The sequence below is a fragment of the Monodon monoceros genome, unplaced genomic scaffold (assembly GCF_005190385.1).
Source record: "Monodon monoceros isolate NGI ecotype Baffin Bay Population unplaced genomic scaffold, NGI_Narwhal_1 Super_Scaffold_12, whole genome shotgun sequence".
NCBI lineage: Eukaryota > Metazoa > Chordata > Mammalia > Artiodactyla > Monodontidae > Monodon > Monodon monoceros.
The window spans coordinates 98,277,306-98,854,021 of record NW_021703768.1 but is presented as its reverse complement, the minus strand read 5'-3'; the positions used below and the strand labels follow the sequence as shown (position 1 = coordinate 98,854,021).

At 38.5% G+C, this 576,716-nt stretch overlaps 4 protein-coding genes and 3 pseudogenes across 12 annotated transcripts; 2 read left to right on the top strand and 5 right to left on the bottom strand.

Moving 5' to 3' along the window:
- Positions 1 to 48,296: 48,296 nt before the first annotated feature.
- Positions 48,297 to 67,788, bottom strand: FAM170A (family with sequence similarity 170 member A). Its single transcript, XM_029215768.1, has 7 exons — positions 67,647 to 67,788; positions 65,632 to 65,716; positions 53,408 to 54,850; positions 50,903 to 51,043; positions 49,370 to 50,096; positions 49,039 to 49,097; positions 48,297 to 48,434 (listed from the first exon to the last, which is right to left on the bottom strand). The coding sequence occupies exons 3-6, from the start codon at positions 53,475 to 53,477 to the stop codon at positions 49,091 to 49,093; spliced, it is 945 nt and encodes a 314-aa protein (XP_029071601.1). The 5' UTR covers positions 53,478 to 54,850; positions 65,632 to 65,716; positions 67,647 to 67,788; the 3' UTR covers positions 48,297 to 48,434; positions 49,039 to 49,090.
- Positions 67,789 to 118,445: 50,657 nt separating this feature from the next.
- On the bottom strand, positions 118,446 to 210,151 carry HSD17B4 (hydroxysteroid 17-beta dehydrogenase 4). Of its 2 annotated transcripts, none has more exons than XM_029216341.1 (24): positions 209,967 to 210,151; positions 205,564 to 205,617; positions 194,845 to 194,952; positions 192,857 to 192,916; positions 191,346 to 191,367; positions 191,194 to 191,240; positions 189,640 to 189,724; positions 188,362 to 188,549; positions 181,641 to 181,732; positions 179,003 to 179,027; positions 177,291 to 177,419; positions 173,961 to 174,064; positions 172,301 to 172,537; positions 169,828 to 169,879; positions 164,814 to 164,885; positions 161,832 to 161,935; positions 157,469 to 157,534; positions 145,608 to 145,677; positions 144,798 to 144,904; positions 143,210 to 143,296; positions 138,104 to 138,190; positions 136,971 to 137,109; positions 127,835 to 127,962; positions 118,446 to 119,154 (listed from the first exon to the last, which is right to left on the bottom strand). In XM_029216341.1, the coding sequence occupies exons 1-24, from the start codon at positions 210,022 to 210,024 to the stop codon at positions 119,065 to 119,067; spliced, it is 2,211 nt and encodes a 736-aa protein (XP_029072174.1). In that variant the 5' UTR covers positions 210,025 to 210,151; the 3' UTR covers positions 118,446 to 119,064. The 2 variants fall into 2 exon arrangements, 1 of the variants encoding a protein (XP_029072174.1); XR_003792627.1 differs by having other exon boundaries at positions 118,812 to 119,154; positions 136,971 to 137,104.
- On the top strand, positions 142,331 to 142,981 carry LOC114891874 (annotated as a pseudogene).
- LOC114891875 lies at positions 202,737 to 204,484 on the top strand (annotated as a pseudogene).
- A 27,702-nt stretch (positions 210,152 to 237,853) lies between the features above and the next one.
- On the bottom strand, positions 237,854 to 238,296 carry LOC114892116 (annotated as a pseudogene).
- A 41,234-nt stretch (positions 238,297 to 279,530) lies between these two features.
- Positions 279,531 to 402,057, bottom strand: TNFAIP8 (TNF alpha induced protein 8). Of its 4 annotated transcripts, none has more exons than XM_029216767.1 (2): positions 401,902 to 402,057; positions 279,531 to 281,360 (listed from the first exon to the last, which is right to left on the bottom strand). In XM_029216767.1, coding segments are annotated over exons 1-2 (567 nt in total). In that variant the 5' UTR covers positions 401,903 to 402,057; the 3' UTR covers positions 279,531 to 280,794. The 4 variants fall into 4 exon arrangements, with proteins under 4 accessions (XP_029072600.1, XP_029072597.1, XP_029072599.1 ...); XM_029216764.1 differs by lacking the exon at positions 401,902 to 402,057 and adding an exon at positions 343,917 to 347,052; XM_029216766.1 differs by lacking the exon at positions 401,902 to 402,057 and adding an exon at positions 340,999 to 341,775.
- A 10,204-nt stretch (positions 402,058 to 412,261) lies between these two features.
- Positions 412,262 to 543,043, bottom strand: DMXL1 (Dmx like 1). 5 transcript variants are annotated; one of them, XM_029216002.1, is made up of 44 exons: positions 542,826 to 543,043; positions 529,405 to 529,530; positions 526,245 to 526,316; positions 523,348 to 523,426; positions 518,667 to 518,799; positions 513,949 to 514,015; positions 512,492 to 512,670; positions 508,214 to 508,403; positions 506,744 to 506,912; positions 503,352 to 503,564; positions 501,228 to 501,481; positions 500,436 to 501,120; positions 500,224 to 500,345; positions 497,448 to 497,537; positions 497,265 to 497,367; positions 497,005 to 497,124; positions 496,495 to 496,716; positions 492,661 to 494,346; positions 491,338 to 491,445; positions 490,044 to 490,213; positions 489,432 to 489,529; positions 488,288 to 488,453; positions 487,228 to 487,489; positions 484,995 to 486,088; positions 484,351 to 484,542; positions 481,803 to 481,879; positions 479,457 to 479,584; positions 478,691 to 478,939; positions 473,434 to 473,612; positions 468,729 to 468,859; positions 463,852 to 463,937; positions 462,242 to 462,443; positions 460,862 to 460,979; positions 457,565 to 457,627; positions 440,063 to 440,149; positions 437,368 to 437,489; positions 436,859 to 437,000; positions 433,262 to 433,322; positions 429,077 to 429,204; positions 425,093 to 425,185; positions 422,689 to 422,780; positions 417,412 to 417,464; positions 414,874 to 415,091; positions 412,262 to 413,180 (listed from the first exon to the last, which is right to left on the bottom strand). In XM_029216002.1, the coding sequence occupies exons 1-44, from the start codon at positions 542,910 to 542,912 to the stop codon at positions 412,956 to 412,958; spliced, it is 9,141 nt and encodes a 3,046-aa protein (XP_029071835.1). In that variant the 5' UTR covers positions 542,913 to 543,043; the 3' UTR covers positions 412,262 to 412,955. The 5 variants fall into 5 exon arrangements, 4 of the variants coding, with proteins under 4 accessions (XP_029071835.1, XP_029071836.1, XP_029071837.1 ...); XM_029216003.1 differs by lacking the exon at positions 457,565 to 457,627; XM_029216004.1 differs by lacking the exons at positions 518,667 to 518,799; positions 526,245 to 526,316; positions 529,405 to 529,530; positions 542,826 to 543,043 and having other exon boundaries at positions 523,348 to 523,366.
- Positions 543,044 to 576,716: the final 33,673 nt, after the last annotated feature.

Below are 576,716 nucleotides of genomic sequence, written 5' to 3'. Positions count from 1 at the left end.
CAGTGAGAGGCCCGCGTACCGCAAAAAAAAAAAAAAAAAAAAAAAGAGTAAGTTCTTGGGATCCAATATAAAGCATGGTAACTGCAGTTAACAATGCTGTATTGCTAAGAGAGTAAATCTCAAAGGTTCTCACCACACGCACCAAAAGAAACACCTATGTGAGGTGCTGGATGTGTTAACTAACCTTATTGTGGTAATCATTTTGCAATATATACACATATCAAATCATCATATTTGTATGTCTTAAACTTACACAATGTTATATGAAAATTATATTTTGGTAAAGATAGAAAAAAATTTAAAACACAAGCAGAATTTATTCTCTCTCTCTCTCTCTCTCTCTCTCTCTCACACACACACACACACACACACACACACAGTTAAAAAGCAGTTGAAAAACCTCAGAAGCCCTGCTTCTAAGGCCTTTCAACTGCTTTAATCAGGCCCTAGAACACCCCAGATAATCTCCCATAGTTAAAGCCAACTGAATAAGGATTTCAATTACATCTGCAAATTCCCTTCACAGCAATACCCAGATTAGTGTTTGAATAACTGGGGATGTAGCTTAGCCAAGTAGACACATCAAAAATAAAAAGAGAAACCATCACATTATGAAAACTCATATATATAAACAAGGAGATTAAAAAAGATTATTTAAATGTAGAAACTATAGCCATTCATTCAATACTACTGCCATCATAAAAAAACGTATAACAATAAAAGCCAGGCAAACCTTGTAAAAGAATAAAGATGTTTCAATAGGCACAAAACAGACATTTAAGATGAACGTCGTTCTTGAGACAAAAGTAAGAAGCTATCAAAGAAGAGTCACACATAGCCATCTATAATATACTGTTTCAGAAGGAAAGCTTTAGCTCATAAGTCAGGTTCACCACGATAAACAACCAGAACCTGGAAAATATTGGACATCATAAATGACACAGAGACTGAGAAACAAGAAGTTGTCATATTTTATCATGGTTCAAAACAAAATGACTCTCAGTCCTATGCCTTGAAGGGGACAGAGGTTAGAAAAACGCTAGCAGTTGTTTTATGACCTTTCCAGCTTTGAAAAGAAAGGCCCCTTAGGCCAAGCAAAGCCCATTTTTCCCCATGATTTGAAGACCAACAACATTTTATCCTGGTGTGAGAGGTTGATCCTCGCTGTTTGACGGCACACATCTTTTCACAGATGGAGTTGAAGGCAGTGCTTTCCCAGAACCACGACTCTTTTCCTCCTTTACCCTGAGCCTGCAGTGCCTGGGTACACTTCACTCCAAGTGACTGTTCCCTACAAGCTATAGTTCATCTTTTCTTTTCTTTTTTGAAACACTATATTGGAGAAGAAAGCTGCAGAGCAGCTTTTGTGAGACTCTATTATCAGAACAAAAGGAGGAAGAGCATGCATCAGTAGTTCATTCTTCTTAATAATTTTTATGGACTGAATGTTCTCACTGAGAAGTTAGAGAAGTCACTCAGAAATTCATTATGCAGGGAGAAAACTCAAGATGGCTCCTGGCACTAAGCAATTTTTTTTTTTCTGTTAGATCGCTAAAGTAGTTACCCTGCACCTGGGTGTGAACAAAGCTTAATAAAACCTTGTAAGTGATAACACTATGCTCTCAGATTATTATCTTCAGGATGTCTCTGTACACAGTGCATATAGTCATCTTCAGTATCACTGCCTACACTGAAACAAGCAGAGGCCAGGAAGACCCTGCTGAGATGGAGATATTATTGGGTCGCTGATCGGTTCACTTTACTAAGGGGTCCACTCCTACCCACTGGCCTCGCCTGTGAGACCAGACTCAGCTTCACGGTCTGCGTGTTAGTAGGGTGGGAAAACTCCCATAAAGTTGAAGCTTGAACTTCAATTTACCCAAACAAGCCCTCTCGTGGGGGAGGGTGAGTAAGCCTAAAGAAATAACGTTACTGAGAAGTTAAGACTTCTACAGTAGAATCCCCTCCTACCAGCACTAAAAATGAGGAGTAGGACACAACATGGCATAAGTATTTCCTATTGGCCAGATAAAGAGGTGAGCATGTGAGATTCATAGGAAAGTTGGTGAAGACTCATAGTCCTGGATTTGTACAGAGAAAAGACCACAAGGAGCTTGAGAGGTCAAGGGTGAGTCAAGGTCACTAGATGGGTAACCAGGACAGAGTGCTAGTGGCACAGCAGGCCAGTACAAACAACAGCAGCAGCACATGTTTTGTACAGCATCCTGGAGAGATAACAGGAACAGTGGCTACAGCACACAGAAGCAGAGGCACAAATCTTATGTAACATAACCTTCCTCTTGGGGTCCCCCAGAAAGACTAGAAAGGGGAAGGTGTAGGTACCTGTTGAGGCCCTTGAGCTCTCAGGTTTCTTGCTGCCTCTGGAGGTATTGGTTAAGTCCCCCTATGATCTTAGCTCCGTAGTTCTTGCCTTATGCATTTTCAGACTTTATTTGAGCATTTGTTTTTCCAGACTGGGTCTGAAAACCAGTGGTGTCAGACTAAGTGTGATTTAAAAACCAGACTGGGTCTGGGATCAGACCCAGACCACCTTCAGGGACTTGAGCCTTTGGTTCACATCCCCCAATACAGCGGGCTCTTGGAACGAGCTGGAGATCTGAAGTTAAAACTGACCTAGGGAGGTTTCTCTATAGAAGCGGTTGGCATCTTAAGGTGGACAGTTCTCCCAAGATCGTGGATCAAGATCTTAATCTCCAATATGAAAGCTTTATTCCTTTTGCTTTTTCACTACTTGCCTTTTCTCTCTGTTAATGTACAGGAAGATAAGGTTCCTTATCTCCGGTATCTTTCACTGAATGTACTGCTAAGGTCATAGCTGCACAACAGAAGTCCTTAAAACTTTCTTGCTAAGGTGGTTTAGATAATAAAATTGCAGAACTAGAAGGAGTCTGTGCCATAGTAAATATCTCTTACTGTACCTACATAGACACCTCTGGTATTGCAACAAATACAAGAAATTATCAAACAAGCCACTTGGCTAAAACAGGTTGATGCTCCTTCGGGTACCTTCTTTGATTTATTTGATGCCAGTTGGTTTGATTCTTGGGGGCCCTGGCTAAGGAGTACACTCAGTCTCTTGGTATTATCCTCCTAATAGCTATCATTATAGTTTCCCTGGTGGGCTATATTCTCTCAAAGGTCTTAAATGCATGTTTGCAGCCATCAGCAGTACATCAAATGGTCTCGCTGCACTTGGAAAAACAGAAACAAAACAAACAATGAGATGAACAGCAAGAACAATTCTTTCACGATCTGGCATTATAACCTAAAACTTTTACAAGGAGACAAGAAGGAGCTTAACTCTGATGGTTACTGAGAGTGGGTTAATACCAATTTTTGGTCAATCTCTCATGTATGAGAGGATGAACAAAAGGGTGGAATTGTTAATTAATAAACAAGGAGGGCATTAGACTGACGTGGCTTTAATGCTGTGGTGACCTATATAAGCAAACCAAAATCTCAGCCTATAAATGCCTCAAGACTACAAAATCAAAATACTGAGGATAACTAATCACAGTCAACTAGGCTTTAAGTTATAGCCAATAAATAATTTCCTTACTTTGCTTCTGCCTTTTCTCTATAAAAGCTTCTCCCCAAGCTTTTACTGGTGGACCATTCCTAAACACTTCTGGTTTGGTATTGCCCAATTCAAATCAATTTTTGCTCAAATAAGCTCAAAATGTTTACTATGCCTCAATTACTCTTTTAACAGCATGAACACTCCAGTCCTTCACAGTCCCCACAACTCTCAATTGTCTTTTAACAGTTGTGTTTCACATTTTTGTGCCTCAGTGACATTTGAGCTTGAAAGCCTCTGCTATAAGTGAGTATGAGGTGGGTCCAGTGGTAGATGATTCAAGGAAAGGCCAATTAAACTGTAGGTCACTCTTCCTGATACCCCAATTAACACATTTAATAAAAAGCAAGCTATGCTGTATTTCATGTCCTTCCAGGCCTTTCATCCAGCATTCCAAAGCTCATGATCAGAAAAATATGCAGTCCCGATAGCTCTCTTCTTATAAAATACGTATATTCATAGAATCTTTTCTGTTCGTTTCACAGAATCACAGCATACATACATCTCTTTTTTGGCTTATTTGTTTAGCTTGAAATATCTTTTCTCAGTATAGAACAATGGATGAAGTATTTACAAATACTGACACAAAATTATCTAACATTTTTCTTTCAGCTTAGCAATGTACAATAAAACAACAAACAGAAAGCATTAAGAGCTGAATTATTCTGAAACTGGTCACACAGAACTCCAAAATACTTGTCAGAAGATTTTAAGCAATAGATATTAGGAAGGTAATGCATATATTTACATGAAGCTAAGAACATTTTTGTAGCCTCCTACAGTTGAAATATACTGAGCCACAACAAGCCTCCAGACACAGCTCACTTCTATAATTTAAGTCCCATTTGCAATAACTTCATAGGACAGCATAGACATTAAAACATATAATTTGTGTCGGCGGCAAAGAGATTCCATTATTCACTTATTCATCTTGAGATTCTCAGTTACAAACCAAAGAAATTGTTCTAGCTCATTAAAGCAGAAAAAAATACTTCATTAAAAGGATGTAAGTTTCAGAATCTCTGGGAAAGACCCAGAAGCAGGCTTGATGTTCACTCTTCCAAGAACAATCTCCAAAATAAGACACAAGACTGTTCCAGCACCAGGGCTACCACCAGGTACAACATCACAGTTTGCACTGGTGGTTCCAGGTACTAGAGACAACTCCTAGAGTCTTTTGGACTGTGCCTCTGGAAGGCTGGATGTCTTGGCCTGCGTCAATGTTTGTGCTTGGCTGCAAAGCATGATGGCTAGAAAAGTAAGGTTATGGGCTCTGCCACTGTGAGCTGTGGGCTAATAAGGCGAAGAACTCCCCACACACAAAAAAAGGTATACAAAGGTGCTGAGGAATCAAATGACCACTGCCCACCCACCCACCCCTGCCAAAGCAACAGGGCATTAGATACTGGGTGAGAAAGTGTTAAGGAAAAATAAAATAACATGTTAAGAAACAAATTCTTGTGGAATTTTTAGTCTGTTGGGGAAGACAGGACAAAAATTAAGCAAATAATCACATTAATAAATGTATAACTACCAACCGCATAAGTGATCCAAAGGAGAAAGTTCTGGTTCTCTGAGAGCTCGTATCAACTGGAGATCCAGAGGACTTCTTAAGGAAATGATTTCTGACCTGGGATCTGAAGAAGGAATAAGAATTAAACTGATGAAGGGAATTGAAGAACATTCCAGAACATTCCATTCAGGGGAAGCACATATGCAGACAGCTGTGATGAGAGGGAACACAGCAAGTTTGAGGAGGAGGAAGGACCATGTATTTACTTGAGATTAAGGTTAGGGTGGGAAAAGAGTTGTGTAAATAAGGTTTGAGAGGTAGATGGGGCTAGATGAGGCAATATTTATGTCTTCATTCTGAAAGCAAATGTGGAAGGGGAGTGCAAGAGTACTCTAATCAGATCTCTCTGATAATTTTGTGTCAACCGAGCACTGGGAGGCTGTAGACAACATGTGGTTCAGGAGGGAGGTGATTGTAGTCTCACCTCTTACAAGACACTTGGAGAAAACCCACCAGCCACTTTACAGTAGACTCTTGTTGCTTTTTCTTCGGCGTGTGTAAGTTCTGTTTTAATCAGTTTTGCTATATCTGTTATTTTGCAAAATTGAATTACATACATGCTTAAAACATTTTCTGATTTTGAAAAGTTTAATGTCATAAATATTCCTTTCTTGGAAACTGCATCTCTGATGACACTCTAGAGCATTTGCAATTCATAGCCTAATGTATCTGGATAAGTTGAAATTCCCTGAAATTCAGAATTTATAATAAAAGGCATTATGGTTTCCAAATAGTAGTGGATGACCAGGGAATTACAGTATTTAGGGCTGCTTTTCAGACTTCCACCTGAAAACTGCCTTTCCCTGGTCGTCTGACCTACTGTCTCTTCGCCAATTAATTCTTAGTTAATTTCTGCATAAATAGCAATAGAAAGTTCTATAAGAACATCATTAATTTTTTCTTCAATTACTTGAAATTTGGTTAGAACTGAAGATTTCTTTGCATTAAAGCAGCCTGAAGTATTAGCTTAAAAAAGTGTGGTTTGAAGCCAGGAGACTTGATGTTAAGTTCTGTTTGCATCACTTCCCAGATATATGACATTTTGAAAGTTATTGGAGTCTTTAGCCTTTGTTTTCTCAACTGCAAAAGAGAGGGCCTCCAGCTGAGTTGTAATGAAGATAAAATAAGAGGATATTTCATCAAAGTGATTCGCATGCTAGACAAGTGTAGAAGCATAAACATGAAAATGATTTACTAAATAAACAGGGTTCGGAAATGCAGAAACATTGGGGTGCTTCATAGCAAAGAAAATATTCAAAAATTTTGCAGCATTTTAAGAATACGCACAAAAGTAGAGACCGGAACTGTTTTGATTGTGCCTGTGTTCCTTCTTTCGGGATTTTCCTTGTTGGTCTCTGAGTTTAGAGCACGTGAAAACCCTGGATCAGTCTCCAGCAGCCTCCCAGCTGGGCCACACCCCAGAAAGCAATCGTGGCAGTAAATTTAAACAGAGTCCAGGAGTAAGCAAGGCATATCTCTTCAACAGCCATGTATGCTTAGGTTCTTTTGGTGCACTATGTTTCATTTCATTTTATTAGCTGTTTATCAGATATACAGGGCGGAATTAATAATACGCCTCAGCTCAAGGCACTTTATAATCATCGATCCATATGAGTCTCTCTAGTTTTAACAGTTATTTATTCTACTTATCCACATCTCCAAGGTAACCATTCTGCTGTATTTCTTTTTTTTTTTTTAATTAATTTATTTATTTATGTATGGCCGCGTTGGGTCTTCATTGCTGCGCACAGGCTTTCTCTAGCTGCGGTAAGCAGGGGCTACTCTTCGTTGCGGTACACAGGCTTCTCATTGCAGTGGCTTTTCTTGTTGCGGAGCATGGGCTCTAGGCATGTGGGCTTCAGTAGTTGTGGCACACGGGCTCAGTAGTTGTGGCGCACGGGCTTAGTTGCTCCACATGTGGGATCTTCCCAGACCAGGGTTCAAACCCGCGTCCCCTGCATTGGCAGGCGGATTCTTAACCACTGCGCCACCAGGGAAGCCCTATTTATTTCTTTTTATTTTAAAGTGCTCTAAAATGTGTTGTGTGATTTTGTTAGCATTTATTTTAAACTATGTAAATCCTTATAGATCTCATTCATTTTCTTACTCTTTTGGACTAAGTACTATCTTTTTAAGATCCAATCTTATTTCTATGTGTACATCAGATATGTTCCTCCTAAAGCTCCATAACCACCCATGGTATGTATTCTCCAAGTCTTGCCTATTTACTCTACCCAAACTGCCACCAACTCCCACCACTGTAAACATTACTGTAATAGCTATCTTTATATATCTCACACTATAAAAACATTTGAAATTTTCTGTGGGATAAATTCTCAGTAGCAGAATTGCTGTGTCATAGTACGTATGTACACTTAATTTATCTACATCATACCAGACTGTTCTTCAGAATGGCTGTATCAATCTACTCCCCATGAAGCTTTCTGCATAGCTGCTTCCCTGACAGCACTCAGCATTATCCAGTTTTCTAATTTTTGCCAATTTAATACTGTTAATTTAACCTGAATTTCTCTGATTACTATCTTCAGCATGCCTTTGAGTACTTGGTTTTGAGAGTTTTCTTTTCTGTAAATTGCTCCCTCATAGCCTTTACCTGTTTTCCTATTGCGGTAACTGACTTGTCAATTTACAGAAATTCCCTGCTAATTATTAATTCCTTTCCAGTTTTAAACATTGAAAATACCTTCTCCCATTTAGTCATCTATTAATTTGGTCCATAGTGTTCTTCATGAATGAAAAAACCTTAATTTTCCTGAGCATAATGAAGCTTTCACAGATTATTTCTTCTTTTCTAACCTCATCCTTGGAGATCTTCCCCTGTGGTCCTCTCCCTGCCTGAAGTCTCACCTGAGGGTGCTGGGGACAGAATGACAGCTGCCCAAGTACAGAGGATGGATCAGTTTTGTTTGATGCTCTTTCTGCACAACTACAACAATGCCTGGACCAGGGTTAGTGCCATATATAAGTGCCAAATGGATGAAGTTAGAAAGTCTCCCAGAGCTATGGAGAGGTCATTTCACCTCCTGGATTCTTTAAGGTGCACAGTTCCCCACGACTTACTTGGTTTGTGTACAAGAAAAATCCTTCTTGCTCAGGGAAGGAGGGCTGCAGTGGGGTGGAGCAACAGAAGCTGTTTGTCAGTCTCTTTCCACGATTTCAATCTCCATATTGTTCCCAGTGGATCGTTCCCAAAAGTCAGTATCTGGAAGATTTTACATAGATATGCATATGAGTAAGTATCTTGCTGGTACAAACCAATCCAAAATGTACATTCCCACAATATTTCTGATTGTTTTCTTTATTGGGGTATAACTTACATGCAATAAAATTCTCCCATCTATACAGTATATTTGCAGGGGGAGCCTTAATTTTGATATAATTGTATTTAGCAATCTTTTGCTTTGTTTTTCCTTTTGAAATTTTTTGAAGTGTCTCCCCATTCCTAGATTGTAAAGATTATCTCATACATTCTCTTCTATCAGCTGTATTCTTTTCCCTTCTAACTTACATGTTTAACCTATCTGGCGGTAACTCATTATGTAGTCTTAGGTAGGGATCCAATTTTTCTCCATATAGTGAGACAATTTCCCCAAAAAACTTCAACTAAACATTTTCTACTGATTTGTGGTAATTCCTTTAAAGTTTATTAAATTCCCATGGATATATGAGTCTCATTCTGAGTGCATCATTTTCTTCCACTTATCTGTTTATCTGATCTTATAGCAATAGCACATTGCTTTTACTACTCTGGCCTTGTAGTATGTCTTAATATCTGGCAGGGCAAGCACTTCATCTTTACGACTTCTCTTTAAGCAGCAAACAGCCATGAACTTTTATTTCTCTCTACAAATTTTACAGAAAATTTAATTGTTTCCCTAAAATATCTAACTGGAATTGTTACTGAAATTGCATTGCATTTATATACTAAATTAAAGAAAATCTCTATCTTAATAATATGAATTTATCCCATCCAAGAGCATGAAATGTCACTCCCTTTCTTCATATCATCTTTCATGTCCTTTACCCAAATTTTAAAGTGTGACAGGAAAATTATTTGAAACTTGGAAATAAGACCACAAAAAGGTGAGTGGGATATCCTTTCAATATCACATGAGGGCAAAGGTCACAAATGTATAGTTATGAAATGTATTTAGTTTATCTCATTGTTTACCATTAATAAAAGGTCTCAAACTTAGTGAGGTTACATGTTAACTTCTAGAGTTTTTTCCAGTAGATGCAAATAATTTTGTGTCTAATGAAAGTGATGACTCCGAAGATTTATGGTCTGTGTTTGGGACATTAGTTTTATAACTAATTCAGCAGTCCCGATATTTCTCTGCTAAACCGCCTATAAATACCTGGCATCTTAAGTTCTCTTTGAACTGGCCATACACCTTATTGGTCCCCTTATTAATGAATGGGTTTTAAATCTTTAACATGTTGATTTTATATTTGCATGAAAGTCGTGGTTTTAACTTTTTGAAAAGCACACTTTGGTGAGTTCCTTCATAAAGGTCTTACATATTCTAGGTTACTTTACCTCTTAGATAGCTTATAGTTTTATTGCAATTATGAATGGAATATTATTTTTCTAGAGTTTCCTGATTAATTATTGCTGGTATAGAGAAATATTTTTGATTTTGTAAGTTGATGCTGTATAAAGCAACTTTGCTAAACACATACTGGTTCTAATAGGTTGTCTCTGGATTCTATTAGTTCTTTTAGGTACGCAATTACAATATCAGCAATTAATGAACAGCTAGATACTATACACTAATAAATTTTTAAAGATAGATAAAGTGGATAAATCCCTAGAAAATTATCAAATGCCAAAATTAGCCCTAATTTTACAAATACTTCCCTTGAGGTTGATCCTAGTTTTAGCTTCTGACTCTCAATAAAATTCGTATTTACGTTGTGTACATAAATGACCTCATTTAATATACACTAAAATTCTGTAAGTTAAGTGCTATGCCCATTATATATTGAAGAAAATAAATATATAAAGGGTAAGCGCATCGTACAAAGTCACAACATTAGTTGTGGTGGCTCCTTCTCAAAAATTCAGCTCTTATGCCTTGAAACCTGGTACAATTTTCTGAGGCAGAAACTTTTGTGTGTCTCTCTGCCCCTATCCTCCAGGTCGTTTTATTACCTAGAAGTTCAGAAAAAAATAAAATTGATCATAGCAAAGAAATGTTCATCAGCTAATAGGGTAAGTATTCACATGAGGTTTGATTTTTGCTACCCTTACATCTACAAAGGAAGACCAATTTGTTATCACAGAAAAGTGAGAAATAGAAAATGATATCTCATCAGGGGTTTTGCTTTCTCTTTGGAGTCTGGAGGACAAGCAGGTTCCTATAACTGATGAAGCTGCTTTTAAGATGTACTTGTGGCAGTGTTCTCAGATTCGGCAAATAAATATACAGGGTGCCTAGTTAAATTTAAATTTCAGGTAAGCAATGGATATTATTTTAGTATAAGTATGTCCCATGCAATATTTAGGATATATCCAGTATGTGTATATGTGTGCATACTACATATCCAGTGTATATTATATATAGTATACATTATAATCTTTATCACAACCCTGAAAGATGATTATTATTCACCTTTTAATATTGATAAGGAAGCTGAGGTTCAGAGATATTAAGTAAATCATTCAAGGCCACCAGGTGGTAACTGGCAAAGCTGATCAAGACCATCTAAAACCCATGCTCTTATACTGCTTCCCCAGTTCCTCAAGTAACCCTGTGGGACAGCACCATGTTTCAGTTAACCCCAGTCCCATTCCCAGCCCTCTCCTCCCTTGCTCCACTCTATGGCAGGGGTTGGGAAAACTAAACTCTCCCTTTCCAGCTTCCATCACTTCCAGAGCAGGCCATGTGACACAGTTCTGGCCAGAGAAGTAAAAGCAGAAGTTGACTGGGGCTTCTGGAAAATCTTGGCTTTCATGATCAAAGGGACAAACATGAGTCACTGATCTGCCCCTCCTCCTCTTGCCATGATCACAGATTTGATGACGGGCGATGTAGCCCTCATCTTGTGATGACTATTAAAGAAAGGCCAGGGGGTCTATAGAGTTGCCAGCCAACCCTGATACTATCGAACCTCTGAACCAAGGAAGAGCAACACCTACCTCCAGACTTCCTATTAGGTAAAGATAAAACTATTTGTTTAGCTACAGTAAGTCAGGGTGTGAATTTCCTTTCCACACTAATTATCTGGATGTTAGGGATTCTCAATAGATTCAAATTCAGACAACATGAATTGGATGCCTAATACTTCCAGGCTCCTTGATAGATGTCATCATCATAATTTAACCCTTACAATAGCCTTGTGTGGTGGGGATTACTGTACCCATTTCACAAAACTGTGGTTCAAAGAAGCCTCACAGCCTGTTCAAAGTCTACCCTAAGCTGGTAGCAACATCAGGATTCAAACCTGTGTCATCTGAATCTGACTGTAGGCTTTTCTCTTTTAGATGACTGGAAACACTCGTATGATACTGAAATAACAGTTTGGTTTCATTTTGAAAGTATGCATTCATCAGGAATTTTCCAGTTTTCAGAGATGAATAATCATTTTATAAGGAAATTTCACTTTTACCAAAACTCATATTCCTTAAACTCACTGAATACATTAAACTAGCCTATGGTTTTTCATTTTTATGTAGAGCAAGTTATGTTCTCTACTAGGGAGAAAAGATGTGTGATAAAATAAAGGTTGAAATCCAAGGAACATTTTTTTAAAAACCAAGTACCAAAAACTACTACGTTACAAATGTGAAAAAAAAACATGGAATATGATTGTAATAGTTACATCTCACATTGGCTGAGGATGGAATATGTAATGCTGGAGAATTCTTTTACCATTGCATTTTATGCTGAGTTCATAGTACTACACTGACTGGCAATCTCTCTTCATAATGAGAGTCTTTCGGCAGAGGAAAAGAAAAATAAGTTGTCATCTTAAAAAAAAAAAAAGTACTATAGAAAGGGACAAAGATTTGTCAAAGGGCAGCACAATAACCATTATGGGAAGGCATTACAAAGTCAAAGAGAGCTGGGTAACCACTCATTTGCCCACCATCTTAATAGGATAAATTCCTCCAGGCTCTTAAAAGATAATGAGCACACCAATTATTTTCTCAGGGCACAGGAGCAGGTCGAGGAATTACTGCTGTGTTCTGACACAATAACACAAGCCAGACAAGTCAGAAATGTCATCGTCAAGCAGTCTAAGGATATATGAGCAGAGAAATGTTAATCACAGGTGAGTCTTGCCAGTGGCTCTCCAATCACAGAAGTCAGGGTTCATTTTCAGTTCAAGCATGATGCTCTCAAATCAAATCTGGTATTAACGACATCCCACAATAAGGAGATTTGCAGCAACCATAAATCTTTAGATCTCTAAGTTAGTTGTCTATTTGTCCTTGTTGTCAGAGAGCACATATTTACTCAGCTTTCAGAGCAAAATAATTCATATAGATGCCAGAGATAGGGGAAGATAGCATTGATTCATGGACATGGGTTGCTGTGCAGTAGGTCTTTTGACGTAATAATAATTGCTATTTGTTTTGTACACTAAAAATAATTTCCAGGTACAAATATTACAATCTGTTCAAATCTGTTAAGTTTTCAGGGTAAGTAACAAGAGTTTTGCTGGCTTAAGCAGTCCTCTGAAGTTCTTTTGTTGTTTCTATTGCTGTTCCATTGGGCTTTTAACTTTAAATATTTTATTTAAAAATTTTTAAACCTACAAAAATGCTGAAAGAAGAGAACAATACCATTCATCTAAATTCATCAAAATATTAATATTTTATCACCCTTGGGTTTTTTTTCTGGGAATTTTCTTTTTTATTTTATTTTATTTTATTGATTTACCATGTTGTGTGAACATTTCTTTCCTTCTTTCCTTCTTGCCTATCTCTGGACTAATCATATTTTTTTATGTAAGAATATATATACTTTCTTGTTCTACCATTTGAAAATAAGTTCCAGACACCATGACAGTTCATCCCTAAATATCACACATCTGCTAAGAATGAGTGTTCTCCTATATAATCAGAGTATCACTTTCATATATCCACATTCAAATTTCCCCAGTTGACCAAAATTGTTTTTTTTAATTGTTTTACTTTTTCAATCTAGGATCAAATCAAGGTTCACACATTGCCTTTGATTATGTCTTTTAGTATCTTAAATCTTTTCCTGAAGAGCATTCTTTTTGTTTCTGTTTCTATTTTCACAACATTGAAAAATTCAGGACAGTTGTCCTATATTATGCCCCACATTCTGTATTTAATTGTTCTTCACCACGAGAATCAGGTTAAATATTTTTGGCATAAGTACTACATAGCACACAGGGGATGCTGTATACCTCCCATTGTGTCAGGTATCTGTTCTAAAGGTTAATTTTCCTTGGCAATGAAAACACATAATCCATGGGATAATACCTCTTGCCACCTCCAACAACATTTTACTCAAAAGTTTTAGTATTCTTTGATGATCTTTGCTTGAATTGCATTTAGGTGCAAAATGGTGATTTTTTTAAAAAATTCTCTTTTTCTACATTTACTATAATCTTCCGTAAAGAAGAGCTTTCCTACTTATTTCTTCTCTCTCCCTCTCTTTCCCCTCTTCTTTCTATCACTATAGATTTATGTTCAATGTGATATAATCTCTTACCATCATTATTCTTTTCAATGCTCAAATTGTCCCGGTTTTTTTGGGGTTTTTTTTGTTGTTGTTGTTGTTTGGTTTTTTTGCCATACGTGGGCCTCTCACTGTTGTGGCCTCTCCCGTTGCGGAGCACAGGCTCCGGACGCGCAGGCTCAGCGGCCATGGCTCACGGGCCCAGCCACTCCGCGGCATGTGGGATCTTCCCGGATCGGGGCACGAACCCGCGTCCCCTGCATCGGCAGGCGGACTCTCAACCACTGTGCCACCAGGGAAGCCCTCACTTAGACTTTCTTATCAGATTTCCCGGAAGTGGGGCAGAAGGGGAGGAGGGAAGGATGAGGTTTAAGATGTCAGCAAACATCAAATAAATGGGGTCAGATAAAATTTAAAATATTTTTTAAATTTGTTTAATTTAAAAAATTTTAAAAATAGAAAAAAATTTTTTAATTTTAAAAAATAAATTAATTAAAATGTTTTTAAAATGTTTAAAAATGGGGTCAGACTATTACACTGGGCTACACTTACATTCTTTTACATAAGTCTATGAGATAGAGATCTGTTACATAGGTACCATGTGTGCCCAAATCACCTCCACAGGGTACATGTGAAGTACCTGGAATAAGAACACAAGGCACTTCTAGCTCTTTAAGTGGGAAACAACCTCTATTAATACACAGTAGCAGCAGCAAAATCATTATTCCTTTGCAAGTTACTTGACATTTTCAAATTGTTTCTAAATCAGTTATGGACAGGGCTATCAATTTTCTGTTTAGAAAATCAACTTTAAAAAGGATATGTGCTTTCATGATGTCAGAGGGCTCCTCAGAGGGTCAAAAGCATTTAAACTTCTCTCTCAGTCAAGACATCAAGATAATTCTAAGAGCCTCTATATTTCATATAAATGTCAGATTAGAGCAGCTCATCATTAAGTTGAATTAATAGAAATAACCATTACATTTAAACACTCAAAAAATAAAGCTACAGATCTTTGTCAAAACATATAATGATAAAACAATAATATTAGCAGCTAACATGAATTGAATGTCTTTATGTTCCAAACACATTATAGTCATCCTCGTAACAGTTCTTTGGATTTAATATTAATATTATCTCAAGTTTGCAATGAGGAAATTTAAGCCCAAAGAGGTGAAATAATGTGACCAACATCCCACAGCAGGTAAGTGAAGAAGTGAGAATTCAAACACAAAGCAGAAAAATAACATTGAAAATTCAACATTTCGGGACTTCCCTGGTGGTCCAGCGGTTGAGATTCTGTGCTCCCAGTGTAGGGGCCCCAGGTTCGATCCCTGGTCAGGGAACTAGATCCCCCACACGCCGCAACAAAGACCCCGCAGGTCACAACTAAGACCAGGCACAGCCAAATAAATAAAAAGATAGATATTTTTTTAAAAAAAGAAAATTCAACATTTCACAACTGTATTTTAGCTCTGAAAGTAGAACACAGATTGATTTCCACTAAAGATAGAAAGCGCCAAACTGGCTCAGATTTTAACCTAATCAGCATAAACTTTTATTCTCTTCTCTTCTATTTTTACCTTAGAATATTAGGGTCCAGCATCCAAGACAGCCAGTAGCCAAATGACCAGGGATGGGGCAGATGAACTGTTTGGACTTTTCCAATCCAAAGGATCACGTCAACAATCAGTTTGGAATTCAGTGAAGTATGCCCTGTTGCGGTCTTGAGGTGATTTTTTTTGGCTGAAATCCAGATTTCTCTGTGTTGTAACCACTCTGAAAAAACAGAATAAACCCCCCACCCAAAATCTGGTTGGAACGTCAAGACTGATGACACACAACAAGAAGGTATGAAAGGTTTATTACTTACAGGAAATGAGAGAGGTGTTGAGTTCAAAAGTACCTATAGACTAATGGGTTAAAAAAATTGTTCAACCACTGTTTGACCTTCAGCTTTGGAGATCTCAATATCACATGTGTAGTGTAATAGTCTACATGACATATTTTTCAGAGCACTTTTACACACATCTCATTGAATCACCTCAATAACTGAGTGTGAATGACAGAAAATTTACCTATGCAAACGTGAAGCAAATATCTCATGTAATCAATATGTGTATTCCAGTAGGCAGAGGGTGCTAAACACCTTTATAACCCCTTGGTGCACGGCTTTGCTCACATGGCTGTGGCAACCAGCTGTGCTGCAGATATAACCTTTGACAAAATGACACACCTCTGCTGCACTGCCCGTCACTTGCTTTCTGGCCCAAGCTTCTCTGTCCACTGAGATTCTGGGCTGTGATGGGTCATATGCAAAACTGTAAGTACAAGGAAATTAACACCCCTGGAGCAAACCTTGATTAACATAGGATAGGAACTGGGAAATAAACACTCACCTTTCCCCATCCCTGGTGGACGATTCTGAGGCACATTCTGTATAACTCCAGTGGGGCCCTGCTAGCATTGAGCCCCAGCTGCACCCAGCCACCTTCTTAAAATTGCATCCTTGGATTCGCTTCCTTTCTTCCCTGTTCCACTCTTCCCAATCTGCTGTGCTTATCCTGCTTTATCAGATTTGGCTACAGTAGTTAATTAATAAATCGTTAATATACACTTCAAGAAAAATCACATTCCCTGGGGACTATTCATCAAGCCCTTGTCATAGAATCTGCTTTAGAAGGGAACCCAAACAAAATCAGAGAGTTTAAGTAACTTAAAAAAGAGTCAGTTAATGTTGCAGTTAGAAAACAGGTCTTCTGTCTCCTTATGGGATGTGATTAAAAGCATAGGCACTAAAGTCACATTCAACTGGGTCTGAAACTAACTGGTGTACTTTAAGAATGTGACTTGATTTTTCTGATGCTCAACCACTTAATTGGAATATTAATATAAATGATAATAACAATGGCCAGTCATTTTTGAGTGCTTCCATGTGTACACTCTTTGCATATATTAACCTTCTAATCCTCACCGTAACCTTATGACATATATATATATATATATTTTTTTTTTTTTTTTATTCAAGACCCATTTATTCTCTAATTCTGCCCACATGGAGACACCCTCCTTGAAAAGGCATTGAATCCTTCCATTCACTTTAACACCTTGTGCTGAAAACATGCGTTCTGAGGTTTCAACTATGAGAGCCACATTCTTAAAGCACTGATTCTTAAACCTCTTCTAGATTTCTCCCCTTGGATGGGGGGAGATGGCCCAACCACAGCGAAGAACAGCTCAGGACTGTGGGCTCTGCTCGCCCAGAAGACCTTGCAGCTCCCCTGACCACCCGGCTGGATCCAGGACTAGGGCCCTGAGACGAGGGGTGCCTGCTGGGCTGCCGCCAGCGCCACCGCCCCCAGCTCCTGTCCTCTTCACTAGGCTGGCTGTCTGTCACCTCTAGTTTCCCTGGAGTTTGGGGATTCCAGAAGGTGTCTGCTCACACTTCTGTATGACGCCTGCTGCCTCAGCACTGCTGATCCACACCAAGGGGGAAAGCACACAGAACTGCTTTTCAACACACCAACATTACACACAAAAGTTATTTTATAAGCCTGCGGGTTCTTTTTCAGCAGAGGAGATTCCCAAGGTCATGACTTCCCCCGGCTCCCCACTGCCCTTGCCGGCAGACTGGACGTGCATGGCCGCCGTGCTGAGTTGGGCACAACCCCCTGGCTCCACTCCGGAGCACTCTCCTGGAGAACAGAGGACGGTTCCCTGGGCTCATCTGTCCTGAAGCCAGCCCTAGAGTGACAAGAGCCACACCTGCAGGTCTATTCCACTGACCAGCCGCACAGGACCGAGCTGGGCCCACGGACCTTGGTCTGGATTGTGTTGGCTGGTCACTCTTGCCTAGGTTCACAGGCCAACAGCCAGTGTCCTTCCTTCCCTGCTCATCACTGCACCAGTGGCTCACTCCTACCTGCTGCCGTCACAGGCCTGGCAACCTCGTGTTCGGGGCCAGCCAAGAACTGAGACCCCAGCAGGCCCCTAGTTCCCAGTAGGCAAACTCCCCATTAAACTACCGCTGCCTGGCCGTGTTCTCGAGGCTTCAGAGCCCGGAAAGTGCGGAGGGCATAGCAAGCCGCGGCGCCCCCAGCCCCGGACCCGCCATGCTCCGCGGAGGCGCCGGGTCCTGGCCGCGCCACTACCCCCAACACAAGCGACCTCCGCGCCCGCCTGTCCCGCGGACCCGGGTGCGCCTCCGGCCGCAGCGACCCAGGACGGAAGCGCGGGGCGTGGCGCTCAGCACGCGGCGGGCGCGCGGCGGGCGCGGGGACGGGCGCGCGACGGGCGCAGGGGCGGGCGGCGACCCCGGGTTCCGGCCCCGAGGCCGCGCGGACCCGCCAGGCCCACCTCCGTCCCCGCCGCCCGGAAAGCGAGCTATAGTAATAATAATATTAATAATAGTATTACTAATATAATAATATTAATATATTATATTAATAATAATATATAATTGTATATTATATAATAATGTTGGTATTCTATTATTATTAATAATACTTATTATATATTATTATTATTGTCACCATTTTGCAGATGAAGAAACTGGGGTACAAAAAGCTTACTATGCCCAAGATCATAGAGCCAATAAGTGGCACCTCAGGTATTCCAACTCCAGACACTCAAACTCTAGGGCTCACACATTTAATCATTATTAAACACACTTAAACACTATTAGCCTCCTCACAGGGTTGTAATAATAAAATTTAAAATAAAGCATCTAGTACAGTGCCAGTTGCATAAACAGTGCTTATAAACATTAACGCAAAAAGGAAAGAAAAATACTTTTTAAAAAGTTTAAATCCTGATTTAAAAATTGACAAATACTTCTTTTCTGTTAATTTATCTTTGTTTCTCTAATTTCCTTTTTTCTTGGACTCTCTTCCATTAAAATGTCACTGCCCTTCCACCACTGTGACTCACTGATGTTTTATCTTTCCCTTGTTCCTGGTCCCCAATCACCTGCTCCAACTTTACCCATTTCTTCCTTTCAAAGCTCATTTTTCTCAATTTCAAGGCTGCTGACAGATCAGCTTGTGAAACATTAGAGAGTTTATTTTCATACCATTCCCTTCAGAATATCACCAGAATAAACGTATTTGTGGTACTTGAGACAAACCCCCCAAAATACATGGACAGTTGCAATCAGTATTTGTCAGACCCTTCAGTATGTAAACAGAGGCTTCTCAGTGATCAAAAGGGATCAAGAAAAGGATTTCCCTGCATTGTGGGTGCTGCTTACAGTCTGAGGTACAAGCAAAAAATAAATAAATAAATAAAATAAACACTTTATTTGATTCACTAACAAGATCACCTTTCTTTTAATTAATAGCATAAGTACTAACTCACCTTAACTTTCCTCACAAATGATACCAATGAGGATAATTTGCATATGCAAAAGATTCACTCAGGGAGCTTTAATTAAGGTCCCTGATAACTTCTCTGATTGCATTTTTCACAACTGCCAAGAAACAGTGAACTGCAGTGCGGACTTCTTTCCCCTGGTGGAAGAATATTTTTTATAGAATTCTGAGTGATTCAATGATCACTAGTGAAACATCAGCAGATGACACATAGATGATTCCACAACTGATGCACTTTGTCTCCTTAGGCAACCTTGAATCCTAAGTTTTAGGAAAGCAACATCTATAACAGCTTGACTCTTCTTTGGAACTAAGCCGAGTATGAATTAATTTAATTTATTTTAATTATATTAGGTATTTCCCAATGAAGAAACATTCCCAGGCACCGTAAGTAAACTTGCAATTTAGGATCTCCTTTTGATATAGCCAATATTTTATGATAACTGTAAATGGAGTGTAACCTTTAAAAATCGTGAAACACTACATCGTAACTTATATAATATTGTACATCAACTATACCAAAATTAAAAAAAAGAAAAACCTTCCATCGAACAACCTTTTCAAGGTGGTTGGCACATTGACATTTCCAAGGTTTGCACTGGTTCCTCTATTCCTGTGGAAAACAGCCATTTGCTCTGACTTCTGCACAATGGTTAATTAATAAAAAAATTAATCTACACATCAAAAGACCTTAATGGATCCACATCTCACACTGAAGTATTCCCCCAGCTGAAGAGTTTACATGTTGCTTACTCTTTCAGTCATCACTTGTTTCAAATGAGTAATTAAAGGAAAAGCAAAATTCTCAGGACCCACATATTCAGTGGTATCTGTGTTTGTCTAATGTCAAGGATGTGCATATCCTTGCATTTTAGGAGATAATATTTTCATGCCAAATATCAATATACTTCAGTGGTAATCATATAAATGTCTATAATTTCAATTTTCTCTGTGTGTTCCCAGTCTAGTTAACTCAAATATAGAACCCCATATTAAACATTCTGAAACATTGTGTCCTCCAGCTTTATCAGTTGAAGAAGTTGTACTGAACTTCAAAATATAATGAAATAAGATGTTTTTAAAGGGGAATTCTTAGCACCACTTTTACAGAGCACTCTTGGTACAGGAATCAAAATTATTAGCAGTGCCTTTTTTTTTCTTGTTTTAAGAGACTTCTCATTTCTGGCTGATGGTTACTCCTCTAACTAGATTTCCTGCTCCATGCTCAGAGAAAGAAAAGCACACACAGCTCTCCTAACATCCAAATAATAATCTCTTCACTGATCATCACAAAAGTCCAATCTCTATCCCAGAACCTATTAAATTAACTACAAAATCTTTGCTGGACTCGAGTTCTCACCAAAAAAGCCTGTCTGTGAGGACATTGTAGTCATTTAACCTCACTATTCTACAGGATGTTCCTACATTCCATAATGTACCTGGAAGGGTTAAAAAAAAAGTCCTTTCCTGTGATCCTGTGAATTAATCATAATGACTGCTCTCAATGACAAAGAAGGTCCCACATGAGGAGAGATCTGAGTGTAAGAACTACTGCTCGGTAAAAGCTCTGGCTTAGGGATATGCCATCATTTAGCCATAGGAAGTTCAAGTTACTATAGTTCAAAAACAAGAAAGGGATTACTTGCAGAATCCAATTGAAGATGGTAACAATCCAAGAGGCAACTGATTCCAAGGGAGGCACTGATGCCAAAGCTAAGCAGGGCTCTAAGAGAATAGCCAACATTGGAGGTCAGAAATCGGGTCATAGAGTAAGGGTATCAGGAGCAGGCAGCAGGCAATCAGCTCAGAGGACACCTGCTCCCCAGGAGTGACACACCCCCACTGGTCCTTAAAGACCTACCACAGCAATGGTGCCTAGCAGGAAATATTCACGAGAGATGAAAGCTTTTCCTTTTGAAGCTTTGATGGCTCTCCACAGCCTAGTACTACCCAGAATCACCCTGTGCTGCTGGAAGGCATGCAGCTAACAAGTGAGAATGGCACTTTCGTCCATTTGTTTCTCAATTCTAGAATGCTATCATTTTAAAAGAATATTCGAAAGAGATCTTACAGTGACCTCGGAGAAGAGGGACATACTGGGTGCAAATATGTTGCTGTCATGCACACTCATTTAGTGCTGACTCCACCTCTCCCAATATCACCTCCCCCACAACCATCACTATCAGTCAGTTCACCAGGAACCAATAAGCAATATTACCCAAAGCTACCAAAAATTTAATTTTAAGTTCGAAATGGTTTCAGAGGGTGTCAAAATTGTTAATGCTACAGGGTCTAAGCCAATGCTTCTCAAACTTTAATGTGCACACAAATCTCCTGAAGGATCTTGTTAAAATTCTATAGTTCTGGGGTGTTAACTGAACTTTTGTAACAAGCACTCAGGTGATGTCAAAAGCTGCTGATCTATGGATCACACCATTGAGTCCCTTGGTGACTCAGAACCCCCATAATTGTCCAATACTCTTGATGCTCCTTCAGATTAGAATTCAGCCTAGAATCAAATCAAATTCTCCAAATCAAGGGTTCTCAAACTGAACTCCATGGGTCTCCAGCTCTGGCACCAGACTGCCTAGGTTTTAATCTCAGTTCCTCTGCTTACTGCCTCCATTTCCTCATCTTATAGAATGAGTATAACATAGAACCTGTCTCATCAGGTCATTGCTGGAATTAATTGAGATGACTCAGGTAACATGCATCACATAGTTCTTAGCATGGTAATCAAACAACAAAGGTTAGTTGTCCTTAGAGGACCCCAAGAAGAACTTCAGGGCGCTCTATGAAGCCTTCAAAGTTATTTCTAAAATATTCTATGTGCTGAAATTCATTTACCCGAGAGAGAGTCTATGTCTTTCATAGACTCTCAATGGGATTCACAACCTCCAAAAGTTTGAGAACTGAATTTAACAGCACATTAAAAGTACTATACACCATGCCCAAGTGAAATGCAGTGATGATTTAACATATGAAAATCAACCATTGTAATACAGCAAATTAACAGAAGGAAGACAAAACCACGTGATTATGTCAACTGATGTAGAAAAAACATTTGACAAAGTTTAATACCCTTTCATGATAAAAACACAGCGAACTATTAATAGAAGGGAAGTACTTCAACATAATAAAAGCCATATATGAAAAACCCACAGCTAACATCATACGCTGCAGTGAAAGACTTAAAGCTTTTCCTCTAAGACCAGGAAGATGGAAAAGATACCCACTCTCATCACTACTATTCAACATAGTACTAAATGTCCTAGCCAGAGAAATTAGACACACAAAAAAATAAAATAAAAGCCATCCAAATTTGAAAGGAAGAAGTAAAATGATCTCTGCTCACAGATGACATATTAGGCACAAAAATTCCTAAAGATTACATACACACACACAAACACAAACCTGTTAAACCCAAGAAATAATTTTAGCAAACTTGCAGAATATAAAATTAACATACAAAATTCAGTTGCATTTTTATACATTAACAATGACCAATCTGAAAGAGAATTAAGAAAATAATCTCATTTACAACAGCATCAAGAAGGAGAAAATGCTTAGGAATAAACTTAGCCAAGAAGGTGAAAGACTTGTACATTGAAAACTACAAAACACTGCTTAAAGATATCAAGGAAGATTGTATTTGTATATAAATGGAAAGACATCCCATGCTCAAGGATTGGAATATTGTTAAAATGGCCATGCTACCCAAAGAAATCTACAAATTGAATGCAATTCCTATCAAAATCCCAGTAGCAGAAAAATATCTTATGATTCTTATGGAGCCTCAAGTGGCCATAACAACCTTGAAAAAGAACAAAGTTAGAAGCCTCACACTTCCTGATTTCAAAACACAGTACAAAGCAACAGTAATCAAAGTGGTATGGTACTGGTAGAAAAACATTTAGACCAATTTAACAGAATAGAGAGCTTAGAAATTAACCCTTGCTTATATGGCCAAATGATTTTTGACAAAGGTGCCAAAAATGCACAATGGGGAAAATACAATCTCTTAAACAAATGATATTGGAAAACTGGATATCTACTTGCAAAAGAATGAATTAAAGAACTAAGTACAGGACCAAAACTATAAAACTCCTAGAAGCAAACATAGGGTAAAAATTTCAGGACATTACATTTGGCAATAATTTCTGGGATATGACACTAAAAGCACATACAACAATGCAAAAGTAGACAAATAGGACTACATCAAATTTTAAAACTTCCATGCAGGTAAGGAAACAATCAACAGAATGACAAGGCAACCTATTGGAATGGGAAAAATATTTGAAAATCTTATATCTAATATGGAATTAATATCCAAAATATCTGAGGAACTTCCACAACTCAACAAAAAACCCCACAAATAACTGATTTTTTAAGTGCAAAGAACTTGAATAGACAATTCTCCAGTGAAGATATACAAATGGCCAGCAAGCATATGAAAAGATGCTCAACATCACTAAACTTAAGAGAAATGCAAACCAAGACCACAATGAGACATTATCTCACACCCATTAGGATGGCCACTGTCAAAAGAACAGAAATAACAAGTGTTGGAGAGGACATGGAGAGATTAGAACCCTGTGCCCTCTTGCTGGGAATGAGAAATGGTGCAGCCACTATAGAAAATAGTACAGAAGTTCCACAAAAAATTAAAAATAAAATTACCATATGATCCAGCAATCCCACTTCTGGGTTTCTCTGCAAAATAATTCAAAGCAGGATCTCAGAAATAAATCTGCACACTCTGCAACATTATTCACAACAGTCAGGAGGTGGAAGCAAACAAAATATTCCTTCACAGATAAATGGACAAACAATGAAATATTATACAGCCTTAAAAAAAAAAGAAGGGAATCCTGTCAAATGCTACAACATGGATGAATCCTGAGGACATGATGCTAAGCAAAATGAGCCAGTCACAAAAGGACAAATACTGTATGATTCCCCTCATATGAAGTATGTAGAGTAGTCAAAATCATAGAAACAGAAAGTAGGAAAGTGGTTGCCAAGGAAGGGCTGGAAGAAGGATGGTGGGGGAATTAGTGTTTAATGGGTATCGAGTTTCAGTTCCGCAAGATGAAAAAGTTCTAGAAGTCTGTTGCACAACAATGTGAATACACTTAAAATGCTAAACTGTACGTTTAAAATGACTTAGATGATAATCACTGTGTTTTTATTACAATTTTTTAAATATATACTGACGTCTGAGTGCTAACCACAGAGAATATCATTTAATTTGTCTGGGATGCAGACTGGACACTGGGATTTTTTAAGGGCCCCCTGTAATTCATCAGTGCCATACAGGACCATGGGCCTAGTATCAGATGTTACGATTTTTCCAAGAGAGGCTAAAATCAAGATTTTTATCTTTATTTTTAGTGTTTATATAAACACTGCTGATTTTTTTTTAATGCTGGCAACTAATTTTTTAAATTCTGTGCAAACCAAACACACCACTTGCTGCCTCTTGGGCTACCGATCTCCAAGTTCCTTTCTAGTTTAAAATGTCTGTGGATCAAAATTAAGTTTCCTGTGTCTCAGTAGGTGGCCTCCTTACCAGGGGACTCTACTCTGGCTTCTGAATCTTCCTATGTGAAGTACTCATCAATAAAATGGGTCACTATGCACAACGGGGTGTCCCAAGAAGTGTATCATGGTTACAAGTCCTTAGCATGTGTGGGTTATCGTTTTGGTCAATAAACTAGACTGGAGGTTTTTGAACAACAATTTCAGGCAGAGAAACCTGTTTTTTTTGAGGGGGTGGGGGGGATGTTTGTTTATTTGATTTCCAGTTTGAGAGAACCCTGTAGTTTAAGCTGAATAGTACATGGATTCCTAAATACATTTACCATACAAAAGCTGAATTGCTTTGATGTGAGTAGGACTGGAGAAGTGGGAAGTGAATGACTGTAATTCATTTCCTGCCTTATCAACAGGCTTTTCTGTCCTGAGTAAACTCGGCTCCACAGAGCCTCCATCCAGGTTCAAAGGGAAAGGTTCAAGGGCTGAAGGAGGGAAAGCAGTGAGCTGAACATCTTCATCCCCTGCTCCTGAGTAACCACTGCTCTTACCCACTGTACTGAGCTTCTACTTAAGCTTTTGTTAGAAAAGGGGTTCAAGTGCTTTAAAGAAAGAAGTTAAAAAACCCTGACCTAGGGGCTTCCGTGGTGGTGAAGTGGTTGAGAGTCCGCCTGCCGATGCAGGGGACACGGGTTCGTGCCCCGGTCCGGGAGGATCCCACGTGCCGCGGAGCCACTGGGCCCGTGAGCCATGGCCGCTGAGCCTGCGCGTCCGGAGCCTGTGCTCCACAACAGGAGAGGCCACAACACTGAGAGGCCCGCGTACCGCAAAAAAAAAAAACCCTGACCTAGATGAGGGTATCTAGAATACTCATTAATTTTTCAGATAATACTAATAGAAAAGTAACTGCACAAATAGAAAATACAAGCACCAATGAACAGCGAATAAATAGATGGAAAAGAAAGTGGAATTCTGAGGCTATCCAACAAACCAAATCATATGTGAGTGTTTATAACACAACTTCAACCTAGAGAAAGCCTAAGTAAAAGCATGGGGATGTAAGGTCCCTTGCAGCCTGCTCACTGACCTTCCACGTGGAGCAACACTCCAGGCTAGATTTTAGTGTCTGTGAGAGTGAAAAGCATGCTTAGCAGTGAGGTTAAGTAAAGGTCTATAACATGAATCTTGAGGAAAGAGTAAAATAACCAAGATTATTCTTTCAAGATAAAAACACTATAAAAGATTGAATATAAAAAGACAAAGGCTGCAGAAGCAGCAAAAGAAAAAAATAGGTAAATTGGACTATATCAAAATTTAAAACGTTTATGCATCAAACTTTTGTACTATCAACAAAGTGAAAAGGCAGCTCTTGGAATGAAACAAAATATTTGCAAATTATATGTCTGACAAAGGGTTAATATCAAGAATATAAACAGAACTCCTGCAACTCAACAACAAAACAAATATCTCAATTTAAAAATGGGCAAAGACTTGAATAGGAATTTCTTCAAAGAAAATATACAAATATCTAATAAGCGCATGAAGAGATGGCTTTACATCTCTAATATTAGGGAAATACAAATCAAAACCACAGTGAGATACTACTTCCCATTCATCAGAATGGTTATTATCAAAAAAACAGAAAATAACTATTGGTGAAGATGTGGAGAAATTGGAACTCTTGTGCACTGCTGGTGGGAATATAAAACAGTGCAACACTGTGGAAAGTAGTATGGCAGTTCCTCAAAAAATTAAAAATAGGATTACTATCTGATCCAAGAATTCCACTTTTGGATATATACCCAAAAGAATCGAAAGCAAGGATGTGACAAGATATTTGCCCACCCACATTCATAGCAGTAGTATTCACAATAGCCAAAAGGAGGAAACAACCCAATTGTGCATCAACAGATGAATGGATAAAGAAAATGTGGTATACACCTACAATGAAATATTATGCAACCTTAAAAAGGAAAGGAATTCTGACACATGCTACAACATGGATGAACCTTGAAGATATTATGTGAAGTGAAATAAGGCAGTCACAAAAGGACAAATACTGTATTACCCCACTTATATACAATACCTAGAATAGTCAAATTCATAGAGACAGAAAGTAGAATGATAGTTGCCAGGGGTTGGGGGAAGGGAGGAAAGAGGAGTTGTTGCTTAATGAGTACCGGGTTCCCATTTTACGAGATGAAAAAAGTCCTCGAAGTGGACAGTAGTGATGGTTGCACAACAGTGTGAATGCCACTGAAGTGTACACCTTTTTATAAAATGGTTAAAATGGTAAATTACATGTTATGTATATTTTACCACAATGTTTTCAAACATTTTTTAAAAACAAAGACTGTAACAATCATGAAAGCGTATTAGTCCGCATACCAAGTGAGTTTCATGAGATGCCAGCCATACTGACTTAACATATTTCTTCTTTACAATATCATCCCACTTCATTTGATAGACATGAGAATCTGTGATCCACCAGGGTGAACTCTGAGTGCACCTGCAATGGCAGGACTGGTCATAGGGACTGTGACTTAGAGAAGGAGATCAATGGAAACAAGAAGGAAAGCTTAGAAGGGCTGGTTGAACACAATGAGGTGAGCAGGAATACTGAAAACATTTCAGGCCAAAGGGATTTTAGTGAACCTGATGATTCTTGAGTATTATTGGCAAAGCTACTTATAACAGACATCAAACTACTTATTGTAACAGGGGAGATAAAAGTCAACTGGTACAGTTTGTGAGAATGAAGTCTTTAGACTACAAACAGGACAAAAGTGTAGACAGTAGGGATTGTTTATCAGACACTAAATGTAATACAGAGAGAAACTAAAGGATCTCATTCCAAAAACACATAAAATTGCCTCATGGATGCTGAAACAATCTTGCGCTTGGAGACAGCAATGATTTCACACATTTTACAATATTAGAAGGTCTGGCCCCCCCTTCCACTGGAAAAGTGAAGATTCTGATTTTTTTCCATCCCCTCTGCTTCAGATGGATCTGAGAAACTCAGACTTGTTTGGCATGACGTGTACCACCATTAAATATGCTTAAAGGAGTTTAAATATCAATGGATAATGAATAACGTAAAATTAACAATGAATAAAAGACATACCAAATTTGATACTTCCACGAATTGAGAAATAATAGCAAATTCACAGCAAATAAGAGAAAACTCCAACAAAGTAACCTGGAAAAAGCTCCAAAAGATTTAGTTATAATGTAAAAAAGAATTTTCAAGAAAATGTGTCAATTAAGCTTTTGGCAAGATTTAAGAGCAGAGGCAAAGCTCTCAAGTTCAGGGTGGTGCTAGAGGATCCAAGCCCCTGCTGTGCCTGAGGTAGGCAGTGAAGGAAGAAGATAAAGACATGATGCTTCATGGGAGGTAAGAACAGCTGGAAGATACACAAAGAGCTGCCAATGAGCTCCATCAGCCAAGTGGCCCCCCAGCCCACTGGCAGCACAGTGGGAGTCAGACACCTGCACACAATGCCTGAAGCACACACCAGAAGGATGTTCTGTGTCCAAAGACATGCCAAGCTTCGGAGGCAAAGGCCTGTCCAGGTGGGCAAAATGTAATTGACCTATGCGCTTTTCTTCTTTTTATTCCTCTTGTTATTGATGTCAGGTCACTGAATATTCATATCTTAAAAGCTATGTTTCATTTCATAGAGATAGCCATTTCAGGGTTTGGGATTTAGACAAATGAACTACTTCACAACTATCCATAAGACCCACATCACTTTACTTCTCAGTATTCAGCCTTCCTAAATCTTCCTAGATGGCTACATTTTACCCAAAAGACATCTCTCCATTCACAGGAGCAGGGTTTCATGGGGGAGCAATTGCTCACACTTTCTGTGACTCGCCAACCACGTTTCTTGTGAGTAAAGGTCACCACGGCTTAATAACCCTTTCTGTGTAGAATATGGAGAGGAATACAATTGCATTTTATAACCAGATCTACGTTTGTCCTTGTGACATAGGAACAGAGGAGAATAAAACATTCACTGACTGTCAAGCCTCAAAAGATGACTTTAAATCGCCCAGCTTTATGTTTCAGTGGCCTTTTTTATTGAAACATAATCAACTCATATTTGATGAAACAGACACAAGACTATGGGAAGAACAACGATTCCAAATGTGGAGAAGGTCTGGACTTCTTACTGTTTGTTATTTCAGTAATTTAAGCGTTTTGAGATTCAGGTCTATGAAACTCCTTTCTAACCCAAGTCAAGGACTTGGTCTCTCTCCAAAGTTTTTTAAAGAAAACACAGATTCAAAGTGAATGCACATCAGTCATGTGGGAGAAAGGTGGCTTTTGTAGTGAAATACGGACCTGAATCTCAGCCTTATCACTTATTAGTTACATGACCTGACATTAGTGTCTTTACCTCTCTGAGCCTCAATTTTCTGTCTGTAACAGGGTGCTGATAATGCTTACCTCTGCTGCTTGCTGAGGATATTAAATGGGGTAATGAAATCAACATTACCTGGCACAGAGCCAGGGACATGGTCAATGTTTTAAAAATTGAAGGTAAAAAGAGGTTAGGAAATTTCTGGCTTCTATATGTTCTGAGGAGAAGGAAGAGGATGGGGAGAGAAGGAAAGAAAAGAAGGAGTATCACAGCACAATGCACTGATATCCCTAAGATATGTCACTATCCTAACATCCTTTCTAACAGAAACACAGAATAGAATCAAAGACCCATCTTATGCAGCCAACTCAGAAAGCAGGTATAGGACTCCCACCATAACATCAGGAGTCCAACGGGTTCCACTGTAATTAACTTGGATTTGTACTAAGACCATTCAGATATGAGGATAAAATCATTTCTTAAATAAACTAAAGGGAATTTAAAGCTATCCCTCTACCCCCAGTCTCTACTGCAAGGGCTAAAGAATTTCCATATTCATCTCCCTTTCCCACTCACTTCAGACATGCCATGTCCCACTAAGATGCATTTACCCTACTTCCCTCTCTTCCATCTCTGTTTGGGTGAAAAAAATCATCCATTCCTGTATTGGTTCAGTCTCTTGGACCATTTCTAATCGATTTTCTTCATATCTCATCACAGAATGATAACTTTAGGCAAGGCTTGAAGAGTAAACTGCAGCCAACCAGCAAATTCAAAACAAGCCCAAGGTCAGCAGCACACCAGTGAGACCAGGGTTCATTACTTAAACGTTAGAATCATTTCACATGAAAATGAAAAGGAGGGTTAATCAGTTAATGAAACTGGCACAGTAGCATCCAGAGAGGCAGGGGAGGACAAAACACTGAATGAGTTCAGAGGCATTATAAACAAAGAGGGTCATTGCCTACATGTTCCTGCTTCTCTCCTTAAGATCTGAATGTCCTTTGAATCCTAACATTTAAGAGTGCAACCCTTTCCAGCTCTGGGAGGCTTGAATGCCTCTAGTGAAATGCCAGCACTAATGAAAGTCTAATACCTTTCCACCTGCAGCACCTGTGCAGACAAATTGTACCAGGCTTCAGACAAGCTGAAGAGCCTCCGTGTGCTGTAGATGGAACAGCTGGTAGAGTCAGTGTTCATTTGCTGAATGGTTCCTGTAATCCCAGCTTGAGCTGGATAGGAAACTCTACAAAGGTAGCTAACTTGGAGCTTCCACGCAAGAAACATCTGTCAACTAAACAACTTTGTGTGAGATGCCTGCCTTCTCAGCTGTGGTGAATGATGACAAAGACTGCCACCAGATGACTGACAATGGTAGTCAACACATCCTTTCTGAAGTGACACAGCACGACTCCATCGCCACTAGCTCCAGTTGTTAAACAACATCTGGCACAGAACCGGAGTCATTTACCCAACCCCCTCTTTGGAATAAAATGAACACTTGGTTATTCACAATGCATTTGGTCCCCTTCCATTGAGAGGTGTTTTAGCTACCTATTTGTTCTATCTATTGAGTGTATTCTGCATCACTGTATCTACTCTACAAAGCCTGTAAGCATTATTATCAAAAAGAAAGATGAAAAAAACCTTTTCAGGAACCTTCAAACCACCCAACTAACTTCAAAGTATTATCTTACTCCCAGAATTACCCCAGTGGGTACAAGCATATACTATGGAGAGAGTGTATTTTTCAATAAAATATTCCCTTTGTGTGTATGCATTGGTTGAAACATGCCCTATCTTCTTATGAAATTATTAGTTCGTTATTAAAATTCTTCAATTGAACTATTTCTTGAGATCTGTTCCTTTGCTGACTCGTACCCACTATCACTGATCCTAATCCCACCCTATACCAGAGATTCTCAGTAAAAGGAAACGAGAAGATTGTACATACACAAAGCCTATGTTCACACCTTCTCTCCAAAACTAATACACCAATAAAGCCAATAAACCAATTGAAAATCAACAAAGAGAAAAAGAGATCCTTCCATGCTCCATGCCCACCTGATCTCACATTGTCCTACTTCTACTCTCAGCTTTGTCTTCCATTTCTAGATCGTTTCCTATCTTTTGGGGAAATCTGAACTTATCTTCTGAATGAGAAAACTAAATGCCTTTAGTGAATACTCACCCCTACCTCCTCCTTCACTACACAAACTTCATCATGCATTTTCAAGGCAAGCACCTTAACTGAGCTCCCCCTGACTCTCCACAATGAGGGAAGGAGACTGTCCAGAATTTCCCATCAGAATGAATTTGGATGCAAAGAGCCATCCGAACTTTAAGGCTAGAAGAGGTTGTTCTGAATTTCACTCTTTGAGGAAAAGGATTTCTTTAAATGATGGTCCTTTAAAATGTTAATCTATTGGCAATGTGCTTCAGCATCACTTTAGGGCAAAACAAATGACACTTTGTTTCCTATAGACACTTTACAGTCTACAAGCTGCGTTGATTAGCACTTGATATTTCAGTACAACATGATGGCCCAAAAGCTAATAAGAAACTTATTATGAATGCCTTCACAGCCTAAGACGGTAGCCTACAATTCCTTCCCATTACTGGTTCTGTCCTCCAAGCCTAATGATTACTCCTGCACATAACTTTACACTTTGATTTTTTATCATTACCAAGCCATCAGACATGGATTAGGAGAAAAGTCAAAGTAATAGGAAGTTATATCCCAATATTATTTTTGAGCAACTAACAGTTCTCACTTGAATGAAATGAATTTTATTTTATACCAAACTCAATGATATAGCTGTCGTCTGGAACTTCAGTGCTATACTCTATTTACTGGAAGTTTAGCTCATTGGATTCCTGGATTTCAGCACAGAAACCCTGAGTTCCACTCTTCAGGCCTGCCATTGAGTTACTATGTAATCATGCCTGAGTCATTTTTTGATTTGTTTGCTCTTTCTCCATTTGTAAAATGGCAATAATCCAAATTCTCCAAGTCAGGGACCTCATTTTAGGATTTATTTTTAAGCTATGTTTCTAGAAGCCTTAAAATTTTGCATAGTTGTTTCAGGTGTTACATATAAATAATTTAGTCCAAATTTTTTATTTTTAATGTATATTTTAACACTGTGGGAATATTCTAGGAGTCACTAACTCACAAGTGATATATATTAGATTTTAACACATTTTGGTGAACCCCCTTGCAAGATATGTCTGGTTAACTCATTCTTGTCTTCAAATCTCAGTGTAAAACTCCTACCAAATTTGTGTATATAAATGACCTTACTTTAAATATGTTATTTATTAGTAAGTGTGTAGATTAGCCCTGGTCATTTTTTTGAAACGGCAGTACCTGGTTTGCTCTCATTTCTAAAGATGTGTAATCAAGTCCTCATGTATGTGAAAGCCTTTGTCAAAGCCTACATGCTAAACCAGTCCATATTGGGCATGTGCAGTACCTAGTCTTATCATGCAACCTTTGGGCAATGAGGCAAGACGGTGCTAGTGGAATACTGAGAAACTACTAGAGCCAGGTTACAAGGGCTGTTTGATTAATGGCAGATTTTGCAATCATGTTGGGGAATCATGCTGGATTTTCAGGGTGAAAAACAGTTTTCGGGTTCATAAAGGGTTAGATGAGACACCATTCTGGGTTTCATGCAACTGGATAGGACCTCAGAGAATGGAAAATCCATGTTACTTGAACATCTCACAGACTTGCCTATAGGTACAATTTGCTAAGTACATATCATTTAAGTTTATCACAGTAAACTGTCCCTTCTCTAAGATTTATATAATAAGAGAACTCAGTTTTCCCATATCAGTAACACAGTTCTACAATAACATGCCCCTCCAATTTCTATACCATGTAAAATTCAGATTCATCTACCTGGAACACAGTCTTATCACATAATAGTCAATTACTCAATAACTAATTTCCAACAGATAATGTTTTAATATTATTTAATTATAAATCTTTTAGTACTTATTAGAAGTTTTGTGTGCTTCTTCTCTGACTTTGACGCTTATGATAAGAAATACAAGGGCTTCCCTGGTGGCAAAGCGGTTGAGATTCCACCTGCCGATGCAGGGGACACAGGTTCGTGCCCCGGTCGGGGAAGATCCCACATGCCACGTAGCGGCTAGGCCCGTGAGCCATGGCCGCTGAGCCTGCGCTCCGCAACGGGAAAGGCCACAACAGTGAGAGGCCCGCGTACCGCAAAAAAATAAAAATAAAAATAAATACAAGCAGTAGTTAGGTATTGTTGGTGATGCAATTTTGAAACGGAATTTCTTACTATACCTCCCATGGATTTCTGGGTAAAAACTGCAGAGTGTCCTGAGAGCACACAGAAGTCCATTACCATTTTCAACTACCTGCCTGTCAAATCAGTATTTTTATAATATAGTTTATACTTTGGAGTTCTAGAGAAAATTATATTTGTAAAAGGAATCAATCACTGGGGAAAAAAAGTTTGAAAACTGCTATTTTGAAGATACAACCACTGGCATCATTTGTAAATCAACCTGATAAGTAGAACCAAAACATCCAAAGTGTATTCCATGCTGTATTTTGTCCAAGTTATGAGTAGGCATCCCCACTGAGAGGGAGACTGCTTACTTCAGCCCAACTCAAAACACAGATGGAACAGATCTCCAAAATCAAATATGCGGTCAATGCATGAAAATAGAAAAAGTAAGTTTTGTGGGGAGACACAAAATTTGGTTTTCATCTGAAACAGAAAGAATACACAGAGGTCTCATGATGATACTATCATGTCACTGATATTTATTATAAATATTGGATGCCTCTGGCCTGGTTTTATATTTATGATAAGGAATTAAAGCAGTTGTTAAATGCTGAGCTGTGATTACACATGGGTTCCAGCTACGCTCTTAGCCTTCTGGTCTGATTCAATCTTTTTTTTTCTTTTTTTTTTTAACATCTTTATTGGGTTATTTATTGGATATTTTTTGGATAATTACTTTAAAATGGTGTGTTAGTTCATGCTTTATAAAAAAGTGAATCAGCTATACATATACATATATCACCATATCTCCTCCCTCTTGTGTCTCCCTCCCACCCTCCCTATCCCACTCCTCTAGGTGGTCACAAAGCACAGAGCTGATCTCCCTGTGCTATGCGGCTGCTTCCCACTAGCTATCTATTTTACATTTGGTAGTGTATATATGTCCATGTCACTCACTTCATCCCAGCTTACACTTACCACTCCCCGTGTCCTCAAGTACATTCTCTACATCTGCGTCTTTATTCCTATCCTGCCCCTAGGTTCTTCAGAACCTTTTTTTGTTTTTTTTAGATACCATATATATGTGTTACCATATGGTATTTATTTTTCTCTTTCGGACTTACTTCACTCTGTATGACAGTCTCTAGCTCCATCCACCTCACTACAAATAACTCAATTTTGGTTTTTTTTATTGCTGAGTAATATTCCATTTTATATATGTGCCACATCTTCTTTACCCATTCATCTGTTGATGGACACTTAGGTTGCTTCCATGTCCTGGCTGCTGTAAATAGAGCTGCAATGAACATTGTGATACATGACTCTTTGTGAATTATGGTTTTCTCAGGGTATATGCCCAGTAGTGGGATTGCTTGGTCATATGGTAGCTCTATTTTTAGTTTTTTAAGGAACCTCCATACTGTTCTCCATAGTGGCTGTATCAATTTACATTCCCACCAACAGTGCAAGAGGCTTCCCTTTTCTCCACACCCTCTGCAGCATTTATGGTTTGTAGATTTTTTGATGATGGCCATTCTGACTGGTGTGAGGTGATACCTCATTGTAGCTCTGATTTGCATTTCTCTAAAGATTAGTGATGTTGAGCATTCTTTCACGTGTTTGTTGGTAATCTCTATATCTTCTTTGGAGAAATGTCTATTTAGGTCTTCTGCCCATTTATGGATTGGGTTCTTTGTTTTTTTGATATTGAGTTGCATGAGCTATTTGTGAATTTTGGAGATTGATCCTTTTTCAGTTGCTTCATTTGCAAATATTTTATCCCATTCTAAGGGTTGTCTTTTCATCTTATTTAGGTTTTCCTTTGATGTGCAAAAGGTTTTAAGTTTCACTAGGTCCCATTTGTTTATTTTTGTTTTTATTTCCATTTCTCTAGGAGGTGGGTCAAAAAGGATCTTGCTGTGATGTATGTCATAGAGTGTTCTGCCTATGTTTTCCTTGAAGAGTTTTATAGTGTCTGGCCATACATTTAGGTCTTTAATCCATTTTGAGTTTATTTTTTGTATGGTGTTAGGGAGTGTTCTAATTTCATTCTTTAACATGTAGCTGTCCAGCTGTCTCAGCACCACTTATTGAAGAGGCTGTCTTTTTTCCCTTGTATATTCTTGCCTCCTTTATCAAAAATAAGGTGACCATATGTGCATGGCTTTATCTCTGGGCTTCCTGTCCTGTTCCATTGATCTATATTTCTGTTTTTGTGGCAGTACCATACTGTCTTGATTACTGTAGCTTTGTAGTATAGTCTGAAGTCTGGGAGCCTGATTCCTCCAGCTCTTTTTTTCTTTCTTAACATTGCTTTGGCTATTCAGGGTCTTTTGTGTTTCCATACAAATTGTGAAATTTTTTGTTCTAGTTCTGTGAAAAATGCCGTTGGTAGTTTGATGGGAATTGCATTGACTCTGTAGATTGTTTTGGGTAGTATATTCATTTTCACAATGTTGATTCTTCCAATCCAAGAACATGGTATACCTCTCCATCTGTTTGAATCATCTTTAATTTCTTTCATCAGTGTCTTACAGTTTTCTGCATACAGGTCTTTTGTCTCCTTAGGTAGGTTTATTCCTAGGTATTTTATTTTTTTTGTTGCAATGGTAAATGGGAGTGTTTCCTTAATTTCTCTTTCAGATTTTTCATCACTAGTGTATAGGAATGCAAGATATTTCTGTGCATTAATTTTGTATCCTGCTACTTTACCAAATTCATTGATTAGCTCTAGTAGTTTTCTGGTAGCATCTTTAGGATTCTCTATGTAAAGTATCATGTCATCTGCAAACAGTGACAGCTTTATTTCTTCTTTTCCAATTTGGATTCCTTTTACTTCTTTTTCTTCTCTGATTGTTGTCACTAAAACTTCCAAAACTATGTTGAATAATAGTGGTGAGAGTGGACAACCTTGTCTTGTTCCTGACCTTAGAGGAAATGGCTTCAGTTTTTCACCATTGAGAACGATGTTGCCTATGGGTTTGTCATATATGGCCTTTATTATGTTGAGGTAAGTTCCCTCTATGCCTACTTTCTGCAGGGTTGTTATCATAAATGGGTGTTGAATTTTGTCGAAAGCTTTTTCTGCATATTGGGATGATCATATGGTTTTACTCCTTCAATTTTTAAATATGGTTTACCACATTGATTGATTTGCATATATTGAAGAATCCTTGCATCCTGGGATAAACCCCACTTGATCATGGTGTATGATTCTTTTAATGTGCTGTTGGATTCTGTTTGCTAGTATTTTGGTGAGGATTTTTTCATCTATGTTCATCAATGATATTGACCTGCAGTTTTCTATCAATGTGACATATTTGTCTGGTTTTGGTATCAGGGTTATGGTGGCCTTGTAGAATGAGTTTGGGAGTGTTGCTCCTTCTGCTATATTTTGGAAGAGTTTGAGAAGGAGAAGTGTTAGCTCTTCTCTAAATGTTTGATAGAATTGGCCTGTGAAGCCATCTGGTCCTGGGCTTTTGTTTGTTGGAAGATTTTTAATCACAGTCTCAATTTCAGCACTTGTGATTGGTCTGTTTATATTTTCTATTTCTTCCTGGTTCAGTCTCGCAAGGTTGTGCTTTTCTAATAATTTGTCCATTTCTTCCAGGTTGTCCATTTTATTGGCAAATAGCTGCTTGTAGTAATCTCTCGTGATCCTTTGTATTTCTGCAGTGTCAGTTGTTACTTTTCCTTTTTCATTTCTAATTCTGTTGATTTGAGTCTTCTCCCTTTTTTTCTTGATGAGTCTGGATAATGGTTTATCAATTTTGCTTCTCTTCTCAAAGAACCAGATTTTAGTTTTATTGATCTTTGCTATTGTTTCCTTCATTTCTTTTTTATTTATTTCTGATCTGATCTTAATGATTTCTTTCCTTTTGCTAACTTTGGGTCTTTTTTGTTCTTCTTTCTCTAATTGCTTTAGGTGTAAGGTTAGGTTGTTTATTTGAGATTTTTCCTGTTTCTTGAGGTAGGATTGTATTGATATAAAATTCCCTCTTAGAACTGCTTTTGCTGCATCCCATAGGTTTTGGGTCATCATGTTTTCATTCACATAACTGATGTGTCTTAGATGCTTAACATGAAAGCAAATATTCTAAAATCAGCAGTGTCCTTTTGATTTTTGTATCACTTCTATATTATATAATTATTTAAACAATACTGTAGCCAATTAATGTGCATAGGGAAAAATGAATCAACCGTAAAGAAAACTTAAGTTTTTCTATTATTTACTATCTTTTCATAGAAGGCAACTTGACAACTTTTTTTTCCTCAAGAAAATGACTTCCTATGGGTTCTCCCAGAATCAAACCCAATCATAAGCATTCCAGTTCAAATAGTTAATATGAGAAATGGAAGAAACTCCAATAGGAAAGTGAGATAGGGAAGAGAAGGCAAGCATTAAATACTGTGTTATAGCCATGTAGTAGTGTGGAAAAGTGGAGGTAATCCACAGAGAAACTCTGGGAAACACAAGCTTCCCACTTGAAGGGCCAGGGAGCTGGGGCATTTAGATACCCACTCCCATCAGTCCTTGGTTGAGGACTGCTGCTGGGAAGCTATTAATTCCCCTCACTTCCTCCCTGCCATCTACACAGGCAGAACAGACTTCAACAGCTTCAGAAGTTCCTGGGCTGAAAAATGCCAAATAATGGCAGTTGAAAGTTTGCCACATGCACAAAATGGTAGGGTCTAAGAAATATAGGAGGGACATTGAACAAATTTCCAATAGCAGGCAAGTGTCAAATGCAAATTCAGAGGGCTTCACAAGTGATCTTAGCAATTAGAATGGATAATAAGAAACCTCTCTCAACAAGAGCCTGAGATGCACTATTCTTATCATTTGAATACTGAGTGCTGCTTTCCATTTTTTTTTTTTCTTTTATTTTGCGGTACGCGGGCCTCTCACCGCTGCGGCCTCTCCCATTGCGGAGCACAGGCTCCGGACGCGCAGGCCCAGCGGCCATGGCTCACAGGCCCAGCCACTCCGCGGCATGTGGGATCTTCCCGGACCGGGGCACGAACCCGCGCCCCCTGCATCGGCAGGCAGACCCTCAACCACTGCGCCACCAGGGATGCCCTGAGATGCACTATTCTTATCATTTGAATAATGAGTGCTGGTTTCCATTTTTTTTGTGAGTGTGTGGTACGCAGGCCTCTCACTGTTGTGGCCTCTCCCGTTGCGGAGCACAGGCTCCGGACGCGCAGGCCCAGCGGCCATGGCTCACGGGCCCAGCCACTCCGCGGCATGTGGGATCTTCCTGGACCAGGGCACGAACCCGTGTCCCCTGCATCGGCAGGTGGACTCTCAACCACTGCAGCACCAGGGAAGGCCTGGTTTCCATTTATTAAACAGTTCTTTTGTGCCAGGTACTGTACCAATGGCCCAACGTCCATGATCTCATTTAATGCCCACAACAATCCTATTATTACATCACCATTTTATAGATGAGGAAGCTAGACTCAGAGGGATTAAGTAATTTACTGAAGTAACAGACACCAGCCCAGGTCTCTCAGTTGCCAAAATATTTTTTCTTTCTGCCTCGCACTGTTTTCAATGTCCCTAGATGGACAGATATATTTCCTTTAGCTTGAGTATGTCATTAGCTCTGGAAATTCTATCTACAAAACATCACAGTCCCCCGCCTTTCAGAGAAAGACCTGTGTCTTCATATCTTTGAAATTCTAGCCTGTGTACCAAAAATGGAGAGACTTCTCACCTGGTGCCCCTGCCGTTTTTGCCGCATGGACTTTTACGAGAAGCTCTCATTTAGTGCTCTGCACCTGCCCCTTGGTGGTTAGCACTTTCAAAGAGCTGCAGGCTCCATGAATTACAAAATCATCTCTGCTTCTATTTCCTTTCCCGTCTGATTTCCATTTGCTCTGCCTGGTCATGGATGGGAAGTTTCTTTTTTTGTAGCATCATTCCAGTCTGACTTTTCTTTCACCTCTTCACATTCCACATTCCATCAAGTGGCAATTTTATTCTAAGATCACCAGTTAGATCTTTAAAATAGATTTTCAAAGAATATCTGACTGTTAGAACTTCAAATAGCTCAAATATAACCATTTTCTTCAATAAACCTAAATTCTAATCTATTTTAAATAGCATTTTGAGCAAAATAATAATTCATACTCACTTGTATTGGTCCCTTTTTACTCCTGAGTCTCCAAGTCATTCTTAAAACCTTCAAACTTTACGTCCTCTAATGCTATCACAGCACATTTTTAATTATTGGTATCAAAAGAAAGGGACTATCATAGGGGAAAAGCCTTCTATGTTATTTTACCAGCTTAATTTCTACACAAAAGCTTTGAAGTAATCAACAAAAAGAAGAAATGTGAATCCAAATATGCCACAAACTAGGAAGACAGTCCAAGAATTAACAATGAAGGTCAAATCCAAGTACAACAAATCCCATGGAGAATACTGATATGTTTTGCTGTAGTGACATTTCATGGTTAATTGGTGGTTTGTTAAAGATTACATTTCCAAGATCAAAAAGAATAATGATAAAACACACTCAGAAATGGAAAGCAAGAGGGCTCTATAAACAGTAGCTGTTTGGAAATTATAAATGGTACTAAATGACTAATAAGGAAGATAAACAGCTTACCACTTCTCAGGGAATTTTGTAACTTTCAAACCACAGAGTGTTGTGGGCAGAATTTGATCAAAGGTCTCTAGAGTACACTTTCATCCTCATGAGGTTGAGGGCTGTGAGTTGGAAAGGCCTTTAGCGGTCATCTACTTCCAGCATCCTGCCCCAGAATTCCTCAAATTCCATTTTTTCCCATAAGCTGTTATTTCCATCCAGGTGTTACATGTACCAGGCCCCTTTTCTACAGCAATGGCCCTTTCAGGTCTTGAGGTAATTTTAAATAATACAAAGAAAAATCTGCCTTGCAGAATCTTAGGAGACTTCACCGATTTCACATTGCTCTTAATGGAACGAAGGCATGGCATCATCTGCCTAGCCTCATATAAAAAAGGAGGAAAAAACCAAAAAACATTCATTGCCCCATTGAATCTGCTGACCTACATAGTCCCATGTGTGACACTGGTCCCACACAGAAAAATTTGAGCTTACTGTCCACGCTGAGGCTCAGTTAAACCCACCCTATACACAGTCACCTAAGTGACTTTTCTAGAACACAATCTGATGGAGTCACTCCTCTGCCTTCACCTTCAATGAATCTACATCGCCTACAGAACAAACTCTAAATGACAGAGCCATGGCTCTCTTTCCAGCCATATCTCCTATCAACCCCCTTTCTCAGAGTTCATGCCCCAGCCATACTGAAGAACATACAATATTCTCTTTATCTTAAGGATTTTGTACAGAGTGGTCCCTCTGCCTGAAACTTTCTTTCTTCCTTCCATCTTTGCCTGGGAAGGTCCTGGAAAATTTCTACTCACCCAGCTGATCTCCACTATCACTTCGTTCAAGAAGTCCCTCTGGGTCTCCCATTCCCTACCTCCACCACTGGACTTAGTTAAATTTAGCCTCCTGTGTACACCCACAAAGACCCACTTCCTCTATCAAATGACTTATTTCCTATGTTGTAATTACCTATTTCTTTATCAGTCTCTCTGACTGAACTATACACTCCTTAAAGACCGAGAATTTGTTTTCTTCACTATCATATCTCAAAACCTAACAGAGTAACTGACACATGACAGTAACTCAGTAAATACGTGTTGGATGAATGAATGAATGAACGAATGAATGAACGAAAGAACAACACACTGACCAGCTGTATGAGGTCAATCTCTAGTCCATCCCTCCCTCTCTTACCTGCAACCTAAAACAAAGCCCAGTACTTCTGGATGTCTTCTCTGGTCCTGGAGCATTTGTGAAATTACAACAACATCATTCCCATCCCAGAAACCTCCACTTCCAATAATTTGTTCTCCTTGGCTATAGTAACACCAGTTACCTAAATGTGGCCCGTCTTCTCCCACCACATCCTAAATCCTCTGAGCCAGGTGCAGCGGCTTCCTTTCACGATGCTAGGACAGGCCACAAAACAGATGATAATCCCTTTGCACATTTCAAGGAGCAGCACCAAGGGAACAGTACCTGGGAAATGCCATTGAATATCCATGGCATTTCAGAATATCCATGGCATTTCAGAATATCCATGGCATTTCTATAGCCTCAGCACTTCTCTCACTCTGGGAATGAAGGTCCAAAAAGCACATCAGAGAATGTTCATAGTTGTAAACAAGCTCCACCTTTGAAACACAATCTAGATAGAACCAAATATAAAAGCCTGAACAATGGATGAAGCCAAGGTCTCCTCCATGATTTCCCTTCTGACAACCTTATTGTCTCCTCAACCATAAAAGGTGAACTTGAAACTCAGGACCTTGCCTTGTCACCAGAAACATCCAAGCTTGGATCAGTCTTTCTAAGACCATATATTTGCTCTGTGAACTATTAGAGATTTGTCACATACACAGAAGTATAACAGGATTATTTCTATCTACCTGGGGACCTGGAGTCTTTCACATTGCTCCTGTTAAAACTCTCAGAACAGCAAAACTTTACCTACAAAGTGTTAAAGCTATGACACTCCCAATTTTCACAAACCTCCTCATCTCTTGTGAGTCACATGCAGCCAATTCCAGGAATTGGAAACATGGTTGTGAGGATGAAACTGACTTTGGGGCTCCCCTTGGATATGGTCTTCCAGACTTACCAAAAGGCCATTAAGAGGAAGGTTTACCCCACCTCAGGGAAACCCGAGGAAGTACTTGCAGTCAAGGGCTGCCCGTGGCTTCTGAGCTACGTCCGAAAAGAATTTCATACTGTACCTGGATCTGCTGAAGCAATTTCTGACTGTCTGAGAGCCAGCATGTACCGTTCCTGAACTGCCTCCATTGTGGATCATCAGTAGGGCTGTCAGATTTAGTAAATAAAAATACAGGATACCCAGTTAAACTTGAACTTCAGATGAATAATAAATCATTAGTTTTAGTATAAGTATATCCTATGTACTATTTGGGGCATACTTATCTTAAAAATGTACTCATTGTTTTTCTGACATTCATATTGAACCAAACAGCCTATATTTTATCTGTCAACCCTACTCATCAGAAATGATGGAGGCTTATAGAGATCCAAGAGATGCCTCAGAGCATCCTCAACTTTTATTTATATGTCCTGGACAGTGAGCACGAACTTTCCACTCCCATTAATTGGCTATAATGGAGTATATTCCCAATTTTAGAGCTTTTTCTACTTGTCATTGTTATTATCTTCCTTATTTTAAAGAGATGTTTATTTTTCTCCAAACTTAATAGCTCATCAAAAAGTATCTGAAAGTTCATTAGACAAGGGAAAAACAACACAATTCTGAAAAGTGAAGGAAACCGCCTGGTGTTTAGTAAAGAAGTATTAGGGAGATTGAAAAAGCCAAACTTAATAAGCAAATCTCTCCAAGGGTATTTTCATAGCTTGATACCCTGCCACACCCTGAAAATATTATTACATCAAGAATGTAAAACTGCTAACCAAATGTAAGGCTCCCATATGATTCTATCAAACTGAGGAGGCTTCTTTACTAAGCAGTGAGCAGACTTGCTGCCCCAGGGACCTTGGCAGTTGCAACATAGAGCTCTTCCCTTTGGGATGGAAGCAGCAAGTTTTCCTGTGGTCTACACGTTGGCCCCAAAAATACTACACTCCCAATACTTGTCAACTTTAAGTATTTTTCTACATATCTCCATTTTTCTGTTACTATTTGGACTACATCCTAGACTTGACATTACATAAATTGCATTCAAGAAGGTATTTTTAAAAGTTGGTAGGAAATCTTAAATCTATAGCTTGCAGTCCCTGGCTTACTTTCATCCAGGTGCATAAGGGTTTTCAAAAGTAGTCAGGTTAGTTACCCCATATCACAACCCCATGCTTGTGTCAGAGATATAAAAATGTAACATGATATTTAAGGTTTTAGTTGCAAAATCATCAAGCCTCCCAGACAGAGGCAATAGAGCAAAATGATTACAGAGGCATGGATTTTGATTTGCTCCAGTGTCTTGGCCAAGTCACTTGGCCTCTGTATTTATTTGTACTTATCTGCACTTATCTGTCACTTGGGGGTTATAATTGTACCTAGTCCATGGGTATATTGTACAAATTATCTGTAAAATAGTTAGAAGAAACCGACACAGAGTAAGCACTCCACAGACATTGGCTATTAGCTACTGGAAATATTTCTCCATGAAAAAGATTACTTTATCAGTGGATGACTCGGTGGGAGAGAGTGAATCACAGAATCACAGCATGTTGAAAGTGACCTAGTTCACACTCTTACGTGAAAAAAAGAAAAGTGTGTATGTGTAGAAAATGTCTGAAAGTTTACATAACAAATAGTTAATCATCTTAACTTTGAGGATTAGAATAAATCAGGAAAGAAGAAAAGATTGAGTGTAATTCAATTTCTATATCATTTGTGTTTCTACACTGAGACTTTTAATACGCTGGAAGTGCAATTTTTTTTAATGTGGCGGGATAAAGGTTTTCAAGTTTTCCTGATACATCTGTATTATTATTTCAGAATTGCTAGCATTTCTTGTCATCTTCGGATCTACACCCATTTGAGTCAGTGGGCCATTCTGGACGGAGGAGATAATAGATCAGAAGTGAAGTGAGAGAAACGGAGAGAAAAGATTTTCTCTTTTCTCTTAAAAGAGGAAAGGTCTTTGGAATGGGAACAACTCACAACGATACTTTTGGAAAGGATGTGATGGAAAATGAGACAAACATCCTACCCCTGTGATGAGAAGGATTCCTTGGGCTGGATGGAAGGAGGTCAGAGGTGGTTGGACAAGGAAACCAACTAGGGAGAAACACACACAAGTGCAGAGCAAACACCCTGAGGCCACTCAGCCTGACTCCATGCAAACATATGTCCAGCAGCCAGCCCTTCACCTGTGGTTCCCCAGCAAGACAGGTACCTCGGGGGTACCAACTCATTCTGAGTCCATTATGCCTGGCCATTCATAAACCGCTGTCTGACTTGTGAGGAATAAACTCTAAATGTTTACGAGGAAATTGGGGAAGGAGATTGAAAGGTTACTTAAACAGAAAAACAAGTTCAGGAAGGCAGGATGGTAGAGAGACAAGAAAAGGACCTTAAAAGATAGAAAGGATTTGCCAAAGAAGAGAAAGAAAAAGAAATGATTCCAAATGGGTTAACCTGCAGCTAGGAAGTTAAGGAAGATTATTGATGTGTGAAGACTATGGAATAAAGTGAATAAAATTTATCAGAAGTTGCTGAGAATATGGTAAGAAGCATGATTATCAAATTATGAATTTCCTGCAATGACATTCTAGGGGGACACTAGGAAGGGGAAGCAAATGTTCATGAGATGATAGTAGCAGGTGGAACGTTGTTTCAGGGGAAGATCAGTCTTGCAGTGTGTATCAGAGGAGGGCAAGTGTGAGCAAGCAATGAAATACTAAGTGTATATGGTTCCTTCACTGAGTGCACCCAGCCCCGTGGTCAGACTTGAGAACAAGCAGGACTTCAGGTACTGGAGCTACATTTCATTCATCAAGACTTGAGAAGACACCCTTAACTCAGGTCTTCTCTTCAAACTCCATCTTTCCTTCTTGAGCTTCATTTGGCCTCCTCCCTTACCCTCAAGCTGTGGACTAATGCCACAGAGCAAGATGGGTCACTAGTGTCCTCCATCCCCTAGCGACTGTGGTTCACATCAGTGGAGTACCAAAGGCAATAACCAAGTAACAGACACAAGAGTGTATGAACAAGAAGAGATTCTGATAAGGCTTTCTGTGACAGTGTGGACCAAGTCGGCTGTATATGCCTGGTATCACCTTCATCATGAGCATCCTTAGGGGAGAAGTTCTCAGAAGGCAGAGCCTGGCTCTCTAGAGGCTCTGCGTCCTCACAGCCCACTCGAAGACCTCAGTTAAAGCTTCAGCTCCCAATATCTCTCCCTCTGCCTACTCACAGTTTTTGAAGTCTTCTTTCCTCCACATTTCTCTTGAGAGATGGAAGAGGAGGAAGAGGTTCAGGCCAGCTCAGACTCCCCTGGGATCCCAGCAGGATGCCTATCATTAACCTCCCACCTTCTAGGAAGCTCCTAAGATCTCCACATTTGGGGGAGTTTTCATTTCATCTGTGCTTCAAATTGCTGGCTGGAGATGGCCTGTTGGAAGGTGGCTAAAAGCAAGTAGGAATCCTTCGGGCAGCCTGGCCCTTCTCGACTGTCAAACATCTTCAGGGAGATTCTAGGAAACATTGTTTGTTCTAGAGAAGGGAGGGAAACAATCCAATTGTCCAATAATGCTTGAATTGAAAATAAATGATGCTATACGCATGTGACGAAATAATATCAAACAGTCAAAAATAAAAGACCTAGATCTATATGGATTGATGTGGACAAATCTTGAAAACATAATATTGATTGAAAGAAAATAAGATAAAGAATGTTAGATTATGATAACAGGTATGTAAGTATTTAAATATTTAAATCAATTCAACATATTGCTTGTATATATATATAGATAGATGCAAGAAAATAAACTTTATCCAAAGAACACATTATTTACATTTAATTTGCTCATTTATCTAGGAAACCCAAAAGAACCCACAGATAAACTAGTAGGAACTAATAAGACGGTTCAACAAGGCAGACAGATACAAGATCAATAAATTTTAAAAACCAATCAGGCTCCTCTACACTGGTGATAACAAATTAGAAACTGTAAAAGAAAATAAGAAAAAAATAAGATCTAAAAATAGTTACAAGAGCTATATAAATTATTTAGAGCTAAGCATATGTAAAAGTAAATAGAACTAACAAACTGAGTATGCCCAATTAAACTCTGCCCAACCCAAGGATTAAAAAAAGACCGTTCTTACTTTATGAGAACAGACCCTCTTCTTAAGTAGCAGATCAGTAAGTGAGAGTGAATCCAAGAAACACAGCATTTGAAAAGTCAGCTAGTCCAAGCCTCTTGATCACACATACAGAAGCTGAAGCCCAGGAAGGTTGAGTTACTTGGTAAAGGGCCCAATGTCCTGACTCAAGGACTAGCATTTTTCACTAATTCATAAGACACAATCAAATTCAGTACCTTGGAAAGACATGGAAAAAAATGAAGAAATCAATCATATAGTTACTCATCTTTAAGTACAGAAATAGCCATGACAAAATTACAGGTATTGAGGGAGAACTGAAGTACAGAGTTTAAAATGTCAATAATCCACAAGGAAACTGGAGACTATTTAAAATATTAATATTAAATCTCTATATAAAAGACATTAAAAGATCTCCAATCAAAATGTTAATTTTAGAATAGATATGGTATGGTACAATTTATAAATCAAAAATACTTAGAAGAAACACAATCTGGTTAACAAGTAAAGTCACAAGACAATTGCAGGAGAAAAAGAGTATCTTTCTCGAAATGTCCATCAATAAGGGAATAATTATATTATGATTTGTCACTAGAAGTAAATAAATAACATTTGCCTAAAAAATGGGATAGACCTACAGCAAAGATTTATACTAAATCTCTATATTAAAGACATTAAAATATCTCCAATCAAAATGTTAATTTTAGAATAGATATGGTATGATATAATTTATAAATAAAAAATCTCTATAAAGCATCACATATAAAGCACCTACATATGTAAATTCATGGACCAAAAGTCTTGAAATCAGACAGCTAGTGATCAATAATCTCTACAAAAGGAAGTAGTCTTGAGAGTGGGGTTGGGGGGTTATGAAGGGGGACTTTTATTGTACTTTTATACATTGTACCCTTTAAAATAATTCAGTTTTTTTAAATTAATTTATTTATTTGGGGCTGCATTGGGTCTTTGTTGCTGCCAGCGGGCATTCTCTAGTTGCGGTGAGCGGGGTCTACTCTTAGCTGTGGTGCACGGGCTTCTCATTGCAGTGGCTTCTCTTGTTGCGGAGCACGGGCTCTAGGCGCACAGGCTTCAGTAGTTGTGGCACGTGGGCTCAGTAGTTGTGGCACACAGGCTCTGCAGCGCAGGCTCAGTAGTTGTGGCGTGCGGGCTTAGTTTCTCCGTGGCATGTGGGATCTTCCCACACCAGGGCTCGAAGCCATGTCCCCTGCATTTGCAGGCAGATTCTTAACCACTGCGCCACCAGGGAAGCCCAATAATTCAGTTTTTTATAAAGAGAATATTCCTAATATTATTCCTAAATTTTAAAAATATATAGTTGGATAACACTATGAAAAATTAACTGATATATTTTTTATTATTTCTCTTTGCTCCCTGGATTTTTTTCCCCATCCAGTCAGCTAGGCACTCTGAGTTCACTGCATTAGGAAGGTAAAGACAGCAGAAATGAGGGAGAAAAAAAGAAAATTCTCAGCTTTGGAATGTTAAAAACGGAGGCCACAGTAGAACAGGCGAGAATTCTGTGAACAAAAAATAAATCTCGTCTCAAATGTAAAAAGTATTCTCTGCACTGGGAGGCAGGAGAGGGAGGGAGGGAAGGACTGAAGGAGAGAGATCAGTGTGGCCAGGGACATAGAAACTGTGCTTGAGGACGATATGCCCAGGAAGAGAATCAGAATCTGGAGAAGATTCAGCCTGCATGTGATCATTGCCTCCAGCCAGCATCCCCATCTCAGACCTCAGGAAATTCAGAGAGTGGGAGTAAGTCAGGAGGGCCACGCACACAGTCTGTGTGGCAAGGGTTGTGGCCATTCCCTATGTGTGAGAAGTCTCCAGCAATTTCCAGGCCTCCTTCTGGAAAATGCTGGTGGATGTCTCTAGTGCTTATGTGAAAGCTTGTTCACAAACCTTGAAAGATACAGATGTAGATGACTGATAGATAGATGCATAGATAGAAAAATGTAATTAAATAAAACATCCAGGAAAGGTTTGGGAAATGCCCTTTATTGCATATGATGTTTATAACATTATATTAATGTTAGACTGAGTGCTGGTCCCTTCATCCTCCTTCAGACCACGGCATTCTGTCTGCTACTATCCTGAGGGTCCTTTCTTCTCCCTGGAAGGGAGAAAATAAATGAGGTAGAACAGGAAGAGACAAGAAGCACTATAAGCTCTGCTGGTCAGGGTTACCCTCCAGCGTTGCCTTAAAGCTCAGAGCCACACACAGCACAGTGAGCTTGGCTCCAGATCAACCACCGCACAACGAAGGTTCTGGAACATTTCCATATCTCGGGGGACCTCATTTCCACGTGACTCTCTTTCACATTCCCCTTTGTCCCAGAAGGCTAGGTACAGCGGTCAGAGTGAGATCTCAGCTCAGGCCAAAGGCTCTCAGACCTCGAAGTTTTGGTCCTACAAGGGCCCCTGTCCTCTCTTCAGACCACTCCTGGCTCTCTCTGCCGAGAGGGAGCTGCTGGCAGTACGTCCTCTTAGAGTTGAGGTCCACCGTGCAGGCCCTGAGAAAACTCCTAGTCAAAACGCTCCACATTCTTGTTTAAGTCAACAGAGGTCAATTCCTTTGGAAGTGCTGGGTGTGTCCCCAAGTCAACTCAACTGCACAGCCATTAGGTAAACCAGCACATCTCTGCGGCCCCTTTCCTTAGACTCCTCTGGGCCCTCGTGACATAGGCTCAGAAGACTGTGCCAGCCTCCAGCCTTACCTCTTCCAAGAGAAGGCCACACCGTCTTCCAGGATCTTCTGTCCCATGAATCTCAGTTGCTGTGTGGAAATCGAAAGAGAGAAAAACACTTCTTAGCTAAAGAGAATTTCTTGTGGGAGCTGAAAAGCTCAGGATAAATTCCCACTTACAGTCATGACTTTATTATTAAATGACTGGGCCAGAAGCACGGGAGCCGGTTATCTCCCATTCAGTTGTCCCCTGAGGTGCTAAAGCCCCCAACTCTCCCTTATGGAAGCATGAGCCTGGGGTGGTGAGACGGGACTGGCTCGGGGAAGGTACAGCTCCCTCCGCAGCCCCAACCCCTGCTCACTTCCTGTCCTTCGGAGAATGAAACACATAGACTGGACACTGGCTCCTCGGGCAGAGGTCTTCCCCCGTGGGCTGCTGTCCCTCATTCTCCTTTTCTTCTTGCTTCTCTTCCTCCTCCTCAGAGGTGCTCTTGGATTCCACATTGCCCGTCAGCTGGGACATGGCGAGATGAAAGACATGGCAGCTGAAGCCGTCCTGGACGCTGTACTGCACGTGCTGCTGGAGGATCTCCAAGGTGGGGAAGACCCGGCAGCAGGCCATGCACCTGAAGCCCTTCTCCATGGTCACCATCCAGTCCGGTGTCTTGGCCCTGGGTGTCTCCTTGACTGCAGGTGACCCTGATGGGCTGTCTGGCTCTGCCCTTTCCTCACACTCATTCTCCTCCCCAGTGGGCTCACCGTCAGACAGGTTTCTGGTGGACACATGAGAGGCGGCATTGCCCACCCACACATGCTCAGGAAGGGTCACTTCTTCTCTCCTCAGCTGCTTTTCTAGCAACTCCAAGGGTTTCTCTATCGTCCAGGAGACAGCTACACCCTTGTTCACTTGTACCCGCATGTAGAATATTTTCATGTCCCTTTCCTCTTCGTCTGTATACAGAGAGGCCTCACAGGATGAAGAGGATGAGAAGGAGACATACTGTGATGGGGGAGCGGTCTCCCCTTGTTCCTGAACTTGGGCTAGGGGTGCTCTAGGCTGGGCAGTGTCTCGATGTAATCTCTGGATTTCTGAAAAAGGAAATTAAAAACATAATAACATGCATGGGCCATGCCGGAAGCTGAGGGAGCAGGTGTGGTAGACGAGGGAGGGACATTTGCATGACATAGCTGTGTCATGAGCTTGGTGTCTGTTGGCCGTAGGATGGAGTGGTGTATCTGGTGTCATCTGTGGGCTTTTCATCTGCGCGTGGGGGGATACTGGAGTGGTGTCTGTATACAGGAATGTGGAGTATGGTGGTGAGGGCTGTGGTATGTGAGGGATGCAGAAGGATGCGTGTACGACAAGGAGTGCGAGTTTGGGAATATCGGTGGTGCATTACTTGTGGAATGGGGCTGTGGTGCAGGAGAAGAGCACTGTGGATCACGTGCCTGGGGTTTATGTGTGCACTGAGAAGGGCTGTGCCTGGAGGGCGGATGTATGTGTGAGCTGTGTGGACCTCAGCTGGATGGTCCTGCTCTCAGGCTGGAGGTCTATGATGAAGAACTCTGTCCTTCTCTGGAAGCAAGGGCAAAGACAAACCCTACATTTCCCCCTGAAGATGCTTAATCCGGTCCCTCTGCCCTCCACCTCAAGCCCAGACCTTTCCGGCCCCTGCTCCTTGACTTCCCCACCATGGTGGTACCAGGATTCACATGCCCCCCAGACTCAGCTGGGATCCCTGCCCTCGTAACAGCTCAGCCATCCTGCCCAGGCTCCTCCACAGAGCCCTCATCACCTCTGATGACCCTGGGTTTCCTCTCAGCCTCCCTGGGATCTGTGTGCTTCCTGCCTCACAGCCAAGCACCCCCTCACCTGAGGAGCCCCGCGCCCTTACCACTGCAGATGAGCTTGCACGGAGAAGAAGCATAGGAGAAGAATTCAGAGGCAGAGGAGTCCTCCCCTGACCCTGGGCTGCAGCCTTGGGCCACCACAGTGGATCCAAGCTGAGGGGGATCCTCTTGTGACTTCGAGATTCCTGAGGGAGGAATGAAAGGCTCAGGGTGGGTCCATCAGTCCTCTGTCCACAGATATTTACTGAGTGTCTGACAAGTGTCAGGTGCAGCAAATACACACAGTTGAGAGTGTGGTTCCCAGAGGATACTCCAGTATTTAATTCAAATCAATACTTATTCTGTCAGTGTCTTGTTGGTAATGTAGGCCTCGGTGGTGACTGTGAGTATGAGGGAAGAGTGAGTGATGTGTATCAGTTAAGTCTGTGGTAAGTGTGGGGTTGGCGTGGGGAGCACAGTGCAGATGTGTCTATCTGTGTCTGTGGCCTTTGTGTGCATGGTTTCTGTTCACAAGTCAGGAATTCTGGGACATGTAACTTTTCCTCATTACATGGTGTGGCTTGTATTTATGGTGTGTGTTCATTCTTTCATTCACCAAGATTCAGTAAGCAGCTACTCCTATGTATCCGGCACTCTTCCATTGTTCTAGTCTCTGGTAATGCTGCACATTCTAGTAGGGGAAGACAAACACTAAACAAAAATACAATAAATATATAATACATCAGCTGGTGGTAAGTATATAAGGGTTGCCAGACTTAGCAAACAAAAATACAGGGCACCCAGTTAATTTCAATTTCAGATAAACCCAGAATAATTTTTTAGTGTAAGTATTCCCATGCACTATTTGGTCTTACTTATTTTTAGTGTAAGTATGGCCCATACAATATTTGGGACATACTCATACTGAAAAATTACTTGTTGTTTATCTGGAATTCAAATTTAACTGGATAGCCCATATTTTATCTGGCAACCCTGACATGGGTTAGTGAGACTGTGGTTTACTGTGGTTTGTACAAAGCGGGTCTGGCATTACTCAAGAATGTGTTATAAGTGTGGTGTGTATGACATGTGACTGGTTCTTATAGAGGTATTTAGAGATAGCTGAAGTTAGCTGTGTTTGTGCGAGAGTTGAGGAGATACATATATATATATAGTGTGTGTGTCATAAATATATAGTGTGTGTGTCTATATACATATCTCATCTCCAGCGTTTGGTATTGGAGGAGAGGATTGTCATACAGGTGGGTTGTATGAGAATGTAGTACAGGAGTGATGTGTGTATATACCTACATGTGCTGTGTCTGGTTTAATAAGGAAGTTATATGTGGGGTGTGTGATATTTTTGCTGTATCAGAGTGTACATGGGTGTATGAGTTACTGTCTCATAAAACACCCCTAACAATAATTCTGTATACACTCTTACATACACCGAGTGTCACCCAGGTCCAGGCAGGGTGACAAGAACTTTACCACGCAGACTTTATATCTGATAAGCACTCTACCCCCATTCATCCCGCTCTTCTCTCCACTACCACACACACACACACACACACACACACACACTCTCACACACACACACAGGAACATAGAGAAAAATATTCTGAATGGTGGGGGCAGGGGCAGTCATTGCCTTCCCCAGCCTGTCCCAGCCACTGTCTGAAAATCTGCCTGCTGTCTAGACCTCCATTCCCAGGGCCCATCCTACAGTCTCCAGGGCCCTGGGCCCGGTAGGAGCTACTGGGCTTTAATCTGGGGCAGAGGCCTCTAGCTGGAACTCTGGGGTGGGCTCCACTCTGCCCCACTTCCTCACATGACCACCCCTCTCCCAGGGCAAGCTACTCGCCTACATTTAATGCACGCAGGCACCACGTGGCCGTGGCTCTCAGAGCTCCCCGCAGGACCCTGAGGACATTTCTCAGCCCTGCTCACGTGGTCTCAGTCTCTGGAAAGCCCTTCCCTTCCCTTGATTTCCTTTGGGAAATTCTTCCTGTTGAAGGAATAAAACCTCCTTGCTTTCAATATGACACCATCCCTAGACAAACAATCTTCTTTTGAACTGCATTCCACTTCTCAAGGTATTTTTCAACAAGGCCTTCAACTCATGGGGCTTCTCTTTCCACTTTGGTAAAAGGGGCCAAGCAACTCATGGGTCTCTCTCAGCATCCTTGCATCCTTCACATCCCACACCTCATGACCCCAGGGAAAGATCAAAGAGAATAAGAGACAACTCGGGGACTGAGAAACGCTGCACCTCTAGGTCTGTGCAAGCAGGATGCAGCCTGCTGTGAGTCCGACAAAGCTCCAGGCCCGGCAGCCCCAGGAGAGAGTCCTCAGACCGGCGGAGCTGACCTCCCATCTCCCAGGGGCATCTGGCCGTCCTGTGCCGTCTCACACCACAGGGACCCTCCGGATGGATACGGCAGCATCAGTGAGACAAGGTCTCTCGCTCCCTGCTTCACAGGTGACACGTTCTCAGTAACCCCCCCTTCCTAGAGAAGGTTCAGTTTGGCAGAAACCCATGTGCCCCAGACAAGTTGCCCCCCACATACCTCCTCCCTTCTCGGCAGTTTCCTGGGACTCTTCATTTTCCAGATGTTTCCTCTTTTGTCGCTGTTTCATCGTACCAACTAGAAGTCTCCCTTAGAAGATGCCTCACCTCCAACTCCTCCTCTTCCCTACAGGTTGGCCCTTCTTGGCTCTCGGGAAATCCGTTGAAATGATTCAATACAAATAAAAATAGTCAAGTCTCCGAAATGGCTGAAGAACTTAGACCACTTAGTGAACCGGCAGTACTGCCTAGCGCTCACCAGGGCTGCTAAGTTTCAAAGGTTGCCACGGCCACAGCAGAGTTCTCTAACCTCAAGGATGACCTCAGAGCATTCTGTGGACCTAGGTTCAACAGTCTCTGCAACAGCACAGACCCCATTTTCAAGAACAATTCCTTTTTCCCAGTAGAACATTTCCCGTGAATTCAACTCTCACATCTTTCAAATGTGGCAGGATATTTTGAGATGTTAATCTGTTCCTGTTTATTTTCTTTTCTTCATTTCACCCTTTCCCTTCTGCATTCAGGTGGGTAGCAGACCCTATGTTCTCTGGCCAGTGGAAGAGCCTGGCAGGGCATAGCAGAAATAGCATGCGGATGATCTTGGCTTTTATTTCTAAAATCGCAAACTCCATGGAAAAGAGAGGATACTTGAGCAGAAACATAACAGAAGCAGGTTTTTGAAATTAGGTAATGTCTTGTTTCCCTACTGGAGTGTTGAAATGTGCTAATTAAGTCAGAGAGAGATGTCTGCAAATCCTGGAGGAGAAAAGGCCTCTCAAGTGTGGCTGGAGGGGTAAATGGGGCAAAAACTCTAAAAGGAGATGGCTATAGTATGCATACAAGCAGAATCATGGCAACCAGAATCATGGCAACCTGTCCCATGCATGGCACAGCAGCCACCAAACCTAAAGGAGGCATGGCCCCCGAGCTGATGGACATCTACACTTACAACTGTGGGCTCCAGTCAACAATGATCATGCTTCCACCCACTCCCTCAAAAGCTTGGCCCTGTATGACTTCCAAATAGGGATGGCGGAAATCCAAACAGGACACCAGCAGGATCAAGGCTTAAAATACAAATTACATGGAATTATAAAAAAAAAATTTGTACTGTTTCTTGCACACCTCTGCTTGTGGGCTGTAATTTATACCAGTTATAAGTGGCAATGCATCTGGATCCTCCTGATTCCACTCTAGAATTAGAGACACCTCATTTTGAGGTAGTGGCCAGGATCCAGTGGGAGTATTGGTGCACAGGACGAGGTAGACTCCCAGAAGTCACTGCTTTCATTAGAAATACCACATGGACTGAGGCGGGTCCCAATTTGAAAGGGCACTGCAGAATGACTTAAGGTTTCAGGCAACAGGAGAGTGAAGAGAGGACAACTTCAGCCTTGTGAGGGTTTGCTGACGAGATTAAATCTTTCTGCTTCTTGGAGAATCCCTAGAAAAGATGGGGCAAGGAGGATTTTTCTTCTTAGTTTTTTTGGGGTAGAAATTTCCAAACATACACAAAGTAAAGAGAATGATATAAAAGGAATGCAGCACCATTTACCCATCACCCAGTTTCAACAATTATCAAAAGTCTGCCATTCTTGTTCTGCTACACACACACACACAAACAAACTCACTCACTCGCACACTTTTAGCTTTTTGTGTATTTATTTTGGTTTAGGAGTTTGGGGAGGGCGGGGGAAGTGCTGTTTTTTATTGCAAATCTCAGACATTATGTCATTTCTCCTTACATGCCATAGTATTTATCTCCAACAGATAAACTTGTTTCTAACATAACATCATTATCTCACCCAACAAATTTACTTATCATTTTTTCTTACCACAATAACTAAGCCATACTCAATTTCCTCCAAATGTGTTTAAATGTCTTTTTTATACATGATCTATTGAAATCAAGATCTAAAGAAGGTCCCCACCTTGCAATGTCAATGTGTCTTTTAGTCTACAACAGTTCTCCCTCCCTTTTTTTGGCACTGATTTGTTGAAGAAACTAAGTAATTTATCCTGTAGAATTTTCCACAGGAATCTGTTGATTGTATTCCTGTGATGTCATTTAAGATGTTCCCTATTACCTCTATTTTCTTATAAACAGGTAGTTACAGCTAGAGAATTAATTAGATTTAGATTCGATTTCATGTTACTACAAGATTATTTTATAAGTGATGCTGTGTACCTTCCTATTGCATTGCAACAGGAAGTACAAAAAGTTGTCTGGTTTTTTGTTTGTTTGTTTGTTTTGTGGTACGCAGGCCTCTCACTGTTGTGGCCTCTCCCGTTGCGGAGCACAGGCTCCGGACTCGCAGGCCCAGCGGCCATGGCTCATGGGCCCAGCCGCTCCACGGCACGTGGGATCCTCCCAGACCGGGGCACGAACCCACGTTCCCTGCATCAGCAGGCGGACTCTCAACCACTGCGCCACCAGGGAAGCCCTGTCCGATTTTTAATGAAGTTAAGGTTGATCGGTGAGGTCAGGTACTGTCAGCTTGGTCCCTCCATCCATAATGATGAGGAACCACAATGCTCCTCACCAACCTTTCAACAAAGAGCATAACAACCGTTGATGATCACCACTTCCTTAGGAGTTGAACTTTCATTAGAAGTTCTAATTCCATCATTCCAAGGAGGACGATTCTTTAGGCATCTTTCTTAGACCCTGAATTTCTGAAAGAAATGAACCTCCCCGCAGAAAAAGAAAGACAATTCCAAACGTACCAGCTCAGGTTGTCCAACCTAGAAGCAATGGATTCATCACAACAAGCCCCAGCTAGGCTGGGACATACTTTGGTCATTCCTTCATTTCTCTGTCCATTCTTCATTATATAAACAGTTATTTAGCCCCTCCTATGTGCCAGGCTCTCTAGATTCTGTACTTGAACATTTAAGAACAAAAGAGATACAAAGATTTTCTCTCAAGGAGCTTAATTCTAGAGGAGAAGATAGGCAATTTTTTAAAAATACCTAGTAGGTTAGATATTTGCAAGTACCATGATGAAAAATAAAACAAGAAACTGGATATGGGACTATAGGAAATAGGGGAATTTCCATGCTGAATGGGAGATCATGGAAGGCTTCACTAAAAGGGCCTCATCTCAGTAGTACCTGAGGGCAATAAGGGAGCTTAGAGCCAAGGTTACATTTTTTAGGCAAAAAGAGACTGGAGTCTGGGTCAGGGATTGCTTGGCGTGTTTGAATACCAGGAAGAAAGCCAGTGTGGCTGAGGGAGGGAGAGAGTGGTAAGAGGGGAAGTCAGAGGGATAATGAGGAACCAAATTATATAGGGTTTATAGGCTACTGCTAAAACTTTGGCTTTTACTCTGAGTGACATGGGAAGCTTGGAGAGTTTCAAATGAGAAATTACATTTTAAAAGATCACTCTAATTGCTTTGTTAAGAACAGACATTTGGAAGGCAAGGTCAGAATCAGAGAGAACGTGGGCCTATTGCAATAAACCAGGAAAGAGATGAATGATAAAAGGAAAACTAGGTAAACTAGACGTCATCAAAACTAACATCATTTGCTATGTGAAAGATTCTTTTAAGAGTATAAGAAGTCAAGCTAGAGACTGGGAGAAAATATTTACAAACTACATAGCCAACAAAGAAGTAAGTCTATAACATATAAAGAACGCTCAAACTCAACAGTAAGAAAATAAACAATTTGATTAGAAAATGGACAAGAGATATGAAGAGATTCTTCATTGAAAAGGATATACAAATTGCAAATAAGCACATGAAATGACGTTTAATAGCACTAGCCATTAGGAAAATGAAAATGAAAACCATAATGAGATACCACTACTCATCTATCAGAATAGCTATGGGATACAGGTAAAAAATCAGCTTGTTTCTCCAAACAAATTTTTCTTAGCACCTGTGAAGTCACTATGAAAGGTACAGTGAATAAACATTTTGCTATCCACGGAAGAGCAAGTAAGTTAACACTGGAGAAAACACTTCATAAACCATACAAGTTGCACAAAGGTGAGGCGCAACAGTTACCCTCAGGAGCTGTAATTCTGAATACTTTTAACCTCAAATGGACCATGAACTTCTCTGTTCCAACCTAAGATTCTATAGTCGTTTCGCAGTATCCTCAGGGGATTGGTTCCAGGAGCCCCTGCAGACACAAAAATCCACGGATGCTCAAGTCCCCTATGTAAAATGGCATAATATAGTCAGCCCTCCTTACCTACAAGTTTCGCATATGCAGATTTAACCAACCATGGATAGAAATTTTGATTCACATTTGGTTGAACCTAAGGATGTGTATTTACTGAAATAAATCCACCTATAAGTGGACCCACACAGTTCAAACCCACGTTGTTCAAGAGTCAGCTGTAGTACCAAGTCCAGTGTGGAGGGACAGGGGGTTCCCCGTATCACCAAGCAATTATCAGGCACCACCTGAGTGTTGTACAAATGCAGCTCAATTCTGACACTATTTACACAAAGATAGCGTCAGATTCCACAGATTAGGGCTCAGTCCTACAAGACTGCTCCTACCACACACACACACACACACACACACACACACACACACACACATTCAGACACCAGTAGCAAATAATGCAGGTTTCCATCCTTGCTTCTGACCAACCAGATGTTGCTTTCAGCTTGATTAATCCATTCACACAAAGCGGGCTCACAGAACTCAGAGAAACATTTTACTTACTAGATGACCATTTTACTTACTACATATTACAAGTTTTATATATATATAGACTCAGGAACAGCCAGATGGAAAAGATGCATAAGGAAAGGCATAGGGAAAGTGTCTAAATCTTTCATGGTCTCTGAGCATGCCACTCTCCTCGTATCTCCACATGTTCACTGACTCAGAAGCAATCCAAACCCCCTCCTTTTGGGTTTTTATGGAGGCTTATTACATAAGCATGATGATTAAATCATTTGCCTTCGGTGAATGATTCAACCTCCAGCCCCTCTGACCACTTCAGAGGGGTGGGAATGAAAGTTCCAACCCTCTAATCACTTGGTTGGCTCTACTAGCAACGAGCCTCCATCCTTAGACACCTTTATTGCCCTCAGCACTTAGGAAATTCCAAGGGTTTTAGGAGCTCTGCGCCAGAACAATTGAAGACCAAATATCTATTTCTTATTATATCACACAACCACCTTCAATTTCTACAGCACTGCCTTCAAGAGGTTGCCCAGTCCATATTTCAGTATTTCCAATGATAGGAAACAATTCCCCTCAAAGCAGCTTTGACATTTATGTATAGAAAACTTAAACTTCAATTCAGTAAAAAGAAGGATCTTCTATATCCATAGGGCTTTCCCTATGTATCCCAGTTATACTCTTTTTTTTTTTTTTAAGAATATGTTGGGGGTAGGTGTTTATTAATTAATTTATTTATTTTTGCTGTGTTGGGTCTTCGTTTCTGTGCAAGGTCTTTCTCTAGTTGCGGCAAGCAGGGGCCACTCTTCATCGCGGTGCGTGGGCCACTCACTGTCGCGGCCTCTCTTGCTGTGGAGCACGGGCTCCAGACGCACAGGCTCAGTAGTTTTGGCTCACAGGCCTAGTTGCTCGGCGGCATGTGGGATCCTCCCAGACCAGGGCTCAAACCTGTGTCCCCTGCATTAGCAGGCAGACTCTCAACCACTGCACCACTAGGGAAGCTCCAGTTATACTCTTTGAAGACCATATCAATCAAGAATAAGCTTGAACTACCACTGGCATTTTTCACAGAACTAGACCAAAAAATTTCACAATTTGTATGGAAACACAAAAGACCCCGAATAGCCAAAGCAATCCTGAGAACGAAAAACAGAGCTGGAGGAATCAGGCTCCCTCCTTGACTTCAGACTATACTACAAAGCTACAGTAATCAAGACAGTATGGTACTGGCATAAAATCAGAAAGATAGATCAATGGAACAGGATAGAAAGCTCAGAGATAAACCCACTCACATATGATCACTTTATCTTTGATAAAGGAGGCAGGAATGTACAGTGGAGAAAGGACAGCCTCTTCAATAAGTGGTGCTGGGAAAACTGGACAGGTACCTGTAAAAGTATGAGATTAGATCACTCCCTAACACCATACACAAAAATAAGCTCAAAATGGCTTAAAGACCTAAATGTAAGGCCAGAAACTATCAAACTCTTAAGAGGAAAACATAGGCAGAACACTCTATGACATAAATCACAGCAAGATCCTTTCTGACCCACCTCCTAGAGAAATGGAAATAAAAACAAAAATAAACAAATGGGACCTAATGAAACTTCAAAGCTTTTGCACAGCAAAGGAAACCATAAACAATACCAAAAGACAACCCTCAGGATGGGAGAAAATATTTGCAATTGAAGCAACTGACAAAGGATTAATCTCCAAAATTTATAAGCAGCTCATGCAGCTCAATAAGAAAAAAACAAACAACCCAATCCAAAAATGGGCAGAAGACCTAAACAGACATTTCTCCAAAGAAGATAGACAGACTGCCAACAAACACATGAAAGAATGCTCAACATCATTAATCATTAGAGAAATGCAAATCAAAACTACAATGAGATATCATCTCACACCAGTCAGAATGGCCATCATCAAAAAATCTAGAAACAATAAATGCTGGAGAGGGTGTGGAGAAAAGGGAACACTCTTGCACTGCTGGTGGCAATGTGAATTGGTACAGCCACTATGGAGAACAGTATGGTGGTTCCTTAAAAAGCTACAAATAGAACTACCATATGACCCAGCAATCCCACTACGGGCCATATACCCTGAGAAAACCATAATTCAAAAAGAGTCATGTACCAAAATGTTCATTGCAGCTCTTTTTACAATAGCCCAGAGATGGAAACAACCTAAGTGTCCATCATCGGACGAATGGATAAAGAAGATGTGGCACATATATACAATGGAATATTACTCAGCCATAAAAAGAAACGAAATTGAGCTATTTGTAATGAGGTGGATGGACCTAGAGTTTGTCATACAGAGTGAAGTAAGTCAGAAAGAGAAAGATAAATACCGTATGCTAACACATATATATGGAATTTAAGGGAAAAAAATGTCATGAAGAACCTAGGGGTAAGATGGGAATAAAGACACAGACCTACTAGAGAATGGACTTGAGGATATGGGGAGGGGAAAGGGTAAGCTGTGACAAAGCGAGAGAGTGGCATGGACATATATACACTATCAAACGTAAAATAGATAGCTAGTGGGAAGCAGCCGCATAGCACAGGGAGATCAGCTCAGTGCTTTGTGACCACCTAGAGGGGTGGGATAGGGAGGGTGGGAGGGAGGGAGACGCAAGAGGGAAGAGATGTGGGAACATATGTATATGTATAACTGATTCACTTTGTTATAAAGCAGAAACTAACACACCATTGTAAAGCAATTATACTCCAATAAAGATGTAAAAAAAAAAGAATAAGCTTGAAATTTTATTGTAACAAATAATTCCTCCAAATCTCAGTGGTTTAAAACAACAAAGGTTCATTTCCCACTCCTTGTACATGCCCATCATGGGCTGCCTAGGAGTTCTGCTCTTCATTTTCCTTATTCCTGCCCCCAGCTTGACAAAGCCACCTCTCTCAGTCATCTTTGTAGAGAGAAAGAATTCTGGAGCCTCACACTGGCAGTGTGAGTTCTGGTCCCAAAGTAACACACATCACTTCCACCCAAAACTGTTGACCACAATCTTATTTTTAGGGAAACCACTGCCCAAAACCGCCTGCCCTGACCAGGCCCGATAGTAACCACTTGCACGAGTTATCTTACAACAGGAGGTCCTGGTAAGGAACGCAGAACTAACAAACTACCACCAACCGGAAGAATTCGGGATAGGTCAAAAGGAGAGAGGAGACTCCAGTCCATATGTCCTACCAACCTCCCAGAATCCTTCTCGCTGGAACGTATCCTAGCTGAGCAATGTGTGCACCACCAGAAAGGATCCTGAGTCAGAATGATTGGCCAGAGACAACCCAGAAACTAACCCCATTACCATAAAACCTGAGACTGCGAGCCACATGGCAGAGCAGTTCTCCTGGGTTCCCTTACCCTGCTGCTCTCTGCCCGGACACGCCTTCCCAATAAAGTCTCTTGCTTTGTCAGCACATGTGTCTCCTCAGAAAATTCTTTTCTGAGTGGTAGACAAGAGCCCACTCTTGGGCCCCGGAAGAGGTCCCTCTTCCTGCAACATTATCATATGTCTCCATTTTCTAAACTCCTTAGGGAAAAGTAATTGTGAACAATACTACTGAAGAGTACAGAAACCATACAGAACAATTCTAATCCCTCCCTGTTAAATATAAGACTTGACAAAACCATCAAGCTATGCATTCACAAAACTGGGTCTAGAACTCAGATCTCTTAGGTCATGATTCAGAACCTTTTTCCACTATGCTCTGTTAGGATTTTTATACCAAGACAATGTAGTTGGGTTAATAATGCCTTTACTTCACTTTTTGTTTTTGTTTTTTTTCATGAATTGATTCAGGAGGGAGGCTTTGGAAGCCCCTAAAACACTTGCCTTAAACTGAAAAGCAACTGGAAAATAATCCCACTGCCTTTTGAAATGGTTGACCTAGTAAAGATTAGATGTCTGGGAGGCTTTTATGTTCTGAATATAGGGAATAAAAAGGAAACAATTTTCCTAAGTCTTTAAGAAACAGGGGGAAAAACTCTTGACTCCCACTTTGCTATTTTGATTAGCTTGTTGACACTTCAGTTCTTTGAGTAATAGCAGTGGCAACAGCTAGAGTTTAGCCAAGATAAAAGTATATATAATAGTGTGGCGGCCCCTGCAGAACCACATACCACTGTAAATGCTTTAGCTCAATCCTATTTGCTCATAGGTCTGTGCAGAGTAACAAATGGTTCTGAAACATTTATTCCAAATAGCTTTCTTATTATTACTTTAAAGATAACTTGGCTGCCAAATACTTGCTCCCTGGTGAAAAAGAATGCATATATGGGAGGAGGATTTATGTATCAAGATATGCTGCTTATTTCGCTCCTGCTGATACAATGCACATCTAATGAATTAGAGATAATCTTCCTCTCTTCCCCAAATTGTAGATAAATGAGTATGTCGTTTCTCCCTCCCTTCAATTCATCCTGGTCATAGTTATTTTCTTTAACAATATTATTCCCCTGCTTAAATCTTAAATGGCTTCCCAATGCAAGAAGAATAAAACCTAAAATATTCAACCGAACATTCAAAGCCCCGTAGGGTTGAAGACCCTGCCGAGTTTTCCAGACTAAGCATAACACTCACCTTCCCGCCTCCACTCAACTAGGCCAGACTTCCCTCCCTCCATCAGAGGACAGGCGCTTGCTCAAGTCATTTCTTTCAAAAGTATAATTTTTCAAAGTACAATTTGTTTTTAAGTCCAATTAAAATCCCACTTTCTACAAGAAGCCCTTCCAGATATCCCAGTGAGAATGGACCACACATTTTCCCAGCATGTAAGTTGTGCCTCTGTGATAACTCTTTTCACATTCTTCACTTGGGCAGACTCTTAACGAATGTGTCTGATTTCCCCCACAACATAGAGTAGGATCCCTTGGAAAGTAGAGGCCAAGATTCCTTATCTCAGAATTTTCCACATCTCCTTGCACTGAGCATGATCCCTAGCAGGACCCTGTGGGCTCCTGGGCACAAAGCCTGTATCGGTGTCCCCCATTTCTTGATTACAGGAAATAGGCTTCATTCAGCCTACATGACCTTCCCTGAGTTCCAATGAGCAGGTTCAAGCAGTTGATAATTAGAGAAGGGAGGGGATGTGAGACAAGGGAGAAATAGTCAAAAGAAGCAATAGTGCAGCCTTGGGGCAGGGTCTCGGTTCCCCCTCAAGGGATACACATAACAATACCTTTGAGCTGTTTTGCAGATACTGAAACCCCCACTAGTTGGGAGAAGTTAATGGTGTGCTACCCACAAACACGCAGACCCCAGAACCAGTTGGAACCATAAGGTTGATGATGCTGACTCCCACTTACCTCACCACCAACCAATCAGAGGAATGTCCATGAACTGATCACGCCCTCCTCTTTGACCGATTACTATAAAACTCCTCACTACCCTCTCCAGGTCAGGGCCACAGAGTTTTGAGGGCAATCGCCTGCTCTAGCCCCCCTTTGCCTGGCAAAGCAATAAAGCTATTCTTTTCTACTTCACCCAAAACTCTGTCTTGAGATTTAATTCAGTGTTAGGGTACAGAGGCCGGATTCGGCTTCAAGTATGAGCTCCCCTACTTGCTCCCCTATCCCGCAAAAAAACAAAAGCTTAAATAAATTGCCAAAGTACTGGATCTTCTTCCTCCCTAGGCCAAACAATGTCCTGACCAGTGGCCTCTCTTCTTTTTCCCCATACCAGCACAGGAATGCCATCTCTGCATTTATGCTTGCCTGTCACCATGTTCATGTAACTGAACAAAAGTGACAGCCCTGTTCATCCCATGTCCTGTGTAATCCACCCAACTCCTTTCATCTCCATCTAAAACTATTTTTTACACTGCCTAAAATTTAACCATAGAGAAGCAGTACTTTGAATATTTACCCTTCAAAGATTTTTATTAAAATACAAGTAACCTCATGAGAAGTGGCGCCTTAACTTAAACCATCATCAGCCATTGTTTTAGCAAGGACTAGGGGAAAACAGGCTGAGAATTGGGCCATTTTTTAATGGGATTGGAAATGTAGAGACAGGAAAGAGAAGAAATGGTATCTGGTCAGGAGGTAGATGTTGGGGAGGTGGTGAAAAAGTACCAAAAATAAATATTCAACTTCCTCATAAATTTGCAACAGACGAAGTCTTCCTGAGCTGGTGCCCCTGTGTGAGGCAATGTATTAAGGACATGAGACATACAGATCCACTGCAAATTAATAATGTTAATAAACTGAGCTGAGACTCAGAGAGTTCAAATAACTAGGGTTGAGAAGAATATTCGAAGTTTATTTTTAAAGGAGCCCAGAGACTGAGGTAAAACCCACAACTGTAAAGAACACCTTTCCATCAAGGACTTAGCTTCTATGTATGAATTGTAAGCAAGGGAAGCAGCCTTAGAAAGCAAAATCGGATGATTACTGGTGCCTAGGAAAACCTCCGGCCTAAAGAAGTAATCTGAAGTTAGCCCCATCTTCCTCTAAACCCACTTGGTAGGGTTTTGAAAATCTCCTCCATGAACATAATACACTTGACATGAATTCATGGAAGTAAATGAGGTTAACAGGATCTGACCAACATCTTAGTGTATCTTCCAAAGGCTGGGCAGTGTATCCATAATGAGGAAAGGAATATGAAATGCTCACAAATCCCATGATTAAAATGCCTCTTGGTCTATCAATTGTGTTTCCCTGCTGTTCATAGCTCTGAAAAGGATTAGAGAGAAACCTACTCCTGGGTGTGACAACTGGGGTCACTGAAGATTAGATGTTGCCAGGAGCCCACAGAGTCTGTCCTGCAGAAAGCAGTGAAATGATCAAACCCCCACTCCTTCTGCTGGAATATTTACTGTTGACACAAGAGTTCAGCTGTAGACTATGAGCAAAAACCTTCTGTCAATCCCTTTCAGTCCTTAATGGGACAAAAAGAGCTAGAGATCTTTCAAAACAGTTGAAGATTGCAACCTGACAGGGAGCTGGGAGAAGTGCAACTAGCATATGGGTAATTTTTAAGGCTACTTTTAAGTGTGAAGCCCTTTGACTGGTTCTCTGTCTCGTGGGTGTCCCGAAATTTCCATCTCACTGAAATCTGGAAAAGAATTCAGGTTCTATCTTTCCCCAGAGAGGGGAGGCAGCCACAAGCTTTACAAACCTAGAGTTTGTACATACGGCAAAGTTAGATTCGCTTACTTTTGGAGCCTGACAATACTTGATACCTGATAAAAATCACTGTCAAATAACATTTATAAGAACCCAGTTGCATGAGATGGGGTACTATGTTGAGGATCACAAACAGTTACAGCAAAGGCCTCCAGGTGCCCAGAGTTTAGGGCAAGCAAATGAGCATATAGGAAAGGCAAAATTTAAAAATGGCAGACCAAATTTGAATGGACCAAGTAACTGCTTTGCCATTGTACATTCTTCCTATCCCCTGTCACCCATCCATCTATCCATCCCCCCAAAACATACCCCAACCCTAGTGACAAAGGTGGAGGCAAAGCCTGGAAGGACAGTCCACAGGTACTGAGATGCTCAGGGTTGGGAAGGACTTTGATGCACGTGAAATCCAATCCATGGTACCTTTGAATTTCCTCTGCCATGGCTCCACCAAGTAATTACTTGGCACATGTCCTAGGACCTTCAGGGACTGGGAATCCACCGCTTTCTAAAACAAACAAACAAAAAAACCTCAACATATTTAGGCAGATAAAACATATTTAGGCAGATATAACAAAAAATTCTTCCTTGTAAGGACAAATCCACTTCCCCAGAGCCTGTTGCTTCTGGTTGCATCTTTTAGGGCCACAGAGAAAAAAAAAAAAATCAACATTCCTCTTCCATAAGACAATCCTCTAATATTTGAAGACTGTTATCTCAGCCCTTCAGGTCTTTTCTTCAGCTACACAGCCCTATTTCCTAAACGTCCAGATTTCATTTCCACATTTTGATCCAAACTTTCTCCTGAATGTGTCCTAGTTGCTTTATATTTATCTTAGTCTACATTCCCCAGAACTTAACACAGTATTCCAACTAAGGTCTGACCAAGGCAAATTAGAGTGGGGTTCTTACCTCCCCCACCAGAGATACTTCTCTTAAGACTGGCTTTTTGGTAGCCACATCAAACTGCTAACTCCTACTGAGCTGATACAGCCACTTTAAAGTAGCCAAGTCATACTTCAAAACCATTATTTCTTACCAAGTAATGTAGCTATCTGGGTTATCCAGACCGCTTCTATCCCTCACCCAAAGACCATCCATAAGCCTCACCCCACCAACATAAAAGCACAAGAAATGGGTAAAGTTTTCTGTTTTGTACATTCCTTTGAAAAAGCTGAAAATTATTTGATTTGCCCATGTCTCCTCAAAATACCCCAGGTCAAAAATTGTCATCTCAAAACGTTATGCAGCTCGGTGAGCTAATTTCGTGAATCTTTAAATCCCATGAAGGATACCTAATACGTTAAACCATTAAATGGATCCTGCCTAATTAACAGTAAATCCTAGGGGAAAGAGTGCAGGTCTGTCATTAGAGCCACCTGAGTCTGAATCTCAGCCATATTCATAAAGTGCTGTTGGCCCAGGACAACTTATTCTGAGTCTTGCTTTCCTCCCCGAGAAATGGGGCTAATACATCCATCTTGCCATGTCCTTGTATAAAGTACTTGACACAATGCCTGGTCTGTGGCGGATGGGCAGTAAATGATATGCTTCCCCTCGCAGCACAGATTATTACAGCTTACACCCCATTTCCCTTAGTAGATTCCTAGCTCTTAGAGAAAGGGCCTGGGACTTGCTTGTCTTCACATCCTCCAGACCCTCAACACCAGTTTAAGCAGACACACATTCCTCTTGAATATAAATGTGAGCATTTGGCTTTAAATTCAGTTGTATATCATATAGAAATAATTACATTTCTGCTCTGGCCTCTCAGTTTCAAAGGGATATTTTTTAATTCCCAGGGAATTACCTATTATAAAGATTATAAAGATTATAAAAGATTACCTATTATAAAAAAAAGAAAAAAGATAGACTCTACTCAAGTCTCGGGCAATCGTGTTCAAATGGTGCTCTAAGTCTCGGAGAACAGGTTGACATTGACATTTCTAATATTCTTAATGTTGACCCAATTTTAAGCTCTATTTCTCTCCTCAAGTAACTCCTCAAGACACAGCCAGAAAACAGGAGGGGCAGGACGAGGCTCTGATGGGGAAAGCCAACCTCTGATATATCCAATTTCTGACCTATGGCCCAGTCAGCTCAAGGAAAGTTTTGTGGATCCCCAGTGTCTTCCCAGGGCGACAGACACTCCCACACGGCCTCAACCAGGCTGAGGTAATTGTTACTGTTATGGCTTTAACGATGTGAGTGGGAGAAGATGAGAATTCTGAAAGAGATTTATTTACTGCAAAGCATCCCAAATATCTCATTAATCTGCTTTTCATTTGGCAAACTCTTCCTTCATTAAAAGTGCCATGCTCTGCTCTGCAGTTTATGACAAAGCAAAACCGTCTCTGGGAGGCAAAGCAGCAAAATGGAAAGAATGTGGGCTCTGGAACAAATTAGACGTGAGTTTGATTTCCAAGTGTGCTACTTACTTGTTCTGTGACTGTGGGCAGTTTTCCTTAGCCTGTTAGAACCCCATCTTCCTCATCTGTCAAGAGAAGATGATTGTCCTGTCCTGGTTGATGAATATTGAGATCGGCCCTAGGCCCTAGGGCACTATGTTTGTTTCTCCTTTAAGGTTCAATGGTCACCTGCAAAAGGAAGATCATAATATTACCAACTTCATACACTTCGTGATGAGGATTTAAATGGGTGAATGTATGTAAACTAATTAGAACAGAGTCTGGCACAGAGGAAGTTCTGTGTAAGTGTGTGTTATCATCATCATTAAGGATTAAATGACACACATAAAGGACGCTTTGAATAGTGACTTGCACCTGTTACATATGAGGTGCTCAATAAATGTATGGGAAAACATCTCCCCTCCCAACTAGAGACTTTTCCTTGGGGTCTGAAGAAACTCCTTGGGTGAGAGGAGCTTTTCAAAATTATATACTCAGGGCTTCCCTGGTGGCGCAGTGGTTGAGAGTCCGCCTGCCGATGCAGGGGACACGGGTTCGTGCCCCTGTCCGGGAAGATCCCACATGCCGCCGAGCGGCTGGGCCCGTGAGCCATGGCCGCTGAGCCTGCGCGTCTGGAGCCTGTGCTCCGCAACAGGAGAGGCCACAACAGTGAGAGGCCCGCGTACCCACCCCCCAAAAAATTATATACTCAGAACTTTAGAGAAAGAGGGATCACATAGCTAAAACCTGTTTACAAAGAAACAGACCGACGGACGTAGACGGGGAGAGCAGGGATGAGAGGTAGAGAAGGGAGCTTCCCTGGTAAGGTGGCACAGTTATCAGAAAAGAAAATTCCAGGTCTCCTAATACCCAGATGACTACATTCTTTTCCCCAGGTCATGCTGCCTTTTAAGTGTTGTCTTGATTGAGAAACACCTTCCTACAAACAGAGTTCAAATTGTCAGGTGATCTCTGATCTTCTTTGAGGTTCTAATAAAATGAGAATAAAGAAAAGACATGGACTCAGGATGGTTTAGGAAGATGCTGGGAATGTAAAGGGAGAGAATGGCTCCCCCCAAAAATCCCAATTCAGAGCAGGGACTATTTACCTCACTCTGGACAGTAAAATAAGGGCAGTGCACCCAGATACTTGCCACCCACAAATCCAAATCCAGGAAGCTCTGCCTCCCTTGGTTAATTTTAAACGCTGCTTTTATATCGCAGTTTAGATTTGTTTTGTTTTGTATGTACAGTATCAGTGAGCTCCAGATTCCTTATTCCTTAGCTCTAGGAATGAGAGCCCTTTCCAGCTGACTTGGTGTCACTCACCACTGAGGGAGGTAGAATATTCCTCTTCCTATTGGAAATACTTTATTTCAGTGGGTTTCCTTCATTTCTTTCCCTTCAATCAGGGAGATAGATCTCACCTAGGGTGTTCTGCCTTTCAAAGCAGTTTTCACTTCAATAACTAAGATTTTAAAATTTTTTTCAAGTAACCAAAGAAACAGAAGCCAAGAGTACAAGAAAGAGAGCACAGAAAAATAGAAGGGAAAAAACATCAGCCCCAGGGTGAACACAAATATTGATATTTAGGGTCCCCTAAGCTTGAGTCTAGGCTCCATTTTGTGCTGAAATTCTGGGCTCCTCTGGCAGCTAATAGGTACAAATGTCTGCCAAAAAACGCTAATAAGTATTTTCATGAGGAACCAAGGGGAGGACAAGGTGATGGTCTTAATACAGTTTTAATGTTCCCCAGCTCTGTCCATGGCCTACCTACCCTCATGGACTCAGTGCTAAAAAGAGAAGGCTGCCCATCTAAAAATAAAGAGAAGGCATACTAACAATCCTGCCCTGCTATGAGATCCATGCATATCCCAAAAGGGGGAAGACTGCATGTCCTGCTTCTGCCTGGCTCACATCAGGAACTCCAAGAGAGAAATCAGAGACAGAGGCAAGAACAGTACCAGGGAAGGCTGCCCAACTGAGAGCAAAATCTGTGTCCCCTATGAGGGCAACCAGCCTACCACCACGGGGGCTGAAGCGGGGGAGGAAGGGAATGCATCATGGAACCCACAGGAGGCGGACAGAACTGGAGCACGTGTAGGAGACAACCCCTGGGACTCCGCTGGGGCTGGGTGGGGAGGACATGGAGATTTGTAATAGCCAAAGAGATAAAAAGCTAAAAATACGGGTTATTACCATTGCTGTGACCCCTTTTAAAACTCCAGGCTAGCGTGGCCTGAGAAAATGGGTTGACATTGGTAATATCACCTCCTTCTGTTATTTCTCTACAATTTAATCTGCACACAGTGTTGTAACGAGGATCCCTAGTGGGCTGTATTCATCCAGACTAAATCTCTTCTGATGCAGGTGTTCCCAGTAAAAGAAATACGATTCTTGATTCTTAGAATTTAATTATGTGCTGCTCTTTGTATATTAAAGTAATTCAAACTACTGTACCACTGGGGTATATGATTTGTATTACTTTTCCTATAAGTGGGATGGGCTGGTAAAGAATCATGCATTTTCTCACGAAGGTTCCCTCGCAACTAATCACACACGTTTGAGAAATAGCAGGTCAGGACTAGAGGCACCGTGTGTGTCCATGAGACAATTTCTCTGCAAAGAAGCAATATAATATAAAGAACGGTTAAATCAATTAAACAAGGACACCATTAGACTGAGGCGGCTCTAATACATTAGCAGCCTACATAAGCAAACCAAAACCTAAGCCTGTAATGCCTCAAGATTAAGAAAGTGAAACCTAAGGACAACCAATCGCAGACAGCCAATTCAGCTTTTCCAAATAATGCAACTGCTTCAGCCAATCAGATAATTCCCTCGCTTTGCTCTCCCTGCATCTTCTCTACAGAAGTCTTTCTCCCAGCTCCCGTATGGGGAGCATCCTAACCATTTCCCATTCAGTGCTGCTGAATTAAACTCTTAAAATTTGAATATGCCTCAGTTTATCTTTTAACAGAACTAAGCAACACTAGTCCAGAAGATACACCAAAAAGCATTATTATTAGCTAGAGCCTAGCCTTAACCTGTCTGGGCCTCAGTTTCCTCATGAGTTAAAAAAAAATTTGCAGTTAAAAAGATTTCATATGCCACCCCTTGGAGTTCTTGTGAGGGCCAAAAGAGTATTTGAAACATTTTCTACTATAAAAATAAGAGGCCACCTAGTCCATTGGAGTAATGGAACTTTGTTTTCAGGTAAGTTAAAATACCTGCTTCCTTAATTATTAAATTTACAATTTAATAATTTATAAAATGTATCACTCCAGCTCCTAATTCTTATGTGATGACATGAAGTACAAAGGCAAAGAAAAGAAAAAGACCAAATCCCCTTCAATCACAGTATCTGGGCAGTTCTGGCTCATATTAGAAATCTCTGTATGATGTTACATTCTAACATCCGATATTAAGCTTTCTTTCAGAGAATAAAGAAAATATGTGCCAATATTAAATTATTCTGGCCATTGTTGTCTTAAATGAATGTGGATGTCTTCTTAAGGCACTTTATACAAATCAATATGCCACCAACCTAGTGATATGTGGCCACCCACACCAAAAGTACGACTAGAGAGAAGCATCCATCCCATGAAAAAAACTAGTGACTTTTAGTGAACAGAATAAGGAAGAAATTAAATTGGAGTCTGTGGGTGGTGACAGCAGAAGAAGTGGGTCATCCTTTTAAACCTCATTTCCTCCGAAGTTTTATGTTAAAGAGGCCCAACCACCAAAAAGTGAGTTTCCATATTGCCTAGGGAAAACGATGTCAAAGTAATTTGAATATTTTTCAAATAACTTTCCTTAATACCCTATGCAACTGAGAAATCCCACAGGCCTGTAAACCTTAACAAAGCCATTGTTTCCAGCTCTAAACCCTGCCTTTGGGTTTGGCTTTCTCCCTTTCTTTATGGATGAATAACATTTTCAATCAAGTCGTTTTTCTTCTTACTCTGGGAACCAAGCTCATTTTGCATAAACATAATCCTCTCTGGCATAAAGCCAGAGATTTTCAGGCTCTCTGGCTTTACCTTCCCTTTCTCATCACTACTAGAACATGAGAGTCACACTCCAGGAATCTCAGGGGGTGCAGGAGAGATGCTGTACAGTGGGATGCAAGTTGCTTCTGAAATCTTAAGAGCAGAGTCACCTCAGAGAAGACGCTTCACACCCAAGTCAGGTTCTCAACTGTAAACCATGTATAATAGTGACACTAGTAAGAATCAGATGAGACTTCACTCAATGACTGCTCCTCTATGAATGCTATCCTGTCCACTTTCCCCCTCCCTTAATGAGAATGGCCCACTCGCCACCTTTGCCTCCACCACTGAGGTGTATACAAGCTTTGATCACAACGTTTCCGTCATTTACTTGCTTTTTTTTTGGCCGTGCACCTTGTGGGGGGATCTTAGTTCCCGGACCAGGAATGGAACCTGGGCCGCCTGCAGTGGAAGCACAGAGTCCTAACCACTGGACCAGCAGGGAATTCCCTCATTTACTTGTCTATATTTCTGTCTACCCTCACCAGACTGAAGACTTTTACAGGGCAGTACCTTTGTCTTATTTATTTTAGAAATCCCCAAACCATGCTTGCCAATGTTTGTTATGTAATAGGCTCTAAAGAAATGTCTGTTGAAGGATTAATTTGTTAATTGACTGACTAGTTGATTGATTGAATGAATGCCACAGATGAAAGCACCTTAGAAACCTCCTATCGCTAGACAAATGTAAGTCATTATTATGTGGAATTCCATAAATTAGCTTTGAACTTGAGGTAATTAGGCAATTGCTCAAAGTCAAGAGGTAATGGATCTTTTAAATGTTCTTATTTCATATCATCCTTTGTTTTTGTTTATTTATTTAATCCAGACAGCTGCCAAGAATTTACACATCTTAAGATAATAACACACTAAAAAAAAAAACAGTCCCTGCCACAGAAATACTGAGAAATATTCTGCTGGCTAAATTAGAACCGACTCTTAGAGACACAATGATGAAATCACAGACTTTAAGTTCTTTCTCGAGTACAAACTGGTGTCCTGGGGAGACCATTAATGCTAACGCCAACACGGAACAATGAGGGGACTGTCCTCAGATGCCCATTTTGTTTTTACCAGTTGCTCTCAATATGAGAGTACTTACAGGAAGTAGCTGGGTGTTTGGTTTTTTTTTTTTTTCATTATTCACTTCATAAATATTGGACACTAGCTGTGTGTTGGCTAAATATAAGAGATGCAAACAAGGATTTCAAGGTGGCGTGTGGGTTGCATGAAAGGTTCTTGACAAGATTACATATCCCATAACCAAGGCAGAATGAAATGCCATAAGACAAACAGAAATACAAAACTCCCCAGTGCAGTAACAGGCCCCCGGAGAAGATCAGAAAAGACTCCATGGAGGAGGTGGTAACTGTGATAAATTAGGCTTTGGACAATACGTCAATCCACATAGACAGGGAGAACAGCGTGGTGGGACTGGGGAAGAGTGGGGATTCCAAGGAGGAATGATGCTATACAGAAATTACACAAGGGAGGGCCAGCTCCCATGGCTGTTTTTAGTCTTCATTTCCAGAAGTTTCCATTCCATGTGCTCCTGGTATGCTAATTTGACTCTGGTAATAACCAATTTGACATTAGTGTATTTAATGTAAAATAACACTGATATCATTACTATAAATCTCTCTCTCTTTTCACAGCAGCAATAAATATTATCTTGAAGCAATAGATCGAATACTACATTTATATAATATCCCTAGAGAAATTATTCAAAATTGAAGCACATTTTGAGTATATTATAATTACATTTTCTTTAATTTTCCATGGAATTCAAAACAAATACTTCTCAGCGTTTTCTGAAAATGATCTGTGCTTAACATGGAAAAACCTTTTAATTACTATAGCATAACATCTTGCCAACTTCTACATCATTTAATCCTTGCCAGATTCTGATTCTAGCATTAGAATTAGCTTCTCTGGAATATTTTTACGAACTGGGAATGGACATGTTTAACTGTATAACATTTCTTAACTTCATCAAATTCTAGAACAGCCCCTTCAATCTGTGATAGAAATAAAGAATCAGTTTAATGGTATGTCTCTCAAAGTAATGTTCTGAAGGATATTAACAGGTGTTTCATTAAAAAGTGAGAAATGTTAATGGAACAAAGTTAAGTAAAGATTTCCACACTTATGTGTGGAATCTAAAACATTCAACAAACTAGTGAATAAAACAAAAAGAAGTCAGACTAGCAGATACAGAGAATGGACTGGTGGTTGCCAGTGAGGAGAGGGAGGGGGGAGGGGCATTATAGGGGTAGGGGATTAAATATGGGGTTATTATCGGATTATATGAAGTCACGTGTATGAAACTTTTGAAAATTGTAAAGCATTGTAGAATTTAAAGAATCTTTCATTCAATAAAAGTTAAAATTTTTTTAATTTTAAAAAATATTCACTTAGATTTGAATAGGGAAGATTACCTGAATATATATTTGGACTGCTCATAGAGTAGGTGATTCAATACCTGACAAAATAAAGGGTACACCTTTTCCAACTAGACACCTCGGAAGTCTATAACTTTACTCCAACAACATCACCTTTATTCAAAATATTTCTGAACACCTCTTTAGTTTATGACATAAACTTTAGTTTAAGACATAGACTCAGTGGTGACAACTTTTCATCATTTATGGGTAGATTTGATTTGGAGAATAGACAAAGACATTCAGAGCCAGATCTGGAAAATAAGGTAAATGGCCTTTTGATCACCTGGAATCTTCCTGTGAAGTAATGACACCAACTTTCTTGTGTAACTTATGAAGTGGCTCCAAAACCAGTAAGATAGGAAGAATTCCAAAGTGTTTTAAATAATGGTAGCATCATTAGAAAAGATATCTTTCTCCAAAAAGAATGTGACAAATTAAACTTTTTATTATGAACATTTAGATATGGCTGTTCAAAATAGTTCTCAATCCCTTTTTTCACATTTTGTTCAAAAGTAACTTGTCAACTTAAGGCAAATTCCTAAAGATACCTACCTACCTACCAAATGGGTTATTTCCCTTTCAAGTATTGTTTGAAAGGAGAAATGAGACTTACTCTGTCAGCTCTGGCTCCCTCCCCTTTACAGGGTAGAAAAAAACCTGAGAGAAGAAAAAGACAAGACAAGATTGGGGGTTGGGACATGGGAGGTAGTCAGCAGATATTATCAATGGCCTGGAGGTCAATCAGATTCACAAGGCAAAAGGATTGTTTCATAATCTCCCAATACCTCTCAAATCAACCAGGCAAAACTCTGATGGTTTCCAGTCATAATAGTTACATTACATGAATTTTAAATAACCTTAAAGCTACGGTCCTTTTGGCCCTGAGCATTACAGCAATGGGCATTTAAGGCACCTGGCTTCCAACACCCATCCTGCCCCTGCTGGTGGGGCCTTAGCACCTGAGATAGAGAACTCTGTTTTGTTCATTAATGAATCCCAAGCATTTACAACATATACTCATAGGTGCTCAATAAACACTTCAAGTAAGAAAGCTTACTCTCACTAGGCCTCAATTTCCTTATGTGTTAAAGAAGGATATTAGCTTAGACCAAGAGATTCCTACCATAATCATGAACTTACTAATGGAGACTCATCATTTTTTCTTTCCTCTGCTTTCCAGTGGCAAAAAGCTTTCCCCAAACTATACCAAAGAGCCAATGGTCAGCTGTCTCTTCCTCACGCCTGACTACCATCTATATTATCAACAGACATTTTGCTGTCATAAACTCAAGATTTTCCAGAAATGAGGAGGTGTAGCTAAGATGATGGAGTAGGAAGAGGTGAGCTCACCCTGAGCTCACTTCCTCCCATGGGCACACCAATACTACAACTATTTACAGAGCCACTATTGATGAGAATGACCTGAAGACTAGCAGAAAAGATTTCCCAACTAAATATATAAAGAATCACAATGAGGACTTCCCTGGCGGCACAGTGGTTAAGAATCCACCTGCCAATGTAGGGGACACGGGTTCGATCCCTGGTCTGGGCAGATCCCACATGCAGCAGAGCAACTAAGCCCATGAGCCACAGCTACTGAGACTGCGCTCTAGAGCCTGTAAGCCACCACTACTGAGGCCCACGTGCCACAACTACTGATGCCCGCGTGCCTAGAGCCTGTGCTCTGCAACAAGAGAAGCCACCGCAATGAGAAGCCCGCGCACCACAACGAAGAGTAGCCTCCGCTCACCGCAGCTAGAGAAAGCCCGCACGCAGCAATGAAGACCCAACACAGCCAAAAATAAATAAGTTAAAAAAAAAAAAAAAAAGAATCACAATGAGATGGGTAGGAGGAGTGGAGATGTAGTAAACTCAGGAGCCATACCCCTGGGGTAGGTGACCCACAACTGGAAGGATAACCACAACTACAGAGGTTCCCTCCAAGGAGCAAGAGTTCCAAACACCACATTGGGCTCCCCAGCCAGGGGGTCCTGCACTGGGAAGATGAGCCCCCAGAACAACTGGCTTTGCAGGTCAGCAGAACTTGTATATGGGAGAGCCAGAGGGCTCTGGGAAATAGCTTAAAGGGCACATGCAAAATTTCACATACTCCAAATCCCTGTGCAGAAGCAGTAATTTGAAAGGAATTTGGGTCAGACCCACTTGCTGATCTTGGAGAGCCTCCCAAAGAGGCAAGAGGCTAGTGGGACTCCCCCTGGGGACATAAACACTGGTGGCAGCCATTTTGGGGAGCTCGTTCTACCATGAGGACACTGGAACTGGTAAGCACCACTTTGGAGTCCATCTGCTAGATTATTAGTGCCAGGGACTTACCGGCCCACCCAGTGCCAGCCCCGAGCCTCCCTGGCCCCACAGCCAGCCTAGTAGGGACCCAGCCCTGACAATCAGAGAGCCAACACTGGCCCCAGGACCCACAAGGCCACACAGCCAGCCATGCTGAGACTTATCCCCACCCACAAGCAGGTCAGCATCCACTGCACAAGGTAAGCCTGGCAGCCAACCTGGCTGGGGGGTGTGGAGGTCAAACCCTGTCTACTAGCACACCCACAACAGTCAGCCCCACCATAAAGAAGGGCCCACACAGCCCACATAAGGGTACCCCTAAAGCATATATCTCTGAAGACCACAGGGGAACGTGCTGCTAGGCCCCATAGTATGTCTCTAATATGGCCACTTCTCCAAGATTGGGAAGCATAACCAATCTACTGAATACATAGAAATAAACAGAGAATTAGGCAAAATGAGGAGACAGAGAAATATATTCCAAATGAATAAACAAGACAAACATCAGAAAAAGAACTAAATGAGGTGGAGATAAGCAGTCTACCCAATAAAAAGTTCAAGGTAATGATCATAAAGATGCTTAACGAACTCAGGTCAAGAATAGAGAAACATAGTGATAAATTTAACAAAAAGCTAGAAAATATGAAGAAGAAGCAAACAGAGCTAAAGAATACAATAACTGAAATAAAAATACACTAGAAGGAATCAACAGTAGATCAGATGATACAGAGGAACAGCTCAGTGAATTGGAGGACAGAGTAGTGGAAATCACTGAAGGTGAACAGAAAAAAGAATTTTTTTTTTAATGAGGATAGTTTAAGACATCTCTGGAACAACATCAGGAGTATAAACATTCACATTATAAGGGTCCTAGAAGTAGGAGAGAGAAAGGAACAGAGACTTTATTTGAAGAAATAATAGCTGAAAACTTTCCTAACCTGAGGGAAGGAAACAGACATCCAGTTCCAAGAAGCACAGAGAGTCCCAAATAGGATTAACCCAAAGAGGTCCACACCAAGATACACTGTAATTTAAATGGCAAAAATTAAAGATAAAGAGAGAGTCTTAAAAGCAGCAAGAGGAAAGCAGCTAGTTACACACAAGGGAACTCCCATAAGACTATCAGCTGACTTTTCAGCAGAAACTTTGCAGGCCAGAAGGGAGTGGCATGGTATATTCAAAGTGATGAGAGGAGGGAGTTCCTTGGCAGTCCAGTGGCTAGGACTCCATGCTCTCACTGCTGAGAACCTGGGTTCAATCCCTGGTCAGGGAACTAAGATCCCACAAGCCACACGTCGCAGCCAAAAAAAAAAAAAAAAAGTGATGAAGGAAAAAACACAACCAAGAATACTCTACCTGTCAAAGCTGTCATTCAGATATAAAAGAAAGATAAAGAGTTTTACAGACAAACAGAAGCTAAAAGAGCTCAGCACCACTAAACCCACCTTACAAGAAATGTCAAAGGGACTTATCTAAGCAGAAAAGACCAGAATTAGAAATATAAAAATTATAAAAGGAAAAATTCCATTGGTAAAGGCAAACATACAGTAAAGGTAGGAGATCAATTACTTATAAAGCTAGTAGGAAGGTTGAAGACAAAAGTAGTAAAAATCATCTTTATCCACAATAAGTAATTAAGGGATACATAAAAAGATGTAAAATATGATGTAAAAAACATTAAGCATGCACAGGGCAACAGCGGGTGAGTAAAAATGCAGGGTTGTAAGAATACATTCAACCTTAAGAGATCATCAACTTAAAATAAACATATATATATATATGGTCACCACAAACAAAAACCCATAACAGATACAAAAATAGAGAAAAAGGAGTCCAAACACAATATAAAGGTAGCCATGAAATCACAAGGGAAGGCAGCAAAAGAAGAAAGGAAAAAAAAGAACTACAAAAACAACTCCAAAACAATTAAGAAAATGGCAAAAAGTACATACCTATCAATACTTACTTAAAATATAAATGGACTAGATGTTCTAGTCAAAAGACATAAGGTACCTGAATGGATCAAACAAAACAAGACCCATATATATGCTGCCTACAAGGGACTCACTTCAGATCTAATGACACACAGAATAAATGTGTGGGGATGGAAAAAGGTATTACACGTAAATGGAAATTAAAAGAAAGACAAAATACAATACTTAAATCTGACAAAATAGACTTTAAAATAAAGACTGTTAAAAATCCACAAACAATAAATGCTGAACAGGGTGTGGAGAGAAGGGAACCTGTTGGTGGGAATGTAAATTGGTGCAGCCACTATGGAGAACAATTTGGAGGTTCCTTAAGAAACTAAAAAGAGAGCTACCATGGGATCCTGCAATCCCACTCCTGGGCATATACCTGGAGAAAAACATGGTTCAAAAGGATACAATGTTCATTGCAGTGCTGTTTACAATAGTCAAGACATGGAAGCAACCTAAATGTCCATCAACAGAAGAATGGATAAAAAAGATGTGGTACATATATACAATGGAATATTACTCAGCCATTAAAAAGAATAAAATAATGCCACTTGCAGCAACATGGACAGACCTAGAGATTGTCATACTGAGTGAGCTAAGTCAGACAGAGAAAGAGAAATATCATGTGATATTGCTTATATGCGAAATCTTAAAAAATGATACAAATGAACTTATTTACAAAACAGAAACAGATTCACGTACTTAGAGAATGAACTTATGGTTACCGGGGGGAAGGGTGGCAGGAGGGATAGTTAGGGAGTTTGGGATTGACATGTACATACTGCTATATTTAAAATGGATAACCAACAAGGACCTACTGTATAGCACAGGGAACTCTGCTTAATATTCTATAACAATCTAACTGGGAAAAGAATTTGAAAAAGAATAGATACATGTATATGTATAACTGAATCACTTTGCTGTACACCTGAAACTAACACAACATTATTAATCAACTATACTCCAATATAAAATAAAAAGATAAAAAATAAAATAAAATAAATAAAATAAAGACTGTTACAAGAGACAAAGGAGGACACTACAAAATGATCATCGATCAATCCAAGAAGGAGATATAACAATTGTAAATATATATGCACCCAAAATAGGAGTGCCTCAATATATAAGGCAAATATTAACAGACATAAAGGGAGAAATCAACAATAACACAATAATAGTAGGGGACTTTAACACCCCACATACATCAATGGACAGATCATCCAGACAGAAAAATCAATAAAGAAACACTCACCTTAAATGACACATTAGACCTCATGGACTTAATAGATATCTATAGAACACTTCATGCAAAAGCAGGAGAATACACAATCTTTTCAAGTTCACGTGGAACATTCTCCAGGAGAGATCACATGCTAGGCATAAAACAAGTCTCAACAAGTTTAAGAACATTGAAATCATACGAAGCATTTTTTCTGACCACAATGCTATGAGACTAGAAATCAACTACAAGAAAAAAACTACAAAAAAACACAAACATGTGGAGGCTAAGCAATAGGCTACTGAACAACCAATGGGTCACTGAATAAATCAAAGAGGCAATCAAAAAATACCTGGAGGCAAATGAAAATGGAAACAATGATCCAAAATCTATGGGACACAGCAAAAGCAGTTCAAAGAGGGAAGTTTATAGCAATACAAGCCTACCTCAGTAAACAAGAAAAATCTCAAATAAACAACCTAATTTTACCTAAAGGAACTAAAAAAAGAAAAAACAAAACCCAAAATTAATAGAAGGAAAAAAATCATAAAGCTCAGAGCAGAAATAAATGAAATATAGAGACTGAAAAACCAAAAGATCAATGAAACTAAGAGCTGGTCTTTGACAAGATGAACAAAATTGATAAACCTTTAGCTAGATTAACCAAGAAAAAAAGATAGGGCCCAAGTGACTAAAATCAGAAAGGAAAGAAAAGTTACAACAAACATCACCAAAATAAAAAGTATCATAAGAGATTACTACAAACAATTATATGCTAAAAATATGGACAACCTAGAAGAAATGGATAAATTCCTAGAAACACACAATCCTCCAAGACTGAATCAGGAAGAAATAAAAAATATGAACAGACCAATTACCAGGAATAAAATTGAATCAGTAATAAACAAACAAACAAACAAAACTCCAAACAAAGAACAGTCCAGGAACAGATGGCTTCACAGGAGAATTCTACCAAACATTTAGAGAAGAGTTAACGCATATCCTTCTCAAACTATTCCCCAAAACTGCAGAGGAAGGTACTCATTGTGAGGCCAGTATTACCCTGATACCAAAACCAGGTACCAAAGACACCACAAAAAAACAAAATTGCAAGCCAATATCACTGATGAATATAGAAGCAAAAATCCTCAACAAAATATTAGCAAACCAAATACAACAATACATTAAAAGGATCATTCACCATGATCAAGTGGGATTTATTCCAGGGATTCAAGGATGGATCCATATCCACAAATCAATAAGGTGAACACCACATTAACAAACTGAAGAACAAAAACTATATAATTATCTCAATAGATGTAGAAAAGGCTTTTGATAAAATTCAACATCCACTTAGGGTAAAAACTCTCCAGAGAGTAGGTAGAGAGGGAATATCCTCAATATAATAAAAGCCAAATATCACAAACCTACGGCCAACATCATACTCAACAGTGAAAAGCTAAAACCATTTCCTCTAAGATCAGGAACAAGACAAGGATGCCCACTCTCACCACTTTTATTCAACATAGTATTGGAAGCACTAGCTACAGAAATCAGACAAGAAAAAGAAATAAAAGGAATCCAAACTGGAAAGAAAGAAGTAAAACTATCACTGTTTGCAGATGACATAATACTATATATAGAAGATCATAAAGATGCCACCAAAAAAAATCAGAACTAATAAATAAACTCAGAAAAGTTGCAGGATACAAAATTAATATACAGAAATCTGTTGTGCTTCTATACACTAACAATGAACTATCAAAAAGAGAAATTAAGAAAACAATCCCATTTACAATTGCATCAAAAGAATAAATACCTAGGAATAAATCTAACCAAAGAGGTAAAAGATTTGTACTGGGAAAACTGTAAGACATTGATGAAAGAAACTGAAGACAACACGAACAAATGGAAAAATATACCATGCTTATAGATTGGAAGAATGAATATTGTCAAATTGACCATACTCCCCAAGGCAATCTACAGACTCAATGCAGTATCTATCAAAATCAGTGGCATTTTTCACAGAACTAGTACAAATAATTCTAAAATTTGTATGAAAGCACAAAAGACCCTAAATAGCCAAAACAATCTTGAGAAAGAAGAACAAAACCGGAGGTATCATGCTCCCTTATTCCAAGCCATACTACAAAACTATAGTAATGAAAACAGTATAGTACTGCCACAAAAACAGACACATACATCAGTGGAACTGAATGGACAGTCCAGAAATGAACCTACACGTATATGAACAATTATTCTACAATAAAGGAGTCAAGAAAATATGATGGGAAAAGATAGCCTCTTAAATAAATGGTGTTGGGAAAGCTGGACAACTGCATGCAACAAGAATTAAACTGGACTACTTTCTCACACCATATACAAAAATAACCTCAAAATGGATTAATGCCTTAAATGTAAGACCTGAAACCATAAAACTTCCAGAAGAAAACATAGACAATATGCTCTTTGACACTGATCTTATCAATAATTTTTTGGTTATGTCTCCAAAGGCAAGAGAAACAAAGACAAAAATAAATAAAAAACAAATGGGACTACATCAAACTAAAAAGCTTTTGCACAGCAAAGAAAACTATCAACAAAACAAAAAGGCAGCCTACTGAATAGGAAAATATATTTTCAAACAATATATCTGACAAGGGGTTAATATCCAAAATATACAGAGAACTCATGCAACTCAACATTAAAAAAAAAATAACCCAATTTAAAAAATGGGCAGAGCACCTGAATAGACATTTTCCCAAAGGAGAGAAACAGATGGCCGACAGACACATGAAAAGATGCTCAACACCACTTATCATCAGGGAAATGCAAATCAAAACCACAATGCAATACCACCTCATACCTGTCAGAATGGCTATCATCAAAAAGACAACAAATAACATGTAACGGCAAGGATATGGAAAGGGAATCCTCACGCCTCATTGGTGGGACTGTAAATTGGTGCAGCCACTATGGAAAACAGTATGGAGGTTCCTAAAGAAATTAAAAATAGAACTACCATACAATCCAGCAATTCCACTTCTGGGTATTTATCCAAAGAAAACAAAAACACTGATTTGAAAAGATATATGCACTCCAATGTCTATTGCAGCATTATTTAAAATAGCCAAGGTATGGAAACAACCTAAGATAGACATAGACAAATGTATAAAGAAGACGTGGAATATTACAAAATTATAATGGAATATTCCTCAGCCATAAAAAAATTAAATCTTGTCATTTGAAACAGTATGGATGGACCCAGAAGGTATTATATTAAGTGAAATAAGTTAGAAAGAGAAAGACAAATACCACCTGATCTCACTTACATGTGGAATCTAAAAAACAAAAACAAAAAAAACAAAATGAAAACAGAATCATGCACACAGAGAACAAACAGGTGGTTGCCAGAAGGAGGGGTAGAGAGATGAAGCAGCTGTAGAAGATAAGAGGTAACAAACCTCCAGTTATATAATATATAAGCCACAGGAATATAATATACAGCATAAGGAATATGGTTAGTAATACTGTAAAAAGTTTGTACATGGACAGATGGTTACTAGAGTTATGGTGATCATTTTATAATGTATGCAAATGTCAAATTATTATGTAGTAACCTAAAGCTAACATAATAGCATACATCAACTATGTTTCAATTAAAAAAAAATGTTTTCCAGAAATGAAAAGAAAGTGGGGCAAAAACTACTTGTTGCCTACAAAATACCTATTCTTTTCTTCTTTCTCAGTAGCAGAATTCAATTTTGTTGGGACTGTGATATGTTCAGCTAAAACAAAAAACATTTCCCCACCTCCCTTGTGGTTGCTATAGTTATACGACACAGTTCTGGCCTAAGAAATGAAAGCAGTAAAATTTCCTAAAAGAAGAACAGAATCAGTTGGTAGTGCTGCATTCTGCTGAAGCATGGGCACAGTGCTGAGATGCTGGAGGTGGGAGCACCATTCTACAACCTCAAGTAAATAGAAGGGAAGGGCCATTTGCAACAACATGGATGGATTTGGGTCCATGTTATGCTAAGTGAAATAAGTCAGACAGAGAAAGATAATACTGTATGATATCACTTATATGTGGAACCTAAAAGATACAATGAACTAGTGAATATAACAAAAAAGCAACAGATTCACAAATACAGAGAACAAACTATTGGTTACCACTGGGGAAAGGGAAGGGGGAGGGGCAATATAGGGGTAGGGGACAAAGAGGTACAAACTGTTATGTATAAAATAAGCTACAAGGACCTAGAGATAATCATACTAGGTGAAGTAAGTCAGACAGAGGAAGACAAATATCATATGATATCACTTATATGTGGAATCTAAAAAAAATGATACAAATGAACTTATTTACAAAACAGAAACAGACTCATAGACTTTGAAAATAAACTTATGGCTACCAAAGGGGAAAGGAAGGGGAGGGATAAATTAGGAGGTTGAGGTTAACATATACACACTACTGTATATAAAATAATCAACAAGGACCTACTGTATCTGGAGCTCTACTCAATATTCTGCAATAACCTAAATGGGAAAAGAATCTAAAAAAGAATAGATACATGTAGACATATAACTGAATCACTTTGCTGTACACCTGAAACTAACACGAAATCGTAAATCAACTATACTCCAATATAAAATTTTTAAAAATTTTGGGACTTCCCTGGTGGTGCAGTGGTTAAGAATCCGCCTGCCAATGCAGGGGACATGGGTTCGAGCCCTGGTACGGGAAGATCCCACATGCTGCGGAGCAACAAAACCCGTGCACCACAACTACTGAGCCTGCACTCTAGAGCCTGCGAGCCACAACTACTGAGCCCGCGTGCCACAACTACTGAAGCCTGCGTGCCTAGAGCCCGTGCTCTGCAACGAGAAGCCACCGCAATGAGAAGTCCGTGTACCGCAGCAAGGAGTAGCCCCCGCTCACCGCAACTAGAGAAAGCCTGTGCGCAGCAACAAAGACCCAATGCAGCCAAAAATTAAATAAATTTATTTTTAAAAATTTTTTAATGGAAAAATAAAATAATTTACAAGGATACAACATAGGGAATATAGCCAATATATCATGATAACTATAAATGGAGTATAACCCCTAAAAATTGTGAATCACTATATTGTACAGCTGTAACTTATATAATATTATACATCAGCTATATTTAATTTTAAAAAAATAGTAGGGAAGAGCCAAGAGAAGCGCTATCAGGACCTCCAGGAAGCAGACACTGAATCAGAGTTAGGAGTGCAACTCTGGCATTATTGGGAGGGTAAAGATCAAAAGTGGTATTGGAGCGGGGTAGGGGATTGGGCCACAAAGGCCTTCAGATTTTCTGACTTGAAAATCTGACCACGCTTATGAGAGGAAAGGGGGAAGAAGGCAGTATTGAACAAGAGGAGCCTTGAATTAAGATGCAAATCTCGCAAAATTTCAGCAAAGCCAACAGGAACCTCCAGAGCAGAGACTGTCCATTTGATGAATCCTATATCAGAGAGAATGGCCATGCCCAAGTGTCTTCTGCTATGCTCAGTCATTACTTGGGGGCTGCCTGGAAAAAGTGTGGCCCTGCATCAAAAGCTGAGGCAGATCCTGAAAGCGTTGCATTTGGAGTCTCTCAAGATGGCAAATTCTTCCTTGAAGGAAGATCTAAGCGGTAGACCTGCATGGCCAGCACCACAGTGAAGGTCTCAGCCCTGACATCGTTAAGCAGGGATTACTGCCGGCAACTCCCCATTTCTGGCTTCTCATTGTGTCAGGAAAATGAAACCACTAATTTATTTAGTCTTGTGTTTGGGGGTTTCAGTTCTCTGTGTTTCTATAAATTATCAACTCAGATTCCACTGGGCAAGTCTCTAGTTAACAGTAAATTAGGTGCCTGGGGAGACACATTCACCACCATTCCAGGCTATGAGAGCTCTAAGTCAATGAAACAACAGCCCGGGCGCAATGCTGTCACCAGGCAAATATAAGCACCAGTTTCCCAGGAGAATTTTAGTGACAACAACTTGAATAATTGTTTGCCAAAAAACAGAAATAATAGGCTTAATGAGTGTCTGCTTGGGGGCCTGATGTTTGGGCCTTAGTGTAAGAATTTTCAGATAGCTACTCACATCAAAGAAATTACTGTTTTCTTACTGCTGGATTCTTAACCGCATTGTCAGTGCTTGAAATGCTAGAAGTTTGACTTCCAGATAGCCTTAGGAAGCACACTTTTATCTCTCTGGACTTCAAATTCCTCTTTACAAAATGAGGAGGTTGATTAGGTACCACTGCAAGTATTTAAAACAGAGGGGATTGAAGGCACAGAATGGGTAACACAGGTGATGGAGAAGCTGGGAGTTGAACAGGTGATGATGTGTCATAACCCAGATATTAGCAACAACAGGAAGCCAATACCACCTTTAGGGTGGAGAACAAAGAGAAGAGGTGGTACTGCTGGAACTCAGGACAGTCCATCAGCCAACAAAGCCTGAAGCACGCAGAGCCTGTACAGTGGGAGCTGGAGCCGCATGATAAATTCACCTGCTGCCAGAGCATCAGCCCAAGGCAGAGGGAGGAGGGAAGATACCCTGGCTTCTCCCAGCCTCCCTTGGGGCTCTCACCAGTGCCTCCGCTGGCTAAAGTCAGTGAGAAGCTAGCAAACACAAGACTTTGGTAAACCACAGCCTTTGTGGGTCAGCCCCTCCGTGACAGAGAACACAGCAGCAGAAGGACAAAAGAAAAGGAACTCAGGCAGAGCAGGTCCAAGACCATCATAGTCTAGATCAAAGGCATCTACATTTTTTCAGAAGCAGGTCACAAGAAAATAAAAACATAATTGGGAAGACTGTTGATAATGGTAGCTAGAGAAGATCAATGATTATCATGTAAACATGGACTTTACTCAGAAATACAGCAAATGTATACCAAGGCATTATTCATACTCATGATCTCTTGATTCATCAGATGGGTCTGGTGTAACTAGCTCAATTCAGATAGTTCAAAACTATGTAATTAATAAAACTCATCTCCGTCATATCTGCCAACACGGTTCCTGTCAGCTGCCACCCATTCAGCATGAGCTAATTTGTGTGTGTGATTTTGTTTGGTCATTTTTTTTAAGTGAACCAAAAGCTCCAGGCAGCCAGGACCCAGAGCGGGGGTAGCTGCGCTGCTCTGAGGACCTCTTACTGGATGCTGGGCCAAGACACCACAATTCCTCCTAATTTAATAGCCCCTATGTCTCCAGGGTAAGAGCACCTTCTACTGAGGAAAGGCTCCCAAAAGCTTTGAGGTGGTGCATCTGTCACATGGTCATGCCAACATTGTCAGCCTCCACCAGGCCAAGGGGTACTGACTTTTGCCTAGGAAGTTCTTTAAGCCTACTTCTTACAGTCACACAAATGATTCATAAGGGAGCTCAGAACCGGTGAGAACTTCCTGGAGCCATAAACATTTATCCATCTCTAGACCTTTAGGGCATCAAACTTCTAAAATGAAATCTTTGGATGTCAAATAAAGCTAAGCCAAAAGTGAAACTCCTCAACCCCATCATCCTGGTTTGTTCTCTAGAATAGGGCTCCCCAACTGGTCCGTGGCCTGTTAGGAACTGAGCCTCACAGCAGGAGGTGAGTGCTGGGCCAGCAAGCAAAGCTTCATCTGCTGCTCCCCATGGCTCGCGTTACTGCCTGAACCATTCCTGCCCACCCCCCCGCCACCGGTCCGTAGAAAAATTGTCTTCCACGAAACCGGTCCCTGGTGCCAAAACGGTTGGGACAGCTGCTCTAGAAGCCTGCTGGGCACTGCATGTCAGCCAACTGTGCTGAAGGCACACAGTTGAAGCCTAGCACTTCTGTGTTTCATGAGCAGCATTTTAACGTCCCCCCAAAAAGGATATGAGTTAAAAATGACCAACATAAACACGAGCTTGTGTTTTTCTCTATTCGCTTAAGGAAAGGGTATAATTCCATAGCTACAAAGCCCCTGTTACCATCCTTCAGATTCTCCTCCTCTGAATCCAGAGTTCCAGCCAAGGGTGACATAGTAACTTCGGTTCCAGGAGGGCAATGAAATGGCTGAGTGGAGAGCATCGCGTTTCAGCCTTAGCTCAATAAAGCCAACCCAGCAAAAACAGAAGCGCTTATCAGTGAGGTAACAGACAAACAAAATTTTCTTTGTGGCTTAAAAACTATACTCCCATGCACCCCATTTTAAGAATTTAGGAAAGAGTGAAGCAACCTAAATGTCCATAGACAGATGAATGGATAAAGAAATGTGGTACATATATACAATGGAATATTACTCAGCCATAAAGAAGAATGAAATAATGCCATTTGCAGCCACATGAGTGGACCTAGAGATTATCATACTAAGTGAAGCAAGCCAGAGAGGGAAAGAACAATATCATATGATATCACTTATATGTGCCATCTAAAAAAAAGAGATACAAATCAACTTATTTATAAAATAGAAATAGACCCACAGACATAGAAAGCAAACTTATGGTTACCAAAGGGGATGGGGGGATAAATTAGGAGTCTGGGATTAACACGTACACACTACTATATATAAAATAGATAGCAGCTTCCCTGGTGGCACAGTGGTTAGGAATCCGCCTGCCAATGCAGGGGACACAGGTTCGAGCCTTGGTATGGGAAGATCCCACATGCTGCAGAGCAACAAAACCCGTATGCCACAACGACTGAGCCTGCACTCTAGAGCCTGCGAGCCACAACTACTGACCCCACATGCCACAACTACTGAAGCCCGCGTGCCTACAGCCCGTGCTCTGCAACAAGAGAAGCCACTGCAATGAGAAGCCCATGCACCGCAATGAAGAGTAGCCCCCGCTCGCTGCAACTAGAGAAAGCCTGGGCGTAGCAACAAAGACCCAATGCAGCCAAAAATAAATAAATTTATTTAAAAAAATGTTTAAAAATAGATAACCAACAAGGACCTACTGTACAGCACAGGGAGCTATACTCAATATTTTGTAATAACCTATAAGGGAAAAGAATCTGAAAAAATAGAGAGCTGAATCACTGTGCTGTACACCTGAAACTAACACAACATTGTAAATCAACTATACTTCAATTTAAAAAAAAAGAATTTAGGAAGGAGTAAATATGGCCAACTGTCAGGTTAAGGAAAGAAATCCATGAAACTAGGTGGGAAAATTTATCTGAGAGGAAATTTTTTAAAGGAAGGTATTTAAGGCAATATAAAGGTTTATCTTGTTTACATTTAACATTTAATGGTTGGAAGGTTAAAGTTTGGGAACAAGAATTGCTGCTATTCTCCTAGAAGCAATGGATTATATTTTAAAGAACTTTACCCTCTCACAGGTCTTTGAGGAGACCTGTCATAATGTCAAGTCCTGATCTTTTTCTTGAAAGGAGGCAAGAGACATAAGAATTAACTCTATAGAATGGCACTGTGTCACAGTGCTTTCAGGGCAGATAAAAAGAAGGAAAGAGCAGACAGCAAGTCTGAAAAGGACAGAGGGGAAGGGGCATCCCAGATTTCAAGATAAGTTCCCTTGACAGAAAAACAGGATATAGACTCTGTGATGAGGGGACTTCAGGTCATTACCTCTATTACAGGCTGGGATCCTGCAGTTGATTTCTCTCTCTCTCTCTCTCTCTCTCTCTCTCTCTCTCTCTCTCTCCCCTTATGCCCTTCCTCCACCCAACCTCATCTTTTCTCTGCAGGAAGCAGGTAATTAACAAGCGCCCCTAAATGGAGGCCCCTGTTATCATTCCTTAATGTGTTTTCCAACTAAGTTAACAAGAATCTGGGGCTTTCTAAACCAGTTCAACATATGGGCCCAAAAAACAAAATTTACACTTACTGCTACTGTCAATGGCTTTTTCACAGTTTAATGTGTTTTCTTCAATCTTGTGCTACTATTTAAAATAGCCCGTTCTACAGAAAACTTTCCCTCTGGAGAAAGTGCTGTGATTTCCAGTGTGAGAGGGCAACAGAGCACTTTAAGGCAATTGATCTCAAAGGGAGCAAAACACACCAGCACCCAAGAGGAAGAGCGGCCACAGGAGAGGCAGCCACCTGCCTTCCACAAAGCTGTTCTGGGTGGACACAGGGGAGAGCTTAGTTTAAAGAAAACATGGGGAGGAAAAGGAGTTCAGCATCAAAAAGCACCTAAGCACCGACTCGATACCAAATAGGAAGTTAAAATAATATCATTCCCAAGATGAAAGGAAGAGTTTTAGGTTGTCAGACCCAACTTTCATAACTTTAATTGTTTTCTACAGTAGACTCTCTCAGCTCTGGGGGCACATTGGAATCACCTGGGGAGTTTTAAGCTTTAAATCTGATGTCGGCTCCCATGTCGAACCAAGAAGACTAAATGAGGGAAAGGGACAAGCACAGGGAGCTTTATTGGAACATCTCCACTGACAAGGAATTCACTACCTTCCATGGAAACCTGTTCCCTGTTGAGACCATTCTGATTTTTCAAAGTTTTCCCTACGTTGAACTTAAATGCGTTTTGTACCATCCCTCAATTTGTCCTTGTTCTGCCCAGAAGCACCATGGAAATCTACCCAATACGTATATCAAATTCTGTAATGATACAAACCTGAAGAGCTGCTTTGATAGCACAATTGACAGGCTGAGGGCAAATTGAACAAAATGAAATCCAACAGGTATCCACAACCTTTTTTCCTTGGGGCTAAGAAAGTATAGCACAAGGAGAGGATGGGAGAGAAAGGGCGTTAGCAGCAGGAGTTCCGTGATAGATTTCTGGGGTAGGGAGGGAGGGCTGGGGGGCAGTAACTCCACCTGAGTCATCAGGGTGATGTGGCTGCTGAAACCCCTCGTGCTCTCCCAGGCTGCATCCATAGACATGAGATCTCCAGAAGAGGGTTAATCAGGAGACACACCCGTAGGAGAGAATAGGTGACCACGCTTCAAAAGCGATAGAGAAAAACAGAGAGAAATGAACCCAACAGTGAAAGATTTTTGAAGGTTCAGATAAAGAACTGGTAGGGGGAAGGCCGATGAAAAAGAAAGCATTAAAGTGAGGAAGAGGAAACTAGCATTTGAGTATGTACTCTGTGCCAGCTGCCCTACATACATCACTTCAGATAATCATCAAGACAGCCTCTGATACATATAACTGATGCACTGTTATACAGCAGAAACTAACACAACATTGTAAAGCAATTAAACTCCAATAAAGATGTTAAAAAAAAAAAAAAGACAGCCTCTGAAGTTACCTAATTAATGAGAAGATATTTACAGAGCCTCAAGGGATAAAACTAGAAAGAAGGGGTGGGTTTGGAGCTTTAAAAAAGACAGGTATCTTCAATTTTTTTGCTTTCCTTTTCTTTTTGGGTCTCCTTCAAAGACTGAGATGATTACACGCCTCAGTTGGTGGGACTCAGTTTATTGGTCCACACAGACTCCTCTCTTATTTATTAACTCCTTTGTCTCTTCACATGTATATTTGTAAATCCCCATGGCCCACCAGCATTTCTCTGCCTCTTCGTAAACAATGTATATTCTTTTAGTTGCATATGTTCTTGTAAAATTTTGTGTGTATCCTGTAAATTTTCTTTTCCCATACTTCACCATTTTCCACTACAGTTTGTACCTCTTTCTTGTTAATTTGCAATAGTTTTCAGATATCAGTCCCTTGTTGGCATTAGCACTTTATTTATAATGTCCATTAACATTCTAATCTTTGCATCAACAATAACATTGCCCAGGTGTAATCGAAATCAACTTTTTTTTTAAAGATTTCACATTTGAGGATTTAGTTAATAAATCCTTTCCCACCTTAAGATCACAAAGAAATTGTACATTTTCTTCTAATAACTGTATAGTTTGAACTTTCACATTTAGGTCTTTCATTCTTCTGGAATCTGCCTTTGTATATGGTGTTATAACAAGGTCAATCTTATTCTGCTCTGTATAATGTGCCTGTTCATCCAGTAGTATACTACACAATCCTTCCTTTCCCCATTGACTTGTGGTGCCACCTTGACGATACATTAATTTCCAATCAATATACCAATCACATTGAGCTCTCTATTCTGTTCCATTGATCGATCTGTCTGTCCTTGTATCAATATCACACTGTTTTCATTACTATGGCTTTGTAGCATGTCTTAACATCCGCCAGGGAATGTTATTCCGTTTACTTTTCTTTTGCAAAATTGGCTTACTATGAAAAAGTTCGGGAGATCGGCTGTACAACCTTCTGTTTATAGTTAGCAATACTGTACCGTACATTTGTTAGGAGCATAGATCTCATGTGTTTACAATTTTTAAAAAGATATTGGTTTACTATTTGTGGACTTTCATTATTCTGTATAAATGTTCAAGTAAAGGCTATCAAATTCATTAAAAAATCCAAATAGAATTTTTATCAGGATTGAATTGAAATTATAGATAATTTAGGGAAAATTGCCATCTTCATTATATTAGTCATTTCATCCAAGAGCATGAAATGTTTCTCCATTTATTCAGATCATCTTCTATGCCTTTTTTTACATTTTAATTTTTTCCCCATAGAGCATGTGCATAGTCTTGGATAAATTAACTCCTAGATACAGTCTGTCTTGCAGAAATTCCTACATATTGACTGACAGTATAACAGAGAAGCCTCTGGCTAATATGGGATTTTCCCAACACCTTCATATCCTGTGTTATCCAGCCACAGCAGCTGTATGCTAAACAGCTAACCCAGCTGCCTTTGGCTCCTCCAGTCAAGACCCTTCACTATCTTGGTCTGTCCTTCATCTGCTTCAGGTCCCCAGTATGTGGTAGCCAGTACCTCCCTAGACCTCAGTCTTTAACCCTAGCACCACAGATAGATCAGAAGACCCTGTTTCTTCCCAGCCAGTTGTTTACCTTCCCTGTTGAGTGGTTCAAGCAGGTCCTGTTCTCAGGGAGTGCCCCAGGGAAGCAGATTTCAACTCAGACCAAGGAAGGGCTTTCTCACCCAGCTGCCCTAGGAGGGAGCGGTGCAGTCCCTTCTCTCTGCCTCAGTTTCCTCTAATCAGGAGGTCCTGGTGTGACATTGAGTCTCCACATACCAGCCGAGGTCTCCAATCCTGAGTACACAGAGCTCTTGTCTGCTGGGAAGGTTGAGGAAGAAGGGAGCGGGAAGAACCTGGCACCTTGGTGGCACATCTTTGGACTCAGTGGGCAAAGGCCAGGCTCCAATGTCTGCCCGGTGCTGAGGGAGCCGCCCCTCCTGGCAGAGGGTGTGCTCATAGACACACTGTGAAGCTTAGTTCTTACTCTGGATCCATGAAATGAGTCAGGCAGTTTTTATTCTCTTCCATTGTCTGGAATATCCAGTGTCGGTTAGAAAACAACTGTTTCTTGAAAGTTTCTTAGAATTTACCTGTAAAACAATCTAAGCTTGGGGTTCCAGGGAGGGGAAGTTGTTAAACGCCATTTCAATTTATTTCATGTGTATGATTCTATTTCAGTTTTCTATATTTGTGCTAGTTGTGACATTTTATATTTTTCAAGGAATGTATCCACTTCATCTACATTTTGAGTTCACTCACATACAGTCATTCACAGTAGAGAAAAAGCCATAATTGGATAAGTAGAATGCAAACATTAGAAATTAGCCATGTAAATGAAGAGGTGTTTAATTGTGAGACTAAATGAAATGTCCAGCACAAGCTTCTATAACCATGGACCGAGAGTTGCAGAGTTGCACAGTTCAAATTCATCCTGGCTAGCTGCATTATGATGCCATCTAGTGGTAACTGTCCACTCGGGCTTCATTATAGATGGTAACAATGCTAGGACTCAGGTTAGCCAAAACTTTCAGGTCACTGGCAGAAATGCTAGGAATTTCCCAGTTCGCTGGTTGCCCATTGCTGCAGATTTGGCCTAAAGGGACTCCTTCTCCCTTTGAGGCCCCTTCAAAGATTGCTGTTGCCCCCCAACCCTACCCTCACACCCCCAACATGGCCCTCCCAGAAAAGATAAAACCTTAAGCCCACAGCCATTTGAGAACACGGGCAGGATACGTCATCAATCCTGATATATCAAGCTCATACTATTGTGAGATGTTTCTGTAATCTTTTATTATTTTTTTAAATATTCCTGTTGTATCTGTATTTATTTGACCTTCTCTTTCTGTATCATATTTAATTTTATCGACCTTCTTTTTCCTCGACACTTTTGTTAGAGTTTGTCAATCTCATTTATCTAGTCAAAGAAACAGCCTTTGATTTTGTTAATTTTTCTATTGCTTTATTGAGCTATAAAGGGTTTTTTTATTAGTATATAATTCATATACCATCAAACTCATCCTTTTTAAAGTGTACAATTCACTGGTCTTTTAGTATATTTACAAGAATGTGCAACTATTATCACTATTTAATTTCAGAACATTTTTGTTACCCCAAGAGAGCACTCATATACATTAGTCATCATTTTCCATTTCCTTCTTTTGCTCACTGATCTGCTTTATGTCTCCATAAATTTCCTATCCTGGATCAATCACATAAATGGAATCATGCAATATGTAGCCTTTTATGGCTGGCTTCTTTCACACAGCGTAATGTTTTAAAGGTTCACCCACGTTGTAGCAGATATCAGTGCCTCTTCCTTTTTATGGTGGAATATTATTCCATTGCATGCATATAGCCTATTTTGTTCATCCATTCATTAGTTGATGGACATTTGAGTTTCTACTTTTGGGTTATTATGAATTATACTGCTACAAACATTCATGTACAAGTTTTTGTGTGGACATATGTTCTCAGTTCTTCTGAGTATATAACTAGGAGTCAAATGGTTGGGTCATGTGATAAATCTATGTTTAACTATTTGAGGAACTGCCTAACTTTTCCACAGTGGCAACATCATTTTACATCCCCATCAGCAAAATGAATAAGGGTTTCAATTTCTCCACATCCTAGTGGCTATGAAGAGATATCTCATTATGGTTTTGATTTGAATTTTCCTAATGACAAATGATGTTGAGCATCTTTTCACATGCTTATTGGCATTTGTATATCTTCTTTGCATAATGGTCTATTCAAATTCTTTGCCCGTTTTTATTTGGGTTATTTGTCTCTTTATTGTTGATTTGTAAGAGTTACTTATATATTCTGGATACTGGACTTTTATCCACCTCCTTTGAACAATTTCTTTGGCCAAGATTTTATGAGTAAACTCAGGGAACAGCAGCATTGAGAGGAGGCAGTAAATGAGGAATAGTGCCAGTCAGCTTATGTATGTTTTTATCAGCTGTTTATCCCATCAGGGCTCTGGCATTGCCTGGACTTTACCATCCCAGCACCGAAGATTTGGGTCTTCGATAAGATTTCTGCAATAAACCCCTATTTTTAGTCCATGATCTTGAGGATATTCCTGATCCATCCGTACTTCATCTGTAAAATGGAGATATTATCCCTGAAGCTTCTTTTGAGGACTATATGATATAATGTATACAAACACTCGGCTTATAGTTGAAATAATAGATCCTCCTCCTCTCATTTTAACGTTTATTCCCACATTCTGCCTTCCAAAGTCTTAATCTCACATATTCTCACTGTTTAAATATAATGAAGGTTTTCTTCCCATACTGACTTTGTTTGGTCTGCCATGGGAAGAAGTACTTTTGCCTAGTTAGATATGTAAATATGTATGTATGTAGTTATCTATCGCCAGCCTTCTAGCATGACTTTATGTCCCACAAAGTTAAAAACCAGCCCTAAGTTAAAAGCTAGCCTTGTTTTCTGATTGCATTTCTTTTTTTTTTTTTTTTTGCGGTACACAGGCCTCTCTCACTGTTGTGGCCTCTCCCGTTGCGGAGCACAGGCTCCGGACGCGCAGGCTCAGCGGCCATGGCTCACAGGCGCAGCCGCTCCGCGGCATGTGGGATCTTCCCGGACAGGGGCACGAACCCGTGTCCCCTGCATCGGCAGGCGGACTCTCAACCACTGCGCCACCAGGGAAGCCCTCTGATTGCATTTCTGAATATGGCCTGTGGCTTATCATTTATTTCCCATAGACACTGCTGAATGAACTTTTATCCTGAAGTTTCATTTGTTTAAAAGAATATTAACATAAAAGAATCATCACTAGAGCTCCGAGGAAGATATATTACTCCATTTTTTTCTAGACATCTAGTAGCAGAAAGCACCTATTTTATTAAAAAGATTCAAAAGACTATTGTTTACAAAAATGACTCATAGAAACCTGATTCACAATTGATTTCTAAAACATATAATGGGAAGAATAAGTCATAGAGTGGACATATGAGGAACTGGGGAATCCTTTTTTAGTCGGTGTCTGATATACCCAATCTTCTAAAAATCAATTTCAGTCTTGACCATTCTGGGATAGTTTGATAGGGAAGCTATTCAGCCAAAAAGGATGCTCAATAGGGAATCGTTAGCTCAGCATATAATATCCACACAAGGGAAGGGGTAATTTTAGAAAATTAGGAGCCCCATATCTCAAAGGTAAGGCATTCCTAAGGTGATATTTTTACTTTTGTATATGGTTTCTCCTTTATGCATATAAGGGTTCTCATTTTCAAAAACCTTGGTTTGGCTTGAGGTAAAATTCGGTTACTTTTAATTTTGTATCTTTTCCATAGCGGTGTAACTCTGTGGTCAAAAATTCTTATTCACCCTTCATATGAATGTGGCTGACTCTCTCTCTTTTCTTTCTTTCTTTCTTTTTTTTTTTTTTGAATTTTTGAATTTTATTTTATTTTTTATACAGCTTTTTCTTATTAGTTATCTATTTTATACATAGTGTATATATACCAATCCCAATCTCCCAATTCATCCCACCACCCCCTGAATGTGGCTGACTCTTCCTAACATTATTTGGAGGAAGGGTGAGAACACTATTACTATTCTGTCCACATGGTAGCCACCTAAATTCTGGTCACACTGATGAAAGAAAATATTCATAAAATTCCATATTCCAATTGGAATTCCTTATATTACCGAATGAACTGACCTTAACGTGAAGAACACATTACACATACAATGATTTGCAAGAGGGCCTTCATATTTAATCTTTATACCATTTGATTCTCATCACAAACATGCTATATAACTGATCCAAGGCTAAAAATGACTAAAACTCCCATGACTCTTCCTGCTGATGGTTTCTCTGAGCTGGTACAGAGTTAAAAATGTAATTTCTACAAATGAAAAATTGCCATTACTGAAATTCAACAATTTCATGGTAACTATCCATCCATATTTCCTTTTTATACGCTTTCATTTGGATAAAATTTCATTTAATATCATCAAATAAGTTTTCTTTGGGGCACAGTGATTTTCATATTGTCAACTAATAACCAGTCAGGTGTGTGTCTTGGTGTTTCCCAGAATCACCCTTTATTCCTTTTCCTCTTTAAGTCAGTACTTTCCTTCTTAGCTTCAGGAATATTTTATTCTGAAGAGGCAAAATATCTCCAAGATTTTTAGGAAAAGAAATTTTGTTCTTAAATCTGTGGCCAACTTTAGCTGCCAAAACTCAACCTCCTATTTACTCATTCACTACAGGAGAGCTTACAAACCAAGCTCTAATCTCACCAATTCACAAAGAATTCTGGAAATCCCACATACCTATGGGTGGGATCCACTGAAAGGATGTAGACAGGTGGCTCTCCTACTTGAGCAGGCATCAGAATCACCTGGTACCTTGTTAAAACAAACTGCTGATTCAGTAGGTCTGATATGGGCCCAAGAATTTGCATTTCTAGCAATTTCCTGGATGACGCTGATGCTGCTGATTCCATGACCATGATCTGAAAACCGCTGCATAAATCCCTGTGCATTAACCTCCAGTCTGGAAAGATACTGACTTTTCTCAACACACACCAACTTTAAGGTTAAAAAGATTAGAGAAACAGCTAAAACCCTCAAGAATTTGTTTGCAGCCCTCACCTACTCTAGAGATCCTGGATTCCATAATCACTTGCTAAAGTCACTGCTACTGATTCTATGGCCTTCTGGATTCTGGATCCTTTTCCCTTGCCAAGATTTTCAGAATTTTCCACATTCCCTCTGCTTCATTACTAGACCACTGTTGCCCTTGTCTCAGGATCACATTACTGTTACTGATCTTCTGATTCGGATAAAAGCCCAATGAAGGAAAAACTTAGCTCCTTTTCTGAAGGCAGATGCAAACTGCTCACCAGGTCATGACTTCTCTAAAGCACTTTTAAGAGTTCAACATTTATTAGCAAGTCAGTAAGTCCCTCTTCATTTTAAAACCTCTCCATACTCAGAGGGAGGGGGCAATCTGGTATTAGCCTCTCTTACTGCAAACACTTTAATAGCTTGTGAACAATTCTGAGAGGTAAAAACACGTCCTCCATAGACTAACGACTGCAATAGAGACAGCGTAAGGGCAGGAAAGGTGGGAATGTGGCGGGACTCACATCCCCTTACAGTCATCTTAATTTATTCCTCTGCACTCCAAGCCATTTACAATACACTTAAAACATAGCTTAGGCTCTATTAGAGTCCCTGGCACAAAGCAGGTTTCCACAAAGCGCTCTTTTTTTGGTCATGGAGCAAAATCAAATACTGATTAGCTTATGTCTAATACTGTATGTGAGATAGTTCAGGGAGCAGTCATGAGCAATCTTTATCAAAACAAAAAAAAAAACACAAAAAACCCTTTCTGAATGATCTTCTCACAGCTAACACAATGATTTAAGACAATGCCAAAGCATATTAACAACTACAATTAATTTATGGTAAAAAGCAAGGATTTAAAAGTACCTTGTTAATACAAGGTAAAAACACACTGTATTAGATATCAGAGATCACCTGTTTCACTTGTGCAGCCCAGTCTCCATGTAACGGAGTCAGAGAGGAAAACTCAGTTGTTACAATATCCAAAATGATGTGGCCATCCTAGCACCTAAGTAGACAGAGAACACGTGTCAGCCATGCTTGCCATTGTCTGGTTTTAGCTCCCTAATTTACACTTGCCATCTCTGAACCTCTAAGGCCTCTTCCCCTGTCACATTTGGAAAAAAGAAAACCTCGTACTGTAGAGCAAAGAAATTGATTTCCATTGGCCAAATATAACAGGAAGGCTTCTTGCTTCAAAAGCACACCTCGGGGTTTCCCTCAGTGTCTTCCCTACCTCAGGCACCAGAGGCCACAGAAGCAAGAAAGGCCTTTGTCAGTCCACACACAGACCAGAATGAGTCAGGAGCGGCCTCTTCCGCTTTCCAGGCACCGTCCTCGCCACCTTCTTCCCCTCTCGTTAGGAAAAGCTCTCATTTCAACACTTAACACCTGTTGACTGATGAGACCTCAGGGTAAATGAATGCCAATGCTTCATCTCAACCAGGTGTTTACTTTTATATATCTTATCATGGATTAGAGATCGAAATGCTTTCTCCCCTTACGGGGATTTTAGCCATCAGCAAGTAGATGGAGTTTGTAGGGAGCACCTAAGAACCACTTTCTGGAAATGGAGGGGAATGTGATGGGTAGGAGGCAAGAGCCACAGGACAGCAGTGCCCCAGAAACACAGCCTCAGGGACTGGAGCCCTTCTTTCCCCAGCACGAATATCTCGTGCAGTCTCAGCCTGAATGCAGAGGCTTTCCTTTCTTTCCCACCCTTTGACCCCACCCAGCCCTGCACCAAGTACTCAGATGCCAGCCTCCTAGGCTCACTTGGACATGTGGGGGTGTTTCTGGTTGTCACAAGGACTGCGGAGTAACCCTAGCATTTTCTAGATTTCCTTGCTCATCTTTTCAAACTGGGCGGAGGGGGTCGGGTTCACTCTATGTGTGCGGATCAAAGGCGGTAGCTTTGCATTATGGCGTGCACGCGTATGAGGGGGCTAATTTTATTTTCCTTCCAATGTTATTGAGATATAATTGACATACAGCACTATCTAAGTTTAAGGTGTACAGCGTAAAGATTTGCCTCTTCTACATCATGAAATTATTACCACAATAAGTGTAGTGACAACCATCACCTCATATAGATACAAAATAAAAGAAAAAATTTTTTCCTTGTGATGAGAACTCTTAGGGTTTACTTTAACAACTTTCATATATAACATACAGCAGTGTTAATCATATGTATCACGTTGAACATTACATCCCTAGTACTTATTTACTTTATAACTGGAAGTTTGTACCTTGTTACCACCTTCAGATGCCCCCTCTCCCCACCCCCCCACCTCTGGTAACCACAAATCTGATCTCTTGTTCTATGAGTTTGTTTGGGTTTGCAGTATTATTGACCTACAACACTATGTTAGTTCCCATTACACAACATAGTGATTCAATAGTTCTATACATTCAAAATGATCACCACAATAAGTCTAGTTGCCATCTGTCACTATACAAAGATATTACATTATTATTGACTATATTCCCCACATTGAACATTTCATACTTGTGACTCATTTATTTTGTAACTGGAAGTTCATACTTCTTAATCTCCTTCACCTATTTCTCTCATCCCCCTTCTTCCCTCCCCTCTGGCAACCACCCATTTGTTCTCTGTATCTATGATTCTGTTCCTGTTTTGCTATGTTTGTTCATTTGTTTTGTTCTTTAGGTTTCACATAAAGGGAAATCATACAGTATTTGTCTTTCTCTGTCTGACTTTTTTCACTTAGCATAATACCCTCTAGGTCCATCCATGTTGCCACAAATAGCAAGATTTCATTCTTTTTTATGGTTGAGTAATATTCCATTGTATATATATATATACCACGTATTCTTTATCCATTCATCTATTCATGGGCACTTAGGTTGCTTCCATAACTTGGCTATTGTATATAATGCTACAATGAACAGTGAAGTACATACTTCTTTTTGAACTAATTTTTCATTTTCTTTGAATAACTACCCAGAAGTGGAAATGCTGGATCATACAGTATTTTTATTTTTATTTTTCTGAGGAAACTCCATACTCTTTTCCATAGTGGCTGCACCAATTTCCATCCCCACCAACAGTGCACAAGGATTCACTTTTCTCCACATCCTCGCCAACAGTTTTTGTTGTTTTTTTGATAGCCATTCTGGCAGGTGTGAGGTGGTGGTATCTCATTGTGGCTTTGATTTACATTTCCTTGGTGATTAGTGATGTTGAGCATCTTTTCATGTGTCTGTTGGCCATCTATTTGTCTTCTTTGGAAAAATTTCTATTCAGGTCCTTGCCCCTTTTTTAATTGGGTGGGTTTTTTTTGATATTGAATTGTATGAATTCTTTGTATATTTTGGATATTAACCCCTTATTGGATATATTGTTTGCAAATATCTTCTCCCATTCAATAGGCAGTCTTTTCATTTTGTTGATAGTTTCCTTCACTGTACAAAAGCTTTTTAGCTTGATGTAGTCCCATTTGTTTATTTCTGCTTTTGTTTCCCTGGCCTGAGGAGACATAGCCAAAGAAATATTGCTAAGACCAATGTCAAAGAACATACTACCTATGTTTTCTTCTAGGAGTTTTATGGTTTTAGGTCTTACATTTAAGTTTTTAATCCATTTTGAGTTTATTTTTGTATAAGATGTGAGAAAGTAGTCCAGTTTTCCCAACGCCATTTATTGAAGAGGCTGTCTTTTTCCCCATTCTATCTTCTTGCCTCCTTTGTCATAGATTAATTGCCCGTATAAGTGTGAGTTCATTTCTGGGCTCTCCATTCTGTTTCATTCATCTATGTGCCTGCGTTTGTGCCAGCGCAATACTGTTTTGATGACTAAAGCTTTGTAGTTTAGCTTGAACTCAGGGAGCACGATACCTCTTGTTTTGTTCTTTTTTTCTTAAGATTGTTTTGGCTATTCAGGGTCTTTTGTGTTTCTATAAAAAATTTAGAATTATTTATTCCAGTCATGTGAAAAATGCCAGTGGTGTTTTAATAGGGATTTCATCAAATCTGTAGATTACCTTGGATGGTATGGTCATTTTAACAATATTAATTCTTCCAATCCATGAGCTTTTTATCATGAAAATGTTCAAATATGCACAAAAGAATAGTATAATCAACTAGCATATCACTTCAGTCCTACACACGATTCACTGTGCATTCCTATAACATAAGAACATTTTCTTACATAAGCACAACACCACTGCTACCCTTAATAAAATTCCTTGATATCATCTAACATCCAGTCCATATTCAATCCTGAACTGGAGAGAAATATTTTTATTTTGTATGGATAGCAGGAAAACAAATAATATAGAAAAAATGATTATAGTAATATGATTATAGATACTGAACAACTATCAAAGGGAAACAAAACTTAAAAACATTTGGTTTGTTTAGCTGTATTAAAACAATACTAATTAAGGCAATTTATTCAACTGCTTGATATTTATCCCCAGTAACAACAGATCATCATAACAATTATGCATGTCATTAAATGTGCCTGGAATTACAGCTAGAAACAAATAGAATGCACACAAGTAGTACAGGAATCTGCTTGCAACTTGAAAATTGTTTACTTCGAAAGAAATAGAATTGACCTGGATAATCTGCGTTCAGACCCAGGGAAGTGTAGTTGATACCAAGGGTACAAAAAAAATTTTGAACTTCATCAAACTCCTGACAACCTTCTCTCATTGCCTTTGCAATGATACATTATACTCTTAGCTAGGTGAGAAAAATGCTGATGTGAAACTACAGCACCAGTACAAAAATGCAATTGTTCTGGGACCTCTGAGGAAGAACTCTTTTCATATGAAAATCTTGGAGCCTGGAGGACCAGTTTTGCACACTGTAGCTGTTTAATAACTCCTCTTCCTTCTCCTCCTCCCTATGCCCACCTCAGTTTGCAGGACTGCACAGGTGAGGGCTCAGAAGACCGACCTGGAGCAAATTCCTTCTCATGACACAGTTTGTCATTTGGAAAACACTGATGGTTACATCAAAAGGCTTTCTGCAATGTTACTGCACTACCTTCACAGCAAATTTGCACAGTCCTTTCTAAATCTAGATTTAAAAAGGATGTACTTATGTCAAAGGAAAAAGGATTAAACAGAAGGTGAGGGGGAAGCTCCAGGCACTTAAGTCTCCTTCCACTCTGGCAGTGAGCGTTTGCCATTAAGGCAGACTCAGACCCTTGTTCTCATCCTCTCCAGGCCTTGTGTGCACTTGGTTCTTTGGACACAGAATCTAGTGAACTCAGGGACCCCAGCTTACCCCAGTGGTCAACCAAGACTGTCTTAGAATCCTTCTGGAAAAAGTAACCTCAGAAATGTTGACCTTAACTCATTACTGAGGTTGTAAGCATAACTGGGCAGCTTTTGTTAAGTTCACATTAGCCACAGCCTTCTGCAAAAAGGGGAAGAAAGAAAGAGGCAGTGAGGGAGGGAGGAAAGGAGAGAGGGAAGGGAGGGCTGAGCTTGGAAATGGACTCTCTGAAACCAAAGTGCTGGTGAACTTGTTAAAGATTTTTAAGTCTGACAGGCCAGCTTTCCCAAACCATGGCAGCTGTAAAGGGAATATAATTATACTTAGCAGAAGCCACCAGAATTTTGAAGTTACCCTAAATTTAAAGCTTCTGGGAGACTTAATTAAATTTAATGAAAACCATAGCTGCTAAACAAAGATGTTGTAGCTCCCACTTAGTTATTCCTGAGAAAATTAAGTAGCAATCATGAAGACATACCTCAGCTTTCACATTTAAGCTGCTAGGTAGTAATGCCCAAAGTCTATAAATAAGGTAATGCTCTCTTCTTTTCATTAGCTAGTACCATTGTCAAACTACTCATCTGTTCCTGTAAGAAAGAAAATCAGAACTAGAACAGAAGGAAAAAATAAGAGGAGAGGGCTTCCCTGGTGGCGCAGTGGTTGAGAATCTGCCTGCCAATGCAGAGGACACGGGTTCGAGCCCTGGTCTGGGAAGATCCCACATGCCGCGGAGCAACTAGGACCGTTAGCCACAACTACTGAGCCTGCGCATCTGAAGCCTGTGCTCCGCAACAAGAGAGGCCGCGATAGTGAGAGGCCCGCGCACCACGATGAAAAGTGGCCCCCACTTGCCGCAACTAGAGAAAGCCCACGCACAGAAACGAAGACCCAACACAGCCATAAATAAATAAATAAATAAATAAATAAAATTTAAAGTAACAAGCAAAAAGCAAGCCCTTCCAAGTTCATTAAAGGAAATGTTTAAAAAAAAAAAAAAAGAGGTGAGAAAAAGGAAGTACAGGGAAGTTATCCTGAGTGTGATATAGGGTAATATTCTAGCCGGCTTCAAACCCTTGAGCTCCTCCACCATCCCCACCACTCCCTCCTGTGGCATTTCTTTTGTTTTTTAAAAAATTTTATGTTGTCTGCCATTGCAGAATTAGTACCCAGTTAGTTCAGGTCAGGATGGATGTCTGTAAATCACAGCACCAGAATATGTGGCTCGTTATGCTCCCATGGTAATCTTAACCTGGACTATTTATATGTAGAAATAATCATGATCCTTTTGATGGATTTGAGCAACAGGATGGTAGAGATAGAGTGAAACCTGACCCCAGGCAGAAATTCTACTCTCGGACTAGTACAGGGAGGAGGGGGAGATGAAGTGGCCTAATCTGCCTTCATGGAAGCCAACCAGACAGTCCAGGATGGGGTGCGCAAACAGTAATGTGCATCAGAATCCCCTGGAGGGAGACTGAGAGACCCTATCCTAAGAGTTTCTGATACAGTAGGTCTGAAGTTGGGCCCCAAAACTTGCTTCTCTAACAAATTCCCAGGAGACACTAATACTGCTGGTCCAGAGACCATATTTTGTTTTTATTTTTTTACTTTTACTTTTTTTGTTTGTTTTTAATTGGGGTAGAGTTGTTTTACAATGTTGTGTTAGTTTCCACTGTACAGCGAAGTGGAGTTCCCTGTGCTATACAGCAAGTTCTCATTAGTTACCTATTTTATACATATTTGTGTATATATATATCAATCCCAATCTCCCAATTCATCCCACCACCCACCTTTCCCCCCTTGGTGTCCATACATTTGTTCTCTACATCTGTGTCTTTATTTCTGCCTTGCAAACCAGTTCATCTGTACCATTTTTCTAGATTCCACATATATGCGTTAATATACGATATTTGTTTTTCTCTTTCTGACTTACTTCACTCTGTATGACAGTCTCTAGGTCCATCCACATCTCTACAAATGACCCAGTTTTGTTCCTTTTTATGGCTGAGTAATATTCCATTGTATATATGTACCACATCTTTATCCATTCGTCTGTCAATGGGCATTTAGGTTGCTTCCATGACCTGGCTATTGTAAACAGAGCTGCAATGAACATTGTGGTACATGACTCTTTTTGAATTATGGTTTTCTCAGGGTATATGCCCAGTAGTGGGGCTGCTGGGTCACATGGTAATTCTATTTTTAGTTTTTTGAGGAAGCTCCATACTGTTCTCCATAGTGGCTATATCAATTTACATTCCCACCAACAGTGCAAGAGGGTTCCCTTTTCTCCACACCCTCTGCAGCATTCATTGTTTGTAGATTTTCTGATGATGCTCATTCTAACCGGTGTGAGGTGATACCTCACTGTAGTTCTGATTTGCATTTCTCTAATGATTAGTGATGTTGAGCATCTTCTCATGCATTTGTTGGCCATCTGTATGTCTTCACTGGAGAAATGTCTATTTAGGTCTTTTGCCCATTTTTGGATTGGGTTGTTTGTTTTTTTGATATTGAGCTGCATGAGCTGTTTGTATATTTTGGAGATTAATCCCTTGTCGGTCACTTAGTTAGCAAATATTTTCTCCCATTCTGAGGGCTGTCTTTTTGTCTTGTTTATGGTTTCCTTTGCTGTGCAAAAGCTTTTAAGTTTCATCAAGTCGCATTTGTTTATTTTTGTTTTTATTTCCATTACTCTAGGAGGTGGGTCAAAAACATCTTGCTGTGATTTATGTCAAAGAGTGTTCTTCCTGTTTTCCTCTAAGAGTTTTATAGTATCCGGTTTTACATTTAGGTCTTTAATCCATTTTGAGTTTATTTTTGTGTACGGTGTTAGGGAGTGTTCTAATTTCATTCTTTTACATGTAGCTGTCCAGTTTTCCCAGCACCACTTATTGAAGAGCCTGCAGAGACCATATTTTGAAAACCACAGGTCTAAGACATACTGTCTCAGAAGTTTAGAAAACAGAGGCATGTTTGGGAAATGGTTTGGTATTAGGTGAATCCAATCCGAGACACAGAAGATATGGTTGAGACAACTAGCTAGCAATGATAGAAAGCAGATGGGTAATGGGTGAGTCCCAGAAATCTGCCCCATAAGGGCAGGCCCTTCACCATCAGATGAGGAGTAAAGTCTCACCCTAGGAAAAGTGAACAGAGCTGGGTGGGGTCCCATAGCCATGATCAACCTGCTGAAATCAGATCAGGACCTCAGCCCTCAAGGGAACCAGCCAATACGTTGTAGGAGGTCCCCAGGGGCTGATGGAATGAATCTGGGACAGACAGCTTCAGGGAAGGGAAGCTGGGAGCATCTCCTACCCGAAAGAAAGATCTGACCCGTCTGCAGGTAGACTGGAACACATGCTCCCTCTCCTGGCATCAGATCTTTGACAACCAGGACCCACCCTACACCCCACACAGACAAACTCTTGCCTGCAAGTGCTCCAGGCCCTGACAACCTCTGTATAAGTAAGCAAAGCACCTGCATCACTGAACTCTACACTCATCTGACTACATTTAGAGCATTGTCTCTCCCAATTTAATGACTCATAAAGCACAGAACTATAAAGTGGTCTTATTAAAACAGCTAGTGGGAAGCAGCAGCATAGCATAGGGAGATCAGCTCGATGCTTTGCGATGACCTAGATGGGTGGGATAGGGAGGGTGGGAGGGAGGCTCAAGAGGGAGGGGATATGGGGACATATGTATACATATGGCTGATTCACTTTGTTGTACAACAGGAACTAACACATTATTGTGAAGCAATTATACTCCAATAAAGATCTATTTTAAAAAACATATTTCATATTCATTTTCATCTAACTCTTAAAACAACCCCAAGAGATGCACCACGAAAACAGCCAAGAGGAGGGATGCTCAGGAATCACAAGACTGGCTCTCAGACCCACCATTGTGTGAAGCTGGGATTGGCCTCCTGACTCCAAGGCTAACATTGTTCCCCTTAGTTCATATTCCCTCCCTTTTGAAAAGGATTTGTTTGTGGGGTGTTTTTTTTGGGGGGGAGTGGCTTGATTTTATGTATTTATGTATTTATTTTTATTAGTTCTTGTGAAAAATTTAATTTTTATACACTTTTTAAAGGTTACTTTCTATTTACAGTTACTACAAAATACTGGCTATATTCTCTGCGTTGTACAACGTATCTATTTTTCAATTGAAATATAGTTAATTTACAATGTTGTATTGGTTTCAGGTGTATAGCACAGTGATTCAGTTATACATATATTTTTTTTTCAGATTCTTTTTCCCTTATTGGTTATTACAAAATATTGAGTATAGTTCCCTGTGCTATACAGTAGGTTCTTGTTGGTTATCTATTTTATATATAGTGGTGTGTATATGTTCATCCCAACCTCCTAATTTATCTCTCTCCCCCACCCCCCTTTCCCATTCAGTAACCATAAGTTTGTTGAAAACAATTTGAACCAACTCTACAGGAGAAATTTAATCTCTCCTGCTTCATTAAGCAAAAACAAAAATCAACAGATTATACCAGAAAACATATTACATCATTACACTCAATTATGTAACACTTAGCACAGCCTGTTTTCCTAAGGAAGTCCCTCCCTGCCTTAGGAAAAACAGAGGTCTCTATCACTAGAGGTAACCAAGAAAAGGCTGCACAAATACCCACCAGGTACATCAAAAAAGGAATTCAAGCATCCAGTGGGATGGATATTGACTGATGTTTCATTTTATTGATTTTAAATTCTCTTAATTTCTCTATTAAGCTCATTTTTAAAAATAGAATCAACATCCCTATTACCATTTCCATAATTTTTATGTGTAAAATGTTTCTGTGGGCACAGTAACTTTTTTAAGACAATGAAAATTCAGTATTTTCACTGCAATGTTTAACATAAATGACAATGCATATTTTCATACTTGCCAGTCCGTGTATTTTTGACAAGTTGAAGTACCCGGTAAAACGTTTCTTACCAGAATCCATGGGTTTGGAATTCCAAAATTAGAACAATACCCATACCTCACAATCCTAAGTGTGTGTATTTCTTGCCCAATGGTATTTTTACTATCTGAAAGTGTTTTCTTTAATCTTCTTTGATGCACTTTCTCCTATTCTTTCTATTGCTCACACTGTAAACTTTGAAAATAAATGTCCTTAGGCATCAACTCTGTGATGTTTACTAAAAAACCTGGCAAATTTTTAATGGTATCATTACAAATTCTGCTTGTTAAACCCAAGGAAAAGTATAGGTATATCAATATTTTAAATGGAAAGCCCATCAAGGCAACATGCCACACAGACTTCGGAGATTAGTGACGTGAGCTGGGCTTGATTCCTGGCGCCACTACATCCTAACTCTGTGACTTTGGGAAAGTTTACTCTCTGGAAAAAATGATGAAAATTGCACATAACTCACAGGAATAGAATGCAATCATGTACGTGGGGCACCGGCAAAATGGATAAGGCAGCAGCGTTTCATAGTGACTTACAAAGATTGCCTGTATCCCAATCCCAGACCTGCCACTTAGCTATACACTGTTGAGCAAGTTACTGAACCTCCCCAAACCTGCCTCCTTGTCTTTATAATAGGGATGATGGTATTATCTACTTCGTAGGCTTGTCGTGATGATTAGCTGGGATAATACTTGTAAAACCCTTGGCACTGGGTCCTGCAGCTGGTGGGCAACTCAGGGATGCTAGTTCCCTTTCCCAGCATCCTCTTCCCAAGCTGCCTCCAAGTTTCCCTACTCACTTCTCCCTAACTTGCCATCCTACTTTGCCCCAAAGGAAAAAATACTTGTAAGGGAGAGGCAGAATTCCTTTTAGAGAAAGAATTATCTTTGTTTAGGCATATACACTGAAATATTCCCTAGCTGTGAAAAGAGCTCCAACGGCCTGGTTGAGAAACAGAGCTAAACTGTTAGGTATATTTGCTTTATTAAGCATGGAGACGTGGGAGGTAAGGAAGGCAGATGTGAGATGAGTCAGCCTATTTGGGGCTTTTCAACAGTGGGAGTGGCAAAGGCACTACTAAGAACCAGAGCATCTAGTATATTCCACAAGTAGCCTACTGGGCTAAGCTGTGAGGTAAACCCTCTGTGTTAATCCTAATGCTTCAGTCCTGGTCTAGTACACATAACTACCTTGTGTAAATGGTTTGGGATAAAATATGAGCAAAAATGAATGCTGTTCCACATTTAGATTCAATGCAATGATAAAAGAAGGGAATAACTGAATAAGGAGAGATGAGAGACTGCTAATTCAATGGAGTCAGAAAATTATATCAAAAGATGACTAGAAAAACTATTAACCACTGCTCCCCTCCCCAAGAATACGTGGACATGTTGGTAGGGACATGGGAATTCGTATTGTAAGCAGGACGGAGACTCTTTGAATTAAATATTAAATGAAAGGTGACCAAAGAGACTGAAAAGCCTGGGCCCCCCCCACCTTCTTTCCACCAAGACTGCTGACATCTTGACTATGCCAATTCTCTTTTTTCATCACTGGTTTTCATTAGACATCTATATACAGTATTATTCCTACTTGATAAAGTGAAATAATTGGTTTCAAACGAATATTGGAACTTTAATGTTTATAGACTCCTAAAATCTTGAAACCAGAAGACCTTCTGGTGATGACCTACCTAGTTCAAGCTCTTAACAACTAGGAGACCAGCCTAGAGAATGCTTGCCCAGTTTTCATGCAAGTTACCAGCAGCAAATGGACTTGAGTTTTCAGCCAAGGGCAACTATTCCCTTCCTTATCATTGGCTGCTTCAAGTCAGAAAGGGAATAAAATTAAGCCTAGGTATGTAAGGGGGCTCATAAAACTAGGGAGCTATTACTAGTTGCCTGCATATATTCCTGAGTTGTGATGTTAGTTAACCCATTTTAGCAACAGATAATCTCTTTATTTCAACTACACCAATCAATGTATTATTATATCAGATAACTTTCTAACGTTCTCCTTAGAATAAAATATCATGATGAAACTCAATCTTTGACATATAAAAGTGAAATTGAGTATGAAAGCAGACCCATTTGATTATCATAATTTCTGACGTTTTTCATAGAGAACAGACTTGTGGTAGCCAAGGGGAAGGTGGGGCGGAGAGGGATGGATTGGGAGTTTGGGATTAGTAGATGCAAGCTAGTATATATGGGATGGATAAACAACAAAGTCCTATTGTGTAGCACGGGGAACGATATTCAGTACCCTGTGATAAACCATAATGGGAAAGAATATGAAAAAGAACGTATATATATGAATAACTGAATCACTTTGCGCTACAGCAGAAATTAACACAACATTGTAAATCAACTATACTTCAATAAAGTAAATTTTAAAAAACTTCTGAAGTTTTCATTCGCTTTCCTATGTCTCGAACTGATTTTCAGGTGAGTTAAAGTGAACACAATTTACAAAATTCAATGCCTTTACAAAGAATATGAAATTTCAATAGTTTCTCTTGCAGTCTAATTATTGAATAAGCAATTAAGCTAATTTTCACTGAATTTATGAAATGAAAATCAACTAAACACTTTAACCTAATTTTGGAGATTTGTAACGGGATTAGTTTTTAAATGGCTGTGTGATAAAGTCATAGTTCTACAGCAATTCAATATGTTTACAATAGTAATGATTTTACTTTTAAGATATACAAAGAAGATAAAGATGAGCTACTGTATGGAAATTGGAGTTAACAGACCATGTCTTAGGCCTCTAAGTATTATTCTTTTATAATAGTTATAGTTATAAGCCTAATTAATTCAAGAAAGAACTTGATTTTGTCAACTACAAGATTTTATCAGAAAAATACAAAGAATATTGGTTTGGATATTGGAGGAGGGGTGGAGGTCCCAAAGAGATGAGTCCCTAAGGTTTTGTAAAAAGGCACTTAGGGAATGAAACTTTAATACATAAAGAAAGGAGGTATAAGGTATAAGTGAGAAGCATATTTTCAACTCTGTAAGAATTAGAAATAAAAAATGCCAAAGATTGGCCTCTCTGGTCCAATTAATTATACAATACCCAGACTTCTCTTATTTCACCTTTAGTTAGAGAATTTTCTATAATTCCAAAGTTACAGAGCAAAGTACTGCTAGCTTTATAGACACAGCACTTCTCAGAGCCCCAATCTCCTTAATTAAGGAGTCTATTTTAAGACAAATCATATTACCTTAAAAGACAGGGATGGAAAGATATGTTTAGAGATACTGCTTGGAATGCATAGTAGAACAAACACAAACTAGGAGATGGTGAGTATGTTTCTTGGTCTGACTCTTACACCTCTCCCAGTATGACCTGGGACAACTCATCAACTTCTCGGAGTTTCACTGCCATCTGTCAAATGTATTTTTTTTTTTCCGATTGTCAACTCTAAATAATAGAAACTGACAATTCACACGTGGAGAAATACACACTCCTTAAACAACTGATGGGAAAACGATCATTCTCTAATTTTAAAACGCAATTTAAATCAAACCAGAGAAATCACTGAACATCTGCTAAAGAGTAAGAATTCCTTTTAATGATAATAATCCTTAAGGAGTAACGATAAAATTGGATTCACTCATGCAATGAGCTGCCTAAGATCAGATATTCTCTCTTCCTTATTCCCATCTAAATCTTTAATGCCTGGTGCACATTAGGAGTCCAATAAACAGTCATTAACTGACTATCCATTGGTGGGCTTGAAAATTGTTATTTGGGAATCAGTACGGTTACATGTAGCAAAAACCATGTATCTGGAATAGCTCACCCATTAGGCTGAAAGGTGAAGAGTGAGGGGAAATGGTTTATTCCAATCTGTCCTAACTCACCTCCACAGGCCAATAAACTTGAGTATTCTTTACCAGGCAGAGGAAAAAGAAGACACGTCTATTTTTACAGGGGACAGTGGGCCAGAAGGTAGTGGTACCAAAAGCCCCTCTCTCTAATCTCCCAATCTGAAATCTAAGGTGAAATACTCTTACTGCCCAGGTGTCCTCCCTCGGGACATGGGCCAAAGTGATGGCTCACTCTGGACTGAGGTTTGGTTGCCACAGAACCCCAACTTCAGTTGATTATTCAGAAAGGCAAGAGAGTCAGATCGTTGAAACACACAGTACTACCCACCTTCTTGTGATACAGTCTGCGAACAGGACTGTATCTTCGGATGATGACGGGTTCCCAATCAGACGCGGGGGCCTGCTTCTCCTGGTCCAGCACCTGCACACAGCAGTACGCACTTCCTGCCTACTTTACTTCCACAGACACATCATTTGAATCAGAGGTCTAAGTCATATTGCTTCAATTGCTATCTCTTGCTTGGCGATACAAGATTTAGTCACATTGGGAACTAAGGGACTGTTGCAGTCCGTAGGCATTGACTTGTATAAGGCTTTTTGTATAAGACTTTTGTTTTTTATGACAGAACTCGCCATTCATAAACGTGCTGACATGTTTGCTCTCCTTTCCTCACCTCCCAAAGTGGGATAAGCACAAATGAAACTTCTTGGCTGTATAGGACTGTCACAAGCTGCTCTCTCACCCTTTGACCCAATAATCCTACCCCTAAAACTTTGTCTAAGAAAACAGTTCAGAAGAATTGAAATGTCTAAAACAGTAGTGTTTAAGTAGAGGGTAGTTATTCGTGAATGTTGATGGAGATGAAAAGGGAAGATCAAGGGGATACTGGAGTTGCTGGTTTGGAAAACTGGATGTTGGTGCCACTCGCCGACACAGGGAATGCATCATGTGGCTGGTAGGGGCACAGCCAGTGTGTGTGCCGTGTGGTTTCACCTGCCTGGGTGTGGGAGTGGGAGAGGGCCTTTCACACTTTCATAATTCATATGAATTCATATTTTCATAACTGTTCAAAGCAAATAAAGGTGACAGTTCAATATTTTGTTTTCTAAACTGGCATTCTCAGCACCTATGCCTGAAGGCCATATCCACCACCACCGCCCCCCGCAACCCTGGCCTGTTTTGGACAGGTTTTTACATTTTTTTTACAAAGCTGTTTTAAGCAAAAGAAGATGCTACAGAGACCATATGTGGCCTACAAAGCCTAGAATGCTACTCTCTAGCCCTTTACAGAAAATGTTTGCTGACGGCTGATTTAACCCATCATTGTTCTTTACTGACATGCTTGTAACTTCAAAAGAGACTAAGGAAGACAGAGCTGTTCAATCTCCCTTCACATAAAACTCACTTGAAGTGATACTTTTTAGACATCATTGTATGTCTTCTTCCACGCTGCCTTCAAAAACTTCCCCTGGCCAACACCACCCCAACTCGCGGCGCTTTCTACTTCTCTGTTTTCTGACTCTTATCAGCTTCGGACTCAAAAGTTATGCAACCAAACTGTCTACAAGACGGGTTCTGGATGAGGCCATCAACAGCTCTCCCGTGAGCAAATTTTGAATTTTAGTGCCTCAATATTTTACCTCCTCAGATATCTTTTTATTTTTTAAGCTACGATAACCCTGATAGCTGGATGTCACTTACTAGGCAACTTCAGCCAATATACTGCAGACACATGTAATATAAATCTAGATTTTCAGTCGACACTTGCAGTTTTTCTATTTTGCCTATCTATGGGTTTTTAAGTGGGTTATTGTCTTTCCTCTCCCCACTTAAAACAGCTTAGTTCACACTGACCTAAAACCTTCTGCTCTTCAGAAAATCAGTTTCCTTAACTTTCAGCTTTTGAGGTTTCTCAACTTCAGAATTTCTCCATGGCATTGGATTATCGTTCAGTTTTGCTGCAATAGTTGTTGACTTAAAGGATAAAGTTAATGTTGGGGTAGTATTCTTATTAAATAGATTATTACTCAAATCTATTTCTCTCCAACACAGAATTCAGCTTTCTCAGATGGTTTGCTTTAAAATACACACACAGAGTCCTGTGAGGAGCAAACAGAGGCTGTTCTACCAGTGTGGGTTACAAAGAGCTTCGCACAGGGAACACGCGGGGGAGGCTTAAGGATACGGAGGACTTCGCCAGGTGATGCGGTGAAAAGGCAAAGAAACCTTAGGGTAGACTGCTGAGATTTGGCTCTCCATACTCTAAATTTCCTCTGGTATCATACCTGATTCACCCTCAGGCCTTGTGGTCTGGCTGGGGCTGATCCTATCAGTGCAGAAGAGTTACCATGTCAGGCCTGAGACTGCTGTCCTTAGAAAGGTTCGCCTGCAAGGTTGGCCCTTCACTGACATGTGGGAACTTAAAATTTTGAGAAGTTTCCGATGTTCCCTCACTGAGAAGAGTGGTTCCCTGCGCACAAACTGCCCAATGTGGTTGACGCTAAATACCCGCATTCCTTTTAGAAGGCTGGAATTTTGGTGTGCCCTCTGGCAGAAGACGCCTATGTGACCAGCCTCCTGATGAAAACCTCAGACACTGAGTCTTGGTAGACATTTCACATGCCGTCATGATTTGATGCTAGGAAAATTAAGCATGCCCTGGATGACTCCACAGGGAAAGAACTCTTGGAAGCTTTTACCTGACTTCCTCTGGACTTATTCATGAATGCTTTTCCCTTTTCTGATTTTGCTTTGTATATTCTGATATAATAAATCAAAGTCGTAAGTCATAAGTATGACTATATGGTGAGTTCTGTGGTCCTCCTGACAAATCACCAAATCTGGGGAAAGCCTTGGGGCTCCCCAACACACTATCCTTTGCTACATGTACGGACCCTGATAGATGCAAGCCAATCAGCATACCCACAATCTCTAGCTACAGTGATCAGTTCAGGGATTGGCTTATAATCAATGACGGCTAGTGAGAGCAGGTAAGGTCTTCACTGGGGCTTTTGGTAGAACCCAGTGGTCTCTCTTCTGCTGGTTGATTTGAGATGCGACCACGAGGCTGTACCTCTTGGCTGCCATCTTGTGACCACAATGAGAATAACTTGGAGCTGCCAGGGTTGTTACCACATGGAGCCTGTGGATAAAGTGGGCAGAGAGATGGCCTGGATAACACTGACTCATTCAATGATCCCCCTTCAAAAATCTACCCATCTAGATTTTTTTCTGTTATATGAAAAAGTTTTATGCCAATTTGAATTGGTTTTATTACTTGCCACTGAAAGAATCCCAAATGATGCAAACTTGAACCATGCTAAACAGTCTGACAGTAAGATGACCAAGTAGGAACCATCTCAGGTTTCTAAGTTGGGAAGTCACATGTTCAGATGTGTTAACCTCTGGAGGGAAGTGGGTGGCAAGACGGTGGTAATGAAAGACTGGAAAGCAGTTGGAAAGCCATTAAAATGAGCTATCAAGTACGAGGTACTAGGGTACAAGTACTTGGGTAGGAGTGGCATAGAGTAAAATCCTTAAATATTCAGGAAATAGAAGTGATAAGAGTTGGTGAAGGACTGGATATGGGGTGTGAGGAAGAGAAAAGTCAAGGATAACTCTGGTTTCTTAGTTTAACTCAGCAAAAGGTGATGTTCTTAACTAAGACAAAATAAGAAAAGATGCACATTTAGGAGTGGAGAGGAAGATCACATGTTTATTTTGAACATGTATCTGCAGTAACTACACTTGACCCTTGAACAATGGGAATAAGGGGGTTAAGGGCACCAACCCTCCATGCATTCGAAAATTCGTATATAACTTTACAGTGGGCCCTCAGCCCGCCATATCTGTGGTTCCATATCTGTGGATTCAACCAACTATACAAATGGAATAGTACTGTAGTATGCATTTATTGAAAAAAAACCCGAGTATAGGTAGAGCCATGCAGTTCAAACCCACATTGTTCAAGGGTCAGCTATATATGACAACAGTCTAGTAATCATTTGGCACTGTGGGTGGAACTATGGAATTATGGCAAGATCAGAGTTGAAGATAATAGACTCAGAGTTATGAATACTCAGGTGATGGTTGAAGATAAGGCAGTAAATGAAATCACCCAGGAAGAAAACACCTACCAAAAAGTAGAGAGGGCTGAAACCTCAATCAAAAATTCTGTAAAGACAGGTAGACAGAGGAAATTACCAAAGAGCCAAGCAGAAGTCAGGGAGATTAACCCATAGGTTCATTTAAGAAGGTAAAATATTTCTCACCAGAGAATAAAAGGGAAATAAAGAATTAAAAAGGATGGTGCGGGCTTCCCTGGTGGCGCAGTGGTTGAGAGTCCGCCTGCCGATGCAGGGGACACGGGTTCATGCCCTGGTCTGGGAAGATCCCACATGCCGCGAGGCGGCTGGGCCCGTGAGCCATGGCCGCTGAGCCTGCGCGTCCGGAGCCTGTGCTCCGCAACGGGAGAGGCCACAGCAGTGAGAGGCCCGCGTACCGCAAAAAATAAAAAAAGATGGTGCACTCAACATGATGGTACACAACATGGTATAATATTAAATATTACAAAAAGGTTAAGGAGCATGAGGACTAATAGGAAGCTACTAAATCTGGATACCAGTAGCTCTCTGACCATTAAGATTGACAGAGATGGGTTAGTAAGGTAATTAAAAGGTCACTTTCTTAATATGCTTTAAGCATCTAGGATATATATTCAACAATTTCATTCATTAATATGTAGTGGCATTTGATTAACTTTACTATGCTATTTCTATTTGGAAGGACACTAAGCTGTTCCAAGCGCAACTATAAAAGACAAACATTAAAAGACTGCCATTTGGTTTTTTTAAATTCAACTGGCATAACAATGAATCACCCTAAATTAAATTTATGTGATGCAGTAAAAGTAGTTCTTAAAGGGGCATTCATAGAAATAAATGCCTATCTTAAGAAACAAGAAAGTCTCAAACAACATAATTTCACACCTCGAGGAACTAGAAAAAGAAGAACGAATGAAGCCCAAAGTTAGTAGAAGAGAGAAAATAGCAAATGTTAGCACAGAGATAAAGGAAACAGAGACTAAAAAAATCTACAGAAAAGATCAATGAAACTAAGAGCTGGTTCTTTAAAAAGACAAACTAAATTGAGAAACCTTTACCTAGATTGACCAAGAAAAAAAAGAGAGAAAACACAAATAAAATCTGAAATGAAAGAGGAAATGTTACAATTGATATCACAGAAATTAAAAGGATCACAAGAGACTACTATGAATACCACCAATAAATAGGATAACCTAGAAGAAATGAATAAATTCCTAGAAATGCACAATGTCCCAAGACTGAATAATGAAGAAATAGAAAACCTGAACAGACCAATTACTGGTAAGGAGACTGAATTAGTAATATCCCAACAAACAAAAGTCCAGGACCAGACAGCTTCACAGGTGAATTCTACCAAACACTCAAAGAAGAATTAATACTAATCCTTCTCAAACTCTTCCAGAATTAGAAGAGGAGAAAACTTTTCCAAACTCATTTTACAAGGCCAGTATTACCCTGATACCAAAACTAGACAAGAGTGGCACAGGAAAATTACAGGCCAATATCACTGATGAACACAGATGCAAAAATCCTCAACAAAACATTAGCAAACCAAATTCAACAATACATAAAAGGATTATAACCATGACTGAGTGGCATTTATCCCAGGGATTCAAGGATGGTTCAACACCTGCAAATCAGTCAACGTGACTCACCATACACTAACAAACTGTATGGATAAAAATCATATGATCATTTCAATAGATGCAGAAAAGCAGTTGACAAAATTCAACATCCATTTATGATAAAAACTCCATTTATGATAAAAGCAAAAATAAACAAATGGGACCTAATCAAACTTACAAGCTTTTGCACAGCAAAGGAAACCATAAACAAAATGAAAAGACAACCTACAGACTGTGAGAAAATATTTGCAAATGATGTGACCGACAAGGGCTTAATTTCCAAAATATACAAACAGCTCATACAACTCAACAACAAAAAAACAAACAACCCAATCGAAAAATGGGCAGAAGACCTAAAGAGACAGCTCTCCAAAGAAGAAATACAGATGGGCAATAAGCACATGAAAAGATGCTCAACATCACTAGTTATTAGAGAAATGCAAATCAAAACTACAATGAGGTATCACTTCATACCAGTCAGAACGGCCATCATCAAAAAGTCTACAAATAATAAATGCTGGAGAGGATGTGGAGAAAAGGGAACCCTTGTAAACTGTTGGTTGGAATGTAAATTGGTGTAGCCACTATGGAAAACAGTATGGAGGTTCCTTATAAAACTAAAAGTAGAGTTACCATATGATCCAGCAATCCCATTCCTGGGTATATATCTAGAAAGGACAAAAACTCAAACTGGAAAAGATACATGCACCCCAATGTTCATAGCAGCACTATTCACAATAACCAAGACATGGAAACAACCCAAATGTCCGTCAACAGATCAATGGACAAAGAAGATGTGAATATATATACAATGGAATACTACTCAGCCATAAAAAGGAATGAAATATTGCCATTTGCAGCAACATGGATGGACCTAGCGATTATCGTACCGAGAGAAGTCAGACAGAGAAAGACAATATTATATAATATCACTTATATGCAGAATCTAAAAAAAATAATACAAATCAACTTATTTATAAAACAGCAACAGACTCACAGACATAGAAAATAAACTTATGGTTACCAAAGGGGAAAGGAGAGAGAGAGGGACAAATTAGGAGCACAGGGTTAACATATACATATCACTATATATGAAACAGATAAACAACAAGGATTTACTGTATAGCACAGGGAACCATATTCAATATCTTGTAATAACCTGTAAGGGAAAAGAATCTGAAGCTGTATGCCTGAAACTAACATAATATTGTAACTCAACTACAGTTAAATTTTGAAAAAAAGAAAAAAAGAAAGTTATATATTTGGTAGATTTCCAAGCATTATATGAAAGTAAAGAATTTCCAGCAAACGGGAAGGGAGAAGAAAGAAAACTATTTGAAAACACAAAGACCTTTATCTTGCCTTAAAGCAGAACACTATCATAGCAAAGTATGAAAATGAATAAATATACGAAAATTCATGTTAAAACTGGGATATCAATAAAGAGAAGAGAAAATAACAAAACAAACTGTAAAAGGCATCAAAGTGGCCTCTACTCATTTCGTTTTCCTTACAACTTATAAATGCCATCACAATTCTAAAGAGACTGGACTTGAGTGAAAGTTTTTTATTATGAAGACATAGGTCTAAGAACAGAAGGATAATCATGTACCAGCTTACAGTTCCTTGTAAAAGTAATAACATGAAAAATTAGTAGAAAATGAACATCTGAAAAGTTATCTGTAATCTGAAAAGGTTAAGCAATTTCCCCTGTATCTTAATTTTGACCATTTTTGCTGACTCACTTTTGCATATTTAGTTGAAGAGAGTATTTAATTTTTCTATTGTAATTAATAACGTAGTATGTCCTTCAGAGCTTGGCATATTCTTTAAGAATCATCTGAAGCTTCTGGCTCAACATGATGTTCCCTCTGGCCTTCAGTCTGCCACTAAAGAATGCCTGGAAAGGAGAGAGGGAAAGACAGAACCAACCTTTACCATGTCACATTGCATTTCTTTTTTAAAAAGATCATTGCTTAGACTGAATACAATTGAGTTAATAACTCTGGACAACAAAGGCAACTTTTATCTAGCAATGATAGTTCAATGATTATAGATCACACCCATATTTTTAGATATCTAAGAAAAAATAAAGACTCCTTGTGTATTTTAGAAAACCACAGAATAATTTATCTGAATTGACAGATCTGGGAATTCTGCTTCAACCTATGCTTCTGGCTTTAGCCTATATTCTTAAATGTGAATTTAAGACCATATGAATAAAAGGCTTTACTGTATTACTAACAATAAAAACACTGAGTTCAGAACTTTCAAAAGTAGATTTAAAATATTTATTATATCTTCATGAAACAGAGGGCCATATAATGGCAAAATAAGATAGTGTAACAAAGTAGTGAATAGATCCTGGGCTGTAGCATCAGAATGCCTGGGTTAAAATCTAGGCTCTGCCACTAAATGCAAGGTGAGCTTGGACAAATTACTTAAGCTCTCTGAGCTCTGGCCTCCTTATCTATAAAGGGCATGACAACAGCACCTAAATAGCAGCTTTGCTGTATGAGTTAAATGAAACAGTGTGAAAAGTGCTTAGCTTAGCATTCGACATGTGGAAGGAGCTATTAAGCTCATTATTACCAAGCAAAAGACTATAATGTCAAAACACTAAGAGCTCCTGTACCACTTTTTTTCTGACCTGACAATAGAAACTTGTGCAAGTTCTCCCCCCGGTGTCAAGTTCCCTATCAGTAAGATTAAAATGATAAAACACAATATAGCTTACTGAGAAAATAACATACGGAATATGAAGTGAAAAAGAAGTCTCTAGATTTTTAGCTAGATTGAAAAAACAGTAATATCCATGTACATGTAACATGACAAAGCAGCCTCACAAATAAAATATCACTTGAGAAGCACAGCCATCAACCTGAAGTGGGCATATCAGCAAAAAAGAAATTCAAAAGCTTAAAAACCTACTCAAGGCCACAGAGCCAACAAAAAGTGGGCCAAGACTGAACACGGGTGCTCTCTGCTTAATAACGTCTCCTGCTCATTAACTAGCAACAACTTAATTTCAGAAGCGAGTCCTTACCAACTGGAGGAAAAGCAAAACCTGCTTAAACTTTTTATCCCAAAAATACTGCAGGAGAATTTCATTCAATCAGGTTCAAGTGCTAAGCATTCAAACTAGAGACCGGAATTTTAAAACTAAGACAGCTTTCACTGTACAGTTACAGAAATGATGGTCTGCGACTCCTGCAGAGTCAGTTCTTAGACGGGCTTGCCAGGTGCTACAGTCTGAGAGGGACTTACAACCTAAAATAAAAACACCAAGTTCCGGGCTTCCCTGGTGGTGCAGTGGTTGAGAGTCCGCCTGCCGATGCAGGGGACACGGGTTCGTGCCCCGGTCTGGGAGGATCCCACATGCCGCGGAGCGGCTGGGCCCGTGAGCCATGGCCGCTAAGCCTGCGCATCCGGAGCCTGTGCTCCGCAACCGGAGAGGCCACAACAGTGAGAGGCCCGCGTACCGCAAAACAAAACAAAACAAAACACCAACTTCCTTGAAGTAAATATACCAATATTTGATGGTTGTTATTTGAGTGGAAGAATTTTGTACATAAATCTTTGTTCCTATCTGTTTTCTTAGGATAGATTCCTAGAAGAAGAATTACTAAATCATGGCATTTCTTAAATAAGTTTCTTGACCATGCTTCCATATCACCACAGTTTTCAAACTGTGCACCTCAGTGCACTGGGGCACCACAGCAAACTCCAACAGACACTACAGAATATTTTAAATTTTTGAAGGAAACACAGTGACATTGGTGAAACACAACATGAAAACTACCCTTGTTTGGATCTAACTACTTAATAAACTGAACCATTAGGTATTTCTTTTGGCCTAGGAGTGCCACACAAAAAGTGCTGAGACAGTAAGTGGCCATAAAGGAAGAAAGTCAGTGAAACTCTGCCATAGTGCTTTCCAGAAAGACTGTTAAATTAATATTCCTTCTAGCTACGTGTGAATCCCCTTATCCCAACCTTAATACCGCTTTCTTAATCTTTGAAAATCTGAGGCAAAAATGACATGCTTTAATTTGCATGTTTTAGATACTGGGAAAAATTAATAGTTTTTCTCATGTATGTTAGTCATACCTATTTCTTTCATTAATTACTGGTTCATGTCGTTTGCCCATTTTTTATATTGAGGTATTTGTGTTGTCCAGAATTTTTATAGGTTATTAACACCAATATACTATGTATCATCATTTTATTTTTCCCCAGGTTTATGGCATATCTTATGGAGTCTGACATGCAGAAGTTTCTACATAGCCTAAACTACTGCTATTGAGCTTATGTTCCTTATTTCTATCCTTGCTTTAATCTACTCAAGTATTAATTGAGCATCTACATTACACTAGGCAATATTCTATGCTAGGAAAGAGACATCTCTCCCTGTTCTCATGGAGCTATCATTACAGTAGGGGAGTCAAAAAGTAAAATGCAAACAAGTAATTAAAGCCTGTTATAAATGCTATGAAGGAGGCTACTTAGATAATATAATAGGAGGGAACTACTTTGGATGAAACAAAGCCAGCCATGCAAAAAGATGGGAATAGAAATTCCAGAAAAGGCAAATAAATAGACATTAAAGGGGTAAAAATTGATGGAAAGGAACTAAGAGGAGAGGCAACGTAAATTGAATTAGCATTGTAAGGGATGAGGCAAGCAGTGCAGGATGAAGCTGGGAAGATAAGCAAGGGAAACTTCACATACAATATAATAATATGTAGCTTGGATTTTGTCCAAGTGCAAAAGTAAATCTTGGAGTTTTTTATCAGGTGGAATGACCTATAATCTGATTCACAGTTTTAAAAGATTACTCCACCTCCTGTATGGAGAACAGTTTGGTGGAAAAGCCAGGCTAAAAGCACTAAGACCAGTCAGGAAGCCAGGTGAGAGATGATGGAGGCTTGGATCAGGATGATAACCCTAGTGATGAAGAGGAGAAAATGAACTCAGGATATGTACTGGAAAAAGAACAAGCAGGATTAAGGATAGAAAGGATACAGAGGTGAAGAAGGAAGCCAAGACAATTCTTACATTACTGAGCATACTAATTTGGGTAGATAGATCGTGGTGCCATTTCCTGAAAACAAAAAGAATGGGGGAAAAAACTAAATCACAAGTTCTAAGTTGGACATAGTAAGATGTGCCATCAGAGACATAAGTGAAGAGCTGGTTACACCACTATGGAACTCAGAGAAGATGCTGAGTGAGACATTTAAATCTGCAAGTTGTCAACATGTAGATGGCTCTAAATACCACAGGATGGATGGACTCATTTAAGAAGAGTGTTAGTTAGAGAAGAGCCCTGAAATGAGCCCTGAGAAACACCAAAACTCAACAGCTGGGGGTAAAAGAGGAAGACACCAAAGGAGATTAGGAAGAGCCAAAGGTGGAGAAAGCAAAACAGGAGAATAAGGTATCATGAAAGCCAAGGGATAAGATTATTTCAAGAAGTTGGTGGTTAACTGAGTTGAATGCTACTGAAAGGCTGAGAAAGATGTAGATAGAGAAATATTTACTGGATTTAGCAATATAGGTCATCACAAGAACTTCACAAAAACATTATCAGTGGAGTAACAGATGTAGAAGTCAGATAAGAGAAGGCAGAAGAGCAGTCAAGACAGAATTTTTAAACCTTTGCTGCCCACTAAAGTAGCCACTAGCCCATGCGGCTGTTGAGTACTTGAAATATGATTAGCCCTGGTTGAGATGTATTATAAGTATAAAATACACACTGGACTTTAAAGATTTTTTTTAAAGAAGGATATAAAGTATCCCATTAATATTTAACATTGATTACATGTTAAAATATTTGAATGTACTGGGTTAAATAAAATATATTAAAATTAATTTTACCTGTTTCTTTTTAAGCTTTTTTAATTTATTTTGATTTTTTTATTAAAGTATAGTTGATTTACTGTGTTGTGTTAATTTCTGCTGTACAGCAAAGTGATTCAGTTATACATATATATACATTCTTTTTTTTATATATTCTTTTCCATTATGGTTTATCATAGGATATTGAATAGAGTTCTCTGTGCTATATAGTAGGACCTTGTTGTTTATACATTCTATATATAATAGCTTACATCTGCTCACCCCAACCTCCCACTCCATCCCTCCCCCAACCCCCTCCCCCTTGGCAACCACCAGTCTGTTCTCTATGTCCATGATTCTGTTCCTATTTCATAGGTAGGTTCATTTGTGTCATATTTTAGATTCCATATATAAGTGACATCATATGGTATTTTTCTTTCTCTTTCTGACTTACTTCACTTAGTATGATAATCTCTAGTTGCATCCATGTTGCTGCAAATGCATTATTTCATTCTTTTTTATGGCTGAGTAGTATTGCATTGTATACACCACATCTTCTTTATCCATTCATTTGTCAATGGACATTTAGGTTGTTTCCATGTCTTGGCTATTGTAAATAGTGCTGCTATGAACATAAGGGTGCATGAATCTTTTTGAATTATAGTTTTGTTAGGATATATGCCCAGGAGCACGGTTGCTGGATCATATGGTAATTCTATTTTTAGTTTTATAAGGAACTTCCATACTGTTTTCCACAGTGGCTGCACCAACTTACATTCCCACCAACGGTGTAGGAGGGTTCCATTTTCTCCACACCCTCTCCAGCATTTGTTATTTATAGACTTTTTAATGATGACCATTCTGACCAGGGTGAGGTGATACCTCACTGTAGTTTTGATTTACATTTCTCTAATAGTTAGCAATGTGGAGCACCTTTTCATGTGCCTGTTGGACATCTGTATTTCTTCTTCGAAGAACTGTCTATTTAGGTCTCTGCTCATTTTTCCATTGGGTTGTTTGTTTTTTTGTTGTTGAGTTGTATGAGCTGTTTGCATATTTTGGAAGTTAAGTCCTTGTCGTTTGCACCATTTGCAAATATTTTCTCCCATTCTGTAGGTTGTCTTTTCATTTTGTTTATGGTTTCCTTTGTTGTGCAAAAGCTTGTAAGTTTGATTAGGTCCCATTTGTTTATTTTTGTTTTTATTTCTATTGTCTTGGGAGACTGACCTAAGAAAACATTGGAACAATTTATGTCCGAGAATGTTTTGCCCATGCTCTCTTCTAGTTGTTTTATGGTGTCACATCTTATGTTCAAGTCTTTAAGCCATTTTGAGTTTATTCTTAACCTTTTTTTTAATGTGGCTACTAGAAAATTTTTAATTACTTATGTGGCTCACATTCTATGTCTATTCAACAGTGCTGTTTAGACAATTTTTTTGTGAAAAGGAACAGAGAAATGATATGGTATGCTGGATGGGGATCTGATATCAAGAGAGTGTTTGCTTTAAAATCAAGATGTTAGCTTGCCTCTATGCTGTGGGACAATTATGTAGTAGAATGGGAGAGAATGATGCAGAAAAAAGTGGAAAGGAGAAGAAGCAATGACTTTGAGTAGATACCTGGATGAGAAGTGAAGAAGTCTTTGACAGGAAGAGGGAGACTTCCTTCAATGTAATGTATAGGAAGAAAAGAAGACAGGTGCAGATGCTCACGAAATAGATCTGGTGATGGGAAAGTGAATATTTTCATTTGAAAGTCTTTTTTTTCTCCCAAAGAACATGAGAAAGATCATCAGCTGAAAATGAAAGACAGGTAGGCATGGGGGAGTTTTGAGAAGACAGGTATGAAATACTCATCTCAGACAACAGGAATGGAGGCTTAGTGGAAAATCACAGTAAGATTGCTAGACAGTGTGTAGAGACTATTTGAGACTTCTAATCAAAATTTTAAAGGGAAGCCAATTTGTCTAGTTGTATGGCTTTTCTCCTGGCATCTTCATCTATTCAGGTACAGATGCAAAGATGGCAGAGAGTAGGGTTAAAATAGAGTGGAGTTTTCCAGGCAAATAAGATGAGAGAGGTACAAGGGAGATGAGGGTATTTTCAAGGGAGACACTCCGATGGACCATGGAATCTAAGCTGAACAAGAAGAGAAGACAGAAGGGAGCTGATGGGTAGAAAGTGGTGTTGTCAACAAACCGGAGGTCTATGTGAAGCTCAACAGTAGTAGCAGGAATAACAAAACAAGTTAATGAAACTGTAGGTGATGGCGTTGGAAAATGGTGATGCTTTGTAACAGATACTGGAAGTTGTACATATTATGCTCCCAATAAAGACAAAAGCTGATGTAGAATGGAGTAAAATTAGAAATAATATCAATAAACTAAGAGTCATCTGTTAGAGAAGTCACTTTTACAAATCCTGAAGGAAGCCATCAAAGTTGACAAGAGTTGATGCAGAGAGAGAGACAGAGAGAGACAGAGAGAGAGAGAGAGAGAGAGAGAGAGAGAGAGAGAGAGAGAGACTGTACACTGGGATATAAGGTCTTTGATAACTGAAGAATAGTGATGACAGATAGCACTGAGGTGAGGCAGAACATAATTGAGCCGAATGAGTTTAGAACACCCCTAATATTAAATTAGAACTTCTCTAAGGACTGTCACCAAGAATAATAAACACCTAGGTTTTCATCAAGTTTTGCTTCTGCTTTAATTTTTTTTACATTTAATTCCATCCTGTATGGTACTGACTAAGGTATATGGAATGACATAAAGCACTACCATTTCCTATGCAACTGCCCAGTACCATTCACTGAATAATCCATTCTCCCGCAAAGGTCTGATATTCCTAGCAATTATATAAATGTTTCTGTAAATACTACATTTAATCTTTATGTATAAGCACCTCAAATATATCTTAAAAAAGAACTCTTAATTAGCCACTCAGCAGCCACAATGACCTTTAAAAATCAGATGTCACTCCACAGCTCAATAGCTTCCTATCACACAAGATCTAAACTGTCTTGCCAACATCTACAAGGTCCTGTGTGATCTACGCCATGCCTACCTCTCCCTGTTCGCCTCCTGCCTCTCTTCCCACCGGCCTCCTCACAGTTATAGTATCCAATAAGCTGAGCTACCGGTGCCTCCAGCCTTGGTGCTAGTTGTTTCTTTAGCCTTATGGCTCCTTCCCTCACTTTGTTCAGGTCTCTATCAAGCCTTTTTGGACATCCGATCTAAAATAGTTCCTCTATCCTGTCACACTCTAATCCAGGGGTTGGCAAACTACAGCCTACGGGCCAAAACCAGTCTGCTGCCTGTTTTTGTAAACAAAGTTTTACTGGAACTCAGCCACATCCATTTGTTTACATATTATCCATGGCTACTTTAACTCTACAATGGCAGAACTGAGTAGATGCAACAGAGACCGTCTGACCTGCAAAGCTTAGAATATATTTACTAGGGGACCCTGTACAGAAAAAGTTTGCCAACCACTGCTATAACCCATTACTCTGACTTATTTTTCTTCATACCTGAAATTACACTTCTTTTCCATTTCCCTCTAGAACTAAGCTCTACCCAGAAGGGGCACTGTCTTGTTCAGCCACATCTAGCACCTGAATAAAAGGAGGTACTAAATAAATTCCTGGGAAGGAATTAACTGAGGACTCACTCAGTACCACGCATTATTCTAAGCTCTTCATGTATATTATTGGATTTAGTTATCATAACAATCCTATGCGATTATCACAATTCATTTTACAATGAGAAAATTGAGGCTTAGAGAGTAGGTGGCAGAGCTAAGATTCAAACTTAGATTTATCTGATGCCAAAGAACGTATTTTTAACCACTATACTACTTTACAATTCTTTTAAAATTAGTCTTTTTATCCAGGAAAATTGAACATTTTCTCCCTTATTCAAATTGCTCCATTCCTTGTAAAGTTGCATAGTTTTCTGCAAATAAGCCCTGTGCTTTTTCTTGTTAGGGTAGTCGTTGGTACTTTGTAGTATGAGTAGTGATTACAAACAAATTTTTAAAATTATATCCTCTAGTTGGTTTTGCTGCTATGTGAAAGCTATTTTTAAATAATTATTGTGCATTCAACCTCTTGTTTGAACTCTTCTGGTCTAAGAATCAATCAGTTGATTTTCGTGGGATTTCTAGCTACATAATCATTCATATTTTCTACTCCATTCTAATTGCTACATCTAATTTTGTGTGTTTGTGGACTAGCCATAGGTTTCAGAGCAATATTACCTCATAATGGCCAGCAAAGGCACTCTTGTTTCAATCATGATTTTCCACTGAAATGTCTCTAAATGTTTTACCTTCAGTAAGACACTGGCTACTATGTTCCATCCTTCTATTTCCAGTTTTCAATGACGATTAAGACAAGTTCTTAATTTTATATATCAGGAAAGAATGTCTAATTTTATGAAATATCATATGGTTTTTCGACTCTGAACTAACAATATATTAAAAGGTCTAGATGTGGGTTTTACATTGTTTATCTGCTAAAGAATTCCATCCAAAAATTTAATTTTAAAAAGTATCAGTTGAAAAACTCCATTAGAAAAATATATGAGCTGTCAATTTGAATACTGCTATCAACTCTGCCTTTCCTCAGAGTTGCAAGATATCTGTCTTATAAATCAGAATTTTGGAGTCAGCCAAAAACCTGCAATTTTCAAATAGGAAGCAATAACGACAAATAAATGAACATTTTAAGAACTTTACCTTCTGAGGATCAAGCTTGCCCAAGACTACTTCCATGAAATCTTCATCTGAAAGCGTGATGGTTACATCAGCAGAATCTCTTGCAGGGCCTTGATACACTTTTCCAGAACCATTTTTTAGGTCAATAGCTGGGAAAAATAGGAAGAAACAAATGTCTGTCATTTTTTTCTTCACAATATGAGAATAAAATAAACCAAATAAATGCAGACAGTTTTATAGTTTCCAAGTTACTGTGGTACTTATTCTATTGGGTTGGCCAAAAAGTCGTTCGGGTTTTTCTGTAAGATATGGAAGAACCGAACAAACTTCTTGGCCAACCCAATACATTTATATATTACCTATCACTTAGAAAAAAATTTTAAATCCTTGATTTTTTGAGATGTCCTCTTTATAAAGAATATGATCTTCAAAATAGTCAAATCAATAATAGTTTTTCTTCATTGAAGAAGTTTATACAACAGAGATATTTGAAATGTGAATCAATGTAGAATAATATAAGGAAGTTAAGTGGTTGGAAGTTATATGGTTAAAGCCTTTAGATTCAAATAAAGACTCTGTAGTCAACAAAGGAAGAAAACTGAATTTTAAAACAACTGCATATTGGTTGGGGTGGGGGAAGGGAACACACTAATTACCTTTCAAAAACCTGAATTCATCAAAGGTTCTGTCATATGAATTAAACAACAGTCAAATTAAATTTTTAAAAGTATTCTAATTAGTTTGCTATAATTTATTTGTAAAATGTTTATTGCCCTAATTGTTGTGAAGAAACGCTAAAATTAAAATCTTTTCCCTTAAATGTTTTTGACAGAAGGATTAAGTCTCCCAGAAACAGGCTGGGTAACTGGAAAAACTATTAGATTTGCCTTCATTGCTCTCTATACAACACTTACAGAGCTTTATGTTAAAGTTACATTTTAGAAAGTTTTAATTGTCTCATATATGACTGAGGCCAGTCATCCAGGAAGGTAATTCCACTCATCCAGCTTCAGCCTCTTGAAAGTGCTTTCTCTGCTACTGCGAAGAAGCTATGATTGCATCACTCTCCCTAAAAGTGTCAGGAAACTCCCAATTTAGGATCAAGGAAAAGCTACACACATGTAAGCAAAACCATGCATTCTGCTTAGCCAAGCCCTACTCCAAAGAGAAAATTAAGTCACTCCCATTGTCCACAGAAGAGAATCTTGCCAACTAAACTAAAAAATAATAACATGACTATGACGGTTACCTGGGAAGGAGTAAGAGTGAGAAGGAGACCTTTTTGCTTTTTATGCTTCATTCACTCACTTCATTGTTAAGTTTCTTCTAATGGGTGTCAGACAATGTACAAGGTACTAAAAGTAAGGCATGAAGAACAAAGGCTCTGTTCTTATTGGTACACACATATTACAAATGTGTTTTTATATATTATTTGTATAGTTAAAAAGAAAGGTAGAAAAAGAGAGGGAGGAAGGCAGGCAGGGAGGGAGCAGGGAGAGAATAACGGGCAGGGGTCAGAGGGCAGAAAGGAAAGACTAAAGAAAAGCAAACCTCTGGCATTCAACAGACATGATTTTAATCCTTCACAAGTAAGTGTAAGGACCACTGTATGTACTAGTCTTGCTCAGGAATAAAACTGGACTCACGCATCTTAATACTTCAGTGTGGAATAAGTCTGTTAGCTAATGAAGGCCCTTCTAATGAAGGGCTGTCTACCTGCCCTCTCACTCACTTGGTTTCATGTGCTGCTTCACAGCCATGACTCTTATGAAGCAATAAAACATTTTTTCTGTGGAAAGCTAATAACTAGTGCTGGTAAAAGAAAAGAGGGCTAAAATGGGGGAAGTTCTTAGCAAGAATACAGAAATTTGGGGTAAAGGAGTGAAACTCCCCATTCCACAGTGGCTCAAGTCATGGTTACAAATGGCTCCTGCAGGAGGATCGTCATCCACCACCATCACCTTAGGTTTACAGATACCTGTCAGGTCATGGGTAATCTAATTGAAATAAAGAAACAAGCTATATGTATTTTCTTTTTGTGTCAGAATGTATTTTAAAAGCTTTATGAATTATTTTAGCTCAGTATTTATATAATCATTAATGCACTGAAAAAGTCCAAAAAATTTCAGTTATACTTTACAGAATTTAATGGGGGAGGGAAAGGTGTTAGATGAGAACATATATTTGGACTTAGAGACCTTTGAAGGTTTTAGAATATACACCTTACAAATTACAACACTCTTACCAAAGTGGGTGTACAAGGAACATACCTCAACTTAATAAAAGCTATTTATGACAAACCCACAACCAACATAATATTCAATGGTGAAAAGCTGAAAGCCTTCCTGCTAAAATCTGGAACAAGACAAGGATGACCACTCCTATTCAACATAGTACTGGAAGTCTATTCAGCATTCAGACAAGAAAAAGAAATAAAAGGTGTCCACATTTGAAGGAAAGAGGTAAAATTGTCATTATATGCAGATGACATGACACTAAATACAGAAAACCCTAAAAATTCCACACAAAAACTACTAGAACTGATAAACAAATTCAGCAAGGTAGCAGGATACAAGATTAATATACAGTTGTATTTCTTTACACTAACAATGAAATATCAGAAAGGGAAAGTAAAAAAAAAAAATCCTTTTTAAAATCGTATCAAAAAAATAAAAAACTTAGGAATAAACCTGACCAAGGAGGTGAAAGGCTCATATGCTGAGAACTGTAAAACACTGATAAAGGAAATGGAAGATGATTTAAAGAAATGGAAAGATATCCCATGCTCTTGGATTGGAAGAATTAATATTGTTAAAATGGCCATACTACCCAAAGCATTTTACAGATTTAATACAATCCCTATCAAATTACCCATGACATTTTTCACAGAACTAGAACAAATAATTCTAAAATTTATAAGGAACCATAAAAGACCCAGAATTGCCAAAGCAATCCTGAGGAAAAAGAACAAAGCAGGAGGCATAACCCTCCCAGACTTCAGACAATACTATAAAGCTACAGTAATCAAAATGGCATGGTACTGGTACAAAAACAGATATACGGATCAGTGGAACAGAAGAGAGCCCAGAAATAAACCCACACATCTATGGTCAATTAATCTTTGACAAAGGAGGCAAAAATATACAATGGAGAAAAGACAGTCTCTTCAGCAAGTGGTGTTGGGAAAGCTGGACAGCTGCATGTAAATTAATGAAGTTAGAACACACCCTCACACCATACACAAAAATCAACTCAAAATGGCTTAAAGACTTAAGTATAAGACATGACACCAGAAAACTCTTAGAAGAGAGCATAGGCAAAACATTCTCTGACATAAATTGCACCAATGTTTTCTTAGGTCAGTTTCCCAAGGCAAAAGAAATAAAAGGAAAAATAAATACATGGAACCTAATCAAACTTATAAGCTTTTGTACAGCAAAGAAAACCATAAACAAAATGAAAAGATAACCTCCACACTGGGAGAAAATATTTGCAAACAATGCAATAGACAGGGCTTAATTTCCAAAATATACAAACAGCTCATACAATTCAATATCAAAAAAAAAAAAAATCAAAAAAATCGGCGTAAGACCCAAATAGACATTTCTCCAAAGAAGACATACAGATGGCCAATAAGCACATGAAAAGTTGCTCAACACTGCTAATTATTAGAGAAATGCAAATCAAAACTACAGTGAGGTATCACCTCACACCAGTCAGAATGGCAATCATCAAAAAGTCTACAAATAATAAATGCTGGAGAGGGTGTGGAGAAAAAGGAACCCTTCTATATTGTTGGTGGGAATGTAAAATGGTGCAGCCACTATGGAGAACAGTATGGAGGCTCCTTAAAAAAACAAAAATAGAGTTACCATATGATCTAGCAATCCCACTCCTGGGCATAATTCCAGAGAAAATTCTAACTGGAAAAGATACATGCACCCCAATATTCATAGCAGCACTATTTACAATAGCCAAGACATGGAAGCAACCTAAGTGTCCATCAACAGATGAATGGATAAAGAAGATGTGGTGTGTGTATACACACACACACACACACACACACACACACACACACACACACAACAGACTACTACTCAGCCATAAGAATGAAATAATGCCATTTGCAGCAACAAAGATAGACTTAGAGAATATCATACTAATTGAAGTAAGTCAAACAGAGAAAGACAAATATCATATGATACCATTTATACGTGGAATCCAAAATATGAACTTATTTACAAAACAAAAACAGACTCACAGACAGAAAACAAACTTACAGTTACCAAAGGAGGAAGAGGGGAGGGGATAAATTAGGAGCTTGGGATTACTAGATACAAACTAATATATATAAAATAGGTAAACAACAAGTCCTACTCTTTTGCACAGGGAACTGTATTCTGTATCTTGTAATAAGCTATAATGAAAAAGAATATGAAAAGAATATATATATGTGTATATACATATGTATATGTGTATATGTATATAACTGAATCACTTTTCTGTACACCAGAAACTAACACAACATTGTAAATTAACTGTATGTCAATTAAAAAAAAAGTATAGATCCAGTAAACAAACTAACCTAGGGATGTCATGTATTAAATAAATAAATAGATAAACAGATAAGCTATATATCTATCGTATACATTGTACAACACAGGAAATATATTTTATAATAACTATAAATGAAATATAACCTTTAAAAATTGTGAATCACTATGTGGTACACCTGAAGTTTATACAATATTGTACATCAACTATACCTCAATAAAAATTTTTTATTTTATAATAAATAATAGTGTTATAGATTTTACTCAACAGGACGACCTTGCTACAATGTTCTGATTTCAGCTCCCAAAACAGCTGAAGAAGTCTACAATGTCTCTCTTTCTGATTCTTTTTTATTTCATTAATATTTTGCACATCAGTATGGATAAGAAGGTACAAGTGAGCATTCCAAGATCTGGGCTTCCTTCCCAAAAGCACCTCACTGAGGCCCACCCTCTGGTTTCTTATGCATGTCAAGGGGCTACATCTCTCCATTACACATTCTTGTTCCCCAGAGAAGAGGAAGGGTCCTCGCCCAGGCAGCCCTCCTGCTCCTAGATGATCAAGCATGACAGGCCTCAGAGAGGCCTAACCTCAAAAGACACAGCTAAGACTCCTCCTCCTCCACAGCCAAAACCAACACTGACACTAGAACTCTCCCCATTCTCTCTAGACTCACACTAATTTGGTTTTTAAAAATCCCGACACAGACACACATTCTGCCCAGAGATTCATTGCTGGTGTTGTTTGGATGGCAAGATAGGGGAAGGAGCAGGGAAGATGGGTACGGTCCAGGATCTTTGGGTTTGACATGCATCTTCCAGGCCACTGAGCCCAAACCCCTTGGTTCCTAGACTTGTTCAAGGCCTGTCACTTGTGTAACTCCAGTTCCATAGGTGAACTAAGGAGCCGAGCCTGCTCTCTGTAAACAGGTTTGGATCTGCCATAATGCAAACATGACTGGGACAACTAACAGCAATTTAAAATACCAAGAATTTGGTGATTAACTGTTCAGCAAAACATTTTTAAAACTGCTTGTAAAAAAAAAAAATTAGGTATTCCCTAAGTCAGAGCATTCAATCATCTATTTAATGTCATTAAGCACCAAGATGCAAAAGAGAGATACCAACATGGAATCATCTTCTAAAATAAGCCAAACACCTAGATACTTTCTACTGCTGCCAGCTACTCTGATTTAGCTCAGTGACACAAAGATGGTGAGAAAACAACCAGAACTGAAAAAAGTTACACAGCTGAGAATCAGATCAAATAAAAAAACAGGCAGATAACCAAAGATAATGATGAACCCTTTCAGAGAAAGCTTCAAGATCCAATTTGATTGTTAGCTTTGATAAATTTGGACCTGAAGAAGAGATGATAAAACAAACAAAAGCCACAAGCATCAATTACAAGTAGTTATTAACAGGTTTCTAATATTCCCATTTTTCTGGTGAAAATACAAGAAAAAACCTTTTGCCTAGGTTAATTAAAGGTAATTATTAAATGTAAGCACATTTTCTAATACTTTCTACAAGTAAAGTGATACTAAGATAAGGAGAAAATCTTAGTTGGTTATTGACACTATATTGAAGGAAATTACGCTATTTGCCAGAGTGAATCACTTGTATACTTTACAAATCTCTACAGAGTTCTTTTCTGCCAACTGTGAGACACATAATTCCAGCACGTTTTCTCTCTTGTAGATTGCATTCCTTTCCTTCACCAGTATCCTCAAAAATCCTGTGTTTTATATTTATAACTCAACTTCTAATATAGTTTCATCTATAGGGGAAAAGGTTGAATTCCATCATGAATAGATAGAAAGAAGGAAGGACAGAAAATAGAAAGAAAGTGATGATACCTACATATCACTGTTAATCTATGAAGTTTTTTAGAAAAAAAAATAGACACTTTGAACTTTGGGTAACTAAATACATATTTCATGTTTTGGCTTCCTTTACCCCCTTCTGAATTAACCTCCTATAAGCAAATATGTCCTCCAGAAGGACAAACATCAAAATGTTAACTGTAGGTAGTGGGATTATACATCATTATTTTCTGCTCTATACTTTTATATACCAAATTTTATATAATGAAAATATACTCCCTAAAAGGAATAGCAATTGTTATGTTAAAAAGAAACTTACATTAAACCAAAATCAATTGAACAAAACTTCAAAATGTTTCCTAGGAATATGTAATAGAAGATGGTCTCAAAAAGTTTTAGTTGATTTAGAGATACATTTTAATTTTTTTGGTCTCAGTGAGCATTTACAGTGATCTTTAATTGTAATGAGAAATAAAACAGTCTGATTTACAAGGTACTTAGGCACTCTAAAATAGTCATCTCAGAATAAAAATAATGAAAATCTACAAAACAGTAGTTTCTACTGTGCAAGTAAAATCCCAAACCTAAAGATACTTTCCTTTAAAAAAAAGTCTGTATAGACAGATTATCTGCATGATATGTGGTATACAAATAATGAGTGAAGATGGTTCATACCATCAGTTGTGGGACTTGCAGAAGCACAGCCTACAATCCTTGCTTTCAGGTACCACCATAGTATACTACATCTCATACACTAGCCTACAGTCCCCAGAGAAGGATTACAACCAGGTTTGAGATGGGCCTGAAAGTTAACATGGTCCTGGAGTGTAAGCCAATCACAGGTCACTTCCAGGAGTCCCTCAGCATTCCAGGGGCTCTTGGCCAACCTTAACTACACAGGATCCCATTGTACTTCACAGTTATGAAGGATGGGGAAAATCCTTGAGCTAAAAAGTATTCTGGATGCTCCTTGTACCACATTAGTAGACAGATTCAAGGGACCACAGCTGCTTGACTACAAATGAAAGGATCTTGTCCCTTGGGACCTCAAGACAAAAAACACGAGAAATCAAGAAGTTTCAGTGAACATTCACTGATACACCATTTTTCTCCAACAACTCTAGAGATCGGAATACTCTATAACATAAACCTAAGGCTAGAATACTCTATAAAGAAAGAATATTCTACCAATCAAAGTAAGGCTAGAACACTTTATAATATAAAGGTAAAGAAATGATGGTCAGCGTTCATTAATAGCATGCTTCATGATTCAAAATATGAATAGCGGTCAGCTATGGAATAAATGTTTGTGTTTCTCCAAAATCCATACGTTGAAGCCCTAATCTCCAGATAATGATGGTATTTGGAAATGGGGCCTTTGGGAGGTAATTAGGTTTAGGTGAGATCATAAGAGTAGAGCCTCCATAACGGGGTTAGTGTCCTTAGAAGGACAGACATGAGAGAGATGATCTTTCTCTCTGCCTTGTGGGGAAACAGTAAGGAGGCAGCCATCTGCAAACCAGAAAGAGGGTTCTCACTGGAGCCCAAACATGCTGACACCCTCACACTGCACCTTCCAGCCTCCACACTATGAGAAAATAAATTTCTGTTGTTGAACCTACCCAGTCTATAGTATATTTGTTATAGCAAACTGAACAAAGACACTCTCATTGTTAGAAGCAGTGGCCTCTCAATCTATAAATGACTGATGCTGAAGAAAGAGAATGGATATATGCTCACTTCCCTTAACCTATATAGAAACAGCACAGTGAAATCGATAAAGCCATATATTTTTCTGTCATGACATATAGACACTGGATACTTAAAAACTTGCTAACAGATCTGGCTGATTAGCAAAGTGAGCCCACAAAAGTGCTAGTGCTTTTATTATGCAGATAAAAAAAGAAGAAAATTCTCTGATCTAGAAAATTTTTTTTACTCATCTTTAGTAATTTCATCTTACCTTCCCCAATTTCACTTTAAGAATTAAATTAAAACTGGACACTGCAATCTTTTAAGAGACCACAGCACAGAAAAGTTCGTGCCATGATTAAGAATGTAGTTACACAACAGATACAAAAGACATGGTAGAATTTTTTTTACCCCTTTCCCTTTTTATCTTCTCTTTCTTCTTAAAATGGTACCAGAGTCCTTTTGGAGCTCCACAGAAGTGAATGGAAATGTGACTGCCTTCTCTCTGCAGCAACTTGGCTTATATTGGATGTCTTGCCAGGTTGCTAACATGGCACTCTAGTAGATAACTTCCCTAGATTAGATAAAATTAGTACCTTTGACTGCCATCTGTATAGACGAAGAAAATAATTATGATTATATACTGATAGTTAAGGTGATAATCCAAAATGCTAATTTGGGGGAAATGAAGAAAATATTTTTAAAGCTGTTAAAATATAATGAGAATTACTCAAAACTGTAAAATATTTCATTTAACCTGATGTACTTTCTTCACATTTAAGAGGAATTTGAAGATTAGTTAAAGAAGCATACGGCCAAGGTGACTGTTTAAAGTACTAATTTCAGGTGTTACAATGAAATCTTTAAAACAGATATTTTCATTTTAATTGATTCCCTTCATCTCTAAAAAACATGCATGGCTTTGGGTGCCATGAAACCCGTTATTTCCCATAAAAAAACAACTTACCAAAGAAGGTTAAGATTTACCTACCTTCAAAGAGACGGGCTTTAGTTATAACAAGGATACTTTATCTTTATTGACTAAGAGTTATCTTAAAATATTATAGAGCCAGGGACATGACTTACTCCACTTAGCTGCAGTATTTTCACCTTTAGTGATATGCCACTCAAACACAGCATTTACTTTCTTCACCACCTCTCCCCCCATATGCTGAAGGCGGCGACCTATTTCCTCAAACACAAGGGTACTCTGAAGCTCCCTACCCTAGCAAAAAGAGAAAAGTTAATTTTAGAAGTTCTGTAAAAATGACTCAAGGGGATAAAACTATTACAAAATAAAAGTGCAACAACATGATTTTTTTTGAAAAACCTGCACATAAATAAGGGAAACTAGTTTTTTCTCACTAGGTTTCTTTCACACCTTTCCTTATATTAATTTATGTCATCCAGAACGTCACTCCTCTTAATAAAAGAATTTTACTTTTATCAAAATTCAGAAATAATATTTTACAAGTAGACTAGGAACTAACTGGATAACTTATATCCTAACTAACTTCAGCAGGAAGATACTGCACAAATCAGTCAACTACTGTGGTCTCATTTCTCTGTTTGTAAAATAGGACTAAATTACACGAAGCCTGAATTTCTGTCTAGCTCTAAAATTTCTTAAGTTTTTGATCTTAGATTCTCTTTAAAGAGATTTTAATTTTCATTCAGTTATATGATAATATGGTGAATGAAAGACAAAGATCATGGGTTTGAAAACCTCGACATTACAAAGAATATTTTGGAGACAGAAAATATATTTTTATTAAAAGTTTCAGCATGTTAATACAGAATAACACAAATGTTTTAATAAATAATACATGCTACTGTTTTTATATCTGCATTCAAAGCATTATACAAATCTTTAAATCAAAAAAAGGTACAGGATATTTAAATTTTTAATATATTTTTCTCCCAAATACTGTTTAAGATTTCTCATTAAACAACTGATTTACTTACTCTAAAACTAGAAAATTACTTATATTCTCTTGAAAGATACCCTAGTATCCCCACAAAAAAGTTTTTTATAAAATTTGTAAGTTGTCAAAATACTCCTTTTTCTCCAAGCAGTTTTAAACTAATGTTCTCCAGTTCAAGAGTTAAGAATCTTTCATAGCTCTTAATTTACTAAAGTAGACTGAATATTCTTAAAGTGATCTTAATTGAAATTCGTAAGTCAGGGTATGACTTGGATGTCAGTGGTTATAACCCACCTCAGATGGTGTCTTAGCTAAAACATCAGCTGTTGGCACAAGATCCACATATGCATTTGAAATGACGATGTCTCCAGTTCCTTGGATCTTATAAAGGTACAAGAGGAAAAAAAAAACAACCAGTTCACTCCGATGATTCCAAAGAAAATACAATTTCATTGTGAAACAGTATAAAGTCTTTTAAAAGAAATTTACATTTTTCTTCATATGAAAAAGAAAATAATCCAAATTAAATAAACAGTTCATAAATTAAATAGCAAGAGAAATAAACATGAAAGCTTACTGATTTAATACAAGTGTTAATTAACCCTAACTGTAGAATCAACTGGAGCCCTTTTAAAAAATATTTATGATCAGGTCCCATCTCCAAATATTCCAATTTAAATGGTCTGGGGTGGACCCTGAGCATTGGTATTTGGGGGATTTTTTTTTTTTTCCAATATAAGTATGTCTAATGGGGATTCAGGGTGAGAATTGCTTAATTCTTATAAATAGTAAAAGGCATGGCACAAAATCCACATGAGGTAGGGGTACGTAAAGTGTATTTGTTCGGTTAACATAGAATAAAATTGGGTAGGAACAGACCACACTCTTTTCAAAGAAATAATTCTAGCTCTTATTTCAAAAAGGAAGTGTATACAGTATAAAGTAATACTTAAATAGCCTTTTTATAAAATATTAAAGGAACTCGAATTCTAATTCCTAATACATCAACTAAAATTATTCCAGTGGTATTCTTTCATAAAAGTATGGTATTGCTACAAATGTATAGGACAATGTCTAAAACTTCAGGCAGCATTTATTAAAACTGACTTTTAACAATCAGGAAGATCATTCTCCCTTGACTACTCCCCATTATACTTCAGAAAAAAAGATCTTTCAAACAATCCTACCTCAAGAAACAAGAAAGATCTCATATAAACAGCCTAACATTATACCTAAAGCACTTAGAAAAAGAATAACAAAAAAAACCCCAAGTTAGCAGAAGGAAAGACATCATAAAGATCAGATCATAAATAAATGAAAAAGAAATGAAGGAAACAATAGCAAAGATCAATAAAACTAAAAGCCGGTTCTTTAACAAGAGAAACAAAATTGATAAACCACTAGCCAGACTCATCAAGAGAAAAAGGGAGAAGACTCAAATCAATAGAATTAGAAATAAAAAAGGAGAAGTAACAACTGACACTGCAGAAATACAAAGGATCATGAGAGATTACTACAAGCAACTATATGCCAATAAAATGGACAACCTGGAAGAAATGGACAAATTCTTAGAAAAGCACAACCTCCTAAGACTGAACCAGGAAGGAATAGAAAATATAAACAGACCATTCACGAGCACTGAAATTGAAACTGTGACTAAAAATCTTCCAACAAACAAAAGTCCAGGACCAGATGGATTCACAGGTGAATTCTATCAAACATTTAGAGAAGAGCTAATACCTATCCTTCACAAACTCTTCCAAAATATAGCAGAGGTAGGGACATTCCCAAACTCATTCAATGAGGCCACCATCACCCTGATACCAAAACCAGACAAAGATGTCACAAAGAAAGAAAACTACAGGCCAATATCACTGATGAACACAGATGCAAAAATCCTCAACAAAATACTAGCAAACAGAACCCAACAGCACATTAAAAGGATAATACACCATGATCAAGTGGGGTTTATCCCAGTAATGCAAGGATTTTTCAATATACACAAATCAATCAATGTGATAAACCATATTAACAAATTGAAGGAGAAAAACCATATGATCATCTAAATAGATGCAGAAAAAGCTTTCGACAAAATTCAACACCCATTTATGAAAAAAGCTCTCCAGAAACAAGGCATAGAGGGGACTTACCTCAACATAATAAAGGCCATATATGACAAACCCACAGCCAACATCATCCTCAATGGTGAAAAACTGAAACCATTTCCACTAAGATCAGGAACAAGACAAGGTTGCCCACTCTCACCACTCTTATTCAACATAGTTTTGGAAGTTTTAGCCACAGCAATCAGAGAAGAAAAAGAAATAAAAAGAATACAAATCGGAAAAAAAGAAGTAAAACTGTCACTGTTTGCAGATGACATGATACTATACACAGAAAAGATGCTACCAGAAAACTACTAGAGCTAATCAATGGATTTCGTAAAATAGCAGGATACAAAATTAATGCACAGAAATCTCTTGCATTCCTATACACGAATGATGAAAAATCTGAAAGAGAAATTAAGGAAACACTCCCATTTACCACTGCATCGAAAAGAATAAAATACCTAGGAATAAACCTACCTAAGGAGACAAAAGACCCGTATGCAGAAAACTATAGGAGACTGATGAAAGAAATTAAAGATAATATAAACAGATGGAGAGATATAACATGTTCTTGGATTGGAAGAATCAATATTGTGAAAATGACTATACTACCCAAAGCAATCTACAGATTCAATGCAATCACTATCGAACTGCCAGTGGCATTTTTCACATAACTAGAACAAAATATTTCACAATTTATATGGAAACACAAAAGACCCCGAATAGCCAAAGCAATCTTGAGAAAGAAAAATGGAGCTGGAGGAATCAGGCTCCCTGACTTCAGACTATACTATACAAAGCTACAGTAATCAAGACAGTATGGTACTGACACAAAAACAGAAATATAGATCAATGGAACAGGATAGAAAGCCCAGAGACAAGCCCACACACATATGGTCACCTTATCTTTGATAAAGTGATAGCCTGAAGTGATAGCTGAAGTGATATCACTGAAGTGATAGCCTCTTCAGTAAGTGGTGCTGGGAAAACTGGACAGCTACATGTAAAAGAATGAAATTAGAACACTCCCTAACATCATACACAAAAATAAACTCAAAATGGATTAAAGACCTAAAGGTAAGGCCAGAAACTATCAAACTCTTAAGAGGAAAACATAGGCAGAACACTCTACGACATAAATCACAGCAAGGTCCTTTTTGACCCACCTCCTAGAGTTATGGAAATAAAAACAAAAATAAACAAATGGGACCTAATGAAACTTAAAAGCTTTTGCACAGCAAAGTAAACCATAAACAAGATGAAAAGACAACCCTCAGAATGGGAGAAAATATTTGCAAACGAAGCAACTGACAAAGGATTAATCTCCAAAATACACAGGCAGCTCATGCAGCTCAATACCAAAAAAACAAACAACCCAATCCAAAAATGGGCAAAAGACCTAAATAGACATTTCTCCAAAGAAGATATACAAATTTCCAACAAACACATGAAAGGATGCTCAACATCACTAATTATTAGAGAGATGCAAATCAAAACTACAATGAGGTATCCCCTCACACTGGTCAGAATGGCTATCACCAAAAAATCTAAAAACAATAAATGCTGGAGAGGGTGTGGAGAAAAGGGAACCCTCTTGCACTGCTGGTGGGAATGTGAATTGGTACAGCCACTATGGAGAACAGTACTGAGGTTCCTTAACAAACTAAAAACAGAACTACCATACAACCCAGCAATCCCACTACTGAGCATATACCCTGAGAAAACCATAATTCGAAAAGAGTCATGTACCACAATGTTCACTGCAGCACTATTTAGAATAGCCAGGACATGGAAGCAACCTAAGTGTCCACCGACAGATGAATGGATAAAGAAGATGTGCCACATATATACAATGGAATATAAACTGTTATTATTGTTGGTGGTGGTACTTAAACTGCTCGACACAAACCATCAATGTAGTACAAATGATCAGGCCAAAAAGTATCACCCTGGTCAATTGTATTAACAAAAATAATCTGTAAAAAACTTATAAAAGGCTGATTGCACGTCCTTTTAGTGTTTTACTGGAGCACTGCTAACAGCCTCACCCCAAAATTACTTAACTCTATAGGGAGATATACTGTCTTGTTACTTACTATTAATTAAGCCCAGACTCTGTGACCTAAGATGTTAATTTGTGGGTTTTTGTGTGATCAAAATGCACCCGATTTCTGTCCAGTAGGAAATATAACCATAACAGATATGGTTTTACTGTTTTATAGGACAATTGACTAGTTTTGTCTCTAACTCAGCAAAATTATTTTAGAATGCTTTCCCTGTTGGACCACATAAACCCTGTTGTTCTAGTTCTCCTTTGAACCAGTTTTATCATCTTGCTAGCTCCCTCGTTAAGGAATTAAATAAATTTTCATCACATTTTCATTTTATATCTGTCTGAGAGTCATGCCTTTAATTTTCTGAAGATTATATTCTGACAACAACTTGAATGATGGGTTGAGCCAAAAAGATATGGTTGGTTGGGTTTTCAGAAATGCTATGTAGACAGGCACCAATTTAGCTGAGAATAAAAAACAGAAAATAGCTTCTTTTCGGCCAGAACAGCCATCTTCCAGTAATTCACCAAAATGACCAACACAAAGGGAAAGAGGAGGGGCACCCGCTACATTTAGAAAACATGGAGCTGCTCCTTTGGCCACATACATGCAAATCTACAAGAAAGGTGATATTGTAGATATCAAGGGAACAGGCACTGTTCAAAACGGAATGCCCCACAAATGTTACCATGGCAAAACTGGGAGAGTCTACAATGTTACCCAGCATGCTGTTGGCATCATTGTAAACAAACAAGTTAAGGGCAAGATTCTTGCCAAGAGAATTAATGTGTGTATCGAGCATGTTAAGCACTCTAAGAGCCAAGACAGCTTCCTGAAACTAGTGAAGGAAAATGATCAGAAAAAGAAGGAAGTCAAAGAGAAAGGTACTTGGGTTCAGCTGAAGCGCCAGCCTGCTCCACCCAGGGAAGCACACTTCCTGAGAACCAATGGAAAAGAGCCTGAACTGCTGGAGCCCATTCCCTATGAATTCATGACATGATGGGGGTAAAGAAAATAAAAAACCTGGACTGTAAAAAAAAAAAAACAGAAAATAAAAAACAAGGTACAGAGGCATCTTATTTTCAATTAAAAGTTACCACTGATTTTTTTTTAAAAAACTTTCTAAGTTTTATATCATATCCATAGTAATAACCAAAAGTATGCTAGGATGGAACATAATTATAGGATACAGTGAAGAGGGTAACAAAACAATGTACCTCTAACTACATTATTCATACCTTGGTTTGGAAATGGATTCTACTTCCTTCCTTCCACATCTCAGTTTGTAGAGTTTGTCCTGGATATACTGGTTTTGCAAAACGAACCTTTAAAAAAAATGTGTTTTAGGGTTAAAAATGTTTTAATATGAAACTTTTCCACTTTGCAGGGGGGGTGGAATTTGAGGGGGAGGTTGGAGAGCATAAAAGGAAGAAACAGAGACTGGACTATACTTAAATTCATAAAAATAGTAATATGATACAATTAGTAGAGAAAGGATATAGTTAGTAAAAGTTAATTCTTTGTCTTTCAAAGTATAGAACCAATAAATAGTTTAATCTTGACAAATCAAAACACAGAAGAATAATCATATTAAGTAGAGTTATATAGGTAACCACCAGAACAACTTAACAGAAGCAGTTAAAAGTGGCACTAATTAAGTCTGAGGAATAAGACGTGGGGTTGTTGTATAGGACAGAATAATTACACTTTTTATTTCCTAATTTTCTATACTATTTTATTTGCTCTGTATACATATTATTGGCTGATTTTTAAAATAATTATAATAATAACTATAAAATAGTTATAATAATGAGAATAATCAGTGTTATCAAAGGCAAGACATCAGAAAATAAATTTCCACCGCTGCATGGATCACAAACTGATAAAAGCTTTTGGAGCTATTTGACATTGCCTTAAAGTTTTGTTTCTTTTTTTTTTTAAGTATATGTCTTTCGATTTATGCAAAATTGTGCAGAGTCAGTTTTCTTTGTAATTTATAACGGATGAAAACTTGAAGCCAACTTAAAAGTGCAAAACTAGGGCTTCCCTGGTGGTACAGTGGTTAATAATCCGCCTGCCAATGCAGGGGACACGGGTTCAAGCCCTGGTCCAGGAAGATCCCACATGCCGCAGAGCAACTAAGCCCGTGCGCCACAACTACTGAGCCTGTGCTCTAGAACCCGCGAGCCACAACTATTGAGCCCACGTGCTATAACTACTGAAGCCCGCACACCTACAGCCTGTGCTCCGCAGCAAGAGAAGCCACCGCAATGAGAAGCCCATGCACCGCAACGAACAGTAGCCCCTGTTCACCGCAACTAGAGAAAGCCCGCACACAGCAAGGAAGACCCAATGCAGCCAAAAATAAATAAACTTAAAGTGACCACAAAAAAAAAAGTGCAAAACAAAAATCAATATGCAGCCAACATACTGATATAGGTGCATGTTTATTAGAGTTCAAATGCAGCCACTTAACATTTTCAATTAAGTTAAGGCAAATTATAAAACAGTAAAAAATGAATAAATAAATTTTTAAAGGTAAATCTCGAGTTTTTGTTAAGGCATATATGCTGCTATATGTATGTCCCTAACTATTTATAAAACAATCAAATTAATCTGTTAAAAGTATAACTGTATATAATATCCTTCATGATGCATGTGTAATGGAGGCATTTATAGCTACAAAAAGAAAACTTGCTGATTGCCAAGTCAATGAAATAATTAAAATAATAACTTCAGTATAGTACCTATTTTTAAGTGAAGTCACTAAGACTCCTCTAAACTAAAAAGGAACAAGTAGTTAAATTATTAATAATTTACACACACCTTAATTGCTTTGAATCTCGACACGTCATTATCTGCAAACTGCTGTAAAACATGCCTGGCAGAAAATCCAAATGTACATAATCCATGTAATATGGGCTTGTCAAAACCTAAAAATAAGAGAGAGAATTTAGTTAGATAAAGGCACATTTCATGTTTAAAAACCAAGAACAGTTCATTCAGGACTTGAAAAATACATTTTTAAACTGCATTAGCCTGAATCATACCATCTATTTTAACACATTATTGACTGGGGGGATTTTTGCAGAAACTAACGCCTATGGCGTTAATACGTCTCCGGTCAATAATGTGTTAAGAAACATGGAAAATATTTTATAAATAATACTTCCTGGGAGAAAAATTATGAAATAAACAAAAAAAGAAAAAAAAGAGAAAGGAATGCCAGAGATCTGGGGACACAAATAATTATTTTGTTTAGCTTTGGTTGTAACCATGAAATCATCCACAGTGATTTCAATATCCATGTATGTAGATGATCCTTCTTCAACCTTCTTTCAGTTCTTTGCTCTCCCCTCCAACGGCCTCGACCTTCATGATAACTCAGACACCCATCCCCATGGTCCTATCCTAGACCTTGCACTAGCAGGAGCTACCTTCCACCATAATCTGAATTTCACGTACACCAATTTCTGAACACTACTTCCCACCTTTCCATGTCCTTTGCATAAACATATTAGGAGAGGGCTATTTTTAAATGTTACTCAAACTTCCAGTCATAAGTAGCGACATCTTTAAGTATTATTTAGATAACTGAGCTAATATTTTCATTGGCTCACATTATTAGCAACTCACCTGCTAAGTTAGCAAAGTCAGGATCAATGTGTAAGGGATTCCAGTCTCCACTGAGGCGGTACAAAGCAGCCTGTGGAGAAAGAATTATAAAATAAACTAGCACCCAGTGCCTTCTTAGAATACATTAAACTAAAAACAGGAAATATGGCTGGTTATTGCATAAGAAATGCATTATAATGTACCTAATAGTAGCTCTGATTAAAAAATATTTCTAACAAAAAAAGATTAAGTGTAAATCAAATGCTTTTTGTAACACCTGCCACTGAAATCAGAAGGGGTGAGGACCGTCAAATAATAGGAAGGGGAACCAAGAACTGCATCTGGGAACAACACTGGTTACCACTGCCTAAGGAGAAATTCACAAAAAGGAATCCATCAATCTACTCTCATTAAAACACAATGAAGGGCTTCCCTAGTGGTGCACTGGTTAAGAATCCACCTGCCAATGCAGGGGACACGGGTTTGATCCCTGGTCTGGGAAGATCCCACATGCCACAGAGCAACTAAGCCCGTGTGCCACAACTACTGAGCCTGTGCTCTAGAACCCGCGAGCCACAACTATTGAGCCCACGTGCTATAACTACTGAAGCCCGCATGCCCTAGAGCCCGCGCTCCGCAGCAAGAGAAGCCACCGCAATGAGAAGCCCGTGCACCACAACGAAGAGTAGCCCCCGCTCGCCGCAACTAGAGAAAGCCCGCGCACAGCAACGAAGACCCAATGCAGCCAAAAATTAATTAATTAATTTTTAAAAAAAGAAAAGAAAGAAACATTAAAAAAAAAACACAGTGAAGATAAGGTGTAAATGTTTATAGCCTCTTCTAACCAAGCAAAATTTATGCCAACTTTCTTAATGGGGTGTTTTAAATTGAAGCCTGTAACCCAATACTAGACATATAAACATCACACACTCCTCACAAACTTTCATTCTACTGGGTACACTAAATCCTGAGATCAGCTCATCCTGCAAAAAAACAGACTAATAACTTGCCATTAAGATTATATTCCTGCTTACTCCAGATCCTCACATCACTTCTGTACTTAGACAGGGCAGAATTAGCAGAAAGATATAGATAACAATAGGAAAAAAGTCACCACACTTCCCAGCATTTAAATTGTGCATTGGTCAAATGAGAGAGTACTTTTCAGTACTGAAGGGAAGAAATTCACAAAAGAGCTAACAGTAAGTATTTAATGTATCTGTGTATTAACTTTGGGGCTGCCTCCAGACTTCTCTTTCTTATCAACTGCTAGGTCAAGCTTTCCACGACTATTAAAATGTTGTGTAGAGACTAGCCATGTCAGCATACCTGACTTTCTTAATGAGTTTTTGTTGTTTTTAATTATTGATTATTCTTTTTTAACAAATTTTATTTACAGAAAATAACATCTCCTCTAATTCATAGGAAAATGTTGTTTACTTTTTAATGTTTTGTACAATTTTAATAAGCTCTTTCTCTTTCCCATCACTCTATATGATAGTTTTCTAAATTATTCACTTTTTTAATGACTCAGTATTTTTTCCCTTTATATGGCTTCTAAAAATAATTAAATCAAATCAACAATTATCAAATAGATGTGACTTAAGATTCTGTATAAGATGGTAGAGGATTAAATGATAAATTTTAGAAAGCACTTTAAAAAAAATAAAACACTAGGCAAATATACATCATCACGTTGCATACAAATGGAAAAAAAAATGACGAATTTCAGGGTCCAAAGGGGAAGGTGTCAAACACATAACAGATCATGGGCTTTGGCACCAGACAGACCTAGGTTCAAATCCAGCTCTGCCATTAGTGGGCAATTTTCTTTATCACCCTAAGCCTCAATCTTCTCATTTAAAAAACTGAGAGGCGAATCAAACTCTTACAGAGCATTATCCTTGATAAATATTAATACCTCAATAAATGTGAACTATTATGATTATTTTAAAAGATTTCAGCAACAGTATAAGACAATCAAGTTTTTAAGATTAGTGCCAGTGTTCTTACCCCACAGATATTATTCCTATAAATGAAAAGAAACAATTCTTCTAAAGAAATCATATTAAAGGAATATGAAAATTTTCATATTATTTCAATGACAGCATTGCTTCCAACAGAAGGCAGAATTAGCAAAGACATAAAAGATCTATCATGAGAAATGACTAAAGTCAACTGATTGGATGTGTAACTAAATTCAATCATAATGCAAAATAACCGTTCTCCAAACAACAAAGAACACTATCAAGGTTTATTTTCTGAATATCTTGAAGGACTTTCATATTTCAGAAGAAAAGCAAAAAGCTTTGTGCTTTGTTCTGTTTCATTTCTGCCTAGATGTAAAAATTACTAAAATTCACACAAACTAAGAAAAATAGCTCTATATTGTCTTACTTGAGTATTAAATGTAAGTGGGAGGATCTTCCATATATGAGTAAATTAGTTCTTAGTTTTATTTATTTAAAGTGTACCAGTAGGGACTTCCCTAGTCGTCCAGTGGTTAAGAATCCACCTTCCAGTGCAGGGGACATGGGTTTGATCCCTGGTCAGGGAAGTAACACCCCACATGCCAAGGGGCAACTAGGCCCTTGTGCCACAACTACTGAGCGCACGCCCTCTAGAGCCCGCACACCACAACTAGAAAGCCCACACGCCACAACTACTGAACCCACACACTCTGGAGCCTGCGCACCACAACTAGAGAGCCTGCGTGCCACAACTACTGAGCCCATGCTCCACAACTAGAGAGCCCACATGTCGCAGTGAAAGATTCCGCATGCCGCAACGAAGACCCTGCGTGCCACAACTAAGACCCAATGCAGCCAAATAAATAAGTAATTTTTTTTAAGTGTACCATTAAGTTAAACTAAATGCTAAATTAAAAGGGTCAGGAATTAGTTCTTCCCAAATCCTCACATCCCCTAAAAAAGCAAACAGATCAACAAGAAAAACAAGTAAAACTACACAGATCCCAGGCCTACAGTGCAACTAGAAGAGAAAAACCACAAACTTCAAATTCCTATAAGTAGAAAAATAAACACCTATATCCAGCAGCACTGTCTTCTGAGCACCCTCTCAAAACTACTAGAGAGAGTGGTAGAGGCAGGGAGGGGGAGTATAGCAGAAGCTCATGGAAGAGAAAAAAGGAAACAAAGAAAAATCACTTCGAGACAGACAGTCTACCTCGAGGACAAAAATACTGAGAAGAATCCTGGAAGATTAGAATACTGACTACTGAGAAAAGAATTAAAAGTGCATGGGCCTCCAAATGGCAGTCCTAGAAAGGCAATACTTCTGAGGGAGAAGAGGATAAAACAAAGATGTCCCCTTTGAAGACTGAATGGTGAAGAAAAAGAAGCAAGAGGGGAAATTTATGATCCTGCAGGATAAAGAGAACTAAAAAAAAATTTAATAAAACACTTCCCCACTATGCCCTACTCCAAAAGGCCATCCATTAAAGAAAAGGCACTTTGCTATACTGACAGAAGATGACAATCTTGAATTTCTTTAAGAAAGAATCTTGTAAACCATCCCAAACTACTAACTTTACCTACAAAATGCATATAGGTAAGTAATCTCCATCTGTGCAAAGCTACAATAAGACTAAAAAAGAAAATAAGAACCAAAACATTATTATAAATAAAATTTTCCCAAAAAGAACAACTAGCAAACAGAAGAAAACGATAACACAATACTCAAGCATTTGGGGATAGGAAATAAACATCTTGAATCTGAAATTCAAAAACCAAGAATATAAATGGACAACAAACATAAAGAAATGAAGTAAGAGATGATTAAACTTGGGAAAGAAATAAAAGAAAAATCAAAATCATATTAGAAATTGAAGACTAAATTATAATGTTCTCAAAGGAGAACATATTCAAACAAAATTTTAATAAGGCACATAGAAGAAATAAAAGAAAAAAACCAAGAGGATGGAAATGAGATTAATAAAGAACTAAAAAAGGACAGAGAGAAAATGGTTGGAAGAAAGATAGAAAAAGATCCAATGTACATAAAGAGTACCTGAAGAAATAAAAACAATGAATAAGAACTAATATTTAAAATTATCACCCTAGAAAACTTTTTGAAAATAAAAGATCTGAACACACATATTAAAAAGGCCCACCAGGTACATGGGAAAACTGACCTGGAATGAGCAACACTGAGACTTATCCTAGTAAAACTATTAGATTTTTAAAGATAAAGGGAAAAAAAATCCTAAAGCCCTCAAGGATAAAGATCAAGTAACTTAGAGGAAGATAATGACTGGCATCAGACTTCTAAACAGCAATATAGAAAGCCAGGCAACAATGGAACACCATTTTAAGAAACTCAAGGTTTCATATCCAGCCAAGCTGTCCTTCAAGTATCCAGGGTATAGAAAAATAGTTTTAAATACATAGGAACCAGACTTCCCTGGTGGCGCAGTGGTTAAGAATCCGCCTGCTAATGCAGGGGACATGGGTTCAAGCCCTGGTCCAGGAAGATCCCACATGCCATGGAGCAACTAAGCCCAGGCGCCACAACTACTAAGCTTGCACTCTAAAGCCTGCAAGCTACAACTATTTAGCCCATGTGCCACAACTACTGAAGCCCACACGCCTAGAGCCTGTGCTCCGAAACAAAGAGAAACCACCACAATGAGAAGCCCGCGCACCACAACGAAGAGTAGCCCCTGCTCGCTGCAACTAGAGAAAGCCCGCGCGTAGCGATGAAGAAGACCCAATGCAGCCAAAAATAAATAAATAAATTTATTTTAAAAATAATAATAAGATAAATAAATACATAGGAACCAAAGGAATACTATACACGAGGCCTTCTTGGGGAACCTACCACAGGAGGAGCTTTATCCAACCAGGAGATATGGGAGAACCTTTGGCAAAAGGATTGATATATATTCAATTGCAAATCTAAGACTAAAACAAAGGTGGGGAAGAGGGAAGAATAATATATAAATGTTAAAATGTTCTGAAAAAGTAAAATTAATGCATTCCCCAAAATGTGAACTATAAGGGAAAGAGAAACAAGAAAATAAAATAGGCTCTTTAATTGTTAGAAACAAGTAGGAAACAAAGCACAGCAATAAAAACTGAAAAAACAAATAGTAATAAATGAGAAAATTGGGCACTATGAGCATATAAAAAGGTATAGGACTTCCACTTCCGGCCTAGATGGAATAAGTGGAATGAACTTACTCTTCCACTGTAAACAATTAGGAAAAAAAATTTTTTTCAGTGGGCGAGGGAGATACTGTTCTTAGACACTGGACAGGAGGCAGAACAGGATTATGATTCTTGATAGAAAAGAAACAAACAAGATGGACTCTACAATGGCCACAGCGCTCTGCCTGACAGCACTTTCTAGACTGCAGTGCGAAAAGGGAAACAGAAACATAGCAAAACACTCTCAAAGAGTTAAAGAGATAAAGATCAGAGTTCTGGGAGAATGGGCAGTTAGAATGTAGATGTACTGAAAAGGAGGAAGCTACACAGGAAACAGTTCCAGAAATTTAAATAGAAGTCCCCTTGAGGGCCACAGAGAAAGGCCCTGGAAGATGAGACACCACGTGAGGAAGAAGCCAGGTGGAGATTAGAGGCACGCCAGCCAACAGGGAGCACTAAGACCCTGCACTTGTGAAAGAGCCATCCTGGACTTTCCTGCCCCACCCAGCCGCCATCTCAGAACAGCTACATGAGTGACAGCCAACACCATTTGTAGCACAAGGACCGCCCAGGCAACCCAGAGTCATGCAAAATAATAAATCATTGTTTCAAAACAAAATTTTAAAAGTACTTATAATACACATGGCAATATAATAAAGAATTATATTTTAATGGAGTATAACCAATATTCCAAAGATTAACTTTATTTAACAATGACGGTAGCTAAAATCCTAATTGTTAGAATAAGTAGTACGAGATATGTATCTGGGGAAAGTAAAGATACTTGTTTTCATTCTCCTCAAATACAAAGCCTAACACCTGTTACCTATTTATTCTTTGGTCTTTCTAGATTATTGGGGATGAATTTTCTCTTTATTAATTATGAAAAACCATGAAGTATACTTGTAATATCATACCAGTTTGAAGATGAAGAAATTCTAAAGACATGAAAAACAAAATATTCCAGAAGTGATATTGGTAGAGCGATGGTTGCTAGTTTCCCTACTGATTGAGAAGTTACTTATTTAATTTAACTACCTGGCACAAAGTTTATGCTATAACAACATAATCTGTTCCATTTCCACTTCTCCTTAAAGGGCTGTTCGTCCACAATCATCTCCCACCACTCTCCGGTGTGAATGCTCTAATTCTTACTCCTTGTACATACATCATGCTCCTTTCTGCTATCATTACTAAGTTCTTATCCCCTTCCAGGCCATACTGCAAGCCTTATATCCCTGGTAAGAGAGACTATCTATACACCATTTTAGTTCAGAAGTCCCATCCTTCCTACCAAACTCTTCTGTATGTCATTCTCTAATAAGTAGCCCATCTCAGAATGTCTACAGCACTTACTCTACAATTCAAAGCCTTGTATTTAATCATTCGTTGCTTAGAATAGGTGCCCCAGAAATTAAGACATCTACACCTTATATCTAAGTATCCTTTCAGTTCCTTGTCAATAGATCACACTTCTTCTACTTGATTTGTATCTCCTATAGCACAGATCCAATTTAAAACAGCCCACAAATCCCCTGAAATTTAAGCAAAGTTTTATGCAAAATGTTTCTGAAGAAACAGTCGGTAGTTTTTATCATGTTCTCGAGTGACCATATGATACAAATGGTCAGGAACCTCTGTCAAATGATGGGTGTCCATTATTTATACAAAAAATATTTGTTAACATATAAACTGTCCTTTGTCACACAGCAAAATACTCAAGTCTGCTAAAAGCTAACAAAAAGTTCTATTCATCTGAAAAAAGAAAAAAAAATCTTTCTGCTTACTGTATAAAGAAATTCAAGCCATGGAAACTATTCAGCTTTTCTTACCTACGGCAGATACATCTTATTATTTCAGTAACACAAGAATAATAATGGAGCATTTCTGGGTTTTCTGAACCATGAAACCATGAAGTCTTCTGTTCTTTAGTGTGCTAATAAAATTAATTTCACTATGAAGCTTTAATTAAACATAAATATGAGTGCTCTCTTAAGAAACTGATAAGAAATAGGGATAGGAAGAACATTTAAAGGCAAAAACTAATCTGAGGTAGAAAGTATTGTTCTATCACCCAATTATATAGTGTATAAAAAAATACAATTAATATGTTCCAAATTTAATTCTTTCTGGCTCATGAAATTATATTCCTATTTGCCAGCACACATAAATCCTGCAGAAGTTCTCATATCAAGTATATCAAAATTAGTATCAAAAAACAAGTGAATTTTACAAATAATGTGCTGTCATTACCTGCTTATTCACAGCATAACTTCAGAGCTTTACATATTCTTTTCTATGTCTGCATGGTTAGTATTCTGGCCATCATAGGGAAGAATCTTCAGGTCTCTCAAAAACAAAGTTGCTTGTCTCATCTTTATGGTCACCTTTTGTTTCTTAGATAAATTTTTGCATGCTTACAGAATTTGTTAACTGACAGGGCATTTTAACTCCTCCATCAGAAAACATATTATTTATGCCAAACAAAAGAGATTAAATCATCTACTCCTTCTCCGATGCTTTACTGTACCTGTCCACTAAAGTTAGCATAAAATAATCTCTCTCGAAGCAATGTAGCTCAGTTTTCTTTTCCAATAGAAGAAAGGATAACTGAAATTTGCCTTTTATTTTACCCTGCTCTCTAAGGCTTTAATGAAATTCTTCACTACTAAGCTAGGCAGTCTCCTTAAGGCAAGCAATCCACTGCCAACAAAGCATAATGCTTTTTCAATTGACTAATGAAAAGCCATGTTACATTTTTTTTGATACCTAGTGGAGAAAAAAACTGCTAAGTAAAAATTCAGAAAGAACGAATGTCAGCTACAGAAATATGCCGTTATTTTTATTACGTAGAACACAGCCACTACTTTTGGACTCACAAACTTACAGGGTATCAGAGTTATAAATCAAAAAGTGTCAGGAGTCAGGTGGCTTTATCACTTTTCAAAAATACATTCTTGAGGCTTCCGGGAAGATGGCGGAAGAGTAAGACGCGGAAATCACCTTCCTCCCCACAGATACACCAGAAATACGTCTACACGTGGAACAACTCCTACAGAACACCTACTGAACGCTGACAGAAGACCTCAGAGCTCCCAAAAGGCAAGAAACCCCCCCACGTACCTGGGTAGGGCAAAAGAAAAAAGAATAAACAGAGACAAAAGGATAGGGACGGGACCTGCACCAGTGGGAAGAAGCTGTGAAGGAGGAAAGGTTTCCACACACTAGGAAGCCCCTTCACGGGCGGAGACTGTGGGTGGCAGACGGGGAAAGCTTCGGAGCCGCGTAGGAGAGCACAGCAACAGGGGTGCGGGTATCAAAGAGGAGAGATTCCCACACAGAGGATCACACTCACGAGCCCGAGAGGCTTGTCTGCTCACCCGCCGGGGCGGGCAGGGCTGGGAGCTGAGGCTCGGGCTTCGGTCGGAGCGCCGGGAAAGGACTGGGGTTGGCGGCGTGAACACAGCCTGCAGGGAGTTAGTGCGCCACGGCTGGCCAGGAGGGAGTCCGGGGAAAAGTCTGGACCTGCCGAAGAGGTGGGTTGTTTCCAGGTGCTCGTTTCCAGGTGCTCGAGGAGAGGGGATTAAGAGCACTGCTTAAAGGAGCTCCAGAGACGGGCGCGAGCCGCGGCTAAAAGCGCGGACCCCAGAGACGGACATGAGACGCTAAGGCTGCTGCTACCGCCACCAAGAAGCCTGTATGCGAGCACAGGTCACTATCCACACCCCCCTTCCGGGGAGCCTGTGCAGCCCGCCATTGCCAGGGTCCCGTGATCCAGGGACAACTTCCCCGGAGAACGCATGGCGCGCCTCAGGCTGGTGCAACGTCACGCCGGCCTCTGCCGCCGCAGGCTCGCCCCGCACTCCGTGCCCCTCCCTCCCCCAGGCCTGAGTGAGCCAGAGTCCCCGAATCAGCGGCTCCTTTAACCCGGTCCTGTCTGAGCGAAGAACAGACGCCCTCCGGCGACCTACACGCAGAGGCGGGGCCCAATCCAAAGCTGAGCCCCTGGGAGCTGTGAGAACAAAGAAGAGAAAGGGAAATCTCTCCCAGCAGCCTCAGAAGCAGCGGATTAAAGCTCCACAATCAACTTGATGTACCCTGCATCTGTGGAATACACGAATAGACAACGAATCATCCCAAATTAAGGAGGTGGACTTTGAGAGCAAGATTTATGATTTTTTCCCCTTTTCCTCTTTTTGTGAGTGTGTATGTATATGCTTCTGTGTGAGATTTTGTCTTTATAGCTTTGCTTCCACCATTTGTCCGAGGGTTCTATCCGTCCGTTTTTTGTTTGTTTTTTTCTTAATACTTTTTATTTTAATAACTTTCTTTTACTTTATCTTCGTTCTTTCTTTCCTTCCTTACCTCCTTTAGACAACGAATCATCCCAAATTGAGGAGGTAGACTTTGAGAGCAAGATTTATGATTTTCTTCACCTCTTCCTCTTCTTGTGAGTGTGTATGTGTATGCTTCTGTGTGAGATTTTGTCTGTATAGCTTTGCTTCCACCATTTGTCCTAGGGTTCTATCCGTCCATTATTTTTTGTTTTTTCTCTTAATAATTATTTTTTTATTTTAATAACTTTATTATATTTTATCTTACTTTATTTTATTTTACTTTATCTTCTTTTTTTCCTTCCTTCCCTCCTTCCTTCCTCCCTCCCTCCCTCCCTTCTTTCTTTTTCTTTCTTTCGTTCTTTCTTTCTTTCTTTCTTTCTGCCTCTACTAATTCTTTCTTTCTACTTTTTCTCCCTTTTATTCTGAGCCATGTGGATGAAAAGCTCTTGGTGCTGCAACCAGGAGTCAGTGCTGTGCCTCTGAGGTGGGAAAGCCAACTTCAGGACACTGGTCCACAAGAGACCTCCCAGCTCCACATGATATCAGATGGCGAAAATCTGCCAGAGATCTCCATCTCAACACCAGCACCCAGCTTCACTCAATGACCAGCAAGCTACAGTGCTGGGCATCCTATGCCAAACAACTAGCAAGACAGGAACACAACCCCACCCATTAGCAGAGAGGCTGCCTAAAATCATAAGGCCACAGACACCCCAAAACACACCACCAGACGTGGACCTGCCCACCAGAAAGACAAGATCCAGCCTCATCCACCAGAACACCAGGAAGCCTACACAACCCACTGAACCAATCTTAGCCACTAGGGACAGACACCAAAAACAACGGGAACTACGAACATGCAGCCTGCAAAAAGGAGACCCCAAACACAGTAAGATAAGCAAAATGAGAAGGCAGAAAATCACACAGCAGATGAAGAAGCAAGATAAAAACCCACCAGACCTAACAAATGAAGAGGAAATAGGCAGTCTACCGGAAAAAGAATTCAGAATAATGATAGTAAACATGATCCAAAATCTTGGAAATAGAATAGACAAAATGCAATAAACATTTAACGAGGACCTAGAAGAACTAAAGATGAAACAAACAACAATGAACAACACAATAAATGAAATGAAAAATACTCTAGAAGGGATCAATAGCAGAATAACTGAGGCAGAAGAACGGATAAGTGACCTGGAAGATAAAACAGTGGAAATAACTACTGCAGAACAGAATAAAGAAAAAAGAATGAAAAGAACTGAGGACAGTCTCAGAGACCTCTGGGACAACATTAAACGCACCAACATTCGAATTATAGGGGTTCCAGAAGAAGAAGAGAAAAAGAAAGGGACTGAGAAAATATTTGAAGAGATTATAGTTGAAAACTTCCCTAATATGGGAAAGGAAATAGTAAATCAAGTCTAGGAAGCACAGAGAGTCCCATACAGGATAAATCCAAGGAGAAATGCAAATCCAAAGAGAAATGCAAATCAAAACTACAATGAGATATCATCTCACACCAGTCAGAATGGCCATCATCAAAAAATCTAGAAACAATAAATGCTGGAGAGGGTGTGGAGAAAAGGGAACCCTCTTGCACTGTTGGTGGGAATGTAAATTGACACAGCCACTGTGGAGAACAGTACTGAGGTTCCTTAAAAAACTACAAATAGAACTACCATATGACCCAGCAATCCCACTACTGGGCATATACCCTGAGAAAACCATAATTCAAAAAGAGTCATGTACCAAAATGTTCACTGCAGCTCTATTTACAATAGCCCGGAGATGGAAACAACCTAAGTGTCCATCATCGGATGAATGGATAAAGATGATGTCGCACATATATACAATGGAATATTACTCAGCCATAAAAAGAAACGAAATTGAGCTATTTGTAATGAGGTGGATAGACCTAGAGTCTGTCATATAGAGTGAAGTAAGTGAGAAAGAGAGAGACAAATACCGTATGCTAACACATACATATGGAATTTAAGAAAAAAAAATGTCATGAAGAACCTAGGGGTAAGACAGTAATAAAGACACAGACCTACTAGAGAATGGACTTGAGGATATGGGGAGGGGGAAGGGTAAGCTGTGACAAAGCGAGAGAGAGGCATGGACATATATACACTACCAAACATAATGTAGACAGCTAGTGGGAAGCAGCCGCATACCACAGGGAGATGAGCTCGGTGCTTTGTGACCGCCTGGAGGGGTGGGATAGGGAGGGTGGGAGGGAGGGAGACGCAAGAGGGAAGAGATATGGGAATATATGTATATATATAACTGATTCATTTTGTTGTAAAGCAGAAACTAACACACCATTGTAAAGCAATTATACTCCAATAAAGGTGTTAAAAAAAAAAATGCTTACCTGATTAAGTGAGGTGGTATCTGTAAGTACAGCATCAGGAGGTCTATTAGGTATGGCTACAGCTACCTGAGATCAAAAAACATTACACATTAAATAATAACAAAATAATTGTTATTCTCTTTACCCAAACTGATATTTGATAAACAACCATGTTTCAATATACAGTCATCCCTCAGTTTCCAAGGGTGATTGGTTCCAGGACCCCTTCATGGATACCAAGATCTGCAGATGCTCAAATCCCTTATATAAAAGCGGTGTAGTATTTGCATATAATCTATGCACATCCTCCCATATACTTGGGAGGATGTCCATAGATTACTTATAATACCTAATACAATGTAAATGCTGTGTAAATAGTTTGGGAACTTTCTGGAATTTTTTTTCTGAATATTTTTGATCCACAGTTGATTCAATCTGCAGATGCCAAACCTGTGGATACAGAACCCACAGATATGGAGGGGCTGACTGTAACAAAATCTGCAAGCTGGAAAAAAAGTTTAATATTTTATTTTCAGCACATAATGATATTTAAAATTTCATAACTGCTAGCTTCATCTACATTAAGATTTCCCTGAAATGACCTTGTTTAATGAAAGGAATTATATAACCAGATCCATTCTCTAGGCCACAGAGGAGAAAAAGGTAAAGACTCTTTTCCCAATGCAAAAGATGACAGTAACTGTAAGAATTAGACAAACAATTCACATCTATATTGATTTAATCTTTAAATGCACTTTACCAAGATTGTGGATCTCTTTGCATTTATTTTCTTTTTAATTTTTATTGCAGTATAGTTGATTTACAATGTTGTGTTAATTTCAGGTGTACAGCAAAGTGAATCAGTTTTTTATATATATATATACATATACACACATATATCTCCACTCTTTTTTAGATTCTTTTCCCATATAGGTCCTTACAGAGTATTGAGTAGAGTTCCCTGTGCTATATAGTTAAGTCCTTATTAGTTATCTGTTTTATATATAGTAGTATGTATATGTCAATCCCAATCTCCCAAATTATCACTCCCCCACCATTTCCCCCCCGGTAGCTATAAGTTTGTTTTCTACATCTGTGGCTCTATTTCTGTTTTATAAAGAAGTTCATTTGTATCATTTTTTTTTCAGATTCTGCATATAAGTGATATCATGTGATATGTCTTTATCTGACTTACTTCACTCAGTATGGCAGTCTCTAGGTCCATCCATGTTCCTGCAAATGGCAGTATTTCATTCTTCTTTATGGCTTAGTAATATTCCATTGTATATATGTACCACATCTTCTTTATCCATTCCTCTTTTTTTTTAAGTGCATAAATCTTTTTTTTTAATAAATTTATTTATTTATTTTTTTTGGCTTTGTTGGATCTTTGTTGCTGTGTGCAGGCTTTCTCTAGTTGCAGTGAGCGGGGGCTACTCTTCATTGCAGTGCACAGGCTTCTCATTGCAGTGTCTTTTCTTGTTGCGGAGCACAGGCTCTAGGCACGCAGGCTTCAGTAGTTGTGGCACACGGGCTCAGTAGTTGTGGCTCGCAGGTGCTAGAGCGCAGACTCCGTAGTTGTGCCGCATGGGCTTAGTTGCTTCACGGCATGTGGGATCTTCCCGGACCAGGACATGAACCTGTGTCCCCTGAATTGGCAGGTGGATTCTTAACCACTGCACCACCAAGGAATCCCCCTTTCCTCTGCTGATGGACATTTAGGTTGCCTCCATGTCCTGGCCAGTGCTGCTATGAACATTGGGGTGCATGGTTTTCTCCAGATGTATGCCCAGTAGTGGGATTGCTGGATCATATGCTAACTCTATTTTTAGTTTCTTAAGGAACCTCCATACTGTTCTTCATAGTGGCTGTATCAATTTACATTCCCACCAACAGTGCAAAAGGGTTCCCTTTTCTCCACACCCTCTCCAGCATTCATTGTTTGTAGATTTTTTGATGATGGCCATTCTAACCAGTGTGAGGTGATAACTCATAGTTTTGATTTGCATTTCTCTAATAATTAGTGATGTTGAGCATGTTTTCATGTGCTTTTTGGCCATCTATATGTCTTCTTTGGAGAAATGTCTATTTAGATCTTCCTATTTGCATTTATATCCTAATTGGAGCAGTTGAGCTTCCTGGATGTGTAGATCAATGTTTTTCATCAATGCCATTGTTCCTTCAATTATTTTTTCTGCTTCTTTCTCTCTCCTCTCTTTCTGGTATGCCCATTACATAAAAGCTGGTGTACTTAATGGTATTTCACATTTCTCTGAGCCTCTTCATTCTTTTTCTTCACCTTTTTTCTTTCTGTTCTTCAGACAGAGATAGATTGATCGATCTTCAAGCTTTTTGATTTTAATTCTGCCACTTCAAATCTACTGTTGAGACCCTCTAGTAAATTCTTCATTTCAGTTATTGTACTTTCAGTTCCAGAACTACTTCTATTTGGTTCTTTTTTTTATATAATTTCTATTTATTGATTTCTTTCTCTCTTTTTTTTTTTCTGAGCCACAACACGCAGCTTGCAGGATCTTACTTCCCCGACCAGGGACTGAACCCATGCCCCCTGCAGTGGAAGTGCGGAGTGCTAACCACTGGACCACTGGGGAATTCCCCAATTTTTCTCTATTTGATGAGACATTGTCATCATACTTTACTTCTTTACACACTTTACTTCTTTAAGCATGGTTTCCTTTAGTTCTTTGACTATATTTACAATAAATGCTTTGAAGTCTTTTCCTGTTAAGTCTTCTCAAAAGCAATCTCTGTTGCCTGTTTTGTTTTGTTTTTTTGTATATATGGGTCATACTCTTTTATTTCTTTCAGATCTTGTAATTTTTGTTGATAACTGGATACTTTAGATAACATATTGCAGCAACTCTGGATACTGAGACCCCTTTCCCCTTCCAGGGCTTGTTGTTATTGTTAACTTGTTTATTTGTTTAGTGACTTGGCTAGACTATTTAAGTACATTTCCCCCACAGTGTGCAGACTCTGATGTTGCTCCTCAGAGGGTACAGCCTTGGGCAAGCACAGTCAGCCTGGGATGACAGTGGTTTTAGCAGGGCTCTGTGTGACTGTCTCTCCCTGATCTCTCTGTTAAACTGTCCAGCTGTTCAGCTTCACAAATTGACAGATGACTGTTCTATTATTTTCAACAGTGCCCTGGGGCATAAATTGTTCCACAATCTGATCCAATTAAAGTCAGGCCTTTTTGGAGGTGTAGTCTTTGAGGCCAGTCTTTGAGGTTTGTTATGATCCCATGATGACTCTTCTTAGCTGTCTTTCCATGGTTCTCTCTGGCAAATTTCTAGTTGGACTAGTTTAGTTTACTGCTTTCATGGAGCTACCAGCCTCCTCTTGATTATCACTAAAGTAACACTGTTTTTGAAACCATCCTTACTTTTGAGCTTCCAAATACTTGGTACCAAAATGAGTCAGTTTCCATGGGAAGAGCTTCAGAGCTCTCTATATTATTATAGCCTGCCTTGCCCCCCAGGCCAAACCTCTGCACTACTGCAACGGACATGAGGTCAAGCATCGTGGCCCACTTCTCTCCAAGTGACATCCTCACTTTACAAGAAGAGTCCTAGGCAAGGGAGGAGCTTCTGGTCTTCTCAGCTTGCCTCTAGTAGCAGGGGACCACCACCCTATGAGCAGGCTGGGCAAGAGTTATCAGGGCCCTAGTGTTCTCAGCCTGCCACGGTGGAACACAGTCTCCACCCTACAAGTAGGGGCGGGGTGGAGGAAGACAGCCCCGTAACTCTCAGCCACTTTTACCTGGAACTGAGCTTCTGCAACACAAGCTGGGGCTGGGGAGCCCGTGTGGAGGTAATAGGAAAAATGAGTGGGCTGGTCCTCCTAGGAAGACAGTGCAGCCCTATTCTGGGAACTGAGGGCAGAGGTAAAAGCTAGGTTAAATTGATGTAAAATCCAATTTACAAAATATTTTTAGGAAAAAAAACTATGTTTTTGGATAGAATTTGAGAACTAAAGAGTAACTAGAATTGTTTTATACAAGAGAAATGCTCAAGTCATTTAATGAATGATGATTTGCATTTATACAAGGATCACTTGTATGTGTTAGGTTTTTCTAAAGAGTTTTGGATGCAGGCAAAGTTTGCATAAGAAAGCAAAGATATTCCCATAGTTACCTCAGCTACATTACACTTACGTCAGCCAGACTTTTCTATATATAACACATGTTATATATTAAAATATACAAATATAAACAGCATTTCAAATCCAAGGAACACATTCTGATTCAAAGAAGTGTGGATTATTGAAGCCCTACTCTATGAAATTACACATATCGTAAGTTCAAAATACAGATAAGGATCCTTAACGACACATGTATCTCGCTTATGAAGTCATAGCCTACCTTAGCTTTGTCTGACGTCCGTTTTCCACCAAAGCCTCCAGAGCCAACAACAAAGATGGAGAACTGATTATAACATATAAGTTCCTCCCCAGAATAAGAGTAGACTGAAAAGTAAATGAAAGAAAAAAAGAAAAGAGGTTTATTACCAAAAGACATAACTAGTTACCCAATATATGATCAACAATCCTTTGAAAAGTTTCAGAAACAAAATCGAATTACTAAAAGGCTTTGCAATTTAAAGACACCCAAGTTTGGGATACAGAGCACTCATTTTAATCACTCACTACCAGTCTCTGGAAGGCAGAGAGAAGAGGATCTTGACAAATCCTTTCTTGACTATGAAACAGCAGTTCATCTCACCTCTTCTTAAAGTTCCCCAACTGCCTTTCGTATTTCAATTCTCTCCTTCTCAAACCTTTCAAACAATTCCACTATAAAATGCAGACTAACGCACATGAAAAGATGCTCATCATCGCTAATTATTAGAGAAATGCAAATCAAAACTACAATGAGGTACCACCTCATACTGGTCAGAATGACCATCATTAAAAAGTCTACAAATAACAAATGCTGGAGAGGGTGTGGAGAAAAGGGAACTCTCCTACACTGTTGGTAGGAATGTAAATCGGTACAGCCACTATGGAGGTTCCTCAAAAAACTAAAAATAGAATTGCCATATGATCCAGCAATCCCACTCCTAGGCATATATCCAGACAAAACTATAATTCAAAAAGATGCATGCGCCCCTATGTTCATAGCAACACTATTTACAATAGCCAAGACATGGAAACAACCTAAAAGTCCATCAACAGATGAATGGATAAAGAAGATGTGATACACACACACACACACACACACGCGCACACACACACACACACACACACACAGGAATATTACTCAGCCATAAAAAAGACTGAAATAATGCCATCTGCAGCAACACGGATGCACCTAGAGATTATCATACCAAGAGAAGTCAGAAAGAGAAAAATACCATATATCACTTATATGTGGAATCTAAAACATGACACAAATGAACATATCTACAAAACAGGAATAGACTCAGAGATATAGAGAACAGACTTGTGGTTGCCTAGGGGAAAGGAAGGTGGTGGAGGGATGGATTGGGAGTTTGGGATTAGCAGATGGAAACTATTATATATAGGATGGATAAACAACAAGGTCCTACTGTATTGCACATGGAACTATATTCAATATCCTGTGATAAGCCATAATGGAAAAGAATATGAAAAAGAATGTATATATGTATAACTAAATCACTTTGCTGTACAGCAGAATTTAACACAACATTGTAAATCCACTAAAATTCAATAAAATTTAAAAATTAAAATAAAATACAGATAACCACACTCCCAAATTTTCAAACATTCTGCTGAAGTCCTCAATAGAGCCTGGAATGTAAAAGAAGAAGTAAGTGAGAATGAAGGTATAAGCTTCAGGAGGGTAGGATCATGGCTTTTTTGCTCACCATCATATTCCCAGCAATTAGAACAGTAACTGGGACAGAAACGGCACCTAATAAATAGGTATTAAATTAATTAGTAAATCAATGAACAAACGATGCGATTGAGCAAGTTAGTGAACAAGTAAGCAAGTAATGAATGAAAGACAGCTGTCCCTCTTTCTACTGACTACTTTCCTGGTGACAGTTTGAGCATCACCTAAATCACCAGCACTATAAAACTAGGAATATGATTTTGAATTGTATAATAAGGAAAACTATAATTATAACAAAAAATAACGGAAGTCATGGTGATTTGTATTTAAAATAAGACTTTTACCCTTATTACACAGAAAATTGGATATCTAATTCCATCTATATTTTATCTACAAATTCTAATAAATTATTATCCATTACCAAGCTATAGCTAAATAAATGGAGTAGATCAAGAAAGAAGAGTAAAAATTAAAGCTAAGGTTACTGCAGAACTTTTTTGTGGTAGACATTTGGTAGAATGGTGAGAAGACTAAAAGAAAACTGGGTGAGTTGCAGCCAAATGTTAGCCAATATTTGAAATGGTTAGAAAATACAAAAATCTTAAAAAAGAAAGAAGAGGGATAAGGAGGAAGAGGGAAAGAGAGAGAACAGACACACGTTCTACGTGTCTATGATGAAATACATAGTTTACTTTGTAAACTATGAGTTAACAAAAACAATGTAGTAGAAAAATATTTAAGAGCATTAAAAATGTTCTCAATATATTATTAAGTAAAAACAAGGCAAGTTCCAAAACAACATATTCAGTATAACCTCCTGTATATTTAGAACAAAAATGATAAAGCCTACATTCCAAATACCAGACAATATTAAACTTTCCACTGCTATTTCCAAAATTTTTTATAATGCTTATCTATTTCTATTGTTCTTAAACTTTAAAACAAATAAATTCTAAGCAATGTATCTTTAGCTTATGTTTAAATACTAGTATTTCAACATTCATTAAACTACTATAATCTTTTTTTCCACTGCAAATAAAATGTGGCTATGGTGTTTAAACCACATTATAAGTTCAATAGGTTTGAATGTGCAAGGTTAAGAACCTAACTACAATTTATAAGAATGATTCAGGGGTCAAATATGTTCCAAGTTCCAAAGACCTAACATAGAAAAGAGTATCTACAACATAGCCTAATTATCAATTGAGGGCAGTCTATGTATTCATTCCTGCCACAAACATAATCTAGGAAGCATAATTCTCCTCTATGCTTGCTATACCAGCCACATTTCTCACCTCTGTGCTTTGGTTATGTTGTTACAAATCCCCTGAAATGTCCCACTCTCTGGACCACCCCCTCCTCCCTTATTTTCTAAAAAAGCTTGTGAATTTTTAGAACACTAATCTTGCTTTCTCACAATTGGAAGATAAATAGAAACTTATTCATCAACTTCTGTGATAAAGTATTGTATTACATACAAAGTCTATGAATCTAACAATATTATTATAAGAATTAGAAATGAGTTACCATCCATAAGAATTATTAAACCGGATCCTTTATCCAGGACATCAGCAACAACTGCTTCACATTTTAATTTTCCTAAAATGGAAAGTAAAATAATAAATAAGTAAGTAAATAAGGAGACTGTTTTAAAGACTGTAAGTTATATGAAGACATGAGAGAAATTAACATAACTTCCACTGTAAGTTCAGCAAAACTAAAAAATCATGATTTAGAATAATTTTCAATATAATGTTGAATCATAAACATTAAAAGCAATCAGAATACCTGAATCACCAAATTTGAAACATCAATAATTCTGATAAATTAGGTTGTAAAAAGTAACAATTTTCAATCATTCAATGAACACTTGTTAAGCATACAGCCAACACCATCTACCCCATTCCTTCTCAAATCTCTACTCTACGGGCTTCAATTAGACAGTGTTTCTTTCTAACTACTCTGTTCTTTTAGGGACTGTTCCATTATTTAACTGGTAATGTTAAATCTTGATGGATTAACAATTGTTTGGGAGTGAACTCATAATCTTTTTCTCCAAGCTGTTTTTCTCTTTTGTTCCCTATACGAATGAATGGTACTATCCACCAACTGCCAAGCCAGAAACTTCAGCATGACCCCTGCCTCATAAAATAGTGTCTAAGTATGTGGCAAGACTTGAGTATGCAGAGACTGGGAGAAGGTAGATTATATGAAAAGTTTCTGATTTCATCCTGAAGTCTATGAACAGCCATCTAGGGTTTTTAATAGAGAAGTGACAAATACACTTGCATTTTGGAAATAATATTCTGGCTACAGTGAGAAGAGCAGACCTGAAGGGAGCAAGAATGGAGGCAGAGAGAACACTTAGAAAGTGAGAGATGATGGTGGTCGAAGTGAGGTGGACAGAAATAGGATTCTAAATGTATTGAAGGGAGAGAAGCAAAGAACTTGGTACCTGCCTAGGTGTGAAAGATGGTAAAAGAAATGCTAAGGATAAATAGATTGCTGTCACTTTCACCTCCTAAATCTCTCTCTGCTTCTCCCACTTCTCTCCATCTCTCCACCACCACCTTAGCCTAAGCTACCATCATTTCATTTGAACTACCACAACAGACTTCTAACGAGGTACCTGCATGTCCACTCTGACCAACTTTAAAACCTGCTCTCCTATTATGTCTGAAGTTATTTTTTCCCAAAGTCAACCTGATTACCAACCTGATTATGCCAAATCCTTCTATTTTAAGTTCTAATGGTATCATGTATGTTTCATCTGTAATGTTTAGCACATATAGTTGTAAGTGTACATTTATTTGTGTGGCTTTTTGATTATTGGCTGCCCTCCCCACCAACTAGGTTATATGCTCCATGAGGGCAGAGTCCAGATTTGCTTCCATTCTCCATTTATTCACAACCCTAGCAGAAAGCCTAGAAGTTAGGAAGTAATCAATAAATAATTGTCAAATTGCTGATGATCTCTTCAGGTGATCAACTCCACATCCAATGAAACACCAAGCCCACTCCCTACATATCGCTATAATTTCTCCACTTATATCCATCCTCATGCCCACAATCCTATTCAATCAACCACGGTCTCTAACCTAGATTATTACAACAGTCTCTTACAAAATCTCCTTCTCTCTATCTCATTCCCTTAGAATCCAAGCATTACAAACATGAGCCAGAGTTGATGCTTTCTAAAATCCACGTTTGATCATATAATTCTCTCCTTTCAGTCCTTCAGTGGTTATCTATTGTCTTTAAAATAAAAGCCAGACTTCTTCACCTGACCACACACTGCACACTGCCTCAGATAAAAAAGGGCTGCGTGAAAACTTAGGCTGTAACACTAAACGGAAGACTCAAACTGAGATGGTGGAGCAGGAGAACACGGAACTCACCTCCCCCCCGACAAACACATCAAAAATACATCTACACGTGGAACAATTCTCCCTGAAAATTAAGTGGAGACTACCAGAAAGACCTGTACAACCAAGACTGTAAGAAAGACCCACAGGTAACTGGGTAGAAAAGGAAGAAAAGCGAGGTCAGTACCTGTGCCCCTGAGAGGGGACTCAGAGGAAAAAGGAGATTACACAGGAAGATACCTTCCCTGCGGAGTGAGCACTTCAAGCCACATATTGGGCACCCCAGCCCTGGTGTCCAACAGAGGGAACACGAGTCCCCTTGGCTGGCTGGAGGGCCAGTGAGATTAACAGGAGGGCTGTGGGAAGCCTGGACTCCGGGAGCATGTGAACACTTATGTGCTCCCGAGGCAGGGCAGAGAGGGCAGACTGAAACCACTTGGGTAGCTGACTGGTTGCCTACAACTGCCCTGGTCCCCAGCCTGAGCTGAGAGAACACACCAGCACCATTTGCCTCGTGTTGCAGCTTCACACTCTGGGCTGCCGTGATTGAGGAAAAGGCTCAGCCATGAGACACTGAGGAGGTTCAGACCCTAAGTGGCAACTGAGTGGTGAGGGGGCAGCCATTACTGGTGACTGCACAGGGGCTCCAGATCTCTGATGGTGGCCATGCCAAACAAAATCCATGCTCCGACCCTCACTGACTACCCACCCCAGCCCCTCTCACTCCACCACTGCTCCCCTCTGGGGTAAGGGTGCCAGTGCTGGGAGGGGGGGAAAGCACACACTTAAAGGAAATTTAGCCAGCTCAGACCCGACCCTCAGGGCTTCTGCTCCACCAACTTGGGACCTGCCCCCGCACCAAATAGTGGGGTAACAGCCACTAAGCAGAGGGGAAGCTCTACCTAACATCTAGCTTGGCCCTACTCCTCCATCTCCAGCCCCACCCCCTACCAAGATCACAGCTGCCAGCACACCTTGAGAAAAGACATAAATTGTGCTCACATCAAATCCAGCTCTCCCATCAATGCCACTGGGCACACACAGACTGTATAGGGACACGCCCACAAAAGAACACCCCTTCAAGACCACCATAGGTAACTATTTCACCAAATTTCAATAGATAAAGAAATAGATAAGCAAAATGAAAAGACAGAGGAATCTGTTTCCACTGAAAGAGCAAGAGAAAACTCCTGAAAAAAAACAACTAATGAAATAGAAATAAACAATTAACCAGATAAAGAATTCAAAGCATTAGTAATAAGAATGCTAACTGAATTAGGGAAAAGAATAGCTGAATACAGTGAGAGTTTTAACACGGAACTAGAAAATTCTAAAAAGAACCAATCAGAACTGAAGAATACAACAACTGAAAAGAAAAACACACTAAAAGGAATTAACAGCACACTAGGTGATACACAAGAACACATAAGTGATCTGGAATATAGAAAATGGAAATCACCCAATCAGAACAGCAAAAAGAAAAAAGATGAGAACATTTTAAGGGATCTTTGGGGTAACATCATGCATACCAACATTCCATTATAGGGGTCCCAGAAGGAGAAGAAAGGGAGAAGGGGGTAAAAATATATTTAATGAAATTATGGCTGAAAATTTCCCAAGTCTGAAGAAGGAAACAGATATCCAGGTACAGGAAACACAGAGGGTCCCAAACAAGATGAATCCAAACAGACCCGCACCAAGACATAGCATAATAAAAATGGCAAAACTTAAAGAGAGAATTCTAGAGGCAGCAAAAGAAAAGCAAAGAGCATATACAAGGGAATGCCCATAAGGCTATCAGCTGATTGTTCTGCAGAAACTCTGCAGGCCAGAAGGGAGTGGCATGGCATATTTAAAGTGCTGAAAGGGAAAACCCTACAACTTAGGATACTCTACCCAGCAAGATTATCCTTCAGAATTGAAGGGGAGATAAAGAACTTCTTGGAAAAGCATCAATACTAAACCAACCCTAAAAGAAATGTTAAAGGGTCCTCTCTAACTGGAAAAGAAAAGGCTATAACAAGAAGTAAGTATCTATAGAAAAGGAAAAATCCCATTAGTAAAGGCAAATACATAGGGAAGGTTGAGGCTCAACCACTTAAATAAGCTAGTACAAAGATTAAAAAACAAAAAATTGTAAAATCAAGTATAACTACAATAATCAGTAAAGGGATAAACATGAAGATGTAAATATGACATCAAAAACACAGATGGGGGAAGCGAGTAAAAAAATATAGAGCTTTTAAAATGTGTTTGAACTTAAGGGACTACCTGGTTTAAAACAAATAAATAGAGTCATAGATCAACATCTATGAGCCCCATGGTAACCACAAATCAAAAATCTACAACAGATACCCAAAAACAAAAGAGAAAGGAACACAAGCAAAAGAAAAGCATGAAACTACAAAGGAAAAAACTAAAAGAAGAAAAAAACAGGGAAGAACTACAAAAACAACCAGAAACAAGTAACACTAACACTGAAACAGAACTATTCAGCATTAAGCAATACGAATTTTTTTTAATTAAAATCTCAAAAAAAATTAAAGTACAATTCTAGCTATTTGCTGACCTCTACCATTATATAATGTGAAATGAAAAAGACTTTTTTTTTATTTTACCACCTTACATGGTCAGTATATAATTAATATTCTGACATCAGAGTAGCAACATAAATATATCGAAGTAACGTGAAAAAATAATGAGAAGATTTACTGAACAAGATATTATTGAGAGAAATAAATTGATTATTAAGACAGCCTTGGTTTTACTTACTCTAAAAGAAGATAGAAAAAAGTTAATGCAAGACATTGTATCTTTTAACATTGTTTGCTTTATGAAAATCAGTACCAACACAAATACCTGAGAAAAGAATGAAGAATCATATTCATGGGAATCATAACTGATTATACACAATCACTAAGTTTAGGACACACACAGAAAATGCTCCTTTCAATTGCTGACCAGATGTTTAGTATTTTGAAGTAATTTCTTAAATAAGACTATTCAAACAGGACAAAGTTTAAGGGAACCAAAATAGGTACTAGTTAACATCAATCTACTCTAATGCCTGACATGCACATAAATAACTTATAGTTTATTTAGGTTGCTCTATGCCAGTTTAACACATTGACAGAGTTTGGAAGGTTAGTCAGAAAATAAAACGATCAAGAACTCACCTGCTCTGGGAAGTGGTTTATATAACTCCAGGTACTGCTCCCCATGAAGAACCTGCGTTAGGGTAAGCAAAATTTTATTAGTAGACTTTCTTCTTCCACAGCTTCTTCTGTGGATACTGCTAATCACAAGTGGCATTTCACTGTCCACACGTTCACGTGACTACTTCCCCCAAATTATCTGTCTCAATTTGGCTCCCACTTCTTAATTATATGATTCAGAAATAATCAGTCCCCCAATCTAAAGACTGTCAGCTCTCTAGAATAGAAGATATATATTTGTGTTCTTTCTTGACATTCATAAATTTTTGTTGACTGATAACTGCGGATTATTTGCCAATGGAGACACTAAACTAGGCGTATTTCCAGTGTTCATCACTGTGCCTGGAACATAGCAGGTATCCAGTAAATATCTATTGAATAAAAATGAACAAATAGGTCAGTACTAGAAAAGTAATTTCAGGTCACACCTGCCAAATACAAATGACACAACCAAAACATTAATATAAATCTTACAACCACATTCAAGTAAAAGCAATGTCAACATTTCCTTAGTGTAAGAGTAAATACTAAAGACCCTGTGCAACTTCATAGCCACTTAACCTCAATGTATCAAAGCAAGAATATAAAAATATATGTAGGAATACTATAGGACAGTAAAAACAAAACCTGACCCATATATCCGAATGACCACACTCAACTGCTATGGGACAGTTTAATTCCCAGTCTTCCTCAGAACCCAGAAGGGAAAAAGAAAAGGGGTGAGGGTAGTGATGGGAGGACAAATGAAGGACTGCCTCACTATCATACGACCTGGAAGCTCAAGGTTAGGAAGACTGGGATTCAAATCCCAAGACGGCTATCATTCCCAGGGACAGATTTTGAACACTATTCATGATTTCCAACTCCTTCCAACTCTGAGGAAGAATTCTGAAACATTTACTTTAATTGTTTGTACCGACATTACCCAAACAGAAGAACTGTATGCAACAAATACCACGGGAGAGTGACTAAAACAACAAACTGCCTGGCATCTATTTCTTGCCTCCCTCCCTACTTCATCGAATACTTTAATAAAATAACCGGAGATTCTCATAGATTCAGAGCAGCAATGAGCTAATCGATCCTCCAGTAAATGGGTTCTCCAATCAGTCAAAATCACAGAAACCAGTTCAAAAGTCTACGATTCAACAGTTATCAACTGGACTCATGGCCTGACCCTTACTTCAAGAAATAAAATAACCCCAAAGCCTTCTCACAATTGTTTGCTCCTTCCTTCTTGGAACAATTTATTCACTTTGCTTCTCAAATACCACATTCTCCTGATACTCCTCATACCTCACCAGCCACTCCTTCCCGGTCTCTCTTGCTAACTCCTTCTCATCTCTTCAACCTCTCACCAAACTCAGGCTTTTTTTCTCTACTTACATTCACACATTGGTGATTTCACCCAGTCTCATGTCTTTAAATCTCACTTAAACGCTACAAATCCCCGTAGGGCCTCCCCCGCAAACTCTAAACTCACACATTTAACTGCCCACTTTATATCTCCACTTGAATGTATAATAGGCATCTCAGATCTGTCCAAAACCAACTCCTGATCATCCCCACCTTAAAGTGATTGTATATATCTATTTTATTATACATAGTAATATGTACATAATTAATTATGAATATACGGGTATATATGCATATATATCATCCCAGTTAACCTGACCAAAAACCTTCAGCCTTGACTCCTCTTTCTTTCCACGCATATCCAGACTAGTGCTGGAATTACCATAATAAACTCCAAACTGGTTTCCCTGCTTCCATGCTTGGCTCCCATAAACCTATTCCCCACAGAGGAGCAAAAATGAGCCTGTGAGTGAACACAGCCAGATCATACCACTCCTCAGTCCAAAGCACTATAAATGGCCTCCCATGTTAATCAGAGTATGAGTTGAAATTCTTATGATGACTACAAGGCCCTCTTCTCCCACCGCTGCCCCCTTGCTCATTCTATAGCTGTATCAACCAAAAGCAAGGTAAGTATGCACCTGCCTTGGGGCCCTTTACACCTGTTCTCTCTGCTTCAAATATTCTTCGCTCTTGCTCCTTCATCACTATTATCAGGTAAGGATTATCATACCCATTTTATAGATAAGGAAACTGAAGCTTAGAGAAGTTATTAACTCTTGGTCAAATTGCATGTAATGGCAGAGAGAGAATTAATAACATGTCAGGGTTACGGACTGTACATAATTACTGTTGCCTTCTTTCTGCTTGCCTTTTCAATGAACTCTCTACCCTTTTTTTCTTTTTAAGAAAAATTAAAAGACATGCTAAATCTTTATTCTTGAATCAACCACTATAAACTATTGTATTAAGACACCACACACACACACACACACACACACACAGAGTATGTGACATTTACCAATCATATTTAAAGGAAGAGAAGAAGAGCAAAATAAAGGTTTCTTATTATGCATACCTTTGCCAAGTTGACTGAAAGCCCAGGAATCTCTGCTAATCCTCCACCCATTATAGATTTCTGAGCTAGAATAACTCCAAAGGTCGGCAAACAGGAGAAATCAGAACTCCCTTCATAAATAAACTTCAAATCTTTCGGCTCCTTGATTGATGCTCCCACTCCAAGGGCATACATAATAGTGTCCAGTTCCGTATAAGAAGAAGAAAATGGAGGAAGTTTATGGCCAATAGCTCCAGCCTATGGAACAATTGTAGAAAATTATTTTTTCACTGATATTCTTGTCAAATCTTTAAATTTCTGACTTTTCAAAACTACTAACTGCTACATACTTAGCTTTGTGAATAGAATGTCATTTTAGTGAATCTGATAGGGTATCATAATTGTTTCACTATATTTTCTTAATAAAATCAATTGTATGGAAAAAGACTTCATTGACAAATAAGTACTTTTTTCTTGCCCACTTCTTGTTAACAGATAGTGTATCTCATTTTCAACTTTCCTGTCTCTGATGATGGAAAAGCCTATTAATACAGTGACTGTTAGCTACTCAAAATTACAAAAAATAAAAAAATTATTATAAACAGGGATAATGAATGGCTCTATAAGATCTATTTTATAAAAGTCAGTATAAACAGATGAGCAAAACACTGCTTAATGCTTGTAAATCAGACTCCCTCATAATGGTTTTGGTTATAATTAGATTTTACTGTAAGCTCCTACCTAGGACTGTCCTTTATCTAACTGGATATTGTATTTTTCTATTTAGTGATGACATGCCTAGCCAATTTGTGAAGCATATGTTAGGTTATGAAAGAATCATGCCCAATTTTTGATCACTTTCATTCTAAAGCAAGAGTCAGCAAACAACAGCTGAGAATTAAAAATGGTTTTTACATTTTTTTAAGAGTGGTCTAAAAAAAGAAAAAGCAGATTATGTGTCAGAAACAGTACGTGGTCCATAAAGCCTAAAATATTTACCATCTGGCCCTTTACCAAAAGAGTTTGCCAACCCCTACTCTAAAGTAAAATCACATTTATAAACTGATCATATTCTCAGGGTTACAATTAGATTGTTTATTTCATCACTATGTCTCCCCTGAGTCACAAAACACCATAACTGAATGTGTCAAATGACTTATTTCTTATTATTTATGCACTATAATTTTTTTTTAAAAAAGCAGTACTGGAGATAGGTAATCAGCAAACTTCACAAGAGCTATAACCACAGCTCTACTAGAATTTCTGACACAATGGGAGACTTTTTACTTTGCAGCCATGTTGAAATATTTCCAAAATACAATCTATCAATGCTTTTCCTTAAAAGAAATGACTCAAAAGAGGCACTAAGTTAAATATCCTTTTCTAAAGAGTTAGAAAGTGACTGAAGGACGATTTTCAAAAATGCTCCAAAAAACAAAAAAGACACTTGTTTATTACACTGAAGAAGAGAAAGTAAAAGTTACATTTAATATTTTAGCCTTATGTTCATTCAAATTTTATAAACGTTCAGTACATGTTCTATAAAGTTTTATGGTCACTCACCTTTCCTATTTAACAATAAATTAATAGCTTGGAAAAGTATTTTTTGCATAAAAGAAAAGGAAAGAAAAGAAAAAAGTCTCCAGAGAAGGCAAAGCGCTAGGCTTTCTCTTCCACTTACAAATCCTGATGTAGCTGTTGATGTCGCACTACTGGTATGATTTGCCGAAATTCCTCCATCTGAATCTATTTTATTTAGAGCTTCAATTATACCGCCAATTGATTCTAAAAAAAGGAATAAATAACAATAATAATGCTTCTTTCCATCAACAGATGAATGGATAAAGATGTGGTACATATATACAATAGAATATTACTCAGCCATAAAAAAAGAATGAAATAATGCCATTTGCAGTGACATGGATGGACCTAAAGATTGTTATACTGAGTGAAGTTAAGTCAGAAGGAGAAAGACAAATATCTATGATATCACTTATATGTGGAATCTAAAAAAATGGTACAAATGAACTTATTTACATAACAGAAAGAGAGTTATAGATGTAGAAAACGAACTTATGGTTACCAAGTGGGGAGGGAGACAGGGAGGGATAAATTGGGAGACTGGGATTGACATATACATACTACTATATATAAAATAGATAACTAATAAGAACCTACTGTATAGCACAGGGAACTCTACTTAATACTCTATAATGACCTATATGGGAAAAGAATCTAAAAATCAGTGGATATATGTATACGTATAACTGATTCACTTTGCTATACAGCAGGAACTAACACAACATTGTAAATCAACTATACTCCAATAAAAATTAATTTAAAAAAAAAATCAGTCCCACTATGGAGTGGGAAGAGCAATTTGCATATGTGAAATATCTAGCCAGTTATTTTACAGTGCTATTTAAAGTGACCTACAGGACAGACTTCCAGATTTTTCCTATATAGTTGAACTATATTTCATTTGTACTGAAAAAAATTTTAAATCATGAATGATTCAAGTCAATCAACTTCAGGATAAATAAGGATGAACGAATTGAATTTTCTCTTTAGGATCACTGGAATTTAAATAAGACACAGTGCTTTGGTAAACCTATTACATAAAGATCATAAAATCATCATCTTTCAAATATCCTAAAGAGCTAATATTCCCCTGGTGAAATCCAAATAAATGTAAGCTATTTCCAAAAAAAAAAAGCTTTTGTTACAGACGTGACTAAGAAAAGCTACAATGCTTTAGACAATCATTCCTATCTCATCCAGCAAGCCTGCTGCAGAACCTTCACTGGCATTCATGAACTGACTGCATGATGTCAGGATATTGCAGGAAAAAATCGTGAAAGACTCTGAATAGACCAAAGACAACTGGGTGTTTCCAACATGCTCTCCCCACGTTATGATTCCAAAGAGGCTCTGAGCTTTGCAAAGTCTTTGAGTGATTTTACAACTCTGTAAAGTCAGATCCTTGTCCACAGATGTTCAATTTCCATCTGGTGTAGGGACAACTAATTTTCCTTCTCTCCCCACCATCACCCCTCCTCCAGGATGCAACAATGTCAAGATTACCCCCCAGGTCTCTGTACAGGTAACTGCTCAGAAAACATTACTAAAAATTCTTCCAGAGAAAACCACCGTCATGACCAGTGACTACAGACAGAATTCAGAAGCTGCTATTCTGAGGCCTAAAATGTTAATAAAGGAGATTCACAGAGTATCCACATATGCCATAAGGTTCCAAAAGCTCTGGGACCTTTCTAACAAACCTTAGATATATGGGCCTCCTTCTAAACTCAGACAAAAACTATAACTAAACTACAGAATGTGAGATGACCAGGGCTCTCTGCCATTCCTGGTGACACTAGGTGGGTTTCTTGCCTACCAATCCTCCTCTTACCACCCCATTTAGGCTGCTGCCTAGATGGGAGGCTATTTAACTGAAAGTAACCTCGGTACAGGCTGGCGGTACTGCACTCAAAGACAGACCACCTGAGTTAACTCTTGGCTCAAACACTGAGAAAGCTTGGGCCACTTACTCAGCTTTTCTGGGATTTAGTTCCATCATCTGTAAAATGAGAATGATGAAATGAGTGCTTGGAAAGTCGTGATTCTACAGAAAGTGTAAGCTTTTTTTTCTAACTGTACTTCAAATACTAGGGGTATCTTTTCATTTATAACTATATAATTCATCATTAGCTTTTTCTTTATATTAGTGTAATACTTTTAAGGCAATAAAATGGAATTCTGACCTCAGAGAAGAATTTTTAAGATACTTCTTCCTTTTTCCTTTTCCTAATTTTCATTGATAGGTGACTGCTATTCGTAGACTAAATTTACCTCAAATAACAAAAAAAAGAATACAGAAAATGCTACCGCTAATGACATAACAATCATGTTATCCTCTGATTGAGAAAAGTATAATGAAAATTTCAGTGAGCGTACCAGTAGACAGGAAAGTAACACTGGGATTAAAAAAAAAAAAAGAACAGTCATTTTTCAGATATATTCTTCTATCAAACATTAAATATAATACTAGGAAGGGAAAAAAAAAGATTTTTCTGTAAAATAATCCTGATTCATGATCCTTCCCAGAAAGGTCCTTTAAATTTCATATACTATATACATATGTGAGTTATACTAGAAAAAATAATGTGACTTTTATTGGCCATCTCTTCCTGTGGCATATCATAGATGATTCAATAATTCAAGGTAACAAGCATTTACTAAATCCTTTCTATGAGTTCAGCACTATGCTAGCACCAAATACAAAAGGACATACAAGATACATTCTCTGCCTCCAAAGGAACTTATTATGCAGTTAAGAAACCACACACTTATGAAACAAAAGCAGTGGAAAGCAGTCATGATTAGACGCTCAAGTGGTAAGAGTTCAGCTAAGAAAGAGCTGAAGCCCAGAATATGAAGCCCAGAATATATGGGGAGGTTTTGTTGAACATCTGGGGCTTGAGTTTTTCTAAAGAAGCACCGAGATTAGCAGAGGTGATAAAAGGAATAAGAGACATCTTAGAAAGGCAGAGAAACGGTAGCAAAGACAAAGTGCTAAAACAAAGCAAAATCTATTCACTAGAGAGAAAAGACCTAAGCCTAAATAATATAAGACTTAAATAAACTTTTGGGGAAATAAAGAAAAATCAGGTCAGATAAGGAGTATGTGATTAGATAAGGCAAGTCTTTGAAACCAACCATCAGATGGGGAATAGATGCATTGAGCACAAATGGGTAAATACCTCCTACCGTCCCCTCAATCACACATATACCAAAAAATCAGGATCATAAGAAAACTGAAAAACTGACAGTGGGAGTAACATACATACCTTAAATTGGAGAGTTCTAATACCTACTGGAGCAGAAAATGTGCTTTTGATGATTTGAGCATCTAAGTTATCACAATTAAGAAGACAATTCCATAAGAGAAGAGAATGCTTTGTTGCCTCTGATTACCCAACCAGGACTAAACTGACTTGGGACTCTTTACCTTGAATTCTCTGAGGCTTGGTGGCATTATCAAAGTCACAGATCTTCGTCCAGTTAGCCTTCACCGCCTCAGGAGTCATTGGCTGAGTCCTCTGTCTTACAATGGCTCCAAGGGTCCGCTCCCATCGTACTGGTTATAGAAACAAAACCAAGATAATGAACACATAGTTTAAGAGGGACACAGAAAGTAGAATTCATGAGTCCCCTGAATTTTTTTTTTTTTTAACATCAAGAAAAACGGAATTTGGAAAAAAGATTCTAACTTCTAAAGATTTTTACTACAAATTTAAAAAAAATAACAAACCCATTAGGATGTCAAATTTCTTTTTCTAATATTTGAAGCTGAAGGGAAAACCTCTCCCTCCTCTGACTATGCCAGATACTACTAAAGGTAGGATGAAATGCTGAATCAGAAAGTTAAATTATATATAATCACACCAAAAGACTGTCTTCATCACCACAGATCACTTAGATAATACACTTCAAGGTAACAGAACAGAATAGAGCTCTGTTGAATAGCAAACTGAAAACTAGTGGTGGTAACAGGTCAAAGACTCCAGATAATCAAATTAATATATCAGAAAACCCCACATAATTCTCCCTTTTCCTCCCTTTGCTCTTCCTCCTTTTCCATGGGAAGTCAACTAGATTGCCCAGATTCACAAAAATCATCATTGCTGCATAAGTTCCATGAAGATAATTTTTAACACTGTTTCTTTTTTAAAAAGCCTGAGGAATAAATAGAACCTTATTTAAACAGAATGGTCAGACTTTGATGATTACTAAATTGAAGGTTTGTCCTGGGGAATGACAGAAGCTTCTAGAGATTTCCTATTGATAAAGTCCCATATACAGCTTTTATTGCAACAACTGATCTTCCTTTCTTAAAAGATGTCATAAGACACTTAAAAATGTTTGAATAAGTTACTTCATAACTTAGAGAACAGTCATTAATAATACTATACAATATGTTGTAACAATGTCATCCAGTAATGGCAGACTTTTAAATAATTCAATTAATTTTGATACCAGCATCCAATTGAGAACTTGAATTGGGATACTGGAATGTTCACAATTTTTTTTAAACACCATACAGTAATTATCCAATTTGGAGCTCACAAGGTTTAAGAACTGGGGGAAGAGAGGATTTAAGCCAGATGAATTTACTATTGGGCTGAAGGAGAATAATTTCTATAGATCAGCTGCAAGTTCTCTTCTAGAAAGCTGTCCAGTGTGATTTCCCACTGTCTCCTCCTGATGTCTCATGCTCCAAGGAAGAAAATAATCACTGAGAGAACTGGAGAACTTGCCTAGGACACAGCTCTTCCCATCTTCAAAAAATGCCCTCCCTCCCACTCACTACTCTGCTGAACAGGCATGTGGGGTGTCGGAGACATGGGAAGACAAACATCAATATAAAGAGAGACTGTGCTGTCTGAAGAAACAGCCAGTTCTGAATAGGACACAACAAATATTGAATAAGCACTGCTAATAGGAAAAAAATTGAAAAGATCCTTGAAAATACCACAGGCCTGCAGGGCAACTTCCATGTTTTAGAAGACCTGTTGCTATAACAATGTTTGAGTTTGATTATGCGTGCACTAAATCCAATGGTTCAGCATTTGACAAGGTCTTTATCCAGCTCTACCTGGATATGCAGTTTTAAAGATATGGAAATAATGTACGGCAAACCAAAAACCAAAAGAGACTTACATTTTCCAATCCATCCTGCTCCAACCTACCAAAAAGAGGAGGAAGAAGTTATACCATCTAATGTGAAATTACTAATAAAATTTTTATGAAATTAACAAAACAGGCAGCTATCTTTTTACGAGTATCAGAATGCTAGATAACAATGGATGAAAATAATGCAGCTCTACAAAAGTCCGTTGGCCCGCATGCCTTTGCACTATTCATGTTATCAGAGTAGAAAAATAAAGCAACACAATATAGCAGAAATGCATGTAGTAGAAAAGGATGACTTTGCACAGAAACCAAGGTGTGATACCAGTTCTTCTACAGACTAGCTGTCTGATCCTGGTTAAATAATTTGACTTCCCTAAACTCAAGATTCCCCTTATGTAAAATCAGGATAATAATACACTCTTCATGAAGTAACCATGAAGGTTAAACAATATAAATATCAAATTTGCCCAGCACATCACTTGAAATACATGGCCTTCTAGAAAGACTTAATGAATAAAAATAAATAAAAAGCAAAGAAAAATAAAGCCAGGGTTTGACTTAATTAACTACATATACTAATTTTAATGAAACACCTTTATATAGAAATAAGAAAAATGACCAAATACATTAATCACCGTACAGAAAGATGACATTTTTTCTAGAAGCCATTCAAGGAAATCCTCAGAAGAAAATGTCTGATGTAAGAAAATCTGTTTGTCATATCTTCAAACACCACAACTACAGTGTTCCACATGCATATAACGGAAGAAACTGTACCAGCAGACAGCACACTTCTCAGTGGCTCTACGCTCAAGGGTATGGCTTTTTAATCACTCATTCTTTTACGTATATTAACAGGACAATCGGCCTTGATGCTGTCAGAGTAGTTAAAGTGGCAGTGGTACTGATAACAGGCAAGAAAAATATCATCTTTTACTATACTTGGGGAGTGAAGCAACAAGCTGCAAACTCCTCACAGGTGCTAGAAACAACAGCTCCAGTCGATCCAAAAAATCTCTATCTGCCACTCTAGATATCTATCAAAACTTGGCAAACAAAGTGTTAATTTACATTCAGGGTTTAAGTCAGGATATTACACACCTCTCTTACTGTATTTTGTACTCAATCTCACACAGCAAATGTCCCTTACTAAAAATGTTCACAATATAGTAAAATAAAAGAACAACACACAAAACTTCATCTACAGCATTATCCTAGTTATCTGTGTATGTTTGGGTGTGTGTGTAAACTGTATACCTAAAAAAAAAAAGCCTATTCGTGTAAAATGCACATCTAATAAAAGACTGGAAAAGAATATCCACAAAAATATTAATAGGAGTTATCTCTCGATAGTGGTAATGTGGGTGATTTTTATTTTCCTCTATATACTCCCCTATATATTTGAAGTTTTCTACAAAAGCATATATTATTTTTGTTCACAGAATTAATAACAAACATAAATGTAAAAGACAAAGAATTTTTTAAAAATTCCTTAATGAGATAAAAAGACAGGCAGACCAAATTTTGAGCTCCACTGGCTTGATATTATTAAATTTCTCTTCTGTAAATCTAGAGTTGTAAAGTTCTTTCCACCTCTAATTTTCCACAATTCACAATCAACGACTGTGATTAAGAAAGCAGAGGCACCTATCTCTGCATAGACATATGTAGACTGTTTTTCATTTACTAAACAGCTTTTTATTCAAATAAATCAGGCTAATATATATCATTCACTTCAAACTGAGCCAGGTAATTTTGCTACCAAGAAATATCTTTGGATGTCATGTATTCCACATGCAACAGGTTTATTATTATATTACCACAGAGAATCAAATAAAGGGGGGTGGTCTAAAATATAACAGTTCATGCTAGAAAAGAAAAAAGAGATCAAACTCAAATGAGGACTAAAAAATGTATAAATCAGCATAAGGAGATCTAAAGGGACTTTGATTATAGAGTGAAAACTGACCCTCACTGGATGGTAGGATTATGTGTGGTTTTTATTTTTATAGCAAACATGTAAAGCTTTGCAACAGGGAAACATAGCAAAGTTTATTTTTAAAGTTAATACAAATAATAAGTTGTGTTTACTGATCTATCATACCCAGACTGAATTCCTGCTATACTGATATAATAGTTAAAATAGAGGGGTGACTGCTCTGTATGCTAAGAGTTTAAAAATATGATCTCCAGCTCTCACAACAAAACCCCAAGAAAACTAAAACTCAGGGAGGTTAATTTGTACAATATTCCAGCGAGCCAGCAATTACCAGAGCAAGAAATCAAAACCTGGCCTGGCTGACTTTAAACCATCACCTCTGTCCTTCTACTTTACTGCTCAGCATCTCTAACCAAATGAGACTTTCTGTATCTGACTAAACACATCAAACCAGTCAGTCACATTTTCATTTGACAAGAATATCAGAAATGAAGAACTAGGGAAGAACAATTTACAAAGTTGCTGTTACTTTCTCAAAAAAGGACATTAGTCATACTTGTTCCTTAATTATAACATATACATAATATTAAAAAATATACAAGTGATACCAACTGATGCAGATTTTTACAAATGTGAACAATTGGAAAACACTAATTTTTGAATCATTTTTTTTATATTTAATTACACAAATATTGCTTTGGGAGAAAGTGCAAAGGTGCAGAATACCTCAAACAAGCCACCATTTTCCTCACAACTCTCATGGCAAAGCCAAAGGACCAGGGGTGCCACATAATCTGGCTTCAGAGCTTCCAGAAGATCTGAAATAAACAGCCAAAAAAAAAAAAAAAAAAATCTATCAACAAGAATATATACATATTCAATCAATCATTTTACTTTCTGAAAATTCCTCACTTATAAAATTATAGGTTCAGAGACTTTTTAAATAAACAAGAAAAAAATTAGATATACATAATTCATTAGTATTAACATCCAAGGCTTTTAGAAGAATCTTTTCATCCCAATGGAGACATTCAGGCTTCTAACATAGAAGGCATCAGATATACCTTTCCAAGATGGGTAACGTACAGTTTAGAAGACATGTTAAAGCTGCCTTGGCAAAGACTGGTGAGCAAAGGCATACATAGCATAATGAACTTAGGTACCATTCATTCCCAAAACTATTTTGCTCTCCCAGAAGCTAGAACAGTACAAAACAGCCTTGACAACTGTAATGACAGTAAGATGATGTAAAATGGACCTTGCAACCATTACTGATGAGTCACAAAGTGTAAGAACTATTTTCCTGTTGCATACTTTCTGTGAGCAACTTAACAGAGCAGAAATGTACTACACAAAGAGCATGAACACCTAGATTTTACTGCTGGCCCTGCCATGTAGTCAATTTAGGGCATTGAGCACAGCACTCAACTCTCTCGGACGTGTGTCTGTATCTGTAAGATGGTAATTAAAATGCATTACCTGCCTATTCTACTAAGTTGTTGCAAGGCTCAAATGAGACACGATTTGTAAATACATCTTATAATCTTTAAAGAATCAAATAAATGTAAATTTTAACTGTGAAGGGGCAAAATATAGTTTTATATTTTAAAGTGACAAAGATGACATTTACAGTCCCTGTAAATTAAAAAGCAGCTCTAAAAACCTTTCACTTTACACTATTCCTGACCCCAAAAACTGTGACATAATATATACTTGGTGTCTTAATCCACAAAATTTGAAGTAATTTATTACACAGCAGTAAATAACTAATACAGCTTGGGAAGTTAGTTCATGAGTATTCATCCTAAGATTATGTTTCATTTCATGTAAGAAACATGTAAGTCACATATATGACTTTCCATTTTTCAAATATATTTCAAAGGGGGAAAAGAAATTGCAAATGTCTCCACACATTACTCTTAACACCTGGTTCTTTAACAAATAATTCCTTTAACAGCCTGTAAGTTAATATTTCAGAGGAAAAGAGGAAAAATGCTGAGGCAAAATAAATTTTCAGCTTTTTCTAAACAAGTAATAAATACCAAAATTTAAAATAACAGAAATTCAGAATCTGAAGGGCTTTTAAAAATGATCTGTAACAACTCTCTTCTTTTACAGAAGAGAAAGCAGGTCCAGAAAGATTAAATTATTTGTCTAAAGTACATCTTATTCTCCAAACATCTTTCACTAGACTAGGGTTTGGTGGGCATAAAAGATACTACATTAAACAGTGACTTAACATCTCTAGAGGTCAAAATTAATGGAAGCTACATTCTCAAAGGAAAGCAAATTTAAAAGCTGAAGTTTTCAATATTTTCTTGAAAACTTGCTGCTTCCCCAAGAAAGTCTACAGCCAATGGCAGAAAGTGACTTAGGTAGGAGTCTAGCACAGAAATGATAAGCATAAAATTCTAAATAGTGGTTGTCTCTTGGCATGAAGCAGAGGAATAGAATAGAAGGTATAAAGTTAGATGCAAGTAATGTTCCAATTCTTGGGTTGTGCAGTGAGTTCATGACTATGCATTACTTTTTTTTTTTTTTTTTTTTTTTTTGCGGTACACGGGCCTCTCACTGCTGTGGCCTCTCCCGTTGCGGAGCACAGGCTCCGGACACACAGGCTCAGCGGCCATGGCTCACGGGCCCAGCCGCTCCGCGACATGTGGGATCCTCCCGGACCAGGGCACGAACCCGCGTTTCCTGCATCGGCAGGCGGACTCTCAACCACTGCGCCACCAGGGAAGCCCCTATGCATTACATTTTGATGCTTTACTTCTTGCCAGTAACCTACACTGTTGTGCATATGTATGTAGTATTATACTTAAATAATCCAGTTCTTTAACAAGAATTCCTTCAATAAGATATGAGAGTATAAGAGTTTTTAAAATAAGGGACTTTTTTAAATGGCCCTGTTGACAAAAGAAAAGGAAAAAAAAATTAGATCTCAGGTACAAATAGCTATTCTACACTAAAGCAAACTGGTTAGGCACAGCTCTTAGGAAAAGCTAGCAAGTACATACTTGTTTGGTATTACAAATTCCAAGTTCTAAAATGAACGTTAGCTCAAACGTGGAAAGTAAAATGGTACTGTGAAAAAGCATTTGTATGCCATGAAGTAGCTAATTCTAAAGTAATTTCACTCATCAATTGTTTTGTACTGTTTCACAGAAACTACTTTTAAAGTATTATAGATATTTTCTTTTTAGAAATATGTTAAAACCAGGAGTATCAAAAACCAGACACAGTTTTCCACCAGTCAAGTATTCTATTTATTATATAACTAAATAAATAAGCATTGGCTCTCAATCATACATTTAAATTTTTAAATTTAAAACTCTGTATTTCATGTTTTCAAAGAACGAAGTTGGAAGACTCACATTACCTGATTTCAAGACTTACTGTAAAACTATAGTAATTAAAACATCATGGTATTGGTAAAAGGACAGGCCCATAGATCAATACAACAGAACAGACAATCCAGAAATAGACCCACACATACATACATGGTCAATTGATTTTCCACAAAAGTGCAAAGGCAATCCAAATCAAGAATGAGGAATAGTCTTCAGGACAAATGAACTCGCAGTTTCTTCCACAAATAATTGGCACTTTTTTAAAAAGGAGAATGAGCTATTATATGTTAAATAAAACTTAAGAGATACAGTAACAAAACGACTGTGAACCTTGTTTAGATCACTGTGGAATAAACTAAAGATATTTTTTAGATAATGAGGAAGTTTTCATATAAATTTGGTATTAGACAATGTTAATGAATTATTTTATTTGGTGTGATATTGGCAGTGTGGTTACAATGTCCATATCTGTTAGAGACACATTTCCAAGTATTTATTAGGTGAGATGCAACATCTAAGATTTGCTTTGAAATGTTACAGAGAAAAAGGGAGAGGGTAACAAAATAAATCAATAAAACAAAATCATTTTGAAATATGCCCAGAGCATTCTGTTCTCCTTAACAAAGGCCTATCCTCAAGGGAAGCTACCAGAGCCTTATCTGACTTAAGGGAAGAGCAATTAGACTAGTGGAACCCATCTAGCCTTCCTGTCTCAAATAAGGGGAGAAAAAAAAAAAAAGGTTAAAAAACTCTACTGAAGGTGAGAGTCCAGAGACTTTGACCTGCTAAAAAACATGGGGATTTAATCATAAGATTATAGAACACTTCCCCTCACCATAATTTACAGCCACTTCAACAGGGCTCCAGTATAACAACAGTGGATTACAACTGAGAGAGCTGCAAACACAGAGTACCTAGGGAAACCCAAAGACAACAGGGGACACAAAAACAATGACAAAGAGGAAAATGTAGCCTCTGACACCAACAGCTACAGCAACCAATAAATGCAACCTAACTCCTAGCTAGATAAACATGAAACCTCACAATAAAGCTCTGAATACCACACTTTCTACTACCCCAATACATCATGTTCTGTTTTCAACAAAAATTTCAAGGCATGCTAAAAGGCAAGAAAAGTACAGGCTGAAGAAACAAAGCAAGCCTCAGAACCAGCTTGAAATATAGCAGAGATTTTGGAATTATCAAACTAGGAATTTAAAGTAACTGTGATTAACATGCTAAGGGCTCTAATGGAGAAAAGTGGACAACTTACAAGAACAGATGACTACTGTAAGCAGACAGAAGTAAATGCTAAAAAAATCAAAAGGAAATGCTCAAAAACAAAAACAGGGCTTCCCTGGTGGCGCAGTGGTGGGGAGGCCGCCTGCCGATGCAGGGGACACAGGTTCATGCCCCGGTCCGGGAAGATCCCACGTGCCGTGGAGTGGCTGGGCCTGTGAGCCATGGCCACTGGGCCTGCGTGTCCAGAGCCTGTGCTCCGCAGCAGGAGAGCCCGCAACAGTGAGAGGCCCACGTACTGCAGGAAAAAAAAAAAAAAAAATATATATATATATATATATATATATATATATATATATAAAACATTTTGAAATGAAAAAAGTCAGTAAGCTTGATTTGAATATATGTCAATAGAAACTTCCCAAACTGAAATGAAATGCAAAGAGAAAAAAGGACAAAAAAATAAAAGGGAATAGAATATCTAAGAACTGTGGTATAATTACAAAAGATATATTGGGACTTCCCTGGTGGCACAGCAGTTAAGACTCCACACTCCCAACGCAGGGGGCCCGGGTTCAATCCCTGGCCAGGGAACTAGATCTTGCAACTAAGAGTCTGCATGCCACAACTAAGAGTTTGCATGCCACAACTAAGGAGTCCACGTGCTGCAACTAAGCAGCCTGCAAGCCACAACTAAGGAGTCTGCGAGCTGCAACTAAAGGAGCCCACCTGCTGCAACTAAGACCTGGCCCAACCAAATAAATTAATCAATTAATTAATTAAAATAAAAAGAACAGGCACATAATGGTAATACCAGAAGTAGAAGAAAAAAAGAAAACAACAGAAGAAATATTTTAAGTAGTGATGGCTGAGAATTTTCCAAAGTTAATCACAGATCCAGGAAGCTCAGGAGACATCAAGTAGAATATTGCCAAAAATCTACACCTATTGTTATGCATACTATATTCAAACTGCAGAAAAAAACAAGGAGAAAATCTTGGAGGAACACAGAGGGAAAAAATACCTTATGCATAAAGAAACAAGGGAAGAATTATGTCAGACTCTCCTTCAGAAACCATGTAAGCAAAAGAAGAGTGGAGTGAAAGATTTCAGGTGCTGAAAGAAAAAAATTACCAACCCAGAATTCTGTACCCAGTGAAATTATCCTTCAAAAGTGAAAGAGACTAAATTATATCTCAATAAACCTGGGTGGGGGGGGGGCGAAAAAAAGTGAAAGAGACTAAAGAGAATAAAAAAACAAGCTAAAGACTGGGAAAAAATATTTGCAAAACACATATCTGATAAAGAACTTGTTTCCAAAATATTCATGGAACTCTTAAAACTCAACAACAAGAAAACAAAGAACCACCCCCAAAAAAAGAAAACAAAGAACCCAATTTAAAAATGAGCAAAAAATAAGAACAGAAACATCAAGGAAGACAAATAAATGGCAAATAAGTACAGGAAAAAAATGCACAACATCATAAGTCAATAGGGAGCTGCAAATTAAAACAATGAAATACCCTATACACCTATTAAAAGAACTAAAATGCAAAAGACTAACAATAATAAATGCTGGCAAAGATGTGGAGCAACAAGAACTCTCACTCACTGCTAGTGGGAATGAAAATCGATACAGCCATTTTGGAAGACAGTTTGGAAATTTTTACAAAGCTAAAGATAGTCTTACCATACAATCCAGCAATTATCCTCTTTAATATTTACCCAAATGAGTTGAAAACTTACGTCCACACAAAAACCTGCACATGAATGTTTATAGCAGCTTCACTCACAATTGTCAAAAACTGGAAACAATCAAAATGTTCCACAATAGGTGAATGAAAAAAAAAATTGTGACACCTACATACCATGTAATATTATGTAGTGATAAAAAGAAATGAGCTTCAATCCTCCCAGACATTTGTGAAAAAGAGGAGAGGATGAAGAGATGGAACACAGGGGATTTTTAGAATGAAACCATTCTGTATGATCTATAATCATGGGTACATAACATCATGCATTTGTGAAAACGCATATAATCATACAACCTAAAGAGCGAGCCCTAAAGTAAACTATTAACTATAGTTAATAATAATCAATCAGGGACTTCTCTGGTGGTCCAGTGGTAAAGAATCCGCCTTCCAATGCAGGGATGCGGGTTCGATCCCTGGTCAGGGAACTACGATCCCACATGCTGAGGGTCAACTAAGCCCGGGTGCCACAACTACCGAGCTCACATGCCTCAACAAGAGAGACAGTGTGCCACAAAATATAGAGCCCACGCACCCTGGAGCCCATGTGCCGCAACTAGAGAGAGAAAATCCACATGCCACAACTTGAGAAAAGCCCGTGCACCACAACGTAAGATCCCACATGCTTCAACGACTCGATGCAGCCAAATAAATAAATAAAAATTGATCAATACTGGTTCATCAATTATAATAAATGTAGCACACTGATGTAAAACTGGGTGGGAGGAGGAGTATACGGGCACTCTCTTTATTACCTGCTCAATTCTTCTATAAACCTAAAACTGCCCTAAAAAACATAATCTATTAATTGTTTTAAATAATTATTATTATAAAACAGTAAGAATGCTATTACCTCATTCTGTAAAGAAAAAATGTATGTATGTCTACCTACACAAAGAGAAAGTTTATCTCAGTGTGGTAGAATTATGGGTCATATTTTGTTTGTTTGTGCTGTCCTAAATTTTCTATAATGAACATAAACTACACATAATGCTTTTTTAAATTGTAAGGAAATTTTTTTAGCTACTCAAAAAATTAAATACTTTTACAGAGCTCACACCACACAGGTATGTGAGGAACAGCATTAAAAAAATCTAAACTACTTACCATCAGGCAAAATGTTCTGGGTCAACCGTGATCCAGCAGTAGGGGCGATAGTGTTACAATGAATGTTGCTTTTCTCGCCTTCAACTGCAAGACAATTTGAAAGGCCCAGAAGACCCAGCTTTGCAGCACAATAATTTGCCTGGCCAAAGTTCCCATATATTCCTGAAGCCGATGAAGTCATGATGATCCTAAAAGGACAATCAATTTCTCACCATCCTCTTTTCTATATTTTGATAATGTTGCAACTCTAAGCATTTTTTTTCTTTTTCATTACTCTTATATCTGTCAAAAGCAACTCTGTATACTGCCATTAGGTTCTTAAAGTCATGATTCATGTATCTAAATTAATATAAATAATAAAAGTAATCTCTCAAAATTCAACTGCAAGGTTTTATTGTTTTAGAAAGAATCCCTGGTCAGTATCAAATGAATTCAAGTGTAAGAATGTATATTCATTATCTACTGAAAACAATAAATATTTATAAACATAAAATAAACTGCCAATTTACAAGTTAAAATTTTAGTAAGAAGTATTAGATCATGAAGCTCTAATTCTTTAGTCCTCATCACTTTGCTCCTTTCCCTTTCTGGATAATATTAAATGCCTCATATTAAAACAATACCATCTCATAACCTGACCTAATCTCACTTACTCTACTTAGTAGAACAAGTAAATCCTATCATTTACTTTCAGAAACTTCTAGTATCAGGATATACTAGAACTCTCCAATAAGAACAGCTATCACACGCAATTTACATCTAGTAGATGTGTGTGAACCCTAAGTTAACAGGAATAACTTTTACATTAGAGCGCATGGGGCCACTTACTAGGTCTGCCACGTCTGAGTCACACAGACGCAACTATAAGAGTCTTACCGTTCCTAGTTTACAAAGACTAACTCATGTCTGACCAGTGCCAGCTAGTAGAAAACATCCACTCATCTCTCCCCAGTTGGTCACTGGACACAAAAAATGATATTTTGGTTAGAGAATAAAGTACTGCTGAATCCTCAATGTTTGTACTGCTAAAATATCAGAGAATAGCAGGAGAATCATTAATAATGAAAAGTAGGAGGTAAAAAGAAATACTAAGTTGTCCAGCTCGTTAATCTATGACTGACACCAGTATAACGGGGAGGCATCTGCCAAAACTACATTTAAAAAGCCTGTGCATATCTGAAGGTGTATTTTTCAACGTCAAAGCAATTCTTTTCCTCTGTACATAAGAACCCACACACGGCATCTCCAATCCCCCTTGACAGCCACATACAACTCTACCTTCCAAATTTCTGTTTCTTCATGTGATCCCACGCTGCCCGGGTCACCAGGAATGAGCCCCGCAAATGAACTCTCTGGATGATATCTAAAACAAGAAATTTTTATCATGAATATTGTCAAATTTAGACAGAGCTATCTCAGAATCAACATAAGCAATGACTTACTTATACAAAGATGTTCATTTTATACCTAGCATTCAAAATCAACTATTGTCACATTGCACTCCGAGTAATCATTTTAGCTTTAGTTCCAGTTACATAACCAATCAATAATTCATACGCATTTTGCCTATAATTTATGATTAGATTATTATCTAATATAGCTAACTTTATCATAAATACAATGCCACCTAAATACGATGCCTATGCACATCTAAGTACAATGCCATCTTTAATTTTTGCCTATTTTATATAAAAATTCATTAATACAAATAACCAAGAATTTTACATATATAATTGGGACTCAACACAAACATTAGTTAAAGCATAATCAAAAACCACTCAGTTCTTCATGAAGAAATGTTTATAAAATGTTCAGTATATCCCTAAATCCCTATTTTTAACAGGATTTGCAAATGAGTTTGAGAGAGCTGGGGGTCAGGGCATGGAGGTGTAGGAAAGAGGGGGAGGGGAAGAGGGAAAAAGAGAGACAGAGAAGCCTGCTTTCTGAAATGTCAATCTAATGAACAGACAACTTGGAGGATGATTCAGATAAACAAACAACTCTAGATTTAATCTTACTCTGATGAAACCAGAAGAGGACACACTCCAGACCCATGAGAGCTCAAAGCAAAGCACCAGCTTAAGTCTCCTCTGCCAACAAATTCTATCTTTCTCAGCTCCTTTTTTTCTTCAGTTATTATAAGGGAATTGGAAACTAAAAGCCTGTCTTTGCTTACTTGTAAGTCAGAAAGATATCTTGCTTCTTCCAAAAGAACTTCTGGCAATATTTCCCAGAAACACACTCTATAAACAATGATGTAATTCATCTCAGTTACCATGCCTGCCACCATCTCAGCCACCAATGCTTGTTTTAGGTCTGATAGCCAGTGAAAGTAAGGGCAAAAAAGAGCAAACAGGATAAAAAAAATTTATAACTGTGATTGTTCATCATCTAAACTCAATCTTTCCAACATGACATTCCTAATGGAAATTTTTCCTACTTATTAGAAGTTTCAAAATTATATCTAGGTTTTTCCCACCCACTTCTCCGATCTCCATCATTTTTAGTGCCTCAGACTCTCTTCCATAGCCTGCTCTTGCTCTTGAAATAAGAATCATACAGCCAGACAAGCATGCAAAAGGCTGTTAGAAACAGCTAATACTGCAAGAAAATGCTGACAATCTCTCAAAGAGAAAAAGGGAAACAGACGAAAGTCACAAAAGCCTTTTCTGCCAACTGTTCATTTTCAGTTTTAAAGCTTATTCATCACTTATATTAGCAGAAGCAAAAATAGGTAGAAGCAAGTTTTTCCTTAAGTGTATAAATATATCAAATATTAGAAGGCTAAATGGATAAGTATGTTCCAGAGAACATATATTTAAAATAACTTACCCCAGTCTTCATCACTTATTCTACCAAAGGAACGGTCCCTCAAAATTCTAAAAAATTGATATTACGTATGTTGAGAAGAGAAAGTCAACACTTAAAAAAAAAAAAGTTTGCATGTACATTACTCTATTGGAAATTTAAAAAGAAATACTCACCCAGCATTGTTGATCACAACATCTACAATATAAAAATATTCAAGTCACAAATATAAAAGCAAGCATATTAATTTGCCTTTGCTTACAACTCACATTTCTTTCAAAAGTGTTCCCTGCCTGCCCCCCGCTCATGGAAAAGTAGATATAATAGGTAACAAGTGCTAGCAGAACAAAATTTTATACCTATAGCAAAACAAAATCTGGTTCACAAAAGCACAATAAATACCCCATTATATCAGTGCTTTCCTCTCAAGTCTACATACCTAAATGTTTCCACCTCTACCTTCTGCCAAAATTCTGTGAGCTTATTTACAGAATTAGCAGTCACACAACTCTTAGGTTCTTAGAACTCAGTGGTAATCGTAAGGCATCCCTCAATTAACTTCAAAATTCACTGGGAAAGTTAAAAGATTTTTCCTTGCCACTCAAAGGTCAAAAGCCCAGAAAGGAAACCATTAGAGTTAGAAACTGATGGCCTATCTTAATACATAATTGCATTCTCACTATAAAAAAAAAGGGATTGTTTCTTAAGGTTCAACCACCATCTTGTGGCTATTTTCACCTTATGACTTCAAAACTTTGTGGTCTCTATCCCTGTGTCAGACACTATGTGAACACGTCTCTCATAAGCTCAACCAAATATAGCTAGAAACATATATACGCTAGACCAAAAAAAGGGGGAGGGAGGGGAACACATTCAAACTACAAAAATTGACATTTTTCAGATTATAAACATGTTGGGTTTATCTGCAGTAGTTTCCCTCTAGTAATTCAATAACCTTTTACTAACAATGTATGGGACTAAGTCAGGAAAATTAAACAATATATTTGAAATGCTTCTTAAAAATGAAGATTTTTATTTTATATAATTCATCTTAATTAATTTGTAAGATACTGAATCATTTTAATCTGAATCATTATAATTATCTAAAATATTCCACTGGGTCTTCTATTGCCAAAATACTGATTTATTTTTTATTTTCTAAATATATTTGGGGTATGATTAAATTATTATAAAAAGGAAACTTAGAAAATACAAGTTTTTTTAAAGGTTCTTAAAGTACAAAAAAATATAAAACAAACTCAACACATACATGCATACAAACTGTCACCTCAAGCCCTCTGTGGAATAAGATTAGGGTATGTAAAAAAAAAAAAATTGGGGGCTTCCCTGGTGGCGCAGTGGTTGAGAGTCCACCTGCTGATGCAGGGGACACGGGTTCGTGTCCCGGTCCGGGAGGATCCCACATGCCGCGGAGTGGCTGGGCCCATGAGCCATGGCCACTGAGCCTGCGCGTCCGGAGCCTGTGCTCCACAATGGGAGAGGCCACAACAGTGAGAGGCCCGCGTACCGCAAAAAAAAAAAAAAAAAAAAAAAATTAAAATTTAAAACAAATCTAAAAATTTGATTACCAAAAATGAGTTTTTAATAAACAAAAGGGAAATAAAAAATATTTCATTAGAAAGGTAGAAGCTGCTCTGTTAGTACCATAAATGCAAAGAAACATTACCTATTCTTCCAAAAGCATCCAGTGCTGTCTTCACAACCTTCTCTCCTGCTTCCACTGAATCTGAGGGAAAGGGAAATTAGGACAAAACTTCAGTAATATCCCTTACAAATGACTTCTAAATTCTGTGGCTCAGAGCACATGACAGATACTATTCATTCAACAGAACCTGTTTCCAAGGAAAATACATTCATATTGCAGGCATATAACAAACTAAAATATAAATGATACATGTTACAAAAGAAATTTAGTCCCTAAGACAATCCTTTAACCTACAAAAAAAAAAAAAAAGAGAGGGGGTAAATGAGAAGTATTTGACAAATAATATACAATATACCACGGTCCAATAGAACTTTCTGTGAAGATGGAAATGCCCTATTTCTGCACTAATACGGTAACCACGAACCACATGTGGCTACTGAAATGTGGCCTGGAATGTGGCTAGTATGACAAATGGAATATTCTATTTTATTTCATTTCTGTTGAATTTTAAATAGCCACATAAGCACTTCCCCTTAAGGATGCAAATGAGACTTTGAGAGAGAGGGAAGGAGGAGCGTGTTTAATTTGAAAAAGCATGTTCAATTCTGTATCACTACATTTGGAAAACAAACCTACTGTTTTTGTAATACTAACTACAAAAAGTAAAGCTCAATGAAATATTATGGATTTGTTATTTTCTGCTAATCAGCCCAGGAGAAGGGCTCATATCCCCAGAGCTGTGTGTCAAATGGTCAGCTGTCAACTCAACATCACCACTGCCTCTTTCTACTTCCTCTGCAATCACAGGGGGAGCCAGGTCCCTTCCCTGGGACCCATAAGGTCCTGAGTTAGATCTGCCAAAAAGAGATACTCGCTTAAAGGGAGGAGACTGTAAATGCAGGCAATCTTGTGAGCAGGCTGCAGATGTGAGACTGACAGCATATCTAGGTGAGCTCTTGAAAACCACCTGCCACAGGCTGAGACGGTCATCGACAGTTTCCCTGACATGCACCTGCCCAGACCTTCCAATGGTAAGTCTCTAATTCGTTGTATAAAACCCTTCACACTTGGAAAACCGAGAGGGGCTTCTGTTTTCTTGACTGAATCCTGATTGATACAGGTTGAATATCAAAAGTGAGGGGCAGGGAAGAGAATCCGAAATCTTTATCTTTACAAAATAGGTTTTAAAACCCCAGAAATTTTTTTTAAGTTGAAAACATTTTTCTAGACTCTCAATGTGGAAATAAGATACTAAAATGTCTGTCTCATTATTCCCTTGAACTCTCAAAACAAATCATATCCTATTTCCTTTCCTCTAAAATTTCAGAATAAAGTCATTGGCAATCTAATTTTCTCCCTGGCCCATAAAAACAATCTAATTTTCAGAAAAGTCAGTAAGCACTATCTTTTTAAAGTAAATCTATTCAAGAAGATTCCTTACAAATACTATTAGAATCAATACATCAAACATAAAGGTTGTATTTGCTGTCGTTATTTTTTCTTTATTTTTAATGCCTAACTTTGACTCTTACATTTTCATAAAGATAAGAAAGTTACATACAGCAATGATTACCTGTGCAGAATGGAATATGAAGGCTGGGTACAGAAGGGGGGCACTTCACTTCTTACACTATATTACTTTAAGAAATTTTTTTTAAAAGCAATTTTAAAAAGAAGAACTCTGAAGAAACACATAAGACCTTTTAGCTAAGACAGGTCTTTCAAGAAAAGAGCATATTCATATCCACATCTACAGTAATGTACTGATTATATCATGTGCTCATTATTAAAAATATTAAATAAACAGCTGAATAAAAGTTAGACTCATAAAATAATCTACATCAAAAGTTTAAAAAATACGTCACTAAACATCTTTGGCAGACTTAGATAAAATCTAATTTCATAATTATACTAGAATGCCAAGATATTTGCTCAATAATTATTAACATGAGAAAAGCATTAGTTGAGGAAATATAAAAGAAGTAGTATAGTTCTCTCAAATACTGTACCATAGTTGGCCACTGCTTTTCCGCCTTTCCTTCTTATTTCTTCAACAACCTTATCAGCAGCTAAGGAGCCTTTACCAACTCCCATGAAGTCCCCTCCTAGATCATTCACTGCAATGCAAAAATAAACAAATAAGAATTCAGTTCTAGACCTTAAAAATATGAGCTGGAAATGAAATTATATTATTAGTGTATTTCTTCAGTCATCTTCCTAATTCCCTATTACCATATTCCCATCTTACTGAACACACCATGAGATACGTACTTTCAAAACATGCCTCTTTGTTTTTAAATACAGATATGAAGCAGCAAAAATATTTAAACACAGGTTCATGTCATGAAATTTTTAACTGTGCAATGCTTCTCCTTTTTTGGAAAGAAAAAGACCATGATTCAACCCACTTTTAGCAAAAAGAAAGAAAAGAAAAAAACCTAAAGATCACTTTTAAGATTAAATACACAGGAAAACAGTATGGACATTCTTCAAAAAATTAAAAATAGAACTGCCACACGATCCAGCAATCCCACTTCCAGGTGTTTATTCAAAAGAATTGAAATCAGGAACCAAAGAGATAACAGCACTCCAAATGTTCAATGCAGCACTATTCACAACAGCCAAGATGTAGAAATAATCTAAATATCAACTGACAGATAAAAATGGATAAAGAAAATGTGGTACATAAATACAATGTACTATTATTCAGCCTTTAAAAAAAGAAGGAAATTTTGCAATATGTAACGACATGGATGAGCCTTGCAGATAATATGGTAACCCAGTCACAGAAGGCCAAATGCTGCATGATTCCACTTACATCAAAGTACGTAAAATAGTCAAACTCATAGAATCAGAGAGTAGAATGGTGGTTGCAGAGGTTAGGGGGAGGAGAAAATGGGGAGTTGCTAATCGGTGGGCATAAAGTTTCAATAATGCAAGATGATTAAGTTCTAGAGATCTTATGTGCCATACAACATAGTGCCTGTAGTTCATAATACTGTATTGCACACTTAAAAATTTGTTAAATGTTCATATTAAATGTTCTTACCATAATTAAAAAAAAAAAAGAAACAAAGAAAGGTTAAATACACAATGCGAAATACCTTCTCCATGTCAAGAAAGACTTTCTTTACAGGAATGGTGATAAAGAACAAGCACAGTATTAAACTCTTGGAGACGCACACATGAATTTTTATAAAACATAGTGTGTCATGGTCTACCAAAAAAAGAAATAAAAACTATTTATTGAAAGAGGTCAAAACTTACATACACAACTAATATGTGTTCAGTCACTAATTTATACCATATATGTAATTTATATGTTTAACAACTGACCACACTTACCACATAACATCTCCCTATATCCAATTATATAGATACAAACATTAATTGCACATTTACTACTTGCAAGGAAATCTACAGAAATCTACAGATGTATAAGAATGGTGCCTATCCTCAGAGTTTATAATCTACTGAAAGTTAAGTATGTGGTAACTACACTAATGCACTAATTGCATCATAAAGTTTATAAAAGCCAACATAACTAAATAATATAACAAAGGTAATTTATACAATGTTAATTATTTACAAAATAACATGCAAAAACAAATGAAAAGATATATAGATCAATGCCAAATAACTTGGAAAAAACAGAATTTAAAACAAATACCTGGGACAAAGACTTAATTTGCATTGCAAAGTGATCATTTTTGTAGGGTTATTGCACATACTGTGCGGAATTTAAAAATTACTAATTAATAAATGACATAGAGGTTTATACTAAAATTTAAAGTCTCTTAATATTACCAAATTGATAATTACCATAACTGGGGAAAAAAGAAAGCCCACAAGATTTTTTTTTCTTTTCAAGAATGGTTCTCTTTTGGGCGGGCTGGGGTGAGGGCTGCAAGTGGGGTTGGGTGGTAAAGGGAGATACAGGGATGATACCGAGCAAAGCTAGCCTAATGTGCTTTTACGCTTAAAGGAAATGAGTTTTTCAAAATGTGGACTGGGATATATTTTTTCTAACAATATAGTCTTAACAGCCTTACTGTAAATAAAAAATGCCACAAAGACATAAAATAATGGGGAAAAGGCTTACGTTATCCCTCTGACATTAAAAAAAAAAGTGTTAAGATTCTCAAGACTAAATTCCTCTTAATTATTTCTGTACAATTACTCAAATGACAGGAAACAATTTTAAAAAATCAAGATTTTAAAACATGCTGCTAACAGTCTTTTAAGACCCTTTTTAACTAAGCAAGGGAAAGTTCAAGAGCAAACTGGCAAAGGCCATACTTAAGAAAGAATTGTTCAATTGTGAAATGAAACACTACCCCCAAGTGGAAACTGTTCAAAGTGCAACCAAGTGCAATCAAAGGTTAAGAACTGAAGACTGGATAAATAATTATTGAGATCAATGATGTGTAGTGAAACAGTTTCAGAATAGATTTATTCAAGACAAGTCTCTACCTTAGAGAGTACAAACTTAACACTGACCCCACTCAGTTATCCCGCTATCACCAGAGCTAAACCACAGGGATTACAGGCTTAACTAGAAAAGCACTGGTTACACACTGAAGGGCTTGGATAGCAACAATGTTAACAGACTGTATACGAAAAGAAATGTATCCACGCTATGTGACACTGTTCCGCTTAAATATATGACTAAAATTCTAATCACAATAATATTTTAAAATACCATTACCACCTTATACTGGTATGTATATACTCTGCATTTTCAAAGACCCATCTATGTACACTGCTTCATTTGATCTCCATACAGCTTTTTAGGAGTTTGGCAGAAACAGTTGTTCCTATTTTTACAGAAGAGGAAAGTTTAGGAAAGGTTATGTAACTTGTTCCAGGCTCCAAAGCTTGTCTAGGCTCCAAGGCTGTATGAAATGGCAAAATTCAGACTAGAACCTTGACCTACCACAATACCATTCTGCTCCTCTAATGCTGCAAACAAGTTTCTTTTATCCTAATTATTTCCACTAAAAAAAAAAAAAAAAAATCACATGTGCTTGGGGAGAATATAGAAGGAACAGTAAATCAGGCACCCCAGTCAAACAAATAGCTTTAAAATAGGGAGTAAAAATGGTTAAGATTATGATAGTTAAGGACAGAGTCTTCTCAGCTAAAACCATCAAAATATCCCCAAAAGTGATATATTTGTAAATCCTCCATATAAAATCCAGTTTATAGCTCTGAAGAGTTTTGGGTTTAAGATGTAAAATCTTTTTCCTATTTCTGTCATTTTAAATAAATCAATGACTTGGATAGTCTATTAAAGACTACATAAGGTTTTTTACTAAAAATCCATCCCAAGATTTTACTAAATACCTGCAATATGCTAACCACTAGAGCAGGGATATAAGAATCCAGAGAATTCTAAAACACACTTGGAGCCTGTAAAAGTACTCTACTAATAGGTAAATGGATACCTAAATACAAAGTACCAGGTTACCAGCTATTGAAGCCTGAAAACAGAACCATGTTTGTGACAATGCCTGTTTCCCCATATCCTCCCAACACTGGACATCATCATTCTTTTCAGTATAACAATTAAATGATTACAAGTTGTAGCTCATTATTTTAATTTACATTTCTTTGAGCACTAGTAAGGTAACATTATTTTCATGGGCTTATTGGTCATTTATGCTTCTTATTGTTTTGCCTGCTTAAATCACATTTCATTTGGGGTGCTTTTCTTTCTTACAGATGTGTACGTGTCCCTTACTTATAAAAGATTTTAATTCTATATCATATGTGTTGCAAATCATAAGTTCCTTTATTGAAATGTTGAAAGAGAAACAGAGGTAACACTGGAGCATTAATATTATTTGATGAGTATTACTTACATTGTTTTTCAGTGTTTTGTTACATAAACCAGATTGAGAAATCTGGATTTGTCTTTAGTAATCCTATTTGTGTACAGGACTTTGCTCTCAGAAGTTGGTTTTCTTGTTCTTTCTTGCTATCCTTCAGCCCTGACTATTGGCTCCAAAGACTAGAGCAAGAAACATGCTTTGGGTCTCCTGATATCAGGGCTGCTAAACCAGCTGAGGGAATATATGTCACTTTTAGTTTGACAGAAAGAAAAAAAAAATGCAAATCAAACTGATTATCATCTTCCTCAAACTGTCCCACCTTCTCAACATCACTTTGCTGGGTGAGTTATTTCCCAGGTACTCTTTCCTTTCTCCCGTTTCTGAACAGCACATGTCACTAGCCATCAAGGCTTGACATCAATTTCACTATGATTCTTCAAATGTTCACTCTGTTCCCACTCTGTACCCAGCACTGTGCTAGGTGCTTTGAGCTCGCAAGGTAGATAGTTTGTGCACTGAGGAGTTTCCAGTTCTTTCGAGGAATCGTTTACTGCCATTTCTTTCCTATTCTATAATTTCATGCCTAGATTACTACAGTTGCCTTGCCGGTGGTCTTCTGCCTCCAATCTTAATCTTTCCAGGCAATCAGCAGACTGTTGCTGGGTAATGGCCCAAAGGCAGCCTTTATACTAAGTCATCCCCTTGCTCAAAATCTGCAGTGGAACCCTATTATTCACTGCCTAACTTTCAAGATCCCTTAAAGTCTGCCCTCACTTTACTGCTTCACTTTACTATAAGTAGTTCACCCTTTTTGCTGTAGCTCAGTGAGGGAAATTGCTTATATAGCAGTTTCTAACTTGCCATTTAATTATCAAGAGTAATGTTATAATGCTTTGTATTTGAAGAGTGCTTTATAACTGTGCTTACACATATTCCTGTTCATATATTTATTCAATCCAAGGGTTTGACACCAGCTGAGTCATATCCACTACCAATGACATATCTATAAACGACTTTTATTTCCAAAGTAAAATGGTGCTTCCAAATCTACAAAATCAAAATAACTTTCATATGTATTGATTCTGTGACATCCTTTACAATGAGTAATCTGAGAAGCATATAAAAAGATGACACAGGGACTTCCCTGGTGGCACAGTGGTGAGAGTCCGCCTGCCGATGCAGGGGACACGGGTTCGTGCCCCGGTCTGGGAAGATCTCACATGCCGCGGAGCGGCTGGGCCCGTGAGCCATGGCCGCTGAGCCTGCGCATCCGGAGCCTGTGCTCCACAACGGGAGAGGCCACAACAGTGAGAGGCCCGCATACCGCAAAAAAATATATATATATATGACATGGGCAATATTGTACTACAAGTGTACTTATTTTTTGGAGAGGTTATTTACTTTTTTTTAATGCTTTCAAGAAATTCAAACCCCGCAGATTCAAAAAGTCTTTAATCCTTGTCTTATCCCAGAGGTAACTGCTATTAACCATCTCTTGGATGTTCTTCCAGACATTTCTGTTTTCTATGCTTGATGCCTTTCCTCCTATTTTGATAAAGTTTCCGACAGCAAACAACAGCATTAAGAATCATTTCATTGATTTTAGAGCTGTGGGCCCAATGGGGATTTCTTCCTGTATTCTGTTCACGTCCTGACTGCTACCAAAAAGTATTTAAGGTGCCTTAAATGTGCAAGGACTATTAAAAAATGGAAAAATTAAGAAAACGTTACATCAGAGAAAGAGAAGCCTACTCAAAGCATATGCTAATGGTAGTTACTCTATTTGGGGACAGTGTCAGGTTTACCCTTAAGCTTCTTGACAGCCAAAGAAAAGGCAGAAAACACAGAGCTGCCATACTATTTTCACTGTTTGGTAGAAAGACACAATCACCCTAGTTCATCAGAGTCTTTTCCAGAATGGCCATAAATGTATCTAAATATTTGAAGGCCTCCAAAATGTTGTGATAGTTTAGAAAGCAACGTCTTAAATTAGGTCCCTTTAATTTAAGGGACTTAATCTGTCTCAACAACAAGAAGGCATCAAAGGTCTCCTTAAAGGGAGAAGAAACTGAAAATGAGAGACTGAGTCCCCTCCAGAGTTCAGTCCTGGGACCCCATCTCCTGTTTATCTGCACTCACCACCCGGGTAATCCAATCCAGTCTCCTGGCTTTGAATACCACCTAGAAACTGAAAATAGATCTATATAGCTTCAACCTGTCCCCCCAACTACAGAGTCCTATGTCCCACTGCCTACCTACTATCCCCATCTGAAAGTCTACTGGGAATGTCCCCTCTCTGTGAATCCGGCCCTCCTCCAGTCTTTCCTATCTCGGTAAACCACCACCTTATCCTTCTCTCTCCCTTTCAACCCACATCAGCAAATAAGCAAATCCTGCCATAGCGACCTTCAAAATATTTCCAGAATTTAACTTCTTTGCACCACCTCCATCCCTACCACCTGTCTGAATCACCCCCATCTCTGATGCAGATTACTGCGATAACTTGACAGATCTCTCTGCTTTCACTTTTTTTTTAATGAAAAATTACAAGTGTGGACAAGAAGAGTTAATAGGATAATAAACTCCAACATGCCCAACATACTTCTCCACTTCCACTCTTGCTCCCCTAGAACCTATTCCTCACACAGCACTCAGAATGAGCCATTTAAACCTTAAATGAGGTCATGTTGCTCCTCCACACTCTCCAATGGCTTCCCATCTCAATCAGGGCAAAAGCCAGTCCTTACTCTGAACTAAATGGTCCTACATGACCTGACCTCCTGTGATCTCTCATCTCTCACTCTGTTCCCCTAGATGACTTCACTCCAGCCTGGGATGCCCCCTAAGCTCACTTTGACATAATCTTGAGCACAGTGCCCAGCACACAGTCACTGTTATTGGCTTTTTACCCCCTTTACAAAAGGTTTTAATTCTTGATGTCATTTAATCCCCATCATAATCCTGGAAGTTATTAGGTAAGGTGGCTACTAATATTCAGAGAGGTCATGTAATTAGACAGCAGAAACAGGATTTATAGCCTGACCTAACTTCAAAGACAATTCACTTTCCCCACTGCAGTTCACCTTCTGGCTGTCAGGATCACACAGCCATTAAAAACACAGGCTCTGGCATCAGACCACAGGAACTTGTAACTCATCTTTACCAGTTATTATGCAACTGCAGTACAGAAAAGAAATCATGTCAATCTTACTTCAAAAGATTGCAGTTTCAATTACCCAAAAGTGCTACTCCTCCAGTTCAAGAATAGAAAGCATTCTGCCTTTCTTACTGTCCAAAAAAGAGGTTCTCCTTGCTGGAACACTTCGATATTCTTTGTGTTCACGCCCTCAAGACAAAACTTAATATTCAGAGAACTCGATACAGCTCACCTACTGAGGAAACCTCAAACCTATTCCATTCCCAACATTTCCTTCAGATATGTGCGAACATTTCTTGAAAGATGTAATGTGTACGAAACCAAATGTCCCTTGTTGTAATTATCAGCCAAAGGCTTAGCAGTTCTTATATCCAGATTTAAATCTCCCATAATGCTTTATATTATGGAATATAAAACAGCAATCATATTTACATGAAGAGACTGTCTTAAGTGATACCCTTAACTTTGCGCTTGGCCAGGTGATTTCCTTTGGCCAGTGAAAGGTGAGTAGAAGTGACATGCCACTACTAAACAGAAGCTTTATGAGACACCAAGGGGATCCATTTTTATTTTCCCTCTGCCGGAAGAACAGCCATGATGAACGTTGCTCCTTCAGCTGGGATCCTGAAATTAGTAAGACACATAAAGCAGAGACACAGCTGACCAGAAGCTAAAAGGTCAGGTAGGTATGAAATTACCCTTTTTTTTTAAAGTAAATTTATTTTATTTATTTATTTTTATTTTTGGCTGTGTTGGGTCTTCCCTCCTGTGAGTGGGCTTTCTCTAGTTGCGGCGAGCGGGGGCTACTCTTCGTTGCGGTGCGTGGGCTTCTCATTGCAGTGGCTTCTCTTGTTGCGGAGCATGGGCTCTAGGCATGTGGGCTTCAGTAGTTGCGGCACATGGTCTCAGTAGTTGTGGCTCATGGGCTCTAGAGCGTAGGCTCAGTAGTTGTGGCGCACAGGCTCAGTTGCTCCACGGCATGTGGGATCTTCCCGGACCAGGGCTCGAACCTGTGACCCCTGCATTGGCAGGTGGATTCTTAACCTCTGCACCACCAGGGAAGTCCTGAAATTATCCCTTATTATTATAAACCATTGAGATTTGTCCGTTAACTCAGCATAACCTAGTAAAAGTTGACTCATACGAGAAACAAGGTACTCCATTTCTTAAGGTCTTACTTCTTACTGGCCTCTGAGCTAGTCATAGGATTAACTGATTAGTAATTTTTCCACAAACAAGATACTCCGATGTTATAAATCCTAGGTTTGCTTACTCCTCTTTACTATTTTTTGCTTACTCAGGTAAAAATATGCTGACCAGAACAAAATTAACGCAGGAGAAATGTTAGTGCACATGATAAAACCTGGACTCAGGGCATCTGTGTTTTAAAAAAGTTAAAGCAGAGGGTAGTGGTGGTTAGGGAAGAACAAAACCCATTGGTAGCCTAGAAAGTTCACAGCTAGGTCACAGGCTAAAAAGTGGTAGAAAATATCAGTGAAAAGTTCTACATTTTCACATAAACTAAACTAAACTAAATCTGGCTCTCCAGCCAAGTTTGGCAAATATTTTTCCCAAAACACTAATTTTCTGCCTTTTGGGACTTTCACAAGCACTTGCTGCAATACCATCCCTGAGGCAATGACAAAATAAACAGATACACTGTCCCTGTTTACCTTTTTCTTAGAACTGAAAAACTCCAATCTGAGTTCAACAAATTCAAAGGTAATAAATAAATACAGGAAAACTGATCCACAGAAACACATATTGCTGCAAAAGGTTTTACAAAACAAGTTTATAAACTAAGATTATAAGTTAGTCACAACAAAAACAGCAGGAATTTATTCAACCAATCTCAGACACACCAACCACTCCCCAGCCCACCCCACCCCCCAAAAAGGGCTACATCAAACAATAAAGGAACGAATGAACAAAGTCCCTTCTTTACAAAAGGCAATATTCTAGGTCCCTTAGGAGATACAAAAGATAAAATGAGATACTTGCACTTACGGAATTGAGTGGAAAAGATGTAAATAAATAAAAAGTTGTAAGTATTAATAAATAAATAGCAATATATTTTTTAAAAAAAAAAAGTTACAATATGTGCCTTTAGGCCCTGACATGAAATATTTTGGGGAAAATCTGGCAAAAAAGGCCTGAACTATACACCCCCTGACCAAATACCACAATATCAAAATTTGTCCTTGCCCCAAGAAGTAGATTGGATTAACAGAGAATGGCTATGACCTTAAACAAGGAATATCCAAAGTCTCTGTGTCCCTTCCATAAAGATATATGCTAGGTCTGGACAGCCGAAGAGTGTGGTTAGCAAGATGAACAAAGATGTGCAGAGAGCAGCAACTAACCAAAAGTTGATAGAAACTGGAGAAAGAGAACGCCTCAAAGAGTTGCTGAGAGCTAAATTAATTGAACGTGGCTGGAGGGATCAGTTGAAGGCACACTGTAAAGGTAATTAAAGAAAAAGGACTAGAACACGTTGCTGTTGATGACTTGGTGGCTGAAATCACACCAAAAGGCAGAGCCCTGGTACCTGACGGTGTAAAGAAAGAGCTCCTACAAAGAATAAGAACATTCCTTGCTCAGCATGCCAGCCTTTAAGACTGAATTAGATTGTGTTGTTTTGTGGTTTTATTTCTGAAAGTAAAATCTGCCATAAATTAAGAATTGATTTCCCAAAATAAAATCCTTTTTTGTATGATGATATACAGTTTTCAGTAATGATGTATACAATTGTACTGATTTTTTTCCCTAAATTTGTTATTTTAATAAATATCTCATGAATGAAAAAAAAAGATATATGCTGAGGAAGAAAAGTATATTCAATATCCTGCTTAGGTCTTCTTTGTTTAGAAAACCTGGCTGCTTGTTCAGTATTTTATTACACATCTCTGTAAACAAATTGGGAGAAATTTGTCTCTCTGTATTCCCTGATAAGATGTAGGAAAACTGGGATTGGGAGGTCAATGTGGGCCAACAATTTTAGCCCAGGAAAGATATTAATAAATATTGGGCCATACATCTGCCCTACGTACCTACCCTGCACTCATTTAGATATTCCCCACAAAGACTTGGCTGTACACAAATCCACTCCTATGTCCGTACCAACTGCCAAGTACATCAGGCAAACCACTGAGATTACTAAAACCTCCCACTTTTGGTGTATTCCTCAATACACCATCTTCCAACTGATCCCCCCACAATAAAACTCATGCAAGTGCCCCTTTAATTAAAAAAATTTTTAACTGTTATAAAAGCTTCCATTTGAAAAATTTTTATGAAAGAGATTTAAAAAAAAATACTTTGGATTCCTCGATTCCAAACATTCAGTTATGAAAATGCACTTATTTCTTACCTTATCAATATATTTACACTTACAAAGATTCATCTTGCACCAGTCTTCTACATCGAAAAATTACAGCCCACAATATACCAAATTCAAGAATTTCCTTTTATATAATGAATGTCGGCTCATCTTTCTCAGTTCTATTAAGTTGCAAATTCTATGAAACTAGTTTACTTTAAAAAGTAAGTTACAAAGTTAGCCTCAACGGAGAAAAAAATTTTGTTGGCAGAAGAAAAAAATAGTGATGAAATTTGACCTTGACAAATTATTTGATGTGAATACAAAGGCCTCTGGCTTGTGAAGACATGGGCTCAACCTGTGACCTGTGTATTTTAGTTCCTAGCTACTGAATGAAAAGAAAAATATATCAACTTACCAACAACTGATGCACCTCTTTCTGCAAAAGCCAGGGCATAGGCTCGGCCCAATCCTATTGAAAAAAAAAGAAAAAAATCAGAAGGTTGAGCAAATGTTAGCATAATTTTTCTGGTCCACTCAACTCAATCACTATTGCAAAGTAACTGGTGAACAATTAATTACATTACAAGGGTAGAGCCTTCATTGGTACTCTCAGCCTCTACTTCACCTACTTCTACTTTGAGGGGTTGGAAAGCTTAAAACTGTATTTTCCACCTATTCTACCTACCATTTCCTATCATTCTACCTAGCTTCTAGGATGGATGCTAGATGTGAATTTGGTTCCACCATTAAACGCATTTGCATGAAATGTAGAAGGAGGAAATGAGGCAGAAGCCACCTTACTGTGACTTTTGGATGTTACTGTTGGTTAAGAAGCTGATTTCTTGAGGCTTCCTAGGTATTAAGCAGATATAGTGGCAGCTTCTAGATCTAGCTCCCTAATTTCTGGATGGCAGCTTCCATTCTCTAGATCCCTGGGGCCAGTGGCTATTTGGGCTGTGGCAGTTCCAATGGTAGCCTCAGAGGTAGTGGCTCCACTAATGGACCAGTTTTATACTGTTCCACAAGGAATTCCAAGAGGAATTGCCTAAAACCCAACTGCCTAAATTAAGTCCTTTCCTGTTTCAAATATCTAGTGGTTTCTATATCCTGCTCTGAACCTTGACTACATAATCACCAAACACAGGAAATATTTAATTCAGACTCAAAGGTATGAGGTGTAAATTTATACATCCAAAAATGGATACGTGCCTATATAAATTTTATAGGCAGAGAATATCTCAGGAAGACTATATAAGAGACTGGCAATTAGTGGTTACCTCTGGGGAACAGAATTGTGTAACTAGCAACAAGGGGTGGAAAGCTTACCTCTGTATTGTTTAAATCATTTTAACATGCATACGTTTTTTAAAATGTAATTGATAAATTTAATTGGTAGTTAATTTAATTTGAATTGATAAACAAGTAAACAAATATTTAGATGGCTAAATTATCAGGGTTTTCTAAAAAGAACCCAAACTATAAAGTTTTCCAAAACTAAAAGATCACCAAATAATTTATTTTAAAGCTTAATCCACTCTGAATGGATGAGAGAGAACCCACCCAATATAATAACTCAAGTCTCCTCATATTTTATCAGATCTAGGCTGAAGCACTTGCTCTAAACATGAGGTTTTCAGAGAAATCAAATACTCATAACCAGAACGCAAAAAAAAAAAAAAATGGTAAAGTGAAAAATCATCAGATGAAAGAAATGGGGTATGTCTCTAGTACAGATTGATCTAAGTTAATCAGAGAATTATCTCAAAACCAAGCTATACAATACTCTGAAAAGATATGTAAGTAATCTACTTTTACCATAAAGGCCCATGCAAACTGTAGACAAATCTGTATATAAAGTTAAAAGTGACATTCTCCTCCCTGTTTCCCCGTAACACCACTCGTCCATTAACAGGTTCGCTAAGTGTCCTCCCATGTTTTTATATCTGTGCTTACATAAACATTATTTAAATACTTTATGTGTCTTAGTCTGTCTCCCCAACTAAACTAGAAGATCCTTGTAGGTTGAGATTATGTCGTTCTTTTACATTTCCCACAATGCGCAGCACATCTTTACAGTCAAAATGCACAAAAAGTTAAAGCCAAGAGCCTCTATTTTCTCTTAATCCTCTTTTAAATCCTGTCTTAACTTTCTCCCACACCTAAGTTCATTGTCAACTGTCCTCTCTTCCCCATTTCTCTTCAGACCTTAACTTCTTTAGCATTGTCAAGTATCAGTTGATTCTTTTCTCACAGTGCTTGTTCAGTGCTCTCTTCAGTGGGTTAGACTTTTCTCTGCTTCAAGTTGACAGAGCCTCTGAGATTAGCTTCCTGGACTATTTCACCTTCTAGCTTTACCAATCAAAGGAAGTCAAATGACTTCGAAACCTCTCCTGACTCCAGAATCTCCAACTACTCACACACTTCTCACTTCACTATCTCCAGATCTACAGCTTGCTATTTTATAACCATCTCAAATTCACAATGGCCAGACTCCCTTCTTCCATGGCCCACCTCCACCACTCTCACAACTACATCCCCAGCAACTACTACAATCAGCTAATAAATACGAATTCCCATTATCCCACCCATCATGGCAAAATTGTTTACCTTAATCCTAGACAATTCTAAACCTCTCCTTCCAGGTCTCCCATTAAACTATTCAATATTCCAAGCTAAACAACAGCACCTGAATAGTGCAAAGATATTTCTATTCATCTCTAGAACATGCAGGGGTTGGAGTCAGACTAATTCCCAGACACAAGGCCTGGCAGGCATTCACGGACACCCTCCTGGGATGTTTAGCAGTGCCTCAATTCTACAGATATGTATCCTTAAATGAGAACCCCAAGACCTCAAGGACAACAGTCTTCATGATAGGACTGGAATTAGATCTCAATCTCTCTTTCATAATGATGGCCCACTGTAGACCTAATGACACTCTCAACTTTACCACAAAATTATATCTGCCCCAGATCAGTATTCAAATCTAATGGCTAGTAATTGTATCATAATCCAGGCTCTTTAAAATATGAATCAGTTCATGAACAGGAGGTGCTAAATTCAGAACTCTCTAGTCACAACCCATTAATACTTCACAAAATCAACTTAGTGGGTTGTAATCTGCATTTACTTAATGAAAAAGAATAGAAAAGTTCAAAGTGCACTGCATTTACTATGTACCGTGTCATGAGCTTGTTTCAAATATAGTGTGTGTGTGTATACCAGGTCTTGGTATAAAATGTATTTCATACTGTGAATCACTCACTGTCAAAAGAGGTTTAAAACATGAGTGCATTACTTATTTCCATCAAAAGCAAAGTGTAAACAAAATGTTTTCCCCAAAACATAATCATTTTAGAATAAATATAGCTATGGATATAAAACATTTGGCCACCAATTAATACTAAAGATATTTTCTGAAAGGAAGCATGCGAATCCATTTTATAAATGGAGACATGAAAATACGTATGAATTAACTGTCAGAATTCCACTGTTTGTGACTTTTAATATATAATTCAAATTAATTCTGCATTAAGTCCATTCTAGGTATAAGGCACTACCAGTGGGTAATCAAAGGCCCATAAGGTCAAGGTCCCTGCACTTGGAGATTACAGAGATCATGGACAGGCGGGAAATAGTGTAAAACCTCACTGCAAAGCATCCGTGTGGGTATGAGTGGTTTGTCTTAAATTTTGTCCTTTAAAAATAGGGTTACTTTGGGACTTCCCTGGTGGTGCAGTGGTTAAGAATCCACCTGCCAGTGCAGGGGACACGGGTTCAAGCCCTGGTCCGGGAAGATCCCACATGCCGTAGAGCAACTAAGCCTAAGCGCCTAAAGCCCGGCTCTGCGACAAGAGAAGCCACCGCAAAGAGAGGTCCGCGCACCGCAACAAAGACCTGATGCAGCCATAAACAAATAAATAAATAGAAATAAAAATAGGGTTATTTCACATAACCAATCTCCACTTGGCTTCTGAAATACAGGAAGATCTGGTCCTTAAAGGCCTCTGATCTCCAGTTCCTACTGCCCCCACACCACTCTCATTTTATTCCTCTATCGCCTGCCTGAGTCCTGCAGGCATTCTGCTCTCCAGTTCCTACTGCCCCCACCCCACTCTTATTTTATTCCTCTATCGCCTGCCTGAGTCCTGCAGGCATTGGGGTTTGCAATCCGCTTGATAAACACACAAAGTCCAAAACGGAGGACTCTTATCAGATGCCTTTTTTTAAAGAAGGCCCTCTCAAGAACTTAAAATCATCCGACAGAGGGAAAGATGACTGACTTTTCAAAGGCAAGGGGCTGACATTTCTACTCCTGCGGGGGTGATTCCGGCCCCCAGACGGCTTTTCAGCCACGTTTAAAACACTTGACAGAGGCCTAGGGAGTCTATTAACAGGAAGAGTCGCAATCGATACGCACAGACGGGCGTCGGGATGAATTTTACCTAGTTTTGCAACCCGCAGCCGAGCCCGGCCTCTCTCCTCTCAAGACCTGAAGCCTTGAGAAGCTCCCACAGGGTTGGGGGGGTGGAGAAGTGGGCTGCACCAGGAGTTTCTGGCTCCCCACTCAAGGCTGGCCAGCCCCTTCTCTCCATCCTCCGCCGATTAGGCGCCCGGAGAACAATCGTTGTCTGTCCTCCCACCCTCAACCCCACCGAGTCCAGTCGCTCGCTCCCCAAGCCGCCCCGCCACCGCTGCCCGCAGCCCAGATGCTGAGATCGCAACTACGGCTGCGTGCAGATTCTAGACCAAAAAAGGGGGACTCCCAGCACGAGAGCGAGCTGGAGGACGCCAGCCCTCTAGCCTTCGCGTACTCACCTCCCCCCGCGCCGGTGACCAGTACCACCCGCCCGTCGAACCTCAACGGCACGGCCATAAGTCCAGCCTGCAGCGACACACATACACTAGCAGAACTACTGGAGTTCAGACTGCGGGACAAGGAGGACAGGAGGAAAGGCTGGGTCAGGACGGCAATGACCTGCCAGTTTCTGCGGAGGAGAGAAACGCCGTAGTTTTCCAAGTGCGCCTGCGCAGCGATCCCTTGGAACTCTGGGAAATGTAGTCCAGCATGCCTCCAGTCGCGGCGAGAGCCTGCCCAAGAGGCTTGGCTTGAAAGGGCCAGTTCTGCGGCCGGAAGTAATGGGAGCTGCTGGGACCTGTGTAGTAAAATGATTGACTACCCTAACTTCATTCATACTTTCATCCATCGTTTTGTCATTCACTCAACAAGAGTTTTCTGGATTTAGGCGAGGATGCAGCCCCTATTCTTAAGTAGCTTTTAGAAATAGCAAGGGGTGGGCTTCCCTGGTGGCGCGGTGGTTGAGAGTCCGCCTGCCGATTCAGGGGGCACGGGTTCGTGTCCCGGTCCGGAAAGATCCCACATGCTGCGGAAAGGCTGGGCCCGTGAGCCATGGCCGCTGATCCTGCGCGTCCGGAGCCTGTGCTCCACAACACGAGAGGCCGCAACAGTGAGAGACCCGTGTACCGCAGGAAAAAAAAAAAATATATATATATATATATATATATATATATATATATAGCAAGGGGTAAAAAGGATTTCTTAGAATGTAATCCTTGGACCTCTTGGATGGAAACCATCTGGAAAGACGCAGAGTCCTGGGCCCCCAGGCTGACCTCCCAAATGGAACTGTTACCAATGGACCCTCACTAAAGTCCTAGCCAGGCGCCGACACCCAGGGAGGTTCTTTTTCCGCTCAGATTCGCACAGCCAATCATGAAACCTATGCTGAAACTGGGACAGCAGAAGCTTTAATTAATGGCCAGAGAATGGAGAAGCGCAAATTTAGTTCGCAAATCAACTTCACAACCCAATTGGGACAGAGACACCATATGTTTAGGAGGGCCGAGGTAAAAGGGAGGGATTTGGAAAGAGTGGGAGGCATACTCACGTCTTATCTGAGAACAGGGTTGTGGTTTGGACACAGAACTGATGCAACACTCTTTTGCAGTCCTTGTATGGGCTTTTCCAGATGTTGTCAAGGCGATCGTCACCTGTCATGGTGCTGGTGGATGGGTCCTTTAGCATGCTAACGCATATAATGAGGATCAAGGTCTACTGGAAGTCAAATCTTCTGTCATCTTGGGTCTAGTTGTTCTAACCAGTCCTTGCTTTTCTCTTTGCAGCTTCCTCCTGAACTTAGATAAGAACAACCGGTTTCCATTCGAGGGAGGGGCAGGGATATGATTCTGGGGCAACAGCCTTGCTAACAGAATCTCAGGGGACAAAAAAATGTCAACAGGTGCTCCTAAATGATTTTTGCTTTTGGATGGTGAGTACAGTCAAATGATGTAGGTTTTCTCAATTTTGACACTATTGAAATTTGGGGTCAATAATTTTTTTGTTATGTGGGGTTGTTCAGTGCACTGTAAGATGTCTAGAAACATCCCTGACCTCTACCCACTAGATGCCAGTAGCAACCCCCCAAGTCACAAAAATCAAAATTGCCTCCAGACATTGCCAAATGTCCTCAGTTGGGGTGGGGTGGGGATAACCCCTGAATGAGAACAACTAGTTTATAATAAGATAAACTAAGCCTCAGAAGTAACATTTTTGGAAACATAATTTTACTAGAAAATATAAACTTTAATGTTTATTTTCCAAGGTGAAAATAATGCTTTCTAAATAGTTACTAAATAGCTTCAGTGGTGTCCAATTTTCAAGCGTGAAATTTCATTTTGGATATTGTCACGCATTTTAACACAACTGAATTGAACATATGAATCTTCATGTGGTGTCTCATAAGTCAATATCTTAGGCAAAGAGGAATCTGAAACTTTTTGAATAATAGCTATGTTTGGTTTCTGATTAAGTCTCCATTTGTTCACACTCTCAATATACTATCTCTGTCCAAAAGACATAGTGATGATATGGGCTTCCCTAGTGGCACAGTGGTTAAGAATCTGCATGCCAATGCAGGGGACACGGGTTCAAGCCCTGGTCCGGGAAGATCCCACAGGATGTGGAGCAACTAGGCCCGTGCCCCACAACTACTGATCTGGTGCTCTAGACCCCACGAGCCACAACTACTGAGCCCACGTGCTGCAACTACTGAAGCCCTGGCACCTAGAGCCCGTGTTCCACAACAAGAGAAGCCACCACAATGAGAAGCCCATGCATTGCAACAAAGAGTAGCCCCCACTCGCCGCAACCAGAGAAAGCCCATTTGCAGCAACGAAGACCCAACGCAGCCAAAAATAAAATAAATTTTAAAAAATTTAAAAAAGACATAGTGATGATAAATAAAATACAAAAAGAGAATTATAAAGCTAGGATCAAACAAAAATCTTTGTATTTCCAGATAGAAACCCAAAGCAGAGAATGGGGCTATACTCACAGATCTATCCTCACAACTTACTGGAATCCAAGTGCAGAAGCAGGAAAATATACCTGGAAGGTAAAGGTGATAAAGGAGATTGGGGCTCAGCTCTCTGAGAAGTCATCAGCTAGTGTCCTTCTGTTTAAAAAAAAATTTTTTTTAATAGCCATCCTGAAACTCTGCCTGGGGTTCAGTTGATACATAGAAAGAAATTTCCTCCGTGAATGTCGGACATTCCTTATGAGATCATTTTACTTCTTCCTGAAGTTTATCCTTTAGAAAAGAGCTTGCCAGATGAGGTGTCATGAATGGGTTACAGATGTGCATGAAATTTTGATATCCTCAACCCTTAGTGCGGCTGTGGAGAACAGAATGGCTAGAACGCCCTGGCTGATCTCTGACCTGTGACCATTCTTATCTAGAGTTGACCCTTGAACAACATGAGTTTGAACTGTGCAGGACCACTTATGGGTGAATTTTTTTTCAATAGTAAATGCTACAGTACTACAAGATCTGAGGTTAGTTGAATCCATGGTGTGGCACCATGGATATGAAGGACCAACTATAAATTATATGAGGACTTTCAACTGCACAGAGGGTCAGCGCCCCAACCCCTGTGCTGTTCAAGGGGTTGTTCAACCCCTGTGTTGTTCAGCACCCCAACCCCTGTGTACTTCTGTCAGAATACTGCAGGAATATTTTATATGTGTGCTGCGATTTGAAAATATTTAGGAGTTAAAGTATTAGTACTTCTTATAAGAATCTTCATTAGCTTGCTAGGGCTGCCATAACAAATACCACAGACTAGTGGCTTAAAAAACCGAAATTTATTTTCTCACAGTTGGAGAGGCTGGAAGCTAAGATCAAGGTGTCGATTTGTTTGGTTTCTTTTGAGGCCTCTCCTAATGGCTGCAGATGGCTGCCTTTCACTGTGTCTTCACATGGTCTTTTCTTGCAGCAGATACCCCGGTGTTCCTCTGTATGTCCAAATTTCCTCTTCTTACATGACACCAGTTAGACTGGATTAGGGCCCACTCTAACAGACTCATTTTAAATTAATCTTCATTTTAAAGGCCCTGTCTCTAAATACACTCACATTTTCTGGTCCTAGGGGTCAGGGTTTCAACAGAAGAATTTTGAGGGAACACAATGCAGCATCAACAGGGATTACTGTTGATAAACTCTTACTATTTTACTTGAAAATATCTTCATTTCACCCTCAGTATTAAATGATAATTCAGTTGGATATAAAACTGTCAATCATAAACTATGATCAAGTAGGATTTATTCCAGGGATGCGAGGATTTTTCAATATCCTCAAATCAATCAATGTGATAAAACACATTAACTAATTGGAGAATAAAAACCATATGATCATCTCAGAAAAGCAGAAAAATCTTTTGATAAAATTCAACATCCATTCATGATAAAAACACTTCAGAAAGGGAGAAAAAAGGGAACATACCTCAACATAATAAAGGTCATATATGACAAACCCACAGCTAACATCATACTCAGTGGTGAAAAGCTTAAAGCATTTCCTCTAAGATCAGGAAGAAGACAAGTATGATCATTCTCACCACTTTTACTGAACATAGTTTTGGAAGTCCTAGCCACAGCAATCAGAGAAGAAAAAGAAATAAAAGGAATCCAAATTGGAAAAGAAGTAAAACTGTCACTGTTTGTAAATGGGATTGATGCTATACGTAGAACATCCTAAAGACACTGCCAGAAAACTACTAGAGCTCATCAATGAATCTGGTAAAGTTGCTGGACACAAAACAAATACACTGAAATCTGTTGCATTTCTATACACTGACAACAAAATATCAGAAAAAGAAATTAAGGAAACAATCCCATTTACCATCACATCAAAAAGAAATACAGAGGAATAAACCTAAGGAGACAAAAGACCTGTACTCTGAAAACTATAAGATGCTGATGAAAGAAATTAAAGACTCCACAAACAGATGGAAAGATATACCCTGTTCTTGGATTGGAAGAATCAATATTGTTAAAATGACCATACTACCCAAGACAATCTATAGGTTCAATGCAATCCCTATCAAATTACCAATGGCATTTTTTCACAGAACTGGAACAAAAGATTTCACAATTTGTACGGAGACACAAAAGACCCTGAATAGCCAAAACAATCCTGAGAAAGAATGGAGCTTGAAGGAATCATCCTCCCTGACCTCAGACCACACTACAAAGCTACAGTAATCAAAACAATAAGGTACTGGCACAAAAACAGACAAACAGATCAGTGGAATAGGATAGAAAGCCCAGAAATAAACCCATGCATTTATGGTCAATTAATCTATGACAAAGGAGGCAAGAATACACATTGGAGAAAAGACAGTCTCTTCAGTAAGTGGTACTGGGAAAACTGGTCATGTAAAAGAATGAAATTAGAACATTCTCTGACACCATATACAAAAGTAAACTCAAAATGGATCAAAGACTTAAATGAAAGACTGGATACTATAAAACTCCTAGAGGAAAACATAGGCAGAAGACTCTTTGACATAAATTGCAGCAATACTTTTTTGGATCTGTCTCCTAGAGTAATGGAACTAAACAAATTAAACTTAAAAGTTTTTGCACAACAAAGGAAACCATAAACAAAATGAAAAGACAGCCTACAGACTGGGAGAAAACATTTGCAAAGGATGCTACTGACACAGGATTCATTTCCAAAATATATAAGCAGCTCATACAGCTCATTATCAAAATAACAAACGACCCAAAAAAAAATGTGAAGAGGACCCAAATAGATGTTTCTCCAAAGATGACATACAGATGGCCAACAGGCACATGAAAAGATGCTCAATATTGATAATTATTAGGGAAATGCAAATCAAAACTACAATGAGGTATCCCCTCACACCAGTCAGAATGGCCATCATTAAAAAGTCTACAAATAATAAATACTGGAGTGGGTGTGGAGAAAAAGGAACCCTCCTACACTGTTGGTGGGAATGTAAACTGGTGCAGCCACTGTGGAAAACAGTATAGAGATTCCTTAAAAAAATAAAAGTCGAGTTACCATATGATCCTGCAATCCTACTTCTGGGCATATATCTGAAGAAAACTCTAATTCAAAGATATACATGTACCCCAGTGTTCACAGCAGGACTATTTACAATAGCTAAGACATGGAAACAACCCATATGTCCATCAACAGATGACTGGATAAAGAAGGTATGGTATATATATATATATATATACAATGGAATATTACTCAACCAAAAAAGGAATGAAATAATGCCATTTGCAGCAACATGGATGGACCTAGAGAATATCATATTAAGTGAGGTAAGTCAGAGAAAGACAATTATCATATGATATGACTTATATGTGGAATCTAAAAAAATGATACAAATGAACTTATTTACAAAACAGAAATAGACTCACAGACATAGAAAGCAAACTTATGGTTACCAAATGGGATAGCAGGGGGCGTGGGGGGAAAATAAATTAGGAGGTTGGGATTAACATATACACAATACTATATATAAATAGATACACAATGAGGACCTACTGTATAGCACAGGGAACTATATTCAATATCTTGTAACAACCTATAATGGAAAAGAATCTGAAAAAGAATAGATATATCTACATATGTATAACTGAATCACTTTGCTGTACATCTGAAACTAACACAACATTGTAAATTAACTATACTTCAATTTTTAAAAATTGTTTAAAAAATGTCAGCTGGTGTTATATAAAGTCTAGCATATTATATATTATGCTAGATAATATGAATATTATGCATATTATACTATATTAAAAACTTTAAATTATCTTTCACATATACATATATATTTAACATATGCTGGAATATACATATTTAAATATACTCTAGAATATATTATATATAAAATATTATATATATACATATTAATATGTATATATATACATTCATGTGTGTGTGTGCATGTGTATATATGTACACATATACATTCCAGCATATAGCTTTAAATGGCCAGGCATTTGAAGAAACAAGACAATGTGAACAAAATCCATGAGAAATCAAAGGTTATAAAACAGACAACAAGAGCTTCCAGATAAGAGTTACTGACCATAGATTTCAAAATAATTATTCTTATTTGGTTCAAGGTAATAAAAAATGATTGAAAATTTAAGCCATGAATGGAAAATTTTAAATCATCTAATGGATTTTTTAAATAATAAAAATATAATGACTAAATTAAGAATTTCAAAAATGTATTTACTATCAAATTACACATGATAGAATTAGTGATCTGAGATAGGTCAAATAAAATATGTGAAATAAGCACATGGAAAAAATAAAAACATGAAATACTGGAAAAAACTTAAAGGTCAAAGAGATATGTAAGAATTCCAAAGTAGAGAACAGAGAACATGAAGAAAAAGCAATATTTGAGTAAATAATGACTGACAATTAACCAAAACTGATGCAAAATACATAAACCATCTAATTTTAGAATATTCAGGCAAGATAAATACAAACAAAACTAAACCTGACTACATAATGGTAAAATTACAGAATATTGAAGAAAAGATGAAATCTTCTAGGTAGCCAGAAAGAAAATATTCAAATGAACAAAAGTTTAATTTAGTTTGGTTTTTTATTTCTTTATTTTTTCCAGTTTTCCAATTATTGAGAAATAATTGACATACATCATAATATAACTTTATGGTCTACAGCAGGATGGTTTGATTTTTTGATTTGCGTATACTGTGAAGCAACTACCACAATAGGCTCAGCTCACATATAGATACAATAAAAAGAGAAAATAAGCAAAAAGGAAAAAACTGTTTCTCCTTGTTACGAGAACTTTCAGGGTTTACTCTCTTAACAACTTTCCTATACAACACACAGCAGTGCTAGCTATAGTCATCATGTTGTACATTACATCCCTAATATTTATTTATCTAATAACTAGAAGTTTGTACCTTTTAACCACCTTCCTCCAATTGCCCTTCCCCCCACCCTCAGCCTCTGGTAACTACAAGTCTGATCTCTTTTTCTATGAGTTTGACATTTTTTTTTAGATTCCACATATAAGTGAGATGACACAGTATTTGTCATTCTCTGTCTGATTTATTTCACTTAGCATAATGCCTTTAAGGTCCATACATTGTCAGAAATAGTAGAATTTCCTCATTTTTCTGACTGAATAATATTCCATTTTGTGACAGATTCCACAACTTCTTTACTCATTTTATCTACCAATGTACACTTAGGTTGTTTCCATCTCTTGGCTATTGTAAATAATGCTGCTATGAATATGGGAGGGCAGATATCTTTTGAATTAGAGTTTTCATGTTCTTTGTATATATTCCCAGAAGTATTAGAATTGCTGGGTAATATGGTAATCTATTTTTAATTTTTTGAGGATCCTCCATATTGTTTTGCAGTGGCTGTACCAATTTACAATCCCACCAAACCCTTTCTCCTCATCCATACCAGCATTTGTTATCTCTTGTCTTGTTTATAATGGCCATTCTAACAAGTGCGAGGTGATGTCTCATTGCAGTTTTAATGCATTTCCTTAGTTACTAGTAACGTTGAGCATTTTTTCCATGTGCCTGTTGGTCTTTCTTATATCTTCTTTGAAGAAATGTCTATGCAGGTTCTTTGCCCATTTTTTCACTGTTTGGTTTTTTTTGCTGCTGATTTGTGTAAGTTCTATATATATTTTGGATATTAATCTCTAATCAGTTATAGGGTTTCATATATTTTTCCCATTCCATAGGCTGTTTTTTCACTTTGTTGGTGGTTTCTTTTGCTGTACAGAAGCTTTTTAGTTTGATGTAGTCCCACTTGTTTATTTTTGATTTTGTTGCTTGTGCTTTAAGTATCACATTCAAGAAATTACTACCAAGACCCATGTCAAGGAGCTTTATTCCCAGGATGGGGGGCAGGTGAAGTCAAGGTGGCAGAATAGGGGGATGCAGAATTCACATCTCCTCACAACTAGGGCACCTACCAGGCTCTGGTGGGGGACCTTGGACACCTAAGGGGACAGGAGGAACCCCTGCACAACCAGGTAGGACGTGGGGGGTTGGGAAGAGGGAAGCAAAAGTGGAGGCAGGATAGGACTGGTGCTCCTGAGGGGCGGCTGGGGGAGAGGAGGGGTTCCATCACCCAGAGGGGCCCACTCACCACTAGGGGATCAGCAGGGACAGGGAGATACCTTCAGGGGATCAGAGGGGAATGTGGCCAGCATGTCCCTCACTTGCTTGGGCCCCAGCAAGCCTGCTGGGGTCCCAGGCCTGAACCTCCACCCTCTGGGGCCCCCTCCAGTCACGCATGTCCTGTGGGCATGGGAGGGAGGGGGGAGGGAGGAGAAGTAGAGGCGAGAGAGAACCAGTACCCCAAGGGGCAGCTGGGGGAGGGGAGGGGTTCCCATGCTCTGAGGGGCCCACTCATGGTGAAGGGATCAGTGGAGACAGGGAGAGAACTTCGGGGGATCAGGGAATCGGAGGGGAATGCAGCCAGCATTTTCTTGACCTGCTTGGGCCCCAGCAAGCCTGCTGGGGTCCCGGGCCTGAACCTCCGCCCTCCGGGGCCCCCTCCAGCCGCACTGAGCCTAGGCCCAGCTGCCCCTGCCTAAGCCCCGCCCCCCCATCTAACCCCCCAAGGCCTTTTCCGGTATTTTTTTTTTTTTTTTTTTTTGCTGTTGTGGTTCTGTTTTGCCTTTTTGTTGTTGTTTCATTTATATTATTATTTTTTCTAATATATTTTTTATTTTTCTAACTTTTTTATTTTTTATTCTTTGTTATTGTTCTCCTCCTTTTTGTTTGTTGCCTTTTTTTTTTTTTTTTTTTTTGCTGCACCCTGCAGCTTGCAGGATCTTGGTTCCCAGGACAGGGGTCAGGCCTGAGATCCTGTGGTGGGAGTGCTGAGTCCAAACAGCTGGACTAACAAAGAACTTCAGACCCCAGGGAATATTAATTGGTGTGAGGACTCCCAGAGGTCCTCATTTTGGCACCAAGACCTGGCTCTACACAACTGTCAGTGTTGGACTGCGAACTCCAGTGTTGGACGCCTCAGGCCAAACAACCAGTAAGACGGGAACACAGCCCCAGCCATCAAAAAACATGATATGACATAAAAATATGTTACAGAAGAAGGAGCAAGGTAAAAACCTAAAAGATCAAATAAATGAAGAGGAAATAGGCAACCTACCTGAAAAAGAATTCAGAGTAATGGTAGTAAAGATGATCCAAAATCTCAGAAATAGAATGGAGGCATGGATTGAGAAAATACAAGAAATGTTTAACAAGGACCTAGAAGAACTAACGAACAAACAGTGATGAACAACACAATAACTGAAATGAAAAATACACTAGAAGGAATCAATAGCAGAATAACTGAAGCAGAAGAATGAATAAGTGAGCTGGAAGATAGAATGGCGGAAATAACGGCTGAGGAGCAAAATAAAGAAAAAAGAAAAAGGAAATGAGGACTGTCTCAGAGACCTCTGGGACAACATTAAATGAACAAACATTTAAATTATAGGGGTCCCAGAAGAAGAAGAGAAAGAGAAAGGGTCTGAGAAAATATTTGAAGAGATTATAGTTGAAAACTTCCCTAACATGGGAAAGGAAATATCCACCCAAGTCCAGGAAGCACAGAGAGTCCCATACAGGAGAAACCCAAGGAGAAACACACGAAGACATATATTAATCAAACTAACAAGAATTAAATTCAAAGAAAAAATATTAAATGCAGCAAGGGAAAGCAACAAATAACCTACAAGGGAATCCCCATAAGGTTATCAGCTGATTTTTCAGCAGAAACTCTGCAGGCCAGAAGGCAGTGGCATGATACATTTAAAGTGATGAAAAGGAAAAGCCTACAGCCAAGATTACTCTACCCAGCAAGGATCTCATTCAGATTCGATGGAGAAATCCAAAGCTTTACAGACAAGCAAAAGCTAAGAGAATTCAACACAACCAAACTAACTTTACAACAAATGCTCAAGGAACTTCTCTAGGTGGGAAACACAAGAGAAGAAGAAACCCCACAAAAACAAACCCAAAACAATTAAGAAAATGGTAATAGGAACACATATATCAATAATTACCTTGAATGCAAATGGATTAAATGCTCCAAACAAAAGACACAGACTGGCTGAATGGATACAAAAGCAAGACCTGTATATATGCTGTCTACAAGAGACCCACTTTAGACCCAGAGACACATAAAGACTGAAAGTGAGGGGATGGAAAAAGATATTCCATGGGAATGGAAATCAAAAGAAAGCTGGAGTAGCAATGCTCATATCAGTTAAAATAGACTTTAAAATAAAGACTGTTATAAGAGATAAAGAGACATTACTACATAATGATCAAGGGATCAATCCAAAAAGAAGATATAATAATCGTAAATATTTATGCAGCCAACATAGAAGTACCTCAATACATAAGGCAAATGCTAAGAGCCATAAAAGCGGAAATCAACAGTAACACAATAATAGTTGGGGGGGAACTTCCCTGGCGGTCCAGTGGTTAAGAATCTGCCTTCCAATGTAGGGGACGCAGGTTCGATCCCTGGTCAGGGAATTATGATCCCACATGTCGTGGGGCAACTAAGCCCATGTGCCGCAACTACAGAGCCCATGCACTCTGGAGCCCACGTGCCACAACTAGAGAGCCTGCGCACCACAACTACTGAGCCCACACGCTCTGGAGCCCTGCACCACAACTAGAGAGAAGCCCGTGCACCACAACAAACATCCTGCATGCCACAACTAAGACCCGATGCAGCCGAAAATAAATAAATAAATATTTTTTTAAAAATAATAATAATAGTGGGGGACTTTAACACGCCACTTACACCAATGGACAGATCATCCAGACAGAAAATAAATAAGGAAACACAGCTTTAAATGACACAATAGACCAGATAGATTTAATTGATATTTATAGGACATTCCACCCAGAAGTGGCAGAATACACTTTCTTCTCAAGTGCACAGGGAACATTCTCCGGGATAGATCACATCTTGGGTCACAAATCAAGGCTCAGTAAATTTAAGAAAATTGAAATCGTATCAAGCATCTTTTCTGACCACAACGCTATGAGACTGGAAATCAATTACAGGAAAAAAACTGTAAAAAACACAAACACATGATAGCTAAACAGCATGCTACTAAATAACCAAGAGATCACTGAAGAAATCAAAGAGGAAATCAAAAAATACCTAGAAACAAATGACAACGAAAACACGATGACCAAAAAGCTATGGGACTCAGCAAAAGCAGTTCTAAAAGGGAAGTTTATAGCAATTCAATCTCACCTCAAGAAACTAGAAAAATCTCAAATAAACAATCTAACCTTACACCTAAAGCAACTAGAGAAAGAAGAACAACAACAAAAAAAAAGCCCCAAAGTTAGTAGGAGGAAAGAAATCAAAAAGATCAGAGCAGAAATAAACTAAATAGAAATTAAGAAAACAATTGCAATAAATAAATAAGGTCAGTAAAACTAAGAGTTGGTTCTTTGAGAAAATAAACAAAATTGATAAACCTTTAGCCAGACTCATCAAGAAAAAAAGAGAGAGGACTCAAATCAATAAAATTAGAAATGAAAAAGGAGAAGTTACAACAAACACCACAGAAATACAAAGCATCCTAAGAGACTACTACAAGCAACTATATGCCAATAAAATTGACAACCTAGAAGAAATGGACAAATTCTTGGAAAGGTACAACTTTCCAAGACTGAACCAGGAAGAATTAGAAAATATAAACAGACAAATCACAAGTAATGAAATTGAAACTGTAATTAAAAATCTTCCAACAAAGAAAAGTCCAGGACCAGATGGCTTCACAGGCAAATTCTATCAAACATTTAGAGAAGAGCTAACACCTATCCTTCTCAAACTCTTCCAAAAAATTACAGAGGGAGGAACACTCCCAAACTCATTCTACGAGGCCACCATCACCCTGATACCAAAACCAGACAAAGATATCACAAAAAAAGGAAATTATAGGTCAATATCAATGATGGACATAGAAACAAAAACATTACGATTTGCACTTCTCTAATAATTAGTGTCAATGTTTTTCAAGTTGCCTAGGGCAAACAGGAATTCACTGAAGGGCAGAAAACTCATGTCAGTTTGCCATTCTGTGTTTTTTTTATATGTTGATCTTGCTGTTCCCTGAACATATTGTTCCAGAAGGCAATATTAAAGGACAATCTCATAGGAGGTTGGAGCACTATAATTTCTTCATCGTGAATATGCTCTCAGGGTTCACACAGATGCAGGTTTTTTTGTTTAAACAGAAAAGAGGGAAATAATTTGTCCTTCCTAGATGCAGAATATAGGGATTTTGATCTGAAAAGAGTGTGAAGAGGTTATGGGGTATCACCTCACACTGGTCAGAATGGCCATCATCAAAAAATCTACAAACAATGAATGCTGGAGAGGATGTGGAGAAAAGGGAACCCTCTTGCACTGTTGGTGGGAATGTAAATTGGTACAGCTCCACTATGGAGAACAGTATGGAGGTTCCTCAAAAAACTAAAAATAGAACTACCATATAACTCAGCAATCCCACTACTGGGCATATACCCAAAGAAAACCATAATTCAAAAAGACACATGCACCCCAATGTTCACTGCAGCACTATTTACAATAGCCAAGTCATGGAAGCAACCTAAATGTCCATCAACAGATGAATGGATAAAGAAGATATGGTACATATATACACTGGAATATTACTCAGCTGTAAAAAGGAACGAAATAGTGCCATTTGCAGAGACGTGGATAGACCTAGAGTCTGTCATACACAGTGAGGTAAGTCAGAAAGAGAAAAATATCATATAATATATCTTATATGTGGAATCTAGAAAAGTGGTACAGATGAACCTATTTGCAAAGCAGAAATATAGACAGAGATGTAGAGAACAAACTTATGGATACCAAGGGGGGAAGGGGGGGTGGGATGAACTGGGAGATTAGGACTGACATATATACACTACTATGTACAAAATAGATAACTAATGATAGCCTACTGTATAGCACAGGGAACTCTACTCAGTGCTCTGTGGTGACCTAAACGGGAAGGAAATCTTAAAAAGAGGGGATATATGTATACACATAACTAATTCACTTTGCTGTACAGCAGAAACTAACACAACATTGTAAAGCAAATATACTCCAATAAAAATTAATTTTAAAAAATAACACTTTTTTAAAAAAGAAAAACATTAAGAAATAAGGAAAAGAGACTCTGCCAACCAAATGTAAATTGGAAGAAAATCACAACGTGCTGGAGCTAAAAGCAATCTTAGCAGTTGAAATACACGGCATTAATGTCCTCAGTTCTTTACCCTGCCCTTATCCACATCCTTCACATACGACCTGGCAGTACCTTCTCCCAGGAAAGAGACAGAAGATACTTCCCTACCCCTTGTTTTCGGGTTTGCCACATGATCTGCTTGGGTTAATGGAGTGTTAATAGAAAACAGTTTGTGCTATTGTGCCTGCTCTCTTTCACATCTGTCAGAGCAGGAGAGTAAGCCTGGGCTAGCTGAGGAGAAGGATTAGAGACCTACAGGGCTGAGCCAGCCAGGGATGTACCCAGCCTAGAATAGGAGACCCTCAGGTGAACTATGGATTTGTGATCTAGGTAAATGCATATTGCTGTGGGATACTGAGATGATGTGGTTGATTGTGCCATATATTAGTTGATACCATACCCAACAACTTCAACTCCTTCAATTTATAGAAGAGAAAACCAGACCCCCAAAGTGGAAGCAGATGGATAGTAGTGGCAGGGCTGGAAGTTAGGACCTGAAACAGAACCTTGAATATCTGAATATTTACTCCAGGCTCAGATATGCACTGGCCACATGGACATTGGAAAGCCAATTAGTTTCTCTGAATCTCAGTGTTTTGTTTGAAAATGAAGGTAACATGTACCCTAAATAAAAACTAGAAATTGTCTGGTCTAAATAAGGTATTAGATGTGAAGCCACTTTGTGAAAAAGGGATAAAGACACTCAAGCGGTTAGTGTTTAATGGATGCCAAGTGCATGATGAAACTTTTGCTTACATGATATTATTTTATCTCATTTAATCTTTTAAATACCTACCTATTAATAAGGTAGGTGTGCACTCATTTGTTGAAAATCAGGTGATTACCATGTGCTTACAGAGCCAGGTCCTATGTACATGTAACGAATAAACAAATTCATGCTGAGGGAACTGAAGTAACTTACCCAAGTAACTTAACCTCAAAGAACTTGGCATGTTTTTATTACTCAGTAGGGAGCTTGATGATTGTAGCTCAGGAAAACTGTTAACTATTGCAAAATAACTTTCTGCTACTGGTCACCCAGAAACATGCTACAAAGTTATTCAAATTAGAGTGTCTGCTTTCAGAGCTTTGATCTGAAAATTTTATTAGAAACATCTGTTTTTACTATCCAAATGTCATGATATATATGCCATGCCACCTACCATTAACAGTCACTGGGGTCTCTAATCACAGCATTCCATCTGCTCTGGAAGATGACTACCCTTCTCTCTGGGGCACTCCCAAGGGCATAAGGTGCATTTCAAATGTGCCACATGGCCTATATTTTGATTCAAACTACACCCAACATACCTTTAAAACTCAACAATACGTATCTTAGGTTTAACTTCTCAGCATGAGAAGGACTGACTCTCTTTTAAGGTATCCGATAACACTTTTCAAAATTAAATACATCAATATAGGCCCCTGCAAATATGGTGGGAAAAAACATAAGAGAAAAACAGATTTTATTTGCACCAACAAATATTTGGGAAAACAGGAGGTGCCCTAAATTACTGGGAATGCTTATTAGCAATAGAGAAACTTGCCCTCAGTGAGACTTAAGAATAGCCACAAAAAGAATGAAAATTGTGTAAAGGCAAATAAACTTCTTTTCTCTGCTTCAAGAGTACTGAGTTCAAACACCATTCCTGGCTTCCTAATTGCATTGTAGTTTTACATATGAGAAGAATGTTCTCTGAAGTGAAATCTCATATAATTTCTTAGGGTCTTCAGGAATTTTAGTTAATCCAGATTAAAGTAAATCGATCAGAATATGAAAGGATTAAGAAAATATGCTTTTATTCCACCTCAAAATCTCTTTCCCAATAAAATATATTTGATATAGATTCTACTAGCAGGTCTTAAAATTTACAATATTCCAAAGAAAATGAGGGATGATGCTGGAGGAGGACAGTGGAACCCCACCAGAATTTGAGAGGACTTCCCTCTGGGCAAGGTTTCATTCTGATTATTTTCATTGCACTGAGTCACAAATTTCAGGACACAAAGAAATGAAGGGGCAAGGAGTAAGGGCTTCCTCTTCAACTTCCTGCAAAGCTTTATTTTTGAATAGAATCCTTGAAGTCATTATTTCTGAACAAAAATGTGTTGTGTACAAGAACTCTGCAAACATTTCATATTCTTTTCCTTGTTGAAATATTTATAATGTGTATTGGGAAAAGAAGCACACATTTGGAAAGAATCTCTTTGAAAACTTGCTTAATTGTGATAGCTAAATAGCTTAATAGTAAATAACTAGTTTAATATATTATGTATATATAACTACATAAATATAATAGTATATATAATTATATATAATAGTATAATAATAGAAGTGTAATATTAGTCTGTGTGTATATATATATATAGTATATATGGACAGTATTCCTGTTCAGAAAGGGAATTTTAACTTAAACGGTCTTCATTAACAGGTAAAATGTATGGAATTTTCAGCAGGAAAATATTAATACACATTGTGAAAGATAATTGTGACTTTGTGGTAGTATCCTACTTTCATTTTGTAAACTCTATGAAGTACTTGCTTATCCCCTGCCTGCATTTCAAGCAACACTTACCAGTGACTGTGCCAGATTTAAATCATAATTTACAGTCACCAATACAAAATTGCTCCTGAAAAAATATTATTCTATTTTTTAGCATTATTGAGGTATAATTGAGAAATAAAACTAAGATATTTCAAGTGTACAATGGGATGATTTGATAAAAAATATTTATTTTAAATGGAACTCATCTATGGGTAGGAAAGTGAGTTTTGTATTTGTTATGTTTAATCTCTGCCCAAATCAACTTCCCTTTTATTTGAGGTTAAGGAACATAAAAAGTAGAGCTTGGGCTTTTATATCTTTTAAGTGGATTTCTGCTTAAAGATACTAAAAGACAGCATCTATACTAAAATGCCTTCTTCAGTCGGCATGGTATTTATGTGGTGGCATCATATTTTGAAATATCAGCAGAAGTTCTCCTCTTTTAATCTTTTGGGTTTTTTTATAAGACCGTGGCCTTTTCACCATTCACGCACCTAAACTGTGAGACATTCATAAAGAAAATAATTTTATAGCAAAAAGAAGGCATTTGGGATTCTAAAGGCAAAATCCTGAGTCTGAATAGATTTGAAAACAGAGTTAGAGATAGACTTCCTACCATGACACCATGACAGCCAAAGATTCTCCTGATTTGATGGTGGGAGGCAGGGGACAGGAAGGGCAGTAAAGAGCCCAAATGGAGAGGAAATAGGGAGTAAGTAGAATTTACAGTTCCCTAAGAAAGGTGAGTCCTGGTCCCTGGCCACAGTAAACTGAATAATTGAAATCCAGATTGTTTGAGGATGGTTATAGGTGCACCTGGAGATCATTATATCTACTTCTAGTTACCATTAAAGGCAGGTGCGAAGGGAGCAAAATATTCTAAGGAGCCTCTATTCCGGAGGCCAGCATGAGATTGAGATCTACTTGGGTGAAACGCTGAAGTAAGAAGCACACTAAGGTTCGACTGTCAGCCTGCACTGCTCCAGAAATAGTTCTCAGCCACGGAGACCACAGCAAATAAAAAAGGAGAGGAAAGTGGGGTAGAAGGTGAAAGGTTTTCAGTTCTTCTTAAGGTTCTTGGCAACTGGTCTGCAATCCAGAGACCCACCTTGGTGTGGGGTGGGTGGAGGGATAATTTAATGAGAAAGGGAGAAGCAGGCATGAATCCTCAAATAGTAAAGGAGATATTTGCATTTTAAAGTGATCGGTAGGGCAGCAAGCACAGAGCTGAAATAGGTGGAAGCACTGTAGGCTGGTCTGTGTTATGCCTCCCTTGAGGGTGACTTGGAGGCTCAAAAGTGCCTGACAACCGGGAATGTGCTGCTTACTTATGCTAATTCTGAGCAAGAGCTCAGCGTTCACAGCCCCAGAGAAGCTGCTGAATAAATACGATTCATTGCCTCTCATAAAGCACAGCTGTGGGAAATAACCTGCAGAACCTGATAAAATTTGGGGAACTAAAAGGGAACAACTTTCTATTTTTCAATCTGTTCTTTGAAAATAGTTTTTATATTTAAAAAAGAATCCACTAAGTACTTTTCAAATGATGCCAATAAAATTTACCTGGGATTCTCTGTAAATATCAGACAACCTGTCCTTTTTTTTTAATCATAGAGACAAAATAGCCAGACTCTCTAATAAATGGTCAAAGAATTTGACAGCTCAGAGGCACTACATGTTAGGAGCATGAAATATTGTACATGCTTTAAGAGGGGTGTGAATAGAGATTGATATTGCAAAAAAAAAATGGAATTGTCAGTGTCAAAAAACTGGGACAGTGTCAAAGAAAAACTGCATTGATGGGGTTAAATAGGCAAGGAAGACTTCATTCAAGACTATTTTAGGGACTTCCCTGGTGGTGCAGTTGTTAAGAATCCACCTGCCAATGCAAGGGACACAGGTTCGATCCCTGGTCCAGGAAGATCCCACATGCCGCGGAGCAACTAAGCCTGTGCGCCACAACTACTGAGTCTGTGCTCTAGAGCGCGTGAGCCACAACTAGTGAGCCCACGTGCCACAACTACTGAAGCCCGAGCACCTAGAGCCCGTGCTTTGCAACAAGAGAAGCCACCACAGTGAGAAGCCCAAGCACCGCAATGAAGAGTAGCCCCCGCTCGCCACAACTAGAGAAAGCCCGTGTGCAGCAATGAAGACCCAATGCAGCCAACACTAAAAATTTAAAAAAAAAAAAATACTATTGCTTAGGGGTCAAGACTACTGCAATCATAGAGAGAAACTGAACTCAACTCTGGGAACAAAAGGCAGCAGAGAACATTAAGGCCACCTTGATCAGAAGGTAGAGTTGGGTTTGGAGAGAATTCGGAAATACGTTCCCCTCCTAGCAGAAGCACAGTCATAGGGAAATGGAAACTCGGGACTTGTGTCCTATTCTGTTATTTGGGAAAAGAAAAAAGAGGATTTTCTCTCAGTCTCTGCCTGGACTCTTGGCAGTGGTGTGCTAGTAAAGTGTTAACAATTTTTTTTTCTCCCTCCAGAAGAAAACAGAGCCTTTTTTTGTAGTGTTTGTTAATTTCCAAGCTATAAATTTTCCCAATATGACCTATTTCAAGCTATCAATTTAATGACACTGCAATGTGAATTTGGGAAGAAAAGCTCACAATCAGGTTTTCAGAGGTAGAATCAGCCAACTTAAGCACATCACACTGCTTTTTAGCCATGCACACTGGCAAAAAACGAGAAGCATCTAGAAATAATAATAATATATGCTAAGGATCCAACTCCTCATTAATGAGGTTTTAGACAAGCACATGAAGAGAAGTTTAGGGTAGGAATAGCTTAAGATTTATAACACAGACATTAACTTATAACACCTTACAAATTGCAGCTGATTTAATTCCCATTACTGAATTCTGATGAGGAAACGGAGGGTCTCAGCTTCACATAACTAGTAAATGGCCAAGCTGGGAATGGACCAGAGGACTAACTGCTTCCCAAACCCTCTCTCTCCATGAGCTCAACTCTGAACAACATTCACAAATCCTTTTCTCAAGACCTACATCCTCAAAAATACGTCTTACCTAGAACCCACAATTCTTACAGGTAGATATATCCTTTAAGGATAAACATAACCCAGGATGCTGAAAATATGAAAATTTGTCTGTGAGGGACGTCCTTATTCCATTCGCATCCCTTGCACATAAGTGGAACATATTCTGACGTGATCCAATGTAACAGTAAAGGAGTAACTTTTTGATTTGGAAGGAGACAGTTACAGAAACGTCAATAGTTTGAAGCCCTATTGTGATAGATAGGAAAGCAAATGTTAAGTCTAAAATGAGAAGAGAGGCAAAAATAAAGGCCCCTGGAAACAATAATCGGCTGACTTATTCATCTTTGTATCCCTCCGGGTCAGAATGTGGCTGAACTCAGAGCAGGTGCTGGATACTAGTTTGAAGAAAGGAGAGAGAATTGGAGGGAAAGCCAGATGGAAGGAAAGGTAGAAAGACACAAAGACAAAAGGGAAGGAAAAAATTCAGGAGGGAGCAAGGGGGACCTGGTGGGTGTACTTTTTTAAAATGTGAAGAGTGTCCAAAAATGGAGTAGAAAGGCTGTCGTCACAGCTGGGAAACGTGGCCTGACTTTGACATTCACCTGAGCACTGGTTTCTGCAGGCCAACAATTGAGTGAGTGTTACTTGTAATCTTCACCTTGCCCACCTTGTCACAACGTGCAACTCTCTTGGTCACACCCATTTATAGGACATAGTTATTAAATATTGTGCAAGACAAAGTGGGTTCTCATGTCATGTCTTTATATTTGCATATTTAATAATAATTAAAATGAAGTCAATAAAATATGTACATATTTTTATTTTAAATTGCATAGACAATGTACATGTGTTTTTTATTTTTCTATGAAAAATAAGGGCAATTGTCTTATTTAAAGCACATAGCAATGAGGAGTGAAATAAACATGCTATAAAATACTCTCTTTTTATTCAGTTAAGTAAATGAGCTTTCTACCTGGAAGATGATACTTTCATTGGCATCCCTGTCATAGATTAATGGCAGATTTTTGGATGCTACCATTGATAAAATATTTTTTCTGGCTTTTAATAAAGTACTGTTCCATGCAGGATATTATAATCTCCCAACATGGTTCTTTTGTAGAGTGGTTCAGTTTTCTTCCACTTGCATAATTTTCATTTGTTATCAGACAATAAAACATTTTGCTCAGAATATTTCTCCCCTCATCTTGCTTAATTGCAAATAAAATTAATGGGGATAGTATTTGGGGGCAGGGAAGAGAACCAGAATGTGAATACTCATATCATAATTCCTGTTACACACATACATCTTGAATGTGATTATCTAAACTGACTGAGATAGTAATCCCTGAAGGGATCTTGCATGTCATAGATGTTGAACATGGATTTGTGGAAAAAAAAAAATGAACAGAAAATAGTTCTGTCTAGGAAGAGTTCTCCATTCACTAGACACCTCTGCCCTTCTCAAGTTATCTGTGCTACGTCACACTGTGTAGTCAGCCACGAGTATAGCCAACTATCAGAACTGGAAAAGAAATATTAATGAACCAAATTCCTTTAGACTCGCAGATGTTTGTTGCATACATTCTAGAATGGCAGTATTTTTTCCTCTTTTAACTGAATCTCCTAGGATGATAGAGTTAGTGCAAAACTAGAGAAAGAAAAGAGCATTATTAAATTCACTCAGTAAACACTTTTCAGTACCTACTACATGCTGACACTAAATCACTAAAAATCCTTTCAAGAAGTAGGTAAAGAAGGATGCACCAGGCGCTGGTCAGCCATTAGAGATGCTCGACAGGCAATGACGACTATAATACAGTATTGATAAGTACCAAGATGAGGATAAATGTTTGGGTATTAGCTATCGGAACACAGCATGACAGCCCATGCAAGGATAGGGGATAACTTTGGAAGTTTTTTGGAGGTACTGATGCTGACCTAAGAGTACCAGTGAGCCCCTCAAAGAGAAGGGGGAAAGGGTGCTCCAGGCAGTGGTGGTTTAAACTAGTTATAAAGGAAACAGGATGTAAAGTTATAAAGGGCGAAGGAGGATCAGAGTCTGAACTCCGTGGTTTAATAACTATTGGGTCTGGGCAGATGACTTTTCTTCTACGCATCTATCTACTCATAGGGAACCTTAGAGAGAATGAGAGAGTGAAAAAGAAAAACAAAACAAAAAAGAGTACTTGGGGACTTCCCTTGTGGCACAATGGTTAAGAATCCGCCTGCCAGTTCAGGGGACATGGGTTCGATACCTGGTCCGGGAAGATACCACATGCCGCAGAGCAACTAAGCCTGTGTGCCACAACTACTGAGCCTACACTCTAGAGCCCGCGAGCTACAACTGCCGAGCCCATGCACCACAACTACTGAAGCCTGTGCGCCTAGAGCCCGTGCTCTGCAACAAGAGAAGCCACCGCAATGAGAAGCCCACGCACCACAAGGAAGAGTAGCCCCCGCTCTCCGCAACTAGAGAAAGCCTGCGCGCAGCAACGAAGACTCAACACAACCAAAAATAAATAAATTTATTTTAAAAAAAGCACTTGGCAGCATGTAATTACTTAATAAATTGTATTTTATCTGCGAAATTTTGGTGATGCATTCAGGTAACTGTATTTCTATAAATCTGGAGTGAAAAATTTTCAACTTAGATAATGATCATTGAGGCAGAAAAGAGAGTTGAGGGTTAAAGGACTTTCTGCTCGAAATTACTAGTTGTTGTAGGTTGTAATTTCCAGAAGCAGATACCATGTAGAGTATGGGGTACAAGATGTTCATAAAGGATCAAAACATATGAAAGAAACAGTGAAACAGGATAGAGAAGAGGAAGAAGTCGAACTGTGAAGCAAGCACAAGGAAGCCCTGGCCACCCCAGCAGGGAGTCCTCAAGTGACCAGTGCCTCTTGGAGTTATGTGCATGGGCCAAAATGGCCATGTCTTTACCCCTCTGCCTGGCTACCCCAGGAAAAGCGTGACCGCAGGCAAAGCAGCTCTCAGCCACTGAGACAAATTCTCTGAAATTGGGCAGCAAGCCCTTCCCTGAAGGGGGACCTGGGAGGCACATCTCTGGATCTATTACAATAGTGTTCCCTAAAAGTATGTCCTCCTCCCCTTCTGGGTGAATGCAAGACGGTGCTTCTCAGCCCCTTATAGATGGGCTGGGCACCTCACTCTTCATGGACAATGGAGACCCTACTTGGGAGTCTTCTGTTTCTCTCCTCCTGCACCAAGGGGACTGCATGTTCCATATGGTGGAGCTGAAGGACAGAGGAGCCTCCCTCCACCTGCATTGAAGAACAACTACATGGACATGATTCTGAAAAGTTCAACCTTCAGATGTAATGCAATGAGGAATTGTGATAAGCTCTTAAGGAAGATGGTGACATGATTAGATCTGCCTTTAGAAAGATCAGTCTGGCTACAATATGCAAAGTTTTTGAAAATCGATGAGGCTGGAGGCAGACAACTCATTAGCTACTACTTTTTGAGACAAACAGGATGACAAGGGAAAAGGATTTATAGTCAAGGAAAGAAAGTAAAGCTACAGCTAAGGGTTAACTGTACTATTTGATGACAGATTGGATGGAGGTCAGAATACGTAGTCTGGGGTGTGAGGCTGGGCTCTTCTATTGTATTTCCCATAAGAGCGGCTTGATAGGACAATAATAGCAGCTAATATTTATTAAGTGCATTTGGGCACCAGTCACTCTGCTAATCACTGTGCATGCATTGCCCCCTCTTCTCAGCAGTCACAGTTATCCTTTCTACTCTGCTGACAGAAACCCAGCTTTATTTAGGAACTAGTTTTTTGTGTATCTTTAAGGGGCTTCCCTACCCCCAGGGGTAGATGCTCATCAGTCTATGCCAGCCATTATAATTTCATTTCCCTTATCAGTGATTTGTTACACATGGTCATGTATTAGAAAAACAAGACAAAGAGGAAAGTCTAGTGAGAGGCCTCTGGGATTGTTTTCCTCATAATTAAAAAAGGAGAAATAAAATAGGGACTCAATTGTTCCTGCCTTTGGCACTGCCACGTGAGGCCTCTATGTTAGGAGCTACTTGTATTCTTTTTGTGCCCCAAAGGGGAAAGTCAAGAGACTCCCAGAGAGAGTGACAGGAGCCCTCACATCATGGAGCTGAGCAGGTAACCAACTCTGATAGAGCTGACCTTGGGACTTCCTGTTATGCGAGGTAGCGAATTATTCTCGTTGTTTAAGCCACTTTTAGTTTATTCAGTGACTTGCACCTAAAGGATCCTCGCTGATACACCTGTTTTAGTGTTATTATCTATGTTTGAAGGAGGTAGGAGAAGGAGTGAGGGGATAGCCCAAGCTCTGCAGATCTACCAGCAAGAGTAGGAGATCCTCTCACGATCTTGGTGGTCACCCCCGTGGAAGTACTAGAAGCTTAAATGCCAGTATTTGGGAAAATAATCTGCTTTTTTCACATTCTTTTTTCCTGAGACCCGACCTCAGGCTTTCACAATCTCAAGTTTTCTTCTCATTTGTAAGACATCCTTTGTTTCTTGGGATTTTAAAGTCACAGCTTTTTTCCTCACTTCTTGCTCTGGCCCTTAACTATTTCATTAGCTCCATTCACCACATTAGATGAAGAGTGTGTCGTTAGCTCCAAATGATTGTTAGTGGCTGTTCAAGAACTGACAATAAAAAGTCAACGTTTCGGACTTCCCTGGTGGCCCAGTGGTTGAGTCCGCCTGCCAATGCAAGGGACACAGGTTCAACCCCTGGTCCGGGAAGATCCCCCATGTCTCGGAGCAACTAAGCCCATGCGCCATAACTACTGATCCTGCTCTCTAGAGCCCACGAGCCACAACTCCTGAGCCCATGTGCCGCAACTACTGAAGCCCGTGTGCCTAGAGCCTGTGCTCCGCAACAAGAGAAGCCACCACAATGAGAAGCCCGTGCACCGCAACCAGGAGTAGCCCCTGCTCGCCGCAACCAGAGAAAACGCGCGCACAGCAACCAAGACCCAAAGCAATCAAACAAAAAAAAAATTCAACCTTTCACTAGTGACTGGCGTGCAATGGTGTATAATTTTGTGACACCTAACAGGGTCCTATGCTCTGTAGATCACAGGACTGGGAATGGCTGTTACTATGGTTGCAGATTTTTCAAAGGGCTGTATTCTTTTGAACAGAAGACCCTGCAAACAAATTCTCAGATTCTGTCTTTTGTTTCGTCTCATTTGTGGCTCAGGTGAAACTATTTTTCCCATCAGGATAAAATTGTTTAGATTTTTTTTCCTTCAACAAATACAACCTTAAATAGTATAACCTTTAGAAAATGCTCTCTTTTCATTTTAACTTTATAGTAGTTATCTAATGAAGGCAAGATATTCCTGAAGGATAGGCAAAACTGGGAAAATTGTGTGTTCCAAACCAAAAAAGAAATCAGAGAATGTTAACCGAATCTTAACTTGAACCAAATCTTATCTTTCTCAGTCTTCTTTTTTAGTTCTAAATTGAGTATTAAAGCATAGAGCACAATGACATCAATACCTTCTCTTAGCATAATGCTATGTATCCCAAAATGAAGCATGGTATCAAATACAAATTCCTCCACTTGGGGTTTGCATTCCGTGTTTTCTCAAAGACTTTCCTCAAACACTCCCTCTCCTGCTTCAACCAATTCTCAGTTCTTGATGGAATATTACCACCAGCATACAAACAAGCACTAATATTGGTTTTTTTCAAATCAAATCAAATAAAATAAAACCTCCCATGACTTTGACCTGAATCATCTTCCCACCACTCTTCCATTCCTTCCCAATTCACTGTACATTTTCTTGACAAATATAGTCATGTCAATATGATCTTCTACATCCGGTCCAATCAAGTTTCCACCCCTTCTATTCCAGAAAAAGATCTTGTCAGGGTCACACACACAAAAATTTATCCAGTGATCACCGTTCTTTCCTTAACCAGACCTTTCCATTGCTTCCAACATAACTGCTCACTTTTCTTCACAAAACTCTCTCATCTCTTAATGTCTACGACCCCATGTGCTTGTACCTGAGTGCCTGCATTATTAGCTGCTTCATCACAGTCTCCTTTGCTGGTTCATTTTCTCCTCCTCCACCACTAAATGTCCTGGGCTCTCTAGGTAACATTTTTTCAAGCCTATGGCTTTAAATAGAACTTGTCTGCTATGACTTCCACATCTGTACCTTAAGATTCAAACATGCCCTAGAACTCCAGAATCGTATACCCAACACCCTGCTGGATATTTGTCCACAGGTGTTTTTTTTCGTTTTTTTTTTTCGTTTTTTTTTTTTTTTTGTGGTAAGTGGGCCTCTCACTGTTGTGGCCTCTCCCATTGCGGAGCACAGACTCCGGACGCGCAGGCTCAGCGGCCATGGCTCACGGGCCCAGCCGCTCCGCGGCATGTGAGATCTTCCCGGACCGGGGCACGAACCCGTGTCCCCTGCATCGGCAGGCGGACTCTCAACCACTGCGCCACCAGGGAAGCCCTCCCACAGGTGTTTTTAAAAAGCATCTTAAAATTAACACAGCCAAAATAGTACTCTTGATTCTTCATAGAACTCAATTACCAAACTCTTTTCTCAGATGAACTGTTTTGAATAAATCACACTATCCAATTTTTTAAGCCAAACTTTCAGGGATTTTTCCTTATTTCTCACTGTCCATCAGAATCCTCATTCTCAAACGTACATATATAAATTATCAACATATCATGTACAATTTGCCTTCAAAACATATCCTAAATCTATCTTCTTGTTTTCCATTTCTACTGTTTAAACCATCATTGCTCAGATTATTCACAGCACTTTAGCTAGTCTCCCTGCTTCCATTCTCCCTACACAATAGTTTTTTGTTTGTTTGTTTTTCCTTATTAACTTTACTGAAGTGTGACTTACATGCAATAAAAAAGCACCTATTTTAAGTTTGCAGTTTGGTGACCTTGTCAAATGTATACACCCATATGATCATCAACCCTATCAGGATACAGAATATTTCCATCACCCCCCAAATTTTCCTTGTATCCATTTGCATTTTACCCACCCTCACCTCTGGCCTAGGCAACAACTGATATGTTATCAGTTGTTGCCTAGGCCAGAGATTACTATAGATTAGGTTTACCTCTTCTGTAATAGTATATACATGGGTTCATATGGTATGTGTTCTTTTGTGTCCTAGGTAGCTCAGCACATTTTTTGAGATTCGTCAAAGTTGTGTGTCTAGTAGTTTGTTTCTTTTTATTGTTTGGATATACCACAATTTGTTTAAGAAAATATCAAAGAAAATCTTTGTGATCTTAGAAGATAAAACTACTAAATAGGCTATAATAAAAAATTAACACCATCATGATGAACTGCCCAAAATTAATGTATTAAATAACTTAGAGCCCAGGGAGATGATGCTAGGAAATCTACCAAATAAACCATCTAGTCTAAAAATCATATAATCATGAGGAAGTATACTTATAAGTCCATTCTTCAATGGGGAAGTACTAAGGTTCAGTAATTAGTTTAAACATAATAAGTACATAAATAGTGAGTTTGGGGGAAAAAAGATTGTTTTCTGGGATAATCACACATAGGTGACAAGCTAAAAATGGCATAAAGTCCATTGAAATTGGTTACATAAAATTACAAGGTATCTGAGGCATCTGCATTCGAGACAATATTCTCCTCCAGTTAAGGAATGGAAAATTAGACATAGGGTATTTCCAAGTAATGTAGTCAATACTACTGTAGTATTAAGTGGACAGGAAGTCCTGCTTTTAAACTGAAATTGCTCCTATTAGCTTTAATAACTGATGTGAGTGCTTTTAAAGTCTGGATAACCACTAAGGATTCATTTCCACAATATGCCTCCATTTAATGTGAAATCAGATGGAAGGTGTCCCAAACAACTGTTCAGTTTCTTTTTTTCAGTTATTCATTAATTAATTTTATTTTTTGTTCCACCTGTTGAATGTGCTCTTTGAAAAAGACTTTGTATGTTCCATTGTTTGGTGAATTCTTCTATAAATTTCAGGTATGTCCTGCTGGTTGATATTTTATTCACATCTTTTATATCCTTAGTAATTTTCTGCAGAAATTTCAACTGTAATGTGGATTTGTCTAATTTTGCTTGCAGATTTTTCTCAGTTTTTGCTTCATAGATTTATGAATCTCTGGTATTAGTTTCACAGGGATTCAGAATTGACACTTTCATTTTTATGAAATTCCCCTTCTCATCTTTGTCAATATTCCTGGTTGTGAGGACTTCTCTGTATATTTTCCCATTCTCTTACTGTTGGACTATCTGTAACTCCATATTTAAAATGCACTTCCTCTAGATGATGTAAAATTGGATTTAGCACTTAAATCCAGTGTAATATTCTTTGGCTTTTTTTTAGAAAGTTTAGAGCATTTATAATTAATCTAATGATTTACATGGTTGTTTCTAAGTGTACCATCCAGCTATTTGTTTTCAATTTGTCCTATATGTACACTTTTTTGAGTTTTATGGTTTTATTAACACGAATACAATGTGCACACAAGCTGTCTCTTCATTTTCTTCACTGTGCAGCCTGGCATTGGGATTGGTGACTGACAGCTGGCTAGGCTGCTCTTTCCACTATGGCTCTGTGGTTCTTAGAGGAGACGATGTGAGAAATCACAGCCCAGTAATATATGCTCCACATCAGCAGCATTTCAAGCTCCCTGACACTGTGGACAGAAACTTTCAGAAGTCACTGGTCAACAAGTGCTTTGTTTTCTTGCTGTTCCAGTAACCAAATTTGAACATCAAAATCTGGCCCCTGAATCTCCTGCGCACCCTATTGTCATGGCCCTGGGCTTCTGCCAGTTCTGCTTTATTATGACATATCAGTCTGACTGGTGCTGGATGGATTTCTTGGTTCTCTTTTTGATCTGTGGCTTCATGAGAGGTCTGAGGGCGGCCATGATGCTGAGGAGGATGTGTCACATATATGTTTTGTTCTCCAACCCTGCATTCTTTATGACGATTTAAATATTTTCAATATTCAATTTTTCTTTACCATGGTCTTACTAGCTATAACTTTTAAGTTTATGCAGTAGGAGCTCTAGGGTTTGCAATATGCATCTTATCACAGTCTTTCTTCAAGTAACATCATGCCTCTTGGGTTTTAATGTAAGAAATGTATAACAGTATATTTCTATTATGCCCTCCTCTTCTTTATACTTTTATTGTCAAATAATCTACATCTTCATTGACATAAACCCCACAAATATATTATTATTTTATAATTTAAACAATAAAATACATTTTAAAGAAATTTTAAAATGAAGGAATTTTTAAAAATTTACCTACATAGGGCTTCCCTGGTGGCGCAGTGGTTGAGAGTCCGCCTGCCGATGGGGACACGGGTTCATGCCCCGGTCCGGGAAGATACCACATGCCGCGGAGCAGCTGGGCCCATGAGCCATGGCCACTGAGCCTGCGCGTCCGGAGTCTGTGCTCTGCAACGGGAGAGGCCACAACAGTGAGAGGTCCGCATAACACACACAAAAAAAAAAAAAAAAAAAAAAAAAAATTTACCTACATAGTGACTATTCACAGTATTTTTTTATTTCTTAGTAAAACTCTGGTTTACTCTTTCTTCAGCCTGAAGAAATTTACTGTAAATTTTCTTCTTGTGCAGATCTTTGGGTGATGAATTCTCCACGTTTTTCTTTTCCTGGACATATTTTTATTTTAGCTTCATTTCTGAAGAATATTTTTTCTGGATATAGAATTTTAGGTTGACAGACCTTTTTTCAACATTTTAAAGATGTTGTTCCAAAATATTCTGGTTTGCATTGTTTCTGATAAAAAGTCAACAATTTTCTTATGGTTATTCTCCTGCACTTAATCTCTCTTTTCTCTGGATGCTTTTAAAATTTTCTCTTTAACAATGATTTTATAAAATTTGAATTATGTGCCTTTGCTTTTCTTTTTCTTGATTAGAATTTTTTGAGCTTCTAGGACATGCAGCCTTATAATTTTGAACAAATTTGGAAAATATTAGCCATTATTTATTCAATTCCTGTCCACCTCCTTCCTGGAACTCTAATAACACTATTGTTAGAGTTCTTAGTACCATCCCATATTTCACCAAAGCTAAATATATCTGTATGGATAATTTCTATTGTTATGTCTTTAAGCTCACTGATATTTTTTCTGTGGTGTTTAATCTGCACATAACGTATTTTGGGTTCTAGACATTCTATTTTGTTCCTTTTAATGTATGGAATTTCTGTCCTCACTATGTTCATGTATACATCAACCCTTGAATGATCTGGACATTTCCCTTTTCCCAGTGCTGAGGCACCTGAATTAAAGTTCAGGGGTCACCTAGGTAAAGTACAGGGGAATTACTGTTATACATTTGTCACAGTGAAAAATGATCTTTCATCATAGGCCTCTCTTCCAGTCAATGGGTTCATGGTCTGAGAATCAGATCACATCTGGAATCGAGGAAGAAAAACTTGTGGCTTTTTAATGGGCAGCTTCCCTCTGCCTCCTTATCATTTATTTTTATTTATTTTGATTGTACATATTATGCAAAATGCTTGCTTGCTGCATATTCATATTTCTGTAAGCACTAACATATCCTGTTAACCATTTCTCTCACTGTGAGTCAAGCTTCCTCATCTGCCACACAGATCTTGTTGCCCGTTGTGATAATTGCACTTACCTTGCTTTTGATTGCTAAGCACTACCATCTCCTCTTTGTTATTTTGAGATGCAATCAAATTAATTGCTATCAGGATTCCCAGTCCTAAAACAGCATCTCTTACTGTTATTCTTTGCCTAGAGATAACAGCCATCCCTGAGCTCCTAAACAATTTTTGTTCCCCTTTCACCAGTTACTTGCTTAGTACTGTCATCTGGCATGTCCTCTAGGTCTTCGCATGAAATACTGTCAGCTGTTTATCCAGCTTTATGTAATATATCCTACCTACCTCTCTTTCTGAATCTTTGAATCCTTTTTCCATCATCAGCCCTGATAACTCCGACATTCCTACCTAATTTACTGTGTCAGTATTTTCTACGTTTCTAATAGCTATCCTAGGAGAGAAGAGCATGATCTCCCACTGTAGATGCCAGAGTGTTAAATTCTATTTCACAGGACTATCTCCCATATTGATAAACTCCCCCATCCACAACTTTCTTTTTTGTTCTGTTCCCCTTCATTCAGCATCCTTAACATATACAATCCTGTGCATCTACTCTTGTCTCCTCATGGTATATTGGTACATATTAGCCAAATCCTGCAGCAACGGGAGCACATAGTTTTCCTCATTCCTTAGCAAGCCTAATAGTTCTCCATATGGATGTTCTGGGATTTGTGCTGGTACTTTCTTAGATCGGGTTTCCTGAAAATGGGGATTTTTAATGGGAAAGTTGATGGACAATGCTCTTAGGAAGTTCACCTGGAAGAATGTGAGAAAGGCAGAATCTGGCAGAAGGAGAAGCTGAATCACAATGTACAGTTGACCTTCGAACAATGAGAGAATTGTTGAACAACCCTCCACACAGTTGAAAATCTGAGTATAACTTATAATCGGCCATCCCTCTATGTGGTTCCTCCTTATACACAGTTCTGCATCCATGGATTCAGCAACTGCAGATCGTATAGTACTGTAGTACAGTAATGATCTATTTCTGGATCTCAGTGCTGGTTACACAGTATGTTTAGTTTAAGAAAATCCACTGAGTTTTAAATTAACAGTAGATGGAAATTAATGCAGGCATATTGTAATTCAGTGAGTTATTTTACGGGTTAGAGGTTTAGAAAAAAGTTTTTAAAAATCTTTATTAAAAGATACTTTTCAGAGCCAATTATTTTCAGAAAAAAAGTTTTCTTAAGTGAAAATAAAGATGAAAAGACAAAACTTTAAATACTCTAAAAAATTTCCCCAGAGCTGGATTTTTTCAGTTTATATAATGCAATCTGCTTAAACTGATCTATTCTAAACAGTCTTTCACCACTGTGACCGTCCAAAATTAACAACTTTTATTTATATATGTAAAGTCCTTCCAGGGTACATTTGAATCATCGAAGACAGACAAAGATGTGTTTAATTTCATTTAAGTCTATTTGGTTAAATTTTCTCTCTTTGAACATCAGTAGAGCCATGTGTGATATCTAATGGAAAATATTTCAGATTATTTGCTTAAGTAGATGGTCATGTGTGAGTCTATCATCTATTATTTATATTTTAAAGACATTTAATTTTAGAACTATATAATTTTGTTCTCTATTTTCTTCCTTCCGTCTTAGGTGTACACCTAATACATAGATGGATTTACAAAAGTATAGGAACTAGAATGTTTATAACATCACTGTTTATAATAGGCCAAAACTGCCAACTACACTATTAATGCCTATCAACACTAGAATGGATAAATAAACTGTGGTATACGTCCATAATAGTAGTATGTAACAGTGAGAATAAAAATCAAAATCCACGTACAACAATATAAATGAAACTCACAGACATATCAATTGAAAGAAGTTCAACTATTCATGAAATACTCATGAATTCAAAGTTCAATTATTCATGGCTGAATAATATTCTGATGTGTGTGTGTGTGTATCACAATTTGTTTATCCATTTGGCTGTCAACACTTAGGTTGTTTCCATGTCTTGACTATGAAATAATGCTGCAATGACCATGACAGTGCAGATGTCTCTTCAACATAATGATATTGTTCTCTTTGGGTATACACCCAAAAGTGGAATTGCTGGATCATATGGCAGTTCTATTTTTAATTACTTGAGGAACCTCCATACTGTTTTTCATAGTGGCTATATTAAACACTTCCTGATGTAAAATTCCTATACACTAGCAATGAAAGATCAGAAAGAGAAATTAAGGAAACAATCCCATTTACCATTGCAACAAAAAGAATAAAATACCCAGGAATAAATACCTAAGGAGGCAAAAGAACGGTACTCAGAAAACTATAAGATACTGATGAAAGAAATCAAAAACGACACAAACAGATGGAGAGATATACCATGTTCTTGGATTGGAAGAATCAATATTGTGATAATACCTATACTACCAAAAGCAATCTACAGATTCAATGCAATCCCTATCAAATTACCAGTGGCATTTTTCACAGAATTAGAACAAAAAATTTTACAATTTGTATGGAAACACAAAAGACCCCGAATAGCCAAAGCAATCTTGAAAAAGAAAAAACGGAGCTGGAGGAATCAGGCTCCCTGACTTCAGACTATACTATAAAGCTACAGTAATCAAGACAGTATGGTACTGGCACAAAAACAGAAATATATATCAGTGGAACAGGATAGAAAGCCCAGAGATAAACCCACGCACCTATCGTCACCTTATCTATGAAAAAGGAGGCAAGAATATACAATGGAGAAAAGACAATCTCTTCAACAAGTGGTGCTGGGAAAACTGGACAGCTACATGTAAAAGAATGAAATTAGAACACTCCCTAACACCATACACACAAAAAAACTCAAAATGGATTAAAGACCTAAATGTAAGGCCAGACACTATAAAACGTTTACAGAAAAACATAGGCAGAACACTATGACATAAATCACAGAAGATGTTTTCTGACCCACCTCTTAGAGTAATGAAAATAAAAATAAAGAAATGGGACCTAATTAAACTTAAAAGCTTTTGCACAGCAAAGGAAACCATAAACAAGGCAACCCTCAGAATGGCAGAAAATATTTCTAAACAAAGCAACTGAAAGGGATTAATCTCTAAAATATACAAACAGCTCATGCAGCTCAAAATCAAAACAACAAACAACCCAATCAAAAAATGGGCAGAAGACTTAAATAGACATTTCTCCAAAGAAGACATACAGATGGCCAACAAACACATGAAAAGATGCTCCACATCACTAATTATTAGAGAAATGCAAATCAAAACCAAAATGAGGCATCACCTCACACCAGTCAGAATGGCCATCATCAAAAACTCTACAAACAATTAATGCTGGAGAGGGTGTGGAGGAAAGGGAACCCTCCTACACTGTTGGTGGGAATGTAAATTGATACAGCCACTATGGATAACAGTATGGAGGTGCCTTAAAAGACTAAAAATAGAACTACCATATGAACCAGCAATCTGTCTCCTGGGCATATACCCAAAGAAAGCCATAATTCCAAAATATACATGCACCCCAATGTTCATTGCAGCACTATTTACAATAGCCAGGACATGGAAGCAACCTAAATGTCCATCAACAGAGGAATGGATAAAGAAGATGTGGTAAATATATACAATGGAATATTACTCAGCCATAAAAAGGAACAAAACCGTGCCGTTTGCAGAGATGTGGACCTAGAGACTGTCATGCAGAGTGGGGTAAGTCAGAAAGAAAAAAACAAATACCATATGTCAACACATATATGTGAAATATAGAAAAATGGGACAGATGAACCTATTTGCAAAGCAGAAATAGAGACACAGATGTAGAGAACAAACGTATGGACACCAAGTGGGGAAAGGGGAGTGGGATGGATTGGGAGATTGGGATTGACATATGTACACTACTATGTATGAAGTAGATGGCTGGTGAGGGCTTACTGTATAGCACGGGGGGAAAAAAAAGAAGGTGCAATCTGTTTGCAGGACATATATTAAGTTAACCTTAAAAATGCATTCCAATATACATTAGGTGCAGACAAATACTGTTTGATTCCACTTATACAAGGTACCTAGAATAGTCAACTTCATAGAGTCAGAAAGTACATTGGTAGATGCCAGGGGCCTGGAGGTGGGGGTGGGGTGGGGGAGGGGGAATGGGGAGTTAGTGTTTAATGGGGACAGAGTTTCAGTTTAGGAAGGTGAAAAATTCGGGAGATGGATGATGGTGAGAGCTGTACAACAATGTGAATGTACTTAGTGCCGCTGAACTGTGTGGTTGAATAGGGTTGAAATAGTGTGATTTATACTACGTGACTTTACCACAGGAAAAAAACATTAAAAACATTAAAACAAATGTTAGATTTGTTACTTCTCAGTACTGCTGTAAAACCTGCCTAACAAATACTATCGTCCATTTGTTGAATGCAATTGATATTTGCCTAGGAAAGCTGATGTCTCAAAAATAACAATATTATAGCCAGAGTAGTCAGTGTTTACCTTTCCCACATATCTTAACTGAGAAACTTAAGTTCAGGGAAGTGAAACAATTTGAGGGAATAATGGAATTAGTAAAAAGTAAAACAGATCTGTCTCAATTGAAGTGTTAATATTTACTCTATACCATCTTTCCAAAAGAAAAGAAATTGTATATAGAAGCCATATGGGTTTTTCTGTTTATATCCCACCCCCCAACCGAATAAGTTATTAACATACCATATTCCAATAACAAAGAAACATGTTCCTGCAATTACCCTAATACGGGCATCAGAGCCACTATGTGAGCTAAAATCTATTGGACTTAAGAGGCCAGCATCACTCCTGTAACACATTAAGTAGCTTCCTGGGGAGTGGAGGTTGAAGAAGTAATGATCACTGAGAGGAGGTATTTGTTATATATTTGTGTCTGAACTTACCCACATTTATATGTGACATTCCAGAGTCACACCATCATAGCTCTTCTCCTTAAATCAGAAAAGTTGTCAAACTATACAGAGAGTCATTGTTGAAGTTACTTTTTAGTGCATATAAAATTAGTGTTTGTCCAACAAAGGAAAAACTAAACAAAGCAAACAAACAAAAAGCAAAAACAACTGAAATAAAAGTTTTTAAAAAATGTTTCATCGAGGGCTTCCCTGGTGGCGCAGTGGTTGAGAGTCTGCCTGCTGATGCAGGGGACACGGGTTCGTGCCCCGGTCCGGGAGGATCCCACGTGCCGCGGAGCGGATGGGCCCATGAGCCATGGCCGCTGAGCCTGCGTGTCCGGAGCCTCTGCTCCGCAGCGGAAGAGGTCACAACATTGAGAGGCCCGCGTACCGCAAAAAAAAAAAAAAAAAAAAAATGTTTCATTGATAAAAATCAAGTTCCTGGAAACAAATTTTGGTAAAAATCTATGCCTTCTCCCATGATATGTCTCACAACAAAATAAAACTAGAAACATTGAAAAAGATAATCAGGAAATAGCAAAGATAAAATACATAAAATGACAGGAAAATCACAAACCTTTCAACATCGTCTATAGATAAGCAGTTCTTTTTCTCTTCTCAACAAAAATTAAGAAACATTAATACTGCATCACATCAAGTTTAAATTCTAATTTCTGAGGTTAACAGAAATGTTTGCAAATGTTAAGTTATAGCTAATGAACTAACATAAATGAGCCATATCCTAATAGTTTTCTTTTATTAAACCAGGATGATCAAAATCAGAAAAAGTAAACACAATGAGCTATGTGCTGTAGGCATTGCAAATATTAAGTGCATTATTAAAGTTCTCTTTGATAATCTTTTCTAAAATCAATTTCAAAACGTTTCCTCAAGCCAAAGTGAGTCTATGCACTAACAGACAAAGCAACCCATGTATGATTTTCTTATTGCTTTGAATTTCTATTCCAGCTTTTCTCTTTCCTGTGGAACTGATAAGAAAAAGTGTAAGTACAAAGAGGTTCAGCAGAGAAAACTAAGCACATGCACATAAAAAACACCCATTAACGTATGTTGACACACAAGTTGCCCATAGGCAGTATCTTTGAATGGTTCTTAATTTTGTTGCTTACTACATTGATGGACTTAGAGATTATACTAGGTGAAGTAAGTCAGAAAGAGAAAGACAAATACCATATGATATCACTTATATGTGGAATCTAAAATGTAACACAAATGAACCTATCAACAAAACAGAAACAGACTGACAGACATAGACCAGACTTGTGGTTGCAAAGAGGGAGGAGGGTGGGGAGGGATGGATTGGGAGTTTGGGGTTAGTAGATGTAAACTATTATATATAAAATGGATAAACAACAAGGTTCTACTGTATAGCACAGGGAACTATACTGAATACTGCTCAGGCAACAGAAGTACTAGCTAGATTGGAGATGGGGTATGGGCACGAAAGCAAGCGGAGTCAGAGCACATTTAGGTGTTTGAATTTTGTGCTTAAAATATTTTAAGCAGGATTACTCCAGAGAAATGTTTACATCATGGAAAGATCACTCTGCCCCATAATTAAGAATTGATTGTAGGTGGGCAGGGGTAACAGATAGAAACCTATTGAGACCAGAAGTAATGCAGAGGAAATGTTGAAGAGAGGGTAATTTGGAGATTTTTTTTAATTAACTTTTATTGGCGTATAGTTGATTTACAATGTTGTGTACTTTCTGCTGTACAGCAAAGTGAATCAGTTATACATATACATATATCCACTCTTTTTTAGAGTCTTTTCCCATATAGGGCATTACAGAGTATCGAGTAGAGGTCCCTATGCTATACAGTAGGTTCTTATTAGTTACCTATTTTTGGAAATGGAGTCAATAGGTCTTTTTGATTAACAGGATGTACGAGAAGAACGACAGAAATAACCCCCATATTTCTGGCTTGAGAATCTAGGTTATGGTGGGCCATTCATCAAAATAAGGAATAGTGGGAGAAGATCAGCTTTTGGCGGGAACACGATTTCAATTTTGGGCAAACTGCCTACAGTAAGCGAAGTGAAGCTATGGCTGGAGATGCCAAACAGACAGCTATAGTTCTACAACTCTGAAAGTTTGGTTTCAACTCTCAGGCAGAGCAAGAAAAGTCTCTCTGTAACTCAAGCCTAAATCTCCAACGCAGTCCTGTCACTGAAAGCTCGCCCCTACACCAGCCCCTTGCACTCTTAGCCCTTTGTCCACATATGCCTTTTGACGTTGTACCCCTTAATTCTGGGGCTCACCGAAACCCGGAAAGGCTAGACTCCAAGGCTCTGAAAGTTAAAAAAGCCCTTGTAATAAGAAAGGTCACTCCTGGGCTTTGAGCCAGGACCTCGCCCCGCCCCCGCGCTGCCTCCAACCAGGGGGGTGCGTGGCCTGGAGGCGGGGCCCTCTTCTCCCGGAGGGTTGGTGCCCCTGTCACCCCGCCCCCTGCTCCCTACAAAGGCGCGTCTACCCGTGACGCTATCCTAGCATCAGGCCAACGGCGAGCTTCTTTGCTTACTGGGCACAAGGAAGTCCGCGGGCATTTGGAATGCAGACTCGAATCAAGATGTAAAAGTGAGCCTTGGGCATGGCCACCAACTGTAAGCCAGTGGGACAACTCAGTAAACTGTGGTCTCCACGCTCCCGCTCGCTGCCGAGAAGGGTGTAGCTACGGCGACTGAGCAGCGCCAAACTTCTTCAAACGAAATCTCACGAGGGAGCCTAGCAAGCTGAGTATCGGTTCCGTCGCCAAGCTCCACCTGGCACAAGTACCCAGATCTTCATGCGGGGTATTTGCTTCAATCTTGCGTTGTAGTCTTTCCAATAATCCTGTTATTCTGTTTAAAAAAAAAAAAACTGCGAAAAGAATAAAAGAAAAAAAGGTTGTGTGCGTTATTCTTACTTTCAGAAATGTCAGTGCAAAATCAACCCAACTGTGATCTTCCGTGAGGTGTGCTCAGCCACAGGCCCACAAGAGCGAGAATGAAGGCTTTCTCAGCCATTGCTGGGAAGCTAATACACCACTTCCCAGACTCACGGCTGGCCTCTGGCTAGTCGCAGAGTGAGGTGTATGATACACTACAAAAGAGGGTTGCTTTATTAGTGTACACTGTTCTCTAATGCTCTTAGCTTGTTCTCGTGTCCTCATTCTTGTGGGGGGAGGCAGAAGAAGAGACTTAAAGGTACCAGTTAAAGGTAACTCGGTCTATTTGGGATAAATGCAATCTTTCAGGATTTCTCTCTCCTCCCTTTTCTACCCTAAAGGTCACAATTAAGATAGAGGAAAGATTTGGCAGGGGTAGGAGTGGTCCTTAAAGCCCTGCTGGCCTCTGTTTCTCCCCCAAGCTACTGATAAAGTACGTGGCAGATAGAACTTGAGGTTTATTCTCTCAACATAACTGAGACGTCTCAGTGATCCTCAACCTACCTGCGCTTGGCCCCAACTCAAGTCTATCCAGCCTCTGAAACGTGTTTGCATCAGCATGTGGGCTCAGGTATTCCTAGAATCTGCTGTGCATTGTCTCTCACTCTCGGAATTATTTTAGCAACTTCTATGTGAGTCTAAAATAAAATTTTCAAACAAACAAAAATAAATCTCTTCCATGCCAGCCAGGAGCCAAGGGAAACAGGAATAGGACCTTCAGCACATTATTGCATAAACAAACAAGGCCGTTAACATTCTGCCACAGTCACTTTATGATGATTCAAAGTCACTTGCATAGCAGTGGCTTCTCAGAGTCAATATCTATCTGGTCTTTCTATCCTCTTCTCTCCCCCATCTCTTCAGGCCCTGGCCCCGGAAGGGGAAAAGGGGTGTTGGATCCCTGAAGACCCCAGGCCAACCACACCCCCTATTATCCACCCTCCTAATCTTTCTCCCTTTCCCAGTAAGAATTCTACTTAATCTCTGCTAGTCAGAACTCCTCCTAAGTTTGTCTTCTTTGCTCCGACCTTATGGATGTCTCTTTTCTAAGGGGTTACTGTTATAAGGGAGACATTAAGCTTTGTGACTTAGCCCTCATGGTGTGTGGAGAGCTGGGAGGGCATGAAGGGATGTTACAGGGAAACAGTATTTTTCTCTTTTTTGCTGCTGAGTCTCTGAACCTGCTTCCTATTGTTGGAGAATACCTCTACCTATTTCCTACCTCAGAGGCTGAAAATAAGAGACACTTACCTTCTTAGCCTCCTTGCAACCAGGCACAGCACATGTCCTAAGTTCTGCCAATCAGGTGCTTCCTCCCAAGGCTTTGAATTGGGATGGAGAGAATGACAAACTATACAGAATCCATTCTGGTGATAGGTGGTAGAAGCAGCAATGGTCTTAGCTCTAGCGGGGGTGGGCAAAATTCGGTGGTAGTGGCATCAGAAGGGTGAGTGGTGGCGTCTAGTGTCCAGCTGCAAGGAGAACGGTGTCTTCACTAGACCACCTGCAGCATGATTGGGGCAGGGTTCCTGGCTGCAGAGCCCCTGACCTCACCCACTGGCCCTGAAAGTGATTCTGTCAGCTGTCACTGAGCTGCAGCTGGTTTGAGATTGCAGCTGTGCAGGGTGATTGAGCACATATAGACTACAGTAGCCAAGTTTAATATGAAAATTGATTCATTTGGGAACCAACACAGGCTTTCCAGGAGCTCATACTGCATAAGTCAGAATCAAGCCTTGGATGGAGATAGAAATTTTTCCCTGGAATCACAAGAAGTTCCCTAGGGGACCCTATACTGTAAAGGCAGCTGTAATTTACATGAACTTAAGACTCATTAATTTATCCCATACACACTACTAAATATAAAATAGATAACCAACAAGGACCTACTGTATAACACAGAGAACTATACTCAATATTTTCTAATAACCTATAAGGGAAAAGAATCTAAAAAAAATAGATATATGTGTCTGTATTACTGAATCACTTTGCTGTACACCTGAAACTAACACAACATTGTAAATCAACTATACTTCAATTAAAAACAAAAAGACCCATTGATAGCACCAGGAACGAAGCACCTCAGACCTGGTTTTTCCTCAAGCTCAGTTTAGTAGGTAGCAATCTAATGGATTTTTTGCTCATTTTTTTTCTCTTTTATCTTGTTTCTTAGCCTTGGATAGATGACCCAGTTTGGACCTAATGCAGCAAGAAAATATCCGCAGGAAAAAAATCTTTTTAAAATGCATCTTTCAGAGTAGGAAAGTTTATGTCCATGTGGCCTTACTGGACCTCTGAAGCACCCAACGTCTTGGTGGTAACAGTAGCTACAGCACAGCTGGAGAAAGCTTGGGTTTCTGCAAGAGGAGTGCATGAAAGCACAACTAACATCTCTACAGAAGATTTTTCCCAATAGAGTTTAGGTTCACAGACCCTGGCCAACCAGCACAGTATGACTAGTAACCTGACAGGCTTAAACAAGAACTTTTCTCTTTCCTCCATCCCACAGATAATCCTAAATAAATTGGCTGGCAACTGCAGTAAGGGTCTGGATTGCACTGGAATCTGGGAGTGTCATTTTTGCTTATGATAACTGCTGCTAGTGTTTTTCCAGCAGTGAGACTGCTACTACACTGACCTTCTGTATGCTGTGCTCTTTGTTTTTTGTTTGTTTGTTTTTTCAGCAATAGAAACATCAATGGTTTAATGGATGGGTGATCTTGCACATCTGAAGCAAGGTCCTGGAGCTACATCCCACCATGTGCTGCGGACAGTGGGCAGGACATGTTAGCAGTCTTTGTTCTGCTGTGCTCTTCGGAAAAGTAAGACACAGAGAGAATCACAGCTCGGTTAGGCCTACTTTGGAGGTTAGAGGAGTTACATCCATTTCTAGTATAACAGGGCAAGATATGGTGATAGCACTAAGTGGTGGACAGTGTATAAAAGTTAAGTTTTTAATAAAAGCAGGACCATGTTTTCCATTTTAAACTTATCTCTTGGTACTTGCCTGGCTGTCCAGTGGTTGAGACTCCACACTTTCACTGCAGGGGGCACGGGATCGATCCCTGGTCGGGGAACTAAGATCCCATATGCAGTGAGATGCAACCAAAAGTTTAAAAAAAAAAAAAAAGCTTACCTCTTGTGCAGTCAGAACCCTATGCAGGAGGTAAGATCTGAATATTCATGCATTCAGCCTTTACTTCTTAAGGGTGCTATGAGTCAGGCACTGTTCTTGGCCTAAGAACAGAACGGACAAGGTCCCTGCACTTATAGATCTTACGTTCTAGAAAAGGGAGAGGATAAACAGCAAAGGAAGAAATGATTTCATCTCACTGCAAGTGCTAACGAAAAATTGTATCAATTTATCAAACAGAACGCATTACGTTCTAGGCAACTTGTTAATGTTTTACAAATATTAACTCATAACACCCTAAAAAGTAAGTGCATAATTATCCTCATTTTTAGATGGGAAACCTAAAGCGCAAAAAGGTGAAGTAATTTAGCTAGCATGTAGTAAAGAGAGGATTCAAACCCCAGTGGTAGAACTCTGTTGCCTGAAACAAGCTAACAGGATTCGAAAGAGATAGAAAGTTGAGACAGAGGAGGGAAGTACTAATTTAGAGAGGGCATCCAGGAAAGGCTTATGAGCAGATGAATTTTGAGCTGAGACTTGAAAGTTGAGAAGAAACGGTCAAGCAAGGATTGTGACGGAGCTCTCCAAGCAGCATGAACAGTACATGCAAAGGACCTGTGGGGAGAATACCGTCTCACCTCCTGGCACAAGAGGAGGTCACAGAAGGAGGCAGGGACCGGATAGTGTGGAATCTTGGAGGCCACAGTGGAAAGTATGGATTTTATTCTAGTTATAATGGGGAGCGCTTCAGAAGCGGAGGAGTAAAATGATCCGTTGTGCAAAACTACATATTCCCCTCTGTGCACTTACAAGAATGTAAATGTGTAGAGAAAAGCCCAGGGGAACATACCACCTGATTAAGTGGTTAGTTCTGGGCATGACTTGGGACCATGGCAATGATCAAGGGGACTTTGGCTTTTTCTGTTTTTTACCTGAAAAACTACTTGTGTAATTATACAAATGAATAACTTCTAAAAACAATTTAAGCTCCATAAAATCCCATGTGTTGTGCAGCTTAAAACCCTCTCAGTTACAAGCAGCTGCATCACTCTGAACTAAACACAGTATCTGTGGAGCTTGTGAACTCTGCTTCAGACACAAACCTGAATTACAGGATGTATATCTCCCTTAGAGAAACCGCAAGCAGTCCTGTGTATTGCGTAGTGAGCAAAACCTCTTAGGGAAAAGTTGGTAAGACTGAAAAGAGGCACAGTAAGTAAAGCTGATTGTGAGGTTGAGAAAACCCAAATAGGGAGTAAGAACTTGATAAATGAACTTGTTTACAAAATAGAAATAGACTCACAGACATAGAAAACAAAACTTATGGTTACCAAAGGGGGTGGGAGGATAAATTAGGAGTTGAGATTAACAGATACACGCTACTGTATATAAAATACATAAGTAACAAGGACCTACTGTATAGCACAGGAAAGTATATTCAATATCCCGTAATAATCTATGATGGAAAAGAAGCTGAAAAATAGATAGATATGAATAACTGAATCACTTTGCTATACACCTGAAACAACATTGTAAATTAACTATACTTGAATTTTTAAAAACGGTTAAAAAAAAAAAAGATTAAGAACTTGGCTGGTTTCTCCCAGTTGGAAGCAATTGATAATTCTATGCATTGTCTAAACTATGAAAACCAGTTTTAGTATATAGTGAGCTACTGCCAGTTTTGTCTTTCTTTGTAGAAGGTACCTGATGAAATGTGCTTTAAGAGTAACCTGGATTATCTTGGACACCTACTCCCATGACCGTTGAGCCACCTGGGATTTACTACACACTTTCACATCTCATTGCTTTCAATCTTCCTCCTTCCTGTCCACACCCTCTCACTCATCACATGGCTTATTTCCTGCTACGTGACTCTTCACCTCAGCTCCTTTCATCATGCTTGGAGTCTTTAGAAGCCCTGTGCATGATCCAGCCAATGCCCTGCTTCCTAGTAGCTTAATGCCCTCACTTCCAGTGACTTCTTATCCAGTCAACTTTGGCAACTTTTTCCCATAGTCACACACTGGACATGTTCGTTACCAGTTATCACTTTGGCAATCTCACATCCAAACCTTTCCAGCTCAAGTACTCCCATTGCAGAATCCTTCCCTCTCATGGCAACTTCCAACGCATCCCTCCGTGTCTCTCTGGACACCCAGAGCCTCTTTCTGTCTTCCTTTCTGTCTTGCTTAGACTCCATGACTCATCATTATAATCCACAACCTTGCTTCTCTTTTCCTCCTAGAAAACTTTTCACTCCTAGAAAACTTTGAGATTTTCCAGCTTAAAATGTCTTCTAATTTCTATGATCATTTCTTTCTTGATGCATGAGTTATTTACAGATATATTTCTTCATAACCAATATATGGGGATTTCCTAGTAATCTTTTTGTTGTTGATTTTGAGCTGAATGCCTTATTATCAGAGAACATATTCTGATTTCAATCCTTTTAAACATATTAAGGTTGGCTTTATGACCCAATTTTAGTAAACTTTGATTCAATGTTAGTAAGGATTCCATGTATATTTGAAAAGAATGTGTAATTTGCAGTTTGGGGCTCAGGGTTCTATACATGGCTATTAGGTTAAGTTTGCAGATCATATTTTTCAAGCCTTTTATATCCTTACTGATATTTTGCCTGCTTGTTCTATCAGTTACTGAGAAAAATGTGTATAAAATACCCCACTCTGACTGTAGACTGTGAGGAAAGTCTAATGATTTAACACAGATTAGTAGAAAATATAGAATGAGAAAATGCAAGGAAAAGTTCTGGAAAGAGTGATACAAGTTATTTTTACTTGGAAGTGACACCTCGATTTTTTTTTTAATGAGTTTATTTATTTATTGTTTATTTATTTTATTTATTTATTTTTGGCTGTGTTGGGTCTTCGTTGCTGTGCGCAGGCTTTCTCTAGTTGTGGCGAGCAGGGGCTACTCTTCGCTGCAGCGCGTGGGCTTCTGATTGCGGTGGCTTCTCTTGTTGCGGAGCAGGGGCTCTAGGTGCACGGGCTTCAGTAGTTGAGGCGCATGGGCTCAGTTGCTCCACAGCCTGTGGGATCTTCCCGGACCAGGGAATCGAACCCATGTCCCCTGCACTGGCAGGCGGATTCTTAACCACTGCGCCACCAGGGAGGTCCAACACCTCAATTTTAACCCCATCTTCTTCTCTTTCTATCTTCATAGACTTGTATAAATTTTTTAACTGCCCATAATCTCCTCCTAAAAGATATCATTTAAGTGCCTAGTAAGTAGTAAATGCTCAGTAAAATTTAATTTTCTTCCTCTTATGCAGAGGAACTGAAGGTTTACTCTAGAACAACCCAGTGACTATAACTGTAGTCACCTGTAATCACAGGTGGTTGGATATATTTATGCTTACCTGTGGGTAGAGTCCCTGGCATGAACCATGGGTTCAGTACTTTCCATATAATTCTCAGTATTAAAGAATTTCTTCAACATTTGTATATGAGAGGTGGCTTAACAAGTTTATTCGTTATCTGTTGTTACACAACAAATTACTACAAAACCTAGACAGTTTAAAATCACAAACATTTATTTATTATTTCAGCTTCTATGAGTCATAAATCTGGGCCTGGTTTAAGGGGGTACCTCCAACTCAGAGTTTCTCAAAATGTGTCTCACAAGGCTGTAATCAAGGTGTCGACTGGCTGCAGTCATCTCAAGGCCCATTTGGGGGAGGCTCCACCCTGAGCCCACTCCTGTGGCCACGCGCAGGCCTCCGGTCTTTGCTGGCTATTGGCTGGAGACATGAGTTCCTTGCCACGTGGGCCTCTCCATAAAGCTCCTCACAACTTGGCAGTTGTCCTCCCTCAGAACGAGCAAATGAGAGAGCAAGAGAAGGCACCTAGACAGAAGCCATAGCCTCTTTTTTTTTTTTTTTAATAGACTTCATTTTTTAGAGCAGTTTTAGATTCACAGCAAAATTGGGCAAAAAGTACAGAGGGTTCTTATATAACCCCTTCCCAGACACATGTACGACCACGCACACGCACACCGTGGACATCCCCCGCCAGAGTGGTAAATTTGTTACAACTGATGAGCCTATATTGACACAACATTATCACCGAAAGTCCACATTTAGGTATTGTACATTTTATTGGTTTTGACAAATGTATAATGACATGTATCCTCCATTATTGTACCATACAGAATAGTGTCACTGCCTTAAAAATCCTCTGTGCTCTGCCTGTTCATCCCTCTCTCTCCCTAACCCCTGGCAACCACGGATCTTTTTACTGTCTTCATTTTTATTTATTTATTTATTTTTTGTCTTTTCCAGAATGTCATATAGTAGGAATTATACAGTGGGGAGTCTTTTCAGATTGGTTTCTCTCACTTAGAACATGCACTTAAGTTTTCTCCATGTCTTTTCATGGCTTGATAGCTCACTTCTTTTTAGCACTAAATAATATTCCATTGTCTGGATGTACCACAGTTTATTTACCGTTCCATCTGCTGAAGGACACCTTCGTTGCTTCCAAGTTTTGGCACGCCATAGTCTTTTTGTAACCTAATCTTAGAAATAACATCCCATTACTTCTGTGGAGTTCAGTTCATTGGAAGCAAATCAATAAATCCAGCCCGCACTCAAAAGGGAGAGATTACACAAGGGTTTGAATATCAAGATGGGGGAGGGAGGATCACAGAAGCTATCTCGAAGGTTGCCTACCACACCAGGGAAGACAAGTGTTTACAGCGACCTTGACCACGCCCAACCAGCCACATCAGTGAAAGGATGCCCTTTATAGAATCTGTGCCTGAAAAGAGTCTACTCTTGTTTTATTGTAGAATAGTTTACCAGAGTACTAAAACTACTGAGCGACACAAATGGATGCTCTTTTTGCTCATTTTGAGAATGATCCTAAAGCAATGCGCAGCACTATAAAATTTTCTGCTGGTTCATTTTACTAGAAAAATAGAATCTACTTCTGGCACATTTTCTTGTACAGCTGCCCATTCCATTCAAGTTTTTAAAATTGAGAAGACCTCCCAACTGAACTATGCCATTTATTCCGCTCCTCCCTGTACTGCAGAGTGGAGTATATAATAGAGGACAAAATGTCTGATAAATAAAATAATTCCAGTATTATTGCACATATTATATCACATATATTTACATATACTTCTGTACAGAAACGACAATGAGCTGAATATACGGTTTTACAAAGTAGGCACCCACTTGAGAAATGTTCGGATGTAATGTTAAAGTGCAATGTGCCAAATTTAAAATAAAGAATATTTATTACTGCTCACAGTAAAATATGTATATATGTGATATCGTTTTATATAGAGATTGATAAAATATCACTGGAATGTATATATGAATTCAGATTCTACTTTTTTTGGTAGGGAAACTTTATACTATTTACCATCAAGTGGAATGGAAAGGTGAAATCTGGTGCTTTTTTTCACCCGCAGATCCTAAAATCCCCATACTAGTCCAACATTTGGGGGAAAAGTATTTGTGAAACCATCTCTCGGTGGGAACAGTGGATCTACATGCTTATTTACAACTTTTAACAGATGAATCCCTTAACTCTCTGAGAGGTGTGTCCAAATGTAGCATGGAACCTCTGCTCTTTGCCTTATTGGATAGTTACATCCAACCTGAGTATGTTAAACAATTTGGTGATTTCTGCCTCAGGTGGAAACATGAAGGTCCACGATAGTTAGAAAACAGTGGCACCACATTACCACAAGAGGGAGTAAAGAGCCACAAAAACATCTCATATGGCTAGGCTCTAGCATTTTGGAGAAAACAGAACTTTTGCTGTTTCTATTCCCCCCACACTCTTACCTCTTCTAATAATCCAGAGACTTTCTTCTGGCCAAAGGCAGGCCCAGTACCTACAGATCTCTCTGTAGAAATGAAGAAAATAGAACCGGGAGCAGCTTACTTCTCCTGTGCTGTCCCAGGCTGACTTTCCAGAGGAATGCTCCCAGATACCGATTCACACAGAAGTGGGTTCCTGTCTCATTGCTGAAGACACCCTTCAGTGCCTGCCTCTGCTCTCTGATTCACCACCCAAGCCCAAATATCTGGTTTATGAGAACACATGCAATGTTCAGTGATTCAGGTAGTTCTTGAATTAACTTACCACAGCACTAAAGTAACTAGGTAATACAGTGGCCAATGAGTAACTTTCAAAGGCCAACAGTAAGCACTCAATAAGCAGAGAAAGGTCAGACTTTGAGCCTAAGAAAACACACCTTTCTTGGAATGACATAAATAGAAATCCTCAGTTATAATCCACAATCATTGCTGAGTCCTTTGCGCCTGGGGAAGTTCTAAAACTCCGAGCCCCATAAATGGTAGCGCATTATACCGAATTAACCGTCCAGGGTGTTTGGGGATTTTTTCATTGTTAGCACAGCCTGGGGAAAAAAAAAAAGTGATGAATAGAGCTGAATAAGATAGTTTTCCCTCATCAGAGTTAGTCAGACGCTGCAGGCAGAATGTCAGGCAAAAAATACAGGGAAGAGTAAATACAATGGGAGATAACTTATGACTGTGACCGTAGAAATGTGATTCCTTGAGTCCTGACTGATGCTTACTAATCCTGTTTGGATTCAACAGAACAGGTTTCCAAACTACGATTTAAAACTTTTCTTGAAAATAAATTATCAAATCACTGCCGCAAGAGTTCCCTCTTTTACTAGATTTCTATGATAACTCTTCTCCAAAGAGTTCAAAGTGTTGTACTGAATAGAAGTGTGAATTTTTTAAAAACACTGTCAGAGGAGAAGCTTAATCTAGTCATGGTGCTGGGAGGAAGGTTGGGAGATGGGAAAAACCATAACCAAGATGTCTTGAAGACTGAAGATGACTCCAGGTGGCTGAAGAAAGAGCAATGGCGAAATCTTTTGGCCTGAAAACTTTCAGCTAGCTAAAGGAATGAGAATACAGCCATGGCCCTGTACAACAGCAATCCTGAAAGCTTGGGGGAGCTAATTGCAACTTGGGAGACATGTCACATCTTGAATCTTGGAATCTTCCAACAGACTTCAGATCCAGAACGTTTCATGATACAATTCCCAAAACTCCTCTCCCTAACACTCTTCTGCTATGAACACTGGTCCCTCTTCTACAATGCTCATTTATTACTAAGAAATATATGCCTCCAACTCACCACATACTTGTATTCCTGCCATTGTATCAGTGTTCCTTCCCAGCTTTAGATCTGCTCAAGTCAACGTGATTTTACAGTTGCGCCCCAAACGCTCAGAAACGCCTGAGAAGCAGGCCAGCCTTGTACACAGGCCAAGTCTCTAAGTCAAGCTCTAAGAAGTCTCAGCAAAGGAACGTGAAGTCCCGGTGGCTTGTCATGATCCATCTCTGCAGTCAGCGGAATATGAAGCTTTGATTGGTCAGACCTGGGTCACAGGCCACGTTTAGAGCTGGGGGTGAAATTAGCTCTATCTACATTGAGCGTAGGAGAAGAGTAGATCCCCAGTTAATGTGAGAAGCTATGAGAAATAGAGTAAATGGGTACTTCCCTGGTGGCACAGTGGATAAGACTCCACGCTCCCAATGCAGGGGGCCTGGGTTCGATCCCTGGGCAGGGAACTAGATCTCACATGCATGCCACAACTAAGAGTTCGCATGTCACAATTAAGGAGGCTGCATGCCACAACTAAGGAGCTGGCAAGCTGCAACTAAGAAGCCTACCTGCTACAACTAAGGAGCCAGCCTGCTGCAACTAAGACCCGGTGCAACCAAATAAATAAATAAATAATTTTTTTTTAAAAAAAAGAAATAGTGTAAATGAATTCTGGGCAGCCAAGAAGTAACACATGTCTACCTCCGCCACTTTTCAGGCCTTCCCTCTCTATCATATCCTGCACAGGCCCATTTAGCTTCCAGGGAAACTTGGATGTCTGAATCTAGTGAAAATGGAGCCCTTGGTGTTGTACAGTGTGGTGGCTCTGACTATTCACAACCACATACCAGGTCATTGCTGTGTGATGAGGCTCATTAGTATCCATTTACTCAATACTGTTTGAGTATCTGCTCATATATTTTGTTAATTTCTATTGTCACCAAGTCACCCCCCCACCATACACACACACACACACACATCACAGGGAGACAAGCCAAGCCAATGATAACATCTGACAGCAACAAAAATGACCTCAGATAATAGGCATCATGGTGATAGGGGAAACTTCAAGGATGGTCAGGGTGATGGAAGGTGTTCATTACCACTGTTTTAAATTCATCTTAGAACAAGGCATGTCATCTGTACAAAATTCATGTAAAATAAATCATTTGTTTCAAATAAACATCTCTATTCCCCCTTTCAGCATTGTATTTAAACAAAATAAATTAAAAGAGTAGATACTTTTTACCCACATCTGGTTCCTGTATTAACCACGTGTAATCAAATCAATTATTGAGTGGTTCACTAGGGAAGAGTGATTATCCTTCCACAGTGAGACATCTCCAAATTTTCAGAGCAGCAAGCAGATATAATGAGAATATAACAATTCTTCCAGGAGAGACATTCTTTTTCCTCAAAGTGATCCAGTTCTGCCCCCACAGTTTGTAATTTGCCACTGGAACATCCCACTATCAGCCTTTTGGATGGTCCTGGGGGTACTGACTCCTAGGAACTAGGTCTCCTGATGCTCTCAGACCTACCGTGAACAAATGTGGGCTCAGGAACTGGAGGGTGAGAACTCCCATCCTGCTAGACTGGAGAGCGCACAGGCAAGGAGCAGTGTGTGTGTGGTTAAAAGGGCAGCTACCATCCCAGCTCCACCACATACCACCTGTGTGCCCTTTAACAGTCTTTCTTTCTGAGCCTGAGTTTTCTCACCTGTAAAATGGTGATAAGAGTTCCTACCCTCTAGAGTTGTGATGGAGATAAGATGGTCCACAGAGAGAGTTTAGCATAGTGCCAGGCACATGGTACTTAATAAAGATTGGTTTTGATTAGGGTTTTGATTTGTGTTATCTTTTTTTTTTCTCACTTTGTTTTTAAGTGCCCAGGAGGTAAAGCTTGGCCTGAACTCTTACTTCCATCAGGAGGACTGTCATTGACAACTTGGAGCAACCTTAAACAAGAGGAACTCAGTTAGATAACTTGGTCCTTCACTAAATATAAGAAAACAACCAGTACTTAGATTTCCCTTTACTTACCAACTTGGAAGAGCTAGCAAACAAATTTTAGTCAGCCTAAGGAATGTTTAAAAACCCTAATATCCTCTTTCTAGAGAGTTTGTCCTTCTAGTTTACATTATTTTGACTCAGTTCTGGTTCAAAGATATGATGCATCACACAATCTTAAAAGGAAAAGGTCAGAGCATTATTAAGAGTGATAGCTTCTACTTATTGAGGATATACTAGACATCCTGCTATGAATGTTTTATGTGCCTTAGTGATTATTTGAGATAGGCACTGGATATGCCCATTATACAGATGAGGAAACTGAGAAATGAAATGAAAGAAAAGAAGTTTCAAAGAAATGAAATCACATTCCCAAACTCCAACTACGAAGCTTGTTTCCTTAACATTAGGCCACTTTGCAGTCTTCCAAAATACTTTCAGTGATTGCAAATGCTTAAAAATAATAAAACTTAATTTGAATCAATATATTTTCATGATACTTTAGGACAGACTTTAATTCTGAGTTCTAACTGGTCTGTCTCCACTGACCAGGTCAGGTGCCTACTAGTCTGTTTCTAGGCAAAGTTTCCCGGCACTAAGTTTTCTTAGGTTCCCTCTCCCTTCTCTAAAAGAGCAAGCACTTTCCACAGGGAATATAAAACCAACCTAGAAATCATCTTGTATCAATCAGAACTCTTTCAGTTATAGTAAAGAGACTTGACCCAAACTGGCTTAAGCAAAAAAATTAAATGTATTGGCTCCTGAAACTGGAGAAGTCCAGGGGAAGGCGACTGCAGGTGAGGCTGGAAGTACTGCCTCAGATGATAGCATCGGGACTCACTTTCTCTCCATCTCTCCATCCCTCCACTTTCCAGGTTCCTTTCTTTCTCAGCCTGCCTCTCTCCTCAAGGCAGCACATTGGCTGCCAGAAGCTCCAGACTCACAGCCTCATAGTTTCAAGTCCGGGGGGAAGACAGAAGGATTCTTTCCCTGTATCTCTAGCAAAAGTCCTAGGATGACTTACAGTTGAGCCTGATTGCACAGCTGCATTGCATGTTCATTCTTGAATCAATCACTGACACAAAGGGGAGGCCATGCTCTGATTGACCAGACCCATGTCATGTGCTCAACTGTCATCAGAGTTACCATCAGCATCTGGATAGAGAGCTGGAGGGAGGTGGTACTGCTGTCCTACAGAGAAACCAGCATGTTGTTAACAATAGAAAGAGAATGGATGCTGAGCAACAAAATGTAAATGACCACAACGTAAACGATGTTAGGTCCTAATACCCTATGAGCCTAGGGACTCAACTACACATACTCTTAACTAAACTCTGGGCCCATGAATGACAACTTGACATAACATTAGAAATCAGAACAACTCCTAAAATCATGGCCAGATAACGATTGCCAACCTATGGGCAGAGGTCCTAAGTTTGGGCAAAATATAGATTTAAAGAGTTAATACAAAGCATCTCTCACTCAACAATTAAGTTATGCCAGAGTCAATACCTGTGAATCCAGAGCAATGTAACAAGTATCAATCATCCCTCTTTCCCCACACTCACTTTGTCATGACCCTGGAAATTCCAGGATTTAAAATAAAGGAGCCATAACAGAGACTAAAGGAGCCAGAGGCAAGCAGGCTCAGAAGCTTTCAGCTTATCCTGAAGAGCTAACACAGGAGAAAGGTTCTTCTCAGATGGTGTCCATATGGTTTACATATAGTGTACATGGAATTTGTGTCAAATCTACAGCCAGGGACAAGAGTGATGCAGAAGGAACAAACCAATCACCTTTCTTAGAGCTGGGATACACCGAGAACATGACCTCAGCCTGGCACAGGTGAATGAGAGGAGTCATTGTTGAAGGGAGCCAGTGAACTGCTAAGACGGAATGTGGCTCTGGTTGGATGAAACCGTTAGCACAGCCCTGGTACCCTTGGTTGAATATGTTATTACATTTCAAAAGTAAAGGGAAAGGTGCAACACGATAGCTAGTGAATATTTTCAAAATGAAGATTATCATTTATCTCCAAATACAAATCTTCCTCAAATATAAACTGCTAATTTAAAAGGCCTCAAGTATTAAGTCTCCTAGATAAATTCTCTGTGCATCTGATTCCTTCTTCATAAAACAGCCTGGATGATGGTTTTAGTTTCAAATCTAAAATTCAACAGCAAGCATTTTCTTAGAAAAGGCAGCTACTAACTACAGAGGTATCTTAGTCCAGCGATGTGGCCTTAGTTCACACTAAAAACCACTCCCATCACCTCCGCATCCCTGTCCACATTCTCCAGGTGGTGGTGATGATGATGGTGATGGTGGTGGTGATGGCGGCAGCTAACAGGAATCGAGCCCTTATTATATGCTAAACGCTCTTCTTTACCTAAGTGCTTTACATAGATAATTTAAGTATTGCAACTATCTTCACTTAACAGATAAAAATAACAAGAGATGGAGAAAATAGTAACCTGCACAAGGTCACAGCCTGCAAGTGACTCCCTCACCCAGATGTTTAACCCAATCGTCTGATTTGTGGACATGACAGTATGGATCTCAATTTTATTGCTGTCAGTAACAAGCTAGTTGTTACTTGTAATAATTTTCAGCATTCAAATTTGGATATGCATGAACAAGCCTCACATAGGTAAGGACAGGACTAAGATGATTTAGGTAATTTTTTGACAGCAACTTTCTTTGACCCATCACAGAACATTCTGCCATTGAATATCTGAAACTAGAGAAGGAGAATCCTCAGGATTCAACTCGGCCACCTACCCATTTTCTGGAAGTTGTAGGGTGCTGTACAGTGTAGGGCTCTCGGTATCAGTCCTGGGTTCAAGTCCTGGCTCTGCCACTTACCAGCTGAGTCACTGGGAAATTTTCTTATCTTTTCAGTGTTAGTTTCTCTTCTATAAAGTAGAGGATAAACATCACATACCTCATAGTGAAAAAGTACGATATAAGACAGCTATGTTATTTTAGCCCCAGTAAATGCTTCACGATAGCATCATATTCAGGGTGGGAAAGTCTGAATCCCAAGATGATCAATATAAGATATCTGCAGAAGGGACAGAAAATTCAGAAGAACACAGGAAAGGATTAAATTCAGAGACAGCCATTCTATCTCTGCAAGAACTAATCTTTTTTTATATAAATTTATTTATTTTATTTTATTTATGGCTGTGTTGGGTGTTTGTTGCTGCACGCAGGCTTTTCTCTGGTTGCGATGAGCAGGGGCTACTCTTCGTTGTGGTGTGCAGGCTTCTTATTGTGGTGGCTTCTCTTGTTGGGAGCACGGGCTCTAGGTGCGCTGGCTTCAGTAGTTGTGGCACACGAGCTCAGTAGTTGTGGCTCGTGGGCTCTAGAGTGCAGGCTCAGTAGTTGTGGCACATGGGCTTAGTTGTTCCGCAGCATGTGGGATCTTGACTGAAATAACCCTCAACATGCCACTTTGTCTTTCCTGGAGCAAAGAACAATTTTATCATCTGTAAAAACTTCCATCAAAGTTTCCCTGATCCACTCTCACTTGTAGGTAGGGTTTTCAAATTATAACTATAGCAGCAGAGCTGCTAAGTGTGAGGAAAGGTGGGGGAGGGGGGTAGGAGGCACAGGTCAGGCAATTGGCCTCTACCTTTAGGAGTGCCCCTTCTTGAGATGCCAAGAAGCCGATGGTGATGGTTCAACACCTTTCAGGGAAGTATGATGCCTGCTCCAACTCATTAGTCTTGCTTTTGATAATATCTGCTTCCCCACTACCAAAGCTATCCCTCCTAAAATCAGCTCTTACTCCCTTGAAAAGTGGACCAAGAAGGTGGAGAGGGTAGGAGGTTGGCTCAGTAGTTTATTTCAGAATTCATCTCACCATCATCATTATCCCACAATATTATTGGGTCATTGGTGTTTATCAGGCATCAGAACTACTGTTGGTTGGCTCTTTTAATTCCACAACATACCTTGGAGAGTATCCACATGGTATTTGCTGCCTAAAGTTGGCAGTCAGTCACTCTTAGAGACGATTCAAGAGAATACTTGATGAATCTTATGAGTAAGAGAAGCCACACACAAAGGAGTACATACTGAATGATTCCATTTATATGAAGTTCAAAAACAGGCAAAACTAATCTAGTGCTAGAAGTCAAAATACTGGATGCCTTGGGTGGGGATTTCTGAGTAATAGAAATGTTCTTAATCAGACTGCTGGTTAACAGGTGTGTTTCCTTTGTGAGAAAATTCTAGCACTGTATCCTTATGATTTTTCTATATGTATGTTATTCTTCAATAAGTTTACTGAGAAGAGGAGGAGGAGAGGGAAGTAGAGGAGGAGGAGGAGAGAATGGAATAAAATAAAGAACAAAAGGAAATGAATGAAAATTTAAAACAAAAAGGTAAACACAATATTAAGAGCTTGAAAAGATGTTCAACGTCATTAGTTAAAATCACAATGAGCTATCACTACATACGTATTAGAACAACTACAATTAAAAATAGTGATAGGGCTTCCCTGGTGGTGCAGTGGTTAAGAGTCCGCCTGCCCATGCAGGGGACACGTGTTCGTGCCCCTTTCCGGGAAGATCCCACATGCCGCGGAGCGGCTGGGCCCGTGAGCCATGGCCGCTGAGCCTGCACGTCCGGAGCCTGTGCTCCGCAACGGGAGAGGCCACAACAGTGAGGGGCCCGCGTACTGCAGGAAAAAAAAAAAAAATAGTGATAATGCCTAATGCTGACAAGGATGTGGAGAAACTTGATCTCTCACACATTGCCAGTGTGAACGTAAAACAGCATAACCACTCTGGAAAATGGTTTTTGCAGTGTTTATGATATGATTCAACAATCACAAGCTTTGGCATTTATCTCAGAGAAACAAAACTCTTTGCACACAAAAACGTGTACAAATATTCATAGAAACTCTATTTATAAGAATATATTGGAAACAACTCAAATGTCAATCAATGGGTGAATGGTTGAATAAACTCTAATATATCCATATACTGGAATGCTACTCAGTAATAAAAAGGAATGAATTACTGATACATGCAGCATGCCCATGGATTTCAAGGGCATTATGCTTAGTGAAAAAGAAGTCAATCTCAAATAGTTACATACTATGTGATTCTGTTTACACAACATTCTCAAAGATATAAAACTGTAGAGGTGGAAAACAGATGATTGCTTACTAGGGGTGGGAGGGGAATGGAGTGGGGATGGGAGGGGAATGGAGTGGGAATGGGTGTGAGTACAGAGAGTCAGGTAACATGAGAGAGTTCTTTTGTAATGATAAGACAGTTTTGTATCTTGATCATGGGGATGGTTACACGAATCTATACATGGGATAAAATTACACAGAACTCACAATCGTGCAGCCTGTGTAACTAAAACCACATTCACAGAAAGACAGACAAGATGAAAAGGCAGAGGGCTATGTATCAGATAAAGGAACAAGATAAAACCCCAGAAAAGCAACTAAATGAAGTGGAGATAGGCAACATTCTAGAAAAAGAATTCAGAATAATAGTGAAGATGATCCAGGACCTCGGGAAAAAAATGGAGGCAAAGATCGAGAAGATGCAAGAAATGTTTAACAAAGACCTAGAAGAATTAATGAAAAAACAAAAAGAGATGAACAATACAATAACTGAAATGAAAAATACACTAGAAGGAATCAATAGCAGAATAACTGAGGCAGAAGAACAGAGAAGTGACCTGGAAGACAGAAAGGTGGAATTCACTGCTGCAGAACACAATAAAGGAAAAAGAATGAAAAGAAATGAAGACAGCCTAAGAGACCTCTGGGAAAACATTAAATGCAACAAAATTAGCATTGTAGGGGTCCCAGAAGAAGAAGGGAGGAAGGACCCAAGAAAATATTTGAAGAGATTATAGTCAAAAACTTCCCTAACATGGAAAGGAAACAGCCACCCAAATCCAGGAAACACAGAGAGTCCCATACAGGACAAACCCAAGGAGAAACACGCTGAGACACATAGTAATTAAATTGGCAAAAATTAAAAACAAAGAAAAATTATTGAAAGCAACAAGGGGAAAATGACAAACAATATACAAGGGAACTCCCATAAGGTTAACAGCTGATTTCTCAGCAGAAACTCTACAATCCAGAAGGGAGTGGCATGACATATTTAAAGTGATGTAAGGGAAGGACCTACAACCAAGATTACTCTACCCAGCAAGGATCTCATTCAGATTCGATGGAGAAATCAAAAGCTTTACAGACAAGCAAAAGTTAAGAGAATTCAGCACCAGCAAACCAGCTCTACAACAAATGCTAAAGGAACTTCTCTAAAAGGGGAACACAAGAGAAGAAAAGGACCTACAAAAACAAACCCAAAAAAATGGTCATACGAACATACATATTGATAATTACCTTAAACGTGAATGGATTAAATGCTCCAACCAAAAGACACAGGCTTGCTGAATGGATACAAAAACAAGACCCATATATATGCTGTCTACAAGAGACGTACTTCAGACCTAGGGACACATACAGACTGAAAGTGAGGAGATGGAAAAAGATATTCCATGCAAATGGAAATCAAAAGAAAGCTGGAGTAGCAATACTCATATTAGACAAAATAAACTTTAAAATAAAGAATGTTTCAAGAGACAAGGAAGGACACTACTTAATGATCAAGGGATCAATCCAAGAAGAAAATGTAACAATTATAAATATATATGCACCCAACATAGGAGCACCTCGATACATAAGGCAACTGCTAACAGCTGTAAAAGAGGAAACCGACAGTAACACAATAGTGGGGGACTTTAACACCTCACTAACACCAATGGACAGATCATCCAAACAGAAAATTAATAAGGAAACACAAGCTGTAAATGACACAATAGACCAGGTAGATTTAATTGATATTTACAGGACATTCCATCCAAAAACAGCAGATTACACTTTCTTCTCAAGTGTGCATGGAACATTCTTCAGGATAGATCACATCTTGGGTCACAAATCAAGCCTCAGTAAATTTAAGAAAATTGAAATCATACCAAGCATGTTTTTGGACCACAACATTATGAGATTAGAAATCAATTACAGGGAAAAGAACGTAAAAAACACAAACACATGGAGGCTAAACAGTACGTTACTAAATAACCAAGAGATCACTGAAGAAATCAAAAAATACCTAGAGACAAATGAAAATGAAAACACGACAATCCAAAACCTATGGGATGAAGCAAAAGCAATTCTAAGAGGGAAGTTTACAGCAATAAAATCCTACCTCAGGAAACAAAAAAAATCTCAAATAAACAATCTAACCTTACACCTAAAGGACCTAGAGTAAGAAGAACTAACAAAACCCAAAGTTAGTAGAAGGAAAGAAATCATAAAGATCAGAGCAGAAATAAATGAAATAGAAACAAAGAAAACAATAGCAAAGATCAATAAAACTAAAAGCTGGTTTCTGGAGAAGATAAACAAAATTGATAAACCATTAGCCAGACTCATCAAGAAAAAGAGGGAGAGGACTCAAATCAATAAAATTAGAAATGAAAAAGGAGAAGTTACAACAAACACCACAGAAATACAAAGCATCCTAAGAGACTACTACAAGCAACTCTACGCCAATAAAATGTACAACCTGGAAGAAATGGACAAATTCTCAGAAAGGTATAACCTTCCAAGACAGAACCAGGAAGAAACAGAAAATATGAACAGACCAATCACAAGTAATGAAATTGAAACTGTGATTAAAAAGCTTCCAACAAACAGAAGTCCAGGACCAGATGGCTTCACAGGTGAATTCTATCAAACATTTAGAGAAGAGCTAACACCCATCCTTCTCAAACTCTTCAAAAAAATTGCAGAGGAAGGAACACTCCCAAACTCATTCTATGAGGCCACTTTCACCCTGATACCAAAACCAGACAAATACTACAAGAAAAGAAAAGTACAGACCAATATCACTTATGAATATAGATGCAAAAATCCTGAACAAAATACTAGCAAACAGAATCCAACAACACATTAAAAGGCTCATACACCATGATCGAGTGGGTTTATCCCAGGGATGCAAGGAGTCTTCAATGTATGCAAATCAATCAATGTGACACACCATATTAACAAATTGAAGAAGAAAAACCATATGATCATCTCAATAGATGTAGAAGAAACTTTTGACAAAATTCAACACCCATGTATGATAAAAACCCTCCAGAAAGTAGACATAGAGGGAACTGACCTCAACATAATAAAGGCCATATATGACAAACCCACAGCCAACATCATCCTCAATGGTGAAAAAGTGAAACCATTTCTGCTAAGATCAGGAACAAGACAAGGTTGCACACTCTCACCACTATTATCCAAAATTGTTTTGGAAGTTTTAGCCACAGCAATCAGAGAAGAAAAAGAAATAAAAGGAATACGAATTGGAAAAGAAGAAGTATAACTATCACTGTTTTCAGATGACATGATACTATACATAGAGAATCCTAAAGATGCCACCAGAAAACTTTTAGAGCTAATCAATGAATTTGGTAAAGTAGCAGGATACAAAATTAATGCACAGAAATCTCTTGTTTTCCTATACACTAATGATGAAAAATCTGAAAGAGAAATTAAAGAAACACTCCCATTTACCATTGCAACAAAAAGAATAAAATATCTAGGAGTAAACCTACCTAGGGAGACAAAAGAGCTGTATGCAGAAAACCATAAGACACTGATGAAAGATATTAAGGATGATACAAACAGATGGAGAGATATACCATGTTCTTGTATTGGAAGAATCAATAATGTGAAAATGACTATATGACCCAAAGCAATCTACAGATTCAATGCAATCCCTATCAAATTACCAATGGCATTTTCTACAGAACCAGAACAAAAACTCTTAAAATTTGTATGGAGACACAAAAGACCCCGAATACCCAAAGTGGCCTACAGGGAAAAAAACGGAGCTGGAGGAATCAGACTCCCTGACTTCAGACTATAACACAAAGCTACAGTAATCAAGACGATATTGTACTGGCACAAAAACAGAAATACAGATCAATGGAACAGGATAGAAAGCCCAGAGATAAACCCACGCACCTATGGTCAACTAATCTATGACAAAGGAGGCAAGGGTATACAATGGAGAAAAGATAGTCTCTTCAATAAGTGATGCTGGAAAAACTGCACAGTTACTTGTAAAAGAATGAAATTAGAACACTCCCGAACACCATACACAAAAATAAACTCAAAATGGATTACAGACCTAAATGTGAGACCGTACACTATAAAACTCTTAGAGGAAAACATAGGAAGAACACTCTATGACATAAATCACAGCAAGATCTTTTTTGATCCACCTCCTAGATTAATGGAAATAAAAATAAACAAATGGGACCTAATGAAACTTAAAAGATTTTGCACAGGAAAGGAAACTACAAACAAGACGAAAATACAACCGTTAGATTGGGAGAAAATATTTGCAAATGAATCAACGGACAATGGATTAATCTCCAAAATATATAAATAGCTCATGCAGCTCAATATTAAAAAAACAAAAAACCCAATCCAAAAATAGGCAGAAGACCTAAATAGACATTTCTCCAAAGAAGACATACAGATGGCCAACAAGCACATGAAAAGCTGCTCAACATCACTAATTATTAAAGAAATGCAAATCAAAACTACAGTGAGATATCACCTCACACCAGTTAGAATGGGCATCATCAGAAAATCTACAAACAACAAATGCTGGAGAGGGTGTGGAGAAAAGAGAACCCTTTTGCACTGTTGGTGGGAATGTAAATTGATACAGCCACTATGGAGGACAGTATGGAGGTTCCTTAAAAAACTAAAAATAGAATTACCATATGACCAAGCAATCCCACTACTGGGCATATACCCAGAGAAAACCATAATTCAAAAATACACATGCAGGGGCTTCCCTGGTGGTGCAGTGGTTAAGAATCCGCCTGCAGGGGACACGGGTTCAAGCCCTGGTCCGGGAAGTTCCCACATGCCGCAGAGCAACTAAGCCTGTGTACCACAACTATTGAGCACACGTGCCACAACTACTGAAGCCCGTGTGCCTAGAGCCTGTGCTCTGCAACAAGTCACTGCAATGAGAAGCCCATGCACCGCAGCGAAGAGTAGCCCTTGCTCACCACAACTAAAGGAAGCCCGCGCACAGCAACGAAGACCCAATACAGACAAAAAAACAAAAACAAAACAAAACACATGCACCCCAATGTTCATTGCAGCACTATTTACAATAGCCAGGACATGGAAGCAACCTAAATGCCCATTGACAGACGAATGGATAAAGAAGATGTGGTACATATATACAATGGAATATTACTCAGCCATAAAAAGGAACGAAATTGGGTCATTTGTAGAGATGTGGATGGATCTAGAGACTGTCATACAGAGTGAAGTAAGTCAGAAAGAGAAAAAACAATATCATATATTAACGCATATATGTGGAACCTAGAAAAATGGTACAGATGAACCAGTTTGCAGGGCAGAAATTGAGACACAGATGTAGAGAACAAACGTATGGACACCAAGTGGGGAAAGTGGCTGGGGTGGTGGTGGTGTGATGAATTGGGAGATTGGGATTGACATATATACACTAATATGTATAAAATGGATAACTAATGAGAACCTGCTGTATAAAAAAAAAAAATTACATAGAACTCTGCAGACACACACACAGACACGAATGCAGGTCAGAAAAAAATGAACCTTATTTAGTGAAAACTAAATAAAATCATCATCTAATACCAATGTCGATTCCTGGTTTTGGAATTGTACTACACCTATACAACAAGTCACCTTTGGACCAAGCTGGATGAAGGGTACAAGGGACCCTTTGCACTGTTTTTACAATGCATAATGACTCTATAATTATTTTTAAATGAAACGTTTAAAAGAGAAAAAAAAACAGAGGAAGAATCTTTGACCCTATCCAGTTTAGATTAGTCCCATACATGTTTGCAAATACTGCTCCCCTCAGGCAGGGTTGTGACCCCAGAATTCCTACCTTAGCGTCAAGCACTGTCAGACGAAAACACATATTCCTCACATGGAAGTACATCTACAGAAAATACTATCAGATGGCGAGGGAAACAGGCAACCAAACTATGCTTCTTAGACTCACTGGTTTATCTCTCTTGTCTGATTTGCGTAACAGTTTTCACATCAACTTAGAATTTCAGGTTCTTCTCATAAAACTTTAATCTTCATATATGTTTAGAAATATTTTCTTAAATATTATGAGACCCAACCAGAAGAATTAAAGGCAAGCTGTTAGGGTTAACACCTGTATTGAAATCACCATTGGAAAACGATTGAAAAGCTTAGGCTGTCTCAGATTCTGAACTCATTTTCTACTGACAGCGACCAGGAAGTCAGAGCTTCTCACCAAGATGGCAGCTTTCCTTTTCCTGAAGCTAAAAGGAACAAGAACCAACGTCCTATCAGTGGGATTGCTGCTCTTAAAGTCTGGGAGAAGAAAGTGTGGCAAACACAACTTTAATGGAGATTAGAGAGGCCATCTTCCTTCTTGGCCTGCTAATTAATAAAAGCCAAACTTTTAGAACATAGTTCAAAACAAAGGATAGGTTTTTAAGCCATCAGTCATGTTTACATATTATTTATTCTTGGTTGAAATTGCATGGTTAGTCAAGAGATAGAGGAAACAAACTAAAACTTCAAAAGACCATTTTTTTGTAATCAGGAGAAATTAAAAAATCCTATCATGTTCTGAATGTAACCCAGTGAAAAGGAAAAGACCTCTATCTTGTCTAGAGCCACAGGGAAAGCCACTGGAGATGAAACACAGTCACGGTCTAAACCCAATACTAGGTAGGCTTCATCCTCAGGCTGTATTCCTGGGCCTGCTCCATTCCTTTGCTGGTAAGACGACATGCTGTTTGTTAATGCTTTGTCTCCAAGACTCAGACTTTGTTTTTTTAATTTATTTTATTAATTTATTTTTGGCTGCATTGGGTCTTCGTTGCTGTGTGCTGGCTTTCACTAGTTGCAGTGAGCGGGGGCTACTCTTCGTTGCGGTGCACAGGCTTCTCATTGCGGTGGCTTCTCTTGTTGTGGAGCATGGGCTCTAGGCGCTCGGGCTTCAGTAGTTGTGGCACGTGGGCTCAGTAGCTCTAGAGCGCAGGCTCAGTAGTTGTGGCACACGGGCTTAGTTGCTCCACGGCATGTGGGATTTTCCCAGACCAGGGCTCGAACATGTGTCCCCTGCACTGGCAGGCGGATTCTCAACCATTGCGCCACCAGGGAAGCCCTCAGACTTTGTTAATGATTAGTGACAAGTGAGCAGACAGAACCAAATGTTGGGCAGGACCCAGTGAGACCTGGCTCAGTGGTGTGGCTGGAAAGAAACGTGGAAGGGCCATTCTCCCTGGGTCAGTTCAATCACGTATTTCTGTGTCGTGGCCTGAGGCCTCAGGGGACACAGATATACCTCACTGAGGACAAAGATATGAAACCAGAGTTTATCTAGCTTTGCAAGCTGACCTGCAATCTATTTCTGAAAGAAAAATGATTTAAAAATTCTTTCCTCTCCTATTTCCTTTCCTCTCCATAGCAGCACTATTTACAACAGCCAAGGCATGAAAACAACCTAAATGTCTACAGACAGATGAATGGATAAAGAATATGTGGTACATATATACGATGGAATACTACTCAGCCATAAAAAAGAATGAAATAATGCCGTTTGCAGCAACGTGGATGGACCTAGAGATTATCATACTAAATGAAGTCAGAGAGAGACAAATATCATATACCACTTATATGTGGAATCTAAAATATGACACAAATGAAACAGAAACAGACTCACAGACGTTGAGAACAGACTCATGGTTGCCAAGGGGGAGGGGAGTGGAGGAGGGAAGGAGTGGGAGTTTGGGATTAGCAGATGCAAACCATTATATATAGAATGGATAAACAAGGTCCTACTGTATAGCACAGGGAACTCTATTCAATATCCTGGGATAAACCATAATGGAAAAGTATATGAAAAAGAATATTTATGTGTATAACTGAATGACTTTGCAGTACAGCAGAAATTAACACAACACTGTACATCAACTATACTTCAATAAAGTTTAAAAAAAATCGTTCCTGTTGCTATTTCTCAGATACTCCCAATAATTAAAATATTAATTAAATGTAAATTAAAATATTACTTCTTAGTTTTCACTTAGATTCTTCCCCTCAGTATAGTTTGTACTCAATATTTTGCCACAGACTCATTTACAATCATTTTTCTTTTGCATGAAAAAAATTTGGCCTGTAAACATTTTTCTTTTACCTGTACACACACACACACACACACACACACTCACACACGTACTTACCATTGATTTTGAAAGAGAAATCTGCCACTACTTTGAGCTTATTGCTTTTAAAGCATGCATTTTAAAGCCAGAAAGCCTATGTGAAGCTAACAAAGCTTTGGACACCCCCTCATCCTGGGAATACCAATTTAGTAACTTACCTGTGCATTGTCAGTGTCCCACTACTCAGTAACTCCTCAGGTACAGGAACCAGGTGTTATTGTGTAGTTCTTAAATGGAAAGGATTAATTTATTGGGCATAGATGGGACTCACGTCTTCACATGGACAAGAATGTTGTTATTAACAGGTTAGCCCATTTCATAATATTATTTCATTATATATACATATAAAACTATATAATGTTTATAAGTAAAAATGTATATAAATGCATATATATGTTCAGTCTGTAGTTAAAACAAACAATTCCATGAAGAACTCCAGACTCCTTAAGTATACTGGTGTCTCTTCTGGAGCCATGAGGGGAAAATGATATGGCACCTAATCTCCAAAGATGGCCCCCCAAAACCATTCATCCTAGAATTTGTGCCCTTGTGTAGTCCTTTCTAGACTAAATCAGAACTGGGCCTGCATGCAATAAAGGGATAACTCAGGGGGCTTGGGATGGTCAAACACTGAACTTTCCAAAGAAAGGACTGACCTTTGACTAGATCCTGGGAGATAATCTCTAAGACCTTGGTATATTCTATCTGATAAGAGTGCCTTTGTATATCTAGGGGCTTAAGCCACAACCAGATAGTTTATATTAACTGTGATTTATGGTAAACACATGTTTTTATTCACCTGGGACTCTGGACCAACCTGTATCAGTTTGACCTCTGGAGGAAAGGGAGACTGAGTAACTAAGGTCAGTCACATGGGCATTCCATGCTTATGTGATGGACCCTTAATAAAAACCCTGAACAACAAGGCTAAGGTCAGCTTCCCTGGTTGGCCACACTCTGTATGCGTTATCACACATCATTGCTGAAACAATTAAGTGTTATCTGTAAAACTCTACTGGCACAGGACAGCTGGAAGCTTGCACCTGGTTTCTCTTGGACTCTGCTCTATGCTCCTGTTTCTTTTGCTGATTTTAGCCTGTAACCTTTCACTGTAGTAAATCTTAACTGTGAGCATAATTGCTTTTCGGAGTTCTCTCCTTCCAGAGAAGCTTCAGACCTGAAGGCAGTCCTGAGGATCCTACACATAGCCTGTAACTTGCTTAAACCAGTAAAATGAGGCAGAAGTGACACTATGCCTCTTCTGGGCATATGCCTGAGGAAGGCCTGGAAACTTCTGCCCCTGCTCTTAGGGATGCCCTGAGTAACAGTAAGTAGAGACCCCAGCAAGAGGAAAGGCCCAGACCCTTCAGGGGCACAGTCAAATCTCTGGAAGACATCAGTCCCAGCCACCATCTGACTGCAGCCACATAACACCCCAACAAAGGAGACTGCCCACTCAAGTCCAGTCAACTGACAGAACCATAATAAAATAGTTATTGTTTTAAACCACGACACTTTGGGGTGGCTTGTTAGGTAGCACTAGATAACTAAAACCAGCAGGAATGATAAAATAATTGAAGAGATTCAGAATTTAATTGGGTAAGAGATCATACATAAGTAACTGTCAGAAACTATTACTCAACCCAAAACAATTTACTAAATTTAAAGCAAGAAACAATTTTTAAAGGGGACTAGGATTTAATAAAATTCTCTCAGGCTGCAGAAGTCTACTGTTCATTTTATTTTGGGTTCAGGCTTATTTTCATAGCTTAGGTAAACAATACCTCACACAGGAATAGTCTTCAGGAGGTTTCAAAGCCCTTCATGTTTTGTTTAATTTTATCCTTAAAATGAGTCTGTAAGGTAGTTGATTTTATCCAAACTTTAGAGATAAGGCACGAGAGCTCCCTGGCAGACAAGGAACTGGAAACACTGTTTCAGCTGCTCCAGCGTGCACCCTATGTACGGCTGCTGGGCTCCCCCTGGCCACCCTCAAGTGAGTCCCCAAGAGGAAAAGATGCCAAGCTACTGACACACAGTGTTTGAAAATACTATGGGACATTTCCACTCATGGATTTCACTGCACGTTCTCCAGTGACTATTTCAGCAAGCTAAAAATGTGCCTCCTTGGTCATGAGAACACAAAAATCCTTATGATTAGGGAACAGTAATAATGCTGGCACTTTTATCGAATCATCAGCAAGTCCTCTTCTAGGACATTAAATGTCTTATACATGTTTGTAATTTGCTTGAAAACAAGCAAAACAAGTGGACTTAGAAGAGAGCTGACAAGTCACTTAGGACGGGCTCTTGCTCGTCTGATAAAAGCCCACTTCCAGGAAAATGGAACCTGGGCTCCTTATAAAACGTCAATCATCCCAGATAATGGTGACCATCTAGGTAAGTAAACTCAAGAGTTTTCACTTCCATGCCTTGTGTTTATACCTCACATCAGGCAGTTTTAAATGACTTCATCCATCTGTAAGCTTTTAAATGGAAAAACCAAAGTACAAAGAAGTATATTGTTTTGGATCATTCTGCGAATCAAAACACATACTTTAAAAAATCAAATATTCTTTCCTTCTGTTAAGAACAAACCCCAAGTGCCTTATCAGCCACCTTATTCCACGAGGCAGAAATAACAATTATGCAGCTACTCCTGGGGAAGGCAGAGAATTTCCTTGACCACCCATGAAGGAAGATGAGGGGCCTTATCCATTGGCTGGCTACTCTTACACAGACTGCATGGAAATTTGGTGGACACAGAGCACAGTGCTCTATACTTGAGAACATTTTCCAAGGCACAGATGTTTTTCTCTTAACTGTGAACGCTGGCTGACTTGTCTGTCTGTATCCTTTTTCAGGGCTCAGCAGACAGGATGTCTTTGGAGAGGTTTGTCCTCTATAACTCGGGGCTGATGTTCCTTGCTAGATGGAAAACACGTCTTTGGCTAGGCAGACATGAATCAATATTACACAAAAATATTTCCATTTTGGGAAATTCACTGAGATAAAAGTGTCTTTCTGGCTCTGGGCACACACAAGTAACGATCAGGACACCTCAGTAAAAGAGAAAATGGATTTTCAATAGTTTGCCATGAGAGTGATATGTGATTATAAGCTCCTACATATATTCTTACTGTCCTATTTTATATTTTTAAAATAAATTTATTTATTTATTTATTTTTGGCTGCATTAGGTCTTCGTTGCTCCACATGGGCTTTCTCTAGTTGCGGCAAGCGGGGGGCTACTCTTCATTGCGGTGGGCACACTCCTCATTGCCGTGGCTTCTCTTGTTACAGAGCATGGGCTCTAGGTGCACGGGCTTCAGTAGTTGTGGCATATGGGCTCAGTAGCTGTGGTTCACGGGCTCAGTAGTTGTGGCGCCCTGGCTCAGCTGCTCCGCAGCATGTGGGATCTTCCCGGACCACGGCTCAAACCTGTGTTCCCTGCATTGGCAGGCAGATTCTTAACTACTGTGCCACTAGGGAAGTCCCTACTGTCCTATTTTAGAAGGAAAAAGTTAACTCATTTTTCTGGTTAGTGCCTCAGTAATTTCATTAGGGGGTTTCTATAAAGACTTTAATTGAATCACAGTAAGGAAAACTATTTCAGAGCTAGGATAAAATTTTATCTGTCATAAACAGCACTGAGTACTAAAACCTGCTTTGAGTTTAACAAATTACATAGAAGCTTTACATCCATGAACGCAATAGACCAAGTAAAATGGTGATTTTTCAAACACTGCAGAGTTCAACTAATTTAGATAATGCCAGTTTGGAAATGCAAGATTGGCTAAAAATGTAAAAATATTATACATACTATTAACATGCTAATTTTGTTTTATGAGGATATTTTCATTTCCTAGCAATTAAATAGCACTTAACTTTTTATTACAAATATTTCATCATATGGATAGGCACACTCATCTTTCATTTATTATTTGTAAAGGTCAGTATGCTAAATTATAACTTAGGTGCTTTCATCAAGTATCCCAAGGATAAATTAAAATTCTCAGTAAAAATCCAATTGATATGTACAGAGCACAAAAAGTGTTATTTTAATCCTTTAGTGGGGAGGAACCCCAGAAAGTTTAATTTTTCTGTTTTTTAAGTATTAAGATCGTGGGAGAAAAAGAACTTTCCAGGTAATTATGAATAAGTGATACTGATATACAACACCAAAAAAAAATGCATTATTTCTGTACCATTAAAGTTCCTAACACTTGTTCTTCTTTTAAACTAATTTTGAGTTCTATATGAAAGGTCTAATAAGCAGAAAAACACAAGACTATTTTTAAACTTACTTACTCAGATATTTCCAGCCTCTAAACCTGGAAAATAATGTTGAAGTTTTAAATCGATGCCATACCTTTTCTGGGGAACTGGAGAAGTGGTGAACTTCTGCTTGTCTTGGTTGCGTGCACACAGAGCGCCTTGTGCATCCACAGAAAGACCACCCGGGGGGAGAGGCACACTGTACTGCAGGGGTCAGTGTTCAAAGTCATCGTTAATTGGGAACACCTTGAATTGAAGTTCCAGAAGGGACAGAAATTTGAGCCATGAGATGCCCCCAAATTAGGAGCCATGTTGAAAACTTCATAAGATGTCTTTGTATAAAACCATACCCAGATCTTTAGAGAATAGCTCAGACCTGTGTGATTTAAATACCTTCTAAAATGCCACTATGTGAAAATCCATTTCAGAAGCACACTGCCCACTCTTCTCTGAACTAACGATGTTTCTAGAATTGCTTTTATATATACCATCATTAAATGAAAATAAGCTTTTCTTAATATCCTGGTTTTGACACAAGTGCTATGTGACCTCAAGCAAATTCCCTAATTTCCCTTGCCTTAGTTTCCTCATCTGTAAAACGGTGAAGGTTGTGGCGGGGATTAAATGAGTTACTGTGCCTGGCACATAATATCTACTCTGTAATGTCAGTTGTTAACACTAGTATTATCACTCGCCTATTATATTAACTCATATGTTTGCAGAGAAACCATCATCAAAAAATTTTAAAAACCAATTATAATACAATTCATGATTTTTTTCCAAAATGTAAAAAGACTCATTTTTTCATAAGACCCTAAAATGACTGTGAACTTGGCTCAAAATCATCTATCCTAAGCACATGTGCATTCTTTCCAGCTTTTCACCCCAAATAAATTCATGCACAAGGGGAGTCCTGTTGCATCAGAAATGAACTTGCTGATCAAGACTGTCACTGATCCTTCTGAGGCATGCCTTCCAGGTACAGGATTGGGGAGGAGATGGGTTCCCTCCAGAAGATGATGCTGAGAGAGGGAAGCAAATAGGCTTTCCTCCTTCAGGATATGCCTCACTGCCTTCCTTCTGTGTGAAATTAAGGACTGCTCTTCCCCTCCCCCATGCATAGTCTGAAGGCACAACTCTATGATCCAAAAGGGCCCAGACTGACCTAAGTTTATCCCTAGGTCCTCTCTCTCTGGTTGGTCCTGTCTATAGCTAGAGATGAGCAAGAAGCACCCACCAACTGCCCGAGCGCTGTTTTCCGCACTCCCTCTGCTGAGGGAATCTGGTAGAGTAGAATGCACCAGATCAGTAGCTTCCACAGAACACAGGTTAGGTTTTCCCAAGTGAGGAAAGCAGAGCTGGTCAAGAAAGGCTGCTAAACTAAATTTAGAAGCTATTTAGCAGGCTCTGAAGCTAGACAGATCAATTCTGCAATCACTATGCTATTGCTAACTTAGAGTGGTCACTACCTGGGAAGTGAGGATAGTAATTTCAGTTCAAGTCCTGGTGTCAGGATTTAATATCAAACAGGGAGATACTCTTTGCCTCTGCTGCTTGACTCAGATAAGCACATGAGGGTCCCAGAGAAAGTTACCACCTCCTTTAGGCTGTAGTGGGTTAAAGAAGATCTCAACCTCTGGAATATTTAGTTGTAGGGCCTTTCCTGGTGAGCTATTATTTTAACATCAGTATTCTGGGAGGCAGGCAAATTCAAGGCAAAAGAGTACACTAAATCACAGACAGAGTGACATTGCAAATATTTAGCACTGGTGACTGAGTCTGTTACTTCCTAGGTGATATAGTTGGCCAGCAGGTTTCTTTTTTCTTTTTTTTTTTTTTTTACAAAATAAGCAAATGCTTACTTTATCATTCACACATAAAATTATATAGAAACAACACACAAACTGCTTGGAATGCAAATATTCTTTGGTTTACTCATCAAAATAGCAAATAACAAAAACCTTATCAGTTAAATAAAAAAGTGACATTCTTTATTTACCTATCAAACCTTACTAAACATTGAAATGCATTCATTTTCATTCCCATGTTCTTCTGGCAATATCCTGTCTTCCCTTTTGCCTTTCATCCCCCTAAATTAAATTATTCTGATGGGCTCATCTCTAAGGTAAAGATTGTTTTATCATTCTTAAAACCACTTACTTTTTATTGTCCCAATATCGGGAATGATCTAGATTTCCTCTTTGTCTCTTACATTTAAAACAGGTATGAAAAATAGAGATTCCATCAGCACATTTTCAAGATGACGTAAGTTAAGCCCTCAGCAAGCATTTCAAGGCAATGGTATGCCATTTTGGGGAATTTTCATGTTTTGGGAAGTATTACTGTTGGTACTGAAAAACAGGACTCGATTCCAGAAGCATAGTCTTATGTTAGACATTATTCATAATGTCAAATACAATTGGTTTCTACAATATTGATTTCAGAGAAGCAGTTTTCTATTTTTCTGAAGGTTCAATTTGACTGCCTTAATTCTTGAATCTTAATTCTTAATTAAGGCGGAATTCTTGAATGTCAGTGACAAAGTCTTTAACAAAAGATTTTTTAACAAAAGGTAAACGTGAAAATGGAATTGTTTCAAAAGGAGAAATGACAGTAAGAGAGAGCTCTTGGCATTTTAAAAGAGGTACACATACATAGTAAGGAATAAAGGTGAATCAAAATACACAATTCTGTACATGACAGAAATATCCCATGTGCCACCAACATAACAACTGCCCTAAAAAAGATGTCTTGAGGTTTGGAGCCACACGTATCTTTCTTTATATAACTCTATATTTGCATCACGCAACCATACATCTTCCCGTGATCTGCTAACCGCTGGGAAGCTTTTTACCAGAATATTTGGCAATATGCTTTGCTTCAAATAAAACAAGCCTCATAAAACATTATCATTAATGTCTGACAACTGAATTGGGCAAAGTCTTTCTGAAATATGTGTAATCTTTAAAACATTATTTTTTTTTCTTCATAAATCAGCAGTGCTCCATCTTCAAATAAATCATGAGCAGTCACAATCTCAACTCACATGCTCATATGTTCTCTTCATCTAACATTTTGTTGATGCCATCACACAGTTTTTGTAAGTGGGGTTTAAAACTTCCGAAGGGATTATACAAGGCAGCCAAGAAATCACAATCTGAAAAATGATCAAAGACATTATTAACCCGTCCATGTGACTTGGCGGTGAGGTGACGCTGGATGATCTGGTGAAGCATCTCTCTACACTCATTTAACAGCCTGGATAACACATTCCGGTCAAAGGTGAAATCCACCTGATGGAAACTGACCACGGTCATAGCAAGTTGATGAACTTTCTTCTTGAATTTCTCCATCAGCGCTAGCTCATCTTGGTTAAACTGATTATTCCTGTAAAGAATGGCCAGCTTGATGACTGTTTTGATGAGGTTTTTGATGATCTTCTCTGCCTCCTTCTTGTTCTGGGTGTACTCCTTGGTCACCCTGTAGAGCTCATCCAGCACTTCGCTGCTCGTGTCATCGATTAAGGTGGTAGCGACGGATTTGGACACCATTTTACCCAAGATCTTCTTTTGTGCCTGAACGGCCAGGTTTTTGGAATTAAAGACATCTGTGGCCACTAAAAACAAAGGGGAGGAGGAGGATAAAAATTCAGTAAATATCAGCAAGAGAAGCAAATTAAAAATCTCATTGGAAGGAGTATTTTCCTTCCCATTTTCCCACTCTACGGCTTGCCTCCCATCTACTGACATTAGTTTCTGTTCAGAAAAGAACTAAAATAATTTTCCTACATTTGGGGGAATTAGGTTCTCATTGGTGAAATTATGGGTGGTTGTGCATAATCTTTAAGGTTTTTTGGCAATTCAAGTGTTTTACACCTTCTGCTTTGCAGCCAATACATTGTTTAGAAGTTTAAGGGCTCTGGGGGTGGGGGTGGGGGTGGGGGTGGGGGAGGGATAAATCAGGAGCTTGGGATTAACATATACACCCCACTATATATAAAATAGATAACCAACAAGGACCTACTGTATAGCACAGGGAACTCTACTCAGTATTCCATAATAATATGGGAAAAAAATCTGAAAAAGAATTAATATATGTCTATGTATAACTGAGTCACTTTGCTGCACACCTGGAACTAATACAACACTGTAAATCAACTATACTCCAATAAAATGCTAAAATTAAAAAAAAACAAAAACAAAAAACGAGTTAAAGGGCTCTGATTATAAAGATAGTATGTCTCAAGAGGCAGTAAGTTTTTATGTTATTTTTCCCTAGTTTTAATTTTATAAGAATTACATAAGGAATATAAAATCAACTCTACAATAGTTCTCTGAGCAACAGTAACCAAGAATGATTTATAGAAACCCATTTAAATGTAAGAGGAATAAATGACAAAGGAGTGATATTGAGTAAATTGACAAATTCATGGAAGCTAATCAAAAGGAAAGCCCTGCTTTATAGTCCAAAATTTGCAAAAAGTCAAATTTCCCAAGACATTGGTCAGCACTTACCAGTTTGATCAACCTAACCACCCTGAATTTCAACTCCCCAAAGCTGAGTGTTGGAAAGAAATATTCCTTGGAGAGCTTATTGTCACTTGCTATTTCTAATGAATGGCCATTGTGACCTTTAAATTTTTCTACGATTTGAGGAAAAAACCCTACAGTATGAACTAATGAAACGTGCCACATGAACAACATACTTGGGAAAAGCAGGTGCTTAGAGTTCACTTTTGAACCCACTGATTAAATTATCATAATTTAATTAGACAGAGATTTAAGACACAAAAAATAAGAGCCGTATATATTAAATATTAATGAGACCCTACGTGATGCTCTTAACTTACAGCCAGTCAGTGAAGATGCTCAATAAATGTTCATTCCCTAAACCAAGTTTAGTTTTTCTCCAAAATCCCCTCCCACTCTGCGTGTACTGCTTCACTACAACTGTGCTTTCTCCCTCTTCTCCTAGGTGCCTGGGCGTTGGAAAGCAGTCATTCAGTAATGAAAGATGAAAGGCTTAAAAATACAGATATGTAGGAATGAGTCAAGGCATCATTGATATTATTAGAAATAATTATGAAATTATTTCTAGTTTGGACAGGTTAGCAACATTAGAAAACAAAAAGGTAGCCGCTCCCAAATCCAGGCTGGGAAGGTACATAAGAGATTAACTCCCTCAATGTGGAACTGCCATGTCAGATTTGAAATTTGGGCCAAAGTAGCTCATGGTATATATATAGTACAGGTAGCCGCCAAGTGATTCCTAATGACCAGGATGTCATTCAGAACTGTACACGGCCATACACCCTGCAAGAAAATCTTGATCGAACTAGAAATGGTGCCCTCACAAACGTTGATATTTAAACTTGTGAAACATGAACTGAAACTGCAGAAGAACTGAAATTGATTTTGAGAAAGAAAAGGAAAGTGAAAGAGCACGAGAAATAGCCAACTTGACAAAGAAAGTTTCCAAGCTTTTTAATACTTCCATCATTTAAGCAGCAATCCATTTCTATTCCTACTCTTCAATAGTTTGCAAGAGTGTATGGCTTTACACTAAAGAATTTATGTCAAAATGAACGGCACACGTGTAATTATTTAATATTAATATTACCATATTAAGACCAGGGACCATCTTCCATGACTCAGCTTAAGACACAGACCTCTACAAATAATAAACCTTATTTATATAGGAAGGGATACCCCCAAATTTTCAGATACACAGTAACTAGGATTTCAGGAATTTATTTTATATAAAGTTGAAAGTTTATTGTTTTTAATTGATTAGAGTGTGACACAGTCTACAAACATCCCATCTGGGATTTACTGCAATGCCTAATAAATGGCGATACCGTACATTGTGAAATAATCAAAATCAGAGGGAGATGGGTTCGAAAGATTCCCCTGTGCTCCTTTTTCCAAGGCTGGACTTGCAAGTTCGTATGTCTTTTAAACTAGTTTTCTTATTAAATCTAAATTTCCCATGTAATTGCAAGCATAAAGACAAAATAACTCTATGGTGTAGCGCTTTAACTTCTCGCAAAAGAAAGGCTGCTGCCAACTAAGCAAGATCATTCTCCATTTACTAGGAACCCAAACTAAACCAGGACAGAGAAGTTGACCTCTGAGGCTTTCACATTTGTTTCAAAGGAACTTCAAACCCTGTTCTAGAAACACAGCAACAGCTTCATACTTTCATTTTATCCTTTGGATTATATCCAGTACAGTCATCTTTGAAAATGAGGATGAAACTCTTTCTCCCCCTCCTCAGGGAAGACATGCATGCAGTAGATTTCTTTCCTAGCATTAGTGAAGGCTTTTTCAGAGCCAACTGGGAGCTGTGGCTGAGAGCTGCTGGCCAGGACTGTGTGGTCTGTGATCATGAAATATGATTATTTCTTTCTTGCAAATTAACTGCCTTTGGCCATTCCTGCTCAGGCTTGTTTGTCAGTTCCACATCCTCCACTAGATCGATTAAATGTCTGGTGTATCTCACAGCTAGTCCTGGACCAAGTTTTTCTCCTTCACAGTCCTCACCCCTGTGTGATCTCAACCACTTCCATGGCTTCAGATATCACCCATGTGCCAATGACTCCCACAGTTATAACTCAGCCTTGACCTCCTTTCCGGACTCATTTTGCAAATGCACTCAAGGTTTTTCTTTTCCTTGGCTATTTTGCAGGCATCGCAAATATACCATGTCCAAAACTGAATCCTCGATTCCCTCCTGCCCCCAAAGGGCTCCTCCTCCATTCTTTACTATCTTAATTAATAGCATCCCTTCCATCCTTGTGCTCAAGTCAGAGACCTGGGAGTCGTCCACTATACCATCCCCTCCCTTACCCAGTCCATTACCAAGTTCTTTCCATCCTACCTTCCTCCAATTCTCTAAATTCTATCCAATTCCCTCCATCTCCATGGACAACAGCCCAGTCCAAGCCCCTTTCCAATCGCTTCCAATGTAGTAGCCAGGGCTTTTAAAAATGGAAATTAGAAAATGATGCTTCACTTAAATTCTTTGCTAACCATTGCACTTCCTTGTTCCTGAAATCCTCATCATTTGCTTACATTTTCATTGTCTGCCTTCCTTTAATAGAATGTAAGCACTTTGAGAGGAGAAGTTGTAAATCTTACTCACTGTGTCGTCCCCTGGACCTACAAGGGTGCCTGGTACACGGCACTTCTGACAGAAGCAGGAGTCAACTGCCCCCCTCTCTTCACTATACTTAAATACTTCTCTGTGAAAACATGCTGACCTGCAAAATGAGAGTTCTAAATACATATGTGGGTGTTTGTTTGTTTGTTTTAAAAGCTAGAGAAACAGATATTTGCTTTACCTGGTTAAATATGTGGTTTTCTTCCTTTGAAGTGTACCTCAGAGTGTGGTTTCTCTTACTGTCATAAATCAGTTCTTTTAAAGAGGAAAGATTTAGCAATCCAAGTGCCCATCGACAGATGAATGGATAGAGAAGATGTGGTATATGTACACAATGGAATATTACTCAACCATAAAAATAATGAAACACTGCCATTTGCAGCAACATGGATGGACCTAGAGATTATCATACTAAGTGAAGTCAGACAGAGAAAGATGAATATCATAAGATATCACTTATATGTGGAATCTAAAAAAAAATGATATAAATGAATTTATTTATAAAACAGAAATAGACTCACAGACATAGAAAATAAACTTATGGTTACCAGAGGGGATGGGGTGGGGAGATAAATTAGGAGTTTGGGATTAACATATACACACTACTATGTATAAAAGAGATAAACAACAAGGACCTACTGTATAGCACAGGGAACTATATTCAATGTCTTATAACAACCTATAATGGAAAATAATCTGACATATATATATATATATAATATATATAACTGAATCATTGTACTGTACACTTGAAGCTAACAAAACACTGTAAATTAACTATAATTTAAAAATGCAAATGTAAAAAAAATAAAGAGGAAAGATTTATTATGTACAACGAGAAAACATCAAAGGACAGTAATACAAATATTTAGCATAAAAGCAGGGTACAGTGGTTCTGACTTGAGCTACAATGGAAGATTAAACACAGGCCCACCTCTCCCTCTGTCTGGATCTATGATGAAAAACACATAACCAAAGGTATGCCCAGGAAGCAACTAAGATGAATAGGAGATGTTCTCAAAGAAGAAAGTGCTGGAAGTACTGATTCACTTGTGTTTAAAAATATACATGTATGCTGTTGACTAATGAAAAATGATACCTTATATCAAAAACATACAAAGGATTACCACTACATCAAAACCATTTAAGACTGTTTTCAGAAATATGTGTGAATGTTATTTGACATCTACTTATCTCACTGCCCCTCCTCTACGTCTTTACATCGCCTTTCTTGGCTTAATCAAACAGTCCATTTCAGCAACGTTTGCTGTAAGGCAAACTGATATTTAGGGAATCCTGCTTTTAGCATCAACAATTATAAATCTGGAGATAAACACTGATGTCAAAGTTATAATGACCCTGTATAAAAGAAAAAAAGTGCTTAGAATAGGGGGAAAAACCCCAAAACCTTTTCATGACATTAATTAATGAAAAACTATAGTTCTCTGAAATTAACAAGAATTACCCAAAATATTACCCCAGTTAAGAAAATGCTAATATAGTGAAGTACTCAAGTTACTTTCTTTACAACCTCACCATCAAATACATAATTTTTCACCCATCAAATTTGTTATACTTGGAACTTTTAAACGGTGACTACAGATGCACATATATGTCATTGCTAATTCTTGCCTAGTTAAAATTTGATCCAGTGGGCCCAGTAGTAGGAAGGATGGAAAAGAAAACAATTTGAAGAGCACGACTGGCTGTTTTGGTCTGTTAGTAAAAGTTCTTTAAACAAATATATAAAACCTTAGCTCTCTTGCATTTGAATTACTCCAAATCTAAATGGGGCTTAGTAAAAAGACAGCTTTGGGGATAAGAATGGAGCCATAACCAACAGTAAACACTGTCACAAGAAGTTAAACAGCTAAGAGTTGACCCCCCTACATTGGGATTTGGTAGTGCTCCAGGAGAAAAGCAAGGAGTTGTTGGGACACTGCTGATATATGTGTGACACTAGCCTCCACACTCAGAAATTCCAAAGTGGGAAATTCAACAGGATAGAGAAGAAACAAAAAACCAAAAAGAAAAAAGAAAGAAAAAGAGAGTGAGGGGTGGGGAGAGGGCCATATCAGCAGAAGCAGCAGAGATTCAAACTATGAGAGGGGCTGACCCTGGAAGGACCAGAAGAAATGACCATGGCAGCAAGCTGGAGGCAATCTTATCCAGAGAGAAAAAGACACGTGCCGGGACCCTTAACCCCCAATCGCCCTCAGGTCACAGACGGAGACTCTAACACAAAAGAACATAGTCTTGAGAAAAATCAATACATCTAAGGTCCTTAACCTGATGGCGAATGCAAATTTGGGTGTGCATGCATTTTCCTGACCCCAAGTGGTTGAAAACCAATGGTATGCCTCATCACAGGGACAAGCTAAGTCATTCACTCTGTGTCTCCTACCACCTTCAGAAAAGTACATGCTCATTTAAAAAGTCAACATATTAAAGAAGACAAATGTCAGGGAAGGTGGTGACTTTAAAAAGGGCTGAAAAAGAAAAAAAAAAATCACTGGATGGTTTTCAATGGAGTACTGGGAATTATAAAGCACCCCCTTGCAGCCTCCTTTCCTTGTTCTTTACGTAGCTATTTCACAACTCTGTAAGTAAATCTGGTAGTGCAAATGGCTCTTTTCCACAGAGATACAAATAAATTCTGACTAGTGAAGGTGCAATTGCTCCCTCATTTTCTTGTCTGCCTGTGTTACACTTGGCATTCTCCTTTGAAACGATTATAAGAGCTTACTGTTCCTCATTAGTTAACGAGTTAAGTAAAATCTTCGGCATGTCCCTTTTGTATTTTTATGAGAGTCATGACTTGATCTTCTTAAAAACATACCCTTTAACACATATTACGATTTTTTCATCAAAACCATACAAAGTAAAACAAAACAAACCAAACCAAAACTGCAGTCCATATAACCCTTTAGTGAGAACTAGTACACGTTTCCTGCGCAACTAATTTCCCCAGGGTCCTGGAAAAGAAGAGTGTACTTATAAAAGTCCAATATTCCGTAGCTGATGGTTCCATGAACTGCCATACTGCTCAGGCATATTACTGAGACTCAGTTTCCCCATCTACAAGATGGGACTAATGATCCCCACCTCTTGGAGTGGTTGCAAAGATAAATGGACATGGAGCACAGAGGAGGATCTCACAGAATACCCGTCACTGAACAGCTTTCTCCACAGGTTTGTTTAAAGAAGTCAACAAATTAAACTTCAAATACCTTCTGAGGTTCTCTGGTACTGAATGACATTTGGTGAAAATTAATCAACTCCTTCCGGAAGTAACATGGAGCTTAGAAATGCAAAATGTCAGATGGTTGTGTGAAAACAAAGACCTCACACGGTTTAGTGAATAACGAGTTATAGATCCTTTCTGTGATGACATTAAAAAAACTAAAATATATTAAAATTTCCTTTATCGGGGAATTTCTCTTTTTCTTAGGTGTTGAATCTGTTGTTAGCAATAGATTCAGTACCACAAGGACTGTGATAGGTAACACAAGTGTATTTTGTCTAGAGAAAACTGGCCCCAGGAGAACAGAATTGAAGCACCCCACAAAAAGACAAACAGTATCAGCGTCCATACAAAGCTGTGCAAGAGAGGAAACAATGTAAAGGAAGTGGGCCACATACAAAGCCAAAGTGAAAGTCCACGGAGGCCAACAAGATTACTCCATAAAGTCCTAGCTTCTCCCCCAGACTTCTCAAAGCTTCCCAGAGAACCAGAGACCCAAAGGCAGGGCTTCCTGCCAAGTAAGAACAGCATGGATGGAAACAAAAGATCAAGGTCGAGAGTCCTGGGTTGTAGACTTGGGTGCAATTTAATTTCTTTGAATCTGTTTTCTCATCTGCTAAGTAGGGCATCATTTCAAGGTGGTATGGCTTAAGTGAGAGTTACTGAATTACAAATCAGAAAACCCCCAGCAGCATGCTGGGCTCATGACGACAGACCACAAATAATGCACACTGAGTTTTGCTCCCTTATTGAATACACTTGAGATAGAGAAGCAGGAATTCAAACCCAATATTTACACACACTGTATTCTTTCTACTCGTTTCTCTTTATATCTTCTATTTTCCAAATTTGTGGACAAGAGGAATTATGTCCTAAAGAAAACACTATGAAGGCTTTTCCCTGTGTGACCTTGGGCTGTTTTTGTTGCTTGAATTCTAGAATCTTTTCATCATGGTTTTGGGTTCAACTGTGTGTCTTTCATTCCTGTGGCTTACTTTTGTGATGATTTTGAAATTGAAAATGTCGTTTCCTAAGTTTCAACACCTTTAACGTCATATTAGACTCCATCTCTGCTTTTTTTTTTTTTGGTTAATTTGCTCCAGGAATCATGTTGACTCCTTGACTGCTTTCTGAAAGGCATAAACACTGACAAGATATCCCTGCTCCCTCTAGGTGCACTAATACCAGGATTGGAAGAAAGTTTGATGATATTTATATGAAGTGGTATGGTTGGATCCCACGGAATGTCAGTCTTGTAAATATTAGAAAAGAGGTTACAGGAATAGAAATGAACTTTGTGGCTACTCAGAGTGAGAGGTTTACAGTCATAAGAACCCACTGGCTAGCCACCATATTTTGAACTTATACTACATTATCCCCAGAACTGCCTAGAATATGCATTATCTTATTGAAATTTCACAACAATCCCAAGAGGGAGGTTGTCATTATCCCCATTTACAGATACAGTAACGGAGGCCCAGAGAAATTAAGTTGCTCTCTCAAGGCCATACAGTCAGTAAGTGGAAGAGAGGAACTTGATCCCAGATATGTCCAATTCCAAGCTATTCTCTTAAGCATTATGTTACAACACACAAGCATAAAAAAAGCTCTCTCTTGAAGTATGAGAAGACCTAATAATATTTGACTAAGTGAAGTGAAATAAAAGAAAAAAAAAGAGAGCAGGTCTCCCTTGGAGGAAAGACATGGATTCCATAAGGTAGATCAACCCAGCTGGGCTTGAAATAGCCTGTATTTCCAGGGAAAACTCAGAATAATTTTAAAACATTGAAAAATATAATTAAAAAGAATAATATGCTTACGTTACTCAAAAGCCGGAGTGTAAATATTTAAAGTGAGAAGTCTCTCTCAGCTTTGCCACCACTACACAGTACTGATGTCAACCACTGCTGCCCAGAGGTAACAACTATTTTTAGACTTTTGGTATCCTTTCAGATTTGCTGTCTCTTCCGCATAGATAAGCATATATATGAATAGATAGATTCTGAGCAAGGCGAAGAAGTCTTAAAGGCTTGCAATTCTTAAGAAATGCTACTTTTGAGTGATGAGAGACTATAAACTGGGTAATTCCAGTTTATGGAATTCTAGAATTCCTTGCATGACTCTGACATAAAATGGTGAGATGCCAGAGGCACATGGCTATTACCTTTGTTCCCATACATGTGGTAGCAATAAGAGTCCTTCAGTGAGTGATGAGAAAGTAGTAAGTATGAAACAGAGGTCTTTATTTAATTGGGGGAGGGTGAAGTTATGATTAGAGCAATTGTGCAGAGTTTATCATCCAAATGGGATCACTTCGAAAAGGGCACTATTAGTAATTACACTATGACAACAAATCTGTGATTGTTCCAGCAGGTAAATGTAAGTGGTCACTAAAGACTACTTAACTACTCAGGCACTAAAGACACTCAAGACTAAATAAGAAAGGGTCAAAAGTAAGGGTTACCCAAATATTTAGGACCTGAGAAATTTCTTGGGAACCCCACAAGAGCACTAGCCAGCTTTTATTCCGAATTATGTTAAAAACAACAAAAACCTAATTCTTCAAGAAGTTAAGAGTCTTAAGTAGGGGGTGGCAGGGGTGATTCCCTCGAGCTAAATACATTTGGGAAACGGTATATACAAAGGTCCCATTTGAGTTGCAAAAAATGTACTAATAATATTAGAGGTCTTGAGGATTAGTGCAGCAAAGTAACATTTTAACTTTACCTACCCAAGTTTTCCAACCTAACTTCTCAGACGACCCATTAACAAATTTGTAGGATAAGGTCAGTGAAAATTATTGGCTAACAAACTGACTTGAGTTCTTGCTAACCCTCTGGAACGGATTCACAATTGTCTCGTGCAGAGAGAGTCAGGCAAAGCCAGGTAATGTGGTGACTGTGAACGTGGGCTCCAGAGGCACACCGTCTGGGTCAGAAGCCTGGTTCTGCCACTGAGTGCCCGTGTCCCGGGGGCTAATTACCTAACCTCTCTGTGCCTCAGTATCCCCATATGCAAATGAGGATACCTGAGGTTGTTATGAAGATTAAATGAGAATAATCCATATAAAGTGCTTAGGATAGTGCCAGATATTTAAAAATTGCGTCAGTTAACATGAACTATTATTACTGTTGTCGTTAATGTTGTCATCCTGATTCTTAAGGTAGATATTGTAGAAGATCGGCTGGTATGGGATGATCGAGTCTTGTGATCATGACTTGTGAAACAGGAGTGAGGACATTAACCTGAAGACACGAATCATTCAACAAAACTTCTGAGTGTTTATAATGTTGTGGTTTCAGAGATAAATGACCGACCCTTTCTCTCCAGTTCTCTCCGGACACTCAGTTTAATGTGGCATTGGGGTGCGGGGCAGATGAGCACACAGCTTGGCAGAATCCTAAAAGTGACGGTAGCAAAGAGAGGGAATGATAATTTTGCTCAAAGGGGTGATGGAGGGAAACTAGGTTTGCAGAAGGTTTCGCAAGTGGAGACTGACCCAGGAGGTTGCCTTAAAAGAAAAAGAAGACTCTGCTTTACAGAAATAAATGTGACTGCATTCCAGAGCTGACCTACAGAATTCCTACAGGCGAGTTAGGGATTAAAAATTCTGCCCAGCAGCGTACCTATCTATATGTTAGAAACCCAAGGATGCATGGGGGTCCTATGGATTTTAGAGAAACTTTAAACACAAACTATGTATAGCTTGTTGTTGAGGCCCAGGAAAACTTACTACAAAGGTACTCAGTTTGCGAGAAAGCACTGGCAGGGAGAGGACAGATAAAGCATGTACTTGGGCAGCATTCTCCGTGGCAAGGCCCACGTGCATCAGAAGGGCCTGGAGCTTTCTTCGAAATGCAGATTGTCAGACCCACTGAATCAGAATCCTCAGGACTGCAGTCTAAGAAGCTGCATTTGGAAGAAGCACCCTGATGGATGGTTCTGAGGGAGAGTAAAGTTGGAGGACCCCTACTCTGAGGTGTACTCCTACAACGCTGTACTTTACAATTTTCCAATAGACATACTTTGGCCATGAAGACATGCTCTAAGTAGCCTATGAACAGATGTAACTCCCCACTCAATTTTTTTTTCACCCAAAACTAGACATGAGCTTGTGCACAGAATGCAGAGAAAATGTTCTCAGAATACAGCTTATTATATTAAAGCCTCAAAGAGAATAGAAAAGTTAGTCTCTTTAAATGATACTTTAACCAAAATTTGAACAGGGCCTAATAATTCTATCACTAAGCTTCCTATGGGTTTGAAATTAAATAAAAATATCCTACATGTGTTTATACCAAACTGACTTTAGTGAACTATTCTTTTTCTTTTTAAATTAAATGAACCCTTCCTTATTTATTACATTGGATTAGGATACCATATATTTTTCTTGAAGACTTTTCAATTAAGCTGGGTTTATTTACATATTTTCTTGAGGACATGAAGCCTTTCCATTGTTGATATAATTCAAGCTTCCACCAGATTGTGGAGGAAAATCCTCTAAACAAGCTCCACGATTTTCTACACTTTTCCACTCCCTAAGTTCTCGCATCCTGCCAGAGGCCCTGGCTCCGGATGAATATTTATATTCACGCCGGGCTTCGAAAACCAGTAACAGACTTTAAAAGCCAACACACTGGAGTGCAGTTTAATTATCGAACCAGCCCCTAAAACTGGCATCGATGGTCAACACATCCTGTCTGGTCTCCTGGCCCTATAACAAAGACAAGCAGACAGTCAAATTAGAGCTGACATTTGCATGGCACTCCACAGTATGCAAAATATTTGCACTATAACACTTCCATGTGTTTATGAAAGGGTTTGTTCTGGTTTCATCCTCTTATTATTATTTAACCCTGAGGAAGCAGATGAGAGAACTGACGCTTAGCGGTCAAGGGACTTGTCCAAGGGCACTGAATGAGGGGCAGAGCCGAGGTACATGGCAGCCAACTATGGTGCATGGCTGCTCTGTAAGAAAAGTGAATTTTCTATCAAATGCTGTGATGTTCCTGAGCCAGCTGCATAATCCCACTTTTTAGAGCTTATCTGCTCCCCAAGATAAAGCAACTCCTTGAACAAAAAAATAAGGAGGATGGGTCTTACACATCAGAGAAGAGAAAAAAAAATAAAGAAAATAAAAATTATGTGTCCACCCTGCTCCACTCCTGAAAAAGTCCTGCTCGTCCTTTAAGGCTCAGTTTAAACACCACCACTTCCAAGAAGGTTTTCCAAATCCAGCGGGGAAGTAATCTCCCAAATCCAAAGAAAAGAATAAAGTGTTCCCTCTTCTAATGTATTTTCTGCCTCGTGGGAGAATTAAATTCCTATCTTATCTTACTTGATTATAATCCTTGACAACTAAGGTACCACTCTATTCATCTCTCTATTCTTCAAAGTGCATAACACCTGCCCTCCAGCTATCATGGAGTGAAACAAACCCCACTGCTCTAATCTGCTTCCATGGAACCTATCACTGTCTTCTCCGGCAATTCATGAAGATGTGTCAGGAAATCAATTCAATTTCATATATCTAGAGCTTAACAAACAAATTTACTTACACTCCATGGACAATATGCATTTTCTTTCCTTGTTTTTGTCTACTGCTTTTCTCCCCTGTCCTTTGCCAGAACATACAGAATGACCAGCCACTTTTGTTTGGCGAAGTGACCATATTTAGCTAACTCAATCCCTACAGCAAATGTTCTGGAATCTTTCATGAAAATATCCCAAAGCCATCTGTTTGAGTACTTTAGGAGCAGTGACTTCTTGGCCTCAGCTTGGGCATCTGTCAAATATGCATCCTGGCATAGCCTCCCCACATTCTTGACAAAACCTTTCCGCAATAACTGTATGAAAAGGTTAAGCTGGTCCAGCATTTTATAGCCATGTCAAGCCCTAAGAGGCCAGATCCCATTAAAGGTAAGCAAATGGTAAGATGCGATCTGCTGGGCCTTAAAGTGAACTATCTCATTCCAAGTATCAAGATACACTGAAGCTCTAAAACTCCAGGAGATAACCTTGAAAAAAGAAAACCCAGTGTGCTTACCGCTGGCTACCTTCAGTGTGGCACTCAGGTTCTCTGTAAAGTGGTTTCTACCCCTCTTTCTAACCTTTTCTCCCTGCTCTTAATGCTCAGGTATCCTCCATTGTTTTATTTAGATCAGGATGCCTTGTAGAGGTTGTAACCTGGATACCCCGTTGTTTGGCCTGTACAGTGTTGTATTCATCTTAGAGTTAGTGGTCCACGTTTTAAAAAATTGAAAAATTTAACCTCAAAATCTGTGTTTTTGATTTTTTTTTTTTTTTTTTAAATAATCATAAGACCTGACCAAAACGGGCCCACATTCCCACACGGCAACCGTGGTCTTGAGGTAAGTTGTGGCTGCCGCCTTTAGAAGGAGAACACCCTGCCTGGTTTACCACAGGTCCTCCCTGGCCATCACCACCCAGTTACATTCAGCTCCCGGGCTCGGCAACCATTTGTGTGGATGACTTCTCCTTAAAGAAATAAATGGGACTACATTTCAGAGCCAACCTATGGAACTCCTATGGGCTCTTTGGAATTAGAATTCTGCCCCGCAGTGTACCTGTATGTCAGAAACAGAAGGGCATGTGCAAGTCCCATGGGTTTTAGAAATAATTTAAACCTAAATTATGTATGGTCAGTGAGTGTCTACGGAAGGTCTGCTGGGTAAAAAGGTAGGAAGGTTAAGAGTAATAATAATTTGTTTTCATAACACTTGTTATTTAGTTACAGGCATCAAAATCTCCCCCTAATTTCTACAGAATGTGTTCGCTGAGTCTCAGAGAGGTGGTGAATTTGCCAAATTTCTAAATATCCTGGGAGAAGTTGAACTTGGATTTTCCATACCAGTTTGGACCGCTACACAGTAAACAGACTTTTAGCAGAAAAGCCTTCTCCCAGTCAGTCACTCATTCATTCACTTAACACATTTTTTACTCAGCACCAAAATGCCTGCTCTCAAGAAGCACAGATTCTAGCAGAGGGAAACCTAAGACACAAAACCTAAGACACATTAAACAGATGTGTATAAACAGGTCAAATAGTGGCAGGGGGCTAGAAAAAAGTAAAGGGAGTGTGTGTGTTTTTGCTGGGGGGCGGGGTAGTGAGGAGACTGGGGGTGAGGGGGAGACTATGCTATTTTATCCGTGCTATTTTAGTCAGGGAAGGCCTTTCTGGAAAGGTGACATTCGAGCAGAAACTTGAAGGAAGCAAGGGGGAGCCATCTTGGGTGAAATCCTATCCATTCCTCAATGATCCTTCCCAAATATATCTTCCTTGAAGGCTTTATTGACTAACCCTGTCAGAAACGTTCTATCCTCTCTCTCACTCTTTTTGCAAACTGCTTTACATCATAATTATTTGCTTCCATTTTCCCTGAAAGTAAAATCTTTGTGATTGGTTATAATTTATTATTTATTCCTTGCCACAATAAATGCTCAATTAATCTTTAAAATGTATCTGCTGGGTCAAAAAAATTCCCAGGTTGTTCTGGGGGAACAGGAAGCCAGGGGAGGAGTGAGAAAAGAGTACTGGCTTTTTATAAGACATAAGAAACTATAAATGAATTATTTTAATTAGGTATCATATCTCAAATACTTTAATTAAGTAGCATATCTCAAATACTTAATTAGGTAGCATACCTCAAATATCGTATCTCAAATTTACCTAAGAAACGAATATTGCAATATAATCCTTTGGAAAAAGTTTATTCTAAATGAGTCCATTCGTAACTTAAGATAGGCATCCAAAAAAAAAAAAGTCACCTTTTGATAACACTTGAAACTGGTAAAAATTACTGAATAACCCACACTCTGCAGAGATAAGATAATTCTGCTTTTCAGAGAGACATTGCTTTTTTAAGATTAAAAAAGTCATTTTTTAAGGATATAGTCATAAGAAACTGGAAATTTAAAAAGGCATAAACTCTACCTTTCTTTGCTAGTTTGTTAAATAAAAAGTTGAAAATTAAGTTAGGGTTATAATATAAAAATCTTAAGTTTTCTATTTTGTCCTTATTGAAATTGGCTAACTTCAAATTATATTTAGAATTAAAAATAATAAAGCCAAACAGTTTTGTTAAAATAATCATAATTCTTTCATGTTGAGTCATACTTGGTATATTAAACTCATTTTTCCATTAAAGAAAATAACTAAAAAAGGTCATTATAGTCAATCTCTTAAGAACTAAAAATCGTTTCCCTAAGTACATTAACCTGCTGTCTTAGAGATGGATTACTTCCCTAATGGTAGATATTTGGGTAAAATAAACTTTGGCAAATAACATAACCAATCAATTTTGCCACCAGCTGCCAAATAACAACAAAATAAATCACTTCTCTGAAACACTTTGGCAGCGCCCACCTTTCTGTAGTTTTGTCTTTCCACCCACTCACTCAGTGCTCCAGAGTTAAGGCCACCATCCCACCTCTCCCCATTTCTGTCACCAGTCCTACTTTTACAGATGGAAGAAGCCATGGAGACCACAGGCGGAAAACAGAGGCCCAGAGGTTAATGCAGGGTTACAATATGACCCCCATTAACTCCTGGTCGCTGGCTTCCCTGGGGAAAGGTGGTTTGGGATTATCAAAAGTAGCAAAGAGTAATTCCTCCATTTAAAACAGAGCTTACAAACTTTGGGCTGGCAACACATTTTGGTTGGGCCCCCATAATTTTTTTTTTCTTTTTAAAACCGAGGTAAAATTCATATCACATGAAAATCACCATTGTAGGGCCCTGGTGGCACAGTGGTTCAGAGTCCGCCTGCCGATGCAGGGGACACAGGTTCGTGCCCCGGTCCGGGAAGATCCCACATGCCGTGGAGCGGCTGGGCCCGTGAGCCATGGCCACTGAGACTGCGCGTCCGGAGCCTGTGCTCCGCAATGGGAGAGGCCACAACAGTGAGAGGTCCACGTAACGCAAAAAAAAAAAAAAAAAAAAAAATCACCATTGTAACCATCTGAAAAGGGTAAAACTCAGTGATTTTTATTATATTCACAATGGGCAACAATCATCACTATCTAATTCCAGAACACTTCATCAACCCCAAAATGGGCCCTCATAATGTTTTAATTTTGTTTTTCTAATTAGTAAAAACCATGTAAAAGTTGGGAGCATTGACCTAAAAATTCACATTTCCCATTTCTCAAGAAAAATCTGACCTTCTGGTAACATTTGGGGGCAGGGGGCACAAGGGAGTAAGAAACAGGTCCTGTCCAGTTAACCACCTGGCCACACGCCCACAGAGGCCAGGAAATGAGCCAAGACCTGTGAGTTAGCCACCCCTGCTTTAAAGGCTCAGGGACTCAAATCCTTCTGAATCACTTTTCAGACCTGGGTGTGACTCTGGCAGTGATTCCAAAGCGCTCGCAGCCCTCTGTTCCCCTAGCTGGCAATCAAGCTGAGCAAGAAGATTTCCTAGTTCTGACTTGTCAACACATCTCTAGGCTTCCACCACCTTCTCCTCCAAATGCCTTGCATTTTCCACCCCAGCATATTTGCTGAAATCTCTCTCTTCACTGAAAAAGCCATCCTGTATGTACCTGAGCAGCACTCTAAACCCTCATCCTTTGAACACCACTGTCACAACTTGCCTTTGCTTTTTTTTTTTTTTTTGTGTGTGTTACGCGGGCCTCTCACTGTTGTGGCCTCTCCCGTTGCGGAGCACAGGCTCCGGACACGCAGGCTCAGCGGCCATGGCTCACGGGCCTAGACGCTCCGCAGCATGTGGGATCTTCCCGGACCGGGACACGAACCCGTGTCCCCTGCATCGGCAGGCAGACTCTCAACCACTGCGCCACCAGGGAAGCCCAGTTTATTGTATTTTTTAGATTCCACATGTAACTGATAACATACAGTATTTGTCTTTCTCTGCCTGACTTATTTCACTTAGCATAAAGTCCATCTGTGTTGCTGCAAATACTTGCCTTTGTTTTCTACTTACTATCTGTATTTTATTTCCCTCTGGTTACTTGTTATTGAAAAAAAATTTATTTATCAAAGGAACCATATACACAATGTGAATGGAAACTGCTACTCCTCCCTTAAATATACCATAATCATAAAAATCATTAAAAATTTGTTAAATCAAAAAAAAATTTGTTAAATCATAAAAATTATTTCAATGAGGAAAAAGAAACCCATTACTGTTCATTTCTAGCCAGATATCGCTGTCTGCCAAAGGCCAGGAGCCCCATGTCTAACTGCGTGGCACAAAAGGGGTGAGTCAGTGTGAATAAGGTGGCAAAGGTCACACAGCCCCAAAAAGGCATTCTCTGGGAATGATGCAAAGGATTCCAAGGGAGCTGAAAGGGACTAATCGTCTTGTAAAGTTACTGAAGATGATCTTACTCTGTGCCTGGGGCCTCCTAAAATCATTTACCATACCGCCACCAACAGTACAGGCACCACATTTTGAGAAATCCTGTCCAAAGCTTCCTGCCAATGCATTCATCTCAACAGTTGTGCCTCAGATGTCTCGGCCACGGATAGCCCTTCCTGAACCTCTCTAACCCGGATGTGGCATCCCCCTTGTATGTACTTCCTCGTGTACATGTCTGACATCTTCTCCGGACTGAAAGGCCCTCAAAGACAGAGACAGGTCTTCCATACTACATAATCTTCTCTGGTGAAAGCTACCGGCATTAACTTACACCTGGTCAGATTCGTGGCATATGCCTATCTTGACATCCCCAGCGAGGAGAGTTTTGAAGTGACTTTAAAAAATTGCAAACCAGTTTCTAAATGAACTAAAACATGTCCTAATAGATAAAGTGCCCAATATGGTGAAAGACACAGGGATAAATAACTGCATACCTTTGCTTTCTTAAATTTAAGGATTTTATAAAGCACTGAATACAATTACTATTGGTGTGCTAAGTAAGAGCTATCCTATTTAGGTCAGGTTTTGTTTTAAAGGTAAGGAAGTGTGCCTAGCAGGCTGGGAAGGGGGGTAGGTGTCTAGGCTTTGTTTCTGGGGTGGACAGAGGGGTTGAGCACCTTCTGTGATGACTCCGGGTGTCACACATGCCCAGAAAGAATCGGTTCACACTACCTGGCTCAACTTGATAAAGAGACACAGGACAAAGATTTCCACAGGCAAATAAAAGCAGTGTCTACTAACCTAACATTAAATAAATAAATAAATAAATAAATATATATATATATATATAAGGAGACAATTTGTGATGCTCAATTTGTACTTTTATGGTATCCAGATTAATCTTCTAAAAGATTGGAGGCCTTATAAGATCAGTACACATGGTGCACATGATGCTCATTTATAAGGCTAGAAATAAAATTTTCTGAGTCAAATGATTAGCAAGTTTTATGAGCATATCTTTGTTCTTGGGAAATATTCCTGATCATATCTAGTGGTTATTTTATGTTGATAAATAATAGAACCTCCAATTAAAGCATTGTTTCTATGGAGAAAGACAATCTACTTTTTTTGAAATTTTCTTTTTCATATGATTTCTAATACCCTCAGTCCTGCAAAAATAGAAGATATCTTAGAAGAATAATGTTGAATTTATCTCTAAGGTGAGACAATGTAAATTGTAAAGATTACATGCTTAGGAAAAAGATGAATCAAGTCTTTAGAATGTATGATTTGAGTCAGTTTCTAAATCTGAAAATTAAATCTATCCTAACCGAAAAGTTTCCCCCTTGAACTAATCTCCTGTTAATTTTCAATTCATGTCATTCAGTCTACTCCTGCTTTGAAAAGGATGGTGAGGGGAGTTAACAAATTTGCCAGAAACAATGGCTTTTCCTCTTACATTTTCAGCATCCTTTTTTTTTTTTTTCGCTGTGTTGCGGTGAGTGGGGACTACTCTTTGTTGCAGTGTGTGGGCTCTAGGCACATCGGCTTCAGTAGTTATGGCACGCGGGCTCAGTAGTTGTGGCTTGCGGGCTCTAGAGCACAGGCTCAGTAGTTGTGGTGCACAAGCTTAGTTGCTCCGCGGCATGTGGGATCTTCCCAGACCAGGGTTCAAACCCGTGTCCCCTGCATTGGCAGGTGGATTCTTAACCACTGCGCCACCAGGGGAGCCCCTTTCAGCATCCATTTTTAATGCCATTTGTTGATCTTAGAATGAAGGAAACAGATGCTACTGTTGGACATGAAATGTCATCTCATACAGTATTTTTAAGCTGTCAGCTGTACAGTTAGTCTTTATTTAGGCAATGGACAAGTGCTTCTCTGTACCTTTATTTCCCTGAAACATACAAATACACAAATGCCAGAACTCCACCCACTTTCCAATGCAGGGCACGATCTATAGGAAATATACAAAATGAATTCTGCCATATTTTCCCTGTTGACAAATCAAAATGAAATCTTTTTCCACTACATACTACAGAATAAAACCATATGACATACTACCCGCACTGAAACTTAGAAACCATGTTTAAATGAATGTTTAGAGACTCTAGCTAACCTCAAAAGAAATTTAATTCTTGAATAGCAAGTGTCTGGCATCTATGAGTATTTTTCTTCCATTAAATTGGTATTTTCACAAAATAGAGCAACCTTAGATACAGGCCAAAAAAAAAAAAAAGAGAATGTTTTAGAATTCTTGGATTAAGATTCTAGGTTCCAAATGTAGGCCTCAATAATCTCCCAGGTCTCCAAAGTTCTAATGGCTCCTAATAAAGTATCAAGGGGTCAGAGGTTGGGTCATCTTTTCTTGAGCTGACTTACAGCTCACTTCATTCTGATGGAGGAAAAAGAATCTGAAATATTTTAATACAGTATTTTTTTTCATCATGAGGGATAGCTGAAAAATGACCGGAACACTAGTTGGAGGCTAGTGTTGGGTCAGTAGAGGTCTTAGTAACAGTTATTCCTTTGTCTTTGGGCTCAAGGCAAAGCGGTGGCCACTTTGGGAGCCCTCCTGGTCTTAGAGGCAAGATTTTCTTTTCAGGCACAATTCATATTATTTTGATCAGCAGTGTGCCTCTATCATCCATTATTTTATAGAACTTCTGAGCATGTATGTGCATGGTTAAAGAGGGCTGAGGCCTTCCATTTGCTGTCAAATTCTGATTAAGTCCATTTCTTATCTTCTAGATATTAATAAGTGAAAGCTGAGATTTTAGTTGTTAGAAGGCTTTACCCAGCCCCAAAGCGTTTTACATCTGGATCTGCCCACTGTTTCTCTGTCCCTCGATCAACTAACATCTTTTTCTTCTCTAATCTTTCTCCTAAAATTGCTTTTTATTTTAAACTAGATTTAACTAGTGATAAGCTACAATGGCTGGAACGCAAGAACTCCACAGATGTACAATTCCAATGAGCTGAAACAGAGAGATGCTTCTGTGGCAACAACAGCTACAAAAAACTAGTGAGAAAAAAAAAGAGGCATTTCAAACACAAGAGTTGCCTAAAACACTCCCTTTTCTATTGCCCCACAAGATGTGCCAGAAGCGCACTGATAATGAAGCCCACCTGACCCACATCTGAAAGACAACTCTCCAGTTCCCATCAACTTTTCAACAGAGTAATAAGTTAGCCTGTTACAGACTCCAGCAGCCTAGACAGATCTGGTCTGGTTAAAGCCCACCCATGGGTCTGTGCTGAGCCTAGGCATGACCACTGTGATTCAAAACACTAGGTAAGAGACTGATTATCACCCCGAAGGCTTCAAAGGAACCAGCACAAAGAAAGTCCTAACAGACCTTCTCTTAAATGCCCCTCATATGCACAGTATATTCTGAATGGCCATCTTGGTTTCAGCTGACAGCTGGCACCATGGACGGTATAACCACCTACCGAGCACAGTTCCCTCCTGTACCTAAAACCCAGACAGCAAGGCCAGATGATGACTCATCATCATTGTTTGGATAATCCATCAATCTCATGAAAATAGCAGAGGTTTAAATTCTGCAAAATATTTTACCCTCTGGACCATATGTCTACCCTCACACTTCATTGGTTACCAAGTATTTTCCGTTTCCCTACACTGTGCCCAACATCATAAAAACTAGAAGAGTCTTGCCACAACAAGGCGACAAAGATAGAGAAGTAGTCTTCACGACAGAGGTAGAGAAGATTAACATTTCAGATCAGGGAATCATTTTATTCAGTGAAAGTTTGGCTTGTATACACAGTTCCCCTTTTCCCCCTGAAAACATCTGACTAGAACAGGTGTAGGTTATTTGGAGCACAGGAGTCCTATATTTTTAAAAGACTTGATTTTTATCAAGTTCTAATCCAAGGCATAGCAGGGACTATTCTCTGTCCTGCCTGGAGCTCGAAAACAGAGAAGACGGTAAAGAGGAGCACAGGAGAAGAAACATCATTTCAGAGTCACAGCCACATTCTGCTCAAGTATGGTAACTAGAACCCCGCTCTTTATAAATTTATGATTTATTTCTAAATTTGGCAAATAAAGCTGAGTTGTCCCAAAGAACCATTACTGACCTCACCCTAACCCAAACTAAAAATATTTTGCATGCATTTTGTATTTTAAATCATCATTCCCTGGCAAGTTTCTTATTTGAAAAACAAATAGAAGCTCAAACACCTGCACAGAGTTAAGAGAAACACTTTTTTGTTGTTGTTGTTGTTAGAGACTCTCATCTAATAAATGTGGTCTCTAATTCAGCATTTCCAAAGAACATGGTATTAAGACTTCTTAAATCCTTAAGACCAAAAAGAAAAAAACAATGCTGTTTAGAATAAGAAAGAAAGGAGAGAAAAAACTGTATTAAGAGAGGGAAAGTTATGTTATTTAGGGAGACAGCAAGACAAAATAAAATAGGAAGTTATCTTTGAAGTCCTGAAACAATAGCTGTATGCAGAGAGGTGCTAAAAAACCTTTTGGTATCTGTCAAAATAGTATAGATTCTTCCTAAGTTGCTATCTGACAAAAGAAATCAAAGAATCACTAGAATGACTGGAAGTAACTTTGGGGGAAAAAAATCCTGCTTCAAGTATACCTTAGATTCAAGAAGACAAGTCTTGAGTATACAGTTGTCTGGGCACGTCCTTGATGCTTTCAGTTTAAGCTGCTACATTCGCAGGTGAAGCTTATTTCCCCATTACCTACCTCAGGAGGGGTGATGATTTAAAAGGAGCTAAAAATAAAGGAGGCAACAAGGAGAGAATACTGACTCGAGCTGATTCTCAGGTCTATTCAAATATCCTCTTATTTCATTAAAAAAAACACAAAACCCACCAACACCATAAAGTTTCAATCTGTATAACAGAAAATGTCAGGTGAAGTGACGGCCTGGTAAAAGTGAGAAAGCCAAGTGGCTGCTGAGAGCTTCACACTTATCAGCCATGTTGAACTGAGTGACAAAGATCTATTCTGTCCAGAAATCCCCCACTTTATTTTTAAGCCTGGAAACTGGTTAGTCATATCTATACTGAACACTTCCTGTCCAGGGGCATGATGATGGCGACAAACTGCCAAGTTTAGTAGCTGCTTACTTTCTGTCAATTGAGTCATTCATGGAATAAAAAACAGCATCAAACATTAAAAAACATCTGGCTAACTGAAGCTCTAAAAGATATACAAGGAAAACAGGTTTGACTATTTCACAGAATGAGGATAGATGGTGCCAGGAAAACAAAACAGAAAGAAAAGAACACACAATGTTACTCTAAGAGACTATTTTCTGGTAGTTTCTGTGATATTCCAGTATTACTACCAAATATAACAGTTCTCTCACTCCCCCTCTGGGTTAAATAGTCCAATTGACATTCCACATCTTCATTTACAAAAATGCCCCAAGATGCAGAAGATCTCAAGGAACTAAGCAACAACAACAGAATCAATTTATTCCTTTTCGTGTTTAATTTTGATCTAATTATATTTCAAAGGAAGGGTCACCTGAGAATTTTAAAGAAACAAGACTACGAAGGACTGAAATACAGATCAGGAAGGTCTTTATCCACTGGTCAAACACCATAATGTTACATTAAAAACCCATCTTTGAGAAAGAGAGGAATGCAATTAAGGATTGTAAGAATGACCCTTTCCCTAGCAGCCCTGAGGGCTACGTCAGGCTTCAGTTATAATTTACCTGATTAACCCTTATACATGCTGAGACAAGCCAGCTGAAGTTCCACTGCTGAGAAGCACAAGGAACACCTCCCCTCCCCCCGCCCTCGCCCCAAGCGCTGGCAGAGGAGCAGCCCCAAAGTATGCTGGGATGGACGGCAATAACAAGAACGTCAAGTAACAGCTCCTGCACTTCTAGGGTTATCCCCTTGATGATCAAGTCTGAGCAAATGATCGTGTGAGCCAAATAATGGACACCAGCTCTGCCCATAAAAACCCTCCGCCTGAGATTCTTCAGTGAGCTTGCTCACTTAGCAAGTGAGACTTGCTAATGAGTGAAGCCACAGAAATTAGGCGCAGCTTCATTGGGGGAGGGTGACGCTGGTTCTCTCCTCCTCCAACAGCCATGCACTAAAAGTCCCACTGGCCTTCCATCCAAAGGATGGTACGGTACAGCTGACTGCTTTGAGAGGACTCCGCCGGGCTGGTATTACTGCTTTTCTAATTCACCATCTGCCATTGGCAAGCTTTTTGAGGAAATCATTTTTATAACCCAGTAGAAAGTCACTAGGAATCCAGGCCAACACAACACAGACCTTGCTTCAGACCAGCCCGATTTAGCCGTTGGAAAAGCAGCAGCATTCCTCAGTGTCACGTCCTTGTTTATGGGCCCCTGCATTAATCCTGCCTGAGAAGAACTGGAGTGCTTGTGTGTCCTCCAAACGCCACTATGTTCACGGGCTCCAAGCTGCATCTTAACTTTGGAGACCAGCCCTCCTTCATAACCTCCTGTTAACTGCACAAGCAAACAAAATAAACTGCCAAAACTTCTCACCTCAGTCACGGTGGTCTCTTGCCTCTCTAGTGTTGCATAAATTATCTTTTTTTTTTTTTTTTTCCATTTCCAAGTTATTTCCTTACACCTCCCTTCCCCTCTCTCTCCTAGGAGGCTCCGCATCAAGTCTGGGTCCCACCCTGTGCCTGCCACTGCCTGCCATTCCCCGTCCCTCTCACTCACTATTTCTTCCTCATTGTTCCCTTGAAATGTCAAAACCTGCCAAATGGCCACTCCCTCGACTTCCTTCACTATTCTTGTTTCCCAGTAGTTCTTCTCCTTCCCTTTTGTTGGTGCTACTGGCCCCTGAATTCTACCTCCTTGGAAACTCTGGAGAGACTCCTTTAATTATCTCCTTTGTCTGAAGAACCTGAGTCCAGCGTTTAGACTTGTGATATTGCAGAGGGGTGCATTTTCATTCTAGCTGTTTCATAACTGACTTAATTCTAATTTCAACCCTCAAAGGTGAAAATGGTTTTGTAAGTGCTTTACAATAAGGAGAACAGTCAGTGCACTAATACTTTACTGTTATCAGATAACTTTACAGAAGAAAAACATTCCTTGGAGCAAGCCCATCCTTGCTTGCTTTTTACAGAATGGGAAATGAGTACTTCTTAACCAGGTAAATGTTGTAGGTAGGCCACGGTGGGTTCTGTCTTTGTGATTATAAGTCTCCTTATTTATCCAGCACCTCCTGGGTGAAGCTGTCTAATCACTGATATAGCATTATCTCATTGGTGCTCACCTCAGGAGAGATTAAAAATTCCTCCGAAAGGCTCGACTTACTAGTGTGGCTCAAATCCTATTTAGCATGTAAAAGACTAAAACCCTCAGAGCTTCAGAGTATATGTCAAATCTAGGGTACCCCTGGCAGAACCACCAGTGGTTTTCCAAAACATGCATTCCTGTCATATGGGGGAAAAAAAAAAAATGGGGCAGAGAGGAAGTAAAGGTGAAAGGGAAGAGAGAAAAATTCCCTAATTCTCAGACTGGCCAAAACTTTTTCCCAGTATGAAGAGATGGATTAAATTTCCTACCTATATTCACTTCTTACCCTTAAGCACCAGTGCTGATTTTGTGCAATGCCACAGGGAGAGGTCAGAGGTGATGGCGGTGGAGATCAGGAAGGAAGCTACTGGCAACTAGGACTTGGAAGGTCCTAGGGTGATCAAAGTCTCCCTTCCTCAGGAGCCTGGGTGCTTGCTCACAGCTGGGGCAGTCATACCCTGGGCCCCGCACGCCTTCCCTCATTTCCTAGGGTGTCCACTAAATATTGATGGAACACTCATGACGTATTCTTAGCAGATGAGCTCTTCAAACACAGGCTCAAAGCTTTTGCTGAGGCCCAAGGAGAAGACAGCAAAGCAATTTTCTACAGCACCTCTCCTTAGACATGGCTGACCACTGCCTCCATGGGGCTCTCGTCCTCCTGGCTTCTAAAGCCCTGTTCTCTCCTTGGTTTCCTCCTACCTCTTGAGTGTCTCCATTTCTGTTTCCTTTACTGGATGCATCTAGCTCTTTCCCTTGTAAAAGTGGGTATTCTCAGAGACTAACTCCACAGACCAGACCCCACCTCTCTCTTCAATCTTACCCTCAGAGATCACGTAAGGGAAATCAATTCTCCTCTTCTGAGTGGAGAGTCACATACTTTTCTGCCCAGGGTCCTTTACCAGGGCTCAGCTGATCCTCCAGACCAACCCAGGGTTCTTGTCAGCTTAGTATCCCTACAACACTACTTTGCACCTACCCTATTCCAGCTCAAAACCCCCCGGTTCTTTACAATAATTGTGTTTGCCTCCTAAATGGTATCTCAGGCATGCTTTAGTCTAATGTCAATGCCTTCATTTTTCTAACGAGGGAACCGAAGTTCTGAGAGGCTAATCAGCAACTGAAGGTTGCACAGACACCCAAGGGCAAAGTCAGGAGTACAACTGGTCTCCTGATTCCCAGTGCCTTGTCTGCTACCCATAATGTCCCTCTGGGCAGCTTGGCTTCTAGGCTGGCGCCATGTACCACTGCAAAACAGCCCACCAACGCTGCCCATGAACCCTCCACTCCATGCTGCTGTAAACCTCCTTCCTTCACTCCCCTCTGCTCTTCCCTAAAGGGCCTTGCTGAAGTCTCAGCTAACCCCTCTGGGAAGGCACTGCTGCCCACGACAAGGTCTGGTGAACACTCTCTCCTCTAGATTCTCAAAGGGTCTGCTGCCTCATCTTCTGACCTGTGCCCAACCTAAGCTCCCCATCACGTATTTTGTCCTATGAATGCACACGTCCTGTGTGTGATGGCCTGAACCAGGAGTTCTGTCAGGGCAGGGCCCTCTATACACACAATCTGCTTCTCCAGGCCCCGCAGAGGAAGTACTAACTCAGCCAACATTTGCTGCTATGAGTATCCCAGGGAAGCCAGCAGTGATTGAGGGAGAGAGGCTGCACGTGGGAAACAGGACTGTCCATGGTGAGCAGAACAGCCTGTACTTCTGGGGACATCTCTGGTCCCCGGCTCCTCAGCCTAGCGGAGGGGGCCACATGAAGACACATACCTGGGCCAGGTGAGCTGGCATCAAGGATACATGGCAGGTCACACTGGTAGGAAAGTTCATAAATTCCTTACTTTCTTCCTGACAGTCAACCCTGACTTGGGGACATGAGGACTTAAGGCTTCAGGCCTCAAGCTATCATGGTCACTTAGGGCATTCTGCTTAGTGGCCTCTTTGCTTCAGCATTTCCTTGGAAGAAACTTTACTCTCAATTATCTATAAAATTAAATGTTGTTTGTCACGATGAAGCTGAAGACTGAATTCCAGTGTAAGTCCACAGACGATGCTATGTATACAAACACAAACCCCCATACATCTTTAAAACCGTAAATACCGTAGGTACCAACCTAACAACACAGGGTTTACAGTCTTACAGATTCCCGGAGCAGCATTCCCTCAGCCATTTACTGCCCACTCTGCGGTCAGTCACTCAGGACACACTACAGGTCTACGCCTAACTCTCCTTCAAGGTTTAGAACAAGATTTAAGACACATGATAAATATAATTGACATTGCCATATCTTATATACGAAAATTTTTAAGAGAGTAAATCCTAAGAGCTCTCATCACAAGGAAAAAAATTTTTTTTCCTGTTTCCTTAAATTTGTATCTATATGAGATGACAGATATTCACTAAACTTATTGTGATAATCATTTCATGATGTTAAGTCAAATCATTATGCTGTACACCTTAAACTTACACAGTGCTGCATGTCAATTATATCTTAACAAAACTGGAAGAAAAAAGATCTAAGCAATTGCTCTTTCAGGTATCTCGATCAGCGGCGGGGGGAGCAGTGGGCTGCTTCTCAAAAAAGAACATGTTCTAACTCCCAGCATGCACCGGGCCACAGTGCTCCGGGGAAAACCAGGCTGTGGGCCGCCCATCTGCTCCTGCAACTGCATGTCCAGTGTCTAATGCCCACTCCCTTCCCACCCACATACATGCACACCTTCTCCCCAAGGAAGAGCACCCCTGCCCAACCAACTACTGAGCTAATTTTCCTAAGTGATGTTCTCAAAGGAATGAAAACAAGTGAGCTCACTGTTAAATTGCTTCTCACTCAGTCTATCACCTTCAAAACCAGGGAAAGGATCTATTGCAGAGCTAAATTTTACTTCACAATGCCTCCTCATCTTTTACTTTCCTGAGGTACACATAAGAGAAGGTGAAATAAATTCCCCCAAAAGGTAATGAATGACACCCACACAAACAGATTAGATTGTCCTGCTTCCAGGAGATCTCATGCAAAAATCCGGGATGCTGAAACCTAGGCTTGCAAAATTTCTTGTTTGCCAAACAGGCACAAGGTGGGTAGAAAGGGCCTAAACATCACCTCTCTGGGCCTCAGTTCCTCATTTCTAAATGAAAAGGTTAGATGAAAGGACCTGCAAAGTTGCTTTTAACTCTAAAGCATGGTGATTGGGGAATCCCCTGGCAGTCCAGTGGTTAGGGCTCCACCCTCTCACTGCTGACGGCCTGGATTCAATCCCTGGTCAGGGAACTAAAATCCCACAAGCTGTGCAGTGTGGCCGGAAAAAAAAAAAAAAAATTCATGGTGATTCTACTTGTATTTGTTGGGGGAATCATTTTAATTATAAAAGGCTTCTCACTGTAGATCTTCCTTAAATATTTCAGATATATATACTGATTTGACTTTTTTTTAAATTCAGCTTATACTATCTTTTTAGGCACAATCTACTGAATGAAGTATACGACCATGTTCATCTCAATGTTTCTCAAGTTGTTAGCATCTTTCTCATACAGATGGAAATGCTGACAAACGGTTTGTGGCAAATCTAGCCACTGCATTATGCTGAAATGAAATCAGTGGGCCCCGAGACCTTCTCTCACCCTACTGCATTCTCTTTTACCCACCCATTTTTTGGTTACTTCCTGGATTATCAACAACCAGGAGCAGGGAATTTAGTTTTTGTTTTTGTTATTGTTCTCCTTTGGCGGCACCGAGCACCATGCGGGATCTTAGTTCCCGGACCAGGGATCAAACCCACGCCCCCTGAAGTGGAAGCATGGAGTCTTTTTTTTTTTCTTTTTTTTTTAACATCTTTATTGGGGTATAATTGCTTTACAATGGTGTGTTAGTTTCTGCTTTATAGCAAAGTGAATCAGTTATACACATACATATGTTCCCATATCTCTTCCCTCTTGCGTCTCCCTCCCTCCCACCCTCCCTATCCCACCCTCCCTATCCCACCCTAACATGGAGTCGTAACCACTGGACCTCCAGGGAAGTCCCAGAAGCAGGGAATTTAATCATCCATGTTATCCTGGTTGTTCCAAGGCATCCTCATGTGAGGACAAGAAAGGTGTGAAGCAAATTCAGTCCGATGAAAATTTCAGAAGTGAGGATGAAAAAGGCCCCGGTATAATTCGGCTTACAGAGCTGGGGGTGTCAGGCAATACCAGGTTATCAGTGATGTCCACTGCAGAGGAGACAGTATGGCACAGATCTCTAAATGGATCTTCCATTTTTAGTCCTTGTCAGCACATTGCGCTCCAAGGCTAATGACTATATAAAAGGAAACAATCACATCAAAGTCCAGTGTTTTAGAGCACAGGCTGCACCTTCTACATTATAAATGACATCAAGGTCAGCTGCACCAAGTGCTGTGCATTTCGTCAGAGCCAAACTACTGCTTCACCTCTGAACTCATCATTCCCTGTGCAAAGCAAGGGCTAGGGAAGGGAGGGGAAAGGGGAGAACACCGGTATGGTAATGCTTAGCAATGAACATGATTATCTGAAACAGGGAGGACACCACCTGGTGTGGGCAGCTTAAACGATACCACTGAGCTTTCTGATTATAGAAGAGGATATTAATAAATCACCACCATGGAACTGAACTTTTCTGTGATCAATACTTTGACAGGTATTGGTCCCCTTCTTTGTAGTGGAAGTCTCTACTTTTTGTCTCCTTGAAGATTTAAAATTCCTGGGAGGTGGGGTAATGCTGACCATGAGATCCCGGCAAGGTTCTGCAAGGCACATGGGCTGAGGCAGGGGGGGAAGCTCAGGCATACCTTGTCCTGGCACTTGACTGATCTCAGTCACTTGACTGGTGCTCTGATTGATCCATTCCTGAAATCCCACCAGGAATTGGGACCCCAGCTCTGGCAGTCTCTAGCGAGATGGACTCAAAGCAACCTGGAGCTCAGAGAAAGCACTGCAGAAGCACTGAGGAATAGGTTAGGCACCTGTTAAATGATACTAAAGCTGAGGAGGGCTACAATTGAGAGTGCAAATGCCTGTGCACATGCCCAACAAATTAACATATTATTAGGAGGCATGACGAATTAAGTGAGTTCAACACAACTATGCTGAGAATCACTCACATGTGTATATGGTCCTTGCAGATTTTAAAGAAACTTGAAACTCAGTGGATGCTACAAAGTCACCCCGTTGTAATAACTTAACACACACGTAATTGAACCTTGCTTCACATCAGTGACCAATCCAAGCTCTCCGTTCTCAAGCTGGCCACTGGCTCAGAAAGTGAGGTCCCTCTCTTGTCCCACAGGTACTCTAGTCCCTCTTGCTGCAGTAGGCTCCAGGTACCTCCCACCCAGTCCTGCTGGGTTCCTAGATCTCCTGCATCAGGGGTAGAAGGATGTACTCAAGCCTGGGCTCTTCTCTTTCTCCTCTAAGACATCTGGTCTCTCCACTCCTGTCTTCTCAAAAATGGGGTACAAGTGGACACAGGACCACAGAGAGCATCCTCCTGAGTGCCAAGATTACTTGAGGATGGGGGAGAGCAGCTTTTGGACATTCCTGGAAGTACCACATCACAGTTGAAAGCCCAGGGTCTATGGATAGTCGACTTCCATTCAAATCTTGATTCTACCTTTTCTAGTTTTGTGGTTTCAGGCATGGTTTTTAACCTCTTTGAACCTTAGTTTTCTTAATTGGTATGTGGAACTCAAACAAAGGGTTATTAAACAAGTGTTAAATGAGATAATATACATAAACAGATGCTTAGCACTGTGCCTGGCACATGGAAGCACTCAGTACATTTTAGTTTCAAAATGGTTTCTTCAGTCTTCACGGCAATTTGAGATGTTCATAAGCCACCTTAGGTCCCAACTCCAGTGATCAAAGACACATGCTTGTTTTGCCTCTGCCATTAAAAGTACTTCAGTGGAGGGCTTCCCTGGTGGCGCAGTGGTTGAGAGTCCGCCTGCTGATGCAGGGGACACGGGTTCGTGCCCTGGTCCGGGAGGATCCCACATGCCACGGAGCGGCTGGGCCCGTGAGCCATGGCCGCTGAGCCTGCGTGTCCGGAGCCTGTGCTCCGCAACGGGAGAGGTCACAACAGTGAGAGGCCCGTGTACAGCAAAAAAAAAAAAAAAAAAAAAAGTACTCTAGTGGAGAATCTAAGAAATACTAAATAGATTTGTCCCCTAGTTTTGGAAGGCACTTTTCCTGTAAAAGTGAGGCTAGACAACTTCTCAGCATTGCTCTAAAAAGTTTCATCATATCACGTAATCTCATTTTAAATTGATTAATTTGACAATGCTTTATTAGGCCCTACTATATAAGAGAGGCCCTAGGTCAAGCAAAAACAAAACAAAACATGCACACATGTTGCTTTCCGAAAAAACTTATAACGAAGTGGAGGCAAAGGAAAAGAAAATTAATAGCCATAATACATGAAAACATGGTACTACTGAGGGAAATACAGGGTATTATGGGAATGCCATGAAAGATCACCTACTCCAAACTGGGTCCACTAGGTAAGTGAGACATTACCCACTTGAGGAGGGGCAAGAGAATGATCCCCAAAAAAGAAACGACATTTGTTGAGGGAACAAGGAAGTAAATAAACAGGGCAACACCAGGGTTGGATGAACCAGCCCAGTGGTGTTGTAGATGTCTGTTGCTGTGTTGGTGATCCATGTCAGAAGTCCCTTTCTATTTCTGAAGAAACGCTCATTTTGCAAGTGGTTGGAGGAGTCACACCCCTACCTCTCACTCCCAAAGCTGGAACCAGAAGTCCCCTCTCCCACAGGCAGCAAGGGGCAAGGACACAATCTAGCACTGACAAATCAGCTGGCTTATTTCTGAGATTTTTAAATGTCGAGGATGACCAAATATTCAATCACATCTGGAGTCCCATCAGTGATAGAACTGAAAAATATACAGGAGGCCAAGGCCACGGTGAGGTCCTAATCAGGAGATGCTTAGTTGCATTTCCTGATGCATTTTTCAGAGGCTAATTCTTTTTGTGGATCTGTGAGCTATCCGATATACTTTGAATACCTTCTTCAGCTCATAATAGCAGGAATCAATTTCCATCCCTTTCAACCAAGAACCCTGATGACAGAAGTAGTTATTGTAATCAGGAGGGTACAAACGCTGAGGGCTTGAACCAAGGCAGGGGCCAGGAAGATGAAGAGAAGGAGATGCGTTCAACAGATAATGAGGAGGATGAAGTGCCAGGTGGAAGCTGAAGATAAAGGAGAGCGTAGGGTCAAGGACAACGTGCAGATTTGTAGTTTGGAAGCCAAAAAGAGTGCAGTGATATTCAGAGATGATACAAAAGGAGGATCAGATTTGTGAAGAGTAGGAAATGATGGGCTCAGTGTAGACCTGTTGAATGGGATACCTATTTGACATTCACTAAAGCATGGTGTTTACCTGGACTCACAGACATAGAAAACAAATTTATGGTTACCGAAGGGGAAAGTGGGTGGGAGGGATAAATTAGAAGCTTGGGATGAACTACTATATATAAAATAGATAACCAACAAGGTCCTATTGTATAGCACAGGGAGCTATATTCAATACCTTATAATAAACTATAATGGGAAAGAATGTGAAATATATATGCATACTGAATCACTTTGCTGTACACCAGAGACTAACACAACATTGTAAACCAACTATACTTCAATTAAAAAAAAAAAAAAAAGCATGGTGTTTACCAGGCAGCTGGCTGTACAGATGGCTCTTAGAAAAGCCCAGGCTGGAGGTCTAGGAGATTAGAAAGAAACAGCTAGAAAAAGGAAGGGAAATCAGGAGAGTGTAGAGGCATAGGAACTAAGGAAGGAGTTTAGGACTGCAGGGACACTGGTCTTCTAGTGTCAAATGCTGCAAAAAAAAGGTCAAGATCAGGACGAAAATATGAATGCTGGGTCACTGGTCACCCAGCACCTCGGAAATCACTGGTGATTTGGGCAACTTCAGTGGAGTAGTGGAGAAAAAGACAGATTTCAGTGGATGAGGGATGACAAAGAGTGAGAAAGTAGGAACCATGCAAAAGGTTAAAAAAAAAGAAAAGAAAAAGAAAAGCAGGTTCATTTTAAAGGAGAAATAAGTGCCTAAAATTAACAAAGTACTGAGGATTACCTTTAAAAAATGAAGATCATTCATTCATTTTATAAATACTGAATGATCACCTCTCACTGTATAGGTCTTGGAGACATAGTGGGGGGAATAAAACAGACAGGATCTTGCCCTCAAGAGCTTGTGGCCTACAGAAAGATGCTAAACAACGTGGTGAGTACCAGTGAGGAAAAGATTAGGTGTCCTGAGAGTCGGCAGTAAGGGGATCTTAATTTTTTTTTTTTTTTTTTTTTTTTAGGCGGGCGGCTCACTGTTGTGGCCTCTCCCGTTGCGGAGCACAGGCTCCGGACGCGCAGGCTCAGCGGCCATGGCTCACGGGCCCAGCCGCTCCGCGGCACGTGGGATCTTCCCGGACCGGGGCACGAACCCGTGTCCCCTGCATCAGCAGGCGGACTCTCAACCACTGCGCCACCAGGGAAGTCTGGGGATCTTAATTTAAGATGGAGGTTCAGAAAGAGCCTCTCCAAAGACCTGACCAGGAAAAGAGGGTCAGGTGGGGAGAAGGATTTCGGGAAGAAAGACCATCAAGTGCCAACACCCCAAAGTAGGGAGCTTGAGCCCATCTATACACAGAAGGGAAGGAGCCAGGAAAGACATGGGGCCAACTGATGCAGTTAGGAGCCCATGGTGGAAGGAGTGGCCTCCGCAGCAGGAACCACGCCTGTTCCACAGACACGGGGAGGGTGGGTGTGTGTGAAGGTGAGTCTGTCAGTTTGGAAGCAGGAAGTTGCGGGGCGGGGCGGGGGGGGGGGGTTGTCTAATGGCTACTGTTTTCTTTGTGAAATCGCAGGCCTGGTGAGGCATGAGAGAGGTGGTGGCAGGAAGTGCTATTATGGGCAAGAGAGGAGGACCTGGGCTCACTCACAGCTCAACCCTCCCAAAGCAACCCCTCCTTAATAAGGTCTTCCTTGCTTTCTGGTACCAAAGCTTCAATAACCAGGACAGAGGAGCCCCAGATTCCTTGATGCCTGACACTAGAAAGAGCTTCTGAGATCTTAACTGCCATTCATTTTCCCTACTTTATAATTAAGTAATTTACTCAACAGGAATCAATTAAATGCCAAAAATATGGCCATCAACCCATCTCCTCAGGAAGCCTCCGTCCACTGGAAACTGTTGATATCCTTCTTTCAATGGCCTTCCCTAATTTAATAAAGTAGGCTTCTTCCTTCCTTTCTCTTGCTTTCCTATTCATATTATGTCTGGATATCTTAAACTCATTCAGCTTTCAATAAAGTGAGGTCTGGGTTTTTTTTCTCTGTTTAATACTCAAGCACAATCACCTATTCATTTGTAAGGCAAAATTAAATCAATTCTTTAGGAGGTGGCTATTGACCGAGGATGGAGGTTCAGCACTCCTGGCACAGAGTCAAGTACGTCCTAAGCTATGATGGCTTAACAATATCCCCAGTCATTTGCTTCTACATTCACTCACATACACAAATATGTTGGCCTCCAAGGATTTCTGAATCCGACTTGATATTTTTTTCAGATTCAACTCCAAACAAAGTATACTAGTCTCAAACTGTGGTTCAGAATAATGACTTAAAAGTATCTCTCATTACAGCAAATCAGGCATGAAGCATCCAATGGCAGTTTTCTTGTAATGCAGACATTGTGAAGAGTTTGTGGTGATCTCATACCAAACGGGACACATTAAGTCCACAAGGAGAAAAAAAAAAGCTAAGGAGAGGGGACAGGATTAGTAAGGATAGAGAATAAAGATAACTGGAGCTATTTAAACAGCATTGTTCCTTTCTGAGTGGTGGTAGCTAAATGGAGGGTTCTAGATCACAGCCAACAACCAGTCTTGCCAGAACTGCCAGGGACACACACACACACACACACAAAACACACATATATACACGGACACTCATCCTTTATTTCTAGGCAGAAGCTACCATGATTCCATTTGTTAATGAAGTATTTATTCAATCTCCCTCAACAGTTATTCCATATCCTACCCTAACTGCCATCAATTTAAAACTCTAGCACCTCATATTATTTTAAAAGAAACATTCTGAGCTTTCTGTAAAAAGCAGAGGCAGGATAATTTGCTACAGATCTGTAGAATGTAAATGATGGCAAATGGAGGGATAAGGTAAGGAACAAGGTGGGGTGCACATTAAAAGACCTCTTCACACTCCAGTTTTCAGGCTTGCAGTGGGTGAGCTGGGAAGGAGAGAAGAATGTGGGTGCTGTTAGAAGAATGTATCATATGCTTTGGGATACTGTTTTCCACTTTCTCCCCACTCCCTTTTTTTCAAAAGAAAAAAACATGCCTGGGAGAAACATACCAATGTAAGTGCTACTCGTAATTCATAGAAAAGTTCACCACTGGATTCGCTCGGCCAGTTTCCTATTTGCCTCCGACTACTTGTGACTTATGTAAATTGCTGTCTAAAAGAACAGAAAAGCCTCCATCAGCACAAAGCTCCATCAGGACAGACTCCGCGGCAGCAAGGAAACATTAACCCCCCAAACTCCACATCAAGCTGAAAAACAATGCTCCTGGCTGTCATTTTTCATTCACATCAGCCCCATAGTTCTATTAAACAAGCTTGTTTTTATTGACTGCTTCCTTCACACAGCATAATAAAGTAGACGTCAGCCCACACAGACTACATCTTGAAACTCAGGGCTTTACTTTGGGGATGGGACTCAGTAAAAGAAGAGGACAAGTTTCAAAGGCTCTCCCTGACTGCTATCTACCAAATGGGGAAACGATGGGGCTCCTTTCTGTTCCTCACGCTCCCAGAGCTGCTGTGATTGACTTGAAATTTACCAGTTTCCCAAGAGGCTACTTGAAAAGAAAAGAAATTTCACAATCTTGAACAGTCCCCCAACTATCCCTAACTCCTACCTCAACTTACAAGAGGACTTTTGTATACATAAAGTTTCAGGAAACAAAGCATACAAACACTCACACACAAATAAACTCCCCGAACTAACAGCAGCGTATAATTGTGTTTTGGTTGGAGCTTTTCCAGCCCTGTCACCCGCTCTCTGTTAGGAGTAAATGAAACCCTCTGCTTTGGCAAAGTTGGAAACAGACAAACTCTCCTCAGTTTCAAGCTGCACAAGGCCTCCCTCATCTCTCAGCCCCCTTAAAGCCTCCAACAAAATAAATTCACTGCTGAACAGCCAACAAGAAAATTAAAACAAAAAACCAACCTATTCCCCAAATAAAGATCTTTCACTTCTCCCCCTCCCCCCGCAGCTTCCCCTTTTAGCCGGAAACACACCACGTTTCCAATTTCTGAACCCCTTTTTCAAGAGACCCTTGACTCTTAAGGCTCTTCCAGGGGATCTGGCTTTCGGCTGTCCTGATGCAGGCAAGCAGCGCTCTTCCAAGTACATTTTGCGTTCTTGGAGTCGATACTGGGGCTGTTCCGTTTCCAGAGAAATCTAGAAAGCAGCTTTTAGTGGGCTGGCTGAGCTAGGTCCGACTCTTCCTCCCCTCCCCTTTGAACGGCCGCGGGGTAAGAAGGGTCCAGGATTCGGCACATTCGGCTCTAACTGAGCAGCGAAGGCGCAGGGAGAGCGGACAAAGTACCCATCGCGCACTTTTAAATTCCCATCTGCTCCCCTACTCCGCCCTACTTCCACATTCCTCCGCAGAATCTGGCGGGGCCCCCCAGCAAAATCAAACTCGTACCTTCCTTCGATTCTTCTGCTTCGGAGTGCATGGTGTCAGGATAAGCGGTGGCAGAAGCGACGGCCGCTGACATGGACGAGCTGCAAATTTGCTTGGCAGCCCAAACCCGCACACGACGGAAAATAAAAGGAAGGAAAGCCACTAAAATCAAAACCTCCGCGGGGCGGGAGGGCTGGTTCTGGTGCAGGGATTTTCAGGGGGAAAGTTCGGCAAGAGTGACGAATCGCGTCTCAGCTGGGCGGCGGGAATCCGCCCCCGGGGCGCGCGCCCCAGGCCGTCGCCGGCGACCTGGCGGCTGGTGGCCGGGCGCACGCAGGTGGGGCTGACTTTGTGGAGGGGCCGGGCAGAGGGGTGCCGGCCGCCAGGACCCCGGACGGGCCATGCCTGGTAAATCAATGTGAAGGGAAGAAAAAAGACCCATCTCGGCGCGCGCTGCTGTTTTACATAAGGCATAAACGCATACGCAGTCCAAAGAATGCTTCTCCATCTTTAGGTTACATTTTTCGACGCCCATTTAACTTTCTGTGTCTTGGGGTTTTATACGCCCAAAATGAAGGATTTTAAAGCTGCTCGGTTTTACACGTTATTTTTGTAGGAAAGTAACGTGGATATTGATCCATGTGCCTGGAAGGTACCTGCTTCACAAGCCCAAGAGGGGGGCCTTTATCAGAAAGTGGGGTGTAGCCTCCACCCCTTACCTTTGCGCAGGAAAAGTAGACAAGGTGGCTTTCTCATTCCGTATAACCCGGGCGAGCACTCCTACTCAAACCCCAACCCGGGAGAACTAACTCCTCTGCAGTTACGCAAGGGCCATCCTCCAGACAGAGAGGGCGATTCCCTCCCCGCGCTAATAGCAACTACCAGGGATAAATTCCTTCCAAAAAGCCGAAAGAGGAGGCGTGGGTGGGGAGGTAGTCAGGCTTTTGAAATGCTGATAGAATAAAGAGGCTGGAGAGCCTGGAGGACAGATCTCAATTCTGCCCCCTGGTCGGGTCCACAAGCTCCTACAACCGGCTGAGAGGAAGACGTCTTAGCTTTGTGAAACCTTAATTTTTCCTTCGGAGAATGGGAGACCAGAGCTGCCACCGACATACCTGTCTTAATGAGGTATTTTGCAGAGCATTAGTTTTATTACCAATCTAAGGCAACAGGTCCTCAAATAACATACCTGAAAGATCCAATAGGAAACTGTGAGAAAAGTTACATTCTTTTAATAAATATATTTTCCAGCTGCTTTCTTTTTCTTCATTTCCCTTTTTTTTTTAATATGGGCAAAAAACAAGAAGAGAGGCCCTATAGTAAATTTAATGAAAAGAATATACAACAGATATAAAGAATCTGAATTAAGATTTAGTTCTGCCATTTATTATTTGTATGACCTTGAGCAAATTATTTAACTTCTCTGGGCTTCCCCTTCCTCATCTGGAAAATGAGGATTAATCAATTTTATTTACTTCACAAATTTATGTTTGGTATTGAAGAAGGTAATATAAGCAAAAAGTGATATGAAAACCATAAAATCCTACACAGATTATTAAAAACTACCACCACTATTAAAAGTAAATTTTTGTAAAAGATATTCTTGGGTTTTATTTCAGTATTGGGTTTGAACAGAAAAGAAGTGTTTATGCTGTTCACAAGCAGCGAAGGCTATTATAAATATTAATATAAGACCTAGATATTAAATCAGTTCCTACTGCTGAGTGATTCTAACATGCTTAAGACACCAAGAAGAATTTTATCTCAATTCTACTAAAAGGGCAGGATGATGAGAGGAAGACATAGCCAGTCAGAAAGGAGAAAAGAGGAGAAACATCTGGAAAATATCACTATTGTGGAGCCTCCCGGAAACTGACCTCACCACCAAAAGGGTAACAGGCTGCACCCTTCCAAAAATCACGGTTAAGTGCGAGGTCCCCCCTGCCACACATCCTGAGCTGCTAGGACGCATACCTTCACTCTGTAACTTCAGACTTACGGAGGAGATATGAAGGTCATTCTGAACCCAAAGAAAAGCTCCCTTACCGGTCAGAAGCGACCTTTCCTGTCTCATCCAAGGAATCATTCTGGAAGCCTCCCCACCTCACCCCACACGAGCCATCTGTCCTTGCCCTCCCCCATGGCAGCCCAGACTTCCACAGATGTCAGCCAGGAGCCCTGCAGGATCTCACCAGGGCTGTGAACTACATAAAGATAGTTCCCATTCATCTATAATTGGAGCAAGATGCAACACCTTTTCAAGGTGATGATGACGCAGATTCACGCAACCCAAAGTCCAGGCCCCATCAGCCACAGGAAGGACTCACTTTTACCTTCTTCCTTCAGAAAGTGCCCCCATAAGAATGATTTACGAAATGTCCTCCTGCAAGTCCGATTATGTACAAACCACATAAGGTGTGTTAAAGTACACATCCCAATGTCAGACTTGTTTTATACTGGGTTCACAAAAAGGCCTTCAGCTCCACTCAGTTTAGCCGAGGAGAACAACTGCTGAATGAGCAGTTCACGCGCTGCTGTGTCAGCCTCCTAATTCAATTTAGAGCCGTTTTGGCAGCTAGGTTGATCTTTGAACTTTCGCTGGGATCCTCAGGAAACCTGGCAAAAAACTTTTGTATTTAAATGCAGTCCAGAAGTCACCTTGGGGAACAATGTCCTGATATAGCTCAAGTGCAAGGCATGCTCAGTCTATTTTAAAAGATTGTATCACAGCCTCTCTCCATCTTGTCCTACCCTCCCCCCCACCGACCCCACTCCCCAAAAAACCACTTTTCTTTAGGATCCAAAATTCCAGATATTGTAGGACCTCTCCATATGAAAGTGTCCATGTCCTTCTCAGAAGTTCTACAGAAGTGTGTTTCACTGTTTGTAAGCATTTATTTCTCTGTTTTGTGGTTAACTGTAAATTTATCTAAATCTCCTTAACCGCCTAAAAGAAGAAACCAGCTGACTGTGTTAGTAAAATAAGGTATTAGTTCAGTGTCTGCCTCTAATTAGCTCTTTCCAACTTCTTATTTCACTCCTCTGAACTACAACCGTATAATATATGACACGAGGACGTCGGTTTAAATGGTGTATATATTTTGTATGTGTTCTATGAAATCATCAAAAAAACTACCCAAGGGTTTCTATGTTTATTTTTTCCACAACACTCTCTGTATACTAGCCTAAAAATAGTATCTATTCAATAAATATTCACTGAATAAGAAAAAAGAGATATTGTGTGGATAAGGATGCGCCTCAGTCACCTGTACAACTTTAAGCTACACTGCCCCCCTCCCACCAAAGAATGGTGACAAAGGGCAGCTGATTCTCTGGGGTTTCCCTGGTTGTCTACGGTAACAGACAGATACTAAGTCAGTCACTTCGTCTTGATTTTGCTCTGTTTTCAAAAGGAGATTACTTTTTAGCCCTAGTAAATATGCTCCAGTACATCATAATGATTTGTTGTCTGGTGTAAGTACAATCTGTTCACTTCTGTATGTTTAAGAAACACTCCACCACCTCTTAGTGTGGCTTGGAATACGCTCTGAAGTCACAACAACAATCTCTTACAGACCACCTGATACAAAATAGCAACTAAGTTAGCAGCACTTCTCACTTAATACCAAACTGCTTTGAAATACTATGTTGAACTTCTACCCATGTCCAACAGTGGCTCTCCCACCTTCTGTATCAAGACGGGAGAGTTACAGTGCTGGCTAAGATTCTGTTTTTTGTTTGTTTGGTTTTTTTTCATTCAGTCAGTCATTATCGAATATTTACATGTGTCACATGTAAAAGGGCTCTGCTCACATGGAGCTTACTGGCATAATTTTGGTAATTTTGACCAGAGACTTAAAGAGTTCATTCAACCTTCCAAGTGATCTTGGCTCTAAGGAAGGTTTATTAACACCACCTCTCAACTGAACTTTATACAGAACAGCAGAAACATCTCCTCTTAAATTATACCTCAATAAAGCTGTTGGGAAAATGCCTGGGCTTTGGACCTTTTGCTTACAGTGGCCCAGATGTCTGCTAAGAACAGGGGAGGGCAGCAAGTGTTCAGATTTACGCAGAAGAGAAGCCAGCAGAATTGGGAAGAGAAGGTACAGTTCATTCAGGAGGTACCACATACTCTGCTCCCATTCAAGAATGTTGTAAGTTCTCTGCAGTGAAAAAGACTAAGCATCTCTGTCAATTTGTTATAGACTTAACGGCTTCTAGGTCATAAGAATACCATGCTACAGAAATGGTCATTCCATCAATATTTTTATCTCTACCCTGCTGACAAGAGGTTGAATCTGTATAAACAATATTTTAGGTCGGGGGAAAAAAAGAGTTGTTTACTTGGTATAAAAAGTGGCTTTCTGGGCTTCCCTGGTGGCGCAGTGGTTGAGAGTCCGCCTGCCCATGCAGGGGATGCGGGTTCGTGCCCTGGTCCGGGAGGATCCCGCATGCTGCGGAGCGGCTGGGCCCGTAGGCCATGACCGCTGGGCCTGCGCTTCTGGAGCCTGTGCTCCGCGATGGGAGGGGCCCCAGCGGTGAGAGGCCCGCGTACCGCAAAAAAAAAAAAAAAAAAGTGTTTTTCTTCTATTTGACTTTGAGGCTTTCCTCGCCTTTTCTTCTGTTATTTATGTCTACACCCTTGAGAGTCTTTAAAGGCTTTCATGATCTATGTATGAAGTTGGCTTTCAATCCCTCTCCTCACAGAAGGATCTGTGTTCTTGGTCTCACCTGGTTAGGGCTGCAGGCTTTGCATCCTTCTTCTCCTCCTCAGACATTCTCTTGTATTTAACCTTCCAAAAGAGGGGTGGGGCTAAACGGGTGTCTCACCAGAGCCCCTGCCTGGCCCAGGTGATCTCACTCTCACACTTATTTACCAAAAGTGGAGAAAGGGCCCTGCAAATGACAGTGGAGGTTCCGTACACACCTTCTCAGGAGGCCAAGCCCTGAGCCTCAAGTGGTCTCCTGCTTATGCACTGCTGGTACTGGGATGAGGTGGAGGAGATTGGGAGGCAGGGACAGAACTGCTGTGAATCAAGGAAGAAGGCTGAGGATAAGTGTGGAGACGGAGGATGGGGAAAGCTGCCTCCCAGGGCCCTGCCTGGGAGTCTGAAGTTTGTTCTGGGTAAACCCTCTCCTCATTCTTCCCTATGGCATTTTCAGTGTATCCTCCAGGCTCACTAATGCTCTGGGTGTGAGTGGTTAATTCTGAGGGAATGGGAAGAAGTGCTGACATCTGAAGTGAGCGAACACAGGGAGACAACAATACATCTGGGAGACACTTGTTTCCTAGACTATATCAGTGTTCGCTTTTATTTCTCTCCTAAGAAATCTTCCTTTTGCTAAAAACTTTTAGCGGATGATGAAACACACACACACACGCACACGCACACGCACACGCACACACTCAAAATCAGGTCCGAAAATACTATCTGAAGAATTTATGTCTTTGGGTCTTTCTTTTGTAATACTTAGCTTATGATGCCTTGCATTTATATATGTTCTATTCAGACTTCTCAGTTAGTTCCCTTGGGTCACTATACTCATTTTACAGATATGTAAATAAAGAAAGGGAGGTTATAAAATTTGCTCAAGGTCACAGAACTAAGTAATAATGTTTTTGAGACTACAGTAAATGCAAACCAGACCTCCTGTTTCCTATATCCAGACTTTCTCACTCTATTAAACTACTCACGTAAAATTCAAGTCCTTTATTTTGCAGAAGAATAATTCAAAGATTGCTATACTGGAAGATTCTCAGAAAGTTTGAGCTGGTCATGATTCTAGGATGGAATGCTCAAATCACTCTGTTCAAATGCTTAGATCACAGCCTCAAATCAAAGCTATTCCATTCCTGATATTCAATGCTTTAAATAAACCATAAGTTTCATAGCGCCTATTTATTCAGCCACATGAAACTACAGGTCTTTTTGTTTTGTTTTGTTTTTGTGGTACGCGGGCCTCTCACTGTTGTGGCCTCTCCCGTTGCGGAGCACAGGCTCCGGACGCACAGGCTCAGCGGCCATGAGCTCCGCGGCATGTGGGATCCTCCCGGACCGGGGCATGAACCCGTGTCCCCTGCATCGGCGGGCGGACTCTCAACCACTGCGCCACCAGGGAAGCTCTTTTTTTTCTTTTTTAAAGTAAAAGTTCGCTCAGGACCCTGACTAAACCTCCTTGGATGTGAGGCTGCCAGGAGCAGAGAAGAGAACACCAGACTCAATGTGGGAGAACTGGGCCTAATTACCACAAACTCAGTAAGCACTGCCTCATTTACATTAGGACTTTATTTTTCTATTCATTCTTCTATCACTTTTCTTCTAAAAATCAGCAAGCCATTTAAGCTCTCTGAGCGTCTGTTTGCACATCTGTAAAATGGGGATAATGCCACTTATTTCACAAGGTAGCAACAATAAAAATATGAGTCAAGAATGTGACGAAGCACTGAAAATTATGAAGTTCCCCTCATCACTGTTGCAAATACTTTCATGAATAAGGCCAGATTATTTTAGGTTGTGGAGCATCTATTTGGAAGCCCTAGATGCTGGCCCTACAGAAGTTCCAGATAGGTGTGGCAATTTAATGTGTGTGATCCAGCGATGGAAAGTGAAAATAAAAGGGCTGAACCTCACTGTGCCCAGGTTAATGGGGTCAACACGGGATAACCTGAGAGGGGCTACAGAAGGGATTCGCCAGGAAGAAAAGAGGCAGGGCTGAGACTGGACCCAGAAGGCCGTGCCACACCTGACCTATGCATCCCTGGCGTATCTTCAGAAAAGGAGCAGGAGGAAAACATGATCAGTGATCATAGTCACAGAAACTCAGGCTTGGAATTGACCTTAGAGGTCATTTACTCCAATCCTCTACCTGGCTGTGAAGCACTCTCCTAGACACGTCACAGGCAGCAAGCATTCATCCAGAATCTCCTTGATTACTTCTATTAACAGAGGCTCACTCCTTTAACAGGGTCCCACTTCCTCTCTAATCATTAGAAAGTTCCTCCTTATAATGAACTGAAATTCAAGTTTAAGGGCAGTAATATTCAAACTACTTCCACTCTAACCACTACCTATACTGCTTACTGCAAGGAAATAATTTTATGAGGAGATAAACAAAGATTTTTTTAACTGAATTTTCTTTTTCAACAGCCTACTGGAGACCCCCTCGTATTGGCTAGTAATTGCAGTAGAATGCAATGTGAGACAGTTATGCAACTTTCCAGGGCTGGCCACACATCTGCTATTGATTATCATGAAGTATTCAGAAGCAAGCAGCTTTGCTTGAGGCGGCAGCAGTGACAATCTCTTTCTCTTCCGTGTGTTCATTCTAAGGGGGTAGAAAAGGATGCCAAGACAGGTTGGGTAGTGTCCCTACTTGATCACATCTGAGCAGTTAAGATCTTTATCGGGGTTTCTGACCAAACTTTTGAAATCCATAAGAAAACGGAAGTAGTGCTCATATGTGGAATTTGGACCATAGACTCCTGGTCTGAGATCCGTTTGAAAGTCTAATCCATTCCAAGTTGTCATATTTGGATTTTAACATCGAGTTTCTGACATGGGTAGATTCTCTATTAAGTTAATATTCGTGCCAACTCGTCACTGTTTAAGAGACAGAAAACGCTGGGAGGTGAAGCTACAGGGCTAGACAGGCTTGCCAGGTGAAAGTAGCCAAGGCTGAAACTCAGCAGACAAACTCAGCAGGTGATGAAAATGTGAACCAAAGCAGAACTTATCCAAACAGGGTTTCAGGAGGAAAAGGGAGGCTGTTTTGCAGGTAGCACTGAAAGGCATGGATCAGAAGTTTTTCCTTTTGAATAGGTCAGATTACAAAACTTAAGTTATTCAGTTTCTCCTTAAAGAGCTATAGAAATATGTAACAGTTATGATTCACAAAATTGTAAACATTACCAAAATGAATGTATTTTCTGGGAAAGTGGTGACATGAACAGTATACCTGCCTACCTACCTAGAAAAGGTCTTATTAAGTCCATTCGTTTCCTCGTAGAAACAAGAAAGCTACAAATCACTAACTTTTTAAATTTGAAAACTATTTCAATAGAATTTTTACTACTGAATTCAGCAAAGTCCCATCACATGCCATTCAACTTTCTCAAATTCAGTTATGTACCATCAGCCCAAAACAGACAGAAAGAGAGAGAGAAATAATAACCTAAATGGTGCATTAGCCACCATGAAATGATTTTATGCTGAAGAGTAAGCATGAGATGGAGCTGGGGCTTTGCTGGTCCCTCTCTGACCGTTGTTTCTGCATTGCCTCTCACACTGGGGGCGTCTCATACACTGATGTTGAATGTCGTGGTTAAGGCTATGCATGTTTTTTTTTATGTCAAAGTACCTCTAAAGACAAGGCAACTATCCAATCTAGTCCGAAAGAAACAGGAACTTGTTCCAACGCTGGAGGAAACACTTACAATAAGTCCTATACTTACTGGAAGATGGTATGTTATCCTCCAATCTGGTAACTTCCTAAAAGATTTTCAGAAACAATATTGACCCTATACAATTTTTACATTACACCTGACTCTTCTGTACTCTTAACCAAATCGGTACCTTAGATTCTCGTATGTTAGAATGATGTGGTCAGAGTTGGTGAAAGAGACTTACAATTTGAGCTCTGATATCCTCAAATTGTGTGCCATGGTGCCTGAGAGCACTACAGCAAACTCGAGGGGGTGTTTAAATTTTTGAGGAAGACATAGCGTTATTCAACATCTCTCAGACACTGCGTGAACTAGTAGTTCAAGCCAGTTCACAGTGTAACATTAGACTGTTACATTTCTTTGGATGAGAGCATTACTTTGCAAAGCTGGGTTGTAGGCAGTTGCTGTACTAAAAAGCAAATATCATGTGAAAAGTAACGTGAAACAGGAAATTAGGATAGTGGAATACAATCTGATTTCAAGGTTTAAGAAGTTGTGAGGTGGCCAGTGATCAATTTATTGCCTCACAGCTCCAATTCACCCTCTGCAAAAATAAAGATGGAACTTTACATATTTTTTCTCTTGCCAGCTGGTTCTACCCTAAGCTTTGTCAGTGGAGTGCCATGGAGAGACATTACAGGAAGAGGAACTTTTGTTTCCTGGTTCTGGTGTGCTCTTGCTGCAAGCTGCCTCAAGCATACATGGCTTCTCCAGCCCCCAGTTCCTGCAATGCAGGCACCTTCTTCAGCGACTGGCCCCTGCTGTACATGGTGGTCAGCACCAACCAGCCTCCAGCAGCTTCTGCTGGCGTCCCCCTTAGGTGGTTTTGTAGCAGAGCCCCTCCAGTGGGAAACCTCCCCATGAACAGATTTCCTCGGCATCCTAGAGGATGGATTTCCAGCAAGTTCTACCAGCACAGCGCTACTGTGACTTCTCTGCCATCCAAGGTGCCAAGGCTAGCCATCCTCTCCCCAACAAGGTCCACAGTAGAAGAGAGAGCAAGTTTGGGTTTGGTGCCTTGTTTCAAACCCAGGGGAAGAGGCTGCTCTTTATATTTGTTATTCCTCTGTTCTTCAGAATTCTCTTTACTTCCTAACAGCCAACCCTCATCAAAATGAATATTTCTTTAAAAAATTTTTTTCTTTCTTATTACTGTTTTCAATTGTGGTGAGATGCACATCACATAAAATGCACCATCTTAGACGTTTTTAAGTGTACAGCTCAGTAGTATTAAGCACACATACATTGTTGTGTAAGCCTCACCACCATCCATCTCCAGAACTCTTTTCATCTTGCAAAACTGAAACTCTATACTCATTAACACTAACTCTCCATTCTTCCCTCCCCTCAGCCCCTGGCAACCACCATCCTACACTCTCTCTCTGAATTTGACTACTCTAAGTACTTCATGTAAGTGGAATTACTCAGTATTTGTCTTTTTTGTGACTGGTTTATTTCACTTAGTTAACGACCTCAAGGTTCATCCATGTTGGAGCATGTATCAGAATTTCCTTCCTTTTTAAAGCTGAATGATATTCCACTGTGTGTATATACTACATTTTGTTTCTTCCCTTCCTCCATCAATGGACATTTGGGTTGCCTCTACGTTTTGGCTATCATGAATAATGCTGCTATAAACATAGGTATACAAATACATGTTCAAGTCCCTGTTTTCAACTCTTTTGGGTATATACCCAGAAGTGGAATTGCATATGGCAATTCTACTTTTAAGTTTTTAGGAGCCGCCATACTGTTTGCTAGTGAATATTTCTTTATATTAAACTTTCCTGTTCAAATTATCATGTGCTTTATCTCCTGATTGGATCCTGACTGAAACATGCAAGGCCCAACAGATGCACCCATTCCATTAGTAAGTAACTGGTGAAGAATGAAATAAAAACATTATTTTTTAACCTTTCAATTTATGTGTATTATTTTTTCACATGGCTACAAAGTTAATAGTACATAACTACTTATTAAGTTATTGGGACCTAAGCACTTCATAAGTGAAACTGCTAGGTACTTCTTGTATCCTAGAAATAATATGAAAAAATTACTGAGACACTAAGGGTTCCATGAGTAAAGATGTTGGGAACCTTTGCTCCGGCCTATATGTTTCCAGCTGCCCTTAGGACAAGTCTGCTTGGAAGGTTCATTAGGCTCATCCTGGAGGGACACTCACCTAGGGAGTATCCTTATACTTGAAGGCACAGATAGATCCCTCCCCCACCCCCAGCATCTTGGTTTTCTTCATAATATTAAATTCGTTCTTACTCGGGCAATGATGGCTAGGTACTTAACGATTATCATTGACTTAGGCTGCTTTGTGTCCCCTTATTTCTAATCTAAGTCCCACAGTCAAAATGTTTCCCGAATAGGCCTTTTCCCCCTCCGTTCCCACAGCTATTAGTCTAACTATCATCGCTAGCTGGTATTATCTAACAGATTCAAACTGATTTCCCTTAAATGAGACCACGGGTTGAAAATTCAAATGCCCACTGAGGCTAGAAATACAATGATTCGTACCTGCCACAGTCCCTGCACACACGAAAGCCGCTGAGCTAAGCAGGCTATGGGCCAGGTGCCCAGGATGCCAGCTGGAACAACAACCTCTCTCTCCCAAAGAAAGCGCTGGCAATGCAAGTGAGTGTAAATGACGCTACTAGTGGCAAAATCATGACTGCTCCCCACTCCATACACAAGTACACATGAATGATTTGAAAAGCAAGTAATCATTCAGAAACTTTGACAATTGTTTCCATTAACTGGAAATTACTGGAAACAAACCTTATGACACATCTTGTGCAGCCACACTGTTGGAACAGGCTGCAGTCTATTTTTTCTGCTGTTATGCTCTTTTTTTTTTTTTTTAACCCCAAAGCCTAGCTCAGGTCTCAACTCCTCCATAAAGCCTACTGAAGCCCACAGTGAACTTAACTTCCACTGTGAACTTCTAACACACTTAAAGCTGATACTCTGGATGTTAGTTGTCTTCTGAGGCAGATTTGTAAGCTATTTGGAACATAAGATTATATCTTGTGGGGTTTTTTTTCTCCTTTCTAGAGAGTAGAACACACTGGATACTGTGAAGGCACTATATAACTAATAAAATAATCATTCAATCATTTCATAATATTGAATTATGACAACATGTAAGAATAAGCCTAATTTCTCCTTACCCCAACTTACGTTACAAGGAACTGTGTACATAAATATCTGTTATCTTCAAAGACAGAAAACAAGAAAATTTGCATTGCATCTGGAGAACTGAGGCTGGTAATCTACAACAATCCAAAACTCTATCGGATAAAAAGCCAAGAAGAAAATAATTCTGACAGCTGCAAACCTTCTGTTTTACAACATGCACAGAATGGAGGCACTTCCTCTTAACATCCTCATAAACAGAGTGCTGAGCAAATGCAAACAGCCCCAGTAGAAGACACTGGAGTCTAGGCTTCAACTAATGGATTGTGCTTATCTTTATAGAGGCAACCTCGCCAGTCCCCTAGCAAACCCACCACAGTTGTCCTAGGAGCCATGAATAAGATGGATTGAACAAAATTTCATTTCAGTTGATGGAATTTCCAGGGCCAGCAAGGTACCAACAGAAGCTGCCCACTTTAAAAGAGCAGCGGCCTCACCTTCCTCAGAGTGGGAATGCTGTTTCCTTTCAATTAAGAACTAACATCCAGCACTGGGCCACCTGAATAATATATACTAATAAATCCCAGAGGAGAATTCCAGACACCTCTTTTACTCAAGGCATGACCTCCTCTGAGGTGATAAACATTCTATTAAGCAAGTCTCTTAGGAGCAAGTTTTCCCTCAGAGGCTGTTTGCACTTACAACATGCTCTGTTTTCTGAGGCCAATTTGGGATCCACTGTTGCACAACATGTAATTAATTTTGCCATCTGTTTTCTTAACGGATGGAATTAACCTGTGAATGTAGAAAGGCAGCACTTTGGTTGTCCCAAACATCCTGTTATCTGGACCAGAGGAAGGAAAAAGTATCCCACTTGGCCATAGCCCCAAATTCTGAACCAGCAACCCAGTTTAGTACCAAACAACTTATGTGTTTCAATTAAGCTATGTCTTAATATCATCAGCAATAATAAGTATAATTTATCAAACACCTACTATGTGCTAGGTATTATGCCACACACATTACAGAACGTATCTCCACTCTTACGATATCTAAGCAAGGTGGTATTTTCTAGCTCTTGCAGTGCTTCTGTATACATCACCACTGATCCTCACGATAATCCTGTAAGGAAGGAATCTTGGGTATTACTGGCTCCATCTGCTTCTGAAGAGGATACGGATCCTCAGAGAAATAAGTGGCTGGCCCAAGGTCACTTAGCTAGGACTGAATGTGAACTGAGACTGGAATGCGGGTCCCTCTGACCTCATTCCATGCTACTTTCCTATACCTTAGGATGTGTCTGAATAAGCAGAGCACAGATCATTTTAATTCAAGGCAAATGCGCCATACGCTCCAAAAGAAGAGGAATATAGTGCAGTAAGAGAGGTCAGACAGCAAAGCCAACCCAGAGGCTCTGAGCCTGGCTGACTTGGAGGAAGAGGGAGCCAGACATGAATAGAAAAGGGCAAGTCCAGAGGAGGAACAGATGTGGCAGGGGGAATGTGGTTCCACTCACATATCTGAGTCTGGGTCAGAGCAGGACAACCAGTGTGGGGATGTGTTCTTCTACCAGACCAATTTCCCAGACAGCCAGGGCCCTTCAGGGAGTGCTGCTGTTTCTACAGGCCTCACAGCCTTTGATGAAAATATTTCTACAACACATTGCATAGGATATCTCCTCTTCACTAAACAAAGGCCGTGGAACATACTTTATTTGTTTCCTACAAAATAGACTACTGTTGTTAATTACACTATTCTCTAATATATATATGGACCTACATTTTTCACTAAGCCTTGCGGAGCACAGGCTCCCGACGTGCAGGCTCAGCGGGCATGGCTCACAGGGCCCAGCCGCTCCGCGGCATGTGGGATCTTCCCGGACCGGGGCACGAACCCGTGTCCCCTGCATCGGCAGGTGGACTCTGAACCACTGCGCCGTCAGGGAAGCCCAAATGTGTCCTTTTTCAATTTTTCATTGTTCATATGTTCCATTGGTTTCATCCATAGGTGACCCTGACTTGTTCAACATAAGCAATGCAGAGGGCTTCTGCTTGGTCATGAGTGGCTGAATGGGAACGGTCAGGATTTCCTGACACCTGTCTTCTTCTTCAGAGTCAGATGTCACTTCTTATTCACAGTATCTAACAACTGCTCTACATCTTCTAATTGGAGGTCCAAGGGACTTAGGGAGAACCAAAGGTTGATGGAAGAAGTCAGGGGTTCACCATCTGTTCTAGACAAAGCTGAAGATGTCACTGTTCAGATGTCATCTTCATTTATGTAGTTCTTCATTCTACAAATATTTATTGAGCATCCACCGTGTACAGGTATAAGGCAAATGGTGTAGATAAAACAACCATGGTACCTGCTCTCACAAAGCCCGCAGTACAGTGGGGGAGGGTGAAGAACACTAATTAAAATACAGTATGATAAGTGCAATAGCACAAAAGTAGGGGGTGTTATGAAGACTCAAAGGACAAGTACCTAAATCGGACCTGGGGGAGGGAGTCATCAAGGAAGGCTTCCTGAAAAAAGTGATGCCTAAGCTAAAACTTGAGAGTCAAGGAATTAGCCAAGGAAGGGGAGATAGGAGAGAAAAGAAGGAAGAATGGTTTCAGGTAGAGTTAACAGCATGTTTAACAGTCCACAGGTGAAAGAATAACTGAAAGGAAGATTAAAGAAAAAGCCAATGGATAGGAAAATCAACTGGCCACTGGGGATCTTTGAGAAAGACGATAGAGTAACAGAACTAGAGATAAAAGCCAAATTGCAAGGGGTTGCGGAATAAACTGGTATTAAGGTAGTAGAAAAAGGACCGGTGGACTATTCACTTATGGAATCTCGCTGAGAAGAGTAAGTTGGAAGAGTACTCTGAGGAGAAAGCAGTGTCAAGAGAGCACAACTTTAGCACAGCTTGAATGGAGTGACTTTGCCGAAGGAATATTTAAATTCACAAAGCTCTCCCACTGGCCAATACCAGACACAGGGAAGCTGGTGCCGTCAATCTCTTACAAAAACACATGTGCAATAATTTGCATGGACTCTCACACAAGTTTAAATTATATTAAAAAAAAAAAAAAGAAGTCGAACCCCCTTCTCCAAGCTCAGTGGCTGGTGCTAGGCCAGCAGGTCTTACCTGAAACAGGGCAACACAAGGTGTTATCTCTAAGGCACCTGGGAGGTTCCCAAGCCCCAAATTACCCTCTTAGCACTACAGGAAATACTCTCATTAGAGAGGCGGTACTCTGGGCTAAACTTTGCCCTATTTTCTGTACTACCATCAGGTTCTTTTAAAAATACAAGCGTATCTTGGAGGAGAGGCCTGTGAATGACTAACATCTAAGAGTAAATGAACTCACTGGTTTCTTTGTTCCTTCACTGGGCATCCCAGGTGGTAGCACGAATGCAGAAATTAAGAGTGTGGGGAGCGGGGGAAGGGGTGGGGGGAGGGGAGGGGGAGGGGAGGGTGGGGGAGGGGAGGGCTGGGAAAAGAGTAAATGCAAGTTTATTCCATCCCCAACTCCACCCTGCTCACTAATCTCCTGCCTGCCTCACACCAAGAAAAGGCAAAGAGGAGTAAACAAACCCAGAGGACGACTTGCCAGGCAGGTGGGTGAGTTTCAAATGCTTGGGGTTCCTTATCTTTAGCGATGTAAATTTTTCTAATGATGTAAAATACTCAGAATTGTTTTGACGAGATTTCCATCTCTGCTTCTCTAAATTGATTCTGCCTCCAAAGGCCACTGAACCAAAGGGACATGATTTCTTTTCAAGTATTTGCAATTTGTGGGTAAAAATTATGGTGGCCCACTTACCCCAGTGATAGCCAGTTTTCTAACCGAAGGTAAAAAGCTAAAATCTACTATAAAAACAAAAATACAAAGAGCTCACATCGATAAAATCTGGCATCTCTGACGCTGAGCAAACATATCAATGATAGCTTAAGTTAGCAGGCTTATAGCCCAAGAATCACAAACTGATAGCCTTAGGACTGAATCCAGCTCAGAGTTTTCTTGGGCCACATAAGTTTTATTTTTCATCTGAACTTCAATGCCTTTAGATGAGAACTGCTCTCTGCAAGTTTGCCACAGGTCTCAAGGCTTGCAACTGTTCATATAAAGCACTACTTATGCACTGATATTTCTTGCCTGGTTCTTGTAGACATTTGAGTTTGGGACCACCGTTTTAACAGACTGATGTTAAAAACAAACAACCTCTCCTACTAAGGTAGGGCTAACGTTTCGGAGCGGAGCATGTGTGGGTTGTTGAGTAATAGGATCACTAAGAAACAATAAACCGGGCTTCCCTGGTGGCGCAGTGGTTGAGAGTCCACCTGCCGATGTGGGGGACGCGGGTTCGTGCCCCGGTCTGGGAGGATCCCACATGCCGCGGAGCGGCTGGGCCCGTGGGCCATGGCCGCTGGGCCTGCGCGTCTGGAGCCTGTGCTCTGCAAAAAAAAAAAAAAAAAAAAAAAAAAACCAATAAACCACAACAGTGTGCAGCACCACTTGCAATCAGACTCTTAACAAAACAGGAGACTGAAAACATCAGTGGGACTCACTTGTCCCAGGATAAGCCACGTGACCATGGCTTTGAAACCACTTTTGAACAGAAGCATCTGCCACGAGTCACCGACTGATCTCACTGCTCCCACAGGATCCCTGACATCTGGATGTCCCAGAACAGAAGGCGGGCAGCCAAACTCCAAGCCTGTCTTGGCAAAGGAAACAATCCCTCTATTCAGTGAGCTGTGGCTATACCACAGCATCTGTAGGATCCAACTAACAGCACTCAATTTGGAGCAATTCACACCCGGCGCTCAGACAGTCAAGCCACTTGATGGCTATTTGAGACATTTATGGCATGTAATACAGAAACTGGGCCATCACGTGTCTGTCCGTTAAGTGCTGGCAAAGAGGATTTAGGTCCTCACACCGAAACTCATCTCAGTTCCAAGTGACACTTCCTATCACACTATGCATAGAATCCAAGAAACAGAAAGCTAGTGCTTAAAGAAGCCTTTGAGGTCCTCTCAATCTCCTCATTCCTCAGACTTGATCACAGATGAGAAATTAGGTCCAGTAAGCTGATATGACCAGTCCAAAGGCTCATCACACAAGCGTCTTAAGGCGGACTAGAACATAGATCTCTGAGACCTCCACAGTGGAGGTTGTCCTCTCTGTGACCAGCCCCAGCCTCCGTGTCCTTCTGCAGCCTGGCCCAGTGTTCCTGGACTTGATTTCTGTGACCCACATGGGCATCCAGGTTCGAGGTCGTCACTGGGGTTTGGGTCAAAGCCCACTGATAATAAAGGGGTTCCTCTGCTTTGGTTGGCCTTCTGTGCATGTATTCCCTTGGGGATGTGGCAGGGAATACCGGCTGGCTGGGGACAAGGTTTGGGAGTTTGGAATCCTATACCCTAGCCATGGATTTCATCTACAAAGATAAACGGGCACCTCTTCTATCCCAATTTACTCATCACAAAAGCAGTGTTTTCTTTATATCACTGTGCCTTTCACTCCCTCAAGAGCTCTCTGAATGTTGCTCCAGCCCCATCCCCTGTCCTAGACAGCCATCCTCCTGGAGGTCTCATCTAGCATCAACTACCTGAAACTCCTTATGACTAATTGCCCTGTTTTGTTTATTTGTGTGCAGCTTCAAGGTCTTTACATTATCCAGAGTTCAGTAATATCCATTAAAATAGATAAAATAATCAAATATGGCAATTAAGCGCATATGTGTAAGGGTATTCTTTACAGGGACGTATGGACTTCTTACACAGATTTTTAAAACAATTTTATACTGGACTCCAGTGTTCTATGGGGGTGTATAATTACCATAGGTTGAAGTGCCTGCCTGTAATTAATCTTCTCTAGTTCTTATTCTCATCGCTCAATGCTTACCAGACCAGGTCTGTGTTTGAGAATTTCCCTCTCTGATCTGCAGTACTGTTGTGGTTCATGGACTCTGTATCCTTGTTCTCCCTGATAGCATCTGTGTCATTTGTCACTGGGCGGGGAGAGGGATTGGTAATCCAATATGCCAGGCTCCATTTGCTGTATTAGACCATAGCCAGATACCAAATAAGAAGCAACAGGGAAAGAAAAAAAACACGGTGAAAGGAAGCCTGTGTAGGAGACACCGTGGCCGACTTCCCATCACTTCCTTCCGCCCGCCTGCCTGCTCCTTGTGGAGCAGCCTGCTGTTTGAGGGAGAAACTGACCCCAGCCCCCAGCTCTCAGGTTCAGCCCTGACCATTTCCGCACAGTCATAGTAATCCCGTCCCCCTCGCCCTAGAGTGACTGGTTTAGGCAACCCAAGCCTAAGCCAATCAACACAGCACATTCTTTACTCAACAAACTGGCTTAAGATTGGGCACGTGGCCCAATCTGGGTCAGTGAGACATCAGAAATGTGCTGGGGGCTTCTGGAAAAGGTCACTCACTCCTCTGATAGAATTACCAAAAGCCAGTTCTCTCTCCTCTGGACACTGTATTGTGGGTGTGAAGTTAGAATTGCTGCAGACATTTAACCAGCACGAAAGAAGCCAACTGAGGAAGAAAGTTAACCACAGAAGGCAGACTGGAAAAAAAGTGGGTCCTTGACATCACTGCACTGCTAAATCAAATCTCATTCTGCTTATGCAACTAATAAAAAATCCACTTTTGTATAAGCCAGTCTAAACTTGGGTTCCTTTCTTGCACAAGAAGAGCCATAACTGATACAACATCGTGGGCCGCAAATGAGGAGCGTGCTTGAGGGCTTCGAACCTTGCTGCCAGTCTTACCGTGTGCCCGGTCCCTAAAGGACAGTGGGTAATGGAGGCTGAGGATACACAGCTGACCAAACCGTTCTCTCCCATTTCCTCAAGCTTGCTGCCTAACAAAGGCCAGAGTGCAGCCTGGATGCCCCCGCCTCCTGCAGGGCTAAGTCCAGTCTACCTGATGGCAGTGGTAGCTGAGAGCAGAAACCTGGGGGGTGGGGGGCGGCGGGGAGGAGATGCTGAGATACCTTAGTGGCACACAGAGGGAGGGGAGCATGAGAGGTAGGACCTGGGTCCCTGGGCATCCTCCTCCACTCCCAGCATGGCCCTGCCCCACCATCCCTGATGGGACATCTTGATGGGCCTTGTGTGAGGACATCCCTGCCCCGGTGGGGTGGCTGCCTTCCTCACAGGGGCTGAAAGAGCGAGACTTGGAAGGCAGGCAGGACAAGGAACTGGGAAGGTGTGTGTATAAAAGCTCCAGATCCCAATCTAGAGTCAGGTCAGGCCTACTTTGGAATTTCTCCCAGGAGCTAAGGGTATGGTGAGAAGCTCAGGGACACATTCCTTGAAGGCTAAGAAGTTGTTAAATAGCAGAGAAGGGGCAGATCAACAATGGAAAACACTGGCCTAATAAGGTCAGGCCAGATTTTTGCTTTCGGATGTGCTCAAAGTCCATTTGGGGCTGCTTGTTACAAACACACACAGCACACAGCTAAAACACTTAGCTTTCCACTGCAGTCTTACAGCTGAAACACTAAATTCCAACAGAAGGGCTTTCTGGAAACTGGAGAAATCAGCTAAGTTTTTAATTAGGTTGTCTTTCGAGGCACCTTTGACGCAGCGCTCTCATTCTCTGTCACCCACGTGCAGCAAATACTTGTTCATAAGCCAGAAATGTAGAAATGGTTCTTGTCAAGTTTTCTTAAGGCCCACTTACTGCTCCTAGCAACCTCCACAAAAACACCTGCATTTCTGCGTTTGCTTTGTTGTCCTGAGTTCTGATAATGGAATCTCCTCCAGCAAGCACTCCTTCTCAGGTTCTCACCAAAACCAGCTCCACCAGGAGCATTACTCTCCTCAAGACCAGGAATCAAAGGACCACAGGGGTCCGTGCCCTCTGGCTCCAGGGGGAGACAAAGACTTTAACCACCGAAAGGATTCCAAAGAATGCAACGCTAATGGCAGTGGGGTTTCAGAGCTCATTTAAAGACAATGTACACAAATGAACACATGAAATTACCTTGTTTGGCAAAAACCACACAAACAAACAAAAAAACCCAGAGAGAGAGAGAGACAGAGAGGGAGAGAAAGTGAGAGAGAAAGTACTATGCAAACAAATATAAATGCAAAATAAGATGATGATATAAATCTCACATTACCTATAGTGGGAGCTTTGCTTTAGGGGGGAAAGGAAAGAAAAGAAGGGGCAAGAGGTAGGGATGAGTTAGTTCTCTCCACAAGATGGGACAACCTTACGCAAAGACCTCATGTTGCTTTGTGCACAAGACACAGGCCACCGTGAGGTGATTAAAGGACATGAGGTGATGCGGACCCCACAGCACAAAGCCATTCTCCTCTAGACTTAGCACTAGTCTGACCTTCATCAGAAAGTGAGATTAGAGGGTTTGGCCTGTGTCCAGAGGACATCTGTCATGAGATCTAAAGGAGATAGACAGAAAAAAAAAAAAAAGCTTGAATTGGCTCACAGTAAAGCAAGAATGTTGGGCAAAATTTGTCCAAGTCAAACTGTATTTTATGGTAACCATTTGCTCTCTCCTCAGCTGGTAATTCTGTTTCAAGTTCATTTTAAGTAACATGTAATAAGCCATCTTATTAAATTTTATGGAGATGTGTGATACTGAAAACTGTGATCAAACATTTGGGACTATAGGAATTGGATGTTAACTATACCCAATTAACTTAGAAATGAACGTAGGGAGGCTTTACAAGATTGTAGATTCTTGCGTGTAACCGCTGGGAAAATCCAAGGATTTATCTCTATACTCAAACAAAGGAAGGCATTTTGGGCAGAGGACTCCTCTGAGTTCAGAGGTCTGATCCTTTCTTGTGTTTGCTGTGGGGCCTCTATAGGTAGGTAGTTCACGCTGGGGGAACAACCAAACAGCTGCTGGAGGAGCCCCCAGCACTTGGCTTCCTCTTAAACCACTGCACGTGGAAGTCTGGGCCTGTGTGTGGTTGTGCACCCCACCTGGGCAGACAGTGGGCCGTTAGGAGGCAGGTTCCCATCCCGGCTCTGGCACTATCATGCTGAATAACCATGGACGCCTGATTTGATTTCTCTGTCCTAAATTTCATCTGTAAAATGAGAATATTAGACTAAATCAAACAGCTTCTCATCTCATGCCTAGTGAAAGTTAAATTCATCATAATTGTCCACAACGTGCCACCTTATCTGGCCCCTCACCACCTCTCTGGTTCATTCCCTGTCCTCTTTCTTATCAGTACTAGGGCTGTTTCTGGAATACCATGTCCACTCCCACCTCAGGACCTTTGCATCTGCTTTCCTTCTGCCTGTAATGTTCTTCCCCAGGCTATTCACAGGTGTGGCTTCCTCACATATTTCAGGTGAGTCTAATGTCACATTCTCTGTGATGACACACAATTACAAATCCCCCACACACACACACCCATCTTTATCCTCCTATTCAGCTTAGAAAAATTTTTTTTCCTCCTTAGCACTTAATAGTATCCCACCTACTATACATTTTACTTATTTATTTTATTGTCTATATCCCCTAGTAGAATGGCTACTCTCTAAGGGCAGGGATTTCTCTCTGTTTTGTTCACTGGTGTATCCCTGGTACCTGGAAGAGTCCCTGATACAGAAAAGGAACTCATTAAGTTTTGCTGAATGGATGCATGCACGGGTGGGTGGAAGGGAGGGCAGGAAGAGTACAGCTCTCTACCATGACTTCCAGCTCTGAGGTCTGTGGGCTGCGGTGTCCATGGCCGAAGGAAGGGCTGTCCTCTGCCACCACTGTACAGGTTGGTCTCCATAACCACATGAAAAAACAAGCCAACCCAGAGACGTACGCGGTGGGCTTTCACTCTGCTGCAGACCCTCTCAAGTGCTGCTTCCGGCACGTTCCATGCTCTGAGCTGCTGAAGGGCCACATACACCCTACAGTCTCAGCAAGACCACGGCTTCCAAACGTTGTCTACAGGAGATTCTTTATATTGGTGCTCAGCTCCATTTTCTAGAGTCAAAATTAATACTTTTGGGGGGAGCACAGTTACATCCAACTCCTTTCTCAAACTCTGCATCTAAAATCCCCAGGGGAAAGAGAAGTAAGCTTCTCTATTGCCAAGATGACCACGCTATTAATTTAACCTGCAATGAGAAGAGGTGGTGATGCTCCCCGTGCAGTTCAGCCAGTTCCACTAGATGGCAACATGGTCTGGGTGTGCTGGTATCCACCGCTGACATTTACCAGCCACACAGAAGAGAGAAGCTCCCACACACCCCTCCTGTTCTCTGATACACTTATCTCCTTGCCTTCTCTTCACTTTTAGCCTGGCTATTTTCAACCAATAATTTACGTTTGCTCCTAAATGGTTCGTGCTTACTCATGAATGCATTTAATATAATCGCTCCAGCCTTGGGAGTTTTATGTCCGCTTCTTTCTGCCAAAGTACATTACTTACCCTAACACCCGCTGTAGAACTCTACCCAAAATTCACTTCTCCCACAAAACCTGCCCAAGCAAACCTGGCTCTGATTCCAACTGTATATACGCCATGATATACAGTCACAGACACATAACCAGTTTTATATATTGGATAGAATGTGCCTATATACATATATAAAGAAAGCTGACAGACAATCACACACACAGCTCTGGGCATCTGGTAAGCAAATGTACATTTCATATAAATAATGTGCAGGTGACCACATTCCACATAACAGAAGTAGTCCCGGCTCTACGAAATAGCATTGGCCGCGAGAGGTTCAATTGGCATGGACATATATATACTACCAAAAGGAAAATCGATAGCTAGTGGGAAGCAGCCACATGGCACGGGGAGATCAGCTCGGTGCTTTGTGACCGCCTAGAGGGGTGGGATAGGGAGGGTGGGAGGGAGGCAGACGCAAGAGGGAAGAGATATGGGAACATATGTGTATGTATGACTGATTCTCTTTGTTGTAAAGCAGAAACTAACACACCATTGTAAAGCAATTATACTCCAATAAAGATGTAAAAAAAAAAAATTCATGGGCCAAGAAACTAGATATATTAACACTCATCTATGTCTTCCAATTTCTAGTTCCTTCCTAGTATTCAATTTAAGGTCCAGAAAGTCTTTTGAGCAGAAAAATTTTAGATAAACCTCAACAAATATTATGTATAGACTTGAACAAGAGTGTGTAAATACCAATATAACTTAAGGGCTATTTTAAAAGGCTCTCTTTATTTCAATCCTTGAAAACGTTTCCAATTTATCTTAAAATTAAGTTTACTTACAGAAGCATTAAGTAAGGCTGAAAACAAGCCTAAGGTCTATTTTTAAAGTACAAAAGGCCTCATGTGTGGGGTTAAATCCCTTATTGGCTGTTAGAGGAAATGGTAGCAGCGATATTCTGACAAACTCCTACATAATGCGAGAACAGAAATAAACACCCTTGTGTTTGCAGTTCTCCTCAAGGTGTTACCGCCACTACCGGACCACTGGGATCCAGAGATGTCTGCGAGTTAGTAAACACATATAAATTGTCAAAAGGAGAAACTTTATGTGAAAAAGTTCTCGATGGGTTCAGAGCCCCATTTCTGAAACATTTCAATCCTTCATTTGTGTACAAATGAAACTGTCTACATGCAAACTTCAGATGCCATTTTTTCCACCCACAGTACTCAAACGTCCCTCAGCTTAATACCGGTTCTCCACACCCAGAGTCATAGCAAAAAAAAAACAAAACAAAACAGTGAACACAACCACTTTAAAGCCGTGACCAAAGATTATTTCCCTGTAGACAGCAACACCACGGTATTTAGTCATCTGAATATTCTGCCAGATTCTGACAAAGATGTTACATCGAAGTTAGTCTGAGGGTACGGTTAACTTACGTAGTTTCAGCATATTCCCCCGTATCAATCAGAAGGAGAGCTTCACAGAGTCTTGGTAGAGTCACACAGACCAGAGGAACATACACAGCCACACTGTTGATGTGTATTCTCTGGCATCCGTTTCGCCTTCAGGGAAAGTCAGTCCTCCCCGAGAATAATTCAACAGAATTTATACCGTCCTTTTGAAAAATCAACCGTAAGTTTATCAAACCAATGCACAGAAGACAGTGGTCAACAACAGTCACTTTAAAAGTTGTTTTGCTTGTTATTCTGGGACCTGGGTTTCGTCACCTGTAGTGGAATACATTATGCAGCCTTTAGTTGTGACTCCAGAGAGGTCTCCGCATCCACAGTGGGACGGACTGGTTGCTGCCTGCACTTGCTACCCGTAAACTACGACTACACAGAGACACAGGGATTACCTGTGATAGGTGAACGGGGGATAGTTTCAAAATCAAGCAGAAACAGGAAGTCTAACGTTTCAACATGTTAGGAAAGAGGAGCAGATACTTTAAAAAAAAAAAAAAAAGGGAGTAGCCCTAGTCATAGACGCCTAGAAAAAAGAAAATTAAAAAAAACCCTCATTCCTACCTGGCCAGTATAAACATGAATGTCTATTAATAGTAAGTATTGCTTAAAGGTGTTCTGGTTCTCAGGAAAACTAGAGAATAGAGTTTGGACGACATTGCTACGGGCTCTAGAGCGCGGGCTCAGTAGTTGTGGCTCACGGGCTCTAGAGCGCGGGCTCAGTAGTTGTGGCTCACGGGCTCTAGAGCGCGGGCTCAGTAGTTGTGGCACACGGGCTTAGTTTCTCCGCGACATGTGAGATCTTCCCAGACCAGGGCTTGAACCTGTGTCCCCTGCATTGGCAGGCGGATTCTTAACCACTGTGCCACCAGGGAAGCCCAAGTGTGTTGATTTTACTTTTATCTTCTGCAGCAGTAACACTCTGCCTTGAGTCTGCTAGGTACTCAGCAAAAAAGATCCCAAGTGGAATGCAATGGACAAATGCTCTGGAGTCTGCTAGGTCAGGTTCAAATACCTGCCGCGCCACTTCCTGGTTTTGTAGACTTGCAAGTTACTTCACTTCTCTGAACAATTTTGTTCTCTGTCAAATGAGAATAACATCATCTACCTCGTAGAACTGCTATCAAGATGTGAAGAGAACCATGTGAAGCAAATAACATATTGCCCGATTCACAGCAAATGTTCAAATAGCAATAAGCATTATTGTTGACCTGAAATAAAATGAAATGCCTATAGGGAATTCCCTGGCGGTCTAGTGGTTAGGACTGAGCACTTTCACTGTCATGGCCCCTGGTCAGGGAACTAAGATCCCGCAAACTGCCCAGCAAAAAAATAAACAAATAAATAAAAATCAAATGCCTACCACTAAATCAGGGAGGAGGCTGAAAGAAAGACCAAATCAACACCAACTGACAAACATATTACGCTTTTCTCATTTCCTTCAGCCAGCTTTATCATGTGACTAACTCACAGAGGTTTGAAGTTTATACCTTAGAAACCTCCCTTTTGTGTTCCTTTGTGTTACCTCCCCAAATTCTGACTGGCCCCTTGATGCTATGACAACTTCATCAGGGACTAAGGGTCAAAGAAGATTCCAAGAGAAAACTCCACCTGGAAGCGAAGGACTCCAAATCAGAAAGACCTCTCAAACCCCGGTACACTGGCAATTCCAAGGGTACGTTACAAAATGTAAAGAGCAGAAATGCTTTCTCTAAACAGAGGAAGCAGGGTCTCACATTTCCTTAAAATGTGGTCTCGGGGGTAGCTGCATGGCTAGGTGGCTACCAGGAGCCACTCCGTCCACTGCTGTGAATAGAGCAGCACAGTGAAGCTGCAGGAAGGGAAGGCAGGAGGGAGAGGTGCACAGCATCACAGAAAACAACTGCCAACATGGCAGCACAGCCCTCACACATGCTCCAGACACAGTCATGGAAGTCCTGCCTGGGAGAGACAAGGGCAGAGAAGGCTGCAAGCATTAGAGTCTCATGTATCAGTTGGGCACCTCCGTACCCAGGAGAACCAATTCTTGATTTTGGAGAGAGCACTCCAACAACGGGAGAATAAAAAGCAACAAATCTAGGGAATCCCCTGGCAGTTCAGTGGTTAGGACTTGGCACTTTCACTGCTGGGGCCCGGGTTCGATCCCTGGCCGGGGAACTAAGATTCTGCAAGCCACGCGGTGCGGCCAAAGAAAAGCAACACATCTGGTTGGGCTACAGATCAGGCAGGAGGTCATGTCCTTAAGACATCCCTCCTTCCTCTCTTACTTGAGATCAGAATGCCGAGGTCTTACGTATTCAGAGCTATTCAAAGCTTGCCGTTTAAAGCGGTCCCAGCAGTTGTAATTTTAAATTCTGCTCATCCTCCATTTGGAAAGAAAGAAGAATCATAGACAGAGGCTAAAGATCAGGGAGATTGTGGAGCACCCAAAACTCACAGAATAGCCTTATCTAACAAGGTATCTAACTCGCTTCAGTTGCCTTTGGAGATACAAACACAGCTCTCCTATGCTTCCCTAGGACTTGCAATTAGGACGTTCCTGACAGATCTAAGGATCAACAGTTGTGACAGTTGCCCAGTGCAGAAGCATCATCCGTGCCCTGAGACAGGGAGACGGGAGGCAACTGGAACTTCCATCCCTAGAAACCCTGCGTGATGGCCTAGTGGCCGAGGTCTCTGTCCGGATCCAGCCTTACAAAGGTGATTGGTGCTCAGGAGAACGCATGGCTCTCTCTCTTTCCGGTGAGCTCAGCTCTGCAGCTGAAGCAAGGTACCGCTCAGCACCCCAACACCCCCGGGAGTGCAACTGGCATTGCTGGTGATAGAGGCACTCCAGAGCTTGGCAGCGACACTAAATAAGCCATCGTTAGGGAAGTCTGAGTGCGTCTTACGTGGTATTTCTTCTCCAGCTATCTGCAGGCAAGCACGTTGACGGTGGCTTTTAGAAAACCAGATTCTGCTTCTGAGTGTGCGTGCCCTCCACATTATCTAGGCATCTCAGAGCAAGGCACTATCACTTCAATCCACTGTCTCCACACACCGGTGGCAAGCGCAATTTCAAAGAGGTGAAGCAGCATATTCAACAGGGCCCTGCAAGTTGGGGCAGGGCTGAGAAGAGAAGCCATGAGATCTAAGCCATGAGACCCAGGGTGACCTCCAGAACACATGCGCTCTCTCTGGCTTATTTTCTCTGACTGCTTATTACACACCCCAGGAAAAACATTTCCTCTATGGCCACCCACATCCTCATGGCTGCATGAACATTTGCATTTCACTTATTTCAACAGATTCTATAGTCTCTGGGTCAGAACTGGAAATGTCTGCAAAACACCTTGATCTTTATGCTTTGGCATTCCCATGTGCTCTCCAGCCCCTAGTGCATGATCTAGTGACTGCCAAGAGCAGTGCTGTTTTCTTTCCTTTCGACCCTACCCTTTCCCCATCAGTCCTATCTGGACCCTCCTTTCTGGCCTTCTCCCAGCCACTTCAACCCTCTCAATGGCCCCCCTAAAACCAGAGAACTGAGCAGGGTCTCCTCCTTGATTCAACTTGCTTCCTTTGCCCATCTGCTCTTCTTCAAGGAGGAAGGAGTCATTGGCAAGGGAGGAAGGCACTCTAAAGGGGAATTACTCCAGGGGACTCAGTGCCTGAGACTGGTAAGGTGCTCCAGAAGCGTTTTCTGGATGTTATCACAGAGGCAGCGGATGGTCAGACTCACCCTCTCTCATCCAAAAGGGCTTGTGCCAGCATAGAAGCACACAGTTCCTGCCTGGACCAGGGTCGGGAAATCCCACTAGATGCCAAGCAGCGTGCATGATTTCCCTACATTCGCTCAGCCCTCACCGAAACCCTGGGAGGTGGGCACCATTATCCCCGGGTTACAGGCGAGGAAACTAAGCTCCATAAATTTAACATACCCGCTCAGTGCAATGCCAAGATAGGGACATAAGGATCTCATTCCAAATCTGTTGGCTTTTTTCTCTTCATATCATATCACGAAATTGTCCTTGGTTCACCAGACAGAAAACACAAATAGGGGACTGTCTGGAAAATAAAGAGAACAGCTGGCCACCCACCTTTCAAGGTTGGGCAGAGCAGTGAGTTCAACAGTGGGAACGGGAGCTGCTGGGGGCCAGCCCTGGCTTCAGAGACAGGGCGGGGGTGGAGATTTCTCAAGTCCATCCTCACATTGACTGCATTTTGCAGCCTCCTCCTAGATGGGCTGCATAAAATGTAAGTGTGGGATGGCAGGCTTTTCTATCACGTGTTTGTAGGTTTTAAGGATAAATTTTATAAAATGTTACTTAGAAGCAAGCAAACAGACAAATGAGTAAATAAATAAATAAATAAATAACCGCTTGGCTGGTTAGCAGTGCAGTGGTGGCCAGAGCCAGATCTTAGGACTCTAGAAGGAGCATTTATGTCTGTCTTCCTATGATGCAGGCTCCAATCTCTCTTCATGCTCGCACCACCAATGAAAACACTAAATCAGCCTTTACAGAGCACAGAAACACCGAGCACCTGTTGCACTTGAATGTGGTTTATCTTCTGCTGAGCTGAATATAAACAGAGTCCTGACATTTTATAGCATTCTTCCATTGCAAACCTTCATGTGAAACTGAACACGATCCCTTGTAATAAAATACTAAGCTAATTAAACTCTAAATTTACCAAGAAAAACTCTCCAATGGTAGAGTTAATTTCTCTATAAATTTCTAGAATTTCTAGTTAATACACAGCGTATACTTCCCAAGCTGAACTCCTCATCCTCCTTCCATGGCCAAACCTGATCATTTCCCTCCCTCTTTTAACCTCTGTGGATCCCATCATCACCCTGTCAGCCAGTCATCACTGATTCCTCTCTTGGTTTGGATGGTCTCTCATTCACCAAGTTCTGCTGCCTTTCCATCTGTGCTTCCACCGTTCTCATTTGCATTCTGTTAAACCCTTTGCTTTCAAGGTGGCAGAAGGTTACTTTCTTGAAAAGACAACTTTCCAGAGAAGGCCATCAAAGCAGTTCTACTCTCCATGCTCCTTTAGAGGACAGAGAGCTTTTTCATGTTGTAGTTTTACCCATGTGGCTATATGGAAAGCTAAATTTAAAACAACAACAACAACTTTGAGAAATGTTTCAATTTAGAGAGCCATTAGAAATTACAGCATGTCTTGAGTAAAGTTTCTCCGTGATTTTTGCCCCAGGAAACACACACACCAGATTTGTTTGTTTGTTTGTTTTGCGGTACGAGGGCCTCTCACTGCTGTGGCCTCTCCCGTCGCGGAGCACAGGCTCCGGACGCGCAGGCTCAGCGGCCATGGCTCACGGGCACGGCTGCTCCGCGGCACGTGGGATCCTCCCGGACCGGGGCACGAACCCGTGTCCCCTGCATCGGCAGGTGGATTCTCAACCACCGCGCCACCAGGGAAGCCCACACACACCGGTTTTGACCATTTGCAGGGGAAGGGTGATTGTGTCACCCAGTTCTGGGCCTCATCCCATTTGTACTCAGAGCCGCCCTGCTCAGGCACCCACCATCAGCACTTGTCTTCCACCCCATCCTCCTCCATTTACAACTGAACAAATTTACCCAACGACTAGCTGACATCAAACAAGCTTCTTCCATGTGGTGACTGAGGAGCAGACACTGCCAGCAAACCCCTCTCACCTCCTGGAGAGATGTCGGAGCCCCATTTTCCCTTCCCACTAAGCAGTCCTCTCTTACAGATGAGGGGGGGCCCCTGGAGCCCAGAGTTTCCTATCCTGTCATACATTTCTGTCTCCCCTCCTCTATCCTCTCGTCACCCAAAGCCCTTCAGGACAATGGAGAGCACATGGGCTAGTTTAATCTGGAAAATGCTCACTAATACAGCAAAGGGAGGGTTTCCCTGATGGCGCAGGGGTTAAGAATCCGCCTGCCAATGCAGGGGACACGGGTTCGAGCCCTGGTCTGGGGAGATCCCACATGCCGTGGAGCAACTAAGCCCGTGCGCCACAACTGCTGAGCCTGAGCTCTAGAGCTCGCGAGCCACAACTACTGAGCCCGCATGCCCCAACTACTGAAGCCCGCGCACCTAGAGCCTGTGTTCCACAACAAGAGAAGCCACCACAACGAGAAGCCCGTGTACCACAACCAAGAGTAGCCCCCGCTCACCGCAACTAGAGAAAGCCCGCACGCATCAACAAAGACCCAACGCAGCCAATAAATAAATAAATAAATTTATATGTAAGAAAAAATACAGCAAAAGGATGGGCTGAAACTCAATTCGTATGCCTCCTTACCCCAAAAGAGCTTCTCTTCTGGGCTCCGTATCCCATCTTCCCATCAGCCGCTCAGACCTGAAACCTCAGTGTCATCGTGGACCTCACTCTCCCCCTGCCAGCCACCAAGTTCTCACATTTCCCCACCCTTGCAGTGCCCCTCTGCCTCCCCCTTGCTCCAGCCCCAGTGCCCTATCCTACCTCAGGCCTCATCCGTTGGCCTCAACTTCCTGCTTCCTTTCACTCACTTGCCCTCATGGCACATCTTCTCAAAGCACAGCTCTAGCACCAAGACGTCACTATCTATGCCTAGAACTGAGTTGAAAATGGGCTTCCCCATCCTCACTTTATGACATCACTCTCCGATGAGGAATGTGCAGCTTCCCAGCTGCTCATGGACCAGAGTCCACTCTGGCAGTACAGGATTTAAGGCGGTCCCCAGTCCTGCCCCCATCAGGCTCAGCACTGTTCTACTTCCGGGCCCCTGCTCACCCACTTTCCTTGGCCTCTGGGGTCCTTCCCACCATCATGAGCTACAAAACACTGCCAGCCTCCCAAGGTTCCGCTCACAGCAGGCCTGTCATGATGCCTTCAGCTACCTCCTACTCCTCTGTCTCCTAGGCAACTTCAAAGCTCCTTTACCACATTTAGCCCATTTGGCCCCAAGGGAGAGCCATTGCTATATACATCTCATCATCCCATTACACTGTACTTCCCTAGGCAACAGGGAGATTTCTTCATTCATTCAACAAAATTAACCTGCATTTACCTGGTACTTCCTGCATGCCAGGCACTGACTTAGGCGCTGGGCACATGGTGGGAAATAAAACACATGAACTGACATTCAATGGGAGCGAGATCTGGCAGCCAAGTAAACACATAAATAACTAAAGGACAGATTTCAAGAAGGGCGAGGATGGACATGAACAGGGGGTTCCGATGGAGACCACTCTGGCAGAGGTGGCACCGGAGGTATATGTCAAGAGCTAGAAGAAGAGCAGGAAAAGCAGCAAGAGGAACAGGTGCTCCAGCCTGAGACAAGACAAGCTTGGCCCACTCCAGGGAGAGGAGTGGAAAGGGGGCCAGTGTGGCTGTAGTGTTGGAAAAGCACAGGGAAGAAGCAGCTGGGAGTCGGGCAAAGGCCAGAATAGGTAGGGCCACACAGGGCATGGTAAGAAGTTTATATTATATGGTGGGAATGTAAAACAGGACAAATGTCTGGAAGGCAAAGTGGCAATAAAGATCAAAACCTTCAAACTCCACGTGTCCTTTGAGCTACTTCCAAGAACACATCCAATGAAACAGAGACAGGTATGGACAGCCGCTAGGAGCAAGGGTGTTGTGTGGTGTTATGACAATGGTGAAGGTTAAAAACAGCTCACCTGTCCAAATAGGGGACTGGTTAAGTGAATTATGGCATATCTATACAATGGCATGTAATAGAGCGTTGAAAAATGATTTTGTAGAGTAATTAATAACATGAGAACTCTACACAAAGGCTACAAAGCAATATATAAAAGAAATCATATTAAGTACTATACAATTTTTGTAGAGAAAAACTACAGGCATACACAAAACAGCCTGGAGTAATATTCACGAAATGTTTGTTTCCCAGTGCTGAATTAAGGAGTAACCTTTTTTTTTCATTTTTCACTTTTTTGTCAAATTATAGTAGATAAAATACACTACACTACCATGTGATGCTTTTGCAACAAGGGAAAAAGGTTTTCAAAAACCTGTTAGTAACAAGAAGGTATAGCAGGGTAGATTTCCTCCAAATAATAAAGGCTGCTGATCAAGAGATGGCCAGGGCAATCTTCTGTCTTTTTAGGGAATCTTCAGAGCAAAACAGAAAAACAAACAAAAAAAAACCTCCCTAGAACTTGAGGCAGGAAGTGTGTCATTCCTTTCTTGCTGCTCGCTGATCCCTCTGACTCAGCACTGACTGTTAGGCCCCTCGGATCCTCGTTTTAAAGAAGTTAGAAGATAGAAGAGGATGAAGACTTGGAAACCTCACCCAGGAGCTCCCAGCCCTGGGGCTGAAGTCTGAAATGCCAAACTGGATCTTCTAAGGAAAAAGCCTTTTACCGTTCTTCTTTAGATTCATTACAACTGAGATCAACAGTCTCACTTATATTATTACAGGTTAAACATGATTACATTTTTGTCTATTTCTTTTAAATAAGATTTACTCTGCAAGCCCCAAACAATCTGTTGTGCGTAAGCCTTCTTCCCAAACAGGTTTGAAAATGTAATAAACTATTCAGACAAGTCACAACAAGTCTCAGGTATTCTGATGCCGGCTTATGCAGGCCCAAGTTGAAAACGTTCACCGCAGAGGCCCATTCAGCCAGTGTGCCTCCCTGCTGGCCACTGGCTCACAAATGCGGTTTGGTTCCCATGTCCTGTTTGGCAGCCTCCTAAGCTCAGCACTTAACGGCCACTCAAAGAGCACAGATTGGAAATGATTTGCCAGCAGAATCCCACATACTGCTTTTAGTTCTGTTTTTAACAACCCTGGAAGCCACGGAGCTGAGGGAAACGTATACAGGGGACTGTACACAAAAACCGATTTTTTTTTATTCTGGAAACCTTAGAAATTTTAAGACAAATTAAATCAGAATTTGAGGACACTCACAATTACAGTCCAGGGCCTCTGCCTTCCCACATTCATTCAACACTATTTATTGAGGCCTTACTCAATGGTAGCCCCTGGGGAGGTAGGATGGGGTATGAAGGGGGAAGGGAAGGAACCAGATACTTCCAAGATACTCTAACAGCTACAGTCAGTTTGAGAACAGGTTATTAAGGATCTTATAAGCCCTATTTAAAATTTTAGACTTTATCAAAACTCTAATAAGGTATCTTAAGCGGGGGATGACACAATCAGATGGATATTTTATAAAGACCAAGAGCAGCACAGGGAGCCAGGCTGGTATGGAGGTGGGAGTAGGGGGGCATGTGGCATGTCAACTGTCCTTAAGGGAATCTAGGTAAGAGATGATGGTGGTGATCTGGTCTTAGTTAGTGGCAGTAGGCTGTGACACGAAGTGTACAGATTCTACAGCTATTTAATGGGAGAACTTATAATATTGGCAATTGATTGATACACAGGAAGATGCCTTCCAGGCTTCTGGATAGTCAATTGGATCATCTACTGAGGGGAAAACTCAAAGAGAAAGTAAGTTCAGCTTACTTCCCATCAAATTTGAGTTGCCTATGAGATAGCCAAGTATTGATAAACACTTTACAACTGGACAGACAAGGCTAGCTTAGGCTTGAAATATAACTTTGGAAGTCATTACCATATAGAGACTCTGAAGACCTAGGAATGGAAGGGATCATGAAGGGACAGAGTGGAATAAGAAGGGCAGAGAACCCAGACAAAGCCCTAAGAAATACTGACATTTAAGGGATGGACAAAGAAGAGGAAGGAGCCTGCAGAGGAGACTGAGAAGGGACAGAGAGAGAAAAGAAAGAAATCAGGAGGGTGGATTGTCAAGGAAAAGACTGCATATAGAAACCAGGAGCAGTAAGATTTGTGCTGAGCCATCAAGAAGGAACTGAACGGTGGCCATGCACCCACCATTTAAATGCCAGATGCTGCTTGACTTCTTCCCCACCCCTTGATATTTCTGGAGTCGTCTGTGAGCAGGCAAGGCCCAAATGGGAGGCAGCAGAAGAGAGAAGGTTCTGAGATAAACCTGGCAGGAGATCCTGGCCATAAGCCAGCGTGGTCTGCTCAGAGGCTGGAAGAGGGGCCAAGGGCCACAGAAGTGACAAAACACAAGGTTACACAAGTGGCATTCTGTTGTTCAGTCAAAAGTATTTCCTGGTCATCTACTGTGTATGGGCACTGCTTACAGTGCTGGGGACAGAGCAGTGACAAAAGTTCTAGTGAAACAGCCAGAAAAACAGGATGTCAAGCAGAGATAAATGCTGTGGAAGGAAAAAATAAACTAGAAGAAAGGGAGAGGGTGATGGGGAGAGAGGAGCATTTTGGATGGCGTGGTATCTGAAGAGTGAGGGAAAGAGCCAAGGAACGAGCTAAGAGGAAGGGCCTTCCAGGCAGAGGGAAGGGTAGGTGCAAAGGCTCTGAGGTAGGAACAAGCTTGGAAGAGCTTGAGGAGCCAGCAAGGCAATGTGGTCCAAGAGGAGTGAAGGAAGCAGGGGTGGTAAGAGATGAGGTTGGAGAGTTAGGCCAAGGCCAGTTCAAGGGAGCCCTCTAGCTCAGGGTAAGGAGGGTGGACTTTATTGATTGTGATGGGAAGGCACGCGGGGGTTAGAGCAAAGGAGTGACACGGTCTGATGGCTAAGAGCACTCTGACTACATGAAAAGTGGCTGAAGGGGGAGGCAAGAGCACAGGGGGCGTTAGGAGGCTACTGAGGCCATTGAGATGAGAAACGGTGGTAGCAGGAGAAGTGGTGAGATGTGGGATATTCTTTGGAAGAGAAACGAACAGGACTGGCTGTTGGACTAGCTGTGAAATGATGAGGGATCAAGATGCCGCCAAAGGTTTTCGCCTGAGAGCTCTGTATACAAATGTGTTGACAGAGAAGGACAAACCCAGGAGAGGAGCAGGTTTGGGTGAGGGGAGAAGGGTGGCGGTGGAATCAAGAAGTCTATTCCTAGAGGAAATTTAAAAGAGACAGCAGAATCACCACGTCTGGAGTTCGGAGAAGATGTGTGACATACGTTAACTAGGGAGTCATTAGCTAGAATTTGGTATTTATTCCGTGGGACTAGATGAAATCACCTGGATTCTCAATCCTGGCTGCACGTTAGTATAGCCAGGTAACAGAAACCAAAACAAACAAGCACAACAAAATGTGGAGAAAAAGGAACCCTCCTACACTGTTGGTGGGAATGTAAATTGGTACAGCCACTATGGAGAACAGTATGGAGTTTTCTTAAAAAACTAAAAAGAGAGCTACCATATGATCCAGCAATCCCACTCCTGAGCATATATCTGGAGAAAATTGTAATTCGAAAAGATGCATGCACCCCAATGTTCACAGCAGCTCTATTTACAACAGCCAAGGCATGGAAGCAACTTAAGGGTCCATCGACAGATGAATGGATAAAGAAAATATGGTACAGATACACAATAGAATATTACTCGGCCATAAAAAATAATGAAAGAATGAAATAATTCCATTTGTAGCAACATGGATGGACCTAGAGATTATCATACTAAGTGAAGTCAGTCAAAGACAGATATCATATGATATTGCTTATGTGTGGAATCTAAAAAAAAAGATGTAAAGAACTTATTTACAAAGCAGAAATAGACACACAGATATAGAAAATAAATGCATGGTTACCAAAGGGGAAAGGGGAGAGGGATAAATTAGGAGTTTTGGATTAAAATATACATACTACTATCATCTATAAAATAGATAACCAACAAGGGCCTATTGTATAGCACAGGGAGCTATATTCAATATATTGTAATAACCTATAATCACTTTGCTGTACACCAGAAACCAACACAGCACTGTAAATCAACTACATTTCAATAAAAAAAAAATTTAAAAATTTAAAAACTGATGCCCACGAGTCTTCCCCAGAGATTCTGAATTAATTAGACTTGAGTGAGACCTGGCCTCTCTCTCAATTTTTTACCCAAGTCAGGTAAAGAAACACTGTCCAGAGTGTATGGAGATGGCAGAGGCCCTCGGAAAGAGGAATTAAGGAGATAGAAGAAAAGGTGGGTGTGACGCCCTGGAAGCCAAGTCAAGAAAGTGTTTCAAGAGGAGGGAGGGATGAACGATGCTGAATCTTGCTGAGGCTCAGGGCAATGAGGATGGAGAAGTGGCCACGGGGTTCATTAAAATAGAGGTCTCTGGTGACCTTGGCAGGAATGGCTTTGGAGGAGGGGAGGGGTGAGGAGGGCAGTGAGAAGGGGAGATCACATGCAGAGATATGTCCTTGGGAAAGTTCCACCGGCCCTAAGAGCAGAGAAGCAAGGTGAGAGCTGGAAGGCTACTTTGGATTTAGGAAGTTTCTTTTTCATTTGTTTTTGTTTTATTTTTTCTCTCTGAGTCTCAATGTGCTGACATTTTTTGCACAAGTGCATTCTTCTCTGCATCATTTGCTTTTTAAGATGAGTGACAAAAAGACATATTCTGATGTTGATGAGGATGTTCCCACATGGAGAAAGAAAAGGATGTTATAGAAGAGGGGGTATAGTTGCAGGAGGACTTGCAGAAGTTGGAGAGGAAAAGCCATTAAGGACCCTAAACTAATGAAACTGTAATTCTCTTTCAAATGCCAGGTGTCTTCATTTTTCATTGCTCAGGGGAGGTAATATGCCCTAAAAATCACAGAATGGCTAGACAGGAATGGAACATAAAGATCATCTTGTCCAGTGTCCACTATTAGTCCACTGCCAAATCCCCTGCGTCCTTTCCCATTCATGGTCTTCCTGACAACCTCCACTGAAAGGTAATTTCTACACCTCTTCACTCCATCCACCCTACTCCTCACAACTCCTCACAACTCTACGGTTTATGATCTCTTTGGATACTCCTTGAGCTGAGACAGAATCTATTTTCCTGTATTTCAATCCACTGGCTCTGGTTCCATACCTTCCGGATACAAAGAACATGTCTAATCCCTCTTCTATGTCTTTCAAACATTGGGAAACAATTAACTCTTTCTCCACTCTTAGTAATCCCATATGCCCCAAACCAAATCTGTTCTTTTTACATGTGCTGAAAAATAGGTCCCCATTCTAGAAACTATCTAGACAGGGGCTACCAATCAACCCAGCTGTTCTTTAATATGATGAAGGTATAGACAAGCATACTGCAGTAAAAGTTACACCCATAGATATACAGATTACCCACAATAACCCTAATTTCCAAGAAACCAGAATGTCTCTGGGTGATTTCTACTTCTAGGTTTGGGCTTGATCCATTTAATTCTTAAGCATTAATTTAATTCTTCTCCTCTCCATCCTGCCCCCCAATCCCAGTAGAGAAGAGCTCCCACCCTCCCCCAACACACATACACACACCCTACATATGCACACTGAGAGTCTCAGCAGAATACTGACCATTTACTATTAAGCACACCTGTTATTAAGCACACCTTGTGATGGTTCTCATGGCAGTCAGGTTTTCAGTAAGTTCTACATCATAAATTTGGATTAATTTTCTGCAAACTTCATTCAACAAAACTCCAAAGTCAAAAGAGAAAACCAAATGTTTATATACCCAAAGAGAAATTTTTAAAATGCAATTATAAATTAATTTAAAAGCACAGCTACAAAACAACAGGCTTAGATTAAAATTAAAGTAACCCTTGGATTATGGAGTCATTGCTAGAACTCAGTGAAAACTGGGATACGTTATCCCAACAGAGAAGTTTGGAGTATTCAGGACAAATATTACATGAGCTGTTATTCTTCTAGTCTTAATTTAAAACATTCCAACCCCTAGGTGTAAAAGGGACCCAGCACAAAAGAGTATTGGCAAAGTGCCTCAAATCACACTAAACTAGAGTAAAACAATTTTAAAGCCATTATTTTAATTAATGCAAAATGCTCATAGTAGGCCCTGAAATATTTACTGAATGAATAAACTGCATTACATTGGAGTCAAAGGGTACACCCCACCCAAAAAGGAAAAAACAGAAAAACTATTATAGATATAACCCCAGATTCATATACATGAATTTAATTCTAGTACAAAAGGTTGATGTAGAGGATTAAAAGTACTGCTTAAAATCTCTTTAAAGGAAAAATTTTTTTTGAAAAATTGGTAATCAACCACTTGCATAACGATCAATGAATTCAGAGCAACTTCAAGAGCTTTAGCTATCTACTTTCATAGGTTTTTGGAAACACAAACAGTTTTGAGTATATTCAATAGGTTATGTTTATATCTAACATTAAATTTCACCACATCAATGAAATTTGACAAGTGTACCCAGGAAAAGACAACTTGTTTATGGCAAATATCTTTTATGTGTGTTACACTCTGGAAAACTGGGGTGTGTGCAGAGGGAGATAAAGTTCATTAAATTAATTACACAATATAATAAATGTAGGTTAAAGAACCTGCTATAAAAGTACTCCTGAATGTCTCAAAATTAAAGAAAACTATACTGCAGTTAAATTAAAAATGGCTTTCCTAGCCTCCTCTTGCCCAATCAAAAGAAGAGAAAGAACGCTCTACAGCACATAAAATCATATTTCTTATAGCCCATATATAATCACTTTCAAATGGTTCACTCCTTAATTTTAGAAAACTTTGTTTAAAAAAACAAGCAACTCAAAAGCTTATTTAGGGATTCCCCTGGTGACACAGTGGTTAAGAATCCACCTGCCAATGCAGGGGACACGGGTTTGAGCCCTGGTCCAAGAAGATCCCACATGCTGCGGAGCAACTAAGCCCGTGTGCCACAGCTACAGAACCTGCTCTGTAGAGTCCGCGAGCCACAACCACTGAGCCCAAATGCCACAACTACTGAAGCCCGCGTGCCTAGAGCCTGTGCTCCACAACAAGAGAAGCCACCGCAGTGAGAAGCCCACGCACCGCAACGAAGAGTAGCCCCTACTCATCGCAACTAGAGAAAGCCCGCGCTCATCAACGAAGACCCAAAGCAGCCAAAAATAAATAAATAAATTTATTTTTTTAAAAAAAAGCTTATTTAAAAATTATTTATTTTGGGTAATTTACATAGGTTAAATTCCAGGTCATTCCAGCGCGATAAACTTATGGAACCACAGGAAGACAGTCTGTCTAAAAAATCAGAACCAGGAGATGCACCAGCTACAAGGACAGGCCAGGACCACATTATCAGACCCCTGTGATGGCAGACACAGAAGACTGAAGAGGTAGAGGCATTTACTAAGGCACTTCCCTCCCCTCATCTTGCTGGGAGGCCAAAAATGTAAATTTCTATGTGCTATGCTTTCCTCACAATGGGTATATACATTGCTCTGGCACATCTCATTTCTTAGGCCTGTTTATTCTAGAGCACTGTCTCCCAACCTCGGTACTATTGACATTTAGAGCCCAGGGATTATTTGTTATGGTGGAGCTGTCCTGTGAATTGCTCCACCACAGGTTGTTTAGCTGCATCTCCGATTTCTACCCAGTAGATGCCAGTAGGACACCCCTCCCCTAGTTGTGACAACCAAAAGAGTCTCCAGACATTGCTAAATGTCCCCTGGAGGTTGAGGGCAAAATTGCTCCTGGTTGAGAACCACTGTTCTAAAGCACTGGTTCTTGGCTACACACTGGAAGGACTTGAGGACTTTTGAAAAATACTGATTCCAAGTCTCACCCTATCCTACCCTCCCCTACCTCCCAAGATTTTGATTTAATTCATTTGGGCTAGGTGCTGGGTATCTGAATTTTTGAAAGCCAGGAGATTCTAAAATATGCAGCCTAGTGTGAGAATCTCTGCCCTAGAGTGTATCAATGATATCAAGGAAGTCCCTGAATCAATTTAAGGCAACACAAAAATGCATTATGTTCCTCCAAATTAGAGTATTCTTATCTTGGTATTAGAATCTACATAATTACAGTAAACCAAAAAAAGGTAGAGGAAATGGAAAAAGGTTAACTGTAACTCTGATCTGCCAACTTCTTTTTCCTTTTGATTGGACAGGAACTAGAGCATAAACATTTACTTGAATCTTAACACTGTATCTGCCAATACTCCGCAGTTGGGGTGATTTAGAAACAAAGCTTCACAGATAGGAAAAACAGGACTATGTCCTCACAGGATAACAACGCCAGCTGTACAATGAAGAAACTTAGCTGCCATCTCTTTAATGAGCACCAGTAAACCAGCTTTGGAGAAATGCTGAGTTCATTAAAAATAATAAACAAGCAAACAAACCATCTGTGGGCTGGAAAGACACTCAGAGAACCCACAGGGGAACTGAAATCAAGCCCTTCCTCGGGGGGGCTCATCTTTGCAGTAGATGACATTACCAGGGACCTACCTGGAGCTGACAGCAAAGTTTGAGTCCTGTGCAAAAACTCCAAGGCCATGAACAGCCCAAATTCTTCCCTCCTCCCCTTATACCTCTGTGTCCTCTGCCAGCCTCAGTATGTTCCACAACACTGGGCTTAGTTCCAATTTTTGCAGAGAATGGCATGGCACTGCCCCGGAGGGCACTATTCCCCTAACTGCCTGGTCTCTGGCTGTGGCTTTCCCATCAACCATGTGCCAACCTACTGGCTGTGCTAACAGATTGACTGCTGTTCTTTAATTTGGAAAAACGCAAGTAGACATATGCATACAAACATTATAGTGATTCTTCTCCCAGTTCAGGAAGGACACTAACCAGCAATTTGTATACTGAGTGTTAACAATGTGTACAGTTGTAAAGGAGATGTCAGTACTATCCCCATTTGGTACATAAGGTTATTGAGGCTTATGCACTTTAAGAAACTTATCCAAGGTAAAGCCAGGACTTGGACCCATTTCTCTATGGCACCAAAGCCCATGGTCTTAACCACCACAAAATGCTGCCTCCCCTGGTTCTCCAAAAAGAACCAAAATCAATGACTTGAACACCACCCATTAAAAGTGTTTGAAGTTCTCAATGATTTGGGTTGGAAATGCTAGGTTAGGAGAAAGTTTCCCAGATATAGAGAGGATGTGTGATATCTAGTTTCATCCCAGACTCCATCAACAGGACCACAGGACACTGTGTATGTCTTTGAACTTGCCCAAAATCAATCCTGGAGTTCAGCTTTGACTCCTCACAATCACCATGCTTTACTGATTCTTCTTTGAAGTCTCTCCCTAATGCTCTATTGTCCTTGCTCAGATTCTCTCATTTCTCGCTCTTGGATTTGCAAGTGCCTCTGGCTCAAAACAGCTCACATAACTGCAACCCATCTTGCACACAGATGTCAAATCTTCTTTCAGTTCTGCTTTCAAGTTGTCCCTCTTCTGCTAAAAAATCTGCAAGAGTTCCCTCTTTGTGACGCTCCCAACTCTTCTGCACACCTCTGAAGGCTCCTGCCATCCAGAATTCTCCTCACTATTTCCCACTACACAACCTCAAAACTCTAGTCAGACCAACTTCCACTACCTCCCCCAAACACTCTCTGCTCACACTAACCTCTGTGACCTGGATCTGAGAGTCCCATTCTCCATGTCTGAATCAAGACCCATGTCGCTCACTTTGAGTCCTTTATTGCATTTATTTATTCATAGATAGTTAGATAGATAGATAGATAGATAGATAGATGTTAAAAATTGTCTAAGGCAAAACTACCCTACTGAGACCTCTCATCTTTGAATCTGGGGTGCTCCCCTTCCTCCCCCCAAATTTATTAAGCAGTGCCAAGCATTGTTTTTGGCGCTAGAGATAGATCAGTGAGTCTAAGAGATAAAGTTCCCTGTGCTCCTGGCATGTTCCTTCTCCAGATTTCCTGGGACTTTTATGGCCAAATCCACCTCTCCCAAAGATGCCAGGACCATACACATTAATGTTCAAATGAGTTTAGTAAATGCTATGTGCTATATCTAGCACCCCTCTTGAGGAATGAAAATGAGAAGTCCCACATAATAGAGCACCACTTATTTGTCAAAGAAACCTGTTTGTGTTCATGAGAGAGAAAAAGGAAAAAAAAATTGTAGAGGACATATCTCCTGAGAAAAACTGCTTTACCACTAGTTTGTAAGTTCCCAAAGGGCATGGACTATTGCTATGAGTATTAATTCAGTCCACAGCTGTTACTAAATGGTTACTATGAGACAGATCCTGTCCCACTTGCTGGAGATCCATGGGTGAACAAAACAAACACAGGCCATTCATAACCACTATGCTACAATTGCCACTACTGTATTGTAAGCTAATTGCATTTGAACAAATTATTCAACAGTGTGGAGTAATTATTATTCTACAGTGTAGAAAATTTAACTTGATTTTGCCCTTAACTCCAACCTAATACACAAATACCTGGCACATAGTAAGCACTCAAGTATTTGTTGAATAAATGAATCAGCCAAGCTAGCTGCATGAAAATGTTTCATGTGCTTTAGCTTTGTCTCCCCAGAGTATGAACTTCTTAAGCACAAGGATCACGTTCTGTTTATTTGTACCAACTAAAACCACCCCATCGTAGGGCTGCTTCGTAATATACAATCTCAGAATTTAAAAGAAGCATACATGTCTCTGTAGATGACATGATCTTATATACAGAAGATCCTAAAGATTCCACCTAAAGACTGTTAGAACTAATAAACTCAGTAAGGTTGCAGGATACATAGTCAATACGCAAAAATCAGTTGCATTTCTAAACACTAACCGTGAACCATACAAAATAGAAATTAAGAAAATGTTTATAGTATCATCAAAAATTAAAATACTTAGGAATAAACTTAACAAAAGAGGTGAGAGAACTTTACACTAAAAACTATAAGTCACTGATGAAAGAAACTGAAGAAGATGCAAATAAATGGCAAGATATCCTGCACTCATAGAATGGAAGAATTAAAATTGTTAAAATTTCCATATTACCCAAAGCCATCTATAGAGTCAATGCAATCCCTATAAAGATTGCAGGGGCATTTTCTACAGAAATAGGAAAAAAACAGTCCTAAAATTCATATGCAACCACAAAAAAACCCAAATTGCCAAAGCAGTCCTGAGAAAGAAGACAAAGCTGGAGGCATCACACTTCCTGGTTTCAAAATATATTACAAAGCTGTAGTAATCAAAACAGTATGATAGTGGCATAAAAACAGACACATAGATCAATGGAACAGAATAGACAGCCCAGAAATAAACCCATGCATATATAGTCAACTAATATTTGACAAGAGAGCCAAGAATATTCAACGGGGAAAAGACAGTCTCTTCAATAAATGGTGCTGGAAACTGGATAGTCACATGCAAAAGAATGAAACTGGACCCCTATCTGACACCACTCACAGAATGGATTAAATGTAAGATTTAAAACTAAACACAGAGTAAAACTCCTTAACATTGGCCGTAGCAATGATCTCATGGGTATGACACCAAAAGCGCAAGCAAGGAAAGCAAAGATAAACAAGTGGGACTACATCAAACTAAAAAGCTTCTGCAAGGCAACAGAAACGATCAACAAAAATGAAAAGGCAATCTATGGAATGGAAGAAAATATTTGCAAACCACATATCTGATAAGTTTTGTTGATATCCATATATATATATATGGAACTCATATAACTTAATAAAAACAATAATCTGACTTTTTTAGTGGGGGGCATACTGCATGGCACATGGGATTTTAGTTCCCCGACCAGGGATTGAACCCATACCCCCTGAAGTGGAAGCGCAGAGTCTTAACCACTGGACCACAAGGGAAGTCCCAATAATCTGATTTTTAAATGGGAAAAGGAATTGAATAAACATTTTTCCAAAGAAGATATTTAAATAGCCAACAGGTACATGAAAAAAGTACTCAATATCACTAATCATCAGGAAATTGCAAATCAAAACCACAATGAGAGATCACCTCGCACCTGTCAGAATGGCTATCATCAGAAAGACAAGATACTGCTGACAGGATATGGAGAAAAGGGAAGGCTTGTGCACTGCTGGTGGGAATGTAAATTGGTGCAGCCACTGTAGAAAACGGTATGAAGGTTCCTCAAAAAATGAAAATCAGAACTACTATATGATCAAGCAATTCCACTTCTGGGTTATATCAAAAGAAATGAAATTATCTCAGAGAGATATCTGCACCCCCATGTTCACTGCAGCATTATCTACAATAGTCAAGACATGGAAACAATCTAAGCGTCCATCAATGCATGATGGGTAAAGAAAATGATTCAGCCATAAAAAAGAAAATCCTGCCATTTGCAGCAATTGGAATGGAACTCAAGGGCCTTAAGCTAATGAAATAAGTCAGGCAGGGAAAGACAAATACTGTATGATGTCACTTATGCATAGAATCCAAAAAACCCCAAACTCAGAAACAGAGAGTGGTTGCCAGAGGGGAGGGGGTGGAGGACGGAATAGGTGAAGGTAATCAAAGGGTATAAACCTCCAATTATAAGATGAATAAATCATGGAGATATACAGCATGGTGACTAAATTTAACAATACTGTATTGTATATTCGAGACAGCGGATCTTAAAAGTTCTCACCACAGGAAAAAAATTATAACTATATGAAGTGATAGATGCATTAACCAAGCTTATTGTGGCAAACGTTCTACAATATATACATATATAAAATCACTACATTGAATACCTTAAGCTCACACAATGTTAGATACCATATATACCTCAATAAAACTAGGAAAAAAAGAAAAGAAGCATACATTGTCTGTATTTTAATGAAGCTATTAAAGGTGCTGAGAATTCTATTAAATCAATCACAGGTTAATAAGGCAGCTCCCATATTCTAGAGTGTACTAAACTTCAGCAAATGCTGCACCCTCCCCTGTTGTAGGGCACCTGTAGAATAAAACAAAATGGTAAAACCTGTGCCTACTATGGGATCCTTCAGGAAGCCTCAGCACCCTGGCAGGTCTGGCAATAGTGGTCTCCCCACTCTCCTCTCTCTTTCCACCCGCACCCTGGCCCCGACAGAAGCTGCTCCAAGCCTTGTGCCTTTTATAAACTGAGCGCTCCCAGCCAGACTTCCAATTGTCTTTAAGGTTTCCGGAAAAATCCTTTGAGACTGGCTGATTTCAAAAAGTGGACTTTTAAAATAAGTAGAAAGTAATTTTCTTTGGAAATTTTAAGTAGTTTTGAAATCAAACATAAATTATTGACCTTGAACTAACTATGACAAAAAAATGACAAATACAAAGCTCTCCACTCTTATCCAATTGTTCTGGAAAGTTCCTGGAGTATTGTCAACCATTTTTACTTTATATAATATCCTTTCAATATATTTAACCCCTTTTAATATTGAAGCCAAAATAAAGATTATAATTACAATCAAAACAAGTATTTGTCCTGGTTTTTATTGAATAGCCTTTTTTCCAAGTACAGATTGTCCCAATTAACTTTATTTTCTCTTTAAAGATTTGTATCCTGCTTAGTGTCTACAGAATTTTAACTTACCCCATTTGCCTTTAGGTTCCCTCTGCCCTTTGATATTCTTTCACATTCTTATTTCCCAAACTTGACAAGTTCTTACTCTTCCCTGTTAACAAATCTGTCCCCTATGGCGATTACATTTTAGCTCTTGAGAATGTTACTTAAGCTTCTTAACCCAAACCACCGCTTCCCACTGACATAGCTTTCCTTTTTCTGTAATGATAAAAGTAAGACATTTTCTTTATAAACTTACAGTATGCTGAACACTTACTAGTTACTGTGTGCCAAGTGAACTAAGTACTATATATATATATGTATATATATATTTTGTGTGTGTGTGTGTGTGTGTGTGTGTGTGGTACGCGGGCTCTCACTGTTGCGGCCTCTCCCGTTGCGGAGCACAGGCTCCGGACGCGCAGGCTCAGCGGCCATGGCTCACGGGCCCAGCCGCTCCGCGGCATACGGGATCCTCCGGACCGGGGCACGAACCCGTGTCCCCTGCATCGGCAGGCAGACTCTCAACCACTGCGCCACCAGGGAAGCCCAGTACCTTATTTTTTTTACTCTGATTTTAATCCTCACAATATGAGGTCAGTGCCATGATGAGTTCCACTGCACAGAGAAAGAGAGGTTAAGCAAAATGTCAAGGTCATGACACTAGGAAGGAGCAGAGCCAGGATTTGAATCCAGATCTCTGTTTCCAAACCCTGGCTCAAACAAAAAATAATTTAAAAAACAAAACAAAACAAACAACAAATACAAACTCTAGCTCAAGCTGCTGTGTCAAACTATAGTATCCTTCCCAATCTTTCCCCAGTTAGAATCACTGATAACATTGGTTTTTTCCTTCCAAAGTTTTTCCCCAGATTTATTGATATATAATTGATATATACATTGTATTAGGTTAAGATGTACAACACAATGATTTTATAAATGTGTAGATTGCAAGATGATTACCACAATAAGGTTACTTAACACTTCCATCACCTCACAGTTACAAATTTTTTCTTTTTTATGGTGGGAACTTCTTAAATCTACTCTCTTAGCAACTTTCAGATATACTATATCGTATTGTGGACTACAGTAAGCATGCTGTACTCTACATCCCCAGAATTTATTCATCTTATAACTGGAAGTTTGTATCCTTTGACCACCTTCACTAGTTTCCCCCACCTCCCTCTTCCAAAATTTTAAATGTCAAACAAGCATGCTTACTCCTTGTCTCAATGTCTTCACTCTTACCTAAAAAATATCATATTATACACATTAGTTTGGAATTCAATAATATGTTATGAGCAACTTTCAAAGTGAATATACAGGTCTTTCTCTTCCTGTCATGGCTCAACACTAGTCCACCATGGGGCAGTGTCATAACTAATTTAAATTTAGTTAATCTAGGTTTGGTTAAACTTGATGATCATTTAGGCTGTTTCCAATCCTTTTCTGTTACATGTAATATTGCAGTGGATATCCTAAGAATACATTTGAGCATAACACATTCGTGCATGTGTCCAATTATTACCTGAGGATGAATTCCTAGAAGTGGAATGGCAGGGTCAAAAGATATATGTGTTTCAAATTTTGATACATATTGCCAGACTGCTCCCCAGAAAGTCACCAATTTGCAATCTTATCAATAGTGTTCGAGATTGAGAATGCCCCTGTTTGTCCACTTTCCCCCCAACCCTGGGCCTTATCAAACTCTGTCTATCAGAAAAGTGGAAGTAACACCCCAAAGCACAAAGATCTAGTACAGCTCTGCATTAGCCAACATTTTGCCCTTGATAAACGTAATGCCTGGGTTCCCACTGAAAATGTTCTAGATAAGAATTTCATTTACACTGATTCTGAGTTATAATTACAGGGTTATCAGCTAGTGCTATTTTCAATAGTCCATATTATGATGCTACATCTATTTTGTAACAGCACAACAAAAAGAGCTCAGGGGAAAAAAAAAAGAAAGAAATACAAAGGATGCAAAAGAAGGAGAATTCTTTTGGAGGGAAGGAGAGGTACTTCAAGGATATGATGGAAACTGGATGAAGAAATACTTTGCAAGGAGGAAGCCAGTTCTGTACTTTGCAATCATCCTGGAGAAGCAACAGTTGTAACGTTCTGCCAAACCTCAAAAGGACCACAGGTCTGTACATACTTGTATTCTTCTGCTTAATACCCAAACTCCACAAACCTGAGCTTTGTTCCTCCTTCCTGAATCAACACCCACAAGGTCCCTGCATCAGCACTTCTTACTAATTTTACTCCACTTTCGCTAATCACCTTATTTTCCCCTTCTATTGATATAAAAGGGTTCGTGCATTAGGTTCATACTCATTTTACCTTTCAAAATTCATGTTGCCATTTTCTCCTTTTGTTTCCTTTAAAACAAACACCAACCAAAGCTGGTTATATTTAAGCCTTTGGAGTATAGTGTTTTTGGATCTTGGAGAAAAGAGAAGGGGAAGGAAAAGGAGAAGGAAAGAAAGGGTGAACCCCTGCTCTCAGAGCATTTTCATCAGCTCTGAGACTAGGCTTTAGCCCAGCCAGGTTTGGTTCTCTGTGTTCTCCAAGCTTTGAGACCTTCCTTCTCTGTACTGTGGAGAGCTCGAATCCTCTAGGGGGTGCTGCCCTGCTTTGCCTTCCCCAGTGGAGTGTCTTCTGCTGGGGTTACTGTCCTAGGGAGAGGTTCCATTTCCATGAGTGAGCACCAGGCTCCCTCCCCTCGGGGCCCTCCCAGGATGGGCCCCCTGCCTTTCCAGTCTTCATGCAGTGCCTACCAGAGACAGAGCCAGCTCCAGTGCCCCCGGGGACATCTTGGGGGAGAGGAGTGTGGAGGAGTGACATCTATTTCCCAACCTCTACAAAGGCATCTGAGTTCTGAGATACAATTAGCCCCAGTGCAGCTAGGGATTTCTGTTACTCTGTGAAATCCATCTCCTTGGGGAAGAAAATGTCTCCCCACAAAAGAAGCCAAAGATGGACAAAGAAAGGGAAAAGAAGAGCCATTTGCTGAACATGCCAGGTGTTTTATTCATGTCATCCTAGTTAGGCCTCCCACCATCCTGTGTGCCTGGTTTTCTTTCTTTCCACTTTCTGTGGGAAAACAATGACTTAAAAGAAGTGAAGTAACTTGACAGGCAAGGCCTCACACCTGTGAAGCATTAGAGCTGAAATTCAGGTAATGGCCCACCCTAGGTTTCTTGGGTCCACACATAACTCCCATCAAGCCCGAGAGCAGAACTTTCCAACCTGAGGCCTGCAGATCCCTAGCAGCCCCCAAGTGGGCTCTGGGGGCATCAGAATGTCCTGAGACTGGGGTGCTGTGCCTTTTGTTGAGGGGTTGTCACCAAATGACCCCACTTGGTCTCCTTTGCCCCTCCCACAGTCTGAGCACTGATGCTTCAATCAGGTGTAGAACTGCCCACCCTTGCTCTTACCCTAATTCCTCTACTGTTATCTTTTCATTAGTCTGAGGAGCCATCTTGTTAACATATTATTTAAACAACTCTTGAAAGGGTATCACTTTCGGAGAATGTGCTGGAATGAACCACGGCTATCCTGGGTCACCACGCCTCACCCCCCTCAAACTTTCATCAGATGCTCAGAAGGGTCCATAACCAAAAAAAGTTAAAAACTAGTGAGGAGCATGCCCACAAAGTCTTTTTTTCCTGTAAGAAAGAAAGACAAAATATGCTTCTAAATAGACCTCTAAGTGTGTTGCAAGGGCTTCCGTTCAGAGATACAGGGGCACCCACAGATGAAGTGCCCACATGTCATCCTGGTCCAATAAAACTATTATTTGCCACTCAGGGTGAGAAAAACCGAATACTTAGGCATGTTACAGAGGCTTTTAATCCAGAGGAAGGAAGCTGTGGTTTTAGTTGAGGAGGAAACTGCAGCAGAGGTCTTTGATCTTTGCATTTCACAAAAAGCAACTGAAAATGTAAATAACTGTCTCCTTCAATACTGGTTGACAGCTAACAAGAAGCAGTTTTAACCATTTTATTACACACATGCACAACTACTTTTGTTTTTCAGCTAGGTAAATGATAGCTGGAAAGAAAATAAGTCAGCTTCTATGGGGCACAGAGGGGCACACTGGCTCAGAAAGCCTGCCAGTGCACTATTGGAACAGTCTTAAGAGAAAACAAAAAAGCTAAGACAGCCAAGAACATTTATTAAGTGCCAACTGTTTAAGATCTACTCACAAGGCCACCCCTGATGTAATGGAAGCCTTTTGGTGGCAAGAGGCAGGAGAGGGCAGCCCGCATGATGTACTGCACACCAGTTGAGAAACTAAAAATTAAAGGTGGCGGAAGAGTGGTGGAGAGAAAAATACAGGAGATTTGTATGAATTAAACAGAAAGCGAGAAACAGGTGTGAGGGGCTAGACTTGCCAATGCCAAACCCCTGGGAAATGACGCAGGTTACCGTAAAAGAATTTGCAGGTAGAAGGTTGTGAGAACATCAGCAGGACAGGAGGGAAAGCTGTCGTTTGCACTGACAGTGTTATTTCATGACTCAAGTGTGCCCTGCAATATTCACTTAATAATGTTCTTTTACTATCAATTATCAGTTGGGCATGATGCACAAAATACCACATGTTGAGTCATGAGTTACAGTCCTCCTCTGTAAGTTAAGGAGGTTGGAATCAGCTTCTAAATTCTGTAATTCTAAGTGAACTGGCATTAGTATTTCTCAAGGTGCTGTTTGTGATTTGATTTCTCCTTGAAAAGGGGCTCTTCAGTAAATGAATGTGTGTTTTTAAATTACATGTGCAGACTCTAAAGGAGAGTAGTAGATGATGATAAACACAGTGTAGCTGTAAAACTCTGGCTTGTTTCAAGACTGCTTCAATGCGAAAATAACAACTATATTTTCATCATTAAATTAAAATAAGAATCATTTCCAAGTAAGTCTTGAAGGGCAGCTACATACATATACACACACACTTACTAAAATACATCGTATTTTGATTCAGTTGATTGCAGGATACACAATTTAATAGCAGGAGTTTTAGGGGAAGGACTACAACATTACAATGCATCTCCAATTAGAATCGTTTAAAAAAATGAAAAATAGGGCTTCCCTGGTGGCGCAGTGGTTGAGAGTCCGCCTGCCGATGCTGGGGACACGGGTTTGTGCCCCGGTCCGGGAAGATCCCACATGCCGCGGAGCGGCTGGGCCCGTGAGCCATGGCCGCTGAGCCTGCGCGTCCGGAGCCTGTGCTCCTCAACGGGAGAGACCACAGCAGTGAGAGGCCCGCGTACTGCAAAAAAACCCCAAAAAGTTGCACTAAAAAAAAGTACAATGAATGTGCACACCTTTTGACCCAACAATTCTACCTCTTAGAAACATAAGTATAACTGCTTGAATACAGTGACATATAAACAAGGATGTTTACTGTAGCATTACTTGGAATATAAAAACCTATATTCCACTGTATGATACCATTTATATGTGGAAACTAAAAAAATACAACAAACTAGTGAACAAAACAAAAAAGAAGCAAACCCACAGATACAGAGAATAAAGTAGTGGTTACCAGTGGGGAGAGGGAAGGGGGGAGGGGCAATATAAAGGTAGCAGGGGAAAAGGGTTATTATGGGATTATATGAAATCATGTGTGTGAAACTTTTGAAAATTATAAAGTGCTATAGAATTTAAAGAATGTTTCATTCAATTTTAAAAAGATAAAGAATCTATATTCCTATAAAGCCATGAATGTTGGGGGCTTCCCTGGTGGTGCAGTGGTTGAGAGTCCGCCTGCTGATGCAGGGGACAAGCGTTCGTGCCCCGGTCTGGGAAGATCCCACATGCCGCGGAGCGGCTGGGCCCGTGAGCCATGGCCACTGAGCCTGCGCGTCCAGAGCCTGTGCTCCGCAACGGGAGAGGCCACAACAGTGAGAGGCCCGCGTACCGCAAAAAAAAAAAAAAAGAAAGAAAAGAAAAAAACCATGAATGCTCAACAATAAGAGAATTCTTAAACAAATCATGACACAGTCATGGATTTGGAATATGGCATATGTATTTGAACATAGATTTGGAATGCGGAAAATACCATGAAGTAAAAAGAATGAAGTAGATCTCTGCTAATATGGACTGATGCTCGAGATACTGAATATGTGTGAAAAAAGAAAGGTCTAAGTTTTAAAAGTAACATTCCATATCCTCTTGACTGTAAAATGCACATTTCTTCATATGTTAACATCTGGGAAATTAGTGTCCAAGCAATGGCATCTTAGAGCTCATGAAATACAGTGGTATGATCCTATTTGTGTACATATATAATATACATGCTTGAATATACATGCATAAAAATTTTCTGGAAAATTACTTCTAATCATAACAGAGGAGAAGAAAAAGATGCTTATTTGTTTTATTTTACTTTTCCTATATTCTTTCTTAACGTTTGAAGTGTTTCCTTGAACACATATCACTTCCAAATAAAAACAAAACAAACCACATGTAAGTAGTTTAGGAACCTCTTCGGTTCCTAAAAAGAAGTGTCTTGGACAGCCATTGGAGCAGGCTATCCCTTTTGGGAAAACCACCCCCATGATATTTTTTATTTTACAAAAAATGAAAAGCAAGGACCAAGAAGGGGGAAGTTCACTAAGGAATCCTGAGCACCTCGCAGCACCTTTCTGATCATTGAGGCAAGTCTTGCCAAAAGCTATAGCTCGGTTTTCATGCTGGGGGTGGAGAGGATTGGGAATTCAGAGTAAGTCTTGCCCTCTGGGAAGATGGAGAAGCAAAGCAAGCAAGTGTCCTTCTCTGAGGGAGAAGGGGGGCAGGGGCAGAGACAGAGTCTGGCCAAGGTCCACCACACCAGCAGAGGATGACAGCCAGAAGGACAAGGGCCAGGTCCTGAGCACAGGTAAGCTCAGGCCCTGGAGAACCCTCAGAAGGTGAAACTTTAGGGCAGTGTTTCTCACCTTGTGGTCCTCCATCCTTGGAATTACTAGTGAGGGGGCGGAGGAGGCGGGGATGGTAATCCTTTGGCCTACCCAGGTCTAAGGCGAAGAAATTTCCAGTAGCATTCCACCAGAGGCCTGAGTTACCATGATCTGAATATTTGCCTCTGTCACATAAGGTGGGTAACTTTTATAATACATAAAGAAAAGAGATTAGAGGTAACAGAGTTTAACAAATTTTGTTCTAAATGATTTTCAAAACTAGAATTGAAAAAAGAAAAGAAAATGGAAAAAAAAACAAATAAAAGCAAAAAAATAAAAATTAGAATTGATACTACCGTTCAAAGAGGGAGGACCTAAATCTTCTGGGATTAAGACCTTTATATTCTAACTGTTGTTATAAACTGAAGCAAACACTTGGAAATTTCATCTCCTCCTTGATGAGAAAGTATACCCCTCCCCCATTTATTAAAATAAGAAAATGGCCGCTTGAAAAATAAGTTCATTTCTGAGGGGAACAACTCCTAAAATGACTATCAGGATGTTTTAAATACCCAATATTTTCTCAGACCTTCCATTTTCTTTTGCAAATCAGCTTACTTAAGTTCTGCTCATAGGGTGAGCCTGTACCCGAGCACTCATAGCACCAAAACTTACATTTCAAATGCCTCTTCTTCTGTTGTTTCAGTTTGGAGTTTAAAGATTTAAGTTTGCCTCCTTCCTCCCTCTAAGCAATGTGGTATTTTTTTCCTCTTTATATCATGATAGAAGGCATATTACATTGACTTACTTGTAGATGATTTAATTATATGTCCTCTTTCAACAATAATTTTCACCTTACCATTCCTTCAGGATTTTTCTGTTCTGGTGCAGTGCAGCTTCAAACACAGGGTTAGAATTTAGGGAAATATATCATTTAAATCAGTTGGTATTAAACAGAGATGTACTGACTTGCTTCCTGATGCATCCAAAACAGAACCTGTGCTACAAGATTTATATAGAAGATCACTTAAAATAATTTCTAACAGGATACTATCAGTTTATTGAAAGGAAATTATTCCCTGAAAAGAAGACAGGGGTAGTTATGCTACTTTCATCTGAGAGAAGTGTAATAACGGCCTTTGATTTCACAACATCGCCAATAAGCCCGTAATGGTGATGACTATGCATTATATTCAGATAAGGATTCCAAAGTGCAGGCTTTGAGGACTTTGGCTGCACCATGAATCATCGAAGTAGGGAAAGGGTTCGGGTTTCCCTGTGGACCATGGAGGGCCACAAGCTCCCAAAAGGCCAACAGTATCTTCTGCAGCAGTCGCCATTCTATCCCCTCCCTGGGCAACTCCATCTGTGTTTAAACAAGAAGACCTTAAGGATTTTTCTGACTAGTCAAGGTAAGATTCGTATGGAGCACATCAAAAACCGACAACCAACGATGAGGAAGAAGTTAAGTTATACAGAAGACGTTTAAATGCCACGCTGGTATAGCCCTTGTTTCAGTGTAAGCTCACAGTGCATCATTGCATTCACTCACTCATTCATTCCCTTAAACACAGCGTGCCCGCTGTGTTCCTTAATGAGGGATCCAGCCCCTTCAGACAGGCAGAGGGTGTAGTGATCCAGGCTGTGGAGCCAGTGTGTCTGGTATCAAATCCTACTTCTATCAACAGTAGCAGCAAGACCTTGGGTGAGTTGTACAATGTCCTGTGACTCAGTGTAGTCATCCTTAAAATAGAGAAAATAATAGCATCTATTGCAAAATGTCGCTATGAGGATTAAATGAGTTAATACAAATTAAAGCCTTAGAAAAGTGCGTAGTATTTAGTAACTGCTCAATAAATGCTATTCTAATTATTGGTGTGGGGGAGGTAGGCCAGTAGACCCACAACTACAGTAGAGTCAAGGCCCTGGGGGAATCCAGAAGGGGAGCATCTAATGTATATGGGGGTATCGGGGGTTTAGAGGAGGAGGGCACACTTGGGAGCACCTCAAATCAGGAGTCCAGAGCAATGTGGCAGGTGGGCAATCAGTGCAGAAGGGACAATATGTGTGAAAGTTTATAGAGTCAACTAACTGTAAGAAATACTTCAGAAGGGCTGAAGTACAGAATGCCTCTGGAAAAGGAGAAGTGAGGCTGGAAAGTTGGACTGGAACTGATCCTGAAAGCAGGGGGAGCAATTTTGAGAATTTGAAGCTTGGGCGGGACAGGATGGGATTCTTGTCCTAGAAGAGAGCCCTCAGCAGGAAGACCCGTGGAGGGCAGTCTCTCCATTTATACTCAGAAGACAGAGGGCAGAAAGGTTGAGAATATTTCTATTCAAACTGGTTGAAATGTTGACAGTTGGAAACCACTTACCTGGTAAATTTACTTAGGTGAAATATTTCACCCCCGAACAATGGTGGGAAACTATTGCACAAGGTGATAGAAACTAACTATTGTTTTATATTTACTTCTTGTTATTGGGTTCACTTACACAATGCGACAGGCGAGAACTTACAGGAAGGGTGACCATCTCATGAATGCATATGCCAGTGCTAGGGAGAGGCTCGCCCTTTCCTCCCATCGCTTCCTGTTCTACCCTTGGTTATTCTTGGTCCTGCGTGGAACGTCTGCTGAATTCAACTTGTTTTTCCTTTCAGTTTTATTTGTCTGAAGCAAGCATTCAACACTTCTTGTTTCTATGCCACTATATATCTCCTTGGGTTCACTTCACCCACTTGTACCCACAGGATGGTGGGAGAGAAAGCCCTGTCTCCTATCTTTGAAGGCTCTGAGATTCAAGTCAAGATGCATAGTGGTGCTGACCCTCCAGAGGCTCATGTCCATCTACCTGAGCCCATCCCGGAGCACACAGCCTTCCTCACGCTGTACACAGCAGGAGACAGCAGAGGGAAAAGGAAGGAGGCAAAGTTGCATAACATGTTGTCAGTAGCAAAACATTAACTGGGACCAAATCCTCTGGCTTCCGAACTCTGAGCATTTTCCACCAAGGAACAAATACTTTAAGCAAAACACAATGCTCATTACAGTAAGCATACTCTTTATGACCTCGCTGGTGTGAGTAATGGAAAACCAAGTAGTTATCTCTAACCAAATTGGAATGTTTATTCTGGCTGCAGGGCTGTTCGTCTAAAGGAATCCACCCGGAAACCAGGCCCCAGTTCCCCAGTTACTCCAATTTTTGTGGTTTCTGCTCTATAGGGCTCTAGGGCATAGGGAGAGTCTTTCTCAGGGAAGAGAAGCAGAGTAGGATATGGCAGGCATGATAGGTGGGTCTTCCCAAACAAAGTTCTAAAACATAATAAAATCAAATGAATGAAGGCAGAAATTATAGTTTTAATGGCTCAAAGTATAACAATTTACGATATCAAATATCTAACGAGAAGTGGAAAATCCAAGTTAGGAAGTATCTCTCCTTCAATGGTGATGCAAAATGAGGACAGGGAGAAAGTCCAGGGTTATTTTCAGTTTTCTCCTTTTCTCCTTGGCAAGTGACAGGAAACTTGCTTTGTTTTGCAGTTTGGGGTTTCCGTTTGTTTTTGTAGGTGAACCGTCTTAACTCATATGCTTCAAGTGTTAATTAAGAATGGAAATTAGGGCTTCCCTGGTGGCGCAGTGGTTGAGAGTCCGCCTGCCGATGCAGGGGACACGGGTTCGTGTCCCGTTCCGGGAAGATCCCACATGCTGCGGAGCGGCTGGGCCTGTGAGCCATGGTCGCTGAGCCTGTGCGTCCGGAGCCTGTGCTCCGCAACGGGAGAGGCCACAGCAGTGAGAGGCCCGCGTACCGCAAAAAAAAAAAAAAGAATGGAAATTAATGCACTGAGACAGCTAACCCTGATGAAAAGATGATGGTCAGATGAGAAACACCCTCCATATGAGCTCATAAAACATCCATTAAAGAGGAGGGGGCACACAGTGGAAAATCAGATGCCCCCCTGCTCAATATGGGTGAATAATTTGACAGTTCTGCAGAACCAATTCTCAAGAGAAACAGAAGTCATTTTCAGCCCATCCTTCCCAAAGAAAGGTGAATTTTTATTTTTAACACTTACCCAGTAACTAGCAGGAAACATACTAGAAGCAGAGGAAAAAAAATAACTATTCAAGGTTCTAGAAATTATTTTCTCTCATAAACAGATGCCCATATTTCTGGATTATCTCCCTTGGAATATAAGCCTTTTGAGGTTATCACCAGGAAAGCACAGGGATCTTCCTGTCCATAAAATACCAGTAAGCAGTTACAGGAAACTAGAGCTTAGAACAAAATGACCTGAACATACTTGATTTGGTTTGAAGGTCAAGTTCAATGCACTGGCCAGTCTGACCCCAAATAGGTCACCACATTTGGTCCTATGATTCAAAATATCTAATGAATGATTAACCAACCCTGCCTTTCTGTCTTGATACTTCCAGGCCAGTTCCCATTTCTTTTCCACATAAAGACAATTTGTTAAAAGTCTTTAAAAGTTGTAAATCAGAGTTCTATGGAAAAATTAGTTCCACCAATATTCCCTGAAGGCCTAGTAAATGTCAGACATAGAAGTGGGTGATAAGACACAAAGATGGGGCTACCAGGTCTTCAGCCTGAAGGAGCTGGGGCACATAAATAACAGACAAAAATCACATATAATTGAGTTATGTAGAAAGTAACATGAAGATCCAGAGAAGGAAGTGCCTAGGGCTGCTGAGGGAGGATCAGAGAAGGCTTCCCGTAGGAGATGATGTTTCACTGGGCCTTTGGAGGCTGATTAGGAGCTGGCCCAGTAGAGAAGGGGGACCAGGGAAAGATAATCAGTAGGAACAAAACAATTCACAGGATACAAACTGTGGAGTGTTCCAGATGGTCCGGGAATAGGGTGCCCAATGGGGAATGGTGGGAGGAAGGATAGAAAGACACTGTGAAGGGCTTCCCTGGTGGCGCAGTGGTTGAGAGTCCGCCTGCCGCCCCGGTCCGGGAAGATCCCGTATGCCGCGGAGCGGCTGGGCCCGTGAGCCATGGCCGCTGAGCCTGCGCGTCCGGAGCCTGTGCTCCGCAACGGGAGAGGCCACAACAGTGAGGTGCCCGCGTACCGCAAAAAAAAACAAACAAAAAAGGGAAGACAGGGTGAAGCAAGATATGAGGAGCTCTGAACACTAAGGAGTTCAGACTTTAATCTGCAGGCAATGTGGTTGATTAATTGATGGTTTTTACACATGGAAGTAACACAACTGGGTGACAAGTGCAAGAATGGACTGGAAGCCAAGAGACAGGTGAGAAGACATAATAATCATACTTATAATTAGCGATCTGACTTCCAGACAATTGTCTCCATCACTTTCAAATCAAAGCTTGGGACTCATGTGTAACATTTTTAGCATGAGGCAGCCTAAAACCTGCCTCAAAGATGGTCACTGCCGTAATTAACATCCACACCTACGGTCCCTCACCCCAGAAGAATGCCTCTTCCTCTTTCTCATCTACCTCAAGTGCATTCCACAAAGGGAGTACCTCACATCAGTTAGCCTGAGGTTTGTGGAAGAAAGGCCTCTGACAGAAAATATGTTCCAATACAACCAGGAGAGTAAAATTGATAAGAGCACAGCCTGTCAGGTCACAGGCAGTCCCAGCACTAACATGTACCAGCTGCCTGATCTCAGGTACTTTATCCAGCCTCTCTGGCCTTAACTTTCCTCATCATAAAATAGGAACAAAAAAATGATCTTTTTCAGAATGTTGATATGAGGTTTAAAAACAGATCTTTGTACAAGTATACAGTAAGCATGGAAAATAATACTCATTCTTTTACCCACTTTTTTTTTTTTTTTTGCGGTACACAGGCCTCTCACTGTTGTGGCCTCTCCCATTGCAGAGCACAGGCTCCGACACAGGCTCTGGACGCGCAGGCTCAGCGGCCATGGCTCACGGGCCCAGCCGCTCAGCGGCATGTGGGATCTTCCCAGACCGGGGCACGAACCTGCGTCCCCTGCATCGGCAGGCGGACTCTCAACCACTGCGCCACCAGAGAAGCCCCTTTTACCCACTTTTGACAATAAAAAGCAACTACAATGGGATACTGATTCTAAGTTTCAAGTATTAAAAAAAAAATCCAGCTACTGACAACTATTACAAATGACATGGTTTTAGATGGTCTACTTTTCTAAAATTGAGGGTTCCCTGTAAAGCCGTCAAGCTTATTTTAACTTTATCCTCTCTAAAATATGTGACACTTACTTAAATGGAATATGCTGATCAAAATTGAACCTTTTTTCTGACGATGTGATCACCATGATTTTCTCAAGTGCCTTATGAGGTATAGGGAAGGGCTAATACATTAAAAGTGACTTGGGGTTTCCCTGGTGGCGCAGTGGTTAAGAATCTGCCTGCCAATGCAAGGGACATGGGTTCGAGCCCTGGCCCGGGAAGGTCCCGCATGCCGCGGAGCCACTAAGCCCGTGTGCCACAACTTCTGAGCCTGAGCTCTAGAGCCCACAAGCCACAAGTACTGAGCCCACATGCCACAACTACTGAAGCGTGTGCACCTAGAGCCCGTGCTCCGCAACAGGAGAAGCCACGACAATGAGAAGCCCGCACACAGCAATGAAGATCCAACACAGCTAAAAATAAATAAATAAATTTATTAAAAATAAATAAATAATAAAAGTGACTTGATAGGAATATAGCCCCAATATTTTATAATAACTATAAATGAACTATAACCTTTAAAAATTGTGACTCACTATGTTGTACACCGGTAACTTATATAATATTGTACAACTATATCTCAATTTTCTTTTAAAGTTAAAAAAGAAAAAAAAGGTGACCTGATATACTATGGATTTGCTGTCAATGGGGGTTAAATTATATCCCAAGAATGTCTAGAACATTCCCCACTATAACATGTAAAATACATATTGCAAGTGTTATCTGACATCCACACAGTAATAGGCTTGTGATTGCCTTTTTCTCTTTATCCTTATATTTTTAAACTTTTTTCATTACGTAAAATTTCAAACATACACAAAAGTAGAAAGAAGAGTATAATGAGCCCTTACTATCAATCACCCACCTTCAACAATAATCAACAAATTAAAAAAAAAAAATCAACAAATTGCCAATGTTGTTTCACTTACACCTTTCCATCCCTTACCCCTTGTTGGTTACCTTTTCTTTTTTACACCTTTATTGGGATATAATTTACAACCCAGGTACAATGCAATGGTTTTGGGTAAATTTAGAAAGTTCTACAAGCATCACCACAAGCCAGTTTTAGAACATTTCATCATCCCACAAGGGCCTGTTTGCCCTTAATCCCCATTCTCACTTCAGCTTCAGACAACCACTAATGTACTTTCTGTCTTTACACACTTGCCTTTTCTGGACATTGCATATAAAGGGAATCATATAATATGTAGTCTTTTGCATCTGGTTTCTTGCACTTAGCATAATATTTTTAAGATTCATCCATGTCGTAGCAGATATAGTACCTTCTTTTTTACTGCTAAATATAAATATTTCACATTTTGTTATCCATTCACCATTCACCAATTGATGGATATTTAGGCTGTTTCCAGTTTTTGGCTCTTATGTATAATGCTTCTATGAATATTTTCATAGAAGTATTTGTGTGAACATATGTCTTTATTTCTCTTTGCAGATACCTAGAAGTGGAATTGCTGGGGTTTTATTGCCTTCTACCCAATAGCATCGCAAAACATCAGAGTTTGAATGGACCTTAAACATCACATGTTGCAACCTTTTATTTAACAAAAGAGGAAACTGAAGTCCAGAGGCATTAACTGATTTGCTTAGATTCACAGTTCACTGGTAACAGAGACAGGATTTAGACCCAGAACTTCCCATTTTTTCTTTTTTAGTCAGTTTCATTGTTCTCCTCCCTCCCCAGAAACATCTCTCCTGGAGACCCTCTTCACTCTGCTCCATTCCAGACTGGCTGTTCTCTCTGTTCCAGAGCTGCTACTGAAGAATTTCTCTCCTTAGTCAACGTCGGACTCCCTTTCACCTCTTGTCGACTCTCACAGCCTCCCTCCCATCTTAAGGCCCACTGCTCACCTCTGGGGAATCTGGAAACTCATTTCTGAGCCCTCCTGGGATTCCATGAGCACATCAGTTGCTTCTGGTCCTCTCCCCTGACCCTCCTGCAGGTATTTTATTCTTGACCATTTCTCTCTACAAACTCATTTGTCATCAGTTTATTTGCTTTCCTTCTTCAAGTCCTGTGTGGTTTAGGGTTATAGACATCTCCTAAGTTTATGAGAATATAGTGTGTAGAGAATATTCCTAATCTTTTGCCTTTTTTAGTTGTTTGGAGGGATTTGCAAGAGAAGAAAGCAAAATTGTCTTTGTTAGCTTGAAACCAGGAGTCTCCAACAATCATGAGACTGTGGTGAAATACTTGGTAAATGAAATTACAGGGATGATGAAAATTTCATTCAAGCTAAGGGGAAGGAGATAAAACCCTGCCCCAAATTCTAAACAAGAGTTTTATTTCATCAGTGTCTTTGCATGTGCATGAAAAACGGCTGCTCTTTACTATTCAAAGAGGCAAGCAGCCCTAACTTCACTCTGTGGCTGGTTATTACTCCATTTGCCTAATTTAGGCAATATTAGAACTCTGTTTGAGGCTGATTAAAATAATCCATGGGATTTTAAAAATAAAATTATTATCCCAAGTTTCCTATAAATATGTTGGCCAATACCAAGGACACAGTAGTGATTCTGAACACTTTTTTTTTTTAACCTATATAAATCAAATCTACTACAATTGCTCTCTCTTTTGAAAAATGTTTAGCTCCAAATTATGCACCACAGGAAGGAAGCGGTGGCTATACTTAAATATAGTAATTGGCTGCTATTATCCAATCAGTTAGCAAATATTTATTGGGTACCCAGTGCGCTAGGCACAGCAGGGGAAATAGAAATGGATAAAGATATGGCCCTTATGACCCTTGTAATCTACTTGCGATATGAGAAAAACATGAAAAGTTAAACAGTGCAAGGAAGTATGTGATTAGGGGGCATGGTTAGAAGTGTTACAGAATTTTAGAAATTACAGAGTTGACAACTTGGATAATACCAAGGAAAAAAAAGGAAGTAAGGGCACCAAAACCCTAAAGCTCATACATAGATTAAAGCTGAACAATGTCAATGATTATGTCACTCGCCTGCTCAAAAACCCTCAATGGGCTCATCACTAAGAATCAAAGAAAGTCCAAACTCCCCAGCTTGGCCTTCAAGACCTCACAGGCCCTGCATCTTTTGCCTTGCCAGGTTTTGCTCCAGCCGAATGTTCCTTGAGCACACCAATACCTAATGCTGTTCAATCCCCTCTTATCTCCTGATGCCCTGTCCTTCAACACCCTTTCCCACCACCTCAGCTACTGAAAATCCATCAGTTTTACATTCTATCTCCTTCCCGGGGGCACTTCCAACACTGTTTTTTTCATTAGTGCACAAGATCTTGACCTCTTAAGATAGCCAGTCTCCTCTTGACCGCCCAATGATTCTCACTTCCTGATATTCACTCCCTGATACAGTCTCCTCCCACACTGAACACAGTGACCTGTGTAACCAATAGAATACTGTGGAAGTGATGGTGTGTTACTTCCAAGGCTTGATCATAAAAGACATGTGAGGCTTCCACTTTGTGCTCTCTCGTATCATTCACTCTGGGGAAAGCCATCCACCCCATGTCATGAGGACACTCCTGTAGACCTATGGAGAGGGCTACATAGTGAAGATCTGAGGCCTCCTGCTCAGACCCAGCACCCACTTGCCAGATATGTAAGTGAATCATCTTGGAATAGGATCCTCAGAAAAAAAATCCAGAAGAAGCCCCAGAAAAACCTTCAGATGTTTGCAACTTCTTGACTCTAACCTCATGAGAGAATCCAAGTCAGAATCACCCAGCTAAGCTGCTCCCAAATTCCTGACACACTGAAACTGTATGTTATATTAGGTGCTTATTGTTATTTTTAGCTGCTAAGTTTTAGGGCAATTTGTTACACAGCAATAGATAACTAATACACCTCCAGTAGCAGTCAGTATTCCAATTATTTGAATCCTAACCTTTTCCCTAGAACTAGATTAACATTTCCCAGAGGGGAGGGACCTTCTTTGTCATTTTTCAATTCTCTCCATGCTTTAGTAGGACACTTAATAATCATTAGTTGACTAAATGATAAAAGCACAGAAAAACAAATGAAACCATTGATGAAATTGTGCCTTGGGCTGACTTCATATCAGTTTGGATGATTCTGTAATTTTTTTTTTTTTAACTTTATAGACTTGGCATCATGAAAGTTGTAACAGCTGGTAGTCTGGATTCTGATCTCAGCCCTGGCTTTTAGGAAACACTGCCAGGAATACAGAGAAACCTTGTGTCATCTCTACCTCACGTCTTGCCTCCCACCCTGACATTATCCAGAGGCAAGAGCAGCTTCACAGTGTCACAGGCGATACATAGGCAGTGGGGCAGGGCAGGAGTCAGGCATGGGATGGGGGGAGGAGACTGGCAACAACAAATAGTAACCACTTAAAGGATTTGCTGTTGGTCAGCCGTGTCTAAACAGCCTAAATCTGGTAGAATCCCCAGAACCGAAGATATTTCATAGGCTTCTCATTGAGAAGATTTTTTGTGAATCCTCTCATATTTTAGAGAGGCTCCAGCACAGTGCAGGTCCTCTTTGGAATTCAGACTAAGTTAGGGTCTAACAGAGTCCTCGTAGGTCTTCTTGGGACTTACTGTAGCTGGTCTGGGTGACTAGTAAGACTGAATACCTCTCTTTAAGACATAAATGAAAGCAGAAGAAAAAAAAAAACAGGACCAATTTTGGGGGGTCCTTTTATAGACCAAACCATAAATAATCACACAAGGATGCAGTCACCCCTCTAGAAAACACAAAGAAATCCAATGATCATTCCTATGCTAAATTATAGGCGGTTATACACAATAACTAGAGTAAAGCAAGGATACAGATTTTCCTTAATTTACAATGGGGGTCCCATTGTATGTTGAAATAAACCATATGATGGATAAGCCCATCATAAGTTGAAAATAACATAAGTTGTAATTGCATTTAATACACCAATGTATGGAATATCATAGCTTAGCCTAGCCTGCCTTAAATGTGCTCAGAACTCTTACATTAGCCTATAGCTGGGCAAAATCATCGAACATAAAGGCTTTCATATAATTAAGTGTTGAATATCTCATGTAATTTATGGAATACTGTACTTAAAGTGAAAAACAGAATGGTCGTGTGGTTGTAAGTGTATGGGTAGTTTACCCTCGTGATCACGTGGCTGAGGCTCACTGCCCAGCATCACAAGAGAGTACGCACCATCTATCACTAACCCAGAAAAAGATCACAATTCAAAATGCGAACTACAGTTTCTACAGAATGCACAAGGCTTTCCCACCATTGTAGTCAAAAAAATTGTAAGTCGAGCCATCGTAAATCAGGGACCGTCTGTAATTATAAAATATATTAGGTCCTAACAGGCAAGCTGGCCCAGAAGGTAAACTTACCTTGAATTGACATGTGTATGAACGATTCTGACAGATGATAGAAATAGCAAAATAATTAAGAACCTCCAGATAGGAAAGCTACAAATCACATTAGAAGACAGTTGGTTCTCTTTTTAAAAAGGAGTGAATGGGGCTTCCCTGGTGGCGCAGTGGTTGAGAGTCCGCCTGCCGATTCAGGGGACACGGGTTCGTGCCCCGGTCCGGGAGGATTCCACATGCTGCGGAGCGGCTGGGCCCGTGAGCCATGGCTGCTGAGCCTGCGCTCTGCAATGGGAGAGGCCACAACAGTGAGAGGCCCGCGTACCGCAAAAAAAAAAAAAAAAGAGTGAATTTGGCTTTAAATCAACAAAGGGAGTACAAATCTAGTCAATTTAGCCTAGGGCCAGAGAAAGAAGATTGGTTCCAAGAATGAGTATACAGTGCTTGTTAGAATTCTGCGCAGCTTAATTTTAAATGCCTCTCTCTCTCTTTAGAGACTATATCCACAGACCTCAAAGAGATTCTGGTATTTAGCCTAATGATTTCCACATGTTAAACACACCTCATTGCTTATAGGCACCAGTCAGATTAGTTTCTTCTGAAAAAGGAGGCTAGGGTCTGATTCTTCCATGTAAAATTATTCCATTCTATTAGTGTAGGAGACCTGAACTTCATTAGCAAACAACTTGAGGCTAGTTACACAAACCTACTGATAAAGAAAGGCTGTCTTCCAGCTGTTCCCAACACGCTTTTGTAAATAAAGAGCCATTGCTTGGGCAAAACTCTGTCTAATCTCTTAAAGATGTGTATTTCATTTAAGAAAACATTTTAAAGTGGCTCACGATCTTAATCTCATTTATTGTGCTGTAAACTTCAATCAAATCATTTGTTAATATTTTTGCTCCAGTATATCTCAGCAATATCAGAATAAGATCATGCCTTTTAAAAATACACAATGCTGACATTCCCTCAGGCTACATCTTTGCTCTATAATCTCCATTTCTTGCTCAAGAAAGGCATCAACTGAATTCCAATCATTTCACTGAGAAAAACAGAATCAAAATGTCCATAAAAACATAGCAAATTGTGTAGGAAATAATGTTAAAAGTAGAATATTAAACTGTGTCTATGCTATGGTCACAGCTATAATATTTAACTATGGATAAGGATGGAAAGAAATAGAAATGAAACAAGTTGTTGGCTCACACATATCTAAAATCTTACTATTTTTTTTTCTTTCTCATTTCTTTTACTTCTGCTTGGAGTTGTCTTAATAGTGGGTATAGTTTGTTTGCTTTTTTAAATTATCAGGATAAGATCTCACCTCATCAGACAAGATCTTATGAGCCAGTTACTCATGTGAAGGGTGGTAACTGCCTGAACCACCCTAGAAAGATGCCTGCCTGTCTCTTCTTGAACATTCTTCAGGGATAACAGCTCCACAATTTCCAAGTTTAATCCCTGCAGGGGGAAAGAAACTCTGTCTAACCTGCTGTTAGTAGTGGATTTCAAGAACATGAAACTAAAATAATCTTTTAAATGAATGTAAAAATGATATTTGGGTAATCATAAAAATGAAGTCATTCATATTTCCTGAGAACATGGGGACAGAGATAACTTCTAGTGATGAACAAAACTTAGTTACTGCTCTCAGGAAAGATATCTAGTAGGGCGAAGACAGCTGCAAATTAAGCTGCAATGTCATAACTTATAATCAACTTAAAGATAGGAAGACCAGAATGAGCTATTCACATTCTTAAGAGGAAGAGATTAGTTTTGGACTTTTTTTCCTGGTAAAGAACAGAACCAGGAAAAGTTGCATCGAGGAGGCAACATTTGAACTGGATCCTGAAGGAAAATTTAAGTTTGTCCAGGAAAGAGAAGCAATGGGCATGCAGGAAAGGGGGATATAACCAGCAAAGACAAAAGCAGGGAAGATTGGTGTGTGTTCTAGAACAATGCACAATTTAGGAACGGGAACCAAATGAAACATGCAGAAGAGCAGTGGGGATCAGACCTAGCCTTGAACATGGAGAGAAGGGTGAGGCAAATGAGCAAATATTGTTCTTTGGGGCCTGGGCAAGGAGTCTTGCATTTGCTGTTCTATTTAGTCCCAACAACTTGTTTTACAAGTAAGAAGACTGAGGCTCCAAGAAGTCACGTACAGTTTCCGAAAAGCACGCCCATCCCCTACATATCCCAGAGCTAGCATTATGCCCGGTGCCCAGCGGGTCCTCGACAAATACTGCCGAATGCATGGATGACAAGTCAGCAGGCCCATGCGCTGCTGCTCTGCCATATTGCTCTTCCAGACTTGTTTCTGATAGACCTTGGGTACCATTGACAATTTGAGGTTAGAGGACACGTAATCTGAGACTGTGTGTTAAGAAGAGGAGGTGGGGGGGGGTTACCTAAAGCTGGGAGACTAGTGTTTATAGACAACACCTTGCTTTGCTCAGTATGCTTTGTTTATATGGATTTTTCTAAGGAAGTATTAGACTGCCTCAAAAACTCAACTGAAATCTAAATTCTCTCCTTTTCCAAATGTATCTTTATTATGAAATTTAAGAATGATAGAAGGTATAAAATGAAAAGTTAACCTCCTTTCCCTTCTTCAAATCCAAAGTTCCACTATTAATAGTGTATTGTCCATTCTTTAAAAAAAAAAAAAAGCTTATGCACTCATAAACATAGAATATACATTTTTTAAAAACATAATGAGATAATTATTTTGCTTTTTGATTTAATCTGTCCTGGAGATCTTTCCATATCCATGCACAAAGACCAACCTTATTCTAAAGCTGCATAATGTTTCATCTCACGGAAGTACCGTAACGTATATAAGCTGTCGATGCATATTTAAGTTGTTTAAAGTTTTCATTTTGTTTATTCCTAAAAACAACACTGCAATGAACTCTTTGTCTCAGACCGAATTCACTCATGATTACACGTATCAGCTTCTTGGATAGTCACAGGTGGGATCTCTGGTGTAAGACATCATTTAGCAAATTTCCTAGGATGTTAGTATAGTTAGCAGTCACTTGTCTTACGAAGGGGAACACAAAGATAACCTAAAAATAAATCTACTCACAGGAGTATCTCACTTTGTAGTCCTAAAGCCTCCTGGAAAGACTCAGGGTCAGAGCTCTAGCTCCCCACCCTGAGCCCCTGGTATAGAATTCCTCATTCCACACTGGGGCAGGGTGGCATTCCTCCTTCCAGACAAATCCAGAGCTCTACCCCTCCTGCTCTACCAGTGGCTTGGTTTCCATGCTTAAAATGGCAACGAAAAGAAGCGCAGAATTTTAGAGCTGTAAGGGATTAGAGATTATGTAGTCTACACCTTACATTCCTTAGATGTGGCAATTAAGACCCAGAGGGGTAACTGCCTCAGCAAAATCACCCAGCCAGTTGCCGCAAAGCACCCACTCACCTATCCAGAGCTTTTTCCATTACGTGGTACCAAATAACATCTGCATCTCCTGCTCAGTTATTTCAAAAACATCATGTAAGCAAAATGGGTCTATAATATTTCCCTGGGTAGAAATAATAATGCTTAAAAAAAAATTCTGAGAACATATGTAGAGATAGCACGGATAGGAAGAAATTCTTAAAAACCTTATTTTAGATAGTTTTAACTCCTTCGTCCACCAAATTCACGACTAGAATGTCTAACAAGTGTCAATATTGACATATTTAAGCTTCACCTGCCTTCTCCTGCCCCTTGTGGAGGCATTAACAAGCAAGTGCTGCTAACACTGCTGACTTATTATCAGCAAGACATGCAGCTCTCAAGTTGTCTGCAGTCCTGACAATAGATTTTCAGATCTGGGACTATTCCAGGCTGTGAGACTCTGGAGCCATATTTCTATCACTCCCCACTCCCCCTCCCATTCATGCTGCACAGTCTACATCAGCGATCTTGAATAGCTCTGAGAAAACTCTGTTCAAGATCTAAACATTATAGAGTTGTCAGCGCCACCATCCAACCTCCAGAGGCCAGCAAGGTTACTGAGCTTGGGCAAGACCCACAAGCTTCCTCGGTAAACCCTGTGGGTTTTTTTTTATATATATAATTTTTATCTTTTTATTGAAGTATAGGTAATTTACAATGTTTCAGGTGTACAGCAAAGTGATTCAGCTATACATATATATTTATCTATTCTTTTTCAGATTCTTTTCCATTATAGGCTATTACAAGATATCGAATAATATATTTCCCTGTGCTATACAGTAGGTCCTTGTTGAGCCTATGTTTCTTCATGAGGAAGTACAGCAATGTGGTTAAGAACCAAAGGATATGACTATCAGTTTTGCTTTTGGCCTTGGGTAAGGACTTAAACTCTCATGGTCTCAGTTTCCTCATCTTTAAGATGGGAATAATAATGATAGAACCTAGGATTTGGTAGAGGCTGAACATTTATTGAGCTTAGTATAATGCCTGGCACATAGTAAGTGCTCAATGAATACTGAGCGTCTACCACCACAGCTGGCTCACCAGGAGCCAACGAGAGGCAAAAGGCAAAAACACAGGCAGCTGGAAGTAGAAAAAGAAGAAAAAGCCATCTATCACAATGTTCTTGGCCCTGAGGTACTCAAGAAAAAAGGAAAAAAAAAAAAAAAAGCACGGCCACAGGCCAAGACCTAAAAAGGACAGCCAGGGCAGGGACAACACAGGATTGTAGTGCAGGCCAGGCCTAAAATTGGGCGAGGTCATGCCCATATGATAGTGCTCCGAGAAGTGTGGGATACCAGAGGTCAAAGGTCACAAATGCAACAGATAAACAAAGTGCGTGACTGATCCAGGTAGTAAAGCAACAAGCAGAAGAGGCTTTGGCCAAAGAGGCATGCGTGCCAGTCAACTGGAATTTACATTTCAAAACCTAAACAGTGTGTATGTTGAAGAAAGTGTATCAGGGATCACGTCTGGGTGAGGGTTCCCAATATGATGTCCTGCCATGGGTTCTGGTGACCAAGAAGTGAAGGGGAAAAAGGTCAGCCAAGAAAGAAAAGGGCAGGCAGCAGCCCCAGCATCCTCAGAGAGGAGGGGGTCTGGGCCCCATATGCCAGGGGCCTGGGCCGTAACACCCACAAGGAGAAGTCAAAGTACTGACCACGCAGAGGGCAAGCAGGTGTGGAGACCAGGTTGGCATCTAGTGTGGAGCCAACACTCTGAGACAGGGCTTCCTAGTTTGCTCGTCTTGAAAAAGCAGTATCACGAGAACATGGTCTAACAACTTGACACGGTGAATATGGAGACAAGGTCCCACGGGTGCAGTGCCCACACACCTGCTCAGGGAAGAGCCTGCCTCTGTGAGCACAGCTGTGTCTGAGGCAAGGCCGCGCCTGATTGGAGGAAAAGAGTCAAAGGGGCGGGGCAGTTCCTAACAGGCTAAAGGAAAGGAAAAAAGCCCACATCCTTCCACTTCATTTATGTCATAAACAAGTATATATTTAGTGCTCTGTACACCTTACAACGTACAGCTGAGGTTACAAAGATAAAATACTACAGTTACTAAGAGCAAGTGGCTCATTCTAGGTTAACAGGAGAGAGAAATTATTTGGCACCAGGGTTGACCAAGTCATAAACTTGGATTTGGTTACATACAAGCTCACTACTCACTGTGCAGAAATGCTAGATAGATAGTAGATTGAAGGAAAAAGATGTATAGTGGATGCTCTCAAAAGCGAACTATAGAGGCTAAGAAAATTAGATTATCATCATTATCAGACTTTTGACAACAATACTTTGAAGAAAATGAAGTAACATATTTAAGATTCTCAAGGAAAGAAAATGTGAGCCAAGTGTGTTCTATCCAGCAAAACTGACCTTTAGTATAAAGGTCACAAAGTTTTATCAAGAAATTAGGGGGAGGGCTTCCCTGGTGGCACAGTGGTTAAGAAATCCACCTGCCAATGCATGGGACACGGGTTCGAGCCCTGGTCCAGGAAGATCCCACATGCCGCGGAGCAACTAAGCCCGTGCACCACAACTACTAGAGCCTGCACTCTAGAGCCCACGAGCCACAACTACTGAAGCCCTTGTGCCACAACTACTGAGCCTGCGCGCCTAGAGCCTGTGCTCCGCAACAAGAGAAGTCACGGTAATGAGAAGCCCATGCACCGCAACGAAGAGTAGCCCCTGCTCGCCACAACTAGAGAAAGCCCGCGCGCAGCAACGAAGACCCAAAGCAGCCAAAAATAAATAAATAAATAAGGGGGAAAAAAGGAATTAGGGAATACTATTCCCATAAGCCCTACCTAAGTAATCCACTAGAGAAACGGCTTCAATCAAAATTTGTAGAGACAGTGATATGAGGACTGATGATAAGCATGACATATATAGTTACCTGTAGAAATAAGACTAAATGTGCATTGAATGGGAGATATTTTAGTATATAATGGCTATATGATCTGACAATGCAGATATAGTACAACCATAAAAAAATTGGGGAAGAATGAGTAGGGCATATGCCAAATAAATTATTTTTATTGTTTTCATTAATCATAGCTGATTACTTGGAGACTGGTGTATGTGTAATACAGGGTAATCAATGGGTAATTAAAAGATATTCTATCTCCCTTGGGACTAAAAAGCAAAGATTCTAAGTACGAAAGAAAGGAAATATAAACGTAACATAGAAGAAGTTAAACAAAATCCCGTAGTCTCGAATTTGACTTGGAAATATCAACATGAACTCACAAAGTATTTTATCTTTATATGTGTACATATGTTTGTATGTAAATGTGTGTGTGTGTGTGTGTGAGTGAGTGTGTATTTTCTCAGCTCTGACCAATGAAACAGCCTAGAAACAACGACTACTGCAGTGAATGCACATCTCTAGTGCCTGGGTTATGGTCCTGAGACACCATTCTCATTAAAATAAACCAGGGATTCTTGAAGAAATGGTTGAATCCAGGTCTAGGCAGAAAATGTACAAGACAGGCCTGGATCACCTTAACACACCAGATAACACAGAAGCTAAGGTCATGTCAGAAGGACCTAGGAGCCAACATGAAGAAGCTCCCACTGGTCAAAGATGGGACGATCTGAGTCTTATTAAGTATATTTAATTCCATGATCATACCAATTTAAAAAAACCATTGGTCACCTTCTGAGAATGACAGGAAACCAATTCTCGAAAACTGGGTAAATCAAAGGAAAGAACTGAGCGTTTACCTTGTTTTTTCTATGTGACCTGTACCACTGTGTAATCAAATAACAGATTGAAGGGAAGTCTACCTTTATAAAATTATTCCAGCTAATAAAGTAAAGCAAAATGGTAGAATTAGAATATCACTATTCTGCAATCTCCAATGAATTAATAGGTCTAGACATTGAGGATCAACAGCTTCTAAAGGCAAAAAAAAGAGTAGAAAAAACAGACGTTGTGTGCCTTCCAATGAAAGGATACAACAGCACCTGTAATCTGGCCAAAGGGATCAAACCTGAGTCTGATCAATCCTCTGGACCCAGATGCAGGAAATAGGGGGCAAAGGAACAACTTGAAATGTACCTGGGGCGGGGGGGGGGGGGGGCGTGCATCTTTCTTGTTAATAAGACTGTGGAAACTCTACAGATCAAACAGCCCCCCCCAAAAAAAACTATTCTTTTAAATAATTAAAATGAGGGAGGATGTTAAGGAAATCCATAGATTAAAAGAGACTTAAAAGATACAAGTTTTTTAAAAAATGGGTAAGACTAAACTACAGTGTATCAGGCTGCTCACCTGTGTGATAAAACCATAAAGGGATGCAAGGAAGTGATTACTATAAAGGTCAGGATGGCATTTACTTTTGGAGGAAGGAAGGGTAATGTGATTAGGGAGGGTATGTGAAGGCACTTTTGGGGTAGCTAGCAAAGTTCTATTTCTTGACCTGAGTGATGGTTATAAGAGTGTTTGCCTTATAATAATTCACTAAGGTGTGCATTTGTTATATGTGTGTTTTTTTGTTGTTGTTATTTGTGTTTTATTTTACAATAAAAAAGTTTGAAGAAAAGTGTCAAGAAAATCTAACATTTTCTCACATCATATAAAAAAATAAACTCAAATTTGTAAAGGACGTAAGAGTGGAAACCATAAAACTCCTAGAAGAAAACATAGGTACTCTTTGACATAAATCGAAGCAATATTTTTTTGGATCTGTCTCCTAAGGCAAATGAAACAAAAGCAAAAAAATAAACAAATGGGGTCTAATTAAACTTAAAAGCTTTTACACAGCAAAGGAAACCATCTGCAAAACGAAAAGACAACCTACTGAATGGGAGAAAATATTTGCAAATGTTGTGACCTATAAAGGGTTAATATCCAAATATGCAAACTGCTCATATAACTCAATATCAAAAAACCAAACAACCCAATAAAAAAATGGGCAGAAGACCTGAATAGACATTTGTCCAAAGGAGACACATGGATGGCCAATAGGCACATGAAAAGATGCTCGATATCGCTAATCATCAGAGAAATGCAAATCAAAACCACAATGAGATATCACCTCACACCTGTCAGAATGGCCATCCTCAAAGAGACCACAAATACCAAATGTTGGCAAGAATGCAGCGAAAAGGAAACCCTCGTGCACTGTTATGGGAATGTAAGTTGGTGCAGCCACTATGGAAAACAGTTATGGAGGTTCCTCAAAAAACTAAAAATAGAACTACCATATGATGCAGCAATTCCACTCCTGGGCATATATCCAGAGAAATTGAAAACATTAATTCAAAAAGATACAAGCGCCCCAATGTTAATAGCAGCATCATTTACAGTAGCCAAGACATGGAAGCAACCTAAGGGCTCATGGACAGACCAATTGATAAAGAAGTGGTATATTAGCCATAAAAAAAGAAATTTTACCATTTGCAACAACATGGATGAACTGGAGGGTATTATGCTTAGTGAAATAAGTCAGACAGAGAAAGACAAATATTGTACGTTATCACTTACATGTGGAATCTAATAACACAAATGAATATAACAAAACATAGACTCACAGATATAGAGAACAAACTAGTGGTTACCACTGGGGAGAGGGAAGGGGGAGGAGCAAGACGAAGGGAGGGTGTTAAGAGGTACAAACTACTATGTACAAAATAAATAAGCTACAAGGATATATCATACAGCACAGGGAATATAGCTAATATTTTATAATAACTTTAAATGAAATATCTATAAAAATATTGAATCACTATGTTGTACATCTGAAACTAATATAATATTATAAATCAACTATACTTCAATTAAGAAAAAGCAATAAAGTAACATTTTCTTTTTTTTTTAAGTTATAAAAAAAAGAATCGGGAATAAAGACACAGACCTACTAGAGAATGGACTTGAGGATATGGGGAGGGGGAAGGGTAAGCTGGGACAAAGTGAGAGAGTGGCATGGACATATATACACTACCAAATGTAAAACAGATAGCTAGTGGGAAGCAGCCGCATAGCACAGGGAGATCAGCTTGGTGCTTTGTGACCACCTAGAGGGGTGGGATAGGGAGGGTGGGAGGGAGGGAGACGCAAGAGGGAAGAGATATGGGAACATATGTGTATGTATAACTGATTCACTTTGTTATAAAGCAGAAACTAACACACCATTGTAAAGCAATTATACTCCAATAAAGATGTTAAAAAAAAAAAAAGAATATGTGTTTCCAGATGTGCTTTAAAATAGTATCTGCTAGTTTTCAAATTAAAAATCCAATTGGAGTCTTCATCTAAATTGCATGGAACCACAATTTTAATTGCAGTCTTTACAATGTGGACTTTTCTGACCAGAAACATTGAATGGATTTTCAATTATTAAATTTTAAAAATGTCACTAAGTTAAAAAAAAAAAGGAATCTAGGCGAGTCAGCACAATAAGAGCCAACTGATGGAAAACCCAGCAAGGCAACAGAGGAGGGGAAGGGGCCAAGCAGCCAATCAGCTGGGAGCCAGTATCTTATGAAGGACTTCTGTTTCAATGAACTGCTCATGGTGACAGGAAATGATTTCATCTATACTGTTTTAATGAAAATTTGCCTTATAACACTTCAAATCATTTTTTAAAGCTTATAGCAAATCATGTACTCCAAAATATCTCAAAGGTGTTCTTAATTCAAAATGACCTCTAGGATGCCTAACTGGAATTGCAAAGAGCTGTTGGGTGTTGATTTCTCACAGACATAAGATTAATCACTTGACTCAGAGTTGTAGCATTCAGCATACCAACCTAGGGCAGCTTTGAGTTCCCAGAATTAGACAAGAAACTTATACCCCTTACTCCCATACTCAGCTCCAGACTCGTTATTAGCAATAGTCGATTAAAAAACAAATGAACAGGAGCTTCCCTGGTGGCCCAGTGGTTGAGAGTCCGCCTGCCGATGGAGGGGACACGGGTTCGTGCCCCGGTCCGGGAGGATCCCACATGCCACGGAGCGGCTGGGCCCGTGAGCCATGGCCGCTGAGCCTGCACATCCGGAGCCTGTGCTCCGCAACGGGACAGGCCACAGCAGTGAAAGGCCTGCGTACCGCAAAAAACTACCACACGCAAGATGTTATTACAGCTTTAGCAACATGAATTCAGGACTAAGAGAAGAAACACAGGCTCCCAATGTCTGCACTGCATTTTGGAACAGCATCTCCACTGCGTCCCTGTTATTAGAGTCACCAGATGAGAAGCACACCTAGCCCTGCTTCTGCTAAAGCCAATTCCCAGCTGCCCAAGCATTCTGCAGGGTGCAGTCTCTGCACAATGACAATCAGGAAGTTTTCCCAGCTTTTACTAAATTTGCCTCACACAAGATTCTATAACCTGAGGACAAATTTGCCATCACTCAGATTGGCACTCTTCTGTACAAGCCAATAATGAAAGACACATTCCTCCGGGTTATTAAAATTGTCCAACTTCTTCCCAGCATGAAAAAGGATATAAATGTTATCTTCTCAATTTGGGAAGTACAGCTCCATTCATCTTGAACTTCTACATCCTTACTTTGAAATACATTTGTGAATCACATCTGAAATAAACAGGACTTTTAGTACAATCTGCAGAGGGCAGCGGTCTGTGAACAACAGACCCTAAGTGCCTGGATGTGGCCCCGCAGACTCAGTCTTAATCTGAACCTCTCAGAGAAGACTGTGGTGGCTTGTTGAAGGTCACCAGGTGAGTCAGTGTCAGCTGGGCACACTCTCAAGGTTCTTCTTTCTACTACTAAAAACACCAGAATGTCAATTATATCTCAATCTTAAAATATGAACAATAAAATGAGACAAACTATGAGGTAGACTCTGACTGGTTGGAAAGATAACAGCTTTTGAGAGCTTACAGAAAATGAGGGAGTTTTTAGCAGTTTTGTTGAGGGGTAATATCCTGTAGCAGTTCAAAGCACAGGTATGGGATGAAGCTGAGCTGCCAGGGTGTCACTCCCAGCTCAGCCAGGCATCTATGGCAGGTTATTTAACCTCCCCAAGCCTCAGTTCCTCACCTGCAAATGCAGATTAACAACAATACCTTTCTCACAGATCTGTTAGGAAGATGAATTTAATAATGTGTATAAAGCATTTAGCACAGTGCCCGGCCCATCATAAGTACTCAAAAAGTGTTTGTCATGATTACTGTTATTGGGGGTGTAAACATTTCCATAAAGATAAAGAACTCTCTATTTGATGAACATCTTCTGGGTTTCAATGCAGCATGCTGTCTCCAAAGTAAATACTGCTATTTTTAGAAACCCACAACATTAAAAAGTCACTACTAGTAGTAATTAAGTTCATATATGTGATTAACACCTTCCACATCTTTGTTTTTCTCCCAGCTACTCATCATGGGTAGATAATTTTAATTCCAATAAAACCTGAGATTATTATTATCAGTAATAGTGATGGCTCAGCTAGACAGCTTCTAGAGCATGGGAGCCTGGGGCTGGTGCAGATATTATTTATCTGTCCAATAATCATGCCTCTTTCCCTTGTTCCCATTGGTACAGCCAACATCCCAAAGTAGAAGTTTTCCCTTAATGTCCATTACTTATTTTCACAGCTTCCCTTGCAGCTGTGACTCAGTTGTGGTCAGTGAGGCCTGAGGAGGCTTCAGGAAAGATTTATCCTCTGATGAAAAGAGACGGACAGGGAGGGGGAAGGGTAAGCTGTGACAAAGTGAGAGAGTGGCATGGACATATATACACTACCTAATGTAAAACAGATAGCTAGTGGGAAGCAGCTGCATAGCACAGGGAGATCAGCTTGGTGCTTTGTGACCACCTAGAGGGGTGGGATAGGGAGGGTGGGAGGGAGATGCAAGAGGGAGGAGATATGGGGATATATGTATATGTATAGCTGATTCACTTTGTTATAAAGCAGAAACTAACACATCATTGTAAAGCATTTATACTCCAATAAAGATGTTAAAAAAAAAAGAAAAGAAAAGAGATGGACATTAAAAGAGAACAGATTTATTGCTGCTCTCTCTGCCCACCCCTCTCCCCACATCCACAAGCTCCTCCTGTCTTTGAATGAGTTTGGAGAAGCCTGTGATACCCACCGCAGAAGAAACTATTTTCTGTCTATGAGGTGGCAAGTCTGCAGAAAAAATAAGGTAACATATTAAGGATGGGAGAAGAGAAGGATGGAAAGAACCTGGTCCCTGATGATACTGTTTGAGGCACTGATTCAACTCTGGATTGGATCAACCCCAGACTCCCTTCACGTAAGATAATTTAATGTCTTTACTGTTCAAACCACTGGTAGCTGGGCATTCTCTTACCTGCAGCCTAAAGCATCCTAACTGTTATGGGCTGAATTGTGTCCCCCCCACTAAGAGAATTCATATGTTGGAGTCCTCACCTCCAGTAACTCAAAATGGGACTGTATTTGGAGATAGGGTCTTTAAAAAGGTGATTCAACTACAGTGAGGTTCTTCTGGTGTGCCCTAATGCAATCTGACTGGTACCCTTATAAGAAGAGATTTGGACACACAGGCATGAGGGGCACATGTACAAAGGAGGCTGAGAGAATTTGTTGCCAGCAGCTCTGGGCTACAAGTAATATTAAAGGAAGTTCTTCAGGCTGAAGGATTAAAAAATGCCTGATGGAAACGGATCTACACTAAAGAATGAAGAGCCTCAAGTAAGTGGATAAATATAAAAAACTTTTTCTCATGTTCTAATTTCTTCAAAAGATCATTGTTTAAAGTAAAAAATAATAACCATGATTTCTGAAGATTATATATGTAGACATAAACCATATGATAATAACACAAAGGGTATTATTTGTAATACTCCTGCCCTTTTTTATGGCTGCGCTGCTCGGCTTTTGGAATCTTAGTTCCTGAATCAGGCCACCACAGTGAAAGTGCCCAGTCCTACTACTGGACTGTCAGGGAATTCCCCGTAATACCTTTACAAAAGAGATTGTTATAGATAGAATTCTGCCCCCTCCCCCTCAAATTCTTAGGCTAAAGCCCTAATCCCCAGTGTGACTAGAGATAGGGCCTTTTGAAAGATAATTAAAGTTAAATGAGGTCAAAAGGGTGGGGCCCTAATCTAATATGACTGCTGTCCTCATAAAAAGAAAGAGAGAGAGATACCACAGATGCATGCACACAGAGAAAAGACTATGTGAGGAAACAATGAGAAGGTGAACATCTGCAAACCTAGGAGAGAAGCCTCAGGAGAAACCACACCTGTCAACACCTTGATCTTGGCCTTCCAGCCTCCAGAACTGTGAGAAATAAATTTCTATTGTTTAAGCCACCCAGTCTGTAGAATGTTGTTATGGCAGCCCTAGCAAACTGTTACAGTGATCTGGTATACTATCTGTTATCACGAATATACAAATACTAGGGCAACCATGAAAGGAAACAGAAAAGACTGACTGAAGGGTAAAATTTGGGGTGGACATGCTTGTAGGGAACTCAGAGACCAGGTATGCACCAGGAAGACTGTGGTGATTCATTCTCTGGCCTGTGGTTTGTCTCTGCAAGTCACTTCCCAACCTCCTCCACCTGCCCCTTTTCCCAAATTGTGAGGCTACAAGGTCCCTCGTGCGCTGGACTCAGGAGCAGCAAACCTGGAGGATTGCTGGCTAGAGAGGAAGGCTGAGGCAAGACTCAAATCAGTCCATTTTTATACTTGTGGGTCCCTAGTCAAATATTTCAACCTAGAGGGAAAAAATAGTGGTTCTACTAAAATTAGGACTATGTATCATCAGTAGCAGACCATTATTATTCAATAATTTTCAAGGCCCCTATTAGAATGAGAAATTGAAAACTGACCAGAATTCAGAAGTAGGGAAGAAAGTCTCAAGTACTTACACAACTCAAAATGCAAAAAAAAAAAAAAAAAAAAAAAGCAAAAGAAGGAGGAGGAAGAAGAGAAGGAAGAGGAAGTAGAGGACAAAGGGGGAGGAGGGGGAGGGGGAGGAAGTTACAGCAAGACAGCTTCAAAGAAAGCAGTCTATTGTCCATTTTCCCATCACCCACCATTTCAACATGAGAGGGGCACGGCACTCTCAGAACAGGATAGCTTCCTGGAGGTGCCAGGACCTCAGGACAGGGGAGTAGGCCCAGGGAAGGGAAAACAGGCTACTTGGCAACTCAAGAGTCTTGGGCCTGGGGCTCCTCCCAACAGGTGCCACTCCTAGAAAAAGGGCGCCCATCCCATGTCAGTGATCTACAAAGCGACGTGAGGTGTCCTCAAGTCAGCAGCACACTAAAGGATGAGGTCAGCATTGCCAGTGATTCGAAATCTAGATTGTGAACAAATGAACACTGAGCAGACTCCCTGGTGTCTCTGCTTCGTGGCTTTCAATTCCTGGTCTATTTGTGGGATGTCACTACTGGTTTTGGTTGTTATTTTTTGTTCTTGACCTGGTTGTTGGTCAACATTTTTTAACCCAGTGAGGACCTACTTGAAAAACCACTTTGTTATTTCCTAGGATGGGTACACAGGTGTTCATTTTGTGCACGTTCATGTTAATCTTCTTTAAACTTTAAAGTCACTCTGTACTTTCAAGAGATTTGCACTTTTCCACTGCCAAAAAAAAAAAGGAGGTGGGGAGACACCTACAGATACTGCCTGAATAATCTTTACAGAACGAGACATTACAACCGATCTCCCAGGCTAGGGGTTTTCAGTTCGCTGTGCATCAGTCACCAGGGGTGGGCATGGGGGGGCGGGGAGAGAATTGTTAGAAAGGCAGATTCCCTGGCCCGGCCTTGGTGATGCCACAGTAGGTGAACTATGGCCCCAGATGAGCCCTAAAATATAGCATGCTGGACAAGTTCAAAATTTCATTTGGGAGATCACCTCTGTGGCTGCCCAGATAATTGCATTCTCAAACCACAGGGCAGGAACCCGGGAGCCTCCTTATCGACACAGAGTCTCTCTCCTTGGCAAAAAGAGCGGCCGTTCTTTCAAGAACCTTCAGGTGTTCCAGGCCATAAAAGCAAAGGAGCAAAATGGCTAAGTATGTGCAACACAGAGGCCATCACCGGATGCTCGGGGAGGGAGGGCTGAGCTCCCAGGTACACTCTGTGAGTCACCGGGGGGCCTATCTCTGCACCAAGGCAGAAAGAATTCCATCATTAAGTCTAGACTGCTCTGCCCTTCCAGGGCGGTGATAGTATTGAATCAAACACCAGCCACTTCCCAGAAAACTACCTCATCTTTTTAAAGAGAGAAGAAAGGGAGAAAAAGGGAGTTGTTTCCCAATCACAGAGGGGTGGAATCAGGTATTGGACTTCTTTCTTAAAGGTCTGAGTCATCAAAGATTGTTTTGAACTTTGCAACCTCTGGCCAACATTGTACCTGCAGTTTTTCTCAGAAGACGGTGGCATTTCCGTAGAACTCCCTACTCCAACATGTTCCGTAGAACATGTTGCATCTACATGTATGTGAGAGCCTGAGCACAACTCAAGAGGCCGAGATGGGAAAGGATGAGGACAGTGGGACTCCACCAGGACACACCACAACCTCTGTCTCCCTCACTTTGGTTGACAGTCATAAGGAACTCATTTTTTGAAATAAATAAAATAACAGCTGTGAGTGGAGAAGGCTTGAACTAAATGAATTTGGCTTGAAGGAATAAGAGCCAGGCTTAGAGAGGGTATTGGCCAGGTGGGCTGGTTCTTCCTTTTTGGCTCCTTTCAAATATTCATGAGTGTCCTGTGTGCCCTGCAGAGTGCTGTGTTCCCAGAAGAGCTTGCCCCAGTGGACAACCTTGAAGATAATGCCCCTGCCCTCTGCCCCTCGGAACTCTCACAACTTCTCTTGAAGACATGCCAGCCCGAGTCCCTTTGCAACACCAAGGGCAGCTGAGACATAGCTTCCTGTCTGGCTTGGAAAACCTGGTTTCATATCCATTACCTGTTTTAAATAAGGGCCTCCATAGGCTAAAGGCCAACCCACTGCTCACAAATGAACTGTAACGGGCCTTTTAAAAGTGTCTCTCATGCATAGGGAGGGTTTACTGGATGCCATGGCTCTTCTGCTCAGACACATAAAACCCGGATGCCCTGCTCTGGCTCATTCTCTTTAGCAGCTGCAGCAGCGGCGGCAGCAGCAAGATTTCCCTATATAATCACGTGACCCTGCAGCTGGGAATAACTGAAATTGCGCTATATGCACCCCCTTCTCTGGGCTTCTCTGGCATCGTCAGAGGCAAAAAAAGGAAAGTTCATGCTAAAAGCACATGTGGTAACAGTCACCACTCTCCCTCTCTGCTCCACTGTGGCCCAGTACAAACACCATCGTCTTGAAATGAGAGCAATTTGGCCAATCCAACAAAGTAGACCACTTGCTTCTGCACATTGGACACCAGGAGAGGAACATCCTGCCTTAATCCACACAACAATCCTATGACAGAAATACCATCCCCACTTTTTAGGTAAAGCAATAGGCTCAGAGAGCTGAAGTAGCTTATCCCAAGTCACACAGCTAGTGGTGGCTGAGATATGAACAGCTGATTCCAACAGTGTCACGTGACCCAACCACTTTTTGACTAAACTAAAAGTCATCTTCATTCCCAATGTTTAAGGAAATGACGACAAGTGGAATTTTGGACTTAATTCCATTCTCTGTTATTAAAGAAACAAACCCCAATGTGCTTATAAGTCAGCTTGGGTTGTTCCAGGGGAGGCCCATTCCTGTGACCTCCCAGGCATTTTTTGTTTCTTTTTGGTGGGGAAGGTGGCTGCATGCCTAGCCCCTGGTCACCCTGAGTGAAATATCATCATGTTGGTCAATCACCCCTCTTGTTCTATATGAAAAAGCACAATCCGGGAATTCCCTGGCAGTCCAGTGGTTAGGACTCTGAGCTTTCACGGCGGAGGGCCCGGGTTCCATCCCTGGTTGGGGAACTAACATCCCACAAGCCGCATGGGCGGCCAAAAAAACCTTCACAATCCTGGGAAAACAAACTTGCTGACGTCCATCCAGCTTTGCAGCTGGCTCTGCATCTTTGCTACCTTGGTTCTGAACCATAAACACTTTCTTCTAGAGAAAAAGCAACCTATCCCTAAAAGGATGGGTGGATGTTATTTGATTATTTTGGAGCATGTGACATTTTAAAACAAATTTCTCAGGTAACTTCCATGCTTGACATGCAAGGCCAAGAAAACCAAATCTTACGGAATCACGTTTATTGCAGTTATACCACTGGTGATTTGAAACAGACATCAGATGAAAGACGCTTATTCCAACTTCTTATTATTGAGAAATAAATATTTTGAAAATGATTCATCTACTGTTCTAAGGAATTGCCTTTACTTTCCTTTGTGAAACTCAGAAGAATTCTGAACCCATCTTTGCCATTATCAATTTATCTTCAGGGACTCGTTCTTACCAGCAAACATTTTCGTGCAAGTCACCGGTCCTCTTGGATCCCAGGCCTTGGTGCGAACATGAGAGGGCTGCACAGTACCACGTACACGGTAGGAGCTCAATAAATGCCCACTGCGTGAATGAATGGTGCCCCTGCAAGCTGGACAGAGGGGATGCGCCTCCCAACTTGTATAACGGCCACCGTTGTAGTCTAAGACTCATGGGCCAAATGGTGCCTCTCACATTCTAGAATTATCTACCTCCTACTGTAGCTCACTTCCTTTTCTTAAGGCCAAAATATAGAATGCGAACTGACGTTCACTGGTTACTACTTGACCTCGTTTACATTTTGCAACAAGGTTCACTGATTTTTTTTTTTTTTTTTTTTTTTTACCCTCAATGAACCATCTGTTTTTAGCTACTGGGAAGCCCCACTGAGGTACAAAAGTCTAGAAACTGCAGTTGGCTCAGACCCCAGGGCCAAAGTCATCAAAACCAGAGATGGGGGAGCAGGAAGTAAACTGCTTCTCACAGGGAAACATGAAGGTTGGGGTGTTAAAAGCTCCTTTTCGGTGTTTGTTGAATGCTTACTCTGTGCATTTGGTATTAAATGCAGGATGTGGGCAGCGTGAGGAGAGTTGAGGTGATAAAAGTTTATCTGGCACCACACGGTGCCTTCTCTTAAACTCTGCAGCAGAGCTGATTATCTCTGTGAATGCCAAACTGAGGAAAACTGTCCCATTTTTGTCCAGGTGGGCCCCTGTGCATGTCCCCAGTGCCCGAGTCAGTGCCCATGGTACTGGGGCTGCGCTAACGCTCCCTTCTCCCTCCGTGAGAAAACAGGTGGCCTTTATTTGTTATCACCCACCCTCCTCTGCCTCCTGGAGGTCATCCCATGGTCAAGCCCTCAATTTGTACCAAGCAAGAATGGAGGGGGTGGAGAATGGACTCTTCTGCATGGTGTGGAAGCAAAGCTCAGTTCTGATTGAGGATGAAAGAAATCTCCAAGAAGGAAATGTGTTCATTCCAAGGGGCTGATCCAAGCAGACAAGGATTAATTGAATCAATTAACTATGAGGTCTCGCGAGTGCCCGGCACTGTGGCAGCCTCAGCTTCAAGGATCAGCTACCTGAAGTTCCCCAAGTCGTAAACCACCTAGAAATCCCCTCCTCCCCCAAACTGCATTTCCTAATGAGTACTGTTTGGATGCAATCATTTCTCTCCACACACCCTTTCCTCCAATTTCAACAGAATAAAAAATTGCAGAGAACAGTCCTCATAAAATACTCTGTTCCTGGCACTTGCAGTGTGCATGCTCACCCTCAGTTTCTGCCATTCTGTTGGACTCCCAGAACAGCCTGTCTGCAACACTCACAACACAGATGAAGACTATATCCAGCACTATAGTCAGAAACAGAAAATTAAGAGGCAACAAAGATAAGCAGATTTTCCAGCTCATGCCACCCCTTTCCTCATTGAATTTAAACACATTAGAACAAAAGGCACTACAGATTCAAGTCTCTCTTAAAGAAGAAAAATTTAAAGGAGCATCTGTGCAGGATCACTACAATTTGGCAGGAACTTTCTTATATTCAATAATTTATTAATGATTCTTAAATTAGCAGATAATCTAGATGGATATAATGGCTTAGAAGACCTATATCTGTTAATGCAAAGACCTTAATACCAAACATTCAATACCTAAGGTATTCATATTTTACAGGGAGGTAAATGGTAGTCCACTTCCCTAAACTTTATTTACTCAAATTACAGGTTAAAAACTCAAAAGCTGAGCAAGAAGTGGCAGAGACAAGTAATGTATATGAAGGGGAACTGGCATCCCCCGCCCCAAAAATCTACGAAAAAGCCAATTGTGTTACCAGCTAGAATATTAACAATAACTTGCTGACAACTCCCCATGACAGATCTAATTAGAAGGTGGCAATAAATGTTTCCAGGTGTTTAATTAAGTGTGATAATTATTTCTTTCCTTAAAGACAGATGGAGTCATATGTTTACATTTCAAAGCATAATGTTTCCTTAGTTAAAACACTGTGGAAACAATTTTGTGTAACACAAGATTCAAACCAGGATAAAAATATCTGCTGTGATAAGTGGCACTTAAAGTGATTTATCAGCTCTAACTTTCATATCAGCTCTAACTTTCACAATGGCAACTTAAAGCTTGCTCTGTTCTGGTTATTTCCTTTAACCACGTAGTTTTGTTTCCCTTATGCCTCAATGAATAATTTCTACTCAACAGGTCATTTCCCTACCAGCATCTCCTAAATGAATTCTTATCAGGAAGGTGGGGAAATTTTATGGGTATCTCTACTTTCACAGCAAGAAGATAGCAAGAATAAACTGAGATACAGAAGAATTCAGGGACCTCAGCAACCAGGGAATCATTTTATTGATGGATTAAAGTACTGTACTGCTATCAATTAAATCTGCTTTTTAGGGCAGAAATACACCCTACATTGAGATAGTATTGACCACCAGTAAAAATAATTTATGCAAGGATGGAATTATCAGTCTTAAGTAACTCCAGGATTTCTTTGTTTCAACACTGAGCACTCAACTACTGTCTCCCTCCTCCCATGATTCTCTCAGGGTACTGCTCTTCCTACCTAGGGCTGTGTTTTATCAGTTGGCTTTAGCAATAGGGTGTCACTGAATCAATAAACATCTATTAGGCGCCCAAGCCCGGTTGGTCAGAGTGGTCTTGAACATGCCTATCAGCCGCCCTGGGTCCGAGGGCGCTCATCAAGTGTTCTTGCATCAGGTTTTGAAGGCTGAGAGTCGAGAGGGCGCGCAAAGACACGGACGGACACACAAACACACACACAAACTTTCTTCCTCAAAGGAAGTCTCCACCGAACGATCTCAAGGCAAAACTCTAGTCCCTGCCCATTTTACAATGCAGGGTTGGATTACAATCTCAGGCTAGCATCTCGGTCTGCAATCTGGGGCATCCTGATAACCGGGCCAGTCCTTTCGACAGCAGGAGCTGTTACCAGGAGGGCGTGACACTTAGTGGGGGCCGCGTCTGCAGAAGGAAGCAAGGAATAGGGATGGGGCTCAGTGCAGGAGGTGGAAGTTAAGGGGTCAGCCCAAATCGGTAAGGGCCCCGAGCTGGAGGTCTCAGGTTGTCTCTGCGCTGCAGGAACTGAGTAAAACTCTGCGGAGTTTTCGGAGCTGTGCGCGTCTGCACACACACGCACAAACACACACACTCGCTCACACGCACTCCCACCCACTCCCACCCACTCCAGAGACTCTCGGCGAGCTGAAAGCGCGCCCTCAGGAGCAGCCCACAGCCCAGCAGCCGGGGAAGCTCTGCGAGGGTGTGTGCGGAACCGGCGCGCCCAGGAGGCACTTACTCGGAAGAGGGGGCCCGGTGGCGCCGGGACGCCAAGAGGCGAGCTGGGCGATCTGACGGCGCGGAGCTGCCTAGACTCTTGAACGCTCGCGGGGCCCCGCGGACGCACGAGCAGAGCGCGGGCCAGAGACGGCGGGAGAAAGGGAGCCAGGGCCAAGGCAAAAGAAACGAGGGGCGGGGATAGGAGGAGGAACTAAGGAGACGGGGGCGGAGCCGGCCAAGGAGGAGGAGCCGGGAGGTCGGGGGCGGAGCGTGCGGAGGAGGAGGAGCGGAGCAGCCGGGGAGGCAAGGTAGAGGAGGATCTAGCGGTCCAGGGAGGGGAGGGGAGGAGAACCCCAGCGGCCGTGACTGGGCAGACTGGGCCTGGCGTTGGGGGTCAGGAGTGGCCAGAACTCCGGAGACCGCGGAGGAGAGCTGGACAGCTACCTGGGAGCTGGACTTGAGCTGCAAGGCAAGATTTTTGGGCGCGAGGAGCCAGGACAGGCTTGGGAGATATGCAAGGAAGACGTTACCTTTCGGGTCTCTCAGTTTCTTCAACTGTGAAAATGAGATACCAACCTCGTAGTGAGTTGAGTCGGTTAAGTGAGCTCATGCCTGGCACCTAACAAGTACGCATGAATTTTATCATCTGTTATCTGTTGCCGTTATCATCCTCATCATCATTTTCCGTATAAGCCCCTAAATCCCGCCTGCTCTTAACGTTGTGTGTGTGTGTGTTTCAGCCTCTACTGGCCTCAAGTCTACCTGGCGATACCTGACGCGCTAGCGATTCCTAGTTTCCATTCGCGGGGGGTGCAGGGCTCCCTCTCAAAGTTAAAAGGCTCATTGGCTCCTGGGAAGCCAGACTGGTCTGAGGCACCCCCGTGGACTTCAGTGACTGCCCCTGCCCACGGAGCCGAAGGCTGGCTATTCATTGGAATGGGACCGAATCTGGGCCTTCCTTCTGGTGAAGAGCCCTGACCCGGGGTAGCCATTCTCAAGGGCGAAGGTGCTGGACCTTCGTAGGAGTGTGATGAATCCGTCCTCCATTAAGCACCTACTATATGGTAGTTCTGTGCAGAGGGCTGGGAATATGAATAATACTAGCAAAACTTAATATATGCAGGTCACTTATAATCCTCACAACAACTTATAAATGTAGATCCTGTAGCTACTTTAAGTTTTACAAAGGGAAAGGGAGGCATAGTGAAGTAAAATACCCTACCCAAAGTTACACATTTAGGAAGTGGCAGAGCATGGTTGGGACACAGGAAAGTAAACACTTGTTAGGTGAAATAGACTAAAATCACAACACATTTGGGTTTAATGCCCAAAATAGGAATATACAGAAGATGTATACAGAAGACGTAAACATCTCTTAAACAGAGATGTTTAAGACACTGTCCTGTGGTTATAGCTATGGGGAGGGGAGTGTCAGGAAGATTTTTCTGAAGGAGGTGATGTCTAAGCTCAATTTGGAAGAAGAAATGGGAGCTTCACAGCACCTATAGGTGGAGAAAGGACACAGTAAACATTTTTCAAGCATTCAGAAGGGTTAGGGAAGAAGTGGAGATTGGAATGAAGCTAAAACAATAGAAAAGGACCAAATCTAAGCGCGTTCTTCCAATAGGAGCTGAAGAACATTAATTTGACCCTTGTTTTGGAGAAAGTCAGGAGGATTTTAAGCATGGGAGACATGTCAAATGTTCTAGAAAGGTTAATCTGAAAACAGCATAGAGAATACCAGAGCCAGGAAACTTGACTTATGGAGTTATTGAAATAAGTCAGGTTGCGATACAGTGGTAGGCAGAATAAGAACTCCAGGAAAGATGTTCACACCAGAATCCCCAGAACCTGTGAATATGTTACCTTACATGGCAAAAGGGACTTGGCAGGTGTGATTAAGGTTAAAGATAATGAGATGGGGAGATTATCCTGGATTATTTGGGTGGATCTAATGTAATCATATGGTTCCCCTAAAGTGGAAGAATGAGTCAGAGATTCAAAGCATGAGAAGGGCTTGACCTGGGTTAGGAGCCAAGGAGGGTGGGTGGTCTCTAGAAGCTGGGAATGGACCTCAGTCAACAACAACAACAACAAAATGGGAATCTCAGTTCTACCACCATAAGGAAATGGATCCTCCCTTGGAGCCTCCAGAAAGGAACTCAGCTCTACTGACACTTTGAGTTTATCCTGGTGAGACCCATACTGGACTTCTGACCTGTAGAACTGTAAAATAATAAATGTATGTTGTTTTAACCCCCTAAATTGCTGTTAATTTGTTGTGGCAGTAATAGGAAATAATTACAGACGCTGAATGCTTAAACTAAGTGGATGGAAAGAAGATGGATTCAAGGCTTAACACAGGTCCTGGAGACTAATGGGATGTGAGGGTTAAGGGAAAGAGAATAATCTAGGTCACTTTATGGGGTTTCTGGATTGCCAGGCTCAGCCTTTGGTAGTGCCACGCAGTGCAGGGAGTAATAAAGGCAGGTCCTTTTAGGATTAAAAAGGTTTGTACACTCCCAGGCCTCCCCTACTCCTCAAAATCATTAGAAACGATCCCTGAAAGCCCATGGGCAGTGATATTTGTCACCACGAACTGAGAGTCCTAATAATGGGTCTGCTCTGTGTAAGCTGGATACGTTGGACAAAGCACAAAGCCTTAATGAAACATGGTTTCTTCTACTGTGTGAGATAGGAGCCCCATCTGTGTGACTGCTGGGAGAGTCAGCCAGGATGTCATGGTGTCTGTAACCTCAACCCCAGTAACTTTCACCATTGCTTCATTTCAGTCTCCCTTGTCTCAAGCTGCACCCTGGAGCAGCAATCTCCAGAGATATTTCTACCTTTATAGAAAAAGATTCTTTCATCTTTATCTCCATCATTCTACACCCCTACTGCAGCCTTTCATCCTTGGTCCTCACACTCTTTTTTTACCTCATGCAGACTTGCATTTCTCCCAGTTGGCTTCCTTTCCTACACAGCCTAACCCTAAGAGCCAATACCTCACTCACTCACTGCTAGTGCCTCCTATTGCTTTACTACATTGTCCTTTCCTTCTACTACCTGGCAAATATTTTTAGCCCTCCACATTATTCATAAGCTCTACTTAAGAAGCACCAAAAAGTGTAAAACCTGATGCTCTGCAGATTCATGAGGATTTTCTCCTGCATCATGGATGGAAAGGAGAAGTGTGTTCCATCTTTATCCCTTTCCTCAAGACATCTTTTGCACCCCTAACCCCTCCTGCTCTTGATATATAATCTCACCTCCTATTTCAAATAAAATATAGAGTGAACTTTAAAAAAAAATTTATTATTATTTATGGCTGTGTTGGGTCTTCATTGCTGTGCACAGGCTTTCTCTAGTTGCGGTGCGCGGGGGCTACTCTTTGTTGTGGTGCGTGGGCTTCTTATTGCGGTGGCTTCTCTTGTTGCGGAGCACGGACTCTAGGTGCACGGGCTTCAGTAGTTGTGGCACGTGGGCTTCAGTAGTTGTGGCACACTGTCTTATTTGCTCCGCGGCATGTGGGATCTTCCCGGACCAGCACTCGAACCCATGTCCCTTGCATTGGCAGGCGGATTCTTAACCACTGTGCCACCAGGGAAGCCCCAAAGGAAATATACAGATCATCAATAGAGAATTTTCTCTACTTCCTACCCCAGCTACCAAAAATGCCATCTATATCAACAGTCACATTGACTTCCTTTCTCTCACCCCAGTGGATCAGAGCAAACCCATCCACCAGTTCTCTGGGTCCCCAAGGAGCCCTCCCTTCTATCTACAGGGGCCACATTCTGTTGAATATCCCTTCTTTTCTATCTTGGACCTCTCAATTTCTATGCTTCCCCCATAAAATATTTTAAAATGCTAAAATGTTAAAATGATAAAATTAAAAAATCTCCATGAATCCTACCACCTTCTCTCACTGCAACCCTCTTTACTAGGGCCATCTAGACCTGAGTGACTATAGGAGCTGATAGCTGAAATGACTCAGAGTGGGCATTGCCTCAGCGCTTACTTTAGGAGGCCTGGTAAGGGGCCTCTACAATCCCAGGCAACTTGCATCATTGTCATCAGAGAACAACCAGTCTTTCTTCTAATAAAGATATTGGATTCCACCTTACTACACAGAGTGATAATATTTAGAAATTAGTAAGATAATTACCTTTCCTATCTTACTTGGGCCAAAAGATACTTGGATCATTTCATTTTCAAACTAGCACTTGCATACTTCCAGTTCGGAGTTGTAAAAAACATAGAATCTAGGAAGCTCCTAATAACTAATCCATTATTCAACGGCTAATTATATTTTAAAATAATTGCAGCTGTCTCTGGATTAATTGAATCCTTTCAGACCAAACCTCACCCCCAAAAAAAACCCCAAACCCTATAAATCACATGAAGTGGAGAGAGCTGTAATGAGAGCTGCATGCCAAAAATACCTCTGTGCATACCTTCTATTTTTACTTCTGCCCAGTCGAAGGTATAGGAACTAACATCAGACAGCTTAAAGTTGAAAAAATCTTCTGACCCAGCTTCCTCTTGTACTCTTCTTTTGCTTCAAGCCTCTTCTCTGCTTACTCAGTGTCAGCCTCCTCTTTTTGAGTGTAAGGAAATAACTACATGGCACTGTGAAACGTACAATAAAAATCTATGCATAAATACTCTGGGAGGAGAATGGAAGTGACTCACACTCCTTGGGGGAATGGAGAGGATTTCATAAAGGAGGTTCCATCCAACCAAGTCGAAAAGGATGAACTCAAGCTTGCCCGGCAGAAGGGCACTCCAGGCATCATGGAGAGAGAAGAAAGATAGTCTAACATTTTCTGGCACTAAAATCACTGAAGCAAGGATGTGCACCTTGAACACAGCCCACAGAAATATCTATGTGGCCTTTGTGCTTTAACTACATTTTAATGGGACTATATCAATGAACATGCCTTATTCAAAACATGGCTATAACTTCACCATTCTCTAAGGTCACTATCTGATTGTCTACTGCTTCAACTCTATTCCCAGTCCCATTTCTTTTCAGAGCTTTACATGTAATCTTGTTCTTAGAGTAACAATATGGGTATGGTAAAGAGTACATTTTTCCTAACAGAAGTCAAGGTGCATACTGGGTAGGGTAGGAGAATTGTTCAATGTCACATGCAAACTAGAAACTTGGGGATAGAACAAAAATCAAGATTTGGGGGTCAGTGATCTTTTCCTATTACTTCCATATACCTCAACCCCTACTCCTATTATACACCACTAGTGATTATACCTTCATCATAGAGCATTTTTCACTTTTTTATTCAGAATTACTTACCTATGATGTTACTAAAATACACCTCTTCCTAAGAAAGTTTGCTAGAACTGTTGCCTGCATTAAAGGTAACTTCATCCACATTCTTAGCCAATTCGATCAGCCACCCTCTACATGAAACCAAGCTCTCTGCATATTTCCAGGTTTTCACCCCTTAAGCCATTCCTCTATAGAAAATATAGTGATGCCCCTACCCAGAACCCTTATTTTTCTGTGATTGCACCACTGGATTCTTCATCTATGTGGGTTCTTCCTCACCTGAACTGTTTTCTCCTTTTTGACCATCTCAAATCTTACCTGAGCCTATCCCCAATACTACAGTCTATTTTTTTGTCCTTAGCTGCATAATTCTACTCTGAAAGGCTTTTTCTATACATATGGGTCTAAATTCCTGGCTCTATCAAGAGTTCTCTTCTGTGCTTACAGCCATGAAATGCTAGCCCACGTTGGCAAGGCATTACATGATTTTAAACAAAAAAAGGCTCCCACCTTAGTCCTGGAATACTCGAAGCACAGCACCCTCCCCTAGTGGGTTCTGACTTCCACACTGTCCTCTTTCAATAGCCTCACTTCTTTCCCTCTCATTATCAGTCTTCAGAGTAAAGAGTTGGTGTGCTAGTTATTTCCATGTACCTGTGCTTCCTCTCTCTGTGTGTGTACATGGGTCTGTTCATCTCTCTCTCTACATAAAAATGGCCACATGGATTTTAAAAAAGTGTATTCAATATTGTGGCGGATTGCAAATGGTCTCAGGATAAAGACACAGCCAAGGTTATGGTTAAGTCCTTTTGTTAAGATCTCAGAAAGATTTTTGGGTGCACCATGTATATACCGTTTTTGTGAGACACTAAGATTTCTAAGAATCTTAAGGTGGTATATACCACAGCAACCTCACGGGGGCCCAAGGTAGAGAAATAAAATACGGGTGTGGCTTTTGTCTAATGAGTGGATTATAATTTAATATACAAGAAACCCACAACGGTTTTTTTTTGTGTTTTTTTGCGGTACGTGGGCCTCTCACTGTTGTGGTCTCTCCCGTTGCGGAGCACAGGCTCTGGACGCGCAGGCTCAGCAGCCATGGCTCACAGGCCCAGCTGCTCCGCGGCATGTGGGATCTTCCCGGACCGGGGCATGAACTCATGTCCCCTGCATCGGCAGGCAGACTCTCAACCACTGCGCCACCAGGGAAGCCCCCCAAAAAAGCAATTTTACTAGACTGAAGCATAGGGGACAGGACAGTATAAAATGTAAAGAGGTCTTTGAATGCTCAAACTTCTCTATCCAGGAAAACAGGCTGAGAAAACTTCCGTTAAAAACACTGGGCCACTTTTATGGAAAAAGAGTATCTTAAGGATAGAAAAAAGCAGCCCAGAAGGTGGAGCCAAGAGCTGTAGAGAATTACTTGCAGGGAACAGGAGTACTCAAGAAACTGGTGACATGTACCCAGCTAAATTCCAGAATCCCTCTGGACCAGGACCTACCATGTGACTTACTTTTCCTCTTTTAGAATGGGAGATAGCTATCGCCTCTCTGTCTCACCACTGTTACATTTCACATGTGGGAGGCACATAACTTGCCTCATTAGTTCATGGATCTTTAAACTGAGTACTGTACTTAAGGAACCTCATTTAAGGAGCCACATATACACCTGAACCTGATTTAGACATCAGGACCCTGGGGTTCAAAAGCCTAACCCTGATGCAGTAATAGGATGAAAACATTGGAGTTTTTCTGGGGGAGTGTTTTACATGTGGGAGGAATAGATTTTAAAACTTTTAAAACACATATCCTGGACTGATACACTGCACTGCTTAGATTCTGTTACAAAGGGCATACAGGAGTAAGGCATTTTCACTGTGGAAAGAAATGGGTTGTACCACCAAATTGTTTCTATTACCTATCTGTATTTGCAGTGGGAGAACATTAAGAAATTTTTCTTGCTCCAAGGAGACTTGTGAAATAATGTCACACTGCAACTCTGTGTTAGCTCCCTGACTTATAGGCCACAGACATACAGGAGACAACCAAGTAAGCAGAAGGGGAAGAAAAGTCCTAAAAAACTCAAAACAGATTTAGCTTTGAAAATAACTGTAGCAAAAGCCATACACATATCTAACGCTGACAGGTACATTTAACTAATCTATGTTCAACTTTTTCCAAGTACCCTGAAGGGTAACATCTTAACCTTTCTACTTAAGTAATATCAAGCATCAAAAATATCTCAACAATTCAAAGAGGAATATTCCTGACACAAGACCACTTCACTCAACAGAGCAGTTGCCAAAGTCGTTGTCCTTCTTGGTATGAAAATACAGCTTTTCTTCACCAACACATACACAACCATCTCGGGTATCATGTTACCAAGTGGGGTTTAAAGGAGTTTAGAAAAGTATTACCTCCTTCTTCCCTTCTCCCATGTTAAAGTTTTGCTTTGTATGTATTCTTCCATACATATTTCTATGTTCCTACATATATACTAAAACTAAAGATTGAAAAAACCTGAAACAATAAGGGATATAACACCTTTTAGTTCGAAATTTTATCTCACCAACCTCTTTTCAGATGAACAGATACAAATCTAACATTCTTTTACCATTGAGAATACTCCATTGTATGGATGTACCAAAATTTATGCCAAAATTTACCCACTAATTAACATTTAGATTTCCAGTTTTCTTGCTCCACCAGATGTCTCAATAAACATCCGTATACATATATTTTTATGCATAGGTGTTTTTATCTTAAAGGGTAATCTCTCAAAAGATTGCTCAGTGAAAGTATGTTTTTCAATTTTAATATGTATCTAGGTAACTTTGTAGCAGTTTAGTCCTGCCAGCAATGTTTCACTGTGCCCACTTCCTTGCATCTTCACCAAACTGATGTCACTGTGTTTTGACTTTATACTAACTTGATGAATGAACAGTGGTAACACATTTCTTTTTTTTAAAGCATTCCTTTAACTATTAGTGAGGATGAACATACTTTGTGCTTGCTGACTTTTCCATGTCCTGTTCTGTGAATTGTGTGATTTCTCCATTACTTATCATTTTAAAATTCTCTTTGTATTAGGGTCGTTAACATTCTTCCTATTCCTATACACATATTTCTTATCCTCTACCTGTTCTTTGGACTGTGGTCTTTTGCAATATGACATTTAAACTCTTTGTTTAGTAAATATGTCTCTCTGGGTTTCCAACACTGTTATAAAAAGATCATCACCACTCTAAGGTTGTATAAGGATTTTCTTTAAGTAGGTATATCTCTGTATTTTGTTCCAATTGTTGAGACCATTTTGAGAAATTCCTCCACGGTTTTGAAAAAATTTTTTAAAGAGAAGAAATGAATTGGGGCAAGACAGAGAGAGCAAGAAAGGAGGATGGAATTGACTGTCCCATGATTCTACGTAAGAAAAATCCTACATTTTAGAAAATGAGACTCACAATGTTGTGAATTCTTCCATCATTACAAAGCCTCATTCTCAGAAAGCACACAATTTAAAAAATGTATTTTGATGTATCCACTTCATTAGTATGGATGAAATTTTACATATATGTATATCATTTTATACTTAAACATACATTCCAACTACTTTTATTCTCACCTTTTTTGAATAATGCTTATTCATTAAGTTAAAGACTATAGAGAAGGAAGAACAGGGTATCTGGGAAAATTATGCAATTCTTCCTACATTAACCAAATACAATACAGAAGTTCTCCAATTTAAAATGTCACATACACTCAAGTCAACTAAAGTGGCATAAATACTACTTAAAACAATAGCATGCTAAAAATAGTTACTGCATGATTGTTTATTTAAAATATTATGACTCTGGATGTAAATACATATGGGCTTACATAATTTATTATTCATATAAACCCTCAATTAAAATGCTTAATTCTTCATCCACAATGACTTTTTCCTAGTAAGCATAATAATACATTTTCTATCTCACTGAAAGTGTTTAAAGCCTTTTGAATCTTGATTCATGAAGAAATGACTGAGGATTAACTTAATATTAACTACATCAAACAACAGTATTGTTTGCAATGTTGTCACAGATTTCTCCATGGCAAAATAGTCACATATCGTTATTGCACAATTTATAGGTACAGGTTATTATGTGCACATCAACTCTCTACATAATAAGTGTCTTCACTGCAACTTGCTCAACACATTTAAAATTATGAATACAATTTACAAAATCTTTTAACAATATACTTTTAAAAGTATCCTGAGGATATTACAAAATTCATTTTACCAGCCCTTCATTTCTTTGCTTCATTTGACTCTTTAGTTTCCAAGATAATAGCTTTCCATATTTTGTTACATAAAAATGTTCTCTTAATATTCCTATTAAAATATATTTAAGCTAAATAGTATATAATTGTCCCTTAAACTCTTAGTCCCATCTGCCTCCAGTCTTCTTGGTTAAAATCAAGTATTATCAAGTTTTCTATAATTCTGAATCAGAAAAGGTATAGCACAAAACAGACAGAAATAGGGTTAGCACATTTAAGTTAAAAGCATTGTGCATTTTTAATATTTTGGTCATATTTTATAATAAAATAATATATTTTGGCAAAAAATAATAAAATATAAGGCTTAGTTTATTATCTTTTAATGGTAGATCTGGCAGGTATTTTACATTTGTAAATACTATCTATTTAATTTGACTGTTTTCACATTTGTTTCTAAAAACACTGCTATAAGGTTTTCAGAACTTTGAGACTCAAAGCACCTAAAAAATAAGAAATAAAATAAAATTTAAGTAAAATGTATGGTGCCTAGAAATCCTTTGACAAATTTATAAGCTTAAGTATCTCATATATGCCAACACAGAATCATTATTGCCTGCTAAGTCTTATCTGACTCAATGTAATCTTTAAAATAATAATCTTGGAAGTTTTCCTGAAATTTATTTGAAAATTAGGATGGGAATTCAAAAATTAAAAAAAAAAAAAAGGTGAAAAAAACAGTTGCAGAAAAAGTTGTTATTCTGGTGGCAGTAGTTGTTATGGCACAAAAACAAATGAAAAGACTTGTAGTTTTCATATATATATATATATATATATATATATATACACACACACACACACACATATATATATATACATATACACACACACACCCAAAGTTCAAATAAGATGTATAAGATACATTACATATATATACATGACCACACACACACAACTTGGGGTCCAGAGGGGAAACTGATGAAAACTTTACATAACGAGGCATTTGGCTCACCTGTCACTGAAGTCCCAAAGACAGTGTTAATGGAGATGTTCACTATTTTTTGATTCTTACCCAAATATCAATCTATCATTAATTAAGAGAGGAGTGTGAGATATGTAAATTTGAAAAAGGCAGTGAGAGTGTGGTGAATTAAGTGATGACTGATGTGCAACTGCCTTTACATAAAGGGTATTTTTACTGTGAAACAAATTCACGCAGAGATATCTGCAGAAGAATTTATCAAGAAAACAAAACTCCTTTAACACTATGATATACTCACTATACTATAAATATGTATTATTACAGCATTACTTATACATTCTACTTTAGGCAATGTAGTCTAATTTTGAATGACCTTATTAATTTTTAAGGCATCAGTGCATCAAGGGCAAAGCTCCATAAAATAAATATGAAAACAAGAAAGCATTAGCTTATCTGTGGCATAGAGACTGATCACTGTACATCATATGTGTTGGCCACTTCATGGAATAGGTAATAAACTATACATCTTATTGTTAAAATGTTACAGCATAAATTTCACATCATTTTTCAACACTTCATTTAATGGGCTAAACTGATCTGGCAGTATTCTCATTTTCATTGTTCCATCAGCTCCACATGAAAAAATGTGATTTGCAGGCCCTGTCTCAATTTGCATCACTCCAGTTCCAATATTTCTGAAAATGGATTGCCGAGCATGTTCATTGATAAAAGTGTGGAGAAGACTAAAGGTAGAGAGACTCCAAATCTGAAATATATAAGAACAAAATAAAAATTGGGGTTGACGATTACCTTAAAAATCCAAACAAAAGATTCACGTCTGTTTTCCTGCACAAATAAGGAATTTCTAAAACAAAAATGGAGAAAAATCTGTGTAGGCTTACAGTCATAACGTTTTGATTCTGTATATGGTGTTACAATTTTCCAAAGCTCTGTGATATTATCACATTCTTCAAAAATCAATCCAGTAAGAGAGGAGGTACTTTAAACCTTTCGTTGGAGACGAGAAAACTTAGGTACAAGGAGGTTAGGTGTACAATGCAACAGAAACTTGTAATGTTATAGGAACTACAATCAAGATTTCCTATCTCTCAGCGAAGTTTCTGTTGTGTAGTTGTATAGTGGGGTAATTCTTTCCCCATAATATACAGTACCCACCAGGGGATCAGAACCGCTGGAAAGAGAAAAATACCAAACACCTAGAGGCCTTCAGACCAGTCAAAACTATATTCCAGCTGCAAGATGAATTATTACAACTTTCTGATGTTTTGACATCACATTTAAAAAAAATATTTCTTTCTTTTCCCTAAGAAATTCATTAATTCATATTACTCTAGACATGATTGTTAAATTTTAAGTCCTGAACACTACCTGGTATACTATGAAATCTTATAACTTAATTAAATAATAAACCTCAGAATGAAAGTACAAGCTAATCTAAATAACTAATCTAAAACATAGTATGACTTATTCTAAACTGAGGGCAGTTCAAATAAGAAACTAGCTTCAAACTGGAAAAAAAAAAAGAATTCTGTATGGAAGCTGGTGTATGTATTTAAGAAAAACCTTTTTGAAATTCTTCAATTTCTTCTGGCTGAGAATTATGAAAACAATATGGAAGTTCTAACAAAGCAGTTCAACTTACCTGTACTAAGTACTCAGTAGCACTTAAATTAATGGATTCTAAGAAACTAGACTCCTCCAGTGGGTTGCTGACCACTAGAGTAACTTAGGGACTAGTCTTATCCCTGCAGACCCTTCTGAGTGTAGCCAGAGAACCTGCCATCAAAACCACTATTTCTGTGTTCCAAAAATGCACATTCCTGAGCCTTGGACTTACCAAATGGGTATTTTTGGGATAGGACCTAATAACAGTATTTCTGGAGTGGGATGCATTTTTAACAAGGTGCTTAACATTTTTAACAAGCTGCTTAACATTCAAACTTCTAAGTTTGAAACACAGTGGAGTTTGAGAAGGACTGTTACAGGCAGAGCTTATCCAGGTACATCAGAATTCTTGAATCAGGCACTGAGTTGTTGGATGCTGATACTATGAATGACAAAATGGGGAGAAATTTGGGATAAGGGAAAATGTCAGTATATCTCACAGCCCCTGAAACTGAATTCAGTAACTCTGAATATGGAGTCAAGGCTAATTCTAATGTCTGAAATATGTTCATATCCATGGAAACTCCAGTTCTTTCGCATGCATTAGTTAAGCATATTTGAAAACAACTGAAAAACAGGCATTTTTCAAGTTAAATATTATTTTATTTCATTCATTAAAAGATTTATTAAATAGCAATTAACCTTGTTGACTACAAAGGAATTAATATTTCTATTATTTAAAGAGACTGGTGTCATCAATATGATTAAAGATCTAAGGTTTCTAAAGATTTCTTTTCATATTGTAATAGATATTGTGGCATTACTGTATTTACCTTTATGTTGCCCTCAGCAGATCCTGTAACAAAGTACTCTTCAGTTGGATCAATAGCAATGGCTTTAACAGGAGAATCATGGCTCTGGAAAAGCTGCCTCTGCTGTCGTTGCCGAAGGTCAAAAACACATGTATAGCCTTTTCTGCCACCTGATATTAGTAGCTGATGTTTTGGAGCATATGCTAAAACAGTGGCTCCGCTATCATGACAAGTAAAAGCTGGAAAAAAAAAAAGTAAAAACTATTTAATAGTATAAGAAACAGACTTCTGGCTTTTGGCCAAGGTAGAAAGATTAGATTTGCCATCCTGCCTAAAACAATTAAAATATCAAATGATATACAGGAAACAATGGTTTGAGACACCGGTCTCTAAGTAATGAAGAATGATCTTTGCAAAATGGGAAACAAACTGGGTGACCAACATAACTGCCCCAGCTTATTGCCTATAGAGTATTTTCTGGCCGTGGCATAAGAAAGGGGAACCCAAGTTGATCTGGGTTCCTATTTCCACCAGCCATACTGGGAAAAAACCCTCATAATTCACAAGGCATCGTATAGAGTACTGAGAAGGGTACTGCCTCAATAGAGGGGCAAAATTAGCCCTGTACCAAATACGGCTTTTAACACAGCCGTTTTCATCATCCCAGAAAGTTCCCTCATGCCTCTCCCTCAAAGGCAATCGCTATCCTGATTTCTATCCAATTGGTTTTGCCAATTCTTGAACTTCACATAAATGGAATTTTATAGTATATATTCTTTTGTGCCTGCTTCTTTTTCTTTAACATAACATTTTAGATGTGTCTCACGTATCAGTAGGTCATGCTTTTTAATTCTGAAGAGTATTCTATTACATAAATATACCACGTTATCCTGCTGGACATTTGTGTTGTTTCCAGTTTTTGGCTACTATAAATAAAGCTGCTAAGAACGTTCCTAATACCAGTCTATTTGTGGACATGTGTTTTCATTTTTCTTGGGTACATATGTAAAACTATATACTGCTGGGTCACGCTACATGCATGTTTAACTTCACTAAGAAATTGCTAAACAGTTTTCCAAAGCAGTTGTACTGTTTTATACTTTTATCAGCAAATCATGAGGGTTCCAGTTTCTCCATATCCTCACCAACACTTGGTAGTCTAGAACCTTTAATTTTTGCCATTTCAGTATACAGAGTAGTATGATAAATTATGGTGAATTTAGTTTGCATTTCCCTGATGACTACTGATGTTGAGCATCTTTTATATGCTTATTTGCTATTCAGGTATTGAGAAAAACGGTAATTAAAAAAAATCTTGAATATATCATTTCTTTAATAGATTGTGCTTTTGGTGTTGTATCTAAATCTCATTACCAAACCCGAGGTCACCAAGATTTTCTCCTATATTTCCTTCTAGAAGTATTACAGTTTTCTTTTTACATGTTTTACATGAGTCATTTTGAGTAAATTTTTGTGAAAGGGGTAAGGTTTGTACCTATGTTCATTATTCCACATATAAGCACCCAATTGTTATTAGCACTTTTTGTTGAAAGACTGTTTCCACTGAATTATCTTTGTGCCATTATTAGCAATGAGTCTACTATTTATGTGTGGGTCTATTTCTGGGCTCTCTAATCTGTGTCTATTCTTCAGCCAGTACCACAATGGCTTGATTACTGTAGCTTTATAGTGAGTCCTGAAATCAGGTAATGTGAGTTTTCCAAGTTTGTTTTTATTCAGTATGCATTATTCTAGGTCTCTTGCCTCTCTACATAAACTTTAGAACCAGTTTGTTGATATATACAAAACAGATTGCTGGGGGTTTAATTAGAATTCCACTGAATCTATAAAGTTGTGAGGAAGTAACATCCTAACAATATCAAGTTTTACAATCTGTAACATGATGAACATTTATTTAGATATTTTTTTCTTTTACTTTTTTTGTAGCTTTTCCCAACAGATGCTATAAATATTTCGATTTATGCTTCAGTATTTCATTATTTTGGGTGCTATTTTAAATAGTAATTTTTTTTTAAATTTCAAATTCCAATTGTTCATTGTTGATAAAGGAATGCAACTAATTTTAGTATAATGACCTGGTATCCTGTGACACTGCTGTGCTTGCACATCAGTTCCAGCAGTTTTTTTTCTGTATTCTTTGGGATTTTCTACACCATCATGTAATCTGTGCATAAACAGTTTTATTTCTTCCCTTCCAATATGGATAACTTTTACTTCCTTTTCTTGTCTTATTGCTTTATTTAGAACTTCAAGTACAAAGTTGAGTAAGAGTGGTGTGAGGGGATATAATACTGTAACTGATGTTCGGACCTGTGCTATCAGATTCAAAGCAAAAACAAATGATTTTTATATTATCTATGTTCATTAAAGTACAGTGAAGAGTTAATTACATATACAGCATTTTTTCTTCTTTGAAACTTTGCCACCATGGTCAAAAATAAACCTCACAGGCTACTAAGTGTGATTAAAAAAAAAATCCATTTAAAAATCACTTTTACTTTATGAGTTTGTGATTCATAAAATGCTTTCAAAACTTACCATGGACTAAACTATTGGCAGGTGCTACAAGAGTGTCCCACAAACATATGTTTCTGGAAAAAAAAAAAAGATTATTGAATGACATAAGAAGTTAACAACAGAATAAAAATAAATATGTCTCACATTATACAATGATAAAGGTATCAACACAGAAAGAATATTATACTTGTTAACATATATGCACCCAATACAGGAGCACCTAAATATATAAAGCAAATACTAATAGACATAAAGGGAGAAATAGACAATAATACAGTAATAGCAGGGGATTTTAACACCCCCCCAACATCAATGAACAGATCATCCAGAGAGAAAGTAAGGTAATAGTGGTGTTAAGTGACACAATAGACCAGCTGAACTTAAATGATATGTACAGAATATTACACCCCAAAACAGCAGAATGCACATTCTTTTCAAGCACACATGGAATGTTCTCCAGAACATATTACATACTAGGTCACAAAACAAGCCTCAACAAATTTAAGAGCGTAGAAATTGTATCAAGCATTTTTTTCTGACCACAATAGTATGAAGCTAAAAATTAACTCCAGAAAGAAAAATGGAAAAAAACCCCAAACACATGGAGACTAAACAACATGCTACTAAAAAACCAATGGGTCAATGACAAAATCAAAGAGGAAGTCAAAAAAGATCTTGAGACAATTGTAAATGGAAACACAACAACCCAAAATCTATGGGATGAAGCAAAAGCAATTCTAAGAGAGAAGTTCATAGCAATACAGGCCTTCTCAAATAAACAACACAGCCTACCACTTACCACCTAAAAGAATTAGAAAAAGAACAAACAAAGCCCAAAGTCAGCAGAAGGAAGAAAATAATTAAGATCAGAGAGGAAATAAACAAAATAGAGATTAAAAAAAAACAACAAAAACAATCAATGAAAGCAAGAGCTGATTTTTTGAAAAGAAAACAAAATTGACAAACCTTTATCCAGCGCATCAAGAAGAGAGAAGACCCAAATAAACAAAATAAAAAATGAAAGAGGAGAAATAACAACCGATATGAAAGAGATACAAAGAACTATAATACTATTAACAGTTATATGCCAACAAATTGGACAACCTAGAAGAAATGGACAATTTTCTAGAAACATACAGCCTGCCAAGAATGAGTCAAGAAGAAACAGAAAGTTTGAACAGAGTGATCACTAGAAACGAAAATGAATCTGTAAGGGAAAAAAAACCCCACCAAAACCCAACTGTCAGGAAACAAAAGTCCAGGACCAGACAGGGGAATTCTACGAAACATATGAAGAACAAACACTTATCCCTCTTAAACCATTCCAAAAAAACTGAAGAGGAGGGAACACTCCCAAATTCATTCTACAAGGCCACCATTACCCTGATACCAAAACCAAACAAAGACACTACAAAAAAAGAAAATTACAGGCCAATATCTTTGATAACTACAAATACAAAAATCCTCAACAAAATATATTAGCAAACTGAATCCAACAATACATAAAAAGCATCATACACCATGATCAAGTTGGATTTATTCTGGGGTCACAAGGATAGTTCAACATTTGCAAATCAATAAATGTAATACATCACATTAACAAAAGGAAAGATAAAAATCACATGATCATCTCAAAATACACAAAAAAACTGTCTACTGAGATGTCCATTCATGATAAAAACTTTCATCAAAGTGTGTATAGAGAGAACATTCCTCAACATAATAAAGGCCATTTAAGACAAATCCAGAGCCAACATCATACTCAACAGTGAAAAGCTGAAAGCCTGCCCACTAAATTCAGAAACAAGACAAGGATGTCCACTCTCTCCACTTTATTCAACATGGTACTGGAAGTCCTAGCCACAGCAATCAGACAAGAAAAAGAAATAAAAGGTATCCAAATTGGAAGAGAAGGGGACTTCCCTGTTGGTCCAGTGGGTAAGACTCCATGTTCTCAATGCAGGGGGCCTGGGTTTGATCTCTGGTCAGGGAACTAGATAGTGCACACATGCCGCAACTAAGAGTCCACATGCCGCAACTAAGAAGTCCACATGCCGCAAATAAAGATCCTGCATGCCACAACTAAGAAGTCTGCATGACGCAACTAAGAAGTCCACATGCCGCAACTAAAGATCCCGCATGCTGCAGCTAAGACTCGGTGAAGCCAAAGTAAATAAATAATTTTTTTTTAATTTAAAAAAAAAAAACAAATTGGAAGGGAAGAAGTAAAACTGTCACTATTTGCAGATGACATGATACTTTAGATAGAAAACCCTGAAGTCTTCACCCCCCAAATTTAGAACTAATAAACGAATTCAGCAAGGGTGCAGGATACAAGATCAATATTTTAAAAATCTGCATTTTTATACACTAATAATGAAATATGAGAAAAAGAAAGTAAAACACAACCTGTTTAAGATCACATCAACAAGAATAAATACCTAGGAATAAACTTAACCAAGGAGGTGAAAGACCTATACTCTGAAATATAAAACACTGATGAAGGAAACTGAAGATAATACAAAGAAATGGAAAGGTATCTTGTGCTCTCAGACTGGAAGATTAATATTGTTAAACTGGCCACACTACTCAAAGCAATCTACAGATTTAATGCAATCGCCATCAAAATACCCATGGCATTTTTCACAGAACTAGAACAAAATAATCCTAAAACTCGCACGGAATCACAAAAGACCCTGAATTGCCAAAGCAATGTTGAGAAAAAAGAATAGAGCTGGAAGAATCACACTCCCTGACTTCAGACTATACTACATAGCTACAGTAATCAAAACAGTGTGGTACTGCCACAAGAACAGACACATAGATCAATGGAACAGAACAGAGACCCCAGAAATAAACCCAAGCATTTATGGTCAGTTAATCTATGACAAAGATGGCAAGAATATACAATGGAGAAAAGACAGACTCTTCAACAAGTGGTGGTGGAAAAACTGGACAGCCACATATAAAATAATGAGATTAGAACATTTCTGTTCACCATCTACAAAAATAAACTCAAAATGGTTTAAAGACCTAAATGTAAGAATGGAAAACCATAAACCTCCTAGAAGAGAACATAGGCAATACACTCTTTGACAAAAATTGTAGCAATATTTTCTTAGATCAGTCTCCTAAGGCAAAAGAAATAAAAGCAGAAATAAACAAATGGGACCTAATTAAACATAAAGCTTTTGCACAGCAAAGGAAATCATCAACAAAACGAAAAGACAACCTACTGAATGGGAGAAAATATTTGCAAATGATGATTGACAAGCGGTTAAAACCTAAAATATACATACAGTTCATACAACTCAATATAAAAAAAAAAATTAAAAAATGGGCAGAAGATCTGAATAGACAATTTCCCAAGGAAGACATACAGATGCCCAACAGGCACATGAAAAGATTCTCAACATCACTCATTATTAGAGAAATGCAAATCAAAACAACAATGAGTTATCACCTCACACCAGTCAGAATGGCCATCATCAAAAAAATCTACAAACAATAAATGCTGGAGACAGTGTAGAGAAAATGGAACCCTTGTACACTGTTGGTGGAAATGTAGATTGGTGCAACCACTGTGGAAAACAGTATGGAGGTTCCTCAAAAAACTAAAAATAGAACTACCATATGATCCAGCAATTCTACTCCTTGGGTACATATCTGGAAAAAATGAAAATACTAATTTAAAAAGATACATGCATCCAAATGTTCACAGCAGCACTATTTACAATAGCCAAGACATGGAAGCAACCCAAGTGCCCATCAACAGATGACTGGATTAAGATGTGACACACACACACACACACACACACAATAAAATACTACTCAGCCATAAAAAAGAGTGAAACACTGCCATTTGCAGCAATGTAGATGGACCTAGAGAATATCATGCTAAGTGAAATAAATCAGACAGAAAAAGACAAATACTATATGATATAACTTACATGTGGAATCTAAAAACAAAGACAAATGACTGTATATACAAAACAGAAATAGACTCACAGATATAGAAACAAACTTGTGGTTACCAAAGAGGGGAAGACGGGTGAGTGACATATTAGGAATATGGAATTAATAGATAAAAACTACTATATATAAAATAGATAAGCAACAAGGATATACTGTATAGCATAGGGAATTGTAACAATTATCTTGTAATAACCTATAATGAAGTATAATCTGCAAAAATACTGAATCACCATGCTGTATACCTGTAACTAATATAATGTTGTAAATCAAGTATACTTCAATGAAAAAAAGCAGTATGTCTCATTATAGCTCACTTGAACCTTGCTCACACAGAAAGTTCTTAAATTTATAAAGCATCGAATACAAGTAACCAATATATTTATGTATGATTAATTTTTAGACAAAAATTTAAAAAACTAATAGCTTCCCAAACTGAATAACTTTAGATTAACATATAATTACAAGGAGTACTATATGAAGTCTGAATATGGAAACCACTTCTTGTATTCACTGATTTTCTAATCTAATAGTTCGACTCACATACACAAGTAGCAGGACACACCGAATTTTCTTGAGTACAAAGAAAACTTATTCCTACTACAAAAGGGAGCAGCTTCTACTCCATTCTGTGAGTTACAAAGAAGGCACAAATGTGTATAAGAATTTCTATGAAAAATGGGCTGAAAACTCCATATTCCTAAAATTCCCACTTTGAGTGTAAAGTGAGGCCTCAGGACAAACACAAAAGCTCAGCAACCTCAGAAGGCCTTAATCACAGAACTCAGCTGTAGGAGGGAAGTAAAAACTGTGCCTGGACATGGAGGGAGGAGACTTTTTTTTGCATATTTAAGCTATTTGGGGAGATGGGGATGGGCTGTCACTTACTAGTTATTATACAACTCAGCTTCTTGTGTTCTTACTGTGAAACATTGATAATGCGATATAATAAAGCTGTGGCAAGGGTTTAACTAAGTAGCATGGCCAATAAATAATACTCTTTTTTGTTTTTGGCCTCAAGCTTTCTTAACACATAGCAAATAATATGGAGAAAAACTCTACCAACAATCAAATTCTTTTATCGTACACTAAAGTCTTAACGTTAGAATACTAAAAATCCAGAAGGAATGGATTGTCTTTAATGTCACCAGAATTTCCTTAGCTTTACAATTAAAACACTAAAAAAGCTCTAAGAAACAAGTCTCTTTAAATAAAAATATTTAAAGGTGTAATTATGACATTATTGAGATATAAGGACATTAAGCAATTAAAAAATAAAGCTTAGCTATACATACACAGACTTCAATTTCAGTTATAATCTCTTACCTATTGTCAGTTGAAAGACCAGCTGTAGCTATCAGAGAGGAGGAACTAACGAAGACAAAATCATTGGTTGTTTTGTTATGACACTGCCAAGTCTGGAATGGTTATAAACAACACATGTTTATTGCTGTCACAAACAATTTTATAAGCAGGTAGATGTATTAATCAAAAAACGATCATGTAATTTGTGGCTTACTTAAATCCTTGTTCTTTCCCCCACAGATTTTAGAAAAGTTGCAAGAGTAATAGAGAACTCTCATATACCCTTTACCCCGATTCACCAATGTTTACCATTTTGGCACATTTGTTTTGCCTCTTCTTCTCTTTCACACACACACACACACACACACACACAACTTTCCCTGAACCATTTAAATAAGATGCATACGTTATGACCTTTTATGGCCTCCGCTTTTGTTCAACCAAAAGTTCAAAGGGAAACAAAAGAAAGTTAAGTTCAAACATTTTTCTTAGAATACTTGTGAAAATTTTTGTCTTAGAAAACAAAAACTAGCATTTTAGATGATCTCAGACTGAATTATTTATTTTCAGAAATATTTAAGCTTTCAAATACTTTTTCAAATATGTGAATAAAAACATATTACTAATAGTCAACAAATTAGAAATTTTACAATGTTTCTCAATATTCCATCAAAAAATAACAAACTACTATAAGAGGTTTAGTCAGTTATAAAGGCTTCCAAGTTATGTCTGTTCAGATGTTTCTCTTCAATAAAAAATAAAATTTTAAAATATGTCAAAATCATCATATGAAAAAGTTTTCCTGTGAGTCACTTCCCCATTGCCCCCAACCACCACTGCAGCTGGGCTAGATGATATGTCTTTAAAACAAAATCTACTTTAATCCCCAAGAGCAAATAATGTTCATTTTTAATCCAATTTGTCTTTTTAGAAGTTTTAAAACAAAGGCAGTCCCCTAAGAAACATAAACCTGTACAGTTGACCCTTGAACGACACAGGTTTGAACTGCATGGGTCCACTGATACACAGATTTTTTTCAATAAATACATACTACAGTACTACATGATCCAAGGTTAGTTGAATCTGTGGATGCAGGACCATGGATATGGAGGAGTCACTGCAAAGTTATATGCAGATTTTCAACTTGGGGGGGTGAGGTGTCCAGTGTCCCTAACCCCTGTGTTGTTCAAGGCCCACCTGTACATTTAATCTGTTGCCTGAATGAAAATATGAGGAAAAATAAATATTCTTTCAAGGTACCCTCACCAACACTCCCTTGCTTGCTTTCACTTAGACCAGTACTTTATTCTAGCATTTAACCTTGGATGAATTACTGGAATTTTAACCCATATTCTTAATTTTTTTCTTGATAGATATTACTTAGTCTTATAAAGGGCTTCACTAAAGAATCCATCAAATATAAATTCAGTGTTCTATGAAGCTGCGGAAGGTTCACTGAACCTGTGTGGTCCTGAATAGAGATGCATCTTTTTTTTTTTTTTTAAGAGATGGGCAAGAAAATAGCACCAGCTATAGGATACCCTTTCTATTTTGTTCATAAGGGATAATAACTGCAGAAAAACAACCAAATGCACTGGTCTGTTGATCATTCTTTTTAGGTATCATAGCCACTGCCATTTAGTGAGGCTAGAAAAGGGCTTGAGTAACTCATGGGTCTCCAGAGTTACCATGTTGGTTCTATACAGGTTTCTTTTTTTTTTAACATCTTTTTATTTTATTTATCCCTTGACTAATCATTGCATTTTTAATTAATTTTACTAATTAAAAAGATTTTTTTACTTTTCTTATGTTTTCTTTTTATTTTTTTCCTTTCAGTTTTGAGAAATGATTAACATGCAGCACTGCATACGTTTAAATAAGGAGTACAGCGTAATGTTCTGGCTTACATACATCATGAAATAAGTTTAGTAACATCCATCACCTCGCATAGATATAAAATGAAAGAAAAAATATTTTTCCTTATTCTGAAAATGCTTAGAATTTACTCTCTTAACAACTTTCATATATAACATGTAGCCGTGTTAATTATGTTAATCATGTTGTACATTACATACCCAGTACTTACTTACCTTTTACCTGGAAGTTTGTACCTTCTGACTGCCTCCATCCAATTTCCCCTCTCCACCCCTGCCTCTGAGTAACCACATATCTGATCTCCCCTTGCCATCAGAAACAGGTACTTTCATACAGGTTTATTCTCCAAGTTACCAGAGACTAAGGATTTTTATAACTCACAGTGTAATTTTCAACACAATACAAGGACAGAAACTTATAGTAAAGTGATTGAATACACAGGACTAGACAGATTTTATATTTTGGCTTTGATATTTCTTGCAAGTATATATTCTTGGTTTCTTTAAAATAAAAATTCAAAAAATTTTAAAGGTAGGAATTCTTGGCTTACCAGGTATGGCTTAGGCATACTTCCAGTAACTGGACAACATTTCCAGTTTGTTTGATACAAACTTAAATATCCATCAGCATCAACTATTCCAAACTTAGAGAAAAAAAATATTTAAAAGTATTTAATACAAATAAAAAAGCACATTATTTACCCTTACCCTCACTGTGAATCTCATATTTTAACTCTTAAACATTTGACTGATAAGTTGCTTGACTTTTCACTTCACCTATGCATGGATCTAGTCCAGAAAAACATTTAGCTATTGCTTTAAAAAATTCCAGGGTGGATATAAAGGAAACTAACATCAGACACTCAATTTATTATACTAACCAACAGCACAGTCTGTATATTCTCTGTAAATACTCCAAAAATAGAATACTGGATTTACACATTAAGCCATGTGACAAAGTTTTAGCATATATAAGATAAAAAAACTGTTCATCTTAAAAAAGACAAAGTAAGGACTTCCAGAGATATACAACAAGAAAAACATGTAAACAACAGCAGAAAATGAAACAAAGTTTATCACAGTAAAATAATTCCACTATGGAAACTCAGAGCATTTTGACTGGAAAGATGACAAAATAATCCAGTAAGGGAGTATATGATACAGATCTTAAAAATAAATGTCTAATTCGGACTCCTGCCCTCTCCCATCTACAGATATAACAACTATTAACAATTTGATAGTGTTCCCTTTCAGACTTGTTCTATGAATATTCAAACATTCATACATACAAGGATACAAGGTTTTTTAAAAATTATGATGATAATATACAGTTCTACAGTTACATTTTTTACTTATTATAGCCATTTTTTCACATTGGTATCTATAAATCTACCTCATTCTTGTGCTGTGCAGTTACACTATATAGTTGCATTGTAACTTTTTAAAGCTTTTCCTTATAGAATTTCCAATTTTTCCTATAATAAAAAGTACTGTTTTGAACATTCTTGCATATACACCTCTGAGTATTTATATAGGACAGACATCTAGAAAAGAAAAAGCTCTGTCAAAGGGCATCATTTAAAATTGGTAGGTGAAGCCAAAATTAAATCCTAAGTGGTAATATCAATTTACACACCCATTTTTCTTACACATTAGTCAACACTGCGTACTACAAAATTATAATATTTGTTGATTATCAGAAATAAAGTCTCATTTTAATGTGCATTTCTTCAGTTATTAGTGAGGGTTATTGGCCATGCATAGGGTTTTGTTTGTTTTTTGTTTTTTTGGTAAATTGTTCATTCTTTGTCTTCTTTTTCATTGTCTTCTTACAAAACTGACTGATAGGACTAATAGTAGGAATATTAATCCATTGTTTACTATTTTTGTTACAGATATTTGTCTGATGTTTATCCTTTCTGTGGTTTATCCTATGTTTTCTAGAGTAGGTTTAGGTACGTTCTTCAGAAAGGGTATATGGAATGTGCTAATTCTCTGCATACTTAAAAATGTGTTTATTTTGCCACCAAATATAAATGACAGTTTGGATAGACATCAACCCCATTCCTTATCCATCAGAATTCTGTGAATACTGTTCTATTGTCTATTTGTAACCTCTATTTTTGAGGAGGCCAATGCCATTAATTTTAGATAGGGGGGTGGAGAGGTTGTAAGCAATCATTTTTACCCCTACTCCTTTCTAGAAGCTCTCTTTATCCTTCAGTTAAAAAAAACAAAAATCAAATAATCAGGCTGTGTCTAGGCATGTGCTGTTTCTCAATACTTCTGCTTAGTACTTGGTAGGCGCTTCTTTTTCTAAAATTCCATGTTTTGCTTTGGGGAAATTTTTATTTTATTATTCCTTTTAATATAATGTTTCTCTTCCATCACCTTTTTTCTTCTTCTGATATATCTTTTAAATTTCTTTTATAAATTTTCCTGGGTCTAGTCTCAATTTACTTCTTGGATTATTTTCACCATGGAATAAATTCCAAATTTGTACCTCCCAGTCACAAACTTGATTTTCAAATACTTCCATTCTGCTATTCAGCCCTTGTAATCAGTAGTTCCTCTACTCCTAATTTTGGGGAATCATATGTTTTTAACTTCTAAAAATTCTTTACTGTTCTACTGCCTTTGGTTCATAAAATCCCGTTCTTGTTTTACAATGTAGGATCTTCCTAAATCCAAGGAATTATTCCTCACAGGTCATTTTTTTCTGCTAAATGCTCCCTTTTAGCCTCTTGGTTTTTCTGCAATGTCCAATGACTTTTAACAAAATGATCAGCATTACTGTGATATACTGTAGTATGAGTTATCTGTTCCAATTACTCCAGTAGGCTTCCCTACTAAGGGAGATAGCACGCTTAGGTGTCGTGCTCTTGGGCACCATCATGGCTAAGGTGAATCAACAGTAAGCTGACTGCCTGTCAAAGAGACTTGGGAAGACAATAAGGAAGTTTGTTGTGACTTAAAATAGCCTATATAGAAGGTTGTAGTGAGTGTAAAATCTATAAAATAACTCCGAGTGTAGAAGGACTTGAATGCCACACTAAAGAATATGGGCTTTTGGATAAAATGAGGAGGCTGCAGGTTCTTGAAAAGGACAATATGATCTCACCTATAGTGTAGTTATATAATTATGTTATTTGTTCTTTTTTCTTTTATGGCTACACCGCACAGCTTGTGGAATCTTAGTTCCCGAACCAGGGATCAAACCCGCGCCCTCGGCACTGAAAGCACGTGAATCCTAACCACTGAACCACCAGGGAATTCCCTATGCTATTTGTTATATAACTTTGTTGACAACATGAAGAATGCATTAGAGAGACAGGGTCGAAGTACAGAGATTAGTTAGGAACAATGTAACATTGACAAACCAAAGCGGAAAAATATGAGCACGTAAGTGGTATGGATAGGTTATACAGCTGAAAGTACAATAGAATTCTAAAGGCTTTTAGATTAAATCCCCTTAATTTCCCATTAAGGAGCAAAGAATGTTGCTAATTGGTATTAAGAAATTATAAGCTCTCAATTTTGTTTCATAACTACATGAAAAATTATCACTGACTTCTGTGAAATGATAAGAGCCATCTGATAAATGTGGTAGGCAAAAAGGTTGCAGCACACCATGACACAAGTAACACGTAAGGAGGGTGGAAGGTTTGGAGGTTGAGGGAAAACGAAAGGCAAGATGAACCATCAGCTAGGGCCTGTGTGAATGTTTTTAGTGAAGCATGGCCCTGAAGACAAAGAGCAGGCCAATTTCCCCTTCAGTAGTTGTTTAAAGGGCTAGTAAGATAGGAGGAGCAGAGAGAGGCAGTTTGAGGAAAGGAGGATTACGGGAGGTGAAGCTGGTAAGAGCCAGGTTGGCAAACTTTTATTAAAAGGCCCATATAGTAAATATTTTAGGCTTGCCAGCTACAGTCTTTGTTCTCCTGAACTCTGTTGCAGTACTGGGAAAACAATCATAGAAAACAAATGATGAATGGGTTAGCTGTTTTCCAATATAACTTTATTTACAAAACAGGTGGCTAGGCCGTAGTCTGTTAACACCCTGTTCTAGAGCAGTGCTTCTCAAAACTTTAATGTTGTGTACAAATCACAAGAGTATCTGGCTAAAATGCAGATGGTGATTTGATAGGTCTGGACTAGAGTCAATAACCTGCATTTCTAATCAACTCCCAGATGTTACTTACTACTTGGTACTTGACCATACTTTGAGTAGGTCCCAGAGGGTAAAGTAAGCAGATGTATTTAATAAAAAAATGTGTAATATAAGATGGTCCTATAATCATTTGGTCCTTAAGCATCATATAAGAGAATTTTAATGGAAATGTATATAATGTCTTTCCAGGAAGAACCAAGTGAATTTAAGTTTTGAGAGGAATTTCTTTAAAAAGAATTCATATAAGATGGATTAATACTTCACCATTAGCTCATTGAGCTGTTCTCTTCAGAAACCCAAATGAGTAATATTCATAAACCTTTAATGAAATCAAACCATTTTCCCTATTTACATTTTTATATACTACCTTATTTCCTTGATAGTTAAATCTCATTCTTGTAACTCTTGAATTGCCACCAGATCGGAAACAGGTTATTTGTTGAGAATGGCCCCATTCGAACATTCTCACACTTCCATCTTGAGCTCCTGTCAGATCTGCATTATAAGAGGGAAAAAATTGCAAATTTATTTCAGGAATCTTTGGCAAATTTATCTTTTAATCCAATGTGAAAATCTTTACGGAAGAAATACCTAAGAAATGAATCATAGTCAATTCACATGAATTTACCTTTGTATGAAATTTCACTTGAATACTCTCAATCTTAAAAACAGATGATTACATGGTGTTCTTTCATCTGACAGAACATATCCTCACACAAAACAACAGAAGCAATTAAATCAGACCTCTATAAACTTTATTTCCTTTTGAAATTATCTCAGTTACGTTTTAACAGCCTTTAGTAGATAACGTTTATGATAAAGAATCAAATTCTTGGAATTACTTAACTTTGTATGGTGACAGATGGTAACTAGACTTATCATGGTGATCATTTTGTAATGTATAAAAATACTGAATCAGTATGTTGTACACCTGAGATGAACACAACACTTTAATAAGTCAACTGTATTTAAAAAAAAAAAAAACTTGGGTTTTTTTTTTTCACACACACACACACACACACACACACTGTATTTTATTTTTACAAAAGATAAATAAACTGACACCAAGCATTGTAAATGGATGACCACAACAAAAGCAACAATGACTGCAATTACCAAACACGAAACACACTCATACTATGTCATATAATATTGACATTCAGTCCAGTAATCCTCCACGGTAACAGCTCCTTTACTTTGTATATTGATTTGTATATTTTTTGATTCTGAAAATTGATTTGTATATTTTTGGCTTCTGAGTCCTTGTGGGTTTTTTTTTTATTCAAACAGAAAGTCACAAAAATTATAATCATCCTCATCAGTTCACTCAGTCCCATGTAATTAATTTTTTTTTCATCTTGATCTTTTGTTAGCACTTTTATGAATTCGTCAGTTTTCCATTAGAGTTCCGAAAATGCTTATTCATTCAGTTCAGCAGTATAAAATCTTGGGATTTTTAACAGCCAATTCTTATCAGTCATACTACTGATGTTTAAATTTATGCATTTTTCTCTGAAAAAAAGATTGTACAAGGTCTTGAAAGTCATGCTAAAAAAAATCATTTCTAATAGTTATTGTGACTGATCTGATATCTCAAATATATGTTACTTGTTTCATTAAGGAAGATGAACAAACTAAGTAATTATTAAATTCTTTACTTTACCATTTACTAATTGTGTGTTACTAGGAAACTTACTTAATCTCCCTGAGCCTACTTCCTTCTAGTAAAAGGTATATAAGTCACTATAATAGTGATATATATCATTAATGATATATAAGTCACTGGACAGTTCTGAGAAGTAAATGAGATAATTCATATAAATCATTCAGAAATATGCCTAACATATAGGGCTAAATCTACATTAAGAATAGTTATCAGTATTAATGTGGTACAGAGGTAGTGAGAAATTATATTAATGTATGTAAAAGTAAAGTACCTAGCACATTGCTGGTCATACATTAGTCAATTTTCCCTCATTCATATCCAAGTATTTAAAAAAAAGGAGCTTCAACTGTTTTGACATGTTTTAACACTGGGCTGGGATGGAAGGGTGGGTAGAATTTCTTGAGACTAGGGATGTTAATTCTATCCTCCCTCTCCTCTATAGTCTTGCCTAGCTTAATCAAAAAAAATAAATTGGACTAGATGCATTTAAAAACCACTCAAATTTTTCTATTATTTATGGTTTTATTTAATTTATTTGAAAAAAATCCCTAATTATTAGTAGCTCACATGTAAAATGAAACACTCTTAAAACCTTATGAACTAAAACTTAAAAAAACGAAGGTTCCATGACTTCACTGGTGGCACAGTGGATAAGAATCTGCCTGCCAATGCAGGGGACACAGGTTCGATCCCTGGTCTGGGAAGATCCCACATGCCGCAGAGCAACTAAGCCCATGCACCACAGCTACTGAGCCTGCACCCTAGAGACTGCGTGCCACAACTACTGAGCCCGTGCAACACTACTGAAGCCCGCGTGCCTAGAGCCTGTGCTCTGCAACAAGAGAAGCCACTGCAATGAGAAGCCCGTGCACCGCAACGAAGAGTAGCCCCCGCTCGTCACAACTAGAGAAAGCCCGTGCGCAGCAACGAAGACCCAATGTGGCCAAAAATTAATTCTTTAAAAAACAAAAACAAACAAACAAAAAAACCCACAAACGTTCCTATAACCAGGTTGTCTGAGCAAATATTCCTTATTAGTAAGTAAAGTCTGTTACATCATATACATGTAAGGAAAGAGTTAAATGCAACCTTAAAAATCTTAATATATTCATTTTTTGTTTTTGAAATAAGGCTTTCCTTTTAAGACTTACATTTCTATTTCAGTTCAACCTATTAGATTAACTTCTAAAAAACTTCCCTGGAGTAGAAGTCCAAAAGTTTTGGTTTACAATGACTAAGATTTTTTAAAAATCTATTCCAAAGGAAGGAAGGAACTATTTTGAGGTATCTGTAATTCAGAGTAAAATTTTTAAAAAACTTGTTTCAAAACATTTCCAGTACATGAAAGGAGCCTATTGTTGAACTAAATTACTATCTGTGAGACTTGTTCATGACATGAAAAAATATACTGTAAAAAAATTTCAGTGATTAATTTAATTAGCATTTAATTTTTCAAGTCTCTTATCTGCCAGTTACAGTAGTTCTTCTCTGAACAGAGAAAGTACTTACTGCAAGACAGAAGTTACATGATGTTACCTAATAACTCTGAAAATAAGTCCATTAATTGCCTTTGAAGCTAGGGATTATTTTATTTAAATTTATGGGCTCGAGGTAGAGCCTATTTATAAACTAGTCACCTGTCATGATACATGCTTTGGGACAGAAATAATGAAATCCCTTCAATATTTCAGGAAACTTCTAAACCCTATTGTATAGAGTAAGAATAGATTTTAAACAATGCCAAATTTTCTTGCTGCAGGATTAATATTATTTAAGCTTTGTAAATAAAACACCTTTGACTCCTTCCTCTATATGCTTCATGATTGTTTTTAGTTCTTACTTTACATTAGACTTGTGGATAGAAAACATATACTTCTAGTGTTGAATAAATTTGATGTAGTGGAAACAGGCTAATTTTCAATATTATTTTATACCTCTAGCATAAGTAACAGAAGTTCCCTCTTCATCTTAAATATATGGTTCTCTTCAACCCTTTTATTAAACATTGGTATATAACTTTGATAATAGATGCTTACAGCACTTATTATAATTAGGTAGAAAAGAACACTGGTTTTGCCACTCCTATTTTATCAAAACATCTGTCATAAAAAAGGTGGTACAATTTTTTTATAGGTTATTAAATTGGAAGGACATGAGTACCTTTTAATTAACATGCACTATTTTCACTATTTTTGTTACTGTGTAGTAGGACAATTTGATGAAGGGCACTACTTAAAAATTATATTTAAAAAAACCTGGAATACACACATGCCAATATGAATACTGATTCCAACCCACCAGTTAAAGTTGTCTCTATTATTTTTTCTCTGCTTCAATACTTCCAATAAATTCCCCATTAAATCTTTGTTAAAGGAAGAAAAACTTTTGAGATTCCTAGGAAGATTAACTAAAAATAAATATATCCTGCCTTAGAATGTAAGAATGTAGTAATAACCATTTCCTATACTTACTATTAGTGTATCTGATAAAAGACAAACTGACAAAATATTAATAAAATACAAACTGATTATGAGGAGGCTACAAGTGACCCAGATATGGTTCTGTTCTATGTAATAAAAAAGGGAGTGATCCAATTATTAAAACAATAATTATCAACTACAATTTAACATTGTGCAGAGTCCAGAAATGTTCAAAAATAAAATGTGATAACAAATATTCAGTCAAAATGCTAAAAATTTACATGTTAAGTTAGCCTTCTCTACTAATTCAGGAAAATCACTTTTTCTATTTTTACCCAATTTTGAAGTGATTTTACTTGCTAGCAAACATTCCCTACAAAAAAAATAAAGTGCTGACTATCTTTCAATTGAAACTAAAAGTTTCCTTTAAATTCCTTAAAATAATGGCTAATTATTATCAACTTACAGTAAGGAAGAGATGGATGAGAAGTCATTCTTCTGACATTATTAATGGCTTTCTTAATCATCTGTTAACAAAGAAAAATCATTCTTTTACAGTTACAATAAAAAGTAGTATTAAAAATTTAAATTGTGACAGGAGATTCAAATAACATTTATTTATTTTTACATGATTCCATAACTATCGTAATGGGTGCTAAAAATACTAAACATGGTAACAGAAATGAAATTTAATAGCTCAGCTCTCTAACATTTAAGTGTACATACATTTTCTGCATCATTACCTAGTATCTAAGAACAAATTCACCTCAAGAATTTAGTCTCACCTCCTTTCTTGCCAATTCTTTTCTTATCCCATTAAATTTATTGGAACAATCCTGAATAGTATAAGGTTAAAAAGACAGGCAGAAGCATGTGAAAAAAAAAAAAAGAGGTAAACAGAAAACTGTATAAATTTTTAACTGATAGTTTGGAACTATTTATTTACCCATTTTAAAATTATGCTTTGAATGATTTACATAGCCTGTCAAATAAGAGTAAACTAAATATGTGAAATTAAAGGGATAATTTTAATTTATAGACTATTTCCTACTTATAACTGTAACTATAGTTATAGGTTATCCTAAGTTTGTAGCACCAGTTCATGTATATTTTGTTGTTACTGTTCTTTTGGATTTTAAATTGTTCAATTAGCCTAAAGCTGTAAGTAAAGTGGGGATTTGGGAGGGAGGGAAGGAACTAGGCCAGCAGAATCAGTGAGGGATAGAAACACTGAAAGATATATATGGCTGCAGTTATACTCCAAAACAGCAGAAATTGGTCATAACTAGTATTCATTTTCATTAGCATTCATAATTTAATAAAATAATAGGATTAAGAAAATATTTGATCAAATTCTCTACACACAAAAAACAACCTTCTGAATGTTACTTCTGTTTAGTAAACTTCATGTTTAAATCCCTTGCCCCTCTTAATTTAGAAAAAGTCTAAAGATTCCTGTTCTTTCTTTTAATTATCATTTTTTTTCTGGTAAGAGCATCAAAGGAAAATCATGAGTAAAAAAATAAAAGAAAGTTAAATAAGTTTCTGAAAGCATATGTAGAATATTATAAGGGAAAGAAATCATTAATTATTTTAGAAGATTCATATAAAAAGGAACCACCTTATTATATTGGTGTCTTTTTCCTGAGGATGGAGTGGGATAATCCCAATACTTATGTTTACAAACCACAATGACCCCAACTAAAAAAGATGTCCTTCTAACATTTAAATAGGAAGAAAATTCAGTCCTAAGAGGAATAACAAAGGTAAATTTCCATATTATAATACTCTGGAGAATAAACAAATATTTTCTGAGCACCTACTAAATGGTCTACTTAGAGATCTATTCTACTTAGAGATCATCAATATATAAGGCAGGCATAACATAATCTCTCAAAGAGCTTGCATTGCAGAGGGTATAAAAAAAGACAACCAAATAATGAATAGATAATTTCCAAACTGATGATGAGATGATAAAATGGGATAATATGATGATCAAATGAGATAACAGTGTGACTGGCAGTAGTGTAGGGAGGAGCAGATACCTTTGCTAAGGAAGCAAGGGAAATCTCTGGGAATTTGAGTTGAGATCTGAATGGTAAACAAAAGAAGAGTATTTCAAGCAGAAAACAAGGTAAAGGCTCTGAGCTTGATGTGCTCAAGTGACAGAAAGAAGGCCAGTGTGACCAGAGCAAAGAGAATCAGGTGTGGAAACAAGGGAGATGCTGCTGCAGAGGCTGGCAGAGTTTAAATCACATAGGGCCTTAGAGGCCATGTTAAGGACTTGATTTAAAGCTGTACTGGGTAATCTTAAAGTTTTAAGCATGGGAGTGATAACCTGAATGATCTTTTAGAAAAAAGCAACTCTGCCTGCTGTGTATAAAACAGAGGGAGCAGTATAGAAGCAGAGAGACCAGAAAGAAAGCTGTTACAGGAAGAATTGTATCATATTCTCTGAAAATGGAGTTGGAAAAAGTGCTTATTATTTCTTTTTGTATATTTTGTATATTCTCTTTAAGTTCTTTAAAAGATAATAATATCAGTAGGTTTTACAAATGAATTTTAATGTATCTGTCCATTGGAAAAAATTTAACTATTAATGACCAACTCTTTTCTTTTGAATAATCACTGGATTGCTTTTCAAATTCTTAATACTTAAAACACTCCTACCTGAAATCAATGAGTGAAGGGGAATGGAGGGCTTTAACACAAGCTCTACCACAAATTTGAGATAGTGACCTGAGTTAAATTCCTTGACCTTTCTGGATCTCAAGCTTAATCTAAAGAATGTAAGTAGGAGTAATTACAACAGCTACAACAGATATCTCAAACGATAATAAGGTTATATGAGTGATAAAAGAACTGCATTAAGTATAAAATATTATCAGGTATTATTAAAGATGACTGAGCCTTTATTTAAATAATTACCCTTACAAAAACCACCTACCACCTAGAAAGCCATGGAAAGAACTGCTGGTGCTGGGTTTCTTTGGTTCTGTGTATCAATTCCTATACCCTAAGTGTCAACAAAGGAATCTCATGTGGGTATAAACATGGATCACATCTTCGGTAATCAGGGCTCAAGAAGATCCTCATTACTACAGAAAAATTCTGTTTCAGTTCATCTGCATATTATATTTTGCTTAAATTAAAAAAAATTTATATCATTTTTATTTGTTCAAAAAAAGAAAAATTTTTTTTGTCTCAGCATCAACTAACAGTTATTAGTTGATAACCATTTAAAAATATTATCTAGACTAGGGGTTGGCAAACCTTTTTCGTAAAGAATTAGATAATAAAGTGTTTTGGACTCTATGGGCATATAGTCTCTGCTCAGATACTCAATCCTACCACTGTAATGTGAAAGCATCCATAAACAAAATATTAAAAAAATGAGTGTGGCTATGTTCCAATAAAACTTTATTTATAAACAATAAAATCTGAATTTCATATAATTTTCATGTGTCACAGAATACCATTCTTCTTTTGATTTTTTTTCAACAGCTGAAAAATGCAAACACCATTCTTAGCATGTTGTCGATACAACAGGTAGTAGGCAGGATTTGACCCATAGGCCGTAGTTTGCTGAGGCCTAATTTGGTTCCAAATAATTATTACTTAAAATATAGCTCTTTGTATTTTCAATTATTTATTTAAAATAATTTTTGTTATCCTTTTCAAATGAAAACATATTATTCTTCGAATCAAAATTTATAATTTCCAACAAGTATGACTTATTAAAAAAATTAAGAATTAAAAAAAAATATTTAGGGCTTCCCTGGTGGCGCAGTGGTTGAGTCCACCTGCCGATGCAGGGGACACAGGTTCGTGCCCCGGTCCGGGAAGATCCCACATGCTGCGGAGTGGCTAGGCCCGTGAGCCATGGCCACTGAGCCTGTGCATCCGGAGCCTGTGCTCCGCAATGGGAGAGGCCACAACAGTGAGAGGCCCCCATACCACAAAAAAAAAAAAAAAAAAAAAAAAAAATTTACATCATCTTTTATCTATTAAGTTAGAGAGAAAAACAGGACATTTATACACAAATATTTTTAACTTTACATACCACTGATGCTCCTCTGCCAGTCTGTGTACTACCAAGCCATGGCATGTTAATTGGAGTACCAGGATTGCTATGTGTGTATGGGGTTGTACCCTGCACAGCTGTTAAATCATCACGAGCATGTATAACCAAGAAATCTTCTGACCTACAAAGGAATATCAGCCAGAATGAAAGCAACCCATCAGTTCTTCATGTCTTCTGTTATACCTGAAAGCTCTAACATATGACTTTGTATTTCCCTTTAAAATTAATTTTCTTCAGCTCTTAACTCTCAACTTACAGACAATAATTTCGTATGTGAACAATTTCAGATCCCTTCACCTATTCTCTTCTATCCCTCGATTCCCTTCTTTAAAGCTCCAGCCACCCCTTCTTTACTCTTTAGCATATCAATTTCCACTTTGCTTACAATCTAGGACTATTCCTTTAAAAAATCATTTGAAAGGTATAGTTCTGTGGATTTCATTATTCGTACTGCAATGTCACCAAATAAAAACAAAGTATAAGGGTACCCTTTGGTTTCCATTTCTATATCATCATCTACCCAAGTATAGATCTGTGTAGCCAGAATTCCAGAAACATCTAGTTCTTGAACATCATGGCTTGAAGCAATTGCTATGCAGTTTCTATTCGCCTGAAAAATAAATCATACAGTACTTTTTAAATAAAAATGCGTAACATGTATATGCGCTACTTTTGAAAATGGAGACTACAAAACAGCCCCTAGAAATGATAACTTTAAGGTATAGAATAAATAGTATTTTCACAAATAAATATTTTAAATTAATTTTAATAAATAACTTTGAGTGAAATATCATCAGCTTGAGCTTGGAGATATGTTTATATTCTAAGAATTCCACAGCATTCAACAGAAAGTCAGCTATAAATGGAAATGCACATGCCACTTCATTTCTTCTCCCAGCACTGTCTCTCTAGTCTACTAGAATGGTACAATCTCCTTAAGGTTTGCACAGTTCAGAAATGTGGAGTGAGATGTTGAACAATATAGGGGCCCTGGGAGGTAAGGAAAGGTAAGGGAGATAAGGAACTCCAAACTAAAGAAATAATGGTGAATTATTCAAATAAGATGGTATCACTTTCACCTAAAGCCTTTCAATCTTAGGCAAGACAAACAGAATTTGGGAAAGGGTCACAAAGAAGAGGTGAAGAAGAGTGAGGGAAGTATGTCAGAAAAAATCATAAATGAAAAGTTGGTCAGACTAAATGATAGAAAATTTTAAACATCTACAAATTTAAAACATGTATCTCTAAAACAGAAAATGAAAAGATATTGACAGCAAAAAGAAAACAGGATTAGTATTTCCATTATGTAAAATGCTAAATACAAACTAATAAGAAAAAACTGAGACCCCAGAGATATGTGGGAAAAGGATATTAACTAGACTGTTGGAAGGTAATTCTCCATGGGACTCTCCACTTTTGCATGTCTTGTGAGTTAGTCAATGACTGCCTTTGTTTCACAGTATTATTGCCAGGATGTCTATATAGCTATAGTCTCTCCCTCCAGATCAAAAGGCAGATAAGCTTAATGTACATTAGAAAAGATTTGGGTATCATTGGCCTTCTTGCTGTCACTTTGTGGGAACTGTACCTCAGGGAACCAGAGCAAAAATGCTAACATTCTAGTTTTTGCTATTAGTAATAAATTGTCCTTTGTCTCTGGTCTTGTGTCTTCTAACAGTATCCATTAAACTGTGAAAGTTAACTTGTTCCATTGAATGCAGGGGAAAATCTCAGATCCTTCTTGACACAGATAATTCACAACTAAACAAATGGGGAAAAGTTCAATCTCATCAGCATTTTAAATTACTGCAATTTAAAGCAAAGGATATTTCTTAGCTACAAATTTAGCAAAGATGTAAAAACAATATATTTGAAGAAATAAAAATTAAACAAGTACACTCTTACAGAGTCAACAGGAGACTTTGTATATGACTGTTCATTACTATTTACTTATATAATATATCCAAGTAAGAGAAAAAAGCTAGTCTGTTTTATAGCACAAAATATTAAAATCTTATTTTCTTCAGGGGAAGGAAGTGACTTGTTGAGTGTAGATAATAATTTTATATTTGTATTGTGTAATATGTATATATCATATTATATAGATATACCATCATGAGAACTGCCTGGCTAAGGGGCTAATCCCTAACTTGCCTGCTATGAACAGAACTAGTCACTGTTATGGAAAGTCTATGAGGAATATGAGATGAAGAACACAGGGAAAGATGAGGACAGAATGACAAAGGATCTATCTAGGTGAAATCAAAGAAAAGACAGGCATAGGGAATTCCCCAGTGGTCCAGTGGGTAAGACTCTGCGCTTTCACTGCTGAGGGTGTGGGTTCAATCCCTGGTCAGGGAACTAAGATCCCACAAGCCGCACGGTGAGGGCAAAAATAAGACAGACATAGCATAGGAAGATGAAGAATCAACTAGAAGTCCCTATACATTTTGCAGTAAGGCAATTAGGGAAGATAGGAGGGGAAAATGACTAAGATAAATTTCAACCTTGGACCACTGTACCGAAGGCTACCTCTTCTGTAAGTAGCTTATAGACACCTCTAAGGAGGATATTGAGTAAGAAAGCTAAGGAATACAAAGAAAACACTAGTTGGGCAGCTATTATAGCTGAAAGTCAAACAGGGAGAATTTCTGTGAGTCACATATAAGCTTAATTTTGATCTATACGAAGAATCACATTCAACATATTCATATAAAGAAAACAGGAAACATTTTCTTTGGATTAGCTGCATGTGTTGTATAAATTCTAAAGGCAGGGGACTTCCCTGACGGTCGAGTGGTTAATATTCTGTGCTTCCACTGCAAGGGGCATGGGTTCGATCCCTGGTCGGGGAACTAAGATCCCGCATGCCAAAAAATAAAAATAAAATAAAATAAAATAAAATAAAATAAATAAATTCTAAAGGCAACTGCATATATAAATACTTGAGACCTCTCTCTGTGTAGTAATAAAACATTTTATCTGCTATATATCCAAGATCAAATAAATTATCAAACAATATAATCATTTTATAAAATAAAAAATGTACTCACATTGCAATTTAAGGAGTAGAAAGTAGCTCTGGGAAAGGGAAACACTGCTACTGAATAAACTGACAGAACAGGAGACATTCTCCAACTATGAATACTTAATCAAAGAAAAGAAAAATGTCTATATACTTACTTTATTAACAGCAAAGGCAGTAATTATATCAGATTCCTTATGAATAATTCTTGCTTTACCTCCAGGGTATCCCGAATCTGCTTCTACCTAAATGGAGGGAAAGAAAATACAAAACTACAGTGATTTTAGTAAATGAAAAAAACATAATATATGTCAGTCTTTCATTTAATACTTGCATAAATTAAGAAACTTTTCAGATATTTCAAATCCAAAGGTACTATTTTATGTGTTACTTATTTCTAAAACAAAATTTGGCAAGAGGAATTTACATCTTTTCAAATTTGCTTTTTCACATATAAAAAGATCATTGATATACAACTTCATTAACTGCTTATGTTCTTAAGCTGCAATAAGTTAACTTTAAGACATTCTAATTATTAACGTTAAGATAAGTTTACCGCGTTTCGTAGTATTATAATCCTTTGATATTTTAAATATTTTAATATTAAAAGGCCAGAAGGTAAATATCTTAGGTTTTGCAGACCAGTAAAGAATTATGTTGCATATTCTTTTTTAAAACAACCTTTCAAAAATATAAAAACCATTCTTAGCTCATGGCCTACAGAAGAACAAGTAGGACACAGCCAGCTGAATATTTTACTCTTTGTCTAAAATAACTTTTAATTTATTAAAGGACCCTGAAATCCGGAAAGGCATAGTAATTTGCCCAAGTCAGTAATCATTTTAATAGCTGAATAAACCATAATTCAATATACTTTGGATAAGGGAAATATTATTTGACCTTTTGCTTACCCCACAGAAGGCATATACACCTTTCAACTCAGAAGAGAGTATCATATAAAATCAACATTTACTAAAATAAACAGAGGTAAAATGAAGAGGCAATTGCTAAGAGTTGGAGATGTTACTTAATGTACTATTTTGTTTCATTTTATCCTCTCTAACCTTCAACCTTTAAAATGAATTATTATAAATTGTTTCACAACTCATTGTGCAGTGCAGAAGTTATTAATTTGAAATCAGAAAACAAATTTACTTCCTGGAAAATTTAGATAAAATATCACCAATCCCCATCCATTGTTTGACCACAGAACTGAGTAGGGTGAGCAATATTTTTAAAATGGCAACTAAGATGACAGTTCATTTGCAAAGTTGAAAGAGACATAATCAAACCAAAATAACCATATGCAATCAAAACTCATAGTCACTGGATGTAAAGATGTCAAATATACTCTAATCTTAAATGCAACTGGATAACAAACATGAAAGAATTTCACTGCTCGTACCAGCATTTTGGTTGATTTGAGAGTCAACTTCTTTTCTAAATAGTCTTAGTTCTGGTTGAGGTCCATCATCCAGTAAGAATGTCTAAGTCAAATTCTGTAATTTCATGACCAAAATCCCAACTTAACCACCTATCTGCCTGGTATCTAAAGTACACTAAGTGTCCACTACTGGGTTTTGAAGAAATTGGAAATAAAGACAAATGATATTTCCATGGAATAGAGGGATATGCTATTTGCTGGTAATGAATAGGTGGGTGGAAAATTTCAGTCTCACCGGCAGCACTTCTTCAAACTTTACACTCACAGAGAGGAAAGCATGAACTTCATAAACGCTTCTTCACTGTGGGAATACATTCCTGTCCTTTCATTATCTAGATTTACTAAAACATTGTTTCTCCAAGAAGACCTGCATGAGAATCAATTAAACGGGGTGGGGTGGGGTAGAAGGAATGGTGTTTGGCATCAAGAGTTTATGCATATTCAATTTTGAGAACAGTCATAAGTTGTAGGAGATGAATTTGGAGAAGTAGGCAGAGTTTAGCTTGCACGGGGCCTTAAAAGCCATAATAAAGAATTCAGATTTTATTTTAAGGTTAGAAAACCATTGGAGGGTTTTGATAATTCTGGATGTTGTGGGACAAAACATAAGGGGTGTGAGACTGGCTGCCAGGAAACTAGTTAAGAGGCAACTACAGTAGCTGAAGTAAGAGGCAGCGGTGTATTTGATTAGAGGAGAAGGAATGGTGGTACTGATTAAGTGGTTAGCATTAGGATAAATTTTGCCAGTGGGCTGAGACTACAGTAGTGAGTAAAAGAGAGGAAGTAAGGGTGACTCCCAGTTTTCAGACCGTTCTCAAAAAATGATACTGAGACAAAAGTGAAGGAAAGAATAGGTTTAGGTTGGGATTAGGGGAAGATAGAAAATTCTATGTTTTGACATTGAGGGGGAGGTAACTAATAGATTATATATGCAAGTCTGGACTTCATGAAATGAGCGGGGCTGGAGAGAATTAAGAATTATAATTTGTATGGAAACACAAAAGACACTGAATAGCCAAAGCAATCTTGAGAACGAAAAACGGAGCTGGAGGAATCAGGCTCCCTGACTTCAGACTATACTACAAAGCTACAGTAATCAAGACAGTATGGTACTGGCACAAAAACAGAAATATAGATCAATGGAACAGGATAGAAAGCCCAGAGATAAACCCACACACATATGGTCACCTTATCTTTGATAAAGGAGGCAGGAATGTACAGTGGAGAAAGGACAGCCTCTTCAATAAGTGGTGCTGGGAAAACTGGACAGGTACCTGTAAAAGTATGAGATTAGATCACTCCCTAACACCATACACAAAAATAAGCTCAAAATGGATTAAAGACCTAAATGTAAGGCCAGAATCTATCAAACTCTTAGAGGAAAACATAGGCAGAACACTCTATGACATAAATCACAGCAAGATCCTTTTTGACCCACCTCCCAGAGAAATGGAAATAAAAAAAAAAATAAACAAATGGGACCTAATGAAACTTCAAAGCTTTTGCACAGCAAAGGAAACCACAAACAAGACCAAAAGACAACCCTCAGAATGGGAGAAAATATTTGCAAATGAAGCAACTGATAAAGGATTAATCTCCAAAATTTACAAGCAGCTCATGCAGCTCAATAACAAAAAAACAAACAACCCAATCCAAAAATGGGCAGAAGACCTAAATAGACATTTCTCCAAAGAAGATATACAGACTGCCAACAAACACATGAAAGGATGCTCAACATCATTAATCATTAGAGAAATACAAATCAAAACTACAATGAGATATCATCTCACACCAGTCAGAATGGCCATCATCAAAAAATCTCGAAACAATAAATGCTGGAGAGGGTGTGGAGAAAAGGGCACACTCTTGCACTGCTGGTGGGAATGTAAATTGGTATAGCCATTATGGAGAACAGTATGGAGGTTCCTTAAAAAACTACAAATAGAATTACCATATGACCCAGCAATCCCACTACTGGGCATATACCCTGAGAAAACCATAATTCAAAAAGAGTCATGTACCAAAATGTTCATTGCAGCTCTACTTACAATAGCCAGGAGATGGAAACAACCTAAGTGTCCATCAACAGATGAATGGATAAAGAAGATGTGGCACATATATACAATGGAATATTACTCAGCCATTAAAAGAAATGAAATTGAGCTATTTGTAATGAGGTGGATGGACCTAGAGTCTGTCATACAGAGTGAAGTAAGTCAGAAAGAGAAAGACAAATACCGTATGCTAACACATATATATGGAAATTAAGAAGAAAAAATGTCATGAGGAACCTAGGGGTAAGACAGGAATAAAGACACAGACCTACTAGAGAATGGACTTGAGGATACGGGGAGGGGGAAGGGTAAGCTGTGATAAAGCGAGAGAGTGGCATGGACATATATACACTACGAAACGTAAAATAGATAGCTAGTGGGAAGCAGCCGCATAGCACAGGGAGATCAGCTCAGTGCTTGGTGACCACCTAGAGGGGTGGGATTGGGAGGGTGGGAGGGAGGGAGACGCAAGAGGGAAGAGATATGGGAACATGTGTGTATGTATAACTGATTCATTTTGTTATAACGCAGAAACTAGCACACCATGGTAGGGCAATTGTACTCCAATAAAGATGTAAAAAAAAAAAAAATTATCAGCCAATGGATGATATTTAAGTCATCAGATAACCCAAAGAGAAAGTAAAGATGGAAAGAGAAAAGGTTAGAGAACTAAGTTCTGCAACATCCAACATTCCAAAGATAGGAAAAAAAAGACTGGTCATTTCAGGAGTGGGAAACAGCACTGGGAAAGATAAATACTGACACTGAATAAACTGAAAGAACAAGAAACATTCTCCAACTATGAACTTAATAATCAAAGATGATGTTATAGGAACCAAGTGAAATAAGAGTTTCATAAAAGTAGCAGGGATCAACACTACCAAAGAATACTGAAAAGTTGAATTTAAAAACACAGAGAATTGACTACTGAAACTAGTGTAGTCATACACTAGGACAATCTCAGTGGAGAGGGCTGGAGATAATACTTAACTGGTTAGAGAAACATGTGACATCTTGTGAACAGAAAAGGAAGTCCACTGGGGAAGGTTCACAGGGGCATTCAACTGAGTTGATAATGTTTTATTTCTGAAGCTGGGTAGTTCCTACTTGGTATTTGCAATACTACTCTTTAAGTCTTCTTGAATGACTTTACAGGAAACTCTGTAATTGAATTTTACTAGGTAAAGGTTTAGAGAAATCAGGCAATAGATTCTCAAAGGTAGATCTTTTGGTTTTCATTTTAAAGTAAGAGAATAAAATATATTTGCTTATGTTGAGGAGAATTTAAGAGAGGTAAAAATTTATCATGGAGGTGAGATGAGGAATAAATACTGAAGTAAAGTCCTTGGGGAGGTAAGAGCAGACAGGATCAGTGCACAGGTGGAAGATCTGGCTTTGGATAAAAGAGTGACAGTGACATCTACTGTGAGAGAAGGCAAAACAAAACATCTGTACATAGAGCAGAAGTTAGATTTGGTGGTGGGACAATATGGTGGGCTAAATCACTGATAACTGTACTTATTTTGACAGCAAAACAAGGTCATTCATAGAAAGTAGTAAAGAAATATTGGAAGTTTGAGGTAAGAGGGAAAAAGTGGGGAGAATGGAAAAGAGAATGAAGAAACAATTATGATGGTGGAATACTTTAATTTGGGATTGTGGCTATAAATTTTAAATAAGGCAAGCCCCCATGGTTTGTGCTTTTTCTTCATCCATGTTCAGCTATTTGGGTGCAGACACAGAGTGGACAGAGAGCTAGCTTTAAACAGGTTTGGGAATTTTCAAGGCAAGTACAGTGTAGAGAGAACAGGGCAAAAAGGTTGAGGTTTGCAAGGGACTGATCACAATGATGAATCATGGAATCTAAGCTGGGAAAGAAAGGAACTGGGGACATGATACAGGCAAATAAAAATACATAACTCACATGTGCTACAAACATTGAAAGTCATATGACATAAAATCAAAAGTAAAAAACATCACAATGGGGAGAGGAACTTCAAGATGGCGGAGGAGTAAGATGCGGAGATCACCTTCCTCCCCACAGATACACCAGAAATACATCTACACGTGGAACAATTCCTACAGAACACCTACTGAACGCTGGCAGAAGACCTCAGACCTCCCAAAAGGGAAGAAACCCCCCCACGTACCTGGGTAGGGCAAAAGAAAAAAGAATAAACAGAGACAAAAGGATAGGGACGGGACCTGCACCAGTGGGAGGGAGCTGTGAAGGAGCAAAGATTTCCACACACTAGGAAGCCCCTTCGTGGGCAGAGACTGCAGGCTGCGGAGGGGATAAGCTTCGGAGCCACGGAGGAGCGCGCAGCAACATGGGTGCGGAGGGTTTCCCGCACAGAGGATCGGTGCCGATCAACACTCACCAGCCCGACAGGCTTGTCTGCTCACCCGCCAGAACCAATGGGGGATGGGACCTGAGGCTCGGGCTTCGGAGGTCAGATTCCAGGGAGAGGACTGGGGTTGACTGCGTGAACACAGCCTGGAGGGGCTAGTGTGCCACAGCTAGCAGAGAGGGAGTCCGGGAAAAAGTCTGGAGATGCCGAAGAGACAAGAGACTTTTTCTTGCTTCTTTGTTGCCTGGTGTGCGAGGAGACGGGATTAAGAGCTCCGCTTAAAGAAGCTGCAGAGATGGGCGCGAGCCGTGGCTATCAGCGCGGACCCCAGAGACGGGCATGGGACACTAAGGCTGATGCTGCAGCCATCAAGAAGCCGGTGTGCAAGCACAGTTCACTATCCACACCTCCCCTCCTGGGAGCCTGTGCAGCCTGCCACTGCCAGGGTCCCGTGATCCAAGGACAACTTCCCCAGGAGAACACACGGTGTGCCTCAGGCTGCTGCAACGTCATGCCGGCCTCTGCCGCTGCAGGCTCTCCCCGCACTCCGTACCATTTCCACCCCCTGCCCCGGCCTGAGTGAAGCAGAGCCCCCGAATAAGCTGCTCTTCTTTTTTTGTTGTTGTTGTTTTTTTGTGGTACGTGGGCCTCTCATTGTTGTGGCCTCTCCCGTCGTGGAGCACAGGCTCCGGATGTGCAGGCTCAGCGGCCATGGCTCACAGGCCCAGCCACTCTGCGGCATGTGGGATCCTCCCGGACCGGGGCACGAACCTGTGTCCCCTGCATCGGCAGGCGGACTCTCAACCACTGAGCCACCAGGGAAGCCCTCAGCTGCTCTTTTAACACCGTCCTGTCTGAGCGAAGAACAGACGCCCTTAGGCGACCTACACACAGAGGTGGGGCCAAATCCAAAGCTGAACCCCAGGAGCTGTGTGAACAAAGAAGAGAAAGGGAAATTTCTCCCAGCAGCCTCAGGAGCAGTGCATTAAATCTCCACAATCAACGTGATGTGCCCTGCATCTGTGGAACACCTGAATAGACAACGAATCATCCCAAATTGAGGAGATGGACTTTGGAAGCAAGGATTTTTTTTTTTCCCCTTTTTCTCTTTTGGTGAGAGTGTATGTGCATGCTTCTGTATGTGATTTTGTCTGTATAGCTTTGCTTTTACCATTTGTCCTCGGGTTCGACTGGTACTTTTTTTTTTTTTAGTATAGTTCTTAGCGCTTTTTATCATTACTGGATTTGTTTTTTTGGTTTCGTTGCTCTCTTTCTTTCCCTCTTTTTAATTCCTTAAAAAATATTTTTAATAATTATTTTGTATTTTACACACATTATTTTAGCTTCTTCTTTCTTTTTTTCTTTTTTTTTCTCACTTTAATTCTGAGCCGTGTGGATGACAGGCTCTAGGTGCTCCAGCCAGGCGTCAGGGCTGTGCCTCTGAGGTGGGAGAGCCAAGTTCAGGACACTGGTCCTCAAGAGACCTCCCAGCTCCATGTATTATCAAACGGCAAAAATCTCCCAGAGATCTCCATCTCAACGCCAAGACCCAGCTCCACTCAACGACCAGTAAGCTACAGTGCTGGACACGCTATGCCAAACAACTAGCAAGACAGGAACACAACACAACCCATTACCAGAGAGGCTGCTTAAAATCATAATGTGGTGACAGACACCCCAAAACACACCAACAGACGTGGACCTGCCCCACTAGAAAGACAAGATCCAGCCTCATCCACCAGAACACAGGCATTACCCCCCTCCACCAGGAAGCCTACACAACCCACTGAACCAACCTTAGCCACTGGGGGCAGACACCAAAAACAATGGGAACTACGAACCTGCAGCCTGCGAAAAGGAGACGCCAAACACAGCAAGCTAAGCAAAATGAGAAGACAGAGAAACACACAGCAGATGAAGGAGGAAGGTAAAAACCCACCAGACCTAACAAATGAAGAGGAAATAGACATTATACCACAAAAAGAATTCAGAATGATAGTAAAGATGATACAAAATCTTGGAAATAGAATGGAGAAAATACAAGAAACATTTAACAATGACCTGGAAGAACTAAAGAGCAAACAGTGATGAACAACACAATAAATGATATTAAAAATTCTCAGGAAGGGATCAATAGCAGAATAACTGAGGCAGAAGAATGGATAAATGACCTGGAAGATAAAAGAGTGGAAATAACTGCTTACTGCAGAGCAGAATAAAGAAAAAAGAATGAAAAGAATTGAGGAGAGTCTCAGAGACCTCTGGGACAACATTAAACGCACCAACATTCGAATTATAGGGGTCCCAGAAGAAGAAGAGAAAAAGAAAGGGACTGAGAAAATATTTGAAGAGATTATAATTGAAAACTTCCCTAATATGGGAAAGGCAATAGTTAATCAAGTCCAGGAAGCACAGAGAATCCCATACAGGAAAAATCCAAGGAGAAACACAAGACACATATTAATCAACCTATAAAAAATTAAATACAAAGGAAAAATATTAAAAGCAGCAAGGGAAAAACAACAAATAACACACAAGGGAATCCCCATAATGTTAACAGCTGATCTTTCAGAAGAAACTCTGCAAGCCAGAAGGGAGTGGCAGGACATATTTAAAGTGATGAAGGGGAAAAACCTACAACCATGATTACTCTACCCAGCAAGGATCTCATTCAGATTTGATAGAGAAATTAAAACCTTTATAGACAAGCAAAAGCTGAGAGAATTCAGCACTACCAAACCAGCTGTACAACAAATGCTAAAGGAACTTCTCTAGGCAGGAAACAAAAGAGAAGGAAAAGACCTACAATAACAAACCCAAAACAATTAAGAAAATGGGAATAGGAACATACATATCGATAATTACCTTAAATGTAAATGGATTAAATGCTCCAACCAAAAGACATAGACTGGCTGAACGGATACAAAGACAAGGCCCGTATATATGCTGTCAACAAGAGACCCACTTCAGACCTAGGGACACATACAGACTGAAAGTGAGGGGACAGAAAAATATATTCCATGCAAATGGAAATCAAAAGAAAGCTGGAGTAGCAATTCTCATACCAGACAAAATAGACTTTAAAACAAAGACTTATCACAAGAGACAAAGAAGGACACTACATAATGATCAAGGGATCAATCCAAGAAGAAGATATAACAACTGTAAATATTTATGCACCCAACAAAGGAGCACCTCAATACATAAGGCAAATACTAACAGCCATAAAAGGAGAAATCGACAGTAACACAATCATAGTAGGGGACTTTAACACCCCACTTTCACCGATGGACAGATCATCCAAAATGAAAATAAATAACGAAACACAAGCTTTAAATGCTACATTAAACAAGATGGACTTAATTGATATTTATAGGACATTCCATCCAAAAACAACAGAATACACTTTCTTCTCAAGTGCTCATGGAACATTCTAGAGGCTAGATCATATCTTGGGTCACAAATCAAGCCTTGGTAAATTTAAGAAAACTGAAATCGTATCAAGTATCTTTTCCGACCACAACGCTATGAGACTAGATATCAATTACAGGAAAAAAATCTGTAAAAAATACAAACATATGGAGGCTAAACAATATACTACTTAATAACCAAGAGATCACTGAAGAAATCAAAGAGAAAATCAAAAAATACCTAGAAACAAAGGACAATGAAAACACGACGACCCAAAACCTATGGGATGCAGCAAAAGCAGTTCTAAGAGGGAAGTTTATAGCAATACAATCCTACATTAAGAAACAAGAAACATCTCAAATAAACAACCTAACCTTACACCTAAAGGAATTAGAGAAAGAAGAACAGAAAAACCCCAAAGTTAGCAGAAGGAAAGAAATCATAAAGATCAGATCAGAAATAAATGAAAAAGAAATGAAGGAAACGATAGCAAAGATCAATAAAACTAAAATCTGGTTCTTTGAGAACATAAACAAAATTGATAACCCGTTAGCCAGACTCATCAAGAAAAAAAGGGAGAAGACTCAAATCAATAGAATTAGAAATGAAAAAGCAGAAGTAACAACTGACACTGCAGAAATACAAAGGATCATAAGAGATTAATACAAGCAACTATATGCCAAGAAAATGTACAACTCAGAAGAAATGGACAAGTTCTTAGAAATGCTCAACGCTCCGGGACTGAAACAGGAAGAAATACAAAATATGAACAGACCAATCACAAGCACTGAAAGTGAAAATGTGATTAAAAATCTTCCAACAAACAAAAGCCCAGGAACACATGGCTTCACAGGCGAATTCTATCAAACATTTAGAGAAGAGCTAACACCTATCCTTCTCAAACTCTTCCAAAATATAGCAGAGGGAGGAACACTGCCAAACTGATTCTACGAGGCCACCATCACCCTGATACCAAAACCAGACAAAGATGTCACAAAGAAACAAAACTACAGGCCAGTATCACTGATGAACATAGATGCAAAAATCCTCAACAAAATACTAGCAAACAGAATCCAACAGCACATTAAAAGGATCATACACCATGATCAAGTGGGGTTTATCCCAGTAATGCAAGGATTCTTCAATATACGCAAATCAATCAATGTGATACACCATATTAACAAATTGAAGGAGAAAAACCATATGATCATCTCAATAGATGCAGAGAAAGCTTCTGACAAAATTCAACACCCATTTATGATAAGAACGCTTCAGAAAGTAGGCATAGAGGGAACTTACCTCAACATAATGAAGGCCATATATGACAAACCCACAGCCAATATCATCCTCAATGGTGAAAAACTGAAACCACTTCCACTAAGATCAGGAAGAAGACAAGGTTGCCCACTCTCACCACTCTTATTCAACATAGTTTTGGAAGTGTTAGCCACAGCAATCACAGAAGAAAAAGAAATAAAAGGAATCCAAATCGGAAATGGAGAAGTAAAGCTGTCACTGTTTGCAGTTGACATGATACTATAGAGAATCCTAAAGATGCTACCAGAAAACTACTAGAGCTAATTCATGAATTTGGTAAAGTAGCAGGACACAAACTTTATGCACAGAAATCTCTTGCATTCCTATACACTAATGATGAAAACTCTGAAAGTTAAATTAAGAAAACACTCCATTTACCATTGCAACAGAAAGAATAAAATATCTAGGAATAAACCTACCTAAGGAGACAAAAGACCTGTATGCAGAAAATTATAAGACACTGATGAAAGAAATTAAAGATGAGAGAAACAGGTGGAGAGATATACCATGTTCTCAGATTGGAAGAATCAACATTGTGAAAATGACTATACTACGCAAAGCAATCTGAAGATTCAGTGCAATCCCTATCAAACTGCCACTAGCATTTTTCACATAACTAGAACAAAAAATTTCACAATTTGTATGGAAACACAAAAGACCCCAAACAGGCAAAGCAATATTGAGAAAGAACAACAGAGTTGAAGGAATCAGGCTCCTGGACTTCAGACTATACTGCAAAGCTACAGTAATCAAGACACTATGGTACTGGCACAAAAGCAGAAATATAGATCAATGGAACAGGATAGAAAGCCCAGAGATAAACCCACACACATATGTTCACCTTATCTTTGATAAAGGAGGCAAGAATATACAGTGGGGAAAAGACAGCCTCTTCAATAAGTGGTGCTGGGAAAACTGGACAGCTACATGTAAAAGAATGAAATTAGAACACTCCCTAAAACCATACACAAAAATCAACTCCAAATGGATTAAAGACCAAAACGTAAGGCCAGACACTATCAAACTCTTAGAGGAAAACATAGGCAGAACACTCTATGACATAAATCACAGCAAGATCCTTTTCGACCCACCTCCTAGAGAAATGAAAATAAAAACAAAAATAAACAAATGGGACCTAATGAAACTTCAAAGCTTTTGCACAGCAAAGGAAACCATAAACATGATGAAAAGACAACCATCTGAATGGGAGAAGATATTTGCAAATGAAGCAGCTGATAAAGGATTAATCTCCAAAATTTACAAGCAGCTCATGCAGCTCAATAACAAAAAAACAAACAACCCAATCCAAAAATGGGCAGAAGACCTAAATAGACATTTCTCCAAAGAACATACAGATTGCCAACAAACACATGAAAGGATGCTCAACATCATTAATCATTAGAGAAATGCAAATCAAAACTACAATGAGATATCATCTCACACCGGTCAGAATGGCCATCATCAAAAAATCTAGAAACAATAAATGTTGGAGAGGGTGTGAAGAAAAGGGAACCCTCTTGCACTCTTGGTGGGAATGTAAACTGACGCAGCCACTATGGAGAACAGTATGGAGGTTCCTTGAAAAACTACAAATAGAACTACCATATGACCCAGCAATCCCACTACTGGGCATATACCCTGAGAAAACTATAATTCAAAAAGATTCTTGTACCACCATGTTCACTGCAGCTCTATTTACAATAGCCAGGACATGGAAGCAAGCTAAGTGTTCATCAACAGATGAATGGATAAAGGTGTGGCACATATATACAATGGAATATTACTCAGCCATAAAAGGAAACGAAATTGAGTTATTTGTAGTGAGGTGGATGGACCTCGAGTCTGTCCTACAGAGTGAAGTCAGAAAGAGAAAAACAAATACCGTATGCTAACACATATATATGGAATCTAAAACAAACAAACAGAAAATCGTCATGAAGAACCTAGGGGCAAGATGGGAATAAAGACACAGACCTACTAGAGAATGAACTTGAGGATACGGGGGGGGGGGGAGTAAGGGTAAGCTGGCACAAAGTGAGAGAGTGGCATGGACATCTATACACTACCAAATGTAAAATAGATAGCTAGTGGGAAGCAGCCGCATAGCACAGGGAGATCAGCTCAGTGCTCTGTGGCCGCCTGAGGGGTGTGATGGGGAGGGTGGGATGGAGGGAGACACAGGAGGGGGGAGATGTCGGGATATGTGTGTGTGTATAGCTGATTCACTTTGTTGTAAGGCAGAAACTAACACACCATTGTAGAGCAATTATACTTCAATAAAGATGTTAAAAAAAATCACAATGAATATGGTCTTAAAGGTCATCTTAATATAAGGTTTCAAGTCATGCTTATAAAATGTGATTGGGCTGGATAAATGAGGGAAAAAAATCCAAATATGAATGCTAAAAGAGTTTTTATGAGATTAAACAGATAAAAAAAGTAAACAGGACAATTGCGGTTGACACGTATACACTGATGTGTATAAAACTGATGACTAATAAGAACCTGCTGTAAAAAAAAATAAAATAAAATTCAGAAAAAAAAAAAGTAAAGAATTACCATACGATCCAGCAATTCCACTTCAAGGTAAATACACAAAGAACTGAAAGCAGAGACTGGAACAGATATTTGTATACCAATGTTCACAGCAGTACTACCCACAATAGTCAAAAGATTGATACAACCCAAATGTCCATTAATAGCTGAATGGATAAACGAAATGCTATATATACATAATGGAATATTATTTAACCTTGAAAAGAAAGGAAATTCTGAAACATGCTACAAAATGGATGAACCTTGAAGGTGTTACACTAAATGAAATAAGCCAGTCACAAAAGTACAAATATTGTACGATTCCCCTTATATAGGTATCTAGGGAAGTAAAATTCATAGACAGAACGTAAAATGGTAATTGGCAGGGGCTGGGGGGAGGAGTGGCAGAAATGGAGAACTACTGTTTAATGGGTAAAGAGTTTCAGTTTAGGGAGATGAAGAAGTTCTGGGGACGGATGGTAGTGATGGTTGCAAAGCCATGTGAATGTACTTAATGTCACTGAACTGTATACTCAAAATGATTAAACTGATAAATTTTATACATATATTTTACCAAAATTTTTAAAAAAGGAAATCTTATGTGGAAACTGATCTGAATAGTGTCTGGGTTCCACAAAGCTTCCCTTAGGAGTGAAGAAGGGAATAGTACTAACAGACTAACTCCAGGATTCTACTACTATTTCAATTAAAGCAACAGCATGTTTAAAACTATCAACTCTCATTTAGTAAATAAGACTTCAAGGGTGGAATGAGCTCAGTGTCACAGAACAGGTCTATAGAAAAGCTGTACTCCAGGTCTCATTAGTTGTTTTCAGTTACTAAGACTTTCTACAATATAAAGCTGTATGCCTGGAGTACTTCAGCACTACTCTAATGATATAATAAAACAAACATGAAGATGAGATCTAAAGACTATCAAAGGCATACTAGAAAGAAATGGGAAGCAGTCAGATGAATATAAAATGACACCAATACCCAAAATATTAGGGAATATAAATATTAAGAAATAATTTTGTTTTCAAGATTATAGCAGAGAAATGAGAGGTAATAACACCACAGATTCTACTGTGTATTAAAAGGATAAGGGAATATTATGCATAACTTCACATCAATAAATATGACAACGGAAATGAAGCAGACAAATTTCTTGAAAGGTATGGACTACCAAAAGCTCACTCAAGAAGAAACTGAAAACCTGAACTGCTCTGTATCTGTTAAAGAAAGAAACTGAAGTTGTAGATTTAAAAACTCCAGGCCCAGATAATTTCTCTGGTGAATTCTACCAAACACTTAAAGAAGAAATAATACTGATTCTACACAAATTCTTCCAAACAATTAAAAAGGAGAGAACATTTTCCAACTCACTCTGTGAGGCCAGCATTTGTTAAAACACACACACACACACACACACACGAAAAAAAACAAAGATAAAACAAAAAACCCAAAAACATTAAAAGAAACTAAAAACCAGTATCTTTCATAAACATAGGTACAAAAATTCTTAACAAAAATTTTAACAGATCAAATCTAATAATATATAAAAAATATACCACATCATGACCATATGGTTCTTACCCTGGGAATGCAAACTTGATTTAACATCAAACAAAGCCATCAATCTACTTAGCCATATTAACAGACTCAAAGCAGAAAAACCATATGATCATCTCAACAGGAGAAAAAAAAAAAAGCATTTGACAAATTCCAACATCCATGCCTGATTAAAAACTCCCAACAACCTGAAGAAAGAAAGAAACTTCTTCAGTCTTATGAAGGGCCTCTAAAAAAACCTTACAGATAACATCATACTTGATGACAAAAGACTGCATGCTCCCCCGCCAAGATCAGGAAAAAGATAAAAATGTCTGTTTTCACCATTTCTATTCAATACTAGACTGGAAGTTCTAGTTAGTGCAGTAAGATAGTAGGGTATTAGCATAAAGATAAACAAATAGATCAATGGTCCAAAATAGAGTCCAGAAATAAACTTCCAGATATATGTCAATTGACTTTTTAAGAGAGAAAAGCAATGCAGTGGAGGAAAGGATAATCAAAGTGGTGGGACAACTGATACACAGATTTAAAAAAAAAAGTAACTACAATACATACTTCACACCATGTTAAAAAATTAACTGAAACTGGGTCATAGGTCTAGCTATGACTATAAAACATGAACAAAGCAGGAGAAAATCTTTGTGACGTTAGGTTAGGCAAAATTCTTATAGAAAGAAAATCCATACACAGAACAAATTTTGATGAGCTCCAATGTATCAATTAAGAACTTCTGGGGCTTCCCTGGTGGCGCAGTGGTTGAGAGTCCGCCTGCCGATGCACGGGACACGGATTCGTGTCCTAGTCTGGGAGGATTCCCACATGCCGCGGAGCAGCTGGGCCCGTGAGCCATGGCCGCTGAGCCTGCGTGTCCGGAGCCTGAGCTCCGCAACGGGAGAGGCCACAACAGCGAGAGGCCCGCGTACCGCAAAAAAAAAAAAAAAAGAAAAAGAACTTCTGCAGTTTAAAAGAACTTGTAAAGAGAATGAAAAGACAAGAAATCATCTAAGAGGAAATATTTTAAAATCACATATCTGATTTGTATTTAAAATACATAAGGAACTGTTGAAACTCAACTAAGAAAACATACAACCCTATAAAAACAGACACAACATCTGAAAAGACACTTCAACCAAAAAGTTACACAAATGGCAAATAAGCACATGATTAAGATGCTTAATGCAAATTAAATCCATAACAAACTACCAGTACACATCTACTAGAATGGCTAAAATAAAAAGGCTGACCATACTAAGTGTTGGTGAGAATGTTAAGCAACTGATTTCATATACTGTCGCTGAGAACGTAAAATGGTACAATAGAAAATACTTAAGCAGTTCCTTAAAAAGTTAACCATACACCTACCCTATGATTCAGTCGTTCCATTCCCAGGCATCTACACAAGAGAAATGAAAGCATATTCCCATACAAAGAAACTTGTGCATGAATATGATAAGTAGTCTTATTTGAAATAGCCCCAAAATGGTAACAGCTCTAGTGTTCATCAACAGGTAAATGGACAAACAAACTGTGGTATAGCCATAAAATGAATATAATTCAGTGATAAAAATGAATGAACTACTGAAACATACAATATGGAAGAATCTCAAAATAATTATGCTAAGAGAAAGGACAGAGAAAAAAAGACATTGTATGATTCTATTTACATAAAATTCAAGAAAATGCAAACTAATCAGTAATGTCAGGAAGCAAATTGGTAGTTGTCTGAGAGAAAGAGGGCAAAGTTAGGAAGGGAGAAGCAAGGAAGGAATTAAAGTTTTGAGGTTGATGGATATATTATCTTGATTGTGATGATGGCTTCACCAATGTATACATATGTCAAAGTTGACCAAACTCTACACTTTAATAAATATGTGCAGTTACTTTAAGTCAGGTATACCTAACAAACCTGTTTAAAATAAAACTGTAGCAGATGGCTTGGAAAATTCTGGCCAAAAACTGTTATGATGTTAACCAAACAGAATGACTGCCTTTTGATGTAGTGTGATGACTACAGAAATACAACATTCTGATTATTAACATTTTATAAAATCTGTCAAAAGAAAAGTCTTAGGATAAGAATTCATGCTAATGTATACACTATAATAATTAATGAGTACCCAGGCAAAGAATATTGTTAACTGATTAAAAGTCTGAATTACATTTCCTCAAAACTTCTGAAGGCCATTAGAAATTTCCAAACTTAAGTATGGACGGCATATATTTACTTTGCCAAAGTTTTAGTTACAATATACACTTTATATCAAATCAGTCTTTTAAAATTAATTGCATAGAATCCTTTGGGAAAGAAAAAGAAGTGGAAATTAGTAGCCTTAAAAAAAATATTTTGAGAAATCATTCCCCTAAAAATTACTCTGTTGAGATTGTCTTAAAATAAGAATATGAAACATATAAATACCAACCTACTAAAAGTTGTATTTGAATGTTTGATCACAGAACATCTGGGAGTTATTTTATGATTGTACAAATTCTCATCCTTTCTGCTCTTATTCTCAAGTACTGAGTACTTACTACGCATGAGGCAATGTGCTATATGCTACTGATACCAGTAAAACAAAGGCTACATAATAGTATTTGATATATTTCAAGTAATTTACATCATAGGAGAGAATTTTATCTTCAAAAGTGATACTTGCAGAAACAGAACAATACTACTATACTTCTATAATACCTACTGTAATTACATTTTATTAAGAACCTTAGTTTTATTTACTCAGAAAAATCTGCAGCCAAAACAGGATACATTCAACTCCCTTTAAAACTGCATTGTCTTAATAACAAAACAGAAACGATTTTTATGATTGCAATATTTAACTTGTTAAAAAAAGAATAATTTGAGGGAATAGTAATTTAATTCCATTAGAAACAAAGTCCAGTCCAAAACTAAAATGCAAACACTTTGTTTTTCTTGTTAAAGAATGCAATTTCTAATTTCAGTTGAATGATATTTTGTACCTTATTGATGTTTGGCTCCTCCATCATAGAATTTTTGATGGTTTCACAGCTGTCCTCTAATGACTTCATCAAGAAAGAATAACCACATGACAAAGATTAAGGATGAGATGTAACATGCAAAATACTGGGGATATTTTTTTTAATTTTATTTTTAACTAAATTTACTAAAAAACAACACTGGACTGAGTTATTATTTTTTTAATTTCATATATTTTAAAAGAAGCATGTGTGGGGATGCATGATTGGGGTTTGGGGAAAACTTAATCTGTCGGAACTCCTTAACTATCACTATAAATTTTATTCTATTTCTTAAGAAATTTTTACCCACTTAACTCATTTGAAACGTTGACATTAAAGCAAGACTGAGCCCAAAGTACTTTATACTACAAATTTCAGAGCTACTAGTGCCAGAGTACTATCAACTGAAAATTAAAGTCAAATTGTTCTCTTACACACTATTAAGTCTTGTCTCCATTATGATACCTCATTCCTCAAGGAAGACCTCCTGATTAGAAAATTTTTGATTCCTAGGTTTCTAATTCTCTCCTTCTCTTGATTTAGCCAGAAACAGTCAATAAAATGCTTGGAGACACATATCATTTTTAAAAGGGGATATTAGCACTTGTTAAAGAAAGAGATGGTTCAAGATCTTTAGTTCTCAGAAAATGGAAAAAAAAAACAAACAGAAAAAGGAATTGGGGATAAAAATGACAGGTGCCAAGCATTTTTTTTGTTGTTGGTTATGATTCAGATATAGTCTATTTGCAGCTATCTATACTTTACTTCCAAATAAGCACAAACAGGAAAGAACTTCTATTTTAAAAATGCATGTACCAGCAAACTACATTATATACGAAAAGAAAAGAACTGAGGATACACCAGGATTTTAATGTCAGATGAAGAAAATTTCATTTCCAAACATGTAAAGGAATAAATGAAACAGCACTCTCAAAATACTCTCCAACATCTCCCACTGAAAATTCAAGGCCTGTCACACATCTATTAATATTTCCTAACCATCTGAAAAGTCAGTGACTTGGGCTCAACTATTTAAGTATAATCATCATTTTATAAAGCAGAGAGATGGAAGGTAATTTTGTTAATACCACAAAAAGGCTAGTCAACTTTCCAGTAAAGATTAAATAACTTTGTACCAACTCTATAAAGTTAATATTTTATTTAATTCCATCTATGTTTTACTACATAAAATTTTTCTTTTCATATTTCCTTTATCAAAATGTCACTATCATCATCAAGAATAAAACAACAAAGTAGTAACAATCAATTTCTAATAACTACCATTAATCACGCCAGGTTTTAAATAAGTTAAATTCTGCTAATCAAAGTAGTGTAAGGTATATCATATTCATTTTGGAGATTAAAAAAAACTAAAATCGGAGAAAATATTTAGCTTAATGATAGCTATAAAACATTCAGTGCAACATTCATATTCATGCTTCTGATTAAAATAATTAGAATACAAAAATAACTAAAATTTTCTTAAGATATCATGAAACTCCTAAGAAAACTAAGAATAAAACAGCAGAGGAATTTAACAGGAATAGTTGTACTCATTTATCCATTATCCCTCCATATGCATTCTGGCTTGGTTATGCTCCTCTATTTCCTTAATGACTCTATTTCCTGATTCAACTAGACAATCCAGTGGTAAACTAGTTTTCTGTTTTGTTTGTTTTGAGAATGATTTCATTTCCCAAATGCACTAAATATATCAGCAGTGGAGAAATGTTTTTATCTTCACAACTATATTAATCAAATATGGCAACGGTTTTTAAAAAATGATTTTGTACTTGAAATTACTATGCCATATTTGCATGTTCATATTACACAGTACATCAAAGAAATCAAAGAAGTAATAACAAGCAGAGTAAACATGCTATTTACACAGAATGCAGCAGTGCTTCATATACCATTATCAGGATGCTTTAACTTGTAATAAATTATTTTAGGCAAGGGTATATTTAAAATAAGAAACATTACCTCAGCAGTAAACATATTATAGTTACTCTGACACTCTTATCTAGCACATTCATTTTTTTTAGCACGTTCATTTTTAATTTTATTTATCAAAAAAATTTCTTAAACTGTTTTAAAGGGAATTCATATACTAAATATTTAAGATATATCTGACATAAGGTTAAAAAGAAATACATTAATTTGTATTATATCTAACTGTATCTATTGTTTGCCTAGATTTCAATGTGATATACTAAGGTACACATGTCAGAAGTCTTCTCAGTTATTAGCAAGAACACTATATATTTTGTTTCCTGACTTGGCTATTCAAATATATTTACACAATCAGGCAAATAGTAAATAACAACACATGCAGTTGCCTCTTACAAATTAGTTCTTAAACTGAGAGACAATGAGATATATGTAATTTTCCTTTTTCAATAAGGTTAGATGCCATCTTGCTTTTTGCTAACTTGTCTATTAAGAAGCCGTTCTATTTCCTTATTTTTCCAACTGAAATATCTTCCTTTTCTCCTCCCACTTCAACAACTGCAAAGCTTGCTTTTAGATTAGTTCAGTGCTTCTCAAAGTGTGATCCACAAACCAGCCTCCAGTCTTGAACTCTTTGTTACTGATCCATGAGAAGATAAGGAATTAACTGCATCACTAAGTCCACTGTTTAATTTATCCAAAACTTTTTAATAGCAAAACTATTTCAAAGAAAGAGGCAATATGTTAATTTATATTCCAGTACAGGTTCCCCATATCATCAAACTGGACTTACTAGTAGCACTGAACTAAATGAGAAAAATAATCTTTATGATAATAACATCAAGGTATAATCAACCAATTACAGTATAATTATAAATTAATTTCAGTCTGCAAAATTTTACTAAGAAGTATAATCAATACAAAAAAAGGAAAATGTACATATTTGAAATGTTTGCAGTATACAAACCTAGTTTCAATGAAACTTATAAGATAAACTTTATCACATGAAAATGATGGGAAATTTCCACTTTGCCTCTTAAAATGGTAATCATGACAACTCAAAACCAGGAAACAAGACAAAAAATCTTAAGTCAAACAGTATCTTTTTGGGAAATAAAAGTCCCAAATACATCTGAATTAGTTACTTTAAATTAAATTGGTTAGGAAAATACTGACCCTCTCTTTTTCTATGTATTAACTACATAATACATGTTTATGACATAAACAATGAGTTTTTTAAAAGTCTGTAAAATGCAACTTATTCTTTATAGTTAAAAATACAAAAGACTTTAATAATAAAATAGCAAACAAGTTTTAATTTATACAGACCTCATTTAGACACCTTTTCTTTGTGAATATATTTCTGATAAAGGTTTCTTGAATTTCTTCCTGCTTCACCAAGTACTGCCAAAGTCTCTTCACAGACAGTGACAGATGGTGTTTAGATCTACAGAGAGACAATATGTTTCATCATACACTTCAGAGATTTCTGGTTAATCTGACTATATTTCCTTGGTGCTATATGAATGTTTATAATAATAAATTAACTAGAATCAGACCACATCGTCTAGGGTAGCAATCAGCAAACTTTTTCTTAAGAGATAGTAAATATTTCAGGCTTTGTGGGCTATATGGTCTCTCCCCCAACTACTTAACTTCACCGCTGAAGTGGGAAAGCAACCATAGGTAATACTAAAATGAAAGGGTGTGGCTGTAATCCACAAAACTTTATTTACAATGCAGAAGGAGAGTGGATTTGGCCCCACAGGCTGCAGTTTGATGACCTTTAACCTAAGAACTTAAGATCTAACAAAAGAGGTATGCTTCCTACAAAAGATCTAGAAGCAAAACTACTCAAAGTGTTGTTTGTGAACACATACTGGACCATGAACTCTGTTACTGATGTGCAGTGAGGTAAGAGCCCATGAAAGAATGTAAATCAACTATGTCACTAAGCCACTAAGTACACTGTTTAGTTCAGTTAACATTTTTTGTAGTAAGACTTTCTTAACGAAGCAAGCAATGAATTGATTTACCTCTTGGTGCAAATGCTTTATCTCCTCACGTACAGTAAAACAGTTTGCTAACTAGCTATTCCAAATAGCTCCGCTCCAACGTAGGTGTCAGAAAACACTGGCCCATGGCTCAAATCCAGCCTACCTTTCATATTCAAAAATAAAGTTTATTGACATTACTATATTTAGAATAGATAAGCAACAAGGACCTACTGTATAGCACAGGGAACTTGTCTCAATACAATGTAATAGCCTAAATGGGAAAAGAATTCAAAAAAGAATGGATACTTACATGGGTATAACTGAATCACTTTCCTGTACACCTGTAACTAACACATCACTGTTAATCAACTACACTCCAATATAAAATAAATATTTTAAAAAAAGTTTATTGGATCATAGCCATGCCCATTCATTTACTGTCTATGGTTGCTTTTACTCTACAATAGCAGAGTTGAATAGCTGCAAAAAGGATTGTAGGGCCAGTAAAGGCTAAAGTATTTACTATATGAACCTTTGCAAGAAATGTTTGCTAACATCCGGACTACAATATGCATCACACAAAGACACAGATATGAGCCTAGAACAGCAAATTAAATATTGAAGTACTAAAATATTTTTTCTTTAAATACCACCTGATGACATTCTGATTTAATAAAACTCATATTAGAACAGTATTCATATGAAACCCTACTTGAAAGGAGTGTTTGTAGGTTCCAGCAAAGCTTTGTGGCGGAGAATTGCAGGACCTGCAGACACACTCTCTTCAGAGGTATGACTTGCAATATAGTTTTGAGGTGGCCCCCCATGGATTTCAAGTCGTCGGAGAAGAACTTGTTCCCAACATTGAAGAGTTTTTAGAACGGCATGACAAAGTGGTGAACTAACTGGAAGCTCTATAAAGAGAAAATAAAATTGACCCACATTTATCTTCTGCAGTAAAATGCTACATTCAATGTAGAGAATAAGATATAAACACACATTTTGGCAGAGGCGATGTGAAAGAGAGGTGGGCACAGAAATCCAGAGGATTGAAAAGAATGTCATAAATCTGTATAGCACTTCAACATAATTAGTGGCCTAGGACAACAGAATAAAAGGGCAATCTAGGTCAAAATTACATCATACCTTTACTACTAGAACTTGGAATAACATTTGTGACTCGTGATTTAAGTAACTGCCATAGTGGTTAAGAATCCGCCTACCAATGCAGGGGACATGGGTTTGAGCCTCGGTCCAGGAAGATCCCACATGCTGTGGAGCAACTAAGCCCGTATGCCACAACTACTGAGCCTGCGCTCTAGAGCCTGTGAGCCCCAACTGCTGAGGCCCGTGCGCCTGGAGCCCATGCTCTGCAACAGGAGAAGCCACCGCAGTGAGAGGCCCGCTCACTGCAACTAAGAGTAGCCCCCGCTTACCGCAACTAGAGAAAGGCGGGCACAGCAGCAAGGACCCAACACAGCCAAAAATAAATTAAATAAATAAATAAATAACTGCTACAGCAATCACTGCTTTTGACTTTAACTTCGCACAAAAAATGTACCTGAATATTATAAAAATATGTTTGGGAGGAAAATTAATTGCTTTAAGCCTTTGTATCAGCCCAATTTATGTACAGCACATAGCTAGACTTCTTTTGAAAAGTAAAATAATATACAAGGTAAAAAAAGTGAAATAATACTTATTACAAAAGTCAGCACTTTCCAGTTCTACACTTCCATAACTGCTGAATCCTGATCCCCCTTTCAACTTTTAGCTATTTCTGCTGTTTACCTTCAAAAATCTAAATAATATGCTTATGATTTTTTTCTATTTTAGAAATGATCTACTGATTTACTACTATGAAATATGAGAATAAACTTCCCCTCTCTCTATCATTCCAATACAGTCCATAATAATTTTTGGTTAGATTGATAATTTAGTGTCTACTTTGTTTTATATATATGTTAATAGAGATCACAGCTGAACTACTTGGTATACTATCATGCCCCTTTCTTTCCTGTACAACCTTTTTCTCCCTCAAGAGTTAATAATTACTAAATTTTTGCTTTTGTTTAGTTTCCTACATGTCTACAACTATTAAATCTTCAACACCTTGGCTAGAGCTATAAACACAGTCTCAATACAGTCAATCACATCAGCTTCAGATTCCCTGCTTTCTTGGACCCTGTCCTCCTAAAAGCACCTAACAATATGATAGACCCATAGGAACTTACTAAGCGTTTTCTCCACTACTTGAAAAAAATACAAAATAAGTCCATCAAAAGCAATGGCAATATAAGTTTATGTTAAGCTATTTATTACCTGCAAGATCATGACCTGCAAAGGGATAGAAAGTCTTCAAATTGCTGAGCACCAGCTGCACCATTGCCAAACGCATCAATGACCAACTAAAAATAAAGCAACAGTAGATCTGTTAAAAATTTACTTAGGGATTGAGAAGACTACACACTCTTTATCCAACAATTCACTACCAGGAATCTACCCTGAAGATATACCTCCACAAAAACAAAACAATACATGCATGTAGTTACTCATGTCAGCATTATCTACAACAGCAAAAGAGTAGAAATTACCCATCAGGGTAATTGTAATGGTTGAATAACTAGCTCTGAATCATCGAATGTTTTAGGGTAGCCAAAAGGATGTTTAAATGTTAATATGGAGTGAACCCCAGCATGTATTAATAAATAAAAAGCAAGTTATAAACATTATCTATAGTATGCTACCTGCTACCTTCTGTGTAAGAAAGCAGCGGAAATAAATTTTACACACACACAGAGACACACACACACCCGTATTTTTGAAAACAGAAGGATAAACCAGAAACTAATAAAAATAAGTATCTGTAGAGGGTATAGAGGAGGACTCAAACGGAAGGGATACGAGACTTCAGATTTTATATTTTTATACAGATTTCCTTTTTTTAATTAAAAAAAGATACTTTGGCATTTTTTTTTCAAGCAAAAAATTTATTTCTTAGAGTACTGATTTTTTACTACTCTAAATTGTGGTAAAATACATATGACATCTTAACTACCTTTAAGTGTACAGTTCAGTGACATTAAGTACATTCATATTGTGCAGCCACTACCACCATCCATTTCCAGAATTCTTTTCATCTTGAAAAACTGAAACTCTATAACCATTTAACAATAACTCCCCATTTTCCCTGTCTCCTAGGCCCTGGCAACCAGCATTCTACTTTCTGTCTCTATGAATTTGACTATTCTAGGTATCTTACATAAGTGGAATTATACAAGCATTTGTCTTTTTGTGCCTGGTTTATCTTACCTAGCAAAATGTCCTCAAAATTCATCCATATTGTAGCGTGTGTCAGAATTTCCATCCTTTTAAAGGCTGAATATTATTCTACTCTATGTATCTACCACATTCTTTATTGCATTCAATTTGCTGACAGACACCTGAGTTGCAATTATCCCTTGGCTATTATGAATAGTGCTATTATGAGCATGAGTGTACTACTACCAGTTCAACACCTGCTTTCAATTTCTTGTGGTATATATCCAGAAGGGAAACTGCTGGGTCATATGGTAATTCTACTTTTAATTTTTGAGGAACTGTCATACTGTTTTCCACAGTGGTTGCACCAGTTCACATTCCTACCAACAGTGCACAAGGGTTTCAATCTCTCCACACCCTTGCCAACATTGTAATTTTCTGGGTTTTTTTTGATAATAGCCAATCTAATGGGTGTGAGGGGATCTCTCATTGTGGTTCTTATTTGCATTTCCTCAATAATCTGTGATAGTGAGAATCTTTTCATGTGCTTATTTTGAAAAATGTCTGTTCAACTTATTTGCCCATTTTTTAATTGAGTTATTTTGTTGTTGAGTTACACAGATTGACTTTTGAGCCATGTAAATATTCCATATATTCAAAAAAACAAAATCAGGTTAACACAGGAAACCAGCAAATAAAAATCTCATATTGATACCAACACCAGACAAAGACATCACAAAAAAGGAAAATTACAGGCCAATATCAGTGATGAACATAGACACAAAAATCCTCAACAAAATACTAGCAAATCAAATCCAACAACACATTAAAAGGATCATACACCATGAACAAGTGGGATTTATCCCAGGGATGCAAGGATACTTCAGTATACGCAAGGATACTTCAATATACGCAAATCAATCAATGTAATACACCACATTAACAAAATAAAAAATAAAAACCATATGATCATCTCAATAGACGCAGAAAAAGCTTTTGACAAAATTCAACACCCACTTATGATAAAAACTCTCCAGAAAAGTGGGCATAGATAACATACCTCAACATAATAAAGGCCATATATGACAAACCTACAGCTAACACCATACTCAATGGTGAAATGCTGAAAGCATTTCCTCTAACATCAGGAATAAGACAAGGATGTCCACTCTTGTCACTTTTATTCAACATAGTTTTGGAAGTCCTAGCTACAGCAATCAGAGAAGAAAAAGAAATAAAAGGAATCCAAATTGGAAAAGAAGAAGTAAAACTGTCACTATCTGCACATGACATGATACTACACACAGAGAATCCTAAAGATGCTAACAGAAAACTACTAGAGCTTGTCAATGAATTTGGTAAAGTTGCAGGATACAAAATTAATACACAGAAAGCTCTTGCATTCCTATACACTAACAATGAAAGATCAGAAAGAGAAATTAAGGAAACAATCTCATTTACCATCTCATCAAAAGAATAGAATACCTAGGAATAAACCTACCTAAGGAGGCAAAAGACCTGTACTCAGAAAACTATAAGATACTGATGAAAGAAATCAAAGATGACACAAACAGATGGAGAGATATACCATGTTTTTGGATTGGAAGAATCAATATTGTCAAAATGACTATACTACCCAAAGTAATCTACAGAATCAGTGCAATCCCTATCAAATTACCAATAGCATTTTTCACAGAATTAGAACAGAAATTTTACAATTTGTATGGAAACACAAAAGACCTCGAATAGCCAAAGCAATCCTGAGAGAGAAAGATGGAGCTGGAGGAATCACACTCCCTGAGTTCAGACTATACTACAAAGCTACCGTAATCAAAACAGTATGGTACTGGCACAAAGACAGACATACAGATCAATGGAACAGGATAGAAAGCCCAGAGATAAACCCACCCATCTATGGTCACCTAATCTACAATCAAGGAGGCAAGAATATACAATGGAGAAAAGACAGTCTCTTCAATAAATGGTGCTAAGAAAACTGGACAGCTACATGTAAAAGAATGAAATTAGAACATTCTCAAACACCATACACAAAAATAAACTCAAAATGGATTAAAGACCTAAATGTAAGACAGGATACTATAAAACTCTTAGAGGAAAACAAAGGCAGAACACTCTCTGATATAAATTGCAGCAAGATCTTTTTTGACTGATTGCCAAGAGTAGTGAAAATAAAACCAAAAATAAACAAATGGGACCTCATTAAACTTAAAAGCTTTTGCACAGCAAAGGAAACCATAAACAAAACAAAAAGACAACCCTCAGAATGGAAGAAAATACTTGCAAACTAAGTGGCCAACAAGGGATTAATCTCTAAAATATCAAACAGCTCATGCAGCTCAATATCAAAAAAACAAACAACCCAATCAAAAACTGGGTGGAAAATCTAAATTGACATTTCTCCAAAGAAGACATACAGATGGCGAAAAAGCACATGAAAAGATGCTCGACACTGCTAATTATTAGAGAAATGCAAATCAAAACTACAAGGAGGAATCACTTCACACTGGTCAGAAGAGCCATCATCAAAAAATCTACAAACAATAAATGCTGGAGAGGCTGGGGAGAAAAGGGAACCCTCGTACACTGTTGGTGGGAATGTAGATTGGTAAATTGGTACAGTCACTATGGCGAACAGTATGAAGGTTCTTTAAAAAACTAAAAATAGAGCTACTATACCATGATCCAGCAATCCCACTCCTGGGCATATATATGGAGAAAACTATCATTTGAAAAGATACATGCACCCCAACGTTCATTGCAGCACTATTTACAATAGCCAGGACATGGAAGCAACCTAAATGTCCACTGACAGAGGAATGGATAAAGAAGATGTGGTACATATATACAATGGAATATTACTCAGCCACAAAAAAGAATGAAATAATGCCATTTGCACCGACATGGATGGACCTAGAGATTGTCATACTGAGTGAAGTAAGTCAGACAGAGAAAGACAAATATTATATGATATCGCTTATATGTGGAATCTAAAACAACAGTACAAATGGACTTATTTACAAAACAGAAATAAAGTCACAGATGTAGAAAACAAACTTATGGTTACCAAGGTGAAAAAGGATAAAGCGGGGGAGGGATAAATTGGGAGACTGAGATTGACATATATACACTACTATATATAAAACAGATAACTAATAAGAACCTACTGTATAGCACAGGGAACTCTACTCAATACTCTGTAATGACCTATATGGGAAAGAATCTAAAAGAGTGGATATATGTATATGTATAACTGATTCCCTTTGCTGTACAGCAGGAACTAACATAACACTGTAAATCCACTATACTCCAATAAAAATTAATTTTTTAAAAATCTCATAAAAACTTTTCTTTTCGATAAAGAAGTACTTCATTTTCCCTAATATACTTACTTGTTTCTTTTGGAAAAGTTATATTTTTCTATCACACAATTAACATACCATGTCATAATAAAATATATACACCTTTCAGATATAAACAACATATCATACTATCACTTATACATGTAAGGATAATAATGTAGCATTGGAGCTTTGAGGGTATTTGAATATTTATGATTTTTATATGTGTTCCACATATGCCATTTTTAAGACAGAAATCACTGACATCTTTGAGTACTAGTGTACTGAAAAGACATTAGATCTTTTAGGCTAAAACAGTGCAGTTTGTTTATTGTAGGGAGCAAAGGGCAAGGAATGATATGACAGCAAGATTTATGAGAGCTGAAAAAAAGTACAGATTGTCCATTCAAGGGTAATCAAAAATTAACTGTGGAATTATTGTTAAGGAAGGGAATTTAACAATTTCAGCTAAAGAGATCTGGGTTATAATATAATTCACCAAGCTATTAATTTCATGTATTATTTTCAAAATTACATAATGAATTTTTTTAAAGAAGCTTAAAATTAAATATTCCATACCTATATGAATTTGAATTAGAATGCTCTTGGAGATGGAAATCTGAAGCTAAAACATCTTCATCTTCGTCATCACTTTCCAGACTCTCCTCTGAATCATATTCTGCTCTACTTTGAGAAGCAGGTAGAAAAGGCTAAAATAAAAAGGTTACAGAATTTATCATCCAACTATCTGATTTAACACATTCAATTATACAGTCTAATATCAGCAATTTATCCCATTTTGGGGTACTTTGTTGTAAGAAAGCAAAGTAACCAGTACTTGGTTGCTTCTTTTTTGACATTCTATGCCTTCAACATCACTTTACACAATTCCCTTATTTATTCATCCAATCAACAAAAATTTATTAAGTATCCACTATGTGTGAAAAGTATACTCAATGTAAGAAATTTTAAGACATATATATAGTCACTGTCCTCACAGTTCTTATATTTTAGTGGGGGAAAAAAACAGGCAAATAATAGAAAACTAAATATAAATTGTATTTAGCTGTGTTATAAAGAAGAAAATAGCATTGGGATCAAGAATATTAACAAGAGTTGAGATAAGCTGATCATGAAAGGCCTCTTTGAAAAGTGTCATTTAAGTGAGACCTAAAGGACAAGAAGGAATAAGCCATTTAACAAGAGGGAAGAAAAGCATTTTAGGTAGTAGATATAGTATGTAAAAAGGCTTTAATAAGGTAAAAGAGTTTGGTATGGAAAAAAAAAAAAGAAGTTTGGCTGAAGCCTACTAAAGCAAGAGGGTGGTGTTGGGAGAAAAGTTGAAGAGAACAGCAGATGACAGATCAGGTAGGGTTTTTGTACAACACAGTAAAGAGTGTAATGGAATGCCACTGATGAGTTTTAAGTAGAGGATAGGTATTGAGATTTATACTTTAGGAATGTTACTATGACCATAGCCTTATGAGAGAAAAGTCAAATGTCAAGAGAAGAAATGGAGACATCAGTAACTAAGGCAAGAGTTGGCAGTCTGGATACAGGTGTGTGATGGAGATGGAGATAAATAACACATTCATGGTATATTTGGGGGAAAACACAGATTTACTGATCAATTTGGAGAGCAAGGGAAAGAGCAGGAAAAGACGATTTCTGGGTTTCTGGCTTGAGCAACTATAAGGATGAAGATGCCGTTTACTAAAATGGGAGGACTTTGGTTGTGACATGGGAAGTACTAAAGAAAATAAATATCAGAAACCTAAATCTTGAAGATCAAGATTCACAGGTCAGGCAGAAAAGGAAGAAGGAAGAAGACTATGAAGGAATAAATAGTAAGGTTAGGAAATAAACTAGAAGAGACTGGTATCAATACAACAAGAGAGAAAAGTAATTCAAAAAGGAGGAAATAGTCACATGGGTTGAATACTGCTAAGAAGTCAAATAAGATGATGACAAAGAAGTTTCCTATACTTGAAAACATGGATACCACCTGAATCTCAACAACAGCGGGTTTAGTGGGGTGGTAGTGTCACAAGTCATACAATGAGTAAATATGAACGGGACCTATGGTAATAGAAAGATAATGTGTTTATAGTTTTGAAAAGTTGAAGGAGGATGGGAAGCAGAGAAATGGGATAATAGTTCGAAAAAGTTTTGGGATCAAAGCAGGATTTGGAATGGGAGACAGCAGAGCACATTTCTGCTCTGAAGGGAAGAGCCAGTAGTGAAGAGAGAAGGGTAGAGAAGAAAAGCAAGGACAGGATTCAGAATAGCAATGAATCTTTGATAGGAAGGATGCTTCCTTGATAATAACAAGAGAGAACAAGAGAATGATGAAAGACTTTTGTCTGGTTCTATTTTTTTTTTTAATGACATAAGATGATGTCATCAATTAAGAGTGAGGATGAAAGAAGAGATGTGGGAAATTTGAAAAGAAAACTTATAAAATCTTGGGTCCAAAGAAGCCCAATAAAGAAACATAGCAGGGAGGGCAGAAATTCTGGAAAAGCTGAGCGAGGAGTTTGGTAAGTCCTCTTCCCAAAAAGCAGTAATGAAACTGGAAAAAGTTGTCAAAAACAACCATTTAAAGATACTGGAAACTGATCAAATACATACAACACATAGAGAAGTATTTATTCAAGAAAAACTACTGAATCTCTGGTAAAAAGTGAGCATTTGGCATTTTGGCCAGGCGGTACTCCTAACCCAACCTCTGCCCTCTGTGGCCCATTTGTTCTATCAGGGACAGCAGTCTGTGAGGACAAAGAACTCTGTGGCCTGGCCAGAGGGGGCTGACTTTAATAAGAACTCCATGCCCATAAATCCAGAGAAAACTATAATTCGAAAAGATACATGCACCCCACTGTTCACTGCAGCACCATTTACAACAGCCAAGACATGGAAACAACCTAAATATCCATTGACAGATGAATGGATAAAGAAGATGTGGCACATATATATAATGGAATACTACTCAGCCATTAAAAAGAATGAAATAATGACATTTGCAGCAACATGGATGGACCTAGAGATTATAAGAAGTGAACTGGGGCTTCCCTGGTGGCGCAGTGGTTGAGAGTCTGCCTGCCGATGCAGGGGACACGGGTTTGTGCCCCGGTCTGGGAAGATCCCATATGCCGCGGAGCAGCTGGGCCCGTGAGCCATGGCCGCTGAGCCTGCGCGTCCGGAGCCTGTGCTCCGCCACGGGAGAGGCCACAGCAGTGAGAGGCCCACATACCGCAAAAAAAAAAAAAAAAAAAAAAAAAGAAGTGAAGTAAGTCAGAAACAGAAAGATAAATACCATATAATATCACTTAAATGTGGAATCTAAAATATGGCATAAATGAACTTATCTACGAAACAGAAACAGACTCACAGACGTAGAGAACAGACTTGTGGTTGCCAAGAGGGAGGTGAGGTAGGGATTGGGGCTTTGGGATTAGGGGATGCAAACTATTATACAGAGAATGGATAAACAACAAGGTCCTCAATCTATATTCAATATCATGTGATAAACCATATGAAAAATATGAAAAATAATGTATATAAATGAATACTTGAATCACTTTGCTGTACAGTAGAAATTAACACAACATTGTAAATCAACTATACTTCAATTAAAAAAACAACAACAACAACGAATTCCATGCCCAGCAGCATTGTCAAAAACAAGAGTTCTCAGCAGCAAACAATTAGGGAAGGTTAACATTTCAACTAGCCTGAGGCTGAGATACAGATTGGAACAAGGGCAGACCAGCCAGAAATTTAACCAGATCCAGGAACAAGACAACTAAAGAAGGCCTTGCTAATCAAGAATCATATACCCAGCAAAAGTAAAAGTATGCTTTAAAAATGAAGATGAAATAAAGATATTCCAATATAAACAGAGTACATAATAAACATCTGTTGAATGAATCAATGACTGCAAAAGGCAATGTGAAACAAGGTGATATAAATGCCCTTCTTTACCCTGAAGCATGCAAAAATTACAAATGTTCTGTGACCATTTAAAAATTTGTCAGAACATTAAAAACTTTTACAGTCAGCTATAAATGTATAGGAAAATGAAAAAAAATAGTAAAAACAATACTTATTTAGTATACTGTAATTAGAAACATTGAGAATTAAAGTGTTTTATTTCTTTGTAAGGAAGTTATCAAGAGTACTTTGAACAGTGCTGGCCTTCTTCTAACTCAGGAATCAAAGCAAGCTTCTTTTCTAATCGTTAGCAAATCGCCATACTCCTTTCTAAGTTTGTATCAGCGTCCAACTTTTTACTCTTTGCACTTTCAATGTTGTGAAATATTACCCAGTTCTTTTAATGTGAAGTTTTTTGCCAATTTCACTATCTCTGGGACATCTTCATCCTTTTGCCACACTTTCCTCATTTATGTTGATAAGCTGGCCTTTACTAATTGCCTCTGGCTGTACATATAAAATGTATCAAATGACAGCAATGTCAGTATTCCCAAAGTTAGCTATTTCTTCTATAACTTTACTTATATTTGATTTGAATTTCACTTCCAGTACTATCACTTTTCATTTTGCAGTTGCACTTTTATCTGTGTTAGCCAATTCCCTCTTCTGATTAGCCAGTTTTGTAAAATGTCACTTGAGTTTATTATGGGAGATAAGGAGGCAAGACAACCACATGCCTTTCTGTCTGTGTATGAACTGAATACTGAATAACAGGTACTAAATGACCAATCACTGACAGACTTTGAAAGAACTGTTGTGATTGGTCACTGATCATGATTTGTGGACTGAATAGCTAGCAGGAAAGTTTGTACTTTATGTGATTGCTCATATTTAATAAATTGTGGTAACTTTAAAATTGAACAGTGTTGTTGAGGGACTGATGTTATTTAACTAAAAACTGAAATCTGTGTATATCAGGACAATGCAGGACTGCCTGGAGTATAGAAAAGGAATTAGAGTATGGATGGCACTTTGACTTCTGGCAGTCTTGATTCCTTAATTACTATCAAGCATTAAGGTGCTAATAACCAATTTATCTTTTCATCTTACTAAGAACGTTGCTTTGTTTAAAATGCAAAGATCATAATTTATAAAAGAACTGCCTTAAAACCTGGTTGAAATATGTCCAAAATATTTTAGGGTATATTTTGTGATAATGTACCCTGATAAAATGAAAATTTTCTAAACCAGTGTGGAAAAATATTTGGAAACACCAACAATTACACTTATTTTAAACAGTTTCATTTCTGTTTAACTACACAAATAATCATCTGGATAACACTTGTATTACCTTGGCAATGAAATAGTCCCAGATACTGAGCTCAGGTGGAATGAACTTCTCTTTAACTATCAGTGATTCCTGGCTTACTGGTGGTGAGGAAGAGGTCACTGAGGCAGATTCTCTGTAAGACATTTTTGATGGCCTAAAACGTTTGTTCTGTTTCTCTCCTTCTTCCACTAGTGAAGAAACTAACAAGAACAAAATAAAGTATTATAAAATAAGTACAATTTTCATTGTTCTGATTTCACCTATTTTTACGTAAGACCTAAGGTGAACTACAAGTACATACACAAAACTGAGATTATTATGATAGTAAGGTAAGAAAATAGTGGAGGAAGTGAGACAAAAATCATCTTGTATAGTGATCTTTGTTTTTATCTCATCTTGTCCCTTACTCTCTGAATGTTGAGTTATCTAAATTATCTACATCTTTCTATTTTGTTTTTTAAGAATATCATGGGGCGGGGGGGAAGAATACCATGGGATGTCAGTGGTAATTAAAGGCAACAACTCAGTTATGAGATTCTTCAGTAATCACTTGGCCTTTTATCTACTAAAAAACTACTACTAATTTTTCACTGAAAATATTAAAAAATTCAAACACCAAAACTACCTACTAAACTGATTCAGACTTTTAGAAATGGCTTGGAGGTAGAATTTTCTACTCAGTGGAACAACAAAGAAGAGGGAGAAAATGCAATCTTTATTGTTTTAACTTCTAAACATTTAACAGTCAATATTCTCTAAGTATTTTACCTTAGAGTATTAAGGGCATTAGCAAAGAAAAACAAGTTATACAAATCTTTAATCAATACTAAGTCACTAGATGCAAATCACCAATAGAAAATCAAGGATCTCCTGGACATAGTCATGGTCTAATAGATAGGTAAACAACCCCATACTAAGGCAAACCAATATTCTTCTTTAATGGTTACAGCAAGAAGTCACTTACCTTCCAAAGGAATACAAGTATTTGTGTTTTAATACAATTTTGTTTTATTGCTTGAAGCTACTTAGCTTGCATAAACAGCATGCTCATGCATTATATCAAGCTACAGCCAAGCTGAGTCTAACAGAATAATTTAGTTACTTCAGAAAAAATGAAATAAAGATGAATAAAATCAGTATACAAAGGGATTGCTAAAAATGGTATGTAATCATTCAAATGACTTTAAAAAGAACCATCATATTCAATGTGTAATTTTTTCTCTCTGATCTTATAAGCAATTGATAATCAACAATCATGTTTCTAATATATTGCATACATTTATATACATTCTAAAACTTAAACAGTGGTTTTACCAAATTCTCATTGAGTAAAAAATTTAGAATATAAGGGTATTTTTTTAATCTGTCAAAAAAATTAATGCTATGCTTTAAAATAAATTTATCACTTGACAAATATTACTATTCTCCTTGTTTTGTTTTTAGATTGTTAGAAGGCATGTGATGTGAACACAGACGTTTAGGGAAAAATAAAACTTACAATGCTAAATTCACAGATTTTACCAAGCTTGCTATGTCATAAAAAAGCACAGTTTTTAAAGCAAAACATAAAAAAAATTTTTTAAGAGAGAAAATCATCTGCAAGTACAGTGTGTGAACCCAGATAATTGACATGAAAACAAGAAATTAACCACACTGAGGGGAAACATTTAAAATTACAGACTCAATTCCAGAAGTATAAAACTTCTTATTGAAACATTTCTGATGCACAAGGACAACAGGGGAAAAACGGCAAACAGGTTCACAGTACCGAATGTTATACTACCTGAAATGCTACAAATTAAAAGACCTTAGTGATACCTCCTAGCAAACAAGAAATGATTTGAAGCTTATCATTAGGGTAGATGCTCCCTCCTCTTTTCCCTCAAATTGCAGCAAGACCTAAGACAACTTTATGCTTATATCACGTTGGGTTCGAGTGGTCATGAAGCTGAGGGGCACCAAGAGAAACTGTGTAGCTGCTGGGTGCTTAACCATTTGTTTCTGAAAAAAGCTAATAATAAAATATCAAGAACTGTGTCACTCCTTGGATACAAACTGATTCTACTGTTCCATTATTAAGGTAGTAAATGGCTACTTTACTAGTAATAAAAGAAAAAAATCAGCATTAGGGAGAAATGAAAAGGAACTTGGATATAGATAGAGCTTATGAATTATAAGGGGCATTAAGAAGTTAGAATGTAGGTAAAGAAAAACTAAGGTATGCACAGGAATAACGACAATTCTTATACCTGCAAACATTATTATGAAACACAACAAAAATTCTTAAAATATTTTGTTTTGCTTTACAATATGCAATAAAAAGCAAAAGTATGGATTTCTCACTGTTAGCAGAAAAAAAAGTTTTTCAAAAACTGCTATTGCTTATATGATTGTCTACTTTAAAACTTAACCATAATAGAATAATTCAGAACTCCATGAACATTCACCCACGCTATAGTTTTAATTAATTAGAAAAAATAAATCCCTCATTAACATATGTAGGAATCACAAAGTAAATTTGATTAAAAAATAAAATACTGATTTATGTATGTACCTTAACATTTTTGTTAAGAACTCTGACCTGCTGAGTTAAAGTCGAATAAAAATCATCTACCATTTTCTTATATTACAAAGCTTAAGTCATATTTAAATTTTATGTCACTAAAAGTACATTAAGTATATAATAGACATGTAGAAAGAAAAATAATTTAGTTCGTAAGACCATTATTGCAAAGAAAATTAAAATCAGAATTTATACCAGAACAAGGAAAACAAATGGTAACTTTTAAAATCTTCTCATAGTACTAAGTTTATGAAAACACTTTTTAAAAACAGATTTTTAAGGGTTCTAAGCATGTATTTCATCTTCAATATACAATACATTGACACTGAATAGATGAATAGGTTGTCAGGAAAATGAAATATTCTAGACCTGTCAGTTTTCATTTGGCCATATTTAAACACTAGAAACTAAAAATATATCAATATATATAACAATTTTGGCTGAATTCAGATCAACTTTTCTAAAACACATCATTTTATTCTCTTGGTCAACAATGTATACTGAATATTATCTAATTTAATTACACTCTTAAGACATCATGATTACATTCAACAGTAATTCGAACATACAGGGCTGCTTACTTACAACCTAAAATTTATCAAGCTGCTGTGCTGCTTTAGTTGGTGTGCTTTCAGAACAACATAATAATGCCTTCAAAACCTGAAATTTCAGAACTCTGCCTTATACTGAAAGCCACCCCTGCTTGTCCCTTTGTCTTGGTTGATTTTCTGTTCTCAGATTTTGTCTCTCCAACTGTCAGTTTATCTGCCTCACAGGACTGCTACTTCTAATTGCTATTACTGCCTTTACTACCTAGTATCTTCACTTCTTCCCTTTATTCTGTTTTTCTATTTTTTTCTTTTTCTACTTGTTCCTTCACAAACTAAATCAGCTTTAGAAATAGCAGACCTTTGGTTTCATCATTAAATGAGCGTACTCTTTTTTCTGGTTAGCAAACTGATGAATCATATCATTTATGTTTTCTGTACATGCTCCTTCAGTTACATCCATGATTGACTGCATTCAGAATTGTTTCTGGGTTCTTATAGACAGATGAGCATCACATAATCTATATGTGGCTATATCCAGCCCCATCACTAAGAAAACCTCATTTTTTAAGTATCCTGTATTATTTGGCTACCATGTCCCAACGCAAGAGGTTAAACATACAGATGCAGATAATTTTTTTCACTTTGATTATTTCGGATTCAGTAAGTGGTGAGATAGAGTTGATTATATGATATTTGTAACTACAAACAGCTATATCTGAGTGGTTAAACAAAGAACAAACCTGGACTTTGAGTAAGGTTGTTTATGTATCTGTGCTCAGAAATGCTCCAGGAATTGTTGAAGTTGAGGCTTGCTGACTGGTTAGTAAAAATATATTTTTAATTTTTTACAAGTATGTGGACATTCTATTTCAAGAATTTATCCCTTTATAACATGTTGTAGTAACAAGATCACAGTCTTTAATCTCAGTAGACCTATAAATCATACTCCCTCTCAGACTTTGAAATTTTTCCTAAAATGAATTCAAATACCTAAAGTTAAGTATATATTCCAACATGAGTTTCATAAGTTAGTCTTTTCTATTTTTATCCATATAAAAAATAAAGCACAGGAAATTACTCTTTAAAAATTAGAAAGGAGATGTTACAAAATTTAAAATATTGTTAAAAATTTTAAAGCCAAGATTATCACATATGGGCTAATAAAAAAAACTTAAAGGCAGAAAGCATCATGAAGATTCTTTTCAGGTCAAAAGCTTGTTTCAATCTTTAAATAAATACAGTACCTATAGTTATAACATTAGAAAGTTAAGAAAAGGTAATACAATTGTTTAAAATACTTACTTTGCATGATATTATGAACACTTAGAAATCCAAAACCCTAATGGCTGGAATCATAATATGCAGAACATAAAGCAGCCTTATTTGAAATGTTTTTCCAGTCATTTCAAGCCATAGTCTGATTTATCATGATTAGCACTGACGTTTCTTTATTTCTACACATTTAAAAATATGTTAAAGTCTAAGGAATAGAAAACATCAAAATGAAGAACTTAAAGCATAATAAAAAAGCAGGGATGGTTTTCTAAAATGCTAATCATTGTTTTAAATCAAAAATATGACTTGATTAATGGAAAATTTTCAGTTTGCTAAGTGCCAAACAAAATAAAACTGGCCCACTGTACCCCAACCCCTCCAAAACAACACAAAGCAAGCTGAACTGTAAAAGCCTATTTCTAAAGCTAATATCTTGCCTGCAAGACTGGGAGGGCTATGAGAACTGATGGCTGAAAGAGCTTTGGAAAAGCCCACACATTCCATGGAGAATACCACTACCTGGTGGGGGCTAGGCATAGCAAAGTACCTTCCTGCCAAAGAAAGAAGAGAGATCTGATTTGGGATAGAACAAAAACCAATGTTACAGTATATTTCAAAACAAATGAAAATTTCAATAGTAAAAGATTTTAAATTACATTAGATAGTTCTAATCACTGGTACATGAGTATCTTAAAGTTTGATAATTACACCAGAAACTTTATACTGCATATTTACCACAAAACTATTTGTTCATGCTTTAAGAAAATGGTCTGTAACAGAAATTTCTGTGAATGAATTAAAATGTAATTACATTTAACAAAGTTATCATTCAGATGAAAAAATAAAGCTGTAGCCTTAAAAAATAAAATAAAATAGTTTAAAAACTAACCAGGTAAAGCTTTTGAGCATGTCTGTTCTTTGCTGGGAACATGTGCACCTCCACCAAATACAGCAGACCACATTTTTTCATTTAGAGGGTGGGCCACAATCCGAAATAGTTCGTTACTAGAATGTGTTGCCAAGCCATGGATGAAGAGACTAAGATACACTGCTGTGAGAATCTCACAGAGCAAGACTGTAAGCCCTGACTGGGCTTCCTCCCCAGAAGAATTCAAAAGTCGAATTAGAGAAGTTATTCCTAGGAGAAACAACAAACATAGCTACCATTAGCTATCATTGACAATAAATTAATAAATAATCAACATTTCCTAATTTTTGAAAAAAGTTACAGCATCAGGATTAAAATATTTTCTGCCATAGATTCACAGACTAGTAGAGGTTATTGCAGTTAATGCATAAATGTTGAGCTACTTGTTCAATTTAGACAAACGCTGGAAATCTGTTATCTGATTCAAATCTGATAGATAAAATTTCATTGCCATAACAAATGTTTTTCTATTACGACAAAAGCAAAATTATAAAAAGTGATATAACAAAATATTTGAGTTATTTTAGTATGATGATAAAGGAAAAACTAACATTACATAACTGGATAATTTGTAATAAGTGGTGAATAATAAACTGGTATCAATTCTAACAATAGTTAACAACAATGATTATCATACAGCAAACCCAAGCCAAACCTACTTTTTCCTCATCTGATTAAATTCAATAAGGCTAAGAAAAACACTCACACATATATAAATTATTTATACCTGGCCACTGAGCTGGTGATGTATTGGGAGTTATGGCTTCATCTAAGCTTCCTGTTTTCAAAGAATGTCGATGGGGAAGCAGTACTGTCTGATATACCATTCCAGTAAACTGATTTGTTTGAAATGAACTAAGAAAAAAAAAATTTAAATAATAACAATCTATAATGACCTACAATAACAACGATATAATAAAACAATAATAACATACAATGATCTAAAATGAATTTCACACGTAATACTTCCATGTTTTAGATCTATCATCTAGGGTACCTTAAATACAAAATTTTGTGTATTAGTTATACTGCTTTACACCTAAGTACTGTGCTTTATAGTCTAGTATTATAATAAAACAAAGTGCCCTTTATATTTTCTAAATTAAAACAGATATGATAGCTTTTAAATATATTTACTGTAAGACATAAAATATGTACAAATGAAAAAACTAAATTATTGACCACAAGTAGCAAGCTTATATATCAAAATTTAAAACAAGGTTACTGAGTTGAAAAAGTCAGTTTAGGTTCAATTTGATATTTAATGGCTATTCTACCCTACACTAGGGTAGGTTATATCAGGTATATGCACCAGATAACAGGTGTTTAATGAAACACATGGTTTCCGTCCTCATGCGATTTATAGTCTGGTGGGGAAATCAGACACAAATAATTTTATCATACTGTTTTTAAAGACAAAACCTATGCATACAGTGATATGAAAGCAAAAGGGAGGAGTGTTTTCACACAGTTTGGGAATTCAGGGTAAGCTTCTCTAATTAAATGGCACTTTAAGCTAAAACTAAATAAACTGATCAATGGACAAAATAAATTACAGCTTGACACAAACTATGAAATAAATACGATAGAAAAATGGTACGAAAAATTTGTTAAACCCTGTCAGTAGTTCCTATATCATATGTTAAGTAAATGAATATAATATTTAAAAATAGCACACTTATTTGTTTAGATCTGTTCTAACTGGCAAGTTGTCTTAGTTCTAACAGTTTGATACATGTGGAAATAGCTTCTCTTGCTTTACTTTCCATTTTCAAGATGGAAGAGTAACAAAAACCAAAAATCTCCCCTGCTAAAGTAAGCCTATGGAAATGATAAGAAAGATAAAAATATGTTGATGAAAACAAAGCCATACTCAGTAATAAGAAAGTGAACTTTTGGAGGACCAAGGTCAAAGAAATCAAGTTGAAGCTACTATGGGAATACATAACCAGAGTAGTAAGCTGAGGTGACCCCTGGGAGAATTCAAACACATAAGATAAACAGATAATCAAAAATCAACACAAAGGAATGTTGACATCATGTAAGAGAAAACAAACTCAGCGACATACCTACACCTGAGGAAGCAAAGACCTACCAGAACATTAAGGAAAGTGGTTTATACTCAGAGATGTTAAAAAAAAATAAAACTAAAAAAAAGACAGTAAGTTATTTTTTTTAAGTGGCTATTAAAATAAATAAAGAGATATTAAAATTGAAAATAGAATTTCTAAAACAAACTCAAATAGGCTAAATAAAAGATAGGACATTGCTGAAGAATGAATTACTGTCTGGACAATGAAGCTAGGATTTCTCCTGAAATGAAGCAAAAAATAAATAAAGAAATAATGAAAGGGATCATTTGAGAGGAAAGCTAAAAGAAAAATAAGAGGGACCCACAAGTTCCAATATCTGTCTCATATAAGGAAAGAGAAGAGAGAAGATAAAATATTTGAAGAAATAGAGTAAGGGAATTTCAAAGAACTAAAGAAAGATATAGACCCCCACACTGTCAAACAACATGTTTTGAAAGCCTAGATAAATTATCTAGGCTTTAAATTATTTAGGCTTTATTATCTTTATGTCCTAAGTGAAACCTTAGGACATAAAGAGAAAAATCATAAACATCAACTACTCTGTAAAATTTTTCTCAGTTCCAAGTCAGTCACTCCCTCCTCTGTGCTCCCTGAGATTTTACTACCTATCATCTTATAGGACATATCATTTAAGTATGATGTTACATATCATTTATCATTTCACATGTTTGTCTCTAACTAGATTGACCTTAAGGAAGGAGATCTTATTCCAGCGTATATCACAATGTCCAGCATTAGACAGTGATCAATAAAAGGCTGCTAAATAAGTTATATTATGAAGAATTTACTTGAGATGCATTTGCCATAAAGACATATGCTAAAATTTCAAAGATGAAAAAAAAGGACTCAACACTTCAGCCATATGCTTTTTGCATTATTTAAGGTGGACTGCAGTACACAGGATTTCTAGAGCAAGAGCATACAAATTCTCAAACCTCATCAGTTACTGCAAACATTCTTAAATTTCACAAGATATTTACCTGTAGTTATGACTACCACAAAGGCACTGATAAATACAAGCAGAAAGTGAAGCTGCTAAAGTATGCATTACATATACCTGGAAAAAAAAACAACAACAGAGTTATAACTTTGAAAAATGTAGCTTTTTTTCAAGACCTAACATAATCAACATTTTAAAAAAGATGAAAAAACGATTTTGCCCTTATAAACTATTTCCTTTTTCTCCCTAATACTCATTTCTGTCTGAAAGGTCTTGTGACAAACAAATTAAAAACACACACACAAACAAACACACAAAACCTGAGGACTTTGGCAGAAATTATAAAACAGACACCTACTACCTAATTTGTTTTAAGGGCAAACGAGAACAGATGTTAGCTTATTCAGTAGTGCAATGAGCCATGCATTAAAAGCAAGCCCTCCAAGACTTAAACTGCTCCTTCTTCAACCAAAATATGAAGTCCAGCCTGGTAAATGACAGTTCACTTATGAACAGATCACTGAAGAATATGCTATCACACAGTCGAGTAACTACAGAAAACAATTTGAAAAGAGTGAAATTTTAGAGAAAGAAGGTATGAAAGACAGCAACTGAAAGGCAAATACGTGTACTGAGGAAGACAGGGCTCCAAACATGGCATGACAAGAGAAGTAACAGAAGTAGATCTGAGGATGAGGGAGAAGCTTTATCTAGGTAAGAAAGGAGGCTAGACTATTAAAAGACCAGGTTGTTGATCTAATTATAAGGTATGATACTCTTTGTGCATATTAAAATCTAATTGCTATTTTTCCTTCAATGATCAATAGACATGTGATATGAATTAAAATCAAGGACAACATCATATGAATGAAGACAGCGAAGACCACATACAACAGACTACAAAAACGATAATATTTTCTAGCTTCTCCAATCAAAAGGTGGAGTCTATTTCGCCACTTACTGAATTTGGGCTGAGACTTGCTTTGTGCAAGAGGACACGGCAGAAGTGATGTGTTATTTCTGAACCGAGTTCTCTAAAGGCCTTGCAAATTCTACTTTTGCTCTTTAAACCCCTGGAACCACTATATGAAATAATCCAGGTGAAATGGTTAATTTTATGTGTACATTTAACTGGGCCAAGGGGTGCCCAGACGTTTGGTCAAACGTTATTATGGATGTGTCTGTTGGGGTAAATTTGGATGAGGTTAATATTTGAATTGGTAGACTGAGTAAAGACAATTGCCCTCCCGATTGTGAGCGGGCCTTATCCAATCAATCGAAGACCTGAATAGAACAAAAAAGCTGAGTATGAGGGAACTTCTGCCTGGCTGCACTGAGCTGGGACACTGGTCTTTTCCTACCTTGGGACTAGAACTGAAACACTGGCTCTTCTTGGGTCTCAGGCCTGCTGGAATTTGGACTGGAACTTACACTATTACCTATCCTGGTTCTCAGGCCTTTGTACTTAGACTGGACCTACACAATCTGTTTTCCTGGGTCTCCAACTTGCCAACTGAAGATCCTGAGACTTCTCGGCCTCCATAATTAAGTGAGCCAACTGCTTACAACAAGGCTCCTTCTATAAAAACACACGCACACACCCTACTGGCTCTATTTCTTTAGAGAGCCCAGGCTAATACTCTAGGCTTGCCTACTGGAGGATGAGACACATCCCAAAGTCTTTGGTCATCCCAAAGTTTCCTGTCAGCCTTGCAAACAGTCTGCCAACCACCAGAAATATAAACAAGGCCATCCTAGGTCATCCAGAATCCAGTCAACCTGCCTGCTGACCAAAGACAAATGAAGGTATCTAGCTATCAGTCCAGTTGGCCCACAGAATCATGAGCAAAATAAATCATGGCTATTTTAAGCTATTAATGTTTCCGGGTGGCTCTTAAGCAGCAAAAGCTGATACACCAGGGTTATGCTTATTATTTGCTTATTATTAAAGTTGAATATGGAATAAAGTTTGGTTAAAATCAGCACAATCTAAACAAAATTAAATTCCTAATTGTATAATATGCAATGTGGGTATTTATTCTACTGAGCAGTATAGGAAACAAAGTGACAAAATTAATTTATAAGGGTTAAGGTTATCCAGGAAGGTAGAACTGTAGGAGAGGCTACCACTAGACAAAAAGAAAATGGATGGCATGATATCACAGCCTGTGAGGTGGGGGAGAGAATCAAATGCAGACTATGAGGAAAAACAAAGAGATACTAGTACTTTTACATAATATTAAGTTTCTGTCTCTAAAAAAACCCCAGCTTTTTGGCTAAGTGTACTGCTGAAGATTTACTCATAAGTGTGCATACACACTATTACGCTTACCAAAATGATGCAGTTAAATAAGACGAAGTAAAACTTAAAAACTGAAGTACCCTATTGGGTATAAGTAATACAAGTAAGATGAACTTGGCCTACAACCAAAAGTTTTCTTTGATCAAAACCAATATAAACTTGGCAATGAAACAATCACTATGCATAGGATGATGTTTAAAATTGTTTATAAAAAGCCTTAACACTTATCTTTTAGTTTTATCATAGTATATAGGTAAATTAAATGTCTGAAACCAAGCATACTTACTTTATTGCTTTGGATATCAGGATGGGGTGGTGAATCAAAGTTTATTATGGCATGCAGAATATCATGTGTTAGATTACTAAGGTGCAATAACGGATTGGCAACTACCGTTTTGGCACTGGCTGTACAAGCAAAGAGGAGAGGTACTGAGGTTTGTTCTGAAAGAGGGCTAGGAAATATTGGTTCTGCTGTTTCCTTAAAAAACAAAGGGGAAAAAGGTTAATCAACTATTTATAGTTATAATCCATTAAGTAATTCAGGGTCTCTTTGAAAAACTTCAGAACAATTAAAAATTAAAAGCATAACAAACTTTTACAGAGTTAGAAGGGACGATCAACCTTCCACCAATTATAATGAAAACTGATGGGACAATACGCTCGTATCATCATCTCACAAGGCATTCGTATAAGAATGTTTAATATGAATTAAGCAGATCACAGGGTCTGATATCAAACTGTCCTTAAACCACAATGCATTCACAACTCTAGAAATCCATAATATGAAGCACCACACAAAAAGCAGAATTCCTTAAAGCAACCATAATTAAGAAAATCAACAATTTTAACATTTTAAAACTAAAAAAGCAATCTCAAAAACTGTTTTTCATACAAGTAGTATTTTGACTGGTTATCATGTAAGTTACATACCTGCTGAGATTCTTGTAAAAGCAAAATCAATTCCATTCTCACAGATGCAAGACCCCCACCATGGGATCCATGCAGTATGCAGTAACTAAGAAACATCCTCAAGAGTGACTGATATTTCAAAAGCCACTGTCTTTTTTCCTGAAAATTTTCTCTCAGTTGTTTCACTTTTGTTTGATGAAGCAAATCTTCAGCATCTTCATTTAATCCAAATGCATCTCCATTTTCACCAAATGCAGACTGTAATTCTTCAGGATCTGAACAATAGTCACAAGTTCTCTGAAGGGCTATCACCTCTTTTTCAAGCCAGTGGTACAGCTGGTATCGCAATTTTCCACCATCTATTTCATATCCGGTAGATAAAGTACGAAGTTCTACCGTGAGAATCTTTAAACATGCTCTAAATTTTAACTGAACTGCAATGATATCTTCTGATGGATTTAAAATGTCATGTTCATCTAGTGTGCTGAGAGAGTCTGTGTACTTAGAACTTGTTTCATCTATTTTTTTCCCTACTTTTCTCTGTAAAGGTTTTAGTTCTTTCATTGAAACAGGGAGATCCTCATTTTCTTCATCGTTATCACTGTCCCATTTTAATTCTAAAGAGTCATCCTGAAATACAATACTTGGTTGGCTCCAGTCAAAAGAAAGAGTGGAATTTGACTGCTTCTCTGAGGAACCCTCTGAAGAAGATCCAAAACCATTCATCAGTGACTGTGACCAATCAATAGCAGAAGACTTATCTTCCCTTGCATCCAATTTGAATGGAGAAGAAGGAGAACAGACTTTACTAGTATCCAGAAAACTAGATGTTCTACAAAAAGGTTTCGTTTTTTTGATGACTTTTGGCATCTTTGATAATACTTCCAAAGCCAACATAGGGCAGCCAGCTTTTAAATGAGCACTGGCAGTAGTAAAAAATAATCTTCTTTCACTTAAATTAATTGTTCCTGCCAGTCCACTTTTTCCTGTTAAACTCATGTGTGTGGAAAACGCATCAGATGATCCAAAATGACGTCTCAGCAAAAGAGGATGTGTTCTTAGATAATTGTAGAAATTAAAAACAGCAGGATTGCAGGCTGACATCATGACTTGATCTGAAAGTAAATTCATTTTATGAGCCAAGAAAAATTCTTCAAGGGTTGTACTGTAGCCCTTTTTCTCTACCATGGCACCTTTATCTACCTGGTCTTCTAAGAAAAATTTAAGAGACCAAACTAATACATAGCACTGAATAGACAAGAACACAGTTGTAATGAAAGCGTTCTAACATAGTAGGAAAACAAAGATTATGCTGATTTCACATCTCTTCAGGTAACAATCTAAGACATTTTAAAACATCCAGTTACACACTCTTAGTTCTTTTTCTCCTACTTTCCTGGACACTTCATCTCAGTCAGTCTGCTTTGCTAGATCCTCCTCATCTTCTCTACTTTTAAATGCTGAGTGTCCTAGAGTTCAGTGCTTGACCTCCTTTCTATCTACACTCCTTGAGTTAAATCCTACAGTCCCACAGCTTTAAATACCATCTATATGTGATAACGTGCACATCTCTATTTCTAATAGCAATTTCACCCTGTAAATCTAGAATGCTATATCCAAAGGCCTACATTACGTTTCCATTTACATGTACATATTCTTGCCTCAAGGCCTTTTTATTTACTGTGCCCTTGGCCTAAAAACCAGATATCTGCACTGACTGATTACTCACTCATTTCAATTAGGTCTCATCTCAAAGGTCACCTTATCTGAGAAGTCTTTTCTATCTAAAGCAACACTCTCCAAACTCTGCTCCTAGCCTTCCCCCTATCACTTATCTATTGCTCAAACTAAAAACCCAGGAGTTAAACTTGACTCTCATTCCCTTCATATTCCATATCCAATTCAGTCCTATCTAGTCAACCTTAAAATTATAGTTGAAATCCAACCACTTCTATTTCCCTGTTTATCACTATTTTCTTCAAAACATTTATATTCAAACGTTGAAAACATCTATGTTCAATAAGAAAATCCAAAGTCCTTGGTTTTCAAAGGATTTAGCTTCCTGGTGGGGGGGGGGGAAATAAAAAATAAAAAACTGTATACGTAACTCTGTCTCCCCAACTAAACCATAAAGTCTTAGACCATGTACGTCTTCAATTTGCTCTGCATTATCCTTAGCACCCAACAGTGTGCTCTGAACCTGACAAACACTAATAAAACTCTTAAGCATTAACATCTTAGAAGTATAGCTTACCATCATCCTCTCTGATAGGTTGCTTTATTAATGTTTCCAGAGCACTACTATAATCTTCTAAAATCCAATATGCCATACTCCGAAGAAAAGGATCATAATGCATATTTATATTCAACAAATTGAGTTCATTGACAGGAGAATCAATTCCCAAAACTTTTTTATGTAAAATAGATTTATATGTTGCAGATGTATCAAATTCAGACTCATAGAGTCTTGCTATTACAAGAGCTAACTGAATGTCATTCAGTTTCTCAAGACATACCTTCAAAAACAAGAAATATTGTTTATAAATAAGGGTATCTTTCATTTTAAGGTAAACTCAATTAACTCACTAATAACTAGATGAACACAAAGCTTTATTAATATCTGAAAATAGTGAACAAGGACAATAAACAAAACATATGCTGCTTGCTTCAGCAAATCTACTTGACAACATTTATGTTAATTTATCTGGTAGTACTAAATACATATTTGCAAAAAGAATTAGCCTAATGAAAAACCACTGAATAATTGCTAAAATGACACACTTTGTTTTATTCTTGAGCTTTTACCCTTCCCCATCCACCTCAGCAGACTAAAATGTTTCCAAATCAAAAAGATGTTTTGAATCACTTGTATGAAACTCTGAGCAAAAGGGCAATTTGAAACAGAAATGTTATATTTTAAATATTTATAACTTTTTGTAAGGTTTACTTAGAAATAATTAGCTAAAAATTTCCTAAGGTTTGTCAACTAACACAGAGCCAAATATACGTCCGAATGTGTTTAAAGTGACAGGACAAATATTTTATTTTTTTAACCTGTTCATAAATATTCTTAAGAGTCAGATCAACTACCTATCTCTACCAACCAACACAACCTGGTTAATTTTAATTCTGTATAAATATCATTCAAGCTAAATGACAAAATTTTAAAGTCACCATTAAATATTACCAGGTACTTCAGGCATTAAGCCTTGTGTTAGTTCCACTATACTTGAGTTGAAATTAAAAAACAAAATTGAAACCATGAAGAGCTTAAAAGGATGACAATGCTATTTTTAAAAAAATTCATTCATTACCTCAATTGCATCTCTGAGGCAACCAGCTAAAAGAAAAAATGCTGCTGAATGTTCAAATCTTTGTTTTCCTAACAAAGAAAAAGCATTCTTTAAAGCTGCTTTACGCCATCTCTCATCCTCAAAATTGTGCCCAAAAAACTGTGTCATCTTGGAATCTTTTTGGGATCTATAAAGAAAAAAGTTTGAAAATTTTGGAACATAATGCTTCTACATCAAAACCAATTGTTATGAAGTTAGCCACTTAAAAGTTAAGACTCAGAAGAAACATTTACCAGTTCATAAATTACTATACATCTGCTGCTTTTCTGAGCAAAAATAACATTTATGGTAAACATTTACTTTTCCATATAAATTTCAGAGATTATTGAAAACATTCTTTCAAACTATGAAGAAACTACATTAACAGCACTGTGAAAAATTATTTTTAAATCTATACAAAATATATAATTTACATTAACTTCTGTGCTATTTTACCATTTAAACTTAATCAACTGCCTTTAGCCCAACTGCCCACCTGAAGATGACTTTGATGATAAAAATCCAAGGAATTTGTCCTGAAGCAAAACAATCCTAAAAGATCTAGTCTCTTACAACTGATACCATGATTTTCCCCCAAAGGTTGCTGATCATATGGATATATCTAGAACTGAACCCCAAACGAATAGTGAACTATTTATGGTGATCACGCTCACCAAGTCTAGCTGAGAACAAGTGAAAAAGAAAAATTCTAAATGACTCTAGCAAGAATGGGGTCAGGGCCCTTGGGAAGAGGGTGGTTTGGAAGAATAGCCTGGTCCAAGAGCTCCTTGACAGGGCAGAGGGTAGATGTATCTTCAAAGCTCCACCAATTCATCTTCTTCCCCACTCCAGATAAAGTTTCTGGTTTAGTTTTTGTTCTACAGGAGCATCATAAGAAGTTATTAAAATAAGCAAAAAAAAATGTTTTTCTGGACTGATAAACCTAAAAAATGCTAATGTGACCTCATCAAGATTCTTCTGCTCTGTAACCTAGGCTTCTTTCACATGAAATCTCTTAAATACAAAAATAACTAAGAATCCACATGAATCACACTAACAAGAACAACAAATCTTTACTTCATACTCTGTGGAAAGTTTTTCATTTTGAAGCAGTTTTTTCACCTACCTATATAATCCCCAAATCACAGCTTTCTTTTTCATTGCAAGGTAAAAAATGGCAGCATCTAAAGGATCATTCTTTTTATAAAAGGCTGCTTTGGCTACCTATAATTAGAAAATATTGGTCAAAATTTCACGGTAACAGTTTTTAATTAAATAAACAAATACTTTCCTTCATATACGAGACTGTCATACATTCTCTACTTAAATGTTCAATAAACTAAAAAATGTGTATGAACACACACATGTATATGTAAATTTATTAATTTATTAATTTATTTTATAATTACAAAAGTAATCATGGTGGTGGCCTCCAAGATTACAGAGATGGAAACAGGACTACACTTTTCATTGCAAGCTCTTCTGTACTGTTTTATTTTCCTAAATGTGTATATATATTATTTTGTATATATCAATAAAAAATGCTAATATATCAACTAGCAATTTAAGAATTAGAATATAAATTGTTAAAAATTATGCTATTTTGAAATATAAAGACTATTTAAAAGCATTTTACTGCTAAAAAAAAAAAGAGTAACAGGAGAGGAAATATGCAACATCATGTAAATAAACATGCAATATATATTAATTCATTTTTACACCAAAATAAAACACTCACCTTTTCTATGCATTTGCGTAAGATGCGGGTATTCCGGACCCACCACCCCACACCCATAGCTCTAAGTTCAGACCATGTGGGATCATCTTTCTGCATTGCTGGCAACATGTTCAGCAGTTCTTCTTCTGCTACTGAATGAAAGGCCCAGGCAAAATGACTACTAGACAGGCCTGAAGAAATATCAAAAATAATGTTTATAAGAAAATAAATGATTATATAATGATGATCAGAAATGTGTGTTCCATAGTTGCAATAAAAATGCCTAAAAGTTTATATAAGACTCACAGAGTTATAACTGTTTGGGGTTGGAGGGAATATGGGGTTTTTTCTTGCTTCTCCAAGTAACTCAATCATCACATCAATATTTTCTACAATGAGCATATATTTTCTATAATTAAAATATATTTTTTTAAAAAGATAAGGAAAAACGCTTATGGGCAAATGCCACTGTGCTGAGTCTTCCTATTCTATAGTATGTCTGACATCCTTTGGTCAACATTTGTTGTGTGGATTTAATTCCATGGAATCAAAAAAGCACCAAGGAGACAGTACAGCTGGTGAACAGAACTTAAGACTGCAAAAACTCTGGAATCAGAATGCATAAATTAAATTCTAGCTCCACCCTAACTAACTATATAACTTTGGGCAAGCTACTTAACCTCTTGATTCCTCAATTTTCTTATTTACAAAATGTGAATAATCATGGCACCTACCTCATTACATTGTTGTGAGGATTAAAAGAAATAATATAGTTAAAGCATCTGGGATAGTACCTAGCACATAATAACTTTTATTACCCCATAATCACTATATTAATAAGATACTTTTATATTTATAAAGCATCATTTACATTAGCAAGTCTCTCAACCTACTGGCCCACACATGTGGGGTTTATCGTTCAGCTTTTTTTTTTTTTTTTTGTGGTATGCAGGCTTCTCACTGCTGTGGCCTCTCCCGTTGCGGAGCACAGGCTCTGGACGCGCAGGCTCAGCAGCCATGGCTCACGGGCCCAGCCGCTCCACGGCATGTGGGATCTTCCCGGACCGGGGCATGAACCCGTGTCCCCTGCATCAGCAGGCAGACTCTCAACCACTGCGCCACCAGGGAAGCCCACTCCAGTATTTTTATGCAAAGAGGATGAGATGAAAACAAACATTTTTAACATAAATTAAGGAAATTCAGAATGTGTCAAACTTGTTGGCATTATCATATCTGGGCAAAAACAAACTTAAATGTTCTTAAGCCTCTCTTCCACTCGTCTTACTTCCTTTTACTAGATTATTGCCAAAATCACCTTGGTGAAGGAGTTGAGCTCGATAAGCTGGAAGAGAAGTTGTAAGAAAAGTATGAAGTCGAACAGCCAAAAGAAATTTTAAGCCACATTCATCAAGAGTTTCTCCACCTATAAAAAAGAAAAAAAAAAGGTATTTTTACTTGTAAAAACCCATTTCATTAGCAAAAGACAAGTAAATGCTAATAATTCTGGCAAGCAGGGTATGTCACAGCACCAAATACAGGGACAAAACATTGTGTGAAACTGACAAAAGTTATCAGTCTAAATATTATCTAATATTTCTTTTTCCTATATAATTATACGTTACAGAAAAAAGTTGTACAGTTAAATAATTGAAAAAATAATAAAGGAGAATGAATTGACTCAGAGTCTCTGACATATTTTTAATAATAATCTCCTCTGACACGAATATTTTAATTTAAATGTGACTCAATTTTAAAATAGTTTAACCTTCCCTGTAATATTATCCATACTGATTCAAGTCACATACCCATTCCAATAACTGCTAACACTAGAAGAAATGGCTATATGGTATGGGGGCCTGATTTTTACTTTAAATGAATAAAAACATAAAACACTTGTAATATAGTCACATCAAAACATAATATCTACTAATAATATTTCATGTCGCAATTCATGACCAACTTATTTTTTCTTAAAGTTTTAATTTTTATTATTGTTATTCTTTTTTCTTAAATTTACCCCACATTTTCCTTTCAAGGGGCGCATCCTACTGACACATCTGGTGCACAAGGCTAGACTGTTAATCAGATCTTATTTGAAATCTGATGGGAATTCTACAAATCTATTCATAACTCAGGAGATTAAAAACAAAAAATGCTCTTTGGGTGAGGAAAAGACCTAATTTTATTAGGCTTGCTTGCTGCTATTCTAGGAAGGAGTATACCTTAATGTTAATTTTTTTAAAACCTCAATATTAAAAAACCCAAATTAACAGTGAATTATTACAATGTGAAAAACAAATAAAGGAGAAAGCACCTTTTATTTTGGGGTTTCTAAAGTAATTATTTATTAAGAATGTTAACTTTTGCTAAACTCAAAAGCAATTAGTTGGATTCTTTATTGACAGGTAAAAATGACTTGGCATAATGAATCTTTGTGTACTTTCTCAGAGTACTATGATTTATGGGATAAATAATATATATTCAAGTTAAAACTACTGTGAAGGCAACAATAATGATTTTAAAAACCTTCATGGCTGTCATTTTTACAGAAATTATTTAAGATTATTTTCTGTGAAAAAAATAAGTAAAAATATTACCATCAGTTTTTCCTCTAATCCTATACCCAATTTAATTTTACCTTGGCTTCTGTCTCTGCTTTCTCCAATATCAGTGCTGGTAGTTGCAATTGTATCTGCTAAAGCCATCAAAGACATCTGCTCCATCCGGCTGAGTCCTGGTAAACTAGAATGAAGTAAGTGGCCAGAAAGAACCTGAGCGTGCTCAGGACCAAAGTAAGTTGGACTGTATTGTGAAAGGTCAATAACCCTGGGCTTTGTATTTTCTTCATCTGTCTTTAACACATGACTGTCAGTCATTAAAGCTGACATCTGAAAAAGCTCATCATAACTTTCTTTTGACAACTGGTTTGAGTTACTTAAGGTACTCTGATTACTAGATTTCTCCAAGGATGAGTAACAGCTATCATCATCTGCGGCGAGTAAGGCATATAAAGGAAGTGGAGGGACAGAATCGATTTCTGTGTAATCTGTATTTTCACTCTTGTTGAATGCCTGGGGGTCTCGAGTAGTACTTCCACTAGCACTGATGGTGAGAGACCTAAAGCGGCGCTCATGATTAGATTCAGCTTCATTCAGAGCCACAACTTCCCCAGCAATGCACTTGACAAGATGTGACAAGATGGCCTTTGCTCTCCGAACTTTGCCAAGATCCATGAGTTCCAAAAGCTGCAAAGGATGGTACTGAGGTAAAGTTGGGGAAAGAACATGAGCTGCTTCAAAAAGACCTGAATCTTCCATACCCACAGAAGGATCAAGCGCAGTTTTCTTTCCACAGATTTTCTGTGCAAGACTGGTCATGGATCGAGTCAGGGTTTTCTTTGGAGGATGTAATCCAGAACTTGATGAGTTACTCTGTTTTATTAAACTTATTATAGATGGAGTGCTCCCATTGTATGAATCTGTTGTAACAGGTTCTTGTTTAGAAGATGGCTGCCATTGAGAATATACATGCATTTCACAATCCATTCCTACCACCAGGATGCCATCCCGGACCCATGATAAAGAAACAGGAAAAGGTGGAGAGCCTTCTACAGAAGAAACCAAGTCCATACTTCGTAACAGTACAAATTTAGAAAGAGGCACAACTTTAGTACCTTCCCAGAGAGGAAATGCCAGGCTTTCCTTACCCGTCTGTTCTTGTACCTTGCCAGCCAGGGGTCCATACATAAAAAGTTTTGATCCAATTCCTACAGTAAGAATATGAGAACCATCTTCTCTAGACATCCAATCTAAGTGAACTAAACGCTTTGTGTTTGATGTGACACTCTCTTTACTAGATAAATATACCTCTTGTTTATTATAGGCCACTAAATTGCTATCAATACTAATGCCAGAATCCAACACTGTATTTAACTCATCTAAATGAACTGTCTGTTCAAGGACCCAGCATGAACCTCCTGTAGACTCACATTCAAAAATACTTACATGCATCACAAAGTCCTGAGAACATCTACTATTAGACGTAGGCTGCTTATATGCTACTGCTAAACGATTTGTGTGTGCACAGCTGACTTCTATAGGCCTACCAGGTACAGTTATACTACTATTGCTCTGCAGTCCATCTTCAATAAGTAACGGCCATTCTTCCCAAATGTATATAAGATCCATTTCTCCATTCTTTGAAGTGGCAGATTCTTCAGCTGTTACTCTACATCTCCAGAATCTTACTTTCTCATCTGAGCATGAAGTTGCCAATAAATAAGGAGCACTGCATATGGGATATATGGAAGAAGAACTCAGATGTCCTAAAACAAAAATAATCCAGTAACAAAATGTGAAATTTGGTTAAATAAATCTGTTTTCTTGTACTAAAGGTTTTAGTCTTTTGCATGAACTAGTGTTGACAACATGACAATCAATATTTAGCTTAAGGATCAGCAAGATCAGTAAGATGCTTTTAATGATGTCAAAAAGGTACATAAAAAGGACATTATTACCAAAACCTAGAGCTGAAAGAGAACTCCGTAATAATTTATAAGTAAGGACTCTTGACTAAATGTGTAAGTATCTTATGCCTAAATCAAATAGCTAGACTAAGGCAGAATTAGAAAACCTAAATTCTAGTCCTGGTTTTCAATCCAGCATTCTTTTCACAACTCTTTGTTAGCATTATATATTATTATAAATCTCACTTTAAAGATATCAATACATTTTTAAAAATTTGTCAATATTCACTGGCTACTTCTCTATAATATTTTTTAATACAATTTTGTGAATGGCTCATGCTTACCTAAGTACTAAAAGAGTCCTCCATGATTGAAGTGTATTTCATATAAATGACGCTGAGAAGGTTCCTAAGTGGGACATATGTTTGCTTGGGCTTAATGTAATTACATACTCTTAATTTCCTAAATCAGGGGTTGACAAACTTTTTCTTAAAGGGCCAAAGAGTAACAACTAGGCTTTGCTAGCCACAGAGTCCCGGTTGCAGCTACTCAACTCCACCAGTGTAGAACAAAGCAGCCATACACAAAAGTAAACAAATAGGTGTGGCTACGTTCCAATCAAACTTACTTACAAAAAGGTGGGTGACCCATAGTTTGCCAATCCCTATCCTAGACTATTAAACATAAACTGCTAATCGTAAGACAGAAATGTTATACAGAACATTTATTATATTTTAAAAGCATATTTCAACATAAGTTTTTCTTTAAGTCCTCAAGGACTTAGCAGTACTGCATAAGGACACAATTAACACTGTCTATTAGTTTCTCTGAACTGAACAGAGAATAAAGAGCTTACCCTTCCCAAAAGTCTCGGTTAAAATAAAAATTCTCAAGACTAGGAAAAAAAGCTGTTATCACATGCTACTGTTTTTGCCAAACAAAACAAATTTTTTCCTTTGCCCTAGGACTTCTCTTTTCTTTCAAACTCAACTTGCGCCAAGGATTATTTTTAGAAACATCTTCAGTTTCTCTTAGATCTGCCATATAGTTTTTTTAATAGAATTCAGTAGTGAAGATTATACTGTTCTGGCTAAGGATAACAGCTCTTAAAACTGTGTCAATACAAAAGTCATTCTATTTCAAACTTTAACTTGCCTTGCATTGATGCCTCTTTTATTAAAATATACAAAAAAAACCCAGAATGTAAAAGTTATCAGGACACTGTTAATACTCCTGCTAACTTCACCAATTAGAAAAGATTAAGTACCTGATAATGTGGCAAACTGAAAAGCATTCAAAGTAATTAGTCGAAAGTGATAGACAAGTAAAGAAGACCAAAAACCCACACTGTGACTATGAAAATGAAAGAACTAGGTGATAAAAAGATGGATTTTTGTCTTGGTTTTCATGATACCGTTGATACTTTGATCTTTTTTGTACACTGGAATCACCTGGAAGGCTTGTCAAAACAAGACTGCTGGGTCCCACCTCACAGCTGGTGATTTAGTAAGTCTAGGGTGTGGCCCAAGAATTATTATTTCTAACAACTTCCCAAACAATGCTGATGCTTTTGGTCTGGGGACCACATTTTGAGAACCACTGCCCTAAGGATAAGGATGACAAATATATATATCAGGAACTACACACTTAGAATCCTTCACAGCACAGAGCTCCAGGCAACCAATACCAGCATTATCAAAGTTGGCAAATAAGGTGCCACCCCATTATTATCTCTGCCCTGGAAACTTTCGCTTTGTCTTCACAAAAGGATAATAAAAATTTGTTTTGGAAATCAATATTTAAGACCACAACTGGCTGACAAATGCCAGAGTCATCTGAAAACGTACTGAGAAATTTAAATTTTTAATTTAGGGTACTTAAAGATATTCTTTCTATTTCTGTTTCTGTGTAGATTTTAAAAGTGGGAGTTGCACCTATTTTTAAATACACAGTAAGTACTCATGCATTATGAAGTTTGATTAGTCTCCTTTTACAAAATTTACAAACCTGCTGATGGCTTAACACTTATTATCTCAACTCCTTCTGGCAAATGCAACTCTTGGCTATAAACCATTTCTGAAGACAGAGTCAACTTGCTGGTACTCTGGAGATTTGCTCTGCAAGCCTGATACTTCTGTGAAAAAGGGGATAAGATCTTCTCTGGAGAAGAAGAATAATGTTCTTCTGGCTGCCAAACTGCTTCAGATATTTTTGTATCTACTTTTTCATCTATAAAACATAAAAAAAGAACCAAAAACTGGGAGAGAAACCCTATAAACATTACAACTGCTACATTTTATAATCCAAAACTACCTTATAAAAGACAAAAAAGTTAACATATTAATATGATTCTTTACGGCAAGAAAATCAGAAAATTGTTTTTTCTTAATTAACAGAATAAACTATAATTATCCTCTCTCAATAAAAACAGCTTTAAAAAATATCCACTGAACTATCTAACCATATATAATTTGTTAACCTAAGCCTACTTAAAGTTTAAAAAAAAAAAAAACTCACCCAATGAGACAGGAATGGACTTCAAATGCAAATTCCACATGTGTAACAATGAACGGTTGTCTTGGGTGCACTCTATTACAATTAGGTAGAATTTTTCTGAAAATTCATTAGGTGAGCTGCCTGTTGGTATAAATGGTGTATTTCACTACTAACATGGAAAGCTGAGATAACTTTATATATTATATAAATATTATATCAATTTATCTTTGCCTAACATACTCTACATTTTATTTCTCATTTCATGAAAAATTCTTCTTTACCTGCATCAGATAATATTCTGTCTTTTCCTAGTCTTTTCTTCTCAAGGTTATTCAAAATGAAGTCTTCTTGAAAAACATGAAGCAGCTGGGTTTTTCTGCCTTGCTGAATGTAAATAAATACCAACGTAAGTTGACATACATATTATTTACCTAATGCTAAGTGGCCAGAAAAATAATACTTACAAGTTTGGTAATGGGATCTAATGCAATAATGCATCCTGGCCTGGCTGTTGACTGTTGACTTACGATGTTAAACACTTCACCAACATATTTCTGTTTTTGAAAAAATGGATATCTCCTTTATTAAACAATTAAAAAAAATACTAACAAATGACATAAAATTTCAGGCATAACATAATAATAAATAAGTTCAGGTGAGACTAAATAAATTCACAAGTCCTTTTCATTATAAACATTTTACGATTTTACAAAGCAATTACACAGGAATGAAGAGAGTTACAGCTCAGCTGGTGCAGAGAAAACCAAAAGCAATGCTTGGTAATTGTTAAGGGGAAAAAAAGTATTTTATATTTATAAGTGTGAAAGACTGACTTCAATCTCATGGAAATGTTCTAAGAATCAAGGTTTTTTAAGCATTAATTTTGACAAAGAAAGCTAAAGAAACAAGTTAACATACTATTTACATATGCTGATTTATTGAGCCACTTATCTCCTGACTGCTCTAGTCAAGCACACATTGTTAAATTCAATGTTCATCATACTGGATCCATCAGCAGCATTTGATTCTGTTGATTACTCCTTCCTCCTGGAAATAATTTTCTTCATTTTGGCTTCCATTATACACCACGCTCACCTCACTTTTAGCAATGGAATGCCCCAGGGTTCAATCCTCCTATCATTTCTACTTTCCAGCTATAGTCTCTCCCTCAGTGATCTCACTCAGCTCCACAACTTTATATTCTGACAACTACTTATTTTCTATCTTCAGACCAGGCCTCCCTCAAAACTCCAGAGACTAGCTTACTAGATCTCTTGGATATCAAACAGGCATTTCAAAATTAACATGTCTAAAGCCCGGCTCTTGAATCTCCCTGCTCCTCAAAATCTGCTGTTTAGGGACTTCCCTGGCAGTCCACTGGTTAAGACTCCACACTTCCAATGCAGGGAACACAGCTTCAATCCCTGGTCAGGGAACTAAGATCTCACATGGCAGGCAGCGTGGCCAAAAAAAAAAAACCCCAAAAACTGCTATTTATACTTCTCATCTCAAGGCAAACCCTGGGAGTCACCTTCTTTTTGTCACACAAACCCCACATCCAGTCCAATCCTTACTATTCAATGTTCAAAACACATCCAGATTTGACCAATTCTTAGCATCTTTATCACCACCATTTCCTACCACTCTAAACCCCTTTGATTCTTTCCTAGACTACTGTAATAGCTTCCTGAATTGTTCTCTCTGATAACACTTCTGCTTCCCATGTCTAATCTATATAACAACCAGAGTGATCCTTTTAAAGCCTAAGTCAGATCATATCACTGTCATTCTCTTCACTAGTTTTTATGTCATTCAGAGTAAAAGTCAAAGTTACTCTCAATACAATCTGGCCAGGCTCACTTTCTGATTTTATTTTTGACTACTCTCCACCTCACTTATTCTGCACCAGCCACAATGGTCTCCTTGATGTTCCTTACATACCAAACATGCTCTGGCCTCAGGATCTTTACACTGGCTCTTCCTGAAATACTCTTCCCTCTACATATCGATATAGGTAGCTCTTTTATCTCCTTCAGGTCTTTACTCAAATGGCACCACTTCTCTGAGGTTTTCCCTGACCAGCACTTTACTTGGCACTCCATACTACTTTTGCAACATTGTTTCTCTCCAAAGTATTTATTAATATATTTTTACCTTTTTTCTATATTCTTTCACTAGAATGTAAGCTTAGATTTTTGTCTGTTTTGCTCACATCTAAATTTCCAGCACTTAAAACAATTCCTGAAAAATAGAAGGCCCTCGAGAAATATACGTTTCTAATTTGACACTATATATGTTTTGAAAAACTTTGTGTTCTGTAAAACCATGCAATAAAAATAACAGGGAAAAATCAAGATGGGAGCAGACCACTGACCTATGCAATTCTGTAACCAGAGCATTAACAAAGACATTAATTGATGGTTGAGAGGACAGTTTGACTCTCTTAAACAGGAAGCTCCGTGTGGCTGAAAGTTACCTCAGGGCATATTTAAAAACACAAAAACCAAAAGAATGGAAATACTGGCTTTTGGAGGTGCTGAGACAATGCAGATGGTGGGTTGCTATTAGTTGGGCACAGGAACAAGTGCCCTCTGTCATAAGACAAAAGCTTTGCAATGGTGTTGAAAAAACTCCTGCCTGTAGTGCAACCAAGCTGAAAGCTCCTTCCTCTTGGTTAAGATTAAAATTCCACTCCTGGTATTTCAGCTTCCCTTGCCTAGAAAAAAACCTGCAGATGAACCAACATAATTCCATATACTGTCAGTAGTCCCCATTTATCTCTGAGCAAAGAAGTACAACAGTGGGCTTCCCTGGTGGCGCGTGGTTGGGAGTCCACCTGCCGATGCAGGGGACGCGGGTTCATGCCCCGGTCTGGGAGGATCCCGCATGCTGCGGAGTGGCTGGACCCGTGAGCCATGGCCGCTGGTCCTGCGTGTCTGGAGCCTGTGCTCCGCAGCGGGGGAGGCCACAGCAGTGAGAGGTCCGCATACCGCAAAAAAAAAAAAAAAAAAGTACAACAGAAACACATATTGTAGGACACTAGACTCTACTTTTGGAATGAATGAAAGATATGGTTTCTTTTTAAAGGAGGTTAGAATCACTGTAAGAGTAAAATGTGAAACAAATTACTAAAAAATATACATTTTATTACAAATTATATGTCACAATTCTAGAACATGCCCAATAAGTATAAAGTATCTAAAAACATTATATTCTTAGCTTCAAAAGCCATTTACTTACAGAAATGTCAGGATTGGAAAGCTCATATAGAAGTTTCTTGGCATCAATAACTGCTTCATATAATCTCAGATATTGTCCATCACTTGCTACAAAGCATGCACTAGGAGAGTTGCAGTATGCACCTAGATGTATTTTAAAAACATTTGAAATTTAACCCTTAAGCAATAATGTCAGAAAATCTCAAGTTCTTAAATAAAAATCAGAATCCTTACCTAGACAATAACTGGGTATAAGAGTGGGCAGCCATGCCACATTGGAAAATGCAGAAACATGAAGAGAATTAATCCGGGCAAGCTCAGAAACACCTCCAGAAAAAGACAATGGCCCAACTGGATCAACTCTCCAAAGAATAAGCTCACTGTAAACTGCATTGGGATCCTGAAAGGCCATGTCAATAGTGCTTTTATTCTGTTGTGCCAAAGAACATTCTTCAATATTCACAGCACCATAAGGTTCCTTTTGGTTATCAACATCTGGTGTCCTTAATGCGTTATGGTGTGACGTTGTCAGCAATAATGGTAATACTGAGTGACAAGCTAAATCATTAAGATGAAAGCGATGACCACAATATCTGGATTTGTGGGAAATACTGAGAACTGTAGAAAAGGCAGATTCCTCGGCAAAACTGACAAGCCATTGATTCAGGGAGCCATCAGCATGCTTTGAAATCATCATAACATTAGGGGTAAAAATGCTTAACTTTAAACTATTAGTTGATTTACTGTGACCAGAAGATATAAGCATTGATGTGGAACGTGTCAGGCTGGAAGTTTTTTGTTTCCCTTGCTGAATAGCCAAGTCAACATTCTTGGTACAGGCATACATCACTATGCTTTTACAGAGAGAGTTTGCATCACCTGTGGGGAAAGCTACAGGAATTCTGGAAACAAAGGACACCTAGAAGTAAGAAAGTAGCATTAGAATTCATGAAATTATATAAAGAGGTTTTACAAAACAGTACCCACATTTAACAAGTAGCTCTCCAGAGATCATAAAAATAATACCTGTACTTGACGAAACATACCAGGCTGGTATTCATCCAGCCAATCCACATGCCAAACCAGCAAAGAACCATCCATGGGATGAATACTGAATAGCATGTCTGCATTTTTACTCCATTCAGACAGAAGTACTTCAATCTGATGATCAATGGCAGCTGATGGTAATGGTACAGAACTTGAATTTGGTACCAATTTATCACTGCCCAATTCCTTCTTTTCAAGATTTATTTTCAGATCATCAATACCATCATCGATCTCTATAAGCAAAAGGGTTCATGAACCAAGTAAATACAATCAAGCTACTACTAAAAATTAAGAAATATCTTTACAAATGCATTCAAAATGAAAAACATAAGTTTTCATATAAACAAGAAATGGGGTTCCCTTTAAAAAATAACTTTGCTCCAGGAATATAAGGCCACGGAGTTAACTCAGTACTCAGAAGGCCTATAAGGCTGATTCAGTGGATTATTAGTAGAAGGACTAATACTAGACTGGAAAGTAGGTAAATTGGTTTCCAAACCCAGATGTACCACAAGTAACTACTTAGAAGTAAGACACACTACTTCTCTGGACCCTAGTTTTGCTCATGTTAACATGAGGGAGTTGAAATTAGGCTGAATTTTTTAAATATATTATTGGAATGTAATTTGTACTTTCTTCATAATGTCAGATTCATAAAACCTAAGTCAACCACACTAGCCATCCTCTAGGTGTAAGCATTTATAACTGATATGACACCTTAAAGAAACTATTTTAAAGAAATACATTTTATAGTGCCTAATTTCCAGATTTCCTTCAACACATGCCAACTTATTAATACAAATAAATATGTATATTCTGACCTCTACATCCAAGCCCCTATTCCTGGTTAGGAATACAAAGCCTTTCTTAAGAGACTATCAAAAACTGTTAGCTTGTTTACCAGTTTTTAAAAATTAGTCAAGACATAAAATCATTAAGAAAAAGAAAAGTAACTCAACAGAAAATTAGGCAAAAGGCACGAAGAGGCAAACCACAGAAGGGTTAACATAATTCTGCTCAATTTAACTCAAGAAAATTCAAAGTAAAACAAGACACCATTTTGTCCATATCAACGGCCAAAAAATAATAAAAAGATCCAGTGTTGGCAAGGATGTGAAAAAAGGATATCTGCATATACTTAGAGGGAACATATACTAGTTAAACATTACTAGAGGGTACTCTGACAGAACTTATTGAAATTTAAAAATGCTTATACACTATGCTAATTCCCCATCTAGGAATCTACCTTACAGAAAAATTGACACAAAGATGAAGAGATGTGTTACTCTACCATTATCAGTATATAGTGAAAAACAATTTAAATCAATTTAAATGGCTATCATCAGAAAAAATGCTTAAGTTTTCTCTTGAGTCTCTTGACTCAGGAGCTGTTAAAAATGAGAAAGAAAAGTGCCCGTTACTGAATTTAAAAAGCAAGCTGCAGCACACTATTTTCATTGAAAAATGAACTCCCAAAGTACAACTCTTTAAAAAAACTACCTTTATGCATATATTTGTGTGAGCATAGAAAAGAATATATCTGGAAGGACACTCATCAAACTTAACAATATGGAAACTTTATACACACCTGTATTGTTTAATTTAAATTTTTTTTAAAGGGGGACGTGCAATCTTGTAATTAAAACAAAGAACAAAAACATTTTTGATTTCTCTCTCTACTTGACTGAGGCTGAATGCAAACCTTAAGGCCCTAGTGTACTGCTTCTCAAACTTTAATATACATATAACTCATCTGGGAATTTCATTAAATTACAGATTCTTGTAGCTCCAGGTGGAGCCTGAGATTGTACATTCCTAATAATGACAATGCTGCTAGTCTGCAGATAGTCCTCTAAGTAGCAAGACCCTAGTGGCTGACAGAAGCATAAGTATGGAGAAGTCTAAGTCCCTATATCATCATCAGGAAAGAAGCCACCTGGAACAGGAACATCTATATTGGATTATTAAATGAGCTAGTCCAAATTTGTATTAAGCCACTGCAATTTGAAGGTTATTTCTAACAGTAGCTGGTGTTACCATAATATAAAAATCTTTGTTATTTTAAATAAAACTTTATAATTTTTATCCTTCTTAAAGCTTTACCTTCATCAGATTTTACATCTGCCTGATTAGAGTCTTCTACACTCATCTCAGAAGATGGTTGCTCAAAACTTTTTCTAAGTTGTTGTAAAAAGACTTCCATGGACAAAGAAAAATGCAATTCTTTATTGTTTAGCCAGTGTACCACAAAAGGTCCACTCTTCTCTTCATTTTCACTTAGACTCAGAGACGTAATAGAAGGAAGAAGTGGAATGTCTATAAAGAACAACAACAAAAAAAATTAAAATTTCTATTATGCTAGCATATAAAACATCCATGTCTCTTATTTTTATTATTTACTGTTACATTTATCTTTAAACCTCTGCCATACATTTTATTTAACCTATAAATGAGACTCACAGCATAATGGTTCACACAATTATTATTAATGAAAACAGACTTACATGGTAAATTTAATACACTTACTGTAAAGGAAATAAAATTCTACATTATATACTGTAACTTATTTATATATACATACATATACATTTTTTTCTATAATTTTAAAAAATATTCTCATTAAGAAATATGTCTATAATTTGCAGACATGTTAATAGGGTAGTCTTCTTAATTTGTATAGAAACTTTGGTTAGAAATATATTTTAACCTGATCTACCATTAAAAATGCCATCATTAAGTTGTCAAAGGAACCAGTGATATGTTTATCTCAACAGCAACAACTTTCTTTTACTTAACAGACCCTCATATTAACTTTTTTCATGACATACCTATCTAATTCTAAGATAGATACTGCTTATTTATTAGCATCAAGATTGAAGTTAGAAAGTATGAAACTGAGGTTCCCTTATATTCAAGAAAAGCATTCAAGACAAGCCAACTCAGCTACAAAAAACTGTTCCTTGGTACTACTTTTGAAATCATTGCTAAGTATACTGAAGTACAAATTCAGAGTAAATTGTGAAAAATGACAATCCTAACTTAATAGAGGTAAAGAAAAATTTGTCTATCATTATTAAATAAAATCCAAATCTAGATCATGCTGGTGTCTGCTGAACATTATAGGCTGGAATGGATTCAGGGAAGGTAAATAATTTTCTCCAGAGCAAATCTACTGATTTTTTTTTAAAAGGAAATATAAACAATTTTAAGTATTTGTTCAAATACCGTCTATTGATGGACACCCATAGGAACAGTATTATAGGGGATGAATGGTACAAGAAGGATGGAAGAATCTTTTTCCTGGTGGGAGGGAGGGAGACGCAAGAGAGAGGAGATACGGGGACATATGTATATGTATAGCTGATTCACTTTGTTATAAAGCAGAAACTAACATACCATTGTAAAGCAATTATACTCCAATAAAGATGTTAAAAAAAAGAATCTTTTTTCTGTCCCTTCTTATTGGCGTTGGGTTCTAAGAGTTGATGGATATTATCTAATCCAAGCGCTCTGTTTATTATTATATATTCATTAGTATAATTATTTGATTAATATTTATCTATCTCCTACCTAGTTATATGCTTCCTAAGAGCAAGGACCACACTGTTTTGATCACTACTGTATCTCCAGTTCCTACCACTATCTCCAGTTCCTATACTGGCACAGACTAAACACCCAATAAAACCCGAGGGGCTGAACTGCCAATCCCACTGTTCCTAGGTAGATACACAATAGTGTTAGGGTTTGAAAGAGTGTCCCCAAGAAAACTAAATGGGTAGGATTTTCTGATTTTCAACTTACAATCAACTCAGAAGAGATAAGCAATGCCTAAAGTAGATCACAAGCCTAGCTGTAAAGTACACAAAATTAGGGGCTTATGCTGACTTTTAGCAGAAGCATTCCGGCTGAAAAGATACTCACATTTCCTTTGCCTCCTGACCTCACCCAAAGAATCTGATAAAGTCATTTTTTATGAGAAATCTTCATGGAAAGCGTGTAAGAACTAGAACTAAGAGAACACGCTATTATGAACTCCTGTCCTGTATCATTTTCCATTGATGGACAAATAAGTGAAGCAATATCTGAGTTGGGCCTTGCAGGAAAGTCATTCTAACAGACCTAATTTAGGGAAAGGAGTTTTCACAAGATCTAATATAGCTCCTAATATTATTATTTTGCTTTGATTTGCCCTACATGTATGAATTTTTCTTAGGGACCTACAATCTAAAGAAAGGTTTTAGAGTTTTCCTTATTGGAAGGTAGTCAGGGAGATGTTACATGGGAACTTAGGGTTTATTTTTTTCATAATACCTCAGCCTTTTCCATTAAAGTGAGAATTCAAGCTTTCTTTATTCTCAAAATATTGTCCTTTACTCAGCAAAGACTTTCAAAATTATTCCACTGACCTAGAGTTGCCTCTGGATACTATAAGCGCTGACAATGTACATTTTTTGATAAGGTAATAAAACAATTTTTTAATAAAAATAATTCAATATTCTCCCATTTACATTTTCATGGCTCATGGATTTTGGATTCTTTTAGAGCTGGGACTGTTGTTAACCATATAAAATTTTAAAAATCAGCAAATACTCTTTATTCCTACCACAGGTATCTCAGCACTTTTTAACTTATCAAAGTACTTCTCACTTTGATTCAAGTAACTAATGGACTGTATTTATTGCTATGTTTCTTGAAGAATGCAATCTAGTGTGTTATATGGAAATAGGTTATGCTTAATTTATGTTTAAGAATATCTCAAAATACATAAAAACTCATCAACAGTGGTTATCTTCTGGGAAGGAAGACTAGGGTGGAATAGAGGTAAAAGGAGGATTTTACTTTACACTTCCTGTACAGATGGCATTTATCATGTGAAAATATTATTTTTAACTTTTTTCCCAGTAATATTCTAAGGTTCCACTTTAAATGCCCCCAACTGTGACCACTTGGTTTTTAAACTCACAGAAAATATTTACTAAAATGATAAACACTTCAGTCTTCAAATTCATAGATAAACCCAGGTATTCTAGATCTTTCAGTCTGTTTCATAGTACCTATTTGACTACAGTGATAAGTTTCTTAATTCTTCGTTATAATTTCTACATATTTCTGCCCTATTTCTGAAATGGCTTCCAAAGATCAAGTACGAAACCCACTGGTTTCGTTTGAACAACTATACAATAATTATAAAATACTACTCTGAGGTGTTAACCTCTTTGTTATGTATTAGCTCAAATCTCAACGTTTGAATAAACTAATACAGAATCTCAATGACTTATCAAGATCTAAAATTACAGACCAAATCACAGACTTAAGAAGCAAACAAGTAAATAAAAACTTCTTTTTCTATAATCAGTGAGCTGGCTATAATGAAAAGTTAGCTAAGAAAGTCACCTACAATTTTTTACTTATTAAAAAAGTAAAAGTATAACTTATTGGTTATAAAAATCAATCTACTCAATTTGAAAAACATTTTCTGAACAGTGCTTTATTACCCGTGGCTGGGTTGATGCTGGCTGCAATATGAAAGTGGCAAAGTGCATTGGCATGCAGTGGAGTGTTCCTGTGAACGTGATGAGGATCTTGCTGATGTGGCAGGTATCCAGTATGTGCTACAAGTGCAAGTGATCTCCTCCGACCTCTACGAAAATGTTTCAGATTTACCTGTGAGAATAAAAACAAAGTCAAACAATGCAAAACAAAGTAAAACTAATGCCTGTATTGTCATAAGCATATATGTATAGGTTACATAATGACTGTTAGATAGTACATATATCCTATTTCAGATAAGTTTATATGTACAAATATCTTGCAGTATTTTTGTATAGCAAAATTGAAACCTGGAATAAGCCTGGAACTTAAACTGCTTGACTCTTCTTTTAACCATCACACAATACTTTAAATTTTTATTTAATATTTTCTGAGAATTAACTACCTAAACTTAAAGAAGTTTACAATGTGTGTGTGGAAAATGATGTCCCTATGTATACTGTTCTCTTTGTATCCTCAGTTTACTTCCTATGACCACAAAGCACTGAATAAAACTACCATGATACATTAGGATGATATTTCATAGTTTGCAAAGCACTTTCACAGAGATCATCTCATTTGACCCATAAAGCAGACAATGCAAATATTGTTATTCTCATCTTTCATATGATAAAATAGTTTATAGAGAACACAAGGTCATCTAAAAGTGAAACAAAGGTCTTCAGATTCCTAGTCAAGGACTTCTTTCAACTATTATTACACATAACCATTCTATCAGTGGTTGAGTCTCTACACAATATATACTTAATTATATTCTGTGTCACTAGAATACTATCTAAATTTGAGAAATAGTGGTTCCATATTCATACAAAACATTCAAAGATAAATCATTTTTAGGTCACTTTCTTGTTTTCAATATTAAGAAAATAATAATAAGAATCTGTGTTAACTAGTCTATGTTGAATTACCCCCAACACCAAAAACTGGCTTTTACTTTCCATACTATAGTAATTAGTAAGGTAAATAATTCAAGTTCTTGGAGATTTGGAAGATAACAAATGTAGAACAGAATCTGATAAACTACTCTAATCATTCCTGTAATTATAACAGGACGAACACCCCAAGCTCTAAAGAAAGAAAAATAATAAATTATTTTTACAGTCAAATCTTTGCATTCTCAGAACTTAATTTACGTTATTTTAGCTAAGTCAAGTATAATCATCCTTTTGTTATCATCAGTTAGCCTAAGGTTAACTTTGTAATTATAGGCAGTTTTATGCTAGACAAAATCCTTAAGAAAACTTGTTGAACCCGAAAACACCCGAAAATCTTCTCAGAACTGTTTTCCTAAGACATATATGTTTTTTCATAACTATCCATGACTTTGAATATTAATTAAGATGAATGTTACAAAAAAGGCCATGTACGAAAGATTTTAAAACTTGTAGGAAATAACATCTAACAAAAACACTCACATCTAAAGCATTTTGAACTCGTTCTTTACTGGAAGCATTTCTCTTGAAGTTATTTGTTAAATTAATTGGTTCAGTCCAATGGCTGCAGTCACCTCCATAGAGCAAACAATCATTTGGTAAAAATGTCTCTACCCAAAGACGACATATGTTATCTTTGCAGCAAGTCAACAGTACATTACATACAGAAGCCCTAAGGAATAAAAAGATTTTAGAGGCAAAAGTATAAATTTCCCACAGTATCACATTCTACAATGTTTCTATAATTATTTAAATGCACACAACTAAGGTATCAATGAAGAAAATGTCAATATACATTTATGTAGTGTATTTAGTCAAAGCCATTACAACTGAGTTGGGTGTTTGATTTCATCACAGCAAATGCTTGCTAACCTATTCTTTTCTGCCTGGAACTCAGTAGTTCCTGTTTCAGTAGTCTAAGGTTCTTCTTACATCTAAATAACAAAAACTGAAATCATACCATACTTGCTCAGTTAATAAACAAGGAAAAAACCTGACTTCTTCTATTAAAATTTTCTGATTTATTCAGTGGATGTTTATTTGAATTATTTCACAATGCTTCATTTTTACTTCCTGTAAAGGTACATGCGCTTGTCACTAATAAGCTAAAGTAACCAGTACACTTACTCTTTCCTTGCCTAACATATGACAAAAGCAGTCAAGTGCAATAGAAAAATTCATGATTTTTTAGCCACCTCCTTCATTAGTCATTTTTGACTTTCAGTGAATTTACTGTCTTGCCACCCCACAAAATAATAACAAAACAATTACATATATGTTAATAAATCCCACAAGCATCAAGAGCTCAAAGGCTGAAACCCTATTAACAAAGATTACCTTTCTACTGGATAACCCAGGAAATTTAAAAAAAAAAAAAGTTGCAATATCCTGTAACAGACACTTATTCAAACATATCTGATTAAAAGAGAACAATCAGTAGAAGGTTTCTATCAAGTAACCCAATAAGTTAAAGAAAAAAATTAAAATATTCCGTAGTAGTCACTTTTTAAAACAAACGTATCTACTTGATTTAAGAACAATAGCAAAGGCGAAGAAAAGGGAGAACAGCTTGCTTTGTCTTGGTAGCTCTCTCCTTCAGATTCCCTCCTCTAACACCTCCCTCCCTTCCCCTCCCCCCCTCTGTGTATACTCCCGTACTTTTCTCCCCTTTCCATCTACTCTCTGGGCTTCTCTCCCTCTGCTTTCTCCTATAATTCTCTGCTTCTCACGTTCTCCAACCCACCCTCCCTTTCCACCTCTCCTACCTCTCACCGCTACCCCCTTCCTAAGGCCCCTCCTTCTTCTTACCTTTCCAAACCCTCTGTTTCTCCTTCCTGCCTTATGCCTCTCCCTCCTCTTCCTCCTTCATTTTTCTCCCTCTTTTTCCCTCTCCCTCTGACCTTTTCCTCCCCTCCTTCCCTTAGTTTCTCTCTAGTACATTTAAATACACACAAGCAGTAGCAATGAGATTAAAAATAAACAGAAACAGAAGAAAATACAAAAAGGCAATATGGAAGTTCAAGGTTCATAGTGCCAATCAGTAAATGGCAGAATGGGAAGGCTTATAATGAAAGAGCAGAAGATAGGAGACTAAAGGCCTGAACAGACAGCAATCAGGAGAGGTACAGAACTTAGGCAAGACCAACAAAGCAAGCTAAAAAGTTGCAAAACTCAGAAGCATGGACAGGGCTTCGATCCCAGATGACTCTCTTCAGGATACCACGCCTTACAAATAATGCCACGCCTTACAAACAGCTGGCAGGTAATATAAGCATGGCATAGAAGAAATATCCAGATGTATTTGAGACATTGCTCAGGCAATACCTCCCCCTTCCTCACTTCATCAAGTTATCTTATTCTCTCTCCAATAAGCATATCATATTCAGGTATAGCACTCTCCCTCCCAACCAAAAAAAAATATATATATATATATATAGATATAGATATAGATATATAAATGAATGACCTTATATGGGCAACCATGTGATGGGTAAGTGTCTGCAACAGCTGTCCTATCTTTTTTTTTTTTAATTTTATTTTATTTAGCTGCCCTATGTTAATGCAACAAAAGGCTAAGATGCTTTTGAAACTAGTTATGTAGAACCAACTTTTGGACGTTTTAGGGGGATATAACCAGACCTCCTAACCGGTCCTACATACACCAATTTTTAACTTGTAAAGAAGTACATGCTCATTACAAACACTTCCCCATTCTTCTCTCTCAAGCCAGCAGGCCCTTTGTATAAAGTATTACCATCTGGTTAAGCATCTTAATTTTAAGATTCCATATCAGAAAGGATAATGGTCTTTGATGGGATCTCTTTCATCCTCATGAGAAAGGGTCAGCCTTCCCACTATATATCTGCAGGCAGCTGGTGAAACAAAAATGAAAACTAAAAGAACTAAGGGAGATTAGCTGGTTCTTTAATGAAATGGATCCAAAAATGAAATTCTGGAAACCTTGAAAAGATGCCGTAACTAACAGAAAAGTCTAGCTCTGTATCAGCTCCCTATGTTGCAGAATTTAGTTGATAAGAGATAAAATAAGCAGGGCAAAAAAAAACCCTTAATATGCCTTTTTGCTGTCATTGGGCATTCGTAATGCCCCAGTTTAAGGTACTGCCTCTGTATCCACTGTGATCACTTTCGCCAACACTAAGTGAACTAGGTCAGGAGTAGATGTGACTGTCCTCTCTCAAAAGATAAAATATTTCACAAGCCTCGTTTTTAGTATTCTGGTGGTCTAACTGGCTGCATATGAAAATACCTGGAATAGAAGAAGAAATCAGCCTCCGAAATAATGTAATCTTCTGATAGTTCTAAAAGGTTAACAGTTTGTGATGACAGCTATTTTTACTTTACATTTGTCATAGCTCATTCTATTCTAAACACGTTTTTATACGTGTGGGCAATGATCTCAGAGGTACTAAAGCAACAGTTCTTAAAGTGAAGCTGGAGTAAAGGTGCTTTCGCTAACAATACAGATTGCCCACACCACTCTCCCTTAGCCCAAAAACTGTGAAACATACTTCTAACAAAAGAACCATCACTGTACCTACAGTGTCCTACTCCTATGCTTTGTTACACTGTAGGACTCAGGTAGGAAGAATGGTAACTACTGCACTCCAAAATAGCTCAAAAAAGTCTAGGTATAACAATGATGGATATATGCCATTATATACTTATCCAAACCCATCGAATGTACAACACCAAGAGTGAACCACAAAGTAAACTATGAACTTTAAGTGAAAATAATGTGTTGAAATAAGCATCAACTGTAACAAATGTACCACTCTGGTGGAGGATGTTGATAATGGGGGAGGCTATGCATATGTGGGGGACAGGATTATGTGAGAAATCTCTGTACCTTCCCTTCAGCTTTGCTGTGAATCTGAAACTGCTCTAAAAAATGTCTAAAATAATTTTTTAAATATCTAGGTATACGCTGCTGGCTCAGAAGAGCAAAACTAAAGTCAACAAATGATCTAGGTATGCTACCATGGATCAGCTTAAGACATCTCAGATGACAAAAAGATAAGGGAAAACCTGTACTGATCCATAGTGTGGCCAAATTGAAAATGGCCATGTGGAACAAAAAGGATTTCTACCTATACTTAAGTAATACAATAGCTCTGTAACTTACTAAATATAGGCAAAAATTCAACAGGATTATCAAGTCTTGCAAGGACTACAGGAAAGAAAAAAAGTACTAACAGGTGTGTTTGTGCATGCATGTGTAGGTTAAACTAATACCTAGTTTACGGCATCATAATGTATTAACCCATGCACTTCTCCTCAAAGATGCTGGGTGCAGTTAAAGAAATATTTGAGGCCTTATGGTATATGTTCTCAATAAAGCCTTTTTTTTTTTAATTAAAAAAAAAAAAAGGGAAACCAGAGGAGATATAGAAGGGACAAGATAAGGGAGTGAAATGTGAAAAAGTTGATGCAAATGGCAATTTGAAGAATGATTAAGAGATGAAAGAATTGGATACATAACATAGAGAAGAAAACGATGCACAACTCTGTCACTTAAAGATATCTGATCTAGAGGTAAATTATCCTTTCATATGGCTCTCCTCTTAAGCGTCAACCATAGTTGACCGGTGGCCAGAGGTTTGCAGTCCAAGAACAATCTAGTATTACTTGAATCTTCATAGGCAAAAATCCTAAAGGAATGATTCTCAAAGTGAGAAAAGCAGTCAAAGTCACAAAGATGATGTTCTCTTAATACATGGGAAAAATGACTAATCCACTGACCTAGGCATATATTTGCTTGTTTTACGCCAGGAAAATCCATTTACAGCTCGAGGATGGGCCAGATATACAAAAGAAAAGTCAATTTCTCCTTGGGATTGTTTTTCTGAACTTTTATCTGGAGAGGTAACAGATGTCCGCCAGTTTTCTACATTATACCATACCTTTAAAAGACAGTCATCCTAAGGGGAAAAAAAAAAAAAAACATCCAGATCAGAATTAAATTAAAGGTTAAGTCAAATACCAAAAGTAAGATTTTTCTCCCCAATTAAAGGAACTTAGGGATGTGAAGAGGAGTTGGGCATGGAGAAATTAGGAAGAAAATCTCTGATTCTGATACTTTTCTACTAGCATTCCTTAACTGTTCTTTAAGAATTAATGTGTGTGGATGTGTGTATTTTGCAAGGGTTGGTTCAAGGAAAATGCTAGTTACCATTTGGTATGGAAAATAAAGTCATTTAGGAAAGACCTAAAGATGAAGTTAGGGCTTCACGTGCCCACTTAGCCAAATACCAAATAAGAAAAGCATTACCATTAGCAGACTTCAAAAGACTGGTGATTTTTGAAAACACAGTTTTTATAAATTACCATGTGAATGTTCAAAGAAAATGTTGATGATAACTAGTTAGCAACTACTACTATGTAAAATATTCTAAGCACAATCAAAATTGCATCTCCTAATTTGAGAAGGAAAGCAAGAACAAGAGAGACTAGCATGTACCAGGTTCTGTTCTTAAGCTATTAATTGCATTCCCAAAGCTGACTGTAAAGTCAATTAGATTAAACAGCTCTACTTTTATCCTAAAAAAACCTCACTGAGGGTTTAAGGTATATCTCATATTCTTAGTCTGCAGGTTTTGAGCCATGGGAACAATAACTTCAGACTATTAGTTGTATGTAAAGTGCTCTGTGAACCAATGATTAAAAATAAAATAATTTCAAGGGAATACATTATTCTGAAATAAACAGGTAAGAACAAAGAAAAGTTACAAATGTCCTTCTAGAAAGTCTGTAAATTCTTTTACTGTAAATACAGCCTAATATAGCTGTCAGCTAAAAGATAACATAAATAGTAGTTATAGTTGATTATTGACAGTATACTTCATCCATGACTCTGTGCCAGTCACTTTACATACACTGTCTAAACTAATCTGATGATCAACGACCTATGAGGTGGGTACTATCATTCTCAGTTTATACATGAGAAAACCAAGGCTCAAAGAGAGTAACTACTTGCCCAAGATCAAACAGTTGGTAAATGGCAAATTTATACCCAGATCTACCTTTGATCTATGTTGTTTCAATTATACCATACTGCCTTTAACACAATATTTAGCCAATTTTTGCTGCTTAACATTTTTAACAGAAAATGTTTTCAACTTAATGAAGCCAGCTAATTTTTTTTGACATTTCAAACTATACCATAAACACAACTTGACAATAGTATTTTTACAAATTACCTTCCCAGCAGTGGCAAAAAATTCTCCATCTGGTGAAAACTTCATTAAATGAACTTGGGAAGCAGTTCTGTAAATTAAACAGACAAGAAATAATTTTCAAGGAAAATTAAATAAGAGAATGCAACATTACTTCTCTAAACTATATTCAGCAATTTGCTTCAAATAGAAAATTTTGTGATAAAACAAGTTTTACACTCACTTTTAAGTATATCTAATATAAAATAAATTAAAAAATAGAAAACTTAATATTAAATATAAAAATTATTTTTTATGTAAAAATATCCATGCATAAGAATCATGTAAGGGATGACTTGTCAGTCTTTTTTTTTTTTGCGGTACGCGGGCCTCTCACTGTTGTGGCCTCTCCCGTTGCGGAGCACAGGCTCCGGACGAGCAGGCTCAGCGGCCATAGCTCACGGGCCCAGCCGCTCCACGGCACGTGGGATCTTCCCGGACCGGGGCACGAACCCGTGTCCCCTGCATCGGCAGGCAGACTCTCAACCACTGTGCCACCAGGGAAGCCCTGACTTGTCAGTCTTCAAAGCTTAAGACAAAAGAGCCATAGGTCTCATTCCCTTAGGATGTGAGAAAGAAAGGTTTCATTTTTTAATCTGGAAACCTAATTTCCGGAGCCATAGATACTTATATTCCAACATACATTTACAAGGACAGTAAATCAGTGTTTTAAAACGAATTCTGCCTTAAGGCAGCGTTTGCATAATTAAAGATTATGTATGGGTTAATGGGAGACTTGCAACTATCATGGATTCGGCCTTCCAAGTTCACCAACATACTTGGTACATAGTTGTCTTTTCTTCTCCAAGGAGCTTTGGCTCATTTCCCTTCATCACCTTCCCTTCTGGCTACCTGTATATACTAATCTCAAGACACTTCTCACTATGATTGCTTTCCTTTTCTTTACCCAAGTTCATGCTTAGATAGATTCATCCTAAATTTATTTGTAAAGCAGGCCAAAGAGATATTTTGTCACATTTCATTCCAAATAAAAGTAACTTTTCCCCCCTGATTTCTAAAAAATATTTGTTTGCTTATTTGGCTGTGCCGGGTCTTACTGCGGCACGCAGGATCTTCGTTGCTGCGTGCAGGATCTTTAGTTGTGGCACTCGGAATCTTTTAGTTGCGGCATGCGGGCTCCTAATAGCGGCATGCGGGATCTAGTTCCCCGACCAGGGATCGAACCCAGCTGCCCTGCATTGGGAGCGCAGAGTCTTAACCACTGGACCACCAGGGAAGTCCCTTCCCTGATTTTAAATGTTACAAATACATAACAGAAAATATTGATACAAATGGGTGAAAGGAAGAAAATAAAATCATCCATAGCTTCACCAATACCACAACACTCATTCTCATGCAAAATCACTGTTAACATTTTAATACACTGACTTCCAGACCTCTTCCATATTCCCTCTCCATCTACTTTCTGTGGAAGGGTGTGGGGAAGGAGATGGAAACTGATGCCATATTTACAATCTGCTTTGTAATATTTATTTTAAAATATGTCATGAACATTAAGTAGTACAATGAACATTTTTATGCATCTGGTTAATCCTAAGGACATCTTTAAAACAAATAATTAAGTCTGGTCTCCATGATTGTGACTTTTGCCCCTACAGTCTTTTCTTAAAACAGTAGCTAAAGCAGTTCTTTTAAAAGAGAATTACTGGGTTGGCCAGAAAGTTTGTTTGGTTTTAAGTAAAAATAAGAGACATTTTTCATTTTCACGAAGAACTTTATTGAACGTATTCACTAACCGAACGAACTTTTTGGCCAATCCACTAGATCTCAACATACCCTCTGCTTAAAACCCCCAAGGCCTTCCCAACTCACTCAAAATAAAAGGCAAAAGCCTCACAATAACCTATAAGCTGACTCCTGACTCCCCTATTACTCCTTACTTTGTTCACTTTACTCCAGCCACAAGGTAACATACACTTACCTCAGAGCCTTGCACTAGTTCCCTCCTCCTACAACGTTCTTCACCAGAAGATACACACACATAGCTTACTCACTCACTTCCTTCAGGTCTATACTCAAATGTCACCTCTACTCTTCTTCCCCCTACCCTACTTAATTATTCTCTATCGTACCTACTGGTCCTCATCTAACAGGTATAAGCAGTGTTCTAAATGCACCACAAATGTATGATCAAACCCAACTTTGAAATGTATTCCAGTTAGTGTAATCTTCAGTTGATTCTAAAATAAAACTGGCATAGTTTCTAGTCCAAGGCTTTATTGCTTACTTAAATAACAAACCACCTCAAATAAACAATTAGTATGTCTAGTCCAAGTTCCCACTGTATAACTCTGATTATGATTTAACTTAATATCCTTCCCCTCTCCCAAATGCAAGAAATACATTTCAAATTCTCAGTTCAACCCAAGGAATCCCCTTACTAGATCTGCAGTGAAGGCACTATAGCACTTCTTTGTTCTTCTCTCCCCCATTAGCTCTTTCTAAAGAACTATCTTTGCAAAATCTTATTTCCTCCCTACATGTAAACCCTTTTTAACACCCATGATCTGGCTGAGGGGGTGCAAAAAAACACAGAACCAGCTCCTTTGAAATCTCCTTTGTATATTCTATACATATAGGAGGTCTGCCTTACTCTGACTTTGGTATCTGATTTATACCCTATTACTGCTTCATATGAAACTGACTCAGGGGACTTCCTGGGTGGCGCAGTAGTTAAGAATCCGCCTGCCAGTGCAGGGGACACGGGTTCGAGCCCTGGTCTGGGAGGATCCCACATGCAACTAAGCACCACAACTGCTGAGCCTGCGAGCCACGCCTAGAGCCCGTGCTCCGCAACAAGAGAAGCCACCACAATGAGAAGCCAGCGCACCGCAACGAAGAGTAGCCCCCGCTCGCCGTAATTAGAGAAAGCCCGCACGCAGCAACGAAGACCCAACACAGCCAAAATTTTAAAAAATAAAATAAATTTTTTAAAAATATGTAAAACTGACTCAGGAAGAATGCCATTCCTAACGTCCTGTCATACTGATTTACTGGTGTATTGTCTATCTCCCCCTATGTGTTCACAGCTATATTCTAAGCGCTTTTACCACTGTCTGGAACATGATAAGCACTCAACAAATATTTGTTGAATGAATGAAAGAAACTTGGACTTGCTATCTAAAGGGCATAAGAAAAATTAAGCCTGTTGATTCATACTTCCAAATTGATCTCTAGAAAGATGATACCAATTGTATGCCCTTATTAAGAGTATATAAGAATACCTTTTCTCCACTCACTCGTAATAGGTATTATTCATTCTCTTCTTTATGGTTTTGAGTGAAGTCAATCAACTCTTAATATGCTCATTACTCATATGTACTACTGTTTAAAATTTTTCTCAAAAAAAATTTTCTCTTCATTGTCCATTTTTGTTTACTTTTGAGATATGTTATTTTCTAGTTAATTTTTAAGACCTCCTTTTAAAAAAGGCATTAACCCAAAATTGCACATATTTCCCAACAAGTTTTTGGTTCTTTTCCTTATGGTCTTTTTGCTTTACAGAAATTTTTTATTGATACACAAAACTATTAATTTTTTCCTTTTCTTTCCTTTCAGTTTCTAATTTTGGTGTCATACTTAGAAATTTTTTCCATAACTCTAAAATAGCACTTCTCATCCAACAGTGATAGAACACAAATGATAAATGTTAGCCCAATATGTAATTTTTAATTTCCTAGTAGTGACATTTAAAAAAGTAAAAGGAAACAGGTGAAATTAAGTATATTTTATTTAATCCAATATATCAAAAATATTATTTTAATGTGCAATCAATTAAAATTTAATAAGAGTTTTACATTTTTTTCTTTGTGCAAAGTTTTTGAAATCTAGTGTTCATTTTATACTTTTAGGACATCTCAGTTAAGTCTAGCCATATTTCAAGGGCTCAAGTGAAATGAGGCTATCATACTGGACATGGTAGTATTAAACTATGACAATTCACCGATATTTTCTTCTAAAATTTTTTCATTGTATAGATATTGCTTCTTCTTCCTTTGAAATTTATTTTGGTGCCAAGTATGAAAGAGATTCTAACGTCATTTTCTCCTCCACAGAGCTAGCAAGTTGCCCCACTGATGTAAAATGCCACCTTATATACTGAATCTCCAAGTATAATTGGGTCTAACCCTGGACCCTAATCTATCTGTTCCTGTATCAACAACAAACTGCTTGACCAATTGTAGCTTTAGAATTCATTTTACTATACTGTTTATCTTCATTCTTTTCTTCTTTCAGGATTTTCCTGATTTTCCCATATTTGTCCTTTTAAATAAAATTTGAACTATGCTCAAAAGTAGAAATTCCAATGAGATTTTGATAAGGATGATGTTCAACATACAGATTAGTCTGGGAAAAATATACTTCACAATAGGAAAACTTCCATTCAAAATCATGACAGGTGTCTCTGTCTCCTTTTGTATAATTTAGCAAGTTCTTATTTAACTATCTTCATATAGGCCTAACACATTTCTACGTTTCTTCCTAGTTGTTTTATTCAACAATTTAAAAAAAGTAAAAAAGGGTCTGCAGAACATGGGAAATGGTGAATCCTCTGTATATAAAAGGTATGTCAAAATCAATACTTTTTATGTTAGTATGGTTTTACACCAACTAAAATGCATTTATAATATAAGACCACATGGAACAGGTTTATTGGTTTAATCCCCTAATTAATTGCTTACTTGCAATGCCAAATGCATCTCCAATCCCCAAAGTTAAGATCTGTTTTATCTGGATTTTCATCTTCAGCTGATTTCTCCAAGTTAGCACTGGACCACAGTTGCAAACAGCTAGAACCAGTTAAAAGACGATTGCCTAAAATATATATATATATCAAAAAAAATAATAACATATATATATATATATATATATATCATTCACCAATTACTATTTAGGTATTTAATTAGTGAGTTAAGTACATGCTCAAGAGTTTTATATAATACTATAAAGATAATACAACTTTTTTAAAAAGTCAAATAACAAAAAGATTTGGGGTATGGGGGAGTAAGGCTATATTTTAACTTTGTTGAAGAAACTTAAGACAAAAAAGGGAACAGATCTTATCTCTCATCCAACAAACATTTAATGAGCATCTTCTTTGTAACAGGCACTGTGCTAGGCACTGGCAATACAATAAGAAATGAAAGACTGTCCTTTTTCATGATGGGTTCACATTCCAGTAGAGAAATATTATGAACAGAAGCATGAAAACATGCAAGTTCAAATATATTCCAGAGAATGCCTCATAATCTCATTATAGTTAAGGGATAAGGTACGTAGTAGACCTAGAAAAAGAAATAAGTTTGGAAAAAAGGGATCATATTGTGAAGCATTTTTGAGGTTCATAAAGAGTTCAGAGTTTGTTATAGGTAGCTGGAAGTTAAAAGTTTTATTTAGGGGGGGTGTAGTTTACATAAGTGTATCTGTATTTTAGAACAAGGGGTCTCAACTGGGAGGGGCTGTCAACAGATGGACGTAAGATGCCCATAAACCTCCTTCCAATGACATACATGCAAAAGTTATAGGTATACTTTGCGCATTTTTCTAGAGAGATAATCCATAATTTTCACCGTACTTTCAAAAACTCCAGTAAACAAAGAAGGGTAAATTATGATTCTTTATAACTCTAGAGATAGGCAAGATTAGGAAAAATGTAAGATGCTGGGAAATCTGGTTAAATGACTATAATAAATACAGATGGGAAATCATGAGGATCTGAATCAAATATTAAAGTAATAAGCATGGATTTAAAAGCCATTTCAAAAAAAAGAACAGAATTTTCATGGCATGACACCAAGTAAAAAACAGAGAGATACAAGAGGTTTCAAGGACAGATTCCAACTTTATGACTTGGGGAACTGAGTGGAAGATTGTGCTATCAAAGAAAATAAAGGCAGTACAACTTTGGCCAAAAAGCTGACAATAAATAAGGCATTCTATCTCTCTGGAAAGATCACTTTATTTAAAAAGTGAGTCTGTGGCAAAACACTGACTTTAGATCAGAAATCCTTGTGTCTAAATCCCAAATAAGTTACTCAATTAGCTATGTGAATTTGATCGAGTTGGGCAACCTCTGAGTCTCAATTTTCTCACCTATAAAATTAGAAGTTTGTGTAGAGCTGTTGTAAGAATTAGCTGTAATATGTATTACATATCTAGCACAGGCTAGGCACTTAGCAGAAGCTCAATAAATAATAGCAACTAGGTGGAAAGTCCTATAGACAGATAAAAACAGCCCAGAAAGTATTGATACTAATGAGACATTCCATTTAAATATGGTTATCATTCCACTGTTTAGCTTAGCAACATACATACGTTTTCTTTTTTTTTACTGAGATGTAACTGACATGTATCATTGTATTAGTTTCAGGTTACAACATAATGATTCAATATTTGTATACAGTGTGAAATGACCACCACAATAAGTCCTTAACATTCATCACCACACATGGTTACAATGTTTTTCCTTATGATGAGAACTTTAAGATCTACTTTCTCTTAGCAACTTTCAAATACACAATACAGAATTATTAAGCATAGTCACTATGTCATACATCACATCCCAGGATTTATTTATTTCATAACTGAAAGTTTGTACCTTCACCTATTTCATCTACTCTCCCCAATCCCACCCCACCCTACTTCAGCCCACTGCCTCTGACAACTACCAATCTGTTCTCTGTATCTATAAGTTCAGTTTTGACAAGTTTTCTTTAACATAAACTAAAGGTGAAACTAAGGTAACCCATGAAGGATTAAGAAATTAATATAGAATACAAAATAATTCATCCCAGTTATGGAATGAAACAAAAGTAGGTAAGGTATGGCATAATACATTGATTTGAACAGAAAGGCAGAAGTATAGATATCAAAGTAGGAAAAAAAAGCATTAAGTCTAAAATAGTAAGTCTTATGATTTAAGCAAGATGCAATAGTGCGTTTGGAGACAACACAAAGGCACTATAGTCAGTTTACTAGCACCATCTGAAAAATATTCTTTATATCCCAATACCTGGCATATACTAATAAGTAAATATTCATCAAAACCAAAATACTAGTATTTCACTTAATATATTCTAAATCTGTTTATATAAATAATTACAAAGTTCATTTACAAAAGTAATAATAGCTCCCCAATATATATTACAGTAATAACCCATTTCTCAACCAAACCACTTAAATTTTAAACTTTTTGATTATAAAAAGAAAAATGATAAACTTTTATGTGAATTTTAAATAAATCATGATTTAAAAGATAATGGTCATGAAATACTGGCAAGTCACTGCTAGATATGTTAAGAAAATAAGTAGTTATCTTCTAATACTACTCTGTAATGATGATTTTAGAAGAACTAAAATACTGTCAATATCAATAACAATATCAATACTACCTTCTAAAGAATTAGTACTTACAGACTGCAGGTACAAAAATTCCAGGCAACTACTATGTCATTACTAAAGAAATATCACTCAATTCAAATAATAAATGTTTTTATTACAGTTATTCATGAGACTTCAAGTAGCCAGTTCACTTGCTAACAATATTTTTATAGGTAAGTACCTACATAAATACCTTTTTACAGAAAGTACCAAGTACTTTCATATATACTACCATATCTGATCATTAAAAAACTATCTTGTGAAATAGATATTACCTTAATTTAAAGTGAGTTAACCATTCTTGATATGTTAAGTAATCTGCTCATGATCACAAAACTTGTAGTCATATATGTAAACATTTATTGAGAGCTTAATATATGATGGACCCCTAAAGATAAATAAAATATTGAATAAAATAGAATTTAAGCCCTTGCATAATAAAAAAAAAGGTAAACAAATAATTACAATAAATTGTAGTGCTATCATAGAGTAACCATATAATTTATCATCCAAATAGGAACACTTGTGAAAGTAAAGGTGACACTGCTAATAATCTTATGAGGAAACAGGCATAAACTGGACATCAGCGACCCTATCCAGAGTAGAGTTATATTCAAAGTGCTGTACTAAATGCCAAATTTGAACCCAGGACAAATTTTTACTCTTTTCACTGTATGCATAAAATATACCTGTAGGCTACCAGCTATTAAGCATCAATCTCATGAGAAAAAACATCTTAAAACATTATGTGATTTTTATTTAATCTAAGATAATCTCTTTTACCTTCTAAAATAATTTCCCAAGGTTCTGAACTTCATATTCTAAATTAACATTTTTTCTCAGCCATTTTATCTACTATATTAAAATTTATCTTATCTATCTTAACTGATGACTTCTAGTTCTATGCTCCAAAGATAACTTCTTTCATAAATTTAGATTCAAATTTCTAACGATCTAATGAATACTGCTATAGGATATGCAAGCATCTCAAATTCCATACATCCAAATAAAACTTATGTTCCACTATCTCTAACTCCTACATATCACTCTTCTTGTAATCAAAGATACCCTCAGAATAATGTGAAATCCAGTTGTCAAGTAATGTCAATTCGACTACCTAAATGCATTTCATATCCATGTATTCCTTTCATTAGTCACGCCATATTAATTGAGCACCTACTATGATAAAGGCACTGAAACAAGTTCTTATTTCTCTTTCAGACTACTGTGAATGCATACCTTCCAAAGGTAATTATAGATAATACAGTATTTATCTTCCTGTTCCTCTTGTGTCTGATCATTCTAAGTTACTGCTACTAGAAAAATCTGGCAAAACCATAAATCTTAGCCTGTCACTAGCCATTTTCAAAAACCTATACATTTTATACAATTAAAAGGAATTAAATTAAAATTCTTTAATTCTTCACATGACTGTAAAGGCTTTCCATATATGCTGTATTCTTATCTTATCACCAGACTCACTCCAGCCTCAATGAAGTACTAACCATTACTAGAATATATCTTATGCTTTCTTTCTTTGTTCCTCTTTGCTCACTCTGGTAAATTGGCAAAAATGACTTTAGGATGATTTTTTAATGCAGAAATAGATAACTGACACATATACACATTATCTCTTCTTAGAATTCACTTCTTTTTTCCTTCCTCAACCTATCCCCACCTTCATTGTCAAAATCTATCTACTCTCATGGCAAAAGGCTCCTCTGCAATGGAACTTTGATTCCCCACAAAGAATCAGTGTCTCCTTCCCAAAACAACAGGTATTCCTACAATAGCTGGACACTATTATGGTGCATATTTTCCTCATTTCAGTATAAGCTCTAAAATAGCACAACCTGTTTTACTTACTTTTGTGTTCCCCACCATTTCACACAAAGCAGAACTGAAATACATGAAAGTAAGAAAAAAAAGCAATAGCCTAGACAAGTGTTATTTCACTTCAGTTAATTCTTCTTGTATTCTTACCTGCAGGATCCCAAGTTATATTGTGTGCTATTGAGTCCAGAAAAAATTGGCCACTTTTCTGCCACTGACTATATAATTCCTAAAATTAAAAAGTCATTTAGTCAATAATTATTGGCATCTTTTCTGTCAAATGTATATACTGACACTAATTATTTTTAACAATACATGTACTCATTTTTTTTAGGTATAACTGACCATGTAGTCATACTTAAAAAGAATAAAATGTTCAGCTTGTCAAGAAAAATAAGGAATATGTGATGGAGGAGATCAGTGACAGAACATCCATTCCTAGAAGTCCAAAAGCCTGTCTTTAGTATATTTAAACAACCAATAAGTATCTGCCAACTAGGACAACATATATATTAACCTCAGCCTTTTAAAGTTATAATTATTACTTTATTATTATTATAGTTACAAAGGTTTAATTTTAAATATGTGTCTGCTATTTGAGGATTCCTCCTCTATAAAGTTTCATCTTCACCTGAGGGCGTACGGTTATGTGTGAAAATTCAGAATAAGAGATGTTAACACTTCCCTTACATTACATAATTTAAGGGCTTTTCATTCCTTAAAGCAATATTTTTCAAACTTTTTTAACCTGCAAACCAGTAAGAAATACATGTTGCACTATAACCCAGAACAAACACACATACACACACATAAATGCAATCTAAGTTCACCCTTAATACATGTGATGCACTCTTAACATTTTGTATTATATTCCATTTTCTTTTAAATTCAGGTTGTGGCCTACTAAGTTGACTTCTCTAACCTCTAATACATTGAGATCCATAAACACTATCTTAATGTAGTCGTTCCCATACTTTAGTATGAAAACACCCTAAGATGTTTATTAAAAATTCAAATGCTCAAGACCCATGCCCAAAGGTTCAGATTCAAAAGGTCCAGAACTGGGCACAGGAAATCTGTACTTTAAACCAACATCTCTAGGTGATTCTGATACAGGTGGCCTGCAGAATATGCTTTTATGAAACACTATCCTGCAGGAATGGCTCTCAATCACAGCACACATCAGAACTCCCTCTAGATCTAGATGTACAAGCACACAGGCACAATCCCACACCTACACATTTAGAATTCCTCAGGGCAGGATATGGACACACATATCAACTAGTGATTCTGAAGTGTACCTCTTGTGAAGAACCACCATCTTAAAAGAATATTCCAGAATGTACAAATAAAAGAATATAATATTTTTTATGAGGCTCTAAGGATTCTCTGAGACTATATCCTGGAATTCAAGATTTTGTGCATCTTCCAAGTTTATGATTTTTCCATTTGATCCAGTTTTCCCTTTATTCATCAGGCTTTTTTTTCACCCTCTCTGCAAAGTCAGTGCTGCCTACCAATAAACAAGCCTCTTCTTATTGAATTTTTTACACTATTATATTAAACAATTATAATTAGTACAAGAGAAAATGGGCAAAACCTGAAATTCTCAATTCTACCCTTATCAATAAAGGCATTTTAACATAACAAACTGATTTTTTTTTTTAAAGTCAGCTATTTCATTCAACAAATACTTATTGAGTATTATTTGAAATACAGTGTTTTGGATGGAGCAACCACCTTTAAAATTTGTTTTTAGTGCTATCAGTTACTAACTCATAAGGGTGTGAGAGCCTCTAACACTGGATTCATTAGGTAATATATAAACACAAATAGAAATGAGGAGAGAATTGTGGACTCTCCTTCCATGAAATTTTAAAATGGATATCAATTAACCCAGAGAAAATATTTTTCATTAACACAAGGTAAGGAAAAAGAATGCTCACACCCAGGAATCAAGACAACTAGTTTCTCTCTTAATTCTGGGGCTCAATAGCTGTTTCATTGCTCAAGTCACTTATTTTGGGGTCTCTGTTGCCTTATTTATAAAAAAGAAATAACAGCTGCCCAACTAAGTCAGAAGGAATTTGTAAGATACTAATGAGCTAAGTGAAAATGAAATGAAAGCTATTAAAAGATATATAAGATAAATCTATTGTTGACACACTGTTTAATTCTTTACATTTAACACATTTCCACAGTCTTTGACATCAAAAATAAACAAACATTAACCAATTTCGGAATTGAGCAAAGAGCCTCTTAAGGTTGACCTGCTTAATTTCAATAGCTACAGAGCAGCAGAGAAATAAACCAGTCCTATGACTCCTACTACAATGCTCTTTAGACCACACCATGCTGATCTTCTTCCACATGGTTCAAATCACTAGCTTAACCTTCAGTAGAAATGGATAAAACAGCCTGTTCTGACTGTTATCTTTAAGAGCATCTAAACACCCAAGAAATCTACTACATAACCTCAATATTTATAAATTATAAAGTTTTAACCAACTCTCAGGAACTATTTCTGAATATAGTTTCTTTATTAAAAAAAAATTCACTGACCTGCTAACAATTATTACATGATATAATAAGTGCAAGAAAGTAAGTTCAAGGGGTAGGTTAAGACTTTGCAATTAAAACATGTCACTTTAAGAACAAAATATATAAAGCAGAAAAACTACCTAAAAGTAGATCACAGAAACAAAGAACAAGTGCCACATATGACTGGACAATGATGTTTGCCACTAGCAATAAAGTAACTGACAAGTTTCAAGTTGTTGACTCTTCAAATACTTAATAAACGAAAAAAATGATAGATGGAAAAAACGAAAAGCATTTCAAGATAATTCATATGCACAATTTAGTTTAATTCTACTTCAATGAAACATACATCTTTAATAAGGAAGTGGCATTTAACATGTTGTCTTTAATTACAGTGTATAATTTATACTGATTTATGCGATCACTCTAATTTTGTACTCTTAAAAATGGTATCTTTTAATACACAACACATTTTCATTTCTAAGAGAAAAAGATGAATTACTGACCAAATTTTTCTTTTGCTTCGGTAGGTTAACTGGTTCAAAAACAGATACAACATTTCCATAGGATGCTGCAATCTATTAAAAAGAAAAAAGAAAGAAAACTTATGGATATGTTAACTTACTTATGAATCAAAAGGACAAAAGAAATTTACAGTATAACTTAAAAAATACCCAACACAAAATTTCTTTCACCAATACTTGAGAATGTCAATTTTGGGGACTACCATATCTGGATCAGAATTCCAGTGCTGTCACTGTGTACCGGCAAGTTAAGCTCTCTGAACCTTAGTTTCTATCTATATTTACAGTATATATAATACTATCTTCCTAATAGGATTATTTTGAGGGTTGAAATAACATTTGTAAAGCATCTGGTAAAGAATTATCTATATAAGATGCATAGTAAATGTTAATTCCCTTCCTCACAGAAGAAAATGTATTGATGTATTCCTTGTCAAGTATGGAATTTGACGTGACTTAAAAATCAAGTTTTTAGGTTATCTGTCTTCAAAGTTCAGAATTCTGTCAGTGTATATTTAACTTTTTAGAAGTAAAACTTAGATCTATTCCTTTGTAAACTCTCTAAGGAGTATATTTTTTCAATATTCTATTTTATTTGAGTACCTTTCAAATATTTACTCTTAAATCAATGAAGCATAACCCTTGCTGGCTCTGTTTTATAAGGTAGCTACTACTATAGCTTGAGTGAGTCACAAATGAAGAATATTAAAACATCAAAAATCAGACAGATATATAGATAGAATGAATGATCAGGGATAAAAATAAGAACATATAATCTAGTGAAGACAGTAAGAAATGAGGATGTAACATACATATGGAAAAAAAACTTTCAATGGATATTTTAAAGTGTTCTGAGGAGATCTTAGAAGGTAGAAATCATCTGCACTGACTTCACCTGGGAGTATTTAGTTTGCGCCTTTAAATGTGGATAGAATTTCAAACTGCAGTGAGTGTTCAATTTTAGAAATAGGGCATAGTATGAACACAAGTGTACATATTTTTTTTTAATATTTATTTATTTGGCTGCTCCGGGTCGTAGTTGCGGCACGTGAAATCTTCGTTGCCGCATGCAGGATCTAGTTCCCTGACCAGGGATTGCACCTGGGGCCCCTGCATTGGGTGTGTGGAGTCTTAACCACTGGACTACCAAGGAAGTCCCCACGAGTGTAAATATTAAAAGAGGTAAAGTATGTTGGGAGGTGACTGAGCACCAGCCCAGGTAGAAGAGAGAAATAATGGACATGAGGCCAAAAAGGCAAGTGTGAGTGGGTTAAATAAGGTCTCAAACCAAGGTGAACAATTTGAACTTTTCTAAGTTCATGGGAAACTAAGAATGGTTTTAAGCAAATGAATAACAAGTCAAATGCAGATGAATTTTCTTAGGAAAATTAATCTGGTAGTACTACAAATAAAAAAACAGTAATGATAAAATATTGATGCCTATGGTATCAAGAAGCATTTCCTTCTAAAAGGTAAACAGAAATCCCAAGTACCAAAATCTACAAATTTTCATCTTGATACCTTAAGGAATCGTTTGAGTATACTGTTATCTGTGAAACAAAGGAAATTTACCCTTTATTAGAATAATTATAAAACCAAATGACCTCTTCATTCTAACCTGGATTTCATGTAATATAGATTAAAAGATAACTCATATTGAAAATTTCTAAAATTAGATTTCCAACATTAACAAGCCCTATGTGAATCTAAATGGTTTAAGTAAGTTTTTATATACAATCAAGATTACAGAACTACAGAGCTACGAGATCAAACAAACATGAAGAGAAAGGGAAAAAAGTCTCAAGGATTTTTAGCATTCCATAATAAAAATCACTTTCGTAGTACAGTGAGAATGAAAGGCATGAACAAAAGAAAGACAGATGAGATACCTGTAACTCTACTAAAAGGAAGGAACACAGGAATAACAAAAAGAACAGTAGTCCAAAAAGTAGGCAAAGACTACAAGAGTTGAAACTCCTTTGTTACGAGTATCTTTAAACTAGGTCCCAAGAAGTAACTTTTCAGAATGGCAGCCTTATTAGGAATGATTACATTAAAAAAAATAAGGTTGGGCCCATTTTGATTTCTCACACAAAATGTTCTGGTAGAATCACAAACAATATACATGAATTAAGTATCTACCAAAAAAATTAAATTTGCAAAGTTCAGCCTAGTCTAGCTGCAACTGTACCTAGGCCTGGTCATCTATGCCTATATGGTGCTATATTAAGCTATACACTATACTGCCTATAAGTTATAACTCTCCCAACTCTGATACTATACAGAACTGTATTTAACCTGATGTTAAATCATATGCCCTGTTTCTTTTTTTTTTTTCTTTTTTTTTTTTTTTTTGCGGTACGCGGGCCTTTCACTGTTGTGGCCTCTCCCGTTGCGGAGCACAGGCTCCAGATGCGCAGGCTCAGCGGCCATGGCTCACAGGCTCAGCCGCTCCGCGCTGCATGTGGGATCTTCCCAGACTGGGGCACGAACCAACGTCCCCTGCATTGGCAGGCGGAACTCTCAACCACTGCGCCACCAGGGAAGCCCATGCCCTGTTTCTTTTGTTTTTGTTGCTTTTTTACTTTCAAGGTAACTTTATACTTTCCATGTGTAAACAGAAGTTCAAATTAAATTTTTCATTTTTCTTATAGACTTGGAATAAATTATTTAAAAAATTATCAATTTATGTTCATTTTTGTACAAAGTTTTTCTAGAAGTTACAAGGAGATAACTACCTGTTTACAGACAAAAAAGGACTCTAACAACAATTTCTTTTCAGGGTTTATTTCTAAATAGACTGAAGTTTATTGTCATTCCTTTCCCTCAATCCAATCAATTTTTAAATAAGTGAGCTTTACACCTATTCTACAGGTAATATTACATTTGTTTGTCAATTCATGGAGAAAACTATGCTATATTTCAAGATTATATGAGAACAGAATTCCTGACAATCTCTAAGATACATCTGAGTCAGGAATTTTGTTCTCTAGAGTGCATCTTAGAGAGCCAAAGAAATCTGTAGCTACATTGTCTTGGAAACACAGCAAGTCTCTAATTCAATAGGAAATAGATACTTCAGAGACTATACTTACAAAAATCATATTCAAAACAAATCTCATATCACCACAAGATTACAAACCTTGCCTTGTTGCATTGAACAATCTACACATCCTACTTGAATATTTCCATGTTTAGCTCCTGGGATTATTTGCAGTCTTTCAAAATCACTTCCCAGTATAACAATGTCACATCCAGAGGCATAAGCCTAAAAACAAACAAAAAAATGAACAAAGTAAAATAAAAATGATAAAGTTGTCAAGAAAATATTTATCATGTAGAACACTGGCGTTAAATATTGTTTTAACAGACTAATTTTAAATATTTTTAAAAATCTTTATTATTTGAGAATATTCCCCTTACCTCCCATATATAGTCCCATCAGTCAGTCCTTTCTGCAAAATATATACCAATTCCTTTCACTTTTTCCATCTCCACTGAATGCTACTGCCCTTATCTAAACTACCATAATCTCTCTCCTACATTATTGTTTATACTCTGACTGCTTCCATTCTTGCTTCCCTCTAATTCCTTTCCACACACAGACAAGAGTGATCTTTTAAAAATGTTTATTACACCAAGTAATTTTCCCTTCAATAGTTTCCTCATCGCACTTGGAATAAAATCTCAACTTCTTACCAATGTCAATGCCCTAAATGATTGTCCTAATTCCCCAAATCCATCTCAAGCTACTCTTTCATTCCCTCAATTGGCTCCTGCCCTTACATTGCCCTTCTTTCTGTTTCTTGGGCGTAACAATCTTTTTTCACCTCAAGGTGGTTTACCTTCCTTCTAACTGCCTGGTCTTTGTCTAACTAGCTTCTTTCCAACATTCATGTCTCAGTTCCTGAATATACTCATATTGATCAATATTCTTCCCCCCTCCCCTAATTACTTTCCATCACACTACTCTTTTTCTTCTTCATAGCATATATCACGATTTGTAAATATCTTGCTTGTTATCCATTTCCATTACTACAAGTTAAGGTCCAAGACGAAAAGGTAGGGTTCAAGTTTATCTTGTTCTCTGCTCTTAGATCACAGGAGTTTCTTCCATTTAAGAGTACATGGCTGTCGTCCTAGAATTTACATGCAGCATAATTCTGAAAATAAAATATCTATCACAAACTGCTTTCCATCCTAAGTTCTTAAAATTTTAGTAATTCTTTACTTTCTCATCACTTTTGCACATATACATACACCTTACTTAATGTAAAAAATATTATACTTAATATATACTTCATGACCGTAATTCCTACCAAAGCCAAAATGGTTCTGTACAAGCTACCAAAAAATATTAGAAAAGGGACTTGAAAGAACATACAAATAAATTTGCTCACATTACCAACAAGAAAATGAGGCCTAAATTGGCCGACAACTTCTTAGTGGCAGAGTGGGCTTGAGAACTCTGATCTCTTGATTTTTGATCTAGTGCTATTTTGATGTCAGAACAGGAACTTCCCTAGTTAAGCATGCTTGTCTGGAATTTTCCTAAAAGGAATTAGGGGAAATCAAGTCTGTTTCTACTAGTGCCACACAGCGGAAAAAACTGGCTCAGTAAACAAACAAAAAACCTCATGATGGTCTGCTCACCTAGGTATAAATATCCACAATAGGATCATAAGGCTTGTCACAAGACTAACAGCCAGAATAAATTCCAAAAACTAATTTATGAAAAATGTCATTAACAATACTCTAAAATACCTTAATATTTTAGAAACTGATTTTCTCCTGAATATTGAATTTTGATAAAATACTGATTGTCACTGTTTACCAAAATACTGTATTAAATTTGGAATGTTTACAATGTAGATTTCCTCCTCACTAAACAAAATTTTTTCAGTTTCCATTAACTAGAATATATATATATATTTTAAAATGTGTTCATAACTTTGCCTTCTTTTTGTTTACCTGCAATTATATATCTACTTACAGATATTGTGTTGCACCTATTTTTGTCAATCAGGACTCTAAGTTTTCCTGAATTAAGTCTACATGAATCCTGAAGTACCTCACAAAATTACTGTTTAATTCAACAAGTATTAAACATTTATAAACTTGATAAATGCAAAGTTACCTCAGAAATAAACATCTATCCCTATAGAAAGATGCCAACTTATAATACAAATGAACCTTGATCATTCAAAGACTTATCCAGTTCTGGATTACCCTTGTTCTTTTGCTGCTGCTATTATACTATCACTGCCTGTCAGTTAATTTTTCCTTAGTGACGGCACTAGAAGGTGCAAAGCTATCTATCCCTAGTTTTGGTAAACTTTAAATTGAATAAAAATTATTGATCTTCATCTGGAATATCTCTGTCATTTAGTCCTCACTTTCTTCTTTCAGAGTTATAACTAATGGATGGCAATAAACTGGTAAATGGGGAAAAAACAAAGAACAAATATAACGAACTGCAGTTCACACTTCATCAGTTGACTATTATCCTTGGGGCTTATAATAAGAAAACCTCCTGGTTTTCTTGACTACAGAATTTTAATTTTTATAGTTTATTTGACTGTATAATTAATTAAATATAAAATGCATTAAAGACTCAAACTCTATTTGTGCTTTGTTCTATTTCTGAATCATTTTCAAGAATGTGTAAACATCTCCTTAAAAATCCTGCTGTGCACAGAATACTGGTTGAATAAACTGTGGTACATAGCCACGATGGAGTATTAAACAGCTATAAAAAGAATGAGGAACAAATCTATGAACTGACTTAGAGTGATTTCTAAGGGATTTTATAAAGTGGAAAAAAAAAAAGTAGCAAAGAGCATATATGGCAATTTTTTGTGTGTAAGGAACAAGGAAAATAAAACACATGTACCTGGCTTGCTACAAAAAGGAACAAAGGGAGAATAAAACTAGGGAAAATTGAAGTTGGATACCTACAAAAGGGGAGAAGATGAAGTGGAAGCAAAGAATAACACTTCTGAGTATAACTTTTTATATACTTACAACTTCTTTTTAAAATTGAAGTATAACTGACCTACAGCACTCTGTTAGTTCCAGGTGCACAACACCGTGATTCTACATTTCCATACATTATAAAGTGATCATCATTAAGTCTAGTTATTATGTGTCACCATACAAAGGTATTACAGTATTGACTATATTCCCCATGCTGTACATTTAATGCCCATGACTCATTTATTTTGTAACTGGAAGTTTCTATTTCTTAATCTCCCTTACCTATTTCACTTATCACTCCCACCTCCCCCTTCCCTCTGCTCTGGCAACCACATTTGTCCTCTGTATCTATGAGTCTGTTACTGTTCTGCTGTTTGTTCATTTGTTTTGTTTTTTAGATTCCACATATAAGTGAAATCATATGGTATTTGTCTTTGTCTGACTTACTTCACTTAGCATAATACCCTCCAGGTCCACACATATTGTCACAAATGGCAAGATTCCATTCTTTTTTTATGGCTGAGTAATATTCTACTGTGTGTGTACACATGTATATACACACACACACACACACACACACACACACACACACACACACACCCCTTTATCCATTCATCTACCAGTGGACACTAGTTATGACTTTTGAAACACGTTAACATCATACATATTCAAAAAATTGATTTAAATCAGTCAGAATGGGGGGGAGGTGAAACAAAGGAACTAAGTACATTTCAAACAAATACTATATCTACACTGAAAGAAAGAAGGCAGGAAGGAACTAAGTAACTTATGAACACAGAATTTGACTATATGTTTGCAGCCTTGGAGAGTGAGAAGGAAAAAACTAGTCTTCCGTGTTTCTCCTTTGCTCTCACATTATTACCACATTCACAACACTTCTGACAACAGATGTGGGGGGGGGGTTAACCACACCAAGCAAGCAATTATGTGACACCAACTGAGTATCCTACAATTTAACTCAGTCCTGACACTATCTGCCTGGAGATAGCATCAGATCCCACAAGTTAAGGGCTCAGCCTTAACTGAGACTGCCCTCCACTTCAGATGCTAATCACAAGTAGGAGGTCCTCAGATTACCCACAACTTCTGTCCCAGACAAAGGTTCCCATGACCTCTTCCCCCTTGGATTTATTTGCTAAAACAGTGCGAAGAACTCGGGAAACACTTATGCTTACCAGTGTGATAAAGGATACAAATAAACAGCCAGAAAAAGAGATGGGGGCGGGGAGGGGGGCACTTTTTTGTGCTTTCCTCTATCTTTCATTCACTGTAGTCATCTGAGCCTATTTTTTCTTCTTGACAGGGCCAAATGCTAAGTGCTTTTCACTGGTATCCCATTTAATCCTCACAACAAATCCTGTGAGATATTTACTATAATCAATCCATTTTACTGATAAGGAAGCTCGAACTTAGATTGAGTAATTGGCTCAAGTCTCAGAGCTAGTATCAGACACAAATGAGACTGAAAGCAAGTTATAACTAATGGGAAAGAACATGCTCTTCCTCCTTCTGCTATGCTGCCATAGAATGCCTTATAAATAAACATGATGTGAATTTAATAACTGTCCCCTAATTTCTTCCTATAATTAAAAATGACTTCTTTGGATGTAAAGCAACCAGAATTCCCATAACTGCTGATACGAATGTAAAATAAAATGGTCCCACTACTTTGGAAAGCTAAACACAGGCACACTCAATGATCCAGCAATTCTACCTCTAAGTTTATACCCAACAGAAATGTGTCTATATGTACACTAAGAGACATGTACAAGAACATTCATAGCTATTCATAAAAGCTCCAAAGTAGAACCAACTCAAACATATAATAGAATGCATAAATAAACTGTAGTATATATATTTTAAATGGATAGCCACCAAGGACCTACTGTATAACACAGGGAACTCTGCTCAATATTCTGTAACAACCTAATTGGGAGAACAATTTGAAAAAGAATAGATACTTATAACTGAATCACTTTGTTGTACACCTGAAACTAACACAACATTGTTAATCAACTGTACCCCAATGTAAAAAAAAAATTTTTAAAAAAAACTGCAGTATAATCATACAATGGAATACCATAAAGCAATGGTTCTCAAACTCTCTGGTTTCAGTAATCCTTTGTACACTTAAGAAAATACTGAGGATAACCACCCTAGCTTCTCCCTCCCCAAGAGCTTTAGTTTGTGTGGGTTATCACTATCAATATTTATTCTTTTAGAAAACTGAGAAAATATAATACACTAATTGATAAGGTAATCAAAACATCCCAACAAATAAAAGCCCAGGACCAGTTGGCTTTACCAGTGAGTTCTACCAAACATTTAAAGAATAATTAACACCAATCCTTCTCAAACCCTTCCAAAAAACTGAAGAGGCCATTTAACAAGGTCAACATTACCGTTATACCAAAGCTACACAAGGCACTATAAGAAAAGAAAATTACAGACCAATTTCCCTGAAGAATATAGATGCAAAAATCTTGAACAAAATACTAGCAAACTGATTTCAAGAGCACATTAAAAAGATCTTATACCATAATCAAGTGGGATTTACCCCTGGGATGCAAGGAAGGTTCCATAAAGGCCATATATGACAAGCTTATAGCTAATATACTCAATGATAAAAAGCTAAAAGCTTTCCTCTAAGATCAGGAAAAAGACAAGGATGCACACACTCCCACCAATTCTATTCAACATAATATTGGAAGTCCTAGCCAGAGCAATTAGGCAAGAAAAAGAAATAAAAGGCATTCGAATCAGAAAGGAAGATGTAAAATTGTCTGTTTGCAGAAGACAAGATATTACATATAGAAACCCTAAAGATTCCACCAAAAAACTGTTAGAACTAAGAAATGAACTCAGCAAAACTGCAGAATACAAAATCAACATACAAAAATCAACTGCATTTCTATATGCTAACAATAAACTATTCAAAAAAGAAATTAAGAAAATCCAATTTACAATAGTATCAAAAAGAATAAAATACTTAAGAGTAAATGTAACCAAGGTGAAAAGTCTTGTACACAGAAAACTGTAAGACATTGATTAAAGAAGCTGACAACACAAATAAATGAAAAGACATCTTCTGTTCTTGGACTGGAAGAATTAATATTGTTGAAATGTCCATACGACACAAAACCATCTATAGATTCAATGTAATCTCTCTATCAAAATTCCAGTGGCATTTTTCACATAGGGAAAAAAAAAAATCCTAAAATTCACATGGAACCACAGAAGACCCCAAATAGCCAAAGCAATCTTAAAGAAAAACTAAGCTGGAACCATCACATTTCCTTATTTCAAACTATGTTGCAAAGCTATAAAAATCAAAACAGTATGGTATTGGCATAAAAACAGACACATAGGCCAAAGGAACAGAATCATGAGCCCAGACATAACCCACACATATATGGTCAACTAATCTTTGACAAAGGTGCCAAGAATATACAACAGAGAAAAGACAGTTTCTTCCATAAATTGATGCTGGGAAAACTGTACATCCACATACAAAAGAATAAAATCGGACCCTTGTCTTACATTACACGCAGAAATCAACTCAAAAATGGATTAAAAACTTAAACCTAAAACCTGAAACCACAAAACTCCTAGAACAAAACATAGGCGAAAAGGCCCTTGACAATTAGTGATGATTTTTTGGACACCAAAAGCACAAGCAACAAAAGCAGTAATAAATAAGTAAGACTACATTAAACTGAAAAGCTTCTGCACAGCAAAAGAAACCACCAACAAAATGAAAAGGCCACCTAAAAATGGGAGAAAATATTTGCAAACCTTATCTGATAAAAAGTTAATATCTAGGGCTTCCCTGGTGGTGCAGTGGTTGAGAGTCTGCCTGCTGATGCAGGGGACACGGGTTCGTGCCCCGGTCCGGGAAGATCCCACATGCCGTGGAGCGGCTAGGCCCGTGAGCCATGGCTACTGAGCCTGCGCATTCGGAGCCTGTGCTCCGCAACGGGAGAGGCCACAACAGTGAGAGGCCTGCATACCGCAAAAAAAAAAAAAAAAAAAGTTAATACCTAAAATACATAAGGAACTCATATAACTCATTACCAGAAATGAACAATCCAATTAAAAATGGGTAGAAGGCTCAGACATTTTTCCAAAGAAGATGTACAAATGTCCAACAGGTACATGAAGAGATGTTCAACATCACTACTCATCAGGGAAATGCCAATCAAAACTGGATGAGATATCACTTCATATCCATTAGGATGCTATCAACAAAAAGATAAAAGTGTTGGTGAAGATGTGAAGAAAGGGAATCTTTGTGCACTCTTGGTGAATGTAGATTGGCACAGCCACTGTAAAAAACAGTATGGAAGAGTCCTGAAAAAATTAAAAGCAGAACTACCATATATTCCACCAATCCAACTTCTAGGATTATATCCAAAGATGATGAAATCTCTGTAAGAGATATCTGCACTCCCATATTCATTTCAGCATTGTTCACAATAGCCAAGATATGGAAACAACCTAAGTGTCCATCAGTGAATGAATGGATAAAGAAAATATGTTTTACACACACACAAACACAAAAGAATATTATTCAGTCATAAAAAAGAAGAAAATTCTGCCACTTGTGACAACCTTGCAGGCATTATGCTAAGTCAGACAGAGAAAGACAAATAATGTATTCCACTTATATGTGGAATCTAAAAACATTGTACTAATAGGAACATTGTACTAACAGAATAGAACGGTGGTTGCCAGGGGCTATGGATGGGGGAAATGGGAGATGTTGGTCAAAGGATACAAACTTCCAGTTATAAGATGAATAAGTTCCAGGGATCTAATGTACGGCATGGTGACTATAGTTAACAATATTGTATTGTACAGTTGCAAGTTGCTATTAGAATTAAGCTTTAATGTTCTCATCATAACAACAACAAAATGGTAATTATGTGAGTTAAAAGATATGTTAACTAACCTTATTGTGGTAAAGATTTCACACTATATATGTGTATCAAATCATCACACTGCACACCTTAAACTTACACAATTTTCATGTAAACTGTATGTCAATAGAGCTTGGGGGAAAAAAATAGAGAGATGAATCTGTACAGAAAATCCAAACTGGATATCATGCAAAAATCACTTGAAATAAACATATCTTCTTATGGATATTTTTAATATATTATTAAAATTAATTCAATCTCTAGAGTTTATACAACATGATGAGTTAATAAGCATGGAAATACACGAAAACAAACTTTAATTCAAAATGGGCTCTGCACCCAAAGTTCATAGCGGCACTATTTACAACAGCCAAGACATGGAAGCAACCTAAGTGTCCATCAACAGATGAATGGATAATGATGTGGTACATATATACAAAGGACTATTACTCAGACATAAAAAAGAATGAAATATTGCCATTTGCAGTGACATGAATGGACCTAGAGAATATCATACTAAGTGAAGTCATACAGAGAAAGACAAATATTGTATGATATTACTTATATGTGTAATCTAAAAAATAATACAAATGAATCCATATATAAAACAGAAACAGACTCACAGACATAGAAAACAAGCTTATGGTTACCAAAGGGAAAAGGGAGGGGGGCAAGTGATAAATTAGGAGTATGGAATTAACAGATACAAACTACTATACATAAAACAGATAAGCAACAGGATTTACTGTATAATACAGGGGACAATATTCTTGTAATAACCTATAATAGAACATAATCATATATATGTGTGTGTATACACATACACACACACACACACACACACACACACACGCACACACAATCTCCAAATCACTTTTCTGGACACCTGAAACCAACACAGTATTTATGAATCAACTGTACTTCAATTTTAAAAGTCAATCAATGTAATTCACACGTAAACAAAATAAAGAAGAAAAAATAAATAAAATGGGCTGTGTGTGATTTTAAAATAATCCATTTTACTAAATTCTTAAATAAAAATAACCCATCTCCCTGGTTTTAAATAAAAACCTAAGATGTAATACTACACATAACATTCTAAACCAAAATCTAAAACTAGTTTTATAGATTTTTTCCAAAATAAATTGTTCTGAAAAATTCATTTCAAGGTGCCCTATTACTATCAAAACAAAAAGAACAGCACTGGTTCATCAAATAAATTGCCGCACTACCTAAGCTTCAAAATTAATATGTATATATTGTAATTGGTACACTAGCTGCTTCTGTCAAAAGATCTGTAATCAGAATAACTTATTATTACTAAGCAATGAAAATTAAATTGAGAAACGAAAATCCTTTTATTAGGCATACATAATATTGGGTTTACTAACTTTGAGACTAAACAAGGTGCAAAGAAAGAACTGAGTTCATATGTGTGCTTTCAAGCATACAATTGAAACATGATTTTTAACTTTAAATTTGGCAGACAACCTTCTCCAATATTCAAAAATTACCCAAGGCTGCAACAGTCAACATTCTAATTTGGAAATCCTGTGATTTCTGTACTTAGATTTCCTGTTTTCTCTGTTTTGTTTTAACCAACCACACCAGGTAAATATCCCAAAGAATTTCTTCCTGGTATACTTCCTGGTTAAATGAGTTATGTTTGGCATGTTGTAATTAACATTATTCTCATTTTTTTAAACACAACATTAAGAATTCGTATTACTTCAATAATTTTAAAGGAACCTTAATACTATTTAAAACATAAAATTTTTAAATAGGCTAAATATGTAAAAAGAAGTCCAATTTGTACTCGTAATAGCATATGAGTACCACAAAAATCATTCTTTCTCCAGATACAAAAAGTATCAAACTTTCCCCTCCTGTATCTCTCCATCCACAAACATTAACATGCTTCTCCAAAATAAGAACCTCCTATAAAGGTTTCCCTACAGTGAACAAAACAAAAAGTTAAACTACTATTACAGAAAGAAGGAGAATGCTAATTCAGCCTCCATTTCTCTCCCAACACCCAGATAGCTGCAGTCAGTCTTTTGACTTCTAATCTGGGTCCCCTTGGCTGGGAACACAGAGTTGTCTAATACAAAAGGGAGTCTGGAGTTATTACATGTTTGTTATCCCTCGTATAACAAAGGCATTTAAATTCCAAGCTAGAGACTGCAAGTCCTAAATATTAACACAATCTCTCTCTTGGAAATTATCTCCCTTTCCATTTCAGTAAAAACACAATTTCAACACTAAGTATGGATAATCTATTGCATGCACAGAAACATTAGAAAATCCAGATTCTAACTAACTATGCCTGTTTTTAACTTATTATTTGTCTTTTACAAATAAAATTTTTAGTCTAAAAACAAAAGTTGTCAACAGATTAGGACCAGGTTGCTCATATACTTTCACTCTAAAGACAGTATGAAATTAACAAGGGAAAAGGAGTGAGAGAAAAATTCATGTAAATAAAGAAAAATTAAAGAATTTTTGCTTCGGATATCTGAAATCTCTCCTGGTTACTCACCTGATATTTATGGCAAAATGCGTAATAAATGACTTTGGAAAAAAATTTTTAAACTTTAATTGAAGTATTTTATTTGGACTCAAATCTAAATTATTAAAAATATTTTTAAAAAAAACAATTTTTAATTACATAGATAAGGCTTCTTTATCTATTAGTCATCAATTCAACCAATATTTATTAAGCACTTTTTATGTGCTATGCATTATAATGAGTTTAGCCTTTATAATAACTGACATTTTTAAGGGTTTTACAGGTACTAAGCAATGAACTTAGCACTTTTTCATGTAACAGCCCTATGAATAAGTTCTTCTTTAGCCCCACTTTACAGATAAGAAAAAAAGAAATTCAAAGAATGTAAAAGGACTTGCCCACGGATACATAACTAACTATAAGGACTAGGTTGGAAATCAAATTCAGATGATGACTCTACTATTAGGTAATACCAGTACTTCAATCACTGTTCCAGGCACTCACAATGAAACTGTGGAAGACATACACAAGGCAAGACAGGTCACTAATATAATGAAAGTGCAAATAAAGTGCTTTGAAAGTATAAGAGAAAAGGTCACTGCCTACTAGAAGCTTTCTTATTAAGAGAAAAGTCAAAATTGTTTGATGCCAGTTTAAGTAGTAAAAAAGTATCTAATACTTACATATACTAACTATATTAGTAATTTCATATTTTAAAATCAAGAATCCATGAGAAATGGCACTCAATTTCATTTCAATTTAAAACCTGTCAGACTATTCAAAAAACGAGATCTCATCTCTTGTAATCTTTCAAAACAAGAACAAATAAGTTATCTGCAAACATGCAAAGAGATGAACTACGAATGTAAAGTCTGTCTTTAGAGAAGGCATAATGTAACAGGACAAACAAAGTAATTCTTCAAGTGGGCCTGCAAGAGGAAGATTTCATGTCCCTAGCTCAAGTAAAACTGGAATTTGGAGAGAGTTTTTTAGTCTGCACATACCATCTACCAATAATGTTTGCTCTCTTTCTATGAAAAGAAAAAGAAGCCAAAATCAAAAGAGGTTAAAAACAAAATTCAAGGAGTAAACAACAGATTCCACATTTTAGCAAAGACAGTAATTTCAAGAGAGATAAATTTAAGATGTATATAGTGTCCAGTAGACTGAGGGCAAGAAACTTGGTTTATAACGGAATATCAATTTAATGTTAGAGAGTCAGGGATGGATTAGCTGCAAAGGAAAAAAGATGATTGTTAATAAACTATCACCAAAATTATAGAGACCTGGGATCTCTTTATACTAAATAACAACAAAATGTTTATTTTTACCTTATTTACTGGACTGATTCCTGAGATCTGGAAGAAATCTGCAGTAGGCTTGGTGGGAGATGATTAAAGCCTGGTCTATGGAAACAGACTTTAAAATTCAGTAGAACTGTGCAACAAGCTACATGATGGCGTAGGATAGTCTCATCTTTGGTACATTAACTCATTTCTCCTTTAACATAACAGAAGCATTCACCAAGATTTTATATACACTTAGAAGGATCATCTAGGTGTATAAATAGGCCATCATATTGTATATGCTTTCAAGTTCATATCACTGCTTACATAGATTCTGAATGCCTTCTTAGAAAAAGTTGTTAGAATTTACATTGGAGGAAGCACTCATATAATTTTAGGAGATGACAGAGAATGTAATGTTACCATCCTATAATCTCCCACTAGCAAAATCTTCTTAGGATGATCTTTATTTTCTAAATAGCAAGAGCAGTGAGCAATGTTCAACTGCAGGGAGACTATGGTTGCCCACTGAGACCCTCAGAGTTCACCCTCCTCTTGGGCATTGAAGCAAGGTCAACATTTAGAATTAGAATCTCTAAAACTGCTAGTGTCAAGTGCAAGTTAAGGTGTGTATGAGTCACTCTACAGGGGAGGTACAGACTCTATTCGAAAGCAAAGTACTTGGTTGGCACAGATCTAAAAGCACAATTCAGGTATTAAATGCCCACACCATGTTAAATAATGACTACTTTTTTTTCCTATTATTTATTCCGACTGATAAAAAAAAGTCAAAATCCTTTGAGAAGAAAACCTAGGGCATCTACTAAGATGTTTATTTTGTTTCACTTTTTTATGCAAAATTAAGTTTTAATCACAACTAAGAGATAGCTATTCAAGTTGTAGCAAAAATCATGAGCACTATACATATATTCAGATATAGGCTATCATGTGCAATACTGACTTATAGCTTGAAATTATTATAAAAACCATACTTAATTCTTTAAAAAAAAACCGCTATAGTTAAGGCAGAAAATGTCAATATACTGATAAAAAGCAAAAGTTTGGGGCCCTCTTCCTTTCACTATCTGGGGAAAACAAATGAAAAACAAGACACTTTCATTTAAACTTTAACCTGGAATTACCACTACACACCAAAGAGGAATTTTACTGAGAAACAGTAATGCAACTTTTAGTAATTAATGTGAACAATCTAAAATAAATATAAGCCTCCCAGGACTACTAAACTGTTACATATGGAATTCAAAGGATAGCAGGAGTGAACCATTTACGAAAAATAGTTTTTTCTTTCCAAAGTTATTCCCAGTGAATTTAAAGAAAAATAAGTGAAAAGCACTGTTTTCACTCAGCGCTAGTTGTTGACAGCTACCTGTTTTTAAGACACCCATTCTTTTCCACTACAAAGACACTTGACCTAAACTTAGAGGAAGAAATGAAACCAATCCCAACTATTCCTCAACTTGACAATTAGAGCCTATGGAGTGGGGCAATAAAAAGCCCACATACACATTACACACCAACGATTCTCGGATAAACGATTTTAGTAAACCTCCCCAGCCCAAGGACGTCAGATTAAAAACTTTAAAAATCCTACAACACATTCTAACTTCCGAGTTTAGCCTCTGTACATTAAGTAACTCAATGACCGAAGCGTTACTGCCTCCTTCGTTCTCAAAGGCCAGGTACGCCGGCCCTAAGGAGCTAGGACCTCCGTAGGGGACGCCCCGCGAGGGCAACGAGGCTTTCTCGGCCTCTGCCCGTCACTCTGGGCCAAGCCCGGCTGACTCAGGGGCGCGGACTCGCCACGGGCGACGCGGGAGCCTCCCTCACTCACCGTGAAGCGCTGGTCGCCGACGCTGCCCACGGAGAAGCAGTGGTCGCCGGGGTTCACAGCCCCGGTCAGCACCTGGTGCAGGTTCATGTCGGCGCCTTAATCCAGCAACGGATGTCGCGTCCGGCTCATGCCCGGGGTCAGCGGCCGCTTCCCTCCCTCTTTCCCTCACGGGCGGCGGCTGCTCTTGAGAGGAGACGGCGGCAGCGCCAGGCGCCAGGAGCGGGGGCCGCTCAGCTGCGGCCCGCAGCACATCCCGAGCCCGCGCGGGCGAGGCCCGGAGGGGGCGGACCGGCGAGCGGGCGGAGCGCCGCGCTCTTCCGCGCACCTGTCACAACCCGCGCGGGCCCAGGTGAAACTCGGGGTTGACCCAGCGGCCGCGACCCCGGGCCGACTCACCGGCCAGGAGGGACACGCCGTCCACAACACCTCCTCTGGGTTCTGGGTGGCTGGCCCGGACCGAACCCGAATGGCGCAAGCAGCACCCGCTAGTCTTCGGCCCCCTAACCTGGCTTTTCCCTGCTCCGGTGCCGGCCACCCCCACTGGCCTCGGCGGCTCTCTACGCGTCGCTAGGTCCCTTTGGCGGAAATATCGCGAGATTCTCGCGGCGAAAAGGAACACTGCGGTAAACGATTTACTTTTTTACCACAGTGTGCAGCACGGCAAGTGGAAAACGCCTCTTCGAGTGAGATGTTGGCCAATCCAGAGATCCAGTCCACCTAAGGCTCCGCCCACTGCTGAGGACAGACCAATCTCTTTGAGGCTTGTGAGGGACGATAAGCGTTTGAATGTTGAACGTAAGGAACCTAGTAAAAATATAAAGAGCCTTGGAAGAGGTAAGGGTTGTCAAATTATGCTTTAGGTTGGGGCTTAATCTGACTGTTGGGCCAGAAAGCTTAAAAGGGAGAAGGGCATTATAAATGCAGTTGCGGAGTCTTCGGTCCCGGTAGAGACTACAAGTCCCAAGAAGCACCGCTCCCCTAGGCGTCCCGCGAATACTCCAAGTGAATGTGAACCCTGCAGTGTCTCTGTCCCCGCGCAATGGTTACCTCGGCAGGACGCGCGTTTCCAGTTCGCTAAAAAGGAAAATTTTGAAAGGTTTAAACATTTGACAAGTACTAAAATGAAGGGTTTTCGCCAATGTTTAACTTAACATTCGTTTTGAAGTAGTGCTGATAACAGTACTGCACCAGCCCTGCGTTGAGCTGTTTTGGAAAAACCTAAGAATTCCAGAATGTTTAGTGTCACAGTCTCAACTGTGAGATTCAACTCTAATTGTATTTTAAGACAAGTTTTGTATTATTATTGATAAACATCTCTTTATGTCTCCTCCCAGGTAACCTCTTAGGGACAAACTGTCCTGTATCCCAAGTGTCTAGCGCAGTGCGCTTTCCAACCTAGGTGTTCAGAAAATGTTAAATGAGTGAATGTAAATAGGAACTCCCCACCAAAAAAAAAGAAAAAGTAGTTTTTTTAAAAAAATTGGTGAACTGATTTTGATTTTATATCCTTTTCTTGTGGTAAAAAAACAAAAAACAGAAAGCAAAACAAACAACCCCCCAAAAAGTTCACACTATTACTTGGGTAGGAGGAGTACTGGTAATTTTATTTCCTTTTGCTTTCCCTAAGTTTTTTGCACTGTACATATACTTCGTTTAGCAATAAAAAAAAGTTACTTAAAAAATAAGGTTAAGAAAAGAATCTCAAAATTAGTGGATATATGTATAACAGATATACCTTGCTGTACAGCAGAAACTAATGCAACATTGTAAATCAACTATAATAAAAACTTTAAAAAAAATAAATTTAAGAGCCATCTCCCTTTTTTTAATTTGAAAGATGTAAATGAATTCCATTATTTATCCCAGTCTCCTCATAAAAATAAGGGATTTAAAACATAACTTGTCTTAAAAAAAAAAAACCTATTTTATTGAGGTCTAACATACAGTTTAGTTTGTGTTTTAATTATTAATTCAGATTTTATTTTAAATGACTTTAAGTTAATTTTATATTTTACATCTTAAATCAAGGTTTTTCTATATTCCACATAAATTCTGTGTATAGCCCAAAGTTTAACATGTTTACTCATTCTGTTCTGCCTATCTTTTGGTTTTGAAGGGCATACTGTTTAGCAGAATAAAAGAAACTAAGGGACCTAGTAGTTAGAAAATCTGAGATCTACTCCTGATCTGTCATTTGCTGTGTGACCATGGAAAATGTCTTGTAAACTTTGTTTTCGTCATCTGTAAAATTAACAAGTTTAACCTGATTATCAACACATTTTACTTGGCATTTTTATTCCTGATAAACATCTGTTAGTTTTTTTTTTTATTATTCAAACAGAAAGTCACAAAACTTATAATCATCCTTATCAGTTCACTCAGTCCCATGTAATTAATTTTTTTTTATCTTGATCTTTTGTTAGCACTTTTATGAATTCATCAGTTTTCCATTAGAGTTCTGAAAATGCTTATTCATTCAGTTCAGCAGTATAGTCAGAAACCAGAAACCAGTACTTGTCAGAGTCTTTTCCATGAATTCCTTGAAGATGAAACCCTTTTATGGGAACATTTTTGCGAAAGCATCAGAGTACACCCAGAACTGTCTGTAAATGACAAACGACTAAAAAATGACCATGGTTAATGATTTGATGAAAGTACATAATAATGCAATTGGCAAGGAAATTTAGTTATTTCTGAGATATACATTTTAAAGTAACAACTAGAATTATGACTTATACCAGAACATATAAGATTTTTAGAAATTTCATGTAATGTCTGAAACATTTATATTAACATATTTCCATACAAACATCTGTTAGTTTTTATTAAATTCCTTCATCCTTGAAATAAACAAGAGTTTGACTCCTGGCCTAATCAGCCATTTAGACAAGTTGCTTAATCTCTCCGTGCTTTACTTTCCTTATCTGTAAAGTGGGGATAGTAATAGACTTTCTTCATACAATTATCATGAAGATTAAATGAGCACAGTGTTTAGCACATAGTCAGAATTCAATAGATGTTAGCTACTCATTATTATTATTAAATTAAATCTAACCTTTTGACATATACTTATTCTTTCTAAAGTTTTCCATATAGTGTCAAACCTCAGTCCAAATCAAATTTTCCAGTGATGTTTGAGACGCCACAAATGTTCTGAGGCCATCCCAGTCTGTATCCAAAACTATGGGACTACAGTACAACAACTAATGAAAAGTGAGGACATTCCTTTTACTCTTATTCAGAAAAAAATGCCCATTCAACAACCTATCTTTGAAGTTTAGCAGATGAACTGTTTCAATGAAACAACTAAATCCTTTTACTATATCTATTTATTCCACTACAACTACGGCCTGCTGTCTGGTTTTATATAGTCCTTGAGCTGAGAATGTTTTTTACATTTTTAAATGGTTGGAAAAAAATCAATAGAAGAAAAATATCTCATGATATATGAAAATTATATGAAATTCCCATGTCCATTAGTAAAATTTATTGGAACACAGCAATGCATAGACATTTAGATATTGTCTATGGCTACTTTCACACTACAACTGCAGAGCTGAGTAGTTTCAACAGAGACTATATATCCTGCAAAGCAAAATATTTACTGTTTGACCCATTAGAGAAAAAGTTTGCCGACCCCTAATTTATAGGAAGAATCCTCTACTGCTCTATGATCTATGAAATAGCTTTTGCTGTGCAGACTGGTTGTTGTACTGCATGACCACTCAGCTTAATTAGTAAAACATTTCATGTTGATGATTACACAAGCATCTTTAAATACATCTATTGTATCCCTGATTCCCCAATATTTATCATAGCACAGAGTAGATCCTCACTAATAGTTGAACCCTGAATATAGACAGGACCTGACTTACATATATATAAAAAGAGTCCCTGAAGAACTACCTTGGAGAAGTGGCCATAGACAATCCCTTTACTTTCAAACTGCTGCTCTTCATAGATCACCCTGTAATGTCACTCACCTCCCCCTTAACAAGGTTCTATTCAATCCTAAATCCAGTCCTGACTTCTTATGCAACTTGAGCATAACTCTGACCTTGTAGCAAAATTAGTAAGATAAGGAAATGGAAGAGATGGAGGTAAATTGTGCCTTTCATCCTCCCTTCCCTGTCCCCTCTGCCCAAAGGCCACAAGTCCACCTCCTAACACAAAAAGTCCAGGGGAATTCTTGAATCTAACTATTCCCTGATCTGTAATTGAATTTTGTTATTCTGTCCTTTGAATGCTCAAAGGCTATGTGCCTTTGTGGTTTTTCCCTTTAGTTTCTTTCATTCTTTTTTTCCCTGTAGTTTCTTTAGTTTTATTCTTCAGCTTTATTTCTAAGAAATAAAAGAGGAAGGATGGGTCTGAAAAAGGAAGTCTTTTTTTAAATAATTTTTTTTAAATAAAATTTTGCCTTATTTTGCCTTATTGCTAGCAGCAAAATCTCTTAGAAAACCAAAGTACTGTGGTTTTGGGGACTGGTAGGACAAAGAGATATGCTCTCTTCTGTGCTGGTCTTAAAGGGAAAGGGGACTTTTATCAGACTTGAGGGGTGGTTACAGTGTAAGGAAAAGCAAACAGGCTAAACTCTGAGATTTTTTTTTTTTTTTTTTGGTGGGGGGAGGAGCATATAGGAAGTCAGCTCAGATGGAGAAGTAATCAAGCCTCTTTCTCACTAGCTTATTTACTGACATCCCTGTCATTACCCTCCTCCCTGCCATCCTAAACTCATTAATATAAATCCCTTTCCTCCTAGGGCCTGTGCCAAGGGACCCACCAAGAGGGGCTTCCATCCCCACAGCCAACACCCAACAGATGAGGGAGGTCAGGAGAAAAGAGTTCCTAATCGTATAACAAAGGCTGAATCAGGAGGACTATGTTGCTGGAATTGCATGTAAGCATTCTGAACTCATTATCTCACAAAAATAATGAGGATCTCTGAGCATCTAAGATATTGACTGCCCCAGAAACCTGCCTGTATTGCCAACAGCAACCTTACTATAGAAAACTCCATCAGCAATATTATAGGTTAAATAGATATTTGAGCAATGGTATAGGACCCTAGCCATTATTTATAATACTGTTACTATAGAAAAATTAATTCCAGTACCTCTAATATTTGAAGATTAAATACTGTTGGCCATTAAATACTATTGGCTCACCCTCACTTGCTCAACTGGAGGGTTTTCCACCCATAAACAATTAAAGGGCAATTATTTATAAAAGCTAGTGTTTATTAAACACCCGATCTGCACTGTAATAGGTATTTTATTTATCTCATTTAAATCTCAACAACACTCTAAGGGTAATATCTCTGTTTTACAAATGAAGAAACCTAAACTCAAAGAAATTAAATAACTTGGCCAAGGTCATATTGCCACCCAAAGATTTGAACTCAGATCTCTTGGGCTGCAAAGGCCCTTTAAGTGTTCTCCAAAGCCCCTTGAATCCCAAAGTGGATTCAGTCAGGGCCTACTATTTACTCCCTAGCTGGCAAGATGAGAAGAGACAGGACTTCTTTAAGTTGAGTCTTCAGTGATCAGCTGGTAAAAAGAACCATCTTCCCAAAACAGTTTTCTCCTCCTTCCACAAGATGGAAGGAAAGCTCACCTCCTTACCTTGACCCACACCCAGACTATAAAGGGCAGCTTTTATTAAATGGTAAAGTAAACATCTCCAACCAGAAAACTCCCTGATACACAGACAATTATAGGTATTCATTTGGTTAAAGGCAAGTACTTCTTGGAATGTTTTGGAATTACCAATAAGTCACATGCATCAGATTGTGGGTCTTCTAACACCTACTGGAGTTTTCATTAAGGGGGAAGCAGAAGTCAAGAGATGTAATTTTGAAAGGCAAAGGAGAGGCCATGTGGAAGACAGCAGCAGGCAGTTTTGTTTAGCCGGTAGCAACTTGAGAGCATTGGGCTTTGGGAGAGTAATGAAGTGGAGGGATTATTCTAATCAAAATCCCGGCAAGTTATTCTGTGGATGTTGACAAATTGACTCTAAATTTTTATGGGAGGCAAATACCCAGAATAGCCAAAACAATATTGAAGGAGAAAAACAAATCTGAAGGACTGATGCTATCTGATTTCAAGACTTACTGTACAGCTACAGTAATCAAGACAGTGTGATTTTGGGGAAAGAATAGACAAATAGATCACTGGGACAGAACAGAGAATGCAGAAATAGACTGTGATCTATAGTCAACTGATCTTTGACAAAGGAGCAAAGGCAATACAATGGAGCAAAGATGGTGCTGGAGGGCTTCCTTGGTGGCGCAGTGGTTGAGAGTCCGCCTGCCGATGCAGGGTTCGTGCCCTGATCCGGGAAGATCCCACATGCCGCGGAGCAGCTGTGTCCGTGAGCCATGGCCGCTGAGCCTGCGCGTCCGGAGCCTGTGCTCTGCAATAGGAGAGGCCACAACAGTGAGAGGCCCACTTACCGAAAAAAAAAAAAAGGTGATTCTGGAAAAACTGGACAATTATGTGCAAAAAAATTAGTCTAGACACAGACCTTACACCCTTCACAAAATCTAACTCAAAGTGGATCACAGACCCAAAATTGAAACACAAAACTATAAAACTCCTAGCAGATGACATAGGAGAAACCTAGATGACCTTTGGATTGATGACGACTTCTTAGATACAATACCAAAGGCATGATCCATGAAAGAAACGATAGATAAGTGAAATTTCAGTAAAATAAAAAACTTCTGGTCTGTGAAAGACAATGTCAGAAGAATGAGAAGACAAATCACACACTGGGAAAAAAATATTTGCAAAAGATACTTCTAATAAACGATTGTTATCACAAATACACAAAGAACTCTTAAAACTCAACAATAAGAAAACAAACAGCCTGATTGAAAAATGGGCCAAAGACCTTAAAAGACACCTCACCAAAGAAGATATATAGATGTCAAATAAGCATATGAAAAATGCTCCACATCATATGTCATGAGGGAATGCAGAATAAAACATCAATGAGATACTACTACATATGTATTAGAATGGCCAAAATCTGGAACACTGGCAACACCAAATGCTGTAGAGGATGTGGAGCAACAGGAACTCTCATGCATTGCTGCTGAGAACACAAAATTGTATGGTCACATTGGAAGATAGTTTGGCAGTTTCTTACAAAACTAAATGTACTCTTACCATACAATCCAGCAATCATGCCCCTCAGAATTTACCCAAAGTAGTTAAAAACTATTTCCATACAAAAACCTGCACACTGATGTTTATAACAGCTTTATTTACACTTGCCAAAACTTAGAAGTAAACACTCTGTCTTTCAGTAGGTTAACAGGTAAATAAACTGTGGTATATCAAGACTATGGAATATCATTCAGTGCTGAAAAGAAATGAGCTGTTAAACCATGATGAGTCATGGAGGAACCTTAAATGCATATTATTAAGTGAAAGAAGTCAACCTGAAAAGACTACATACTGTATGATTTCCAACTATACGACGTTCTGAAAGAAGCAAAACTATGGAGACAGTGAAGAGATCAGTCATTGCCAGGGGTTGGCAGTAAGGGATGACTAGATAAAACACGGAGTCTTTTTAAAACCGTGTTGAAAATACTCTGTGCTGTCAAAATGGGTACATGTCATTCTACATTTGTCCAAACCAAGAATTTTGGTGATTATGCTGTGTCAGTGTTGGTTCATCAGTTGTAACAAATGTACCGCTCTGGTTAGGGATGTTGATAATGAGGAGGCTATGCATGTGTGAGGGCAGGGGTATTTGGGAAATCTCTGCTTCTGCCTCTTAATTTTGTTGCGAACCTAAAACTTCTCTAAAAAAATTGTCTTAAAAAAAAAAAAGAAGGGGGACTATGATTCGGTAAATGATCAGAGCCTTCCACTTCCTCCTAGCTGAAACAGTAAGACAAGATAGGGAGGTAAATGAATGAACAGAAATTTGGGGAATGTTTCTCAAACATGGGAAGGAATAATTACAAAAGACATATATTCTGAAAGCAAAGAAAACAGAAGATGTGTGCACGGGGGAAAAAGGTTTTTTACCCAATTAGATTATAAAAAAAGCTTATCAGAGCTATGCTTGCACTCACTCATGTATGTATTATAGAATAACTGATGAGGCAGGACACAAAATTTTCCAATAAAAGAAACTGCCAGCCTCTTTTCTGCCTAGGACAACATAGCAAGTACACTTGAAGCAATCTATGTCTAGGTGAGAGTCACTTGAGTGGCTCCTTTAATTGTGCAATATAAGCTGAGGCTAATTCTGCATGAAGATGGGGGAGTGAAGTTGAGTCACACACTCTGTCCACCAATATCTAATTAAGTAACACTCTCTCTATAAATTATACATATATATATAACTTATATATATATAACTTATATATATAAATAAGTATATATAAATAAAAGTATATATATATATATATATGTGTGTATTATTTATTTATTTATTTATTTATGGCTGTGTTGGGTCTTCATTGCTGCACATGGGCTTTCTCTAGTTGCAGCGAGCGGGGGCTACTCTTCGTTGCAGTGCATGGGCTTCTCGTTGCGGTGGCTTCTCCCGTTGCAGAGCATGGGCTCTAGGAGCATGGGCTTCAGTAATTGTGGCACATGGGCTCAGTAGTTGTGGCTCGCAGGCTCTAGAGCGCAGGCTCAGCAGTTGTGGCGCACAGTCTTAGTTGCTCCAGGGCATGTGGGATCTTCCTGGATCAGGGCTCGAACCCATGTCCCCTGCGTTGGCAAGCAGATTCCTAACCACTGCGCCACCAGGGAAGTCCCAATATAAATTATTACTATTATTTTTTACCAGCAAAATTTTTTTAGTAATAGCTACGTTAGGAAAGGAACAGAGATAAACCAGAAAAAATTACAACCAGTGTACAAGTGGAAGATTTTGCTGAAGCTTAGTGTGGCTCTACTTGTATTTACCAGAAGCAATCCTTGAAACTTACAATCAAATCATTAGAATTCTCACAAATAATCCCAAATTTAGGGAGAAGTGGACTGAGAGTATATCCTTATTTTTTTCCTCTTCTACCTAAGGAAGTAGAAATAGCTGTTATGTAGGGATGGATGAAAAGAGCAGTGAACAGCCAGAACCTGGACTGCCTCTCACTGGTCAACGCTTTGGCTCCAGGGCCCTACACTGAACTGGGGAAATGGCAGTGGGACTTCCCATGAAAATGGGATTATGAGCCTGGCAAGTATCAGAAAGTACATTAAAAGGAGATAACATAAATATACAAAATTCCATCGGAGTACATGCTATTAACCTCTAGGCTATACTGCTCATTTTAGGTTCCCTGGCCACAGTGATTGACTCAGGGATGGACCCCTGGGTCAATCAGAACCCTTCTCTGGGATTTCTCTGCTGTAGCTGGCAGGGAACAGTTACATTTTTGAAAGAAAGGACCACCATCTCTGAACATAGAGTGATGTCTGAGTGTTTTAGGAAAGAACAAAGAGAGAAAAGTAAAGTTCATTTTTGATTGGGAATAAGAAGATGTCATGACAATCTCACTTGAACCCTTAGTCCAGTCCTGTGTAGTGCCCATCTTACCCAATTATGTAAGACCAAAATCTTCCCCACCTGCTTCCCCCACCCCTTAAATTAGTTTGAGTTTTAATTCTGTTTCTGTCACTTTGGATCACAAGGCTAATACATGGTAACTTATAGTCCAACCAGCACGAGAGTTCCAATTTTCCTGAATCTGGGAAATATTAGCATGTGAAGTAGCAGAGGGAACAGCATTTGCTATGGGAGAAAGGCAAAAATACCATTCCTGAAAAGTGCTTTTTACATAATTCAACATAACTTGGTTCAATTCCTGCCTGTAGGATTTAAAAAAATAAAAGTATAGACACCAGGTAGAAAATTAATTCCACAGAAAACGTATAATAGAGCTCTGAGCAAGTAAAAGAAAACAGAGTTGAAAAATGAATAAATTACTTATTCTGACTTTACCTGCTGATTTTTCCTTTCCATACAACAGCGGAAAGAAAAAGAGAACCTTTTTAAGAGGGAAATTCAGTAAGCAGCTTTCTTAAAAAAACTCTTTTCTGTAGCTGAAATTGCCAGGAATTCAGATGGCCACAATTTTCCTGTGTTCTAGAAGTACATTGCCATATGCTCAGTGCAGAGGCTTTTGATTATAGTTTCTGGATCGAAAGCATCCACAGAGAGAGTTCCAGGTTGTAAACAGTGCTTCAGTTAAAGCACATCTATCTGAACCAATAATGGATTTTTAGTAAATAGGACTTTTTTCTTTCTGAATCTTAAGAGCCAGAGGTAGATAAAAGAAATGCCCTTTTGCTATACATGAAAAGGTCACTTTAACAGTATTTATTTCTGAAAAAAAAAATCCTCAAGTTTGTGATTTTCAAAAATGAAATTTAAAAATATATACGATGTTATTTTTTACCTGTTTCTAAATTTCTTTCGTTGATAATGGCGTATGGTGTCTAACATGGTACATTTGTTTGCTTAATATTCTTCCTAGAAAGTTTTTATCTTGGAAAAGAAGGGAGATAAGATTTTGAAATTTTCTCATAGAAGAGTAGGAATGGAGACAGGCTGCTCATTGACAGTATTAGATGACTGGCGTTTTGCTAATGTGTGAAAAATAAGGAGACTATAGCAGGACAAGCCATTTTGGGTAGGCAAGACTAAGACTAATTTCAGTGTTTGAATTTGAAGTAATCATGGGACATCCATGGTGGAAGATAGTTGGAGAAATGCAATTGGAGCTCAGGAATGATTACAGAGCTAGTAATATAAAACCAAGAAAGAGACATTAAAAGTATCAGGAGTTGACCCTTAGGAAGAAAGGTGGTTTCTAAGGAGAGAAGATAAAGAAAGCAAGGAATGAAGAACCAAAAACTAAAGCTTGGTGACTACCCAATAGTAGTAATCAGGAGTCAGCTCCTCTAATGTAGTCAGGCACATGGGAGAGGCATCGTAGCAGGGACTTTAAGAAGCATGTTGCTTGAAAAACAGTATGCTTCTCAGATTGTGAAAATAAAGTCTAGGAAGAGAGCATTGGCATTGGATTTAGGATTTAGGATTTAGGATCACTGTGACCTTCTAAATGCATAAAAAGGACATAAGGAGGCATCAGCTGGCAGCAATATCTATAAATTGTCTTTGCCTTTGTACTTATTGTCCTTTTCTCAAGGCAGGAACAGAAAGGAAAACTATGAAGAAAATTACAAGGCTTGGAAGAATTAGCCCACCATGAGGGACTCAGTCCTTCAGCCAAGCCTTGAATCTGACTTGGACACTGAGAGCTCTTGAATAGATGAAGACAGTATCTTCTTTTTTTTCCTTGCCTTCCTTCCTTTTTCTTTCCTTCCTTCTTTCCTTTCCCCCATACTTCTTTTTAAAATCTTTTTAATTTTTGTTTTAGTTTTCCCCAATATCTAGAAAGCTCTGACAGGGAAAGATGCTGACTGGAGAATACTTAGACTACAACTGACAAAAGGGCAATGGTTTCCTAGGCTTCAGTCAGAGAACAAGTTCTTTGTAGCACTGGCTCTGGAGCACTGTCCTGAAGGGTCTAATTAGTTTGCTTCTCTGACCTTGATTGCTACCTTTTGAAGAAGCCTTAAAGCCTGCTGAGTCTCCTAAACTTGCCAAGCCCTGCTGTGTCAGTCTAGTCAGCAATCTTGCCCTGCCCAGGCCTCTTGCTGTCTGACCACACTGCTTAGCTAACCCCATTTGTGTCACACCCTATTGCTTATGTCTCCTTTGGAAAGGCCCATCTAAGAGCTACCTCCTTACATAAATGTAAAGACATTAAACATTCTTGATGGAGTTAAAAAACAAGGATATAAGGAATCCAGGGTGGAGGGGTTGGAATTGTCAATGGTAAGTGTAGAAATGGAGACCTTTGGTTAGAGAGGATAGAGGTGGGGCAAGAAATGTTCAACTTGATAGTCTTCATCTTTTCTGCAAAGTGGGATGCTAATCCTTTCCAAAGAGGGAGTATGAATTTTATAATATGTGAATTGTGTCTCAATAAAGCTATTTAAAAAAGGAGTGCATGTAAGGGATGGGATAGGATTAGAAAATTATTGAGTTTTAGAAGGCATATTCATATTAATATGGCAGTTCCTAGTTACGGATCCCTTTAATGATGTTTCTATATAGAGCGATTGCAATTGTCTATATGTCCCCCTCTTCCTTTCTCATTGAAATATTGGATTGCTCCAAAGGTTTCCACAGAACCTTTTCAACTTTCTGGCAGTCATTCCAGGGGAGGAACAAATGGAACATAACCATATGTTTCCTAATCAACAAATGTAAACATGACAGATATAGTAAATATTCTAATACATAAATAATATTTATATAGTCTGTTTTAGGCTGTACATAACAGACTAGGCAGCCAGTGGTGGCTTAAATAATAAAGACATATAAGTATGTCATACAATAAAAATAGTTCCAGGATGGTACAGCAACAAAATGTGGGATTTCTCCTGATGGGCACACGTTGACTATAGCAGCTCCAGATTTTTCCTCACCAGAAAACAAAGCAGGAAGGATGGGGAAGGAAAGAGGCAATGTCCTCACTTTCTACTTTTCTTTTACCAGCGAGGAAAATCTTTCTGGGAAGTCACCAAGCAAACTTCCTATTGTATTTCCATGGCCAAAATTGGGTCACATTGCAAACACCTAGCTTCAAGGGAGGCTGGGAAGTGAATGAATAACTGGCTTTTTAGCCTTAGATAAAGAAGTACAAGAAAGGAGGGGACTGGAAATGGCTTTTAGGTAGGCTACCAAACGGTCTGCTACATTATTCACTGGGAAAAAGTATAATACAACCAGAAAATATTTGCTTGAGGAACTTCCAATATGAGCAGATTTCATTTAAACTGAGATAAAACTCAAAAACTGAGGACTAAGACAAGAAAAATCTCAGACTTGAACAGCAAACAAAACTTCAAAAACCAAAACATGAGCATATGAAAATATTTTATGAAAATAAAACTGTTTAAGGTAGATTTGTGTTTTGGATTCCAGTCAGTTTGGGAGAACTACAGATTTCTTGTAGTAGCAGCTAACTTCTCCTGGAATTCTCCTGTATGACCCCCAGATATATACCTAAGGGAATGAAAGGCATGGATGTTTCTATCCCAAATAAGTTAGCTGAAAGTGTTTCTAACAACTACTCCTAATTATGGTATTTGTTTTTCTTTTCATTCAGTTTTGAATTGGGTCACATTAAGCATCTCTGTACTTCTCAATGAGGTTTTAAGTAAAACACTAAAAAAGTGCTGATATTTGGGAAAGTGTAACTTAATTTTTCAGACCTTGGATCCCTGCAAAACTCAAAAACTTAGAAAAACAAAACAACTGTTTTTCATTCAGACTGTGACCATGTCTTATGTTGTGAAGGAGTGCTACTAATAAGTAACTTCCCAACTCAAAGAATATTCATTGTACTGTGGCTGAGGGCCTGCCATATCAGTTAACAAAGATGTTGAGGCCATCTAGCCATCAGCCACTGCAACTGTCCCCGACTGTGCACCCTGAGGGGATTCAGGATGGAGAAAAGCAGGATACTGGCCCTAGATAGTTAAGGTGCATATCAAAGGAACAATTTCAATAAGCCCAGACTCTTGCATCTTCCCATATATAGAAAAGTGCTAAATTCATTAATTTGAGATGTCTGATTTTCTTTAATTAGCAGTGATCTCTTCGTGTTCCAACTACCTTATTTTTTTTTTTTTTTTTGGCAAAAACTCCTTTTAGGTTGTGCAGTATTTTTCAGTTGACAGTACCTTTTTATTATATAAATTGAGAAAAAGAACGACACTGGTTTTTCAGTGTTATTAATGAATGAAGAAATTGTTCATAATTCTAACTTTGAGTACATTGACCCTTGGATTTTTGCTTTTAAAAAAGGAACTACAAGACTGATTAAAAAGAGTACCCTATGCACTATTAGGAGAGTCTATAGTATAGAAAAGAAGTTATTTAGACACATTCAAACCGTAGGCTTCAATTTCTGTCTTTTCAAGTGTATCACAGCTGACTTCCTCTAAAGATAAATAGGAAAAGTTATTAACAAATTCTGCTTATAATTAAGAATATTCTTTCCAAAGATTGTACACAAAAGACATTAAAGAAGAAAGAAAATTCACAAATAAGAGCCTATGGAAGGGACTTCCCTGGCGGTCCAGTGGTTGGGACTCCAAGCTTCTACTGCAGGGGGCGGGTTCCATCCCTGGTCAGGGAACTGAGATCCCGCATGCCTCACAGCACGGCCCAAACAGAAGAGTCTATGGGGATCCACTCAGACCCCCAGAGTTGGTATAAAGATTATTTTAAGCTAAAGACATTTGAGATTCAACAGATGAAGAAAGAAGCTGCCTTGGAGCTTCCTTTATTAAAAGCAGAAACTTTTGGGTAATGAGGTAGCCATAAATTCCCTCTTCTGGCAGCTTTTACTCCCAGGAAGGAAGCCAAGAGTAAATCTATCATAAATCCCCTCTCTGGTGAGATTTATAACCTTTAAGAGGAAAGACCACTGGTACCTGCTTAGAAAAACATTATCACAAACTTCTCTCTCTCCTTTGTTCTCCTAAAACCCATTTGTCTCTCTTAAATAAACTTATAATTCTTCCCAAAGAAGTCTTTTCTCCTCTCTCCTTTTCTCTTACTGAGTCAGGTATATAAACCTCTAACTTCAACGACTTAATGAGCTAGCTACTTCTTTTGTTAGTTCCCTTATGCATACAAATAAACTGTTTTTCTCCTGTTAGTCTTTTGTCTTTTGTCACTTTAATGTGCAGGCCCCCAATTAGTATACAGAAGAGGGTAGAGGAAAAGTTTTTTTCCTACCCAGCAAGTCTGCCAGTTTTCACAAATGGTGCTATTGGCATTTTTGGTGGGACAGTTTTTTGTTGCATGGAACTGTCCCATAATTTCAGGACAGTAAGTGTTCCTGGCCTCTGCCAACAGGGCTCACACACCCCACTGCCCCCCATCTCACAACATGTCAACCAAATATACCCTGTACATATCCTAAATAGGATTGTCAGATAACATTTGGATTTCATATCATTTCAGAATAATTTTTATGTAAGTATGTTCCAAATATTATATGGGATACACTTATACTAAAAATACTTTATTGTTTGTCTGAAATTGAAATTTAACTGGGCTTCCTGTATTTTTTTAATAGATTTTTTTCTTGTAGAGCAATTTTAGGTACACAGCAAAATTAAGAGGAAAGTACAGAGATTTCCCATATACACCTGTCCCCTGCACATACATAGCCTCCCCCATTATCAACGTCTCCTACTAGAAAGTTACATTTCCTACAACTGATGCATCTCCACTGACACATCATTATCACCTCAAGAACATAGTTTACATTACCATTCACTCTTGGTATTGTACATTTTGTGGGTTTGGACAAATGTATGATGACATGTATTGAGTAGTACATACATCTTACAGAGTAGTTTCATTGCCATAAAAATCCTCTGTGCTCCAGCTCCCTGTATTTTTATTTTTTTAATTTTTATTTAATTTTAAAAATTTATTTATTTTATTTACTTTATTTTTGAGTCTTCGTGCTGCTTGTGGGCTTTCTCTAGTTGTCGTGAGCGGGGGCTACTTCATTGCAGTGCTCGGGCTTCTCATTGACGTGGCTTCTCTTTGCTGTGGAGCATGGGCTCTAGGTGCATGGGCTTCAGTAGTTGTGGCTCGTGGGCTCAGTAGTTGTGGCTCTCGGGCTCTAGAGCACAGGCTCAGTAGCTGTGGTGCTCAGGCTTAGCTGCTCCATGGCATGTGGGATCATCCCGGACCAGGGCTCGAACCCGTGTCCCCTGCATCGGCAGGCGGACTCCTAACCACTGCGCCACCAGGGAAGCCCCCTCCCTGTATTTTTAAATGCTTAATCTGGCAATCCTAACCCAAAATCTCCCTAGAGAGGTGGTACCACCACTCATGAGAACTACCTCCTCTCAGAAAGAGCCTTGCCAACTTGCCTAACATTCAAGAATTCAAAAATATTGCAGTCATTCATTTATTCAGCAAATATTAAGTTGCAACATTTTAAAGTGTTTACTGGGTATATTAAGTTTCATTAGGCATTGTAAAAAACAAAAATAAATAAGACATAATCCCTAATCTCCAGGGACGGTCAAATGCTTGTTCCCCCACATCAGCTAAACAGTCTGTGGGTACGACAAAGCTGAGTTTATTGTTTACTGCAGTTAAGAGAGAACACTACCACAAAAGTGTCTTAATGGTGTCTCAGAGAGAGGACAAAGTTGGGATATTTATTGAGATTTTGAAGTTTGGTTCAAGGCAGATCTTTTAACTTTAGGCGGAGAGGAATGTTGATTAGGATTGCATATGGATCATTATATGAATTACATGGATGTTATAGTTTAGAATTAGTAGACACAGCAAGGTGAGGCTTTTGGGGCAAGTCTTGGGATGTAAACTGTTGTTCGATACCTTCTATTGATGAGTTGATGATTCTCCCAGGAAATTCCACCATTTGACATTTTCCTCTAGATCAAATAGTTAATGTTTGTTTACCTTTTCCTGGGAAAATCAGTAATTATCCTGGACAGTTATGCTTAGAATTTCAGAGGTACACTCTTGCTTTTCACAATTCCACAACCACAACCTCATAGACTATAAATTTCTCAGGGATTCTACATGTAAATAAAATGTGGATGACCTTTTGTTGTGTTCTAAAGATGATCTAAGTCCTAAGACTGATTCTCTCTACTTACTGTTTTAGCTCAGAAAGGCCATAAGTTTCCCAAAGAGAATTTATAATTTTATCAAAGTTCTTTAGCTAGGACATAATATATCTGGAGGAGATAAACCCTTTCTTTCTGACAGACTATAGGCTGTTCAAAACTTTGCCAGGCCAGTAACAAAGACAATTACGAAGAATCCTAGATGGCACTGACTTTTTCAGAAAGTGGATTCCCAACTCTTCTGAAATAATGACGTCTTTGAATAGCATCTGTTAAAAGCAGCTTTAGGAACTAAGTCTTTGGTAAGGAAACCTCTTCTTTTGAAACCTAAACGTGAACGGGCCTTTTGTGATTTATAGTCAGCTTCCCACTGTGCTTTGTCTAACGACAGTAGTCACAGCAACTAATCTAGTAGAAACATCGACACGTTGTTAGGGGGACCCCCTTTAAATCTGATGTTCCTCCATATAAAATCTTTGATTCTCACTGAAAACACACCACAGTTCTTCGTAAATAAACTTACCTCCTGTGAAATCCTATTACATTTTCTGTTACATATTTCTGATCATTGTTTTAATATATACTTTAAATCCTGCTACATTCCTTCCGTTACCGAGTCCAAGCTCGCTCTGCTCGCCACATGACAGGCCAGTAAATCGGAGAAGAGGTGTTGAGGCAAGGAGTACGACTTTATTCGGAAAGCTGGCAGACCAAGAAGATGGTAGACTAGTGTCTCCGAAAAACCATCTTATCGGGGTTTGGATACCAGCTTCTTTTATAAAACAGAGAAGGGGAGGAGATGAGGAAGTAAAGTAAAAAGGGCATAAGATTTGCAAATATCCCCTGGAATGGCCAGCCTCGGGGAGGGTATGTGTTAATTTCTTCTTTCTTGCAGCCATCCACAGGTGGACAGGGTCAGGATGTTTCCCTGAACAAAGGCACTCTGGTTTAACATTCAGGGAGGGGCAGGGTTCCCTGAGGCAGACCATGGTGTATAGACAGTATCCTTGTAGTGATCAAAAGTAACAGGAAGCGAAGGTTAAAGTAAGAGAAACAGATCCGACATGTAGTCAGATTTGCCTCTTCCCTATTACACAAGGACTTGCATTTTAGGTGGCTAGAAAAATTGGCTGACCGAAATAAGAGATCAGTTTATCGTGGGAAATATGGGTACCCCGATCCCTGCCTCGAATAAAGCAATTTAAAGGAAAGGAAGTAATTTGGTAAAAGCATAATTCTTGATTAGTAAATTGGGTGTTTTACCTGAAAGTTTCTGTTTTTACTATTATAAATATATCTTGATCCTGATAAATAGTCTTACTTATATTTTTAACTGCCCTAAGACTTAGCTTTAAGAAAAGAATTATGCCACATGTTCAATATATACCTTCTCCTACCACAATCTAGTTGCTGCAGATTTTTGAAACCTCATTCTGGACAAGCATAAATTTGTGCAAATGTACCTACTTTTAACCAGATGTTATTCAATTTGAAAAGCAGTCATATTCTGATATTCAAGTGCACAAAGCAACTTTTAGACTTGGCCAATATTCTTATACCTGAATAACAAATATACATTTGTGTGTCTGTGTATGTGCATATAGCTGTATATGTGTACCCACAAGTATCATTTCCTATTTTTGTAGTATCCTTTTACAACCTAAAACCAACATTACATGCTGTCACTTAATGGTTTCCTAATTATTATTGCTATGTAACATTGTTAGTAAACATTGTACATGGAGAGTAGTATTACAGTTAAATCAGCTGAACTACAGTTCAATGCCCTTAACCCAGTAGGTTTTTATTTAGAACATAAGCAGAGTAAAACCTAATAATAGACACAGGAACATGTCATACCTTTGTTTTCTTTTTTTTGAACCTTGGGTTTCGAGGGTTAAGCTAATAACCATACTTCCTTCTTCATGGCCCAAATGTGCAACCCTTCCTCCCATCCTCTCACTTTTTAAAACATTTTAGGTAAGGGAAATATTTTACACATGTACTCTTATTCTGCAGGGTTTAGAGGGAAGTCTTAGGAGTCAGAAAGACTAGAGTTTGGATCCTGATTCTTTGCCACTTAATGAGTGTGCAACCTTGGGTAAATGATTTGACTTCTCTGAGACTCCATTTTCTCATCTGTAAAATAGGAATAATAATAACCTCCTCATGGGGTTGTTGTAAGAATTGGATTATGTGCTTAGAGTGCTCAGCACAACATCTGGTACATGTTAAGTGCTCGTTACATTTGGCTACTGTTATTATATCACCAATGGCGTAAGAACTTTTGGTCAAAGAGCTATCCAGGCTAGGAATATCCACTATCAGTATGCTGCATAACTTTAAGCAAGTCACTTTGCCAAAGTGTTCCTTTGTTTCTGCAACTAAGACATGGAAATGACATTGCAAATTGTGCCTTCTAAATAAGATTGTGAAAAGTTAAAGCCCTAAATAAATGTTAATAATTTATGCCACCTCATTAAAATCTGTAGTTATGTTTATAATCCTGAAGATAAGTATAATTAATATTTGGTATTAGTAGTGTGCCTTCCACTCAGGCGTTAATAAGACATTTCAAAGATGAGCAAGCATAGAGCATTGAACCCACCTAAGGTTATGGACTCAGTAAGACAGGAGGAGCAGATATTCTGTAAATGACAGGCAATCAGAAATTTATCTTTTCTGAAGATTTTCATGTTTATTCCCAAACTGTAAATAACAAGCCCTCAGTGCACCTTACCAGCTGCTCTTTTAGGAAGTGGGTGGTCCTAAGTGGGAGCTGATACAGTGGGCCCCTAGGCCACTTGAATAGCTATGGCCATTCCTCTCCTCTCCGATGCCTAATTCTGACTTAATATTTAGCTCCAAAGGAGGAAATGTTATGCTGTAAAATGATGGAACTCCTGGACCCCCTAAGGCACTCTGCTCTGACCCTCACATCTCAAGGCACAAGATTCATTATCATTATTGGCTCATTAGCCTGTTTTAATTGAAGGGCTGTATAGAGCAGTGACACGGAGCCTTTGAGTCACACTGCCTGTGTCTGAATCCCAGCTCTCATGCTCACTAGCAGTATAAACTAAACCCCTTAGGGCTTTAGTAGGGTTGACAAAAATAACACCTACCTCAGGCCAGCACCTGGACCATACTAAAGACTCTATTAACATTGGCAAATTAGTTTTACAGCCAAAACTGTATGCCTAACTGGAATGTTGATCACCTAAAAGGTAAAATTAGAGGATGAAGTTGGCTTAAATTGAAATAATTTATATGAGCAGTTGCTATCAAGATACCGATGTGAATCACTTCGTAGTGACATAAATAACACCAGTTCTTTTCTCCTCATTGCGAAAATTGCTAAAATTCCAAGTTAATGTAGCACAGAGGATGTGTGTGGGCTTTTAAGTCAGTCATGACACTTACTGGGTGTCAGTTACCTTGATTTTTCCATCTGTAAAATGGTTAAAAATAGTACCTTCTTCACAGAGTTGTTGTGAGGTTTAGATGAGAAAATGAAAGTAAAGAGATTAGCATAGTTTTGACAAACAGTAAATACTTAATATGTGATTTATAATAAATGTTCGTGGTGGTTATTGCTGTTTTAAGTAAAATAATAATGCATATAAGCCCCTTCTGATATTCCTAGTTTTAACCATGATTATCACAAATTTAAATGTGTTCAGAAGTGGGGCTTCTTATTGTAGATTTAGACATATAGAAACAATTTGAGAACAATCCTATGTCTGGGCCACAGTAGACACGTATATAAATACTGTTAAATGAATGCCCTCTGAGTACACTGAATGTTTTCCTTTCCTCTATGAACCTCGCATCTCAGTCTTTTTTGCTTTTTTTACCTTACTATTTCAGGTCAGTTTAGCTGAGGGAGATTGTTTATGCCATCACTAAGCCTTGCAGTATCTAATCTAGTCTTGAACTGAATCTGTTAGAAGCAGCTAAAAGAAGCCATAGCCAGTTGGCATTAGCTGAAAAGCATGTATGAAGAGTTTGGAGAAACATTTTTAAAGAGTAGTAGGAAAAGAATCAGACAGTATTTCCTTGGATTTAAATGCCTTGCATGTATATTGAAGTTTGGGTTACCTTCTCTGTGGACTAACTCTGGCAAAATTTTAGTTACCATTTTCCCTCATCCAGTTTTCTCTGCTTAAAGCTCATTACTGTCCTAACAGACTAAAATTATTCTTACCATTAGCTCCAGCAAAACGTCACAAGAAAGGTAAACCTTTACCTCCACTCTTGCTCAAATGCATTCTAATGCAAAACTGTAGTTTTACATTATGAGTTGCTCTCAAATATTCAAAGCACTGCCATTGATCATTTAAATAAACACTTTTTTAAAAATTGTAATAATAAATTAACAAAAACTTTCAGCAAAAATATATTTGCGTGTAATTGCCAAGAGGAAGCAGAATTGAGTGTACCTATTCATTGAGTGTACCATTCATTTCAGTAGGTTTATTAAATTCTCCTTCCCTTATCACAGCTCTTAATCCAAACTTTATCTTCATTTGCAAAAATGTTGTTGTGGCAACACTGGGACTCATGGTGCTAGAATGTGGCCAGGTCAGAATACACCAGAATCTGCACCTTCCTGTATGTTCATAGCTCTGTTTATGGCATTTGTCATTTATTGGCTATATGTGATTTTTTTGATTGTTTGTGTACAAATCGAAGAGATACCTCTTAGAATTCCTGTTGCCTGGGATAATGTCTTGTTGGGAGGAAGGAGGAAAGGAGGGAAGGGGGGAAAGAGGGAGGGAAGGAAGGAAGGGGTACAAGTATAGAGCTAGAGTCAGTTAAGTGGATCTAGGAAAACACTATTGTCATTATGCTCTCCCATCTTCTGTATAACATTCTGTTGGCTGCTCTTTTCTGTCTCTCTCCAATTTCTTGATGATTCTAGCCTTAAAGAGAAGTAATTCCAAGGGCTTTTCTTTGTTGTCATGAATGGATTCAGTAATTTTAATACCCATCAGCAGTAATAATATAGTTAATTAGAAATATTTTTATTATAGGATTTAAAATAATCTACACTGAATAATTCACAGGTCTATCATTTATGGTCTTGTCCATCCTCCTTCTTCAAAGTTTGATTTATGTTTCCGTCAGCTCTGGGATCAGTAAAAGCTTCCGAGATGAAAAAAGAAAAAGAAACCTAACATTGTTTTCCCTCTGTACTCTAACTTTCTCTTTTATCTGTAGGAGCTAATAGTATTAGTTTGGACTCACATTTATTTTTTGCCCTAAAGGTATATTAAATAATGTATAACGACACATACAATTGTTTAAATAGCTTTTAGGAGTACTGCTCTTTGACACCAGAAGACACTTGATTGAGTGCATTCTTTATGATTGCAAGATAGCACAGCTCATTAACCTGAGGGATAGAATGGCATTTGCTGTATATTTTACTGTTTCAAGAATACAATTTTCCTAAGAGATTATGTTGTCATTGGTCTTCTTAATATTTTAAGGGAAACACATTAATTTAACTTTTAAAATATTGTATTTCCTTCTTTGAATAGATAGTACAGTCACATGATTTAAAATTTAAAAGATACAGAAGGGTATATAGTGAGATGTCTCTCTCCTGCCCTCGTCTCCCAGCCACCCAGTTCCTGGAGGTAACCACTGTGTTTTGTTTTTCTTTTCTTGCGGTACGCGGGCCTCTCATTGCTGTGGCCTCTCCCGCTGCGGAGCACAGGCTCAGCGGCCATGGCTCACGGGCCCAGCTGCTCTGCGGCATGTGGGATCCTCCCGGACTGGGGCACGAACCCGTGTCCCCTGCATTGGCAGGCGGACTCTCAACCACTGCGCCACCAGGGAAGCCCAACCACTGTGTTTTGGGTACTCTTCCAGACATATTGTCATACTGATTTTTGACACATCTCATTTAACCTAAGCACCTGTTCAGCTCAGCCTCTAAACATCAAGTAGTCGTTTCTCCCTGCTGGCCATTTGCTATAAATTGATTCACAAAATGAAAACATTCAGTTTATTTGAACTCCCACTTGATGAACTTGGTAGAATGTCACAATTGCTGGGGTTAATTTAAAGAATGTTTTAAAGAAAACCAAGTGTTACCGAGTCTAGATGGATCTTTAAAAAAAAATAGTAAACTAATGTCTTTTCTTGGGTTTGTCTGTCAGTTACACGGATAACTTTCATATTAGAGAATTCTTTGTTGTTGTTGTTATTGAATCTCATCATGTGGGAGAATATCAAGTTAGGTTTCAAATCCAATACCAAAGTGCCCCTGTTTTATTTCTACCTCTTTCTGCATGTTTTTAGCAGTAAATTTGTCCTTAGCCTACCTCCTCTATCCTGACAGCATTTGAGTTTTGCACTTTTTTAAAGCTGCCCCTGTGGGTTTCTCCATGTTTGCCTCACTTCCCTGTCCTTCTCCTCTCTTCAGTAGACCATCAAAGTTCCAACATGTAAAATCAGTTACAGCATAAAGACTTAATTCTAAAATAGTCAGGTTGGATATACCTATGTTTGGGAACAACATTTCTATATGGAGCTTTCCATTCAATGCAATTTATTGAACTATATCCCCTGCCTTACTATTAATGGGTTATTTGCTTGGATATGGGAATTGGTTCATTAAACAGAAACTTGAGTTAAACAGATATTTAGTGAAATTGGACTTTCCTTGATGACACAAGTCTGTGTTGGGCTCCACTAGAGGAAATTATTTATGAGGTGATTGTGAGGGAAGGTGCATGGTCCCACCCATAAAGGAGTCCTCAGTTTGGGGCCCTGGGAAGAGTGTTATAATGAAGCCATAAGGCAAAGTATTCTCCTCAGTGTACATCCTATGAATTCATGATAAGATGACTTTCTAATGGGGGCTTTGGGGTATTTCTTGGTGTTATTCCTACTTCCCTAGGATTCAACAAGGCCTTATATTATACAAAACTATATGCACACTTTGGGTAAGGTCCCAGCATTTTATTAGTTATGTCACCATAAATTTATACTAACAGAACATGTACTAACTGATAGGAATAGTGTTTTAATTTTTTCATCATCAAGTACTGTAACTAGGCAACCAGGAATTTGTTGAGAGTCTGCTGTTTGCTTGACACAACAATTCTCCTTGCCCTCAAGGCTTCCACCAACAAGGTTAGAGACTCCTGTGACAATGTCAAGCAGTTCCAGAATCACTGGATCATCTGTGTTAATATCATTTTTCCCAGTGTGCTTCAGGTCGAGTATTTTTCTGCTTAATACTCATTTAAAAAAACGTACAGCTTTTAATGGATTTTACCTGAAATACAGTTTCTTACACGTACAGGCTTGCACATGGTAGGTTGAATAGAAGCTTACTTGGGCCCAGACTATTTTGAGGTCTAAGTGAGAACTAATTTTAATAAGAATTCAGAATTGTATACAAAACATTGATGTTTTATTTCTGGTATATATGCTCATAAGAATCTTCATCACTAAAGGAAGGAGCAGTGAAAACTCTGAGGTCAGATACTCTTGGTTTATGGCATTCAAAAATTTCAGAATTATGTTTTCTGATACAACATTGTTTGTTACATTAGTTATAAGGTGGTTACCTCAGAAGCTAGGATACTGAGAGAGTAATGACAGAATTAATAGACAGCTATTGACTTGTCTAAGGTACTTCCTATATAGGCACAATAATAGAAAAAAAGGGTCTTAGAGTAGGATTTAAGCTCTAAGTGGCTTAGGGTATTTGTCCCTAACGTTAGCATAAATGCAACAGATATTAATATAAATTTTTTTAAAAAGTGAGAACACTGTCTTTGTATTTCAGTTTAGTGGTATCTTTAGATATTTGAATCCCCCAAATTTGTTCTCATACAACCTACTGTTGAAAACTAGTAGGAAAATGGCTTTTATTTTATTTCCTTACTTTGATTTCAGATGGTTGTTGTTTAAATAATTATCCTGAAAATTACTTTAGGACTGACAGTTAATGACTCAATGGAACAGTTCCACCTCTGACTCATGGAGAGTCTGGTATAAGTCATTTGACTCATCTGCTTCTCTCATTTAGGAAATGTCACTATAAATGTACCATAAGGTGCCGTGAAATGCTTGAATGCACATATAAAAGGTGGTGGCAAATTACAACGTTAGAGAGTCTTATTTTTAAATATAGTTTTATAAAGCTTGAAACAGAGGTTTTAGTTTTGTTGGAGATCAATTCTGGGATAACTTATTTATGTGGGGAAAAAAAAACCCACCTCCCCTCCAAATGAAATATCTCATTAGAAGTTTTATAGCTTCTCTATGCTTCTGTCATTAGGTTAAATAAAATAAATTGAAAGAAGCAAACATTCAGTACTGGATTTAATGTAAAAGTTTTCCTAACTAAGTTTAAAAATCCACACAATATTCAGAGCCTACCATAAATTAAATTAATTAAATCAGTTGCTTATTACACTTTGGTTAAGTAGAATTAAACCTATCTTAATTTTTTTAAGATTAAAAAATGTCATTCTCCTAATACTCTTACCATTAAGCAAAAAGTACGATGTAATATATAAATGATATGCTTTTATTAGAATAACTGAAAACTTTTCTTTTTACAATAGGCTTCATTTTTTAGAACAGTTTTAGATTTATAGAAAAATTGAGAAGACAGTTTAGAGAGTTACCATATATCTCATACCTAGTTTCCCCTATTTTCAACATTTTACATTATTATGGTACACGTGCTATAATTAATGAACTGATATTGATACATTATTATTAACTAAAGTCCGTGGTTTACTCAGATTTCTTAGCTGTACCCAATGCCCTGCTTCTGTCTCAGATCCCATTAAGATACCACATTACATTTAGTCATTATATCCTTAGGCTCCTCTTGGCTGTGACACTTTCTCAGACATTTCCTAATTTTTGATGACTTTGAAAGTTTTGAGGACTACGAGTCAAGTAGTTTGTAAGATGTTCCTCTATTGGGATTTGTCTGATTTTTACTTCATTATTAGACTGGGACTATGCGTTTTTGGGAGAATACCACAGAGGTGAAGTGCCATTTTCACCACATCATGTTAAGACTACTATATGTCTACTTGGTTTATCACTGTTGTTGTTGGCTGGCTGATGTAGTGTTTCTCGTTCTTTTTCCCACCTTCCCATACTGTACTCTATGGAAGGAAGACACTATTCACAGACAACACTTTCGGAGTTTCCTTAACTCTGTAAGTCAGGAGTTATGGTCTCTATCCTTCAGGGTAGAGTATCTACATAAATTATTTCTTAATTCTTTTGAATGGGAGATTAGCCTCTTCTCCCCCATTTATTTATTTATTCGGTCATTTGTTATATTAGTACGTACTCATGGATTTTTACTTTATATGTTGGTTTATAATCCCACGCTACTTTATTTTGTGGCTCAAATTGTTCCAGCTTTTTGCCCTTAGGAGTTCTTTCAACTGGCTCCATTGCTGCTTTGATACACTACATCATTGTTTTTTGTTTGTTTCTTTTAGCATTTCCTTACTTTCTGGCACTACGAGATGATCTGGTCCTATCTGGGCATAGCTGACAACTTAAAAAAATTATATTCTAATTTCTTGCTAATTAGGAAAATTGACAATTATAATAAATTCTTATTTATCTCTCAGCCAAACTGTCAGAGAATACAAATAACTATTTTTTCTGCATTTAAGATTACAAGAAATAATCATGAGATTAATATGAATTCAATTTTGTTTTCTATAATTTTATAGCCATAATACAGCATTACAATTATAATAGAATTTATAGTGATGATTAAGATAAAAAGATTTAAATGTATTAAGTATAAGTTTAATACTGTTTATTATATTCTAATTTAAAAGAAATTAACAGTTTAAATGTCATATGTAAAACAGTCATATGTCCAACCATCACAGATAATTGGAATTTTACCTAAGGAAGCTGAATAATTTGTTTATAACCATGTGGGTAAATCCGAACATTTGTTAGGCTATAAGGCACGTTCATAACATTAGAGTTAGATAACATTAGTTAACATTAGAGTTCCACAAATGGCAAGATTAATAGATATTAAATGTATTAACACAAGCAAAAGTATATAGCATAGTGCTGACACATTTGCTTGAACCTTAGTATTCAGGCTAAGGCACGCCAGAGATAAATATGAAGCCTTATGACACATGCTAGCCTAGATATGTTCTATTTTCTCGAGAATACCTAACATGACTTCAGAAGGCTGAATGTGGCCTGTAAAAGTCCCTTTGATGTTCGATGTTCAGATATCAGTGATTCCTAGAGGCTGCTGTGTCTCTAGGTGACCCTGAAGGAAGCCTGAGAGCAGTTCTCCAGCTGACTCCTCGTAGCAAGAGAGTGTAAGAATCCACTCTTTAAGTTTTACTGACTGATTAAAAAAACATGGCTTATATTGGCTCTGCACTGATCACTCATGTCGATATATGTGCATTGTTAGAGTCACACACTGCTCTGCCTTCTTCTGGGCTGTTCCCTGCAGATGGCCCTCAGAGACTATGGAATTGCAGTGGCTAAAACCAAACTAATGAACAGAATGGTTCTGTTCCTGAAAAAGGCAAGGATTTCCCACCCCCTCAGTTTTTTTGTTGATGGGATAGATAGCAACCCTATATTATACCCCAATTTTTGCTTTCATAAAGAAAGGTATAGTCTTGCAGATTAAAAAGTAACTATTTAAATACAGTAAGCATAAAACTAGTTGACTTTATTATCGTTCTATGTATTACTGTTTTATATTTATTATGTATTTTCCTATATAAAATTCTTCTTATCTTCTACATGTTTTTCACAGTTCAAAGTGTTATGGCCATTACGCAATTTAAACTTCACAATAACCCAGGAAGGAAAGCAGAACAGGTATCTTCTTTCATTTTACATATTAGGAGAGAGGCTCAGAGTGGTAAAGGTATTTAACAGAAAAAAAATCAGAACTGAATTTTGAAGCCCTGTTTTTTTTTGTTCCAAATTCAGTGCTCTTTCCATGAACTATACCAGTGTTTCCCGCAATGAGGTGCTTTTAGGTAGTACACAGATTAATATTTTTAAAATATTTGAATATATAAAAATATAAATAGCACCTCAAGCTTATGATATCATGGATATTATTTCAGGGAATTCCCCCAAAAGTAATTTTTAAAAAGTAGGTTATATTTTAGAATGAGTAGAAGAACTGTATGATAGCCTGCATTTGCCTGACCAGATAAGTTGTATGTGTTATATAAACACCATAAACATCTAAAAAGTAAAACATGTTATATAGATGCTGAAGATTTTAAAATACTTTATCTCTCTTGTGGAATTTTTGGCAATTTTAATTATAGTAATAATTAGTATTTCTCTTTATACTTTTATTATAACTAAATCAAATGTCACATGAAAGCATCAACCAGCCACATTTAATGCTCCTAAAAGAAATAAGAGATTGTTTTCCTCAGGCAAAAGAAATTGATTTCTAATTTGGAAGTAAAAAACTTCAGGCAAGTAGAATTAATGCACATGGATTTTGATTTTCTGAAATGGAGAAGCAATAAGATGTCCTACAAAGTGCATTGGTCTGAGAATTACAAGTGCTGGGGTTCAGTCTTAGTTCTGTGACTTTAGGCAAATGATCTTTTAAAGAAAATATTTATACAACAAAGAGGATTAAAGTTTCTTTTTCTAAGAGTCCTCTTAGTTCTGAGTCAAAAATTCATCCCAATCAATTTTCTACCCTATGGAGCAGTTAAATATAGTGGATTTGAGGTGACAATCCTATTTGATTCCTAAGGGCCTATTAGAATGGTACTCTCTCTCCATCAAGTCTCCTGTGTAGGCCCCATATCCTTTGGGGATATTTCCTTTGTCTCATGGTTAATAGGCAAGGAGGTATGAAAGATATTTTCCTCCTCTCTCCAGAATCACCTTTACTTTTTTGTGTTTTTTTTTTTTGTAGACATCTTTTATTTTACAAAGAAAGGGACAAAGTAAAATAATTTGTTCAATTTACCTATAGTGATGGAATAGAAGGCTGAGGATTAAAGCAAAACGTATTGTATCCTACCCGGGTTTCTTTTCTGATTTTCAATATTTTCAGATACTGAATGGTGGAATATGTCTACCTTTTTTTTAACCACATCATACATACATCAGTTAGAAATAATTTGAAGTGGTTTAAAGGAAATAGGCCTCTCACCGCTGTGGCCTCTCCCGTTGCGAGCACAGGCTCCGGTCGCGCAGACTCCGGACGCGCAGGCTCAGCGGCCATGGCTCAAGGGCCCAGCTGCTCCGTGGCATGTGGGATCCTCCCGGACCGGGGCACGAACCCGTGTCCCCTGCATCGGCAGGCAGACTATCCACCACTGTGCCACCAGGGAAGCCCGGAAATAGACCTTTTAAACAACAGGTTAGGATGTATTGCTGTAATAAACAACCCCAGGTTCACTTATTGTTTGTGTGACATGTGGTTATTATAATTTAGTTACAGCTCTGCTCCATATTTTCCTCTTTCAGATACACAGCTTAACATAACCTCCACCATCTAGACATCACCGGTTGCTGAATAAGAGAAAAGAGAGCATGATAAATTATACACTTACTCTTAAAATCTTCAACCTGAAAATGACACATATAGTTTCTATTCATTTGTTTCAAGGCAGGTGTCATGTCTTCACCACTTTTTTAAAATGTTTCTCATGTTATCTTTTGTAACAATGATCTTGAAAACTACGTGAATGTTCAGTTTTATCTCATACCTCTCTGTCCAGAATTCCAGTTTATCTTGAACATTTCAAACCAAGATTAACTAAAGATCTGTTTTAATCACAAGGCAAATAAAGATTATAAAGTATTATATATTTTTTATTCAGAATTTACTTGTGCTATTAGCACTTCTTTCTATACTCATTTGCTAAGCTATGGTCTCTCATCTCTGTTTGTACTTTCCTATGAACCCTGATTTACCCACCTCAGTGGCTAAGAAGAAACCAAAAATTGCTCCATATTTTTTCCTTTCTTTTATTTTTTTTTAAATTAAAAAGATTTTTTTAAAAAAATATTTATTTATTTATTTGGTTGCACCAGGTCTTAGTTGCAGCAGGTGGGCTCCTTAGTTGTGGCATGTGAACTCTTAGTTGCGACATGCATGTGGGATCTAGTTCCCTAATGAGGGAATCAAACCTGGGCCTACTGCATTGGGAGCGTGGAGTCTTAACCACCGTACCACCAGGGAAGTCCCATTTTTCCCTTTCTTTTAATGTCACAGCAGCAACTCCTCAACTTGCCACACAGCTGTCAGGGCTCATGAGAGCCAGGACTACTGAGCAGACCTGAGTTCCTAAAACACACAGCTCTACCCTTAATCAGACTATACTACCAGTAATGTTCCTGAAGGCACAGGCAGATCCAGATTTTAATAGGGCATGAAAATTATCCATTTCTGGAGGCCCTTTTAAAAAAAATAGACAAAATTAGATTTGTTTCTTAGAAGGGCCCCAAAATGAGAAGCACTGAAGCTTAAACTTTGTTAGCTTCAGGGTTAAATCTTCACTGCCAAGGAAATTCATATGTATGTATCTCCAAACAAACACCACTCCAAAAAAAAGTGTGTGTGTGTGTGTGTGTGTGTGTGTAAAACCAAAAACAGCACAGCCATAGGAACACTATTTCAATCTGGGATTTTTATCTCCTTTCTCCAACATCGAATCTAGTGAGTTTATCTGGACTATCTAAATGGTGAAAGTTGGTGAAAGTTGAAACTCAGCTTTCAAAACTCTTGTGTAAAATGAAGTCTGGAGTAATGAAATGTGCTAGAATGAAAAAGAGTAAGACAGAGAATGTAAATTTGAGCAAGCCTGAATTCTTAACCTAGACATTTTCCTGGGTGGGGATCAGGCCTGTTTCACCTAAACCTCTAGGAAGAAAAGACACCCAGAGAAAGATTACTCCTGTAAGTTCTCTTTATCTTTGAAAGCATCTTCCTTATACAATCTAGAACATCTGTCCTTCTTCTGGGCAAGGGGTCAGCCAGGAGCTCTTCCTGTGTGGCACAGCCATGCAGCAGAGCAAAGAAGGAAGTTGGCTAGTGGGTAAAAGGACATGGGGGGGGCTGATTGAAGCAAACATACTCTCCTGCCTTTCTCATCTCCAGGCTTTAAAGTAATTCTTCCATTTATCCATTAACACCCATCTGAAATTTAGAAACTATTGGTATTTATTTTATTACAGTGTTTGGATTGTTTGCTCTGACTGATCAAGATGTTTCATTCATCTGCTATTTATGTAGCATTATTTTTAAAAGATAAAAAACTCACTCTAATTAAGAAAGAGGGTAAAGAAGTTTGCTAAAAAGATACTTATGGACTTAAAACAGCTCTGTCTCTCTCTCATGGGTCATAGTTTCTACTTCCCTCTTTGCTTCTGCTCATTATCTGCCTGGTGGCTAACTTCTGCTTACAGTTTCTGCTCCCTTTCTGCTTTTACCTGATTTGGAGTTGTTACAGTACTATGCTAGGTGCTAGAAATATAGTACTGAGTAAGACAGCCCTGACCCTCATAGGACTCACAGTATGGCAGGGGCTAGTAGTGAGAGAGAGACAGAGAGAGACAGAGGGAGATATGCTATGAAACAAAAACACACGACACTATGAGACCATACATGAAGGCAGTATAATATAAACTGTGGATCATGAAACCAATCTAGTGGCTTAAGACCAGTATTTTTAATAAAAGGAGTAACAGAAAATATCAGAGTAAATCACACCTAATAAGGTAAGTATTATTTTGTGAATTTTTAAATTTCAGTTTATATAGTCAGTGAATAAACAGACAAAAATCCAGGACAATAGGGAGCGTGCTTTCTAGGAGAAAGATAGATAATAAGATAAATTAGTAAGATATGGAATATATTAGAAGGTGATAAAACTGAAAAACAAAAGGCAAGGAGGAGTATATAAAATGTCAGGAGTATGGGTTGAAATTTTAGGAACAGTAGCCAAGGAAGACTTCCATGGGAAGGTGCCTTTTGGGTAAAGACCTCAAAGAACTGGGGGAGTAAGTCATATGGATATTTGGAGGAGGAACATCCCAGGCAGAAGCAATAGCTAGTGCAAAGGCACTGATCTTGCCTGGCCTGTCTGAGTTTGAAGAAAAGCAAGGCCAAAGTGAGTAAAGGGAAGTGAATGGGAGACATAGCAGGCTATGAGGGAAAAGGGCAAGTGGGGTTTCTGGAGCATGTAAGGCCTTGTAGTTCATAGAAAGGCCTTTGGTTTTGACTCTGCGTGAGATGGGAAGCCATTGGATGATGTTGAGCAACAGAGTAACATGATCTGACTTATGTTTTAATAGCATTACTCTGGCTGCTAGATTCAAAATAGCTTTAAGGGAGGTAAAGGCAGAAGCAGGAACACCAGAATGTAAGCTCTGTCAGGACAAGAGTTTTTAACAGTCTTATTCACTTTGTATCTCTCATGCTTTATAGTAACTGGCACACAGAGATATTCAGGAATGAATATTTCCCTGTGTGTGCACCAGATCAGTATATGAAATATATTTCTTACTGTGGGTCAAAGTCATAAGGATTAAAAACTCCTCTCTTGGAGGAAATGGACCTAGTCTTGGTCAGGAAAAGGAGCTCTGGAAATTGACATTCAGGCTGGGAGTTGAAGAACAAGCAAGAGGACGTGCGGGATGAAGAGAAGAGAAGAATTTTTCAGGAGTTGTAAACTTCGGAATCATCAGCACATGCATAGTATTTAAAGCTCTCTGCAGGTTTTTCTGTCTGGGTGAAAGCAAGCAGCAAAATTAAAACCATTGTAAACCACCTCCACTTTCTGTTTCTTATTTTTTTGTACTCATTTCCTATAACATTTGCCCTTTTGAAAAATAACATATAGTAGTCATTTTTTTTAAAGTGTATAAACCTTTAAGGCAGTTTCCTGTATCATTTAATAATGGGAAAAGTCAATGAATTATAAAATTCATATTTAGGTGTTTTTTTTAACCTAAAGTGTACATTGTGGTGATTGGATATACACATATATTGTGAAAGGATTTCCCCCATCTAGCTAATTAACACATCCATCACCTCACATATTTATCTTTTCTTTTTTTTTTGTAAGAACATTTAAGTTCTACTCTCTTAGCAATTTCAGTTGTACAATACAGTGTTATCAAGTATCGTCACCATGTTTTACATTATATCCTCATACCTTACTCATTTTACTAACCTCTCCTTATTCCACCCCCCATCCCCACCCAAGCCCCTGGCAAGCACCTTTCTTCTCTTTATTTCTATGAGTTTGACATTTTATTTTAGCTTCCACATATAAGTAATATCATGCAGTATTTGTCTTTCTCTGGTTTATTTGACTTAGCTTAATGACCTCAAGTTTCATCCATGCTGGTGCATATTGCAGGATTTCCTTCTTTAATATGGCGGAATAATATTCCATCGTATATATACATATCACATCTTCTTTATCCACTCACCCATTGACAGACACTTAGAATTGTTTCCCTTTCTTGGCTATTGTGAATAATGCTGCAATGAACATGGAGTTCAGATATCTCTTTGATATCCGGTTTTCACTTCCTTTGAATTATACCCAGAAGTGGGATTGCTGGATCATATGATAGTTCTTTTTTTGTGTGTGTGTGGTACACGGGCCTCTCACTGCTGTGGCCTCCCCCGTTGCGGAGCACAGGCTCTGGACACGCAGGCTCAGCCGCCATGGCTCATGGGCCCAGCCGCTCCGCGGCATGTAGGATCTTCCCGGACCAGGGCACGAACACGCGTCCCTTGCATCGGCAGGCGGACTCTCAACCACTGCGCCACAAGGGAAGCCCGATAGTTCTATTTTTAATTTTTGGTGGAACCTCCATACTGTTTTCCATAGTGGCTACACGAACTGACATTCCAACCAACAGTGTACGAGGGTTCCCTTTTCTCTACATCCTCACCACCCTTATTGCTTGTCTTTTTGATGATAGCCATTCTAACAGATGTGAGGTGATAACCCATTGTGGTTTTGATTTGCATTTCCCTGATGATTAGTGATGTTAAGTACGTTTTCATATACCTGTTGGCTATATATATGTCCTCTTTAGAAAAATGTCTATTCAGTTCTTCTATTTTTTAATCAAATTATATGCTTTTTGTCCAGGA

Coding starts and splice junctions, on each gene's coding strand:
- FAM170A (XM_029215768.1), bottom strand. CDS start 53,477: ATGAAACAGCGACAAAAGAGGAAACATCTGGAAAATGAAGAGTCCCAG. Junction 51,044..53,407: donor AACTGCCGAGAAGGGAGGAG/GTATGTGGGGGG, acceptor TTCCTCCCTCAG/GAATCTCGAAGTCACAAGAG. Junction 50,097..50,902: donor GTGCAAGCTCATCTGCAGTG/GTAAGGGCGCGG, acceptor TTCCTTTTTCAG/AAATCCAGAGATTACATCGA.
- HSD17B4 (XM_029216341.1), bottom strand. CDS start 210,024: ATGGCCGTGCCGTTGAGGTTCGACGGGCGGGTGGTACTGGTCACCGGC. Junction 179,028..181,640: donor AAAATGGTGGCTTGTTTGAG/GTATTCTGCACC, acceptor TCTTTTTGGTAG/GTTGGAGCAGGATGGATTGG. Junction 143,297..144,797: donor CGAGATTCAAAGCAATTAAG/GTGTGTGTAAAT, acceptor TTTTTTTTAAAG/GTTCGTTTTGCAAAACCAGT.
- TNFAIP8 (XM_029216764.1), bottom strand. CDS start 344,010: ATGTGGAGGGCACGCACACTCAGAAGCAGAATCTGGTTTTCTAAAAGC. Junction 281,361..343,916: donor AGCTGGAGAAGAAATACCAC/GTAAGACGCACT, acceptor CTTTGTTTTTAG/TGGCCACAGATGTCTTTAAT.
- DMXL1 (XM_029216002.1), bottom strand. CDS start 542,912: ATGAACCTGCACCAGGTGCTGACCGGGGCTGTGAACCCCGGCGACCAC. Junction 463,938..468,728: donor TCTAATTCAAATTCATATAG/GTATGGAATATT, acceptor CTTTATTTTTAG/TTGGTCATTGATGCGTTTGG. Junction 415,092..417,411: donor TGCCAATAGTTTAGTCCATG/GTAAGTTTTGAA, acceptor TTTTTTTTCCAG/CTTTTACTTGTCATGATAGC.